The sequence below is a fragment of the Vanessa atalanta genome, chromosome 14, assembly GCF_905147765.1.
Source record: "Vanessa atalanta chromosome 14, ilVanAtal1.2, whole genome shotgun sequence".
Taxonomy (NCBI): Eukaryota; Metazoa; Arthropoda; class Insecta; order Lepidoptera; family Nymphalidae; genus Vanessa; species Vanessa atalanta.
Genome location: NC_061884.1, coordinates 11,845,495 through 12,394,793, shown reverse-complemented (window position 1 = coordinate 12,394,793; position 549,299 = coordinate 11,845,495). Strand labels below are relative to the sequence as shown.

The window sequence follows — 549,299 nt, the reverse complement described above, 5'->3', positions numbered from 1 at the left end:
TATTCCTCGCGATGATTTAATTCTTTGCCAAGTACCTACGAGATAAATTAAGCACAGCATAAAATTTCCATGTGGAAATTCCGTAATCTTAGATTAAGATTCACGTGTATGCATTCGGTTACGAGTCTTTTAAACGAGTCACTTACGGGGCTGACTAGAGGTCGGCGTCGGTTTACTTACATTATGTGATTTGATCAATCTTATCAATGATCTTGTCGATTACTTTTTATATTAAAAGGTAATTTTAACTTTTTATTATTTTAATAATTTAATAGAGGAACGCAGGTGTGATGAAAAGTTTCACTGCCACATATTGAGTGGTGGAAATATTAATAATTTCATTCATCGTCAAGCATAGAAACAAGGGCAACCAAGCCTCGCTTCGAGCATTCGCTTGTAAGGTAACAGTTAAGAATACATAAGTTTGTGAAACTATAGAAGGCAGGGCTGGATCTACCATATGGCTTTTTGGGCTGCAGCCCAGGGCCCCGTGGATTCAAGGGGGCCCCAGCTAAGTCAAGTTAAAGTCAAAAATAGACGATAATGCGAAAGAATCCATAACTTTATAAAAATTAAACAGATCGTATGGTTTGCAGCCCTGCGAGTACTGCAATTAATTAAACCCATTCAATTAATTTAATTCAAGTCTACGTTCATATATGTCTTAGGTGGGCGCCTAAATTAGCTAGTGAAACTGTATTATCTATGGCCTAAGTAGTGTTAGCCCAGGGCCCCCTAAACTTACTGACTGAAGGTCAAATGCTCAAAAGTTATTACAGGAAATGCTTGCATTTAATTTAATGTATGTTGTGTGTGCGTGTCCAATGACCGAATCGCCTTTTAAAACAATTCAGAAAATAAAGTTATTGCTGTACAATTTATAGTTTATTTACTTCGAATATTTATCGACTGATTATATCATATATGAAAAAGGTATTTTACAAATCATGACAACGTGTAATTGTAGAATAATAAAAGTAGAATTATTGATAGTTGTTTTGATAATTCGTACCTAAATGATTTCGTGAATATCGTTAAAATATAACTAATATCTGTAAATGAGAGGATATAAATAAAACAAGACTTAACGAGAACATATAAATAGCACATTTTGCTCACATCTGCCAAAATACAATCACAATGCAATGTATAATTAACACATTTTCTTATAACTATTCTACTATGACACTATTCATCAAGTTTGCCAACATATGTCAGTTTTAGCGCCATATTGACACAACTTTAACATTCTTTTATCTTGGTATAAGGCAAAGGCATAATAAATAGATTTATATTTTAAATATTTTTATACATATCTAAGTACGACACTATTGTGTAAATATTACTGTATCTCCACATAACCGAGTTGGTTACAATTAATAACGAATTAAAACGTATTCATTATAAGTACGTACTCTTTAATATATTATTTTAATATTCGGCGGGTACTCAAATAACAATCAACGGTTAAACTATACTTTATATTGTATAAGGAAAAAATATTTATTTTTACTTCTTTGTTTTATCAAATGAGCGATGTTTGTTATAAATAAACATTCTTTTTTACAATACAATTGTTACTTAAAGCATATTCATTTTAGAAACATATGACTATTGGTTCAAGGTGAATAATTGGGTGCATACAGTGCACCGAGCATACGAAATCCTTAAAATTAATCATAAAAATGTATCAAAATATTTTTGGCAATTTTTTAAAACGTTAAAAACATAATATCAATTATTAATAAAGCGCATATATGTATGTATATACTTCGAGGCGAAATATCAATATAGTATACGTCGTAGGAAGTTTAAATTGTATAAATATTATTGTCACATAGTGAAGCTGTTTTTAAAATATATTTTATTGTAAAAGCATCAAAATGTATCACAAATAACTTTACAACATTGAACACACGACGACACTGAGCGACTGAGCGACGAGCACACGTACACCACAACAATCTTATTTACTATTAGGAATATATAAGTGGATTATGGTTTATTTGTTGAGATTAATAGACTTCGACACGGCTTGGCGGATCACCAAGAAAAATAGCACATATATTTATGTTTTCATGGAGGTGTTTGTACTCTCCGTGTTGGTGTAACTCTCCACCAGAAGGCGCTGCGGCACATCGGCTTCTACACCCAACGACTGGCATGACAATTGGTTGAACAATATACAAACACACACTACGTCAAGTGTTTTGTTTGTGTGCCGATATTGTATTCACCGATCGAGTCAAAATTTTAAAAAGTCGTGGTTGAAGTTTGCGTGAGATGGAGTAGATCCTATACAATCAAGGAGAAACGATATATTTTTTTTAATAAAAATAACCTCAACCATGATATTCTAATGTGTATATTTTTTCTGCTAAGACATCTTATAAGCACGAGAGCCACTCACGCGAATGGGCGCCGATGATAATTTGTCGGAGGCGCCTTCGGGCGTGAAGATTTATAAAAAAGTTTGTGCCGCTTGCCGGACATTTGTTGCTTTTACCTTTACAAGCTTAATATATTAATGTTTATTGTGTCCGTAGAAAGATTTTTGTACGGTGTGGTATTAATAGAATAGGTTTTTAACAATTTTGCCAACATTATGAAACACGATACGAAATGCTGTATTCCGATTTCTCTGCCATGTCGGTAGACGTATCTATTTATCTCCTTCCATATTATCTATGGTTACGATTGATATTATTATGCATAAATGATATAATAGAAATATATTTTTATAAAAATAAAATAGACATAGAATAAATTATTTAGTCTAAATAAAAACATTTAAAGTATTCATACTTCATAAAAATATATAACGTAAAAAATAATATATAACGTAATAAATCCTTAATATTTTATAATAAAGCCCTTAAAAGTTTTAAAACCAAATTATTAATATTAAAACCAATGGGAACTATATATATATATATATATGGGTATCTGTATTTTTATCTCAACTGTATTGTATCTGTTTTTTTTTTTTATAATGTTGTGTTCAGTAAAGCGTATTTGTACTTCAAACCTTTGCTGAGTTGTACTCTCGACAGTTTTATTTTATACGAACAGAATAAACTTATACGCACGTTGTCACCCAGATATAATATACACATTTTTATTTATTAATAATAATTAGTTTATTCTGTTCGCAAACATTAATACATCTTATTCACATGTAATTATGCATCTTAACAACAACGTCGGTATTATTTCCATTATTGAGGTTTATTTAAAATTTGTATAAAGACAAGACAAGTGATTAACTTTCACCAGTTACCAACAATTCTACCAGCGAACAGTAATACCTCGGATTGTTGCGTTTCATTACAAGCACACGAGACATAAACAAAAAATATGAAAATCTTTGTGGTAAGTGTCACCCCCGGCCAAACAATAAGATATTGAGCCCAACGATGGGACAACATAGTTCTTGTTCCAACGCTCTCGCGGAGTACGCTTATAATGAACTACAACAAACCAAATTATTCGTGTTGTCAATTATGTGACGACCAACAAACAACATCAAACCCCCCCCCCCCCCTCCCCCTAGATGGGTCGGCACAAAGCGTCACAAGCAATAGAGTAAACAATTTATTTGACAATACAAGAAACGACCAATACCTCACATAACGACAATGGGTGCCCATGGTGGGTAATATTGGGGGTAGTTTACAACTTTGTCAATCTTGGCAGTGGAATATCTAGACACCGATGTATATATTTTGATAAGATGCGAGTTATACTTATAATTTAATGTACAGTATTATTATAATATAATATTGTAAAGCCGCAAGCCAAGCGCCACCGCGAGCACATCGCATATATTGAACATATAAGTACGTCCGTCCGCAACGAGCTAAGTCCGCAAGCCGATTTCGTATCTACCCATACTCTCGATAAAATATTTACCTAATATTAATTTGCGATCGGTTACAATAGTTATTTTAACTTAAGGATACTTATTGAAACTTATATGAAATAAAAAATATTTGAGAACATAACGTTGTAGAGTAACACAGAGGTGGACCGTCGCGAGAGTATCGGAAAGGACTGCCGGGGAGGGAAGGGACTCCGCAGAGCGGCGACGTAGTCACCGGATGGAGTCATCATTTTCCCGACTGACTTCCCGAATGACTTACTTCGATTAGGTTAAGTATTATTTACTAATAACTTGGTTTAATCTCGTTTCGTTTTTGTTTTTCTTTTCAACGCCCCCCCCCCCCCCCCCTTTCTTGACATCATTGTATAAAATAGAAAACAAAACCAGCATTTTTTTCCAAATTTAAATAGGACTATATAGAAAGCTTACAGAACTACAGGACTTCGATTCTAAGCCTCCCGAACAAAAATATACTACTTTCAGATCGGTTCATAATTGACATAATTATGACGTACAAAAATACAAACGAATCGATGACCTCGCAGGTAAGGTAGTCGATTAAAAATAGCGCAGTCGGTTTCGAACATTACACGAGATGAGACATGAGATGCGAGGTGACCTCTTACAGAATAACACTGATATTCGAAATAAAATTACATTTTTATAGTTAAATTTCTTTTCTGGTAATGAATAATTATTATTAATATAATAATTATATAAATAATTTAAAATTAAAATGCAATAAGAGCGACACGCCCCGCTCTGTGTTCGAGGCGTGCACTGACATATTTTTATATATCATCACTCCGGGACCTTAAATATACAACGGAACAAAGTAAAGGTAGTACGGACGAATACACGTTAAATAAATCGTCTACTGCACTGAGTAGAACCAACGGACATCAATCATTTGAAATGCCTTCGTACGTATAGTACATTATAACAATTGCATATACAAACATATAGTCTAATAACACGAGTAGCTGCTGAAATACTAGCACTATTTTAAAATGGCATATAGGGTCTGTTTGGACCGTATTAATAAGACCTTACGACATTAATAAGTTCAAGGCGAACATCGACTACGAGTAAGTATATCAGTATATTAATTAATAACATTATTATAAAATATAATCTGCTTTGTGCGTGAGTCAAGTGAGGTACAGACCATCCCCCCTCTCCTTCTCTACAGGCCAGCAGCGACCTCTCTCGCCCTCCGGCCGCCGGAGCTGCCTGTTTATAACGGGTATATAAGTCTTACCGATTACTTAACTAGTGTTAAGTGTACCAAAGTTTTATGTTTTTTTTTTTCACCTGGCAACTCCAGTTTAGTCTATTACCGCTGTGGGTAGCATCTTATTTGGCCTTGAACGTCTCAAATTGGTACTTTCTCTATTTGTTTAATAATACTATTTTTATGGTATGTAAACTATTTCATAATATTTTTACATTATCTCCCGCAAGATTTGTCTCTTTACGATTCTTATCAGCAGAACTAAGTTGTTACAGTAAACGGATCGACTTTACGACCTGTTATAAAAAAAAATCCTTTAAACACGAGCGGTATGCACACTGCAACGAGTACTTTATGTCGGAGGATAATTATGAAATCAGATAGCATGTCGGTTGAGTCCGATTAATCGCGATTGTGGTAAGACTCCGATTTCTGCGGCCCCTCCATATCCTCGGCGCTCCTCAGCATCAGGTAGTAACTGTTCACGCACAGGATGCAGTAGGCTAGGATACCTGCAAAAAATAAGGACATCAATACAATGAAAACTCCTAGGCCTCCGCCGAAGGGTTCTCTCTACGCCGGGAATCCCTCTACACTGGCGGCCCGCCGAAGGGTTCGTGCGAGGGAAACGTATTAAATTCGTTTTTCCAGCGAATATAAAAAAGAGCTGACCAGCTGGATGAGTGCGATAGTCTCTAGTGGCACGGGAGCCATGACATCTTAGATTAGATATGACACCGCCACGCCCGCCGGCGGCGACCCGCCCGCCCGCGGGTGAGCGCTCCTTCCTGAGATTATTAATAATAATGTCTCTCCAATTCTGATGAATGTGTAACATAAATTCGAGTACAAGTCGTATCCGAATACAGGAGGGGCGATGTCTGCGGGCGCGAGAGACTTCGTCCAGATACCAAAAATGCCGATCATTTTCTGTGGAGGTGGGGGTGCATGTGTTCGTGAGTGAATTATTTTATAAAGAAACCGAACACGGTAGTTACTCATAAGTTACTTGAAGTTTATTTTCTTGCGTAAAATATACGCAAGAATGTCACGCGTGTTTACACTAACCCACGAACACATACCCAAACGGCAATCACCCAGGCGTACTTCTCGTGAGCCCAAACATTGAGCATTTGAGCCCAAATTAAGTTCTCAATAATTATTTGTAAAGTATGACGTAGTTGAGCTCACCAAAGAATACGACTCCTTCGAGGAAAGATAGGAATATGTGGGAGCCGCTGGCTGAAAACCCGAAGGTCATGGAAACGACGACGTAGACCAGGGAGAAAACGTACAGCACCATCATCACCCACACCCATCCCCGCAGAGCGGCTGTGTGCCTCTGGAAAAAGATATCTTATTCAAACAGCCGAGACACCCATTTTTTAAAAATAAAAATTTGCTCACAGATATTTTAATAGTAAGTTTTGTTTGTACTTTTACAAGAACGTTAATATTTTTAAAGGCAGGACTTTCCAGACTCACCGTAAAGACAGCAAACAGCAGGGTAGCCGCTAGCAGCACATGGACGACCGTGAACACCGCCACCCCCACGGATATCTTGTACCATATGGTGTAGATGTGGTCACCGGCGTCATCGATCGTGCCGATGAGACCTCGCAGGCTCTCCGCGTACAGCGAGCAGAGAATCATCAGAGAGAACGACGCGATCTGGAATTAGGAATCATTACAATTTTGAGAAGCTGAGATTTATATCCGGCCAAGTACTGATCTTTAATATGCTCGTGGTGTTTTGTATCGTGCTCGGCAATGAAGGAATACATAGAGAAGAAAAATGCACGTCACGGACCATCTTGCATTTACGTTTCTTAACTTTTTATAATTTGAGTATCTATACTCGGTAGTCAGTTGTAATCCAGTTCAAACTGGTCTTCAACTTTATTCTAACTTTGTCTATACCCGTGAGACTAATAGGTTCACAACGTCTCAGAAATAAGGAGTATTACCATACAAAATAACCTTCAGAAACATTTGAAAAAAAAAAAGAAAAACTCTATCATTGATACTGAGATCAGCTCGTTTACGAAGCAATTGTACATTTAGAGGTTACTGTTATAATTAAACTCAATCAACAGTTTTTTAATAATAATTAATTATTTCGATTCAATTTAAAATAACTAGTAGTTCATGTCTATTCTTCTCGGTATCCACATTTCGAACCGTTGGTAACGACTGAAAATTACTTGTAAAATGATTGTTGAAAAAAAATTGTTTAATTTTTAATTGTTTTCGGTAATAATAGACTTGCCATTATTACCGACTTCTAGTTGGAGGAACCTGCTCAGATGGGACGATCAAATGATAAAAAATAAAACAATTAACTTCTAACTCGAGAGTCCATAACCAGTTGAATAAATGTTTATGTTGTCAGTTAGCCGATCTAGTTCGACTGTACATTGTAATCTAGTTTTTTGTATGATTGTACAAGTTACTTTTTTATTCTTCAAAATTCTAGTGCTTGAAGAAATCTGTTAAAGCGGTAAGCGTTTATTTTATTCTTAGCTCTCCTTTGCCCTCTCTTTTTTTTCTGTAACGTATCGTGTACGATGAACACCTACATAATACTACGGTGAGATAGATGTTACTTGAGAATTATTAATTAGTCCGCCGAACTTAAAGCTTAAATAAATTATGTCCTAATTGAATTAAGACCATGACGGTAAATTTTAGTAATACTCACTAAAACTGAGCTGCTACTGAGTTTTTATGAGATAAACAAAAGAACATTTTACAGACCAGACCGTTAGAAAGTAAAACTTACCAAGTGTACGTAGCCGATGACCTTTGTGCCGGACTCGAGTCCAAGGCACCAACAGAATGATGTGATGTGTGGAAGACCCATCTTCAAACCCTCGCTATCTAGCTCTCTGTAAATATAAAATAAGCATAATCTTACTAATGATAATAATAATATCACGGCAGCCATTCTAAACAGAGGCTAGCCATTTGCACATGGAATTACATAGTGCACAAGTATGCACAATGCGCAACACTTGTGCGAAGTACGCAACAGGTGCACTCTTTATACCTCGTGTAACCTCACCCCACTCTCAGAATAAGATGTAACGACAAATACTACCAAAATTCAACTAAAACAATTCGACGGAATCTGATAAAATTTGGTCCAGAAATCGATATGTCGTTGTATAGGTTACATAATCCTTCTTCATTTGTTTTTTATTAAACGATAGATCGCTATTTATACTTATGGTTGAAATAATACTTTAGACAACATTCAGAAAATGAATCTAGAATAGAACTCACTGATCCACGACTGCCTTCATCCTGGACACGATCGATAATAAACGGTAACATAGAGTTAGCCCAGTCAGGAGCAACGATAAAAGCCCAGTTTTTTCGCGAAAACGACCTACGGGATATAAATAGTAAAGAGTTATGTTTAAGTCGTGAACTTATAGCGAAGTGCTAGCTTCTATCTACCAGGGATGTTACGGAGCTCCGTAACCGATCCTATCGGTTACAAAATCTATCCGTAACCGTAAACGAAAACGATATAACAAAATATATTATTATTTAGTTTTTGCATAGGGCTATACTTAAAGAGATCAGCTAATTGTATATTAAAGCTATTTGTTTTTTTTTTCTGTAATTATACCTAAATAATAGACTACAAATAATGTCGAATTGATAGTTTGTAATTATTTTAGTTTCCATTTCTAAACAATCTCCGTTACAGAAACTACTCGAACTAATCATATAATCAGAAATAATTTCGTATCCGTAACCGTATCTGAAACCGGTAAAGTATTATTCATATAGCCGTATCCATATCCAGATCCGAAATTACATACCCATAACATACCTGGTATCTATCTACTCGGCCATCACAGTCCATAGCTGGACATAGGCCTCTCCCAAGGCCTTAGAAAAGTCTCTTCATTTTTACGGAGGTTCGTTCCTGTGTCCGAACTATTGAACTAATTACTTTTTTTGACTAACAATAGTTAAATGTTTTGCTTTAATCTATACCTACATAGTATATTATAAAGCTGAAGAATATGTTTGTGTATTTTTTTTTTCTTTATTTAAAGACCTTGGTCACACAAATGACTATGACACTCTAAAAGTTTTCCTTTACCCGAAAAACTGGGTTTGAGACATGATGATCTTGATCATCTTACCCTCAAACCCAATCTTACAAGTTTATAAAGAGCCCTGGCACCCGCGGATAAAGGATATGCCAGGACGCAGTTTAATCCTCCGACTTCTCTAATAACACCATGAGACATAAATATTTCAGTACGTAGTGGTTCGTTCCGGATACATTCCATAACTATATGATACACATCCTCGATTTTACCACATTCCGCACAATAAGAGGAATCAGTCTTATTCAATTTGTTTGTGTATTTAAACGCTCTAATATTAATCGAACAGTTCGATTGATTTTAAAAATATCTCATTTATTGAAAAAGTTACGCGAAGACCAACAGAGTTAGTAACGCTTGTGACGAGATTAATTGAGAGATTGTTTCGTTGCTTGTTACTTGTACCACAAGACACAGACAGTAAGTATTGTATCTCCGAAGACAGTGGACCCGTCAAGGACACTCAACACTTATACTTATTAATTATAATTACGCTTGCAAGGTTATTGTATTCACTAGAAATATATTTTTATATGACCGTATATAAGAACACACATATCTGATTATGTAATTACTGTACAATTACTTACATTTTATTACATTTATTACAGCTACCTTATATAATGTAATCATTCTATCTATTATTAGTAATATTAGTTGATACAAATAATTATTGTTGATAATGGAACTTCAAGGGTTATTTGATAAAGACTAAGATTTGAATAACACAATTAATACACTTCTAAATTTAGCTCTGCTTTAAAAATTATAACTAGATAAGAAACAGTATTAAGAATTTGACGAGTATCCAGACTTAGTTTGGACTAGTGGACAGAACATAGAATAGAATACTATCCCTAGTATTTTATCCTCCCGGTCTACTTGGTGGTAGGGCTTTGTGCTAGCCCGTCTGGGTAGGTACCACCCACTCATCAGATATTCTACCGCCAGACAGCCGTACCACGCGTTGTTGTGTTCTGGTTTAAAGGGTGAGTGAGCCAGTATAACTACAGACACAAAGGACATAACATCTCAGTTCCCAAGGTTGGTGGCACATTGGCAATGTAAGGAATGGTTAAAATGTTTACAGCGCCATTGTCTATGGGCGGTGGTAACCATTAACCATCAGGTTGCCCATTTGCTCGTCCGCCTATTTGAATAACAAAAAAAAAAGTATATAGAAGATAAACTTATTTTATCTCAATTCTCTCTCTCTTAAGAAGTTATTTTTTAATATAATTTCAAATAGTCAGGCAGTATTAAATAATCACCACCACCTATATACATTGGAACCATTCCTTATAAAGTTACCAATGTATGGAACAATGACCACTATACAAATAATCATAGGTGATGTAAGGAATTGTTAATATTTCTTACAGCGCCTTTGTCTATGGGCGGTGGTGACCACTTACCATCAGGTGGCCCATATGTTCGTCCGCCAACCAATGCCATAAAAAAAAAACTTATAATTATTCTATTTAAATAAATGATATATACTACTATATATGTATGATTATTAACTATACTAGGTTTACCTTATTCATTTTGCATTCAGAGATGCTGTATCAACAGCTTGGGTTACATTAATAATCCCCATCCTCATGGATATCACCATAAATTAATTGCGGTCACATTACTTACAAGAATTGTTTTATCTTTGTGGAGTTTGTATGTTCAGAAAAAATATAAAACCATAAAATGTGTCGTGGTTTTAAAAACCTCTAACGCAATTTAGTAGATAGCTACTTAAAAATAAGTCTTAATTGGGTTTTAATATGCTCTACTCATCAAAATGAATCAACTCATTAATTAAATATTTAAAATGAACTTTGATGTCACAGCTCTAATTTAAGATATCAAAGGTTTTGTATTGTCAATATTTATAGATAAATTTATTCAGTTATATCAAGTAAGACATTCCACTGATAATATTGTGTACAACAGTCGCTTGTCATATAAGGATATCATCTTCTCATACTCTCTCCTTGTGGAACATCAAAGGAGTGTCAGCAATTACATATTTGTGTGAGTGTGTGTATATATGAGTATTCCTTCACATACAACACTTTTTGATTACTCAGCACAGATGCTGGAAACTAATTGATTAGTAGATTACTAATTGATAGCCTTAATTAGAACCAGAGTCAATTGACAACAGTTGTATAGAGCACTTGTTGTATTTGGATATAAATGATTTTCACATGATCAAAGCACTCAGTACATACCTACATCTACGTACCTTTACTTTTTATACAATTCTATAAAATAATGATACAAAATATTTTTCATAAAAGCCTACTTGATAAAATTATACTTTGATTTTATTATCTGACTGATCTGTCTGACTTTTATAAATGTTGTTTAGAAGCTATTTTGTGTAAAATATTGATTTCTCTCTTTGTTGTCATTGATTTGACAATAAAAAAAAAATACAGTATTGTTCTACTTATCACCCTAAAATTTATAAGTAAATCTGTTTGTAGTTGTCCTACATCCATTTAACCGGAACTTATAATAAGTACACTGACAAACTATGTGATATGTGATACAGTTAAACAACAAAACATTGCTGTTTCGGGATTTAAATTTTAGCGAGCCATTATAGTTAAAAGCACAAGGGATGTTAGTGTTAATGGACATAGGTGACCACATACTATCCGATGGAACATTTGAATTATTCCTTCTTAAAAAATATTTAACATTGTCTATAATTACAAAAATACATTTTACATTACCAGCTTGTAAATTGCTGGGCTAAGGCCTCCTCTCCCTTTGAGTATAAGGTTTGGAGGATATTGAACCATGCATGGTTGGTGGATACACATGTGGCAGAATTTCGTTACAAAGGCATAGGGTTATTTATTTTAAATCATATCCATGTTATACACTTTTGGTAAACAAAGATTTTTTTCTTTTAAAAACCATAAAAAGGCAGATATTTTACATATATTATACTTTTAGTTTTAGTGACTCAAACATATGAAATAATTGTTTAGGAACCATAAAATAAACTCTTGCAATATTTATAGTTGTGTTTAAATTGTTTTAGTCACTAGTAGGGCACTATAATTTTCTCACTCACTCACATACATTTTTGATTATATATGCTTGTTACTTAGTCCGTTGCGGTTTAGTAATTTGTTATACAAACATCAGCTTTTTAATATGAATATAGATCTTGGGATGGAACTTTTTATGTTTAAACATTTTATGCTTAATATGATAAATATATCTTTAATATATAAACATAACCTCACAAAAATGTATTTAATTTTTAATGCTCCAAATCCAAATGATTATTTAATGAATACTTATTTGAATATGAATTGTATTTTTTAATTCTCTAATTTAGTAATTGATATATCAATACTTACTTACTAAATAATAATTTTCAATTTTGGAACACTCTATTTAATAGTTAAATTGTATTTCTTTTTTTTATAATGAATTTATAATCGGCCATTTAAGAATTTGCAAATAAATACTCCATAAATGATGTTCCAGCTTCAACAAATGTCGATTTACGTATGATTAAAAATTTAATTGTAAAAAATATATATTTTAAACTATAAGGTTTTACTAAGAACTGTACATTTAATTAAGTATTCTAAGCATGCAGTTCAAGTTTGTCGAAACAAATTTCGCCGTAGCGTGTACTAAATCGCCACTGTGCACAAATGGTGAGTATAATTTTTATATTGTATACTTGTATATTTACCTTTTTAAATGGATTTGATGGGCACCAAACACAACACTATTTTAATAATTGCTCTAATTTTACAATACAATAAAGCAACGTATTTTTATTAAGTCCAGATTGTTAGTAGTGTAATACCAATATATCTGATATCATAACGAGATTATTTAATAATTATTACAACTATGATAGTGTCCGCCCCACTTAACTTTACTAAACTAAAACCTGAATTCTAAATGTAGTTTTCAGAATTGTTGTTATTGAGATAAAATTGTTTAGAGAGAAACAACATATGAACTAGCGTTGAAAGAAAAAGAACGCAATATTAGTATGACGTCATACTTTAGATTGTCTGACGTCATTCGGCCAATGCGTTCAGGTTCTCGCAGAATGGTTTTTACATATGACGGTAAAGGTAAAACTAGTAATTTTTGACTTTGGGTAAAACTGGAGAGTAGACACCGAACATTTCCTTGTAAATAATTGACTTGACCGAGTCTCCTTTTCTTAGAATTATATAAGATTAACAAAATGTTTATGTGCGTAGCAAAATTAATTATTTCCACCCAAATTATTTATTAAATAATATAATGTGTAATTGCGTCCTAAAACACGATGTTTTTTTTCAAACTTTGGAGTTAATTCGGAATAACGTGTGCTCATTTTGGAGTATTTAGAAAACTTAGAAACGTACTTACTTTTTACCCGTACCAACCACACAACATATATTTTACCGCCAAACAGCGATAACTTAGCATTTGTGTTCGGGTTTGAAGGGTGAGAAGAAGGGACACAACATCATAGCGCTCAAGGTTGGTGGCTCATTAGCGATGTAAGGAAGGAAAAGCAAAGTGGTCGCACTCTTCGAACGGGCAGAGGAAGCCCCCTTTGCAATGGCGTGCACAGTGCTCTCGAAGATGGGCGAGGAGTACCACGGAGGGAACCCAAGTACGATAAGCGTGGACGCCATGAGAGTTGGCTTTGAAACAGGTGACATTGCTGTCCGTTTTGGCTGCCTGTTAGCCTTGAAAAAACATGAGGTTATCGCATATGAGGACAGGGGGGAAGAACTGAGTTTCCTGAAACCTGAGGTCCCAACAACATTGCCCATTGCAAAGCCGGCCACCATCGAGTCCCAATTAAGCGGATCTGAGCAATTGCAGCTAAAAATAGCGGCGCAGAGAACGGCCCAGGCCCCGAAGTACCGTCGAGACAGACGGTCCAGCCCTGCAGTGACGGCGGTGACGTGTTTTTGTTTCTGGTATCTTCGAAGCACTCCGAAGAACGTAGCACTCACCCCAATCAGACCCCGGTCGGTTTCATCGAACCGACAGGCGCAGTCAATGAGGGAATTCCTGATGGTCAACGACCCGGGAAAGCCCAAAACAACACGCGTCCATCTAACAAGGGCCGATAAGGGACAAGTAATACCACCAAAGCTGAGACTAGCGTCAAACCCGCGAGACCATGCAGTGAATGCTTTCCTAGAGTTCCTGGCTATTGTGACGGCCACCCGTGAGGTCCATTTAGCCACCTGCAAAAAGATCATGCAGACCTACCGGTGCGGTAACGAAAAGCTGCTGGAGGTGGAGCTTGAAGAAGCCGAGGCGGCCATATACAACAACGATACATCCCAAGTTATCAAAGGGAAAATGTCGGGGCGGTGCATGGCTGCTTACAGCGCTGCAGAAGAATTCGTGGGCCTGGTTGAAGATGAGGGGCGAAAAGACGCATTCCCTAGGTTCTTCACACCAACAGGATACCCAGTGGTAGTAGTGGCCAGATGCACGAGAGTAATGCTAGACGACAGGATACTCGCGATGGCAAAGTCCATCTCAGAAGGTCCGGGGGTCGACGCACCTCTCGTGGGTTGGGAACTGCCACAGATACCGTGGATAAACGGAGTACCAGGATGCGGAAAGACGACTCACATTGTCAGGAATTTCGATGAGGACAAAGAAGTGGTAGTCACCTCCACAATCGAAGCCGCTAAAGACCTGAAAGAACAACTTACACACCGATTTGGCGAAAAAGCGAAATTAAGGGTACGAACTATGGCATCCGTGCTAGTGAACGGGTTCAACGAGAGCATAAAATGTAACCGTCTTACGGTCGATGAAGCCCTAATGAACCACTTCGGAGCCATAGTAATGGCGGCACAGCTGTCCGGAGCTAGCGAGGTGGTCCTCATTGGAGATATCAACCAGTTGCCTTATATCGACAGAGAAAATGTTCGAAATGAGGTACTGCCGACCAAGCCTGACAACAAACATCACCCGTGAGTTATCCTGTACGCACCGAAACCCCCTATACATCTACTCTGCAAGCCATATCGTCCACTCCCTCAAAATTCACTGACGCCAACATACCATCCGACCAAACCAAAACCCTATATCTGACCCATACGTAGGAGGAAAAGAAACTCCTGATGGATCAGGGATACGGAAAAGGTGAAGGGTCAAGCGTCATGACCATCCACGAATCTCAGGGACAGACCTACGGCGACATTATCATAGTCCATTCGAAGAATATGAGGCTCCGTATACACGAAAGTGTTCCTCACGCAGTCGTGGCAATCACTAGACACACTAACACCTGTGTCTATTACACGGACGATGGTAGCGACGCTATCGGCAGATTCATCGGCCGAGCGGCGGGGGTTTCAGAAAAGACCATCCTAGAGCACAGCCTCAAGACAGATACATAAACGCGACATCAGAGTCGCCGAGGCTGTACTCTCTCTGATCGAGCACGGAGCAGGGCCCGCTGGATTGCAGAAATTAGCATAAAAAAACTACCATATACAGTATTTTTATATATTATATATTATCATGTATATTTATTATGGATTATTTATATATTATTTTAAATTGAAAAAAAAAAAACAAATGTCAGTGTAGGCCGCGTCTTCCAAGAAGACGACAAGCTCGAAGTCCAGCGAAGATCTGCTGATCTTCAGCAAAAATATAAAATAACGCCATAATTAATAAAATTAAAATGTGAAAATAAGCACGGGCAACTGTGAGCTCGTAGATGTTGTAAAGTAAAAAAAAGAAAAAAAAAAAACTCATTGAAATTTAAACTATTATTTTCAGAAATATATAGGATAGTAAGTATGTGTAAATAAAAATTGTATTAACACGAATAAAAGATATTTTGTTATATAAAAATATATTTACAAAATAATAGGTTCATAAATACTTACTTCTAAATGACAAGATTAAATTAGGAACAGAACACTAGAACGAAACAATAACAAAGTATTATTAAAAAAAGTTGGAAAATTGATAAATTACTAATTTTATGTAATTTCAAATACGTTGTCATGCTTGGATGAGATTTTCCGTAACACCGGAAAACCATCCGAAACATTCTTAAATTTTTCGATTTAGTAGTATTCTACTCTTGTTACCAATTTATACTATTTTTTTCAAAGCGATAAATTACATCTGAGTAAAAAAATAGCGAACAAAAAATCTTCTAAGTTAAGAAATACTTTTACGCAAACTTTCCAACGTTTAAGCTTATTATGGAACATAAAGAAAAAATATCGACTTTCATTTATAAAATGAAGCCAATGATAATTTTCATGTGTCACAAATTACTAACTCATGGGAATGTACTTTTCTGTATATTTGAGGAGGCTTTAGCTATCTATGCTCTGCTTAAATTGTAGCATACGTACCCCACTGCTACCACTTAATTTGACAAATGCATATTTCTTATTCCAAATTTACCTTCTCGATTGCGTACGAGATTATAACAAAAAATTAAAAGCTTGAAAATCTGTCGAATTTTTTATCGGATAATTTAATTCTATTAATTTACTTACGTGTTCCTTGAAATAAAGCAAATATACTATATAAACCAATTAACTTAATTAAATTAGTTTAAATAATCCATATTTTTAATCTGTCTTAAATTGTTCAGACACAGTAAAACTTATAAAATATATTTGATCATGGTTGAAACAATGTAATTATGGAATGATTCAAAATAAAGCTACACATAATTTATTTTGTGATTTACATTTGTATCGGGATATTTATCTATTTTAAAATGTTATATGTATGATGTATGTATACCTATATCTATAATCAAATAAATAACAGGGATATCATTGGTCTGCTTAAATAATAATGTCTATGATATTCCAAAACATTTTGATTTGGGCCAATCTGAATCTGTTTTCGAAACTTTGGTAGTTAAATTAAAGTGGATTTTTTTTATTAGCATTAGCAGCCCGTAAATGTCCCACTGCTGGGATAAAGGCCTCCTCTCCCTTTGAGGAGAAGGTTTCGAGCATATTCCACCACGCTGCTCCAATGCGGGTTGGCGGAATACACATGTGGCAGAATTTCGTTGAAATTAGACACATGCAGGTTTCCTCACGATGTTTTCCTTCACCACCGAGCACGAGATATATTATAAACACAAATTAAGCACATGAAATTTCAGTGGTGCCTGCCTGGGTTTGAACCCGAAATCATCGGTTAAGATGCACGCGTTCTAACCACTGGGCCATCTCGGCTCATTACAGTGGATATTAGTAGTTAAATGGAATAGTGGTGTGTTATAAATAAAGATATGTCAACCATTGTACAGTAAATCGCATGGTATAAGTAAATTTAAATTTTGTTTATCTTTTCTCCTTGGTTGTATGGAATCTAATTAAGTTGACGTATATAGGGATCGCTGGTCGCTTTGATACTGATTTTCTGTTCTCATATTCGCATTTTGGGAACAACTTGATTTATTTTTCTTCTAAATATAAATAGAATAAAACCCTTCATAACATTCTCATAGTAAATATACTCGTATTTGTGGCACATCTGCTACATAATAATCTAAGTATTTAGCATAACTACTTTAGTTTGACCACCGTTGTAATAAGCCGTCGTTTACTATATATTTACTATTGAAATAGTTATTTAAGTTAAAACTCTCACTTGTGCAATTCAAGTTGACCGCATATTTTTTTGTATTTATATATTTAACGTCTTTATGTCATTTTCATATTACTTGCTTTTAGCAATTAAATCTTCCCAATTCCATCCAGAATCGTCACGTCGAGTCTCTTCTATGAGTTCATAACGCCTGGTCTCTCATCCAGATGGGTTGGTAGATCGCCGAGCGGTGGAACCTTTCGTTGTCGTCATCGTACATTATCTGTTTGTGGCGGCTGTGGACGACTACTATGCAATATACTGATATACCTGAAAAAGAAAAATATTCAGTTTCATAATTACTTTCTTTCGAGGTAAGGAACCTGAGCCTAACAACTCAATTAATGACTCTTATGTTGTATAAAACTTTTAGAATGAGACATGAACTGTTATGTTCCTTGTCTGTAATTGGAGTTAACATGGATAGTCTGACCGTGCGTGGTTATTTCTTTGTCTCCTTTGTTTTATTGTTATCGGCTAAAGTTCCCCGTTTTCGTTTTTGATTGTCTTATCGGTCAATGATAAAGTCGCTTTTAACTATGGGTAGAAGAATATCGATCTATATAAATACCGAAACTATAATTGACTCGTATCATGTATACCTAATATTGAATACTAGATTCTAGGTAAGTACTCATTCAGATCTGGATTATCGAATACATACTGCATCGATTGAATCGTTTATTAGAAAAATAAAGCAGACGAATGGCTCATATTACAATTATACTAACTTATAGGTTAGTCTGTATATTTTTATATTAAACATTTGTCGTCTAAACAATGTAGATGCATTTCTTAAGGCATTGCAAACTTATACATGCACATTGCAATTATTAAGGCTTAATTATATAGGCTTAAGAATGCTTAGTTGCCTTTGCCTAACGATATAGTTTAAAGCCTTCGTCTTGGAATCGTTGCATGATCTACGTATAATGCAGGCTTTATATTTATTCACCTATATATGGTTCATTTAACACGACTCGTTTATTATTAAATTTGAATATTAATAAATATATCTGAAGTTTTGGAAAGCAAGAAAAACATAAGCTGCCGGTAGATGGTAGCCAGCTGATGGTAAGTGGTCAACATTGCCCGTTGGCCTTATAATAAGTTCCCAAGGTTTGCGTACTACGTACCTTGTGCCTGAAATTACACCCACTCATACTTTATATCGGATACCAAAAATACTGAGTATTATTGTTTAACGGTAGAATATATACTAAGATAGTCGTACCTACCCAGGCAGACAAGCACAAAGCAACAATCAAGTATTTTTAATACTAACATGCTCTAGTAAGATGTACGATGATGAACACAATCTCCACTTCAAGCATATCTCCCGTGTCCTGAAGGATGAGACTGATCCCCGTGAGGCACATCACGAAGAACACCGCAGTCAAGATACCGGTCACGATCGTCCAGGGCAAAGTCAGAGAGGCGAGTTTCTGAAAATATGGAGTGTGGAGTCATATGCCTACTCGGAAAATATAGAAAAATATAATAAAAATACCTGATAGTAAAGTGTTTACTTAAATTATTACCTTATAAGCAGCCACGATTAGAAGTATTGAGCATAGAAGCGTAACCCCACTGACCACCGCCGCCGTGATGTACAATATATACTTGTGACCGGACACGGTACCATTTTTACCGATTGGCGCGAGGGTGACTAGAAGACAGTAGCCTGCCAACTCTAGTAGTGACCATACCTGGCAAAGCAAAAAGTACAATTACAAATTATAGCTGCTGGAACATAAACAAGATTAGAAACAAGAAAAAGTGATAATGCATTGTTCACATCGTCATAATTAGGTTGTTTCCTATTTACTTTAATAAGTAGTGAAGGATCATTAGGAAACAATACAATATCACAAATACTTTTAATATAAAAAGGAAAATTATATTTTACTAGCGTCCCTCCCCGGTTTCGCACGGGTGCAATGCTGATACTAAAATACTACAAAATGTCTTACAACGTTCACAGTTTTTCAGTCATTAGACAATACAAACCGCTATGTCCCTGCGTTTTAAATCTGTAATATCTTCGAAAATATTCCTTTAAGTTACAGCTGTAGAGAGCCATATTAATCTAATGCTAATGCTTAAAATTGCATTCTTCTTCTTCAATAGGTTCAATCTAAGTAATCCCTAGATGGAGATAGATATATACCATCGTGGAATTTTTGTAGACCTTTTTAAGGTAACCTAAAATTGTGAGTGTTTCTCTACTATATTGTGCATGTATTATACATATAAACCTTCCTCTTGAATCAATCTATGTATTAAATAAAATTGCATCAAAATCCGTTGTGTTATTTTAAAGATCTAAGCATATATAGGGGCAGACAGCGGTAAGCGACTTTGTTTTATACTATGTAATTATGATATACAACAAAAATAGAAAAGGACCCAAAAATTGATTCATATGTAATGCCTATTCTTAGTACAGAACCAGAAGTATTTTTCCATTAAAAGACACTTGTTAAATTATTTGATTCAATTATGAAGCAATGAGATCAAGATCTTTACCATTAACACCGTAATGTTTAAGCTTGTACAAAAGCGTTGCGTTTACTACACCATAAAATGTTTTGGATTAATCACAGAACACGCACTTGGGTACAAGGCACTTGGCTTCTAAAGTAGATGATTTTAAGTAGAAAGTTATTTCAGTTGGGATTTTATGGAAAAAAAATTCAAAAGCTTTTGCCAATTCTAAATCCAAATGTACATATCTATTTCTAAAGGTTAATTCCATTTTCTTTTTAGGTTTATAGCAAAAACTTTTATCAATTGCAATCCAAGTAGTATTGATTTTATCATCTAAATTTGGGATGTTATTTATTATACAAATTTAACATGGATATAAACTAATTTAAAAGTTTTCGAAAAGCACTCGATATCTTTCACAAAGGTAGTCTCATAGTTCCACTTTGTTAATTATATAGTTCATATAATTGATTGTTACTCTTATAAATGCCAAAAGAAGCCCAATCATTAAACTTAAATTTTACATTTTTTATAATAGGTTTAATTTTAAATATATTTTCAAGTGCATTTAATATTAATTTAAAGAAAGGGATATAAATATTATCTGGACACTATGTTGTTAATTCTAAGTTAAGTATTTTAGACATCACAATTAAAACCCTTAAAAAATTACTTAAAATTTTACGCGAATAAGTTATTATTCTGTCTTCCACGGAAAATTATCGGTAAGACTTTATATGAATGATACTTTATATATTACACAGTGACAAAATACATTGTCAATACATGTTGAAGTGGCTCGACATCCGAGTTTCATTACAATATTTATGTGTTAAATTAAATGATTTAAATAACGATGATTTAAATACCAACTTAACATCGTTCCTTTTAACAAATCAGTTGCAATCACCACACACATTCTCAATTTTATTTACTTTACAAATAGTTTTAAGAACATACTCCATAGTAATATCAAATAAGCTAAAATTTCCTAGATCTAAAATCTAAATCTAAATAAAATCTCTTAAGGACCTTACTACCATCGTTCAATAGAGAGAGCCACTATATTTTGGGAAATTTGCGAAGTATATAATTTCGTGCTGTGCAATGGGCATCCACGAGTAAGGTTTACACTATCGAACGCACTTGACAATGTAAAATTTGGAATATTAAGTATGTCAAAACTTTTCCAATGTTCTGTCATACAGGATTCATTAATTTTATAGTACTTCGACGATAATTCTATTTCATGTTCTTCGCCATATATGCCCTGTATACATATTTTGAGGTATAATATGCAAACAGTATATTTTTTTTATGTCAATGCTATTACTACTTTTAAGTACATCAGTATACTGAGGGCCACTATTAGCATATTGTCACTGTTATCGTAATCGAATCGAATTGCTATCGTTCCAGTTGCGTCATACACATACTATGTTGCACGACACGCGATATGGCATCTAAGCAGATTCATTTGAAATACGGGAGAGATGTGACTCATAAACACTTGAAAAGTTTTTAAGATTTCTGATTTATGCGTGTGCGTCTTTTGCGAAGATTGACGTATTTTACTCATTGACTAATATTTTTACAACATAGCAAAGTTATTATATTGATTTGTTGACATCTTCTTCTGTAAAAGAAGTCAAAAGTCTTGCCTACTTGCTTGCCTCTCATATTTAAAAAGCCAACCCAGCTCAGAAAGCGGGGACTTTACCTAGAATATTACTATCGTAAATAACTATTATGCAGTTATGTTTGTAATGTAATTCAATCTCATACTAAAGACAATTTTAGTTTCTTCGTCAACGCTGCGTAAGCGACGCTATCGTCAGATAAACAAACGCGAATTCAAGGTTGTGTCGTCACAGAGCACATACTGAAACGTTTCAAGTGCATGTAATATTAAAATTAATTCGTATATATTATAGATATTACGAATTGTCACAATTGATGAAGAAATTTTCGTATGTCACAGACATTGATCAAAGCTTAAGAAATATATTTTAATTATTGAGAAATAATAATGTAATGTTTGCAATTTACATTTTTATACGTCTAGTATTCTTCGAATAAGAACACCTCTGCATAACATAAATTTAGTGACGTGGCTTTCTTGCTACCTGTGATAGTACGCTAAACTCTCCGGTGCGCAAATGATGTCAGCTTTACCATAATATTAGTAGTCTTTTATTATATAAAAACAAATACAATGAAGGTTAAGTCATTCATTGCGTGTACGGACACGGTGCGTTTATGCTGAGATATAAAATAATTTAATTATATATGTATTTGTTACTTTTAGCGACAATAAATCCTATTAAAACACATCCAAATAGTTTCAAGACTCCTTTTCTTGGCATCACAGCGATTCAAACGTTTTATTTTAAGTTGAAATAAAGGGATTCGTTGCATACATATATTATTAAAAGACTATTTGAAAACAAATTATTTCATTTTCAATTTTTCTACTTTTACAATGTACTAAGACCTGTTGTTTGTTTATCATTATATTCCAACAAGTCTATAATAAATGTCATCTTTAGTAAAGTTAGAGCCACTAAAATTATTACTTGGATTGTCTCGACCATTATGTCGCGAAATTATAGTATGTTGAGCTAATTTTCGATAATTCTTCTTAAAATTGTTCCTATGTTATACTTTTAATTATAAGCTATTCTTATAAATACAAACAAACAATGATAAAAATTTATTTACTAGTAAGTATAATATAGAATAGTTACATTGTAACGATATCATATAAAGTACATACGAGTTACAAATAATAAATAATAAATATCCATTTCGTCCAATTGGGACTAATTATTTAGGAATTTCCTTATCTAAGATAGGCACGTTGACATAATTTACTAACAAAGAAAATATAAACAAGAAGCTGAACATGTGGCTTTACCCGTATTTTTAATAAATTTATGCAATTTTTAATAAATTTCATCCAAATCAATTCAGCAGTTTAAGCGTAAACAGACAGAGTTACTTACGCATTTATAATATTAGTATACTTATTTTTTTTTCGAATGAAATTTGCAAAGGGTAGAAGTAAGATGAACATGTTTTTAAAATACCTAACCAATGTGTTGTTTGTATAAGCAACGATTTTCTGAAATAATTTACATTGTATCTTTTGTGAAATTTAAAAACCGATTTCAGTGATCTTCTGTTTGTCGTATAGTATGTCGTACGGAACTTTCGGAAAAATCACGATCATCCGCGGCAAATTTGAGTTTCACTTTACTGGTGTAAAACTTTACCATTAATATATACCAATAAAAAATATACAAAGATAAAGAAAAAGAAAGCCTTTAATTATTTGATGCAATTTAAAATTAAGAATCGATAACGATTTCACCGAAGACTCACCGTGTACACATAACCTATGATCAAAGTACCCGTGTGTAAACTAACACAGTAGCAGCAGTTTTTCATCATCGGCACACCCATGGCTCTTATGTAATTGTAATAAAAACTATATTAATTTGAACGCTTCCTCACGAATAAATATATTCATCACCAAACGTCTTAACACATTCAAGACCGCGCTATCACTGATGTTATTATTATTTATTGGCAATGATTTCGCTCGATAGCGCTAGGAGACCGTACAAACTCAACAGCAGAACTCATTGTGTTATCAAAACGGTCAGGTTTGATCTGAGTAATCTTTTGATAAGGAATGCGTAAAATACTATTCAACGACCTTGTTGTAAATTGGTACAATAAATAAAAAGAATAGTATGATATGAATGAAAATAACTAATATATTCGTCTAGTTACATTTAAAGATGAAATGTTGATAAGTTAGAAAATTGATCTTGAAAATAAGTAATAATTTTTTTTTTATTTATTCATATAGGTGGGTGGATTGGTGAATAGGCCATTTCATGGTCTGTAAGCACCACTGCCCTTAGTCACTGGTACGGTAAGAGATATTAATCATTCTTTATATTACAAACGCCCTACCACCAAGTGAATGTGTTTTTATCAACAAAAAACTTCAAAAGAGGGAGAGAATAGGTTTGACGCGTATTTTTTTTCTTGGCACACCATGCAGTATGTGAAGGATGGTTATCTATGTTCATTAATCAGTCGCTTCGTATCTTTACTTATCTTACTAGCATCGTTCCTCTAATATGCATTGTTTTCTTTTTAATTCACTTTAGTTCAACCAACAAATACCATATCTCGTTAGGTTATATTGTTACAACAGCTTTCTATGCGTAAAATGACTGAAACAAGTAAATTAAAACAAAGTGGACTTAAACACAACTGCTAAGCTGTTGTTTTTATTTTACGCCACAATTATTTTTTTCAGCAATTCAAAGAATTTTACTTATTAGAATAGTAATATTTTAAATAATAACTCCTTTTTTGAGTTCGTTCGATGAAGGTAATTATAATATTCTTCTCTTCGGTTTAGTGTCTAATAACGCCTGATTTAATATGCTTAGCAATTTTGTGCAAGAGTATCATTTTACTAATTTTTATACAGGAATCCTTCAATATATTCAATATTAAAGAACTTTTCTATGAAGTCGAAGCTTCACAATAATATTTATTAAGTTTAAATTATAAAAGTACTTTTGAACCACCTATGCGAAAAATATAACACATATATTTTTTAAGTAATATTCCAAAATAAAAAAATATATATATTATAAATCTAATTAATGCTTTTATGGATTTCAATTACAAAAACATCTGTCAGATTCAGAGAAAATATGCTATGAAAATAATATCAGGAAAGAAACTTCGTCTGTTCAAATACTATCAATGATAGAATTTAAATTTGTTTGCAAAAAAAAAAGAAAGGTAGTACTCCGCGGCAGAAAAATACATTGTTTAGACAACTCCACATTTAATTCACTAGCCATCTTTGCAACAATATCAAATTTCATCCCGTCAATCGTCCTTGTTCTCTGTCGATACTATCCCAATCAGTCTACGCTAATAAGAGTTATAATATATTTATTTCTCCTCTTTGTCTTCTAAACTTCACTATGATAAATCTAAAAATTCAATTTTCGATTTTGCTATTTACTGACCAAAGAAACCGGGTCGAATTCCAATAACTTAGAACGCTCATGATACGGTTTTAGATTTCGATCCAACTTCGACTATTCATCACAAAAATAAATCTCAGGGTAATCGTAATTGCCAGTGATTTAGATTTGATGATTGATTTGAAGGATTATAGATCTTGCTGATATACTAATCACTCTTTGTCGTACGATGTTCAGAGTCTAATTGTCATTTAAATTTCTTTTACGAATAATTATAATACGATTTCGGCAACCGCGGCAAAAATAAGCAGGACATGTGCACTATACACGAGTGAGTACGGAAACACAAGTCTACTCTCTATTCCGTCACTCTCACAATTCTATAGGAAGCCAAATCCGACATCACCGGCAGTAGTTCAGACCAAGACCAAGACAAAGCTTTACCTGCTTTCTGAGGCACAGGAGTGTACATAAATTCATTTTCCAGACCCCGAGTGGCTTCTGAGAATATTTCGACCATAACTTTTTATTGGCCCGATCTGGGGTTTTATAGAGGACCTCAAGATCTGTGACTTTATATATAATAACTAAACCAACGAGTCAGTTAAAAAATGTGTACATATGAATTACGTCTCGATATTTCACGTTAATATGAATTATCTTTCTCCCTAGAATACAAAAGCATGTCTTACCTAACAGCTAGATACGGACTCATGCGCCCATTTTGTGATTGAAATTCATGACATCAATATCCTGGCAGAGCGACAACTACCTACTGTACAAAGATTAAATAAAGTTAATTGTTATACTCGAAATAATTAAAAATCCCTTATAATGTTCTTATTTTATTTTTTTATAAAATATAAACAGTATCAAAAAATATATAACAGATTTAAAAAATTACATAACGTGTATTGTTAAAAGTAGTTTTTTAGTAGACTTTTTACAAGCTGTAGTAAATAAATTAATTTCTTAAGACGTCAACAAAAATTACAAAAAAACATCATGAAGCATTTTTTTTTATCTAAAGCTGATATAAAATTGGAAAGACATTATATTATCAGCTTAGCAAACTGTGTATATATGTATATGTTAGGTATAAAAGCAGCTGGTCCACATATTTCTTCAATGAAATAATATGATGCTATCTCAAGGATCATAAATTGGCTACTTTTTTATACTAAGACTTAACGACCAACCCTCTAAAACGCAAGCGAAACCGCTTGGGAAAACATTTATTAGTTAACTATTTGACCTCTGCGTCTCTTAACCACCAGACAGTAAATGGTCATCCCCACCCGTAGACACTAGCGCTGTAAGAAATAGTCCCCATTCCATGTGATGAGAATTATTGAAGCGAGCCATTAAAGCGATTAGTTTCAATGGCTCGCTCTAATGTCTTCATGCAGTATATATATCATATTATAGTATGGTTTTTACGTTGAAGAAGCAGCTGCAATATCGATCATGCATATCCCTTCATGATACACACACAAGAACCTAAAATTCGCGCTTGTCATGTCAGTAATCGAAATGACAACTAAATTGACCCTTCGAGGGGGTACATTTGCATGTGCGTGGCGTTGGATCGTTTTTTTTTGCATTTCAGTCTACACTAGCCTCGCTCTCCTTCCTCATAATGTATATATTTAAGTATGCATTATTGTTATAAAATGACTTTAACGTTAAAATAGCACGACGGCAATGAATTTTCGTGAGAAGCTGTAGTCACGCGAGTTCAGCTAGTAATATTGTATACTAAAACCTTCTTCGAAACGCGCTTCATTTTCTGGTTCAAGTTTTATGTACTTATTTTGTTTAAGATTTTTTTTGAACCGTTAGGTACCATAAATCCTTCTAATAGAACTGATGCAACTCAATACTCCATGAAACTCTTGTTATTCCTAAAGTATACTTTAGCTTAGCTTACGGAGTACATTGAAGATGACCTTTGAAAAGAATAGACTTATAATTATAATCTGACTTCGTAATAAAAAATAACAACAAACAATAACTTTAACTACTTTGTATAATAATAATTAACAAATCCAACTTAATCGACATATTTAGACTCGTCAGACAGACATTTCCCCAAACTTCGCGCCAAAAAGTAATTAGTGAACCCAGACTTTTCTTTTTAATGCATTACGCAAAAAGGTATTAATGCATTAGGCCGTAAAAGTATAATATAACGCCTACACTAAAATACACATTGTTTGACAACATGCGATGACTTTATTTTTTTATTTATAATAATTATTATAATTAGAAATTGCTACCTGAATTGATAAAACCTAATAAGTATATAACTATTGACTACTGGCCCGCATAAGACCTCTCGAGAATACCTAATTCAAATGTTATAAGTCATTAAACCAATAGTTTTCCTCGTGGAAGGTATTTTATCATCTAGTAGATATGGATTATCATGTCTTAAATGTGATAACAAATGGAATTAATAAAATGATATTAGTAACAATCAAACAGTAACTGACAACGCACATTAATTGTTTAATTAAATATTACATTATTAAAAAAAAGCAGATACGTAATAACTTATTTGTTTATTAGGAATTTAATAATAGTTACAATTACTTAATTATTTATATTATTATTATAAATTATAAACATGTGTCTGCCATTAACGAGCTGTTGTTTTTGTGTGAAGTTAGATGTTGGTGCGAAGATTATCTCAATAATTAATTTAGTAAGTAGACTTCTAGGTGTATTGTAAACTATAATTTTTGATAAACTATAAATGGTTATTTTTTTGTATGAGTTAGAACCACTGAATTTTCATGTGTTTAATTTGTGTTTATAATTCATCTCATGAACAGCAGTGGAGGAAAACATCATAAAATCTGCACGTGTCGATTAATTTCTACTGCAATGCCTAGACCCAACGGTGCAACAATTAAATAATAAATAATAATAAATATATATTGGACAAAATCACATACATTACTCTGATCCCAATGAAACTGGCTAAAACACTTGTGATATGGAAAATCAGAATTAACAACGGTACCACAAACACCCAGAGCCAAGACAAGATAGAAAACTAATGAACTTTTCTACATCGACTCGGCCGGGAATCGAACTCGGGACCTCGGAGTGGCGTACCCATGAAAACTGGTGTACACACTGCTCGACTACGGAGGTCGTCAGTTCAATTACATGACATACTTTTTTTCCGGTGATTTTCTTTCCCCAGTTCTTCTCTGCTCTGAAATGTTCTTTCCGAATCGGTGGTAAAATATTGACAATATATAAAAAAGTATTATACTTCTATGTTGAATATATATTTTTAATTTTATTATTAAATTTATGCTTAACAAAGTTTTTAAGACTGTGAGTGAAGAGTTTTTAAGAAGTGTGAGAACCATACGCTTGTAAGAACTTATTTTGGATTTCATTTGTAATGTATAACATTGTGCAATAATGTGTTTGTGTGTTGTTAGTCCTGTCGCCTTCTAAATGCTAAAGTGGCTACATCTATGTGCTACCGATTTCATCACGACTAAGCCGTTGAACCCATCGTTTTCAAACTCACATAATTGTAGCCTTAACCTAATCAACTAAAGATATAGGGATAAGGCTTAGGTGTACATGTGCAAAGATACAGGAAAACATAAGATTTTCAGGAAAATATATTTTGTAGTGGATTATAATATTCATGGTAACAATAACAATTACACGGAAACCAAAATATTCACTACGGACACATTTGAATTCGTTTACATAATGTACATCGAATTATTTTAATCAAATACTACATCGACGCACAATTAATGACATCAATTAATATTATCGAGTAATATCAGTGTAATTTTAATTACTTTATTGATCATTTAAATCGGTAAATTTGAATTTATAACGCATAGTTTCTTGCGCCTTCGTACATACCTATCTTATACGTATTGTTTTATGATTGTTTCTCTTGGCAGACTAAACTGAACCCACAGTCAAACCCACGGAGTCTAGAAAGCTGGAATTTAGGTTTAGTTTATTACGTAAACATCCGCCGATAGAGGATTATTAAATATCAACTTTAAAAATTCATAGTTACTTTGAATTAGTTTTACTTGTACGAAGTCTACGCGGGCATCTAGTTTATCGTATTGGTAAGTGGTGGGCATCGCTAACTGGCTGGTCTTATGCTTAGCGCATCAAGTCATAAATATCGTAGTTCTTTCCAAAGTCCTTAATGTTTTCTTGTTCAAGAAAATCTCTCGATCTCTCTTGGATATCCGTGCCATCTGATAAGAGTATTAGGCAGATAAGAACGTTAATCCAATAAAATAATTACATCATTCGTAGTTGGCTACTTTTTTACAAACATTTTTATAAGATTTGGAGAATCAAGAGCTGTTAGCATATCGCACTCGGTCATTAGAAGTAATTAACTATTATGATGCACAAAATGCATAAATGACGACCTCCGTGGTCGAGTAGGGGTGTACATCGGTTTTCAAGGGTACACCACTCCGAGGTCCCGGGTACGTCGTTACTTCTGATTTTCCATAACACAAGTGCTTTAGCTACTTAAATTGGGATCAGAGTCATGTATGTGATGTTGTCCAATATTATAAAGTAATTACAAGCCAAGAAACACCATAATGAGTCGTAAGGAGGGTAAATTAAATTACTTCGTTTAATAAGGCTTTTAATTTTTAAGGTTTTACAGAAATCTTGTCGTGTACTTTTGTAGAATCGATTAAAAAAAAATTTTAAGCGATAACAAATTCGTACGTACTTTAAATATCGATATGATATTTAATATTATTTGTTTGATATTTGTATAATTAGTGTGAATCATTCGATATTAAATTAAACTATACATAGAAGTCATATCATTACCTTGTACACTCATTAATAATAATCAGTCATTATACTTAACACACTTAGGTAACGCTTGTATGACGAGTAGGTAATATTGATAAAAGTATATTATTAACGTGTTGGAAAACATTAAAAAAAAGGAAACTACATGAAGCGCTAAGTGCTTGAAACACGAGAAACTTGATTGAAAATTTCGGGTTCAAACCCAGGCAACAACCGATTAATTTTCATTGGCCTTGTGTTTATGAATTTTATTTGTGAATTTTATTTTTCACTGTGATTAAATTTTATTTCTTCAGTGCGATACATGGTGCCATAGCATTCTGTTTTCAATAGACATCTTATAAATATATTCATCTCTTTCTTACAATATATCAAATAGATGTTACGGCCTCCGCACGAGAGATAAGTCTATGTTTTTTCGTACCCGCACCGCAAGGGAGACACATACGAGGCGTATTAGACCTCAGTCCGCATTGAACGTGTTAAAGATAAATAATTTATAATATCATTTAATAATATGATGTGTTTTCTTCTAGGTATTTTCAGTTGCGATTGCGATGTTGTACGGCACAGCAGCCATGATGCCCTCGTACGTGGCTGAAACTAGGAAGATTGTGTACGCAATCGTAGCAAATGTCGCCATGTTTGAAATCATCATTGGAAGTCTTTTAATTTATGGAGTTTTTGGGGTAAAATATATCTAATTCTATGTTCATTCTTTTTTAATACTCAATGTTAATCCATAATTAGGAAAAGATATGGATGGTCTAAGGTACTTTGCTATTGAGATAATGGATTGTTCAGAACTTAAATACCGACATCGACTTCAAAAGTGTTTCACTACAGATGAGAAGTGTCACTTTTCCATCCACGTACTCCCAATTGAAATAGGGTAGATAAGTAATAGAAACTTCGTTAAAATCAAAATATACTTTTTTCGTTAGGCCTTTAAAAGTCCTTTTGAATTGACGTAAAGCTAACACGGGTTCGGAATGTAAATTCAATCGAGAAGAACCGGTAAAAACATCAGTACTCTTTTCCAACGTTTAAAATACAAAGTTACGTCAATTACATACAATTATATAATGTATCCTGCCTGAAAGTCAACAAGTATTGACTGTAAGTTTTTTTTATTTTGATTCTTTTGACAAACGATTTAAATTAAAAAGTCGTTAAAGTTAGACGAAACAAAATTTAAAAATAAACTAAAAATTATATAAGTGCTGATATTATGGAAATCGACAAAGGTTCGAAGTTCCTGTTAAAGTTTTCGATGGATAAGGTACTTAATCAGAAACAAATCTAATTACCTGACCGGTTCAATAGTAGTTGTATTGTTATAAGCTGTTGAATGATAACATCAGAAAGTAGCGACGCGTGCAAGCTGTTCGCATTATTAGGTGATAAGCCGTCGAGTCTGTTACAGTTGGTCCATGACATGGAAACTAGAAGTCTCATGGAAAGTTGCGGCCGCGATGGCACAGGCAAGCACCACTGAATTTTCATGTGCTTAATTTGTGTTTATAATTCATCTCGTGCTCGGCGGTGAAGGAAAACATCGAGAGGAGACCTTAGCCCAGCAGTGGGAAATTACAGGCTGCTAATGTTGTGATGTTGTATGGAAAGTAGAGTCGATAATGTGACCGGCAATGTTAATGAACTCCAATAGTCTCCATAAATTAATTATATGCAAGCGATTTAGAAATTGCTATTTATTACGTTGAAACTTCGCCTTTTTTAGTACAAAAACCTTAACCACAAGAAAATGACGAATTTATAAGTATTTTTTTCTTATTAATTGGGGTCTTCCTTTACATCAGTCAAGTAGATCCGGAGAGATCCTGATATATGAAATAAGCGCACTCAAAACTATAAATTTAAAAAATGACATATATATATATATTGTTATCGATATCTTTAGATATCTTTACTAATAGGTATTGTAAATGCGAAAGTAGCTCCGTCTGTTAACTCTTACACAGCCGAACCGATTTTGATGAAACTTGGTGTGAAGATAGTTTGAGTCCTCGGAAAGGACAAAGGCTAAGTCTTTTTTATTTACCTCTCGAAGAGGTAAAAGGGACGTGACGTTTGGTTGCTATAAGTAAAGTATTATAAATTTCGCGCGAGCAAAGCCGCAGGCTCAGCGAGTTTTGAATCTATCTTACATTTCAGAAAAAACCCCGGTTAATCCTGCCGTGGTTAATAACGAGCTGGGTCTTCTGCGTATCACTTCTTGCTCTATCAATCTTCGGAACGATACTGATAGTTCTGAAATACACGCGAGATCAGGAGACAACGAGCGAAGTCAGCACCATGTCGTCTGTGTACTGTCTGTATGCGCGTGAGTTGATTGAGAACGCTTTATCAAAATCTTAAGAGAATTCCGTTTAAAAACAGCTTATAAACTATTTTATGAAATAATAAATTAAGCGTTTCTTGTTACGCATGTAAATAGATTCCTTAAAATCTAAATTACATAAATTACTCTTATATAATATTATTACTTCATGCCATTTTATTTAAACATATTATAATTTATATTCTAACTATTTATTTATGCGATAAAATTGTGCTTAAACATTCTTTATAGACTTTCACTTAAATAATCTTAATATATGTTTGTATATTCGTACCGATTAGGTATATTATTGTAATATTATCATAACATTCTGTTTACCTACCTTTTATAGTATTGTCGTCGTGGTTTATAACATTGGTGATATTGAGGGTTCTTTTTTATACCGAGAAGGCACATCGCATTGACATTTATAATGAAATAATTACTTTATGTATTTATACTGTATGTATTACTACGGTCTTCCCATCTCATGTAACATCCATTCTTTAACATCAACATGGAACGAAATAGATAAATTTATGATAAATATTCTTAAAGAAAAAATTACCCGTTTCAAAAACTCTGTACTCGAAGTAGTCGTTTGTTTAGCCGACGTCCTAAACTGATAACTTATCGATAATTAGATAACGTATTCATTTGTTTTGTTTTTTTTTTTTATATTTTACAGTGACTCTCTATTACTTCGCGGCTGTAGTCAACAGTCGGCGCGAGGAAATGCTTTTCGACGACCACACAGAATCCTCCCAGGGCTTGATGAGAAGAGAATTTGGAATAAAGTTTCCAATATAAATATTACTTTGTGAGATATATGTCTTGGAATTATCCTCAAGACCAAACAATCAATATTAAATACGATAAATATGCTAATCTCGATCTTCACTAAGTATGCTGAACGCAATTATACAGATAGTAGGACGTAATGAAGCTTGCGAAGAAAGAGATTATCCTGCTTAAAATTGTGCATACCTCTATTGTATATTAGGTAAAATTAAACGAATCTCTTTATTAAAATTAAAAATATAGAAAACAAAAAAAAGACGATTACAAAAAAATACCATCAACATTCTTTGTATGTAAAATCTTAGAAATAATATTTTATTACGTCCATATAATGTTCATTAAAATATTATTTTTATCTTGCCTTGTCTAATTTGCTGCGTCTATCCCTTTGTCTTTTTTACATTTATCTAATATTGGTCGTCGGACACATATAGTCTGAAGAGTTGTTAACATGCCAGTATTTACGGACAGTTGAAACCGGCACTTATCACCAGGTCCAATTTCTCTGTTCGATCATTTACTAAAAATAAGATTTCAATTAAGAATAAACAATATCAACCCACGGCTAACTATTCTGAACTCGAGATTTATATTCGGTGGTTGAATTGAGTGGGATAATTATTGGGCGGTATCTAGGGATATCTCTCCTGTCATCATGTCATTTGAGTTCAAGATCAAAAGGTTGTTCTTATATGTTGTCTTAATAGTAATCATTTATATTTATCTAATTATTTATTATTGTGTTCTCTTAGGTTATCGGCTTACAAAGAGTCTACTAATATTATGCCTTCATTTATCCATATCCATTTCTTTTTTTTATGGTATCGGTAGGCGGACGAGCAAATGGGCCACCTGATGGTAAGTCTTCATCACCGCCCATAGATAATGGCGCCGTAAGAAACATCAACCATTCCTTACATCACTAATGCGCCACCAACCTTGGGAACTAAGATGTTATGTCCCTTGTACCTGTAGTCACATTGACTCACTCACACTACAAACCGGAACTCAACAATACTGAGTACTGTTGCTTGGCGGTAGAATATCTGATGAGTGGGTGGTACCTACCTAGACTTGCACAAAGGGTTGGCTTGCACAAAGCCCTACCACCAAGAAATTCCATTATGTTTTTTTTTATTACTAGCACCATCTTTTGTCCGTTCAACTGAGGTTTGACTAAAAAATACATTTAGGTATTATGTTTCGCTTGCGTATTTTGTGGAAAAAGATAAAAAAAATACAATACATGTTATGTAAAACAACTAAAGCAATCTCATTCGGATTTCTTATTTCGGGCCACGCTCACGTTAAGTTGTAGGTTTTTGTCATACGGCATAATATGGTTTTTCAATAATTTATCATAAAATGAGACATTTTCTAAACATGACAATGAATATTTATACTTATTGTTTATGAAGAACATAACATCTAATAACTTGAAATGGAAGCTGAATTAGCAGCAGCTGAGTTATTATCATCAGAGTTGTCTTATCTTAAACTAGCCACTAGACCCGGCTTCGCACGGGTAGAATAAGGTTAGAATAGAATGATTATGTCATATCTCTATTGGTCGGCATAATTCTTTCCGACAATTTCTACATTAATTATCACATTTCAGCCAATATATACATCCAAACCCCGAAAATCACTCCGTTTATTAGTGAAACCGAATAAAAAACCGTTTAGTAGTTTTGACTTTATTTTATAAAATATATTGATTAGGTTTGCTAATACTTTTTTTAACGTATCATATTAAATGTCTCCAATGACGTATAACACTGAACTAGTCTACTATTGTCGTATTTCACTTATTTATTTAATGACTAAATCAATAAATTTAATTTTAATAATATTCTCATTTTAATTTATTCAACATTTTAATATATTATTTCTTTATATTTATTTTAACACGTTTTTTCTAAAAAAGATATGCACGAAGATTATTCGGATCTTCGTGCATATCATATTTGATATCAAAATTATTTAAATTTTCAAACACAATTGCTAATCTTGAAAACAATACACGTGAAGTCATAAAACCATTATTTTTAATGCATGATGGAGTATCTGGTTGTAAATATTTAAGAGTAATTTGAGAACTATTCTATCGGCAAAAATCGAGACTCACAGAAGTATACGATCGTGAAATGTCAAAAGTGTTATGTGCGTTAGCATAGCATTATGAGAAGTATAAAACTTAAAGGATACATCAAAATAGGGCCACAGGTTGGTTCTCAACATTTAGAGAGAGATATATTATTTTATAAGTTTATTGTGCCTTTAATTTTTATGTGCCTTCAATCAAACCCGTTTATTTGTTGTATTTACACCCTAATACCCCAAACCTTTACTTTTTTCGAAGACAAAAATTCCTCTTGGAAACAAATTGGCCGCGATACGAAGCGTTACATAAAATCGTACGACGTATCTAGAAAGTTGAAAACTCGAATAAAGTTAAATTAACATTCTATATAAAATACCATTTCTATAAATAATAATTAGTCCACATTTCCTCGTTGGTGTTGCTTAAGAAAAAAGTTATAATGACCTGGAGTTACGCGTACATGGAAATAATTACAATGAAGTCAACAATACTGCGCACGCGCTCGTGATCGCTAGTAAATTGCTCTAGTGTTGTACTACATATCGATAGAATACATATATTCATCGCAATAATTATTTTTATTAAGAATACATAAGACAGTAAAGTAAATTTCCCACGACTGGGCTAAGGCCTCCTCTCAATTTGAGGAAGTATATACCTACATATAAATATGTATCTATATTCTTTGTTTGCATATTTTTGATTTGATGATGATATAAATATATATTTATATGTTATTATTACTGTAAAAATATATACATGTGTAAATATGTTTTATATCTTAATTAGAGGCAGAATACATTTGAAAAGATAAACAGGTTAGGCATTGGTCTTTAATCAAGCTAATATGGCCTCGGATCAGAATATAGTTGAAATCCAGCGTCACGCCATAAAACGTCATCGAGTTCCTGTTAAAGAATACTGAGTAGAAGACCAGAATTAGGAATTCGACAATGAAACACTCCCATGCCTCTTTGGTGAGATTTAAAATTGTCAATAGGCCATCTTATACATACATATGTATTTGAAAAATATTAGTTTAACTCATTATAATTATAAGCTTCGATATTTGCATATTTGACAATTTATACATTAGCTGATGTGGATGTCCTGTTTTAAGAATATTGTACAAACCTTAGCTCATTTAAATTTTAATTTATTCATGTAACATTCCATTACCTAAAAGTTTCGTGAGCTTAATTTGCGTTTATAATTTATTTCAATGTCGGATATCAAAACTATCATAATTTAGTATTACAAAAATATATAATATAGTCGCTTTTTTCAGCAACAATCATATTCATTTTACCGATGAATTATCATATTATCGATATTTATAAAGTTTGAACAAATATTTTTATCAAAATAAATATCGATAAGCGAACTACGAGTACACCCCTAATTCTTCAAGCAAATGAAAACAATGGAAATGCCCTAAAGACAGCAGACGCTTAAGATGTTATAAATGGTTCGCCATCACCATCGCTTTTAGTTATTATGGTGACATCTCCCCGCACACCATGGTGAGTGTTGATATCTATATTTATGAATAAATCATTAATAATGCAATCTGTATGTTACAAATTATGTCAGAAACTACGTTAACTATATTGACATGATGCTTAGACGGGTTCAAGTACGTCACGTAATGAGATACGAATTATAAGCCAATCGAAGATCACTCATGAATAACATACTTTTATTAATGGGCAGGTTGTTTTTATAAACAAATCATTGGTCAAACTGTCAATCGTACAGTTTGTTCTTGTATATTATGTAAAAGCGTCAATAGTGCAATGATTTACGGGCCGCCTAGCGATGTAACAAGTTGCAGGAGCCTGATCCGTTAGGCTATTGTCGTGCCCACTCCTAGCACAAGCCTTAAGCTCAATTAGAGCTATAAATAGGAATATTAGTAATTCTGTAAAATTACTACTATTATTTAAAAATTTTGTATATGTTTATCTACTATATAACATAATACTCAAGATGTAAATTGACGTTCAATGGGTAACTCCGGGTCAACTCATGTGCTTTTTAATAAAAGAGGTATGGCGTGCGGGCAATAGGCCACTATTTCATTGTAAGAAATATTAACCATTCCTTACATCGCAGATACGCCACCAATCTTGGGAACACAGATGTTTGGTCCCTAGTGCCTGTAGTAACTGTGGCTGAGCCATTCAATCCGGAACACAACAATACTAAGTATTTCTGTTTGGCAGAATATTTTATGAATTTGTGGTCTAACCCAAATGAGTTTGCACAAAACCCTACTATGTAGAGTGTCTCTACATAGTACTCTATAATTATCTCTATAATTAATGAATACGGGATTCATGTGCATGGATCACATACAATTCAGTCACAAGTCAGTTAGTCAGTCAGACGAGGCCTTTTGGGTAATTTCCGTATATCATAATAATACCTCGGAACCGTTTAGAAGGCAATATATTAGTACCATGATGTTTACAATTTATCGCTTATAAATTGTAAGCACTGAATTTAACACAGACGTAAAATATCACTGGTAATGTTACTTACTTATTCTGGACTCGAATGGAAACGCGATAGAGTTGCGTTACGAAACATAAATATATCTTTACTTACTTTTATTTAGAGCCTTCGACTTAAATGTTGAATTTTATATTGAAAATGCTTTGTTTATTGTTCTAATATAAAAACCAATATTATGCTTTATTAAGTGAATGCCACACTAGTTGAGATATAACGTGCTCAACCATGATTATGAGGAGTGAGGAAATAAGGTTCTCGCCCTGATACTTTCACCGTCATTTAAATGACTCATTAGCAATGGTGTGAGCCTTCCATATAAGCGCTACTTACATACTTAATAATTTCCTTTTACTTTCATGTTTTTCTTAGCGTTTTACAACAGATCACCAGACATTAATAGTTCTAATCACCTTGAACTTGTCTTTACGTGTAAGATCAGCGTTTAACTTTCGCAATGTTTATAAACTGCTGTTTAATACATATAATGATAAGTATTAATCTATTATGTGATTTAATTTATTGAATAATAATGGGGTTTGTGCGAGCCCTCTAGGTAACACATGTCACATATTATACCACCAAAGAGCAGTGCAAGAAGGGTGAGTGACCCAGACAAAAGGAACATAACATCCTATTGCCAACATGCATTTGTTATGTAAGGAATTGTAAATGTTTCTTACGACGCCATTGTTTCTGAGCAATGATGACCACTTACTGTCCGGTGGCCCGTTTGACCGTCAGTTTAATTACTTCATAAAGAAAGTCCAGTCTATTGTGACCATTCTTATTTTCCTTAGTCAAAGTAAAAGTGTGTGCGGAAAATGCAAGTGCATCCATTCTCTCAGTCTCATAATCAAACGGAACGGGAATCTGACACGAGCGGAGAGAGTTCAGTAGCTGGGATTTACGTGCCTTCCGATATATGAGCGCTGGGCCGGATTTAAACATCTAGAAATTTTCGTGATTATCGAGTGGTGGAATAATTATAACGAACCAAATTCTTCCACCGTCTAATAAATTTTGTATACCATTTTGTCAATTCTTTAAATTGACAAATCAAATAAAAAAACCTTTTCACAAATATTTGTAGATATAGTAGAATATACAAAAAAAGCTGCGGATCCAACCCTGCTTGCGGGTGTCACACTGCCATCTTAAATCAGAAAATCACAATAGTATTTAACAGGCACGACCTGGGGTTTTGACTCTATGACCTCGGCGTCCCGAGTTTTATACTTGTAAGCTACTAGACAAACGAGTCAGTCAAAACCGCATCTACATCGCTTCAAAGTTGCATCGATCACATGAATAGTTCCACGGTTACGTAACAACGGAGTGAGTGAGCCAAAATCCTCCCGCGGCGCTTTCTCCACCTGTCCAGAGCGTTATGAAACGTTATCATCATCAATTGATATATTATCGACTCGCTAATGACTTCGGTAGTTTTCAAAGCTCGCATCAGAATGATGACGCTTTTATTTTGTGGATCCCGAACAGCTTGTATTTAGAAACTCGTTTTTTTGATGACCGCCATGACAGTATATTTAGCAAGTTAAGTTCGCTATTCATGTCAGTGTAAGCGGAATTATTAAACTTAGGATTTTTTATTCATTTCAATATTGTTAAATTAGAGAATCGGAATGATAGTGATACTTTAAAGGCTATGAAACAAGTAGACGTTAATTTTGTAAGAAACGATATTTATAAATTTCGATGACGTCAGGTTTATTAAAGGGACTTAATAAAGAATAAAGGTATAATTTTCAGAAATGATGGAAGCACGGATTTATTTTTTGGACTAGAAACGTATATTATTACCACGTCGTGTCACATCCTACGAATTAAAATTCTAAAATATTTTTTTTCTACCACAAAGCAATTTTATTCATAAACATAATGGTTTACATATTACGACGATATCCCATTAAAATAAGAGAAATTCGGCCCCAGCCGATGCGACCCGCCAACTCGGCAACTGACACTGCCTAATTATTCGGTCCTGCATAGGAGCAGCTAATTATCGTTATGTCATCATATGTATACATCAGCCGAGAAAAGCCTCATCCCAGGACATTCGGTTTATATCGTACATACGTATATATGTACGAAAGCACTCGTCGACATACAGTCAAAATAATATCTGTTACAAATCCAGGCCATCGTTTACAATGTTGATGTGTTTTTTTATTGCGTTTAAAGAAACAATATAGTTTATAGATAACTTTGTTTGAAGTTTTATTTTTAGATGATGAGAACTAAGGCCATGCATTAGTGTACCGACAGCAAAACAAACAATACTTTATTATTTTTTATTCAATAATAATTATTTATTTTTATTATTCATTTCTTACAATACCAATGCGCCACTAACCTGGGTAACTATGATATTATATCCCTTGTGCCTATAGTAACACTGGCTCACTCGCACTCCTACAAGAACACAGCATTACTAAGAATAGCTGTTTGGCTGTAGAGTATATAATTACTTCCCACTTATCATCAGGTACCAATCAGATACCCAAACGGGTTTGCACGAAGCTCTACGAGCAAGTAAAATTCTTACCAAAACATCACCTATTTAACAACCCTTGGTAGTTTTTACCAAAATTAATTATACATTATTTGCACAAATATTAAATTTTTTAATAACTTGGTGAAATAAAGACATCGTATAAATATATTTATATTAATAGAGCCTTCAAATATATCATAAAATTTTACAATCAAATATACTTTACAAACATCGTGATACAAAGTATATTACGAACAAAAAATACAAAAGTTTTTTATTAAGTTATCATTGTTATGTAAATAATATGTTAGAAGATCTATTGTTTGCGAACAATGAAAATATATGTTAACATTATGCAACGAGCATTTACACTTTCTCTTTGTAATTTACTAAACACTAAAACCGCAGTTTTAGTAGTCATTGTACTCAGAATTTTTATAATAATGATAACAGTTTACCAAATCACTCTCTTGTATATCATAATCTTCGACTTACAAACAAAACGTAGTATAAAACAGATATTTCATAATCAAAAAGCAAAAAGCCTTCTTTGTATGAGTAATTATAAATTAAAATAGGATTTTAAGCACTTTCAATTATATTTTAAATCCTATTGACCCAAATAGTGAGAAGAAATGATAAACACAAGTTACGGCACCGAGCTCCGTTGCATAACTCGGCTCACTTTCACCCAAATCAGTAAGTCACTGACCGCGCACACAGACTAAGCTGTTACGGTATGACTAGGAGATATATATTTTTTATGTGTGAAATAGAATGGCGTAAACGCTTTAATTTTATTTAAAAATATTTTATGATAATAATGTGACATACATACATACGCTTGTTTTATTTAAAACACCGTTTACTTTATGCATTATTTTAGCATTAGCAGCCCGTAAATGTCCCACTGCTGGGATAAAGGCCTCCTCTCCCTTTGAGGAGAAGGTTTGGAGCATATTCCACCACGCTGCTCCAATGCGGGTTGGCGGAATACACATGTGGCAGAATTTCGTTGAAATTAGACACATGCAGGTTTCCTCACGATGTTTTCCTTCACCGCCGAGCACGAGATGAATTATAAACACAAATTAAGCACATGAAATTTCAGTGGTGCCTGCCTGGGATTGAACCCGAAATCATCGGTTAAGATGCACGCGTTCTAACCACTACGCCATCTCGGCTCGGCTTTTTTTTTTGTAGATTTATTCTATTTCTATTATAATAGGTATTTTGTAATCTCCTGATTTATATTGTAAGAAATCAAATGATACAATTTTGTAGATTATTCATTTGACTTGAAAGTCAAGTATTATTTTCGATAATAAATATTTCATTTTGATTCAGTTATTTTTTTACTCCCTTTTTAGTTATTTGTCATAAATTAGTTCTAGTTGCTAATGTATTTCAATGAAATGCTTACTTTATGGCTACGGTAATATTATTAATAAAATAAATGTATTTTAATATTCAATATTGTCTGTTTCCAAACCGACAAACTGGATTTTTAAATCAGTTTCTTTAGTCTGTGACATCTGCGACAAAAGCCACATTCATCACGGCCTCAAGAGCACTCATTCGTTTAACATTTTAGATTAGATAACAATTCTCTACACCTCTTACACCTGGTATGCGGAATACCTTCACGTGCAGACATCTTAAAATTCTTTGACTCGTCACCTCATTATTATCTCTCGCGACTGCATCACGATTAAAAAGTTTATTTTTATTTTTATTGAAAGCGAAATCCAGACAACGAAATGGCTCGAAAGTGATTATCATTTTTAATATTCAATGACATTGTAAGATTGATTATTTCTCGAGAGAACTTTTATGACATATGCTCTCCCAGTCTTGAAACTAAATTGTTAGGTTTCCTGGACGCAATTCAAAACGAAACGGGAGCAGGATTTGAAAGTTTTTGTTTGTAAAATCCCATTAGATTGGGTTTTTACAACTAACTGGTCGTTCTCACGAGTCAAATTTTATTTTATATTAAAGAAAAATGTTAAAAAATATTTGAAGTATCACTGAAGTCGTCCAAATCTTATGACTTACAAAGTTTCACGTTCGACAGTTGACGTAAGCTAAGTGCAAGCCCTAATGATATACAGTTCTAAGGCAAGTTCACGATTCTTGTAAATCGGAGGCGATAACAAAGGTCAGTGTCCTGGCCTCTGAACCGCGACCTATTCACCACTTTCTCGAACAGTTTCTGTGACGGCAAATAAGGGTTATTCTATCCTTTTGAATAATAACATCTGCATCATTATAATATCCAATTGCTAAGTCTTGAAAGTTATAAAATACTATTTCTTTGTCTTTCACTTGTCTTCCTTATGACTCGTGATTATTATTTAAATATTATTTGGACAAGGAAGTTGTTAAGAACTACTAAGTATTATTTTCATTACTTAACAATTTTTTATTTAAACAAATTATGTCTTCTTCAATTACCGACAGAATTCGTTTTACTTTTACAGATACTCATATACATCACATGTCTCGTGAGCAGTGTATCCTGCCTCAAGCTCATTCAGAATGCAAATAATACATCAAATCATAATGTCACTACATTATATCCAGTCGAGAACATTGCACATCATAGAGAAGCGAATAATGTCTTCAGAGATAACATGAATAAAAATAATGAGAAAGAAATTAACCAAACCCAATCAAGAGATAAAACAAGTAACACTGAGTTAAAAAAATATAATAGTAACATTTTAAGTACACTAAAAGAAGCAGAACTTGAACAACTTCAAAATAATAATGAAGTCGAAATATCATTAAAAGAAAAACAAGATCACAAGAATGGAATAAAACTGTTTACTGATACGACTTCTTGGAAAGTTAATGCTACTTATGCAAAATCTAAGTTAAATATTAATGATGATAAGTCTAATATAACTGATAACAGCTATAATATTGAAAATGAAAGTTTCAAAGGAAAAGAATTCAAGCCGAGTCCGCCTTTAGGATATTTCTATGATGAAGATAAGTTCGTTGTACCTACGCAAGCAACTGTAGGATCATTTAATCCGCACGTTTCTAAGCCGTCAATAGAGATTGTAAGGTAAGATCAAATTATAATTCTTTAAACACTTTATGCTAAAAAATTTCATTGCAGTTTTCTTTATTAAAACATCTGAAAAATGTTACTGTGAAAATTTTTTAATTTTATAATGGATCCTAAACATTATCTACAACATTTGGAATCAATCAAGACTTAAATAACAGATAATAAATCAACCACAAATAATGGAAAATTAATTACATTAACATTTTCTTACAGCTCCCCGAGAGACTTCTTCCCATTAGACTACAAACAACCTGTTAGTTCGTATAACGTTGCAATTGATTCGCCTTACAAATTCGAGCATATCTTACCAAGAACCAAAGACTGGAAATTCGAAACAGGTCTAGAAATCAAACCAACCATGGAGGCGCCGGTGATGATACCAGCAGGTGGGCTTTACAAGTTACCGGACGCATTCAAAGAGAAACCCGGTTCTGACGGTGACGATGATGATTTTGGACTAGACTTTAAGGATTCAAAAGATACAGCTTTAAAGAAACGGTAAGATTTTTAAAATATTTTAATAGTTTTGATATTTTGTATGTAATTTATCAGATATTCTACCGCTAAACAGCCGTATCCAGTATTGTAGTATTCCGGTTTGAAGGGTGAGTAAGCCAGTGTAATTACAGGCACAAGGGACACAACATCTTAGTTCCCAAGGTGGCGCAATGGCAATGTAATATATATATAATCTAGCGAGTAACTTGTTATTAACGATATTAATGCGAATGTTTGGATGGATGTTTGTTACTCAATTATATCCGAAAGGCTGAATGTAATAATGTAAATTTGGCACAGAGATAGATTATAGTCTGGAATGGATCATAGGGTACTTTTAAAGAGAGAATGCACCTCAAACCAACACCAGCACCCCCCTCGCCTCACGCGGGCAAAGCTGCGTTCGGAAAGTGGGTTACATACTTGAAAGTATCTGCCAATGCGTAGATAATTACATACTCATATAAATACATGAATTGATAAACGCCAGGCGTTGTGCGCCCATTGTGACCTCTCACTATTTTATGAGTATTAATCATATACTTCTTGATATCAACAATCTTTGCCTTCTGAGTACTTTCCCGTATTTATTTGAATACACACATCCCCTTAGTCATATTGCAAACAATTGAACAGAAGTTATTTTTTTCTCTTAACTGTAAGGGGGTTTATGTCCATTTAGAGATTGTAAAATGCGCTTATAAATGTCATGATATATAAATACACTAAAGTAAAAAAAACTCTCCTTCGGTGCCGGTTGGCGGATACAAATGTGGCAGAATGTCATTCAAATAAGATACATGCAGGTTGCCTCACGATGCTTTCCTCCATCGCCGAGCACGAAAAGAATTAAAAAAATAAATTCAGCACATAAATAGTCAGTGGTGCTTGCCTGGGTTTGAATCCGAAATAATATGGTTAAGATGCACGCATTCTAACCACTGAGCCATCTCAGTTCCAAATTCACAATTAAACCACATTCTATCTTATTGGTAATTTCTTTTAGTACGATATTTGTAATCGGCGGCAGTAGATCAAAAATTAAATCCTCGTCACACAGAAACCACATTACCTCACGTAGAAATACATTATTATTTTAAAAAATATTCATAGACTCTTAGTGCACATTAATTTCAAATTACACACAGGCTCTAGGGTTTATCTTGCAAATTTTGGGTCGATGTTTTCTTCACAGCCGTTTCACACATTAATTTGTTTAGTCCTAAGATTTCTGTATTTTATGTTTGTGGAGTACAATAAAGTATATTAAGATAACATTAACATTACGAAACACAATTAACACGTAAAATCTCTCTGAACATAAAACCGCATTTAAAATCCGCGTCACAGCCATTGCTATGTAGGCCGAAATTCAATTAAAGACAAAAAAATATTAACATATTTAATAATCAACATTCCACGGCCACTTACACGACGGAGACGGTGTTACGCCTATCACCATACAAGTAAACGCTAAACGCCGGCTGTCTGTACGAATGATTGATTTGCGAGTGATTCGCTTTAAGCTCCAGGCAATGCTATGAGCTCACTTACCAAGCAGAAATAGAAAGCTTGTTTACAGAACTATTAACACAAAAATAATAATAATGTATGATATTATCGTATCGTTTTGATGTTATTATGTCAATATTAATAGACAAGCAAGCTCGTCTCGATTCTTGGTCTGATCCGAGACTGCCGGTTGACCTTAAATGATCCTCTACATAGTTAAACACTGCGCGCTTTCAGCCATTTATTTCGACAACGATTGAAGGTATAAAAACATATTAAAGCAAAAGTCGTAGACATTTTTTTACTCTACAATATTGATAATAAATACAAAGCTCGCAGTGAGATATTGACAAAGATGGTATAAAGAAACGATTCTTGTGACCCTTGACCTCAGTTAAGGCCAGTCGCGTACTAATAAATAATATGTGCAAGTTTGTAGCTGAGTATCTCAAATTCCGGGGTAAAACTGAAACTGAGATGACTGGACTAATATATGTACTAGTAGGACCCCGGACAGCCTAACAGTAATTAATGGTAATATAGAGTATTAAGGCATATATAATATAGATTTAACTTGTTGTTATAATAAAACATTCTTGTTCAGTTTTGTCAGAATAGCTTAACAAATCGAAATTATTGCTGTAAATAATTATTAGCATTCATTCGATCATGGACTTAATCCATTTTTTTCAGTTCTAGCCCATGGAAAAAGATATTAAACTTGATAACAGCTCTGGTACCTGTTGGCATCATCATATCCGCACTCACGCCCAGCATCATCACTCTAGAGAGCGCTGATAATAACCCTCGGTTAGTACATACTTTCCATTTACATACCTAAGCGCCAAATATTTTAAAAAGTAAAGTAACATCCTGCTAAGCTGTGGCCTCCTTGGCCTCCTCTCCTCTTGAGAAGTACATTTAAGCTTATTCCATCACGTATCTACGAAGCGGTCTGGTACACGTGTGACAGAACTTCATCCGACCCAAACAGGTTTCCTCACGATGTTTTTATTTTCCGAATACGAGACGAATTATAAACCCAGAAGCTTGTCAGTTGGAACCCAAGTTCAATCTTATGCTAGCATTCAAGTTTTAATATCACTAGGTGATCTAAATAAATAAAGGATTTGTATATTTGTTTAATTGCCCTTAAAGAAGTGTAACCATGCTAATTTATTTATTGCAATAAGAACTCAAGTATTCAGACATATTCGATAAAATACTGAACATTATATTCTGAAGACAAAAAAGAAAAAATATTATTATTTTCAATAAATCACCAATAAAATATTGAGCAAGAAGAATAATACATATTGAAATTATTGGAAATTTACACATTCCATATTATAACTTATATTCTCCATCATTATGTATGTATACGAGTACGTTTAAAGTTCTCTCCATAAAAGGAATGTTGACCACTTAAGTTTTGTCAACAAATGTTTATAAACAAACGGATCCGTAATTGCCTTAAGGTGTCAACAAGAATGAATCCAATGTTGTGTAATTGTTGGTGGCTTTCCAAAAAATTTAAACAGTAAAAGATTCCCAACAATAATAAACTAAATACCTATTTAAAGACGAAGTAATAATAATAAACTTATAACCCCTACTTTCCGTTTGCATACAGTACAATAAAAAGCGCCTGAATTTAGGCTCGGGTTCCATCACAGGACACTAATTATTGTAAAAAAACAGCATTGTAAATTTGTTTATCTGAAACGACTATGCGAGTTTCTTGCCGTTTCTTCTCGCTGGATGCTGCTTTCCGAAACGGTGGTAGTATTTTAATATCGACGATTCAAAAACGCTTAATTGTGAAGTTTACTTGAATAAAATTGATTTGATTTGATTTGAAGCCAGTGTCTTTTAGTATAGAAGAGGTGTTGTGTTAGGTAACCTATGTCCCGTCACGGTACTTGCGAAAGCGATCCCCTGACGCCAGCCGAAGAGTCGGAGTGTGTATCGCAGGTTTTTTAGTGGTTATTTCGGTGTACAAGGACTTACAAAGCGTTCTGGGCAACGGTTAATCCCACATACCTTCACATCATGTGGGAGAAACGCTTAATACCTTTTTCCAGCGAGAAAAAAAAAGATGTCTTTTTCTGTACCAGTCACGGATACAGAAAGAAAATAAATTTATGCAAAATTTCTTAAAAGCGTAACAAACAAACAAACTCACTTTCGTATTTAAGCGTTTCGATAGGATTGCATTATTTATTTAAAAAAAAATGGAATAGCAATATCGAATTAACGTCGTTCCAAACGTAATTTTCACAATCCGTAGCGTTAAATGAGAGCTAAGAAAAAGTGCTAGGTGTATAATTTGGTACAATCTGTTTGTGAAACCAAAACCACGCTTATTCAATTCCGTAATTAATCAGTGTAGAGAGTGCGGCAATTTTGCAAAAGATAAAAGTAAATCAAAAAAGATCGTTTTGTTATTACGACGAGCGCTGGACGCGATATTCATTTGCTTTTTTCCTCTAGTTTCATGAACTAAATTCGCTTGTACAATCGTATTGTTAATTTATATTATGAATTATTTATTCGCTTGAGTAGCGCTCAATGTATACGTTTTTACGGTCTCGTAATATAATTATGTGATATATTATATATATATTTAATTATATTTATGTTTTGTTTATTTCTGTATCAGGAACATGTTAAGAGGTTATTCTTTTACTATAAAAGAAACACCACAAGATATACAAATGTTTATAATAAAAAATATAAAACTTTAAAGTTAAGTATTTTGACCCTTAACAACCACACGTTATCGTCATCAGCTGGCCCTTATAGACATTATCGCCATCAGCTGTCCTTACCTCTTTTATTTAAGGTGCCCGATACCAACCTCTATGTGGAATAGAGCTGAATTAACCGAGTCCGTGCTCCTAGGTAATGAACCTCACGGGTATCTTCACCACCCACCCTTCACTAATTTCATAAATATTTTACACCACAATATATTTATAATTACGATGTTCTTCTGCTATTAAAATAGGAGAAATGTAGGTATATCCCAACAACTTAACTAACGGATACTTTAAACCTTATTTGCTTGGCTTGTATATTGTATTGTAATCTCTAGGCTATTACCTGCACTGCCTTAAAAACTCAATAAAACAGGCGTTTAACAAACACTTCCACTCTTCGACAATCGACTCTTGCGACATTCACGAGTTAAAATGGGCTCAATTCTATTAAACCGGAACCAGATGGACATCGCTAATAAATAATATACTGATATGTTTATATATTAATAATTGACATAACGTCCACACTGAAAGGATATTATGCCACTCGATAAAACGGCATTTATCAAGTTGTAGGCCATCGATATTAATTATTCATAAAATACTTTCGTGGCCGCCTGTCCACCGCGCTTACATAACCTAACGTGCGATCGTTGCGTGCGCTCGCGTATCCGCGTTGTTACATCTGTAATATTAATCCGTTCTGTATCATGACGATTTATCCTCAACCAGTAGAGCATGGGTGATGTCTTCAGGAAATAAAAACGTGATTTCCGTTCTTAAAAAGTTTTATTCAATTTCCGGTTTATATAAATAATAGATTCTATGTATAATTGATTATATACCTATATTTAAGTGAACGTAGTATTCGTTACTGACAGTTATTCGATCAGGTTTTATTGTTTTAAAAACAATTTGATGCTTTTACTGAACTGAACGGAACTATATAGACTAATTTAAAAGGAAGTAACTGTATAAAATTCCAATATTAAAAATTTTTTCTTTTTTTTTTTTGTCCGTCGTCTGTACCCGTTTCATACGAAAACCAAAAGGATTAGCGAAGGTAGCTGCAGTAACTGGCATGAACTGCTCGGGAAAATCGGTTAATTACCTTTAATTTTTACCCCAGTAAGCAAAAGGCAATTATTTATATTTGCTATTAATATTTTGCATCGTATCTTCAGCAAAAGTTCGGAGTTCCAAATACAGTTTAAGTTTCCATTATATTTTCAAATGTTACCCAAATCGGTCATAAGAATAATGCTTAGCTTCATTATCAGGTGGTCCATTTGCCTTCTGGCTTCCTGCAACGAATATACAAAATCACATCTTAGATCCCATGGTTTTCAGTACATTGACTTTTATGCGTAGTTTACATTGCCTGCATTCGTCTGTCTTTCTAAAATAAATTAAAGACAACTATCGCAATGTTATTTAAAGTAGTTTGCATAGCGTTGAATATTAGTAATGAAGCACTTACAGACACACTGTTGGACGAAAATGTCTTGCAGGCCTTTTTATTTATTTATAGCCCCTACTGATGACAGCACGTGGTTCAATATGCACAGAGAAAATAGGAATTACAAATGAACAACGAAATGCCGTTGACATTCATGCCAACATTCGACGCGGTCATGATTTGTACATATAGCTAATTAAGCCTTAATTATTATTGATAGTAAATAAGGTAACAATAATGATTGTTTAAGATGGAATCAACGGGAAGGAATATAAATAAGCACTGACTTTCTTTGCACACGACCATATTAAACCGCTGAATGATTTACTATACTCATATACCATAACAAAAAAAAAGCCATATAAACAAAATTTGAGAGCAAATGTACGCGATATCATTGGTTGAGAGCTTATTAATCTATGATATTCACTATGGATTTGCGAAAAAATGGCGTTTTGAACGTCGACGAAACTGTTATCGGAATTTTGAAAGTAAAATAAAGTGGAAATAGTTGTTAAGTGCAATGGTGTTGTATTATAAATAACGATATATTAATCATACAATCTTAGTAGTGCACAACATAGCTGAGTTATTAGCAAAATACGTAAATATAAGGTTTGTTTATCTTTTTACTACTTCCATTGAAATATACATTGCTATATACAATGTTGATGATGTCCGGACTGATTTCGGCCACGGCGGCTGTTCTTAAGGGAAACCAGCCAACTACGCTGGACAAATGTGAGTAAACACAAGAGCACTCCTTATCCTCTCCTTCATAATCCGATGGGACGGCAAATATGACACGACCTGAAAAATTTTAGCCGGTACGGAAGGTCGCACAATTCTAACATCCAGAAAAACTCGGTAACTTTTTATCGGTCCGACCTGGGGTTTGAAGCCAGGATCTCGGAATCTGCGGCCTTATATGTAGCCGCTATACCAACGAGGTAGACACACTATATAAATCAAACATACACAGCGGTGAGAGGTACCGACACTGACCGCTGCGTCTATTTTAGTCTTCCCTCTCCATAACCATTCTTAAAATAGACTCGGTACATAAAATTAAATTCGTAATAATTACCACATCCACGCATTACGTAGAAATGTACGTGGAGGAAGGACTTACATCCGCGTGTTACACAAGTGTGAAAGCAGCATTAAATATTTTACAAGAAACGAATAAAGTTTCCACTACAATGTGCTGATGGACCGGTCCCCTGTTTGAGGACGGCCGCATTCTTCAATTCGTGTTTATTGTTCAATGTGGTAGAATCCCTATTGGACTTATTGTTCTGTTATATATGTCTGTACGTGTACTTACTTATACTTAAGTGTGTATGGGAGGTTCGTTTTGTAATAAATACAAGCAGAGTAAAGTCTGTAAATGTCATTACAAAAGTTTTTTTCCTCGTAAAGGAGTCGCTGCTCTGAAGTATTTTGACGATGCATTTGAAGGAATGTGATCGGTAACATGTACTTAGTACAATCTTTTCTCGTGATAATTTCTTTCGCCGCGAAGCACATGTGGAACTATAAATACAAAGAACGTGAAAATGTCATGGTGATTGCTCTAGTTTCAACTCACAATCTTTAGTTAAGTCCAGCAACTGAACCACTTACAATAATCATACTAATATTGTATCATGGATAGTTCGGCTACATACATATACTGCTAAATTTTTTTTTATTTATTTGGACAAATAAGACACGTGACAAATTTATTTTTATCTAGTATTGAAATATCAGGCACTTAAAACTAGCAAAAATAATTAATAGAAATAAGGTACGGTTAGTAAAAAATAACAAAGAGCTAAGTTTAAATTCAATAAAAAAATTGATTTTAAATAATTGTATAACATTTAATAGAAAGTTAATTCGGATTATTAATAATATAACCGTCAAAACTAGAATTAAGTTTGACATTAAAATATTATATTAAGTGACTTAATTAAATGTAAAGCGACCCGTTAATGGTTGCGAAGTACAATCCTTTGTAATTTATTTTAAAGACTTTTTAAGTTAATCAATAAACAGAGTTATAAATAAATTACTCATGTTAATTATATTTATCGTATAACTGTATAATATTACATGAAATTATATTTTTACCAAAAGTATATATTTCTACGCATAATAATTGTAATTCATTAATATCAGTGAAAAATCTTAAGTGTATTTTATCATAAAATAATATCATAAATTTGGATATTATAATTGATATGCACGATAAAATATTTTTTACACTAGCTTTTATTTACAGTTTTCCATCTCGTATTTCCCGGAGGTCGGAAGAAAGCGTCGCCGAACTTCCGTCGATCAGTGAACGATGTAAGCGAAGATTGCTCTGTGAATTACATTCGAATGGAAACTATATGCGGTAGGTGCAACCATTTCTTGAACCCATACATATCGATAGAAAGTAATGATGAGGTCCGCCGTGGCTTAACTCCGAGGGGATTCACTGAAGAATCTCGTTTTAAAGAATTTCTAAACAAAGTATCTTGGTAGGTGCTGCCCACCATTTGTTCTACCGCCAGGAATACATATATTGTTGTGCTTCGGATTGAAAGTTGAGTGCAGTGCAACTACAGGCACATGTGACATTTTTTTTTATTATTAAGGACAAATTACAAAACATACACCATTTATAGTTTAAAAATAAAGGTAATTACATTTTTAGCTTAGTGTTGTTTCAATTAAAAGTTATCACGGCATGGAAAAGGACAGTTTTATCTATTAACCTAACACAACTTTTTTCTACTATATTATATAAAAAGGGGGAAAAAAATATACTAACAATATATAATACAATACAAAAAACGCAAATTACAAAAGACAAGACAATTACAAATTACCAACTAATTACTAAACAATTAAAAAATAAAAAAGTAACTTTTTTATAGGTAACAAAGATGCAACAACAGCCACACACTGAAATAAAAAACGTAGACGATATAATATATAATATAAACGTGATCGATATTGAAGAACATAGCCATCTTTATTTTAACTTATTATTTCTACTTTATAGTTTATACTGGGTGATTTAAAGCTTGCTACAATCCTACTTTTACATGATATTTCTTAGCTCCCATGGCATAGTTATGTATGAGATGGTTAATATTTCTTAATTCTAAGCATTATATATGTTCTTCTATCTTTACAGCGTTCCGTCATCACTACGCAGACCGAACTTATGCTACAAGATCCCTTGTAACGACCCTCAGGCTCTGAGTAAAGTTCTTAGTTGGTTATTTCAGCACCATGACAGCCGTGGTCACCATTACGCCCTTCATGATAGACGAGGTTTTATTACGTAATGTAAATAAATTATAAACTCCTACTATTGTTTTAATTTACCATTCCTTTTATTTTTTATTGTAACTAGCAGCTACCTGTCCCCTTGTTTCATTTATTATATTATTATAGATATAGAGCAGGCATGATCCAGTGATGTCTTAAGCAAAGCTCACTAATTCATAATAACTAAATCGATACACTAACATTAAATCGACAAAGTTACGAGGGAGCTCGCATGATTGCAATCAATGTTAAAAGTCTCATCGATATTGTATTATTTAAAAGGTCAAAAAATTAAAATATTTTTAATTTTATTGAATGATTAATCGTTATATAAACACTATAAAATAGTAACTGTCTTCCTATTTGTAAACAAAATATATAATTTACCGAATATATACATTTCAATATACTACATAAATATTGATTTTTTTAAAGGCTTTAGCCGGAGACTAAATTAGTTCGGATATTTCGTATATCAATATCAAATATTTATTCAATTTTTTTTTCAAGAATAATGGAGGTATATAACTAAACTGTAAGATCAGACAAAGTAAATTAAATGATATTAAATATACTGGTATATTATAAAACAAGAGCGCCTAGTAAAAAATAACTTACAATGCAATAAAAAATACGCTGTTTACTCCAGGGGCGATCAAATTGAATTTCCTCGCTTAGCATAGAGTAGGGGCGGCAAAGTAATCATTTTAAAATCGTTTCATGTATGCAGTTCACTAAATTATAATACATTGTGTCTGTGTTTATAGACCGGAGAAGTTCCAAAGACTTTTAATAAATTTGTTCAAATCCAGTGGTAAATAAAAACTAGAAAAATTCAATTAAAAACTGTCTTATAGGTAACATGATGAATGCGTGTTGCGGAGAAAGTCAAATTAATGCTCTGGAAGGCTGCGATTAAAGCACAAATCTACTTTCCAGATTTGGCGTGCTCTCTTTATGTTAAATGATAGACAGATAAGTTTCTCTTTTTTTTAGTTAGAAAGGCAGACGAGCAAATGTGTCACTTGGTAAGTGATCATCATCGACCATAAAGACCATAAAAATATAAGACCATTCAGACGCTACCCACCCGCTATTCTTAAGTCTACGCCAGCGGTAAAGACACTCATAGTACCATTATAAAAAATAGATTTTATTAGTAGGCTTTTATGCAATTTTATCTATTTAACATTTATAAATCCGAAAAAACCGCCACGAAAATTCAGTACTTACTCTGTTCACAAATACGCTTACGTCAAATATGTATATACAATTGAATGTACCCTGCATGGAAAACAGCGAAAGTCCATTTAAAACATTTTAATGGACTTTATTACATGGGCTGGACATTTTTTAGAGGACAATACAGGAGGTCAATACAAGCTTAACTCCAAGTTTGTGGAGGTGCTGCCTTTGTCCCCCGGCTACCATGGAAAAAGGGGTAAAACACGTTTTTGCGATATCTCGGAAACTATCAATCTTATAAAAAATTGTAGAGACATATTATAACGTAACGTAACGAAACGTCCTCTAAAAAATTTTCAGTTTGGCCCTCAAATTGTAACATTTCCATGGACTACATCCTATTATTTTTAATTCGATGTAGGTCTACAATGTCCAGACCAAACCAGTGGATCTAAAAAGCTAAAGTGTTGACATAGAAGTTATTTAAGTGACTATATTTATTGCTTGGTTTTGGTTAAATCTTGCAAGCTCGTCTCCATATCTTATCGAGTTGAAATTTTACGTGTTACTTCAGTTCGGGTGGCAAGGTAAGAATGACTTGATTCCACGCTCAAGACGAAGGAACTTCTCAACGATTTCTATGCTGTTCAGCATAGAAACGATTTTATAAAAATCGTATTTAATATTGTTTTTTAAATATATTTTTTTCATTTTTCATCGTAAGGAACGACGGAAGTACCGATATTTGTACAATCAGTTCAATGTAAATTCGTGACTGGGCTTTTATTATCTATTTATGTATTGAGTAGTCATCTTATCTGATCTGATAGAGTATCGATTTAAAGGTTTGTTTATTAAATTATTATTACGTAGCACTTTCTGTTAATTGGCGAAGTTAATAATGTTTGACTTAATGGCAGGGCTTTATGCCATCTCATCAGATATTCTGCCGGCAAACAGCCATACTTAGTATCGTAGTGCCCGGAGCACTTTGAATGGTCAGAGAACCAGTGTAAGTGAAGGCACTAGGCATAACATCTTAGCATACAAAGTTGGTGGTGCATTATTACGATTTAAGGAATGGTTAATATTTCTTACAGCGCCAACGTCTATGGGCTGTAGCTCACTTACCATCAGATGTACCTGATGGTGGTGAGCATTAGCCCAACCATAAAAAAATGCTGCGACTTTTTAGGTATATAGGATGTATATAATGTATAGGATTATGATTAAGATGTAAGATGGAGTCTTTTTTTGGTAATATGTTGGGAAACTAATTAAACGCAGTGTACTCCTAACGAGCTATATTGCGTCTATGCTTTAAAGACGGGGAGGCAGCCACATACCGATAATTTTACAGCGGCCTACATTTTACATATAATACCACAAATGCAAGTAGTATTGTAGATCATGGTAGTGGTGCGATTAAGCATAACATAACATAACAATAAGCATTTGCAATGCGCTGAATTAAGTTCCTATTCCAATACCATGACTCACACCGGAACCCAGAAATACTTCGTATAAGAAGTGGTACCTACAAATATCCAGGTATAACTATAGATGCAAATGCGGACAGTGAATGTGAAAATCTAAAATGTATTCAATCTTAAGACAAAGTAGGAATTGTTCAATTAATAACGTACTAATGAGAAGTTTCAATAAATCAGTCACACACTAACGAGGTCGCTTGACGGCCATTACGTAGAAACGCGTCCGCTATCTCTCCGTAATTATGATATTTATCTTAATAATTGAGCATGATTCATCCCTTCGCCATATTCATGTCGAGAGGCTTAGATAATTGTTCCGTGTAAAGAAAGTTTCGTAGTTAGATAACAGTTTTCGCCACTGGCTTTGTCCGCGGTAAATAAATCATAAAAATCTCAGACTCGGTTAAGTCTGATTCATCGTCGGCCGATAATTTATGTTATCATTAAACTTGAACAACTTAAGTAAACTTAATAATCTTTGAAATACTTTTCGTTTATTTTTTATTTATACGTTTAAACTTTTTAATCTATATGTGCCCAAAACTTTAACACTTGGTGTTAGGGTGATATGCCAACCTGTCTTGGTGGGTACCATCCAATTTAGATATTGTACCGCCAAACAGTAATACATAATCATGTTATGTTTCTTTGAATGGTGAATGAGCCAGTGTAACAGGCGCCGAAGACATAATATCTTAGTTCCCAAGATACCACAACCTTGGGGTATTGGTGATATGAGTTTTTGCAATAAGACCTCTTCTATCTATTAATTTATTTTCTATTTTATGATATAGGTAGGCGGACGGACAAATTGGCCACCTGATGGTAAGTGACCGACCATAGCGCTATAAGAAATGTTAACCATTCCTTACATCGCCTTACCACCATGCAAAATGAAATATTATGCATGCACCTTTTCTCAGCTTCTGAACCCGCTGGTTACCGTATTGCTTTAGTTCACCTGGCCATCTGATATCCTGCGCATATTTTCCCGAACCATGGTCTCCATTCATTGATGTTTCTTCACATCAGCTACCGGTACTACGAACGACGCGGCCTTCAGCTCGTTAGCTCTATTAATATTCAATATTCAAAATACTCGATTTGAATAAATTATTTAAGAAATGTTAAACATAACTAAATCAATAAATTCAACTAATTAACATGTAGAAATTTGCACAATGGTTACGAAATACTAAAATTTCTAAAAGAATTGAGATCTTTTCGATATAAATTAGTATAACCCGATATATTGTTTTTGTGTGTATAATTTATTTACAAATTTTGTTTATTAAATTAATAAAAGTTAGATGATTTAAAAATTAATCTACATAATAAGTTCTAACTTTCTTTAGAAGATTTTAAACAAATCAAATTACATCAAAATATATTTTATTAGAGTATTTTTGAATCGTCATGATTAAATACAATTAGAGCTACCACCGGTTCAGAATTCTACATTCTGAACCGGTGGTAGCTCTAATTGTATTTCTAAGTCTACCGAGAAGAATTAATGTGATAAGTAATAATTGAATACAATCATTAAATTATTACTTATCACATGGAAATCACATGGAATCTCCACACTTTTGTGTCATCTACATAATCCCTTATCCTTTAGTAAAAAATTGGCATAAATCGGCAAAGTATTTGAGGAATTTTATTATAGAACCGAACACCTCGCCCAATGAAGGATTAATTGACGTTGGGGAGACTGAAACCAGGTGGTACAAGGTTATGCTTAATGACTTAAACGACTGTCGGTGTCTTTAGTTGTAACTTTTCTTACTCCTAAACATTCGGAGGTGCTATGAGCTATGTTTCAAACAGCTAATAATATTTAATTTCATGTTTTTATACTTATTGTTTTTTATCTTTTTTTTTCGTACATTATAATTATTTGAATTATAATTATTAAATTAATACCTGCAAATATTTTAATCATTTTAATATTTTTGTCGGTGTCAATAGAATCTTGTAACTAACTATAATTAAAAAGAATAAAATTCACTAATGTGTATATTTAACGTTAGGGTCTATTTTGATAGTTTTATTATAACTGTTGATAAATCTATTAAACAAATAAATCAATAGTTATATAGATCCTGTGACCCAATAAAGAGTTATTAAATTTATCTGTTCAGCAACAAACACTAGCAACACAAAATTAGGATGTCAGCAGTGCTAACAATATCGTGCCTCTGGAATGGTTCCAGAATATAAATCCTTATTATGTACGTCTGGACCTGAACTCCCGTGGTCTCAGTTTCTGTATGTATTTGTTATACAATTACCAATTCCCAGAAAACGCACAGGAAGCTGTTTGTTAAATTCACTAAGCTCTCTTCATACTTAAATGGCTGAACGGATTTTAAATATATTTTATAATAATGAGTGTTAGATAGCAGGAAAATAAAAGGTGTAATAAAAATATTGTTATTGAACATAATTCCTATTCGAATGTGATGAAATGTGTACGAGTGCACGAGTGCGGGGGCGCGTGTACAACGCACCATTGTTTCGTTACAATCGGATGAATGGTTTAGGAACGCATAGAGGACAGAGGATATATAGAAACATTCATTTTTATTTATTAAGTTTACGCCCAGCGGAGCATGCAGGGTTAGGAAATTATGTAATATTTCTACGTAAGCAATTAAAAAATTTTATAAATGACTTCTAATTAAGTCAGGAAAGGGCATGGACGTCTGTTATTCAGGCTATTGAGCTGATGGTTGAATGAACTGACAACACAGGCAAGCATGAGTTAATAATCATGCGCTTAGTTTGAGTAACGCGGCGAAGGTAATCATCGCTTACGTCGTTTAATTTATGGATGAATATCTGTCACACGTGTGTTTCACCAATCTGAATCGGAGCAACAAGCTTCAAGAGACCTGTGGAACATTTTCGTAAAAGAATAAAGTATGTCGTAGTTCCTCTACGCTTTGTTGCATCACGCGTATTGGTGAATCTTCTCTTTTCTACAAATATTTGCCTCAACGTTTTTTTTTTTTTTGTTTAAGATTTTGTAGTGTGTATATTGTAGTGTTTCTATGCTTGTAACGTAAAACTCAAAAGTCAGTAAACCAGTTATCAACATTGACCACGTAGATAGGCGAGGCTGTCGGGTGACTCTCGCAGACTTACGAGTGTTACTACTTGTTGCGTCACGAGTAATTAGTAAAAATCTGTTAATTTCATGAAGATTTCTTAGGTACAGTTTACTGGGACAATTGCCTTAGCAGATATTTATATCTGTCATATCAAATTTGATTATGAAATTTAGCTAAATTTTACTATTTCAAGTTACACAGAAGCAAGTATAGAATCAAAATTTTAAATGTGAAGATGCACCTTTAGCGATAGATCTTTTAACTCTTTTTTATTGTTACATAAGAGCTGAGAGATGAGCCTATAAAGTAACATATTTAGACACCGTTTGGATCTCATCTATAGGCCTTGATCCATATTTTGAAAATTAATAATTACAGAAATTTAATAATCATTGGTCATGACCACATCAATGCAAACCTCAGAGATACGACCGAAACTCAACCAATTTCCGATCTCCACCTCCAGAGAAGAACCAGCGCTTACACAACCGAGTGGCCGGCGCGCTCTCACCGACATCGCCAGTTGCACCTGACGCCGCGCGCAGCACACACCGCCGTACTGTACACACTATCACAAACAAGTGAATAACTCGAGTACACGACCAATCAGATAGACGCACACAGTGAAGAATCGCGTTCGAATATATTTTTCGAAATTTGAATTTTCGATTCGTTATTTTTTAAAAATTCAGAACTGAAATATTTTATACACGTATAGAATATCATAGGACGATCATATTTCATAGAATTTTCGAAGGCCAGTGAGAGTGTGTGAAGGAAAGTGAGACCGCGGCATGCGCCTGCGCCGCTGACATTTTCACTTTCTACGTGACGGGACACATTGAGCGGTGAGTGTTGTGTAATATCTTCGATGTGTGAATATTAAACATTTTACAATTACGTGTTAAAGCTTTTTCTCAATTCAATATTGGTTCGAAATTAACTTTTAGGAAGTTTAGAATGTATGCAATTGTACGTTGAGCGATGAAGCTTTTTAGTGAATTCTTATTAATTCGTTATTTTAAAATATAAAATATTTTGTCAATTCTTTAAAAACAAATAAAAATAAAACCAAATTAAAAAAAAAATACAAAATGCAATTGCGTTTGATTTATAAAAAAGGTTCATTAAATCCTCGAACTTTTATCGAAATATAAACATGATTAATTGTATTCATGAATTTAATTGAATTCTATTCTATTGAGGAAACTGACATTTACGGTGCACGATTGTTACTGAGTGCACGCATTATCTAAAGTTCGTTGACCGGAAAATACAACATGTTATACTTACATATATAATACATGTTTAGTGTTAGAAATCATTCCATTTCTTTTATTCACGGGTCGAGATTGCATTGTTACTAGAACATATTAATCTAAGCGAGCATTGAACTTAAATGTGCTCATAGCTCATTTCATAACTCATCTCACTGCAGTGAAAGAAAATCTCGAGGGTAAACCTCCATGTGTGAGATGAAAATTTGTCATATGCTTATACACGAAGCTGCACTGCAGCGTGGTGGAATAAGCCCCTTTACCCAGATGTGGACATTTATGAACTTTCACTTTAATTGACTATTATTATTATTATAAATAAACATTCGAGAATCTAGCGTCAAACCTATGTATATATGACATGTGACATGGTATATGACAGTTAGTCAGGAAATTGTTACACTTAGATTTTACCCATAACAAAACTGTGAGAGAATACTTACAAAATATCTTATTATAGTTTAGGGTCCTTTCCGCAAATTTGTATTTTTATGCAACAACAGTACTACAAATTTATAGTAAATAAATTTATGAAACGAAGTGCAAGACCTTTGTTGTATCTTTTGGTTTAACCAATCACTATGAAGGTCTTTAGGTATCCTTAAAGCTCTTTACAAAACTATGAATCCCTTAACTAACTAAAATGCAATACCTAATCCCAAAAGAAAAAAAATTATTCACCCATCAGAGGAACAGTATGGTGGAATAATCTTTTCCTTAAGGGGAGAGATATCTGCCCAACAGGGTTGAATTTAGTACCTTCGCTGCTCTAGGCCTATGGAAGATTTACGCCACGCCATTGTTCCTTTCCCAAATTTTTGCGATATTTAAAATAATCAATGGGACATATGTATTTTAAAAAGGTGCTTTTAACATATTTTTGGCCAACCAAATTCCTGAAATGGCCTATAGGGCAATCCGTCCTTATAAATCCCCAGCACTGGTAAATCGACAAGCTGTTACGTTAATTTTCGAGCACTTGGTATCGTCAATTTACAGCAAAATTGAACAGAAAATACAAAATTCCTTAATTTATTATCTTTTAGTAGTCTGTATTGAGGATTATAAGGCTTGGGGAATTTAATTGCAATTGAAACCAAACCAAACAATGACTTTATTTCTTATGTGCATGTTTTATTCCCGGCAACCAGAGAATTGAAATTTTAAGATTATTCTTAGCTTATAGTATTTTATATGCTTATAGTATTTTAACTTTACTGCATTTACTATACAAAAGATTCAACATTTACACCTAATGGTGGAGGTCAAATTTGTTTCGTTGTACGAGTAAGTAGGTATTAATCTCCGGATCTACGGAACTAATTCTCAAAATATTTTGCCTACTAAAACAGCCCACTATCATTAAGCAATGTGGGCTAAATTTTAATATTATAAAAAGTTACTTTAGTTTGAAATGTGAATATTTGTAAGTCCAGTCGAATGAAAATGGAATTTATTTTCCACATGGCTGAAACCGCTGGGCGCTATTAGTGAGATATATTAACCAGCGTTCGACAATAGTTTACATACAAGTGGCAGCACTTTACGCTGCATTCCATTTACCACATTAACCTCATTAAGACTAATGTCAGTTGACCTCGGAATTCTTGATATTACTGCAAAAACCAAACAAAAACGAAACGATTTGCAACTTCTTCACAACTGCGATAAGTTCGACTTTGTTTTTGTAATGTAAACACATTGGACTGGAAATATGCCAACGTTAAAGTCTACACGTACGATGCCTTAGCAAATAACCTTATCGATATGTGTTATTTGTAAATTAAAGGAATATAAACTTCGAGTGGCTGTACAAAATATTAAAAAAAATCAATAAAACAAAAAAATATATAGTTGTAGATATTTTTTTTTCTTGAAAATTTACTTGTCTCGCTAAAGTAATTATTTATCTATACATACATATAAATAAATTGGAGTGTCTATTTGTAATATTAAAATAACCGCTTTTTACTATATGCATATGTACACGTTATATATCCCTAAATAAGATTTTTTATCAACTTTTATCTGTCTGTCTGTTTGTTCCGGCCAATCTCTGGAACGGCTGGACTGATTTTGACGGGACTTTCACTTTGAGATAGCTGTAATAAGTAGTAACTTAGTTATTGTTGTACAATAACTTTTTTGTTAAATTTATTATTTTTTGTTAAATTCAAACGCGCACGAACTCACGGGCACTGCAAGTTGTAAATATAATCTACCATCGGAATATAAAAGAAAAAAAAACATTTATAATTCTACTAAGCTTCTAACATTTCATAACTGATTATGTACTCGTATTTTTTTTTTTATTTTATCTTGTTCTCATTATATACTTCATCTCAGTCGTACGTAATTAACGTTATCTACGTCATTTTAACATAATTCAATATTATGTAGCAACTCTTACATAATTTCTTAACAAAAACGGACACTTAAAAGCAAACGTATTCAATTAACAAAAAATCGAACCACGTTTTTCCTGTAAAATCAATTTCACAACGCAAAATAAACCTTATAGTACGTAATTATAGAGTACATATCGTATTATATACTGTCAATCTCTATTTCTATTGATAAGTATTGTGTTGTGTAAGAGATTAGGAGCTGTGAACTAGACCAGTTACTAAACATGTGAATTAACTTTCTCAATGAAGTGAGTATGGGAGCGAAAATTTTAATTATTGTTTCATAAATTTTCACATTAAAACGTAAGTTATTTTTTTCTGGTGATTGATGGATGAGGGGTTATGCGTGCAAGAGAAAAATAATGTGAGTTTAAAAGTGTAAAAAGTTAGGCGAACAAGTGTAATTTGGATTTTGTCAGTGTTTAAACGTGCCTCGGAAAATGGTTGGTTCGTCCAGCGCTGAGACTGTCTCCGATCGTTTCAGAGCGATTGAAGAGAATAAATTTGTTTTTTCACACACATCAAGTCGAATCAAAACGTAATTATTGACGTTTAGTCATATTTCTATTCTACTAAAAACCTATCCAGTTAAAGGTCAGTCAAAGTTGGATTTGAATTAAATCGGAAACATATAGAAACCATTACAAATTGTGGAAATGGCCCCTGCGCAGTTATCTCGTCTTCATTGAGAATTATCGCCGTGTCCGAAGGGTCAAGAATACATCAGACGTATCTGTTCCTAGTGTAGGAGTAAACTACAGTTTATTTCAATTTATGTCTTCGAGATCCCTACTTATATTATAAAGGCGAAAATAGCTCTGTCTGTAACCTCTTCACGCTTAAACCGGTGAACCGATACAGCTTTAACCCTGGTGAAGGACATACATTTTAATCACGAAAATCATCCCTTAAGTTTATGGATACGTGGGTATATACGCGGAATCAATATAAAAATTAACGTGAACTCTTTTGTATTATAAAATGTTGTTGCAGGTAAATTCGCGCGTCCGGCTAATATTTTTATAAGTATATATATATATTGCTCACAGTTGGATCGTGAGAGAACGAACATCACTGTAACACTAATAACGTATTATGACATTTTGCTTTTACTTAGTAAATAAATTGTATATAATCGTAATATAAAAACATGGTAAGAACTAAATTTTATAAATACTTTATGTTGTCATTCTTTCGAATTGCACATAAATGTATCCCGTTGCAACACTGAAGTCGCTTAAACTTCTATAACGGACCGAGTGTACAGAAGACTGGTCTCGTTTAAACAACCTCGTATAAGATAAAAATGATCGACCGCGAGAACATCGGCGACTCCATAATAGCCAAGACGAAGGTGGCACAATTATAACTTGTTTTCAAGATTTTATTATCCGAGACGACGGAAAGTAGGTTTTGTTTTCACAATTACGAATTGAACTTGTTTGAAGTAATTATGACTTGATATAAAACTAGCAGTCCCGTTGTCAGGAGAGTACAACACAGGGGGGCAGTTCTATTATATTCCGATCAGACTTTGAATATTTCTCACAATAACAAATCTGTTTATGATAGCGGATGGAGGACGAGTAAATGGGCCTCCTGATGCTAATTGGTCAAATATTAACCATTCCTTACAACGCCAATGCGTCACCAACCTTGGAAACTTAGATGTTATGTCCCTTATGCCTGTAGTTGAACAGGCTCCCTCACACTTTAAACCGGAACACAACAATACTGAGTACTGCTGTTTGGCGGTAGAATATCTGATTAGTAGGATGTACCTACCCAGCTTAATTACAACTGAGGGCCAATTCTACTTATTTATATTTGATAGGAATCAATCCCGATTATATTCCGATCCAATTTCGCCCGGATCGATGTTTTAGTGGAATAGGAAAACGACGGAATAACAACGATTAAATAAAATTCGATTGTTATAAATTAACAATTCGTTAGCAGAATTGACGCCCTCGCTTAAATAGTAACAGCCAAGAATTCTTCGTATTCAATGGTGTGGCATTTCTTGTAACGAGGTTAAGTATCTACATACATACACTGAGAAGATGAATATTAGCTTCGAGAAGATTCTCCCTGATGGACACAGGTATATCCCAATGTGTGCCAAAGATCTGGTCCTTTGACATCGCAATCGCTTTATGTTATAGATATGTCCGTATTAAGCATAAAGTATTCTAGTATACTCAATTATACCGCCGAATACCAGTTCTCTGGTAATATTATTAGTAACTCATTCATTAGGTATTCATTAATCCGCCATTATTCGTTTCGAATTGGATTATTTTCTGTTCTGCAATCATTTCAAAATAACTTTCATCTAATAGTACACCAGTTACATGTCACCAATTATTACAAATACATTTACACAATCTAAATGCATGCATTATACATAATAGCTTGATATTATAATAGCTGCCCGCGGCTCTGTTCGCGTTTGAATAACTACACACTCCAGTTTAAGACGTAGTATTAATATAATTCCTCTATTTCATTTCCTAGGGCAGAATTTTCGTTTCTTTAATAAAACGCCGCAATATAATAACTTTGACGTGTACGTGTTGTGGTGTTCTAATAAAGTAACTACTGATTTTATGCCGGTGGTTGATGGTACATACATACATTACATTTCGAACACATTTAGGGTACTTATTAGTTTTGTTTATCAAGTTAAAAATCTTCAAATATTTAGGTGCCATAATAATCCCTCTTAATTTCCTTAGTTGGATCTTTTTAAATACAAAATATTTTTATCCACGTCTATGGTAGATTTTCGACAGGAGTGACGTAAGTTGTATCATATTGAATAAATAATTAATTGTATAATATTCCATGTTAAACGGCGTCATGATAGTTTAAGTCCAAAACACAACGTATTAGGATTGTCCACAGTCATTGTACCGCATAACTATATCGCTAGACACCCATGAGACACAATAACAATGCCTTCAAGCATAATCGATTGCATCCTGATGAGTGACACACATTCTTAATAATCTTCTTCTATATTGAATCCACAAAAATTTTAACTTAACGTTTGTTAACGAAAAACAAATAAGTCCCTGGAACACAACGATATAAAGTCATGTTGTTTTGTGCTCGAATATTCGAAGTGCTTTGTATCGGGTCTTGTACATAGTCTTGTCACTAGTACTTTTACACTTGAAATTAAAAAAAATATCATCTAATGAATTTATATTCCGTGCGTATGCACCACGTTGCAGTAATTTTCTCTTCAACATCGTTGATGTAATACAAATAGACGTAAAAAACAACAACATATAAAATTAAAATAACAATCTGGAAACTGAAAGCTTATGTGAAAGTTCTATGCTAATTCAATTAATAGTTTTTTGTTCCTAACAACAAAACGTAACTTTCTTTTTTATATCATTTTACATAACCTAGCATTTATAATACTTATGACCATTGTGTATAAGACTCATCTCATATAGGAAAATGTACGATATTGAATTTGCATGTTTTTTAGTAGTAGAGCTTTGTGCGTGAGGACCAATTCCTGAGCGGTTTCGATATATTCCAAGTTCATCATCACACCTCACAGAAATAGACCTTATTATTACTTTTATCAGTTATGATACGATCCCGATTATATTCCGATACAACTTCGACCGACAACAGGATCGTTGCGTTAGTAAAGTAAGTTAGCAATTTTGTATCGATTCGAACGCGATAAAGTGACAATTTGCTGTAGAATGCCTGTTTCGGTGAACACCATTTACTTATCACGTATTCTACCACCAAACAGTAATACTTAGTATTATTGTGTTCCGGATTGAAGGGTGAGTGAGCCCGCACAGGCAGTAACTTTAGACACAAAGGGACATAACGTCTTTGTTCAAAATATTGAAGTCGAATTTTGTCATTTAATCAAATCAAATGTATTTAAGTAAACTTTACCATAAAATATTTTTGAATCGTCAATAATTAATCTACACCTCCATTTCGGGAAACAGCCGAGAAGAAACTGCAAGAATTAGAATTCACAATTATTGACAGCCCCTAGCTCGCTAAGAAACGGCAAGAATTAGAATTCACAATTATTGTTCAATAAGTTCTGTGATGGAACCCGAGCCTAAATCCAGGCCTTTCTTCCAAATCAGTATAGTTTTACACTGTCTTAGAATCTACACTATATTAGTCACATAAAAACAAACTTTGAGTTTTGTTAAATTTCACCGAAACAATTGCACATTTTCACAAATAATAATCAACTGTCATTTTGTGAATTCATTCGAATTGCTTAATTATCTAAGGCGAAGTACTTCAATAATAATTGTGAGTCATAACGACGTGGGAAATTTTAAATAAGTTCGGAAGACTTCGCAGAACAACAAACGGCGATAAAATACTTGATGATGTGAAAATTTTGTTAATCTAGAGAGAAGACTTTAGCTTATTTTCAGTTTATAATATTTCTTTACTCATACATAGAGTATGGTTTACATTTTTAATTTTTTTGTTTAATGAGAACATTATTTTTGAACTACCCTCTAAGAAAATAATCTTACGTGTTGCTGAAATAAAAGTGGGCGAGGTGGCAGGTCCTATATCGTCACAGATGAACAAACAATGATAAATTTAACCATTTGTTACATATAAAATGCGTAGGCAGTCTGGCAAAGGGGCCACCTGATGGTAAGATTTCACCACCCCATTGAAAATAGGGCTGTAAGATACTGGCGCACTCTAAGCTCGCTCACTCACTTACTACTAAGTGTTACTGTTTGACGGTAGAAAATGTCGTACCTAACCAGACAAGTTTGGCAAAACCCTACCAGAAACTAACAGTAACATATCAAAACAATCTTAAATTTCGTTACATAAAATATAAAAAATAAACAAAACAAAAAAATTCAATCAACACGATCGAAACTTGGTTTAACGCCGTGAGTGTAACAGAGAATGGGAGAGATTGACACATTGGAGATAATTACGAGTACCCGTCGAGGTGTTATCGAACTAATCAGAACGCCTAATTGGTACCTCGTTGGAGCCCGACACGTGGGAACAATGTCATTCACCTTTCAACTATTGCTTTCAACAATTACCAGATATTTTATTTCAGCACAAGAAAGTAATTAGAATTAGATTAATAAAAATAGATTAAAAATTTATATCACTCTGTGGTAAGCCACCTCCAACTCATCCTCTATTTGACTGCTAAACTTCTTTACTTGTTACACATATTTCAAAGTCCTTCCATCTTCAATTAAAGTGTGGGTTTTCAAATTGTTCCACCATTACTATGTAGCAGAATTTCATCCTTTCTGATATCGTTTCAGCATTTTTTTTATGGCATTGGTGGGCGGACGATCATATGGGCCACCTGATGATAAGTGGTCACCACCAACCATAGACAAAGGCGCTGTAAAAAATATTAACCATTCCTTACATCACCTATGCGCCACCAACTAAGATGTAATGGGAACTAAGATGTAATGTCCCTTGTGCCTGTAATTACAGTGGTTCACTCACCCTTCTAACCGGACCAGACGGGCTTGCACAAAGCCCTACCACCAAGAAAGCATTTCTGTACTTTCATTAATGTGATGAATTATAAGTACAAAAACTATGAAACATGTGAAAACTCAACAATCTCGGGATAAGATACACATTTACAATCAAAGGTAATCCCCAAGGGATTCAACATTTTGAACCCATTACGATCAGACCAGTTTAAGCATAATTGGTTTCAAATACTTACACTTTCTTATTTATGTTATTAGTAAGATTCACGCGATTCCGAAAACAAAATAAATAGCATCTATAAATTACATAAAAATATCGGAAACGTTTTAAATATGTAACAACTTTATGAGCCGTATGTATAATTGTATATGATAGACGTCAAGATACTTAAATTGTAACACGCCACGCAAGTTTTATTAGAATGTAACACGCGATGACATTAGAAACAGCTATTATAACAGGCAATAAATAATGATGTCTATTTGATCAATACTGATTGAGTATTTGAAACTTCTAACAATCAAACAGTTTTAAGTGAAATTATCACTAAGATTTCACAGCAGATACTTCGATGTAACTTTTTAAGGTAATTAAAATTGCATGTTATATCTACATGTTTATGTGATGATGTTAAGCAATGTCGGTCTTAGTGGAACTCTCTATTGTCTAAAAATCAGGAGGGAATCTAACACGACAGGCGCAGGATTAACTGCTTAACTTACTGTCCACGGCGTATAAATACTGCGAACATCCCAAATCTAGGCTACTACTGAGACAGTTCCACCTAGACAGTTAAACACTTATTGGGTTTTACGGTCAACTTATCAGCTACTGCATATTATATAGCCGGTACTTAAAGTCAAGCTTATAACTTTTACCTATAATTCTACCAACACTGTCTTTATATATCCTGAGCCAACATACGCATATATTGTTGTCAGTAATGACGAAACTTTTCATATAAACTGAGTACCTTCGAAGAACAGCCAAGAAATTAATGAATGTTTATCAAGGCAGGTGCGTTAATTAAAATCCGTATCTATTCACTGGTCTGTGTGCTCTTGTGTACACATTGCATTACGACTACACGCCCCAGTGAATAGAATGTGTATCTTAATGTACCGACATATACTTAACCACAAATTGGGCGCAGAACTTAATGGTGCATGATATTGAATAATACATGAATCGAATGAAACTCTGATACATGCGTAATCCCAATCCGTTCTGAAGCATCGTTGTAATATACGCTACAAACCTATTAAAAATTTAAGTACCTATCATTAATAATTAAAATAAAATATATTCTTAATTATTATATATATTTTTTTTTTATTTCAGATAAAAAGTCCTATAGCTTGTCCGATAGAATAGTCGTGTATCATTAAAAATTATGTAAGTTTACGACACGGAGCGACACGAACAGACAATTTAAAAGTTATGTATCGTGATAATTTAAATTTTCTTTGTTAAAGTTGCACAGAATCAACTCTGTGAGTGTGCTCATTGTCCACATTCAGAAGTTTTAGATTCTATTATTGCTTTGACACTCTCGGTTCTTTTTTTAAATCAATTGGGTATCTTATGGTAACACTTTATGCAGTTACCACGCTCTCGCCTGTTATTCTATCATATAGCAATAGTTAGATGGATCAGTGTTATTATTAGCACTGAGCATTTAAGGTTTAGATTTCATATTGACGGTGTTACAATAGAATTATTTTTATTTTATGATTTGACTACTTAAGGCTTGAAGTACTTTTGCCTGTATGCCTTTCTAAAATAAAAATATCATCTGATGATGACTGATGCATGGATTCAATATGAAATTAAAAGTCAAAGAGTAATATAAAAAATGCGAATACCATCAGAACATCAGACCATTCGTCATCAGAACGTAACATTGCGTAAGACTTTCACCTCATTTGGTTTGTAATTACAACTTGCGACTAGACGAGGCCCACTCTGACTGTGCTTGCGATAAATAGTCATTAATTATCATGATAAGTACTAACTAGAGCTGCCAACTTGTTAAAAATATATATTTATGTATTTTTATAGTGAAGTGTGTTTTAAATGTTATTTAAAACAAACCCAGTCCAGAGCCAAGTGGCGCCGTGACTAGAATGCATGAATTTTATTTACTAGCCGAACCTGCGGATTTACCCGCGCGTAATTTATGAAGCTTTACCTATAGCACAGAAACCGTCACATACCCTGTTACGACATCGAGGGGTGAATTCAAAAATGTATCCTTCCTCGACACTCAACTGTCTCCATACTAAGTTTCATCTAAATCGGTTCAGCGGATTAAGCGCGAAGAGCACAGACAGAGTTCCTGTCGTATTTATAATATTAGTATAGATTTCATGGAAAAAATTATAAACTCCAAACTCTTCGAAACTCACCACTAAATGGCACTGCACGTCAACTTCTCCACCATTTAAACGATCGCTATGTCATTTGCAACGTATGTAAACAAGACGAGTCCCCGGGAATTTTCTAGTGTAATATAATGACGAATGATAAAATAATTCATATAGAAATATAAATATAATACTAAATGATCAGAAGCCGAGTTCAAATATTATGAGACATACAGACGGCTAATTTCTACTATATTAAAGCGGTTGTGTGCGTGTAATTCTTCAATTGGCCGCGACTCTTTATGTAAGACACTGTAATTACTAGCTAACGTCACACCTTTCATAAATTCGATTCGGTTTCCTCGGTTGTGTAATATCCGTTTTTGGCCGACGCCATATAAGAGCTTGCTTGTATGGGCATTTCCACGCTAGAACCTTGGCCTCATAACACAATGGCTTGTATAAAAGATTGTGTGTGACTTTGCTGTATTTATATAATCGATATACACAATACGACAGAGAAAATATCATCTGATATTATAGTTTTTTTTTTTTGTTTATTTAGTAAAACATATGTCATTTTCAATAAACTATACAGTAGTAAAACTGGTTCGGGTACTTTCTTTTCCCATCCGAAATAAATTAGGTTGATTGTAAAACCTTAATTTTTTTAAGTGCAAGCATCCCTTGGAAAATTCTCTTCGCTAACAAATTACAAAAATCATCTGGTATTATTTGAAAAGTATTTAATAACGTGTTAAGTCGTAAGATACAATTTTTTTTAATTATCCTTTTAAATGTAATATCTTGTAAATAATTCGATCAAGCAATACATATTGTGATCGCGATATCGAACCTGTCTTTACAGAACTACAGAGCAAAAGATAATGCTAGTGCAGCTAACGTGTTTTTAATTATTTATACTCGTAACGATTCACCATTACACAAATAAAAACATGCGATAATTACCATAAATACCTCATTATGCAGAAAACCTATCGACAGTTTCTTGCCGGTCTTCTTCAACATTTCGAACCGGTAGGTACAGACACTGAATATTAAATTTAATCCAGACGATCTAAAATGCTTATTAATAAGGAATATTTCGATTTTAATATTTATAATATTTGAAATAAACTATATACGATGAATTGTAAACACAAACACAAATAAACCAACCTTGCTTTCGTGGAACTGAACGCGCGATCTCTGATTAAATTCGACATGTTCTACCAGGCTACGCCTTTTTAACTAATTTAGTACTATTTCTCTTATCTAGTACTTTAAATATGTTCCAGATATCGTGTACAAGATAGGTAAATGTTATCTCATGGCATTTATCCACTATAAAGGTCCTGTATATAATGTCTTCATACGCCCTATCTTACGATTAGTCTGTGTTTATTTTTATACTATAATTACAGCCCGTGTATATACTTTATATAAAATTATATTAGTAAGGATTTTCAGTATAATAATTTAAAAATATTTGTTAATGCATATAATAAAAGTTTGGTATCCGTCTGAAAACTTAATAAGACTATAAGATATCAAATTTGTTCTATAATTTATTTTTTATTTACAATGAAAAAATAATTCGATGAGATATTTTATTCAATCTTTTGTTTTTTTTCCTTTAACCCAAAGAAAACCAGCATACAGCCTATTATTAAATGTTTAAATTATAAATAAACTGTAAATAATGAAAACTTTACGTTTCATTATAATACGTCGATCATTCTTACTTTAAAATACATTTTCTACAAAATCGAATACAATTACAATCCTGCCCAACCCTGAGCCTGTATTCCGTAAATGTCACAAGTAGCTCAAAGCATTTGTAAGTAGATGTTGCAACTGCATTATTGCAACAGATAACGTTTTAAATGCAGAATACGTACGTAGAGCGTCACGATGTGACTTAAATATGGAATGGTTCAAATTACTATAGCAATAAGGTATAATGCATTGAAAAGCGTTCAGCTCAAGGCCTTTTTATTTATGATGCCCTGGTATTTTGAGAAATGGGATTCTAAATTTATTAATTCGTATAAATAGTTACCGATTTTATTGTTATTATATAATAAACTTGCGCTAACCCGTCCTGACTTCGGACGGGTGAAATTCATACAAAGTTATCCACATAAAGTTGAAATTTCCGAAAATCCTTTCTTAGAGAGTCTTGCGAAAGGAGTACCTGTGTTCTAATTCAAGTCAATTGGATCTAGTTTCGGAGTTCTCGTGATGAGTCCGTTAGTGGTATTCCCTATTGTATATGTGTATATGTAATCATTCCAAAAAATTTAGTAATTTTATAATTTGTCGTTATTGACAAATATTTTAAGGCAAATTTGTTTTCATTTGTAATATTTTGTCGACGATAAAATTATTTATTTACAATATCAACACACAACACTTCGGTGTGTTTATATACCTAAATGAACATAAAATATATTGGTTTATTTTAAGAAAACCTTTTCTAAATTAAGACTAACAAATACATTACAAAACTATACTATTATGTATTAGAAAATGTACACAACACAGTATTTTCCACACGCACGCCGTAGCTGGCACCATCCAGTTCCGTTGTAGGAATTAATCTCGTGGACATTGCCTGCGCAAGCGCATCGATTTCACTTTCATGGTGGCCGGACAGGCGGGCCGTTGACCTTGCACATAGTGGAAATTACCTTTTCAATTATGACAAATAACCTCACACGATTTAAATAAAATATTTCCATTGAATTTATTAGTTAATACCAACTTATATTAAATAATATTATTTTTATATGGTATACTTTTTTAATGCGTTAATTACCGTACGTTTTACTCTATTATCTGTGTGTTTAACTCATTAAACTGTAAAAAAAACGAATATTACTATATCATACATAATAATTATTATTTTTAAATTGATACATTTAAACGAAACGCGAAAACGGAACGTGAAAAACTTAATTAAGCACGTGAAGGTTTTTTAATTGTTTCTCATTTTAACGAAGAGTACCTATTCCCTTATTCCTGACACAGAGGTAGATATAACACCGAAGATTCTACTAACTTATAACAGTTATGACACGTTTTTATTTGATCCAACTTTGACTACGTAACTAAGGGCCAATTCTACTTATTCGACTTCTAAACAACTTCGACCAAATCGCAACTGAATCGTAGTGTTAACACTGTTAACATATTATGTTTTGATTTGTTTGCGATAAAGTGACAATTTGTCAGTAGAATTAGCGCCCAGATTATTATCAAAATCTCGTTCTTTATAAGACTTTATAAACTAAAAATGTTGTGTGAAGTCATATGTTCTGTGGTGTTGTCGTATTCAGGTAACAAGCGGACACAATTACGTTAGCATTTGTAATATTAATTTGACTTTTCCTTTCTGAACTAATAATAAATAAATCTAATTAACAATAAGTACTATTCTACGTTATAACTATTGATTTGCAAAATATTATTTAGATGACCACAATATTTGAACAAAAATCAACCGCGTTAAGCGAAACTATGAACTTTATTTACAGCGAATCAAACCGTAAAACGCGAACCAAACATTATAAGTGACAATAACGTAATTAGGTCATAGTTTCTAAATGCGTTGCATGTGAAAACGATTTCCATTGCACGCGCATGCGCACACAACACGAGGAAACGATGAAAAGAGAAAAGAAAACAAAGGCGTGAAATGGCCCACATTGTACATGAAGCCTGTTATTACATATTACATTGTTTAACCAAAACTCGTAACGTAGTTGCAAAGTAAACAGGCTTGTAACAAACATGTGAGCAACTAATCGAAATAAAAATAATATTGTGTTACTAAACCTACATGCGTAAAATTGATTTACTTTAATATATACAATGTATATTATTTATTTGTAAAAATATTTTTTTAAAAAGGGGTTGGCAGATAAACTGTCCAAATTTGAATAAGCCAAGGATACATTTTGATCTATTACAAGCTATATATTTTAAAATAACATTATTGCTCGTATTTCTTATTTATGGCAAACTTATACAACCGAATAAATAAACGTTATAAAATAAAAATATGTGAATCCCGTGCGGGTCGCTCGTTGCATAAAAGGCGACCGCGTATAATAACGTACTTATATGTCTATATACTATTACTTGCGAGGTGGCCGACTGGAATATGAAGACCGAAAATCAAGTGTTAGTGCTTGATTTGTTTTTAAATATAAATTAACAGCAAGAAGAATGCTGGTAGTGGAAGGGTGATGAAAGAAAACATCAGTAAACTCGAATATGTCTGGTGAAATGCAGCCTTTAAATGACATTTATTTTTTGAATATTTGAATATCTTTTGAAATTTGAGAGGAAAGTTTGAAATTAATTGCACCACGCACATATAGTATATTTCCATTTGACACAAGCAGACATTTTTCCTAGCGACGTTCTTCACCGCCGATCACAAATCACAAGAATCCACGACCTTCGACTATCGCCTATAAAAAGTTTAAAAAACAGAATATACATATTATATTTATATTATTTTTTTCTCCTTCATATTATTTTTTACTTTAATAGAATAAACAATTAATCCAAATATGATCAGATGTTGAAATAATTGTTTAAACATAATTATCGTATTTATAACAAAACATTATAATATACTGGCATTGGTGTTTAATTACGCTCGAAAACCGTAAAGTTAATCTATATAAAATCGCAAAGTGATGCTATAATTATCTTCGCTCTAGTAATCGCGTCCTGAACACTTTAGTAAAGTGCCTGTATCACTCGATTCAACTAAAGGTATATAAGCTGAAATAATTATAAATCAGTCAGCGTGACGATCGGATGCTATTTGGTCCATGATTAGAATATTTTAACGGCCTCGTTGATCTAGAGTTGGATTTTAAGGCTGCAGACCTCGAGGTTCTATGTTTAAACCCGGGGTCGGACTAGTTGAGCAGCTCAAAGATAGGAAGTTAGCAGTTTTAAGTCCTGAACTCTTCAAAGGCATTGCAGATTATGATAGTGCCCTCACGGGTGTTATTTGGGCTTCTGTGTTTGCGCACAATAATAGCCAATCGTCGTGATCCAAATTGGTCAGAGCATCATTACCATTAGTTCATGAGGTCCATCGGTAACCAAAGGCGTATTCAGTGTTCAAATGTATTACATTTCCTTGTTCTTTTTATATATTCAGAATATTATAAAAATAAATATTAATAACTAATAAGTATTCACCATTACTTACCTCGTCAATGTGGAGCATTGGGAAATCAGATATTATGTAAGTTGTGCATGTAGTTTCCCTGGGTCACTCGCTCTTCAAACCAAAACATAACGATACAGTACTGCTGTTGGTGGTAGAATATCTGATGAGTCGGTGGTACAATCCTTGACGGGTTTTCACAGAACCCTACCACCAAGTACCTAAACAAATTTGAACATACTTAGAACATAAATACGGTAGGTATACTTACTTTTATAATATTGCTTATGAATATGCTTTTCTGTATATTACGTATTCGCAAATTTTTTGCAGCGCATCGATCATTATTAGAATTTATTATTGAATTACAAAAACTGTTCACGCCAACGAGATTGTTTACAATTTCCTTTATTTTAAACGTTTACTTTCGACGGTAAAACCGTAAAATATTTCTTAATTAATAAAGATAATAAATAAATAAATTGTAAACAAAAATGTTAGTAAAACTTGTGGTTCACTTACTAAATATATTTTATGTGCCTGTATATGCAAGCCTCGTCTAATTTCGACAAATATATCTAATTATTATTAATTATAACGCAAAATAAAATATTTAATTGATTATATAAACATTATATAGTTATAAAACCACAACTAAAACTAAATGATACATAATGATTTACAAAATTAACAAAATGAGACGCAACAAATGTTGTCGCTAAAGCAGCGATTTCTTTAAGCGGAATTATTGTAAAATATATACGTATTTTATTAGACCGATTTATAATTGTGAATTAAAGTCGATTGATATAGAATAAGCAGTGAAAACACCGTGTAAATTGTGTATTACAAGCGAATTGATTTTTAGTGAAAGTGTTGGGAAATTATTTAAGACGTGTGACCGTTTTCCAGCTGTAACGATACCGATTAAATGCAACGAATTAATTTAATTCAGTTTTATTAAAGTTAATGTTCGATAGCATTAAGATGAATGAGAAGAGAAAATTTAACTTTTTTAAATTATGACGGCTTAAATGGCTTTCTAATATAGTCATTTTGAGAAAGGAAGGGTTTTTTCATACAACACAACTCTACAACATCAATAATAATTATATTTTTGTGCCAATGTGTGTGTGTGCACTGTGCACAAGTGCGTTCCCTATTTATGCAGTTTTGGCAATCGTTATTCGTTATTTTTTTGATGTATCACGTCATCATATCATAGTTTTTATCTTACCAAAATATCTTATACAGTTTACGTATACGTTCTATTTTCTATTAAGATGGAAATTATTCGTATAATTTGGTTCACCGTCTTCTATTATCATTGCAACTGACATGCAGTTTATAAATAATTTTATAGCTTGTAAAGACAATGCGTGAAATCCGAAACACCAGTAAATTTAAAACAAGAACTATCACAGTCACTAGTTACGGTGGATATCATTATCGCCCCAGAACGCGCTGTGAATGTTGATTTTAGGCATTCCATTGGAAAAAGTGAAGTTTCTTTTGGTAAAGACTATAAAACATTCGCATTACTTACTTATAATATTAGTTTAGCTTCATTATTCCATTCTTTTACTTTTTCTAAGTGTATATACTATTTTATAAATATCTAATGAAATATTTTATATAGGTTACACTAAAAGAGCTTTCATTTTAAGAAATTTGGATTAATACAAGTAGTCACTAAGATTAGCTCGTTTAAAACACGAACTCGGTGTCTTTATTTGATTTGTATAGAAAATTATTTCCCATTAATGTAATATTCAAATAAGAAAGTTTATGAATAAATATAATAAGCATTATGGTTATGTCAGAGCTGGTTCGATAACATGTACAAAGCATAAATCATGGCCGTCAAGTATTCCACCTTGCATAATATCATAGGCAGTGAGATCACGATTCACACGTGACCCACTCAGGTATACACTTGTTATTAAAAGTGCAAACAGACCAAGTATAAAAATTGTTGCAAGTTTTAGCCATCGTATTTTATGATTTATATTTCTGAAGTTATAAAGATTTCTAAGAAAAAAGCTTTGTCAACATTTTATTTATTAGCGCTTTTACTTGTTTCAGATGGCTCCCGTAAGCCAAATACGGATATGTGCCATGCTGTGGCTGTTCTGCGCAATCAGTGCAAGAGCAGATCCCAGTGAAAATACTACAACCACCAAAACGATCCGAACCACCATTCTACCATCACGGACAACGCGGACCGAGTTGAAGGTTTCCAGAAGTCTGAATCCTCACGAAACTCAGACCCTCAATGTGAGAACCAAAGCAGGTCATTTAACACAATTAATAGTCAAGAAGAAAGATGCAAAATCGACTACTTATGGCAGTAGTACATCACCAGCGCCAACTACGATTTCTGTTCGGACAACTCTAACGACTGCTAGGGTTAATAACAATAATAATACGGACGACAATAAAAATAAAACTGAATCGAGGGACCAAAGAAAACTTCATTTCGGTTCAGTTAACAGTGACCTAGCCGGTTACGACTATTATTTAAACAGAAACAAACATGATGATTTTGCAGATGTAAAAGCAGAATACGGTAACTGGTCCCCAGTTTCTGTTTATCCCGAGTCTCATATCCAGGAAGATGGTAAAAAGCCGGAGGCAGATCCTGAGACATCAAATTACTATCCAACATACGATAACGACAAAAAAACTGAAAATAAAAGAGTTTATATAACTTCAGCCAGTTTTATGGATTACAACAGTCCTATCAAAAGCTACAGATTTGACCCGCACAACCCCGTTATAAAGAATGATAGAAACCCAGTGTACATAGAAGTAGTAAGTACAAAAGTCTCTGATGATAATGAAAAATCTTTTAAAGTACCTGATCCAGTTGTGGTGAGTTCTGAGTCTATGTATATAAAGAAAGCTTTGGAAAAGTATAACAATAAGCGTGGTAGATCTATACTTACTCTTGGTGAAGATGGCATACCAGAAATACAAGGCATTAGAGTGCCTGACGATGAGTCTGATAAGAAAACTTGGAGAAATGCGAGAGTTGTTAACGGAGAATTAGTGCCGTACCCTGAAGGCTATACACCACCAAGAGCTATACCTGAAGCAGACGTTTACCCAGATATAGCAGCCGTAGAGCCATCACAAAATTTAGGTCCTTTTACCAAAGATGATAATTTTGAGCAGAAAGACGGACCGTTCACAAAATTCGATAATATCAAATTTGAAAATGATGACTTCATTCCATCTACATTCACATACAAACCGAAGAAAGAAAATCATTATTATAAAAATGGCTATGGACCTTTTACTAAAGCAGATAACTCTAAAGTTGCAAATTCGAAGCTCATTGAATATATTAAACAGATCAATGAACAAGAACTGAAAAGGGACTATTTTAGTGGACGCAGCTCTCGAGCCCATAACGGTGACTTAGAATACGCTGAAAGTCACATTCAAAGACGTATGCTACAACATCCAGGTGAAGTAAACTTTCCCAATTCTATTATGTATACACCGAAAAATGCCAAACCAGGTTTTGACGAAAGTGTAAGAAATCCTGTTCTCCAGTACGCCCATCCTGACCTTGGAATTCAACCTGCAAAAGCTACACGAGATAATATCGAAAACTACGATAACAAGGAACGTAAAGTAAAATATTACACAAGTGTACCAAAAAGCGCTCACCCATATCCTATGGAACCAATAAATGGTTACAATCAACAACGCAGTCAAAACAATGGACCAAACGCTAACAGATACTATGAAGATGAATATAATAAATTTTCATACTATGATAATTCTCATAGTAGATACCCTTATGGCTACGGTTACGTAAAACGAGTTCCTGAACCATCTTTATGGCAAAGATTTACAGATTCAATGAAAGATACGATTAACACCGCCAGTGAGACAGTTCACCAATTTACCAGGCCTCTTATAGAGCCAATCGCTAAAGTAACGCAGCCCGTCCTTGATCCTCTTGTCGAAGCAACTCATAAAATATCACACAACTTGGGTCTTTATCCGTCTAATTCTTTACAAAGTCAGAGATACGCTCAAGATAAAATCGGTGTTGCAGCTGCTGCATCAGGAGCTCCAGCAATGTTACCAGCACTGGGATTAATGGCTGGTGGCGCTGCTCTAGGATTAGGAGCAGTAGCGGTTGGAAGACTGCTGGATGTTAATATCATGCGTAGTGCTAATGACGAGGACACTTTAGATGAAATTGAAAAAGAACACAAACGAGCCTTCGCTAACGCTCCATACGACATCGACCGGAAAATACTAAGCAGGCAGCAATACTATGATGATAATTATAAAATGCCAAGTGAAAATGTATATGTTGTTATGTCACCAGACAATGTCGAAGGCAGTCGTGCGAAAAGAGACGCAATTAGCATCTATAAGCCTTATAAGAATATTTTTGTTAGACAAAGACGTAGTGTTAAAAGAGCGTTAGACGGTGATATGCCAGATGACTTGCAAAATTTGGATGGTAGCCCGAGCACCTCCAGCCTCACTTCGGCAGCTATGGACCTCGTGAAACAGACAGATTGGAGGGACTCACAATGCGCCAAGTTTACCTTTTGTAAAGTCTTAACTTCCCAGTCTTCGGATTCTCTGTTTGCAATGGAGAAGAAAATGGAATCTCTTCTAAAAATGTAAGTAATCTTTTATATTTTCATATTGAATAAGTCTTCACGTTCTATTTACGAAGGCTCTCTAAGACTACTTACATACGTTTTGATAGTATATAATTAATTTTACTTATACAATATTTCTTACTCTGCTTTTGCTAAACGGCGTTGACAATGTACTAATACACGTTACTACTGCTCGTCTTCTTTCGTATTGAAAAAAAAAAAACACTTTCATCGCGACATGGTAAAATCCAAGGCTACGTTCGAGTATTTCCGGGTGCATTCACCTAGCTTTCTAAAGGTCAGATGACGCTAAGTAAACAATACACTTGACCAATACCCGTTACGCAATAGGTCGGATGACACTTTCCTCAGATAATATAACACTCATTCTTTATATTATAACAACTTTCGAAATACATAAACATTAAAATGATATGTAAATAATAATTCAAATTCGTCAGATGTTTATTTATTCGCTAGATGAATATGTATATTATTTAATAATATAGTCGTATCTTCGATACTCAAGGAGGTAATTTTTTTTTGTTTTCGTACACATATTTTTCAAGTGAAAGGTATTACAAAATAATAAGAAAATTTAACTATATCCGCTATTTTCCGTGTTATGTCTCTTGTGCCCGTAGTTACACTGACACACTCATCCTTCAAACGGAACAATATAATAATACAAACGTCAAAATTTTACTTCAATCTTATTTTATTTTTGAACATTATTTTATTATTTCTAGTTGTTATAGATTTTTGGTACAAAATCATCAATTTACTTAATACCAAATATGTACATGTATATTACACTATAGTATTTATTTTTATGTTGTAAATCATGTATGAACAAGTTGTTGCATGTTAGACAAAGCAAAACGAGAGAAATCTTTAATTTATATATGACATAGATTGAAAGTAAGTACAAATAAAAATTATATCGTAAATAACAAAAACATATATTATTATCCTTCTAAACTTGCCTTCATCGTAATTTAAATATAACTTTTTAATTTATTTATATATGCATGAACATTGTTGAAGTCTGTTTTAATTTTCCGATAAAGAGGATCACACGTAAGTCAGATTATATAGGGTGCGGTTACAACCAGATATACTATAAAAAGACTGAATACAATCACTTAATTTTTATTAGTGCCGATTATTTTGGAAAACTTATAATAAATTAATTTTAACTTAGTCACATCAACGAGCCGAGATGGCCCAGTGGTTTGAAGGCGTGCATCTTAACCGATGATTTCGGGTTCAAACCCAGGCAGGCACCACTGAATTTTCACGTGCTTAATTTGTGTTTATAATTCATCTCGTGCTCAGCGGTGAAGGAAAACATCGTGAGGAAACCTGCATGTGTCTAATTTCAACGAAATCCTGCCACATGTGTATTCCGCCAACCCGCATTGGAGCAGCGTAGTGGAATATGCTCCAAACCTTCTCCTCAAAGGGAGAGGAGGCCTTTATCCCAGCAGTGGGACATTTACGGGCTGCTAATGCTAATGCTAGTCACATCAGACTTAAAACCAAAAGTCAATAAAAACTTAACAAAGACGAATATCTTCTAATCTTTTTATAAATACGCCATTAATAATTACAATAATAGCGATTTTGAGGTATTAATATAAAGATGCGTCGTTTCGCACTACCTTGAATCACTACCGGGAAGCACTACCGCGTTTTTGTATTCCATTTTATTGGTGCACTACAATATTTGTAATCTGATCTGAATAAGTTAATATCTGAATACGTTAAAACTAATTTGTTACGAAATTTTCAATAGAATCGGCAAGCGCGAAGAAACGAATAAAATAAATTAAAATTATATCTTTAACCTCTAAAGCGATTACAACTGTCTTCCGCGATTAATCAGATTTTTTATAATTTTTTTAATTATAGAATGAACACGGCCCTGTTACAGTTCTGTTATATAATGTACAATTTTTATCTTGTACTTATGTTTCTAGTGCGAAGGTGAAAGTAATCACGATGAACATCGATAAATAATTAAATATTAATATTGATTGGTGTGGTATCAGGTTTAAAACATTGTATAAGATGTCATTAGACATTTTTGTAATTGATATATAATTACGTTTAATTAATTAAAATTAATGAGTAATGTTATTAGATATTAGGTAAGTTGTAATTATCTAACATAAGTACGTACATATGTACTTATTAGGATCATGAGTTTAGTTTCTTTGTAAGCGTGAGTTATTTAGAACTTAAACATTTAGTTTCTAGTTGAAATGTATGGATAAAGGCTATGGCGTTACTAAACTCGTAGATTTTTATCAATAGATGGTTATGTTAATTTATAATTACATTTAAATTATTGTCTAGAAATACCTCTATTACCGAAAAAAAGAAAAATGGTTTTATTAAATTAAATCAATCGAAACGATGATTTCATATAATACAATAAATTCGAATGAAAATTAATTAACATATGCTTCTATTTGAAAATTACTCCATAATAATAAAAAGGAGCCGAGATGGCCCAGTGGTTAGAACCCAGGCAGGCACCACTGAATTTTCATGTGCTTAATTTGTGTTTATAATTCATCTCGTGCTCGGCGGTGAAGGAAAACATCGTGAGGAAACCCGCATTGGAGCAGCGTGGTGGAATATCCTCCAAACCTTCTCCTCAAAGGGAGAGGAGGCCTTTAGCCCAGCAGTGGGAAATTTACAGGCTGCTAATGCTAAAAAAAACAGTTATTTTGTATTAAACATACTTGAAATATGACGATGAAGTCGATCGTGAGATGTCTTAAAGAGTTATAAGACCACAGACCGTTACATTTGGACCTATATTATCATTAAAATATATTTAAAATATGCTAGGTTTACTACAATACTAAATATTTCATGATCAGGTTAATTGTTATCGAGATTTGCTTTTACTTAAAATGACAAAGATAGAAACGGTGTCAGAAGGCCTGCATTGTAATTACGTAAACAATTATGAAGATTTAACTCATTAGCAAGTTGATGCAGTCTCGTGTATTATCGCGTAATGACTGGATTATTTTACTCATAAACACTAAACAGAAGCCTCAATACCGATTCCTATTTTTTATACGTTGTAAATGTCATTGTTATTTTGTCAGATTGCCACGGAGGATTTATATATAGTAGATCGGTAATATAAAACCGTGTACCAAGAATATATCCGTGTGAACAAAAACAATTGTCTATTCTGTGGTCACCTCAGACAGTTTGCCGCCAAATCGCCGACGCGTTGAAATACTCGTCACCGAATTACATAACGCTCGGATACGCGAATGCGGTGAAAGTGAACCAACCGCATTCTGCCCATGCCCAACGGAAACCAACAAACAGTTTATTACCTATTTATTATTTTATAATTCCTTATGCAAAAAGCGTGAACCTATTTCGTAAGCCAAACTCGTTTTACGGTTTGGAAATGTGTTTATTTTTTTAAAACGATATATTTTTATAATTCTATGACAAAAAAAATATGGAAATTTTTGTATACACAACTTAAATAAAACAAAATATTCAGACAATATTTGTCACATATAAGAACAACATTTGAATTTGTAACAAGGTAATTTAATTTTAACAAATTATATGTGTCTGTATTTGGATTTTTGATCTGGTCCTAAAAGCTTACTTTTTCTTTGTAATATGTACAATAGGTAATTGAATTAAACAAACCAAGCCATGTTTTTATAAATTAGGTATACTGACAAATAAAACACTTCATTTTTCATCTGTTTTTAAATTCTAAATATTTTTTTGTAAAAAAGTTGGTCTTCGTCTAAAAAATCATATATATTATTTTACAAAAATACAGACTCATAAATGCAACATTACAAATGTATATTATAAATCGATCGAATTGCAAACAAAATTAAAAATCTAATTTCGACCACCAACGTTACTATTAGTTATATGTAGAAGTAAATCTATCGGAGTATAATTTATATATTTGAACTGAAATATAACATCGATTCATAGAAATACGAACCCATGTCTTAAACGCGGGAAACGATCTTCCTTACTTTCTTTTTCCTTGGAAATGTTATCTCGTTTCTATACGCAGTTACAAATGATCGAGCGTAGATATTGACAACACTGTATTACTCATTTTATTTAGTTATTTAATTATTTATTTAAATGTTATATCATAATATATAATCTCAATACTTATAACATCGGAATATATATCTTCTTAATATTAGATATATATTCAAAATCAAGGAATACAATTCACTCATTACAAAATTATCCTGTTGATACAAAGCGTGGCGTTAGAATTTAGTACCGTTATTTAAGGCAGGATAATAACTGTCTATTAATTTAATTGTAAAGGTATTATAAACGTAATACCTATGTAATTTAATAAGTGGAAAAGAATACCTACTTCTTATAATATCGTTTAAGGAATGTAGATTACGAAACGATGGATACTTTACATTTTATATGTATTATACTTGAAGAAGATGAACTGAAATGATTTTATATGTTTACGGTCATCGTTTATTTGATTGACTTGATACTATATACTTAATATATTACAACACTATCAATCTGCAAAAGATGGCGTACCGACACACATTTATTTTAATAGCTATAATATAATACGGGCCTAGTTAAACCAAAAATACATTTATAACTAGAAAAACTAACCTAACCTACTTACGAACAAATATTTAAAAAAAAAACAGAGTTCCAAATTGATAAGTTTCTTACGGTGAAAAGCTATTTTGATTCGTGTATCCTTTAAATGGTTTTGATTGAACGTCACACGACAAGACGTTGTATTTGTATGCCTTGATATAAATGGATTGTAAGAAATATTTTTTTTGATTAATTCTATTTATCGAAATCGTAATTTATCGTAGGTACCAACGATCATCACATTTTCTACCGCTAAACAGCAATACTTAGAATTGTTGTTGCATAGAAGGATGAATGAGCTAGTGAACTACAGGCAACAGAGATGATCGTTGACGGCGCATAGGGAATATAGGGAATGAGCGCTGGCACTTAACATCACCTGGTCCATTCGCCAGTCAACCTATATACATTTTATAAACAAAAAAATATGTACAAGAGTCACATACATTTTGCTGGTTCCTCTAAGGACCAGCCACACTCTAAAGGGAGATTGACAAGAATATAAGTAGCGACTATACACGCAACACGCGAGAAATAGCCAGTTCATTATACTCAAAATTCCTTATGCATAATACTGTTGATAGAGCAGACGACGCTATAAATTGAATGGTATATTTTCAGGATATCTCGCGGCAACAGCGCCAACGCGGCGGCCGTGGCGACGCACCTCGGCGACGTCATGTCGGCCAGCCGCGACCACGCCTGCAGCCGGTTCCACTGCAACACGCAGCGATAGCCGCCGGAGACAATCGGCTCACGTCCAAGTCTTCATTAAATCCATTGTTTTGTTTACAGAACATTTTAAATTGTTAAGATAACTGTAGATAGAGACAACTATTAAGTATTTGTAGAATATTCGATTGTATAGCGTTTTCCAATGCCAAGAGGAGTACAGATTAATAAAGAACTTTGACATTGAATTAACATGACGAGATTATGAATTCATGACAAAATGTCGTTTTGAATTTCGGCGAAGTTTTTATTGAAACTTATAATTAAGGTGGATTTAAGTATTTAAGTGGAACAGTGTTGAAATATAAATAAATATATATTAATCAATTACTTGTACTACATAATATAGCTGAACTATTAGTGGACTGCGTGTAATATGTAAATAAACTCCTTTACATATCTTTACTCCCTCTGTCATTGGAATACAGTTTAGAATTGTCAATTCATTTCAATAGATATGATACCCTAAAAAAGTTTTAAATTCAGCCAGAATGATTTATGAAAAAAGGCGACTTTTATCTTTGGTATTTGTTTTTAAGGTCTATTGAAATGAGTTTTAATATGTATTTTATAGACACTAACATTTGTGATTGATGGAAGATTGTAAGAGAGAATAATATCTAATGCAACAGAGTTCTGTTTAGTAATAATTATACCTTGATATTGTAACACAATTAGTCGATAAGTTACATGAAAAAAAATCATAATATTACAAAAATATGTCAGCCATATTGAACGTCGTTCCTAAAATTTAAAAATATAGCCGCCGTTTTGTTACCATTTGTAAAACTCCTTACATTCTGTCGAAAGCTAACACTCTGAAATTATTTAAGATACCTAGTTTTATAATTACTTATATTATCCAAAGTTTGCGTTTCATATTTAATTCAATCTATTTATAAAATAATTATTTTAATGATAAACTATTTAAATAGCTGTAAGTCGTTCTTAATATATTTATTTAAATTATTCTAGACCGCTTCCGTAAGATGTAAATACGCTTTCGTAATGATGTAAATTATTTATTTATTTTTACAAAATAAATTTTAAACAATAAGTTTTTTTTTTAACAAAACAAATCATTTCGAGAATCGCTAACAAAAAAATAACAATTAAAATCAATCAACAACCAGATCTTAGATTATTTATATACATATCTAAATAGAGTGTCGCCCTACAAAAGAACTAAAAGGGGCCGACTGTACTTATTGTTATGTTATAGTATGTTATAGGTACAACTTTACTACTGTGCATGTACTAATACCCTGTTCAAGTTAGCTTGATCTTTTTGACAGGCGGGTTAGTGATGAGAAACAGAAAATATAACATATATAACAGTCGATGGAACGATGGAATGCCTAATTCAAATTAGGATTCAATTTTCTGTTATACCAGCAAAAGAGACCCCAACCACTAGCCAAAGAGACCAAAAAGACCCTCGTTCGTAACAACAATGATCTTTAATAAGGATTTTTGTAATCGATATTCGTAGCAGTTACTGCCTGTTATTCGCGTCCCTACCATCCGACCGATATACAAGCGTCTATTATTTTCGGTGTTTCTATTTAAATTTTACTTTGAAGCAATAATTTATAATAGGAAAAGTCTTAGAATTGTCGGATAACGCTTGAATCTTTAGGTACTTTTGTAATATATGTATTTCTTTTAAATATTTTTAAAATTTTTAAAATCATTATATTAAGAAAATAATATGTTCGTGATTGCAAAGTTATGTCGATCAGAAAAAATTGCATCACAAAGATCAAGGTAAATTATACAGGTGTAGTGACGCAACAGTCGGCTACTTTTTTTCAACGAGTTCTCAGCGTTGACAGTTTATCTAGACGTATATAACCAAAGAGCCCAATCTACATGGCGTCGGGCGGCGCCGACGAGTCCCCCGCGCCGCGGTCATCGCCGAGAACGTTACATTCAATACACGGGCGCAGTTCTTCTTCCAGCATGTACAGCTAAAATAACGAAGCTTGTATTTATAATTGATCTAAAGAAATTTATTTTCTAATACATATTACATACGTATACATATTTCTATTAATGCTTAATTAAACATACACTTATGTAATAATAATATTTAATATGAGGTCCTCCTATCTGATTGCACGGGAAAAGAAGACGCACTATCTCCCACTTAACTCTATAGGAGGGCAACCTGAGGCGAACATAGAGAGATCAAGTGCAGGACAGGCCTCTAAAGGCTTTCGGACATAAAACAAACAATTCCGACTTCCAATTCCATGCTTAGTAATTACTTAGTAGTTAGTAATTACGTAGTCTAATACATTTAATCAGCCACCCGTGTAAATGTCACGTTACCCTTCCGTCACTGCCGTATCCCGTGTACTTTTTCGTAGGAACCGTCTCCAGCGACGCGGGAGAGGCGCGCTCCTTCGTAGTAGTTTCAGTAATAAGCGTGTGAGAGCCTCCACACCAGCGGTGACACATGTGCCTAAAGAACCAGAATTACTGTGAATATCACTTTTATATAAATTCAATTTTTTGGTATCACATATTACAGCAAAAGTCTTAATATTTAGTATGTTATAAGAATAAGGCATAATAATATTGTATAACAGCGAATATTTTATTTAAAAAAAATAATAAAAAAATGCGACCACAATAGACCGCGTCAAATGAAATGAAAATTAGCCATTCGGTTATAAAGATCTACCCAGTAACATTGTACACACACAACAAAGAGTCGTCATACAGAGCTGGTAAGACAAAGATATGGTCTACGTACCTATCCCGCTGCGGCTCGTGCTCCTCCAAGTCGCCGAGGCAGGGCGAGGCGAGAGGTGAGGATGGCGGCGATTCTGCGGGCGAGGCGGTCGGCGGGGAGAGGTGCGCGGAGAGGGGCGGCAGGCGCGGCGGCAGGCCGGACACCGCGTCGCGCGCCTGCATGCTCGCCGCCGCGCCGCACGCGCCGCACAGCGCGTCCTTCGCCAGCTGCCGCGTCAGCAGCGCCGCCTGGGGTTGAGGGACCAGTTATCGTGTAGGTAGCGATGGATAGTTTCCGACACACAAAAAATTACTGTTACACACGCGACTGCATCATTGATGATATGATTCTACGTACGACGCACCTTCTCTTCTTCAATAAAACATAGTTTAATCTTTCTAGTAAGACGATACTGAAAGTATATAGAGAATACAGTCTTGCAAAACCTTAGGTTCTCCTAGCACGGTAGCCAGCAGTCGTATCTTCTTGTCTAGAAGTTGTAGTTCTTTTTGGGCCTCATCACGTGCAGACAGCAGATCCACAATCTGCCCTTTGCCGTCAGTTATGCGTGTTAAATCTTTAATGGCTGCCTGTCGTAGTTAATTGGATTAAAACAAATAATTTGATAATACTCAAGCCCAGCGCTAACTATTGGGAAATATGAATATATTTCTCAATAGTACAGACACAAGACAAAATGTCAAGAAGTATTAACGACACTTTACACAATCAATGGGGTGCTGACCCTGATATTTACGCTATATATCCCTTGTTCCAGTTATTACACATGCTTAATCAGCCTTTACACCGGAGCTTGAATGATCTTACGACCAAAACACATAATTGAAAAACGTATGTAATTTAATTGATGGGCGAAAGTTTTGTTACCATCCAGGTCATTTCTTGTTTATGGAATTTGTCGTGACATAATTCAATACGTCGCTCGAAATCCGCACGCGCCTTTGCGAATTCTTCTTCCGACAACAAACCTGCGAGCCGCGAAATGTCCGCCTGTGAATATTCATTTCTAGTATTTTGAAGTCTTCAGATCGAAACCAACCTTCCGATATTTGACAACAAATTTTTAACATTCATAATGTTTACACCAAAACATCCATCACAAGATCTTTTCGTTATAAGACTCTTTTTAATAGATTTTTCAAATGTTTATTTTAGGACCTTTCAGACAACATATTCCCTTTTTTAAGTTTCTTCCACAGAGGTGAAACGTGTAAGAAATAAAACCTACAGATCTTAAAATATCAAACCAACCACCACTGACACAATATGTCAGTTTTAAATTGTATAAATATATTTGCCTGTATTTCATACCTTGTCCCTAAGCCCGTCTAAGACCTCGTCTCGATCTGATTTTTGCTCCCGCAGCATCTCCACGCATTCCACCAAGCTCTACATATAGACAATAATTGTTTCATATATTATTTAACGTCAACTCTTACTTCTCTGTGTTTTCGAATAAGCACCATATAATCATTTTATTCTTTACGAGAATTACAAGAAGATAGAATTTACAAGAATTTCAACATTACTTACAAAATGTGATCTTTATTAGCAACAATATTGGCGGGTACAATAATGTAATCTAGTAATACGAGATTATCTTATATTTGAATTCCTAACAATTCTATTTTTGCTGGCAATCAAAGTTTGAAGTTAATTTTAATATTAAAAGTACCTATAGCAATATTTTTAAATACAATAAGTTAGTCGTCAGGGAGTCGTCCGCTATCCCTCGCATTATTGATATTAAAAATAAATAAATAAGAATTGCCATCATTGCATGACAAATAAATGAAGAAAATCTTATACTTAGTTTATATATATTGTCTAAAATTCCCGGTTACGAAGATTTTTTATAACCTACGAATTATACGAATTACCGATAGTATTCGTAAAGGTTAAATTGACACTCTTACTTCAATTATTTCAATGAATTAAAATTACAATCAGAAGCGTAGCGTGCCTTGGCGGGGCCCCGTATAAAAAAATGTTTGTAGGGTAAAGATTTCTCACAAAAGAAAATTTTCATGGTCAAGTACAATTTGCGTAAAAGTGCTTCTAATGGAAACACCGTTAACCCAAGCAGAGAAGTTCGATTTGCTTTGACGGTCTGCTAACAACCAACCGAAGTGGCAATACGGTTTGTTTAAAACATTAGAATAATATAACTATGGTCTTGGAATTTGTATGGCTGTCTTATTGATATATGAATAAAAGGAGACCGAAAAAGGTCGTTTACTTTCTGGACTCAATTTAAAAATATTTTTCGTTTGTAAAATTTTTAAATAATTTTACGGGGGCCCCGTATTTTTGATGCATGTAGCTACACTCCTGATTAAATTCAACAATAATAGTTCCCCACGTGCATCTCTCCTCCTAGTTGTGAGTGTAGAGTTGTGAGATTCTTGTGAGCGTGCTGTGTGGTCTCCAGTTCCGTGACTAATTCTTGGTAACGTTCCGTCAACTCCACAAGAGCTGTATTGAACAATAACATTAGGCCTTTGCGCTCAGGCATAACATACATATTTTTTACAAGTCTTTTCTTATAATCTCTTTAAGTCATCTTATACAATTTATAATTTACCCGCATTTTCAGCGTTATTGTTAACATTTTCCAGCTGCGCGAGGCCGGTCTTAAGATCCGTATGTATCTGGACAATTTGGTCTTGAAAACTTCGCATCTGAGCAAAAAAAAAAACAAACAAACAAGTTATTTTTTTTTAAATTTATTACACCAATACCACATGCCACGTTATCGAAGATCGCAAATTTAAATACGGGAAAATGTTCGTGTAAAAACTATGAAATTCTAACACATGTGTTTCAACCCGCATTGAAGTGCCAAACCGTCTCTTATGTGGAAAGGAAGAATTTGCCCCATCTGGTAAAGTAAATGTCAACAGGCTGTTACTATACCAGATGGGCCACCTGATGGAAAGAGGTGCGATCTGTGAAACTAACTTACTTGCCCGTAATATAATTCAATCGGATTTAGAACACATTTTGAAAACCCTATAAATATCCAACATAAATAATCTGATAAGAATAAATAAACCAGAAAATATTGAAAACTACACCAAAATAAAACTAATATTTACCTGCGTGGTCAATCCTGAATCAAAACCGCTCAGCTGGTCTGAGTAATCTCCCACCAACGAGTATAGCACCGTGATGCGGTTATTCAGCTTCAGCGCTACATCCACTTTATCCGCTAATTGAAAAAAAAATAATAATAATAGTACTGCTACAATTCTTTCTAATAAACAAACTTTCACAACTCAGCGTCTCATTTATTAAAGTTTTCTGGTATACTGGGTAGAGCAACATCCAGTTCATAAGGAGTTTATTTTATTCTACTGTTAAATGTGTGTGAGTTGATTCAATTTATTACAGTTTCGAAGTTAAGGCAACAGTAGGTGGCCCAATCGTAAGTCTGTCTTCCTCCTATAACCCTAAACAAATCATATAATGTTATATTTCGAACTCTCACCCACGGACATAGCAGTGTGGAGGGCATTTTCGGCGGCAGTAGTTGCGCGCAACGTCAAACTGTCTAAGTTTTTCGACAATTCTTCTCTTAGTTGTCGCAAAGCAGAACTTAAAGCAAAAGATTTATTCTCACGTATGGACGTCATAAAAGGCAGGTGTAATATGTACAAATAATATTATGTTATTACCCTAATAACACACTAATAATTTTAAATATCTCAGTAGCAGTTCACTACCGCACTTTAGAAATCGCTTGGTCTTATCGCCTTATTCTTTCCTGTTGCTCCGGATTCGCCGTCCCATTACATTATGAGATACAGGGAAACAAGAGTTAACTTTAGTTTTCGCACACACGTGGAAACTATTATATATTCTGCGAAGTTAACCAGTCTCCTTTGAGGTCGACCGCTGTGGTTGAAATCGTTCAGGAGTACATCGATTGTAGAAAAAATTATTAGAAAAAAAACGATTTATCAACAAAAAGTAAATAGATTATAACATAAATTCATAAACAAATATTTTCTGTTTTATCGAACACTAAATGCAAGTTCTAAATACTTAAATAGGGAAAGCATTAAAACGAATAGCTCATACTTTAACTCCTCATGAGTGATTGCTGGGCCCATGGATAGTATAGAAGGTCTTGTGGCTACAGACTGTCTGCTGGTCGCTGTAGATGGGCGAGGGGTCGTCGGAGCGGAATGAGCTTTAGGTTTTCCATCGGCCCGTGACATCTGAGACGACTTTGGATCAATCGCTACGGATTTTCTTGAAGCTACCGATTGATGAGATTTCGCTTTCTATAAAATTATAAAAAACAAATATGTACTAAGAAAACGGAGAGACCAATTACCGTAGACGCGGTATACCATAATATGTTTGAAATGAATGGTACGTTTATAAAAATATGTACGTTTATATATATAATAAGACGTTATTAAATAATCAAAATGAAGTTTACACTGACCCAGAGGCAACTAAGACGTTAATTAAACTACATATACATATTAAACTACGGCGTAACGCAACTTTTATGAAATGACGGATATCATGGTTATAAAGACAGAAGTTTCCGAGTCTAACAATAAAATTAATATTGTAACTCTTTTAATCAACAAATGTTTAAGAGCACCGAGAAGCCTCACACACCTAAAACCACGTATTCACCCAATGTGATGATTACATACATAGGACTTATACATAATGAAGGTACTTAAAAATTTTAAACAATTCAGTTTAAGTCTTCAAATAAAAGTTATTATTAAGCTATGTCTGTATGTACATGTGTTTTTTTCTATCATATACATATATACTTAAACTAGATAACTCATACTTGGTTACAAAGGCTAGCTAATTACATCTCTGACCTCTGGTTTTACCCCTTCTATCTCATCGGGTGCCATAGTCGGTTCAATTTTAACTTCATCAACCTTTTCAGCAATATCTTCAGGTAACGCACCGGCTGCAGCGAGCTGAGTCAATAGTCCCGTCATACGATTAATGGCATTTTCAGCTGCTTTCACTCGGGCTGTGACCTATATCAATAAAAATATCGACGTTGGAAGGACTAAATGACGGCAAGTGTCGGATCAATATTAAGGATTTAAATGACATGACATTTTCCTAGATGAATATTTTAAATTAGTCGTAGGGAAGATGATGATATAACACCTGCATAGCTTGCATGGCTTCGGGCAGCGTAGCATTTCCTGAAGCAAGATCGTTTTTTAGCTTCTCGTTGTCTGGAAGCACAAGTGGTTTCGGGACTGCTATCTCCATTAAATCATTCACCGCAGCCTCCAGCAGAGCAAATTGTGATTGAGTGACTACGTCTATATTCGCACGACCCCGAGACTCTGTCATGGTATTGGTAAGAAAATCAAGTTAGTCACATAAATTAATATATTATATTTGTTAATTATTATTTGTATCAGAATTGTCGATAAAAGATTAACACTGACAAAAATAAAATAATAATTAATGTAAGCGTTAGCACTTGACACCACCATGGATTAGAGATCACTGACCTAAGCTATTCTGTCACCACTCCTAACATAAGATATTTTCGCTTATTGTTGACATAAATTGAAGTATTCCCGGTCTCAACTATTATATTAATATATTCAGGTCCTAATTAGCGGGATTCTAGTATAATTTGTTGAATATATTTGTGCTGTTACAAAAACGCAGTACTTTTGCATTAATATATATATGTTCTTATCGTTTGCTATCTGCTGTTTAACTGTAGTTGATCATTGTGAAAATACAACATCTGTCGTAGAACTGAATGAAAATCCGCCATACATTGCTAAGGCAGATTTAAACAGTCTTAAAGTTTCAAGTTTTTAACATATGGAATAAATATAAAGCTTACCTGTTTGGGTAGTCGGCCCTTTCTCCACTGAAATCCAAAACCGTTATTATTAATGTTGTACTTGATTAGATTATCTAAACATTTTAATCGTATTAAGATCAATAAACGTAAATAGACCCTGATAATATTACCTACAAGTACTTTCTCTTTGCCCCTTTCAGCTTCTGAAACAGTATATTAACCAATAAATAAAGTCAAAAAATATCGAAATTTTAAATGAAACACTTATAAAAAAAAAACCTGTAATTGCGATGGTGGCTGACATTACTCTTGCTTTCTTGGCTTCTTTCTAGATACAAAAGTAATAAAATACATAATAATGAAACAAAAAATTAAGAATATAACGAAACGAAGTCACGTCCAACATAACATCAAGATTATTGACGTCAATTTGAGAGCCTGTGGTATTTTGTTAATTTACTCTTATGTAACATTTTTGTTAGATAAGCGTAAATTAACAACGTGTAAAAGGTATCAGCACCAACCGTTCGTTCAGCATGATCCATTTCCTTCTCAGCTTTTGCTTTCTCTTTTTCCATGTCTTTTTCTTTATGCCTCTTTTGTTTCTGGGCTCTATCTTTCTCCTTTTTAGTCTGTTTCTCTGTTGCATCTTTATCCTTTTCCATGTATTGCAGGTCCTCTTTTTGCTCTTTCTTTTCAATACTTTCCAAGTCCTTCTGGCCTTCTTTTTCTTTTTTATCTTGTTTTGTACTACGCTCTTCTTTGATTCCCGCCATCCGACGTTTTACCGGTGAACGAGGACTCTTAGAAGACGAACTTTCCGTGGTAGTTTCAGGAGTGCCTTTTAACCGTTGTGGTTTTAAATCCGCGCTTCTGATCTCTACCCTTTGTTCCAGCATACGTTGCTGTCGCGCTAAGATGTGAAGAATCATTTGAACCAATTTGAAATTTACTGTATTTTCCTGGCAATTACAGATAAATTTATAAGTTTTGATTTTGAAAAAAATATAATATTATATTTAGCAATTGTAAAAAATACACAGTCTTTGATACACTAATTCACCTAACATTACAAACAAATTATATTGAAAATTATTCTTTAACTAATTTGGTTTCAATAATAGCTTTTAACTTACATCCGGCGAACCGAGCGCTCTGTTTATCAGGTCCTCGACACTTATTAAAAGCGCTGAATCGCTCATATTGGGTGACCCATACAATGATTCGTAAGGCATTTTGTAGAAGTTAGTTTATATCTTTTACAGAACCTAAACTCTTTTTCAAAACAACGTACTTCAATCACCACAAAGTAAGTCACGGTGATATATTTTCTCAAAGAGTAATAATGACAAAACTGTAATGGCCAGTCTATGTTGTTTTTTTTTTTTGGTTTATAAATATACATATTTGATACATATAAAGATAAATTGAAGATATAATTCATATTGGTCCATTTAAGGATCTTTTAAAATCCCATGCTGCAACATGCTAATATTATTGTCGTTTTATAATTTAAAAAAAAAAAGAAAACTTAATTGACAAAAACTATTTTAACTTATTATTTTTTAGATTTTGTTGAAACAAAAGGAAGAGCTGCTAAGCTTTTGTGTAGAGCCGGCAAGTAGGGCGAGTGAAGCATGTGCTGACACTGCAAACAGTCGCATTTAAAAATAATTTTACAAAAGAACAAAATAACATATTTTTATTTGTAACTTTATTCAATATTATCGAAAACATAAAGTACACATTAGTCGTGATTTTCTTCTGCCGTTGGCGTCAGCCCATATTTACCAAGGCCCGCCCCTTCACTTCAAATAAACTGTCAGCGTGTTAGTAAATTTTAAGATTACCGCCACAACACCCGGAACTTCATGCAATTGAAATTGTGCAAGGGATCCTAAAGAAATATGTTGTAATAATTCAATCGATATTATCGCTGTTATCAATAGTATTGCTCACAAAAAGCTATGGATACTATCAATAGTATCAACCTGTATAGACGCGTGACGATAATATCAATAAACTATAAAATACCCTTGCTTACACCTTATCTAACGATAGACAACCGAATGTTTCTCGATAGTGGACTATCAGTTTGTAACACTACACTAAATGCTCATTATATTATAACTTATTTATCTATTTCTATTTCTACACCCACTTAAAATTATTGAAAAAATATATATACATTTTTTTAATAAAATAAACGTTTAAATACTATGTCATTGTAAACACGAGCGTCACTCACATTATCTCGGCACACGCAGAGTGCCTACATCGATAATTGAACGTGCTTTCATGCGTAAATTGTCTATGTATTGTCTATAATATTTAGATGTTAGGTATATTATACTATCAGCGTTTCCAGTGCTCTTCTCTTCTTTCAGTAGTGCACTGTGAGACACATCTTGGGTATAGATATGAAATACACAGAACAACGCTGAACGCACCCTTGTGGCCTCACTAAGACGGCAAAAACGAGTGACAGCGACGGTACGTAATGAGAATGAAATCGTATCTCTGGTAATATTCATTTTAAATTTGTTTTCAAAGAGCTAGGATTAGTCTCGGCTCAGATATTATTAATCGGCAGTAGGGTTAATGACCTGCCTTATTGTTATTGCTGTTCCAATGAGAGCCTGTGAATTCTCATGTGGCAGATGTTTTTCAGACCAATGTACCGAATATTATATAGTTTTTTACATATTTCCAATAAACAAAACAAAACATTTCCTGTGTAAACATTATATTAGATTGGAAGGGATAAATAACACAACAAGGTTTAAATTAATATTTATTTATAATAACTTTCGTCTATCAACACGTATCAAGTTCAAACAGCAAGATATACTTTATTGTAGATATTTGTACGCGACAGCTAGCCGCTACCCGCTAGAAGCAGTTCGTTATAATACTGAACATCGAAAAATATACGGAAAATGCCAAGATTATAAATAAAAACAAAAAAATCCTTTCGAAATATCTAAATATAATGTGGAATGCACCAGGGACGACAGTATGAGTCACACGATGTTGCCAATAGTAATGTTAGTTCATATAAATATATTTATAATAATCACAAGTAACAACTAGCGCGACCGCGGGAGGACGTCGAGGGAGCCCCGTGGGAGTCTATGTACAGAGGGCGGAGCCCGGCCGCGGGTCTCGTAGAATTCAACGACGGTATTACACTACACATCGAACTGTAACACTTAAACATTTTAAATACGATCAATAATAATTATCTATTAGAATTTTTAATTTCATCAATCCGAAGTTAGGCTTCGGTTTAAATAATATATACCGTGGCCACCGCGATATCGACTCTCGACGCGTCGATACGACTCGGTGGCGGTGGCGGTGGCGGTGGCGGTCCGATGGCGAACGGGTGAGGTGGGGAGGAGGCGACCTAGTCCTCGAGGTTGCGGAAGGCGGCGGACATGTCTTCGAGGAGCTGGTCGAAATCTGCCTTGATCTTGGCCTCGCCGTCCTTGACGGGGTCCTAGAGTCGCAAACGAAAGGACACATTAAATATCGCCGACGGTCGGTCGTCGCACCGGCGGGCAGACGGCGCCGGAGCCTCACCTTGAACTTCATGGAGGAGAGCTGGTAGAGCACGTTGGCCATGGCGTCGCGGATGACGTTCCACGTGACCTTGTTGTCGGACTGCGCCGTGGACTCCACCGCGTGGCGCGACATGTCGTAGAAGGCGATGATGTTCTTCAGCATGCCCACCGTCTTGTAGAACGGGCAGAACCGGTCGTACGACGAGTAGCTGCGGACACACCACACGCGCCTCAGTCGCGACTCGGCCTCGCGAGACTACTAGATACTACTACATCTAGCGGTCGGTGGGGTACCTGTTCTGTTGCAGGAAGTCGTCCTTGAGCAGTTTGGCCACCTCGAGGGTGATCTTGTCCGTCTCGGCGAGCGACGCTTTACCGACGAGCTGCACGATTTCTGAGAGGTCCTCTTCCTCTTGGAGGATTTCCTTGACCTGCGGACGGCACCGATGTAAGCATGATGACGAATGTTTCGAGATCGATCGTTATTTGTGATGTCGATGTGAATATAACTTCGAAATTAACGATTATTACAAATATTGTAAAGATTTTTTTTTAAGTATAAATAGTTAATAGAAAGTTTAATTTTCAGATATTAGAGGTATGGTGCTACAACTGAGTGCCGACGTGGGCGAGTTGCCGGGCGTACCTTGGTCCGGAGGGGTACGAACTCGGAGTAGTTCTTCTCGTAGAAGTCATCGAGCGCGCGCATGTACTTGCTGTAGGAGATGAGCCAGTTGATGGAGGGGAAGTGCTTGCGCTGGGCCAGCTTCTTGTCCAAGCCCCAGAACACCTGCACGATACCCAGCGTGGCGGCCGTCACGGGGTCGGAGAAGTCTCCTCCGGGGGGGGACACGGCGCCCACGATGGACACGGAACCCTCGCGGTCGGGGTTGCCCAGGCACTTGACGCGACCAGCGCGCTCGTAGAACGAAGCCAGACGGGCACCCAGGTACGCGGGGTAACCCGAATCGGCCGGCATCTCCGCCAGACGTCCCGAGATTTCTCTCAGCGCCTCGGCCCATCGAGACGTGGAGTCGGCCATCATGGACACGTTGTAGCCCATGTCACGGAAGTACTCCGACAGAGTGATGCCCGTGTAGATGGAGGCCTCGCGAGCCGCCACCGGCATGTTGGACGTGTTGGCCACGAGCGCCGTACGCTTCATGATGGACTCCGTCACGCCGTCGATCTCCACCGACAGCTCGGGGAAGTCCCGCAACACCTCGGACATCTCGTTACCGCGCTCCCCGCAACCCACGTAGATGATGACGTCGGAGTTGGAGTACTTGGACAGAGCCTGGGAGATCACAGTCTTGCCGCACCCGAAGGCTCCGGGGATGGCGGTGGTTCCGCCCTGGACGCAGCTGCGGGACGGAAGTGTGATTAGCGACGGAGGCCGGGGGCGGGGCGGGTGGCGCGGGGCGCGGGGCGCGGCGGGCGCTACTCACGGGAACAGCGAGTCGAGCACGCGCTGGCCGGTGAGCAGCGGGTGGTTGGCGGGCAGCTTCTCGGTGACGGGGCGCGGCTGGCGCACGGGCCACACCTGCAGCATGCTGTACTGCGCCTTCTCGCCGTCGAACTCCGTCTCCAGCACGATGTCCTGTCGCGTATTGTATACATGTAGGACGTATTATTTTGTACGCGGTCGGGCCGTAGTACTGGGACGTGCAGGAGGACTACTCACGGTGACTTTGTAGTTCCCGGCGGGCGCGATGTAGGTGACGGTTCCCTTGGCGCGGGGGGGGAGCAGCATCTTGTGTTTGACCAGCGTGTTCTCGTGCACGATACCGTACAGGTCGCCGCCCGTGATGTGCGAGCCGGGCTGAAACACGGACACGTAACTTTCGTAGAAATTGGGTTTCCATGGATTTAAAAAATGTTTTTTTAATAATTAACTTAGGATAATAATGATATGGAAATAATTTTCATGTTATGCTGATTACAGTACTCCCAAGCCAGCATCTTAAGCAATTTCGCATACCTTAACGTTAAGTGGGTTGAATTCCCAGTCGATCTCTCTGGCCAGGCAGGGTACGTTGACACCCTTGGGGATGTAAATGGACTGTGTGAGCTCGTTGATGTCCTTCAGAGGTCTCTGGATACCGTCGAAGATTGAGCCCAGGATACCGGGTCCGAGCTCGACGGACAGGGGTTTACCGGTACGGAGTACTGGGTCACCGACTGTCACGCCCGATGTCTCTTCGTATACCTAGAGAAATAATTGATTATAAAAACACTACAAATATATATCAGTAAAATGTATATGGTGTCTATAATACTGAAAGATATCAACAGAAAATTATGCAATTTAACTTAAATATATACTTTATTAATTTCAAGGGAATTAAATACTTAAAGGTCGACTCGCGTGCGTCAGTCTCATGATCTGATTCTGATCGCTTTGGATTCTATTTATCGACTTATCGTCACTCACCTGGATGGTGGCCATGTCACCCTCAAGACGGATAATCTCTCCTACCAGCTCGTTGTAACCGACACGCACCAACTCGTACATAGCGGATCCGGACATCTTCTCCGCTGTGACGACTGATCAAAGACAATAGACATATTATAAACACAAAAAAATATTTAACTATTGTGCTCAAGCCAAAGACAATATTTTTGTTCCTATTACTATGACTATTTAAGTTATTAAAAGGCAAGTTTTCTGGTTCAATTCTGCAATTAATTTGTGTTTATAATTAATTAATCTTATGCTCGGCGATCAAAGGAAATATCGCGGGATTAATGACATAACCTGCACGTATCGGATTAAATTTAGACCAACGATACGGTCAAGTAAGTGAGACGGTGGTCACCACCAGCACGTGTTGAGGCAGCGTAGAGTACGCTGCAAAACTTTCTCAATAAAGGAAGAATAGGTGTTGTGCGGTCTTATTTTATTTAACAATGTTACAAATTGTTCACTTTTCTTTTCTCTCTCATTAGAGATTTTAATTTGACAGGAAAATAAAATAAAAGTTAAACATAATGTCAGTAGCATTATGATTTCGTATATATCATAAATGAATTATTATTCGACGTTATACATTATTAAAAAAAAATATGACATAGTACGTACGCTAGTAAATAAAATGCAATGTAGTATTACAATTATAAGTGTGCATGAATTACGGAAATCGTACGGCTTCAGAACCTATCAAACACAACTAGGCGCTCTACATACAGCTCAATTGAATTAAGCATAAATATTACTTAATTACAACAAATTTAAGTACACATATTAATTTTCATGTGTAAAATTTAATACTAACTTATATATACATACTATAGTACACGGATAAGTAGAGCAGTATTCATGTAAGAACGAGATCAAAACTCGCCGCAGAAAACGATCGTGAAATTGCAAAAGGTTAAATTTACTCTAACGACAGTTATTATAAATATATGACACTATGAAAACTCCGGCAGACTCTTTTGCCGGTTCTTCTATAGTCTGTATTAACTACATTTTTATATAAAACATATAGGCGGACGGACGTGCCAATGGGTCACCTGATGCTGGTCACCATTGACCATAGACAATGGCATCGTAAGAAATATTAACCATTCCTCACAACACCAATGCGCCACCAAACTTGGGAACTAATTATAAGATGTTATGTTCCTTGTACGTGTTACACTGGCTTACACACATTTCAAAACGGTATACACGAATCAAAGTGGCATATACTGTAAATTTACAACATTACAAGAGTGAGAAGCGATATGAGTTTTTACAGAACAACACTGATAAATTTTAAATACTTCAAGACCTTGCCGCATTGACAGCAATCATGTCATTGTCACTCATTTCGAAACTTATTTGTAACAAATTAAGAATTTAAAATCTATTAAATTGTTTTACTTCAGGGAGATGGATTAGTATTTAGGCAGAGATAAATTAATTATAAACACATTTTGCATATAAATGTTATCTAAATGGTGCTTGCTTAGATTTGAACCTGGGACTTTCAGTTAACAATTACATTCTTTAGTGAACTGGGTGTGGGATGGGGAATAATGTACATTATAGACAAATACATATAACTATATATCTATAATCTGACTCAATCTATATTAGAACTGAGACTATTCACTTAACATTAAAACACTTATATTAAGTAACAGAATTTAAGATTAAAATGAATTAAAGAATTTCAGTAACACTTACCGGGACCGGATACGGCGAAGACATATCCGAATCTCTCCTCATTTTCTTCATTGGCGATCGTCTTCAAACCGCCCTTCGACATTTTGACGATTTATCTAAGCCTGCAAGCATAAGACGGTGTTCAATACTAACATTTCCTAACTTGCACCGATTAGCACCTGACAACTCTTTACACTTAAGCACATTCATCTTCTTATGGAAATAACATTTAAACTCATATTATTGGCATAAAATAGATACAAAAATACACCAAGTTATCATTTACATAACTATATCCGACAGAAAAATATCTGTATTGAATTAATTGGAAAAGATCTATAATTAAAAGCATGAGATTAATCTTTTCTTAAACATTTCAAAACAAATAGCAATTATTAATTAGGAATCAACATTGGTTTATGTCTGGAAAAAATTACCTTTTTTATTAAATCGTAAAATTACACTACACAAGACTAGCTCTGATCCGACTGAATGACAGATCAGCTGATCCTGATCTTTATCTATTTCCAAAAGATAAGAATCATCAATCACTGTCAATAAAAATTTAGAAAATCCTATTTTAAAAAAAATAGTAGATTACATTAGATGCATGTATCTTAGTTTGGAACTTAAACCTAGTTTTCAATTAAAATAAGGTTTAAAGAAATATTTTTAACAATAGTTGGGTGGACCAAATTTCCGAAGTTGGGTAGCAAAAATTTATATCTTTATTAAGCAGGAATCATTTTTAAAAGGCTGACAACTACCTGCAGTTCTAGCTCAGTCTATAATGACTTTTAAAACATAAATATTATAGTTAATTATAGAATATAGAACTAGACCTCTGCAAGTTCGGTATTAAAATAACTTACCGTTATGTATCCTTAAATTAATTAATACTTTTTGGATTGCAAGTATGGCTCCTATTAGTACCCTTAAAGCATACTATTGTGTAATAAATTATGTTTTTTTGTTCCTAAATTTTACCATGATATAATTTTAACAAGAGTTAGAATCAAACATTTGGTAAATTCATTCATTACATAATAATCTATAAACTCATTCAATTTATATAAAAGCATAAAAATGAACAGTTCCTTTAAAAATTGTTATGAAATTAAAATTTCATAATTTTAAAATAAAAAATTTTAACCTTACTAAAATAAATAGACTGCTAATTTCTTTACAGATTATTTGGCTATATCTCATATAAAATGGTAAGGAATAATAGATGATAGGGAGAAACATTAGAGAAAAAGATTAAATACAAAAGGAAATTCCTTCAATTTAGAAATTTATGGAGAAAATATCCAGACATACATTTATAACGTCAGAAATTAACCATGTATTAATTTTATTGTATTCTTACTTTATGTATTAAATATTTGAATAAAATATTATTATTTTAAATAGATACAACAACAAATAGGTCAACCCATTTCGACATAATATGCTATGTTATATTAATAAGAATCTAATAAGATTTATTATAGATTACTTATGTAGAAATTTTGCATTAACTTGAAGAGAAATACTGTGCAAATATACTTTTTTCGTATAGAATTTGTAAAAAAAAATATCGATTAAATTGTTATTATAAAGAAGCAGGTGTCTCAATACTAATTTAATGTAGTTTTCGTTGAAATTTTAGACTTAAATTAAGTATCCACCTCAGTCACATGATGAGAATTGGGTGGAACAAAAAGTACTTACATACAAAATATATGGAATATTTTACACGTAATTGTTTATATTAATATAATAGCTGAGATGTAGACAAAAATTACTTAATTGTCCCACTTCTACATCAATAAATAGGATAATTACGTGACAATACAAGATCTAAATGAAAATTTTGAAAATGGCAGAAATACGCAAAAGCTTACCAAGAAAAATCTTAAATATAAATGTCCACTAAGTATTAACACAAGCACATTAAAAAAACTATGATATATGCAGTATTAAAGCAAATTTATGAAAAAAATCAACTCACGGGACAAGAAAGATGGAAAAGACGATCGGGGAATGGCGGAGTAACACAACTTATCACAAGACCGATGATAAAAGTTGTGTCAGCTGACCTGAGTCTATGACTTTTGTCTACTATCTTTGGTTAAATTCATTGATTTTTAATTTAAATGCTCAAATCACAATAAAAATCCATAACATTGATTGTGTTTTTAATGCATAATATAAATAAAAATAACTAAAATAATGATTTCAAAAATACAATATTTTTTTTGTTTATCTTGTAATCAAATATTCTTTAAAAAATGTATTAATCGGGTATAAGCTAATATCGAAATATCGAACAACTTAATACAAAACAAAAGGACTAAAATTAAAACAATCATTTTAGACAAGAAAAATCAACGGTCATAATAATAAAGCTCGAAACACATACTTAGAAACACCTAAGAATTTAAAGCAGTTAGATGATGTTTTTGTAAATCAGGAATGCTAGAGAGAAGTATGCAGGGCCGAATTTAGGGACTACAACCCCGGGACCTTCACATGAGAAATTTCGCAATCAAAAAACATGTCACTTCCGACGAGTAAGCACTAAAATTAAATATAAGAATACAATAATTAAACTATTTTGCCCAGAGGATCGAAATTACGACTCAACAGGGAAATGCCGCTAGTATTTTTGCACCCATTCCACGCGGTCAAGATTTATACAGTAATTATTTTTAATTATTTTTGTATCTCTTGAAGGATAATAATTTGTATATAAATAAAGGTCTATTATCGAAATATACATCAACATATATTTCAGGTTAAATAATACATATATTTGCAGAAAGTTTCTTTTTTTTTATTAATAATTAAAGGAAGAATATAAAATATTTATAAAAAGTAGCGGCCCTTTGATGACTCAAGGCCTCGAGACCTATAAATCCGGACCCTCGAAGTATATTATGTTTATATTAAGATTATTGCTGAGATCATCATCATAGATGAATATTTAAGATTAGCACACTACCTGTAAAAAAATATAATATTAAGTATTATAATTTGTGTATTTCATAATAATTGCGACAGTTACTGAATTAAGTTTGTGAACAAACTTTAATTATATTAATTTACCAACTAAAAATCTCATTGTATAAACTTTGCTTAACTATGTGTTATTTATAAAAGGTTTTTTTAGAATATCATGTTGAATTTATCTTCTATTAGGGTTATTATGGATTTTTTATTTCGGTTCGCGATATGTATACGAATATATTAATTAAATTTTATAATATTTTACTAATTCCAGATTGTACATCACATATACTTTATAAAAAAATATTCATATTAGGTTTTTGACAAAATTAGATCGTTATCGAAAGGTACTTTTAAATATGTAAACTTTAAGCTCACAAAACTAATTGTCAACGTCAATGTAGACTATTTAAAATAAATGTGTCCAATACATAAGTCAGGCATGGTATCTTTATTTTTTGATCTGCGTATTCTGATTAATCTATAATCTATTGCTCTTAAAATGATAGGTTTTTTTTTAATCTAATTTTCTGCGCTCTTTTAGGCTAAGTTCTACAAACAAAATAAATTGCATACCTGTTTTTATACTTTTATTTGAAGACTGTAATGATATTTGGCAATAAATCAGATTACGCATATGCCCAAAAAAGTTATTTCCTACTAGATTTTCATATAAAAAAAGATTAAATAAAATTATTTGAAATTAAAGAATCCAACAAAATAAATAGATAATATAAACTAAATTTGAGAAAAAAAAAATTAAGAAATAAAAAATAAGAATTGTTTAATTTTATTATTATTATCATAATACTCGCTATGGATTTGCGAAAAAATGTCGTTTTGAACGTCGACGAAAATGTTATCGTAATTTTGGAAGTAAACTTTAAGTGGAAATAAGTAGTGTATGTAATAGTGGTGCATTATAAATAAAGGTATATTATTATTCATAAACTCACACAGTAGTGCACAACATAGCGGAGTTATTAGCAAATCGCCTGAAATACGTAAATTTAAGGTTTATTTATCTTTTTTCCTACTTTCATTGAAATGGGCCATATTTATGAGTATATAAATGCGTAAAATGTGCCCTCATAAATATAATATTTATTTTATTCCACTTGAATGCATTTAAAATTTATATTTGAAATTACTTCTCAAAGATGATATGTAAAAAAAGGGATTTCAAAATTTAGGGGAAATTGTAGTTAGTCTTGGGGGAACATTATGAAGGAGTTGGCATTACTGCTGTAAACTTTAAACGCATAGTGCATTATCAATGACATTTCTGACAATACGTATAATTATGCTTTACTTTTGTAATTTATATTTATAGTGAATATTCAAATTGCAACACATGATCACAATATTCTGGAAAGTCCGTAACTCCTTACATACTTTGATTATAAACGTATGTTAATTCATTATATTATATTAGTACGTAGTCGAACTGTCGAGGCTTTAAAACTTGGATAAGATCACGATTTGACGTACAATTATTATTATTGTTATTTTACATATGTTACTTCTTTAATGCTGACGACATAATATAAACAGTTTAACAAAATAAACCCTATCTTGGTTTGTCCGACACCGTGCTAACAAGGAACAGCTTAAAATAAGGTTAGCTTATAGAAATACTGGTTTTAAATAAAATATTATTTACTGTTCATTTTGTTTATTTATAATTTAATCGGATAAAATTGCCGGTAAATAGTAAAAAAGTTAACAATAAGTAATCTTAACAAAGGAACAAACTTATTATAACATATTTTTGTCGTTTTAACTTTAAATGTGTGCCTTTTGCCTGTTTTAGAAGAAAAGTTATTTTTTTTTCAATATTAATTATTTTAAGTTGAGCTAGTAAACCTTATTTACTAGTTTTTTTTTTTGCGTCAAACATAAACCTTCTTACTAATTAAATACTAAACTATAAAGACATAGAGTAGTTTTTAACTCAAAATTATTTTATGAACATAAATGATTATTTAAAAGTTTTTGCTCACTTATATAAGTTGCGTTATTTGCAAACTCACTGTAATGCTTAGTTGTTTATTATTATATTATATTATTTAAAATTTTATTTTACAGTTCTGAATGCTCCACAACACCTTGGTTGACATCGAATTAATCTACAAATACTAAGCATAGTTATAACTGAACCTGAAACAAGTACAAATGTCTTCAAGATAAAAGCAAATCAAGGCCACACTACAACATACTATACAAGTGAATGATAATGAACTAAAAACATATAGGTATTAAAAGGTAATTAATGTAATATATTATTCTATATTATATAAACTAGTATTTGTCTGTTGTTTCACCTCCATGTGAGGAAGAGATGAGGATAAAAAGTAACCAGTGTTATATTCCAGACTATAATCTAACTCGAGTGTCTAATATCATCCAGATGAGTAATGGTTCGGAGTGTCATTGAATAACAAACATTCATTCATCAAAACTATTGCATTCATAATATTAACAAGATTGACTTTACAGTAGATTTACAGTTACTAAATAAAATAGAAGAAGCTAACAAAATACATATTAAGAAGACTCTAACATATTGTTTGTATTAAAAACAATATTTGTCATTTGAGTCTGTTTTTTATGACTGACAAATAGTAATACTTATTTATTATAGCTGTTTTTTATAAAATGAAATGAATTATATCAGAATATACTTTACCTGCTACTTTGCTATCTACTACTACCCTTTATTACTATATATTGTGTTGTGAGTAATAACACTTATTAATTAATCTTTTAATAATATAACAATTATATTTATTACTTGGCAAAGTAAGAAATATTAGCAGAATTTGATTATAATAATGAATGACAATAATTAATATACCAATTGAGGTCTCTATAACATTGTGCTTATCAATACCTGAGTCACTTGATTAATCACAAGCCATTGCATGTAAGCACTTTCCAATTTACAAAACAAATTATATTAATATTAAACCACTCTATATAACCTTAACTGCTCTTTGGGCCTGGACTGGACTGGACTCTTGAATAAAAATTCTATGTCCGTCCAATAAATATTGATTAAGTTTTTCTAGTATGAAATATTCAATTGTATCTCATATTTGATGTGCTGTTAATTCTTTTAAGTGGTATAAATTACCTTGTTATCGAATTTTGTGAGTGAGAAATTAACTATAATATTTATTTATGAACTCATAGTAGTTCACAGTATAGCTGAGTTATTAGCAAATAACATGAAATATGTAAACCTAAGGTTTGTTTATCTTTATTCCTACTTCGATTGGCTATATAATAGGCCACTTGTGTTTGGGCATAAACTTTGTTTAGTTAAGATTGGGAATGGTTGAAGCAAGACATTAAAATTTGTGAAAATTGTAAGAATTAATTTAATCTCCTCAGGTATAACACTATCTCAAATTATGGATACCCTACCACAGCCCGGTGATAGTAGGAAAATTCTTGTTACAGGTAAATACATTTTAATATTTATTTATTCTAATAATGAGTAACCAAACATTTGCCCAATATAGTCTCGTGGACAAGACATTCATAGATAATGTCGAAATATCGAGCTCCACCAAATAAAAATAAAAAACATGGTAAATATCCCGTTTTAAATACTGTTAGTAATAAAAATAACCATGTTAATTTAAAATCTTATATTTGCACAATACTTAAAAAATACTATAATTATATGATTGATGTCTACGAGGCATGGCATTGAATTGCTATCAAAATTTTCATGCTTAAAGTGGGCACCAGAATATTTTTAAATTAAACAAAATGGTTGCTGATCCATCTCTATGTACTTTCAAATCTGAACTGTGCAAGTTAAGAAATTGAAGCAATCTATTACTAAATAAATGTGAAAGTGAATACTACTGCTTTATTTTTTATATAATATACGTTGCTATGGATAAATTCATTATTGCAATTAATATAAAGACTTAAGACGTAGGTAAATTGTTTATCTCAAAATATAATTTTTAATTTTGATAATGTTTGATCCAAATAAAAATTAGAACTTATTTCCACTGTAATGTGGGAAGTTTATATACTAATATTGTATATTATTATTAATATATGCAAGGCAGAGTAAGCAAAAGCCGACCAGTGGCTATTAATAAATACACCAGTACAAAGAATGTTTATTTATTATTTGTTTTATTTTATAAATATTATAGTCCTGGAGTTAAATATTCAATTCACAAAAAATCCTATTTTCATTCCATGCGCGACTCTCTTTTTATTGTTAATAATCATTTTGCGCGGGAAAAACTCTAGTATTGTTTTTTAAAGCCATACGAATGACGTTCTGAAATCGATTACACTTTTATAAAATACTATAACAAAATAAGAGTATATTAAATATATAATTATAATATAAATGTAACTACATAAATAAGTATTTTTAACATTATTAAGCTATTAATGTAATCTGTCTGTCTGTCTATAATTTAAATAATAAAAAATAAAGTTATCAATAAACAAAACCTGTTAAATCACATGAGGTAATCAAATGATATTTTAAATTTTAGAGGTAGGTAGGACGACTGGTAAATGGAACACCTGATGCTTAGTAATCACTACAGTCTATAGACATTGGTACCGAAAGATATATTAATCATTGCTCCACCACCCTAGGTGACCAAGATGTTATGTCCCTTGTGTGTGTAGCTGGCTCACTTACTCTTCCAAACGGAAAACAACAGTACTGAGTATTACTGTTTAGCAATTGAATGTGTGATGAGTGGGAGGTGGTTTGACGAACTCCGTGGTCGAGTAGTGTGTATACCGGTTTTCATGGGTACACCACTCCGAAGTCCCTGGTTCTATTATAAGTCCCGGCCGAGTCAATGTAGAAAAAGATCATTAGTTTTCAATATGGCTTTGGGTCTGTTTTTACCATCATTCACTTGGTAAATCTTAGGATTTACCAAGTGAATGATGGTAAAGTCCAAGACAGTCGTCCCTTTATAATAAATACTTACATTTACCAACGCATGTCGGTAAATCTTAGGTTTTACTGGAAAATCTTAAGATTTACCTTAGTTCGAGCTTTTACAGTAACATATGTATGATTTCAGGATACCCTTCTTACACTCAGCCTCAAGATCTCACAAGAATATTTTCAAGCTATGGAACTGTGAAAGTGGTAAAAATAAATAATAAATTTGCCGTTCTCGAGTTCAAAGATGCGGACGAAGCTAAATGTGCTATAGAGGACTCCAATGAAGTCATAATATACGGAGAGTTCTTGACCGTGGAGCAGTACTCCCATAAGTCGGAGCCGACAACACCGAAGAGAGAATTTAAGCATAGCAAGAACAAAGGTAGGATCTCCAGTAAGATCAACTCGTAACAAACTTATCCAACTTCATACCCGGGAATAAACTTTGTGCTCTACTAACATTAATGTCAAATGCCTCTATCGTTACAAATGAATACAAACACCTCAGACTGGGTTCTTTAAATAATACATAAGCTGAGATGGTGCGACCCGATACCGACGGATTGTATTAAAGTAATTGTATGTGTATTAATTTTGAAATAGCTGACATTATATCCCGCAGTGAGTAAGATTGTGGAGCCGCGCGCGCTGGACCTGTCGGGCGACTTCTACCAGCAGCTGGCCGGCCTGCTGGGCGCCGTGCGGCTGGCGCAGGACGAGGTGGCGGCGCTGGCGCAGCTCTACCACGACCTGGAGCAGGCGCTGCAGCAGTCTTGGCCCGGTACCTGCTATATGCGCATTCATCTTCAAACGAACACTCTCTTATCACGCCACTCCGCTGTCGGATAGTGGATGTACGTTCGACACATGCAGGTCTCCTCGCGAAGTTTCTCTTCACCATTGAGGATGAGATCGTATACGCAAATCAAGCACATGTTCAATCTTACTACTAACGTACTTCAACTTTTTTTTATATATTTTATCTTAACTCAATTACATATATGTACATACAAGTATTGCTAGAGCCACGTCATTCTAGGTAAACAAACTGCACATTACTCACCCGTCAGTAGATTTTCTTCCAAATGTTGTTAATAATGAAATTGGATTGCAGGGTGCGTCGCTATGCCGTTCGGCTCGATAACGACGGGCCTGGGGATCAAGACGAGCGACGCGGACTGCTTCATCCACGTGCCGCCCAACCTGCGCCACCCAAACGCCAACTACGTCATCAAAGCGAAGCGAATCCTTCACCAGTATCCTCAGCTGTTCGCAGAGATACTCGCCATCCCTCGCGCCAACACCCCCATCGTCAAATTCTTCCACATTCCGACCGAGACCAACTGCGACGTGACGTTCAAGACCCCCCTGGGCTCCCAGAACAGCAAGCTGATCGCCTTCCTGCTGCACGCCGACCCGCGCCTGATCCCCATGGCCGTGGTCATCAAGTACTGGGCGCGCGTGCACGGGCTGTCGGGCACGGGGAAGCTCACCAACTACGCGCTCACCATGCTGATCATCTTCTACCTGCAGCAGCCGCCCGTCAGCATCCTGCCGGCCGTGGAGTGGCTGCAGCGGGACGCCGACAACGACATCATTGTGGACCACTGGAACACCGGTTTTATGCACCACCATGACCGCCTGCCCGAGTCCACCAACACCTCGTCTATATCCGAATTACTTGGAGGATTCTTTCAGTACTATTCCACTTTCAATTTTACTGACTTGGTCGTCTGTCCATTCATGGGAAGCCCCATAAAGAAAGATTTATTTAAAGATCTGAATCTCTTACCGAAGGAACTCGGGCGTTACGTAAGTAACATTCGAGACCGTTTGACCGGTCCGATGAGGTTTACGACAGCGATGTGCGTTCAGGACCCCTTCGAACTCTGCCACAACGTGGCTTCGCCGATCACTAGTCGACTCGCCTTCGAAATTAAAGAATTCTTCAGGTTTGCAGCGGCGGCCTATGATAAGGAAAAGCTCAACAACTGCAAGGGTCTGTTTCAGATAATTTTAATTCAAAAACCAAAATTATCAAATGGAAAATTACATCCTGAATTTCGAGTGGTCATTTACCCACACATTATACAAAACATTATAAATCCAGACTGGAAATCGGTGATCACAGAAGTTCTGAAGAAGGTGTTCGAACAGATATGCAAAATTAAACTGGTGAGAATCGAGGAAAAAGCAAATAATACAGGGAAAAAACAGAAAGAGAAGTACTTAGCCGTTGTAGACAAACCTATATGGAAGAGGAACCAGTTCTCAAAACTTTACAATTTAATGCATCTAGATTTTCTACAAAAGCAAACGCGTATAACGGAAGAAATACTAAACGTCGAAAAGCAACAGTACAACGTCCAATTCAGGTTGACTTTAACATTTTCTCAAGAACCGAAAAATGCGGCTGCTTGTATAAAATTGATTGAGGGAGATCCTGTGGTTTTCCGAGAATTCGGTAAATTCTTCGTATCAAGTATGCATAATTGGTTCGTTACCTTAATAAAATCGGATCTAAAACCGCGTGAAAAAAAACCGGGACACACCGGACCTAATGTTATAAGTAGTGTTGATGATAAAGACACAGAATCTAAAGTTATAAATAGTGTTGATGATAAAAATACAGAACCTGATGTTATAATTAGCGTTGAAGGCTTAAATCTAAAGTCTGGTGATATAAATAGTGTTGCAGATAAAAAAGCAAAAAGCGAGGAAGATCTCAATATAAGCGTGTCTCAGACAGACAAGTGTGAAAAAAACTTGGCTGGAGACTCAGATGGAGTTGAAAATAAAAATGACACTAATAAAGACAATGTTGAATGCGTTACACCCTGAGCCACCGTGTTAATGCGAAATTAAGGTGTTATATATTAGATAGTATTTTGCCGAATTTTACCATGATCAATTTATTTTAATAAGCTAAGTGATTAATTTTTTTCTATGTAACTATGTTTTTATATAAAATATGTAGAACTTTGAAGTTGTTAACTTTAATTTTGGTTTTATTTACCCCATTTACGTTACAAACTGTAACAACAAACCTCACTAATGTATAGGATTTACCCCTAAGACGTTTGTCAGATTTTAATACAATTTACAAAAAGTAAAAAAATATTAATGTACCTTATACGTCGTTTTTTTGTTTATTAATTTACCGAATTATATATATATATATATATTAATACATATATTATACACTTATAAAATGACATGTCCTGACTGATTGATTCATCATCGCCGAGCGTAAACTATTAAAGTTGGGGCTATGAAATTTGGTGAGTAGGATCGTTTTATTGACTAGACACCCATAATTTTAGAGTTTCTACCTCAAAGGGTTGAAAGTTTGTATGGAAGTCCGTCGTTTTTTTAAGTTAGAAATATGAAACTATTTATGGGATACTGGTTAAAAATGATTAAATACCTTTTTAAGCGTTTCTGGATATTCTACTCATAAGGGTTGAATGTTTGTATGAAAGTCCGTCAATTTAGAAAGTTAGACACATGAAATTTTATTTTTGGGATACTGATTAAAAATGTGTAGATACGTATCTATTTAAATGTTTCTGGATATCCCATCCTAAGGGGTAAAATACACACTAATGTAGAATACAAAAAGATCTTACATTAACGTAATATTTTAAGTTAATCCATAAATATATCCAACATCAGCTAGTGCGTATATATAAGTCAACAATATTAATTATTTACTCTTATATTGAATTTAAACGATAATATCGACATTCGCACTGAATCGAATAAAAAATATTTTAAAATTATTGTGACTGTGTTTTTAACAGCGAAAGTAAAAATTACCAATACAAACACCAACCATTAATAAAAATCATAAATTATTATTACTTTCACCATTAAAGCAAAGTGAAGATTTGTTATTTCACACCATGTGAAGATTTGTTTTTATTTAATAAGAAAATCAAATCAAGTTTATATATTTTGTAATTTATATTATATAGAAATAATGTATCATGAAACAAAAGAAAATGGTCATAATAAAGTTTCTAATGTATGGAAGTCCCGTTTCTTAAAACATAGTGGTCAATATGTACTCTGTGGTTAATTGCCATTGGTTGCCACTAGCCTGGTAGGTTAAGGCACTAAAATGTCATCAGCGTATTATGAACCATGAATGTTTAGTAATTTTATTTGTCATTGGATGGATAATATAATTGTAGTTTCTCGTAAAACAACAACAATATTCGAATTATGTTACATTAATCTTCTAAATATCTAGTAACGTTTTGTAATTAAAAGTAGTCTTGTTAAGAATTGTGATTATGGAAACAAATGGTAATAATAATAAAATATAAAAGAAAGCTTTTATTTACTATCTTTACAATAATTTTATAAAAACTTTTTGGAATTAGGAAATCACAATTAAATTAATTGATTAATTATTTTATATTATGACAGTAGTGTAGAATTTATTTAAATATTTTTATTTAGATTCATACGAGTGGTCAAATCGCCAGCTGTGGTGAAACCCTTGCTTCTATTTGACATACAATTATTATAATTTTACAGACAATATATATGATACATCAAAGCTATCATTCGAAGGTGATTTTGATGAACAGGTTCAAGAAATAATGCAATATGTGAGACTAACAAAGCATGAAGTGGAAAATTTGCAAATATTATTGGACGATTTACACAAAACTTTTAATGAAGTCTGGCCAGGTACAATTATATACTATATATATATATTTTCAATTGATAAGAAATTACTGTCACTATGTATAATACACAATTTTACTTAATAACATTTGATTATTTATGTTCAATAAAAATAAGTTCACAATTAATTACCTCAGTGGTGTATAAAAAAAATTATGTTGCAGGTTGCATAGTCAACGGTTTTGGTTCAATAGTCTCGGGACTTGGGATAAAAACAAGTGATATAGATTGCTATGTGCAGCTCCCGAGCTGGCTCAGTCCTCCGAATGCATCATTTGTTATGAAAGCTAAAAATATATTGAGAAGGCGTCATTGGATATTCCAAAAATTATTTGCAATAACTAATGCCAAAGTGCCTATTGTTAAGTTTTATCACGCTCCAACAGAAAGATGTTGTGATTTAAACTTTAGTAGCTCTGCTGGAGTGCGAAATAGTCAGTTAATTTCTTATTTATTAGAAATAGACAATAGAATATTATACTTGTCAATTCTTATTAAGTACTGGTCCAAGGTACATAAGTTGACTGGTGTTAATTTGATGCCAAATTATTGTCTGACGATGATGGTAATATTTTACTTACAGCAAAAGAACATTTTTCCCTCAATTATACATTTACAACAAAATGTCGATGAACATATTGTTGATAACTGGAACACAGCTTTCTGTGAAGTTAATCATGTGAATAATAATGAAGAAACATTATATCAATTGCTTGGAGGATTTTTTGAATACTATAATACTTTTAAATATTCTAAATATATTATATGTCCTTTTATGGGTAAGCCAGTGGAAAGAGAATTTTTTTTAAAAGTTGACACTGTGCCAGCAGAGTTTTCACTTTATAAAATAAATGTAGAAAAGGATAGCCAATGTAAACCAATTAGACTAGACACTGTTTTGTGCGTGCAAGACCCATTTGAGCACAACAGAAACTGTGCAGTTGCTGTGCATCCTAAATTAGCACAACACATAATGTCTCATTTTAATAGAGCTGCCGATATTTATAATAGCACCAATGAAGTAAATTTTCTAAAAACATTATTATTAAGAACAGATAACTATCCAGCCAACAGAAACAAACCAAAGAAACCTGCAATATTTAATGGAATCAAGAAACAGTACAAACTTAATCAGAACTTACGACAAAATAATAAATATATCACAAAAAATATATTCAAAGGGAAAAATAAACGGAATTACAGATAAATAAAACAACACAATTTGTACAAACAATGGAGTTGATGGAATCTTATTAACTCGATGCATGTGTTAATTACACCATACAGTAGTATTTATTAACAGTCATGTATAGTTTTTTAATTAACAATAAGTAATAAATCATGCTTTAAAATTGTGTTTTAGTCTTTCTTTATTTGACATAGACAATAAACTCGTCCCAACTGTGATATCTTTTTTTTTAATACTAGAAACAAGCAAATAAGTTCCTTGATGGTAAGCGGTCACCCCATCGCCAATGCTCCAAGGTAATTTTCATGGGAAAAGTTTTAATACTAACATTATAATTTAACATATTTAAAGGATTCAATACTTATAAACTGTAATATCTTAAACATTATAATACCATGAAAAAAGTCTGTGCCCCTCTCTCGTGGAGGGTCAGGGTTATATCTTAATTCTCATGAATAACATAAATTTGATTTAGTATATGTGCATATCATCATATATATCGACAAAATGAATTTTTTTTAAAGATTTAAAAAAATATATATAATAATTTATAAAGAGTTAAAAGGATTGAGGTTTTGCTGAAGAAAAATGTACAAATTATTTTAAAAAAATAAGTAGGAGTCTCAGGGCTTCCAGACCTCCAATCAGTGCTTAATACGATTTGCGAGCCATTTTAGAGGGAAATTATATATTTTTTTATTAGGAGACTTCTATTTTGAAGTACTTATTACTATTTACATGAGTGGAATGTTTAAAAAAAGTAACGTGTATATTATAGGCCCCGTGCGCATGTGGAACCGCCCTTGCGGCTCAATCGGAAAGTTAGTAGATGCCCGTGTGGCCATGTGGTGACAACAGTTGTTCGGAGTGAACTCGTGCGTACGGATTGAACTTGTGAAAAATACCTAAAAATATCGGAATTTAATGCCTGCCAAAATATATTGTTGTGTTATTGGGTGCAACAACTCCGAACAAAATAGTCAGCAGTTAAAATGCTGTGGACTGCATGCTCCCAGCTATCGTATTGATTTTTAATTTTTGTAATTGTAATAGTTTATAAATTTACTAACATTTAAATATAAGTTACATTCTACTAACAAAACTATGGGATCTAATTTCTTGAAATAAACATATTATTATTAAAATTTTACTCGTTTCCGAGAAAAAGCCAAAAGCAATTGATCCAATGAAATATTCAGTGTTCACTGGATACAAAAAAAAATCGAATGGTTCATCAATTTATAGTTATGAACAAAACAACACAAAAATTATGTTTTTAATCACACAAGGACCACAGCACCAGTGCCATACATCATGCTTTGAGGAAAACGAAAGAGCAAAGCATTAATTTATTAGTGCAAGAGGCTAGTGAAATTGCTATGAATCTAGAATCAACAATTACTCTAAAAATACTTATTTAGGTTGACTGTACGATCCTGCATATTTGCTTCAACGAGTTGTTATCCTTATACTCAAGTAACTGTAAAAATTTATAATTTAGTGTCGTTTGCATCAGATCTTAATAATACAATTTACAATATATATATATATTTTTTCATATACCTTCAACGTAACATCGTACGGAGGGTTTGTTACCCTAGTTTGTGGTAAAACTTTTCACCCAATAATACGTTCACCATCTACATCGATAATTTCTCTCACGTTGGAGACATGCCTGCTTTCGAATAGTTTTTTGCCTAAAATTCAATTCAATAATAAGCGGCAACACATTCACTCGGAAGGGTTGGATTTCTAATTTTTTTGGTACATTATTTACTTTTTGATATCGATTTTGCACGAAAAAAATGTAAATAGATTGATTGAAAACCACATTGGATTATCGTCGAGGTCATAATGTTAATTATTTTCGATTAATAATGACCTCGAAGTGCGTATGAATTATATACTACTTGGGAAGGCGTCAGTCAGCTGGGCATCTACGAATTGTCACCACTGTTCCGCGAGTTGGCGCAACAGTAGGCGCATCACGATACGCACGGGGTCTATACACATAAATACGTTAAAAATATAAAATGAACATTTTGACCGCTTACATTAAAGGTATTTAAGGTATTTTAGGTAAGGTATTAGGCAATGATGTTCTAGTAACGTTTATTAGAATATCATTGGTATTAGGGCTTAAAGCACTAGGAATGAATTATTGGCTGGCTTTCAATTACAAATACAATAGGCTTTGACAATGCGAAAAATAAAGTGGCAATTATTGTAATCAGTATATATTATGAGTTTAAAAATGGTTTTTTTGCTAACGAAAGTTGAAAATATTAATTAATTAATTCATAAATCCATAAATAAAAATGTATTTTTTCAAACGTCTGTCACGTGTCATAAAACGCTCCTGATTGGTCGGGCTTATAATGACTTCACTTGGTTGTTAACCTTGTTTGCCTACTGTACGTGGATTATATGTAAATAAAAAAAATAACTTTTACTGGGTTCCTTAACCTCCGCTAAATAATATAAAATGGATTTTAAAAACCAGTCAAATAGCCTATTGTACGCTTCTTATATTTGGGTTGTATCCATGTTTAATTTATTTATTTTCTCTCTGTGTTGTACAATAAAAAGTATAAAGTATATAACAATTAATTAAAACCATTCCAATGACCTCAAACTTGGTATGTCTGCTATAAGTTCATGATCAGTTGAGTATTCTGCTGATGTGAGATATTGCTGTAAAATCAATTCAGGCTAGCATATCATTGTATCATTGAAGTTACAAGATACTAAATTTTGTATCGATCAGAACAGTATGAGTTGTTCATATCCCTTCAACTAAACTATAAAATAGCCGCTTCATCCAGGTAAACAAATTTTCTTTATTGATAGTTAAGAGCGTTTGCAATGTAGGCGCAAAAATGTGTTTATTTAAGACATCACTTTAGAATTTAATTAAACCTTCCTCATGAATCAATCTATCTATTAAAAAAACACACATTACAACTTAGTAAGCAATGAAAAAAAAGATGAGCTTAAAGTTCAAGCAATTCTGATAAGTTAAATATTAAAATTGGAAGTTAGGTCAGCTTTAAAATTATACTTAAGTTTAAGTTGAAATAGTTTTCAATTATATCTCCTTGTGATGACTTTTTTTTAATGGCCTAAATCCGCGGCTTCGTTCGCCATTTAGCGGTTGGTCATCAAATTTTAGGTATAAAAAAGTCACCTATGTCCGTGAGATTCAAGCTCGCTTAATACATAACTTCATCAAATTCAATTCAGTGGTTTGGACGTGGAAAGACAGAGTTATTAATATTTAGATAATAAATATAAGGAACCACACATGTTCATGCATTTTGATAAGGAAATAGAGGTTTTTTAGTTTAACGTGGAACCTTAGCAACAAGGTATCGCTCTTTCCGAGTTCACGTTATACGTACATGTTACATCTACTATCAATCTAAAGATTATTCGAAGTCCGCGTTTCGTAAATGGGTGCGTTAATTGTGTAAATTCTACGACACGATGTGGTACTTATTTATGTGTCTGTTGTTTCTGTTGGGAAAAGCAACGTCGGAGTTAGATTCTCGATTGGTGGAAATTTCACAGGGCCCTGTACGGGGCTACAAAGACCCTATCGAGGATATATTTGTTTTTTATGGTATTCCGTACGCTAAGGCCCCAACCGGAACACAAAGGTTCAAGGTAATCGACTTTAATGTAAATTGTTTATTTTTTATTATTATAGAATCAGTTTTATATATAGTTCATTTATTATGGATTAAAAATAATACTGTCATATATTGTGAGAAACATAATTGAAATTATATTAAATTAGAATTATTGTTAATTATTGAAACTGCCTGAATTTAATTAAAAGATTACCTTGCATTGATAGTTAAGAGTAGGATGTCATTGTATAGTAGATAAAGTGGTTAAAATTTAAAAATAAAAATAAAGAGATCGCGTAAGTAAAAAAGCCCGGAAGGGCTATAGAAATCGGAAATATCGGTATCGCTTAAATCAGAGCATTTTTACCGCGATACGCGTCGAGTCGTTATCTACAGGAGGATTAGAATTTCGTGATAGTATCACCGTCAGAAATTATGTAATTCTGTAGGCACAGAGCCTTTAAATATGCCGCGCAGGGGCTTTTCCAAAATGGAGAATATCTCGTAACGTTTTTCTTCTATATATATTATTTGAACGTGCTTTATACATTTTTATACCGACGGGAGTCCGACGTTGAGTCTTAACGTTAAGTCTAACATAATATTAAATTTATACTAATATTATAAATTTGAAAGTAACTCTTGTGTGTCTGTTTCTCTTTCACGGCCAAACCACTGAACCCTAAATAGCGAGTAAAGCGACGGTTGACAATTAGTTTAATACAATTTTGTAAAAAGACAATTCAATAATTTCTTATAGAAGCCTACTCAAAATAAGTATTTTTGATTTGGTTTACCAACAATCGCAAAGATTTATTTGTGATGTTCACTATAATAAAATATATTTTAGGAGCCGCTGCCGCCAACGACATGGGTTCAGACATTGGAAGCTGTAGACAACGGAATTATATGTCCACAATTTAATGTACCTACGGTGGCTGATCGTTTCCTACCAAAGGATAAAACTATGCAAGAAGACTGTCTTATTGCAAATATTTATGTGCCTAATACAGACGAGAAAGATCTGCCGGTTGTCGTTTACGTTCACGGTGGCGGCTACATTGTTGGCCACGGGAATTACCTCACACCTAAAAAGTTCGTCAATAATAGAAATATAATTGCAGTAACATTTAACTATAGGCTTGGAGCACATGGATTTCTGTGTTTAGGCACGAAAGATATTCCCGGGAACGCAGGAATGAAAGATCAAGTGGCATTGTTGCACTGGGTACAGAAAAACATTAAAAGTTTCGGTGGTAATCCCAATGACGTCACTCTAGCCGGATACAGCGCCGGCTCAGCGGCGGTCGATCTTATTATACTATCGAAAATGGCAAAAGGATTATTTAATAAGGTTATTGCGGAGAGCGGTGTGAACACGTCACCATTTAGTGTACAAATGGATCCAATAAAAAATGCTAAAGAGTACGCCCAAAATATAGGTTTTGAAAAAGTTGATGATATTAATGAATTACAAGATTTTTTTAAAACTATTTCTTATGATCTATTACAATCGGCTAATGTTTTATATAGAACAGATTCTGAGTTTTTATCTGCACCATGTGTAGAAAGCGACGTCGGACAAGTAAGGTTCCTGGAAGATAGTCCCGTAAATATAATGAAGTCTGGTAACTATCTCAAACTTCCCACGTTATATGGATTTGCTGTGATGGAAGGAGCGTCCCGTATCGATCTTTTTGATCACATAAAAGATGAAATGAACGCCAACTTTAGAGACTTCATGCCCAGTGATTTAACATTTAAAAATAAAGAAGAGAAACACGATGTAGCGAACAGGGTAAGACGTTTCTACTTTGGAGACAAACCTATATCCGACAACACAGTCTTAGAACACGTTGATTTCTTCACTGATATTATATTCGCGTGCCCAACGTTGCGAACATTGAAAAATCAGGTAAAATCGGGTAATAATCAGATATATTTGTATGAGTACACCTTTGTAGACGAGAGCACACCACTAATACCGTACACAAACGTACGTGGAGCGAACCATTGTGCTCAAACAAATACTGTTATGGATGGCGTTAACATGACCCTCTCGGACGAAAGTTCGATCTCCGAGGATTTCAAAAAAATTAAGGGCTTAATGCGGGATCTTTGGGCGAATTTCATTACTACAGGGTGAGTTATTCAAATGATTAATCAACGTTATTACGATACTACTTCATTCATTGTCAAATAAATGAGTTATTTTTTATCTAAATAGTTACAACTTTATGTCATGCTTTCTTTGTTTAATAGAAAACCTGAAAGTCCGTGGGTACCAACATGGCCGACCTCGGGGGAGACGGGTTCCCCTCACATGTCTTTAAACATGAACCCAGAACTTCGAAATACATCGCCGTCAGTCCGGTGCCACCTATGGGAAGAAATCTATGACAAACACTATCGACACCCCATAATGCCCTCACACCCCACAATGCACAACGAACTTTGATAAAATCATTGAACGTCATAAGGACAGTTACGTTCTAAATATTTAGGTTTTAATAAATGATGAGGTTTTAATAAAATATGGCGACTTGATAAAGTATCTTCTCATGTCTGTGTTTTGTATCACTATAATGTTATTGTATTATTTAACCACTAATTACTATAACAGAGTCCTCCAGCGTAGTCATATAGACTTCTGCCATTTAAGTACTGTCAAAAATATAATCAACTAATGAATGACTATTTAGCCCATTCCAATGTAAGTATGAAAATAGACAAATAAACCTTAGATTTACGTATTTCATGCGTTTTGCTAATAACTCAGCTGAAACAACTCATGGCATTAAACATTAATATTTTTTGTTTAAATTCTATATAACAATAAAAACTTTTTAAATATTTTTTTTTTTTTTGTGAAGAATTCATTTTCCTTCACCACAATCTAAACAGTTTTGTCATGTCGAGGTTAAAGAAAGCAAACCTATTAAATACCAATTCTCTCCAGCTTCAAAGCGTTAAGGGCTTAGGGCAAGTGATGGCTCTAGCTTCCGGAAATATCGATACCGACATCAATACTGTTAAACTCCGGTGTTAAATCAATAAAAATAAGACATTTCTTTGTAAACATTTTATTGTGATGTTTCCTCTCAAGGAAGGAGTTTAATTATTTTTTAAATAATCTTCTATTGCAACAAAATTATGCCAATATTGAAATTAGGAATACAAATACCAAATAAATTCAGCGGTGGGTTACTTGAGGTATGTAGGTACATGAAGAAATTATTATAAATTAGGTATATCATACAAAATATACAGAACTGTTAATGGTAAAGATAACAATAATTATAAATAATTGTATATTTAACAACACAATACATTTTGCATTTTAGAATGTTGATATTTAATTTTATATTTAATTCGATTACTAATTAAAATTCTATTTTATTATTATTAAAATGGCATATTTCAAAAGTTCCAGTGATAGCTTACCAACCTTTGTAGGTTTTTTTTTACAATATAAAGGCAGTGTACGATTTTGTGTGTACACATTGTCGACCTTGAGAATTAAGATGCTATACAATATGTGGTTTACAGTTTTACACTGTATATTAAACAAGTAACAATACAGACGGTAACACAACAATAAAATAAAGTAACTAAGGATAAAAAAAAAAATTGCCAATAGGCGAAAGATGAAAATTTGAACTTGAAGTGTATATTATCTATGATTAAAACTATCTTAATGTTAGTAGTTTTATAACATACTACATTTAAAAACTAAATTAATGTTACTATGTTTAAAAATTTCTTGTGATGTTTTTAACAAGCCAAAATTCGTCAATGACTTGTCCGCCAAGATCTACTGACACCTGAAAAAAAGACCAAACTTAATGATTAATATCAACCGAAAGATATATTCATTTATTAATCTGCAATGTCATGATATTTTACTGAAGATAAGTAATTTTATCTTTTAAAATTACTTTCTGTGAGATACCATTAATTAGTCTAATCTGGTAATTAAAATTACAAGATTAATCTATGATTAATTATCAAAGTCTAAGCTTTGATTTCAAACTAACTGATTATTGTCGTAGTTTTTTAATAAGATATAATATGTGTGACATACTACTGGCGGCCCCCAATATGCGCTGCCAATAACAGTACAAATAAATACAATATACGCCTTTCGGGGCCCCTTGACAAGGGGGGCCTCTGGGCACGTGCCCCATGTGTGTGCAGGGCCCTTATGGATAATACGGTAATGTTAGTACTGACTTGTTCGATGTTGATGTGTGTTTTGTTGTACGCCTTGAACCTCGTGTATCCGTAGTCCTGCGACCGGAACGCCGACCATTCGAACGGTTCACCTGCGAACGTTTTGTATAATATTTATTTTAATGTAGAAGCACTACTCTAATTGTTTATTGATTGTCAAATAACTATCACCGGTTCGGAAAGAATTGAATCGTCAACATTTAAACACTACCACCGTTTCGGAAAGCAGCCCCCAGCGAGAAGGATGGGCGAGAAACTCGCATAATTGCTCTTTTCAAATAAACAGATTTACAATGCTGTTTTCACAATAATTAGTGTCCTGTGATGGAACCGGATCCTAAATCCACTCGATCTTTTAAAATTGATAAGTAATAGGTATTATATCTCTATTAGTAGAACACACAGTCAGTAGCCCTATTCAGATTAGTGTGAGGTGCAAATAATGGCTGAACCATAAAGTTCGACTCACGCCTGAAGTGGTCCCGCCCCTCGCGGCAGCCGGCCGACCCCGTCACCACGTGCACCGGCGCTCTGCAACGCACTTTGCACTCAGTAGGGGGAACGCTGTATACGGCACTAAGTCATCATCCTTTGTATGGTATATTTGTTTATATGTGAATTCTATGTCAAAATGTATATGCAGTTATGATAAGGAGAGACATTTTTACGCCCACCGTTGTATTTTCTGCAAAGTGATTTCCTTGATAAAAAAAGTTGACTAATACGACGATAAATTATTCGTCTGATGCAAATCCCTGGGTGTGTTATCACTGGAGAATTCACCACGACAAATGTTCTATTACCCTACCAGTTCCGCATAGCGGGTGCACGTGACTAAACTATCATCAGTCGAGTTCTGTAGTCAATATTAAATAAATAAACTAACTGATGTTAAGTTTACAGTTGCATGATGAAGTAAAAAAAACTGATTGCAAAAAAATTTGAATAGTAAGATCACGAAAACCTACATTTCGGCAATTACCTTAGGCGAAGTCAACGCTAGCCCCTCGAGTAATGAATCTCAGATGGGAGGATCTGAGGTCCTCGACAGCAACCCTGGCGACTGTGACGGAGATCCGCCCCCACATGAAGAACAGAGGGGAGAATACGTCGGCGCTATGCGCACCGCCCTTCACCGTAAGCGGCTCCGAGCCTCAGTTATACACACTAAGAGGGTGTTCGCATAGGCGAATATACATGGGGTTACACGGGGAAAACACACAAATACACACAAAACATACAAAACTTGTAATGGAATAAAATATTTACGTTTGAGAAAAATATAACCGTCACGAGACGCTCCGTTGGTGTGAAACATCGAAGTTAATATATTTAAATCAAGGCAGCGGCTGTCGTCGCGGTACCGAGGCGAGCTGCCGCGAGGCCGGTGGAGGTTTCACGGCAACAGCTCAGCAGTTCGGCCACAAACATGGCCCCGATTATCATATGAACTTAATAATGGTACAACGTCAAATAAAAAACGTTTTTTTCCAAATAGTTATATTTCTGGAAAAATAATGAAGTAAATACATGATTACTTATTTTGATTATGTTTATTACTAATCGAACGAAATCTCTACACAGCTCTATAAAGGAGGTCCCAGTACATCCTAGCGCTTATTCTTTTATAAATTTCCTTCTATTCTATTATCACATTTTCTCTGGGTGTCGGCCAGATCGGAGAGATTCAATATTAGGCCTCACTACGAGAGGTCGTAGGGCCGGTGATGGTCCTTGATTATCCAGAAAGAGTCGACCACTTGACCTTTGAGGTCGACGTCCACCTGAAACGAATCGTCGAATCTTTATGTATTTCACATTCAGATATAGCTGGTAAATAGTAAAAGATTACTCCTCTCCTTTCGAGGAGAAAGTGAGGAGTTGATTATAATGCAAGTCCTAGGCGGGTGCGGGGGGGGGGGTGATGGGTGTCACCTGCTCGAAGTGCAGATGCGTGCGGTTGTGTGCGTGCAGGCGCGTGTACCCGTAGTCGCTGGAGCGGAACGCCGACCACGCGGGCGGGGGGGCTGCGGGGGACACGGACTGATTACTTGCGATACGGCTAATTAATTCAGCTCAATAATAAGGTCATGAAGTGAGTCCTGGGAACACAGACCGGGACAAAGTTCCGAAATATTAAATCAGATATAATTAATAGATTCCAAATACTATTGTACGAGCAGTCTCGTAGGACTCGACGGACGCAGACATTTTTAAACGTCACCTAACGAGACTAAATTATTCCTCTTAGTAGAATAAATACTCTGTTTGTTGTTAATGCTTAACGACTTAAAGTATTTCAAAAATATTATATTTAAAAAAAAAAATCAACAAAAAAACAACATACTAAAACAGGTGACGTCATAGTTCATAAGTAAGGAATAGTTAATAATATTATTATTTATTAAATGTCTGGATGCCAGTGAGCACTCACCGTCAGGTGACCCGTTTGCCTATCTGCTTACAATTTTAATTTCTAAATATTAATTCTCTAGCACCACATTTGTCTACCTCTAGTTTAAAAAACATGGTTCCTTACTTTTAAATTTATCCGTGTCCTCCTGACAGCCGGCCGAGCCAGTCACTATGTGTACGGGAGCGCTGCGAACACATCAGTTACAACCAAACTTATGATTAAGTTTGTGTTTTTAATTGGGCAAGTATTGCAAGACTAAATACAAACTGCAAATATGTGACTGCGACATAATACATTACATTTCTTAGCTGAATATTTAACTAGTAGGATCTACAATTCCTCTGGTAAATTTTCAAATCAGCAATGCAGGAAAAAATAAATATTTTCACTTCAAATTAAAATCTGGTCAGATTTATTATGAAATTCGTCTAGTGTGGTATTAACGTTACATATACTCGTATACAGGAAAGTGCTGATAAAAATAATACAGAGACTCGCGTAACTCACCAAAATAGTATCGTTTCGATTGAGCGTTTTTGTAAACTCACCGAAATAACCGAGGGAGTAAAACCGAACCCCGCGTAACCCACACATGTAAAAGATTTTTTATTCAACCAACACCCTCAGCGGAAACGTATCCCAAGACGATGCGTCTTCCGAGTGAATCGAAGGTGAGATAAGGTACGGAGAGGTAAGGAGAGGTAAGAACGAAGAGGGCCTCACCGCGGGTCGCGGTAGGGCTCCCGCAGCGAGCCGTTGTACACGCGCAGGTCGTACAGCGGCCACGAGCGCTCGTAGCTGTGCTCGTGCGCCCACACCGCCACGTCCACGCCGAAGCGCTGCAGCAGCGGCTCCACACCTGCGCCGCGACGAGCGTGAGCACGAGTACTCGCGAGCATGAGCACAAGTACTCGCGAGCATGGGCACTAGTACTTGCGAGCATGAACACGGGTACTCGTGAATATGAGCACGAGAACAGGCACAGCAACACTTTTGTGATGTCGCGACCAAACGATATTAAAAGTCGGCACTCACTGTACAGGCCCAAAAACGGCAGACCCTTCCTGGTGTACTCGACGCTGCAATCGATGTCGTCGGAGTTGCTGCAGTACATCGGCCGGTGGCCGAACAGCACTATCCAGGGGCGGCGCGCCCTAAGGACAGAGGCGGTTGGCAGTGCGCCGATCGAGCTTTCGCAGACCTTGCCGCGTAGGCCGATAACCGTACTCTATGAGCCAAGGATGTTTAGGCCTCGAAGCAAACATAAGATCTAAAAGTTCCTTTACAGAAAAGAACGTAGTTCACACATCCCTCCCTCCATAACACACGAGCGGAGACTGGTATTCTTATAAATCTAGTATCCTGCTTCTTTACTTGAGGTTTTTGCGTCTATATAGAAACATGTAACAAATCTTTTCTTACGATACGTCAGTATTTAAGTTCCTACCTGTTCTCCGGTTTCGTGGCCTCCATGAGGTCTTCCTGGAGCCATTGGAACTGATTTGCAACCATCTTAAAGCCGAATTCCAGGAAATAATAAAATTCGGTGGAAATGGATATGAAATGTATCGGGCCGAGGTCGAATGAGTAGAACATGCTCTCGTAAGGGCCCGGCATGGAGAACCGGTTGCGGTAGTTACTGAAGTTACTGGAAAAAAATGATTTCGAGAATTAAACGAATACAGGCTACTCGTCCCGGCTTTGCACTTGTAATAAGATAAGGGTCCACATAAGAGGTTTATATCGTAATATGTCAAACGATACTGCTTGGAGGAGTCTGCAGACCACACTTTCTCATACTAAGAAGCTCCATGTATTGAGAAGTATGAGACTACGGTGACGTCAACAATAGGGGGGGAATTCTGCTATACTTGAAAAAGTTCTTCAAAATATTGATTTTCCTAATAAAAAGCCACAAAAAATATATTTCAGCATAATAATAAAATAAATACGTTTAGTTGCCATAAAATTAAATTAAATTTTAAACCTTTTTTGTTCCCGCAAAAACGCTGTCAGTCATTTCGGTGACGTAATATTGGTAAAAAAACGGTTGTGTTTGTACGACCGGCACTCATTGAACGTTAACATACTGGTGTACAAATATTTGGTGTTATTTGGTAAAAAAATGAATTACAATCGCTATCGTTTATGTGTGTAACTGTATACATATTCTAGCGTTAAAACTCCAGAAAAGTTTATTTAAAGTGCCAGATGATATTGAAATGACAGTTTTAGCCTATCTGACAATTCCCAAGGTTGGTGGCACAATGTTTATTATTTATTACAGCGCCATTGTCTATAGGCGGTGTCTCTCGCTGATATTTTAATTAATCAAGTAAATGTTAATTTTAAATGTTCTCACAAAGAAATGATATAAAAACATTGCACTCACTACTTGGCCTCGTGGTTCCCGGGGCACGTCATGTAGGGCAGTATGGCCGCCAGGGGCTGTATCTGCCGCATGAACTCGTCTCCCACGAGCGCCTCGTCCGTGTCCATGTCGTAGGCGAAGTCCCCCACGTGGAGGATCATGTCGAAGTGACCACGTTGCGCCTCGTCTTGGAGGTAAGATAGCGACTGGAACATATTCATTTCTATATCGAACCAACATTTTTTACTCAACAGTTAGCAGATATTCTTTTATAATTTAATTACCCTATTAAGTCAAGAAATACTCCAAAAATAATTCCTAATAAATGCAATTAAATGCACTTAGTTTATTGAACGGAAAAATACATATTTCTTAGCTATAAAATCGGCTAAGTGGAGAACAAAGATGCTTAAAGTCAAATAAAATTTGTGACAATAAATATAATTAGTTACTTCAAAAATAATATTACGTGTGCGTTCTTATTGCCCATATCCCCGTATATGGCGGCGCGCACCACCCAGTCCTCGCCCGCCGGAACGGTCTTGAACGAGAACTGCTCCGACCAGCCGAACACCGATCCCGCGTGATACACTGCAATTGATTACTTACAATAACCCTTCATGCAAAGACCACAAAACGCGACAGTAATCATAAAATAGAGAATATTATTGTGAAATCGGAAATGTAGTTTATTGGGAAGAACATAGAGACTTATCTAAAGTGTTCGATTATTTAGAAGACGTAATGTTTTTATTAAGCTAAATTATTACCAGTGTCCTACTTCTTTCTATTATATTAAATATATCGCAAAATATCTTTTTTAAGTCGACAGATAACAAATTATATTATAACGATGTACTCAATGCATTATTAGTAACAGAGTATTCGCTTAAAACAAATACTTAGGTCGTATTATGGAAACTCCATTTTTAAAACCTTCCCTAATCGTGAAAAAAAGAAAAAGAAGAGAAACTATTTCTATTGCTTTTAATCTCGAGAAAGGTAATAGATGACGAAATTCCTCGGTACCTACCATATGTCGTATCAAATTTCAGATCTGGTAGGAGAGTCCTGTGTATCCACATCTTCCGACGCTGCTTTCCGCCATCCGTAAAGAGGGTCCTGGTGCCCACTGCCTCCATGTCCATTGTGCCCTCCCCATACTGCACTCGGGACTCGTGAGTATTATTAAATGTCGTCCATGTTACGACAATGTCATTGGACTTTGCTGTCGATAAAAGATTTTCGGCGCATTATTAATTTCGTCTAGAGACAACAAATTATAAGTGTCATTGTGTCTTTGACTTTTTTTCTTCTTTTACTTTTTGTTAAATTTGGAATTTATTGCAACTAATTTGCCTTTGTGTGTGTGTGTAGTATGTCGTATGAACGATATCATAAATTGTAAAAAAACATATTCTTATCATTATCTACATCATACTAGCCTACAATTACTGTCCACAAATAGTGAGGGACAGTGTCATATTTAATTTGTTCATAGTTTTTCGTTTAAATGACAATATGTTTTTACCAACAATCTTAAAACTTAAAATTGTTGTAGATTTGGGTTGGCTTCTAGACCTAATAAATTAAGCTTAGTTTAAAAAGTTAATTATTTTTCAGCAAAATAATAGTTATGCTCTACATTTAATTCTTTGTTAGAAATGGTACTTAGTAAATATAAATAATTGTGTTATCATCATTTATTATGATAGCTCCTTGATATTGAGGTTATCACACTGTAATCCGGCCATTTGTATTTGTGTATCATCGAGTGACTAAAAACATCTATATAAACATAATGCGAAAATAAAACTGAAGGAACTGACTTTGTTGAATAAACAACTTTTATTAAAAAAAAACAATTATGTAGATATAATTTATTTTCACACTATTTTTTTAAATATTTTAGATCAAAATCAAGATAAAAACCAAAAAAAAATTATTATTAGCAAAGATCAACTTTTGAATATCAGATTTGTTACAGTAACTTTCAAACTGGAATTTGATAAATAACAATTATATTCAATTTTTATCATATGTATATATATAATTAATGATAGTGTTTAGATATTAGTATTAATTTGTAGTAAAAAAACTAAGCTACCAAGCTTATACATATTAATAACTATTTATAACTAAACTATTAAGTTTATTTACTAAATAATTTACTTACATCCAAATGATATGTGTATTTGTTCTGGCTGGCAGTAGTCGCAGTCATATCCCGGGCTAGCGCGAGGTGTTAATTCTCCTAATGATAACTTCAGTAATAAAATAAATATAAATGACTTCATTATTTATTTTACAGTCCAACGTAATATAATTAAGTTGAGAACACTTAGAAATCAAATTACATTAATTTTGCGTACATTTAAATAACGACGCGACCTGATAATATAGCTAACAACGGACAATAAAGTTAATTTAGAGTTGTTTACTTTAAAAATGCTTACTAATTACTGTCAGTTTTAAAACAACAAAGCGTAATTCTAATAGTAAATTTCGTATTATTGTATTTAAATTGACTTGGATCTGTCAGTGTCAATGTCAAATTATTACATTTATCGCTTCGACAAGACACGTGTATTACACTATACTGCCTTGTCCAAGACATTACTGTCTTATAAACAAACTGCCCGTTAAATTATTATTTTTTTAACTCTCTGTTTTTCTTTAGGTCAATTGTCGCAAGGTGAATTAGAATCACTTCCTCTTATCCTATATAATTGAAATTGAATATGTTACATTTCTGATGACAATGCATTTTTATGTTTCGATTTGATTCTAAGCCGTGGATTAGCTGCAGACGAAAGCAACACTCTACGGTCAACAGCATATACACGAAATTTTCTAAACTATAAAGGCTTCTTCTTTAAATTACATATTATCAAATAAAATAGAGATTTTTATCCTGAGATATTTTTCAGTAATGAAAATAAACATTGTACCTTAATTATTCGACCGTACTGAGATAAGTCGATGATAATGAAAATACCATGACAAAGTAGCTGAAGAAAACTCTTCCTCTTAATTAGAATCAAAGTTAGGATAATTGTATAATTAAGAATAGTTAAAAGGTTAAAAGTAGTTTAAAGGTGAAAAAAATAAATTAGGTTAGTAATAATTTACTTGTATTTAAGTATCGCTTTATTTTTTTCTAATTCTAAATTTCGCCAATACAAACCACCAACGAAGTGAGTAGAACCACTCTTCTATAGATAAGCAACATGTAAAATATCTACCTTTCTAATCTTAAGTTAAATAAAATAAAAAGTAATAAAAACTCTTTATTATGTCTCATATTTTAAAAATCCTTAAAATCTATATATATTATGTCTAAATGGCATATTAAAATATATTTTTGCGTAAGTATTCTTAATCCTATTTAAAATTAAAAATATCACAAGTAAATATGCGATAACCGATTTGTACTTTAGGTGAATAAAAAAAATTACAGGCAACGCTTAATTCGCTACAAAAATATAATTCAATATAAGGCCTGAAGAAAATGCAATATTCCTGATGTTGCCTACAGTAAATTACAAGCGCGAATGACAGCTAAAGTTGTCCAAAGCTCATTTCTCCTTCACTTTTACTTAGTTTATTAGATCTTTTATTGTTTTTCTTGTCTATACTAGCTTCACCTTCGCTCTTTAAGGGCCTAACGTTGCCAGAAAAATCTGAACTATATTTAGAGTTTCTAGATACAGAAGGTGAAGAAGAACTCATTTCAGAAATCGATGGAACTCTACTTTTCCTAAGTCTTCTTTTATACATTTTATGAATTTCCCCCAAGCTGCTTATGTCGGATGAAGAGTAATCGCCATCAACAGAACTTGAACTACATGATATACTTTTCCGTACATTGTTCGGTTGTTCTCTTTTATTGGAAAGACCAGATTTAATATTAGAAATAACCTCTCGAGAAGTTTGAGGCAAACGCAGACTGAATCTAGGTGACGACAAATTAACGGATATGCCAAGATCCTCATCATTTTCTATCTCAACTTTCAATTGTTCATCATTAGATACGACAACTATTGGACTTGTTTTCTGGTCCACGGATAAAGATAACGCAAAGGGTGAAGTTGTCCTTGTTTTTGTTCTAGTCGGGGACGTCATTACACTTTTAACGTGAGCCGGAGACGTTTGCGTATTCTTTTGAAAGGAGGACAAGTTTCTATCAGTGTTATTGTTATCTATGTTTTTTGAAGTTGAAGGTTTATTGAATTCTTTTTCCAATAAGTCGCCGTATTCGTCAATGATTAACTTTTTAATAAATTCTTTTTCTAGTTTAAACATTTTTTCAACTTCTCCACGTGGATCGATTGAAGAAGGCCATAAATCATTATGAATCGGTTGAACATTAGGCTTATCATCACTAGAAGAAGTTTGAGTCTCTTGAATTGTTCTTTTATTTGATGTATTACTTTGTGTACCTGTGTCTTGAGTTTCAACTGAATGAATAAATTCAAATATATCAACTGTATTTTTAAAAGATAGATTTGATATCTTTGTAAACGTTTTATTTTGTAAATTAGCATCCTGATTCATTTTGTTTTCCGGTATGACAGTAAGATCGTTATTTTTATCTTGTTTAGAATTGTTAGATGGTTTACTCCCTAATGATTCAAAATCGCTTACTTGGGTTTTATTTGAGCCATCTGATTTTTCATCTTCGAAATCATCGTCGTAACTATCGCCTTTTCTGTAACTATAATTTATATTAATTTGTCTATTATCCGATATTTGATTATCATTGTTACTATTTTTCACTGTAGAGGTCCGAGTTATTTCTTTTTCAATATTCATAACGTCTTGCAATAAATTTTCATCAGATGTCGTAAGGATTTTTGGGCTTTTATTTTTTCTAGGAGTATCCTTGTGAAATGAATTTTCTCGGCTGCTTAGTATTTTATCCAAAATAGGACTCAAAACTATATCACCTCTACGAGGTATACTAGAAATTTCTCTCTCAATGTCGCTTACATTGACTCCTCCTAATGTTAATTTCGAATAGGGTATATACTCAGTATTATTTGAGGAATTTGGTGTTATTTTAGGCTTAGAAGTGTTTTTTTGTTTGTTAGACAATTTGGGGGAAACTTTTGTTACTTTTATCCCTGAATTTCTTAATTTTGATGTTTCACCGTAAACGGTTTTTAACCGTTTCTGCCATTCATCAACACTAACTTTACTGTCACGCTTTATATCTTTTGTACTCACGATATTCTTTCTAGATTTATGGCCATTAGGAAGATTTGCACGTTGAGTTGCCCTTAATGTTATCGTGCTTTTTATTTTCTGCTTTCTCAAATTATCCTGCGATTCAGAACTATTGTTGTTTGCTGATTCACAACTTTCGTAAGCCGACATTTTAGAGATTTTCCGTGTTATTGGCTTATCGTTTGCTGCATTGAGCTGAATATGATCAAATGTAAATGTCTTTTTAGAAACTGGTTTAGGTGTATCCTCATGCTTAATTTCGATTACTAAAGCATTGTGTTTAAAAAAATTATTTTCACATATATCTTTACTTTCGGGATTTATATCAAGTTGTAAAACTTTCTGTTCTTTTAATTCACTTCTTATATTGATACTTGGCATTTTTTGTATTTGTAATGGGTTTTTGACTGATAACGATTTACACTCATCGGTTTTATAGGCAATTTCAGTATAGGAATTCATATTTTTGTTTTTAGTATGTATGGAAGAATCAGGTGAATTTATTGGTTTAGAGAGGTTTTCGTTAATTTGAACAACATTGGTGCGCGATACGCCCAACTTTTTTTTTAAAGATGACTTTTTAAGTATTGGCACTTCATTAACTTGAACACCGTGGTGAACAAACTGCTTAGTGTTACGCTGACTCCCTATAGATTGTAAAATTCCATCGACAACATCCTTATGCATTCTATTTGGTGTAGATCTAGTTTCACCAATGTTGTGTCCGTGAAATTTAGCATTTACAACTTCTTCAATATGAACTTTTTCATTAAATTCTTCGTCTAAAGGCATTGGCAATGTTTTCTTTTGAACATCTAATCCATGATATTTCGAGAATTCTCCCGAAAGCAGCTTTAAGTCGTCCGCGGTCGATTGAAGCATGTCATGCAACTTTCTTAAAATAATTTCATCTTCGGGCTTTAACGCTGGCTCGGAGTTCCAAATATCATCATCTATAATGTTAATCATATCAAGTTTTTTGCTGCTCTCAACCTGAAAACAAAAATTGAACTCATGAGTAAGTTTAATTACATAATATTTATATAAAGTCGTATGTGTATTTTTGCTTACCAAATATCGATCGACTGGATAACGAGTTTCTTCGGGTCTCATCTGTTGGTCAAACATAGCGGCTCCGGCATCCTCTCTGTCCCGCTGCGTTCTGTCGACAAGGAATTTACTCGTTTATTTTAAGTCTATCTATGTGTCTATCTAGTGTTTCATCTAGTATATTTTTTTTTGATAAAAAAGTAAGAGATGTTGTTTGTAAATTAAGTAAGTTGTTCTAAAATGACGATTATTTTAAGTAATATAAGCAAGAACAAGAATGACATATAAATATGTTTTCAATAATATTGCGAGATAAAATGTAATCAATTATTGAGCCGAAAATATTTATTTCGTATAAACTAATAATGTCAACGTTACAACGTATCTATACGAAGTTATACTAATGAAGTCGATTGAAGTAATGTTCCTTGTTTTAAAAGAAAAATAACCTTGCTGCTTCCGATTTCCTTGTGAGATCAAAGAGAATCAATAATTTAATGAATTACAAATACAAAGAAGGCAAAGTTACAGATTTTTTAGCTATCAAACGAAACAGTGTAAACAAAAAGAAAATCACACGTTAAGTTCGTTGAACATAGCTTATCTTGCAACCTATTCTTTTTTAAATAATGGGTATGGGTGAAACTATTTCCAAAATCAACAAGGCGAACTATCACTGAAATCCAGTTTTTACTGGATTTATGTCTATTAGTAGTGTAGTAGTTATTCCAAAATATCCGTATGTGGACATGGAGCATGCGTCAAAACTATCCAGTTTTTTGTATAATTAATGTATTTATATAAAGAACAGAAAAGAAAATAATACCCTTTGGGGAAAGCTTTTCCTAGATCTGGAAAAGTATTACCCGTATGGATCCAATAAAATAAAATACTAACTAAACAGCCTTTGTTGCAAGATTTATTAAAGTAGAGACACTTATTTCTGAAATACCTTATTTTATATAATATTTGTTAATTACTTGTTCTTATTAAGTTCACTCCATGCTTGTGGTGGAAACTTTGTTGGCTAAGTGAGACTTTTTTGTTATTAAGCCGTGTGTGAACAGGCAGTTCAAATAAATACCGCCTATAGTCGCCGACTGGCTATTTCATCAGATATTTAAGACAAATGTAAAGAAACGGCGCTATAGTTGTTAGATTCTGCTACTTTACTTACGTTATTGGAAACCACAGAGAAAAAAATACAGTACATGGATACAGTCTAAATAAAAGTAGCATACAATTTTGGCGACCTTATCGCTATATAGCGATCTCTTCTAGGCCATCATCGGTGTAAGTGATATACTCATACGATATGAGATAGGTGGTGCTGTAATAATAAATAAAATAATCTACTATAACAAAGCAAAAGAAAATATAAGGAAGGGATAACAAAAGTAGTCTTTTTAAAGCACATTTGCATTATAAAAGTAATTAGTTACAATGCCAACGCGCTGCCAGATGGTTTTTTATCCGTATCATGAATTATGAAAGGACAGGTTCGTGAGATGGTATGGTATCATAAATAAAAGGTCAATTTTACAAAATCACATCAATTGTATTTCACCAACATGTACATTAACGTCTTAATCGAAGCATTTCATTTGCTGCTTACAGTAAGAAAGATACAAGTCTCATATTATTTTCTGGCGATTGTTCACCGTCTACAAACAAGCCTATCCATAAAGGCGGACTATTATTCCTTGAGATGTTAAATGCAAGTCTATTGATATATTTAAAAATGTATTAGTAGTCTTGCATTGACAGGGTTCCATTATCGTTAAACATTTATTTTATTATCAAAACATATAATTCTTAATCAGAGAAAGTAACATCTACTAGTCGTGAACTAAACCAACTATTATAATTACACATCTTACATTTAACATTTCAAAGGCAAATAAAATAAGACGCACACTTTGTGCTTACAATTCTTTATTATTGGCCATTTATTGGCGAACTTTATTCCGACGAGCCCGTTTACGGGCAAGATCTATTGATCGCGATCAATTTCGAAATCTATCAGAAAACTTTAAAAAAAAAAACTCCATCGTATATGTGTTAGTTCATGTTATGACAATTTCAAAAGCAATAATTAAGAACATCAAAGAACGTATCAAACAGTACAAAAGAAAGATTAAATATTATGTATCTTCTTAAACATAGCAAGAGGTACGCGGGCATCCGAGAAAAAAATGCATGCGATATGAATCTGATTGAAATACACAAAACAACAGTTCATACATAAACACACAGATCCGTACGGAGATAACGGACATGTTTACATATCAATAGAGTAATATTCAGCACGTAGCACGTAATAATGTGATGTTTATAAATAACTACAATTTTGACGGTACTTAATAATACTGACCGGACAGCGCAGCGGCCGTACCATAACGTTATCTTAAATATTTACAAGTAGACAAAAGTATATACAACGTACGTATATGTACAAGAAACACTAAAATAAATAATGGACATATCAATTTGATTGTATGTTCTGAAATACGCAGTATTTAAAGACACGAGGCGTCTCGTCAACAAATACGACACTACAGATAAAGAGAAACGAGAAAATCCAAGACCAGGCTCAGTGACGCGTCGGTCGCGTCGGTCGCGAGGCTTCATAAACCCAGAACCGATGCCAACATAGAATGCGAAAGCAAAATTCAAAGCCAGCCGGCCGTCGTCTGATAGCCTTCGAAATTGACAACTACGAACTGTATAACATTATGACATATATAATAATAATATAATGATAATTACTTCACTTTATACAAATATAGCAGCGAGTTTTAAGAGTTCCTATAACGGCCGCGTGCTCGCGGATGACAATTTGACATTTCACAAAATGACTAGGTACGAGCGATCCCGCCATACTGCCCGCCGGCCCGCTCCACTCACGTAACTTATCTTTACGAAACAACCCAAACGAGAGCTCCGAGGAGCTAAACGATAAATAACTACAATTTCGAATGATTCCCAATCTCATAGCAACGACAAAAGAAACAGTCACTTCCGGGCCGAATCTTTTCGCCGAATGAAACACAGTAACGGAACTCGAGCCACTCTGAATAAATCGCTTCGTAATATAACATAAAGACTATTTTCATGCGCTGAATGTAATAAATACAAATATGCATCGAGCTAATATATCTGTACAGAGCGCGACGCGCTTCGAATATCCGAGAAACTACATTTTTACAGTCAGTATTCGACTACACAAAATATGTCATGATCATATATAGCATAATACTCGTATAGTGTATAGAATCACAATATAAATAAATGCCAAGTCAACTATGGTTCGGAACCTAAAGGTAACTAAGAAAATGGCATCCGAAGAAATCCCACCGATTAACACAAGTGCGGTCCGCAATGGCCGCTCACGCCCGTCGAGAATGACTTCAGAAAAACGTTTCGCCCTCGTGAAAACGACGTTCCCCAAAGTATCAGGATAATAATCATAAAATCTTCGAAAACGGATATGTACTATATTCAGAATATTGCATGTCTCATAGCGTCACGAAACACTTAACGCTACCGATCCCAAACGTGTCCGCGACGACGAATGCACTACGCTGAATACGGTCCATAGCCGCCGGCCGGGGCTGCTACATATTTACAAGTATATACAAGTGCTCGGTCCGCCGTGGGCCACGCGCCCGCCCGAGCGCCGGGCGGGCACCGCCTCCCGTGTGCTCACTGCTCACAGCGGGAGGGACAAGAGATACAGTCGGGGCTGCATAGCGCGGCCCTAGGTCTCACGCTCCTTCTTCGGTTTGAACTCTTCGCCGAGGATCGTGGCGATTTCGCCTTGCATGAAGGCCCAAGGGACTGTCGAATTTGCCAAGGGACATTTCTCTCCACTGGGACAGTATACCTGGAAACGAAAGTTTTTATAAGCTTTCATTCGATAGTAAGGCAGCGGTTCCAACGAATGTATAGAACGCGTAACAAAAGAACAATTTTGACTTCGAGAGTCAGACTCACCTCTGATCCTTGCTGTCGCTTGATGGAATCCCGGGAGCAGGGGAAGCAGAATTTATGGTGGGGTTGGCTGGGACACTGTACGAAGTGCGTGTCTTCGAGGCGCTCCTGGCAGAGCGTGCACTTTAGCAGCGGCGCGGAAGCGGGCGCAGCGGCCTCGGCGCCTTCTCCAGCTTCCGTGGACGATACCGAGGTCGTCGACGACACATGTCGCGAACCCGACGACCGCCGCCCGCCGTTCGACCCTGCCGGACCGGAGGACAATATTTAGCTACCGTCTGCTAATTTATATTATCATTTTCGACTAGTCATAGAGGTAACGTTTGAATATTATAGTATCGCTTTTGTCAGCAGACTGTAGCTTGAGTGCGAGCGGTCGTCGGGCGCCACGCCGAGTTCGGCCGGCGTGGCCATCGGACGCCCGCCCGAGTCCGACCCATGTCGTGGCAAAACGATAGCCGTAACAAACGATTAAGAACCGATTTAAGGTTTTTCTGAATTTAAAAACATTTTTTGTTCCGAGGTTTATTGTCTTTTAGCTTTTATGACATTTTGTTGTTAGATATCTAAGATTTCCTCTCTCATGACTTGTTTTGTTAATTAACTTTACTTTTCACACATGCTGTCTTACCTGATGAATTGGGCGAGTGTTGGCTCGAGCGGCTAGCAGAACGCTGAGGCGGCGGCTGGGGAGGTGATCCTCCAGCTGAACGCGGTGACCCTGGAGGCAGCGTGTCCGTAACAGACATGAGAGCAGCCATCGGGGAAGGACCGGCTCCCGCTCCTGTTACTGGTGGGGAGCCAGCAGTACGTCCAAGTGGGGATCCCGCTGAGCCATTTGTAATTGGAGCGCTGTTAGCATATCCTAAAAGAAATCCGATTCCATATAGTGTTTGTCATTCGAAAATGTCAAGAACTCTTTTAATTAGATAAAACTCAAGATTAATTTGCATCGGATATTACAAAAGTCGTTATTAAAGTTCCAGAAACATGAGATATCATCATTATATCAACTAACAAACGGCTATGTCAAGGAAAATAACACATAAATCGTATTTTGTTACAATTACAAGCATTTATCAAATCAACTCGACGTATTGCATCATGCTTACTGTTATATATATAAAAAATCTGTCGGTAACAGAGCGAAAACGTTCTTTAATCATTTGTATGAAAACGTCATTCTGTTCGTTTATTTTGGCAACATTTGAATAATTCTTGGCATGGAGCGTGTATCAATAATATGTATACAGCGCCACTTTCGATACGTTGTCGCGCTCAAACGACATCATTTCAATTTGTCCGAATAACCTCACATTCAATGTTGGATGACACATCGTTTGCGGTGGACCGGCGGATAGTAAACACACGTACACACACGCACATACGGTCTTATAAATAGCTGTGTGTTATTACGCGCTTACGTAGCATGCGCCGATGTGTCATTGCTTGGTCACAGTGTAGCGCTGGATTTTTTGGGCCAACCGAGCCGGTAGACGGGTAGGTAAGTAATATATGTGTCTTGCGAGTTGCACACTCGAATGTGCAGCACTCGTATCGCAAGCGCGGCGTTGCCAAACGTCGCATTCCCGGTGCGATTTCCCACTAGAGTAATAATTACTTCGTATATTATATATTCGAATACATTTTTACATTGTCAAAAGGACTGCAGTTTAGGCAAGAGAAAAGCAAATGTAAAACATCATAAAACAATATTACAAATTGTAGATATGACGTTTATAATGTATACACAAAAAGGCTAATGCCTATTCTGCTCATCCTAGTCTTACTAATTCTAACCTTTTGTGTAAATATATGTCGCAAAATTTAACAGAAATCTATCAAACAAGACAAACTAAAACTAACCTTTGCTACATTATATGTTAATTACTATCTACCATTTTTACAATACCAGACTTGAAAAAGTGGAAACTGTAATAGCACGTATTGGCAATTGGTGTTTTGCATAGACATGTTACTGCGAACGAAACACATCGCTTCAAATGTCACAATGAAATGGAACGTAAACAGATAATTTATTAGAGTAACGTGCGAAAGGGCGTGAGTGATGGTCGGACTGAGGGCAGTACAGCAGGCGCGGCCCATATGGCGGTGGTGACGTCACGCACGGTGACCTTTTTGGCTGCCGGCTCGTGGCGCGCCGCGCTCCTTACACACACGCCAACGGAATGTGGTCGAGCGACTCTGCCAAGCGTAGGCAGGCGCTATATTTTTTCGCTCGACGGCCTACCTACATACGTACGCGAGCGAAAATGTCGTCACGCGACGTTGCCGCACCGAACGCTGTCGTGCATGCATTCACGGCACGGTGCCGCGTTTACATTACGTGGGTGTTTGAACGTAGTGCGGTTGTGTGCGAGAGGCCGCGAGCGCGGGCTCGCTTTCGAGAACGCTCAACCAGTCGGACCGGTTTTGTATTTATGGACCGAGTTAATGCACCTACCTAGATATGAATCCCTTGGCGAACGCTTGCGCAAAACACCCAGCATCGCTCCACGGAACACGTACACATAACTATCACCGTTCTTATCGCGCGAAGCGTGACTTAAATAGCTAATTAATTATTGTTCACGTCTACTGTTATTGATAAACATTAGAAATTTTACTATATTACATCAGACACAAGTTTTGCTTGTACAGAAAAACGCTTTAAAATTATATTAACATAATACTATGCACAATAAAAATTGTTACCTATATTTATTTTTGAGAATATATCTTATGATTTTTCGAACGAAGTTACTTGTAGAAGGCCAGTTTTTTTGTTTGAAATTATTGTGACAAATTTCATTTACCTTTTCGCTTCACGAGGCAAATTTTATAATCATTCTGAAATAAGTAACCACGGATTTTTCATAATTCATCATTACTTCGTTTCAAATATCTAAATAATGAATACATAAATACAATGGATATGACAAATTAAAATGTCATCGATAATATGCAACAACATTACATTTGTAATAACGACTTTTGTAACATACTTGCATAGCAGAATTCTATAAAAACCATAACAAATACACAGATATAAATTGAAAACTTACCATTCGTTTTGAACGAAGATGCATCAAATGAAGGTGTCCGCATTGGGTGTTTTTCTTGCTTGAAAACGCGGTCTGGTGCAAAAGGAGCAGCCAATGAAACCGCAGGCAAGGAGTCACCACGAGTTAGTGGTGGCCGAGAATGCTCTTCTAAGAGCCTTTTTGTAGGTTCGTGGTGACTTTGGTGGTCATCATCTTCAATGGGCCTTTTTAAAGTTAGACCAGGAGCTAGTCGAGCTCCACCGTGTGTTGGGAGGTGAGCCAGCGGTAAATGCGCTAGCCGCCTGCCTTCGTGTTCTTCCCTTCGACCACCGTATTCTGCTAAAAGACCTGCATTTGTAGCAGGTCTCGAATGATGTAATGTAAATCCAGTAGATGGTGCGTGGTGAGCCGGTGGAGCAGGTTGACCACGAGCTGTTGTTTCAGCTCCATTCTGATGTGCTTCTAATGGCGCCCGATGAGCACCCTTGGCATGCGAGGGACCACGTCCCTCTTGAAAGCCGTGGGCGCGCTTTAATTGTCTCGCCGTATCCAAAACTACTTCTATCCGATCTGCACCTTCATAATTGACACACCCTCGACATACCGCTTCGGAGAATTCATGTAACATCGCCCACGGCATGCGGGGCAAGTCACATAAGTAGCAGTGCTGGCGCTTCTGCATCACCGACATCTCGCCGCCGGATAAAATACGGTGTGCGAGAGATCGGTTGTCGTCACTTCCCTTAAAAATTGTCACAGATTTATATTACTCGTAACGAAAAACACTGTCACCATGGTACACGGGAACACTAAAATCACATGTAACGCGTTAGCTTTTCGACGTTGAGGCACTCGCTTCGTTAGCGGGTCGGAGAAAGACTGAGCTGAGCAGCGACGGGTGCGGCGTACGCGGGGGGTCGGGCGGCGGCGGCCATTATCGAGCGGTGACGTCAGCGCGCGCACCGCGACGCGCCGAGGACGAGCCGTTAGCCCGACGCGGATGCGCCCCTCTTGCCCCCATACCCTACCCCTCCAAACCCTACCGTACTTATCGCGCGATAACGAACCCGGTGCATGCACAACAAACCAGCAAATGGAGTAACATTACTGGGTTACATTTTATAGTTAATATCATAATTCGAATAATTATTGGAATCATGATTTCATATTTTTATTAATAACCCGACACAAACAGACGTTTACATTGTAATCAAATCGGAAATAGATAAAGATGTTACGTTAGTCAGCATAAGCATAAGCAGGTATGTACATGATACATTAATTTACTAACAAAAGTGATTCATACATCAACAGTTAGGTACTTTATAAAAATAGAAACAAAAGACAAAGGAAATATTAAGAACTTGAAAGTTAACAAATACAAATTAAATTAGTCTTCCAGCGTAAAAGAATAAATAATTATAATAATAATTCAATCGCTAAATCATAGAGTCCGCTAAGATAACCGATATTATTCAACGAAAGTAAACAGCTGCCGTTGTAGAATAACAATTAGTGCTAAGCGTACAGTCGACGTGCTCGATGCATTAAATTTCAATCTATTCTCACTCGGTTTCCTTTAAGGCGGCTGGGTTTTAAATTATTATTATTATTGAAGTCAAGCAGTACGATCGGATCCGGCTGGAAGACGGGAGCGGGGTAACGCAAACGGCGTGGCGGCCATCTTGAGACGTGACGTCACGTGACGAGTCAGCCGAGCGTGCAGTGCGGCAACGTCGCATTTACCATCATGTTGCCGCTCATTTATGTTGTGTTTTAATAATAATGAAGTCTCATCGCTTTTTGTATGCGTAAGATCGGGAAAAACAGTTATGCGGTCAGGTATAATGAAGACTACGGTGGTATCGAAAACGTTAAGGTAAAAACGGCCAAAGAGACGATCTCAATTAATATTTGCAATATTAACACGTATACTCTAACCAACGATTTTTTCGTTGAATCAGTATTAAAATTAGAAAACTTGTCATAATTCTGACATTATTGGTATTATCAAGAACAAAATAATTTGTCAAAATGAAAGTCTTTTGCTAATCAAACTTATAGTTCCTATAGTTATAGATTTAAAAGTAACATAATATTTTAATTACAGTATTATATCATTGGTTATTTGATAAAATTAAAAAATTGTCTAACTTAATATAATCATGTCTGATTTAAAAACCAAGCCACTTTTACAATTTAACTAAAAGTGAATTGAACTAATTCACTTTTAGTTAAATTTGGTTACCTTTCTGTTTGTGATGAAATAAAACTCTCAGTTGAATCTGATTAGCTGATTGCGAATTCGCTTGTATGTAGAACTTTAAAAGGAGCAGATGAACTTGAGTTGACTGAATAATTTACCTAATTCATTCAAGGAAACATGGGTTATTTTGCTATGTATGTAAAATATACATTTTATAATATTGAAATGATTTAATGTCATAATTATTAACTATCCCCTATTCATTGTTGGATAGTCCTCTGCCATGATGCGCCAAAGCTCCCGGAATTTCTTCGGGTTATTTAATGTACTGTATTGCTAAACATTCTAGTCATAAATATAACTACAGTTTGCACGGCGAAAAAGAACGTTGATAGATATTCAGTAAACATCTCAAAATATTTAAAGTCAACTCGCCGTTAAGCATACCAGCTTGGCGAGAACTTATGTTTTTGTAAAAACTTTTTTATATAATAAATAAATAAATAAATAAATAAAAAAAAAAACAATTGATAAAAGGTCAATATTGACCACGCTATGCGATATCAGATCATTTAAAACTTAATATGAATTGTATCTAAATAATATAATGTCAACGTGCGTTGAAGAAATGAATAAAGATTTTGTGTAGCAGACCACGATTATGTAAATGGGCTCATTAGATGAAAAAAGTACTTTATAATATGATTCAATAACTACCATGAGGACATACCACACAAATATGGCATATGGGATTACTTTTGGACCACTTTTTGGACAATTTTTCATCAATCGACTAAAATATATATAAAGTGTAAGCAAATGGACAACCTGATTTTATATCTGTATTTTATATAATCGTTAGATATATAGTCCCATAGACACTGGTACAGAACTATATTTAACAATTCTAAACCATTGTGGTTTTGGATCTTCATTTTCATCGCCATGGTCTCTAAGAGGTCTCTATCCTTCGTGCCTTGGCAATTTAAAATTGTAATGGTAATTTAAAAAAAATATGTGTCATTTCTGGATCACAATAGAATTACTACGAAATGAAAGATATGTTACATCACGCAGAGCTCTTATTGGTATTTTTTCTAGTTCACATTTAGTTAAAGCTAAATCACAACAGTTATCGGTGCAATGAACCACTGCGGTAGTACGCTTGCGCGGAGCTTGTCTGTCGTTTGAAGAAGCAGCACGTGCCAGCTATGTTTATTTACATCTACTAAGAGGGCACAGACACACAACCGGATCACCAACGTTAATACTTACATTAGTAGTAAATAAAATCAAAATATTATACAGACCATGCATTTATTTGTAATGTGACTCTATGAATATTCAACAGCAGTGCTTATTTTTCTTTAGTCTTAAGAAGATAACATTAGTGTATCAGAATTGTAAGTATGACCCGCGCTATGTCTAACGGGAAAGTTTAAAACTTATTAATTTTTCAAAAAATTCGAAACTGTGACTTGTGATGTAGAATCAGTTGTAGCATTAATAATAATACTTTAGTCGTAATTGGCATTCTGAATTTAAAGTTCCTGGAGATATTATAAAATGTGATTTCAAGTTGCGATTAACGGTGAAAGAGTATTATTGTACGAACAAAATATATACATATGTAGGTGTGGAGTGAGCGTTACATGGGCGATACGCCCTACCAGTTGGGGTATTGATTTTCGTGAGCTGGCGATCTGTAGAATTTAGTAATGAACTCTTACGTAACGCTACTCTAACACTTACTGTAACATTATCCTTCCAGCGTGTTTTTATTTTCTGGACAGTATCAACATTATTTTGTAGTTATTACAGAATTTTATTGGTTGTGGTTCCTAACGCATTTTTTTTTGTCTAATCTATATTAATATTATAAATGCGAAAGTAACTCTGTCTGTTTGTCTGTTGGTCTTTCTGAATATCATGAAATTTGGTACGAAGCGAGCTTGAACGTCAACGTAGGAGACAGGGTTATTTTCTATGCCTAGCTGTCAAGTCAGCGAACCCATAAAACATGAGCGAAGTAGCGGGCAACAACAAGTCTTAACATATTTTTATCAGCTTTGCAAATGTTGTAATAATTTTCCAGCAGCTTTAATTAGAAATTACTAAGAGGATTTTGCTAAATAAAGTGAAACGAATACACGCATAAGCCACCTTTCCGTCTTGACTATCTGTCTAACTAGGTTTCTTTTGTTCCAACGGTGCCAGAGCTGTCTCCAGTAGCTATAGACGCTTTGGGTCCGCCGGATCGATGGGAGCGCCGCAGGGCGCATGCTTGGGTACACTCCCCAACACGTGTCAATGTTTATTTACCTTACTTATACCAATAGCTATGTAATCCAGTATCTTCTGATTCATTAGGTCTCTATTTTAAATTAATAATATTTTTTTTTTAAATTAAATTTCAGTATTATGATATCAGTAGCGTTACCGTACTGCAATAAAAGCTAAATATTAAAATATGAATGTCGACTAGAATTACCTAAAACATAAAAAAAAACTATTTAACTATGACTCTAGTCGGTTTAGCCTTGAAATGCACTCATTATTGCAGATGTGTGAAGATCTCAAAACAAGTTACATTAAGAATGGCATAGGAGGCGATGTGTGACGTCACGATTCCGAGAATTGCCGAAAGAGTCTAAGAGATACGTGTAAACCGATGTAAACATGAATATTAAGATGTAAAAGTCTTATTATATTAATTGAAACGTAGATAATTTTTTATACGAAAGATTAAAAATCGTGGACTTAGTATTCATGGATGTCTAAGCAGGATATAAAAAAAAATTGTTATTTTCTGACATACTCTGTAATTAAAATGATGAAAACTACTAAGTTCCTTGCCGGTTCTTCTCGGTAGAATCTACTTTCCGAACCGGTGTAACTTTACATTTTATTCAAGACTCAAATGTCACAGACACATGACGATTCAAAAGCGCTATCATGAGCATACTTGAATAAAGTATATTTTGAATTTGATTTGTTGATTTACGATTTCAAGTAGGAAATATTAATTAACGCAGATTGTATTTGGTGTATTAATAATTACAGTTGAAAAAGTACAAATAAACTTGAAACCGGGTTTTAAAATTTGTTACAACACAATTTTACTGTACGATTATGAGTTATGACAGATTCCAGCCATAGAGCTATGGAGGAAATTATCAGCGACTAGCTAACTACGTAGTAGATATTCCCTTGCACAAGTGTTCGCGCAAACAAAGGTGCACTTTCTCCCTTCTCTCTCACACTTATAGTTCGATAGGAAGGCAATCGCCACGATCGGGGAGAGAATCAACAGAGGAACAACTGTTTTACATAGCATGGAAATGTAACTACTATATAAATGTAGATACTAAAAATTTCCTAACAGAGACACATTATATAGAAATACATTTATTGGTTCGACTCGGAATTTGAATCAACGACATACACGGACCTCATGATCTGCAAACCGTACAAGCTAGCCAATAGATATAAAAATGAAATATGTTTTAAATTAATCTCTGTAATTAAAGTCATGGATAAGAGTAACTATTGAGTTTCTTTCCGGTTTTTCCCTGTAGAATCTACTTTCCGAACCAGTGGTGGTGGCTTTACATTTATCTTAGCCAACTTGAGTAAAACATAAAATATGTTTGATTTGATTTTAATAGATGATAATTCTTTAAAGCTTGGTGATATGAAGTGTTTTAAAATTGTGTCACTATAAACATTAAAACAGCTAATGGCTGGCATTTTTAATTCACTATTTATTTATTCAGTTGTGTTCAGTTCAAGCCAATTCTGTTAAGTTATAACGACTACGATACGTTTCCGATTCCAAACGATACAACTTCGACTATTCATCACATCAATAAACCTCAGTTTAATTGTGAATGACCGATTCTAGTTTACAACGTGTACGATGAGGTCTGATAGGCTGTTTCTATTTCGATTCAACTTCGACCGAACCGCAACTATCGTTAAGTTGAATGGCAACTATTATTTATCTTATTATGCGATTTGCGATGTAATGGTATTGGTCCCCAGCTTCAGTACGTTTGAAGATAAAGTAATTCATGACGTTGCAATATATTCACATTGCAATAAACATGTGTGATTTTTTTACGAAATATTCAATATTGATTAACTTGACAAATCCAATTATGTAATACATGTTTCTCGTACAATGTATTTTGAAAAAGAATGAATGAAAGACGATGGTTTATTTGAAAAGCTTGCACAGCAACAGTCGTTACGTCAAAATACATACAATCGATAACACGCTCTGATAATAATACATGTGTATTTGATAGATTGTTCGCAGAATTGTCTTTAATTAGAACACGTAAAAATATTATAAAGATAACGAATTTTATTTGTTCTATAAGAGAGGAACAGAATACCAGACAAATAAAATGACCAAATTTGAGGTAACAATATAATATCAAACATAACTTAACTATTTTACTAGGTTTATTTGAAGTCGATGTAAGCAAGTTTTAAGTATGACGAAATATAAACATCACAGGGATATGACATTGACCGAATAGATTTAAGAGTTATTCTTACGCCTCAAAGATCACATTTGGTCGAATATGTATGGTTCTAGACCTATCATAACGTTGGCGAGTCGTTTACCTCGGGCGATGCAATAGGGGGTGGCGCGTAGCCTCCCACGTATTGAGCGGAGATGCTACCGAACTGAGCATGCGTCGAACGCATCGATTCGGCGCTGAGCAACGGTCGATGCGCTGATATCGCAGTCGAACAACTCGATAAGAGATTAGCGAAAGACGAAGTATTTTATTATTTCAACTAGATAAATGAATAATTGCATCGTGCGCGTGTTAATTTTACGTCGTTAGAGATAGTAAAAGTATTACGACATTGCGGTTATCCGCAGTTTCGCCCCTGCCACGGCGTGTTTTATTGATTTTTCCTCAAATTCCAAGCCTCGGTTACACCCTGTTAGATGTTCATTTTTGAAATAACTTAGTTGTCGTGTTCCGGTTTGAAGGGTTTCCCAGTGTCACTACAGGCACAAAGGGTATAACATCTTGATTCCCAAGGTTGGTGCATTGGCGATGAAATTAATGGTTAATATTTATTTAATATTTTAAAATTAAGTGAAATTTGCTTTCTTACCGAAATGTATTTTATTAGGATGATTGAGGCTGACATTCAATACAAGATTATATACACGATAAATTCGTCGAGCAAATTTTATATCATGAGCGTACATGTAATTTAATTTATAGAAGAGATTAACTGCTGATTTTCTTACCGATCGGTTGAAATTAATTGAATACTTGAATACTATATATGTTAAATTTTAGTATATTGGATCAGCCATTATCTGGAGAGTTCTTCAAACTTAAAATGTTTAACCTAATATTAATTGGGATTTAATATGATGTGATATTAATATTGTATTATTTATTGTTTACCTACATGTCGAAGTGAGTACAGTTGTATAGGAAAAAAAACAATGAAGTGAGATGTTGCTTTATGGAAAAACCCTATTCGACGTTGTACCCACAGTATATACCTACTTAGAAAACTGTATACGACGCAAACTTTAAATATTAAAAATTAATTATGTATTATTTTGTATAATATTTATAAAGTAGTCTTCATAGTAAACAAATGAATTGACACTTTGCTAATGCGTACTAATATTATAAATACAAAAGTCTGTCTTGTTTGTTTGGCTTTCACAACCAAATAATGGACCAAATATATTTGGTATGAAGCAAGCTTGATCCCCAATGAGGAACATGGGCTTTTTCATCCTCTGAGGTGATAGTGTTAGGAATAAGCAGTTGTTTACAGGTTCTTGAAGCTTTTTCATCACAAGCTGAATTCCACTTGGCCGAAGCTGCGGTTTTAGCTAATAGTGTTTATGCTAAGTACCCTATAATTTTCTACTCGTGATTTAATAATAAATGTAATATTGAACAGGTATATTATTATAATTAAATTTTATAAAAGATTAATCAAGCGAATAGAGAAACATTAATATATCTACGTACAACCTGAACTTGAAATTGTGGAACGAAAATTTTGATACCACAATACAACAAAAAAATAAACAAATGCGTTCCTATTATTGTTGCTCAAATAATAAATTAAAACTTTCTAATTTAATGACAAGCTATTTTAAATCTTAATGCTCTTGAAATAAGCTCAATAATTATTTTTATTATAAATTCGAAAATGATTTAAAGGGCAATGTGATACTAACAATAAAAGTACACAAAAAATATGGTTGATGCTCTCCGGCTTGCACGTGTATTAACATTGAAAACGTCATCGTCGATCTTATGCCCTTCAGCATAGAACATGTAACTGTTTGCACAGAGGTGGCCCGTAGCTCCTTTCGACGGATCAATATCATCTGCTGCAGAATCCTTGGCCCGATTCCCGATGTGACCCGGTCTTTACACCCGTCTCCCGGTTCACGTAAAGGTACTTATGTAAGAACGATCGAACAATAAAAATGTCTGTTATATCATGTGTGGACTGTGCGCTTTCTTACTTGTATAACTTTTATAACTCGCCTTTTTTTAATTAATGTGAAAATTAACGAGTTACCAAAAGAACGCTGCTATGTGATAATTTAAATATTTCTGACTTTTAGCTGAATTCTACGATGAGAGTTGGGTAAGTTTTGGATAGTTGGGATTATAATTCAAAATTCTATCTTTTTGTACTTTAGATTTTCTTTCACCAACGATCCTGAGATCATCTTAATCTCAGATTCGGTGGTGAGAGCTTGGGTTCCATCCACTGGGCTCGTTTAACTATCCGCTTAATATGATAATCTAAGCTAATATTATAAAGATATATATATAAAATTTGCTTATAATATGTATATCTGCGTATTGTATCAATCTGCGGAACTAAATATTCAATCCTAATAAAATCACTGGTAGAAAGCTACATTATTTCTGAATCCTATACAATATAAATTATATTTATATTACATCACTTTCTTTATAAATAAATTGCAACCGCGAGAAGCGGCGGATAGCTAGTGGTCGACAATTGTGTAGTTTTTAAAAGTAAGAACTTGTTGACGTTTCTATATCATTTTGATTTAAACAAGCAGATTCATTGAACACGAGTTGAAAACTATATATTGATTCTTAATGTAAGACATATCACAAAAGAGCATTTCGAAGCGTACATTTTCAAAGGAGTAAATCTTCCACGTGCGGAAGAGGTAAGTACTCTCGCGTAGACAGTTCAGGTGAGGTCACCCTTGGCCTACTTTTGTGAGGTTTCTTACAAAGAACTCAGTCTCTTTACATTCCACAGATTTAAATCTTTACCTAACACGTTAATATATATTCGTTATTACTATTTTAGGTTTTCAATTATAAATGTATTCATTTTTATTCTACAAATTAATAAGAAAGTGTCCTCATAACACTATCTCTTATAGTTCACTTGCCTGCAATTTGATCAGAATCTGATAAATTATTTAGTATGAATGCAGGTCGGTAGTGGTATTCTATATCATAACGTAATACGTGCTTGCTGGCATGCCATTTTTCAGAAATACCTCCTAAAGTGCCCCTTGAATTCTACGCATGCGCTTTCAGTCGAAATCCACTAGAGATTCGCACCGACGTGCAAGTGATGTGAGAGTCACTCTCCCCATTTCGATAACAGAGATAATCAAAACGGCTTGCGAGCTCCTAGTACGGTAAGTACTAGTATACGAGCTGTATAGAAAGTCCGCGTCATGCTATTAGCTCGCGCTCGCTCGAACACCAGCTGAAAAGCGAGCCACAGGTGTATATGCGCTTGGAATTAAATCCAATTTTACATTTAAATTACACAAATTAAATATTCTTAAAAATAAATAAATATATACGTTTCTTATTATTATAAATCTCTCTCACAGAATTTTAGACGTTTTGACATTTGATTGCGACATGTCACATGTGCCAAGACGTTTGCGCCGCCTTTAGCACGCTGTACCCCGCAAGCTGAGAGGTCGCGAGCTGTCATCTGTACCCGGGAGGCAGGATCAATAACCGGCTGTCGACCCGGTCAACGAATCCTTGGCCCGGTTGTAGCATCTCAGTTGTAGCGTAATACTACAGCCAGTGATAGTGATTTGTGATTTGAATATTTTAACTGTTATATATATTTATTGAAAGAGTAATTATACTCTTGTATCGTATTATATACATTCTAAAGAAGGTATACGAAATGTAAATGGTATTCAAAATAAATTACAGATTTTTATAGATAATGACGACTCAAAAGGGTATAAAATATTTAGTTCTTTAAAGTAGGTACAATTTTGTTTAAATTTGAATAAAATCAGTAAGTACAAAGTACAAAAGTTGGTTATAAAAAAACAATGGAAATTTTTCGTTTAATAATCTAGAAATACTATTTAAAGATTTTAAGATAGCGTCAAAACAATTTTTTTCGATATTCCGTCGTTAGTATCTTTCTGTGTCATGATCATATCAATTTAATTTGCTTTCGTTGTCAACAATCCGTTATTCAAATATTTTTATCGGACGCTTTAGCTAAATTATTTAAACGATCTTTATTAATTTTTGCCAATCGTTAGAATTTTAATAATTAAAACTCTCATTATTTATAAATTAGCAGATTTAGTAATTACTTATACTATTATCTTTTCTTGTTACGGATTTATTTATCAAGGTTTATGTTATTTCAAATTATTGTATTTAATGAGTTATTATATATATATATATATATATATATATATATATATATATATTTGTATTTATGTTGTTTAATCAAATAGACAGTTTTTAATTGTCACGTTATGGGATTACTTCGAATTTAACTACGACAGGAACTATTCTTTATCTGAACTAATATTATAAAGGAAAAGTGAGTATGTTAAATTAAAGTCATTGTATTTTGCATACATGTTGTCAGGGGTACCTACAGGGAAGAACATACGTATTACATATGGCCTCCCCGCCCTATGAGCTGCGAGTGGACACTTGTTTCAAATAAAATACATAATCAAATTAGAGAACACGAACTTATTTATATATATTATTGTTTTCTTTATTATATTTTATATCGATTAAACATTAGTAAGGTATAGTAGTTACTTGTAGCGATGTCCCAGTCACAAGACGTGAATCTTGCTTACTTAATTTGTAATTATAATTCATCTCGAACTCGGGCGTGAAAGAAGTCATTGCGAGGAAACCTGCACATGTCCACAAGTATGCACCAATCCGCATTGGAGCAGAATCGTGGAGTAAACTTCAAATCTTCTTATCAAAACAAGTTTTACTATTAGTTAAGTTATTATTAAATGTCATACTTAGTGCAAAATATTATAAAATTAAAAGTATGATCTTCAACTAAATCAGGGTTAATCCGTAAATCTATGATCTTAGTCTTCCTAGAACCAAAACACTGTAAGGCATAAAGCGTTACTATGCTAAAGAGTAAATATACCTACCAAATGATTTCGCTGGAAAATTATAACATTTAGTTCTAGGTAAGGCGATAATCCAAAAGGCCTGATTACCCAGAATTCAGCATTGAGTGTTTTCAGTGTGTGGTCAGACAGTGTGGGGCCTTGTGCGCAGTATCCGCTTGCGATATATGCTTAACAATCCGAGTTTGAAACTGATTATGAATATAAAATGAATTGATATGAACATGAGCAATGTGGTTAACTTGTTAATATTTTATATTTCGCTGAATTTCTTTCTCCAGTTCTTCTCAAGTCAGGGTATAAATAAATGTCCCACTGGTGGGCTAATGCCTCCTCTGCCTTTGAGGCGGTTTGAAGCAATTCCACCACGCTACTCCAATTCTACACGTGCAGGTATCTTTCTTCGTCTAGTTTCTATGAATTGTAAAAATAAATTAAGCAAATGAAAATTCAGCGGTGCTTACCCAGATTTTGAACCCGCCAGCATCTATGTCATCAGTGAGCTGTTCAAAAAGTCAGAATTGTATACAGTAGTAGTACAGCTGTAGTTATTAAAAGAACTCTGTTTTAAACTTAAGTTCAAGGTCTCAATATCAAATGAACGCAAAAACATTTATATAAAAAAGATCGAAGTTGTTACGTTACCTGTAAAAAAAGACATGCGCAAACACGCTTATCAGTTATTAATGCTTCTTTGTAAATAGCGATACAAAGTTCTCGGTATTCAGATTGCCGTTAAAGGAATGCGGCAAAACAAACTAACAGCGTTTAAGGCACAACAGACAGAATGGGGCCTTGTACCTGCGGACTGTGTGATCTAAGGGGCGAGCTACGAACGGTTGTTGTTTTTTTTTGTAATCAGATGAGCGAAGGGCCGCTGATAAGTGGTCGCCCTTCAACAGCCAGCACTGGCACTGGTAATACCCTACCAATCGAGAAATCTAAGATTTATATATCCTTTATGTTACACTGGCTCACCCACTCTTCGAACACAACAATACAATGTATTTCCATTTTGATGTAGAATATAAAACTAGTAATGGATCAGTATCCAATCAACAGTACGAAGCCAAAAAGTATATAAAAATAAATATATAGGAACATAACACACAATTTCAAGATTATAAAATAAGCGTTCTTCGTATAACATGACTGTAGGAGTGTACAAGATATGAACATATCTACATACATACATATGTATATCTATAAATAGTTCAGGCAAATTTTCCCCGCTGTTTGTCAACCGATTTTCTTTTTTTTTGTTTTATTTGATAACTATAGGTGACCTTTAGCGTTACCAATAAAAATAAAAATTAAATAAGTATAACTTTCATGTATATATTTGTGATTGAATATTTTCTTTACATCAGTGATAAATATGGTCCAAATTAGACCACTGATACATAATTAGACACTGATATCAATATTTGAAACAGATCTTATTAACGATTGAGTTGGCAACTCAAAAAACTATTCAATATTTTTTCTTCAAATTATTTTTACGTTTGGACATAAAATGTTAGTTTAGTCGTACTACCAGATATTTCACCACGTTGACTCGTGTATCCACTGACAATCGTAGAGGTTAAATATTGGCGATAAGGGTGCGTCCGTCGCAACTCGCAAACAAGCACATCCTTTGTGCCTTTAACAAACACGAGGTACGGAGATAAGATGCCGTTTGTTTACAGATGCTATTAGTTTACAGATGCTATTAGTTCAGCTGCTCTAAGGATCAGCTTGAAGTTGAGCTAAGACTGGTATTGAAAATATCTGATCTACATTTTAAATGAGGTATTTAACTTCACATTCAATCTCTGACTTTATACTGACCTTTTACTAGATCTGGAATGAAGACTAAAAATTTTAGTTATGTACTAAAGTTACTGTCTCGAGCCTTAGTTCTTAAAGGTTGGTGGAGCATCGCCAATATAGTAGTAATTTAATTTACTTTACTTTCATTTATCATCAATAACCTATCGGTCGATCTTAGGGACAATAAGAAAAGCTTCGATTTGAATAACAACATCGTGTACCTAGTCGATGTTCGTACGAGTACCAACATACTGTATTAATTATTTGCTTATTCTTACGAGTTGGCAACTTGGTTTACGTTGAATGGTCCGGATAGAGTTGCAGTTTACTGATTATTGCAACAGTATCATTTTATTAATTGGAATAACAACTATACCATAAAAGTGAGTTTGGCGTTCTGTATTCAAAATAAAGCAAACGTTTTATTTTCTTAATTGAATTTGCGAAGGCAGAGGATTAAATGGTGTTCACTTTTACCCGTTGATACCAGATCTAGAAGAGTTCTTAAATTTTACGCCATAAATGCGTCACTAACAGCGGGATACAAATAAGTTCGGCTCATTCCTGGCTCAAAGCACAGCAATATAGTGTATGGTTGTTTGGCAGTTAGTGGATAGTAGTGCACGTGCTTGAACAAATCTCTAACTAAACCGCACTATTTTTCTTCATATATAACCAAAATGTACGAATTCATATTTATAAGACTAATTCATATAACTCCATATAACGAATTAAAAAAGTCAATTTATTCTCGTTCAAATGAAAATACATTTGTTTCACTAATTTCATAAAGTCTTAAGCATTAAAACGTAAATAGTAGGTAACGTTACAAGAACTTGGCAAGTGTCGATGGCTTTCCTCAAGGAAAATAGACGATGAACTCATAGCTACGTGTGGATTTACCTCTTTGTATTTGCAGTGGAGAATTAATCAACTCATTATGTAACCAGAATATCAATAGATGCAGAAACATAACGAAGTTTTTAATTATTTTTTTCGTGTTTTATTCGATTGTTTATATAGTATATGTATATATTAACTGTGATATGCAATTAAACCCAGTCTAGTTTGGATTGTACTTCCATATAGGCTGACGTTTAATATTTAAGATCTGTTTCTTGGGGCCTTACTCTACGACCCCAAGAAGCGGATCATTAATATTAGAGCATATGTGTTAGTTCACCTTCTGCAATAAACGGATTATCGGATATTAACGCAAACATTATAGTTATTCAAATTAGACTGAGTAGAAATCACTAAAATTCCCCAGATTTACGACTAATTATAAACACAAATTTAAGCAAATAAAAAATCACTGGTGTTTCTCGTATTTGAACCTACAACTCCGGTGAAGATTTTCACTTTCTTTCATGGTTTATTATTATACAGTCAATACACAACAGCATTTGGTGATAGGGCTTTGTGCAAGCCCGTCTGGGTTGGTACCACCCACTCATCAGATATTCTACCGCCAAATAAGTACACTGCCAGTACACTGTATTGTGGTGTTCCGGTTAGAAGGGTGAGTGAGCCAGTGTAATCACAGGCACAAGGGACATAACATCTTAGTTCCCAAGGTTGGTGGCGCATAGGTGATGTAAGGAATGGTTAATATTTCTTACAGCGCTTTTGTCTATGGGCGGTGGTGACCACTTACCATCAGGTGGCCCATATGCTCGTCCGCCAAACAATGCCAAAAAAAATTATTGCAAGTTTACCGAACTTTAGTAATTAAACGATCGCCTCCAGGCTCTTTTATAAAATATCAAGAGCTATAAATTTAAAAAATAAAACAAATGTTTTGCTGAATCTCTGACTTTTTTTCAAGTTAATTCTATGAACGTTGTCTTTTAGTATAATCTTTTATTTACTTTCTTGTTTAGTAAAGTTCACAGCCTGTTATATGATAATTTTCTTACAATAAAGATATTTACAGCATCAACGAGGGAACTGTAGTATATATTATTTTAATAGTGTAGTTTAAGTAAAGTTACTTTTGCCCCGAAAATCCTTATTCCTGTCAAAACTTATTTCACTGAATTCGTTGAAAGTTGCATTTAGTATCGTCCAAATTGAAGTTCTCAATTGCTGTTGAACTGTTTTATTCGGAATACGATCGATATATAGCGTGACTTGACACGTGAGAAATATTATTTAAAATTATGTCACAACATTATCTAATGTAAGCAATTTGGCGTATCCCCTGCTGTGTCTTCGATTTGTTCGCCCTTGAAATGAGCAAATATAGAAACACGTGAGTTTGATAATACTCGGACAGACAGACGTCGGTCGCATTGATGTATGTTATATTTTATTTATATATGTGCATTGTATAGAGCCGTGACGACCCAGTGGTTAGAACACGTGTATCATAATCGCTGATCTAATTTGATCAATTAAAATACAAATATAAATTTAATATTAAAGCATGCAACAAATATAATTTAAAATCAAGCTTGAATTCAAAGGAAGGTTACTATTTTTTGACTATACCTGACGATCGAACCCTTAAAACGCGAGCAAAGCCGCGAGCGACAACTAGTGTTTTATAAAATCATATTTCCCAATCTTTAACCGAGCCCTGTTAATACAACACTGATTCCACTACGTTCCTGCTGCACAGTATTGTATAATTGCAGACGCTAAAAGCGGGGCGTCATCTATCAGGTTTTCGACTGTTATATACCTTTACGCTTTGACATATAAATGCAAATATCGAACAACGTATTCGAAGTTCAAACAAGGAAAACGCTTTAAAGATAGAAAAAGTATTACTGCACACTCCCACATTTAATCAATCGAATGACATGACGATATCGATTACACTATCACGTCTTATAAACATCCGGTTAGACGAAATGCTAAGTATGCAAATACACGAACCGTTAAGTTACTACGTCGGACGGCTGCGATACGCGAATGGAAAGTTCCCGGTTGATACGTTATCAGGCACGCGGACACGCCGTGCTGTGACGATGCAATACATTTGTGTTCTCGTCTCGTTAGTAGCGACCTGCCCCGACTCCGCGCGAATTGCAGCTAATCATACATTGCGAGTATCCTTCCTGACGTCCTTATCGCCTACGTCTTAAGCTGCGAAACTACTTCCAAGTTGCAACGTTTAAATGGATATTTGGATGAAAGATTCTGATGCAAGTATTCTTTACAATTTTTGTAAGACATGAAATTAAACGTTAATTAAAAAATATATCATTATCAGCTGTCACAATAACAATGGAATTTATAAAGTTTACTTTTAAATAATTCTTAATAAGATTCTTTAGACAGTTTGAGACTAGCTGCAACATAGAAATACTTCGTTTTATACAATTAATATACTGATTAGTTTAGCGTATAAATAACTATTATTTTATGTGACGTAATGAACTGATCTTTTGTTGGGAGATGTATTCGTAACTTAAATCAATCGATAAACGATATTCAAAAAGGAATCACGTAACAAACTCAAAACAACAACGCTTATTTTTTTAATTGTAATAATATTATGTAGATAGACGCAATACGTAGGTATTTTTTAAACAAATAGTTGATAACGGGATACGATGATATCAGCTCAGATAAAGGTGACGTCTGTCAAATGTTTTGGACAGTGGAAAACGTACAATTTAAAGACACACCAATTTCAAAATTTTAAACGAACACATAAATAACTTTACTTGCTTCATGGTAGAATGTTGCCCCGATCTGATAGGCTTTTGTTAAATTACAGCTAAAATTAGCCATTAGTGAGACCGTAAATAGAGTTTAAAAATTACTTAAAGCAAAAAATAATTGTGATAGTAAGGGAATTTAATGTACATTTGTGCACACTCTTGTACGATCTCCTACGCAATTCATGATGTTTTTCTATGCTCTTGAGATTTGCTGTCATAACAGTAATTCAGTCAGGAAGCCCTAACCACGTACGTCTCCTTGGAGAATGATCTCCCTGATATAAAAAAAGTGCTATTATAAAGATATATTATAATACAAAGCGCCATTTAATACATAGAAAATAACGCAAAAAGCACTCCAAAACAATATACCTACACACTTCAAGACGACAAGTTCTTGAACATCGTCTGACGCCACCGCCTCATGATATAAGGTTAACGATTACGTCTGTATGTTACGTGACATCGATTACAAGAGTATCACTACATTATAATAGTGTATTTATAGTTACCGGTACTTTAGATAAGAGTGAAAAACATTGCAATACTGTTATCACTTGTTATATCGAAGTTAATTAAGTGACCTTATTTAACATTAATCACATTTAATTTTGTTTTTATAATTTATTTAAAACTAGTTGTCGCCTGCGGCTACGTATGCGTTCTAGTAGTCTGTGGTAAGTTTTAACTATAAAAAATCCGATGTACTTATAGTATATATGTTACTGTAAAAGCTCGAACTAAGGTAAATCTTAAGATTTTACAGTATAACCTAAGATTTACCGACATGAGTTGGTAAATTTAAGTACTTTTACAGTTACATATACATATAGGTTATAAAAAAATTCATCGGTTAATTTTCAAATTCGGTTCAGTGGTTTGTACGTGAAAGAGCTTCAGAAAGACGGGCAGTATAACTTTCGCATTTAAAATATAAGTACAGATTTTATAATAAAAAAAACGGGATGACGTATTGTTTTTTCACTAAAACTAAATCAATACCAAATACAAATTTGGTTTTATCTTGCACACTATCAATAAAATTTATTTATTTATACATATCATTGGCAAACTAGTTTATGGATTGGTTGTTAGTTTTGGCTTCAGTTAATTTATACAAATCGATGTATTTAACATATCATCCTCGCACAACACTAGTCGCTTTTTCTCAGTTTACATTTAGGTCGCGTATAAAACTGTCACTTTTTGTTATTTTTTTTTATGGTTTCGTATTAGGTAATAACTCGTGATCTATACACAAGTCACTACCATCACCGAAAGTATCGTTATCGATAAGATAATCATCATTTGCGTCAATCCATCGCACACAATACGATTTTATCACACGCTATCTGATCTTGTTGATGTCAGAGACCTTTATTTGGTACATATTTTAGTTATCGTTCGCTGCCATATCGAATCATGTTAAGAATACTTAATTCCACACGCCGCTGATTGTGAAACGATTTGATAAAAGTATTCACTACATTTATATACAATAATACGATGTCGTGTTCGAATACTTTTAAATTCAGACAAAGGAACTGTTGTTGTCGATTCATTAATACTTTTATACAGGAAACTACTGGCGTTGGGGTTTATTTTATTTAAAGCGATGATAATACAAATACAATCATCGCTGATAATACATTTTCACAAATTTTATATTTACGAGGAATAATAATCTGACTATACCTAAAATTCTGACGATACCTACGACAACAAAATGTGATACATAATATCAGATGATTAATGACCATAATGCCCCACTTGAATACCCACAGGGACCTAGGTATTATGGCCCTGGTCTATGGTCTATGGTCTGGAATTATGATTGTTCACTCAACTTTCACCTTTAAACCGGAACACAGCAGCCACATTGCTTTTCGTCGATAAAATAATTGTTATTAGTAAATTTCGTCTCCAAACCAATTAAAATGATGAATAACAAGCTTAGGCTAATTAAGTAAATAAAGATAAATATAACACTAGTAACGACAGTACATAAATAAAAGATAATGATGATGAAAGGACTTACACAACGGCGGTGACTTCATAATCTGAAACGTGACCTTAAAAACGTGACAGCGGAACATTAGCTCGGCTCTTGAAACTATCGCTCAAAAGGCACGTGTTCAAGGGGTTCCTTCTATGTATGTTTCATTGCAATACTCGTACCGTATCGCTGTATGCAACGGTGTGTATTTTGAAATTAAGCATCATACGAAATACCAAATAATTTTTTTAAACATATGTTGACGAAATACATTATTAAATCAAAATTAAATTGACCAAAATTAATGAATAGAGTCAACGTCATAAGGTAGCATGGATTTTTATTATTTCAATTAGGTAGGTAGATTGGAACATGGGCCTGGTGGTTTGACACATTGGCAATAAGAAATATTTACCATCCCTCACATCGCCAACGCGCCACCAACCTTGGGAGCTGAGCTATTGTCATATTATTACATATTTTTGTATACCTTGATAAACAATAATAATAGCACAATTCTATGGAACCTCTAAAGTTATTGCGATGATGACAAATTGTTCCGCTTTCATTTACTAATAAATTCAATGTTTAAAATATTCTAAAGCGTTTCGTTTCGCTTAGTGTTATTTTGTATCTAGATTAATGTAAACTATTTATTTAATAGTGACATCTTCGTGACTTATAAAGTCCACGTCGACTGTTTTCCTTGTTTCTTTTAACGATTGTATAGGTTATTCAAGTCCAAGGCCGAACTCTGTTGTTATTGAAGTGAATGGTTTTTTATTGAACGTGCGATTGTATTTGGAATGTTAAGCAAAAATATAATTAGCAAAATACCTTGAATATAATTATACATTTAGTGATTTCTGTTACATTCGAAAACTAAAACAAAGCAAGCGGTAAGACAGTGCCCCAGACGGAGTAGGGTAATTGGGACAGAACTCATCATATCACTGATCGAGGCTAGATAAGTTTGGCAATCCGAGCTGGTAGCGTCTTGCACAAATTTTCGCACGAACGGCGTGAAAATTAACGTATCGTAACATTTATATTTAGCGCTCGAACAATGAATGAAGATTCGCATTGATTGTCTACCGTCCTAAATAAAACTAGAGATCTGTACACGCGGCTGTACCGAACTGTCGTTGTCCAAGATGGCGGCGTTGACGTCACCGTGCGTTTCCTTTCGCGCCGCCTTCACCTTGACATTTAGATTTGATTCTCGAACGTGTCGACGCGGCCGCTCGTCCGCGACGCGCGTTGCATAATTAGAACTGTATGAATACTCGCTTCGCGCGCCTTCGTATCTCGTGTTTAATTTCGCCTACATACTTTGTAAATGCCGTTAAATAACAGCTGGTTCGAATAATATTGCTGATACTAGTAGTTGAATACTGCGAAGCTTCGCTAAGGATAGTGGGACCGGTATTTTTATCGCTTGAACGAGTTTGCGTTAAAGTTGAACATTGTTTGCGAAATGATAATTATGTTAATGTTGCAAGGTCGATATATAAATGTGAAGGTATTATTTTCACAGAATTGACTTTACAATTTCACATCAACAAAATACGTGCTAACTAGAGGAATTCTCACGTGCGTTGCTTGCGTGAGCGCCGATTGTCTTAAATGTTAAATAGTTCCCGTGCCATTGTGCGGAACAAACTGACTGGAAAATCTTACTCCAATTAGCGGCCGAAACAGAACCGGCGATTCTTTATAAGACAAAGACTTCTTTGCTTCATTTTAAATAACTTTAACGCTTATAAATGTTCTTTTTTCAAATTTTTGTATTTAGATTAAATCATGTCATTAGGTTAATTTCCATATATATATTTAGGTTATAATTTAAATACTGTAATAACCAAAAAGTATGAGTAGGTCTCTAGATCTATAAGGTGGATAGAGAAAAATATATGTTATAAAAAAATTACAGATGTTTTTATTTTTTTAATATCCCTCTGATATAATAAAGCATTATTATTTATTACATAATAAATAGACGTACTGCTTCAAGCTACAACTCATGTTGTACTGGTACATATAATTTCATCATCGTTCTCGGCAAAAACTGAACGCCGGGTCGTGCCAGTTCGTCGAAGTCCGTGGGAATGCTCCCACCGTAGCCATCACCACTTTCTCACCACTGTTTTTGTGAGCCAACGACCGGTCTCGGATCTTGTAATTGAATAAATTCATATATTATTAATGTATAATGTATTAACCGTGGAACTAACGAGCCGTCAGGAATTTCGGTGACTTCAAATAGGATATTAATCTTTTTAATAGTGTTATTATTATTATTTTCCTTTATTTAATTATTTAAATGATTTTTTGCTTTGATAACTATATAAATATGTTTTATATTAGGTTTTAAAAGTCTAGGTCTAGTAGCTCAGTCACTAGACTAGTGAGGCAGTATAAGCACAAAAAAAATCTCAATCGAGTCGTTTTAATAGAAACATAGGAGGTATTTCTTTAAATCAAAATCTAAATATACTTTATTCAAGTAAGCTTTTGAATCGTCTTTTTACAAAATATGTTAAATGAAACTACCACCGTCTCGGTATGCAGATTCTACCGAGTAGAATCGGCAATACCTTAACATCCCGGAGTTTTGCAATGGACTCCCGTACCTCGAAGAGCACGGAAATCCATTAAAAGATGGAGGTAATAGAATGCACTTGTATTTTGTATTAAGTCTAGTTGTTTATATTTTTCTTGAGAATAACTACCGTGATTCAAACAAACAATTTTCAAAACATGCAACAGGATTATAACAATCAAAGGTATTTAAAATGAGCATGTACATATATATGTGTAGATAATAGGTCAAAATTTTGATGTCGAATTGTAAGAAGGAGTAGGTATATTTACTTCTTACAAACCTTGGAATCAGAAGGTTCTCAGGAAACGGCCTATAACTTATCTTTGGATCTAATAATAAATAATTGTCGTCAAAAATAAATTATACATTAAATATTTACATATCATTTAACCCAGTTTTATTTCACACGGCAAGCAATTCACTCTATATAACACGTATATACTTTAATATTTCCTTACGAGAACATGTGACCGAACACGCTCCAGCGAACTCGTTTTAAATTCCGAGGTACCGGTTTATCATTTATATTCATAGTTACAATATCACAGGATTAACATTTTATTTATATTAATATGTAATGTAAACATCAATAAATTACAACTGTATATAATATGGATGTTAGTACATCTGTTGAAATTAAAGGAGATGTTTGAATTTATTAAGATGCAAGACCGTTTGACTGATCACTTCAGTATTGGGACGCTCAAATTAAAACACACCATGGAAACAACGTTGGCTAGGTTTGACTAGTCTATATTAATATTATGAATGCAAAAGTCAGTGATTTTGTCTGATGCTCTTCGACGAGCAAACCACAGAACTTTGATGAATTTTGGTATGAAGCATTTTATACGTAAAATCTTACGATTGTTTTCTAACGCGGATGATGAAAATTACAAAAAAGTTACTATAATATGTTGTGTGTACTTTAGTATCAGCACGTTAGTAAATTTGTTTTAAAAAATTAAAGGATATTAACGAACTGAAATTTTCCAATGATAATAGGACGAGTGTTAACCGAAGTTTGCGGGTTAAAACTCGGATGAGCTCCACTTCAGTTCTCACATTTGTTTTAATAATTCAACTTACACCGTGGAGAAGGAAAACTTCGTGAGAACGCTTGCATAAGTATGCTCTATATGATATATGATGATTTGCTGCTGGGCAAGGGACTCCTGTCCTCGTGCAGATGTTTCTATTATACAACCACCACGATGGATCGACATATGTCAGAATTTCCGATACATACAGTTTTCATCATAATTCCCCTCAAAGCCTAACGAGATAATTTATAAACAGATAGTTTTTTTATAAAGTTTGAACGGGAAACGAGAATTCAAAACACGAAGTATACGATAATAGCGGGTAAGTAGATGACCTTCTGCAGACCAGTTTCGGTAACAAGCCATCTGTTTTTGGCCACGCGAACACTAATCGTGACCGGTTTTTGGCCGTGACGTTTGCGGCAACCGCATTGTACAAAGAATTAAACGACACTGGGAATTACATTAATCGGTTTTTTATGTTAATTTTGTCAAATATTCAACAATCGAAACGTTTTGATTAACTTGAGTCCCAAGTAGTCAATTGTAGTTGATTTCTTTAGGGATAATATGTCGAAGAAATCGTTACTTCATGAAATATAACACACAATATAGAGATAACGAGTGGAGTTGATGTACAATAAAACAGACTGAAGTGTATTCGTCCTCACAGAAATTCGGTCGTGATAGCCAAACTCAATAGCTAAAACAAACCAGGCAAACCGAAATAGGAAGAGCTATCAGCAACGGTAATCCGAGGTTCAGTATTAGGTACAACGCTACAAAATCAATATTAAAATCAAATTATTCAAGTAGGCTTTCACAAGCACTTTTGAATCGTCATTTTACAAACTATATCAAGAGAAGTTACCACCGGTTCGGAATGTAGATTCTACCAAGAAGAACCGGTAAGAAACTAAGTAGTTTTTGTTTTTAACATTTAAAATACAACGTTATGTTAGTTAAAGACTAGATTAAAAGAATGTATGTATATGATATAGTCGTCCTAGTTTGGGTTGATACTATTCTAGACGAAAATCTCAATAGCTCTTTACTGACCCGACCCAAGAATTGAACCCAAAACATCGTGATCTGCATAAGGATGGGTTAGATAATTAGACTAATGAAATAGTCTTAACTGAGGACTTAGAACTTGTTTCTTATCGGTTATTCGTAAATTCGACCTATTAGCCTTATAGTTAAATAGATGTTATTTATAATAAAATCGATTTGATTCCAGATCACAAGATCTTTCAGATCTGACACAAGATCAACGAGGCAGTTAGCATATGCAACTGTAAGCTCGACGCAAAACTATGCGATTGTTAAACCAAAGCAAAGAATTTGGCAAACCAGCAATTTTTCAACGCCACTATTATCAAAATAATAACTTAAATATGAAAAAATACTGTTTCAAAAATGTAAGCTATACAAATAATAATAAAAAGGGCTCTTGCCACCATCGACGTTCCTGCTCTTACTGAGCCTAGTGGAATTAGTCGTGATAATGGTAAGAGACCTGATGGATTAACATTGGTTCCCTGGGAACGAAGACGGGCCCTCGTGCGGGACGCTACATGCGTTGACACATGAGACCCGTCTCATATCCCAGAAACAATGTTAAGAGCCGGTGCCGCTGCGGGAAAACCTGAAGCAAAAAAAAGATCTAAATATTCGAGTCTTATGACAAATTAATTTTTTGTACCATTTGCTGTCGAAACTTGGCCCTTGGAGTAATGGTGCAAAAAGCTTCATTAAAAGTATAACAGCTCGCCTTATTGCCTCCACTGGTTCGTTTTAGCCCAGAGGATCGGAATTGCGATTCAACGGGGAAATGCTGCTAGCAGTTCTTGCCACCATTCCACGCGGTCAAGATATATACTGTAACTATTTTTAATTCATATTTGTATATATTTAATGTTATCTTATGTTAATAAATTTTGTAGAACGACTTATGTATATTATACTTAATCGTAAACATTTAAATCAAGGATTATTTCAAAAATCCTATTGTCCTACAGCTAGCTGTTTGTCCATCACAGTCAAGGAAACGATAAATAACTCACGTAGAACACGAACACGAACGGATTAGTGTCACTCCCATCGTTTAATAAATAAGACAAGAGATTAAATCCATAAGAAGCTTTATATGTAACGAGTGGTTTCATCTGATTTATTTGAATTCACTTGGAATACTAAAGGTCTCATTGAGATAACATTCCCGATAAAGCCTTGGATTATCTCAATAAGCCGGCGCTCGGCTATATAAGTCCCAGGATACATTTGCTAGTGGAGCTTTGAGCTTCCTTCTGGTTAGATTTAGCGTACTAACAGTCATTTAACGTTGTACAGTAATGCTTTGTATTGTTGTATTTCGGTGTTCATTGAGTGAGGCAGTGTAATCTCACACACAGAGGATCTCGTAATTGACGGTGCGGTTTTGTTTAGATTTTATTGTCTCCTTTATAATTACATTAAATTATTATTGTGAGTGTGCTTTGCTCGTCTGTCTACACAACAAATACCCTTAGACAGACAAACGTAAATAAATAAATAATTGTAAGTGTAAGTCACGATTCTGATCATATAACAACAGTGTCTCCGAACCATCATAATGATGATAATATATACAAAATAAAAGAATATGTATTCTATGAAAATAATTCTGTGTCATCATATTAAATTTTAAGTTAGTATTTGAAACTACTCGAACAATTGGTAAATAAATCTAGCGGGATACCATTGACTGACTCATCACGAGATCTCCAAAACTACAGAGCCGATTTACTTGAAATTTAGCATGCCATAGTTAGCGTTCGCGATGGCGCTAGAAATTTTAATTTCAAGGGAGGGAGGAAGTGGGAGGGATAACTTTGTATGAATTTTACTTGCTCAATTAAATTTTCCGACCTACAGAACTTGGTATTTTAAAAAATAATAAATAAGTATAATATTCTTAATGTTAATCTTCGATTGTCTTAATAATAGGAAAACAAACTAGCATGTAAGTCATCTGATGGTACCACGAGTTTAACATTGTCAGTGTAGAAGTTATTTATTATGCAATTAATGGTGAGTACTTAAAATGCAGCAGATCCCTTGTACCTACCATTAAACCTTCAAATCGAAACACAGCAAATAGTTGGTACTTACTCAGAAAAGCTAGTCTAAAGAATCCTATCACGAGGGAGACTACGAGGGACATTTGCGCTGTTGAGTAATACCCAAAGTTAGATTCACCATGCTGCTCGAGCGCGGATTGGTGAATACAAATGTTATATTTACATTTCAGATATTCATTTGAGCGAGTTTCCTTGGGAAGATTTCCTTTACTACAACGCACGAGGTGATTTGTTAGCATTCAACTAGAAACCCCAGAGTAGGTGGAAGCTAATTAATATTTTTAAAATGAAAATCTAATATGTGATATAATACATCTCTACGTTATCTAAAACAAAGTTGCTTCCCGTCGTCTGTACGTTTAGGTCGTTTTAACTACGCAACGGTTTTCAATGCGGTTTTCATTCATAAACAGTGATTCAAGAGAAAGTTTTATATGAAATACGTAATACATGCATATTATAGTTGAGAATTTAAACTGTCCTAGCTGGAAAAAACAAGAGATTTCTTGATTTGTTTGTTCTTTAATCTAAAAGTTGTACACAGAATTGTTCCCATGTGAAGTCGGGACGAGTAGCTAGTACTAAGTTAAGTAAATATATTAAGTGGAACGCGTAGTATACGCTTTTATTGTATATTTAAAAGATTTCTCGATAGGGTTCTAAATTGAAAAGAAACATAAACGCCGCAAAAAATGGTATCAAAATTTCAGTACAGTTAGTTATATATGAATTATCTGTGAATATTTTACAATTAAATTTTGTATACCCTAAGCCACAATAAACGTGCAGATAATAAGTCTACATCTTTAATTCTCTATAAATAGATACAATTATTTTGAAAGACATTACGAATTGCGCCACAGCTAATTGTGAGCTCACACACGAGGTGTATGGCAATTAACCTAAGCTCTTTTGACCGTTGGGGTTCAACTTTTAATACGATATTCCTGAATGATCAGTTTATTCACTTATGTCCGGTTACTATATTCAAGAAACAATTAGTTTTGCTTATGATTGAATTGTCCTTTTTATTACCAGGAGCGTCCTTTTAAAAAACGTTAGTACGTAAGTTTCGAAGTCAAATCTATCGCGAGCGACATAAATACATAGATATTGAGTACCTTGGCATGCAACTTAATGGTAACTCAAAAACGATCCATAACTGATGAACAGCTTATTCATTAGTTTCAGGAACCGGGCAGATATTTAATGCTGATGTATTTAATTATCATATTTATCGACCAAAAAACATAGTCAACTAGGTTCTATTAAATTTATATGTGTCACCAATGTTGGTATCGAGCGTGCTATGTTCAGTCCTGTAATTACACTCGCTCACTCATACTTCCAACTGGAACACATCAGTAATTATAGTATTGATGTTTAGTTTAGAATAATTGATGACCGGGTACTAGGCCGGGCCTGCAGTCCTACCAGCGGTAATAAAAACAAAAACAAATACCATTAACACTAACTCATATTAGTTTTCACTTAGCTTATAATACCAATACGAGTCTATTTATAAAATATATTTTATTCGGTGCTATGAGCTGAAGCGATTAAGTACAAGGTCAAATACAGTATGTTTAATATGTATAGTAACGTTGAGTTTAATTGCGATTTTCAATACTTAGGCTGTCGTTATGAAACATCGTGGCCACTAATTTATTTGAGAGCGATAGGCTTAACACGACGTCATATAAAACAAGTAACAGCCTGTAACTGACCCACTGCATCGCTAAGGCCTCTGCTTCCTTTGATGATTTGGAGCTTATTCTACCACGCAGCTCCTATGCGGATTGGTGGGTACGCATGTGGCAAAATTCCATTTAAATTAGACACATGCGGTTTTTCTCACGATGTTTTCCTTCACCAACGAGCACGAAATGAAACATAAATACTAATTCCGACGTCATCTGCGTGAGTTTATTACCACATATAAATTGCTTTTCTTTAATTTTTTTTATAAATTCAAATGATATAGAAGATATTTTTGGCACTTAAAATCCTATCGATGACAGCGATCTTATTCTCCTGACCGATTGCAAAACGGATTGTATGACGTAATTCTGAGAAATTTCGATATTGTCACTAAGATTTTATAAGCAGAAAAATCGAATAAATTTATATTGACTTCGGGATCTGCAGACTTATTAGTCAACAGACCAAACGCAGTTCAGTATATGTATAGAAAGATCATCCTAACAGTGAGTTCTTACAGCAGTATTAAGGATTTAACACGGCATAAGTTTTACGAGCGGACTATGCGACAACAACCGCACCTGACAAGATTTTTTGGCCGCACCCGCTTGTACGCGGTTTTCGTGCTATAGTCGTTTTATTTCATTGTTAAAATAATTTTGCTCCATGCAGTTTGAGTAACCAACATATATGTTGGTCAACATTTAACCAAAAATCACGAAGTTTCTCTTTCACCATGCGATATAAATCAAAGGCTATTTCTGAAAATACCTAAAAACGGCACTCACTTCTGATCCGTAATAATAAAAGCCTGGCTCAAATCAGAGCTCGAACAAAGGACTAGCTCCCGGTTACCTGAAACAAAGGAGAGTGCGCTTATTATTCACGTTGCTGGTCACTGAACAGGATATTCATGGAAATATCATCGCATACATAGTCAATTGCAAATATACACGAGTGAGGGTCTACAATACACATAATCAAAGATATTTAAAGTTTGCATGCAATGCACATTAATTGTTATTGTTTTTATATGTTACGAAATTGCCGTCTCAATGACGATATCATTCCATATATAATAACATACTTTTTTATAAAAATATATTTTTATTTCCACTAGGTGGACTGGCAAATGAGCCACCTAACGGTAACTGAACAATTTAGGCTACGCTTACATCGACAATACGCCACCTATCTTCAGAACTAAGATATAACCTCTACCTCGTGACACTAGGAAAACTTTATTTGTATATGGTGCATGAATTTATATAAATTGTGTTACAAGAACATGTAATTCAAATTCGATGATACTAATTGGCGCAACGGTATATACTACTTCCGAAAAGCGCGCCTATAATCCTCTTGTCGCAATGGACAAATGTGAATAAAATTGACTAATTTGGATAAGAGTGTATATTTTTTCACTATTATATTAGTTACCATACCAATAACCAATAAACTCCAACGAGAGAAGTAGAGTTTAAATATATGTTTGGATCAACTCATGTTTATTCCACTTTCTTAATGTTCTGTTCTGAGGCTGTTGGCCCCATACCTTACATGGCGGCCTATTAAAAAACGGTTCATAACGGCTTTATACCCCTAAAATAATGTAGAATTAAACTATTACTAACCTACTATACAAAAAAAAAAAATCACCCTTTCACAGAAAATTTACATACCAATTAAAAAGTCTTTAAAATAGAATTAAAGCTGTTCAATTGAATGAGCACTATAGTAAACAAAACTAACTGTAAACTAATAACTGTAACGAAAAGTATTATAAAAACCTCTCTGTAGTTAAAAAGCGATAAGGTTGGGTTTTTGTAAATGGCTACAATGAGCATAGTTAAATTTGATAATGCTTTTGTCCAGAAAATGGGTTAGTTTTTTAAATATAGTGGTTGCGACATATTTACCAAAAATTTCAATAATTAAAAACATATATTATGTAAGTGCATTTCAGCATATATTGAAAATTCAGAGGTTGCCCTGATTTAAGTCCACGATTCTTGGGCAAATTTGAGACGTTGGGGTTAAGTTTCGGTGATCATGACTGCTGTAAAATTGGACAATACTATCATGAAATCAGTAATTTATCTAGACACGCGGTAGCGTGTCAGCCAAGTTCTAGTAACAGAACTGGCGTGCAGCACCGTGTGTAATATTACACGAACCATTTGGAGCCACTTTTGACCTCCTCATAACTCAAAAACTATTTGACATAAATGTGTCAAATTTGGCTCATATATTGAGACTCGCGAGATACATATGTGTTCCAAATTTCATAAACGCATCTCAAATGGTTATTTAGATATTAACGTCTAAAAATCGACATTTTTATCACTGACTGACCTATAGATCAAAACTATAACCTACTTCCAGGTGACCTAGAAAGTTCAAATTTGGCATGCAGGTAGATAATTAGGCCAATATAAAGGAAAAAATCTGAAACTGGTAATTTTTTATCATTTTATTATAATTTTTCATTTATTGGGTCTCTTAGGAACACTTAATATATACTTAGTTCCTATAATCCTATAATAACTGTAATAAAAAAAATGATGTATGAACCAGCAATCAAAACTTATGACAGCCCATCTTAATGTGGATTTTAAGGTCTTCACGTGAATATATAACAAGTTGAATACCACCCTTAAGTTTTTTAAATCCAAATATTTCCTTTTTAGTACTTATGAGTATAGCCGACTTTCGTATTTATTACGTTATTAACTGGCATTTAGCGCACATCAATGGTGCAAAATCATTATACTTAAAAAAATACTAATAATAGGCATTTCGGTACACGGCGCGCGATGCGATGCAGCGGGAAAGGAGCGTTGCGATTAAACCTTAACGCGGACGTGTCTGAGCGAGTGGCAACCGCGCTCATAAGAATTATTTCAATGCCTTCCGATGGAAGCTGCCTAGTCTATTCGACTGCATATTTTTTGTTTGAGTATACTAGTATACAACAATAAAATAGGATTCGTGTGACTGTAGTAGACTATGTATATCGTAACTGGAATGATTTAAGTTTGTACTCTAGCGCTACAAACGGGGATCCTTATTGCTTGGAAGAACAGTATCGAGCAAGCATGCTGATGTCAGCAAAGGACTGGTGTATGGGTCCAATGGAAAAATAGAGAAGGTACATTGGGGACGTCGACAACAGCAATAGCGTCGGTAAAATAACGATTCAATTTAAACATAATTTAATTTGCAAACTAGAAGTCAAAACCATGTTACAGATATTAAGTAATGTACATATATGTTCAAAGGAAACAATTATCTATTTGCTTAGCATATTCTACTACTATACACAAATTACAAGGCCTTCGCATTGACGGTGCTCTTTTCGACATAGGCTCCTCTATATTAAGTAAAGAGCAGGCTTACGTTGGCCTCTCCAGAGTTAAAACCTTAGATGGAGTACATCTTATCAATTTAGGTCCAAGTCAAATTAAAACACAAGAGAACTCTATTGTAGAGTACAACCGTCTGCGCACGTATTACCACCCCTACTTGGCCAAATTAAGTATAAATAGAAAACGCGTAAAAAAAATCCGGACACTGAATGGGCAATTCACTCGAACATTTCAGAGGTACCTACAAGAAAAATAAGAACGTATAAAAAAAAAGACAATTTTACCCCGTAAACGTAGGAAAATAGAATAGCTTAACAAAAACCATTTGGTATTAATTTTGTTATTAATAAGTACCTACTAATAATTTATATACAAAAAGTAGTGATATCCCATCAAAAACATAAATGTAAAAATGAGAGCCAAGTTAAATATTATTATATATACCTTGGTTGTTGACTTCAACGACAAAAGAAGTGAGATCTAAATTTGTGCCAAGTTAAATAGTCCTTTCTGAAATTTATTTATAACTACATAAATATCATTTCTTCTTATAACTTGGGATAATATATTGTTGCCTAAGGTCTGACTTGGCTAGTTCTTATATGCTTATAAACACAACTTGTAGTTTGTGTTTAGAATAACAAATTATAATTCAGAACATCTAATAGAATGGAGGACAGCTCAGTATTGCTTAGTTAGTATTAACGTACATTAAGAGCTGCGATGGTCCAGTCACTAGAAAACATGAATCTTAACCAGATATTGCGAGTTCCTATCTAGACAAGTACCATTGAATATTTGCATGCTTAATTTGTGTTTATAATTCATTTGTAAAGGCTTAGAACTTACGAAGGCTATAATATAATTCGTATATGGGAACTAGCCAAGTCAGACCTTAGGCAACAATATATTATCCCAAGTTATAAGAAGAAATGATATTTATGTAGTTATAAATAAATTTCAGAAAGGACTATTTAACTTGGCACAAATTTAGATCTCACTTCTTTTGTCGTTGAAGTCAACAACCAAGGTATATATAATAATATTTAACTTGGCTCTCATTTTTACATTTATGTTTTTGATGGGATAATAATAGCATTGACGATTTAAATATTCTTTATTATAAAGTTTCCTGGAATAAAATAAATTTGTTTTGAATCGAAGGTACCATATTATATTTACACAACAACGTTTTACGCCATTCGAACTAACAAACTATCTACACTAGACTTCAAAAATAGTCCACCACCCACTGTACTAGTTTCCTGGTTGCTTGCCAAAAAACATTTTACCATATCGGTATGAAATAAACTACAGCGACCACAACATTTTTGGTTTAGGTTGTCGCATTACTACAAATTAAATTCAAAGCTTTTTAAACGAATTTAAAATGTAAAACGCCCGTTTCAGACACTTAATGTTATTGCTAGTCGAGAGAGTCTCTATTTTTTTACGAAAACGTTATATTTTTTACCAATAAATTTGACATTGAAACTTTTCACGTGGTCGTGGAACAAGAACATTTACTTCTATAAAAGGTATTAGCTTTTATAGAAGTAAATGTTAGTAAAGTAAGAGATAAAATCCAGGAGAAATAACACATGGATTGTAAGCGTAACAAAGGTCGCGGGTTCCGTGTAAGCTGCATGAGTATTAGTGTGCTTCATTTGAGTTTATAATTCATCTCGTCTCTCGTGGTGAAGGTAAAGATCGTTAGGAAATCTGTGTCAGATGAAATTCTGTACTATACGAGGTGAAATAATCTTCGAATCATTTCTTTGAAGGAGATAAGGTCCTTGTTCAGTGGGAATGATGCAATACTTTAGTACGCAATGTTTATGTTATTTTTAAATAAACAACACGAAATTGTGGTCCGTGCATTAAGAGTATCCTTTCTATCATTTGATTATTTTTGATGTTTTAATTTCGAAGAAGATTCACAATCGTTATCTTAGGATAACAGGTATGAATGTGCAATTTTTATTTTTCTTCTGGTGTGATTTTTGTTTTATATTTGCGACGTTTTAGTTTGATGTCTTGGTGGGATTCTAAATATCGGACAAGAGGTTCATCGGTCAGTCGGACTAGGAATGGTCATCACTATTATGGATTATCAATCTTAGATTGTAATCAGGAATCTAACTGGTAGTCACTATTTTGCTATATTTACCAGTTCCTTCGTCGTGTCTTCATTATCTTTGATGTTGCACATGTTTTATATGACAAGTTAAATATCGCGTTACAAGCAGCAACCTGTAATTGGGATACGCTGTCGTATATTTGTAGCTTAAAACAAAAGGTTTATACGATCATATAGAGCATACCGTATAGGACTGTGAAAAACTAAAAAAAATCAAATCTAAATAGTTTATTAAATAATGGATTTTAGAGTACCACTCTACTTTACTTTGCTAGTAGGAATTCATTCGTTTTTATTTCTAGCAGAGGCTGCGTCTATTTTGTAGATTTTAGATACGAAACTCCAGTTTATTTGAAACAGATCCAATTGTCTAGAATATTTTTTTAAACCATGTTGTATTTCAGTTTAAATAAACGTATCTATAATAGCAATATTTACATCTATAAATTTTCTGTTCGTGTGTGACAGAACTTCTCCTAAACTGTTGGACAAATTTCGATGGTATATTTTGTGTGTATTTAAGTAGATCCCTGAATGGTTTAGACGGGTTAACTGAGATGGGGTTGCGATCCGGAAGTAAATAAAATTGCAGTCGAACGAAGTCGTCTCAGACTGTTGCATACAATGTATACGAATAAATATTTATTAATGGCATAAATACTAGTAAACTGCGATTATTTGCAAAAAATACTGTTTCAATAAAATACGCCCAGAGAAATAGTTAAGGGTTTCTCAGCGGTATTTCCCAAGATTGCCGCTCGTTAAGTCTCAAAAAAATCCCCGACGGCAGTCACTGTGAAACATCACGTGATCACAATTACTAAGCTCTCCACTGATCACGGCAGCTCGAAAATCAGCTCGCGTGAGACATGACACGACCCATTAGAATCTCGAGAGCTACCGTAAGTGCATTTATATGTTGAAATGTAAGAATCGGTGGCTCTATTGTGTTGAGAATTGTATTTGAATATCCTGAAACAATATTCACTGTTGTGGACTAAACCTTATGGTGAAAGAGCTATTTTTGTTATATTGACATAAATTTAAAGCCTAAATTATTTGTTAATTACATATTATGTGACGTGAAGGTGAGATTATTCATGTTTTTGCTTTTACTGTCTAATATTTTTTTTACTTCAAATTGTTTTACTAACATTGTAAGGAGGTGAGGTGATTCAAGAGATAGATTATTCAGATTTTTGAGTTGACTTTTTATATTTCGGCTTTTGATCGGCGGTAACGAAATACATCAAAGTGCGAAAACCAGCGCTGGATGAAAATGCAAAACCTCGAAAAAGAGAGTAGAGACTTTACTTCTATTATTATTGTAACGGAACAATTAACATTATAAAATTGTATGTATAAAACTGTATAATAAAAAGATCGGCTACGTCATTAAGTAGATGCTCAAGGAATGGTTAATCTGTCTCGTACGATACGAGACAGATTATCTGACACAACACAGTCTTATCTGAGATATTTTTCTGAGTATAACAACATTACATCTTTGATATGATATAGGTATTTTGATAAATGTCTGAGGTTATCAACGTTTAAAGGAAAAACATTACGAACACTATAACTCTTTGAGACATCACAGTCGAATAACAAGGCAAACCCCGAAAACCTACCGACTGCCTTAAATAACCCAAAATTACGTTTGTATTCCGTGTCAGAAGCGCATAAGCTCCCTTGGCCTCAGATAGCGGCGGATACGAGCGGGTCATTATCTTATATTACACGTAGAACATTAGGAATGGCGTGAAGCCCTGAGTCCGGGCGTGTCGCGCGTCGCACGCCACTCCGATGAATTGGTGCGAATCATGCGACTGTCGACACGCGACGCGGGGAAAGCGCCGACATCACGCATGTTCAAAACGATTTTAAGCTGGCAATGTGTCTCGCAATTGTTTCAATATTATTAATAAATGTTTCTGCATCGTATATTTCTTAAAAACAGCGTAAAACTCTGTAGGAATTTATTTTCAGTTATTTTCGGTGGAATCTGTATTTCGAATCGGTGGCAGCGCTTGATGACTCGAATATACTTGTAAACCTATATTACGACAAAATATATTTGAATTTTTGCATTGTAATATAATAATATTTTAAGTCAACCTCTTATTATTGTATGACATGTAGATTTTAACTGATCGCGTGCCCAAAACCAGAAACTCCATTGAGTTTTTTTTTATATACTTAATTTATTTAGTGCTCCGTGGGAAAGAAATCATCCGTTAAAGGAGGAAAGGAAGAAGCGTCTTGGAAAAACCTTCTTTAGATAAGGATAGGAGACGTGTCCATTATTGGGAGATTTGGACTGTCATGTACGTACGTAAGTGTCAAAGTAGGAAATCAACGGCTCTGTAACACGGGTGAAACTATATAAATTTTATCATAGTATAAGAGAAAAGTACCGTACCGTAAAGACGTATAGGTATGTATACAGAACACACAAATCCAGCCTCCATATGAATTACGATATAGTTGTTATCGCTAAGACAGGGGTCTCCAAACTGCGGCCACCAGCCAACACCGGCTCGCTACCGCTATGATAAAGATAATGAACATGCTCGGTATCAACACGAACACTTGCGTGATACTCAAAATTAAAGAATGTTGAATATAATGAGTTAACTGAATTTTAGAACTTACATTGTACCTAAGTGGAGGAATCAATCCATTAGATGAAAAGTTCATCGACCCTTGCGTTAAAATATACAATACAGTTGAGATGGTGAGATAAAACATTGGACCTTATCGAAAGTTTATTTATCCGTTCAAGTTACAAGATTATATTGACGATAAGAAAGCGTGGAGTTAATGCTTGTTGACTTCCAGACAGGAGACAAAACATACATATATAATTGTATTTAACTAACATGACCGTATTTTTAGATGTTGAAAAAGAGTAACTACTGCGTTTCTTGCCGGTTCTTCTCGGTATAATCTACATTCCGAACCGCTGGTAGCTTTACTTTAAATAGTTTGTTAAATGACGATTCAAAAGTGCTTGTAAAAGTCTACTTGAATAAAGTATATTATGATTTTGATTTTCAAATCCAACCAAGGAACTCGGTATTTATTTTATTTAATTAGAATTTACATATTGTGCATCTTAAGTAAGTATTAAGTATAGATTAGTAATCAGCTCAACAGAGATGGCATGGTGGATGAGGGTTGTTGCACATTTACCAGTTCAACAATTTGAATAGTGTGATAAAGAAAAAACATTCCGAGATCTCAGATTATAAATCAAAAGGTAGATAAAAAACAAAAGCGAATACAAATTCCCGCTAGTGTGAAACGACGTATCTTTTTGATTTTGTATTCGCTTTTTATGCTTTACTATAATGCATCACATACAATTGCAATACAAAAGAAAGGATCTTTTGTATTATAATCTGGGTCCGAGATTATATTAAAAACAAATCGCAGTTACTTCATCTTAAGATACGATAAATATATGTACTATATTTATCGTAACAAGTATTTGCTGGAATAAAAACTATAAATAAGCCATAACTTTTACCAATAATTAAATAAAACTCGAAACGGATTAGCCAATAACAAATTTAATCAATATTTTATTTCTACCCGTAGCATTGTGTTTATCTCGATTAAAAGAGGAATACTAGGAATATTAAAGGTAGTTCAATCTACAGCCTCAATTTCGTTATGTACTTATAAACAGGGATAAGGGCTTAAACTGAAGTTCGTTATTTTTTTATCTGTTTTAGTCAACTTGTTAAGAGTTAGAACTCTGAATCGTAATGTGGTCGAACTTGTTACAACTTCAGCGATGGTCTTGACAAGTTTTTGATAAAATCATGGAAATACATTTGTGAAAAAATAAAGAAAATGTATATATACTGGTTAATAGTTTTATATACCACATAACTCAAATAAGTAACGTGTTACATAAGCAAACCTATGTATTTAAAAAACGATTAATTTTGTTAACGTTAATTTTGAATTCGACATTTAAGTTATATTAAAAATTCTAAACGATTGTATATATCTATTCACTTACGTAGGCGCGCCCCTGCTCGGTAAATTATTTATTTATGTATAAAATAAATATATCAAATACAATTTGATTTTTTTTCGCAAAAACGTAAGATCAATTATTTATATAGTAATAAAAGTAGACAACCACATTACATGGCTAAGTTTAATGTTACCAACCGTGACATTTCGTGTAGCGGTTCTCGTGCCGATAGCTCCTAAACATAGAGCCGTCACGAACTGGAACAACTCGCTGAACTTAGGCCTTTGAGTGTAACCGTGGAGGTTCACACAACGATAGCATCACGTTCAAACAGACAATTGTATTTTTTTTAGTAAGATGTTTTATATAAAGTATTATTCAAGTAAGTTTTTCGGGCACTTATAAATCGTCATTTATTAAATAACAATTTACAATGCAACGGTTCCCAATGTAGATTAAACTTAAATATCTTGTGTTATTTAGTTTAAACACAATTTTTTCAAGTATGCAGACTGACGTGAAACTATGCCACCTGATGGTAAGTAGTCATTATTGCCCAAAGACATTGGCTCTGTAATATCGCCATAAACCATTCTTTACACAACCAATGCGCCTCCATCTTGAGAAAATAAAGTGTTATGTCTCTTGTACCTTAAGTCACACTGGCACACTCACCCTTTAAAACGGAACGCAACAATGCAGGGTATTTCGTTTTGGCGATAAAATTATCGTCACATCTACTTGACACTGTTAATATACAATACTTTTATGCAACTGTTTTTACTATGTGAAAATAGCTGAATTCTGTGAAATCTTATTCAAGTTTACACGCTGATAGGATAATGAGATACGTAGGTACATGCACAGTTAAAGTTTATCCATTGTAATACTCGTTTCAAGTGGAAAGCTTAATGTAAAAACACGGAAATTGAATATCGTTAACGTTCAAACATAATTTGCTTCATATTATAATGGTTTTATAGTATAACAGCCACTGCCCATCGTATTGATTTCTGATGACGTCATACGTATCTTCATACCTAAAGTAAATTTGAATGACGTCGAACGGACACAGCAACGAGTAATCTATCTCTATAGTAATTATTATAAAGGCAGCGTGTTTTGTGAGTTTCTGGCAGATTCAGAAAGTGAACTACGGGGCCACAGCACCAATTAAAAAAAATCTTTTATCATTTGAAAGGTCCATTATTCCAGGTGGATAGGTATTACTCTCTTTACTCTCTTATTATCTAATCCGATACGAAGGCAAACCCGATACGATCAAACAGATTTCAGACAGAGGACCAACTTAACGTTCTTCTCGAATATTTTTTAAGGTAGTGTAAACACTGTCAGAATAAAAATCTAAATATACTTTATTCAAGTACGCTTCTACAACCACTTTTGAATCGACATTTTTCAAAATCGTATTGTAGATATGTAGAGCTATCGCCGGTTCGGAATGTAGATTCTACCGAGAGGAACTAGCAAGACACTGAGTAGTTAATATTTTTTAATATTTGAAATACTTCGGATTTTTATTGTAAAATTTCTCAACAGAAAAACTTCTCTAGCTGTGGTTTGAATCCAGAACCTTGTTATCTGTGGCAATATAAGCCAGCCACTTGAGCCACGAGTCAGTCAATCATTTAAATAGTAGTAGTACGGTAAAAAAAAGCATCAAAGATAAGATTAATATAAGTGATAAACTATCGTCAAGTTAAATATTGACATTTGAAGTCCTCGTCGACCTGATACGCAGTCTGTATCCACTACCGAGCACAATAGAAGCCATCAGCCATGACATTTCGTGCGCAAACAACGTTTCTGAACTTATGATAGCGTGATGTTACTCTTTAAATATTTTATTTAAGCATAGCATAGTGCACGATATATAGATACGTCATTACTTTATCGTATCGTATATACAGACAGTCTTCCTAATTTTAGTTTTAAGAAAACTATAAATTCTGTAAATTGAAGATTATTGTATCATACTCTTTTTTTGTTTCTTTTTCTTGGACGAGGTTGTTCATTCGTCTGTATATGTAATTATGTATGTTCGCATTTCTCGATAACTTTTTTTTTATTTTTGAATCAATTTTGATAATGCTGTTTGAGACAGGTCAAGGTGATCCCATCTCAACACTTTTTTTTGTCAAAAAGACCAACGTCACAATTTTGTCGGGCATCTTGAACGATTTTCGGTCGCTTTGGTTTTTCTAATTAGATTCACAGGTACATATGAGCTTTATGAGAGAGACCGATTCCGAGGGATATAATACCGCAAAGTTGTTAGCTCCGGTTTACTATAATATTTCTGTGACAGCAACTCTTAACATTATTTTCTACCATACAAATTAGCCGGCACACCAACAAGCTAGTTAAAATTAAAGAGAGACGAGTTTAACATACCTACCGAAATGTCGAGTCTATTTAGAAAACCCGCAAAGAACGTTCATTCCAGATTTTTTAAGGCAGGCTTTTAAAGAATGCCCTTAACATTCAAGCTACTTTTTGTACAATTTATACATATTTTGTGTCGTGCGATTAAGTATGAAATAAATAATGCATTAACTTTGTTCATCTATGTATTACCTATGTTTGTCTTCGTTTTAACAAAACAATCCACGCATTATCCTAGTTTTCGACAAATAGCCAGAGTGCCACATAAGGATTTAATTAATGCATTAAAAAAATCTCTTTTCGCAAAACCTGTAAAATAATCATATCCACCTGCAAGTGTCTGCACACGTGAGTGCATTGGTAACTATTAAATGTCAGCCGGAGTCGGAATGAACTATCACCTTGAGCAGACACGCGACCTCGGTCTACATTTCAACTGGGATTAAATAAATCGTATTTATTTGTTCAGAATTGGTTCTCCGTGGTTGCTGTTCTATAAAAACTGACGTCAAATATGACCGCTGAGCGCCAGTGAAATTAAGATGTGCAGGTGGCACAAAATTTAATTCAGAAAACATCCCCAAGAATATATTTATGAAGCCGGTTAATAAAATGCGTGTACGTTGTCAATCCCGTGATTCTCTTGACTATTTTATATCATTATACTATGTTCGGATATAACTGAATTGTGATTATTTTAATTACATACCCTAAGGAACTAAAATAGCTAATAGTAATGTTTTGTGGAAGCTGATGAACTCATTGTTATTCAAAAGGATAACTGAGACAGAGTAATTATAGATCTCATAATATTTTAGTCTCTTGGTTGGCCTATTGACGGTGTAGTATTTTATTTATCAATCTGCGTGTTATTGATTCCAAAATATTCTTCACAATAATCAAATTTTTAAAAGGAACCACGTCGAATATTTTGGCAGGCGCATCGAACATCTCAGGATTATATTACAGATTAGTGAAATACAAAAGGAACTCATTACGAAATAAGAGGATTCGAGAGGAAAATTAACATTCATTCAACGCTTTCATCGCTGTTAACAATAACGAAATAGGCTTTTCACGAAAATAGATTTCGTACTATATTTTAGATTAAACATAATCGTGATCACAAAATTTGTGAAATAAAAATTACGAAAAATTAGTGTTGCATATCGATAGTCTACTATCGATTAAGTATTGATAGTTAAGGTGTAAGCGGTACTATCGATAGTCTATCGATAGTATTGTCACGTGTCAATACTATCGATAGTATCGATAGTATTGTCACGTGTCAATACTATCGATAGTATCGATAGTATTGATCAATACGATACTATCGATAGTACTATCGATATGCTGAATAGTTTTCGAGGTCAACTATCGATAGTCAAACTATCGATAGTTCTGCAACGCTGTCACAAATCATGTAACGATGTAAAATTTTAAAAATGGGATGTAAGCACATAACACGTTCAAAATATAACATGTGCCTTTAAACTTTCAACTGACGGAAGTATAAACATACCAGGCCTGTCACATAGCCCGGCCCCGGTACCTTTCTGAAGGTTTCACTGTGAGAAGAAAAATAGTCGGAGAGTCTTGTTTCGCAATACTTTTGCAAGGGATATTAATTTAGACCTAATTAATTGGTCAAATATGAAACGTTTCTGATGTTACACTTGTTGATTGTAATGTACAAACATTAGTCGATACATAAAATTTAAGATACTCTTCTGGCCGGGGGAAAAGAACTGAAAATGGGTACACTAAACTTACTAACAATTAAACGTAAAGTTTTTTTGTGAGTGTAGGTAACCTAATCGGTACGAATTCAATTTTTCTCAAATATATAACAGAATATGATTAAATTACTTTGAACCAGAAAACCGCAACAATGATAGATAAACAGTGGACGATGATCCTCTGTTTCCCAGAAACGTTCCTGTTTTAAACCAACGACGTCATTAATCAATTATACCAACAGCGTTTTCATTTGAAACTAAAAAGTCAAATATACTTAAAATTTCTCGTTACATATCTAAAAGCCTTCTAAAATTCGCAAGTTTATTTTAGAAGCCATCACAAACACTATTGACTTGACGCATTACACAATATAATAAAAGGTTCGCCTGCGTTCTTAACTCATTCGTACAAGTGTTAAAACCAGGCGTAGTGCTAGCAACGATATATCGTTTAAAAAATCAGACCCCTGTGGTCAGAGCACCTGGCTGAACCAACAATATCATACGTATTAAGGCAGCACAGGCCCGAACACGGTTAACGACCGTAGATGACCGATTTGATAATATTGGCTTCATTTTCGATAAATATGTGCAACAACACAAATAGGAAATAAGTATTCCTATCAACTTGATATAATCCATTTATTACAGTAAGTAGTCCAGCGCTTATACAGTTTGGAGCTGTGATTTCGTTATAATTCGCCTCTCATTTTGGTAAACTAAAAAGGTGTGTCCCTTGTGCCTGTAGTTATACAGGCTCACTTAAATGAATACAACAATACTCAGTAGAAGTTTTTAATAGTTGATTAAGTATGTGACATATCAACGGAGTATATTATTTGAGTTGATTGTCCACACTCACTTCAGTCAGTAGGATCGCTCGAGCGTTCATTCTTTTGTAAATATGCAAATACTTTGACAAGTTGGAGTTACTCTTTTTTAAGCGATATTGGCCAAACTAATTTAATTTCTGATCTCAGATCTCATTTATTTGTCAATATTATCGTCACTAGCAAAACCGTTATTGGTAAACAGATCATTTTAACTTCGCCTTAAACACATGTTTTTGTGAATTCACGTCATATAACTCCATAAATTATATCAATATACCCATACCTTGTATGGTATAAACCAATATATCCGGGAAAAGCCGAATGTTTGTAAAAACCAAGTATTAGTATGTGTATATATTAAATGTCTAATTACGAATGATGTCACACTTTGTTCTAAAAGATAATTAGGTATAATGGCTATTTGATACGCGGATAATAAGACGCCTCGTAACAACCGCCTAAGAGCTTAGAGCAATAGAGCACGAAGAGACGAACGTTGTAACTTATAATCCATCATCCTTAGCGTAGCGTTACCATCGAACACTAAATTCACAGCTGTACTGCAAACATGAATTGAGTAAATTCTTAATAGGATTGCGTATATATTTTTATTATACTTAACTTAAAAAGGAAATGTTCAACGAAACCGAACACATATAAATAATAAATACTACTGACATTCAAGCTCAGCATATGTCGTAGAGTCGCTTTAACAGTAGACCTAGTTTTTCAACAAATTTGCAGGTTTTGCCCATTGTGTTATATATATATATGTTTTACCCGCCGATAGTATCTTACACAAATCCGCTTTCAATAGAGGTATTTTGTCAAAACTCATCGTAGAACACGAGCGTGTCGTATCGTAAGTCGGTTCTTAACATTTAACATTTAACGAGTGAGATACGAAGTGAATTCTTACAGAATCGTTCTGCAGTATTGGTTCACAAATAGGTGTGTGGTTTAACCATCTTATATCGTGCGCACTTTAAACCAAATTATTATACTATAAACATACAAAGATAAAGATAAAAGTTCAGCGTCTTTTACTCCCGTATTTGTCAACCGATTCTCTGTATTTGTTTCTCGATGCTGACAAGCTTTAATGTTTTCAATAAAAAAAAATGGAAATGAGAGTTTGAAAAAAAATGTCCGAAACGTGCAAATACATATAAATTGGTATGTTTTTCTCGAATCGCCAATAACGATTATGTTCGAATTTCAACGTTTCTCTAAGCGAACACGTGCTGTAAATGACTTTTAATATATTTTTCAACCATTAAAACGTTTATAATACAATAAAGGCGTACACGTTCATAACTAATGTATTTGAAATATTTTTTCACATAAACCGTGTACTTAATTACTAAGTAATATATGTATAAAGATGAAGTTACAATATAATGCATTACTTTGACACAATAATTAAATGGAAAATATTGATTAACTCCAGTCATCCTCCAATGGCTTGGCTTATGACTTGTAAGTGAAAAAAGTTATCCATAAGCTTGATTGAGTCCCGCACTTTACTGTAATATATACTTCTTAACCCGCCATTTAACGCCGCCTCCAACCCGCATTGGAGCAGCGTGGTGGAATATGCTCCAAACCTTCTCCTCAAAGGTAGAGGAGGCCTTTAGCCCAGCAGCGGGAAATTTACAGGCTGATAATGTAATTTAATACTTCTTAAAAATATGTTAATATTGCAATAAACATGAAAAAGGCTGAATTTCATGGATACTCATTACGTTATTAAATTGTAATTTGTGTTTTAACGGTCTGTTTTCCGAGTTTCGATTGATTTTCCTTGGCTTAATTTAATTTTTGCGTACTGCCATGGATTCCCCGATTAAGTAAGATTTTCATTTACTCGTCAAAAATACCATAAATTCCGAGTCACTTGATCAAGTCTCGTGAGTTGTAAATTAATTGGAAATGGTTACATTTACAAGTTTCCAAAACAATAACTTGCATTTTTAAAGACAATACAGGCAGACAGGTATACTCATATACTCGACGCGACTTAAAGGGCAAGGTCACAAGAAATAACACCGCTGACGTTCGACAGATTTATTATGTGCTGCGCTAAAGAATTGTTTTTTTCTGAGGTAGTCAAACTCAAAAAGTATGACTAGTGCATATCCCACTGCTGGGCAATGACATCCCCTTTAAAAGTGGAGCTTATTCTACCACGCATAACATGTAGTCATTTAATTTTAATCTGAAATATCTACTTCTAAAAATTCTTACAGTTTTTAAATGAAACCTTTCAAGCGAATTCATACAATCAAAAAGTAGAAGTTGTGATTACATTTAAAAAATAAAAATATAAATACTGTTCGCTCGCGAGCTTGTATTTTAGGATAAAAAACAGTTTTTATGTCTAAGTCATATTTAAACCCAACGTGAAGGTGGTCGTGTGACCACTAACCGTCTCGTATACAGGCTCGCTGACCTCACCGATAAGGTTTCGACCCTCGACCCAGTATTATTCCCGCAATAAGTTATGACTATGAGGAAATAATTGTTTGTTTATAATGCAGTACGAGTTTATACATTTGTAATTGTTATAATTAATACATGACCTAATCAATTCAGAAAAATAATATTCTGAATTATAATTAACGTAACATATATAATCCTACTAACACAATAATTTGATAGAACAAAAAAACTCGTATACGCTAAAAACGCTTAGGGCTCCGTGTAAGGAAAGTTCAAACAAAACAGCTTTTCATTTTAATGTTCTTCTTGTTTTTAAGTTTAATGTTAAAGGATAAACAATTGAAAAATATATTAGTGCCTACTGCCGAGGTATTTATATTTGGTGTCAGGTTAAAGTTTAAAAGGTAAATTTTATATAAATACTTACAAAAAGTTATGGTAACTGTTTCATATATACCATTCAAATGTTTGAAAAAAATATCTATCAAAGACAAGGACTTGAGTAGACTAAAGAAAAACATCGTAGTATTCTTTGAAATAGTCGTTTCATAATACTTTCCATAAATTCAAGTATGAAGCCATTGTTATTGAAGCAAATATATTTAAATAATGCGGTATTGTACAGAAGTCAAGTCAAATAATTTAAATAACACATGTACAAGTACATGTTAGAGAAAATGTGTTGCTAAACAAAGACGCTTGAATAGGAGAAACATAGTTGCAAAGAGATATCCAGTCACGTGAAACTATTACACCAGGTATTTGAATGGTTATTATCTCATAATGAAATAGTTCATGAGGCTGATGATTACAAGAAAATCGTAGACAATATAAATTTTAATTTAAAAAAAAAACTATTTAAAATTATTATTAAAATTCTCTGCGAAAGCAAATTATTATTAAAATTATGGGAGTATTATTTTTGTACTTTCCGTTTGGTCTCAAACAAAAAAATATATTTAAAGAACATCAATGAACGTCAATTGGCTCGCGACGAAGAGACAACTTTATTCAATATAGAATAGAGTAATTAATTAAATAAGAAAAAAATGAAGTAGATAGGTACTTTTCTGGAAATAAAGGCAACACCAAGTTCACTTGGTAGTAAGGCATCGTGTAGGTTCTTCATCATATCAGATTCTGATTTTACCGCCCAAGAACAACACTTAGTATGGTTGTTCCTGTTTGAAGGGTGAGTGATCTAGTGTAACTACAGGAATAATAGACATAACTTCGTAACATCGGCGACACCATCAGGTGGCTAATTTCTCCATCCTATTAACTATATTATTAAAAAAATACGAAGTCATAAGGTAACAAACATAAAATTCACAACCAAATTGAGACTGACTGTCTTCTTTCTTAAAATTGTCAATTAATGGGATGGTGACGGTGCCTTTCTGAATAAAATGGCTACTTACTTTACCTATCAAAGTGAATAGCCCGAAACATAATTTCTAATTAGTGTATTAATAGGTGTAGTCAATTAAAGGGCAAGTAGGCCAATTAGTGTAATTAAGTGACACAAAAAACTGTGCCCAACCGATCTTTCTTACTGTTTCATTTCTATAGTAATAAAATATACGACCATCATAATTCGTCGTGGATATATTACCCAATGTGGCCAATTCTTTTTATAAAATTACCAAAACTAATTACATAGTACATCTATATCTATACAGTAAAGTCGCTTTCTGCATCCGTGTCTCCGCTTATTTCTTCTAAGCCACTCAATGGTTTAATTTGGATATTATTCATATTTCTCAATGTATGAAATTCTTATATAATCTAATAATTAAACGTTATAAAACAAAGTAATAATATATATATATATATATATATATATATATATATATATATATATATATATATATATATACCTACTTAATATTTACTTGCCAAGCGTACTTTTGATTTAAGAAATACAAATGCCAATAAATTCTTAATCCATTAAAAGTACTACTTAAGTGATAAAAGAAATTTCTCAGACTCGTGAAAAGATATAACATACAACATATATACGATAGTATACATTGTTTATAATAGGAACACATTCAGGCCGCGTGCATCACGACAAATAGTAAACATTACGTTTGCGGTTGCGCGTGCGCCGTGTGCTTCATATCTCCCTCGTACGCACTACGTGTTATCAATATCAGTTACATGTTTTCATTTCATGTGCTTTGGATTATTTTGAAAAGATAAGATCTGTAATTTTATATGTAAGCGTATGTGTATTATAATAATGAATATGAAGGAGTGAAACCTTCATGTGTCAAAAACGTTGCACTTTAATGAGACAGTCCATGTTGTGTGCTTTGTGTCACTTTGTGTACTTTGGAACTGTAGTTTGTGTTACTTTAAAACAAATATAAATAAAAAAATATTCCGACATTTTTCCTTTAAAGAAAAATATTATGGTTACGAATGACATAAAATGAAAATGTAACCTACTAATATTAAAAATGAAATATTATTTTAACAAGCTTTCGTCGAATGATGAAAACTTAAAATAAATACAGATAAAAAATCGATATTAAAAATTACAAAACTATAGTTTTTACATTTTAATACATTGGGTATCTGTACTGTTACTAGTCAAATGAGTAACTTCTTTAATAGTTATATGTTGATAGCATAATCTTAAAAATACAATACCGAAAGTATTGTACTTTAGAGTCGCAATAGGTATTATGTATGGAAAATTCGAAAAAAGAAATGTGCTAATTTAGGACCGAATTTGTAATCTACACAAATAATAAAACATACTATTTAAAAAAAAATACATTTTTAACAAATATTTGTTTATAATAACATTAAGATAAAAAAAAATGTTTTTAATTAAATTTTAATTATCAACGTGTTTCGCATATTTTTATTTAAATATATTATTAATCAGACTGAATGATGAACGTAAAAGACGTGTGTGCACCAACAAAATGTACACACAATACTTACGATATAACGGGAATCCGACATGACGAGTTAGGGGAACAAGATCCAGGTAGAGGACCACGGGTTGACGTGCTTTCCGAAACTCGGAAGTGTACACAATGTTGTGCTGCTATCCAATTACGGTCGGCCATTGCCTTAGGCCCAGGACCTTGGGACCAGCAGCCTTGTATCCAGCTACCATACAAATAGTAATATTATTTTGATTATACACATGTATTTCGAATGGCCAGGATACGCAAGTTCATTGCCAATGCATGTCAATTACTCTCCGTCTTAGAATTCACGGTTAAGACAATCAAATCGAGTTCGTTCCGGTAATTTTCTTCACGTACTATTTAATTTGTTTCGGTATATTTTTTCTAGAAACAGAATGGACTCAATATTTAATTGATTCGATTTTTTTTAGTTCATTCTATGTAGAAGTCAGCCATATTAATAGGTACCCGTTTGCCTATTGACCTTTTGATGGCTGCTATTATTTACTGAATGATAGAGCAACAACGACTGCAAGCCGGTCGGGGTAGGTACCACCCAGACCGGCTTATCATATATTTTACCGGCAAGCAGCAAGACTCAGTATTTTTGTGTTCCGGTTTGAAACGTGAGTGAATCACTGTAACTACATACACAAAGGGCATGAAATGTCAGTTCCCAGGTAGGTGGCGACGTGAGAAATTTCCTACGGCGCCAATGTATGGGCAGCGGTAGTCACTTCCATCAAGCGAGCCTGCAACTCGTTTGCCATAATTCCATAAAAAACAATCCTTCGAGTGTTGCAAACAGATTAAAATGATAGTATAATCTAACATTAAACATCAAATATCACTGTTTCATTATAATTCTATTATTTCATTCATTGCTCGTCTGACATTGTGCTCATAATTTGCAATTTAAAACCGTTTTAGTTACTCTATTTATGTTGTATTTTTTATCAGTGACGCGGCTCTATCGATCCGCTGTGTAATTAGTTTCGCATGTGTACAGGCGACCTTGAATTTAGAAAAAAAATAGCATTTGCGATACACGTGTAACCGAAGAAGAATTACTTTTATGTAACAGTGAAAAACTATATAAAGAATTTGGTATTTTGTATATTTTGTAAACATGTTTTTCTAATAATTGTGGAAAATATATGATTACAAAATTGTTTATAAAAAAACAAGCCATTTTTATCGACAAGCTTGAAGAAATTGCCATATTAAGTACACACTTATATTATAATTTCAGCTCAATCAATCGGGTGGACCTGGTGTAACATTATTTGCAAGGTTTGACCTTGAAGATAATAACAGGTGAAGATAGTGAGCCAATAATTCGCTATAAATTGCACATGGGATTATATATGTTCTCATATTTAGAAGCGCATTGTCATTGTAAAGAATGGTTTGTTTCATTCAGGGCCAATGTCTGTGGGCGGTGATGACGATATATCAACAGATAGCCCATATGGTCGTCTACCATTCTTAAAAGAAAACATATTTCTTTTCAAATTATTATTTGTTAAATAATTTAATTTATAATAAAATTATCAGACATGCCTACCAATCGAAGTGATCAGAATCGTTTCAGTATGTGAACGCTCGGAATTTCCTTTAGTCACGGCTTTGCCGTAATGGGTAGTTTTAGTTTTCGCCTTATGTGACACATTTTTTCTTGGTACTGAACTGAATGAATTTTGAACGGGTCCATTGAATTGGCTAAAGAGGTAGGAGGTGTCGAGAACCACAAATCCTAACTAAACAAAATTAAATCTCACCTAAAAAAGTAATGCGGCTCTTGATTACAAAACGTAGGTGTACTTCAACTTCAAGTCTTTAATTTGGTAAATTTATTGTAATTTACAACAATATGCGATAAAAAAAACCAGCATTAACTACGGTCAGATATGATTTATAGGTAGAGTCAATTCGGAAATACTCAAAACTCATATAAAAATATTAAGATGTATCATGAACACGTAATATACATTTACATTTTCATTCAAAATCTTTAGTCAAGTCTTCGCCCAGATTTCCTCGTTGGGACATCAGCATGTTGTTACTTGGCAGCATGTATGTAAGTATATATGTATATTTATTCAACATCATAACGTCTTGTGGCGTGTAGAAGAGACGAAGCTAATGTTTACACTATATATAAATCTCGTATATAAATCGTCGGTCCGTTACGGCCGGAGTAGAATCCGGTATTCCCGATAATTCGTATCACTCGACACCCACGCGTGGCCGACGGCCAACTTACAATTGGTATCGTCCATACTCTACCCGACTGTTTCAATAATATACTTTAATTGGATTATTTGTTATACATTTATTACACAAAGCGGTTATTTCGGAATTAGTCGACAAATTCCCTCACCATGCTATGAATCAAGCAGTGTTGTAATGTATTTGTGAATGATAAAATCAGAAATGAGATTATACGGTGAAGAACCGAAGTTATCGACTTATTTTGCAAAATTAGGAGACTTAAATGGCAGTGGGCTGGTTATGGCGAGGGCCGGGTGATAAACAAACTAGATTTACGTTTCCCGTGCGATTTGCTAATATATCTGCTATAATAAAGATGATATATTTTTATTTATAATAAAACTATATTTCCGTAACTATTTATATGCAATATATATAAAAAATTTGGCGACAATCAAAAAGTATTTTGCACAAAAACAATATGAAGTTTTCTACCTTCCATTAGATAAAATTATTACTTCTATGCAAAAATATTATATTTAACCTGATATTTAAATTAAGCTACACAAACAAAGTAGCGTTGCTTTCAACACCAAAAAAAAGGCTGAGTAGGGAATGAGCTGGAACATAAACGCTAGGCAATTTTCATTTCATAACAGTTAAACATCAGATGATTGACCGCGGCTGATTGCTGACGTCACTTGGCATGGCGCTTGCCAGTTGTTGCTCCGCAAAAAATAAACAGAGCTATTTATGAATCAACTAATAACTTAGTTGTAGCCAGAAGTTTTTATAACTGGTAACTTCACACTGACTTGTAAAATTACTTCAAGTTCTTGTACTTTAAGTTCTTGTCTATATTTCAGTTTGATTACACTGGTGTGATATTTAAAAAAAAAAAATGAATGAATAATATAGTAATTACTTTTTTTTAGAAAACTATGCCATTCTTACGTTGCTTCATGTGATACGCTTCACTCGAGGGTTATAAGTTGAGAACGACGGACGATATTAATAGGATTTTAATGGCGGTTGTAAGATTAAAAAAAAACATATTATGAAGTAAATAAATCGACGTCAATTATGTACACATAAACTCGTTATATTTATTGAAGTAGTTATTATAGTTGGCTTACTTAATGCGTAGTTTAATTTGTACGAATCCACAACCTAATAATTGATGTTATTTAGCAAATTTTTTGAAGTCAACATTATTAGACAGCGATTTAGTAATCGTAAAAACGTGAAATGAGCGTAAAATTTTGAAGACGCGTCACGTTTAGGCACTTTTCGTTGGATAAGCGATAAGTAGGATATGACATAGGAAGAAATAGAAATAGAACTGTTAGATGTTTCACTTGTGTCACACGTTGCACGTGCAATTCAAATGTTTTTAAACATATAAATCTAAATGAGGTAGATTTAATATCCGCAATAATGAAGCCATTCAAATTTGCAAGTTATAATTTACAATAAACTGACGTAAAACTTTTGTTTGCAAAACACGGCCCGATATATCGGGAAAGCTTAAAGTTTATGATCGTTTTTCATTTCGTTTAACGACGGTCTGTTAGTATACTACATTGGACGTCACGGAGCGTCCGCTCTATACTAGGTATATATAGAGGATAATTCTGAAAATATCAGAGGGAGCTTTATTTGGATAGTAGTGGTGATAAATTTATAAAATTATTATGAATCTTAACTCTTTCTTACATAGATTGACCTCTTACGATTAAATAACGATGACATGTTAAATGCTCTGAAATTTAAGAATCTGGACATATAGAAAACGGAAGTATAGTTTTGAGCAAATCTAAGAACGATTTCATAGTCACCTTTATTTTTTCTAGAGCTACGGAATGATAGAAATGCTAATCAGATAAAGACCTCTTTATTTTAAGTAGTGAATACTGTGACTACAGATTCGTTATATTTCAGTCCCACTGATTGGACATCAGGCGTCATATTGTCGTGTGCTCTAGTGGTAGAACACTTTGTACGGAGGTGTTTACATTTAACCGACATCTATAAGTACTGTCAATGACATCACCAAAACTCTTATATAAGCTATTGTTAGTTCTCCTTAGATCCTCAAAGACAACGCTTACAATTCTAATTACCGAAACGTAGGCTATCATTTACAATAAATACTACCACGACCACGAATAGACGTAGACGTTTTATCTAATTAATATTGTTTTTAACGTTTATCTAATATCTGATAATTTAATATCTATATCTGATAAGCTAGAGCTGTTTATTAAGATTATCTAATAAAACATTGGAACGGATAAATGGTGGAATGGAAAAATCTCCGCTAATAAATCTTCTTAAAAGTAATTTGTTGTGTAGGATGTGGATTTATTATTTTAATAATAAATATTTGCTACGTGAATTTAACGATTCAAAAATAAATTTAAGATTATCTTATTTGTATTTAAAACGTGTCTACTTGAATTTAGGAAGGTAGGTAAACAAATTTTTCATCTGATGGTAGACCACAGGACACCGCTTTTGTTTAACCTGGGTAAGAGTCACAAATATGGGGCTGCACAAAGTTCTACCAGTAGTTTTACAAGAATCTCCACTTTGAAGCTGAAAAAAATTACTCTTTATTAATAGAATAAAAGGCCAGCTATTCAAGTGAGCTCATACAAGATGCTATCAACAACATTTTTTTTTTCACGGATACAACGGTATTAACTGCGAATAAGCGCCCGACTAATATCCTTGGTTAGGACAACAAATATCGCAGAATGTTTTAAAGAAACCTTTGAAGGAGAAATACAACAAGATCGGCAATTATCAAAGCCGGATCTTCGTATAAAAATATTCTTGAGCTTGAAGGCGCCAAAAATTAACCACTTGGGTCCCCCACTTGACTTGAACTGCCATTGTAGATATTTTGTTACGATTCTCAAAATATTTTAACTTTATATCTCAAGTAACACCTATATCTAAAGCAAAATGGTTATTTGACGTCAATCAAAGCTATTTCGGATACACGATAAACCTCCTCCTCCTCCTGTTTTCCTTGTGTAATTTATTGATCGTAATCTTACTTCCGATTCGATGTGAATTGTGCTATAGAACGGAGATATCATTAATTAGTGATGTTACTAAGAACATTAGTTGTAGAATAGATAGATGCACATACATACAGACATGCATTAAAAAAAAATGTTTGTAACATTTCAAGGTTCTCTGAAAATTATATGGACGACATTTTAGTAATTTCATTTAGTAAGACAAACTGGCAAATAGGTAACCCGAAAGTAAGCGGGTGACCAACCCGCGGTATTAGACATTGACACCATTAGAAATATTAACTATCGCAAAAAAAAACCTGTACAAATGTATCTCACACCGATTCCAAAAAAATATATAAGTCCATTAAATTAATCTATTAATTTTTTTATTTTTCTTTTGTGTTGGTTAAAAAAAAGTTTTTCAGTCAGTAGTCCTTTGATTCGTTAAAATTTAAACTTATTATTTCGCCTTAGATGATTACTAACATGTTATTACCAAATTTTATATTCATATGAGAAACGACACATTCCAAGAACTTCCTGATATTAAGGCCGATGACCAATATACATAAAACCTCAAAAAGCTGCCAATGTTATTTTTATTAATATTGAGATACGAGGTTATAATTTCATTCCCTGAGTCGAGATGAAGTTTTTAAGTCACTCCATCCAAAAATATCCAATCCAAGTAAAAACCTGGAGGCAGAGTTATCTTCCTTTACCTCAGAAAATTTGTAAATCAGTTGCTCCTGCGGCTGATTTGTCGTCGGACGTGTAGACAAGTACACTCTATATTTATAGTATTTATACGCACCATGTGCACTACAACATTTTCTAAACCAGTTCTTGAGATTGGCCCCAACTTCATCAAACTCTAAAATTTATCGATAAATATTTCAACAAAATAATCTTTTATTAAGCCGTTAAAATTATTATCTTCTGTAATCACAAGTATAAGACAAAAACAACCAAAAGCAACGTCACGCCTCTCGCATTCCGCATCGTTACAACCAAGAAGAAAAGAATCGTAACGGAATCGCAACTTGACAAAGGATCACGTGAATAACGAAAGATAAGATAAAATTACTGGGACCTTTTTAACGGTAAAATTATTGTTCCACATTTTAAGCCGATTGCCGCAAGATCAGATTGTATTATTGAAGTGTGTATTTACCAAAGCGATATGCCCGCTCTAGTGTGTTGGCGGCAGAATAAAAAGAAAAACTTGGATCATGGTTCACACTGAAAAATATATTTAATTTTTTTTTTCAGTTAGCGCTGAGTTTTTATGGTACTTCTCGGTAAGTAATTTTTAGTAGGGAACTCGAACATATTAAAGTAGTTTTAAGCTACAACTTTGATAGATCGTATATATGTACTTCATTCTTCTTCTCAGATATTCTTGCACCCATAGATTAGTCAGAGGCTACACATAATATTTGGCAATATTTTCACATAACGACTTTGGATACAAGTCTTTCGAGACTAGCATACCTGTTTTGGTTATATTATGTAGGCATACATTGTACGTACCTCATTCGTTTTCCTCTTGATCTTTTGTTTCATTGATAATATTTTATTGTTACTAGCGGACGCCCCCTGGAAATTCGACTGTCATTTATTGCTAAGAAAAATATAGGATAGATTCATCCGAACGATAAAACGAGGATCGACTTAATTTTTAAGTTTGGAATGACTTGTGTTATCTTTGGTCATATGAATGGAAACTATGAGCGTTTTTTAAATTAAATATAATGTATTTGAAATACATAGTATGTATTAATTTTAGCGTTCTGTTCTGTATATAAACTTTAACTATGCCAAATCTCACACTCCTCCGTGCGCGCAATGTTCTTAAAAAGGGGTACAAAGATTTCTATTCGCGTATCAATATATAGATAGTTTGTAATTGCGACGCTTGATAGGTAAGATTCGTATGTATCAAGTATTTATGTAAATATCTTATCTAATCGATGCCTTTAAGTAGTCTTATTAAGTACAGATCTATTTACTCATGAAGGCGCGCCCCTCTACGTTAAATTATCGGTGTTTTGAGAAAATTAATTTAATATATATATATATTTTTTTGCTTTACTTTTAGTCATCTCACGCACACTAAGACATCTTGTAAGCAAGGGCATCTCTCACTCTCACTAATGCATGCCCATAATATAATTAAACGTAGAAGGGCGCGCATCTACAATCATCATTACAAAACTTTCCTTCAAAACGAGTTGGTGAACAAGAACTCAGTATACATTGTGGCATGTGTGAATTACATCTGATACGTGAAGGTTTTCTCACGATGTTTTTCTTCGCATCTCAGTTTCCAGAACCCACGATTCCGATTCAAATGTTCCATAAACTGGACTAATTCCGCTTAAAATAACTTCAAATAGGTAATCTAACGCAACGTAATATGTAAATTATAAACACGTTGAAAATAGTATACGAGAAAAAAAAACTTTGAAGTTGTTACAGAACTGACATTGATTTCGTAAATGAAAACAAACCTTACCGAGTAAGTGGAATGAGATAATTCTATAATCATTCGATTTCCACTTAAAAATAGTAGTGAAGCGAGTTCTAAGAGTTTCGTAACATCGTTTATTTATATTGAATTATAAATATAAATAAACCACAGCTTATTTGTATATCTTTGAGTAGGCCGCAGACTAGTTAAGTCATAGATCAACCACAATCACAATCGTATCCCTCCGGGCAAATTAATTCAGCAATTTGACAATCAGCTTTAAATAAAATACGCCGACAATTTGATTCAATTTCAAATTATGTAATAACAAACGTTTTTCAAAAATCTAATAATTTTCAAAAAAGCTATACAGCGTGTTTGATATCTCAACTACGTATCCATTTTTTCGCTATTAAAGTCCTCGGACCAGGGCGTTAATTATGCTAACAAATTGTCACTTTATCGCGACTGAATCGAAACGAATTGTTGCCGTTTAGCCTATTTTACAAACACAACGATCCAGTGTCGGTTCGATTGAAGTTGAATCGCAAAAAAAATTATCGGGATCGAATCATAAACGATATAAATAATAAGAATTAGCCCTCGGTTACGATTAACAAACCTCAGCTAGTTTTGTTGTTGTGATACTCAAAGTTGGATTGGAACAGAATCGGAAACGTATTAAGTCCGTGATGAGTTAGTAGGATAACCCGGATTTTTATTAAACATTACATTTTTACATTAGCAGCCCGTAAATGTCCCACTGCTGGGATAAAGGCCTCCTCTCCCTTTGAGAAGGTTTGGAGCATATTCCACCACGCTGCTCCAATGCGGGTTGGCGGAATACACATGTGGCAGAATTTCGTTGAAATTAGACGCATGCAGGTTTCCTCACGATGTTTTCCTTCACCGCCGAGCACGAGATCAATTATAAACACAAATTAAGCACATGAAATTTCAGTGGTGCCTGCCTGGGTTTGAACCCGAAATCATCGGTTAAGATGCACGCGTTCTAACCACTGGGCCATCTCGGCTCTTTATTAAACGATACATTAAAATTCTAAAATGAATAAATAAATAAATAAATACAGTATCTACAAGCGATAGTTACAAAGTATCCCTCGTGGTGTAGGCGCGTGCACTGCTCACGTGACGTCACAGCCCCGCTCAATGCCAAGGCCCCGACGTAAATATACAATCGATCGATCCCGCATGTAGATAGCTCACACGATATTGTAACTTTTAAAACTTGTGACTATTAATACAAAGTATTTTTGCGAATAGTGTATGGCTAGCTTTGTGATTTGAGTATGGGCTATTTGTCGTGTATAATTAAACCAAGATAATAAATTACTTGAGACTAAAATGCTTCTTGAAATTATGGAATGTACATGTGTATGAAAAAGTGAATAGCCTTCCGAATAGTGGAAACAGAAATTCGTCACGAAAGCCACACGTCTGTCTAAGGGAATCCCCTTAAAAGGTTTTTTGACGATAAAACGAATTTCGTAAGTCATTTTTCGGACGATTAAATATAATTATATAGTAGTCGTTTCTTTGAGTATCTAACATATCAACTTTGCTCTATAACACACATACTGACTAACATACATACATACACACACAAACGCGCGCGTGTTTAAAATTTTTCGAGACTCGTGACAACATGTAACCAAAGACCTATATCAAAGTCGAAAGCCGATTGAGTGACTAATTACGTGGAGAACTATTTTTATAAGCTTGAATTTGTAGTCCACATTTGTATCCATCAAACCCATTTAGAGCAGCGTGCTGACATAAGCCCTAATTCTATTCAAAGTAAAATTACTCAGCATTGGTCATACACAGGTTGTTACCACTATTCCGAACGGACGATATTAATAGACAATGCCTAAGTTTTAAGACATAGAAAACACAGACAGGTAATACTGAATGGTTTACTTACAATACAACGTTTTATTGTTTTCGAAAGTATACATAAAAACATGAAGTGCGTATTAAAACTAACTCCATTCAAATGATTTACAATAAACTCAGTAACAAAGGCGTTGTTCGGAATGCCCTTGTACAGAAAGTTGTAGTATTTATTGCAACTTTCTCTGTTTGAAACAATGACACTGATTATAGAATTAACAGAAAACTAGAAGTAAAAACATCTTAACGAAAGTGAGACACCGTATACATCTACAATATAACAAAAACGCGCATTAAAATTCATTCAGTTTATTAAAAAAAAAAAAACACTTATTGAAAGCCTGTACATCTGTTAATATAAAGGAAATTACGAAATACGGTTTTAATCAATTCGACATCCCTAAGACAAGATCAAATATTTTGATTAACATAAACCTGCAACGATGCAAGTGTTGTGGGTTCTTAAGCCGCCCCCGGGCAACGCAATCATAACCTCAAAATAAATAACAGAAGTGTGGTCTTCGATAAACTAATCTAAACCATAAGATTATCACTTCACGCACCTCTGTCACGCGATCTATGACTGTATTAAGAATATCACGTACATTGAATTTAATTCTATATATAATATACATAACGAAAACAAAAGTCAAACGGAGTCAAACAGACATAAAAGTCTGTCAAGATAAAAATAACAGTTATTAATAAAGACTATTCGAGACAACACCTCTCGAAACGATATATTATCTGATACAAAGTATTAGGTCGTTCATCTAATCCAATACAAATACATTTATCGCTTCCGGAAGTTATATAACACAAAAATAGTACAAACTAACAAAACAACATAAACAAATTCGACACGATTCCGAAAACTTTCCACGTTACGCATAACAATATATTTATCTGACGTTCTATTCGTAACTGTTTCGTTGAAAGGATAACGGTTTTTGGAACTGTTATAAACTTTATGATGTACTTTTACTTTTGCTGCTATCTTTGTGTCTTTTACTATATCTTTTTTGTCCTGTTATCCTTTCAAAGTATGTTCAAAGGATTCCGCCGACATTTATAGTGTTGTTTTTTGTTGCTACTAAAACTATGTTCATGTCTCGTTGCTCTACTAAACTAGTTTATTATTTATCGAGGTTACATAAGTGTTATTTTAAGAATATGGCAAAGTGAAAACGGGAGTACATATTTAAAATTAAAATTAGAATACGATGTATACGTATATCTACAAATATTCGGTAAAAATTGTGGCCAGAGGGTGCATCGTCATTTTATTAGAAAATAATAAACCGTATATAAAACTGTTGATGGTGATTGGAAAATATGTATGCATCTTAAATGTTATGCTTACACTATCTGTGTCAAAAAATATTTAAATAAACGAAAGAGTGGTTTCAGATAGACCATAACTTGTTATAGTTGAAATAACAATGAACAAGGCTAAAATACGGATAATACGCGTTGCGCGTTAATAAGAGTATTATCAAAACAAAGTGTAACAATGTATTAAGAATTGAAAGTGAGTCAGTGTCCGCGGATACGAGCCGTGTTAGTTACGTAAAGTGCACCTGAGACAACATTACTTGCGCAAGGCTGGAAGCAACATTCGCTTTTTACACATCTGATGGAATCCGAAGCGAATGATTAATCGTTTCAAATTTTAAAATTAGAACAGAAATGAAACTGTTTTATAACGTATTATAAATCACGAATCAAATTGTGAATCTAAACATATTTTTATTTCTTAGTAATCGCTTGAAATATATCATAGAATATATATGATTCATGAGTTTTTATAAGAGATTACTTCAACAATTTAATTTTGACATCACGTATAACTTAAAATTTCTAAGTCCTAAAAACTGTTAAAATGGTTTTTTAAATTAATATCCGCGACCACGTCTTCTTTTGCTGCCATATAATCCTGAGCTTTATTTCAAATTAGTGGTTTCGCTTGCGTTTTAGGGATTTGTCGTCAGCCAGTTAAGTCTAGAAGCCTTCATACCAAATTTCATCATATTGGGTTCAGTGATTTGGCCGTGAAATAGCAACTGACAGACAGACAGATTTACAATATTGGTGTAGAAGTATACATTTCAAGTGTCTAACTCATCAGTAAGTACGTTTCAAATCAATAACAAAATTCCACCTTCAAATACATTGCTCAAAGCGAATTAGTAACGACGTGATAAAATAAGTTGATATTTACAACGCCTTTATAAAGACAAGCATATATGTACTGAAACGAATAAGATTTATTGCCAGTGTGTTTTCTGCCTGCTATAATAGTGTATGCAGAATTTTAGCTCAATCGATTTGGTGGAACTTGTTTATTGCACAAGATTAGAACGACACAAACTTACAGGTGGAGTCGAAGTAAAGTTTGTAAATATAATTCATTTCTGTATCGGCAAAGTTTATGCCTGCTAGTCTGAATATACGATTCAATAAGCAGACGTTTTCAAGAAAATCATAGCACGTGTGTCGAAGCAGCACTCCTCCTCCTCCTCTCTTACTGAGGAGAAGCTTTTTACTGTCCAACATACTGATACCGGCAAGTAAAATTTAATGAATCACTTTAAACATTGGAAACCCGCTATATGGCAAGAATAAAAATAATACGACATTTAATCAAAACTAAAAATGAATCGTATCGTAATGTATTATTAAGAATTCTGAATAAGAATACCGATTCTTTTAAAGTGTACGTCCTCCACACATTAATAATAGATAAACACCAGTAATTACGTCATAAAAGATCCTATTCTATAATATTTATCGTTGACGTGAATGGTGATAAATCAACTTATGACATGGCTTTTAATCAGATTAAAAAATATTTCATACAACATCTATTATAAATAAAATCAATTAAATTTTTACTGCAAAGTTTTTTGATCACACAAACATATATTTACTTATAAATACGGTGCCAAAACGTTGACACTAACGTGAACTAGTTCACGGCTTCAAGGTCAATCAGGTGATCAGTAATTTGAAGGTGGCGGGACTCGACCCGAACGACCTACAAAAATCGCAGAACCGGGAATTCAGCGCAGCTTGGATTGCGACAGGCCGAAGATTGAAATAAGCATTATAATATTTTATATTGAAGCATCAATTATTTCAAGTCTCATTGTTTCAACAATCAAATATAGGTAATCACAAAGATCAGATCGTAACGACTACTTTTATCGCCACTGCAAACACTTATCAGCTATGAAGAGCGAACCCTCGGCCTAATAGCAGAACAGTGAAAATGCCCCTCGAATCAAAGAAAAAAAAGTCGAATTTTAAGGTTATATTTTCGACAAACGTGTTCTGAACACTTGATTCGAAATACATTTTATAAAAATAAATATAAAGAGGCATATTAAGTGCTACGAGAAGCTTTTACAAGCGCAGGTAGTGCCCCCTTCACGTCGAATTAGTTTCACCTTTATTCTATTACATTTAAGATGATATAGTGGATATATCTTACCTAGTCTAGGCGAAACATCGTGAATTTAAGAATTTAGGGATTAAAAGCTAAGGATTAAGATACCGAGTTGGAGTTTAATTCAATTATGAACATCAAATCAATTACTTTAGATAGAGATTTAGCTAACGCCTTACTTTTACGTGGTCAGATGGAGATGGTCTCTGCGAAAGTGTGATGTCGCGGTACGAGGACGAGAAGCGGTAGTATGAGGAGAGTAGGTTCGCTGACCTGTTCCGTCGAAAAAGACTAGGGATAAGGCCAAGCGTCAGGCATTTAAAATGCGCATAGGGATCTCATGATACCCCTTGAAGATATGGAGTGGGTATCTGGTTTTAAGTGGGTATTCCGGCGCCAGGGAGTCCTGCGTAAAAAATAATAGAGATCTTTGTCTTCTTCTACTACCACCCGTCGCCGAAACAGGTAAAAACGATGTTAAAGAATGTTCATTTAATACTTATAATCATTATATATTAGCTGCTACCCTCAGCTCCGTTTACGTATTTTTTTACCATAAATCTAATGTATATGTAATACTATGCCCATATCCAGCTCACAGACTACCTTTCTGTCAAATTACCATCTGTTCAGTTGTTAATAATCGTAACGGTAAACGGTTACGTAAACTAAACAGATAGACAGAGTTACTTTTGCATTAAAAATATTGTCAATTTTATTGACATTCACAACATTAATAAATATATTAATATTGTGAATGTCAATAGTTGTTGCGTTGCACAATTTTTATTACAATTTTCTACAATTGTTCTTGTAGTCGCACTTTTACTGACCTAATAAAATATAATAAGGTCAAACCATTTTTTTAAATCGGGTCACCTATTTTAGTACTATCAACATTAAGAAATTTATGAAAAAATAATAATTAAACCAAATGTTTTGTACTCAGTGAATGAGCCAAATGGGCCAAAACGGCAATCCTGGATTAGCAATTATTTAATGTTTACTTTACCACAACGTACCATGTTTAAGTAAAATAAAACGTAGAGATCACGCAGCATTTTGTTTTGCTTTAGTTAATGTAACGTTAAAAAGTTTAATTACATTTTATGAATTTCAAATATCAAGTACTCTTTGGTCACGGAAGAACTCAGATACTTTTGGGCATCCTAAAATTTAACCTCCGCCATGAATCAACTACTGTTTGGACAATCCAATTTATTGCTTGATCAAGATAAATCAAGATTTTTTTTTCAAGTAAATCATAATTAGATTAGGTAGAGGATTCTAATAGGCTTTTTCTAAGTGCTCACGTAAAAAGAAATTGCAGTATCTTATTAATCGGAGATAACTAGTTAGGACATTAAGGAGAATCGATACGATACAATAAAAACGACATGTGTTTTTGCTGAAAAATACTCTCAATAATCTATCACATTAGACATGGGTGACTTGGTACCAAAGAAACGATATCAGATTGAGGGCACGCCTGTACAAAAAGCACGCATTAAACATTTTTAATGCATCGACAGCTATGTCGTTAACGGACTATGGTCAGTCGCTTCTGGTTTATCGATTACCTTTTTACCATTTACCTATTACCCATCTAACACTAAAGTAATACTGATATACATGAGAAGCAGCACAAACGTAAGCTTTAAAATATATTTTATAAAATTTTGATACCACTATCTAGTGTTGATAAATTAGTTTCAAACAATCATTATCTCTCACTATCAATGTAGTATTAGCATTAGCATTAGCAGCCCGTAAATGTCCCACTGCTGGGATAAAGGCCTCCTCTCTCTTTGAGGAGAAGGTTTGGAGCATATTCCACCACGCTGCTCCAATGCGGGTTGGCGGAATACACATGTGGCAGAATTTCGTTGAAATTAGACACATGCAGGTTTCCTTACGATGTTTTCCTTCACCGCCGAGCACGAGATGAATTATAAACACTAATTAAGCACATGAAATTTCAGTGGTGCCTGCCTGGGTTTGAACCCGAAATCATCGGTTAAGATGCACGCGTTCTAGCTACTGGGCCATCTCGGCTCTATCAATGTAGTATACTTTAAAAATGTCTCTTAAATTTTGGTAGATACCATAGCTCAATGTTAAGACGTATAATTTTAGGGACGGATTTCTTTGCTACGTAAAAATATTTGTTAAATCCACTTAATTTATTTATTCTTATTTATTCTACCGTCATTTTAAATGCTGTATGAGCAGTAGAATTACAAAGCACAAGTTATTTATCACATAGAGTTGTATTTCTTACAGTGGCAGTTTTTGGGTGGTGAAGACTACACATTTCCCGATCCGTGTACTTTTCTAAAAATAACAGACGAAGAAGTAGAGGGCGCTAGTATTATTATTACATGTATTTAAAACCATAAATATGATATTAGAGAATAATACGACTTTGATAAATGCTATTAGGAAATTAAGCTTAAACTTTAACTTTAAACCTCATTTCCTAAAAGTACCCAATGTGGCGCTCGAGCTTTTCTTTGTTTTCACTGACGAAATAATTAAAGTAGCTTAAGCTGTACAAAGTAGTTTTCTTTCTTTTGGGACGAGCTAAACAGAGAGATGAATAAGGAAGTCATCAATCATTGGTGACAAGTTACGTTCTGACGGGATTAGACTCAATGACACAAGCGACACCTTTCGCGTCATCACGTGCGTCACCGGTTGTGTCACGGGCTGCTGACTGACCAAAATATTACGAGAACGAATATTGATTTTATCTGACTAATATAATTAATGCGAACGAACTACTATCTGTTTCTTTGTTACCTCACCTTGACTAAGCCACTGATTCAATTGTAATGATATTTTTCATAGAGGAGATTTAAAACTAGTTTGTCTATTTGTGCAAAACCGCTGACTACAAATTTATTGAAACCTGCCAGGTGTCAGAGTTAGCCGAAAAATGGCATTCTCTATCAGGCGGGATATACTAATTTAAATTGTAATAATTAACTCATTAACAATTTATAACCCGTATAAAAAGTATTTAGTTTCTTGACTGTGTTTGTAGATAAAACCGACCTTCGTTCCGATTCGGTTCAGTTAATTTTGTAATATTACGATTCTAAAATGCTTATAACTAAATAAAGTATGTTTTACAAGTGATTATTATTACGTTTCCGAAATAATTATAATAGGCAATAAACATTTCGAGGAATCCTCAATAAATCAATTCATTGAAACCGGAACACATATTAATAATACACATTAAAATAAAACTAGTTTTTTAACGGATTTAATCGCGTATATTAATTATTTTTAACATCCCGACGTTTCGAGCACTTTGCAGTCTGCCCGTGACCACGAACATTGCAAAGTGCTCGAAACGTCGGGATGTTAAAAATAATTAATATACGCGATTAAATCCGTTAAAAAACTAGTTTTATTTCAATGTGTAATAATCGCGAAAATCTAAGACAACAATACACATTATCTACGTGAAAGTGCTTATTGGTTTGACCTTGAGAAGGAAAAAGAAATTCCGATATTATTCTGCATAGAGGATTATGGTCTGGACAACAACGTACGTTTTATCCCGATTAAATTCAAACACAAGTACATAATATTTGCTAAGAGTAATAGAAACATAATTTAATTTAAATTGTTTTGTTATTTTTGGATATTAGCCGAATGTTTAAATTATGTTAAAAGTTCAAAGTTCACGGGAATGTTTACTCGGTTAGATCTAATATTAAAGTAGGCCTTAGGCCAAACTGTAGTTTCTGATACGCAGTCAAAATGTAATTAAACTTAGAATAACTAAATTAGATTCAAGCTTAGTGTTCATTGGTCAATGGCAGCCGGTAATGTAACAGGCGACCAATGAGCATTCTGACTTCCAAGCAAGCATGAATTGGTCAGGTGTTCTACATAAGGGTATAGTTAATATATAACATGTGCTGTAATTATAGGTACTAGTTTCACACATTGAATATATACCATACTTACTTGCATATCTAATGACTAAAAATAGTTCATGTTACACTTACATTAGATCAATTAACCTCATATGTCCATCGTCGTTTATTCTACTCAAAAACCACCTGTTTTTATATCATAATAACGACCTCCGTGGTCGAGTAGTGTGTACACCGGTTTTCATGGGTACGCCACTCCGAGGTCCCGGGTTCGATTCCCGGACGAGTCGATGTAGAAAAAGTTCATTAGTATTGTGGTACCGTCGTTACTTCTGATATCCATAATACAAGTGCTTTAGCTACTTATATTGGGATCAGAGTAATGTATGTGATGTTGTCCAATATTTATTTATATTTATTTATTTATACATAGTACTTTATTATACAGAGTTGATTTTTTAAGTATAACAGAAAAGGTCAACATTAACATAATTACATTTTTCGAAATAATAAATGAAACAAATGATGAATTACCTTCAAATGAAAAGGGTTTGATTAATTATTTACAATGTAAGAAAACGGTTAAATACAGGATAGTGATGCGCAGGGTTATTGTAGGAGACAATTGTACGCGAAGACTTATAGTCCAGAGAGATCTATAGCTTTACTCTTATAGTTCAATGAGATGGAAATTCCTTACAACCGGAAAGATCAGGCGCAGGATCAACAGCTTTACATATTTTTATTAGATATAGGGAAGTGTAAGTACTTTTAATTGGTGATCGGGCTTTGTTAAAGCTTGTCTGGGTAGGCCAAACACCAATTCTTTGTGCTGTGTGCTCCGATTTCAAGGTTAAGTGCACCAGTGACACTACAGGTACAAGGGGCCTTCAACTTTAATTGCCAAGGTAATGTGGCAATTTTAGCAGACGAACCTTATTCAGATAAAAAGAATTAACTTTCAAACTCCGTCCTGTTACTCCGACATCCCATATATTTTAGAATTTCGACCTCGGATTTTAGTCATTCTATAAGCTCCATTAGATAAAAAAAAACCAATAGCTAGTAAAGTCCCGAGCATAGTTCGATGATAGACAATGTAATGATCGTAATGATATGACTTAATTTATAAACATTACATGGTGAAGGTGAACAGCGCAATGATGTTATCGTAGCTAACGAGCAACTAATAAATTATTATATAACAGCTATAAACTAGAAATAGTGGTTCGAACTGGCTACAAACAGTTACATGCATATATTTCAAACGATACACCAAGTCATCACGATCAAAGTTACGGCACAAAAGCATCCGTCAACGATTTTTTATATGTTTGTAATGATAGTTTAATATTTCTAATGTACATAAGGTATTAGCTGAAGGTTAAAATAAAATATCAGTTACCAGAATAAAAGGCCCGACGCACCAATTGGATTCCAGTTTGATGGATACTAGAACTCTACCTCAATTAGCTGTCCATGATTATCAAACTATTATGGCGACTTCTACGCTTTTGTAAAATCTACGTTTTCTTATTATAGATTTAAATGTATCAGTTGCCTAAACTTAGATATTAATGAATATAGCGTGGTTTTTGTTAATGTGTCTACGGACGGACGCAGGTATATTATATTTAAAATATTATTGTAAATTAAAAATAACCAGCAAGTAAGAGATTTGCTCATAATAGATACAATTATGTAAAAATATTTGTTTTGTATTGATTTGACTCTTACGGAAAAATTAGGCCCAATCGAAAACCAACTTTGACGTCGGCTCAGAACACGTGATAACATAATAATTTCGTAACAATCCTCTTATCGGGCAGTATTGAAATAGTTTCATGTGTTTGTATCTCTTAAATTGTCTCAAGTATAAACACGGCGACTTTGCATTGACGCGGGAACGTCGTCACAATCACGAGCCGGCCGCGTGGTACCGCGCTGTCTGATGTTGTTGGAGATCCAGATAGTGTATGAGACGATAGCACATTTACTACTTACATTTACATATATATGTATATTATTATTTATTTACTGTCAAACCCATACACATTTTCATAAATTCATTTTACTTGGAATCGGTAGTATAATATTCACGGACATTAATAGAATTAAATTTGGCATAAAATTCGAAGACCTGTGTCTTTCGTCATATATGTTATTAGTATTGTAATTTTTTTTTATTTTATAACATGGGTTGGAAAAGGAGCAAATGGACCAATTGATGGTGAGTGGCCACCAGTGACCATATACAGTAACACAAAGAGAAATTTTGACCATTCCTTACATCGCCAATGCGCCATCAACTAAGATGTGATGTCCACTGTGCCTGTAGTTACACTGGCTGACTCGCCCTTCAAAACGGATCACAACTGTACTAATTATTTCGTACTGGACGATAGATATATGACGAGGTTGTGGAACCTACCCAAACGGGTTTGCTCAAAGTCCTACCACAAGGTTAATATGGATATGGTTATATGCAAAATAAAAAAAATATACATACATAATTTAATCGTTAAATAATGAATATGTTTTATCAAAGTATGAATTGAAAAATTGGTAACAACATAGACGACTCCCAGCTAAATTGGTACTAATGGACTCTGTCAAAAATGTAAACATTGGTCACTATCTCCTGAACTACGCCCGTGTTACGTGTCACAGTACTCGTGTGGCCGCGCATTGTGCCCCCATGTCTACGTGAGATGCGACACTCAATTGACATCGCAATTGGCGCAATCGTTACACATTAAGCTTTGCATACATTAAACAAGATTGCGGTATTTGTAATGTAAATGCAACAATGTATGGCGAGATTTTATGAGATAATAATTTTATGTTGACTTAGTTGCTCCGCGCAGTTTCACTCGCTCCATACGACACTGCTCCGTCCCCGTGGGTAGCAAAATTATATTATATAATTCTATAAATAGGCTATCTAACGCAACAAAAGGTTTTCAAATCGGACTGGTAGATCTTGCGATGGACGCGTTGAAACAAATGAAAAACTTCATCAGATTTATATATGATTGTTATGTATATGTATTGCTATTAGTTACTGCGCACTTCTGTCATAGAGCTACTACTCATTAAAAGTACTTAATTTATTGCAGCTGAATGTTTATGGTTTTTTAACCGACTTCAAAAGAAGAAGGAGTTTATTAATTCCTTCATTTTTGAGTAGTAGTAGTATATTTGATGCAACTACAAATATTTATAATTCTGTTTTTGCGGCAAAAATGTACAATCCTGACAAAATATGATTTAGTTTTTTGGATTTAGTAGAGCGACGGAAGAGAGCTACATTACAATAACGATCAAAGTTCTTCTCGATTATACGAAAGAAATTCAGAGTTACAATCACTTCCATTTTCAATGTATTCACATTCAAAAAAATAATACTTACACGTACAAAAGTAACGGTACAGAAATAGTAAATTTAAAATTTAAAGTCAGAAACTTCTTATTCTTCTTGTTACTAAAAGTTCCTTCAAAACGTCTCATACATTCGAGCTAAAAGCGAGGCGATTCAGTGTCAGCGCGCTATAAATCTGTGACGCGCATTAAGGCAATTCCGCAAGCGCGCGGCGTGCCGCTCAAGGCAGTGGGCGATGTAGGCACTAGGCATCCCATCGGTATGCATAGTCAGGCGTCGCTCGCTGATCCGCAGTCGGCGCGCGTAGCCGCACTACGTCATGACTGTACCAAGGTATAGCGGTACAGACACGGATTAAGTGAACAAAAATTATTATTAATGAGACATTCGATAGCTCCTCAGAGTAGTACATAAAAAAACTCTTAAAAATAAAGGCTAAAAATTACAAAAGGCTTCGTAATTTAAAATTAAACATATTTATGTACGGGTTCATTCCTAGATACAAAATTAAATTATTTTAAATTAACTATAGTAAAGGTTTATTGACTAAATAAACATTCGAAAGTCAAAAACATATCTTTACAGTGCAGTTTTTCAATTTCGTTTTTTCAATTTAAAAAATTTATATATTTCGTTAGATTCTTATCCATCAATTGCAACATTTTGAATACCAAAATATCAAATAAAAATCTAACCACCGATTATTACCGAAACTGTAACAATACAATTTTAAAATGCTTTATTAGATTCTTGCGAGGATAAAGCGAGAGCAATAGTAGGTACTCGTTATCATCGAATAGCCATATATGGTGATGGGACTTCGCGTTTTACATCACACGTTGAGAAATTAATATACAAAGAATGAATAGAAATAAAATCAGTATGCAAACGTTTTCATTAAAGATCACGCGTTCAGCATTTCAATAATCGTGATGATTTGATTGCAGCGAATACTTATACCATGTTATTGTTAAATATTATAATCGAAATCACGCGAAATATGGTTTTGTGTTAAAGTTAGGGCATTTTGCGTTAAGATGTTAACCGCGTCATACACAGAGTTTGACGCACGTACGATATACTAAGTATGTTTTTCCTGTTATCACTCTAATTGTAATGAGAATACTATAACGATATTTTTTGTAGTTTCTAACACGACGTCAATTCAAAATAAGTAGGTTAAGGGCAAGCGATAAATTTAATCAAACAAAAATAAATTTTATTTTGACTAATAAATTTGCATTCAAAGTAGATAAGTTCGGAATGCAGATTCTATCGAAAAGGACTGTTAAGAAAAGCGGGAGGTACCCTCATTAACACATGGTACATAGTAAATATATATAAGTACTGAATAACGCGCTTTATTTATTATTTGCAATTGAATACGAAACTGTTGTTTTAACTGCGGATATATATATTACATCAATTAGTGCGGCTTTACCTTCGTTTTCTCTATTGCATCTCGAACGCGTAGCGGCGTGGTAGCGCTCTATTAAACCCAAAAAAAAAACTAAGTAAAATCAAACAATTTCTTACACGTAGTATTTTGAACACACAAGCAATAATTTAAATAACGTGCCTTATAAATTTCATTACAATATTAGGTCTAAATACCGATTATGCGTGCCAAATATGCTGGATTAATTAAATACTATAGTAATGAATGGGAGCAAACTTGAAAAAATAGTTTTACGCGCCGCATGAGACGTTAATTTATAACGCAAACTGTTTTATTTGGAGAGCAAGAATTGGCAACTGTTGGTACAAATAATTACATTAGCAGGAAGATACATCGGACCTCGTAACTGTCGGGACGGTGGCTAATTTTTCATTTTTAACATGATATTGAGTTCGAAAATGGCAAGCATTGAAAGATTCTTAGCCGTAATAGATATGAAATTTCAACACGTCATTAAATTTAAATAACGTTATATTCGATCTCTTGGATCATTTCCAATTAAATTATTTTAATCTTTTAAAATTCATATTAAAAGCGATTATGTTAATATGAAATCCATTTTAATAATATTTAACACTGTAATTTCTCCGTTTTCTTACTTTTTGTTAATATATTAATTGTATACTTTATTAATATATAACCAGATAACTGGAGAAGCCTTTCCTACCAAATATCGGTCAAGGCGATAAAGCTAAAAAACTCGTATGCACAGTACAGAGATGTGTGCGCAAGTATGTGCATTATCTATTTAATGGCACTCAAGATCCGATGCAATGAAAATTCTACACTACCGTTGAGACATCAGGTGGATAACTAACAGCTTAACTGCATTTGTACGTTCGCCTATCTATATAATAAAAAAACTATTTTCAATCATTTCAAGACCATCGAGTTCGTCCCTGCACTGTATCGGCACAAAATTCGCGTCGCGTTCGATGGAAGGACGAGGCGGGGGCAGATGCGCTTGAGTAAATCGTGATCCGAAACTGTTCTCCTTCCAACACCCCGCCCCTCCCCCCGCCAAAGTCACTCTGGAATTACATCGATCCATATTACATTTCCAGCCAGTTATCAGATTTTGCTTTATGGCATTTGTGTACATGTACAAAGGGTACTTGAACGTTGCAATAATAATTATATTGCGCCCTTGTTTAATTAACTTTCATATAAATTAAACTAGATAAAGCAATGACGAGATGGCTCAGTGGATAGAACACGTTAATCGAAGTTCGTAGGTTTAAAACCAGATTGAGTATTAATTTAGTAAATTTATATTTTATAATTGACATCGTAAGGAAAACGTCGCGAAAACAGACTACAAGTTATCAAAAGAAATTCTGACAAATGGTTATTTACCGAGACCTTTTAAAGTAACGTGATGGTATAAGTTTTAATTTTTCCTTTTTATTAGGACGACCTTTCTCAACAGCTCTTACCAAACATGAACCACTAACAAATCGGGGTACATATCTGTCTACGTAAATTGATAGCGACAGACACTTAAAATATGTCTTTAAAGAAAACATAACACATTATTGTTAAAACTAAAGTTTATTAAATTTTATCATAAATATTTTCACATAAAATTATAAAAATATGTACCTACGTACTACATATGTAAATCTGTACATCTACATTAACGTAGAGCCCTCAAAAAATCGTTTCCTATTTATATTGCCAAACTTACAAATTGACCGAAGTAGCTCTTGGGTCTCCAGAATATTTGTAGCCATTTTGAAATTTTAGAAACAATACCCAATGTTAAGAACTTTCTATTATTCTTATTTACTTCTCTAATTAAGCCAAAAGCTTCTGCTAGAATTAGGGACGACAATAGCCCTACGAACGAACTTGCAACTTTTTACATTGCTAGGCGACCCGTAACCCGATGTACTGTTGACGCTTCAAATACTTTGCTTATGCTTTCAAGTGATAGTGCCACACTGCATAGCTTCGGGTTGCAGCCGAATGGGCCGGCACGCCCGGGGTAGTACCACTCTCTCACTTAAAACCGGCGTAAAGTGGTAGCTATGCTACCGCGTTTCGTCTGGTATGTGAGAGTCCCGGAGGCCCGACCCCCGCCCCCCCAAACATGAAAAAAAAAACTTTATAGTCGACGGGCAAATGGAACACTTGGTAGTTAATAGTCGCCTCCGCCCACAGACAATGAAGCTATAAGAAATATTAACCATTCCTTACATCGCTAATGCGCCACCAACCTTGGGAACTAAGACGCTATGTCCCTTGTGCCTGTAGTTACACTGGCTCACTCACCCTTCAAACCGGAACACTACAATACTGAGTACTACTATTTGGCAGTAGAATATCTGATGAACGGGTGGTGCGGGTGGTGGGACGGGATTGTACAAGGACCACCATGTAGAGAGCAATAATCATCATTACTTATAAATGACATTGAATAACCAAATTTGTTAAGGAAATATCAGCATTTCATAAATTCAAATGTGAAGTTTGGTGTTGAGTGGTTGTATTTCACACGTTTATATCCTTAAAAGAAAATGCAATTAACTTTTGTCACGTCCATAGTCTAAATTAAAAGCAAACTGTAAAGGGCAGCTACTTATACAATAATATTACAACTAAAACCTTCTCCGAAGCGTTCTGCATCATTTGGTATAAGTTTTATGTACGTTTAAGTAAGGCATTACGAAAAAAACGACTTCTCGTTCATTATTATATATATTCTCATTGATAAATATACTTAAGTAATTTATTTAATACCGTTTATCGAATATCTAAATACTTATATATCACGTTTACAGTAAAATTACATGATTAAATTAAGCTTAGTCATATTGGTTCTATTATAAAATTGAACGCGTACAAGTAACTATAGAATAAAAATCAATTGGTTTTATCAGGTTAATTCAAATCTACTGACGGATTGAAGGCTGATTGATTTATGATATAAATCACTTTTGACAGCTGACCTCAAATTACTATATGAGCACAATTAGCATCCGCCGAGGTGATCAGAAGCAAATTATCAACTGAAAGTCACATACACGTTTCTCAGTAATGCATACTAGAAAACGATTCACCGAAATAACTGTTGTAGTCAATGCTTTTGTTAACAATTTAATTATATGAACAAGAATAATAGCTATTCAATCAAATCAATCACTCATAAGTCAAACGCAATCCACCGCTGGACATCTGGCCTCTCCAAGTGTACAACAAGGCTCCCAATTCTCCGTCGCCAGTCGGTTCCCACCGCCTTCATAAGAAGAATAGATATTAAAAGAATACAAAAATGAGCTTTTATGTAAAAATCAAGGAATACCTCGGTTGATATGAATGTGTTAGCGACGAAGCGGTTAGATTAGCAAGTTGTGATAAAGGAATCGCCACACTTAACGCGTCAACGGTCGATCGATGATTCGGCAGCGGACCCACGCGGCGCTACGCTCGACGAACCAAGCGCGAATTACGCGCTTTCTAAACTCAAGACGCTCATGAGTGTAACGATCTACCAGATGGCCTTATCGTTATCTTCTGGTTACTGGGTCGTGAACATTTTTAAACTAATTATGTTAATAAAATATTAAATCCTACTTTCATATTTTCGAATATACTGTCTTGTATTTATTTACGTCGAGATTGCGAAGGTAAATTGTAATTTTAAGAATTAGGAAGCGTGTTTATTTCAACAATAAAGATAAAGAAAAGTTTTAACTTTACATTTGCTCCAAATTATGTATTATGCAACTAATTATTGTTGTTCTTACATAGAACTTGCAATATAATACGTTTATATTGAAGGACAAATATTTTTTTTTGTCAAGGCCTTCAATGGCGAACGCAAAACAATTTACCTAAATATCATCACAATCGAATGAATAGTTCAGACAAACATCAATTAAAAATTTAATAAGAAGATTAAGCTATTCACGTGATTTTTTATGGTCTAGTGCCGTGTCGTCATGTCTTCCAGTTTGCAGAACATTTAGCGACAAAAGATGATGGTTCTATTAATAAATCTTAATAAATAAAAAGTAGGCCATTCCTTTTATGCCGGCGCAATCAAACAATCAGAACAAAAAAATATAATCGAAACGCACAATCAACTGCGTTCTTTGTGTGTGAAATAAAACATACCGCTTTAAAAGCGAGTTTCGAAGCGTAAAAAAACAAAGACTAATAAATATGAGGTGATTCGAATGCGAGTCATGGTGCCGGCGAACGGAACGGTCACGCGCGGCGGCCGAGCGCGGCGTCACGGGACGTGACGCTCGTCACGCGTCGACGAGCCGCCGCGAGCCGTCTAATGTGAACGCGTCTTTAAATTTGCAAGAGCCATCTTCAAATGGACGTTTCTATTATGACTTCGATTTTTTACTTGAATGCGTCTACTTTAAATTTACATTTATGTTTTTCTCACACTGAAATGCATTTGAATATGTTGAAGGTTTTTGTTTCATTATTTTATAATTTTAATAAAATAGATTCACATAATTTTAATTACACAATATTTTCTAAAGGTTACACATGAATCAGAATATCTAATACCTTGTTTTAATATATACACACACTATAAATGTATTGCATTTTATTGCCAGGCAATACGCAAAAATGTATGCATGAGAGACTTATGCAAAACAGACTCGCATAAGATAGGAGGCAAATAGAAACAGAAATGTACTTAAATAAACGACTCTTTAAAATGCCTATCCAACTCATATTCTAACAAAAGGCAATGCAAACAAAAAAAAACATTTGATGAGATTTTTCTTTTCATTAAAGTCTACATAAACCAAAGAAATATAAGAAACTCTTGTTGGAGGAAAAACGAGCGCTTGCTTATGTAGTCGATATGTCGAAAACAAGCATTAGCATTAGCAGCCCGTAAATGTCCCACTGCTGGGATAAAGGCCTCCTCTCCCTTTGAGGAGAAGGTTTGGAGCATATTCCATCACGCTGCTCCAATGCGGGTTGGCGGAATACACATGTGGCAGAATTTCGTTGAAATTAGACACATGCAGGTTTCCTCACGATGTTTTCCTTCACCGCCGAGCACGAGATGAATTATAAAGACAAATTAAGCACATGAAAATTCAGTGGTGCCTGCCTGGGTTTGAACCCGAAATCATCGGTTAAGATGCACGCGTTCTAACCACTGGGCCATCTCTGCTCGAAAACAAGCAAAGTATTTTTCGTTAGAAAACTTACACCTCTCATTGTTATTGTTTTCATGACCTAGATTACCTTTAGTAATTCTTGATATTACACGTCACTCGTAAGCACCGCGTTATAGCTACCATATCTTTTATAATGATATAATACGAAAATTCTTGTCTTCAAAGTTATCATGAGTTACTTAGAAAACGACCAGAATATTCATCCATGTCCATGCATTAACAAAATACGAAGGCAGTAAAATTGTGGACGATATATGGGAACCCACTAACACTTTCGTTTTTGGACCATTTGCGGATTGTATGTCATAATACAAACAAGCTCCACGTCACCGTGAAATAATTCGAGGCGCGATGCGTGGAGGAATGCGCCCGCGCCGGGCAAATATTGCCGCACGCGATAAGGCTCACATCACTGATAACGTGATAACGCGCCTATGCGTCGCAATAAATACCAAATATGTTTAGAGGCTTGAATTATACACATTCTGGGTTAAATTACTGAAGTATATTGGCCTTTTTAACAAATGTTAGATTTATTTTAATGCCTTCAATATAGGACTTGTTTTGTACACTCAGTCCAAGAATTTATTACAATTATTCTTATATTTTGTATATTGTAATTTAACATAGAAAATTTTAGATTTATAATTAATAATATTAATAAAAATCTTTAGTAAAAACTGCACATTAAAAAAATTTTAAACAAAACATTTAAAGTGATATTTTTGGGTGTAATTTCACATGAATGTAGGGATAAAATCGAACCGACTGTCGCTAAACTAGGTAAAATTGTGTAGTTCAGGCATTTGACAATAAAACGATTTATTCATAACGTTCAATTAATCTTGCATTGCATGTAACAAAATATCTTTATTCACTCGGCGGACACTTCGGCGACCGTCCGGATCAGTATTCAGAGAGACGAGCGCCTCACACTCGTAGATCACAGCTCTGGCACCGAGCCATCAGACGTCGCAGCCTGCAATTCGATTTAGCTCTTGTTTGGATACTTATTTTTTAATTGATTTATTAAATTCAAGTAAGCACAGATTTTAGATTGGAAGTAGATGTTAGGTAATCTCAATCAGAACGACACAAAGCTACGCATCGCTGTCTCTTCATCGCAACTGCCTAAATGACACGAGATGAATCTAAAGAGATGTTGTCATCTCTTCAACGTACAGTTGAACAAGTATACGAAAGGCAGGCTCCATATTTTTTAGTTCATGTTACAAACTATCACGTCATGACTTCGAACATGATTTGAACAGTGACTTTCCCCATGACAAAGGACTAATAAGAGGCACGTAGTCCTAAAGCTACGCATTCAAGTACTCTGAAGCGGTACGGCGAGTGCTGTAGGAAATAAAAAAAGAAAGTCCGTGTACCGTTCGTCGACCCACATGCACGAGCGCGCCGAGAGCGCTTCTGCAGACGTGACTCGGAATAAAAACGAAATTGAAAAATTCTATAACACGAAGGTAAAAAATTACACGTTTACTTTATAATTTCGAAATATTCGTTTTATATTTAATGTAGGTCTCTCAGGGATTTGGAAGTATTAAATGGGAATTGGGAAACAATTTCGTTAGGTCTTTTTTTTTCTTAACAATAATGGACAAAATGGCTGCAAGACGAAGTAATCTGCAAGTAGAGCAGAGTGGTAGAGACGTGCTGTCCGGGCCGTTGTTATATCATATTTCTTATTTTATTGCCTACATTTTACACCTAACTTTTTGTATTGCAAACTGATCTCAAAAAGTTAGCATTGAACTCTATGACGACGACTTATTCATTGACTCGGAGACTTCAATAGTGTTAAACATATTTGTGGAGGGTACTTTATAATTCATAGGGAAACAATCTTCAAAATTGACAAACGAAATATTTATAGTAAGAAGCGGAAAATAGCGAATAAAAAACGATTAGCAAGTGTTAACCTTCGTTTTAATATAAAAACCTCAGACAATGTGACATGTGTTAATATGTGTTGCGGCAAACGGTCGCAACGGCTAGGGTCATAACTGACTGTTACGTGCTGAGCTCGCGGACACGATTATCGAGGCCGCAGCGATACGTGATTACAATAGGGCTGTCGGTGGAGATGAATACCAAACCTCCAAAATAATATACATACATGTAATTATTTAAATTCGTGTTCAATGTCACTTAACCGCGGATCATGATACACACACACTCACGCACTTAATACAATTATAATATTATTCAAAAATTTATAAGTAGGAAGTAAGGAAGCTAACGAATGGCCATCTGACTCACTCACATGCAGGTTATTACCAATTGTAAGCTACAACAAAGCCATTGATACAATAATTCATGTCAGAAGTGTTTATTTAATAAACAACGACGATTTATTATATACAAGTATGAAACCATCGTTAACAAGGAAAAGTTAAATTGCAAGTGGCTGCAGATCGTCAAAAGTCATAATAAATGTCGTAGGATACAATTAATACATGGAATACTTAAACGAATTCGTTTATACATATTGTACCGCTGAATTGGACGTTACGATATCATAACTTGTTTCATGTACGAAATATCTGTAAATATAATCATGTTAAGTGATTCGAGTGCTTTATCGACATAAGGAGTGTTGATAAAATAACATTTTCGTAACAACCCTGCATCGCATGCAACGCGTGTGTCGGGTTAACGAACTCTGTGCGGCGTGACGCAAACGGTTAACTTTCTAACCGCGCCGCGACGTCAGCGCCCGAGCATTCTGGTTAAGGCCGTTCGTTCTACCTTCACTTGAAGCTTTAAATATCACGCCATACCAAGGGCGTTCCTCCCGGCGAATTATATTAGCTCGAATCAATCGTAGTTAATGAGCAATAATTGTGCAATCGGTTAATGCCCAATAATGATAACATGATGCGATCGATTTTAAAATTAGAACGATTAAGTGAATCGTTAAAGATATTTCGGTATGGTTTAAAAGTATTTCAAGAGGTTTCAGTGAAGAAGGTTGCTATTTAAAAAAATATTATTGACTAAAATATAGATATGTATATACATAGACTTGTGAAGAATATTGAAATAATTACAAAATACCTGATGAGACAGATCACTAACCAAAAGTATTATTAAATAATATTAAAATTCCTAACATAAACAGTCAGCAAAATTAAGTATCAAAGGCTTGGCAAATATTTGTAACCTATAGGTTCTGACATTACGAGAATAATCTACCTCCTGAAATAAATTTACAGAATCTGTTTAGGAAATACTTATAGCTACATGATTGCTTTAAAATGTTGAGGTGTTTATTAATAGGAAAATACTGTTTTCGTTGACATTATTAAAGCACATAAAAAGTATGGACTAATTGCATTTAAAGTTAATGTGATGTAGCACTGCTTGCCTAAATCTTCTGAACAATGCTGAAGGTTTGGAACTTATTCCACCAAATTGGAGCAATGTGAGTTGTTGGACACCTATGGCAGAATTTCATCCGACGTACCTACGATGAAACAATGAAATTCAGCTTTCTTCAGGTTTGTCTTCAACGCTGACCACGAGATGATTTATAGAGACAAATTACTCACAACAACCTTAGGTTAAGATTCACGTGTTCTAACCACTGGGTCATATCCGTCAATATTATTTAAAATTGCTATTATTATTTTAAAATTATGGTCGATAATAAATTTTTATAGAATTTGCAAAGAAATCCAACTCTGTGGATATTGAGACCTAGCGTTCATGTTACGGAGGTCTGTTTTAAATTGCTGTGTTAGTAGGGTGACCAGAAGATACAATACAGAATTTCTAATACGATTTATTTATTAAAAATATATATAATTGCAGTATATAACATCGAATCTGTCTGATTACGCAGTAAATGTTATAGTGTACCAGTAAGTTCGCAGACACAGAACAATTTATTCTCAATTTTTCCTTCTGAGGTGACATTGCCATAATACCAAATGAGAATTCATTCAATCAGGCACAGGAACATACGGCTAAACATGCTTCCATTACATTGCGAACTGCCTCTGGACTGCTACGAATAACTCGAAACATAGCTTTTAGGGACTACTTTTACTGGACTAAGGATTTGAATCCATCCAGGTCCATATTATAAGCAGCAAACTAAACTAGTTACTTAACGTGGTAATTACAGAGTATTATCTGTGTTGTACATGTAATAAATAAAGGGACATCTATGTATGTATATTATTTTTATACCTTTTGAAATTTTAAATATTACTACACCATTTAGAACTGGAAATTATAATTAAATTGTAACTTTTTGGAAAGAATAACATCAAGGAGATAGTTCAACTTCAATATAAGCAATCAATGCAAAGTGTTGTTGTACAGCACTATGGCATCATCTTCAAAATCTAATTTGAATGTCTAACATCTGTATCTTAATATTAGATTGATAGATATTATTCTCTTAATTTGTCATTGTCGAACTTTTATAGTAAACCTTGTGGTATGCTTCAGGTGTGTACTTACTAAGTGATGAACGCGTGCATCTTAACCGATGATTTCGGGTTCAAACCCAGGCAGGCACCACTGAATTTTCATGTGCTTAATTTGTGTTTATAATTCATCTCGTGCTCGGCGGTGAAGGAAAACATCGTGAGGAAACCTGCATGTGTCTAATTTCAACGAAATTCTGCCACATGTGTATTCCGCCAACCCGCATTGGAGCAGCGTGGTGGAATATGCTCCAAGCCTTCTCCTCAAAGGGAGAGGAGGCCTTTAGCCCAGCAGTGGGAAAATTTACAGGCTGCTAATGCTAAAAAAAAATGCTAATGCTAAAGTGAACCAGTTTTCCTGCCTTCATATTTCCATTAAACAATACATTATTTATGACAAAAGTCCTTGTCCGAGAAAAGATAATTATCTGGTTCACCTATCGTGACAGGTCTCGGTTCGACGGCCAGCCTTAGCCTAGTTGAGTGACGTGAAGGGGCCCGGGCGTAAGGCGTTCCCCTCCAAACGACTCAAACCAACTTGTTTAATGAAATAAGGTCACTACGAGCTGTTGCTTGGCCACATATGAACGTTGATTACCGACGCTTTTTTGTAATTAAAACTGCGTCACGTGTTCGTTGCCGTCAAATAATTATTTATAAGAAGACTGTCTTTACTGAGAGTTTGCTCACCTTAGTTAACTATATCAAATCATTATATTGGTTAACTTCTATGAATATATAGCCTTTGTTGGGTGTTTGTGCAAACACAAGTAAACTCTATATTTCCTCACTCTCATAATCCGATGGAACGGCAACGGTGATCTAAAAGAGTGCAGACTGATCAAGGGCTTTTCGTTATTGCCGAGGCACGGGAGTGTTAGCACGGTAAACTTGCTTGCTTGCAAAAATGCTTGTTGATTTCCAGGCAGGAGACATAATATACATATATAATTGTATTAAACTAAAATTATTGTATTTTTAGATGTTGAAAAAGAGTAACTACTGAGTTTCTTGCCGGTTCTTCTCGGTAGAATCTACATTCCGAACCGGTGGTAGCTTTACTTTAAATAGTTTGTTAAATGACGATTCAAAAGTGCTTGTAAAAGCCTACTTGAATAAAGTATATTTTGATTTGATTTGATTCAAAACACCGGGCTATCTGAAGTTGGTTGTACTTACACAGAGTCGGTGTGATACTGAGGACTTTTCAACGGAAAATCTCAAAAAATCTTGACTAGCCATTTGGTTGGAACCTAAGACATGGGGATCACCGGCCTTATAAACTAGACACTAAGCCACGAGGCAGAGAAAGAATGATGCGTAACTATTACATCACAAATTATTTTAGTAAACATGCCAATGAAAGACATGTAAGTAGCCGGAGGATCTTAGCTAACAAGTCTAGCGTCGGTGCAGCTTGCATAACTTTAACTACGTTCCGTAACAGAAGCGTTGCGTAAATGTTGCTGAGATGAGTTTGAGATCGTGAACTGGATGCTAATGTAACTATTTATACATATAAACTCTAAATGGAAATGTATTTATGTTGTTTAAGCCCTTATATAATAAACAAAACGAATAAGACTTGAAGGTTACAGGACTAGTGGAAAAGGAAGGCGGTGAGTTTTTCATTGCGTCAGCCAATGGCTGAATGATTATTTGATCACTAAATTACTAAAAATATTGAGTTCGCTAATTGTTACTCATTTGCTATCATAACTTTTTCTACGTGTTTATAAACTTATACTATTACAAATAACGTATAATAATTTTACAGACTTTTTTCGAGAAAATCTCATAAAATCCTGGAAATTGATTAATTACAAATATATCAAAGAAGCTTTGAAACGGATTGTATTAATCCAATTCTAATTATCCCTGTGAAGTTGATCTTTATGCATTCATAGTGTAAATAAACAAATTCAATCATGTGACTCTGTACGAATTCACTTCGTACCTCAGTCGTAAAGTATACTCGTAAAGTCACGTAACGTAATATCCCATTTTGATATGTATACTATAAATCTCATAATGGTTATAGTCAATGTCAGATACCACTATTTGATATTTCTCGCTCGTGTTCTGGATGAATTTCGAGTTTATTCTAACAGAATATATCTAATGATTACTAATGACGAAAGGAGCGTGAGAAATTACGATAATTACAAACGTGCTGTGATCACCACCGAGGTTCATTTTACAATGTAAAAAAAAATAACCTAAACTTTTTTTATAAATAAAATAGGTAGGAATAAATGGGATTGTAGGTAGCCATTGGCGCCGTAAGACATATTAATCTTTTCGCCTAAATTAAATGCGCCAACAACTTTAGGACGATGTTAAGTCCGCTATGCTTGTGGTTACACTGCATTCAACCTTCAAAACTAAACACAACAATAACTATTTCTGATTAATGGTAAGATATATGATTTCTCATCAGAAGGGGTTGCATAAACCCCTACCACCAAGTAAACCAAAATAGCATCTTAATTTGAGCCACGGACATGGATTAAGATTTATTATCAAGTCCTTTATTTATAAATTTTTTCCTTTATTTTTATTTTTTTTTTATATTTTTGACATACATTTATTTTAAACATTTTTATATTTTGTTTTAATTTCAAGAATGTCGATTTCGAATTATTTTTGAAGAAAATATAGAAGTAATAGATAATAATCTATATATTGGAAATATAAGCATCATGGTGGCACAAGCTCGAAAATCATTCATTTTTAGGATTCCGTAGCCAAATGGCAAAAAACGGAACCATTATAGATTCGTCATGTCTGACTGTCTGTCCGTATGTCACAACCACTTTTTTCCGAAATTATAGGAACTATACTGTTGAAACTTGGTAAGTAAGTATTCTGGAAATCGCCTTAAGATTTTCACACAAAAATAAAAAAAACAATACATTTTAGGAGTTCGGGGAAGGGGTTCTTAGAACTGAAATTCAAAGATTTTTTTTATCAACCCCATACGCCTGGGGTTAGATGAGGTGAGGTGTCTATGGATAGGTCTTCAAAAATTATATTTAGAAAACTAAACTGAATAGTTTGAGCGAGAGACACTTTCAAAGTGGTAAAATGTGTACAGAATGATAAAACTAAAAAAAATATATTATGTACATTACCATGCAAACTTTTTTTTTAATACGTCATAAATCGTAAACCGCAATTTACCTTTCATTCAAAAGTTACAACGAACTACAAGAACTTTTGTATTATGAGCTGTTACGGAACCCTTCATGGGCGAGCCCGATTCGCACTTGGTTGCTTTTTTTATAGAATATTTCGCATTAACGGCAAAACATCTGCCTCAGCTTGTGTGTTATCATGAGTAATATGATTGTAAATATACTAAAAGTAGTACACACGGTATAATTATTTCTTTCTTGTAAAAGTCGTACATTTATGTGACAAAATCAATTATTTCCCACCTGTGAACACTCTTTCATTGTTACATTAGTTTGATTGTGTGAATATTTTAATCATAGGATTTACATATATATATATATTGAGAAAACTTTTTGCTTAATATAAAAATAAAGTTAATAATAATACATATATATCATTTGTATCCACTAAGTTTAAAAACCACCAACCCCAAGTTCTACCAACCCGCATTGGAACAGCGTCGTGGAATATGCTTCAAACCTTCTCCTCAGAGGGAGAGGAGGCCATACTCTAGCAGTGGGAAATTTACAGGCTGCTTATGTTAAGTTTAAAAAACTGAAAAACCTACTAAACCAATATACATAAAAGTTGTACTAGAAGTTGAGGCACGTTACGTAGGCTTTACTTTTAAAATATTATACATGCAGTTGTTCCACCCGCTTTCAATTTAGATTTTTAAAGTGACAAGCGTAATTACTTGGTGGTAGGGCTTTGTGCAAGCCCGTCTGGGTAGGTACCACCCACTCATCAGATATTCTACCGCCAAATAACAGTACACTGTATTGTTGTGTTCCGGTTAGAAGGGTGAGTGAGCCAGTGTAATCACAGGCACAAGGGATATAACATCTTAGTTCCCGAGGTTGGTGGTGCATAGGTGATGTAAGGAATGGTTAATATTTCTTACAGCGCCTTTGTCTATGGGCGGTGGTGACCACTTACCATCAGGTGGCCCATATGCTCGTCCGCCAACCAATGACATAAAAAAAAAATCATTCAAATGACATTAATTAAAGCCTTTGGTTTTTAAAATTGTTGTTACGATATAAGAACACCTCTATCGGTAAGTCCATGATTGACCTTGATGTCAAGACTACGTTTTCCTCCTTCACTATGCAACTTAAACACTTGAGTGTTAAACTAATATTTATTTAACTTTACGGTAGATTAGTCTTACTTCTGGTCATGTGATACATATGCAATTTTTTTTAAGATTAAAACATTATTTTGGAAGATCATTATAAGCTTGTGATAATAAATATCACTGAGCTATATATCTTTTAAAGGAAAACTAAAGTGATATCATCTAGCATGTCCACCTGATATTACGTAAAACTTAGCAGAAATTAAACATTTATAGCGAACAAAGGCAGAAATAGCCATGTATTCATTCAGAGACCGTGCACATGCCGTTCCTCCTTCCGACGTCAACGGCGTCCTAAGCCATTAAGTGGGCTTCCACACCTGGCTTGAGTATTTTAACAAGACTCCCGCATGGTGACGCTGCAGTTCGAAAAAAGCGCAAATTACCTTAACCAGTTGAATTTTAGATATTCACAATCCACTGCTTGTCTTCATTTTCTAACAAAGTATTTCAAGAAGGGCTAAAATAAATATCCTTAATTAAAAAAAGACTCCCAAAAACCAAATGACGCGTTATATACAAAATTAAATAGAATGCAAAACTAACACCGGTTCGGAATGTAAATTCTTCCAATAATAATTAACGAGAACTTTACTATTTTTTTTTCTCAAATTAAATACATAGTTAACTTTTTGTTTTTAATTCTCGTACTTATATAAACACCGCTTTGATCGCTAAATCTGTACAAAAAATAAATTAAATACAACAATAAATACGGGTATGATCAATATTGATCGTCTTTTTCAAAGTAAACAAATAAAACAAAAACAGATTCTAAGTACAAGTAAATTATACACGTTGTGAAATGTTTGAACGCACAAAGAAGTCTTATAGCAAACATTGCAAACTTTGATAAATAAGACAATCTGCAATCCTATGTAAAGACATGATGATAGATGTGTTTAAAACACACTGTGTGACTCAAGCGCCGTCTATTTTCTAGAATACATAAGGCTTAAATTATACGTACACGTCTTAGTACGAGCTGGTGCCGATATAAAAGTAGGTATGGTGTAACGATGAGTCACGGTCGTTCGACCTTGACAGAGACAAAGACCACAGTATTGTGCTGAATTACTAGGTTCCGTATATGTTAGGTCATAATTAGGATAAGATGTTGAATTGCTGGTTTGTTTTCCGCAACGTTTGTGATAGATCATTATTATAGAGAGTTTCCTTCGTCTGTGGTAGGCAAAGGTACATTAATTTTCTGAAATATATGTAGTACCTCGTTGTTGACAAATTGAATATATAGTCACTACTAAAATGTTTATATTTCTTATTTTCAATTCCTTCGCTAAGCGGCAGTAGTGATATTTGTCCGTCGAAAGCACCTTTGCAATATGAAGATCAATCCAGTGATTTGATCCCAAGTTTGATATGTGTTAAACTATTGCATTTGTTTGTAAATTAATAATGAATATATAACCTTTTCAATTGATTTCATTTGGTCGTGACTTCCATCCTCTGAGGAGAAAAGTCAACGTAGGAGATATGATTACACTTAAGTTTATGCGCAAACATAGATGCACTCTGTATCCCTTTCTTTAATAATGCGATGGGGCGGAGATCCGACAAGAAGAGAAAGTTCTGGCGCAAGATATACTTGCTTACATTTATTACGTACAATATTTTTAAACAATTTTGACATTTTGCTGTCGTTTTCAAATAATATATGAAGAAATACATATCCATTGATATAAATGAGGTCAGAAACGAATTAAAAAATATTTGATATTATTTATTAAGAACATAAAAAAAGGACAGTCCTACAACTTAAAAAACCAACGACAATTCATGCAAAATAAACAGTATTGCAATGGCGATAAAAGTATACCTAAATAGGCAGCCAGGTCTGTGTTAAGAATTTAAATTAGCATGCAAACAATGAAAACATTTGCGAATTAATAAAGGAACTCGGTATTCAAGATAGCGCTTACAAATGGTCAATAACTATTAAACATATTCATGAAGGATGATCGATTCGACTATTTGAAATTTTAGTTACAATTTAGAAAAAATGTTAAGCAATCTTTATATAATTCTTTAACGTTGATTCATTATTTCAGTAACGGTCCGGACCTGAATGTCAGTGATTGTTTCAAGAGTAAATGATTTTGTGGACCGTGGATTCTGAAAAACTGGGTCCAAACCCTGAATCAGGTCAATAAAAGAATAAAGTTTTCCGGCGAAAATTTCTCAGTCACAACTCAGAGTCCAGAAGACCGTCTGTACCCTCGTGTGCGGTAAAAGAACGTAAAAACGTTGGTCCTGAGCCTGATCTTTGATCTCTGATTGTGGGAGTAAAGAAATAGAGTTTTTATGCACACACTGGTGCGCTATAAAATGGTCTGCAGAGTTGGCTTGTTTCTCATGAGAATGACTGCCTTGAAAGACATGGGCAGGAGGACATAATTATGACTATAATGTTGCTTACTTTTTCCAATTAAAGAACACCAATAAAAGTTCAATTTCTATGTTCAAAATTACCGCGATTGCTCCTAGGGGCTAGAGGCAGTTTTAACAGAAATGCGAGTTAGATATCAAAATTAGTCTCAGATACGCTACATTCATGGAAATATTAAAACAAAAAGTCATGTATTATATAATTAAAAGTGACTACTTGGGTAGTCTATACAAATGATTGATAATGACAAATATTTAGATAATAATTATATTATTAAAAATGTATGATATTCTTTATAATTAATTTATTATATGTCTCGTGTTTTCTAGTATTTTAGTTGAAAGCAATAACTGTAACTTGACTTTTGCGCGTTTCGTTTATATTTTTTTATAACAGTACCTTTGCATACAAATTATTATTTAACACAAACATTGTATCAAATTAACAGAAGGAAATTTAATAACAGGCAGTGAGGTAAGATGCGTTCAATTTGTGTCTATTTTAAGAATGCGCGTCTTCAAAATCTATTCAATATTTACAATGTTTATGTGTACATATCAATTGACACGTATCTGTGAAAATATGCGTTTATTCATGAAATCGTGACGAGCGGCTAAGTTTATTCAAACCACAAATTAACAAGTAGCAACATCATTGCTCGGAGATCACGTGGTATATTAGCAACATCGAGTTGACTTACGTAATCAAATAAACAGAGTACAAGTCAAATAATACAATATCCTATGTATTAACTTTGTAACAGAACGTATATGTTCAGCTGATGTTTGCTGAAGTGATGTAATACTTAATGTTGGTGCAACAAAATAATTGTAACTCATGTCTTTAATGTTATTCTCGGAAGTCATATTTAAATATGAAATCATCTTAGTCATCAAACACCTACCTCACTGTGGTCTTGTTGATCTCTCATTCCATGACATGACGAAGTCGGTTTAATTAAAATGATTGATCATGAGAAAACGAACGTTTCCTTCCTGTAGCTAAATTCATATTTTGTTCCAGTGACCTTGATAGATCTTCGCATATCTTGCAAAAACTTTTGGAACAGTTTTTGTGCAAGCACTTCACTTATTCCTTAGTCTAACCTTTATTAGTTGATGTATACATAATATATCAAACGGTAAATATTTCCAATTGCAATTTCTCTAAGTATACCTAACAAAAGGCGCGGTCACGCTCCATCCGGCATATCGTAATTTCTCCAAGTCCAAGGTGCCAATGTCATTGCCAAGGTTACAGATAAGCGGTTCGTCACGGCGCACGTTTAATTGCATTCCAGAGTTATCGTTTGTTGCATCACTGCAACGTGATATCGAAGTGCGCCTTTTATTGCGATTTCATTTGCACCGTAATCACTTTTTCTTCGTATTCTGATTGAAGCGCGATGCCAGCCGTAAAAAGAGGCTACAAAGGACTTCATTTAGATATTCCCGTCTGCTGACTCTATAGACGATGGAGTTTTTTGAATTTATTTATGTTGCCGAAGTGTTCGCTTGATTCAAAAGCATTTTTATTTTATGACTTTATAGTTATAATTTGTTGATTCTTGATGCAGTAACAATCATTTTAGTAATCATTGTATTTATGTAATATCACTTTATTATTAATGTAAAAATGATTTATTTTGTTTGTCTAGAATTATAACTCATTTTAGACAATACTGGTACTTTAAACCTTATTATACGAATCAAACGTTTTCAATCCGAGTAAAACTGTGGGCAAAATGTAATATTATGTAAATTAAAACACATTATGCCTCATTTATATGGGAACATTAAAGTGATGGCGCTTAAGTCGGCACCATCAATAGAACTTTCTAATGTGTTTGTGCAAAACAATCGGAGTATCCGTGAGACGTCATGTGGAAAGTCACCTTCAGTCACGAACAGTTATGTCACAAGTTCATGCATTCCGATCGCTTCCACGTTGTGCATTCGCCACACTGAATGGCTGCGCCCGCACCGCGTGCGTGACGGCCGTACGGCGCAAATGCTTCGTTTATTGATTCAATCAGACGATATGGCAGTCGTTATTCTTTTTAATTACGATGTATGTCGCAGAGCTGTTACGAATTGAGAATTTTATACATTCCATATTCCAACTACATGTCAAAAACGAGTGTCTACTACGAGGTCGGCAAATGAAATATGACAGGTACTAGTGGATATCCGACGGTAAAAACTAAAATTATATATTTTTGATGAAAAGTTTCACAGTGATCGTATCTTACTCAGTGATACGAAACAAAAAGCACAACGTGCCTATCTTTTTAATTATTATAAATCATGTAATTTGCTTGAATACTTTCGCGCCAATAACGTCTTGAATTTTTCTTTTACGAGGATTAAATGTAGGATTTAACTTCGCCCTGTTTTTTTGGTCATTCTTGAAACCGAATTTTTAGCCAATTCCACTAAATAAATTTAGCTAAAGTTTAACTTTTAACACTTTTGGTAATTGTAACATTACATTTTACTCAAATTATAATTATACAGCAATGCTAATGTACTAAATATTATTAATATTTAACCGACTTCGGAAATGGACAAGGTGCTCAATTCGCCCGTATATATATGTAGGTGTTTCAGTTGTAACTGCTTACCTTATAAACCGATTCTGTTTTTTTTTTGTTTTCTGTATTGGTGTATATATATTCTAGTTGATCTCATCAATACGATTGATATTGGAGATTGTTGAAGTTTTTATTTGATGCGTACATTTTAGCATATTTTTTTATGATTTTTAGTTTTATCTATATGTATATATATTAAATAAATGATTTTAAAAAGGTTTGGCTTAGTAAAGTTTAGATTTTTTTAATTTTTTTTTCTGTAAAACATTCGATATTTAAAAAAACATGTTTAATTTTTCTTTCATATAAAAATTAAAAAACGATTTACTAAATTCTCCAAAATGCTATATACGCAGCAGAAAGAAAAACGACTCTAGGCTAGATTGGGATCGTGACTTGGTTTCTAAAAGCCAATTATCATCGTATCGGAAGTGAATTCGACTTGTGGATGTGGCCACAAGTTTCTTACGTATCCGTTGATAGGATCAACACTAGAATCTTTAATTATATTAAATCAGAAGCGTGAAGTATATACATCGATCCAGTATAAAAATAAAGTCTTAAGGAAATATTTATAAGAAATCGCATCACATATTGGTGATCTAAAAATTATTAGTTTATATAAATGACCTGCCACATCTCCTAGGTGATAAACTCGAGATAGTATTGTTTGCTGATGATACTTCTTTAATTTTTAAAATAAAAAGACGTCTTTCAATATATGACGATGTGTAAATGCTCTCTCTGAAATAGTAAATTGGTGTAGTGTTAATAGTTTAATGTTAAATAGTATAAAGACAAAATGTATTAAATTCACTACTCCCAATGTAAGATGTGTCAAAACGAGTGTACGTTCAAACGGGGAAGCATTAGATGTTTTAGAATCAACAGAATTCCTTGGTATGACAATAGACTCTAAGCTCCAATGGGCCCCCATATAAATAGATTGGCGAATAGACTCAGCTCTGCAGCCTATGCCGTAAAAAAATTAGACTTTTGACTGATGTGGATACGGCTCGCCTTGTGTACTTCAGTTATTTCCACAGTATAATGTCCTATGGCATCCTACTCTGGGGTAATGCAGCTGGCATAAATACTACTTTTGTACTGCAAAAGAGGGCTATTTGTGCAATTTATAACCAAAAGAGTCGTTAAGAGGTAAATTTAAAGAAATTAAAATAATGACTGTCGCTTCTCAATTTGTTTTTGATAATGTTATGTATGTATGCAAAAACATAAATGATTTTCCCAGAAATTGTGACGTACATTCTATTAACACTAGGAACAAGAATAAACTTGTTACTCCAAGTACCCGATTACACAGGGTTAGTAACTCTTTTTTGGGGCAATGGGTACGTTTTTACAACAGGATCCCAGAAAACGTTCAAAATTATTCAATTATAAAATTCAAAAGAAACGTTGAAGAGCGTTTGTGTGCTAAAGGATATTACAACACTAATGACTTTTTAGTTGACTGCACACCTTGGGAATGAAATGATCGCCTCCAGGCTGCTTCAAATAACTAAAATATAATTATTATTGTAGATGCAAAATGGTAAAAAAAAAATAATATCCCGCTGAGTTTCTTTCGCCGGTTCTTCTCAGGTCCGAGGTGCTAAATTCCAAACCGGTGGTAGATTTTTGACCATCAATAAGCAAGTGTAAACACTTCTATATTGAATAGATTTTTTACTTTGATTAAAGTAATTGTAATATAAGCTCAATATAGCTCTTTTAACAGTAAACCTCAGTAGCGGGACCTTTTTTTAATGTGAGTTTTTTTTGGGTTGTAGCTAAAGCATCTAACTTGGTTCTACTGGATAAGATCTACGAAATCCATATTTTAAAAGTGTTGTAAAATTAGTATCATATCGCATGAGACGATTATTAAATTTCATCGATATAATTACCAGTTATAAATATTTCCTACAGCCCCTATGTATTGTAACATTTAACATATTATAAAATAATACAGCAAATAGTCGAATTATGTGTTTCATTTACGTATGAGTTTGCAATCATACAAATACTTATTTTATTTATCAACGAGATTACAATAATGATCAGTAGTCGTCATACGTCATAGATCGAATGCTAAGATACAGGACATCGTCCACAATGATTTACTAAATGTTGTAATTGGTAGAGTTTTAAATATTCAACACAGCTGTTCGTATGCGCGCCCCGTAGAGGTGGAATCAACAATGTTTTACATATGGGTTTTACTTGGCTAATACCCAAAACGGGACGATTTCCAACACTGTAAATGAAGTAAAGTTCATGTCACATCAAAATAACAACCTGCTCGGCTGCGTACGGATAGAATAAGTTTTACATAGAAAGTTTAAATTGAAATGCAAACAATTTAAAAAAATAATAATATCTTTTTGGACAACCTAGACTCAGAATATCTCATTCAAGTTACATCACAATCGGATGTATAGTTTGATTTTATTTCCATTCCACTAAATTATTATTATAAATGAGCTCTTTATAATATCCTCATCCTCCTACCCTTATCCCAATTTACTTGGGGTCGGCGCAGCATGTTTTCCATACTTCCCTATCTGACGTCATCTCACAAGTAACATTCTTTCCAGCCATATTATCTTTCACACAATCCATCCATCTTTTCATTGGTTCCCTTTCTCTATATCCATCCACGATCATGCTCAAGATCTTCCTCACGAATATGTTCCTAATTCCTCCGCATAACATGCCCATACCATGATAGCCGCTATAGCTCTTTATATTATATAGTATGCTATTTTATTTCATAAATAAAAATTCAATTCAGATAATAATTCCAAAAGTTTACTTCTTAGATGTAGTCACTTTAGTCACATCTTTCCCGTCCTTGTTAATTTTGTCCACACAATGTCTTCTACAATTACAACTACATGTCAGTTATAATCTGATGCGTACAATTACTCAGTCGTTGAAATCTTTTTATTACATTATAAATAACAGAAATATTTATGCAAAAAAATAAGTTGATTATATGTTGTTGTTAATCTCTAATTAGACTACATAAATCATTATAAACATTAAGTTTTAATAAGGTTATCGCCTCTTAGAATAACAGTTTAAATAAACTTTTGTCTGATTGTATTGTCACCAACAAGTCTAGTATCAAAAATGTGCCGATCCAGGTCAATAAGATTGGAAGACTTCAATTTGTATTATTTTACTTATACTATTATACTTTTAATAAGTTTTTGTACAATAAAATATAATTTAATAAATATCACCCCCATCCCCAAAGCATCCAAAGTATTTAGCTGCGACCGTTCCCTTTGTAAAGTTATATAAAAGCTTATAAAATCAAGCTGATCCGAACTACCTGATTAAACGTTTTAAATTCGATGTATCTCTTCATCGCTTCGCTCCATCACTGTGATTGTATCACTTGCTATCGGGTGCGGCGTATCATTATCGGCGATCAAGTACGTGGTCACATTATGAACCATTTGTTTATATGCACCGGCTCACCGCGGACCGATTACCATTGTATCCAAGTATGAATATAAGATTATCCTTTTCTATTTTAAAGGATATTAAGAATAAATGACATTGGTGATGAGGCTTTGATCAAGCATGTTTCGATAGCTTCAACACATGCATCAGGCATTCTACTTTCAAACAATACCTGACTGCATTGACATGTAATTTTCTTATTCATCGTTTTCCCATGAAGGTAGTTTTAGTGGCTTTATCGGCATTATATTTTCGAGTACTTAAATTAATAGTTATGTGTGAAATTCGAACAGGCAAAGCTTTTAAGATTATGCTAGATCCCGTGTAGACACACGGGATCACCATTTATGGAATCTTGGGGTACGTAGAGGAGTATTAATTAAACTTATAATTAATGACTTCCGTTTAATGGCTTACGTCAGAGCGACTGCTTACGTAAAGTAAACATTATAACGTTACAGTGTATGTTTTACATAATTGTCCCAAGCGGATGGATGGATTCATGTAAACTACCCAAAGGAATGTGCATACGGCACAAGGTCAAGGATGAATTTGTATATCTTAAATTATAAATGATATCCAAAAAAATATTATGTTCTAAACACTGTTATAAATACCAAAAACAAACGTATTAACTTGTAAAGAAATCGTAAAAAGTCTAAATAAAAGAGTAAAAACTTCAGGGTAAACTTTGCTAAACAAGGCTGCACGTGAGGTGCTCTGTAGGCTGGTCACGTTGAATGTTGGCGAACATTTGGCGAAGTTCGTCGAGCACGTGACCGACGAACGTGACCGAACTCCCGGGAGAAAACTGAGGGAGGTGAGTTAGAACACTTGGAATATTCAGTATCGTTTTATGAATATTTATGATATTGAAAGTAGTTTGGATCGATTCAGAGTGATGCAAGACAAGCTTGTACCGTTAAGTATAATTAGTATTAATTTGAAGATTAGCTATTACAGTACAATTCAAACTTATTAACGGCATCATGATTAAATTATTTTTTTTGTTGCTACATGTTAAATTTTATCAAGAAATGAATTGCAATCTTTTGCAAAAGGCCAAGGAATCTTTGAGGTATAAATTTAAAGAAATTAAGATATTGACTGTTGCTTCTCAATATATATTCTGTAATGTTTTGTATGTACGGAAAAATATTAATGTTTTTATGAGAAAATGTGATTCTCATAACGTTGGTACAAGGAACAAACACAATCTTGTTACTCCTGTTACTCGACTGCATAGAGTCAGTAACTCTTTTGTGGGGCAATGTATACGCTTCTACAACAGGATCCCAGAAAGCGTTCAAAATGCTTCTGTTGCGAAATTTAAAAAAATTGTTAAGGCACGCTTGTGTGCGAAAGGTTACTATACAATTAGTGAGTTTATGTTTGATAGCACACCTTGGGAATGAAACGATCGCCTCCTGGCTGTTTCTACACATATATAATTATGTATATAATTAATTTGACGTAAAAAAAAAAAAGTCCCGCTGAGTTTCTTTCGCCGGTTCTTCTCAGGTCAGGGTGTTTACTTTTCCGAACCGGTGGTAGTGTTTAACTTGACAATCAATAAGAAAGTGTAATACTTCTATATTGAATAAAGGAATTTGAGTTTGAGTTTTGAGTTTAGATATATTTTTTTATTCTATTACAACGTAGGTAGTAATAATACGGAGCAATTTTCTTTGTCTCCGATATATTTTTCTGCGGAACTCTGAATATAAAGGTTTCAAGGGTTGAATGTTAAAGGGCTTCGAGGGCTCGCGTACCGAAAATAGAATTGGTCTGATAAATTCAGCCGGTTTCCTGTCCCTCGTAGTGCTGAATATTATATAAAAAAATCTTTGTTTTTTTTTAATGTTAGGTACGGGATTGAACTTAGTATCGCTATTGCTATTTTAAAATACAACAACTGTAGTTTTATTAAAAAATATTCTGATGAATATTCTCACAATAAAATGGTTATTAAGATTTAATATATATACATAATATAAGCAGGTGGCGCGGGCGGATGAGGAAATTGACCATCTAATTAAAAGTGGTCATTACCATAGACATTCGCGTTGTAAGATGCACCACCAACATTGGAAGCTAAGATGTTATGTCCCTTGTGCCTGATAGATTATATGATGAACCAGTCGTACGTACCCAAACGGGTTTGCATAAAGTAAATTTAGGCAAAACTACGTTTCAACGCTTATACTATTAATCGTACTACCAAGTAAATTTAGGAATTTATCCTAAACAATATCTTAAAATATAAATGAATGTTGCTATATTTGAGGTTAATAGACATCGACACTAAATAAACATAAAACTTTTGTACGGTTATTTGACGAGGTTAATTTAAAGATAAAACCAAACCCAAAAACTACCACCGGATGGGAATGTAGATAATGCTACTAATACCGGCAAGAAAGTAAGTAGTAACTCCTTTTCATCAATCAAAAAAATGTATATGTAGTGAACCATGTAAGAGATCACCATTAAACCCGGTACATATGTAAATATATTTTTTGAGGTAGATATTTTTATCCTATATTTTGTGTTATAGCTCGCCATTGTATACGAATCGCTGTGACTTTGGCATGATACATCGCAAAAAAAAGTATTTTCCATTAAACCAAACAAATCACTATTCGGTACTAATGAACATTAAAACAGAACAATGCTGCAAGCCAAGGAAAATAAAATGTTTCAACGCAAATATCTCAGAGTGAAGATATTAATTTAGTCTAGATATTTACTATCTCTGCCAAACAATAAATCAATAACCTCCGCATAAATAACATAAAAACCAAAACACTTTGGCTCTTGATCAAATGCATTACTGATTCATTCCACTAAATATATTTCTGTTCCAATATTAATTATATCTTGTCACTCTCTCTTTATCCTATTATATGAAAGAGAGAAAATACTAACACAAGAAAACCCATACTTAAGGGCGATAGTCCATCAAATTAAATAGAAATAATCTATATGCAAGTAGGCTCTTGAGAGCTCTTTTAAATAATTTTACAGGATTCAATTAAGTGTAAAGTTGCCGTCGGTTCGGAATGCAGATTCTGACCAGAAACTCAGTAGTTACTCTTTTCCGATAACAAGTGACAAAGATTATTAAATACAACAATCGAGTTATTACTTATCCCGGATGGAAATCAACGAAAACAAACTCAATACTTTTTTACCATCTAACGATTATAATCATTTGAGTAATTCGCCTCATTCATGAAAAATTCCTTCACATGTGATTTAAATTTAGCAATTGTCAAAGTTAAATGTATTTAAGGAACTTTATTATAGTGGAGAACACCCTATCAAAGGAAGGATGAACTGACTTTGCGAAGATGGATACATGTTATAAGTTTTTCTTTAATTCTCATGTTTCTACAACAAATATATTGTTGCATATATATACATAATATTATTGTAAATTAATGTGATGTCACCGTCAGTGTACTAGCTTTGATAAAATATCCCATAATCAAAAATATATAAAAAGCAAAGAAGAACCTAATCAACCAACATTTGAGATACATTATGTTATTTAAATACAAAGGAAGTAATGATCTCTAAGATTGTAAATAGCCCTGACGCCTCTGTTTGATAAATGAATATAGTTTCTATGCAGCAGCATTAGCCCAAAGTAATTTATCAAAGGACGACGGTATAAAAATATCTGAAATATAATAAACAAGCAGTATCAATGTCAGATACTACCAAACCTTCCTAATTGCATATATTGCGAAGCTGAGTCTACTTGCAAGGGGTGACAAATGCGAATTCCTTATATATTTGAATCTAAAGTAATGCCTAAAAAACTTTATATCAGTTACACTAGGTTTTTATTCGCCCAAAATTAACTGAAACCGCTATTGTTCTACATCTAGAAAGGTAATTAGTTTACCTTTCTAAATTTACTTATTTTATTTATTAATTGATTTATTTCTAGCATTTTGTTTTACAGAGGAAGATCATCATCGAATGGACGGTAAACAAAAAAAAAATGCTCTATTTATTTATGCAAGAATATTGTTCCTGGCCAGTCTTATAAGCGATCCCCATTTATCTAAATTCACACCAACAGGGATGGAAGGTAGCTGAACCAATCATATTACAGACACAAGAAGTATACAAGCACCTAAGTTTATGTTAAGCTCGTGGACGGTTAGCAGCACATTGCAAAATATGGCTGATGCCTTTTACGACGCCAATATCAACGGACAAATATCCAGCAGGTGATCCATTTACGACTTGTTCTGTACACTGTAATTTATTTCCTTTACATATTTAATGTCGCAGCATTTAAATATACAATAAAATAAAAGAAATAATCCACAAATGTCTCAGTGCTGGGAGAAGGGCTTATTCCACCATACTGGTCCAATGCGAATTGGAGGATAGACATGTGGCTAAATTTCAAATAAATACAAGTAGATTTGGAGATGATTTATACACACAAATTAAGAACATGATAATTTGGTGTTCCGCTCGGGAACCATATCGAGTTATAAGCGACTGAGTTACGCTCTAATAATTAATTTGAAGTATAGTAACAGCCTGTAAATTTGCCCCTTTTGAGATAATTTTGAGATATCTCATTTTTTGAAGAGAAGGTTTGGAAGGAGAAGAATTATGTTGAGGTAACTCAACATAATTCTTCTTTACGAGTTGGTGAATACACGTGGCACTCTTATCCATCATATGTAGGTACTCACGATGTATTACTTCACAGCCGAGCACGAAATGAATCATAAAGAAAAATTAATCACATAACTCATGAATCAATTCGCTAGTGCTTGCCCGGGTTCGGAGCAAAAATAATCGGTTTAGATTAACATCTTCTAATTACTGGGCCCTTGCAATGGCTTTTTTGTGAATCACGATTCCTATGTAGATAAACTTAAATAGCAAAACCTTATACAAATACAAATCTTGAGCCAAATCGTTAGAACTGTTTCCGAGATACACGAAATAAACGTATAAATAGAAGAATTGCTCATTTTATATTATGAGATAACAAAAAATAAATGACGCATAGGACAATGTGAATACTGTTATCATTAGTGGTCTCTAGTAGCGATGGACGCTCAGCCTGCAGGGCTAATGCAGATGACGTTAGCTTCATTGAGAAATCTGCGTCAGTAGTACGTGTGCCGGGACGTTGCCCTTATACGGTTGCGAGAGAAATGTGAACCGTGCCAATTTTCAGTTGTTTTCCTTTTGTTTACTAAACTATTATTGGAATAGCACCTCGGAATCGGACGCAGCTTGATTGTACTTACAACACCGAACTCGCATAATGATATGGGTTTTGAAAATGGAAACTGACAAATCTATTACTGCTGGTGGTCGCCGGTCGAAATTCGTCCATAATCAATTTCTAATAAAGCTTAAAAGATCCATTAATTCAAACGATAGGAAAAATTAGGCTCAGCTAAATGATACCTTGCCATTATTACAATAAAAAAACGAGCCTTACAGTAGCGCATATGACATCTTACCTCGATAATAAACAACCATAACATTGTATCCTCTCGGGAAATTCATGCTATTTGATTTAACCAATACCATATTATGGTATAATATGTACCATACATTGGTCAAAGCAAATAGCGCGCGCTTCCCCGTCTTCCTGTTACACACTGATAATCTATATCAATTCAACAGACAGTGATCTACCATTCAGTGATATAAATGCGATAGGATAATAACACGCAACAACATCATACTACCATCCACGAAAGTGGAACAGTACTAACGCTTAAAGGGGTTTAAGCCGCGCGGAGCAGCTGAAGTTCTTACAAAACAAATTACATTACGCTTAAGTTACCTATCAAGCAAGCGTAGCCAAAACTAAAAGCACGTACAAAACCTACGCGTTACCCAAAGTTCTTCTATGGGCTTTATAATAATTGCGGGTGATCTGATGCAACAGATAGCTTCGGTTCGTTCATTCGTAACATACAAACAATTAGGGCTAGTGTGGTGGTGGAGAGTCCCATCAATTAGGCAGCGTAGAACAAAAATTTAGAAATAAGGCTTTAAAAAAATAATTGTTAATGATGAATGATGGCATATCTTTGACATATAGTAAAAAACTCGTAGTTTTGAATAAAATTTCATAGTGCTAGAAAACAAATATTTTATGCACTTTTACCCTTCCCAGCTTAGAAATGGTAAAAAGGCCCCGAGACGTGTATTACCCCGACATGGTTAATCCAGCCCTGCAAACAAGTTCAAAATGTCCATAAAAAGAGTAGCTTCGTCGTTATTCATTACGCAAATCCAAAATCCAATTATTTAATCTTTGGAATAATATCACATTAATTCAATGTCAAATGTTGTCTCTTGGAATAAAGTATAGTATACTTTTTAAGGCATTTTCTGCCTCGTACAACCTCTCTGTGGAACCAGCTTTCGCCGGCGGTTTTCCGGACCGATACGACTTGGGAACCTTCAAGAAAAGAGCGTACTCTTTACTGAAAGGCCGGCAACGCACCTGCAAGCCCCCCGGTGTTGCAGATGTCCATGGGCGGTGGTAGTCACTTTCCATCAGGTGAGCCTCCTGCTCGTTTGCCACCTCTGTCATAAAAAAAAAAAATAGGTCTCACACCATGAGGAGAATGCAAAGCTAAAAGAAGGATAGTCGGACCTAATTTAAATATATAGTATCACTATATAAGTAATTACGCTGCGCAGTATCACCAGCTTAAAATTTAGACTATTGACGTGCGTGACGATGGTGATTTAAATTTCCTAAACTCTGAACTTTACACCTTATAATCAATAATTTAAAAAATGACGATTAAATAATTCATACAATTAGATATCGTTGGCAATAACAGAACAGTAATTAGATGCGTCTAATTAAAACTGGCGTCAGCAACGTCGGATATCGGTCAGGAATAGCTTGGAGACGTGCCAGGCGCGGGCGCACGGAAACGGATGTGACGTCACACCTGTCAATGTGTAATGCGACGGACGATTAACATTGAAAGTTAGACATTTCAGTCACGTACTTAATATTTATAGTCTCTACATGCACGTATCAAATTAATAGCAACTGGCAATAACGCCCACGTCTGTTGCTAATTAACTTATTTACGTTTCAAATTCATTTAGCCACCCACGACCTCATAGCTTTTTCAAAGCCTTTTTACACACAAAGTCGTAGTTCAAGGAGAAGGATTTAAGGCCAATCCATCAAAATCCTTCGTAGCGGTTTGGTTGGATCTACACTGGACCATTTTGTCTTTAAAATATTTACATAAGCATTAAAATATTTAACTAAAATTATTTATCAGAAACTAGTTGTCGTCCAATGCTTCGCTCGCGTTATAAGAGTCAGATGTGTAGGATATGTTTATTTTATGACAGATGTCAATATGACAGATGTCAATGAACCGTCAGTTCGGATTAAATGTTATCACGAGACGCTGTGTTTCATTCTTCACCTCGAAATTAGCAATACACAATAAGATGTTAGGCATAAAAGTAGTCTAAGTCATTTCTTGGAGTTCAAGTTAGCTTCATATCAAATGTCATCTTAATCGATTCAGTGATTGGGTGGTGAAAGAGCAAGGGACAGACAGAGTTACATTCGCATTTATAATATTGGTAAAGATGTATAGATAATTAAAAGTGGCATGTGGCAGTGGAGGACTCTTTGCACCGGAACACATTCCCTTTAGAAATAATGAAACTTATATTTCATTATGAAACGTTGCTCTACAATTTCCTGAAATGTTACCTCATTTTAATATCGATATCTTGTAACAAATATCAAACTAATATGACAAATTATCTCTACATAGTTAAAGCAATGTCGCTTTGGTTTTCAAGCTTATCTTATAAATTACGCAACGGACTTTAATGCGGTTGTCATCAATAAACGGAGTGATTCAGGATTAAAGTTTACATGCATGTTATAGAGAGAAAAGCCGAGTTTTTTTTTTTAATTTTTGTTCTTTAATCTAAAAGTTGAGCTCGCCTGGTTAAGTGCATTCATAACATATTCTACTGGCAAACAGAAATATTTTGTGTTATTGTTTTACGGGTTGAAAGTTGAGTAACTACAGAAACAAGGGATGTAACATCTTATTTTCCAAGGTTGATGGCGGCTGTGTGTGTGTGTGTGTGTGTGTGTGTGTGCGTGCGTGTGTGTGTGTGTGTGTGCGTGTGTGTGTGTGTGTGCGTGTGCGTGCGTGCGTGCATGCGTGCGTGCTTGAATGCGTGCGTGTGTGTGCGTGTGTGTGAGTGTAAGTGTTGTAGTAACTTTAGAATATATATAGTATAGTATACGTTTTAAAAATTTTGGGTAGATTAATACTGCCTATTACACTTCGCAATTCGATTACGATGGACGCGCAAAACACTGTAATTTTATTATTAAGTGTAAGACGCGACTTTCCACACTACAGAGATTTTGTAATTGCTATTGTTGCTTTACTTTAATATCTAAAGTTCCTTTACCTTTGCGAAGTTGTAATAGTTACGATAATATTACCGTTGTATTACCTATATTTAGTCACTTTACTTTTAGCGTTACACGAAAATGTTATCAATAAAAAACAGGAACAAAGAAACCCACAATCTTGCCACATAGCTCCTTGTAATAATAAGTAAAACATCCACAAAACAAACTTGCACCCGGTCGTTTAACCTGAACCTGAGTAAACACACAGGATCGGGCGTGGGAAGTAGCGGCGCGATAACGGGACCGTACGCAGGGTACGGTAGCCGACAGCCGTCAGCTCAGCGCACTGGCGATCATAATAACTCGTGTTTGGTTTAAAAATAAGGGCAATTTTACAATAATTCATTGGAATTGACGTTTAAGGGGTTTCATTTATGACACACCGTAGCCGAAAATTTGAATTTTACAGTATAGATATTAAATAAAACGAAATCAATAAATTGCAAATACTAGCCAACTCCGGTGATATTTTAGTACACAGGTGTATATACGACGATATCCCGAACCAGTGAAAGATTAAACGCAGGAACAGATACGTGTTATCCGAAGTTCAGCAGCAACACTGTTAACTTAATCACTGAGCTGCTATTGAGAATTTCTTGACATAAAAACATTCAAGTTTTTTTACCCGACACAGTATTCGAATCTAGAACCATGTTCTGCAATTACATATCTGGAAAAACAGAGCAAGCAAAAAGTACTTATGTGTTGAATGTAAACTATCATTATTATATTGGGTCCTAACGATTTGTGGTATCACGTATGACAAAGGACAAAAATTATAACGGAGTGGCAACCAAGGATGGTAAAAAGTCAACGAGTTAGAGAGGTAACAAGACAGATACGATATTGAGAAAATTGGAGGAATAATCTGGAACCAGCTGGAAGAGGCCATATGTTTCGCGACACGTTGATCACTAAGCTCGGAAATTGAAAAGATTACGATTTAAAATACTTAAGATATAAAAATAAATTGACTAACTATTTATATGTACTCATGTTTATCTCGTAATTAGCTTATGTTTTAATATTTTACAGAACCCAGCCTACCCTACGTATGCCTATCGTAAATATTATTTTTATTCAACGCAGCTGATAGTACCGGGCACCTGATAGTGAGTCCCTTTCGTGTGAATTGCGTGAGATGTACTGATACGATTTGATTTGACCTAATTAACTGTTATGTATAGTATATCTGTCTGCCTCTTTGGACTTGTGATTAGTTAATAATGATACCGCAGTTCCCCAGGTCATGGGTTCAAACACCAGGACTGACAAATAAAAGTAAATTGATATATTTGGCGAGATATTTGATTTAAGTTTTCTTCTTTATCTATAAATAATGTTACTTTTGGGTGTATTAATATGTAGATCTTCTATGTTATAAAACATGTAGGAAAAACCACCTGAACATTTTCCCAACTCCTAAAAAAATCAATCAATCAATAATAAAAGTTAAAAAAATAACATTTTATGTAATAATTATCCTATTTACAGAAAATATATAAATGTTTATTATATAACGAAGGAAAACGAATTTAACGATAAAATATATATGATGCCTCCTGTGAGGATTGAACTCACGACCCCTGGTTTACGAGACCAGTGCTCTACCACTGAGCTAAAGAGGCGATGAGGGACATCGCCAAATAGTCGTTGATATTAAACAGTGGACTGTATTTAATATGAAACTTTACAATTTAATTACAATTATAATTATTATTTGTTTACGACCAATTATATTAATTCCAGGAATGATTACGACGCTTTATAATTAATAATCAATTCTTAAAACTCATTAAAATTTTTTTTTAACATTTTACTTTGTTTAATTTTTAATTACAATTCATAGTTAATAATAAGATCCCCATACCTTATATCTCCTAATGTATTATCTGGAAGAAAATAAAAGAAATTACAAATAGCTGAAAGCCAATTAATATGCACAAGTTTTTTTTCATTCATTTCATATATATACGTGTGTAAATCTAAGTGTAAGTGTGAACTAAGAAACCAGCCGTTACTTTTATAAATATAAAAAAAAATTATACCCAAAAATTCATAAATTTAATACAAAAGATTTGCCGAAACCCGGGATCGAACCAGGGACCTTTAGATCTTCAGTCTAACGCTCTCCCAACTGAGCTATTTCGGCCGATGAATATGTATTCAAAATATCGCAACATATAACAGTTGAATGGAAAATTTACATACTGTTTTTCATTACAAATAAATCAAAGCTCATTCATGTTCTGTAAAAAATAATTATGAAATTTGGACCAGAACAGCATAAAAAATGTTTTCTATAATGCAAGGAAAACTGTTTATACTATCTCTGTGGAATTATTAAATAATAATTGCTATTGTATGTTAATGACAATGTAACTAATGCAAAATAACTAAATAAATCTTTATAAAATTATATAGTATAATTATGTTCCGAAACAATTTCTTCTACTAGCTAGCCTCCTTCATAAAGGGAACTGATGTATGTTGTAGTATAATATCCATGTGTTTACTTTTAGTTAATCACTACATTTAGCTATTTAAATGTTTTTTTTATTAATGTTTTGATGTAAGTTGTTAGTAAATAAATAATTGAAATAAAAGAAAATCAGTTAAGTTATTACCAACGCCACCTATCAAGCTCTGCGAATACTAAAACAGCAATCATTCTAAATAGATTATTTTGTCATAGAGGGCGCTTTATTAAGTTCACAGTATTAATAAATCGTTAAATTTTCAAATATCAATTATGGCAATGCTTTGATACACTTCTTTTATAATAATTATTTGAATATTATTATTACATATAGCATAATACTTTCTGGCATATCTCGACAGAGTTCTAATTCGAGCTTCCAGTTTGTTTTAGAGAATAGCTCACAGGTACAAATAGCAGTACCACAGTGCTGTTTGATTGTGAAAAGACCATTAATATAAATTTGGTATAATATTTACTTAGATTTATGAAATTAATATCTAAGGAGCTCATATGTCTTTTCGTGACAAATTGGTAATTTTAATTCTAATTAAACATTTTAGCATGATGTATAATTAAGCGAATTGATAAATACTAATCCCTTTATCCTTTAAAAACGGAAGCCTATGTGTTTTATACAACTCTTATATTTATATTTTATAATAAAGATTTATATTAAGAATTATATAATGAACTTAAAAATATGCATATGCATTACCCGGCTCTTCGACCTGGACAGCCTTGTCTTCAGCCACCGCACCCGCATCATCTAAAACAACACCACATTTCTTGTAGAGGTTGCTGCGAAACTGCTTTAACTTCTGACCTTTTTGAAATGCTTCTATTTCATCCTGTGAAATCAATGTAATGTTATGGAAAATAAATTTCAAGGTGACATATAAATGTAAATATGTAATTATTTATTTTATAAATCAAAATTAAATTGTGATTTAGTTCATCAGGATTTAGTGTAGTATTTCAAGATGAAAATTGAGTGGTCGAACAAAAAATAATGGCAGGTATTTGTTACATTACCCATTTCTCCCTTACTCCCTATATGAATGAATTAAATGATAAGCGTCTTGGATGCTTATCATTTAATACCATTCATATAGGTATCTGCCCTACTAATAATTGTATAATACACAAAAGGAAGCAACTAAGGTTAGGCATATTTTTTTAAATATCTAATTTAAAATTATATATCGCGCATGTTTATACTCTACATGTAGGAAAAATGTAATAACACCTGCACACCTCACTCACACGCGGGCATAGCTACGGGCGGAAACTAGTTAATAGCGTAAAATATGCCAGTTGATAAATTGGATGAAAATATACGTTTCCATTAACTTACCTTGATATCTTTTAGTCTTGTATGTGACCTGCTGGAATAACACTGACGAACGTGATAATCTGACCAGCTGACCTGGTCAGGTTGTGTTACACATGGAGCTGAGTTCCGAACACTTATGCAAGGCACTTTATCACTAATCTGGCGTAACTTTTTATTCATGATAGGTGATTTAGCTGTATCTAATGATTTTAATGTTTTTTTTGGTTTCGCGACATATTTTAACCTGCGAGGTTTATTAGGAGGCGTCTCAGGTTCATAATCCTGTAGTACGAAAGGCAATTCCCTATAAGAACCCGAAAAAAAATTTGAAGAACTTGGTTTCGCGCCATTAAGCAAAGATGATGAGTTTTCGTGGCGCGTAACATTCGAATTCGTCTTTAAATTTGGACGCGACTGGTGTCCGAGGACATTATACACTCGTGGCATTACTCTACCATAAGCTTTACTACGTTTATTATTAGAGCCATCCATTTTATTGGGCAAAATCTCATATAGTAACAAAATATGTTACAATAACAAACTAATTGAACCTAGCGCGTTCTTATTGTTATGACATATTAAATTTTGACAACAGTATTCAAAAGTGACGTTGTGGTTTCATAAAAGCTATTCTGTGTAAGCAAAACTCAAATTTATACAGCCTAAAGTCAAATAATTATATTTAACGGCATTGCGTAATATAATTATATACTGTAATATAGACTTAAAGGAGAAAATAAAATTTAAAATTTGAAGCATAGGCTTCAAACCAAGTTCTATAAATCTATATACATAAACTGGTTTGGAGTATAAATATTTAAATGAAAATTGAATAGCTTTGAGTATATGTGTGAAACTGCTAATATTATAAATATGTCTGCTAAATGTAAGTGACATACTTTTAATTTACTCGAAGTATGTCTTGTGATTTTCTTTGTTAATAGAAAATAGTTACCGCATCTCATCCCGAAGTCGTTGTGAGGACACCACTGACATCCTTTATAGATTATATATTGAAGAATTATCAATACTGTAGCAATAGTACTGACGATTCCTCAATCTCCCAAGTTGTTCAGAAAATATCATATAACATTTTATCAAACTCATTACTAATGAGGGTTAAGAAACAGGCAGCAGCTGAAAGTCTGCCAAATACAATTTTTTGAGTGTATAACTCCAAATGGCTCTTCCATAAAGGAAAAATCACTTCTTATAAATACATGCCTCATGCATGACCAGACAAAGAAATTAATTTTACTTGGTATATTAGGACAATTTACATATTTATTTAATTGAATAAAATATCTACTACTACTACTATACTGTACTAATATTGTACTTAAGAAAGTAACTCTGTCTGTCTGTTACTCTTTCATGGCAAATCACTGAATCAAATTTGATGATATTATAAGGACCTTCCTTGGATTTCAAGCTTGCTTAGACTTTTTATGCCTAATAACTGATGACCAACCCCTAAAATGAGAACAAAGATGCATTACGATAACTAGTGTTACATATTTTAAGTTAAGGCCAACCTGTTTTTAATAAGAATAACATAGCGATAAAAAGTAAAACAGCACATAGGTACTGTTTATATGTTATTAGGATTTACAAATACTACCATTATTGTTTTGTAACTTATTTAATTTTGATTAAAATATTATGTAACAATTTTAACACTTAATAGTTTTATTTATTATAAGCAATCTTAAACTTTAAAGATAGAAAAAATCTATTTATCTACATATGATCTATAAAAAACCTTAAATATATATAATCTGACTCAAACAAACATATTTATTTGCCAAGCAATTCATTATGTTTGGTTTCATAAATTTTTTTTGCTTCGACAAGGTATTCATCACACAGTGCCGTTATTTGCTTATTTACACTGAAAATTAAGTCTTCAGATACGGTGGTTTGTTTCTTGTTCTTCTTGATATAGTCATTTTGAATGTCCTTAACAGCATCTCTACATTTAATGTACAGACTTTTCGCACTTTTTGCTAGGACTTCTCTATGTTCCTTTGTCACTTTAGGAACAGGCACATACAATGTAGTTCCATCCTGCTGTGGATTTAAATTAAGTCCAGAGTTGTGTATTGCTTTTAAAACGTCCGGTATAACTTGAGGAAATGATGAAAAGTTGATAACAAGAGTTTTAGGGTTTTTCCTAACTATTTGAGCTAATTCTTGAAGTTCGTAGTCTTTACCATCATACTTAATTGGCAATGTATCTATGGCTCCTGTCGTTGACCTCAGAGAAAGGTTTTTTGCAAAATCCTCCTTCATTTTCTCAATAGCATTTTGACATCTACCTTTTAGTTTATCAACAGCTACTAATTCTGACATCATCGTAGGATTTATCTCAATTTTACTTTTATCTTTCTTGTCTTTTCCTCTATCCTTTCCTTTAGCATAGTTTCTTGTGATTGTACAATTTGTTCCGGTGTAAACAACTTTTTTGCTCTCTCGTGTAAGGTTAGGTAATATTCTTGTGTTAAAAAATATTGGAACAATGATTTTACTCAATAATCGTGTGCCCATTTTGATAATGTGAATACGTTACAAATGGTATTAATTCGTAAAACTATTCAATTCAAGCTGGAACTATAAATACATACTTTAATTACTTTATTCGAGACCCCGGCCCCCCGCTTTATTCTATAAGTTACGTTCCACGTTTGGTTTTTGCTTCCAAAATCTTAACCTAGGTGTTAGTTTCTTTTCGTTTAGCTGTTTATTATATATAATTATATTTAAAAATTAAATAAATTCATGGCTATCATTTTACAAATAAATTTAAGGAGATGTACTAAAAATTAGCAAATAATAAAATACAATCATTTTTATTATTAGTAGTTTACAAATTAGGTAATAGGGTAACAGTTTCAAATATAGTGGATAAATTGAATTAACCTATCAATAAATTCACCGTTAACGTTAAATGCTATACTCGAATTTATAAATAAAAGCCTGTAAAAATGATGTGACATTATGTCTGTATATAAATTATTTTTGAATAGTACTTTATTAAAGACACTCTAAACTAGGAAGTCATATTTGTCACATGTCAGTAACGAGAACGACTGAGATTGTCAAAATGACAAATGACATGTTTAGCTCTTCAGGATTGTAATATTTTATTTGTTTAAAAATGTCTGTGTTATTACAGACAAGTAAATGTATTTTTAGAAAACCGTTTAATAATACATTTTGTAAATATGTATTCCTTAGAAAAAACTCCGGTAAATTAACCTTGTAAGTAATTATACAATCATATCACAAACAAAATTTATAGGTTATGTTTAACTTTCAGATGTCCCTAAAAAGTTTATAACGTTTGATGAAGTAGTCGCTCAAAGAAGAGCGGAAGCAATGCGTAGTGTTGTCGTTCAGGTTAATTCCGATTCATCCTTCAATGAACTCTACGGCTACTGCTCTAAATATGCGTCAATAAAAGACATTCATCATTACAAAAATACCGGAGGAGAGGTAGCTTGCATCTCTATACGTAACGAAGACCTTACTTGTATTATGTCAGTGGCGGATCCGGGATTGTCTTCTGGACTTGACCTGCTGAGGATAAGGTTCAGCAAATAAACCATTAAAAAAGCTAAAAACATCTTATTTTATATTCTGAATCCGCTGCTGAATTGAAATATTTTTATATTGGTTAAGCAATTTATTTATTTTTATTCTATTATTATTTTTATTTTGATATCTATCTAGGCTTAATGTGTATGTAAATAATATTAAATTATTTAAATTTCAGCATTTTATGGTTATTGAATTTGCTTCAGAAGACAATCTTAAAGATGTGTTGAAATCTTGTAGTTCCCATAACAAAGACCATGACGTTATATCAGTGCAATCACCTTTTCTTTGGTTCAGAGCCGCTGTGGGTAATAAAGAAAAATTTGCAGACACTGGGAAAAAGCTCGCTGTAAAGAATGGAACTGAGATTTGTAATGAGGATGTGTTATTGGAGGATATATTAAATTGTGAAACTGTATCAGATCAAATACAGTTACTGTATGAAAGGACAACATTAAATGACTTGAGCATAAGACTCCGATATATTGTTGCAAGACAGGTAGTGTATAACATTTATAGGTGGCAGAATGCGATTTTGTTTTGTAATGTTGGTATCAGTGCCCAACAATCACTCTAGACATCTTATTGATGCCAAGTTTACCCACATAAGATATTTATTGTACAATAGTGTACATATATACAATGTTAGTTATTACTATAACTCATTTGCATTGTGCACAATTAAGAAAATAACAATTGATTAAAGTTTTCTATGTCATGTAGTGTAGATAAAAATATTTAACAGTAGTTTTACGGCAAAACTAAAACTAAATAAAAGTGGGTATGGTTGAAAGCAAGATTGAACTGCTGTTAAAATAAATTGCTTGTTTGAAAGATTTTAAGGTAAATAGAGTGATTGGAATAAAAACTTAAGTTATACTCATATTTGTCTCCTGTTGAGGCAGCTTTAAATTAAATGGAATTTCTATAATGAAGATTTAAAAGTTTGTGTTATCTCTGACAACTTTTGACATTTAATTAGATTTTTTTTTGGAATGTGAATACAAATATCATTTTAACTCGATTACAGTTGGAGATGATATTCAACAGCCTCTACACAAATGTCAAAATTCAGCCCTTCGGTTCCTCTGTCAATGGCTTCGGAAGGATGGGCTGCGACCTGGACCTCGTCCTGATCAACTCAATAACGGAGGAAATGGTAAGGCAGCTCGGAAGCGAGTCGGCTCCCGAGTTCAATTCACAATTCCTCTCTCGATGAGCCCCGACTCACGCGGCGGCGGCAGGGCGCGGCGTCGCGGCGCCTGGTGTTCCAGGAGAAGCGCAGCGCGCGGCAGCTGGAGCTGGCGGGCGCGCTGCTGGAGCTGCGCGTGGCGGGCGTGGCGCGCCTCACGCGCATCCTCAACGCGCGTGTGCCCATCGTGAAGTACGCGCACGAGTACGCGGGCCTGCACTGCGACCTGTGCTACAACAACTCGGCCGCCGTGCACATGTCAGAGCTGCTGTGGCAGCTGGGCGAGCTGTGCGCGCGCTCGCGGGCGCTGGCGGTGCTGGTGCGGCGCTGGGCGGCGGCCACCGGCCTCACGCAGCCGCACCCGGGCCGCTGGCTCACCAATTTCCCGCTGACGCTCATGGTGCTGTTTTTCCTGCAGCGCACCGGCCTGCTGCCCTCGCTGAACCGACTCGTCAGTGAGGCGGGTGGGTGGACCTTATACTGACTTGAATTATTTTATTTTACTTATTGTCTGTTAGCCTTCTCAGAGATAGTTAGAAAAGTCTTATATGCGCGATTAAGAAACATTAATAATAAAAGTAGCGCTACCCATCGATACCGGAATGAAACTACGTACATAGAAAATTATTGTCTTTCTACCAAAAAATAATTATACTAAAATTTTACACAAACCGTATATGATTTATTTTTATACGATTACAGGGAAAGAAGACATTCGAATAGCCGAGGAGAATGTCAACTGCACGTTCCTACGCGATCTGAACAAACTGCCCGCGGATTCGTACGAACAGAACGACGACGATCTGCAGACATTACTGTTCAAATTCTTTGAATTCTACTCGCAATTCGACTTCCAGGAGAAAGCGATTTCGATCAACGAGGGTAAACCTATCAGGAAGCCTAACTCCCTCCCTCTGTACATAGTAAATCCCTTGGAGCAATCGTTGAACGTCAGCAGGAACGTCAGCTACGAGGAGTGCGAGAGGTTACGCCTGGAAGTGAGGAACGCAGCCTGGCACCTGGAGTCCTGCCTCGACGGCAAGAAATCAGACGACTGGGGCATTCTAGGACTCATAGAGAAGAAGTCCTCTAGAGGTTTGAAGAAGTTATTGCGCGTAGGGAATTCTCATAGGTTAGTATCCATGAAAGACTTATTCACTGATAATGATAACGAGCCTTCGGTGGAAGGCATACGATCGAAAATGCAAAAATTCGTCAAGACTGATAAAGAGGTGGACACGAGTGTGAAAGAGATGAAGAGTGAAATGAGTAAGGAACAAAAGAGTGGGAAGATAAAGTTTAAAAATAATCAAACTGCAAGTGCGGTGTACAGAATAAGAAGAGATAAAATAATTTGATGTTTTGTGTAACTATAGGGTGTGATTTAGTAAACAATTAAAAGCATATATAAGATCAACAATTTCATTGACTAAGGTTTTATTTGTTTTTTTTTTTTGGTTAAAAAGTTATAGTAGAGACCATACTTATTACTTATAGAAGTTTTACATGCTATTAATGACTGTTCAACACTATTTTCCCATAGACAATTGGAGACCTCATTGCAAAAGAGTTTTTTTGTGTTATTTTTTTAATGTTTTCCTAAAGATGGCGTTAATATTTTATTTCCATAGTTTTCCTAAAACATTGTACTTTATATATAAGTGTTTTATAGAGTAGTTATTGGACTCGGTTTCTAAATTTGATATTAGAAAAAGAAGTCATAAGTAGCTTATTCCCGGACACAACTGGTCCATGTTCCTGGTGTTGATACCTAAGTTTATAATTTCTAGATTATGACTAAATGTATGTTAGGCTCGTTTCTGTAGATTTCAGACAAATTGACCAAAATGCACGGTTCATTCTATTCTCCGATTATATGGTCCAACTTGATCTCAGATGGCGTGTCAAATCCATGTGTACTAGTAAGTTGTTTAGCAGTGGAATAAGCTTCAAGCTATCTCATCAAGAGAAGAGATCTTTCTTTAGTAGATACGTTTATTGAGGTCTTGTATTCTTTATACAGTATTCGATAATTTTGTGCACGCCATAGGAATGGCGAAACCGAAACAAGTGCCCCGTCCTCTACCACTTTATGATAAGATGTGTTTGGAAATATGTTTTTGAAGATTGTTGGTGAAAATGAAGCGAAGTTAAAACTAATGTTTATTTTAAAATCGTTTATTTGTAAATAAAATTCTTTTATTATCAAATTATTTTATTTATGTTAAAATACCCCGTCAAAGATGACGTTGTATGCATTAAAATGCAAAATAATTGATTCATTATTAAATAGAACGTATGAAATATTTACAAAAATGGTACGAGGCTCTCATTGAGTAGTCTCTAACGTATCGACGAAAATCTTCACTTTAGGGTTGATTTCTCCTTCGTAACCTCGAATTGACTTTTCGAACATAATTAAATTGTCGCCACAGAGGTTTTCGAACGTCTCTCTATAATTGTTCACATTTATGAGGTCATATATGTATTCGCAGAGGTTTTTCTCGTCGCATATTTCTTTTATTTTCCGCGCACAATCGCGCGACCAAAAAGTTTCTTCGAGATAAATATTGTACCTCTCGTTTTGATCGAACACTCGAGTCTGAAAATGAAGGACACAAATACAGTCGCTTCGAAATCGAAACACAATTACAGAGTGACTACTTTTAGATGGTACTGTTTAACCAGGCGGTCCTGCACAGAGTAATTGAACACGGGTAAACATTTGGCGAATCGGATATTTCAAATCGAGAACTCGACCGGCCGCGACTCACCTGCTCATCGAGCGCATCGCTGGCGCACACCTCGGCCTTCCAGTCCAGCAGCGCCAGCGCCGCCAGCCGCCGCACGTCGGCGCACGCGCGCAGCGCCGCCCGCGCGGCCAGCGGCGCCACGGGGGCGCGCGCGGGGGCCGCCGGCGCCAGCGCAGCCGCCGCGCGCGCGCGCAGCGCCTCCTCGTCGTCGTGCAGCGCCGCGGCGGCGCAGCCCCACCACGCCGTCAGCACCGAGACTGCGGCGCCAATGTATACATATGTGTATCTAAGATTTAGGCGAGGCGGTGTGCCGTTCGAGGGGGACCCTCGCCCTGGACGACTGATTGTCGACGAGAAGTCAGAAATCGCCGATAAAGTAGAGCTACTGTCTGCATTAGTCGGAGTATTTAGTTTATCACTTCTACTGCTTTCTGTGTGATTTTAATATATACTAATTTAATGGCACCGAAATGTTATTGCGCAAATAAATAAACATAATTTTATCACTTTTCACAAGTTTGTTTATACTTCTACGCATTCTATTCTTGAGAATTCCTAATATTCCAAAATAAGTTTAAAGATACCCCCCAACGAGGAAAATTCCTAGGTAACTTTTTCTAACAGTCAGATAAAAAATAGCACTCAAAATAATCGTCAAATTTTTGATTAGCACGATTTATTGTTTAGGGTATTTCAATATAGCGATATTTTTTGGCTTTACATATATACCATAAAAACCTTTCGTCACTACCGAATCATCAAATATTTTTAGGGGTTCATTATAATTTAGCTATATCTGACGCCAGAATAAACATAGACTATGCATATAAATGTTCCTAAAAATATAACATTTAGACTTACATTTCTCCTCTTCACTGAGACTTTTCAAATGAATATCCAGCAACGGAAACATTTTCAGACTGTTCTCTAGAAATTCTACGACCACCGTCCTCGTTTCGTCGTTGTTGTGAGGCAGGCTGCACGAGAAGATCACATTCATCGCTTTCACGAGCTTTGACTCGTTGACGTCACCGGCCGCCATTTTGGCGCATAGGAAGTTACACAAGTTGCCTAGGTAGAAATGCATTAAATTCTCATGTTCGTTTTCAATGTAGTAGAGAAGTTTATCAATGACAAAGTCGTCCGAAATGCCGTCGTCTCGGTCCATTTTTGCTTGTATTATAATCTTTGCCGTGTCACGTTTCAGAGTCAATAGTTTCAAGCACTTTTGGGTGCACTCCAAGTATTTGCTAGATTTTAAAATTCGACATAAGCTTTCCGTGTATGATGAGTCGCTTTCGAACATTTCCAATCCGCTGCATATTTCACGTAAATGTTCCTGCAAACTATTTTCAACTTCGAAAACTCCGTAAAGTATTAGGAGATAGTTTAAAGCAGTTAATGTAACTTCGTAGCACTTGTGTGCGAGACATTTATAGACGAACTGACGAATATCATTGTTTTTCTCATATCTGTGTGAAATGATGAGCCGTAAGTACGCAGCGTTAGCTAAACACAACTCTCTCCCAGGGTTTATCTCTTTTTTGCTTCCGGTTCCTTTGAAAATAAGGTTATTCAAAGTGATTTGGATTTTGTTAATAAAATCTTCTTCAATTAATCCGTCGAATCTGGAACAACGTGTACCTTTAATGAAATCTTATATAAAGTTGTAGATATCTTTTCGAAGTATAGACAAAGAAAGGTCTTTCGTATTGACTACTTATTATTAGTAGAGGTATTGACGGCCGACTTACAAACGCTGAATGCTAGTGGATGAGGTTATTTCTGTCTGTCAAATAATCGACCACCAGAATAAACATATCAATAAATGCGTCTATAAAAAAAATATATTCCTAGCATCTGATTCATTCATCCTTGAAACTTGAATTGGTAAAAGATTTATTGTTGATACAAATAACCAAGCTCTCACCTCCATATAAGAATATTAATCATCTTAATATACTCGTCGGCTATAGGGTAGCAGGCCAGACCTCCTACACTTTGTCGGAGGATCCAACTCGACTGCTCCACGAGCTGCAGCAAGCGGGTCTTGGACTTGTCTATTGCGAGCTTGTCTGGTTTCGCTTCCAACAGTTTTATCAGCTGGAAGTTATTAAAACTATAATTTGCTCTTCGTATATTGGATTATATTTATCAAAATCAAACATTCTTTATTTATTTAGGCTCATAAAAGCATTCAAGCTTTGGAATCGGCACGTTACAGTGTCGTATTAAATGGAAAGCTACTACCGGTTCGAAAAGTAGAATCAATCAAGAAGAACCGGCAAGAAACTCAGTAGGTATTCTTTTTCTTTTAATTACAGAGTATAGAGTAATATGCCATATCTTTTAATATAAGATTTTAAATTAACATGGTTATTTTGATTACTAACAGTATTTAAAATGGGATATTTACCATGTTTTATATTTTTATTTGGTAGAGCTCGATATTTCGACATTATCTACGAATGTCTTGTTCACGACAACAGTCAGTCTCGTCAGAACTCATGGTATATCTATTAATGTTTTATTGGCATGAGCCTTAAAATTTTTTAATGGGCCAAGTTAAAACTAGTTGTGGAACCTTATTATAGGAACGAATACAGTCTCAGGAAGACTGCATTAACTTTGCGAAGTCGGAAATTTGGTATTATTAGTTCACCTTTTCTTTCCTCCTCCTATACCTACCCAAAGTATAGAAGACGGTTGGTTCATTCGAAAATCTTTAAAGTAACGTTCATACCGAAATAACCGACTTAAACTTGTCGCTCGCTCAGCATCAGGCTCACCTGTAGCAATATTCCGTGGCAGTAGTTCCTTTTGATTTTCATATCGCTCAGCGATTCGTACATCTCCTCGATATGGGGGATATATCTAAAAATATTTCCAATCTGATTAGGAATTCGATTCGATGGAAATAAAATTAAAACAAAGGCCCCCCCCCCACTCACCGCTCGGGCTCCGCGAGCGCGGGCGCGGCGCGCGCGGCCAGGCGGCGCGCGGTCAGCACGGCGCTGCGCGCGCACGCGCGCACCAGCGGGACGAACGCTGTCAACTACACGGGACTGTTAGTGCGGGTGCTTTTGTCGGTTTTGAGATAATCGAGTTCTATCGCTTCCGCTATTATCGGGTTACCTTCAGGTTGGAGACGGTCCCTTCGAGCGAGGAGGGGTATAGTCTGGCCAGCAGGAGCAGAATTGGGTATAGAGATGGACGCAGCAAACTTTCTTCGTTGTCGTCGTGGGCTTCTTTTAGCTTTTCCTGCAAAAAAAGAATCGTTTGCTTCACGAGAAACGTAATGTTGTTAAGGAGAAAGACGAACACGTAGGCCCTCCACGGATATAAAACTAGCAATAGCGAACGTTTAATTTACTCACGAGCATGAAATCATAAAGTTTCGGATATTTTAGGAAGAATATCCGCCCGGTCATCCGGTTCCGCACGCACAAATTCTCCGAGTCTTTGTTGCGTTGAACCCCAAATATGCGCACCATCAGTGCGCTGAACAGCAACGTGGCCGAATTGCGCTCCTGAAGATATCGAAATACAGCGATCACGACCACCCACGACTCCTCGCAAGTGGGTACGAACAAGCGTAGAGGAGCGGGAGGCGACACTCACGAGCCACGTGCGGCGCTCGAAGCCCCGCAGCGCCAGCAGCAGCGCGTCGGCCGCGCAGGGCGCGCCGCGCTCCGTGAGGCCGCGGTCGCGCAGCAGCGCGCGCAGCACGTTGAGCGCGTGGCAGCGCGTGCGCGCGGCGGCCGCGTCGTCGGCGCCGGCGCCCGCCAGGCGCAGCAGGCGGCCCGTACACGCCTCGAAGCCGCCGGGGTTGCCGTGCACCTGGAGCTCCGTTATCACCAGCGCCTGCAATCGATCGGCTGGTGTGTCGGCGTAGGGACCCGAATACTTTACGACGCCGTCCGACGTCACCTCCGGCGACCGCTCTCGCAGGGGATCGGCCGATGGCTGCGGCCCGTACCTGTATCATGAAGGGCAGCCCCGCACTGCGACGGGTGGAGCACAGTCTCCGGTCGGGGTCTCCGCTCTCGATGGACGACAGCAACTCCTCCAGCCACAGTTTGGGCAACGAATTAAATTCGGGATTCCGACTTCGCCATAAGCTGAAACCATTTTTTTTAATGCTACAGTTGGAAAACGAGCAGGAAGCTGCGAGGCTGAAAATGCCTTAAAAATCGCGTTTGTGGATTTTCGGACATTTAGGTGGTGTCGATGGTGAAATTCGGCACATCTGCTTTAGGATTAATCCAAATAATTCCTCAGAACATTCCCCGTGAAAACTGCGGTAAAAGAAGCAGAGTGATCAAACATCTCTACGCAAAGCCAAAATCAAGCAGATCAAGCAGATCAAAAAGGCCTTGATAGTCGATAATTCGAGCCATTCTGCGTTAAACACGATCAAATGAAAGAAACTTTTCTGGCGTGTACCTATACTATTCGAGCGCAAACTATTCGGCCAATGTCACGTGTAAAAAATAATAATATCATAACATGTTTATAATTCGGGATTTCGACCAATGACATCACGTCAAATGTGATTGGATAAGGCTGTATAAATAAAATTGTACAATATATTTTTGCCAATCCAATATCTACATACATACCTCGTTAACATCCTCGTAAAGCCGACATACACTTGTTCGAAGGCCCCCCTATGCTTGGTCTCGGTGAGCAGGGTTGTGAACATCTCTCCCACCTGACGCACGAGTGTCGAACGGAGGGTCGCGGGTTTGAACTCATCGTGGGTTAACGCTTGGGTTACTAACGTACTAAGGATTAGAGACACCTGCGGTATTCATTATTTTTAATTACTATGTTATACTAATTGTAATAACCATTAATGAGATTCAAACAAATAAGTTTTGATTAACATTGACAGGAAACCTTTTTTGTAAACATACATAAAACAACATATTAAATTATATACATATTTAGTATGTCGGCATCATTTCAATTAAAACAAATTTCAAAATATTTGAAAACGCGAATTGGATCTGTTAATATTTGTTAAGGAATATTATTAATATAATATTAAAAAAAAGTCTCGGTTTGAATTATAGCAAGGTCAGATATACACGTTTTGGATACATAAGGGCCGTTATACATATTTATATAATTTTCTCTTAAATTACAACGACAGACACCTCTTTGATCGATCTCCACGCACAGAGCAGGACCATCTGCGCCGTCACCTCGTGGCCATCTTCGAGTGGAATGTGCCTGCAAAAGGACGACGATATTTGACTCGATACTTTATGCTTTTGAGTGAGAGTTGAGAGTCGGCGTATGGCGTAGTCACCCCATGTGTCCCGCGGTGGGCAGGTGGCCCTCGGGCGCGGCGCACGTGAGCACGGCGCGCACAGTCGCGCACACGCGCACGCACGCGCTCAGCACGCGCCGCACGCTGCGCGCCCACGCCTCCCGGACGCCGCTGCCACAGCGAAACAATCCGTGACTCTGGCGGCGAGCGAGCGAGACGAAAGATACGGCGCGCTACTCACTAGGGGCTGACGGCCTGCACGCCGAGCGCGATGCAGTGCAGCACGCCGTACATGGGCGCCCGCCGCGCGCCCAGCACGAGGCTGCGCTCGCACTCGCCCAGCTGCCCCTCCAGCTCGTCCAGCAGGGTGGTGAGCAGGGACAGTTTCACGTTGTTGGCTGTGTGACTGGAAAGTAGCAGTAGATGTGCCGTGGGACACCGGTCGGAACGAAGTTGCGTTCATGTAGTTTGACAAGCTTTTAATTCAGTTTACATGTGTACATATAAATAAGTTTTTATGTTAATTTGAAAAAAGTGTTATCCGTTCGCGATCCCTTAGTACATACTAATAAGCTATTAAAGATGAACATAATGAAATTTAATATATTATATTAAATGATGCCAATGTTTATTTTTCGACGTAAATAGAATGTAAATGTATGCGTACAAGAGAGAATTATTTACACTTTATTCGTTCAGGGATTCCTGGGTGCCCGCTACAAAGACGGGGATTCCCCCCGCGTATTGGACGCGTTCAGCGAAGTTAAAAGAATATTAGTACCACGTAAAGATGGCTGTCGAGTGTAGTGTTTTGATCTTGATGAAATTATTTAGGTACTGAGCACATTTTTAAAGTCTTCGTTAGGATTTGATCAGCGAAACGCGAATACATTTGGGGGCCCCCTAAGAATGGAGCCCCGGAGTGAGCCACCCCTTCCGCCCCCTGTTAGTCTGCCACTTTATGTTTATGCCGAATTAGGCATGGTCACAAGGTTTTTTTAAAGGGACTCTGAGCCAAATACTTATCAGTTACTTAAACACAAAATACGGTACAAAGGTATAGTCTCATAAAAGGATTATTTTTCCAACATTTGAAATACCAAATTATGTTAGTTAAATACAGTTATTTATATTCTACCTGAAAATCAAAGAGTATTAGCTCCACGCTTTTTTCACATCTGTATCATCTCGTGTTGAATAATATGCCTTTATTAAATAACTCAGTTCTGGCTCACCTGTCAGTCCCCGGTAGGATCTTCTCAGGCAGCGCGCTCCTGAGTAACTTGAGCTTGTAGACGGCGGTCACGCAGTCCGTGGGCTTCACGGACGAAGCTTCCGCTAAGATGTCTTTGAGCTCGAGACTTGTGCTGTATTTTTTAGACTGAAATATAATATAGAGAGTTCAAACCTTTTTAAATTTAATTTGTACCTAGTTATTTCAGTTTAAAAACGCGATTAAAACCAGATTTATAAGGAACTAAATATGAGCACACATAAGCCATCATCACCAAAATGTCCTCACCCTCATCATGTCCACGGGACACCGACACAGCAGCTCGAGCGCCAGCGCCTTGTTGTTCTCGTAGCTGTCCCCGAGGTGATACAGAAGTGTTTCTATTTGATGATCTTGCCATCTCCTACAAATATTTCCTGAGTATTAGTAATAGTTCGTTGCCGTCTTGGTAACAAGATTTTGATCTTGTAGAACGCGGCCGGGTAGGTGAATAAAAATGCCAAGACAATAGATACTCGATAAATACAAAATTAGCAAATCAAAATATTGATTTGAACCCGTGACCTTGGGGCAATGACTCGTTCATCCACCGGTCCACCCGACTTACATGGGACTCTTCACTAATAATTATCCCCTAGCCCTGATTTTGAAGATTAGGGTCTGCATAACTTATTTTAAGGCCTAAGACTAAGACTAACCGGACGTATCCGGTCATGGTGAGGCCGGCGGTCCACACGAGCAGTTGCAGCGCGACGTACCGCCGGCTGTAGTTGGCGCCTTGCAGCAGGCTGTCGTAGCAGAGTTCTTCCAGCCGATCGATGAACGTCAAGTAATATTGACTCTTATTGTCTCCCCCTGTAGGGTCGTTTTCACGTATCAGAGCACCGTAGCTGCTTTCTAGACGCTTTATGAACTGGAAAATAAATTCGAAAATTATATTGAATGTTTTTGGAAAATACGGTTATTGCGTTGCCTTCTTTCATCGTTGTGATTGAAGATAGTTTATGTTTAATGATATAGGCTACCCTGGATTTTATTTCAAAGTGGACGGGAACCTTCCCTTGTGACTCTAGTAATAAAAAAATGTATCAACTTGAACTGAAATTCATTTATTTAATATAGAAGCATTACGTTTACTTATTGATTGTTAAATTAAACACTACTACCGGTTCAGAAAAGAACATACCCTGACCTGAGAAGAACCGGCAGAAGAAATTCAGCGGGAAAAATATATAATAAATGTATAATTACCCTTTTTAAAATGGAAAGCAGTAGTTGCCTAAAATGCGGCTGCTGAGCATTGATGTTGAACTGCAGGAACCAGAGGACGAGGTCCAGTTCGTCCTTCGTAAATATTTCTGTTGACTTCGGAGACTCCACAATGAGAGATATGCATAGTATTCGGTTCTGGAAGAAAAAATATAGACATATCATTGAACACGTGTTTATCTATGACAATGGTCACCAAAGTGGTCTTGGTCTACATTGACTCCCCGGACAGCCTACAAGGGGTCCATGTGAGCAAAAATCTAATTGGGATCCTTGAGATGAACGGGGTCTACCGCATTAACTCGTATTTAAGCATGTGCCTCAATTTTTATTTTTTACCTAACCGACCAACAACGATACTAAAGTCAAAATTGGGTAGTGATTAAGGTCGGCTAAAAACTACTAGCAGACTGACGCGAAGTCTCACCTGTTCGCTGCAGTCCACGGCTGCTTGTTCTAGCAGCTCGTAGGAAAGCACCCCCTTCCAGCACCCCTCTGTCTCTTCCTGGACGCCCCCCACACGCTGCAGCCCCCCCGCTCGCCGCAGAGCCGACACGCACACCAGCAGGTTCCGGGTCTGCGCACGCGACGACTGAATGCGCGGTAAGCTGTGGGAGCACTTCGGTAAGTGGATCAAAGTTGATCTAAGTTGGTCAAAGTTTTAAGGATTTTTTATCATTGTTTTTTACATTGGAAATGTATATATATATATATATATATATATATATATATATATATAGGGATGATTCTCATGATGCATGATATTATAGAAATTTTGTAAAGGTAGTAAATATTGATGGCTTCTCGACTTTAGCTTAGTGGTGGGATATAAATAAATTTATTTGAATTCGCTATTTATTTTTATGGTACCTACATATGGTCCATGAGGTCGCTGTTAAGTTTCAAAGCGAGTACGAGTAGATTCTCTAGAATGTTCAGGACGGAGGAGTCCACGGCGTCGTCGTTGACGTGACTCAGGATCGGCTCTATCCACTGCTCGAATATAACATCGGTACTGGCTGACTGGATATGCTTCTGGAGCAGCGTCTCCAGAGCCGTCGTTGCCTATCAAATAGATCATCGAATGCAGGGCTACTGGCGAAATGCAGGATTATAAACTACTGAAAAAAGCTGACAAGAAAAACTTTAGTTAATCTTCTTATCAAAAGCCATCAATTGATTTAGACTAGAGCTCCTAGTATCGCTTAGACATGCAGAAGTCACAGCGTAAAGAAAAACTATCAGTGAGCCACTCGAAAACTGCCGCTTTTGTCATTGTAGCGAGGTTGTTACATTTATTTATACTTTTTTAAACTTAGTCTGTTCCATATTTATTTTAATATTGCTAGTACATGTACATACATATGTAGAGTACCAGGAACGTAATGTGCATTTTTATTATAAATAGAAATACAAAATAGATAATTAACACAAAATAACACAACGTGCTCGTCTCGTAAATTTAGAATTTGACACCGGCACGGAAGACCCAATCTAGAGCTCGGGTTGGCTACCGCCTCCTTCGGCTCTCGGCGTCCGCTGGCTCACCGGAAGTTCTTCTCTTCGGTGCGTGTGTATAGTCTTTGCAGACAAAAAACGGACGGTCGTCACATGGCTGTTTTAGGAATTGACGCATGCGTATCGTATGAGCGGCGCGACTCACGGCGGCCTGCACGGGCTGCGCGCGCAGCGCGGCCAGCAGCGCGGCGCGCACGCCGGCGCCCGCCCGCAGCGCGCGCTCCGCGCCCAGCTCGGCGCCCAGCGCGCACACGCCCACGTAGAAGCTCTTGCGCTCCCTGTCCAGCGCCCCCAGCTGCGCCACCAGGGCGTCCAGCACCTCCTCGTTGCCTGGACCGTGCGTGACGATTGCCGTTCGACATCGAACGAAGCGAGTATTATTGATTAGTGATAACTTCGGAATGATGATTCATAGAACTAAGTATATGAATAAAAATTGTATAATCTCCAGTTGTTCTTTACCCCCTTTTATGATAGCGGGGACTGTTTCCAGAAAAATGCAAATACCGATTTTTTGACGTTCGACCTCAAATAGTTCGCTCGGTATAGGTTCGCATATAGGTTCCGTTCTGTTCGAAACCCTATTCCGTTTCCATTCGGATCTATGCGAGCGATCGGAACCCTAGCGGATGGAGGCCAGCGCGATAGCAGCGAGATAGCAGGGGCCTACCGTCGCGGCGCTGCAGGTCGGCGCGGCGCACGAGGCGGCGCAGCGCCAGCGCGGCGGCGTGCTGCACGGCGTCGGCGCCCGCCTCCAGCGCGCCGCACAGCCACGGCACCGCGAGCGCCAGCAGCGCCGCGCCCGCGCCCGCGCTCACGGCCGCCAGCGCGCGGCACACGGCCAGGCTCACGGCCGCGTCCCACGAGCGCCTGCGTGCGGGGGGACTAGTCTCGTGCTCCGTCTCCGTGGACGTCGCCTGGTGCGTCGGATTCAATATCGCTCGACGTGCATCCGACGCACTCGGCGGAGGCACGGTGGCGAAGGTGAGACCTTTCTCTCTTTACGGGGAGTTTACACAATGAGAGAGTTCTCTCTCCGTGATGAGAATGAAAGGTTTCGCTTGGTAATGGACATTCAGGGACACACACACGCTACGCATATTTTAATTTTTAAATTTTTTTGCAATCGAGTAAAAGATTATTAAATTATACTAACCTCTCGCCTATTTCCAGTATTTTTTTGGTGATTTTGATGATAGCCGGTTCTCCGGTGGGAAGTTCCACTTTTAACTTATTTGTGGGTATCACGGTGACTAGCGCAGAGTAAATGCATAGTTTGGCGGATTCGTCGGAGAAAATATCTTTGAAATTGTCATCGTTATGTCCCGATTCTAATATCTTTAATAAAATAATTTAATTATTAATTTTTTTTGTTTTATAATATACACACATTGAAAATTCTCGTTGCATATAAACGGTTGTATTTTGTCGTCGTATATCAATCGGATGTATCGATACTTTTCTATTTTTATTCACTTAAGTCACGCATTTTAAGTCAAAGTCAAAATGATTTATACAATATGTAAACGTTACACTTTCTTATTAATTGTTAAAAATATACAACCGGTCCGGAAATAAACACTTCGGATCTAAGAAGAGGCGTCGAAAGAAACTCCGAGGGCTTTTTAATTCTGTTATAGTCATATTTTACGATTATTACTTTTATACATTAATAAAAATTATATTTTTGTTATTTTAAATAGCCTGGCAATCCCAAAATTCCCAAGATATGCAATATTCAAGTAAAAGTTGTTCGCGCTTTTTTTTTATAACATAAAACTTACATCAATCCAAGAGTCAGAATTGTTTTCCACAACATGCATCGATACGTATAGTAATCCACAGACTGATTTGGTGTCCATCGGTGCGTCTTCGTCACATATTAGGTACTTAAGGCTGATTCTTATGTCTCCAAATAATGCGATTAAGTTTGATGTTTTCTCTTCTCTTATTTTTTGTATTATGTGCAATAAAAGTCTTAGAGTGGAATGAACTAAAGTAAATATTTCGTTTTTCTCCGTAGGCGCTAAAGCTTTGCTGTCATCACTAGAAAAAATAGAGGTGAGTGAGTAGCAATCGGATATTTATTTACTCAATATAATACAGCATTACCAGCATAGATAATACATATATACTGAAAATTACCAGCATGGTATGGCTTTGAATTTGACGTGTGCAAATTGGTAAAGTTTGACAAAACTTTGCACAATGTAAGGAGTCTTGGTGAATGGTGGTTAAACAATAAATTATGTTAATTTAGGTCAATTAAATCCAGGTAATAATTGTAAGTGCCAATGAAATTATATATTCAGCAAACAATAGTGGAGTTGATAATGTGGTAAATAAATTCAGAACTACCAAGTGAAATAATTTTGTCCATAACAAGAGGACAATTTAGAGCACTGAGTTACGTCAGAACTATCATTTACTTCTCTCTATTATATTTGTAATGTTTTTTATATTGATACTAGTTTTAGCCTGTGTTTTGGAGGTGGGAAGTCCACTTGTAGGTTTTAGGATTAAAAAGAGCCTGTGCATGGGGTCAAATTTCATCAAATTTGTTTTAGTAGTTTTGCGCTAACAGCAGTACAGAATGACAGAGTTACTTTCGCATTTATAATATTAATGAATATTACTAAATAAGCTACCTGTATGTACTTGTTACATGTTAATTAATTTAATCTACATATTTATTTATAATGTTAATTATATTCCATAGAGATCCATTACATCTAAACATAATGCAATTAGATCCAAACATATTAAGGACTCAGAGTAAATCAATAGTTTTACAGGATTTTATTTGTATGAATTTCCGTAGTATTGAAATAATAACATACCTTAATGTAGAAATACAACAGTATAAACAATTTTTAAAATACTCGGCAAGGTTAATTTCTAAATTTTGTACTGCAGCTGCACCAGAAGGGAAGTTTTCTATGCAGCTTGTCACTTTAGTAATCACATGGACAAAGCTATTATAATCTGTGCATGGTTTATTTATGAGATTATCCAGCTCTTTTGTAAGAAGCTCTGTAAATTCCTTCTGAATAAAATCGTTTTTGGTGACATATCTGAAAACAAATGTTGCTCAATTAAGCAGTATGTATAAATCATTTGTTGACAATCATTTCACAACTGCAAAGTAGAGCATATTTCACATCTATGATTGTAAGTTTGCTAAGGTTTGTAATGAGATAAGAATGTTGATTCCTTTGTTAACATAAGAAAAAAACAGCCGAACAAAAAAAAAACCAACTTAATTTTTTTTTGTAACATAAATTTTAAGGAGATGGGCATATAGGCCACCTTATGGTAAGGGGTTACCCATGTCCGTAGACATTGGTACCATAGTAGTACCATATTTTAAACCATTCCTTACATCCCCAATGCATCAAAAACCTTGGGAACTGTGATCATATGTGTATTTACACAGTAAATGTATGTGATGTTGTCCAATATTTATTTAATATTAATTTAATACTTACGAAGACACATGCTTGGTGGTTTGTTTAAGCCCTACACCATCAAGCAAAATTTACTTTATAAAAGTGTTTTGTAAACTTAGAGAAATGAAAATCTACCTATAATTCGAGTAATACTCGAAGTAGAATAAGAAGAGGCTGCAGTAGAAATATACTATAATTATATTACAAGCATATATTTATATTAGTAATTTTGTTTTTTATAAGTTAAATGAATCATTATTATTTTTACCTTGATATCATGCTTTTTGCTGGGTGTTTAATATCAGCTTCTAAATAAACAATAACTAGAAAGTGTACTGTATCATAAGTGCAGTTGTCTTTAATTCTGAACAATATTTGTTTTATTATTGAAATCTGCTTTTCAGATTTTGCCTCCAAAAACTCATCAAAAACTTCATTTTTATCTAAAATAAAAAAAGAATTATTTCATGTAAATTTTTAATTTATTAGGAACAGATGTTTGTTTCTAAATTTTTATTGCTGATTGATAAATGACACAAACAAATAGCAACAATAATTTAAGTTTACAATCTTTTATAAAGATAATAATGAAAAATTCAAATATACTTAAAGAAGCACTTTTGAAAGCACTTTTGACTCGTAATTTTAGAAGATTATTTTAAGTTTAAAGCACCACTAGATCGGAAAGTATATTTTACTGGGTAGATGCAGCACTTTTATAAATAACTTACTTAGTATTTTTCTAAAACAGTCTGATATAACCACTGGATCGAAACAAGTGGTGTTTCTTGTTTTAATATCACTACTACGAATTCTAAGATTGTTGGAATTCATCTTAATTTACAGAATATGTACTGCTTATCTAATGCTACATGAGCGGCTTAACATTATTTTTTCTCTTAAAATCTCTCTTAATGCATAAGCGAATCTTAGTCAATCAGTGAACAGTAAAAGTGTATGAATGAAATTTAAGATCATATGAGAGTTTTTCTATTATGCCACATATAAAATAGTGTAAACACGAGTGGAATCGGCGCTAATTTACAATATGACATTCAAATTTTACGTAGAAAACTTTGTGTATAACCTAAAATAAACATGTACATCTATTGACTTTGACATTGACAAAGAAATAAGTCAGTGTCAGGACAGTTGACGTTCATGCAAAGTTGAAATACTAGATAATCCCCACTAGCCATTCAATAAATCTCCACTTCATCTTAAATCTAATTATATGATAATTCAGATTAAAAGCTACTTTACACTGCTTTAAAGTAAACTTCATGATAATTAATAATATACTAGAAAAATGTATTATTAATTATTAGTAATTTTATTAATAATAAGTAAAATACATATTACAGTACAATAAATACAATAGATTTTTTTATCAGAAGTAATAGTTTTAATCCCTTTTTTCTCTTCCCAATTTCCAAATTATGATTAACTACTGTCAAGCTGGAGTCAAGATAGTCCAGTGATTAAAATACGTGGATCTTAAAATAAGAACCCGGCCAAACTCCACAGAATTTTTATTTATCCTTAACTAACGATTAAACAATGTTAGAATATGGTCCAAATCTTGGAATTAAATGGAGAGGAGGCCTAAGCCCAGCTGAGTGATAAATATAATAATTGTATTAATTAGTATTCATATATAGATTCTGATATAGTAAAATGGTTGAGTAGTAGAACACGTGAATCTAAACCGAAGAAAACTCATATATGACGCCCACGAAATTGTACACATCAAATTTAATATAGAATTCAGTCGTTCAAACCAGGGATTCTTAAAGTGTGGCTATCTATACTACAAGCAAAAACTGATTTTGAGGGTTGTCGAGTTCGAGAGGAGGAGGATATATATCAATATCAACTTGTTTTAATTTGTATTCATAATTTGTTAATTACAATTATATTGTTAAATTTGTTTCATTCACTTAACCAATACGCATAAGAAGGAAAATAAAATAAAATACTTTGGGAAGCCACAAATAGACGCTCGAACATTTCCGAAGTCTAAGCATTTAGTTAAGGGTAAGTATGTTCGAAGGAGACACTGACATGTGAAGCTCGTCTAAATATTTAACGAGAGATAACCCTAGTTATTTCAAAATTTGAACTATCTAATATTACTATTTAATATTATCAATTATTTTGTCAATTTGTCAAACCTATTTGTCAATTAGCACAGAAAATCTATATTTCCTTCATATTTTTATTCATGATATTGTAAATTTAACTTATTTTTCGACCGTGATATTAGGCGATCGCGCCTTGCGAAGTACAACAGTTTTTTATATACCTCATTTATAGTATTATATATAACTATTATTTTGAATACGGCGTTTAAGAAATATAGCGTGCGGTAACCTGTGTGTGTTGAATGAAATTTTAACACGTGTATACACCGACCAATATTGGATCAGTGTGGTGAAATAAGTGAAAATCTTTTCCTAGAGAAGAGGCATTTGCTCAGCTTTGGGCATTTACCCTACTTGTTATTATCAGGTTTGGGTTATCTTACAGACATACTAAATAAAAAAATAATATTTCAAATATTATCTGTTCCAATAATCTTTTATTAGATTTAACGAAACACTTTTGTTAATTTGTTATTTACATTATAATTACTTAATAAATAAATTACTTTAACTACTGTATCACACTACGACTTATTCAGTCTTATCAGAAAGCGATGGGATTTCTACTTTATCCGCCTTAATCGGTCCATCTAAGTTTTCTTGAGTATCCTTAGGAATAACGTTTTCTTCCTTTTGTGCTTCAATGTGTTTCACTACCCCACTGATGTCAATATCGCCTGAAAATAGAAAAATATATAAATATATTTTTTTTTGACCTGGCACGTTACATTAAACAAAAAGTTAGTATTATATAATTAGTAACATATATATTATTGTCACATTTGTTTAATTCACAAAAGTATTTATCTTTAATACGACAATATAAACATATTTTTTATTGTTACACACGAATATAAACTATGCAATTATAGCAATAAATATAAGTAAATCACATAATAGATTTTTTAACTCCTATAGATATAAATTAGCACCATTTTCTTCTTATGCTTATTGAATATATTTCGACGGTTATAACGACACATTAGACAATAACGAGAACACACAAAGCACACAGTTTGAGTTGATATTGTAAGGCAGCACACGACATTTATAATTTTTTTCTTTTTTTAAATACCTGAATATTTGTGCCTAATGTATTTATAGCACTATTAACTGCGGTTGACACAGTTAATGTTGAACCGTTTACTACGGCTCCTATCGTACCTATGAGACCGTTTACAAAAGTTGTCCACGCTGCCACTAGGAAGAAAATTTTCATAAATTTGTTTTAATTATTTCAATAAATTAAATATTACTTTAATATGGAATATTTTATACTACAAATTACCTTGATTGCTTGTGTTGACGCCAGGCCGTCCCTTGAGCTCTACTTTTTCTTCACTATTATTTTCAATGATTTCGTTTCTCGGTGTCTCAGGATTCGGTGTTCCCTGCAATCTTTGTACAGCACTTTGTATACCCTTGATGATTGGGTTATTTTGCACAAGTTGTTGGATCGGGCCATTTTGTCCTAGCGGTTGTTGAGCTGGAGCCGATTGAGGTACCGGTTGTGCTTGCTGATTTGGTACTGGGATTGCATCTGCTTGACTAGCATCTGTTTTATCAGAATTTGTCGAGGAAGGATTTGTGCTTCCTGCTGATGCAGGTGTTGGATTAGCTGGTGGTTGTGTCTGGGCCTGGTTTGGTCTTTGTATAAATTGTACTATGCTTTGAATAGTATTTGCGAATGGCCCATTATTAGAAGCGGGTGCTGTGGTTTGCTGACCTTGTGCTGCCTGTTGTGAATTTTGTCCAGGATTTATTAGATTTTGAATTTGTTGGATAATAGCTTGTGGCCCCCATGGAGCAGGTGTTGCTTGGGTTACAGCAGTATCAGATTGGGCTCCTGCAGGTACTGTATTTTGACCTTGTGCTGGAGGGTTTTGAACAGTAGGATTGGTTCCTTGATTACCTTGAAAAAATGGATTTCCTATCCAATTGTTTTGAATTGTTGTTTGAAAGTTAGAAAAAGCAGTTGTTACGTCATTTTGAAAGTTATTCAACCAAACCATAACAGGATTTGTAGATGCTGGAGCATTAGTGCTCGAGACAGTTGGCGCTTGGGTTGAAGAAGAAGCACCTTGTTGTGTTTCGGAATTAGCATTAGTTGGAGTATCTTGTTTAGCAACTTCACGTTCTTCGCTTATTATGGATTTCGTTTTTGCAGTTTCATCTTCCTCTCTAATTATAGTAAGAACTTCGACGCCTTCAGTTAAAGTATCAACGCCAACTTCAAATTTTTTTTGTAAGTTTTGTAACTGTGTTTCAACAATTTTAAGTTTTTTCTCAGATTCCTTGATAGTTTGACTAGAATCAGGCTTTAGATTTTTTATAATTGTTTCATTTAGTTTCACAATCTGATCCGTAAAAGTGTGCCTTAAGTTTTGTAAATTATTTTTGATGGCTGGAAGATCTTCATTGTTTCCAAACAGGTTTTTGAAGTTTTGAGATAGCTCCTTAATGCCTTGGTTGAAAATTTTCTCTGTGTCTTCAATTGATTTTTTAATACCAAAAATAGCTTTTTCTTTTTCTCCATAATTTTCAGGATTTTGAGTTTCATGCTCCTGCCGTTGCGGTGGTCCAGGATTGGCTAAGTCGATATCAATCCTTTTAATGATTATACTCTCATCGTCTTTGGGTACATAATCGTTGGAGTTTTCATCTAACACTATTGGTTCTTCCACGATTTTAACGGGTATATCGACGATGGTTTTCCGGAGATTATTATCAACATCCTTAACCGTGACTTGGTCTATTAATTCAGGCTCTAAAGCGACATTGTCGAGGTCAACATTGTCGAGATCGTCGAGTTTTTTTTCTGACGAGATGGATGCTGCGTGTACGTGTAATGCGCACACGCAAAGTGTAAGAATGAACGTGTTTAATCTCATGGTGGGCTAGCGGACACTGGGCCGGCGTGAGGAGCGTCGACATTTATACTGGGTATAACGGTGCCAGGCACACATGCACCGCGTCTCCGCCGTCGCTAAATGTATTTGTCATTATTTGTATTTTATACTAGCGCCACAACTCGGTTATACTCAAGCTTTTCTCTAAGCAATTAAAGTTTCCATATTAGTTTTAAATAATTTAATGAAACCTTGAAATCAGATTAATAGATGTAATACATTATCTGTATTGAGGATAATTTCGTATGTTTCAAAGGTTGTAAAAAAGTTCTTGTTATAAGATTGGGTAATCTTTTTATAAACGGAAAAACACAAGGTCCTTTGAATCGTGGAACATTTATTTATTTATTTATTGGAAAAGTTACACCATCAACTTATCACTAAGCACTTAAAATTAATATCTGACTTGGGTAACTTACAAAGTGATACGTCTTTAACAGTGTAAATAAATAAAAATAAAATAAATAAATATCGACGTAAAAAGTAACTTATTCTGACTTGAACGGCGAGATAAATGGCAAACTGATCCGGAACCCGTCGGTTGAAATTGAAAAAAAAAAATTGAACATTTTAAAGCCTAAAAGTGGAAACTCTCTAATGAGATGTATACACTGTTTTTCTGATATCTCTTTACTACTTTCTCCAAAAAGATCCTTCAAGAAATAACAAAAATGTTTACAATAATGATGAAATCATCTGTTATAATTTTCTATAAATATATATCATCGCTTATGTTTTATTTTTAAAGCAAAACTTTTTATAAGTATTATATAAAATGTATTTTAGGGTGACGACATTTTGAAAGAAGCTTTGATAACGCCGTTTGTAACATTATAAAGAATACTTACTTAACAGTAAATACTAAATAATATTTAACCGATTTCATTAGAAATTTTACTGTAACTAAGCCGATGACAGCTAATCAATTCAAAATATACTTTATTCAAGTAGGCCGGATTGTAACTTTGCAAGCAACATCTTAAGCTTGACAAAAAAAAATATGTTTTTATATTTATTTTAGTATTGATCTTAAAAGTTTTTACAATTTAAGGCATTTTTACATACAACGTCTCTTCTATTTACGCAATAGAAAAAAAAAAAAATTTTAGCGTACATTGTTAATTTGAAAAGCAGTTATTTGTGGCAGTGTTCGGGGTCAGGAGTGACAAGAAAGTCTATTCATGTATTCATCTCAACAGAGTTCTCTATATGTTGAGGACTCATTCATCTGAACGGACGCGAACAGAATATAAATACCTTTAAATAATACAAAGTTCTGATCAAAATATTATTGAGGATTTTCAACTGGGCAAATAAAAAAAAAACAATCTAATAAAATTATCCTGTTCATATCTACATTTTATATGTCTTTACAGATGTGTCTGGCTATATGTAGTGACTCACTTATACACATTATAACATTCGTAAGTATGCAGGCAATAAGTAGGAAACTAGTTAACTCTCGGTTATCTCGAAACAGTATCTATAATGTCTAGTATCGATATAAAGTTTGATCAATGCTTAAAACTTTGTAAAGCCAGCTAAAAATAATCAAACAACTTTAAATACTGGAATATCGAATTTATAGAAGGAAAGGTCGGTAAAACGGTTTTATAAAATAATTCAAAATAAAAAAATATTTCCTTGTAACATTATTTGATTGTAGGCTATCCGATATTCCAACGCCAAACAGCAATAATTAATTATAATTTTGTTTCTGTTTGAAGGGAGAATGAGCCAGTGTAACTACAGACGCGAGGGACATGGCATATTAGTTTCTAAGGTTGTTTCGCATTGGCTTTGTAAGGAGTGGTTAATATTAGTTATGGCAGCGCCAATGTTTATAAGCGGGGTTAACCACTCATCATCAGGTAGCCTATTTGCTGTCCGCCTTCCTAAGAAGACCTGTGTGTTAAAAAAATATGCGGAATGTCGATGGTTATATTTTTGACAGAAGATACTTTTAAATGAATTAAAAGGTTGTTCTAAAAATTTTATCTACTCGTGTAAAGTGCAGTATCCAAACGAAATCGCGGCCATATCTTGTAAACACTTTTCACTCAATTCGTTAAGAATAATGTCAGTAATTAATTTAGCGATAATGTTGATAAACAGTTATAAACGTCATTAAAATATAATTATTGAATAAGTGCTAGGGTTCCGTAAGGAATCGTTGTTTAAAATTAAGATTTATTGTTTTCAGGATTATAGCATTGACATTGATGGAATAAGTGATTTATATATTTATAACCCAGTCTCAATGTTTATATCATGTTTAAGTAAATATTATATATATCATGTTTAAATAAATATTATACTGTGACCTGTGTGCTTGGATTCATTTTTTTAACTGATATTAAGGTTGGCAACATTCTACTATTGTCACTGTGTAGACTACAGTGAAGTGTGAACTTTAATATAAAGGGGTTTGAAAAAAATAATGGCATAAGAAATATAAATTAATTTTATTTTAAAAAACAATGCCTTTAGCATAAATAAAGCGTCTTGTTTAGCATGAAATATTAAGTACAGTAAGTATTAAGAATTTGAAAACAAAATAAAATTTTAAAAAAAGTCACGTCATTTCACCACAGATACTAAAAAGAGGAAATAAAACGACATGTCTTATCTCAGCGTTCGAACTTGACCGGTTTATTGACCGATCATTTTACTTAAAAGCCAAATAACAAGATCGTAAAATTAATTATTCCGGTTTTAAGTAAATTAGGATAATTTATAAAGATTTATTTAAATTTATGTATTGAAGTGGCTAGCTATGCAAATATTGATAGCTATGTGTATAGATGTGCTCGATGTACCGTTAATTATTACAAACTTGATAAACGGCTTTAGCGCCTGCGCCATACAAGATAACTTGCATTAGCGATAAGGTTTTTATATTATAAATAAATTTTAATCAATATACTGATTTAAGAGGTTCCTTGTGTAAATAGCAGAAACAATGGTTCAATAATAAACGTGAATCATAGTTGTAAATTAATTAAGTCTTTTGTTATTTAAGTAAATATTGTCAAGTCAATTTGTATATTTCTCCCTTATAAACCAACATTTCATAAAATTCAAAAATGGAATTTTTCGAGATTAGTTTTTTTTTAAATAAAATAGATGTATGGTCAAGTGGGCCACCTGATAGTAAGAGGTCATACATCGCCAATGCGCTGCCATCCTTGGAAACTAAGATGTCCCTTTTGCTTCTAGTAACTCCAACATCCATCAAACCGTAACACAATAATATTTAATTTTGTTGTTTGGCGGTATAATATCTGACGAGTGGGTGATACTTACGGCGTCCGTTCATCCGTTGGTTATTTTTTTAATCTTAGTAGGTTCCGATATAATGTTAATTACTTAGAATATTTTATATGTATCCTTGACACTTCCAGTGAATTAAAGCCCGGCTCTTACTTAGCTCAAAGATAGCTTAGCAGTTCAGAGGACGTAATGCCAGCGTCCTGGATAAATTGCAACAATCCTCAAAAGGGCTCGTTTTGTATAATTTATATTTATGTTTCTTTAGTATCCTCTATGACAATAAGTTATAAAGATTACATTTATAAATTCATTTATGTTTAATATAAATGTTATAATATAAAATAAATAAATCGCATTGCATGTATACATATAGTATTCTCACAGTTTTATTATATATTTGTGTGTAGGTCTAAAGAAAGTTTGACCCAGAACAGCAAATGTATGCATATGTGTTACAGTGAAGGACTTGTGCCGGACCCAGCGCCGATCCAATACTAGTTCTGAATACTATCACACCCAGACTAACATAGTCAGTTGGTTTGTACAGTTCAACCAACACAAAATATTTCGAGTACACCTTGATCCTCACGATTTCTTATTTCTATACGATTGTGTTTATAATTTATAACTGATATAATAATCGTTTTAAATAAAGTTACTACTCGTTAATTTCCAGCTGCTCGAAGTTGTAACTTTTGGACAAATCTTCTCTTTAGCGTATTTATAGTTTTGGAACACATTCTACCACGCAGCTCCGATTATGTTCGGTGGTAGAATTTCATCCGACTGACATAGGTTTTCTCAGGGCACTTGCTGATCATGACTGCTATTAATAATATATAATAATAATAAATATTTGTCATTATTCAATACGTTAGCCGTAGGACCTTCTCTCACATACTGTATAGCTTACATCTACGTCACCATACGACACTGGTGTCAGGAGGCCTGGTTTATTTTTCAACAAAAAACTTCGAAATTGTGATGCAATAGATAATAGCATTCTTGCCGCCATTACACGCGGTCATGATATATACAGTAAGTATTTTTAATTTGGATTATAATATACTTATGTCGTAAATTAATAATTCTTATGTAAATTAATATTTTAATCGTTTAGTATACAATGTTCGTATTGCAATTCTTAGTGCATATACCTTATGACGTGGATACAATGCCTTCACACATATATAGAATTTGTATCTAATAAAATTCTGGAGCCTATGATTACGATAAACTATATTGTGTATTTTGAATTTCCCCGAACTTTATTAAATGGAAATAATCACTTCAAAATATACTTTTTTTTACACAAACGACACATTACAAAGCTGAGTCAATGATATAAACTCAGTAGTGATTGCCCGCATTTGAACTCGCAATCTTTGGTTAAGGCGAAGCGACTGAGCCATATCGGCTTGAACAATATTTTTTATATAAATATGTGAATGCTTTTCGAGTTGCAAGACCTCTAAGAATACTTTGAATACTAAAAAGTAAAGAAATACATGATTAAAAAAAACAAACAGGCTAAAATCTTCATAAAACGAATAAACTTATACTTGTTAATCAAAAAAAAAAAACGTGAACTGAACACTGAACTTCTTTTGTATATAAGTATGTCGTTTATAGATTTCACCTTGATGTACAGCAGCTATTGATGCTGTTACCAGTCTTACCGCACCTTTTATGTCATTACCGATACAGTATGACATGTAAAAACGAGCTAATAAACACCGGATGTGCTCTTAAGATACCTGCACACTTTATATTTCAACCAATCAAAATCGATAAATACATTAATATCTCTTGAGTATCTATTGAGTATCTATTATATACTCAATAGATAACGATAAGAATTATAACATATAAAGTTAATCATTTTATAGAAAAATAAATGTAATGCTTCAATATTCTATAACTGTACGTTTTTTATCAGTAAAAAAAAAACAAAAAGCACAACCATAATTTATTTTTTAATACTCATTATTAACAAAACATTTTATATTCTTGATTTTGAAAGCATTAGTGGAGGCGGACGGCGCGGCGGCCTTATCGCTAAAGCAATGATCCCTTCCAGGTAACTTTTGGGCAACGAAACAATCGTAAAATACAATATTGCTACAAAGGAGCAAAATAAACAAAGTGTAATATGTATACAAAAATAAATTAGTACAATAAGAAAAAAATATTAATAAAAAATACAGACCTACATAATAATCTCTACTAAAGTTGTAAATGCGAAAAATACTCTGTGTATTTGTCTGTCTGTCTGATGGCCAAGCCGTATTTGATGAAATTTGGTATGAAGCATGATTGAACCCAAAAGACGGACAGAGGCTTTTTTATACCTAAGATCGGACGACCAACCCCTAAAACGAGATCGAAGCCGCAGGCAACACTAGTTGTTGCCTGCGGCTTCGACCTTAAATAAAATCATAATTAGCATTTTTTAGCATTAGCAGCCTGTAAATTTTCCCACTGCTAGGCTAAAGGCCTCCTCTCCCTTTGAGAAGAAGGTTTGGAGCATATTCCACCACGCTGCTCCAATGCGGGTTGGCGGAATACACATGCGGCAGAATTTCGTTGAAATTAGACACATGCAGGTTTCCTCACGATTTTTTCTTCACCGTCGAGAACGAGATGAATTATAAACACAAATTAAGCACATGAAAATTCAGTGGTGCCTGCCTGGGTTTGAACCCGAAATCAACAGTTAAGATGCACGCGTTCTAAACAATGGGCCATCTCGGCTCCCACTGGGCCATCTCGGCTCCCACTGGGCCATCTCGGCTCCCACTGGGCCATCTCGGCTAAAATCATAAATAAATATATAAACATATATAACGTAAGGTTAATGTTATATTAATTATACCATTATCGACATATACTTAACCTATTCAAGAACGTAGATACAATTCCTTAACGAGTATTTTAAAGTTAGTGACAAGGAATAAGAAGAACAAGACTCGTTTGATCGGAGAGGAAGTCTCGCTGAATTATTGTGTGATTTATTTATAATGACAATTATTTTTGCTGCCAGTCACCGTGCCAGTTAATGGTTTTTTTTTATTTAGGCATAGAGCAAGAATTTTTTACCATTGCCAATGGACCACCAACACTTGGAATTATAATTTTAAGTCCTTTGTGCCAGTGTAACTTGCCACGGGTTACCTACTTTTCAAAGTGGACCACATTAATACTGAATATTGTTGCTTAGCGTTACTATATATGATGAGTGGTTGGTACCTATCCAGACGGGCCTGCATAAAGCTCTAACACCAAGTATCTATACATATAATAAAATTGGATTGTCTGTTTGTAATATTAAAATAATCGCTTTATACTAAATGCATATGCAAATACAAAAACACGATACATAAGATAACATACCAAAATAACATTTTTTACAATTTTTGTCTGTCTGTCTGTTTGTTCCGGCTAATCTCTGGAATGGCTGGACCGATTTTGACGGGACTTTCATTGGCAGATAGCTGATACAATAAGGAGTTACTTAGGCTACTTTTATTTTAGAACTATCTGTGCCCGCGTACCAAATATGGATAAATTCAGAGAAGTTTATCATCTACATAGTGTGAAGGGCCTATAATAGTGACATACTATGTTTTATCGGACGTTGAACTGCAACAAGCTGCTCGACATCTCGATTTTACCGTTGTCAGTCATTTTGTTTCGGGTTTCTTTTTATTTTGACTCAGTTTCTTTATCGAGCTAGTAACACGTCCTGTATAGCTATTCTGTAATAGACACTCGAAACTGTTCACAGAAAACGAGCTTCAAGTGTCAAAGTTTGATATGCGACATTGACTTAAATGATTATAAAGTTTGTAGCAAACACGTCTCAAAATGGCGCATCACCGTAAGTCGGTTGTCAACATTTCACGTGTGAGATACGAAGTGATTTTTTATAGAATCGCACCCGCTGGTTTTTATAGTGACATGAATTTGTGTTCTGTACTAAAATGTTAAAACATTTATTTTTATTCCAAGTTATATGTAACTTACCGCGCAGGACTAAATTGTTCTTGATGTTATTACAAAGCATAAGGTCGATCAGAATCAATTAGAAAAAATCTGTTTGATCATTTAAATTGTTTCGTGGTCATAATTTAACATGGTTCAAAATTAAATCCAAAGGAACCTAACATCCTGTTTTAACGCGTCTACTGATGAAAAGAGGGCTGGTTTGTTTGTCGTCTAGTTATAAGAGCTTGTAATATTGGATATATAACGGAGAAATACTGATAACGTTCTTGCTATTATAGATTTGCTCGCACTTGCCTGCATAAATCTAAGTAATTTATGACGTATCATTGATTTGACGTCACAAGTTTGTAAATAAAACACTTGAAACAGAAACGCATTGCAATATTCAACGTGACGTAAAAATGACGTTAAATATTTTTGCTATAATTTCCTAATATTTTGAAAACAAATTTAGTTTAATACACTGATGCAGAAGTCATTTATATTTGATTTATTGCCAAAATAAAAGATGACACTCTTCATTTACATATTCCTAAGATTTGCAAATGGTAATTGCACCATTTGTGTATTGACACTACAAACTGATTTTTGATTGATGTGTCTTTATTTATAATAAAACAGAATTCCACTTAACTACTTATATCCACTTTAATGTTAATATTATAGTTCCAATAACATCGATTTTTAAAACGCTATTTGTCATGAATCCTTAGATAATTCATGTCAAATAGCACATTAGTTGGAAAACTATTGAACACGACCGAAATACGAAGAGAAGCAAGTATTTATTCATATAAATATTTATTTTTTATTTTATTTATATATTAAGGACCATAAGTAACTGCACTTATATACATCGTAACAATAAAAATACATTCAAACTTATTATAAATACGTAAAACAAATTATAAATCAATATTGGTATATACTTTATTCAAGTATGCTTTTACAAGCACTTTTAAATCGTCATTTTAAAAGTGAAGCTACCACCGATTCGGAATGTAGATTTTGCCGAGATAAGCCGGCAAGAAACACAGTACTCTTTTTAAAAATTTAAAATACAAAGTTATCTTAGCTAAATACAATTATATATACATATACTTTATATATTCTGTGAGCAGTAATAATATATACAATATTTATTATATTTTTTATAAGAAAATATTATAACGATAATATAAAATTATTGTCTATAATCTTAGTAAGTATTTATCGATCGAATATTGTCAATTAATTATCTTGTTATAATGTAACTATGAAGTGGGACACGTCTTTCTAAAAATAAAGGTATTTTTTATCTGTCTATGTTTAAATATGTTTATTTTGCAAGACGTGCTATTGACCTGGATTAAAGTAGTACCTATTTGAGAAAGTAAGGTTAACGCCACATTTAGTCTATTTTTTAACAAACAAGAAAACCGTACAATTTTAAATAATCTTGTTTAAACTTTGTGTATTGACAATGACAATGACAATTGTAATATGTAAGATTTCATACTTCTAAAATAGATTTCTTTATTATAAAAACCAAGTTAATAATACCAAATATTTAAGAGTAAGTAAGTAAGTAAGAGTTAAGTACATACCGTTTTTGGAAATGATGAATAAAGTAAGATTGACTAACTAATGACGCCATCTGACTGTAGCTTTTATTTTGTTAATTATTAAATTAATCCTATGTACATTAAAGCTGTATCTTCCATGCTGGATTTCAAGTCAGTCGGACCTATAGTTTCGGAGATGATGAGGGTATTTCACTTCTATATCTACACGTAAGTAAAAAAAGTTAAATAAGTAAATGATAAGAAGTTATGAAATTACAAAGAATATATTAATCATAAAGATGTGGTTAAACCTTAAAATGTATTAAAATTACGATTCAAGTCGTACGGCAAGCTCTTCACCGCAAAATAACGGACAGAGCTGGCAAATATTTCCACTATTATATAGTAAGCTACACTTGAACACCAAAACCTAACCATACTTTACATGTAATGAATGAATATATCCACTTGATATATATAACAAATAAATGAACATATTTTTATAAACATTATTCACGTATTGTATTGTAAAAGGTTTATTTATGCACCTAACGAAAATAGAGTGAATAATTAATGTTGGTAGTAGTTAAGTTAGTTAATTTTGGAAAATGTAACTTGTTATATATTTTTGCTCGAATTTTTGTCGTCAACTCCTAACCTTTAGCAATTTAATATTGAAATGAGCTTTATTCAAATGGTCTTTAATCATTTTACAGTTTCAATGGAACGTTACCTCCGGTAGGACGACATGATCATCAAAATACATTCCGCATTTTGATGATGATGTCGTCCTAACCGATTTCGGCCACGGTTTATCTCAAGGGAGAATAGTGAACTAGTGAACTACGCCAGACCGATCTAGGGTTTGAACTCGAGACCACGAGAAACTCGTTAAGTAGTATGCTTTGACCTAGCTTATTGAGTCTGCAGATCAAAAAAGTATATTAGTCGGAATATTTTTGTCAAGAAATTCTCAGAAGCAGAACGGAAGATGGCAGAGGTTAACTCTCTTGCTTCGGAGAGCATGTTATGTTGTTGGTCTTCAGTGTGGTGATATTGGGCCAATGCACACGCACAATAATTCCTCCTTAGCGATTGATTGATTGACACGATGAAAAAGACCTCGTCATGGCGTTTCGCATACCATCCAGTTCAGTCTAAGAATCCAGAATTCCACTAAGATTAATTACATAAGAAATATATAATTATATTAAAGAAACTAAAATAACTAGGCAAATAAATAAGAAATAAATAAATTATATTATAATAAATTTATAAATTTTGATACTAATCCTGCCTGGAAATAAAAATATTCGGACACATCAAACTCGGTCTTTACATTAAAAGTAATCTGTACAATTAAAATATCTTACTATTTATGATTATTTTCGTTAAAATCTTTACGAAGCGATAACGATCTTGGAATATTCCGGGACCGGTCTCGAGTTCCGTTACACGATTAAGAATAAAATATTTGGTGATTCGATAAAGCCTGGGTGTACACGGACAGTTTATTTTAGAGTTTGATATGCCGGAGGATTATTACTGCAGTAAAAACCAGTATATAGAATAATCAATTGAATAATACTGGAAGTCAATAGTGGTAATTATAAAGTATAATCGTCCTTCGTGAAATATAACATTCTATAATCGACCATTCACTAACAATGAAAATAAATGTCGACGGACACTGATTACTTTAGTTTTTGTTATACTCAACAAAATATTATGAAATTCATCAAGAATGCAACTGACAGTCACAAACATGTAACCACCATGACAACCTAAGAAGCATGTTACTTTCTTTTACTACGTCTCAAAGGTGACGTTACTTCCTTGACTAAAGTGGTTCACTATTAATTACTATTAATATTATAGTTAGCCATACATAACAGTAACAACAGACAAAACGTCTTACTTCTCAAGATTGGTGCCACATTGTTGGTGTAAGTGATACATAAATTTTAAGTGCCAAAGTCTATGGGCGGTGATGAGCAAATACCAGTCTGTGTGTAGTGTAATTATTAATACTTGTATATACGACTACAATGAGCTGAAATTGCCCACATGAAAAAACACGTGTATATATTAACCGAAATCAGTTGGTTCAAATCTGGTCAGCGATATCTTCATCTGGCAAATACATAGAAGAATACCTCATCCTGTCGTTTGTCATGAGTAGGCCAGCTGCAATCGAGCAGCGGAAAAGGAACAGAAATTTGCGCAGTATTGGGACATTAACAAGCTATTACTTACTACAATATAATATAACTTTTCTATTAGAACTGTCTTTATAAACACAATGTCATAAGGAATCATGTCATAATTATGAATTAGGTCTCACATAATGTCTATTGTATCTTACTCTATAAATGCTTAATAATTGGGTCTTAAATAATGTTCCTTAGCTGTATAGTTTTAAAAATTGACATAACTCACTTGCTTCTGGAACTTTCTCGAATGTGTTAACATACGGATTAAAAATCTTTTCTCATCTCTTTGGTGTTTGCATTTCCGACATTAATCTATCATTTTCATCGTTGAAATATTTAAAAAAAAAAAACATTTTGAAATATTTAATAAATGTGTACTCGTCTTAAAATTTTCAAGTTCTGCATTTAAATGTATTTATATTTATTTATTGAGTTATCTGAATATATAAGATACATGTTAATGATTTTTATCTTTTATTTTCATACCTACTTGTGATGCGTTCACGAACAGACATCCATTACCTATATTAAAAATATGGGTTTTTGGCATCTCTATCAAAACTATAAATTTGTTCTCAACATATACTTATACATCACTCAGAGACGACGAAGTTCTGGTGGGAATTATCTGTTTGAATAATTATAATTTTTAATTTAGTATATTTTAGGAAGGCAGAAGAACAAATTGATCACTCGATGGGCACATATACGGGCAGTGAGTGTACCGCCCATCAAAAGGTTTAAGTCACATTAATTGTACTTTACTGGATCACTCATTATTCAAACCGGAACATCATCAACATAATATAGAATTAGTTTTCGACCAGGAGGAGGGGGAGGGGGACTAGCTTCATACAAAATTTCGGCAAATTCGTTTCTGTGGTGTAATCGTGAAAGCGCAACATATAGACGGAGTTACTTTCGCGTTTATAATATTATATTAGTGTAAATTGCTGTTTAGTAGCGTTAGTATACTATAATACAACGCGACTGCATAAAGACAACAGAATCGTGACCACGCGATCCGCTAGCTGTAGTGTCAGCAGTACTTATTTTTTCTTGTGATTTGTTATTGCATTATTTAAAAGAACTTTTTATTACAACATTATTTTAATGATAAGATTAATGAAACGAAAGGCAATAACAACAACTATGTTATATATATTTTTTATTCTTAATCGTTTATATTTTTTTCACTCCGTTATCTTTTACCGCCTAGTTGCTATATCGACCCCGTCTTTTCTTTTCTGTTATCGGTTGCCATGGGCGACAATCCCTTTTGCATAATTGTTAATGAGTAACGTTCGGAAAAGACTGGGTCGGCTATTCAATTCTAAGGCTTGGCTTGGCTTGGCTTGGCTTGGCTTGGCTTGGCTTGGCTTGGCTTGGCTTGGCCTGGCTTGGCCTGGCTTGGTTTGGCTTGGCGTTGCTCGGTTTAGCATATAGCGTTACAATCGGCCATCCTGTAACAATTGCTCCCGCAATGGGGCACACAATGTTGATTAGCTTTCTAGTAAATCAATCAGATCTTCTGTCACCAAGCTGCTTGCACTGTCAGATACAGGAGCTACACTACAATAGGATCGCAGTGAATCTGCAGACACCAGCCCAGTAAAGTTTTTGTAACCCCTTACACCCTACCTGTCCTATCTCATCGTACATTTGTACAATTTTCCACCTAGCTGCTCCAGGCACTACGATTCTATTACCAGTGAACGCCTTCCGATACAACATATCGTCTAACAGCACATAATTATTAACAATATCGAGTCCTGCTGATCCGGTTTTCAGTTGATCGATAATATTTTCCAATTTAGAATCCTTATATTGAACAGTATGAAACCAATCAGTAAATCTAAGCGATTAATATTTACGGCGTCAATTGGATTCCTACTTAACGCGTCTACATGTTTCTTGCTTTCCCCGGGTCTACATTCTACGCTAATATCATATTCCTGTATTTACAACCACCATCTTGCAATGCGGGGAATCAAGTCGCGTTTTGTAAGAGTGGCATGGTTAGCGGTACAGTCTGTGACCACCTTTACGTGTTTGCCCACAGTATATACCCGACACTTACACAAGGATTCAACAACGGCTAGTGTTTCAAGCTCATAACTATGATACATAGCTTCTTCCTTAGACGTCACTCGGCTAATATACATAACGGAATGCAGGGTACTATCGAACTGGTGTTGTAACAATATACCTGCTACTTCTAATTTGCATGCATCGGTATGTATTTCTATATTTAAATTTGGATCATACAAAGCTGAAACTGGCTTAGAGCACAAATGTTTCTTTAACTTAACAAAACTAGCAACCTGCTTATCACTCCATGCCTACGGCACAATTTTCTTAGTTAATTCTGCTAAAGGGCGAGCTATAGCTGCAAATTTATATATAAATTTTGGGAAGTAACTACAAAGATCTATAAACTGACGTACTTCATGTACATTTCTAAGTTCACGAAATTTTGAAACTGCCTTTAACTTTGGTTTTGCTGGTTGCAAACCGTCATGTGAAATTTCATGGCCTACATAAGTCACTTAGTTTTGCAAAAAAAACACTTTATATTTAATTTTAAATTTTCTAAATGTAATTCTTGAACTACAGATGCTGACATTTTTATACCGGAAGCAAAATCAGTCGAAGTTAGTAATCAATCATCTAAAAGGGCAAGAATCTCTTTTGCTGAAACGTCACTTTATAAAGATTGAAATGTGTACAGTATATTGAATTAACTATTTTATTGACTGTTCGTATAAAGGCTGAAGGTGCATTCGCTAAACCAAACGGCACACGCAGATATTTATAATGACACTGAGGTGTAATAAAATCAGTCTTATGAGTGTCTTCAGGCGCAATTAACAATTGATGATAACTTTTAGTCATATCAAGGCTCGCAAAATATCTTTTACCGGCTAACTTTGAAATCTGATCGTCAATATTTGGCAAAAGATATCTTTCTTTATAGCAATAGCGGTAAGAACACGATAATCAACACATAACTGACTATCACCGTTATTTTTCCCTATTATAATAACTGGAGAGGCATATTTCAACTCGGATTCTTTGATGATTTCCCCATACTGATTTCAACTATACCTACCCCACTATATACTATTATTATCTATGTCATTAGTGAGGAAGACGGAGGCAGACAGAAATGTAGAACCGTATGAATTTAAAACTTTAGTCATTAAACGGTTTGTCTTATGATTGGGCAAAATATTACGCAATTTAAATAGTAATGGCTTGGCTGTTCTTACCCGGCTTGGCTGATTGGCAGATTCAACACAGCTATCTGCTCTTGTAAGAGTCTCGTCTGCTTCCCAATTTTCGTTCTTAATACCAGTGTTAATAATCTTCAAGTAACCCTCACCGCCTCGAAGCAATGTTGCTGTTTAATTAGTAGGACACTTCTTGCAACTAAAAATGACGCGTTTTTGTGCAGACATTATTTCCTTTAGCATTACCTAGAACCCGAACTTTGATGATAGAGGTACCAGGTGGTAAGGAATCTTTGTTTGTTGTCACCACAAGTGACATGCGATCAGCATTAATAACTGGTTGGCTGATCAATAAGTGAATATCCTGCATGTCAATCTCTGCTATATGTGCGGTACATCTTACTTTAATGTTATTGATTTCCAGATCAAATTTTACCACACCGCGACCTCTTAGTAAGCCTCCAGAAAAGCATTTTAGAAAAATACATGTTGGTATAACGTTAAACGTCAGTATATTAACAATTTGAGTATTTATATAATTCACTTGGCTTCCCGTATCTATATATGATTTCAGTAAAATCCGTTTAATCTCACAACCTTTTTGTAAAACTCGTTATAATTTTGCACTGGTTTGATTTCTTTAATGTTGCTGTTCGAATCGACATATGGTTTATTTTGGGTAGTTAAAGAGCTAGGGCAGCGATATGACCTTGTAAACCACACTTAAAACAAAACCGTTGATCAGGTAATGAGCAATTTCGTAAGATGTGGCCAGTCTTCTTCTAACGCGGACAGGGATCAAATTCAGATTTTATCTTCTTGTCCAGGTTTGGCAACTGCTTAGCATCCTTATTTGGCTTGTCCTTTGATTCGAATATAGGTGAACGGTAATTGACGAGAGCACAAAGGAAACCCTCGTATAATTCATCCGGATGCTGACATTGAAATGCACGTGCGTTAGATTGCAATGAAGATGTTAAGCCGCCTCTGATTATGCGTGAAACGCTAGCGGTGTCAGATAAGTTACAACAAAAGTACATTTCGATTTCATGTTGATAATATTTAGTCATTGTTTCGTTCGACAGCTTCTTCCTAGTAATTATTTCATAAAATAATGCACTGAAGTCACGTTGTCTGGGAAAAGCTCTAATCAACATACGCTTCCATTCGTTCCAAGTAGATACAATTCATCAAGACGATTATACCATTTACGGACTCGACCACGAAGTTTATCTTGTAGATGAAATTATTTTACGTCGTCACTCCAACCGTGAATATACCATAACTAATAAATTTTTTTTATCCAAGCCGTTAATGTACAATCTTCTCCTTCGGCATCAATTTGCGGAAAAGGAGACGTTGCACGATGACCTTTGAAATGACTGAGCGATAAAACTTCTTGATTGGGTTTCCGTATCGCCCTATCAACTTCGTTTTCTAGTAAATATTCCAGTAGTTTTGATAGCGAGCGGTGGCGGAGATTCTTCATCTTCACTAGAATCATTTCGTTCTTGCCTATGCTACCCAGGCGGACGGACTTTATTGCCAACAAACTCGTTAGGGCGATTACGTTTCACATCCCACTTCTGAGTGAAACGAAAGGCAATAACAACAACTATGTTATATATATTTTTTATTCTTAATCGTTTATATTTTTTTCACTCCGTTATCTTTTACCGCCTAGTTGCTATATCGACCCCGTCTTTTCTTTTCTGTTATCGGTTGCCATGGGCGACAATCCCTTTTGCATAATTGTTAATGAGTAACGTTCGGAAAAGACTGGGTCGGCTATTCAATTCTAAGGCTTGGCTTGGCTTGGCTTGGCTTGGCTTGGCTTGGCTTGGCTTGGCTTGGCTTGGCCTGGCTTGGCCTGGCTTGGTTTGGCTTGGCGTTGCTCGGTTTAGCATATAGCGTTACATTAATAAGGAGTAGGACAGTTAAAGTATTGAAAATCGGTCAGGAGATATATTTCTGCCAGTTAAACAAACGCTACCATAATATTATAAAAATATATTATAACAATTTTTTTTTAAAAAGACACTTTCAGTTACAAAACCCTATTTAATAAAATACATATATTCTTTTTTTCCCTTTTCAATTAAGATTAACTCATAAACATTTGGGGACGACAATAGACCAAGGGATCGAACCTGCGACTTTATACATCAACCTTTATACCATTGCGCTTTTGACGCATAACATAGACATGTTCTGCTAAAAGTATAACCCCTTTTGAATTTTAATGTTCAGAACTTGTTTGCTAAGGCTTCTTTGCTTGATTGCTGTCATTTACTTTGACAAGGTTCAATAGCATCCTGATAATGTGCGTGTTATATATTAGATTAGTTATCCCTCTCTCGTTTTAAGTATTAGTCATAAGTAACCATAAGTAAACAATGTCCTTCCTTAGAGTACGATCTTGCTTGAATTTGAAATAAAATATTAAACAATTTATAAAATATTTATTAAGAAATCATAACATATTTATTTACGTTTAATATAAAATTAATTCTTTTTATATCATGTGTTTGTAAAATAAGTTTAGAGATACATTCGATGATCACTTTTGAAACGATTTGAGAACTATTCGAATAGTTATTATCCACATGACAGGTGATGGAAATGAAAAAAAATTGCATTAAGCTTAGATTTGTAATATCAAACATACTATGTCGACATCGTTTTCGCTGGACATCACTTCCTTCTTCTGATGGAACAAGTAAAGAAGATGGCCATTCCTGCTGCCAAATACTGAAAAACAAGCGTAAATTTCTATCAATCGATAACATCGGTATCTATCACTTAGCATTGCTAATTTGCTAATACTGGTCGTAACGTTACAGTTATCGTATTAAATATATATGTTACTGTAAAAGCTCGAACTAAGATAAATCTTAAGATTTTCCAGTAAAACCTAAGATTTACCGACATGAGTTGGTTTATTATAAAGGGACGTTTTTTTCGGACTTTTAAAATTCCAACCTAACCTAATATGTAAATCCTAAGATTTACCAAGTGAATAGTAAAAATTCGAATCCCAAAGTTTTCTGGACATTTACAATTCATAGTCGGTAAATCTTAGGTTTTACTGGAAAATCTTAAGATTTACCGTAGTTCAAGCTTTTACTGTAACATATATATCTAATAAAATAAATTTACTGCTCCGTTGGTCTAGTATCCTGTATATATCTGTGAACCCTGACGTCCTGGGTAAGGATCGCAGGCTAGAAAAATAACAAAAATGAAGTCAGGAAAGTTATATTAGAGCCTCGGGTTCTTGGTTGGTTTGACATAAATAATTTGGTACTAAATGCAAAAAAGACTACGCCAATGGTATACGCGTATATAATAAGATACCAGGAAATGTAATCAATTTACCATTTACAAAATTTAAAAAGTTTATTAAGACTAAATTAATAAATAAATCTTATTATTCATTAAAAGGGTACTTTTTAGAAAAAAAATTCGGGGTTATTGACACTAATTATTGTAAAAAACAGCATTGTAAATCTGTTTATTTGAAAGGAGCAACTATGCGAGTTTCTTGCCGTTGCTTCTCGCTGGAGGCTGCTTTCCGAAACAGTGGTAGTATTTTAATATCGATGATTCAAAAACGCTTCATTGTGAAGTTTACTTGAATAAAATAGATTTGATTTGGGTTAGTTTACACTATTGCGCCTCGAGAAGAGCGCCAAACCCGTTCAGTATTTCTGTAGTCTGTCCGAAGTCATTTCAGATCTCATTGGTGAAATGATGAAAAACGTCTAACGGCTCGGTGCCTTCAAACGAGGCATGAAGAGGCATTTGCGGATCGCCATGGCGAGGGTGACTAGTGCAGCTCATTCTTGCTGACTGTATTGGTAGTCTTCGGGTTTGGACTCCACTTCCACTTACCATCAGGTGGAGTAGAGTCATATGAACATTAAAAAAAATAGCGGTGACACTTATTTAAATAGTTGTATGCTTAAAATGTCTAATAATTTTTGACACTTGATAATCGTGTTTCGTGTTTCGTCTCTTCGATCTTGTTCGATTTAGACGTGAGACGCGTTTGGGTAAAGACTTTTGCAGTATAATATCTTATCTAGTAAGTTATTTGTATTATTTAAAAAAAAAAAAAAATGTTAATAACTAACCTCGCCAATGCATATACAAATGAGAATATTGATCGCTGTATTTAGAATGTTTTTCAATATCGCCACACATCCCTCTGGAAAAGCATCATTTATACTGCAAAGTTCTTTTGCATTTACGTTAATATCTGTGCTAATGGAAGAAAAGTCTATATTCTGTTGAATTTGTTGTATATTCATTAATGCTTCTGGACAGCATGATAAAGGTAGGGAGGTGTTCAAATACGATTCTGGACCGGTGGTGCCGCAACACTTCAGCTGAAAGAGTTATCAGGTTATCAAACAATATTTAAATTTTGCCAAAATATTTATTAAGGCAAAATTGTCTTGTTATTTAATTGCTACGCAATTCCTTAATCATCTAAATAGAATCAAAATAGATAAAACATTTCTAAAACAAAAGATATAACGAACGGACGAGGATATTAAGCCTGCTGGTATTAGGAAGTCTGTTTAATAATTCATTATGATAATCGTAATTGCAATTCAAAGGAGTTTGCAATAGTCATTATTATCGTTCAGTATATTTTTTAATTTTAATTTACATATGTACTATATTTACTTAAACCCTCAATATATATATTTACATGTTAAACATTTTGCAGCAGGTACCTAAGCTAAACTTTATTTTGAAATAAAACTTACCACAGATTCAAATGAATTTAAAACCATGTCGTCAGTACCGTTAAACATTTCAGTTGCCATGTCTGTTACAGATGTTGTGTTGTGTGAGAGCATCACTGTCAATCCGACAGTCAAACTGGCCAGAATCACTATAATGACGGAGTACTGAAAAAAGGTTAACTTTTGAGGACTAGTAACAACGTCGATACAATATTTACTGACTAGGACGGATATTAAGGACTTGAACCAGGGCATCATGATGACAAAGAATAAGTTTTTGGCCGAAATATTAATAGCCGTCCTATAGGATTATGATAGTGTGAAACTAGAGAGAGTGCACATATAGAAAATGTTATCATGCACATATTGGAGCGCTTCAATCTCAGAAGTTAGGTATTCTTCGGGGATAATGGCCCTATCTAGAAATGTGCCATAACTGTTGTAAGAATATATAATGTAATAGGAGACATAACTTAGCATAAGGTAATGGGTATATATTTTGCCGCTGAACATCAATAGTTTATATTGTTTTTCTTCAGTTTGAAGGATGAGTCAGCTATTATAGTTACTGACACAGGAGCATTAAATGTTAGATAACGTCGCACTGAAATTTCTTTTATATTTTGCAGCGCCTACTAGGTCCATGACATTGGTGACCACCCTTTGTGACCCGTTTGCTAAATACGGACGGCCGTATTCTTGCTAACATAAAAAATAAACTTTAAAAACATACCGATATTAACATGCACATATTCCTGGTCATAGCGCCACAGCATCCGAGGAAGAAGATGATAGTGATGACACAGCCCACCACGATTATCAATATCGGTAATAAGTTAAAATCATCTGGCTCCGCATTTTCAACATTCCGTAGTATCATGAGCAAACCTACACCCAACCCTATGATGGCTAAACCAACTAACTGAAAATTTCAAAAGTTCTGTATTTCAATACAAGTCACTATCGAGGTCGATGTTATAAATATTGAGATAATGTTTCTGAATTATTTTTAATTATTCTTCGCTCATATACCTATAATAACTTTGATATTTCATTTTGGTAAAAATGCTTAAAGAGCGAAATGATTTTTGGTAAATCATAATAAAATAAGCGTAAAGAACTCCCACAAATCAAAGATTTGTTTTAATTTCATCACGCCGTTGCACTGAGGGTTCGTTGATGGTCGACACATTCAGTTTTATTAGAATGTTTTATAATCAACAAATTAAAGCTCACGATAACTCAACTGCACGTTCGAATTTTAAATCAAAATCGTTTAATAAAATTAATTATTGACATATCCATCAGGCTAAATCGGTTCCTTTTCGGCTTTTCTTATCACTAGCATAATTTATATAACATGAAAAAGGACTTACGGTTAAAATGAGATTTATAGAAATCAAAATGTATTTTACAATACATGATACGAGGCAGAGACACATTTTTGTTTCGTTATTTGTAATATCGTATAATGAATATATATATATTTTTAATTTAATCCAAATGATATCAGTTGAGTGTCAACTGAGGCTTGAGTAAAACTAACGAAACAATGGTGGTTTACGTAGTTATGTATGAGCTGGTCAGATATTTCAAGTGTTCTATTGAACTACAAAACACTTGAAATTGTATATTAAAATAGGAGTTTTACGAACATTTCTCTTTTTTATTTTACTCTATGAGAACCTTTACCAAACTTAAACCTCTATTACGATCAACCACGCCAGATTTTAAAACCCTAATACACTAATATTAGAAAGAGGTAAAATTAGCTTGTTTGTATGTAAGGGATAATCTCCGGAACTAATTATCCCATTCTATTCTTTTATCACTTGTATAAAATTTCATTATTCCTGAGTGCTTTATAAATTATTTTAAGAACATATCATTTTCTTTTTTAATAAATTTCGCTCGTGCAAAGCCGCATGCTAGTAAAATATATAACGAAGGCAACCCCGACAGATGAAGAGAACGAAATAAATAAGTTAATCTGTGTTTATAATTCATCTCGTGCTCGGTGGTGAAGGAAAACATCGTAAGGAAACCTGCATGTATCTAATTTCAACGAAATTCTGCCACGTATTCCACCAAACCGCATTGGAGCAGCGTATTGGAATATGCTCCAAACCTTCTCCTCAAAGGGATAGGAGGCCTTAGCCCAGCAGTGGGAAATTTACAAGCTGTTAATTGTCATGTAATGTAATGTAAATGTCTCTGGGTAGTGCACATCCGCTACTATTCGATATACATAAATATCTTGCACCACTAACGTAAAACATAATTCTGTACACGTACCGGTAAACAAAATCAAATTACATTTAAATTTGCCAATTATTTTATTAATCATCATCTTTTCGTGCCTTGTTGAAAAGATCATTCATTCGCTTGCCTACCTGGCTGCCTTTACGAATATTCGAAACTGACTGGCTACGAAGATAGCATATTTTGACAGTTACCCAAGAAACATTCATAAAAATCACCGGTTATACTAAAACATAAAAACAATTACAATTTGTTATAGTTTGCGGGTGTTTGGCGGGGATTGCCGACGATAAAATGAATGACGTGATTTCTAATATTATCTCGAAGAAAATTATCAGCCATATTAAACTTTTACAGATTGATAAAGTAACGATTTTGGTTAGCAATTTTATATAGCTTTGTTATCTATCGGAGATATTGCGCAAGAAACCACATTTAACAGTTTCTTGCTCTACGTCGAAAACCACTACAATTCCACGAACGTACTGTAAATAATTTGACTTTTAAAAACATATTTAAAATTTCATATTTATATAACTCGTAATATCGAATTGTCACATACTGGTATTTTAAAACGTATTAATTTTTTTCATTACCATAAGCTGATAATTTTTCAAAAAACTAAGCAAAGGTAATCATGGCCGAGACTACGATATTAAACAATATTGTTGTTTATGACGTTAGAATTAATAACGGATTTACCATTACTAACGTTTTCAAGGGGGTTCATGCCTTTGATATCAGCATGTGCTATCCGTATCAATAAATAATCAATGCTATCTCGAATAAAATTACCTCTATTAGTCATGTCTACACACTAAACACATGACAATAATATGTACTTACGTCTATAATTATTATTTTGTTATTGATATACGTTTATATATAAGAGATGATATTCCTGTTGCGATTGGTTCCTTTTTGAATAAATTGTGTTTTTCGGCTTTCCTACCTCTAATATTTCCAATTATACGCACATACACAAATTAAATAATAATAATAGAATGTTTTCTGTCAGGTTAAAACTTTTAGTATGAATATTAAGGCAATTCCTTTGTTATATTTATTAACTAGCGACCAGCCCCGGCTTCGCACGGGTAGCAATACTGATACTAAATATACTACAGACTGTCATTATATACAGACTTCATAGCTTTTTGTCATTAGACAACACAAACCGCCGTGTCCGTGCATTTTAATCCTGTAATATCTTCGAAAATATTCATTTAAATTACATGCTGTAAACGGCCATATTGATCTACGTTAAATGCACAATATACGTAATTTAATAAAGATGAATGCTGCAATGCTTAAAATCGCTTTGAAAATAAGCCATTATTTTTCGTAAAAAGTAAAGGATAAAAAATGATTATTGTAGGCTATCCCTAATAGATAGACATATACCATCGCGGACTTTTTGAAGACCTTTTTAAGGTGTACCTACAATACGTATAGTAGTAGGTACATTATTTTTATCTAGGATAGATAATGATGATAGATAGGTAGGATTCAGCCAGCCTTTGGAATGTAAGCCTCCTAGAAAGAAACCTCTAAAATTATCAGTGTTTCTCTACTATATTGTTCATGTATTATACATATAAACCTTCCTCTTGAATCACTATATCTATTTAAAAAAACTGAATCAAAATCCGTTGTGAAATTTTAAAGGTCTAAGCATACCTAGGGACAGACAGCGGTAAGCGACTTTTTTTTATACTATGTAATGATATATGTATATTGATAACGACATCTATTGGCTACAAATAAATCGAACAAAATTTTCCCTTGTAATGTAAATATTCAAACCTAGTAGGTGTTCTTACTTCTCTTTTAATGACGATATTACGGATTTTCCTGATTACGTTGTCGATTGTCATCTTAAGATTTTGTATACTAATGTGCGAATAGATTTGGAAGCAGAGACAGACAGACATGACAGACATCGGTAAACGACTTTGTTTTATAATATTATGTAATTATATGTTATTATAGTTATTGAATACAATTAAAAAATTCTATGAGCAACTGTTCTGAATTATGTTATTGCAAAAAAAATATGCAGGCGTTCTAATATTTTAAAATCTATATATTATGTAAATAAATGTCTTAAAAAAGCAAAGATCTGATATATCTTTCTTAACAGGAGTAAAAATATATGTCATACATCTTTTTCTTTTAAGAAGTCAATTAAATCAAAGTAACGTGTAACGTACACTTAGGTACGTAATACGTAAAATCTATTACAGTATGACTGTACTGTATCTCGAATCGTTAATGTTTATTATTAGTTGATTTTAAAATTCACATTATTTCCGTTGATTGATCATATGATTTACTGTGTAAAAGCATTACACATACTTATCGACAATTAAAGTATAAATGACTACAGGAATACTCATATAAGAAACTCAGCGAGGTTTAATGCTGGTCAAATTTTTTAAATCGTATACAATTTTAAATAAACTGAAGTGATGTTTAGGAGTCCTGGATTTATTATAACAAAAAATTATCAATGAACACACTACATAGTTAATGTTAGTTACATATAAAAATATAAAGGATAGAAATTGTCATATCTTAAGTCTGTGAAGGCATGAACGCCCCATTTCACTTGAAAACAAATTATTTCTCAAAACAAGTTTCAGTGTAAACATTTTTTTTTTAATAGAGCAGTCTGTCAGTCCATCATTACTATTATGGTTATACTCCTGTAGTTATACTGACTCACCTTTCAAAATATATAATAATAGAAACACAACGATACTAATTATTGGTGTGGAAATAGTGTACCTCATGACCGGTGGTACATGTCCAGACTCTTCGGTTCTACATATCCTACCACAGCGTAAACTAAACACAAACTTTTTCACTTGGGTTTTCGGTTTCACTTAAAAACTAAGCGATTTATAAAGAACTTACAATACATAATATTGTGATATGTAATTATTAGACGGACATAAGATGTGCAGTATATTTGTTTTGCGTAAAAAAATAAATTTATTTCTTTTATTGCTTAAATAAAAAACAATATAATACTAATATTTACATTATTGTACACCAAAATACACTTCATAATATATTGTACAGTTAAAGTTTGTCTGGTTGAGCAGGTCTTGTATGTCATCACTTAAAATTTGCATTGACCTTAAGAAACGGAAACATAATCTTAAAAAAACAACCTTTTTATTGCAGCAACCTCACGTTTTTTTTAATAACACTTGTATTCCAGGCAGAAGGAGAAACACTGATCCCACCTTGTGCAACACATTTTATAATTTTATTAGCGCCCTTATTGATCCAGGGTATGTGTATGAAATGCTGACAGATGAGCTTACTGCTCTAGTTTATTCGTCCAACGTTCTATGAGATAGATACCGATGTTCACAAGCTGAATCTAATAAAGTCTTTGTCTGCCTTTGATGCGGATATAGTTGGCGACACAACAGCTTATAACGGCCGCTAAGAACTGAAAAAAAAGAAAGTTGTTCAATGTTATTTATAGCTAACCACCCGTTCCAGGTTCTTATGTTTAAAATAAGAGTCTACATATATTGTCCATATTGAAGGACAGAAATACAAAGATTATTATTGTGTTATTTTGTGTTAAATCGGTTGACCGAATAATGAATGATTGATGTATAGTCAGAGTAAGAAAACCTTCGTCAATTTTCACATTCATTCCTTTATAAAGTCGTAAACTTTTAGTACATTTTGAAAGTAACGCATTAAACAGAAAACTGCACATAAAATTAAACTAACATAGTATGATAACTAGGTTCAAAATGGTGTACATTGCGACGCAATATGTCATACTCAATCGGTAAAGCAGATTATCGCGCACACTGAGCACACGAAAAAAGACCTTAAGGTGACGAACCTTTTCTTACCCCGACTGTGCTTTCAGCCGGTTAGACCATATGTAATCTTATATATTAATAGAGTAATCTGATTTTTGTCCCAGTGATTATGGGGTGATGACTGCATATAAAAAATCGGTTATCGTCTCATTTTGAAGAGCTCCAGCCGATTAGCCGATAAGATCCTTGATTTAACTAAGAAATAATTTTAGAGAGCGGTACTACGACTGTATAAAAAAATGAAAAAGGTAACCAAAATTAAAGTAATTGTTTTCGACACACTTCAATTCTTACTGAACTAATGTATACTATTTCATACTAAAAATTTCATCAAAAAGAGGTTTTATCATTTTGGCGTCAAATGTAGATAAGTGACTTGCAGCTTATAAAAATAAAACCTATCATAGGTTTCAAAAACCTAAAAAAAAAACGCGAAATTTCGCGGCTGTGTTAAAAATAAGCGAAAACAAAAATAATAAGCGATATCCTTCAAAAGTAATTTAATATCTGCTTCTATTAGCATTATTATAAAATGCAACATATGATATGATAGATGTTTCATTCAATCAATTTATCTTTCAATCTGTCAATCAATGTAAATGTAAGCATTCAATAGATACTGTAACGACGCTAGTTGCAAGAAATATATTTAACCAAATTAATATACAAACTTTAAACAATGTTATATTTTTTTGTTTAATTTATGAGTCCATAAAAAGATACACACTGAATACATATTCTTAAAATTAAACAATATTATAAACATATTATATGTGCCCTCAATTATATTATATAAAAAAAATTGTATTCTACCATGTAACAAAAAAGTTTAATTAAATAGTAGTGTAACCATTTACGTCCTAATAATGAAATTATCGCATTAGCTTATCTCCATGGGTATTGATTGATTTAATTCGAAAAGATTTCAAATATATACTTTTGTTCTTACCTCAAAGGCAGCTACGATAGCGGCGATGATAATCGTCGCTAAGCCAATGGCGTAGAAAAAGTTCTCTATGACTTTATTGCATCCTTTGTAAGCATTGAGTATAGTGCAGACTGGTCGAAAGCAGCACGAATCTGGTAAAGTAGCGTTGAGGTACGAGACAGGGCCCAAGGGGCCGCAACATACGAACTGCAAATACACCAAAAACCTTAGAATGGACGGTTAAAAATTAATGATTTTAGGCGAGGAGAAATTAAGTTGGATGCTGCAATGGGACACTCTTCAATTTAAATAATATTTGAATATCACAAATGAAATCGATTATTGAACAATACTAGAATTATCTAAAAACTCCCATCTATGCATTACTGTCTTTACCATGGGGCACGTGCCCAGGGCCCCCATCCTGAGAGGGCCCCGAAGAACTAACAATTTACCAAATTAACCCAAAAAATATCTAGCAAAATGGCCCCAAATTCATGGGTGCCCAAGCGCCACAGCATAGCTTGAGACGGCTCTGCGCCTATGATGTGTGATCATATTTGTGGAGTATATGTGCGTGCAAGGCAAGAAGGATAGGTCATCGCTTGGGCTGTCTTAAAAATAGGCTAATTGTGAAATATCGCTAATTTTCAGTTTTAAGTTAGGTTCGGAATTTATATGGAATAATAAACATTTTGTAAAAAAAGAGCTAATCATTTACTTACTGATTAAATTATCTATTTAATTAAAATATGTTACACCTATTAGATAATCAACTCATATGTCTTTTGTTTTTGCTATCAGTATTTTTATATATTAAATTAAATAACAATAATAATATATTTGATCCCACAAAAATACTGATGAACAATTACACGGTTGATCTACGACAATATACAGTGTGTAATAACATAGTCATCACGAAATATAGACCAGGTACTGGCCATACTAGCCTATGTTATATTTCAGAAGACATTTTAATGTATACATGACTTACTATTCTCTCGATATTCTGGAAATCCAATGGATCATCGATAAACGATTCTGTGAGTAGTCGAGAGAGGCCATCAAAGAAATCATCATGCTTGATAATAATTAATGTACAGAGCGTTACTTTTAATACCGCGAGGAGTATCATACAGAAGGCGTACTGTAAAAAAAGAAAAACCTTATTACAAAACTTTCCAACATCTTAAGGAAATGCAGTGTCTTATTAAAAGTTAATACAGAGTAACAACCTGTAAACCCACTGCTGGGCTAAGCCTCCTGCGAGGAGAAGGATTGGCGTTTTCTATCAATTAGACACATTCCTCACGATGTTTTTCTTCACCGTTGAGCCGAGATGAATTATAAATTGAATTAAGCACATGAAAATTCAGTTGAGCTTGCCTTGCCTTGTTTGAACCCGCAATCATCTGTTAACATATACGTGCTCTAACCACTGCACTATCTCGGCTCAAAAGTGAATATATTAACATCTAAAACATAGTAGATTACATATAAAGTAAGACAACTATATAAAATATTATATTATACTTCCATTTAGAATTTCCAATTATTCGTGGTTATCTATTACTTTGCAAAAACTGTAACGTCGTGTATTTGCGACGTTAAAGTTAATATTAACATACTTTTTTACTTTACCTATTAATCGTTTCGCCTAATTTTAACTACATAGTTGCTAAGGCATATTTTTTGTTATAACAAATGCCATTATAACGATTTCGAAGCTTAATAATATTCTAATAAAAAAACCTTCCGTGAAATTGTAAATTTTGTAAATTTAATGTTTGCATTGGATCAAATATTTTTTGTATCCATAGTTTTGTTAATCAAAGGGACCCGTTTATTATTTTATAATTTAGCAGTAACGTGTTCAACAATAGGTAACTTGTGGTTGCTAGAATCTTTTAATAACTTACAATAACAAGCATGCACTGGCTCTCCTTGATGACCCCACAGCATCCAAAGAAGCTTATCGTGAAGACGACACATCCGGCAACGATCGCCACGATGGGTGCCAGCTGAATTATTTGTGAATCATCGAAGAGGTCTGATACCCAGAGAACCGGTAGTTCCGTCGCCACTCCCAAACCTATCAGAGCTACTCCAGCCAGCTGGAAATTTGGTTAAAATACTTTGACTCATAATATTTTAAGATAATATTATCTGTAAAGCTAACTCCGAATAAACTTTTATTAAATAAAAGAGATCAGTAAATAAGCTACTTGTATGTATGTAATAAGTAAATAAATAAGTGATGTTTTTTGACAGTGACTTTAACGATTCCTTGAAAATCCTGTTATCACTAACCCTATCACTATTCCCGATTATCACTAACCCTAGTGATAACTATTTATATTAAAAGCAATTATTAATAAAATTAATAATTGCTTTTTGCCGAAAGGTTTTTAATTCTTCAAAAAATAAACAACAGTTCTGCATCGTTTTAGGTTTAAAATTTTTATTTAAAAAGCAGAAATATAATTTTAAATTTGGAAAAATCCAGTAAGAAAGAAAAAGAAAAGTGAGTAATAAATATACTGGCTGAATTTCGATGGTTTCGTCCTGAACGATTTCGGCCTATTTTAAGGGGGATCAATTATTGTGCCTACAGTAAACAATTGCGTACTTAAAAACATGACTGTGCACATTCTTTAGTTTAATGGCTTATAGATGTGCCGACAGGGCACAGATTATTTCGCCAACATCATGTAGGATTCTTTCGAAAGTAATCCGATAGGAAGGCAAATCTGACATGACCGGAAATAGTTGGATTTATGATCGATTTTTAGATACAGGATTGAAACACTGTTTACTACTAGAATCCAATATTTTTTATTTGTATGACTAGGATATTTAAACCAAGGATGTTAGGTTAGGTTAGGTTAGGTTAGGGCCTACGGCTACTATATCCTATACAAGATAGCTTGATCTTTTTGACAGATGTAATTTTTTCTGACCGACATAACTTTGCATTGACGAACATATTCTTTTTGATTTTAAAAATTGTAAAAATATATAAAAAAATAATACAAAAGTCTCTAAAGATTCGAGCGTTATCCGAAAATTTTAAGACGTTTTATTGCTTCAAAGTAAAATTTAAATAGAAACACTGAAAATAATAGACGCTTGTACAATGTTACATCGGTCGGACGGTAGAGACACGAATAACAGGCAGTAACTGTTACAAATATCGATAGCAAAAAATCATTATTAAAGATAATTGTTAAGTTATTGTTACAAACGGGGCTCCTTTTGGTTGGGGTTTTTTTTGGCTAGTGGGTGGCTCTTTAGCTGGTATAACTCATTTTAGAAAAATAAGGTAAAAAAATTGAATTCTAATTTGAATTACGCATTCCATCGTTTCATCGACTGTTATATATCTTATATTTTCTGTTTCCCATCACCAGCCCGTCTGTCAAAAAGATCGAGCTAACTTGAGCAGGGTATAGACGAATGAAGTCGTTCTCTGACATGGTTATCAAAGTAAAATAAGTTAAATAAACGAAATCGCAACGAATGCTGGGAATTAGCTGTTGTATTATAAATATTTAATTTGGTGTCCATGTAATAACAGCGTGATAATGATAATTTACATCCAATTTAGTAAATATTTTTAATCGTAATTCAATACATTTAATTAATATAATATTCGTTCACGATCAATACGCGTGTGAGTATCAATTTTATCACAATTTCTGATTTAGTATCAAATTACATAGAATTAATTACAAGTTTTTCCTGTTTTTATGCATTTACTTCAAACATACGAATAGAAAATAAAATTAAAATAGCATTTAAATTAAAAAGTATGTAATAAAATAAATTATTTTCATTAGTACAGCACAGCTCTCTAAGAATAATCTGTTGGCTGAATAATGTTTTTTTGTTTTAATATTATAATAGTTATTTATATTTGTAAGGTTCGCCACGCTAATCTCATGAACTGCTAATCAGATTGTAATATTGTTTTGGTTAAAGATAGCCCGTGCATTGAGAAATGTATTCAACATATTTGATAGATTCACGGTACCATCGGAGAGAATAATACATCAACATAAACGTCAATTACAACTCGATCCATTCAAAATGATAACTCTTTTTAATAATAATATTAATTGGATAGATCAATGGGGCGGCAACGCTACACGACCTGAGAGTAGTCAGGCGTCGGAGCTTATAGAAGTGCACCTGTGTATATTATACGTGCATATACTTGAGCATTTTAATGAACCCTACGCAATCACTTATACTGAATTAGAAGTAAATTAAACCGTATAATAATAGTGAAAGTAGCTTGTGCATGGTTGTATTGATATATCTTTACTCACCACAAAGAAAAGATTTGAGAGGAGCAAAATGTTTTTACCCAAAGAACCAACACACCCTATCATGCTCATATCGAAATATCTTTTCACTTTGTATTAATTAATGTATAAAAAAATGTGCGTTCCCCTTTCGGTGTCTGTGTAAACTGACATTTTGGTCAATAAATAAGCCAGCTATCGCTTTTGATAAGATTTTAAAACATGATTTCGAAGATTTATTTTTTTGTATCTCATGGGAATGGCTAATTATGTCACCTTACTAACGCACGCGATGATTCAACGCGCTTATCGGTTGTTATTTTAAGTGTTTCAATTCATGTGTGTGTCTGTGCTCTTGGGTTCGAATTCCCTATCACCTGATATGAACGCATGCGCAATAGACAATTCTATTAGATAAGCAAAGATAAAGTGCTTTGTCTCATATAGAAGAAAGATATTTTTGAATTTAAAAGTGTTTTTGTTATATATATATTTATATTTGTCAATAAGATATAATATATATATACATATATTCTTCACCCATCCGTAATTTACATAGGCCTCTCGGTTCCGCCGGACCAGACTGGATATAGAAGACAAAGAAGCCGACCTTCTTCAGGTCATCGGTCTACCTGGCTAAATTCTGCATCCTCTTCTGTAATTGGCGTTCCACGGTCTAGAAACTAGTACTCGTATGCTTTAGGTGTCCTCAGTACTTCATACCACATCCACATCCACAGTCCACATACGTGACAATCCGTCTGCCACTTCAGTTTACTAATTCTTAAAGCAAGAACATATGAACGAATAAAAAGGTTGGCGCTCGTGTTCATTTATTACAAATAAATTTAACTCTTTATATTTTACTGTGTAAAGTATTAGATTAATAATGTGCATTTAAAAAATATCCAATATTAAAAAATAGCAGTATTTTTTTAAGTAGGAACCTTTTTTATAAGGTAAACACTTAGGCACCAAGGTAACCGACTTTCCTGATGGAATTTAATTATGAGTAAAATGTAAGAAAAGGCCGATCTTTATTAATTGTAAGTATTAATTTAAATTATTTTTAGTAAGCTAAACGCAAAGACTACAACTTAGTGAGTTTGTGTAAATTTAACGACGAGAACCTACAGAAGTGCGAAAAAAAAGAATTGACGACCTCCGTGGTCGAGTAGTGTGTACACCGGTTTTCATGGGTACGCCACTCCGAAGTCCCGGGCTTTATTCCCGGCCGAGTCGATGTAGAGAAAGTTCATTAGTTTTCTATGTTATCTTGGGTCTGGGTGTTTGTGGTACCGTCGTTACGTTTGATTTTCCATAACACAAGTGCTTTAGCTACTTACATTGGGATCAGAGTAATGTATGTGATGTAGTCCAATATTTATTTATTTATTTATTTATTTATTTAAAAAGAGTTTGTCCCCCGAGAAGTTGATAACTAAAATTTATTCGACTCGACTCGACTCGGTTCGACCAAAATCGTTGAATTATTAGGCAAGCTCCTAAGAAGCTGAAACTCACGGTCCGCTCCTGTGCATTGTGCTAAATGCATTTCTTTATTACTCTGTATCAACACTTATAATTATTTTCATTTCAAACATCATAGCTCAAGGAGATGTAATATTTTATATAGCAGGGCTAATCTGATAAAACGCAAGATCTGTTTACGAAACGCTATGCGATCATACAAACTACCAACTACTGTGTGCAAGGTAAATAACGTGAGGAACGGCGATCGAAAAAGTACCACCGTCTGACTTACATATTATTCAAATAATTAATATAGGTATATTAAACTTATACGTTTTTTTTCATTGCCATGATTGACTGGATTAGCCGCGGTCAACCTACAAAAGATAGGCTACCCCTGATATATGAAGTAGCAAGTGTTTCTTAAACATAATATTGCTCTTTTATTTATGTGTGTGTGTGTGCAATATTTAAATTTCATGACATGCAAACAATCAAATCAAAATATAATAATTGATTTTTCAGTTGAAATGTGAGTATATCATTTAGAGTCGGCCAATTTTAGTGCAAATTCTTACATTGGTATGTAAGTCCAAGTTATCAAATGCACAGAGATAAAATGAATAGGTAATGATTGAAGGATTTAATTGAAAAACTATCACTGTTTTTATTGTTTATTATAAACATTTATCACTTATGTTAATTATATTTTAAGTCGGTGTGCGCCCTAAGTTATCCTAATTACAAATTGTAAGTTGTATACAATGCTAGTACTAAGTATTTTAGAGACGCAAAATCATCAGTTTTAATAAGTTTTTGTCAGTCGAAACGTGATTTTGAACATATTTTTTTAATACTTAATTAATACTATTCCTTTAATTCCAACATGTCTCGTTAAATTGAGATGTAACTAAAAAAAAAACAAAATGAAGAGACTTTATTTTAAAACGTATTAACTACCCTGTATTTCAAGGTACAGGCAACACTAACGCATTTAAACCTGCAGAGATTTGGCATCTGAATCGCTCGCTCAGTCAGTTGACTAATTACCATGTTAGTATATTGAACATGTCTTCGTTTTTCTCTCCCATCTCAATATATCATCGGTATATTACTGTCATTACTAGCGCTCTTTTTTAAGTTATAATACACCGGGATAGTATACCTTAGTACAGCTATGTATGTATCACTACTTATCATACAAAGCGATACTCTATATATAATCTTAAATAAAGAAACGAATTGACGAAAAGTTTTATTTAACTTTTCCTACAAATTCTGCTAAATCTCACTTTTAGAGACTTTTTCTATTACAAAATCTATGACCGTCCGACTGTCTTTAGTACAGTTAAGGCTTTACAGCTGACATTAACCGAATTCGCTATCAAAATAATAAAAAGTTCGAAGCCAAAAGTAACACGAATTATGCCTTATTGTGTGAATCTGACGCATTTATTATTTTGAAGAGAAATTAATGTAATACATTATAGACGGAATTATATTACATAAAGTAATTGTTAACATGCGACATTAATACGACGATTCTCATTAAACTTAATCTAACGATAGTGTATTAAGTATTTGAGCCTAGTAATGCGTGCGCCTGCTCTTGTTGCGGGCGTGGTTTGCGAGACAAAGGCCGAACACGACTGCGATCAACTGAAACAATAAAAACAGAAGTTAATACATTTTTACATACAATTATGTACTACATAATAATAAATAGATATATATAATGGTTCAAATCGAAAATATATTCTCATAAATATCCCATCTAATGGAAAAGTGTCACCTTCATTTGGAGGCTTTGGCTTTTTTTAATATTGTCTATTCCTTACACCATCATTCCAACAACAAACGAGGGTATAATTATTAATTTTGTTGTTGGTAGGTCACTGGTCACTGGTCACCATTGTCCACAGACAATGACGACGTCATTAAACATTCCTTACATCGCGTTCGTGTTTTACTTCACCGCCGAGCACGAGATGAATTATAAACACAAATTAAGCACATGAAAATTCAGTGGTGCCTGCCTGGGTTTGAACCCGAAATTATCGGTTAAGATGCACGCGTTCTAACCACTGGGCCATCTCGGCTCTTGATATTATATATTATGCTTCGTAATATCCTATCGACTTAAAAAGCTATCTGCTTAAATTATAAAATATTTTTTAATGTAAATTATATTTATTATAAATTATCACCCAAAAACGTAACCTTTGTTTTTATATCAATGTAGATTATACGAACGATTGTAATGGAGATAAATAAAATCATAACATAAAACAAAACAAGTTCTATTTACTACACAATAAAGCTGTTTATCTTTCAAAATAATTTAGGATATTTTTTTAATCGAAATTCGTATTCTTGGAATATTTTTTATATTACTATATATTTTATAAATACATTTTAGTTAAACGTGAGTTTTTTTAAAACATCTACTACTTATACTGCAAAGTATCAAAGAGTGTCTCTTAGTATAGAATTTATTGGTATTTCATGAAAATAAACCGATCGATTGCAAAAGAATCGTTGAGTAAATTATACATCTATCCAAGATTAAAATTTGAAAATAACATAAAACCAGCAAGTAAAGATAACAAACGCAGTCTATTAAATTTTCTTTTTACGTAACTGCTTATAAGTGACGCATAAACGTCAACTCACCTCAATAGCCACAACGATGATGGCCACAACCCCAATGGCCAATCCAAAGGTCTGGAAGAAGTCTTGGACAATGGAATTGCAACCAGAGTAGGCGTTGACAACGGTGCAAGGTATACGGGCACAGCAGGACTCCGGCAGAGTGAGAGAGAGGTAGGAGGCAGGGCCCATAGGACCGCAGCACTTGAACTGTAAATAGATAAAATTATATTACATATTTATTTAAAAAAGGAAGGTAACTGGTAAGCTTAGCGGTAAAATAACTAAAAATGTTGTGCAGGGACCTAACAAGTCGGGTCGGCAGTCTTTCCAGCAGTACATTTTTTTGGGGGTAGTCATCTTAAAAGATAATTTAAGAAGTGAATTAGCCGTTTGTGGTCATAATATATCAGTGATCTCAAAGTCAAAGTCAAAGTCAAAAATCTTTATTCAATATAGAAGTGTTTGCACTTGCTTATTGATTGTCAAAAATCTACCACCGGTTCGGAATTTAGCACCTCGGACCTGAGAAGAACCGGCGAAAGAAACTCAGCGGGATATATTTTTTTTAATTTTTTTTAACCATTTTCCATGTAGGTACAATGATAAGTATATATTAGTTGTTTGAAACAGCCTGGAGGCGATCATTTCATTCCCAAGGTGTGCAGTCAACTAAAAAGTCATTAGTGTTGTAATATCCTTTAGCACACAAACGCTCTTTAACGACTTTTTTGAATTTTATAATTGAATAATTTTGAACGTTTTCTGGGATCCTGTTGTAAAAACGTATACGTTGCCCCAAAAAAGAGTTACTAACCCTGTGTAATCGGGTACTTGGAGTAACAAGTTTATTCTTGTTCCTAGTGTTAATAGAATGTACGTCACAATTTCTGGGAAAATCATTTATGTTTTTGCGTACATACATAACATTATCAAAAACAAATTGAGAAGCGACAGTCATTATTTTAATTTCTTTAAATTTACCTCTTAACGAATCTTTTGGGACCAGGTTATAAATTGCACGAATAGCCCTCTTCTGCAGTACAAAAATAGTATTAATGTCAGCTGCATTACCCCAGAGTAGGATGCCATACGACATTATACTATGGAAATAACTGAAGTACACAAGGCGTGCCGTATCCACATCAGTCAAAAGTCTAATTTTTTTTACCGCATAGGCTGCAGAGCTAAGTCTATTCGCCAATTTATTTATATGGGGGCCCCATTGGAGCTTAGAGTCTATTGTCATACCAAGGAACTCTGTTGATTCTAAAACATCTAATGCTTCCCCGTTTAAACGTACACTCGTTTTGACACATCTTACATTGGGAGTAGTGAATTTAATACATTTAGTCTTTTTACTATTTAACATTAAATTATTAACACTAAACCAATTTACTATTTCAGAGAGAGTATTGTTCACATCGTCATATATTGAAAGACGTCTTTTTATTTTAAAAATTAAAGAAGTATCATCAGCAAACAATACTATCTCGAGTTTATCACCTAGGAGATGTGGCAGGTCATTTATATAAACAAGGAAGAGAAATGGTCCAAGAATTGATCCTTGAGGGACCCCCACAGTAACTGGAGACCCGGGAGATCTCTTTCCATTTACATCAACCCTCTGAATGCGATTGCTCAGATACGAAATCAGAAGACTGAGTGCAGTGTCCCTAATTCCATAATGACGTAGCTTCCTGACCAAAGTTTCGTGTTGCACACAATCAAAGGCCTTAGATAAATCACAAAATATCCCTAAAGCATCCTGTGACTCCTCCCAGGCCCTGTAAATATTTTTAACGAGCTCAACACCAGCGTCAGTTGTCGAGCGACCCCTTGTAAATCCAAATTGTTTCTTGTGTAGCAACTTGTTATTGTTAAAATGTACTAGCATTTGATTTAGTAACAACTTTTCAAAGATCTTGCTAAGAGTTGGTAGTACAGAGATGGGCCTATAGTTGTTGGGGTCTGATGTACTACCTGATTTAAATATTGGTAATACTCTACTATGTTTCATGAGGTCAGGAAACACGCCACTAAGGACACATTTATTAAATATAGTGACAAGGTAGGGTGCGATTACATCAATTATTGAATTGACTACCTTGACAGAGATCCCCCACAGATCGGCCGTTTTCTTAATATCTAGTGATCTGAAGGAACTTATTACATCACTTACACTTACTGTATTAAATTTAAAGCTAATATTACATTCTTCCACATGGTTTTTTAATAATGATTCAGCAACGGTAGGAGAGGAATTTAATGAGTTAGTTGTCGAAAATGGAATGTCAGCAAAAAAATTTTCAAAAACAGTTGCAACATCCCGATCTGAGGAAAATAAATTGTTGTCAATAGATAAGCTAAAGTCGGAGATGTTATTTTTGACTCTTCCAGTTTCACAATTAATAATTTTCCATGTCATTTTAATTTTATCAGGTGCCTCAATAATTTTTTTTTTTATATGCAATGATTTAGCTGTATGACATACACGTTTGAATAGTTTAGAGTAGGCACTAACATAACTGATAAATGAAAAAGACCGGTTGTATGATCTTTCACTATAAAGTTCATACAACCTCTGCCTACTCTTGTGAATTCCGACAGTCGCCCAATCATTAAATTTAAGAAAATTCCTAGAATAGACTGTCTTGGAAGTAAATATGGCATTAAATTCTGTTTTAATTAATTTAAAAAAATTGTTATAAAGCTCATTAGAATTATCATTTAATTGTAAATATGAGAGCTTTGCCATGATATTACTTCTGAACTTCTCAATTCGATACAAATTGATTGGAACAAATGTCTGTTTTAAATCCTTAGCATTGTTATTTATTTGCAAATTAAATGAAGCCAACTGTCCACAATGATCAGAACTTAACATATTTATAATACATTTATGATTAGGTACACAGTTGGTAAATATGTTGTCAATACATGTTCCAGTGGATTCAGTGATTCTAGTTGGCTCTAAGAATAAGTTAATGAGGTTATATGAATATAATAATGATCTGAATCTAATACTTGTGCTACAGTTTTCTAATAAATTTATGTTGAAGTCACCACAAATAAAAATATATTTACTTGATCCAGATAATTTCAATAATGCACTTTCCAATATTTTCTCAAATGCTTCATATAACCCGCTAGGAGGTCTGTATACGCATACAACAATGACATGCTCAAGCTCTGCACAGGCTATTTCAATAGTCTGCTCAATAGAAAGGCTCACAACATCCTTACGTTCTTTAAATTTTAGATTTTTGTTAATAAGTATTAATGAGCCACCACGTATAGCTTTTTTTCTATTGAACATACTAGCCATCTGGTGACCACTAAAGTTAAACATAAACTGATAATTTACAAGCCAATGTTCTGTTATACATAAAATATCAATGGCATTACTGTTTATGAATAACTCAATTTCTAAATCTTTTCCTGTCATTCCTTGAATGTTTTGGTGCACCAGGTTTACAAGTTTACTATTATTATTGTTTTGATTATTTCTAATTTTAAGATTTAGGAATTTATCCAAGGTTAAATTACTATTAGGTAAATTAATATTAGTATTAATAATACTTGAGCCAGAGACTATCTCTTTTGTCTTAAAATTCAATTTAAATTACTTTTATCAGTGTTAATATAAATTAAATTGTTATTTTTATTATGCATATGATCCTTGGTAACATTAGGCATAAAATAATTATTGATATTGTAAGCTATTAGGTTACCAATTTGTCTTCTCGATTTTATTGGTAGGTACATAGTACCCTCTGTCAACTTAAATCTATATATGAATTTATTAATGTCAAATAACATAAAATCATTGCTACAATGTCGGGTCAAATTGTATAAAGATACATTTAAGTCATAAAATCTCACTGATTGATATACATATGTTGATACAATTATTATGATACGGTACGATAACTTCCGTAAAACTTAATTTTTATTTTGGTTCAAACAATCATAAAGTAAAATGGACTTACTGATCTTTCGATGCTCTGGAATGCTACTGGATCCCTGGAGAAACCTTCCGTCAACCAGCGCGGAATGTCATCCAAGAGTTCGTCTTGTTTCACAAATATCAACGTAGCCAGCGTTATTTTCAAGATCATTAGAACGATCATAAATATAGCGTACTGTAAAACAAATTAATTACTTTATAAAATGGGTGTATGTACTGCGAAATTAAGTGCTGCGTAAGAGGTCCACTTTCATCCCTTATAGGCGGAAAAACTCCACTAGGGGTCCACCATTTGCGCATTCCACCCTTATTTCAGCGACACTAAAAATGATAGCGCAGCACTGTAAAGGTTAACTGACTTCGCATTCAAATTTGCGCTCCGAACCGGTGGTAGTTTTTATAATTAATATATTTTTTTTAAATGGCGATTCGAAAAATCTTAGAATAAGTTTCTTTTGATTTTCTTATTGTCGTAAGCTTGCGTTAGGAGAGAGTAAGCACGCTTTACGCTTAATTCGTGGGCAAAGCAAGATTATTACTAGTTTCCTTAAAACATGCATTAATCTTTAATAAAAAAAGTAAAGTAACTTACAGTGACGAGCATGCAATTGCTCTCCCTAATGGCACCGCAGCATCCGAAGAATGCAACAATGAACACGATACATCCTACGACGATGGCTCCGATCGGTGTCAGCTGGAATATCTGCGAGTCCTCAAATATTTCGGTCACCTCTGATACTTGCAGTTCAACGGCGACACCCAGTCCTATTAGCGCTATACCAGCTAGCTGAAAAAAATAAAAATAGTGTCTTTATATTACAGGTAATATTTTTATTATTTATTTAACATTAGTAGATAGATTGACAAATGGGCTACCTGATATTTGGTAGGCACCAGAAATTGCCCATGTAAAAAATAGTTTGGTACAATTTAAGTTAATGAATCTATTGACTAACTATCAATTACAAAACGGCTTATAAGCCGCCTAGCAATAGCGAAGGTATTAGCAATTTCTTAAACTACCTATTATTTTATAAAATAATGAGGCGTAAGTGAAGATAAGTTATTTAGATCGATCGAATGTGTTTTAATAGTGTTCACTTTTTAATTTTCCAAACTACCCTTGGAAATTTATATTTTGCAGCACGCGTTACATTTTTAGGGACTCGTATAAGCTTGTATAGTACTTTTATATATTTTATTATAACTGTACCGCTCTTTATCAACTGTGTATGAGACTGTAACTGAGACTCTACAGATTATATCAACCGAATCTTATGATATTTTTTTCTTTTTTTAAGTGCATGAAGGAATCACCTCTGCCCATAGACATTAGCGCGGTAAAAAAATATAACGATTCCTTATACTACTACTGCGCCACCGACATTACACGGCTCAATCACTCTTTAAGCCGAAAAACAACAATACTAAATGTCGCTGCTTGGTGGTAAAATATATGATCAATGAGTAACCTACCCAGGGAGGGACTACCTAACTACCTGCATAAAGCCCTAAAACTAATTTCTTATTGGAATAGAACTGGTAGATCTTGATATTAGAACGCTCAAGTCTCAGCCAGACTTTAGGGATAATTATATATAAAATATAAATTTGCTACTAACCCTTAATAACCCTTGCATATATTTATGAGAAATCCCATTGCTAGGGCTTGTTACCTCGCCATGGATTTACTTGCTCGAGTGGCGTGCAGAATCAAATCATGATTTCAGTGTTATTTACATTTTGAAAAAAAGTATTTGCTTACGTGATTTATATGAGAACTTTCATACTAGTCGTACACACTTGAACAACACTTTAAAAATTCTTACGAAATCACAACTGTAATCGTTTGAACGTCACTTAAAATACGAAACTGTAAACAATTCGTCGTGGGAAACTGTGTCCGCTTTCAGCCCTCATTTGAATAATATGTTAAATAATAATTGTCACAATTAATTCACTTGAAAGCAATTTAGGAACCTACAAACTACGAGCTTAGATTCGTTTTATGTCTAGATAAGAGTTTTACAGTACAAAATAACTAAAACAAACGAGTTAAATTTATTATCCTGGTGTGCGTGACAACTATGCTTGACATACAACAAACGTTATACAACTTTACTAATCTTCGACAGTCTATGTACATCTACGTAATAATCGAAGCTAACGAAGTTTATGTTCAGTTAAGTTACCTGAGAATTAGTGGACCTATTTCGTCTTCGTTTGTGTAGCTTAGAGCTAAAATAACTTAGCGGAAAATTTAGGATTAATTACATAAATGTACTACCTGCTTGGTGTTAGGGTTTTGTGCAAGGCCGTCTGGGTGGATACAGCTTAAAGATAAAATATATGATGGGAGGGTACTCACTACAGCAATGCTTAGTATTGTTGTATCTTTTTAAGGATGTGTGAGCCAATGTAACTACAGCCACAAGGGAGATAACTTCGTTTCTAAGATTTGTGATGCATTGCTAATAAGAGGAATGATTTATATTTCTTCCAGTACCAATGTCTATGGTTAGTGGTAACCACTTAGGATTACATTAAAAAATAACATAACACCTAAAACAATTTACAGTTTCTTTATTTCTCTATTCAGAAACATTGTGTTTCATTGGTTTTGCTAAATAAGCTATGAAAACGTTCATTAATAATTTTAATGTCCAAAAAGGTTATACAAATTCAAATATAGCTTATCTTAGTGCTGTGGAATATCGTTATATCTACGCTTATCTTATCTGGTTATCAGTGAGGTGCGGAGGTGCAGCTCGCGTATGAATTAATAGGAAATAACACATTATTGATTTATTTCGTATTAAATTGTAGCATCCATGATGCTTTGCTGGTCTATAGTAGCCAGATTATTTTAAATAGTAAATGGAATATCGTGAAAGAATCCGATTTTATTATGAAGGTATATATTAGTATATAAAAATGGAGACGTACTTAGTTTACAAAATGATTGGTTAATATGAAATTTAAAACATAAATCCAGTTTTTAAAACAATTTTAGATCATTCATAGTAAGATCTAGTCTTTAAATATCCCTATGCTGCGCTAAGGCCTCGTCTCCTTTTTGCGGAGAAGGTTTGAAGCTTACTCCACAAGCAGTTACCGTCATAGATAAATAAGACTTTCATTAATGCCAACTTTTCAATGAAATTAGCAACGAATAGAAGTTTCGATTGAAACGATACGTCATTAATATTAAGTTTTTCAAAATGGCGGATAATACTTGCCAAAATCTAGATACAATACAAAAAAAAAAAACAATAGGAGAAACTAAAATAATGTTTAAGTGGGATTGAATCTAAGTATGAATGTAGGTACATTTTTTTTTACCAGAAAGAGTTTTTTGTGTATTACATAATAACATAAAACGTATACACATAATATTTTCATCGTGCAAAAACTATTGTTTCGCTTTCAACTTCGATATAATATTATTACACGTAAATTTCCATTATAGCGCTTTAATAATTCGGTGATAAAAGTATTAACAATAATAGTTTAATATTAAGCGCTAGATTGTTTGATTTTGTACGTATCGTTGTTACTATTTGAATACAGAACACAGTATCTACTTTGATAGTAGTAATCTTAATCCACTATATTAAGGTGTAAACTATAATCACTTAAAACAAACAAATATTATCAATCCCTTATTTATATAAAGTCAAAAGGCTGCCAATAATTGTGGGTTTGTAATTACACTGACTCACTGACACTTTGAGTTAAAACTCATTATGGAGAAAACTTTATTCTATTTACTTGGTGTCGGGCGTTGTGCAAGTCCGTCTCATTACCACCCAGTCGTCATATATTCTATGACCAAGCAATAATACTTAATATTCTAGTGTTTCGGCTTTTAGAGTGAGTGAGGCCCTGTTAATTCAGGCACAAGATTAGTTTCCATAGGTGGATGAAAGTAGTGGTAAAATTTTCTTAGGTGCCAATGTCTATGGACAACTTACCATCAAGTGGAACATTTGGCCGTCCGCCAACGATTTTATAAATAAATTTATTATAAAAATGTGTAAGTTCATCTATGCCTACGCCACCGCCTACTAGGTAAATGATCAAACACGTGCAATAATTTTGTTTAGTATGAACAATATAAAATATTCGTTTAATCTAATATAAAACCAATGGTAATCTGAATTTAATTTATGTGCTTTGTAATTAGTAAAATTAAGCATTTTTCTGAAACCTGATGTATGAGTAATAAGTATTAATTTTGTAGGTTATTTAAAATGAAAACTAAGTCAGTATAAAAATAGGGTATGATATTATATTAATTTTTGAAGCAATATCTCATATAGACAGATCTTATATAGACTAACACTAGCGATTTTATACTAATTTCTAAGTCTTCCTGTATACATATATATGTATTATGTTGTAAATAATGATATTATATAACAATTTATTTTACACATAGTTAGGTGTAGCTATATCGTTGATACATCAAAGTATAATATTCGTCTTTTTATGTTTTCAAACAATATAAATATTTGTACTCACCGCAAAGAATAGGTTCGCGAAGAACAATATGTATTTTACCAAGAATTCACCACAACCCATTTTGATATTATTATATATCTGAACTGAAATTTAAATAACACAAATGGTGCGTCCGCGCCTCGAAAGCCGTGTAAACTGAACGCAATATGGCGTTGATCGCGCCGTTTATCGGGACCGATAAGATTTTGGCGACATCGTTTCAAAGAATCGCCTTATTTTATTATTGTACCGTCGAAATTTAGCAATGAGTAATAACTGTTTTGTCGTTCGTTTATTAGATAAGCCATATTATGACATCAGAATACATTAAGATCAACTTAGGTGTGAGGTAGGTAGGAATACTATAAAATATGGCAAAAAATATTTTTTAATTGTTTATTTTTTTGTATTTACTAATATTTTAGTATAATCAATATCCAACCAATATTCGTAAAATGTAGATGTTGTTAAAGTGCTGCGGGTAAATACATGTGACCTTTATGGTACTAATTAAAATTAAACATAAGTTGGGTTGGGTTTAGAATAATTCTCCTCGATTTTGGAGAAACGAAGTGTTGTATATGTTAGAGGTTTGGTCCCTGATTAGAACAATACCACTCGCGTCTTGCTAAACTGCACCATTTTCGAGAAAATTAGGAGAAACTATTACAATCTATAGACGTAGAAATATGTCAAATAGATTGTAATATGACTGTAAGAGCAGGATAGTTGATATATTTCGTTTAAATTCGACAAGGACGCAACATAAAAGAGAGCTTGAGATATGTCAAAACGCTAAATGAATATGTCAAACGTCAAGAAGTGGTTCTGTTATTTATTCAAATTTCATTCCGTTGTTTCTCTTTGACTCGCGTGAAAGTGTGCTTGTTTCTTGTGGTTTAATTCGACGACTTTTGCTTTGATCTTGGACTCCTTCTCTTTGCTTACACGACTTCTCACTAATTGCTTTTATATACTGGATACCGATACCTTAGGCTTGAGGTCTGCCCGGAGAATATAAGGTCTGCTGATGCTTTGGTGCCTCTAGTAAAAAAGCTTGTAGGCACAATAATCGATATGGATGATGGAGCATATGACGGATTACAAAGTCATAATTATATTCATAAGAACGTTAATCATAGTGATCCTGAAAACCCGTTTATAAATAATAATAATAAAACAGCTTTATTTATTCCACAAACATAAATTGTAACCAACAGATTTAGTAAATTGAACCATTTTGATTTGTGGACCCCCTCAGGGTAAAAGCCTCCTCCAACGAATTCCATTTATTTCTGTTTTTGGCAGAGGTCATCCAGTCCCTTCCTATGTAGGCCACAATCTCGTCCTGCCACCGAGAGCACGGGCGACCTCTCTTTCTAGCGCCAAACGGTCCTTTCCATCTCGTGATGTTGATAGTCCATGACCAGCCCACCTACACTTCAGACTTTGAGAGAACTGTAGAGCATCCTTTAGCTTAGTTACCTTTCGGATCTTATTCTAATTTAATGGAGACGGCATATAATTATTAAAAAGCTTAGATTTGTACAATTGACTAGAGAATGAAATACAACCCCCCACCTGCAACCATAAGTCTATGTCAGTATATTTTGCAAACAATTGACGGATTGTTCTAGGAAGTGCGATATGTAAGTCTAATCATTTTCAGCTTTAATGGCTTTAACTTGTGACAACAGTGCACCGATCATTTCACCAATGCCAGAGAGGATGGAGAGCATAATAAAAAATATATATATATTACATACATTAGCAGCCCGTAAATGTCCCACTGCTGGGATAAAGGCCTCCTCTCCCTTTGAGGAGAAGGTTTGGAGCATATTCCACCACGCTGCTCCAATGCGGGTTGGCGGAATACACATGTGGCAGAATTTCGTTGAAATTAGACACATGCAGGTTTCCTCACGATGTTTTCCTTCACCGCTGAGCACGAGATGAATTATAAACACAAATTAAGCACATGAAATTTCAGTGGTGCCTGCCTGGGTTTGAACCCGAAATCATCGGTTAAGATGCACGCGTTCTAGCCACTGGGCCATCATATATATATGAGACTATGATAAGTCTCATATATATATGATAAAGGTAAAATGATTTTTATTATTTTTAAAGACTACCCACATGCTATGTATTAAAATATAAATGTTAATTGTACCTACTCGCAATTATGTTTCATTTATTGTGAATTACTATTCTTAATGAGAAATAATGATTTCTTACCAAATTTTCTGGTTGACAATTATGTAAGACAGGAATTATGTCATCGGACCTCAACTTGAGATCAAATTATCAGAAAACTTTGTTAGAATTATTAAATTGTCACATAGAATTGTGGCTTATTCTTTGACTTAATGAATAACGATTAACTGATCTATAAAATTTTACTTCTGGTAGTACAATATACAATGTAACGTAATCTCTGTCTCTAAATATTAATTTTGATAAAAAAGGAAAATACATTTAATCGAATATCGCCGATTCAAATCTGACGATGTCCAGCTCTTGAAAGATAACGTGAGAAAACCTGCATATGTCAGGTGAAATTATTGCCTGTGGCGGGCACAGGGATATCCTTCACCCCGTAGAGGATTCACCAGGCGAATATAAAAAATTAACACCGCAGAGGAGACTTTTGCCCATTACTGGAACATTTACCGGTAGTTACTTAACAAGATTACAATCGGCAATGAGTAACCGATTTTTTTGATAAAAAGTGACTTGTCAAGTTTTATTGAAATCGATACAGTCATTTTATCTATCTTCCACATTTCAATAACATGACAAATGTATTATAGCGTTAACATTATATTTAACTTATCACTTAGCGCTGAAAGTACCCAATTAATATTTAAAAACAAAACAAGTCTAAGATATCAGACAAACGAGTGGAACACCTAACCGTAAAGGTTACTGAAACTGTTGTACCATTAAAGACGTATTCCCGATTTACTTTGTTAGTGGTAGCGTGTAAAGAAACCGGTGTCTGCTTACTTAGTTACTTTAAATAGTTTGTTAAATTACGATTCAAATGTGCTTGTAAAAGCCTACTTCAATAAAGTATATTTTGAGTCGATTTGATTTGAAAGAGGAGAGTTGCAACTCAACTTAGCTTGCAAGATGTTTTTCCAGGTTTACTTTGACCTGAAAAATTAGTTTTTTGTCAAATGTCTCCCGTTGCATAAGAATGCAACATCGGTTTTAGTGAGTAAGAACTCACTAAAACCGATAACTAACTTCTACGGGATCGTCTTGTCATTACTCCTACCCCTGCGGTACTCCAATGGAAAGGAAAGAGACGGAGATTGGGTGACCTCGTCAGCAATGTTTGATCTTCAACAATTATTTTAGCACAAAATTCATTAGCTAGTAACTATTTTAAAAGCAATCTAATTATGTTATACGCTGCTATATTTTAATTTCAGGCGTTTTAATTTTAAATATATTGATTGTTTGCTCGTCTCCCTATATTTTATTGCAAAATATTATCCGTCAAGAATTATTGTAATAATTTATTACTTCAATTGGTCTACTTCAATCATTTGTATTGTGGTAAAATTCAAATTATAATACATCGTTAAAATTTAGTATAAACAGAAAATCTTCGTTTAAAGTTAACACTGGGTTAGTGGTCAAGTGGTGCCAAAATATAATATATAAAATATGTTTTAAAGATGGAAAAAATGCGTTGGTAGATAAATATAAAGGCTGAAGGCAATAAAGCGTTAAATTAACATGCAATAAGCTAACCTTTTTATCAGTGTTAGGATGTCGTGTCGGCCTATATTCTACCGATAAATATTAATCGTTAATTTTTCTCAATCTGGTTTTAAGGATGAGTGTAATTGTAAATGTAAGGGTTACATATCCCATGGTTAGACTAGACTTGTGTAAGGAGAGGTTTAAACTTTTAAACACCTAATATTATACGTTCTTGAAATTAAAAGAAAACATTGCAGGTAATTATTTCATTTTATAATCACACAAGGATTTTTTTTTTTTGAGGAATAGTCGAATAGAATTAGAAACGTATCTTAACCGTTATTTATTTGTCGAATTGCCTTTCCAGTAATTATTTATTATTTCATCCGGTTTTGCTTGTGTATTCGCTTTTGTTACTTCACTATAATGTGCACTAAATCTGCTTTATGTTTTACAATCTGATCTGTCGATATATTATACTAAATTAATTCAATATAAACTAAGTACATTATTATCAATCGTATCGCTATTTTATGATCGATAATCGTTATCAGAATCTATTGTCATATTTACTAGTTATGATGTCATTGACAAATTTGATCCCCTTGAAAATCGATTTTATTAAATGATATTTCTGAAACCGATCACGAAAATGTTAAAACATAATCCTATAAAAAAAATCAATTTATACTTTATTCAAATATTTAACGAGCACTTTTAAATTGTCATTTTACAGAATAGTAATAGTCGGTTTATTATTGTAATAAATGTTTAATTGTTTATTCTACGGAGAAGAATCGTTAAGTAAAACGATAGGCTCAAAAAAGTCAAAAATCTTTATTCAATATAGAAGTGTTTACACTTGCTTATTGATTGTCAAAAATTTGACTATTTGACTGATTTCTAAAATCCATTTTATATTATTAAGTAGAGGTTAAGGAACGCAGTAAAAGTTGTGTTTTTTAATTCTAGTACATATTTGCTGAAAAATATCAAATTAAAAAGTCCATATTTAAATAGAGCGTGAAAACGCTACTTTGACAATATGGCGCTGCAATGGGGTCGGTGACGTCACTTGCCTGTATTGTAATCTGTGGCACACATAATCCACGTACAGTAGGCAAACGAGGTTAAAAAGCAAGTGACGTCATCATAAGCCCGACCAATCAGGTGCGTTTTGTGTCACGTGACAAACGTTTAAAATAATGCATTTTTGTTTATGGATTTTTGAATAAATTAATTATTATTTTCAACTTTCGTTAATAAATAACCATTTTTAAACTCATAATATATACTGATTACTATAATTGACACTTTATTTTTCTCATTGTTTAATAGCTTATTGTACTGTTAGCCAACGTTTATTATTTTCGTAATTTTAATTATGCAAACGCTCATCTCACGCTATTTTAATCGGACTTAGGATAACTGGTTTTCCGATCGGTGATCACATACATAAATGGGTTTCCAATTTTTTTTTCAAATTCCCGTGAGCTATTTTACTTTTTTAACTTAATATTTTGATTTTAAGTCATAAAGGCGGTTTATTTATTTATTCTATTACAACTAAAAATCGTATTTTTTAGTCTGTATATCACGTGAAAAGCCGAGATGGCCCAGTGGTTAGAACACGTGCATCTTAACCGATGATTTCGGGTTCAAACCCAGACTGGCACCACTTAATTTTCATGTGCTTAATTTATGTTTATAATTAATCTCATGCTCAGCGGTGAAGGAAAACATCGTGAGGAACCCTGCATGTGTCTGATTTCAACGAAATTCTGTCACATGTGTATTCCACCAACCCGTATTGGAGCATCGAGGTAAAATATGCTCCAAGCCTACTCAAAGGGAGAGGAGGCCTTAGCCCAGCAATGGAAAATTTACAGGCTGCTAATGGAATGTAATTTACAATGTATTTTCCGAAAAACACTGAATATTTATAACTGTTAACAATGAGTACGGTTGAAGGTTTAAAATTTAATTTAATTTTATGGCAAGAAAGCATGTTTATTTTGCCGAAATACCTATATATATTTTTTGCTTTTTACTAGGAAAATCAATATTTTGAAGTGCTTTTACAAACATCGTAGAATACCCGTCGTAGATTATTATAAATTAAATGAAGTTTTGATCTATTAATTAAACAGTGATGCAACACGGGTACTTAAGCTAATTAACTTTTTAGCCTAGCGATGTAAAAGTTGCTGGTATCATAATGTCCAGTCGTCCCACTCTTAGCGCAAGCTTTGCACTACATGTGAGGGAAAACGGAATACTGGCAATTCTGTAAAATTATTATTATTATTTAGAAAAAAAAGAAAAACATATTAGCATCTCTTACTCCCGGACTACAGAGTTTTAGGCTCACTTATAAACCATTTCTGGTAAAATTAATAGTGATACCATGAATCACTTAGTAATATTTTATTTTACATTAAGTACGATAAAGTGTGTTAGATAATAAAGAAAACCGTCAAAATGATAGCAGATAAATAGAATACTTGACATGTAATAATTTCGCGAATTTGTCAAACAATTTTTACATATTTTATTTACCATACCTTGAAAATATGAACCGACGATATAACCTTTGATAATAGTTACAAGCTGTGGTTAAAATAGTATGCAATTTCAGACACGTGAGCAAACCTCGACATGAAAATAACGGAAAATGAGAAAATAACCCATGATAACGATGATCAGATATCACAATGATGAAGATTAACTTGTTAGCGGCAGGCAATCGTATTTATAGACAATTTTTAAAAACAACATATGCTTTTAAGAGCCAAGATGGCCCAGTGGTTAGAACGCGTGCATCTTAACCGATGATTTCGGGTTCAAACCCTGGCAGGCACCACTGAATTTTCATGTACTTAATTTGTGTTTATAATTCATAATGGTAAAGGAAAACATCGTGAGGAAACCTGTGTCTCATTTCAACGAAATTCTGCCACAGGTGTATTCCACCAACCCGCATTGGAGCAGCGTGGTGGAATATGCTCCAAACCTTCTCCTCAAAGCGAGAGGAGGCCTTAGCCCAGCAGTGGGAAATTTACAGGCTGCTAATGTAATGTAATGTAATGTAATGTATGCTTTTTTTGGTCATTTAAACTTTATTCACGAAAAGCAAATACTTACAACTTATAACCAATTCATCATGCCAAACCATCATAATTATGTCTGCCAGTCAACTTCAGCTAATCAGTTATTCACGGTGGAATAGGAAAACTAAATTAACAACCTGTAAATTACCTACTGTTGGGCTAAGGCCTGTCCTTTAGTGGCTTGGTGGTGATTCCACTATGCTGTCTCAATGTGAATTAGATGATACATATATGGCATAAGTTCATTTGACATACTATGCAAGTTTTCTCACGATGGGAAACCATCGTTCATTCACACATAAAAAATATTTTCTGAAATAAATAAAACTATATACTAATATTAAAAACAAAAAAGTCCTTAGTCTAGAAGAGTCTAGAGAGATATCACAAATGAGAAAAATAGACTTTGAAAACTTTTGAACGCTTAATACTAAATCTACTACTAACTGCCACACAGAGATATTACTCCTTATATCTCTGTGTAGCAGTTACACTCATTATTCAGTGGTTCTATTACCCATAATAATCTTCGAAGAATCAATAATTATAATCCTACGAATAGTACTGAAAAACGAGCTGTCCGGTCCATTTATAGTCAAAGTCAAAGTCAAAGTCAAAAATCTTTATTCAATATAGAAGTGTTTGCACTTGCTTATTGATTGTCAAAAATCTACCACCGGTTCGGAATTTAGCACCTCGGACCTGAGAAGAACCGGCGAAAGAAACTCAGCGGGATATATTTTTTTTCATTTTTTTTAACCATTTTCCATGTAGGTACAATGATAAGTATATATTAGTTGTTTGAAACAGCCTGGAGGCGATCATTTCATTCCCAAGGTGTGCAGTCAACTAAAAAGTCATTAGTGTTGTAATATCCTTTAGCACACAAACGCTCTTTAACGACTCTTTTGAATTTTATAATTGAATAATTTTGAACGTTTTCTGGGATCCTGTTGTAAAAACGTATACATTGCCCCAAAAAAGAGTTACTAACCCTGTGTAATCGGGTACTTGGAGTAACAAGTTTATTCTTGTTCCTAGTGTTAATAGAATGTACGTCACAATTTCTGGGAAAATCATTTATGTTTTTGCGTACATACATAACATTATCAAAAACAAATTGAGAAGCGACAGTCATTATTTTAATTTCTTTAAATTTACCTCTTAACGAATCTTTTGGGACCAGGTTATAAATTGCACGAATAGCCCTCTTCTGCAGTACAAAAATAGTATTAATGTCAGCTGCATTACCCCAGAGTAGGATGCCATACGACATTTATAATCTTGAAGCTCCCTTCGAGATGTTTTTAGTAAAGGTATTACAGATACTAACAGTTGCTTCACAGGTGCATACTCGTAATCCGATGGATACGGAGCGGATAATCCGACCCGATCAGAGTTCAGTTGCAGGACCAATAGATTTTTGGGCCTTTTGAAGGGGTGTAAAGTGTAAACACTTCCAGATTCACGACTTCGGATAACTGAGAATATTTTACGCAAAACCGCAAAAACGTAACAGGTCGCTTACGTTGCCTGGAAATTTAAATCAACGACCTCGATATCTGCGACCTTTCGACTAGCCACTAGACTAACGAGACAGAATAATCGTATATAAACCTATTTATGATAACATGGGGAAAAACCGAAACATTCTTCTCAAGAATCTTCTTCCTCTCCTTAATCCAGCAGTGAGATACTTACAGACGTTACGTGACAAAAATCACGACAGTTATAAACTTCTCATTGCCAAGTTATTCAAACACATACACACACATTTAATGTGACAACATTTCACATCAATTCGTAATCTAGAACAGAATGTCCCGAATCTTTTGGTTTCCATTGACATTAAATACGTCACCGATCAAGGTTTTCCCGCCGTCTCGTCTAACCAGTTCTCACCGATGTTGATTCATTCAGTAAATATGTACTTTAGAAATGGTTATTTGCGTTAAACTTTAATGATTTCAACTAAAATAATAAAATACCGTTAGACGTCAAGTAAATCATAACTTCGGACTCGATTTTATTTATTAGTCTATGTAAATTATAATTACTCTTTTGACATCTTTTGTATATGTTTTCTGTAACGTAGAATAAATTGTCAAATTTTAATGAATTCAGTACCTTTTATTAAAAATAGATACGCAGACTTCTAAACGGGAAACCTGATGGTAAATGTCACCACCGTACATAATTGTTAGAAATATTAACCATCTCTTATATCGCGAATTCACCACCAAACATTAGTAAGATGATATCTCGATTGGCCCTCTAATTACACTGGCACTCATCGTTGAAACCTATGATGTTTTTAATCTTCAATTCCATGTTAAACGCAAAACATACGTCACAAGTCATTAGCTAAATAGATGTAATTAACAAAATTATGGCAACCACTGCATCAGCTTCATCCATGTCGCGTAAAGATTTTTAACATGCGAAATTAAAAAGTACACAACTGTAATTAAGAAAAACTAAATTTAAAAGGTATAGATGAATATTACTCTGCTATTAAAATTACTCTTATGAAACTGTTTTTATTTTTAGAGATCAACTCATTAAAGCTAGTAGTTCGTTGTACTACAGTTAATAAGTAACTCAGTATTGCTAAAATCACGACAGAGCGTGAACGTCCGCGACTCGCTTCATTGCGTATATTCATCGAACGCTTGTTTGAAAACTATTTCAAGAACAAATTAAATATATTTAATAATTTATTTGATAATAATATTCTTAATTGATAGTGTTAAGTTTTAAAATAATATAAAACCTGTGATAGTGTCTTGAAAATGTCTACAGAAGGTCATGTTTTAAATAATAGAACGGAAACGCCGGGGTTCCACAGGGCTCCAAAAACACTGGACATGAATGATGTCGAAATGGTTTTTGGTACACCTGCATCTACACGAGCCAGAGTTCTACCTGACGTTCATCTCATCTCGAATGAAAAGACTAACGGTAGAGACAAGGTTAGTAATGATAAGTGATAATATTATATTAATACGTACATGTAATTTATTCCAACAGGGTTCTCTGATGAAATATAATTGACAAAAGTAAATAAAGCCTAAGACAAAGCATATTATTCTAGATAATGGTATATAAGTAATTAGAACATCGACATTTATTGATTTTAATTAACTTTAAATACGCTAGGTAATATTGCAACTGCGGATTGTCGGTTTTTCTCGTTGGATTTTACGTTTCGCACATTCCTAACGGGTCATAGTTTCACGCTATATTCTATTAAATAAAGTAGTACATCACTTATTGGGAATAAAGCGTATGCGTGTATTTATTGTTTACAACATGATTAGGCTATGTTATCTAAAATCGAATCTTATAATACAAATCAAAGTACTATAATTTTTAATAGAAATTTATTTTTTCTGTTATCAGGTGTTTACAAACAAGCGTTTGATAAACGTACTCGAATTAAGTATATTTTCATTAGCTTAGTGTCTAACAGTTGAGCCAAGGCACAGATTATAACGCCAATAACACGTACGATGAAAAATATAAGTATCTTATTTTTTATTAGAGATCGAAAAGCACGTCGACGGTGTGTTAATGTTGTTGTTTATTTAAATTAACTTGAATAAATGGGATCAAATTTATAAAGATACGTAACTAAATTGAATTGATATTCACACTGTCTGCGATGAGCTGTCACAATAAATGTGACCATGAATTAGTATTTATGACTTCACTACTTAGCTGTTTCGAACACAATTATACCTCCACATATAAACATTATAACAGTACAATAACGTACCTTTACCTTTTTATTTTCAATCGTTTTTCATCATGTTACTGCTATAGTAACCTACTTTTTTTTATTTCTGTCTGCTTTCTTTAGTTTAATTTTTTGTGGCACATTTCAAGCTTTAAACAATAGAAATCCTGGGTTAAAACCCCAGGTCGGGACATTAAAAATTCCGTCGAGAAATTCGGAAATGCATCTCAGAGTCAGAAGGACATAAATACGTTGTTTCTTCACCGGAACTCTGACAGATGCCAACTGATTATGAGAATGACGGATGAGAGAGTTCACCTGTGTTTGTTTACACACTTGTGCACTAGTATCTGTGCCGCGCAGCTGGCTAGGCTTGCATGAGAATGGTTACAAACTAAAACTCAAACTCCTTTATTCAATATAGAAGCATTACACTTACTTATTGATAATCATATAGACAATATAATGCAGTAACCAAAATCGATCTATGGGATATCACAAATCTATTAATAAATTATTTTTATTGCATAGCTGTTATAATATTTAATTAATAAATATACACATAAGTTTACGTCTTTGTCATACAATTTTGAATTCTATAACGATAACATAATCAGATTTATGTTTATTGGTGGTAGAAGTCTCTAAATATATACATATATTTGTTATCACTGGCTTTCTATTATATATGGGAGTTTAAGATATAAACTATCGTCATGGCTTTCATAAAACATAATAATATTTTTTTTCATTGTAGTCTTTAAAGGATTTTCGCCTATAAGTCAGTAATATCAACGGGTTTTTTTTTATATATACCTGTTAACAGACAGAATTTACGCTGATTATTATTTATTGAACAGGTTTAATTAAAGTAGGAAATACAACATAATATTATTATATTCATAAAAAAATATATGGAAAACCAGTAATATCTTATTATGCATAGCCGAATAAAAATTACATTAAATCATTAACAGAATTTATTTCAAATAATGGTCTCCCATTCTTCGAAATTCGAATATAATTAATTGTTTCAATTTTTTTAAACTTTAAATCATAAATATAATCGAAAATAATGTGTAAACTTCCATTTTGGTAAGACACAATATTATACAAAAGTTAGGCGAATTTCTGCTATAAAGTTTTTAGTTGCAAAAATACGAAAGTTGGGGGACTAAGGCCTAGCTGTCGGGCAAAACCTTGTCATTATTTCAATAAAAACCCAACTAAATGCCAAATACGCGTTATTGTTTTTTTTTCATTTAATATTTGTGTTGACATTTGTATGAACGTGCAATTATAAATGTTGAATTTTATTTAATAATGTAACTCATTTTAGCTTGCTGCATTCCATTACAGCAGCAGCAGCTTGAAGCAGCTATATTAAGAATTGTTGTGTTCCAATTTGAAAGGTGAGCTAGCGTTACTACAGGCACAAGGGACATAACTATTAGTTATGTAAAAAGTGTCTTGAATGTCACGTGTCTCTCTGCTGCTCTAATTTCGGTAATCATAGATCAGGTGGTCCAATTGACCGTCAAAACATTACTGTTTCTCTGACATACTCAAAGCCTTAGTAGAGGCAATAATAAGCATTTATACAAAACAAATAAGGAAACTTATATACTGTACTTTCCTGGTTTATATATGTCTCAATAGAATGACTAATAAGTTTTTGTTCAAGTTAATAATTCTGTAAAACATCCGGAAATAAAAAGTTTATTATTTGTTACACTTATATGTTTTTATGCAATATATTAAAGTCAAATCCAATTATTTTATTTAAGTAATCTTAACAATAAAGCATTTGTGAATCGTCAATATTTAAAGCCTACCATTTTTTCTCATACAACAATATTATATATTTTTTATTATTATTTTAATTTTCAACATTTAATGTTTCTCCTCTTTCGAGGGGGTTAAAACTTAAAACGCGGGCCACAGCCTTTGTATTTTTTTTAATCTAAAATATAATAAATAATAACACAAAATAAATATAAGATATATAAAAAAAATATGCAACAAAAATAACATGACGTGCAAATAATCAATCAATAATAATTAATCTGTGCAATCAGATTATAGAAATTTTTTTTTATTTTAGTCTGTGATGTGTTTATTATTATTACTCTAATTTCAAATCGTAGACCACTAAGGTCTAGTCAAGGTTTGAATCCCGAAACTGCTATTCAGTCACTTCATTTATATTATTTTGATAATACAAGCGACAATTCAAGTACAAACATTTAAAAAATAACCATCATATAAAATTATATTGTATTTGCGTTAAATTAATACAATAGATTAAAATCTTGTTTATTTTGGTTATAGCACGTCGTGTAATCTTTTTAAGTTAAATATGCTTCATTGTTTTAAAATGACAAACACAAAAACAGCAAGTACCTAACACCATTTTTACCCGACTTAAAAATGATAGGTCACAAATTCTAAATTCTGTACTAATTACAATGGTCTTCAGACTATACCCCGAGGGCGCCCTCGGGGATTTATATCAATTAAAAAAAAAATCCCTAATGAAGGATTAAGGAGAGATAACTTGTGTGTACAAAAATGTGTAAAATTTGTCATAGTAAATGTTAAATCAAGAAGCTAAAATGTGTATATTACTATATTTATTTTACTTATTAAAAATATGTTATATAATATAATATCAAAAAAACAATTCTATGTAGTGGAAATAAGTCAAATATAAAATCCAAAAACTTATTTTTTTATTTCTGGCCAGACACACGACGCGTTCAAATTTTTTTTTTTTCCACGACTTTATTATTAAAGCAAAAAAAAATAATTAAGCAATGCATATCGAACGCTGGACAACCACTAGTTAGTATTAGCATACTAAATATAATATGCTGACTATAGACACATTTACGTTATAATTCGCAGATTTTAAATAAAATGTAAAAACATGTTTGAGATTATGATGCTGTCTGGCAATAAAAATACAGGAAGGCACACTAAAATAACATAAAAAAAAACTATATATATGATATAACAGCAGACAGCGCGTCTGAGAACTTATAATAAAAAAAAACAAGAGAAAAACCTATAGCGCAATACAATCAACTTTGACGCGAAAAAATCGCAAACGTCATTAAAATTCTACAACGTACAAGTTGATAAAAGCCTATTCAAATGCTAGAACCTTGCTGTTTATATATATGTATAACGTAACACTCATAAGTAGTTGTTGTTTTATGTCATGTCTTAGTTAAATGAAAAATATAAATAACATTTAACTTGTAAATTCACAACGCTACCATAATAAGGGAAGCGAATTATTTTAAATAATGGCTTCCAACATACAATAGCTCTTGCAGTGTAATTAATCACCGTAATTGAGGACTCAGAGGTTTCAAGTTGCTAGTGTAGAATGTATGTTGTTTTAAAAGTATTTAGTGTGTTCGTATGTTTTGGATACATATACATTTGTACTAATAAAAGAAGCCGCGGGCGACTACAAGGATAAGATAAAAGAGTAAAGTCAATGCCTGTACATGTTGCACTCTTGGGCAAAGGCGTCTTCTCGTTTATGAGAGGAAGGCTTGGAGTTTATAACACCAAGCTGCTTCGATGCGGACTGGACACGTGGTTTCCACACGATACACTTAAAAATTAGTGATGCTTCTCCACGATTTAATACAAAATCTTCGGTCAAGATTCAAAACTTAAAAGCACCGGTCATTACAATATTATTACATTAAAATTGTAAGTGCCTTGCCAAAGTAAAGAGACGAAAGAACCGTAATAATAGAGGTATGCAGTTCGTAAATATAAAATTTTTTGGCCGCCGAAAACTAGTTTTCGAACAACGTAAGCAACGTACCTACGCAAAACTCGTTCCAACATTAAAATCCAACATTCTTTCTTGCGAATGTCGTTGATCGAATAAAAATACGTTTGGAAAAGCCAAAAATGCAACAGCTATAAACAAAATAAAGATACGATTTTTTTTATATTAGGCCCTGGTGTATGTAGTAACATTGTCTCACTCACTCTTCAAACCGGAACACAACAATACAACATATTGCTGTTTGGCGGTAGTGTGTGTGTGTGTGCAATATGTGAGAATACGAATGCCGTAAGGCATACTGATGCTCCACTCCACTCCATGAGTCGTGCAGTTATTGATACGCAAAATTGAAAAAATCGGCAAATACGAAGCAAATAACATTGTGCAAAGTCGGAAACTTTTATGTGTCCTAAGCCAGAATATTTTCGTTTTGCGTTCCACATGTGCAGTTAGATATCATAGATATAATGCTCTGGAATTAATATTCATTGACTCTGCAGGATATACAAAATTAGATATGAAACAATGTATAAAATTATCCGTATAAAATTATTTAGTTGCTTGCCGGTTCTTCTCGTCAAAATGTATATTTTTAAATAGTAAATTTATGTTTGATACATCTAGTAAAATGACGATTCAATGGTCCTTTTGTCTTGAGCACTTATGAAGGCTTTATTAGTGTTTGATTAATGTACCCATTTTAATGGACCGCTGCGTCACGACCGTCTGATTTTCTTTTGTTCAAATATATTACTTGAAATCACACAAACTCGCAAAGCACGACGACCGACCAACTTAATAAACGATAAAGATAAAAAATGGCAAGAGTATTTACGGGAAATAACATTTTTATTGTAAAATTAATATATGTATTCAAATCCTTCGATCAACAGGACCACTGTGGTATTGTTGATCGAAGTGCAAATCCATACTTACCACAACAGAAAAAAATTTGGAAATATTGATTAAATCTCAATATCGAGCATGACAATTAACCTTTGATTGGCTAGCAAGTATTTTTATTTACACAATAATGATTTATATTGTTACCTAATATATAGAAATGAACTATATTGTTATTATAATTAGCTAGCAAATAACAACATAAAAATATTATAGGTATGTACATTTAAAAAACCTCTTCTAAGAAATAGACACATCGTATTCTTATTACATATATTTTAAGCCGCTTTAAATAGAGGCACTAATTAGAAATATTATTTAATTATAAATAATTAAAACAAAATTTTAATTTAAGATGAAGTTTTTACCGTAGAAACATTACATCATGAGCGTATTTCGCAATGAGGCTGTAACGCATGAATCGATGGGGTCGATGCCCTCGCCCACGTTTTGACTCAAACTCATATGACATTGAAAATTCAAAACCTTAACAACTGTGTGCGTAACATGGCAAACTAAATTTCATTTATAACATTCAAACAGATACTCATAATTTTTTAAACAGATATGAGACATTCTGTGTAAATAAATTAGTATGATGGGCCTATTCAGTATCATAATACTCCATAATACTAATTTATCGACTGCAACACATATCAATCCGCAACAAATATTTGATAGCAACAGTTGCTATGCTGTAACCGTAATAACACCCGCTGATATTTAAAATAAATCAGGTACCTACTCGCACGTCAGTGAAGACGTTTAATTATAATTTATCTTTTAAATTATAATGAACTGTATGTAACTTCAAGCTGTATTCATCGAGTTCATACGCTTTGAGATTAGCCATGTCTCATCTCACCAACTAAATAAATATAGTTTAAAATATTGGTTTGCGTTAAGTATTGTTTCCTCCTCCGCTCTTAACGACCGTAACTTGAAGTTACATAGCAAATTATACCTTCTTAAACAAAAGGACGACATAACGCAAAAAATATTTAAAACGATCTTGTAGATGCTGAGATCAGAACCTTTTATAGTTCAACCTTCCTCATTAAATGGACCCCTATTAAAACCTACGTGAATAATTATTAATATCGGACTTGTATTTTCTGAGGTAAATTAGTAGTTGTAAATATTTAATTACTAAAAAAAGTATCTAAACATTATGGATTTGTCATTAAAAATGATGTGAAGGGAACTTTGTACCACATTTTAACCATATTGAGTGTGTGATTTGGCATCCCTCCAAGTCCAAATACGATGCGAATATTATAAATGCGAAAGTAACTCTGTTTGTGTGTCTGTCTGTTTGAATTTAATGACCAGTCCACTTAACCGAATTTGATGAAAATTGATATGAAGCTTAAACAAGAACCAAGAAATGACACAAGTTACTTTTCTATACCTAGCACCTGACAACCGTCACAACACAAGCGACATTTAGAATATAATACAAATAACATATATGGATTTAAAAAATATATTAAATGTTTGCGTCATTCTACCAATTTCAAACATTTTGTCTATAAAATAACCGACTTCAACATTTGTCTCAGAATTTAAAATAAAATATAATCAAAAACATTTTAATTCTTTTTTAAATTTATTTTTGGTTCCATTTAAATAAGAAGTAAAAAATACGACCCCGAAGGCTGACAAAATACATTTATAAAATGATTTGCGGAGTTTTATATTATAATTTTGACCATCAGGCGACTACTAATGTACTACACATTACCACCTGCCTAACGAGAGTCTATGACTAACGAGTGACGTCCATTATATATCTCATGACGTCATAACACGTCACAAAATCATCACAGACGTCCAAGGTATTACTTTCTATCTATATTACACCTAGTTTCTATAAAATTAGCACTATATATGTATGTATTAAACGTATCGACGTTATAAATCTACAAGGAAAATACTTCAGGAAAATTTTAAATGATTACAATTGCTTCCTTAAAATATGTACCAGATGATTCTAAGAAAGAATTCTTAAAATAGCTTACACTAGTATATACATCATGGGACGAGAATATGACGTGAGGGACGTCACGCTATTTATAGAAAAGATTTTTGTATAGCTTTTTTTTTCCTTTAATGAAAAACTACGAGGTTTAAACTTGGATTAAACTTATTCCAGAAAATACAGTGTGTTTCAGAGAAGGTTTAAGTATATAACTAGCGAGTTATTATATTATAAGCGGCCCGCTCTGGCTTCGCGCCAGGGTGTATTTTATTAAAGTAAAAATAAAGAAATTGTGAAGTCCGATTACCAAGAAAATGGTACCATCTATTTATTATATAACGTTTATTTATTAGTTTATAGAAGTATGTTAAAATTGAGAACTGTTAATGATAATTTTATTGTGATATACATCAGAATGTGTCAATTTGTAAAATTTTAACTGAAACCAGTTGCAATCCGACTACCCGTTTTACGGCGAACCAGTTTTTTCCTGTAACATTTAATATTTATTTCAATGCCCAAAGTAACATATGATATTTATTTCAATAAGAACAATAATTGATTGAAAAAAATGGAACGCAAATGACGGATTTTTTTTTACTAATTTGTAATAGATAAAAATTTAGGTTTTTAAGAGTGTACCTTAGAAGATGAAGATCGACGCATGCTATCGCGGACTTAGGTATCTATAGGCCCTTTTAAGACTTAACATAATCTAGAATATTGTTTTGATGTATCCTGAGGTTAAGCTAGCCATGTAAGCGTACGAAAACAGTTTTGTGGATTCAACTTACAGCCATTAACTTACAGCCATTTTGTTCAAAACATTACAATTTAAAATTAGATTACATTTGGAATATAATCAGGGACCTCCGGACTTTTGTTTACGTTACCGTGATTCGTGAAAATCATTTGTATAAGGTCGTTCGCCCAAGATGACTTTTTAAAGCGACTAACGCTACTAACGTGCGTTAGTCGCATTTGCAACGCGCTGCAACATCGCGACTGTATTTATGCAACGCGCGACCGTGACATCGGCAATGAATGGAGGGATTGCCGTATTGGGACTGTATCGCTGCGAATGCGCGACAGATTAGCTGCTGCATCGCTGCATAAAGTCGCCGTAGGCGACCGGCTTTAGTTCACATACATATGTATATAAAAGAAATTAATCTCAGATGGGCAATTATTTAAAACGAACACAGAAGTACAAAACTGTGCTTAGCCGATTCAAGGTTATTTCATTACGTACAAATGAATAGCTATGTAGGTAATTGACGGCAATTCACTGAATGTCTAACGTTTAAAATTGACGTACGAGTAGCACAGTTGAGGACAATGCGTTTACTTTATACATATGTATGTATTTAGTGACATAGATGTGTATGTATACCATTGGACAAGTTTATTGACCTCATATTATAATGTCACTTCATACATTAATACCGATTTCAGTGAATTATCAACACTATTACATTTTAAAATATGGTAATATTAAATAAATATTAAATATAGTCTATTATTAATTTATTTTTTGTCTATTCCTATTCAAAATCAAAATAAAAAGATACTATGTAGATTCTACTGAGATCAACCGGCAAGAATCTTAGGTATCAATCATGTTGATTACTCTTTATTTCACCCCGATCTTTAAGGGAGATTAAAAAAAGCCGAGAACGATGTCTAAACAATATATAGTTAATTCTAAGTACTTGTATTACTCATTTATTTATTCATTGCGAAAACAAAACAGTTCACCGCAGCTTATTTAATAAATCATTAAAACATCAAAACAGGCTCGCCTGTGAAACATTTATTTACAAATAACGTCCTCCTGATTGAATTTTGGTATTGGTGGTTAACTACATACAATTCATCAGTTGATATTACTGTAAGAGTGCCTTAGTAAGAGCACAAATACAGATACTCTTTATTCCTCCAATCGCATTATCCGATACTACTTAAGAGATGTCAGAAGCTGGACCAACATTTTTAGGTTATATGAGGAGAATGCTACGAATTTTTAAAACTCCCGACTGTTGTAGAGAATTTCTTGACTGATAAACGCAATAACTTCACTGGCCTCTGTCCAAACAAACTATTTTCGAGGAAATGTTATACGTACTATACGATTATGAGTATGTTAGACAACTTTTTGTTTTACTTTAACATGATATAGGTAAGATATAATGATAATTTTATAAATATATTATTTGTTTTTTGGGCTACAAAACTGGCTAGAAGACCAGAAATTAAACCGAAGATTGCGTGTTTAAATTCCAGACAATCGTCACAAAATCAGCGGTGTAAGAGATTGCCCGCGATTTTCATGATGACATTCTGCCAAATGTATCCACGAGTTTGGAAAGCATGGAATGAGTTCCAAAATTTTTCTCAAAGAACCTCATATTACTAGCCGTGGCCGAAATTCGGGCAGGAGTACAATTATTTAAGATAATATGATACGTAATCTTTATATAGGTTAATGACTGTCTGACCCTAATAGCTGGACTCACCTTGACTTCAAATGTCTTTGTTGTATTTACAAATATTATTTATACTAATAAAATCTACTACAGCACCTTAACTTACTGATAAGGCAGTGATAAATTCGTGAGGAGCAGGTATTTCCCAAAAATAACAGTACTTTGTTTTGATCTCAATTCAAACTTAAATAAGTTATCAAATAAATTAACCTACTCTACAATCCCTGACAGTATATCCTATTGTTTCGGAACTCATGGAGGTAAGGCTTTGTAAGGCTGCAGTAGGGTACAATCCCCTCATCATATAAAATACCATACCGCCAAACAGCACCAAGTAGTACTATTCTGTTCCGGGGGTGAAGGGTGAGTAAGTCACTTCAATAAGGCACTTCGACACTACATTTCAAGTTACCCAACTCATAGACACATTACAAGAAGTGTGATATTCCATACACTATCATGCATCATATCACTAACGATACCATGGCAACAATGAAAATAAGGTATTATCCCTTGTGCCTATAATCAGCTTTTATAACTGAACTACTAGTAATTGCTATTATATCTTGGACGACAGCCGAAAAGGTTTAAGGATGCTAAACTCGATGATGAATTCTGATGGAACAAAGAGTTTGGAGGAATAACGTTTGATAAAATCTCTCGGGTAACTACTAATTATGGCAGGACGTTGACGTATTGTTGTGATAAGTGTTCGTCACACAAATAATAATTACAGAGTGAATGACTCAGTGTAATATTTAGCAAGCGGGACTTAACCAGGCGGGGCTGCTTCCAACTAAACCATGACGACAGTCAAACACCCTTGGGGAGTTATCAGCTTTAGCGATTCTCAATAAGAGCTGAAAACCCGTAAATAACATTGACTAATTTCGTGGTATGGACATGTTCCATGGTGACGTTCCAGAGCAAAGTCTATGTCGCAAAACGTAAATCGTCACAAAAAAAAAACATAAATTAAAAGTGTCATCTAAAGAGAATGTACCTAAATTGACGTCATAACATGTTCACAACGATGTTACGTATGTTTACAATATTTATTGAGTTTATTCATTTAAACTGATTGCGAACATTTATACATTAGCATAGACTATATATAAGAATATAGATTAAATTGATAGAATCAGTTACAATAATTGATTTTTACTTGGTAGTAGTAAACCCGTCTGGGTACCACCCACTCCCAAAGCATTGGAATTGTTGTGTTAACCAGTGTAACTACAGGCACAAAAGACGTAACATCTTAGTTCCCAAGGTTGGTGGCGTATTGGCGAAGTAAGGAAAGGTTAATATTTTTAACAGCGCCTATATCTATGTTCGGTGGTGAACACTTAACATCAGGTGGCCCATTTACCGATCCGTCCACAGATTACATAAAAAAAATGTAAATTATAAAATCAAGTTTTCAATACTTCTAAGAGATGAGATGATGTGAATCTTCTTATCCCATCTCATATTACTAATATTATAATCTAACTTGAATAAAGGATATTTAACGGTTAGTTCACTGAGATAATTATTAAAATAGCTAAAGATTAAACACCGAGTTTCATTGTCTGTTTCATAGTCTTCGAAACCAGAGTAAGCAAGTGTAGTTTCAAAGATATACAATTATATTTGTTGAGTAAAATGGCATGTTCTAAAGTACAGCGCGTTATTAATGAGGAAAATACTAGTCTTTTAATGTAAATTGTTTTGTTTTAATTACCAACTTGATATTATATATACATTTATACGCGATATAATTTATTCTCACTTCCTTTGCGCTCAGGTGCGAAAACCCCATTACATAAATAGTTTTTCCACCATAATTTTATGTAAATACAAAAAAATTAAGATTAATTACGTCTGGTTTTTATGATAATTAAACTTGAGGTTTTTTAAGTGCAGGTCATATAATTACCGTCAAATGTATTTTTCCCAAAGAAAAACCGATTTATTTTATATGTTTGAATATCACTTAAAATATATTCATGTTAATGGTAATCCATGACAATGTCTGATTTCTATAATATAAGTAATATAATATACTATCGACTTTTTTTGTACTTTTCCTTCGTTCATTTCATTATCAAGAATTTAAAAAATCGATTCTGTCAAAATTAACGCATTAATAAAGTACGTACCTAGTAGTTTGCAAGATGAATTTATATGAACAATCCTAGTTTAACATATTTCAAGCGATTTTGTAATAGATCAGTCATATTATACAAAACAATAAGTGATTTATTATTATATACTTATATGACACAACACTAGTTGGCTACATAACTTAAATTTGACTCTCAAAATTTCAATAGTAACTTTTACATTCAATACGCCTTTTTATTAATCCATCCATCTCGACCAATGATTGCGCTTCAATTCAATTTCAAAGTTGGAATTGGCTTTATGTGTACTATTTTCTGATCTATATCATTATATACGTCGGAGAAAAAGACCATTATTCTCCTTGACATCCTCATAATGGGGTTACAGGCAGTGACGTAGCTAGGTGGGTAAGGGCCCCGGTGCATAGAAAAAGAATCGGGCCCTCGCCCCCTCTGTAACGTATATTGGCATTCAAAATTATAGATAGTAATAAGAATGGGATACAGGATACAGTGAGTTGAACATATCATTAGTAAGTTAAATCCATACTTCATCTCTATTCAAAGCTCTTTTCATAGCTTAGGTTAGAGGGCCCCCAGAGCTCAGGGGCCCTGGTGCACTGCACCACCTGGCCCTACGATAGCTACGCCACTGGTTACAGGTCTTGTGGGCGTCGTCCGGATTGAATACGAGCACAAAACAAAATAGAAACTGTTTCGTACAATTTAATTAAATTTTCAAAATGTTTAATTACTAAACAATTATTATTTCATAGTTACTAATATAACTTCCCACTATTTTGTATTCGTATCAAATTCCCGTTATAGACTACATAATCACTACATATTTCCCGCCAAAACGTAAAGATGGCGCCTCGACTCTGCTCAAAGACTAACCTCTACTCTGATAGGTCGTGACGTACGATGCAATATTATAATAGTAACTTTGAATTTACTAGAAAGATTTAACCATCATTTCACCATAATAAATTTCGCAATACAAATACTATATAAGAACATATTTAAAATTGAAACAATATACTATTCCGCCACTTCCTCCGAAAAATATATTTAAAAACAAAAACTTTATTAAAGCTTTATACTCATATTTTACTCAGTTACAGCTCACCGCTAAATAATTGCCTGCCCGTTGCATTTATCTGAACATTCATAATTCTGGTCAGGGAAATCCCTTCGCCTTGGCCTCGATACATTAGTAACTATGATACAAATGACTCAATAATAAAGTTTTAAGCTGCTTTTTATACATTATAATCGACATTCCTTAATATGAAAGCCTATAGTTAATTATGAATTTTAAAAAAAATACAATTTTTTGTGTTGTAATAGTTTTTGGACTTTCTATTAGTATTTTATACTAAGAGTCAAATTAAATCTATTATGTATTGAAATAGGCTAAAAAGGCCTAGCAGAGAGACATTTAAGTTTTAAACTTTTTAACATATCTGTATATTATTGTTACAGCTTCCAAACAATCACAAGAGCGATGGAAGCGACAATACTCTGTCTTCACAGCCCTTATTGGAACCGGACAAGGACCGACCCAAGCCGCCACTCGCTGGTATATAATCATCTATAAAAATAATGGTTTATATGTCTCTTCAAATGATTGTGATGAAATTTTGGTGTACTGCCAATCCTGTTTGCAAAGATCCCTGGCTAAAATAAAACCAAGATTGTTATTCTTGGTGTATTGTTCGATATAAACGTTTTAGGCAGATCCTTATTCAAATTTAAACTTCACCTGTTAGTACCTATGTTTGGGTAAAATTTTGTAACTGCATTTAAACCAACCAACCAATTGAGTTAAAATCTTGTTCTAACTACTTATTCTGGTGATCATACAAAATATTATCAAATTTAATTAGTTATAATAGATGATTTAAGGAAAAAAATAATTAAAAAAAAAGGTTTTATATACAATAAAATCAGTATACACGATTTTAGACTACTTTGAATTGACGAAACGTTTTGACAATCGATTGAGTACACAGTGCCAGCAATGCGATTCTGTAATAATTCACTTCGTATCTCCCATGTGAAATGGTGACAACCGACTTACGGTGATACGCTATTTTGATATGTGTATCATATACATTTTATAATTTTTATAGTCAATGTCGCATATCAAACACCTGAAAAAGTCTCATGTTCGAATAAAAGATATGATAGCGATAGTATAGAAATAAATGATTTGTTTGAATGAATGAATTGTCTGTCTTAATAATCGTCGACTTTGTCAATATGAATTAATAAGAGTTATTCAGTTTAACATCTCACTTAATAATAGTCGCAATTGCGCCCGTTGAAAGTTAAAAATATATATTACAGTTATTACTAAAACAAAAATTAATAATTTATTTTAATATTTGCCGTTGTTTGATTAAATATCCTTTCTAAGTGCGCCTCTTTAAAACCTAAAATTTCTTTCAAATTTCAATTCTCTTTTCCAGCTGTGCTTGTTTATTGGTCATCCAGTCTGGTCATTGACTTTCATATATTTTTTATCGCTGCCAAGATTTTAAATGAAGCGATTTTTTGTTGAGAACTTATTTTTACTATTATTTCTATAGGGATAATTGCAAGCATGATGGTGGAGTAAGCTCCAAAACCTTATCCTTTGATTCCGGGCCATTAGTGACATTTAATATTCTTATAAAATTGAGGATATAAAAATACTCGAAAGAATAAACTGGAATAAATGTCGTTACTATACGATGGAAAGAGAAAGACTGTTTTATTACCGAACACTAAACAAATACAATTTAAAATTCACGTATTATATTGTGCGACAAAGTAAGTGTCAGCTAGACAAAACTGAGTCGAATTCTGTACTGATAAGCACAAATGTTAGTTTACGCTCTTAATTATAAATGTTGCTTATTTTTCTTCTACTTCCAGGACCAGAAATTGACGACTTAGACGAGGAACAACCGACGGAAGCCACCCCATACCCAGGCATCGACGACGGTCTCCTGGAACCTAATAATAATAAACCGGCCGTCAACGGAGAAGGTATTTAATTATTAATCTTAGTCTCCGTCCTGTACTCCCCCCTTTTAGATGTTACTCACAACAAACAACAGGCTAATTGCAAATGCGAAAGTAACTCTCTATGTCTTTTAGTTAACCTATTATTATATAAGTAGATATCATTATTTTTGATTTCAGTTATAGAACTATTTTAGGGCTGTTGTTGTTTGTTAACTTGCACGTCTTGTTCTTATTCAGTGTCAACCAAGGAGGATTTACGCTAGAATTGAAATACGTAAACTATACCTATAATATAATAACAGTGCCCTTTATAAACAAAAAATCTTTTTATTCGATGACTCTGTTTCAAAATATTGTACTATCTCTACTATTTATAAGTTTAATTAAATATATCATAATACATAAACTTCCAGGAAGTTCCTTAATTGAAAATAAAGACCGCAATGATCAGAAGAGCCGAATGGCAATTTCATTTTAAAAAGTATTATCTCTAAATATTAACTCGGCCTTTGAAACTTTAAATAAATAATTAATAATAATAAAAACAATATTTAGTTATAAAATAAAAACTATAAGCAAAGTGTGCACTTCATATATTGCATTTATATATTAGGCATACTAAAGTATGTGTGAACAATTGAGTGATATTAATAATGATGTAGGTATATAATAATTAGGTTATCACGGAGGATGTGGTCAGTGACAGGCTGCGATAATTTTGTTCTTGACCATAAACATGATAACGATAAAAATATATTACCTGAGTTAGATTTTTTGGTTCATCCTTTTAATTTGATACCTTTGTCTTAAAAATGTGATATTAAAAAAAAAAAACGAACACTAATTACTTAGACTACTAAAATTTTATATCTACTTATCTAAATGTCACAGATCTTTAAATGTTTAATTTTCTTTTGATAGCTGTAAAATTACGTGATCATAGTATTTGCGTAGACTTTTTGTATTTAAAATTAAAATACTCTAAATCTAGATACAACATTTTGATAAATTTATGATAATATTTTATATTGTTATCTGTGTCATTACTTTTGTCTTATCAAAAAATGAATTTCACCTCATTTCACACGGGTATATTTGGTAAAATCTTTTATATTGCAGTTGAATGTTGCACCAAAAATATAATTACTGTTAAACTGATTTTGGAGCTAGTAAAGAAATAAAAACTATCATATTAATGTCATCATTGATGTGTTTATTTACAACGTGAACAGTTATCAATTTCATATAACAATGTAGTTATTATTATTATTATTAGAACCAAGGTTACTAAAATACCAATAAGAAACAAAGAAGTCATTTTGTTCGATCATTTTAATAATAATTTAGTAAAATAATAATTTAATACATTATATTAATTAAAAAAAAGTAAGTAAAATAATCCATATATATTTTTTTTAATAATTTTATTTTTTATTTTTTAGGCGAGGATGGAAAGTCAGATGGTGACTCTCACCACACGCACCCGACGCGGGACGACGGTGTTGGCACTGAAGACGGTAAATGGCCTTGGCCGTCTACCGACGAGACGGACTATCCTTACGGTGATTGGATGATGCAAATAGTATTTACATGCGCAGGATTGTATCCTACATTAGTCCATAGGCGATGATGCACTCAGGCGTGGTCTGAAATGGGGGGGTTTATAGCCCTGACCCCTCCAAAATCATACCCGTTAAATTACCAATTTTATATATTTATAAGGAAGTTATGTATTTAATAAGTTACCAATTTCGGCAATTTGTTAAAGCATCAAAATAGATAACTCCAGGTGTCTCTAATATAGTTGAACTGATTTGCCAATACAATTGGAATACTTCTATTTGTTTTGTAATTTGATTAGTAGGTACTGTTGTACTTATAATTTTTTTTTGGCAATAAACAAATATTGACAACCCCCATACAAAAACGTTTATAACAGAGGATTGCAATCTGTAGCCGGCATCTTGAAAAACCCGTGTTTGTAAATCACAGAAACAGTCATTGAACGATAAAATATTGAGAACCTTACTAAGGTAAGGTTCTCAATATTTTGTTTGACATTGTTTTAGCACAACATATTTTCTATAATTTTAATGTCGTTAAAGTGTAAATTGCAATAATTTTAAATATTCCACCATCTTGTAATTATTGGTCAATGACGTCATTATGTCGTCGTTATGTAACTCTCCCTAACTCGAAAATAGGAACAAGTTCCTGCGCATGTTAAGCATTACAAAAAAAAAAAATACTCAAAACAATATAATACTGAGTTATTTCATAATATAGTACTGAGTTATTTCATGAAATCAATATTTGAAACAGTCAGTAATAAGCTATTTTGAAAGTATTATGTTTGACTTCTAAATTGTTCACTTTTTGGGGTTGCCATTGATCTTATAGAAATATATATAAACACATTATACCGCTTTTAATTATGTCGGGTAGACGGTCACTCGTGTTCTATTTGTAAATTAACTTACAGTAAGTTGCATGCTGCATGCCTTGATACGTTTAAGGATACTAAAATATTTCTAAAGCAATCGAGTTTAAAGCTAGAAACAAACTATGAATTGAAATGCTTACCCTTGTTCGTATTTCATAACATAATAATGGTTAATAAAAACGAATTGTGTCTACCGTGGGGTGGAATCTTTTAAATTTAATTTTATATACATGTAAGCTAATGAGAAAATCTTTTAATGTGGTAAATTTAAAAATCATTCGAATAAAGATATCTTGATTATATACATATATCAAGATTCGTTTGGTTGAGTAGCAACACTCAGCAATTATTCTACCTCCAAAGAGTAAGACTTTGTACTGTTGTGAGCCATTGTAATGGACATAAAAGTCTAGATCCCGCGTGATATTTATTTTGTACCAAGGTAGGAAAGTAGACTGCCTTCCTAAACAAATAAATGTATAATATGCAATTGGTACAATTCAGCACAATAATTATCTGTAAATATATTATATTATTAAGTTTGTTTCTAGCTTAACACTTAAGAATGACGTTGTTACTTTAGAATGTGTGTAAATACTTTTAATGCGAGTTAGAAACTAGATACCTATATTCATTGTAATAGAATTATAAACGTCATAATTAACAAATAATGGTTTACTAATACGTGCATGCGATCGCTTTGATGTCTATCTATTGCTTGGATATAGGACATGTTTATTGTTTATCTAATGAATATATTATTTCAAAACTGCGGCAGGAAGTTGGCGCTGTTTTTACTATTATGATATTTTATCTGTTCCTTAATTGGCACAGACTATAACAATGTCAAGATAGAATCATATTCATATATGTATATTTTTTTTTTTAAAACTAATAATGTGATATAGTCACGCAGTGCTTTGTCTTATTCTTTCAAATGTAAAATTAATGGTGAAAGAAAGAGAACGAAATCGATTTGTAACCCGCTATGCATCTTTTTTTAGTAAAGCCGTAAATAGTAATTTTAGTTATTCTTATAATACTTGCTTATGTATAATGAATTTTGAGGTGTGTGTATTTAAAATCGTAGGCATTTATATTTATACAATTGAAGTATGCAAACAAGATATTGATTTGGCGCCAAGAATTTTAATTTAATTTTTACTTGACGTCATAGATTATTTTTGTTTTTAATCAAGATTACGATTTTCGGCTATGACAATGATCATACAGATATAGTTTTAATTTTTTTATCAAAATTAACCATTATTATTATTATTCAATCCACTTGAATAATTGATCATTTATGTACAAAGATAATTTTATAATTTGAAGATGCTTAGTATAATATCTAAAAAAATATTAGGTCCACCTGTAAAAAAATATTGTTTACGCTAAAGTTTCTAACAGTCGTCCAAAATAATTACTATATTTTAACTATGTACTTATAATCTAATTATTTTGTTCTTAATTAACGAATACATTGCAGATTTGAATGGCTTCGGACCAAGATTTGGGATTGACGATCGGCCCGGCTCGCCCATGATGCCTGGGGTAAGATTATGCAAATGAATTAAAAACAAACCACTCATTGAATTCAAATTGTAACAGTTTTAAAATATTACCATAATCGTGATTATATACCTCAATAAATAGGCTATCTAACGCAAAAATATTTTAAAAAGCCGTTACGACAAACGAAGCTGGAGTAAAATAAGATTAAATTAAATACACATAAAAAAACTTCAAATTCGGTCCAAGTGCGTAGGAAGAAAATGATGTATGAAGTAAAATATTAATATAGTATTTCATCCACAGTCGATCCCAGACGTGAACACATATCAACAAAAGAAAAATCTCGCTCAGGGAATGATGGACCTCGCACTATTGTCAGCGAATGCCAATCAACTCCGCTACGTCTTAGAGTCTTCGTCCACACACCCCTATTACTACCCCAGTCTTACATTCATATCGCTCAGTATTATATTTCAGGTAAGAGAAACATTATCTAAAAATATTTTTTAAATATTTATCAAATTATCAAAAGTTTACTTTTTAACTTTTTTTGATCGGCTATTTGTATATATGAACATATATCGCAAAATCTTATTCTAGTTATTTATGTAGATTATACTAAGTTATAGATTTTTTTTTAATATAAATATTTTTCTCAGATTGCAGTGGGCATAGGTCTCATCATGAACAGCCGGTACAACGTCAAAGACGACAAGGACATCTGCAAAGCTGATAAAATCAACAACATGACAGTGTTAGGTATCTTCCTCGTCACTATCGTGAACGTTTTCATCACTTCGTTCAGTGTTGCAACACCTACCACAATAGCAAACATAGGGAATTCAATACAACAGGCTGGATAACAGTTATTAAAGCTAATTAAGTATTATAAATAACGCGACATCAACAATGATACATTTTAAAAGTAATACAAGCTACAGTCAATTGTGCTATGGTTTTGCAATCATTGTGTTACGTCTGAGTCTAAGATGTTAAATCGGCTGCTGACTGTACTTGACTGACAGGAATGATTACGGCATAAAAGGGCGCCAAATAAAATAAAAAGTAGACGACATTTTATTTTAAAAGGGTATATATATGTTGTATTTTATTCGAAGTATATTTTGAAATATGTTTTGTTATACAATTGCTTAAAAAAAATTGATTAAAGCACAACAAACAGTAAAGGCTCGATGCAACAGCTCTCGACAAAAGCTGCGTTTAAACCTAAGTCATTACTCTCCTTCGTTAGAACGTTCTCGGGTAAAAATATAACGACCATGTGATATATTTTCATAATTAATAATATTATGAAGTAAAAATGAATCTATTTAGATATTAAGTATATTTTACTTGCTATGTATAATATAATAATAATAAAATAAATACTAAGAGCATTAAAATTCACTTAATTCTCAACTTCAAGCGTTAAACTAAACTGTTCTTAAAACTATTGTTATTAATGTTTAATCTTGTGATTATATTGATTTTACAGTTTTTTTTTAATCTTTTAATTTATTGATTTAAGAACACTCACAAAGTAAAAATTTATTTCCCACCAATATTTAGTTTTTATTCTCTTTTTCTAATATGTGTACAACAGAAAACATTTTTTTACGAATCTACAAAAAAATATTTACCTATTGAAAACTCATTTATTGTGATATTACCTAAATTAATTAGTAAAAAGCAAATTTAATATTTTTCAATTGTTAGTTTATAATTTCTATAGCTTTTTTTACTATGTACAATGCGTCTAATTGATCTAAGTTGAACGGACAGAAGAATACGCATATTATGTGATTAAATCAACGAACCCAAATAATGTAATCATGCCGGCCAACTGAGATTGCGCGTCTGCATAATCTATTAACTAGTTGTAAAATATTTTAATGCTTGCTATCCTTTTTTAACAAAAGATACAGTAATATTTTAAAAGCATTTATTAATTGGGATTCATAAATTTGAGGGATAATTTGATGTTGGATATCTGTCTCCTACTATTTTCGTTTCAGTTTGAGTATAAACGCGTTTCTTTATGTTTCTTCAACTTAGTTCCAGCAGCTCTTTCTAAATTTCATAAATTTTAAGAGACACTTTTTATACTCTATACTTTATACTTTTTATTATATATATAGACTATAAAAAAAAATATAGACTCCATAGTCCTGTCAAATTAATTTCGAGATTGTGTAGAGTAATATTTTGCACCAATCAGATAGGCTTAAATAGCCAACATTGCTACAATGCAATATTGTAAACTTGTATACGGTCAATGCAAACGCTCAAAGTTTATATTATATAAGTTTACGAATGTAATCGTAAAAAAATGCATTTATTATTAGTTTAAGATTTAATAAAATATCTCCTTGAATCTCTAAGGATCTTTTATTATAATACCGATGTAGTTTACTGGTTTTCTTTTTTGTATATTAAGCTACAAAATAAACGATTGTATACAATGTTGTTTTTTTAATTCCAATTGCCAATAACCGTTTAATTTTTAAAAAGGTTTTACTTATTTTGTTAATATCTTTTTCTGTTAGAATTTCTGATGACGATTCCATTAATATTTTAAATGTTAAGTTAAACGGTTAGTCAAAGATAAAACAGATTCAATGGGAGTGGGTAGTTAATTTTGGTTCTTCGGAGTCTGTTGATGTGATTGACGATCACATGGGCATATTGAACGTAGCGCCAGGGTATCTTCTCTTGGGGTACATGTCAGTCACCTCCTCGTGGTGTACCCTGGGCAACGGGGCCGGCTTGAGCTTGCTCGTCGGCCGCGGCTAGGACTGGCGGGGCTGCTCCTGGTACGTCCCTGAACGGCGTCAGGGCGGACCATGTGAGTGGCCTCGTTGGCTGGGAGGGAGGGAGTGGGAGGCCTCGCTACTCGAGCCTCCCAGGTGTTTTACACAGGCGGTAAGCGGCGGAGCCTACTATCTTAACCGCCGCAGGGCGTCGGCTTCGTTGACGCCTGGCCTCCAGTGGCGGACTCGGGGGAGTTCAATGAATATTCAGCCGCCTTACGGCGGCTGCCGCTGGTGGGGTCGCGGTTGCATGCCCTTGGCGATCCCGTGGCCTCACCACTCGGCGACATGGTGGAAACCCGAGGATGGTATTAGTGAGTAGGACAGGGCATTAACACTAGCGTGCCCTGGCACGGGGTATTAGTTCCCGGTTGAGTCCCACATACCCGTCCCGGTCCCCCGACCGGGCGGCATGCGTAAATGCATTTCCTCTTCGATAAAAAAAAAAAAAGTACCTTCTCTTAAAAATGTCCATGTGAAAATTTGCATAAAGTGAATAGTTTCGATACACAATTTTTAAATAAATATAATAATTCATTCGTTTCTTTTATCGTTCAATTAATTAATTAACCAATCAATTCTCACTTTTTTTCGAATACTGTTAATTTGTGGTTGGAAGTCAGAAGAAAGCTTTGATAGTTAAGATCTAATGTTACATTTTTTGTCGAGTTTTGAGAATGTGGTAAAAATGTAGCTGCAGTGGGTCTACCGAAAGAAACCAGCTAAATTTTGAAAGTGGACTATGAGACAAAAATGCAGGGGACCTCTGGTATAATTTATTAGGCTGTAGAACTTGTATATTACGTCGCTTAGAGCAGAATCAAATTCGTTCGCGTACAAGTAGAGTTAAAGTCAAATCAAATTTATTGTAATAATTAGTTTCACGGCAATAGCGCTGCTCCAGATTGCTGGGAATATATTACCAAATCGTTAAAAAGTTGTAAAATTTGTATTTGTCCAAATCTCATTGTCCCATTTGAATCTCCGGCGAAGAACTCTGTAATAAGTAATTAGCAGTTAAAAAGTATTTATAGTATTTATTTATGTTAATAAGAAAACAGTTGGTATCGTGAAATAAAACACTAATATAGAATCCAAATGTATTTGAATACAAAACAAATCTAATAAAATTGTCAGGTGGCAATTTTAAAATATTCTATTTAATAATAGTTTGAATGGAGGAAAAAGTCACGGCGACCGAAGTTTGCTAGCTATATTACAAAAAACGTCTCCACTTCATTGAGATAATTAACTTAAAACACATAATAATAAACGCACGAAGTTGACAATAATGAAAATCTATTAAATAAATCGTGTTAAAATTATAACAATACAGCAGCAGCGTCGCTGTTGTAAAAAAATAAAAACCTTTTCGTACTCTTTATAAGAAAGAATGAATATAAATGAACGAATCGAGAACATGAATGAAGCGAATGGAAAGAGTTGAAAATTGTGTTTCTATTTCGTGCGTTATCGCAAGTTCACGATTTAATTACTTTTAAAATATTTCCTAAAAAAAAAAAACAATATATAATAAACCATTTTGTGTATTAAATTATTACATATTGTCACCAAATTTGTGACTTTTAAATCGAGATAGAGTAATCGGATCATCGAATCCCATATATAATTAAAATGAAACTTATGCGTAGGAACGAATAGTTTTGGAATATATAAAGTTAGTTTAATTTTAGTCACTCTAATTTCAAAGCGTTTAGAATACAACACTACGGATTATGTTTTTATATCTATATTAAAAATTACGGATTTACACAGAAATTTAATGTCTTCGAATGAATTTTGTGTCAACAGATTTTAATATGTTTATATTTCACTAAATTCATCGATAGACAATTGAAAAATGGCGGAAACGGCTTCTTTACCAGATTGTGGAAAGTTATTTCTTTTTATTACTAGAAGTCGATACGTGTTTATGTAATTTTTTCATGGTATAGAAACCGTCATCAGGCCCGTACAATACCGCTTATGAGTAAAGTTTTAAAAATTGTAAACTTATCGGTAGAGCGACTACTGTATTGATAGGAAATTTCCAGCACATGGGGTCCATATATACTAACTATCTAGAAATACGTGTCTCGCATCCAATATATGCGCCTCACTTAAAAACTTGATTAACGGGTGTTTAGTTTCTCTCCTATCATCACTGATTTCACATTCGAAGAGAGAGGTCGCAACATAGTTAACTAACCACCCCAAAACACATTTTTTAGGTGAAGCCATAAAGTTTTTTACATAATGTGAAAGAAAAAAACTAGTAACGGTGAGTATACTAATCTTGAAAAATGTTTTAATTAATAAATTTACCAACATACATACGCAGAATATTATATCTCAAAAAAAAAAAACAGGTGAAAACTATTTCTCTATTGTGGAAATGTTTAATTAAGAGTGAAGTGGTTTGAAAAGTACTAATTTATTTGGCAATTTGTTTAGATAATTGTAAGATTACGAAACACGTAATATGGTGAGGGGTGGGTGTGGTGCAGTAACAGTGACAATGACAGTGACGGTGAGGTGGTGGTGGTGCGTCTATATGGCGTCGATGTCGACATCGATGTCTCCGTCGTCCTCCTGCTGCGGCTTGGGCGGGGCGGCGGGGGTCGTCACCGCCTTGATGGGCGTCACCTTGGCACGATCGTCGTACTCGATCTGATATATAGTTAAAAAGTTAGCAAAAAAATAAAAATACTATTGTCCGGTATTTGTGCATGTGATAATAGGCTATTTGACTGGTATTTAAAATCCATTTAATATTATTTAGTAGAGGTTAAGGAACTCAGTAAAAGTTGTTTTTTTGAATTCTAGTACATATTTGCTGAAAAAATTTCAAATTAAAAATTCCATATTTAAATAGCGCGCGAAAACGCTACTTTGACAATTTGGCGCCGTAATGACGTTACTTGCCTGTACTGTAATCTGTGGCACATATAATCCACATACGGTAGGCAAACCAGGTAACAAGCAAGTGACGTCATCATAAGCCCGACCAATCAGGAGCGTTTTGTGTCACGTGACAAACGTTTAAAAAAATATTTTTATTTGTGGATTTATGAATAAATTAATTATTATTTTCAACTTTCCACCTTACAACTTTTAACCATTTTTAAACTCATAATATATACTGATTACAATAATTGACACTTTATTTTTCGCATTGTCTAATAGCCTATTGTATTTCAATTTAATTAGCCAGAGACATAATAGATTGGACCTTAATTTTTTTAATGATGAATATTTCCATAACACGTAAAACAATATTTTCGTATTTACATCACAAAATTGACAGACATCACATTTCAACGTCAACCGACAGTGATTAACACAGATGTGAAACAGTAAAATAGGTAAAGAGATGTCGCACCTCGATGTCCTCCTCGCTGGCGTCGTCGCTGGAGTCCTCCTCGTCCGCCTGCTGCAGCCAGTCGATGAAGGGCTGCGCGCGCTTCAGCACGTCCGCCACCACCTCCTTGGGCGCGAACTTGCGGGACGGCTTGGCCGCCCACTCCAGGATGGTCTTCTCCTCCACGATGTCCAGGTCGTACAACAGCTGCAACACAGTGGGCTGTGAGCGCGCGGCGGGCGGGGCGGGCGGCGCGGGGCGGCGGGCGGCGGGGCGCTACCTTGAGCACGGCGGGCACGCGCGGCAGCAGCGCGGCGCTGGTGGCGGCGAGCGCGGTGAGCGCGTGCAGCGCGGCGCGCGGCGCGCGGGGGTCGGCGCGCGCCAGGCGCAGCAGCAGCACGCGGTGGCGCTTCACGTCCGCCGCCAGCGTGTTGGCGCCCACCAGCACCTCGAACGCCACGAGCAGCGCCTTGGACTTCACCTCCAGCCTGGAAGCGACAGTCGGACTTGGGTCTCGGGTCCCTTGGGTCGATCGCGTAGAGACCTACTCGGCAGGTCGAATGACGACGCTTCCGACCGGTAAAAAACCCTCTCCAGATTTTATTCCCTTGATTTTGTTTCGATTCATTTTGTGAATGTATGGAAAATACGAAATCGGTAATAATTTCAACTTTATATCTCTACACTTTCCTGACAAAAAGGATCTTGACAGGCAAACGGACATCGTAATGATCTTATAAAGGTCTATTTTTCCTTAGAGGTAAAGAACCTTAAAAACGCAAGAGAACGAGTGAGTCCCGTCCACCGCTTTCCTGTGCGTGGATAGAAAGGAAGTCATGGACGATTTAAAGTGTAGTGACCTGTCTGCCTCGTGCAAGATATCGCTGACAGCCTTCGTGCCCTCCACTTCGCCCGCATCGGAGCGTTGCTTGAGGAACGAGTAGAACAAGTCCATACGTTGTTTCTCATTCTTCTCGCTGTCCTCCGATAGAGTCATACTCTTCGCTCCCTCGGTTAAATCTGTAACGAGCGTAATTATATAAAGGTAAATAATGATGGTATTCTAAAGATTGAAGGTCTATTGCATCTAATCCATTTAATTAAAGTAAGCAATGTCAGTGGGCTCTGATTTTAGTATCTTAATTATGTGTGTAGACATTAACCTTGCATCCTCGCCCTCACAGCCTCCTCGCTCACGTCGACAGTCCAGTTGCAATCATCATCATCATCCTCAGCAGCTTTGCTCTTCTTCTTGCTCTTCGGATTCGGAGCTGTTGGAGTTACCGGCACGTCGCTCTCCTATTTACCATAACGTCATTACTAAATACGATTACAATAGTAAATTAAGATAACTCTTATTGACTAAGAACATACATGAGATACATGTTTAATTGTGATATTTTTTTTAATTTCCAGCTTCAATTTAATATTGAAATATAGTGAATTATCAATACTCTATAATTGAAAATGTTCCAAAATAAAAAAAGTTGTAAAACTTTTTTGTATTCTTTGAAATAAATATTTAAAACTTACGTTTTTGGCGTCATGATTGTCCCCATCGTGATTGCCGTTGGCAGCGGGACCGCTTCTCTTCGAGCGCTTGCCACGATTGCTTTCCGTCACCGATGAACCCTGAAAATTAATTAACAGATATTTTATTTTCATAATCAGTAACAAATGATAAAAGTGTTTTTGTATCAATGACAATTTAATGTCAATATTCTGTTGTCATAGCGGGTGCTGCTGGCCACGGACCTGCATGCTGGGGTCGGCGGCCGGTGGGTTTTTGAGTATGAAGGTGTTGAGCTTGTGGTTGAACTCGAGCGGGCCGTGGTAGCCGCACGCCTTGCAGCCCTGCGAGATGGTGTTGCGCTTCGTCGACACGATCAGCTCCGTCTCCGGGTTGTCGCACTCGGGGCACAGCACGAACTTACGGATGAACCTGGGAATTGAGTGAATAAACATGTCAAACGTTTTTTCGTGTAGAAAATTTTATGGCCTACAAAAGAAGTTCAGCGACCACATAACCAACGGTTTTACATGCTAATGACAGAGACAAGCATATGTGGACATTACTAACGACCTCAAAATTTATAGATTTATCCAAAAAAATCAATGATTTATCTCTCACCCGTCCAGCAGGTCCTGCAACTTGGCGGAGTCATGGCTGCCGTTGACGATGAAACGTTCGTTCTTGAAGTCAAACTGTGTCTGAGCACCCAGCTCGCAACCGAAGTATTTGGTCGGATCTAGAGTACAAACATACATTTGACACGGTTTCTTTGAAAAAATATAAAATAACAAGCAGAAGCATACATGACCAAATTTACCAGCTAAGTTATGAACGCTCATACAAATTAGCCTTTTAAGAAATATGACACATATCCATAAATGTTTTTGATTGAATAAAATATATGTTATAATATCATTCTCATTATTATTAATGTACAATGACAATACTAAGATTAATTTCAATATGAATAATTTCATTTTATAGGGTATGGGGTATTATCTGAGCACCTTGTGCCAATCCCGGCCAGTATTCATGTATGCATGCATCTGCCCCGATACTCACACGTAGCGGGCCTGCCGATGGCCTTGGCGACCTCGGGCATGTTGACGATGACGGTCTTGATGCCGTTCCCCTTGCCCTCCACCTTGGCGCAGATGCGCGGCATCTTGTAGCGGTAGAACGCGTCCGCCACGTTCCGATTTACGTTAACGGACCCCATGGCTGCTTATGTGCTCACTTAATTATAATCCTAACTAATTATTCCAGGGGTGGTTTTTTTTTGACACTGGATCTGTAACAATCGAAATGTAATAAATATTATTATATATTTATCTACATCATATTAGAATCGCATGATAATTCTTAAATCTAAAACTTATCGCCGCCTCATTTATGAGATTTAAGACCCGTTTAAAAAATCATCTGCCCGTAAACCTTCAACACACCCAGGCGAGTTTACCACGGGGGGACTATTTTCGTTTATATAGATGTGAATGGGCATTGGGCTGCTCACCAGGCTTGGTGTGACGAGTGCACGGTTGGGCGTCTAGAGCGGCATGCGGGCCGGGGGCACCCGCGGAGCGCGCCAGTCACGTCTGCCGCAACGGCAGCAGTTTCCGATGTCTGTTACTGCAAAACTTTGATCTTCTGTAACAGAATACGCCGCGGCTACTTCGCGTACGCAAAGTTCTAGGTATGATGAGGACTTTCAACTGACGTAATGATCCGATAGAACCTCTTTCTTTCTCCTTGTTACATTTTTTAACTACGAAAATCTTGATGAGTGACGGAAACGATGGTGAAAGTCTTTCTAAACTATGTTCTCATGGCATATCGCAAGTAGCGTTCTTTCGTTGTTTCGTAACTTCTTGTTTATGCCATCTTAACTACGTGATATGTAAAAACGAGCTATTTTCTGACCTGCGAGCAGTATTGCTTAGTGTGTGAAGCGTCATGCACGCTCGCCGGCAGCCGGGACCCCTCGCCGCGACAGACCGACCACTCTCCACGCACTGTACTGATGTCTCTGCAACAATAATAACATCATCAATATTTTTTTGAAAATAATGCAACCTTCTACGATTCGATTGTAGCCACGGCGGCATATTCAAGAAAAATTAAATAAAAAAAAAAAAAAATTGGTTAATTTTTTATATATTATTATTATATATTTATAAATGAGAACGTACGCAAATACAAGTGTTGGAATGGAATGGCAAATCCAAAACCAATTGAAAGAGCTCAAGCGCAGGGCCCGAAGTACTGAAATGTAAACACAATTTCCAGACTCTGAGCTACTTAAATTTGAAATCGGTAAAACAATAGCTCCTAGTTATAATCGCATCGAGTTATAATTTCTAATCAGTGAAGGAGCAGGTGGAAAAATAATACTACGTCCCACCAATTCTAGTAAGACATATCTGTTTGAGATATCTTAATTATCTACAGTTCCTTTAAACTGTTTAATTTAAAAAAAACAATTTCTATAAAAAGTATAAGTAATCGTGAGCAAAAATATATTTTTCCGATGTTTTATGGTACGAATCATTCTTTACTAATGTCTGAATCGAATTGTTAAAGTATAGTGATAGGACATATATTTTGTAACAAATATTTCTTATCTATTTTTTATCAGTTTACAATATGATTGACGTAAGAATAGTAATACGAGTATATAACTATAATAAATTATCGTACTTTTTCAGCTTGTGACGGCTCGCTAATGAGTACGGTAAACGTTGGCATAATTTTCATCCTACGAATTGACAAGAATTGATAAATTATTTTAGTTTTTACTTTTCTTTCACTAAATTTAAAATAAATTCAGCAATTCATATATCTATATATATTAGTATTAAGGAACTTACTTTATGTAACTGGCATTTTGCAAATCAAAATGAATAAGAACTCAAGGTGATCCAATAAAATTTTACTGCGAAATGTGAACTTAAAACGACGTCTGACAACTTGCGTGTTCAAAACAACAGCACGTGTAGTACGAGAGTGAAAAAAATCATGATTCTAAAGCCTTTGCGTGCAAGCGAATATAAGCCTAAATTCCTTTTAAATTTAGTTAAAAAATACCATGTTCAATTTTTCGTACTTACACACACTTTAACACGTTTCTTATTCGTACGTATATGTCCTTGAGCGTGAGCCTTGTGATTGGTCAATAAACCTGAGTTACGCGCACACGATAGTAACGTGTCGTTAAATATTATACATATACTACTTTCGGCCACCGCAATTCGTAGAGAAAGATTTATAGTTTCCGGTTTTAAATCTGAAACCTAGCCGTTGTATTCGATTATATGATTTGGACGAATAGGAAAAGACTTTGTTTTGCAATAACTTATCAAAACTGTTTCGTCACAGTCGACTGCATCATGAAAATTGATTGTTTTCTTGATGAATATCGAATACTGTTTATTACTTCATCACAAGGTGAAAGTTTGTTTGTCCAATTGTCGCATATACCCAAAAATATATTATTAGATAGCAATTAACAGTTGATATTAGATTTAGATAGAGTTGTCGATGGTTATTTTGGTGTTGCTGCAATTTTATACAGATAAAGCAGAGTACGAAGACGTAACATGTCGCCACTTGTATATTACAATTTCCTGATCAAAAATATATTTTTAAATTATTTTAAAGAGATTTTTAAATTCGATTCGACGAGCTTAACTTTCAGGGTCATATCGTTGGCACGTCGTAAATTATCAGAGCTTGTGAAGTACCCTTCATTAGTGTAAAGTTTCTTTTGATGACCACTGACGCTTTGAGCTGGGTCGAGTGGCAATCTAGCGGACTAGAGCGTGATCTGAGATGGAAATTAAGATGAAAAAAAAAAAAGATTATTTTAATGTTAACAAAGCTTCTTTAAATGGCTACATGCTCAATATTTTTTATTTGTTTGTGTATTTATTTTACATTAATTTAACAAATTATTCAACATTTAATAATTATAAGCTTTGGCAACACCGACTTATATAAAACTACGTAAATTATATGATGTCATTTGAATATTTCACTCGTCATTATTACGGCGATTAATTAATTATTAATTTATTATACATGACTACTAATTATTAAAATATTCTGCAACTGCAACTATTCTTTTAATGAGACAAAATATAAAATTTTGAAGCGTTACATGCAGAATTTATACCTTAAAAAAAAAACGAAATTTTTGTACTTAACATTGGTAGGTTATAAGGTAAGTCTTGTATATGAAAATATGTGCTGTTACATCCGAGTATCAAGTCGTAAACGAGTATTTCATACCGGTGCGATTTTTTTTCCTGATATTTAAGAGCTTTCGTTTTTGGGCCTCTTTCGTCTTTTGCAGCGTTACCGGACATCTACTTGAACTAACCTCCACCTTTGGGCATTCTCGGGCTCTGAATGACGTTCATCCTGGGGGTATTTCATATGAATTCACACGTCGACACAACGCAAGCATTGACTTCATCGCGGAGGACATACTTTCACGTAATGCAAACATAGGCGTGATTTAACTAAAAACTAACGACATCTATTATTCAACGAGCAATACAAATTTTTAAACATAATAATTTCAATTAAAGTAGGTTTTAGCCTTGAACATACCGTATAAACATTTCTTAAATTCTATACAAAATTTCTCTTGAAACTATGATCACGCGATATCCGCATAACTTTACCATAAAACTCTCTGACAATCTGGACACATTCCAAAACACTAAATACATGTGTAAAGTCAAATTTGATATATATTGAACATTTTGTCGACACTTGCGGTATTAAATTAACTTAATAACCATTTACTTGTTAAGACAGGCAGACAAGCCAATAAAAAAGTGTTTAATAAATACAATTGCTCATAAAATAAACAGTAGATATATTAATTACTCTCTATACAAAAGTGTACTTCAAATAAACGTATAGACTCCACATTATAATAATATATAATGAAAACCTTTAAATCTAAAAATTGTTATGTATATAGGTACACTTACTTAAGTAATAGTGTCGCTTCGTGATAGTGTTTGACTTTATTTATACATTATTTAATAATGTTTATTTATGTACTCCTTCAATAGAGTTTTTTGCCATAATAATTATGTACTGCTTAAGGTCTAGGTATAGTAAAACTAGTGTGTTTACTTGTCTTCTTATATGAATACTTAATTGTACTTTTTCAATGATAAATAAGAATTAATAAAAATAAATATTATAATACTTATATATATAAAAGCAACCGTTACACCATTACCTTAATTTTATTTAATAAAAAACGGCAAATGCTTATTTATTAAAATAATATAAAAAATATATTATTTAAAATCTTCTTGTATCAAAACATTTATGTTACATAATAAAATAATATTACGTTTATTAAGAAGGAACATCTGTTTTGCGTGTAAAATATATTTGGGTGTTGTCTACGGCTATAAAGTCCGCATTGCGCTACACATGCACGCGTCATTCTGGGCGAAACATTCAATAATCAAGTCTGTGACGCTAAGGCCAGAAACGCCGAAAGCATTTCGAAAAAATGTACCCTTTGACCTATATAGATAATTATGTCACAATATATACAAATATGTGATAAAAAGAATGATTTGCATTTACTTAATAGTAATTATGTTTGATGTTTAAAGGTAAATACTGATAAATGTTGTACTGTAAACAACATTTGTACGTAATATCCTCTAAATGGAGTTGTTGATCGCGTGCATCTTAACCGATTATTGCAGGTTCTCGTGTTCAGCGGCGAACGACATCGTGAGGAAATCTGTATGTGTCTAATTTCAATGACATATCAGCACATGTGTATCCACCAATTCCCATTGGAGCAGCTTGGTGGCATTCGTTCCACACCTTCTCATAGGGAGAGGACAGCCTTGGGATATGGGATATTAGTCTTAGCTTATACATTCCAAGTCACAACGACACGAGAAATCACAACGCGCACTACGCGTTCCTTCAAACGTCGTACACGTACAATCTTGTAATTTGATCGGCATCGATGCACTTAAAAATCGTCTCTAGATTACTTTCGTTTTAATAAAATTTAATCCTGTCGTTCAATGCAATATCATAGGAAGGCTGACGTATCTGATAAACGAAAACACTGCCTTTGACAATTTGAAGGATTAATTGATAACTGTAAACGCCTACTCTTTAAAAATAAACTTAAATTGTCAGAAATTAGTCAAAGAGTAGGTTGTTTTAGAGAGCCTGGTGAATAGGCCATCTAATGTTTAGTGATCACAACTACCCATAGACAATGGCGTTGTAAGAAATATTAACCATTCCTTACATCGCTAGTGCGCCAACAACCTTGGAATCTACGATGTTATGTCCCTTTAAGGACTCAACGGTACTTAGATATTAACGCCACCGAAGCCAAAAATAAATCTGCGAAGTCGCCGGTATTGGTTAGGTTAGATTAAATAAGAAAATAAAATCTAACCTAACCAATATTGGCGCAAACGCAGATTTTTTTTGCTGCGGTGGTGTTAATATGTAAGTAGGTACCAACCACCTCGCCATTCAAACCGGAACACAACAATACCATCTATTGCTGTTTAGCGGAAGAATATGTAATGAAGGTGGTACTTGTCCAGACAGACTACAAAATCAAAATATACTTATTCAAGTAGTAGTTGTTTTACAAGTACTTTTGAATCGTCATTTAACAAACTATTTTTAGTAAAGCTACCACCGGTTCGGAATGTAGATTCTACCGAGAAGATCCGGAAAACTCCGGAAACTCAGTAGTTACTCTTTTTCAACATCTATTCATATCATCACAAAGACCTATTAACAAGTTATTTTTTTTTTATTTAGTTTCTAAATTATTGCGATTGTTTAGTTGAAAATTAAATAATCAAGATAATATTTTCAACATTGTGTCAGTTAGGGAGATGAAATGTATTGAGCACGTGGCAAATGCTAACAAACCCGATTAAATGGACTATAACTAACATTGTCTATGGACGCACGCTTCATAGAAAAGATACCATTGCAACAAGATCAACATCCGGTCGAGTTAAACGTTCAACATGTTGTTGTACAAATTTCCGGTGTTACTCGTGACATCTCTGATAAAAAAAAAACAATCAATACGATAGCCGCCACTGTCATTTTGCAATGGGAAAATTGTGAAACTTCTCGTCGTATAATTAGTAGTAACGATAACGTTACTCGGGTGGGTATTTTTCACTTCTGAACGAAAACGAATTGGATATTACACAGGGGATTTGCTGGATAAGCATGAGGTCTAATTTCATCTAAGCCATGCAGGTTTCCTCACAATGATTTGATGGAAAATAAAGATGTAAGATGTATGTAAGATGAAGATCTTCGTGCACGAAATGATGTACAATACAAATACAATGGTCCTTGTCCGGATTTAAGCGACCCACGTGTTCTACATGTTCAATCAACTCCGTATTTCGGTTCCATTTTCGAATAAAACTGCGTTCTTTTTTCTAATCGTAGAATTGTCCAATTAAAGTTCACATTTATTAAATCAGTAATACTTACACTACCATCGGTAATTCGTACGTACATTTGATACGTAAGTAGAAAGATAATTGTAGTTTCTGCATTAAGCCTCGTAGATATTTCTACTATCATAAATAACCGGGCGCTAGTCAAAAAAGTGCACCACTAACGTCTCCACGTGAATAAAACACGTAATGTATATGATCAGTGAACCGTTTGATCATTCGAGTTAATACGATAAGGATCCAGTCACCTTCAACCGGTCGTTTCAGAAGGAACGCAATTAAACCCTCCAGCAGTCAAGCGTGAGCGAATGCTTTCGCGGCTCACTGGATTTTAGAATCGATACTATAACGCGAAATGGACTTTGATTGTGTATATTTGAATACACTGAATGTAACTGTTGCGTGTAATGGAACGGATATTTTAGACTCGACGCATAATATTGATTGAGATATTTTCCATTACGAAATATGGTCAAAGTCAAAAAATTTCAAAAAATCGAACACCGGATCCGAATTAAACACTTCGGACTTGAGTAAGTCAGCGAAAGAAACTCAGCGGCATTTTTTTTAGTTATAGCTTTTGTACAATAATACAACAACAACGCACAATAATACAAAAATATATTTAGGTGTGCTCGTTATTTTTCCAAATACTAGAAAAGTATCTTATTAATTCGTGAATAAGTAAGAATTTACGAGACCATTAGATATTTAAACTGAATTTTAACTATACCGGTGTGAAACAAAAATAAATTTAGAACAGAACAATATTGTTTTTACATAAATACGTATATATATATGAGTTCACGACGATGATATAATCCATAACATATAATACTAAACTTTCCTGAGAATTCATCGATAATGAAACGATAAACGGCTTAAATAACAAGTCTTTAAATATGTCTACTACTTCTGGGCTTAGGTCTTCTTTAATTTGGAGGAGACAGAATTTAGCATATTACTAAACGTGCCAGAATTGAATATGACACGTGTTTTCTATTACGGAACTATAAGCACAAATTCAAGATTTTTCCAAGGTCTTCTGGGTAGGTACCATCTTCTCATCATATTAAAATTACCGCTAAGCAGATTGCTGCTTAGCGGTAATTTTATGTATTGACATAGTATTGCTGAGTTTCGGTTCGAAGGGTGAGGCAGTGTCGCCAAGCACAAGGAATATAACATCGTAGTTGGCAAAATTGGTGGCGGATTGGCAATTTAAGTAATGGTTACAATGGTGACGATATACCATCAGGTAGTCCATTTACCCTACCAACAACCTATTTTAACTTTACAAATCAAAAAAGGGAAGCCCATTTGAATGAAGAACATTATCGTTCATTTTACGATACATACAGAAAAAAAATGTAAATGATTAAATTGTTAATAACGACAACGTAAAAAAATAATTGTAATGTAATCATCAATATTATGACATATGTATATACCTACCACACAAAATACAAGTAAACCGCGACATATTGAATGATTACAAATAAATTATCAAAGCGATACGTCGCCTGGTCAGGTCGTTTTAGTATCGGGTTAGGTTAACGCGGAGGCGAGCCAAACGTCAGCCGAGTCAAGGTTGATTTCATTTGCTACATGTAAATTGTCCGTTGCGTATGTCCACCGGATTCTTTATCGTCAATGTTACGTTGTTATTAGCTTCTAAACTTTGTTTTCAATTTCTTTTTGTCGTATACACATCCGGTATATGTATGAGAAATGCATCCGAATATCATCGAAATAATTTCTAACTTCCCTTTTTGTTTATATTACTCACAGTTCTAAGAGATTGATCACATAAAATGTAATAGTAATTTTTTAAAATAATCAATTGTTGGTCACGTCACAAATCAAACACACGTCATTTCCAATAATTTTGACCTTTTCTTCAAAATAAATTGTCAATCGTCTCCAAAAAAACAGCTGAGCACCACACGCAATAGCTTAGTTTTAGTATCGTTTTTTATTAACATAAAAAGAATTTCAGTATTTACTGTGGCAAAAATGATCACGAAAGCGAGCAAGCATATGAGCCATTGAAGCAATCTGAGGCAGTGGTCTATTTATCACATTGTCGTTACATATTACATCCGCGTGGCAAATGTTAATTATATGATTACCTGAGTCTCAAATACTTAGAACTTCTCGTATTGGACGATGGAAACGCCATGCTTTATTTTTTTTAGAATAATTAGCTAGTGGGTCGTGTCCGACAAGTCGAGCACGAGTTCTAACGAAGTCATGTGAGGCAAAACTATAAGAGACCTAAGTATCTGCATTTCCGAGTCCTGACTTTAAAGCCCAGGTGGGTTCAGAAGGTATTGGATTTTTGTCAATAATTTTGAGTAGCAACTCCGACTAAAGGCAGTCCAGTCTCCGGTACTGTCTACCGGTACTGTCTGATTTATTTCCCATGGAGTTAATTATTTAAGAAAGTAGAGGGTGTACCTACGCATTTATTATTCATAGAGCTTTACAAAGTAAAATCTCGTAAAATCCAAAGCTGCAAAATTTACTAACTTTTTCATATTCGACAACAAAGAATGAATTCGTTGTTTAGAATTAATGGGTGATTGATTATTTTTCAATTTCGAACAAATATATGTTAATACGCATACTATATAATATTGAAAGCAATAATACAAAATTTCTGCTCAATCAATCTATTGAAGCAACTGATATAAAACTATTTGACGCAAACATCGTAAGGTTAAGTTAAACCAGAGCCTGTACAAGGAAATGAGATGGCGAAAAATAAGATCGCTAAGTCCAATACATACAAATAAAATGCTTTTAGATGATTATATTTATTCTTTGTTGAACATAATTTATGACGTTAGCCATAAAAGAAATCTTAATAACTTCCCGTTAACATTTACATATACAAGCTAGGTGCCCATCCCGACTTCTTCCGAGTGAAATAAGATTAAAAAGGGACCTCGCATGCGGACGGGCAAATGGTGGCCCTGATGGTCACCAAGTGTCGGAAGTGGTCACCACCACCCATAGACATTGTCGCTGTAAGAAGTAATAACCATTCCTTAGATCACACCAATGTGCCTCTAATCCCGGGAGCTAAGATGTTATATCACTCCCTTGTGCCTGTAATTACACTGGCCCTCAGACCCTTGAAACTGGAACATAACAATACTAAATATTGCCGTTTGTCGGTACAATAACTTATATAAATATTTGGGAGTTCAATTGCATACAAACGTGCAGAAGATTTATATATACAAAGATAAGACCAAAGGTAGTTAAAATTTAAGTTTCCTGTGTCACGTGTCCGATTACTATACTCAGTAGACGGTTACATTTGCCTACGGTTAGTTGAATTGCCTACGAGGCGTAATTCACTTGCTACTTATGGATTTGAAGGCTACAAATAGTGTAGGGTAAGTATATTAGGTTGACAGATCAGTGTTTCAACAAAAAATGTAAACGCCAATTAGACAATCCTACTATTAATAATCAAAACGATTCATATATATACATGCGAAAGTAAATATGTGTGTCTGCTTGTTACCGTATCAAAACTAAACCAAATCATTGTTAATTAAAATTGAAATACAGTCTGGGACCCGGTATGAGAATATAAAGACCTATAGAAGAATTAATTTGACGCGAATATAGCCACGGGTAATACCTAGTTCAATTATAGTTGGAATATGTATTTAAAAATCATCGTGCGGATATTAGGTTATTCTAACTTTATTACACAAATAGTATTCCGCATTGCCGAAGGCATAGGAGGCACCGCAGGAAGTACCGAGGTACTGGGTGCAAGGGAGGGAGGCTAGGGTGGAACGTCGGGACGCATGCGCCGTGTTATCGATTCTAGTTGCGACCGACTCGAACCTTCCAAGCGAGCCTTGCCGATTTGAAATTTTAGCACAGGCATAATGTTATGTTGCATGGTAGACATTTAAAATTAATTTTAAGGACTATCAATAGAAATAAAATAAAAATAAGCAACGTAACGCATAAAGAAAGAATAATCAAAAACGTTTACAAAAAAAAAATCTAATTAAAAATAACAAAATCGATATATAACAAATCTAATAGTATAATATTTTATTACGTATCATTGAGTTATAACAAAAGGCACGAAGTACTCGTGAATCATTTGAAAATGTTTCTCACAGTGGACGCGTCAGAGGTCGGTTATCAACGCATCTCCTGATCGATCGATAAGACTATTGAGATGCGCCGTAGACTTCACAAGCAAACCGGACAACGAACTTGTCCTATTTAAAAAAAAAAAAAAACCTAGTATCTAATTAAAGATAACTACTTAAAGACCAGCTACTGAGTTTCTCAAGAGTATTTCTTTGTAATACCTTTATCAGAACCGATGACAACTACACAAAGACTTGCCATAGTAAGACATCATTTTGACATTAGAAATGCACTTTCTAAAACCGGATATTATATTAAAAATATTCTTTATTCAAATAGGTTTCCTATTTCTTTAACAGTAAACTTACAAGCTACCCATTCGGAATTTAGATTCTCTGTAGAAGAAGAACCGGAAGAGAATCCAGTCTTTCTTTCTAGAAACGTTTTTTCTGTCATTCGTATATCGTTAGTAAATGAATCGCATTATGCAGATGTTATGTAAACGGAGCCAAATTTTATTTTCACTAACATTATGCTTCATTAAACTATAACGAACGGAATATGATCTTATTTTCCTTGATTAAAATCATTCGCATCGTTTTATTTAGAGAGCACGTCATATAATATAGGTACAATATCATATGATATTAATCTCTACTAATAATATAAATGCGAAAGTAACTCTGTCTGTCTGATGAAATTTGGTAAGTAAGCTTCAACTTCAAGAAAGGACATAGGCTACTTTTTTATATCTGATGACTAGCCCCTAAAACTAACGAAACTGCGGGCGACGAATAATATGAAATAAACGATAGCGTCATCACATACAGCGTTTTTAGTGGTTATTTTCTAGCATTCATGAGCGTATGTGTAATGTGCCATTAACTCAGGTCAGACAGACAACCCACGCAGAAATAATCCTTCATTTACTTTCAAACATAATTGAGTATCAATTAAATGTAATAATTATCGCTTATCTAGATGCAATATCAGATGGAGTTAAGTTAAATTTTTAGGATAAAGGTAAAACATTATACTTAGTATGTATTTTAATTTTGTTTCGCGTTTCACGCTCTACAATAAAGATCCGTGACGTCGGTAATGTGATAATTTATTGTGACACGGCAAACGAAAGTTTTGTAAATAAGAGTTCCTATTTCGCTGCTATGCACGTGAAAGCGAAACAACATATCTACAAAATTTATTATTTCATTGTCTCACCCTTTATTTGTAAATGATCATACTTTAGGAATTTAATAACATTTCTGCTTTAATATTTATACCTAGCTGCTGCAAACTGATTCACCCGAGTCACAACGTTGCTGGGGACTGGATAAAGTGCGTTCCAAAATTGTCGAAACGATTTTAAGCATCGTTTTCGGCAAAAATACAGTACAGTACGTGAACTGTCGATCACGTGGTAAATCAAATACATAATTATATCATTTCCGTATACTTTTGCCTTACTATAAAAAAATATCAACAATCCCTGTGACATTACTTAGACAAGCTGTTCCAACCGTGACAAAACGTAGCACAGCGTGACGTCTTCTAAACTATATAACCTTTATCATTGAATAAAAAATCTAACGCAATTAGACTTGTGCAAATCAAACTGGTAGGTATATACTAATACAACAACAAAGCTACAAATACCTACAACTTCAAAGCTATATAATATTCGTATAGTTTTTACAAGGAGTTTTTTTTACCATAAACTAATTCTTGAGAAAACTCGGCACGGCTCTTAACAGATTTTCCAGCAGCGATCAATCATCGGAGCGAGAGGGAACGAGGTCTGTGTGCCGCCGAGAAAGGCGAGTGCGTCGACCTCCATGACATAACACGTTTCGGCAAATCGCGGACGTAATGTCTGCTGTTATTTGCCGCAACTTGGTCTAAGGCTAGACTCTATGCAAACAGTGTATGCTATGTAAGCGAACCAGGTACTATCGACTCGAGAACAAGCACTGGACTTTTCACTAATGGCCTCGAATTAATGAAAAGCATTAAACGCATGTTTATGTAAATATCTATTAATTTTTTTACTATAATCAATAGAAACCGCAACATCTTTTTAAAAGAATTAATTGCTTCAACGTAAAGTCATATTTTAAGTTGAAAGCATAAATAACTAGAGATTTTAACGACTTGTATAATTAACGCAGTGACTATCACAGAATGACGTGAGTCTAAACGAAAACCCGATAACAAACGGCGAGAGTTGAATAATTCTAAAAATAACTGCACCGACAACCGAAACTTCGTAACTTATTTTGATAACGAATTTAAACACCCGACTTTTTTCAGCGTAAAAAAAAAAAACAAGTAGAAAATTATTTGAGGCTAGATTTTTTTAGGATTTTGTTCACGACTCACGTACTAGTCGTGTCGGGCCCGTGTAAAGAATAACAATGCATAGCGAACAGTCGCTATTTTTCACTGCATATTTGTAACGAGCAAACAGCTCGGACAACTAAAAAACTGTTTTTTTTTTTTTAATTTCAAAAACGTGTATAAAAGGAACGTTCCAATTGTTTATGGACACACTCTGTTAGATGAAGATTGGAAGTAACTCTCGTAACAGAAAACATTGTACAAAAAATGTCGAGTGTCTTTACGGCAAGAGAAAAACGGGAAGCGTGGATGAACTTTCTAAGACCGGAAGCACGGAATTCGTTTTAAATAATTTGCATACAGGACATATTCATTTAAATGTATATAACTAGATCCAGATGTCGATGTATTTTATTCGATATATTTTCAGTAGAATCTGTATTCCGAATGGATTGTTTTACGTTCAATTAAATCCTGTAAAAAGAACATCGAAAACTTCTTAAAGATCCAACTCGAATAAAGATGTCTTTGAGAGCTGCAGAAACCTACCCCGGAATAAATGGAATGTGCTTAAGCGAATGGCGATATAAGATAAATCCATATGTTCTAAACTCGATTTTAACAGTGATGGATAAAGCAAATCTTATTATCGCATTCTGAACGAGCCTTCTGGATTGATTTAATATTGAATTTGCACTCAAGAGCACAGCGCAGTAATCCAATATAATGTTTGCAATTCAATGTTACGTGGGCATTGATTGAAAGACAGTTCAGTTGAACTGGCAAGTATTTTGTCAGTTAAGAAATTAAGCGAAATAAGTCGACTATAGAAGCGAATTTTTAATCTATGTTTATCCATATTAAAGGAAGCCATGTAACAGAATAATATGTCGTATATGGGTAAAGCCAAAGGTGATATAGATAAAAAGAAACTGCTGAAGTAGTTTCTTTTTTTGAAATTCCACTCAAGGTTTTGGCGAAAGGGTCGTTCTTGCGATTCGTTTCTTAAAAAATCAATAACAGACGCAAGCTTACAGGCTTACAATCAAGATACAGACCATTGTTAATTTTTCCTATGTTTCAAAATTTTATGAGCATTGAAATCGGCAAAGGCTAAATAGTTTAGTGGCTTTATCAAGTCTATTTTTGAATTTGTTAGCGATTGGCGAGTTTATTTATAAAATAAAATAATACAAATTGGGAATTAGAGTAAAAATTTCGAATTATGTAAATTTATATATGTTTATTATCTTGGAAATTTAAATGATTGTTTTCGAATTTCGACAAGAGAATCACCGTCTTACTAATCAAGAAATATAAATCAGTGATAGTGCATTCTTCAAGTATAATTCAATGAGAAAAGGATTAATATAGATTTGTTTTATCATCAGTAGGTATAGCTCATTGAATAGTAACTGATATGTTGTTATCAAACAATGTGATTAAGGTACCGTGTCCTTACTCAATAGGGTCAGAGTTTAACCAAACTTGATGCAAACAATAAATACACCAGACTTCATTAAAAGGTTTTTAAATTTAGTAAATATATATGACACACTGTAAATATATTATGTTACTCGGTGTCCTACGATTGTGTGAGCTAACAAAATTAATTTTGCCTTGGAGATAAGAATTTTTATCAAATATATAAAACCAAACCTTCGCCTTCGCATATTTTGCAAATAAAAAGTTTGCGGCATCAAAAACTCATGAATCAGGTCAAAAGGTTTTCGGACGAAAATATATAAAATAAAATAATCTTTTACAAAACTGTAATTAAAATCATAATTTCATAGAGTATATAAATGATTTTTTATCAGCTAATTCAACCAGCCGGTATTATCTTCGTGGAGCTGCTGTTCCACTATTACAACTATATAAGCGTCGTTATCGGATGCTGATTAATTTTACGTAATTAGGCTAACCCACAGAAACTAAAAATATAAGCACGCGACGATTAATTTCGCGTCATATCCTCCAAAAAATAATATTTTAAATCAATCTTATTTTTTTTTAAATATAATTTAACCAGTTTGATATAGTGCAAATTATTGTATAACATGGCATGACATTATTGTATAATCAATTACTTAATAATTTAGGTAAGATGTTGACGTAAACTATGATAACAGTGGTAAAATTGATATACAGTTAAAAAATATACAGAAATCGTCAAATCTCTGAGTCAACTACTACTATAATCCTTTAGTGTATGTACACTAAACTATGTAGTTTAAATAATAATTATTTAAAATAAATGACACCACCATTTCAATTAATATAAAAGCTGCAATTTGGACCAGTCGTTTTAAGACTGGTTTTTTTCTTATTTAATTGAAATACAATTTAAAAAGTCATCTAGCTGAAGATCTATATATTACATGTATTCATCTAGACCAACATCAATATATCACTTTTATTGAGTAATTTACTCAAAACTCAACAGTATATGCACTATTTTGAACCAATGACATATTGCATGTCTTGAATATACTAACAAAATAACTTCACAGTGTTACGAGTGTATAATATACTCTTAGCAGTAGTAATATGATGGCAATGGCATCATACTACATTTATAACGCCGCATTGATCAGAAAATTAATTGTCACAGCAATAAATCTCATTAAATACCTAATTTAATTTAAGTTATGAACTTTAACTACATGCTCATATATATCTATGAGTAGTTTTTTATTGTACTACGAGTTAGTACCTCCAAAGGAATTCTTTGACGTGTGTTATTAAGAGTTGATGTGGTAACACATACCTTGTTTATTGATTATTACCTATTACTGTAACAAATTTTACAATAGAAATTAAACTATACTTGAATATTTGTATGCTTTAGTATAATAATCAGTATAGATACTTTTAAGAAAAGAAGTCAAATTACTTGTCATATATTTTAGAGCTTCAATGACTATTTTATCGATTTTTGTCCAATATCTTATTTATTTACACTTTAATTCTTCAATTAGCATTCAGAATTTGATTTGAAAAATGTAAGTCTGTTGCATACAATAATATTTAATACATAAAAGTATCAGTTATATTAAATTGACGAGTCATTCTTTGTTACTAATGTTCAATATTTTACATATATTGAAAATAGTCTAAAAATAGAAATTGCTACACATACTTTAACATAAATATCAAATCTAATTGGATTTTTTTGTTTAAATAAAAAAAGAAGGAATTAGACACTTGCAAAGAATTCGCAATTCAACACAAAAAGATGAAATATTGTTTTTTTTTTTTTTATTACTATCCAAATTGTAATTTAAGTTTAATTAATGATAAAGCAACATATACTTATTATGGTGTAGTTAATTTCTAAAAACTCCTTCGCTTCTAAATTCAAATTAGAGAAAATAGCAAAAACTAAGCAAATTTTGGTATAACCTCTTAGAATTTCTACAAAAATATAGAACGGAAAAGAATTTAGGAAAAATATTACTTAACTAATTGATATTTAATGAACTTACCTGTATATCTTGCTAAAGTCATATAAAATGGTAGCGCCCCACTGGACGAGAGCTCACAGATGGGATGAATTGTTGATCCTTCCTCGGAGCTTGCACCAGAGAAGCACACGACTTGCCGGGCACACCAACCTGTCACAATTCAATATTAACTTCACGTCCGCATTTTATGTACACTTCCACTAGACAGCTATTTAACAAAGATATTTGCTACTTTATCAGATTTCTAAAGCCGAAACGTACGCACCAGCTGGCGAAAACGTGGTATCTGTTAGCCACTTGCTATGTATCTATATAAGTAAATATGGAGTGAAGATATTCGATATTATGTTGATGTATACCTTCCCACTATGACGATGCGCGGTGACTCTCAATACACGCAAGTAGAAAAATCTCTCGTCTACGCCACAAGAATAGTATAGGAAAAAACATTAAATAAACTGATTTTCACAAATTTCATACACGATACCGTGGCTAAAAATGACGAAGACAGAAAATAAATGAAAATGCACACTTTCTTATGTTTCTGGAACTGCCTTCACACCGGAAGCGAGAATATTTTTAAACTCGCGACACTAAGCATCTCATTTTTTAGAAAACATAAATCTTTATTTGGATAATATTGCATTTCTAATTATTTTAGCTCACAATTGAATTTAAATTTTATTTTATAGTCTTGAACACTTATTGTTGAATTTAAAATTGAAATGAAAACAAATTTCTAACAGGAAATTACATAGGTTGTCTATGAAAACGGACAACGATCTTACTTTTTATTGAAACACATACAAGATAAAAATTAAATAAGATGATATTACAGATGAATGGAATTATTTATAACTATTTAATGTATAGAATATTTAAAACATATAATAGTAAAAAATAAGTACTTTTAATGTTTTTAGAATAAATATAACATCAAGTAAAAAATATTAATACTCTGTCATCGTTTTCTAGATCTAAATTCTAGTCTGTGCAGTACGATAAAATAGTAAAAATTAAAAAAATGAGCACTAAATGAAATGATTCGCCTTCTGTCTTCGTGAAAAACCGATAATTCGGTTACATTAATAATAACGTAGAATACAAAAATATCAAACAGTGATTTTATACAATATTTAATATTACTATTCATATAAAAATGGTAAATGTGTGATCATCTTGTTATGATGAGGTTATGTAGGACTTAGTGCATATTATAATTTTTGGTTGTTTTCAGCATACTTGTCGACAAATAATATACAGTTCAGCTCGCTGGAAATGTTCTTTACCTATGAACTTGAAAACTTCAGTTATTCCTTTCAAACCAGAGCAGGTAAATAAAAAATTATATATCTATATGAGTTATACCAATAAAATAGTAATTCTCACATTAATCGCAATTAATATTATTTAAATAATTTTTTTCTGAAAAGTATTACAATTTTATGTAAAATAAATAATGCTGTTCATTCATAAATTTCTTATCTGATGCTTACATAAATGTAATTTTCTAAAGTTTTGTTAATATGTTTATGGTTTAAAAATAATATGTATATACTCAAATGTTTTTTAATATATTTATTTTAGTGCACAGTACTCGAATGTCGCAACTATTCAGCACGAAAGGGATTTTTTTCCTCAATAATAGAAAACATCAAGGAGGATATTGCCAAAAATAAGGAAATGAAAGATAACATTAAAAAATTTAGAGAAGAAGCTCAAAAATTAGAAAATTCAGAGGCTTTGCAGGCTGCAAGGAAAAAGTTCCATGCTGTCGAGTCAGAGGCCTCTAAGAGCTCTGAAGTTTTAAAAGAAACCCTCGAAGGAATCAAGGGTAAAATGGAACATGTTCTAGAAGAAGCGAGTAAGACGGACATTGTTAAAAAAGCTGGTAAGTTATGTTTGTTTTGTAATTTTCAAATAGATTTCATCATCCAAAGTTTTCCTCAAAGTATACTAATCTGTTATATTTTTATTAATGATTCATAACTGAAAAGTTAAATATATTTAAATGGAATATTGATAATCTTTAATCTTAATTAAAGAAAATACATGACATACATATTTAGACATTCAAAGCTATAGTATGCTATATAAACATATTTATAAACATACATATATCCAAGATCAAAATTTACTTTATTGTTAATGTAAACCATAAGTGTCATGGACAACACATTATAGTTTTAAAGGTTATTGATGCATTGATGCTGTCAGATCCAGATTTCAAGGTCTGTATGCTTTGCAGCACTTGAAGGCTCTATTTATTATGTTACAAATTAATTTAAACATTTTCATTTCTGTCGGTTATATTTATCAATAATGCATTTACTATACAGTAAATGTACAAATGCACTGAAACAAAAGTAATGAGTAATATTATTATAATTTGACTAAATCTAGATATCCGAACATATATATTATTAAAATTGTTAACTTATTGGAATCTCTGTTGTGGGGGCTGCTCTCTGTGGAGACCCAGGGCAGTTGCTCTGGTTGCCCTCCCCTAAATCTGTCCCTACAGTTATTTGTTGTAAGGGATGGTTAATATTTTTTACCATGCTAATGACTATGAACAGTAGTGACCACTTTCTTTTTACACATTTAGAGTGCATAATTGCCAGACGTCATGAAATAAAAAGTAAAAAAAATCTTTGTATACTGTTACATGTAAGTTTTCTTTTAATTTTAGGAAGAATCACCGAAGATATATCAAAGACAGCCAAGGATGCAGCTGAAAGTTTAGCAGATAAAGGTCAGAAACTTGGTAAAACTTCAGCCTTTAAGACAATATCACAGGTAATGTAAAATAATTTATAATAATTGAAAATTAATTTCAATTTTTCGAAATACTTTTACTTTGAAACTATTTGATTATAGACTTGTAGCATTTTTACCGCTTAAGTCGTTACAATCCCAGTGGTTTTATAATGGGCCTTAGCTTTGTAAATGTTCTTATTTATTTTCTATTTATCAAAAACATGTTTAAAAAAAAATCATTGATTTTTTCAGGCTACTGAAGTAGTGAAAAACGAAATGGCACCGAAGGGTCTAGAAGGTCGAGTCTACACATCGCCAACTACTCTACGAAAGCGAGTCGAGGTTAGTCTCCGTGCTTCTGCCACATGTAGTTTGAATAATAACAGCTAACATATTTTCATATTTTTTTTTTTTGTAACACACTACTCAAATCTGTTTCACAATTAGGATAATATGTGTAAGCTCTATAACACACACTTAGTATATGTATACAGAATGATGTCCTCGAGACTGATATATGTCAATTCTCAAGGGAGTTTAGTCTTAGTCCCCGTGAATCCCATGAATGAATAGTCCCATTGCATTGAAAAAATAAATAAATGTATTTATGAGAATCTCATTACTGTTAAAAAAGTACTTAATAAATTTTAAATATTACAATTTATTTGTTTATTTTTATGTGATAGTTAGGTGGACGATTAATTGTAGACCTGATAGACACTAGACTTCATACAGCACCAAGCATAGACATTGGTGCTGTATGAAATATAATAGAATATGTTAAAAGTGGGTGGTACCTACCGCTCACCGTTTTTGCGACAGCGATACCGTGCCCGCCGATGAGACGAAGAGGGTAACGCTGGTTTTTAGTAGGCATTCCTGTGTACGCTCCAACTCACGTGGGAGAAAACCCGTAAGGCGTTTATCCGGCGAGAAAAAAAGGGGCCCCTCAATTTAGAAGGCCCTGGTGCACCGCACCGTCGTGCCCTACGATGGCTTCATCACCGTATAGCCTGCGTTGTGCAAACGTAGAGTGCATGCTGTATTTCTTATCTCATAATGCGAATCAGATGGCAATCTAAGCCATGTTAGATACTTTTAGATGTTTTCCGAGGCACGAGACTCTAAAGACAGTCAACTTACAAGCTCGGGCAGCTTGTAAGATTGTTTTTAATATAGTCCGATTCCGCGATTTGAGCCTTTGTAACCGTATTTAATAGATTCATACATCTAGAAGATATGCAATAATTCTCATACTTGTTTTGTGGTTTTATCACTTTCAGAGATATGTTTTCCATATCAGTTCCGTTCCGGATTGTATTTTAGATCTGGATACGGATATATGAATAATATCTTGTCGGTTTCTAATACGGTTACGGATATGAATTGATCTCGCATTATCCGATTATTTCGGACAGTTTCAGTTGTGAATATATTATTTAGAAATTAAAAAATAAAACTTGATATAATTACAAAATATCAATTTGATATAATAACGGAAAAAACAAATAGATTTGAAATACAATTACTCTTTTTAAATTTAACACTATACAAAAACAAAATTATAGCAAAAGATTTTTTTATCAGATTCGGATTACGGATAGATTTTTTTTTTTCGGATATCCGGCAGCATATTTTAACCTATATTCTTTTCTACATTTTTTTTTTATATTTGTAAATATATTAAGTCGTGCGTGGCAGGTGGCGGCGGACGAGCGTACGGTGGCGCCGGACACGGAGACTCTGGGTGTGGAGCTCCATAGGGACTCCAAGTTCTACCAGCAGTGGGAGGACTTCAAGAACAACAACCAGTACGTCAACAAGGTGCGCACACTCACAAAACTCTTGAGAAGGTTTCTTTGAAACTTGAATAGTTGAGGTGTTTTCAAATTGAAGGATATATTTCAATCTAGTGAAATTAAAAACTATGTGTAAATTTTATTTCATATTACTTTGGACCTTTAATAGATATCGATTTTTGTGATGCGTATTATAAAATGAAAATACTTTTTAATTCCTATTCAGGTTCTCGATTGGAAAATAAAATACGAGGAATCAGAAAATCCGGTCTTTAAAGCGTCAAGATTCGTTACGGACAAAGTCAGCAACCTCTTTGGAAACTTGTTTGAGAAGACGGAGCTGTCGAACACGCTCACCGAAATATGCAAAATCGATCCGAGTTTCACGGCACAGAAGTTCCTCGAGGACTGTGCCAATGACATCATACCGAACATTCTCGAAGCCATGGTCAGAGGGGACCTGGTAATCCTGAAGGATTGGTGCTACGAGGGAGTGTACAACATCCTGGCGACCCCCATGAACCAGTGCAAACAGCTAGGATACAGGCTCGATTCAAAGATATTGGACATAGAGAACATAGAATTGGTGATGGGGAAGATGATGGACCAGGGTCCCGTATTGGTGATAACATTCCAGTCGCAGCAGATTATGTGTGTGCGGGACGGCAAGAATAATGTAATAGAAGGAGATCCCAATAAAGTGATGAGGGTCAATTACGTGTGGGTGCTCTGCCGAGATCCCCAGGAGTTGAACCCCAAGGCAGCTTGGAGATTACTCGAGCTGTCAGCAAATAGTGTAGAACAATTGATATAGTAGTTGTTAACGTGTAGATGGATTAAATCGTTGTATTGTTACTTGTTTTTAGTCTGACCCGACTTCCTGCTGAGCGGTAAACATAACCAAAGTACAAAAAAGCATAAGGCAATAAACTAAAGTTACAACTTACAATATGTTAAAATTTTTGATATTTTGAATAAGAATGTGAATATTTGCTAATTAAATAGAATAGATTAATTAAACTATGTTGCCTTATAGTTACTTAATGATGTGACTTGGTTACTAACAGGCCAGATACTCAATTGTACAGATTGCGCACATTTTTACAATGTGCTCGTAAAGGTGTATATTTTTATAAAAATATATGCTATAATAAATTATATATCTTACAAGCTAGCTTGTATAATTTATTTGTTCTTTTCAAGATCTGAAATGTATCTTTGGAGAGTCCCACAAACTTATTTAGTAATTTTTAATCAACAAATAACTATAATAATATGTTACTTATTTGGTTCGTGTTAAACGTTTCTCAGATAAGTTGATCCAGTTTGTTTCTTGTCCCGTTAAAATCACAGTAATTCACAAATATGTAATGACTATTTTGTTTGATACTTTTTATTTTTTTGTTGTAATAAATCGTTATATTTATTCAAGGTTTTATTTATACTCTGTAAAAGTCACTTAAAAGGTTTTATATAGTAATTGCATAATCTATACGCTATTACATATATATAATAAATCAAAGTTGGTCTGTGTGTATGTACATTGCCAATAGTCTGTGGGACTATTGTGGGTTATTTTATTCGTTTTTCAAAAATAGACAAAATAATTGTCGACGATGAAGTTAATTTAGAAATTTTTTGAATATTTTGTGCATTTTGGCGAATGTTATAATATTTCTCAATATGAAAAAATCGTGCCATATGAGAATTTGATTGGTGTGTTCTGCTTAAATGGATACAGTTGAAATTAAGAGCGCATTATTTAAATTGCCGCTTGTAATTTTTTGTGTGCGTGTAACTGCGTATGTTTGTAACCGCGTTGCAGAACTATCGATAGTTTGACTATCGATAGTTGACCTCGAAAATTATTCAGTATCTCGATAGTACTATCGTTAGTATCGTTTTGATCAATACTATCGATAGCTCTCCGTGAGCAATACTATCGATATTTTCGATAGTATCGCTAGTTCTCTGTAAGCAATACTATTGGTAGTAGCGATACTATTGCTACTATCGATAGTATCGATAGTTTTGGACTATCGATAGTTTTGGACTATCGATAGCCAGTGATTTTTTGATAGTATTGCTTTTTTTAATTTAAGTAATGTATTCTAATCGCTACACTCAAGATTACTACAAAAAAGTTTCATTGTAATGCCACCGTTCTCCTCAAAGTTTTTTAATGTTATGATATGAGTATTTATAATGTTTATTCAGAAATCGACACAAAAAAAATATTGACAACATTTTTCACATTTAAATATTTCTTTATTCCTTACTCTGCACAAAATGTCTTAATTCTAAAAACAAATATTGTTATCTATCTATCTATAGATATCTATCGATAGTATCGCTTACACCTTAACTATCGATCGATAATGGACTATCGATATGCAACACTAGTGTGTATAGTCACAAGTATTATAATCAAGCCAATCGATATTAAGCATCGGTGATATTTTAGAATAAATATAAATACTAAAAAGTGTGAGTAAAATATTAAAAAAGACACTAGTAGTCTAATCAAATAGTGCAAATAAATTGTAAGTTCATAAATAAGTACAATAAAATTAAAGACACTAAGGTTTTTTGAAATTTAAGGTATGTGGTATGTTAAAATAACTAAAAAATGCGTGGAACCTGTTTCTGGACTAACAATATAAAAAGTATAATCGAAATGTCAACTTATTTTGTTTATCAAGTTGGTTAAAATGTATTATCATCAGAAAAGGCAAGTTTTTATACGTAAATATACGTCAACGTCTACCGCGATGTAACGAAAGACTAATATAGAAAATAGGTATCTGTGTGGCACGCGACGACGAGTGATAAAGTCCCCCCCTTTGTGAGCGCTCGGCGTTGAATGCCAATTTGAGCGTTGCGTTTCAATTTTGATAGGTAATTTTAAAACAAATAAATTATAATGAATCGTAATTTAAATTAAAAAAAACCGCAAACAAAGACTTAAATATTTTAATTGCATGTTTATTTATTCGGTTAACGAGGTTGATTTATAGAAATAACATGAAGTTTGAAGCTTAACATTGTGCATTTAGCTTGGTTTTCATTATTTATTTTCTCAAAAATAATATAGAAATATATTATCAAAACATTCTAAAGAAAACAATCTGCTCTTTTATGCAGTGTTTACAGAAATAACTTACAAGTAATTTTTATGGGTAAAAGAGAGTTCAAATAGTACAATTGTAAAATTTTTGAAAACATGCAATTAAAATTTTTTTTTGTCAATAATAAAAATAAGAATAATGTTTATTTACGATTTTTTTTAATAGAGTCTATTAATAAGAGACATAGCTTTTGTACAGTATTTTTTGTTGTAGTAACTTACACATCTTTGGCTTAAAAACTATTTAAAAAAAAAAACTCATGAAAACGGATAATCTAAGCTATTAATGCTCATACAGTTGAAAGAGAGAAAACTCTGAAATATATCCATCTAATTAATTCTACCAATGGTAATATGGATTTGGTTTTTGTGTTGGTTAATTATAAAATGTTATTTCAAAATACTTTACAGCAGTAGATTAAATTTGTTGTTAACATCCATGGAGCTCATTCTGACGCGGTTATTAATAATAATAATTTTTTTTTAAGGTACATTCATTACCAACACATTTTTTGTGTGCGTGTAACTGCGTATGTTTGTAACCGCGTTGCAGAACTATCGATAGTTTGACTATCGATAGTTGACCTCGAAAATTATTCAGTATCTCGGTTATTAATAATAATAATTTTTTTTAAAGGTACATTCATTACCAACACAATACAATTAAAAACACTTAGAAATAAGTCCTCTAATTATATATGTATAATGTATATTTATCAATACCAATTATGGCAACTTTGAATCTGTCTCTCTCATAATTTTATACTCCAGTACCGGATGATTTTGTTATTTTCCTCCTTTAAAGTTTAGTAATATAAAAGAACAGATTCTTGGCCAACGTAAAAAGGATCTCGATCTCCAGAAAGGATGTATGTAAATGACAAATGAAGAACAATTAATGAAATGAAGGGTTATTGAATTGCGTTGCCGGCCTTTATGGAATGAGTACGCTCTTTTTTTAAAGTCGTATCGGTTCGGAAAGACCGCCGGCGAAAGCTGGTTCCACAGAGTGGTTGTGCGAGGCAATATTTATATACAAAAAGATTTTGAATAAAAAAACGTATTCAGTAAACATTGTTTTTATTAGAGGCACATTCAAGAGGCGGACGGAGCCGCCGTATATTATATACAATAATCATCTACATTATTATTAGTGCTTAACTACGATGAAAACCATAATGAAAAAGAACTCCGTGACTAGGTTACTAGTTAAACTTAAATTAAGGAATGTTGCCATCTTATCAACTTAAAAATTATTTACTTGATTTATGAGAATAGTCTATAAGACGATTAATATAGAATTATATTGAATATAGGCGATACATTTTTTTTTTACCTATTACGTTTGGTTTTTTTTTCCATAAATCAAGTTTCGTGAACTTAAAATAAAAAAATCTATTACATTATATTAATAAACGCGACATAATTAAATAATACAGATTAAAAAGTGCCACAGACATTATACTTAGAGATAATAAAATATGCGTAAAAAGCTTTTATTCACAGTGTTACATGTGTAAAAAATACTAAAAATATTACTTGTGTTTTATAAATAATGCTTAAAAAATATGTTTAAGCGGATAATTCGACGGATTGCGTATTAATATATTAAACACATTCAGACCTTTCTATCACAACCGCACGATCCAACCCAAACGCTACTATTAATCTTGCTATTAAATATATAAAAATATTATATTTATATCGAACAAAACGACAAATATTTTTAGACACGTTATTTATATGGATAAGCACCAAATTATTTCTTTCTTATTATTTTAAAATATCATATTTTAACGATATTACTTTCAAAAAGTATAAGATTCGATTACGCACACTCAGCCCTCACGATGTTTGTTTTCTTTTTTTTTTAAATAATATCTAAAAATTAAAGTTATACTGACCAAAGAAATAAAAAATATTTGTACCGAACTAAAATTTACTTTGTACATATCGTCTCGTACAAACTCACTACGCCATGATATATTTAAAATAATATAAGAAATTAAATCTATCGCATCCTACGTATGCACTAAATACGATAACGAAACAGATGCATTTCATACGCGGAGACACCGTAAGCTCTTAGGCAGCAGGCAGCGAAGCAGGGCGGCGGCGGCGGCGGCGACTAGTCGACGAGCCACTGCAGCAGCGCGGCGTCGTGTCCGCCGGCCGACAGCAGGCGCGTGTCGTCGGGCAGGAAGCGCACGCACGTCACGTGCGACGAGTGCCCGCCGTACGCCGCGCACAGCGACTGCGGGCGGGAAGTTATTGCATAGGGGAAATTCGCGGGTCGGAGGAGTATTACAATTTAACGTGACCAACTTAAAGTAAAACTCGATGATTAATGAAACTCGTGATCTACGATGCATTGACGGAACCCTTGTACGCGTATTCAGTACTTGCCTTAGGCTGCGTAACCGGATAGGCGTATAATTTCACTTTGCCAAAGTCGTCCCCCGTGGCCGCCAGGCGTCCGTCCTGGGTTCTGCAATTACAGAAGAGATTGACGATATAAGAGTAGGATAAAAAAAATTTAAGGGATTTACTTATCATATCATAGGTATATATATTATAAATTTATTTTAAGAATGACACTGAAGAGGGACCTTCGCCCATAGATATTAGCATTGAAAAGATCTAGCAAAAACAGTTAATAGTCAGGTCGAAATCGCATCGAGGCAACGAGCTCCACGGAAGCGATGGCTGGGAGGGGGGGCGGACCTGGTGCAGGAGTTGATGTCGGTGCCGTCGGCGCCCTCGGGCCACACGCCCACGCAGGGGAAGGCGAGCGGGCAGTGCGCCGAGGCCCACGGGACGTCGCGCAGCGCCGCGCCCGACGGGATCTGGCGGCACGTCGTCGCGTTCCCTGTTGCCCATATTTTATCGAATCAAAAGCTCCTTAAGAGAAGAGATACAAGTTATTTTTTTAAATTAAACTGGATGCAACTTACAAAATAGCACTTCATAATCTCCCGAATTACTCCTGATGTATTGACTGTCTTCTGACCAATCCAAGTGGGTGATGAAACTCGAGTGGCCCTGAAAAACGAAATTACTGTTTATTATAGTATTCAATACATTTAAATGTAACAATTCAATACAAGCCAAGTTTATACACATTTTTAAATAATATCTAGCATACATCCTAATTTTATATGTTATCTACATACACCGCATACACCGAGGCTGGACAAATTCATAATATAACTTTATTTACAATATTAATTTAATATATAATATATATAACTAACCACTAAATAAGTATTGTACATTGGAATGGTGTTGATATAAGACTGTTAACTTAATTCACACTTAAAAGTTCTTTGTGATATAGTTGTCTCTTTTTGTGCGAAATGACGCATTTTTGTTAAAACATCAAATGTACTATCACTTTGTTTTAGATTTTGTATTATTTTGTTCACTATAACCTTTTGTTTAATAACTGAGTCTTAAAAGCGGAAAATTACTAATTTTTTTTTTGTACCGCCCATAGACAAATGTCAGTAGTGTATTAGCACTGTATGACAATACAGTGCTAATGCACTACTAATAATTGATGCCATTAATTGCCATGCCAATAATTATTATGTACTATCCATTAATCAATCACTGTTCAATTGAAACAGAAAATTGATAACAAAAAACAATTGTTTATGTTTCGTGACCCAGATGTATACAAAATAGCGCAGTCACTAAAGTAATATTTTATGGATGTATGGCAATACCAGAACGTATGAGATAACTTTATAACTTATAATAATTACTAATGTTTACTTCTACTTAACTTGCGAACTAACTAATCCATGCACTAACTACGACTTAAGCATGTACTACAGGAATCGAATTACCCGTCTACGTTTTCTCTCCGTGCACTAGATTCGCGTGAAATGATTAATGATTATAAATTCAAAGTATTACATTTATAATTATAACAGAAAATTATATTTCCACAACAATTATCTTATACGGTTTTGTAGATTGATGTTAATTGATTTGTTTAGAGCTTAATATTCTCAAACTATGTATTAACATTTTTATACACCAAAGGAGCAAAAAAGGAAGGTTATGTTTGGACGGTATTTGTGAAAAAATTAGATATTAATTTTAATCGTGAAAAAATACTACGGAATGTAAAATGTGTCAATATTGTGTTAAAATTAAAAAAAAGATTATGTCAAGATATAAAAGCTTTTATTTAACTTATCAACTGATTTAATGTAATGTCTGATGCAATGTAATGCATTTTGGGTGAGACTGATTTTAATGAAACAAAAGGCAGGTGGAGCGCGTAGAACATTATAGTGAAGCAACAAAGCGAATACAAATTGTCGTTAGTGCGAAACGACGCATCTTTTTGTTAATACGTCAAGAGTGACACTTAAATTAATTTCTTGTCGTATTAAAAAATTGTTCATTACTTCATACTCTACCGAGAATTCGCATTCGCTTTTGATGCCTGTAATACTCCCTGCGTTCCAGTTAACTTTTATTATAATCTGAGAATTTAAATTAAACTGAAGTTAAATAAAAGCTCGATTAAAGAGATGGTGTTAGTATTTGGAAGTGTAAATGTAATGAGTTACGTCACGAATATGCAAGTGGACTCACCAGGCACTTCCCGAGCCTGGAGTACCGCGCTCCGTCGTCGTCCACCTGGTACACGTAGATGAAGTTGTCTCGCGAGCCGATCGCCACCAGCTGGTTGTTGGGCGAGTACTCGATGGTTTGAATCGGTTCCGTGCTGGAAAAAGTTTATTTATTTTTAAATATTTGTATCACAATATTGAGTTTTTCAAAGTAATCATTATTTATTATTAGTTATAGATATCATTTTATTTTTTATGTCATCGAAATGGGTGGCCCATTTCCTGCCTACCAATTTCGGTCACTACTGCCCATAGACATTGACACCGTATGAGACTTTTACTATTTCCTACATAACCAATGTGCTACCAACTTTGTGAACAGAGATGTTATGTCTCTTGTCATTTTACTCATCCTTTAAGCCGAAGCACAACAATATTAAGTATTGCTACTTGATAGAAGAATATATGATAAACCCAGACGGGCTTGCCCAGAGTACCATCACCAAGTGGTTTTGTTATCTTATTATCTAATCTTTGTTATATACTATATAACTAAATAAGTTATGGCATATAACATGTTTGCTCTATTTGAAGTACTATTCTTTTTTATTCTCTTAATGGCTGAAGCTGTCTTTTCTTCATGATAGGCAGTGAAAATGCCCAAAATATATCGAGCAAAATGATTTATAAATGTAGTGCAATCGATGTCCTCACCCGTCCTGGTGCTGAGCCAGCAGCTCCCGGGTCTGCGGGTGGTACACCAGCCAGCGCCCTGACACGCAGCCCACCGCCAGCGCGCCGCCGTCGCGCGACCACGCGCAGCACTGCGCGCGCTCCTGCACGCACACACACACACACACACGTCAGACACACGTCAGGCACATACATTTTATCTCCTAGCGTCGGGGACGTTTACTTTGAGAAACTCGTGAACTTATACGATGGCAAAAAGAGTAGGCAGCAAACATTTTTGATTACGATTTAGTACTTGAACGCAAATTAGGCGCGGCCCACCTCGATGTCCTTGCTCCAGACGGTGGAGTGGCTGAGCGCGTCCCACAGCTGCAGCAGGCGGTCCCAGCCCGCCGACGCGAACTGCGGCAGCGACGGGTGCGCCGCCAGCCCCCACACCTCGTCCACGTGGCCTGGGGGGGGGGGGGGGTAAACGTGACTCGGTGGAATAGGAGTTTTTGCAGGCAGAAGGTAGACGGACGAATTTCATCACGCCGTACTTGTGTGTCTTGACTCAAAAATAAAACTATGTTTATTAAGTTAAAAAATTATTACGTTCATGTTCTGAGTACCATTAAAAAAATATTATTTAAATGTTTAATAGACGAAGGAACAGATACCAGTCTGTAATATACAGATAATAACAATAATATTTAATATAAATTATTACATTCGAATTGAGTCTTACACTTGGTAAGTGATCACTATCGCTAACAGTCATTGGAAGAGCATTCGTCATCGTTAATGTGTGGCATGTCAGTGTGTGTGTATATCGAGTGTCAGAGTGTGCCGGTGTACGAGTGGTGCACGTACCCAGCACGGCGGGCACGAAGCCGAGCTGCAAGTCTCCGTGCAGGATGCAGTTGCGGGTGGTGCCCACGAACAGCTGCCGACCGCGACCCTCCGTCACCACGCGCACGCCGCCGTAGTGGCCCTCGATCTGCAGAGGTGGTCAGGTATTCGTGATAATATATGCGGCGGGATTTCGTTCGAAACACAATATAGATTTTCTACTAATAGTCAAATTATCGACAAATTCAAGCGAAACTCACTTTTTGTTTAAAGTTATATGTTAATTCTCTATCATAATAGAAAATGTATGTACTGTCTAGTTTTTTACTATCAAGTGGCAAGCTCGTTAGGTAGCAGATCACAAGATCTTAAGCTGAATTCCGTGGTCGGGTCAGTAAAAGTAATTGGGTTTTCTGTTGAGAAAGTCTCAAAAGCAGCGTGACATTCACCTTTATTTTTCCCTGAAAAGCCGTAAATCCTATACCGGTTTAATGATACACTAGAGTAAGGCCTCACCACGTTCTCCGTCCCCGTGGCGCTGAGGTCGGCGTCGAACAGCACGAGGCGGCCGTCCTTGCCCCCCCCCGACACGAGGCCGCCGTCCTTGAGGCTGCACAGCGAGAACACGGCGCCCTCGTGCACGCCGCGCACCAGCTTGTGCACCGTGTTGGTGCCGCGCCCCCACACGATCAGGTTGCCGTTGGAGTCGCCGGAGATCACGTCACCTGCGACAGAGCGGCTGTAGGGGGCGGGAGACCCCTCATGCCTGCGTGCAGTTACTGGCACGAGGGGCAGCATCAAGATTGCAAATTCCAATGTTCATGCGGGATCATTGGCCTTTGAGAATTTAATTAGATTCTTTGTCGATTCGGATGAGGTAACCTAGGTCTACTTTGTATATTACAGGAGTTCCTGTCGATAAGGTCACTTACCATTATGATTGAATGCAAGGCAAGTGACGTATTTCGGCTTGTCTCGAGTCTCGAAGATTCCCATTCTCTTGTAAAGAACGTTGGAAGCGTCGAGCGTCCAGAAGGCAATGTGACCTTTTCCGCAGGTGACGATTTGGTTTCGATCGAGTGGATGGAACTCCACTGCCACCACTGTATCCACTGAGCACTGAGAGATAGTAAAAACTATAAACTATGTGCAAAACGTTATTATGAAACTAAAAATTATGACATATTTGTCTGAAGATGACAGCCAACAAAAAGTATAAAATAAGTATTAAAAAATTCTTCTCCTAATCGTATCGTTCGGAGTGATACGAAAACATGAGCTAGCACGTAGACGCACGCACCTTGGTCTCGGCCAGGCAGTGGCCCTTGTCGCCGCGCTGCCACTCCCACACGGAGATGACGTGGTCGGGCCCGTCGTCCACGCAGGCCAGCAGCGCGCCGCCGTCCGCGCGCGAGAAGGCCACGCCGGCCGCCGCGCGCTCCAGCGAGCCCGCGCCCACCACGGCCAGCGTGGCCAGCGACACCGAGTTCCACACGCGCACGTGCGGCTGCCGGGCGTCGGGTTCGATCATTTATTGTTATTATTTGTATTATGTAGGGCACCGTCCATAGACATTGACGCTGCGCCATTAATTCTGGGAGCTAAGATGTTATGTCCTTTTTTGTAGTTACACTGACTCACTTATCACTAAGAATTGCTGTTTGGCGGTAGAATATCTGATGAGTGAGTGGTACCTACCTAGGAGCTCGCACAGAGCCCTACCACAGACTAAAATATGTAGGAATCAATTATATTTCGGGAGTATCTGGAATATGGCAGGGGACGAGAATTAAAATCGGCAAATAGTGCAAAGCTGAGTCTACTCGCAAATCGAATTAAATACGGTCCAATGCAATTTACCATCAATAGTAACTTTTCTTATCAGCTGCACTTCTACATTTGATAACAATTGTTTCTGTATTGTTCAAGATTATATTATTTACACTGTCACCAATGTTATTTAACATCGTTACTGTATCGTTTATTTGTCTGTGAATACTTTAATTACAAAAACTAATGAGGTATCATCGTTAGACAATAATCTCTAACGTTTGTTCTCTAATGCATACTATTATATACATATTACATACTATATTCGAGAAGACTATTAACGCATTCAATAAAGCACCTTTTGTTGATGTGAATGATGAATCAAGACGTTCTGTTGGTATCGAAAACTACAGATTTTCTACATATCCGGTTCTTATAAAATAATTCCAAGCATCAACAGTCATCGCCACGATGCCGAGATGGTTTGAACACTTGAGTATTAACCACTGAAGTTTCATTTGCTTAATTTGTGTTTATTCATCTCGTACTCGATAATAAAGGAAATACCCTCGAAGAGAGGTGTTAGTCCAACAGTGGGACATTTACTTTCTGCTACTTACCCTAGCGTCGAGTCGATCATGGCCAGCGCACTGTCCTGTGGCGATAATTAGCTTGTTGGGGTGTACAGCGAGGCATTTGACGTCGTCCGTATGGCCGGTGTAGTGCCTCTGACATTGCTCGTCCACGTTGAACAGTACCACTACCGCTGCCACGAAGTAAACTATTTCTCCCGTCGGTAGTAGATAAAGGTTGTTGCGGCAGTCTTTTCCTCTGAAAAGTATGAATTCCTCTATAATTTCGTATTGAATTTTAGAATGTTCCTGCACATAATTTGTTACAAATAAAGTGAAAACATTAACAGTTATTTATACATATATAATGTATAATTAGTATTAGTATATACATACATATGTACTAACGGGATGTATATATCTATATGCTAATATTATAAACGTAAATTAATTTATTTCTTCCATGAATTATACACAAAATACATTTAAGGTTGAGACCCTTCTTTTAAGTGTGATATCGTATCACAAAAGAGGCGAATTTTACAACCCAAATCCTTGGAGCCTTATTTTTAGGACCGCCTCTAAGATTCACGACATAAATAAACCTTTATAAGCTCAATATAAATGTATCATAAAAATGTTAATTATGTTATTTCGGAACGTGCTACAATGAAAACCTCGTTTCCTTTCATTGTAACCAGTAACCTGATGCACCACGGTCCGCGGCAAACCGCAATCATCTGAATTACACAGTTGGGCACTCAAGTGTGAAGCGGCCTTGAAATACGTGATCCGTGTACCGCGGATGTAACGTCACGAAATAATGGAATGAGCTTTATTGGTCAATTGATTCTTAATTTGTTTTAGAAAAATATTAGACGAATTCTCGACTTTTGCGTCTGGACTGGGTGGAGTATAAGAAGTACTTTGATGATCTGTTTTTTAATATTGGTTTAAGGGTTATATAATGTAAGTTACATTTTGGGATCATTATACTTCGACAATTTAACATCAATTCATAGAAACACGGAAATGCCAATGGAATGAATGTCTATGAAATTGTACTAAGATAAAGCCTCCATAGATTGTTAATGAATTTTATAATTAAATGACACTTAAAATTATCTGTAAAGAAAACTGACATTCCAAATTTGAATATTTATCGTCAATTATGTCATATTGTCTTTAACTCGTGTTTAGTTCTTATCTAAGGAGGTGTGTCTTTGAAATGTTAACCTAAATTCTGCAACTCTCAACTGACTCACGCACTGAGTCACAAGACCGATTGACTGAAATTTATCTTTGCTAGCACTATCGGTTAACTGATACGGTGTTTTTTGACAAACCCATAATTGGTGGAACAAGTGGGCTGTAATTGTCACTCGTACATTTCGAAGTAAAGGCGATTGGAAAATTGCCTGACATTATTGGTTCAAACTGGTCGGTTTAAAAACAAATGTCGAATGAATTACGAAACAGATTTTTAATTAGTTTATCTTAATACTAAATGTATTTTACAGATTATAAAAATGTTTGATACGTTTTTAGTCTGTGGTCTTTTTGATTGAAAATAATATACAAGAATACTTTTTGAAATAAAAAAAAGATTAGAAAATAATACTGCACTATTTAAACATATTTTTATTATATCCGCCTTTGCTGTTAATTGATCCATTACGGGATGCAGCATTATAAGCTAGTCACTTACGATGTAATTTCACCAGTTCTAATATTTCAACGGAGTAATTACTTTTAACATTATTAAATTATGGAGCTCGTCATTAAATAAATAACGAACTGTGGGCTCGGCTGTAACCTTCGCGTGTTATCTAGACGAATCGATAAACCTCATTAATATAAAAAAAAACATATTTGCTTATTAATCTGATTGATTAGAAAAAATAACTGATAATAGAACGAGTTGAATTCGGAAATTAAATTAGTAATTGTTACAATCCAATGTACAACAATAGCCGAAATGCCGAATCTTAACCTAAGACTATGGGGTCATAACTCAAAAATTCGATATTTCAGGTGAGTGATAAACTTATTTTTATGTCGTGTAGGTTGACGGATTGGCAAATGGGCCACCTTATGGTAAGTGGTCACCACAGTGTATAGACATTTATAATATAAAAAATATTTATAATTCCTTATATCACCACTGCGCCTTTGCAGAGATTTGACAAGCAACTGTCCTGGAGCCATAACAGAAGTACTGAGGAGTTAACAAATATCTAGATATAGTAAAATTATAATAATGTTAGGTACTAATTACTGTTTCTAAAGTTAACGAAATAAATTATAGCTTACTCGATGAAATTCAAATATTCTAATTAATTAATAATATAATTATTAGGGTCTCCACGCATCTGTTGGTCTAGGGCCTCCACTCCTTTGCGGCCTTCACCCTTGTGTCAGTAGTTGGGTAGTTTCGTGCGACGCAAGCTTTCGCTCAACAGCGATTATATCATTACAGATATTATATAATAATTGTTCCTAAGAGTTTTAGTTGTTAAACAACTAATATCGGGTAGATTAAAAATTATACATCTTGACGTACCTATATCCATACACCCATTCCAACTTGAGCTTGTTGTGTGGGGGTGGCGCCACCTTCGACAGGTCCAAGTTGTCGTGGTCGCTGGGTGCGTACAGAATCACCGGCCGACCCCTGATGAACATTCTCACGGTGCCATCTTCTTCATTGTACTGACAGGTGTGTGTGCTAGAAACGTATAAAATATTAACTTAATATTTAGCATTAATATATGTATATATATATATAGTACGTCACTTCAATTGTATTATATATATTAAGATCTAAATTACAATCAAAATAAAATCATGCTGTTTTAAATTGTCGTATGATAAATATATTAATTATCTATATTAATACAACAAGGCATCGTTAGTTAAATGATTTTAGTAATTTAACTATCGGAATATTTTAGTTCCTTTAATAATAATTATATATACCTATGTTGTTAAATGATATCCATGGTACTTGTGCTTTATTAGAATATAAAAAATTTATTAGTTGAGTTAGTTTTATATAATAAATTTGTATATAATATACAACATCCTCAATCAATAGAAATAAGGGAATACTATACCTTCTCATATACCATATTACCGATCTAATAGTTATCTAAAGCTTAGTAGTCAGTAATAGTTAGTGTGTCAATTGCATTATAGTTTTATTTTTAAATATTTAATCTATGGTATCCAACCTCTTTGGTGTGCTTTAAATAAAAAAGGGTAGCATAAAATTTATAGAATATAACAATAACGAAGCCGCGACGATTGGTCATCGTTTCATATCGATACGTTCAGTAGTTTTCACGTGAGTAACGCACATATAAAAAAATCTAGATTAGATAGATCACGTGAAGGAAAAGCACTTAACGTATACGTATATATTTAATGAAAACGGATACTATATATTTTTTTTTTATTTGAATTTATTACGAAACGTAAAAAACATCTTTCAATCTGTAATGTTTTAAACAAAAATGAAATTTTCCATTTAAAAAAAATAGTGCCTTTAAGTAGGTGTGAATGCTTTTTTTAGAAACAAAATGCTTTTTAATTTTAATATTCTTGTATATATTTAACCTGTATGATATCATTGTTATTAAAACTACATTTTTATAAATATAATTTTGACCTTGACCAATAATTGCGTGTAGAAATATTAACACGCAAGAAACAGATTCATTTACCCTAATACTTTATTTTAATTAGTATAGGAAGGAAACTTATCAATATAAGCAAATTATATCAAAATTAAAGTAACATAAATAAATACAACATTTGTATAACATAGATTTAAATTAAGAATGAGGATAACGTAAAAAAAAAACAAAGCAAATTGCATCGCAGATAATAAAAACAAAGCTGATTATTCAATGCCGCTGTATCGCGAAACAGGCTGTCTTAGGCATTAAAAAAAAATTACCAAGCGACTTACATCGGGGTGAACGACATCGCGGTATTGCTTCGTTATGCCCAGCTTTAAAAAAATCCAAAAATAAAAAGCGCCCACGCCGTAAGCTTCCAAATATTTATATAAAAATAAATCTAAAATTAAAAAAAAAAAACATAAATTTAAAGCAAATTATCGCATTAGGCAAACGGTAATAGTAATTATTACGTAAATTACCTGTCGTCCATGCCGTTAAATTAATGACAGTTTTTTTTTAAATATCCAATTAAGGCACTCGTTTTGTATCAAAACGTCTACTTTTTAAACAGGTTTGAAAAGGCACTGACTCAAACAGCCGTCTTCTGAGAATAACATTCACAGACTGCGTGTGAACAGCACTTGCTGAGAGCCACATCCACAGCGTATGTATTATTTTTATTGCGCGTTTACTATTACTGCATTTTAGTCTGAAATCTAATTTAAAACAACAAAAACAAGCAATGTACGAGAAGAATTTAAAATAAACGTAAATTCCTCTATTGTTTTATTAGAATTTTCGTACTATCTTTTGTTAATAGTGAGTCATGAGTATTACGCTTATAGACTGTCGTTAAAATATAATAAGCGTCAAGTTAATGCTTTCAGAGACATTTACTCGTTTTACAGAGTACGTGGGAGTGACCAAGGTCAATGTCAATTGTGAGGATACTGGAATATCAAAGCCATTTGCCGGTCCGGTCCGTTCACGCTAGACTGATTAGACAAATTGGTGAATTGAAATCGCAGTAAACGACCAATTGCAGCTGTCGGAAATTATTACCATAGATCATGAAAATAACTACAGCTATACTTGTTTCCTCCAATGAGAGGGGGGAGATGAGCGGGTGTTAAGTACCTTGAGTCTTTTACAGCGTGTATGCACAACTTTATGTTTGATTGATTAGTTAAGACGTAACAAACAAATAAACAAACTTGCTTTTGTATTTATGACATTATTTAAGATTATAAAAGTGACATGGGAATATACAAATGGAAAATAATGAAACAAAGCCTACAATATTCTGAAATATTGTTGATATAACTTTTACTCAATAAATGTATTAAAGGATGAAATAAGCAAGGTTGTTCACAAAAAATTGCAAATTTAAACATACGACTTTATTCTTCGGATATAATGTAATATCTAAACATCAGACACCAGTTTATTATTTAGTCACTCACGGGGGTCAATCTAATCATAGACTCGTAGTACTCACCAATCGATACAAGGTCAACTTAGTGGATAGTAGTCCGTTTCTTTAATGAAAAGTTAATTGTCTATTTAAATATAGCTCTCTCTTTCTCACGTATGAGATTAAAGAAGTGAGCAATACATTAATTTATTTGAAATTAGTAACTGTGGGTAGCCAAGAGTATATTAAAATTGTAAACTCTCATGTCCTATAGCTGATACTTTATACATTTTAACTGACATACCCGCATAGTCCTACCCGCCTATAAAAATACAGGTCTCCGTTGCGAGTCAACGAATTAGCTAAAATATGTTTTAATAGTGTTGGTATGATTTACATTTTTTTACTGATTGTAATTTTATTTTGTGCTTGTTCATTAACTACATTCAAATATAATTCGTATTTTCTGTGGCTATTGATTATTTATATGTTGGTAGGTACTTGGTGGTAGGGCTTTGTGCGAGCCCGCCTGGGTAGGTAGCACCCACTCATCAGATATTCTACCGCCGTAGATTATTATTAAATTATTAAAATTTTCATACAAAAATGAAAAAAAAAAAACAAATAATAATGGGGGTTCCCTGAACCTAGAACTGAAACTTAATTTTTTTTTTCATAAAACCCGTACGTCTGGTGTATCTATGGATAGGTCTTCAAAAATGATTGAGATTTCTAGTATCAATTTTTTCTAAAATGAATAGTTTGAGCAAGAGACACTTCCAAAGTGGTAAAATGTCCCCCCCCCCCAATAACTTCTAAAATAAGAGAATGATAAAAGAAAAAATATATATGATGTACATCACCATGCAAACTTCCACCCAAAATTGGTTTGAACGAGATCTATTAAGTAGTTTTTTTTAATACTTCATAAATCGTATACCACAATTAACCATCCATTCAAAAGTTTATGTGCTGCTACGGAACCCTTTATGGGTAAGTCCGTCTCGGACTTGGCCGCTTTTTTTATATAACATCGACTAGTCTAGTCTAGCCTAGTCCATTCAAACCGCATGTAAGTTGTAACAATCGATTTTTAATGTCATATCAAGTTGCACGGTAGCTGTGTGTTTTTGAAGATGAGCTGCGTGGGCGCTTTATTCTGTTAGATTTATTATAATATAAATTATGGCGTCGTTGCTATGTGTCTTTAATTTATGAAATATTGAATACATGTAGTTAATAAATGGGGCGGCATTTGATATATTCGAAAAAATACTCTTACTAAATATTATAACGATGGTTTATTAAAGTTTCAAAAAAATCCTAATATCTTAGTTTGTTTCGCAAATCCTTTATTATATTGTTTCATATTAATGTTGCAAATGCTAAAGATTATACTTCAGTAACTAAAAACCCTGGTAAATGACATAGGTTCCACATTGAGGCCTTGACGAATAAAATATTTCGACTAAAACAGTAGTCACAAGTAAATGTTAGTGTTTTTACATTTGCACGACCAACAATTTAATCCTTTAAAGGAAATAAATATATAGAAGGTGTTAGCGGATTTCCTTATTGGCTTAAATGGCTTATCTAAATGATTCATGTTACGCATTCGTATTCTTACTAAATAAACATTTATAATGACCAATCTTAAGACTCGATCCGGGTTCGAACTTGGATTCCGCTGTCAGATAAACTGGACAAAAGACCATCGAATAAGTTAACCTATGTTTATTTTAATGTGCTATTTTTTTACTGGTCATTAATTTGTTAAGCATTTTTGTGATTTATAAAAGGAAACACATAGTCTGACTGGGAAGGTTTCGTAACTCCAGGGCTATGTAGAAACATAGCCCTGGAGTTAGGGACTATAATTGTGAGCTTTGCTTTCTTAAATTAAGAAAACAATTTATATGTATGTGTAATATTTAAGAACAAGTCACTAAATAAGTTCTGGTTTAAAAAAAATAACATCCTGTAAATGTCCACTGCTGGGGAAAATCCTCCTCAGCACAAAGAGAATATGTTTCAAGATCAGTTGTTGTCTCTGTTGCTAATTTATTTGGACATTCTAAGAACACCTCCAGTTTCCTTAGAATGTTATCCTTCACCCCGGGAACGATATGAATTGTAAGCACATAATAAATTTTGACCACTCAATCATCTGTAAAGATTACTTCGTCCTAATCATTGGACCATCTCGTATATATCAAATTTTTGGTTTATCATAAATTGAATTATTAATCTTATGTGATTAAGTATGTAGAAATAGTATGAAATCTAGAAAAATAAGAAAGCTCCAAGACCACAACCGAAGTAATACATAGATAATAATAGTATATTACCAAACACCTTTGCTCCCTTCACCATAAAGCCCATAGTGCACTAAACCCAGAATAAATAAGGACTTACCCATGTTTCAATATAGGCCCATTTTGAGACGGCTTAGAATATAAATTAAGCAACGATTTGGTTGTCGTAAACCTAAGGAAATAAACAAAAAACGGGATAGAAAAATAAAAATAATCACAGAATGTAAATAATTCTATATATTGTTATAATATATTAATTTATACAAGTTTTTCAACAAGAAATGATTTTTCATATGTATTTTTGTATTTGTTTGCAATAACAAAACGCTTTCACGGCCAGAGACGAAATACTTCGATTTTCATATAGGGCCAATTTGCTACATCCAAAGATAATTCATATAATTAAAATTTGTTTTTTAATTATATCTTTTTTGAACTATATATTTTCAAAAGATATATTCATATTAGTATTTATTATTATTTATCTGTGATTATCTTTTAGAATGCACGAAGGAACATTAAAAAACAAGATTCAAGCATTCTATTGCAAGAATAAAACTCAGTAAACTGTTTATTACCTCTAATAATTAATTTGCATCGTGAATTATACATTAATTTGAACAGAAGTAATAAATCAAAGTACAAATTCCTCGATTTGTTATAATAAGATTTTATTATAAGAAGATTCTTAATTTTTTTTTATGAATATGTAGCTCAAATATTTATGAGAATAAATATTTTTTAAGTATTTTTTTTTCTATAACATTTTGTGTTAATTGTCGTATTATGATTTTATTTAATAAAATAACAACATTTAGACTTTAAAAATTGTTTCGCCGATGGTTAATGTAATAAATTAATAATCAATATCTATTACTGATAAGTTTTTACCATGACATCAAGTGGAGATTGTAACATTGGCATAGTCTAGGTAAAGAGAAATAAAATCATTTTAGACTGGCAATCTACTAGAAGCTAAACTTACCTCGTACTGGGCAAAAGGCCCTGTGCGTTGAAATCTCCCGTTGAATTCCACCGTTTCGTGAGATTGTTGGTAGCTGGTGACGGACTCTGGTTGCCGGAGGTTGAATTATTGCGCGATCTACACATTTATACTACTAAACTAGCGAAACAAGCGGTGACATTATAAAAATAAAATTATGATCGAATGATATTTTACTTTTAAAACATTTTAATAACACAAGAAATGGTCACATGAATACAAGAGATATGACATAATAAATATTTCGAAACAAAAGTCTAAAATAGATACTACATATCCTTTGAATGATACTAGCTTTGAATGATTGAATGACTTTGTATCTTATCACCATTTAAATATCGATATCAATTTAAATGATGAGATTTTAAATATCAATTTCCAATTTGCAATTTCAAAATTGCGCTGCTGTCGGTACTGGGCTGAACTTTCTGTCGACGGTATCGAATTCTGAGTTAATGATATTCCATTGGATTAAAAAATAATTGAATAACTCACTGTAACAATATACCGAAAACGTGCAATGTGAAATAAATATGTTCATGAGTAAACGTTTTGAATTGGGAAACTACAATTGCAATATAAAATAGTGGCAATGATTCATATTTTTGGCTTTCTAATGGTTTCATTAGAATCAATGATGCAATTAGTCACTGACACTGGTTTTTGTATCTATTATATAGAGCTCTGATTTTATTTCATACATTCGATACTGAGTCATTAAGAATATTACGAAATTGAGCAAAAAAAGACTTCCTACATGATATGGCGTGCTAAAAATAGTACTTATAAATACTTACCTGAGAGTATATCACAAGGTAAGGTAATATTATCCCTAAAACTGTTACCTGTACGGTTGCACTGGGTGTGGAGTGAGGGGCGCTGGCGTCGCACGGGGGGAGGGCGAGGGTGCCGGGGAGAGGGAGGAAGACGACGCTGGCGAGTCTGACTGGAGCGAGCCCGTCGATTGGTGTTGTGGACCGCGTCTAAAATAATATATTATAATTTTTTGTTAAATAATTGAGAAAAAAAATAATAATAATAAATTCTCTAAATCTATAAACAAGGTCGAATAAAAAGTATCGAAGGTATACGATGATGACCTATCTTATATATGCTGAGTAATTTTTTGATGAATAATTATGACATTACAATTATACCATAGAATTTTTCACGAAAGTGTGGCAAAGCAACAGTGTCGCGGTCTGCACACGCTTTTATGATTTTCGAATTATTTAGTCAAGAAATACTCTGTAGCCCCAGAGCTTGGTAGTTGACCCCGGAAACAATCGATAGCCGTCGGTGGTCTCATATTTGCTGTTCTTGATTATGAGAGTTAAAGGAATAGAGAATGTACATATATTCGCGCACACAGTTTGCTTGTTAAAGTGACATATCCTGGGTAGTTGTCTAGGAGATCATCTTTAATACGCGACTTGGCGTTGCAACTACAGCTTGCAACTTAGATATAATAAATTACCTTTGTGAAAGAGATGAAGCACTGGAACCGTAGCTGGAAGTTCGTTTGACGCTCTCTCTGTAGGATGGCTGCCTTATTCTCAGCTCGCGGGTCGGTGTCCCTGTTGTGCGCTCTGTGAATAAGCAATCATAGCTATTTGAATATATGACGCATGGAATGTTTACTTTTAAAGTGAATCAGCTGAAATATCACACATGCTTCTAGTACGCGTGCGGAATAGTAGCACAATGCCTAAAATATATACATATATGTATACTAATCGTAAACTAATTTATTTGTTTTAGTAAAAATATTCAATAATTTTATCAATAACTTTTGTAATCGTGGACACTAAAATTATGAGCTAAACAAGCAGAGAATGACTCAGTACTTTTATCGTATGTATTTAAAACAGAAGATTACTTTAAATTATAATATTGCATATCAAGTCATTTGATGTCAATGAAATCTTTTCTACCTAGTCTTAAAAGGAAAAATCATTCTATATATTAAATCTAAAATGACGCATTAAAATAATGATTTTAAATAACTTTATTGTACATATATAATGGGTTCATATACATATCCAGGTACTTAGTTTATATAGCGTATTGTAAAGATAGATGTATATTTATAATCAGTTTGAAGGTCAGTACATAAAATACGATTATTTATTAGTTATATTTTATACATTATTTATTTATTTAATAGTTTGTTGTTAATAATTAATTTGTGTATTGTTTTAATATTTTATACACTATAAAATTATAATAAAATATTGTCATGCGACACATGTAGGTTTATATGATGTTTTCCCCCACCAGAGAACGAACTTTAAAGACAAACTAAGAACATGATCAAACAAGGGTGGTTTTACAAATTTAAACACGCTATCTTCGGCTACGATGAAAACGTTCAAGCCGCACTATCTCTCTAGCGTAAAATTTACACGTTTTCCAAGTATAGGCAATATAATTATTTTATGCCGTATAAGTCTTGTAATTCAGAAACTTATATTATAATTCCCGTAAAATCGTATATGCCAAAAATGACAGGAAAGAAGAAAAATCAAGAATATCTCGGTTCCCCACTTGTTTGATGTCAAAAATATGTATGTATGTGCTCACCTGTGTACGTTCCTCCTCCATTTCTTTGGACATTAGATGTAGTTGGAGCTCGACCTTCAAGCGCGTTGAGTCTCCGGAGCGCATCTGCTAGGGTCGACCTCAGACAGAGGAGCTCCTCTGCTTGTCTTGAACATCTCACTTCGAGTTCAGCCACTCGTGCCGCCAGGCCTGCGCCCTCGCTTTCTAGCATTTCATCTGCAAAAAGAAAGTATAACATATATACATAAGATTTTACTAACCAAACGCTTATTTTTATCAGGAATATTTTAGTCTTTAGGAAGGCATATGAGTTAATGGACAACCTCGTGAATTGAACCAGACCTTGGTCAATAGATTTGCACTCGGATGATGTACAAACCACTAATTATAAAGTCAATACACCATAGGATCCCTTAAGCCTGATATTACGTTGGCGTTTGGCCGTATAGTAAAAGTGAAAATGAGTTGGACCCAACTAGACAGGCTGGTTTAAAGGCTTAACAACAGCAAAATATAATATATGGTAAAGAATACTTGTTGCGTGGCTTGCCTTGTCAGCAGACGAGGCCAGGAACGTTGACAATTTGGATATCCGATACGGCGCAAACGACACCTATTCTAACTCACCGCCTACGGTCTACGGACGGAAAAAAACGATTCTAAAATCTGCCTTATATTGAATTGTTAGTAAGTGGATCAATATTCAGCAAACTGAATTGAAACAACGTGGTGGTACAAGCTAACAAACCCTCTCTTAAAAATGGAGAGGAGTCCCTGAGGCCTAACAGGGCTGTCTCTGCAGTAAGACATTTAATTAAGGCTTATAGTGTACTATGAGTGCAAAATAGCTTTTATCTATTTATCTACCTATAAGTTATTCATCTTGAGCAGATATACAAACATCCATTGTTATTAAGTAGATGCTTTCGTTCTCCAGCTGTTTTAGTTACAAGCCGCATCTGCCTCAACAGGTGGAATTCTGCATCTATGAATGTTTCTTTGTAAAAAAGCTTTTTATCTCATCTATTTAATTTGTACACCTGCTAATATGTTGTACCGTTACTTTCTTTAAAATAATAACACAGTTACGGTTGATTGATAGAATACTTTATTCATTTAAAGAAAACCCATTCGGTTTTGGTAGGGCATTTTGCAAGTTCGTCTGGTTCTATATCTGGGTATCATATGAGAATAATGTATGTTTTAATTGTAGTTGGTTCTGTTAGAATTCACTTCGCATCTCATTCGTAAATCGACTGACATAAATTTTATACTTAATAAAGTCAATGTGGCATATCAAACTCTGACATTTCATGTTCGTATTATGCGGTGAGATTCGAGTTTTACAAAATAGTTCTATTGAAATCGAATTAAAATCAAGTTACTTAATATATATGTTTATATTTTCAACCTAGAGCCGTGCGAAGTTGGGTTAGTTTATAAGAAATACTTAACACAAAAGGACCATTTTCCATGTTTATGTATTAGTATATAGACGTTGGAAATATGTTTAAAAAACTATCGTAAATTATTTTTGCAATTATAATCATTCATAAAAAGCTATTTTGACAAAATAAAACTAAAAAATGATAATTAATCATTTAAAATTGCGTAATTCTGATTTCGCATAAAGATTTCAGGTCAGTGGAACGATTCGGCTCCTTGCTATTGTCGTCAAACAATACAACAATTACTGCACAATGTGACAATGCGTTTCGTACTAAGGAACTATATCGAATGAAAAAAAAAAATCATTAAGGGGACTACATGAGCTAAATGCAAGTTTTATAATGCAAAAAAGTATATGATCCAATGCAGTAAACCAAATGAAAAAAATATATGATAATCTTCAGGATACATGCTAAGTATTTGTTATTTTGAAAACATGATGTAATTAATTTGGTACGATAGAAAAAAATCACAAAGTTACCTCTAAAAAGATCTTTTAATCAATAATAACGATACTTATATACGTTCCATAATTCTGGTTTTTTGTCAGATTATTCTACAAGCAATATACTATTTAACCTCGGTTTCACTTTTTTAGTAAAATCAATAGATTTTTTTTAAATCCGATATTCTTATTTTCGAACAAAATGCGTACGGATGTGTGCGTAAACGCCGTGTACAGACAATGCCGGCCGAGGCCTGATGCTATACAGACGTGTCGATCTTTTCGCCGCATCATTCATTACGTTACGAGATATTTTTTTGTAATTTTAATTGTAAATTCATTGTTTCATGTTTTCTTATAATAAATTTTATTCTTTCTTGTAAATAAATATATTAAGTTAAAATAGTGTAGTAGTAATTAGGCATTTGATTTTTAATAATATTTTTTGTTATAAATTTTAATTGTGTAAATATGGGAAATAAAGTGAAACGCGTGAGGAAAACTAAAAAACGTTTATATAAATCAAGCGCCGAACATACATATGAACGATATTAAAAGGTAAGAGTATTTAATTAGTAAACATATTTTTTTTTTATAAATTATGAATATTGAAAACATCTATTAGAAAAATATGCAATCAGTTCGCATATAATCAGATTTTTCGAGCAATTCTCAATAATTACGATAGAGTATTTGGTCAAAGGAAGGAAAACATCAATTGACTTTCATGGGGATCAAGTGACTACATTCGATCCCCATGAACTCGAAGCATTTTTTTTTCATTATAACTACTATGACATATTAAGATACATATTTTTTAAATACATAATTTTATAATTAATAAAAATGTAATTACTAACATATATTTATTTTTTACAGAATAAAGAAAGTCGAAAACAATAACACGGAAGCTATTTATATTGCGTAAGAGTTTAATTTTATCGATTGTTTATAATAAGAATTAAAGTTATGTATGAACTAATTTTAATAATAATAAAAAAAAGTAAAGTCGTAACAAAAAAAATGTAATTGTTGTGAACCAGAGAACTAGAATATTTAGAAGTGTCATTTGTACGTAATTCATAAATTTAATTTTTTTTGTAACGTCCGCCATATTGGATTGAATATAGCAGCAATTCATGAATCGTGCATTGTCATCGAGATTAAATATGTGTGCCAACTTTTAGCTGAAAGTGGGTGTAATATTTATTCCAAGATTCCAGGACATTAAATAAAAATTTTTTAAAAAAAATTAACACTAAATGTTTTTTTTTTGTAGTACTAAATATAAATAAAAATATTTTAAGTTTAATTAAATCAGTTTTATTTTTTAATCATTTTCGAATAACAGTCAAAAGCAATACAAATAATTCTAATATCCTATCTATTTTTATGAGATTTATGATTAAACCTATTATGATTAACCTTTCATTCATCAATGATTCAACCAAACCGAATTGACAACTTTTTTTTTAGTAAATATTTAGATTTTTTTTTTTTTTAATTTAATATATATTTTTTCTTTATGAACCAATATTAATAAAACGAACAAATACTACGCTATATCTTACTTACCCCACGGTCACTACACTACAGATTTCGAACACTTACTATTTTATTATATAAATAGATCATTAAACTTTTATAAAATGTTAAAAATTGGTATCTTTCAATATTTTGTATAAGAACTAATTGTGGTATAATAATATAAATAATAGAAAAAAAAGGTTAAAACTAACTGTCTATTTTATTGTATACAAAATATAAATAAAAATATTGTAAGTTTAATTGAATCAGTTTTATTTCATAATCATTTGTTAACTAACATCGAAAGAAATAAAAATAATTCTGTTGTCCTATCTATTTTTTATGAGATTTATGATTGATCTTACGTCGCTCGGTTTGGCGCCATCTATTAGAATATTTGGGCGTAATCTCGTTACCTCGCTTAACCCTTAGTACACGGGCTTGCCGTTTTTGTCGATTTTGTAAGTGTGTGCGTGCGATTCTCAAGGGCACTTAGCTCTTGTAGTCCTCTTAAAATACAAAATGTCTGCTTTATATTTAGATCGCGACATTGATATAAGGGAATTTCAATTTAATTTCTATCTAAAGTCTAGTCCAACAACAAGAGGACAAATGACTAATAAAAAATAGAGAATCGCGATTCATTATGTTTTTTCGAAAAAAAAAACTTTGCAAGTAAAATTCAGGTGGATATAAGTAGTTTAGTGAATTAGTGTTGATTTTAAATAAAGATATTTTATTAATCCTGGCCTATTTGTAGTGCACAGTATAGCTGAGCTATTAGCAATAGAATACGAATATAATTGCGTGAGAGTTCTTCATTTAAAACTAGGTGTGCCCTACTGTTTCCCCCGCGTTTAATAATACACGGAATGAAAAAGATCTAAAATATTTTATGGTATGATAAATAACAACATAATCCCGGACAAACAGACAAAAACAATAGCTGTTGACCTTGAAAATAGTCACGTTAACTTGAAAACGTTATAAAACGTACGTTACGCAGTTATAAAAACAAAATTTGTAATTTTTTTTAGAAATAATTAATTAATGAAACCCATTACGTACTAAAGTTACTGTGATCTATAAAAGCTAGATAGATAGATGTCACGAACTTTATATTTAGGTTTACAATATATAAAGTGTATATATTTAATGTATCTCAGTATACTATGTTATCTTTTATACCTAACAAGGTATTTTTGTACGCTAACAAATAGGTTACGAGGCGTGCCCGTGTCCGTATGTTTTGCAAGACACGCGACACTTGTAAAAAGACCTAGCCGACTTATGAAGGTCGTACATTCTATTACACGTTTGTTAAAACAAATAATTATTGCTACATTTTTTCACAAATATTTACTTTAGGGTTTCGCAAGGACAACGGCAGATCTAGACGGTCGACTGTTTTTCTTCATCACACCCATAACCATTGCTAGTGTAAAAAATATAACAAACAGGAATAATTTGTACTGTGCCGTGTTCCAGTTTGATTGGCCAGTACTACAGTTTCTATGGTTTCTGATACGGCCAGTCAAGTAATTCAACACGTATCTAATCCATATTGTGTAAGGGAAGCTCTGAAGGTTTGTGTGACAGGAAGGCGCATGCCGAATCTTTTTGTCACGTTTACACAAAGCACGAAACATAAGAAAATATTGTAACAGTTATACATATTTTGTTTTAATATATGTATCAAGTATAAGTAAAAACTGCTCGTTTCGAAATCGTACTACTAAAGTTACATACAAAGTTACCCCCAATTGAAGTTTGACGTTTCCATAAAAACTTCCTTAGGGAGCGTCTGTGAGCGTAAATGTCAAGGCAATCGGATCTTGTGATAAGCCAGCCGGTGGTATTTCGTTTATATATAAATAGAGACGACATGTATACTACTATTATTTGCGAAAGTAAGTCCGTCTGCCTGTTCCGCTTTCAAAACCTCTGAACCGAATTTGAATTGATGAAATTTGGTATGAAGCAGGCTTGTACTCCAAGGAAGGACATGCATTTTTACACACGAGCGTAAACCCGATCAACAATTTGTTGTACATATTTGTATTTCTTTTATTGCACCACCATATTATATTTTAACATTAAAATCTACCCTTTGTATCGGATTGTCTAGAAGAAGGATCCAATAAGCCATAAGAACGTTGCTTGTACCAATAATTACTTCCAAGCACTGTTCTTGTGCGTGTATGCTCACTTATATGGAATAAGGTGCAAGCGAATGATTATAACAGATTAACAGAAACTTACGCCACGCAGCATATACATCGTTCATGGTGTCTCCAGGGGAATCGCTCGCCCTGGAGATTCGGGACTCATGGCCTTCCATTTTTTCTCACTTCAAACACTACTATCGAACATATTTCAATAAGATTTTGATAACATAATTTCCCTTGCTATCCCACAATAGATATCAAGGGCAACTGATTGTGGAAGTAAGGTTAGCTTTGATAAAAATTAAAGGATTATATTGTAGTAAAGATTTTGTTATCACAAACATTATTCGTTATTAGCCTTTCAGAACAGCGACGTATTCTCCACCCGGTAAAGAAATTATGTCTTACTTTTTCTTATAAATCGTATTTCTATATTGTCCTAGTCGGTTCAATACCCCTCGAGGAACCAACCCGAAACAATCATACAAACCAATATAAATTAAATATATTAAGTATGAATTTGTTATGTATTCGAGATTATATTTAGAAACAAAGTCCTCACTAAAGTATTATGTATCAGTTTGCGAGTCGTAAATAATAAAAAAAAAACATCGTCAGATATATTTTGTTATGGCAGTAAAATACTTGAGATTGTAAGCATATGTTGGAAGTTGGTGACGACAAGATTCCAAGGAGTCAGGATCGATCCTGCGATTTTTTACTTCGCGAGACGGCCCTTAAGCCATTGCGCTATTGGCGTTTAATGTTGTGTTAATGTGATGTTTAGAACCCATAAGCATTGCTGTCGTCTGTGAATGGGTAAGGCCTACCCATACGTACTTGCGTAAATCCCTACTACCAAGTACTGTTCTTTAGATGAGAGGGTCCGACATTTGCTACATAAATGTTGATGCTTAAATTTTATGTAGATTCGAGACTATAATATAATATTGAAAGATACATGATGCTATCAGAAAAAAATATTAAAAAAACTTTAAAAGGGCGTTACTTATGATTTTTAAATAACTTGTGAAAGTATTTTTTTTTTGTGATTTGTGATATGCTGTACTGTTCATACTTTCAAATGTTCTTGTCTTTTAGAATAACGGTACCACGAGCGGTGACCGTTTGACATGCACCTCAGATATTTACACACGTAATATTCGACTACTTTATGTTGTAACAGTTTTTTGACTACACGCCTCGCATGAAAGTAAATATTTAATTTTGTCGAGATGGGCCCAGTGGTAACAACGCTCGAATCTTATTCAAAGATTGCAGGTTAAACGAAAGCACTACAAATTTTTATGTTTTTCATTTGTGTTGTTCGTCTAATCAATGAAGAAAATAATATGTCGAGGAAACCTACACGTGTGATTAAATCTACCAAAAGTGTAGCCACAAAAAGAAAGTAAGTAAGAACAATTCGACTAAGCTTAATATTAACCTTCTAAAATGGACAGGTCTTAGACCAGTAGTAGGACTATTATAGAATGTTACTCTACTTTACTTTAAATAATTTTAAAAAGTCTATATAAATGTCTATATTTTTTATAAATAATATAATAAGCTACTGCTCCAACGTTGTTTGGTTAAATTATTTAGTTTTTACGGATTTCTTATTTAACGTTGAAAGCGTTTTTTTTTTTATGTTATAGGTAGGTGGACTTGCAAATGGGCCACTTCCGACACATAGTAGATATTTGTATTTCTATGACTACCAAAATTTATTTTAACATATTCCATTCGCCATTTTTTATTATCTCCCTTTTGGATTTATTGTTTAGAAGAAGTAGCTAAAAAGCAATAAGCACGCGAGCTTTTATATGGTATAGGTAGATAATCATTACGTGGGTTAGAAACGTTGCCAATGTGCCATCAACCTTAGGAACTAAGATGTATCTTGTACCTGTAGTTACACGGGATCTTTCACTCAAACCGAAACACAACATTACTAAGTATTGCTGTAAGGCGGTAAAATATATGATCAGAAGGTGGTACCTACAAAGAAATGTACAATGTCCTACCACCTTGTAAAAAATATATATATTTGATAGCCCCAGATTTAACCTCACTAACTTCTACAGAGCCGGGCATCTCGGCATCTCTATCGATAAGCAAGAATATTTCTTGAATTAAAATAATTTGAACTTAATGGTTCCTACCTAAGAGCCGAGATGGCCCAGTGATTAGAACGCGTGCATCTTAACCGATGATTTCGGGTTCAAACCCAGGCAGGCACCACTGAATTTTCATGTGCTTAATTTGTGTTTATAATTCATCTCGTGCTCGGCGGTGAAGGAAAACATCGTGAGGAAACCTGCATGTGTCTAATTTCAACGAAATTCTGCCACATGTGTATTCCGCCAACCCGCATTGGAGCAGCGTGGTGGAATATGCTCCAAACCTTCTCCTCAAAGGGAGAGGAGGCCTTTAGCCCAGCAGTGGGAAAATTTACAGGCTGCTAATGCTAAAAAAAACTTCTACAAGTTCTATCATCGACTCACTGAGTAACGTCGATTTTTTTGTGCATCCAATGAGGCTAATTTCAATTATCTTGTAGCTTTCGAAATTTGTTTAATGATAGCAATAAAAAACATACGCAAAAAAACGTTGTTAAATTAATTTAAACAAATCGCTTGCTACAAAAAAAATAACAACAGTTTTGACGTGAACATGATAATTAGTTTTTTTAGAGATAACTTTAATGATGCTACTAGAAGTTAACCGAGAACTATATTAGAGTATTAATATACAATTCGAATTATTTTATTTATGGACAGACGACCGCTTTTGTATTCTCTAACTTACATCGGAACAGGATGAAATAAGGTCCACAACTTTTCAAAAGTTGAGATAAATGAAAAATAAACTTTGTATTAGCAACGTTATATATACCTACGCGCTAAAATTAAATACGACCTTGAAACTAGCCTTAATAATCCTAAATAAGTTACACGCAAATAAAAGTCGGGTAACTCTTATCTAGGTCAAAATAAAATATAAAAGAATAATCTTATTTCAAAAGTATCTTAATGTAAAATCAAGTGCCGTCCACGAGCTTAGAACTACATAGTTAAGGCAACATTGCACAAGGTTTAAACAAGACGGTATTACACAAGTAGAACACATCTTATGAGGCAGGAACCGTGAACACACTGTTTCACAGATAATAAGCGAACAGTCGGACCATTATTGTACAACGTATCTACTGAGTAAAATTCAAAAATGCAAAGACTAAACTGATCTAATGACATAAAATTTTGCACGGAAAGTCCTTATGGAAAGTATGTGAGCTATAGGGATGGTTTTATCAAAATTCATCTCCTGAGTTGATGGTAGTTCCTATGGAAATTTGTCACATCTGATGTTAAAGTGATAAATTACATTTACATGTATTTATTTTAACAATATTGTAGATTCAACAACATTGAATTGCTTTTGTTTGAAGAAGGTTATTTAATTTCAACTTGAACTTAGATTCGACTAGAGCGTATTAAATTTAAAAAATCATTTTGCAGATAATCTCGGTTACTTTGGATATTTAACAATTTTCAGTACTTCAAATAGTCAAAGCTAATCTGTACATTTCTTAATATACATATAGATATACATGTGTACATATATGACTTATTTTAGTCGATTCACGATTCAAATTAAATAAATCGAAAGTAGCAGTTAATTGGTTTGTTTTCATTGCCAAGTTCAATAATAAACGATTATTAACAGTTCAAACAATATTTAGTTTTCGTAATTGTAAATTTATATGTTAACAAAGAGATTTATTTAGTCGGCGGCGGTGACTTCCATCTACCCGTAACGGGGTAGCGTGTTGAAATAAGCTCTATAACATTTTTTTAAGATAGATTAGAGTTTGTCCAGCATTGGGATACCTAAATATTGTTATAAAATATATAAAGAAGAGAGGAAAAGTCAAATTATACACTTTCAAATATAATCTAGGCCGATGTTAGAAATAATTAATTAATGCAGTGCACTGGACGAGAATACGATACGGAATTGTATAAAGAGATATTTTAAAGCTTGTGAGAAAACACTTTATGGAGATGAATTTGAAAGTGCTTTAATTATAATATTTTAGCGAGTAATTAGTGTTAACGTACTAAACAAAGTGATTAATGCAGACATTATATATATTTAGAAGACACAGTGAGAAATATATACTATATATATATATATATATATATATATATATATATATATATATCATATGAGAATCGAAGTCGATTTTAATGGCTGTCTGTTTGTTGGCTGTCTGTTCGTTATTTTTTTTTTTTAAATTACATGTTTACTGATTGATGAACATGTTTTTGATGTGATGTTTATCATAATATAAGTATGTAATGTTTGCCCTGATTAGAATCCGCGACTTTCCTTTATGATTGGCGTGACACGACAGTCGGGCCGACTTACCTTTGTAATGAAGTTAAAAAAACGTATTCACGGAATTCGACTCTTGCTTTTTATACAATTTAAAGTTCATACAATCATCAAAGTGAAATATAACAGCGAAAATAACATAGCGTAATACGATGAAAGGAACAAAAAAAAGTATTCATTGGTAACAACAATAAACTCTTTGGTCATTCGCCGACCACAATTTTGCAGTGATAATAATTTAAGCGATTTCGACATTGAATGGTAAGTCTCAGAAATGGTATCGAATTTTCAAACAAAAGGTGAATTACAAGCAAAAAATTATATCTTGAGTTTTCGCCAACGTTGCCATTCATATACATATATATATATATATATATATTATGGGATTGTTTGGCGGACGAACATTGAACATATAGGTGACAACCCATAGACAAAGGCGCTGTAAGAAATATTAACCATTCCTTACATCACCTATGCGCCACCAACCTTGGGAACTAAGATGTTATGTCCCTGTGATTATAGTGATGTTTTTTGCCTGTGATTATACTGGCTCACTCACCCTTCTAACCGGAACACAAAAGTACAGAGTACTTTTATTTGGCGGTAGAATATCTGATGAGTGGGTGGTACCTACCCAGGCGGGCTTGCACAAAGCCCTACTGATTTTTGTACAGAAGCATAAGCATAAGCTCTTTTTTCTGACTATCTGTCTTGTAGTACTAGTATAGTTTCCGTATTTAGGGAAAATGTTAAAGTACGGAGCTGCAGCCAAAAATGTTAGTCAAAGTCAAAGTCAAAAATCTTTATTCAATATAGAAGTGTTTACACTTGCTTATTGATTGTCAAAAATCTACCACCGGTTCGGAATTTAGCACCTCAGACCTGAGAAGAACCGGCGAAAGAAACTCAGCGGGATATATTTTTTATTTTATTTTTTGGTAAAGTAATTAAGTGGCTAAAATATTATCGTTCTGTTCGAAATTGTGACACTTTGGAATAATAAGTAGATGGTAGTATGGTAGATGGTGATTAAACTTAAAGTAAAACGTATAAAATGTCAACATTTTATCATCTTAATCTTAACTGAAATTCACTTTTACTTCACTCATTCACATTCACTTCTAACCAAAAAATATATGCGTTTAATTGTAAGAAGATTGTGACGGTTCACAATATAGATATATTACATATATACATAACTACTTATTTATTGTAAGTAAATATTTGATTTATGTAACATCTCATATTAAATACATATTTTGAGACAAGAGGTTAAAAGTCACGATTGATTAGAATTAACAAGACATTGCTTTTCAAACTTAACAGTCATCACACGATCGATAATATCCAAATGAATCAGAAATGTTAGTAATCTACATTAAAAACTCTTAGTAACATTGAAATGTACTATTTAATACGATGGACTGTTTACTTGGTTGTTTGTTGAATTATGCCTAAACTGCTAAACGGATTTGAATTAAATCTTTTAGATAGTCCTTGATTACTACATTTGAAATTAAGCGTAGCAAAGTACAAAGTCTTTTTAGATGAGTTATTTTTATTTAATATCAATTAACGAAGGCAATGCCCACCTGGGAAAGGTTTTAAGAAAAAGTTGGAAAAAGTTTTACCCTGCACGGGAAACATTACGACGCATCCTTTACGAAACGTTCGATGTTACGACCTCGTTTTCTGCAGTCCTATGAGCTAGCCACAAAACCAACGAGACAGATTCAAGAATCAACTGACATGACATGACACTTCTATCATAATCTCAGTTCACAGATTTGGTCAAGCATAATGGGGCATGTTAATGATAAATCACGCAACGAAATATTATCTTGAACGACGATCACATTTGATCGAGACAAAAAATTATGCGGCGAATATGTTAGAAAGAGATAAAACGTTCATTACATTAAGACAACAATTCTCACGGGAAGAAAGTTAAAGTTCGTGAGAAGGTTGGCAGAAAATAAGTTCTTAGCGAAAGCATTCTGTAGATCTGTCACGGCCTGCCTTAGTATTTTCTAAAGACATAAGAAACAATAAAAATGTCGGAACGGAACACGACTCACTAAAAATGTTTAGTCGTGATCATATCCATGTATAGGTCGGAACCATTAGCATTAGCATACTATTTGCAGCCTGTAAATTTTCCCACTGCTGGGATAAAGGCCTCCTCTCCTTTTGAGAAGAAGGTTTGGAGCATATTCCACCACGCTGCTCCAATGCGGGTTGGCGGAATACACATGTGGCAGAATTTCGTTGAAATTAGACACATGCAGGTTTCCTCACGATGTTTTCCTTCACCGCCGAGCACGAGATGAATTATAAACACAAATTAAGCATGGGTTTGAACCCGAAATCATCGGTTAAGATGCACGCGTTCTAACCACTGGGCCATCTCGGCTCTTAGGTAGGAACCATTAAGTTCAAATTATTTATTCAAGAAATATTCTTGCTTATCGATAGTCAAAGTAAATCTACCACCGGAAATACCCTGGCCCGAGAATAACCGACGGAAGAAACACATCAGGTTTCTTCTAATGGATTTTTTGTGCAACCCACAAATTCCAATGAATCGCATCTCAATCAAATTCAAATTATTATTGGTTAAATTAGCAGTCAAAGAGAGATTGAGAAACAATATCGACGTTTATTTATGTCCAGACATAGTCTTTACTAATTTACATACAACAATAAACAACGACAAACATGTAACTAAAGTTTCTCGTGTCAATAGTCTAAATTTACAACAGGTGAAACACAGCTATGTATGCAATAATTTCATATACTAAAACCTTTGAAACGCGATGCATATTTTGGTATAAGTTACATTTATATAATACTAGTTGTCGCGCGCAGTTTCACTTGCGTTTTCGGTATTAGTTGCCTGGTTTTACGCATAATAAAAGTAGTCTATGTCCTTCTTTGAAGTTCAAGTTAGCTTCATACGAAGTTTCATCAAATTCTGTTCAGTGATTTTGTCTTGAAATACTAACAGACAGACAGAGTTACTTTCGCATTTATAATATTGAGCATAGATTAGTAGACTTTCAGTTAGACGTTACAAAAATAAACAACTCTTTTGTTTATATAGATTTCATTTGTAAAATTTCCATTCGGACAAGCATAGACAAAGTCGGGGTTCAGTTAAAAATAAGTTGCCTTGTCGACCTGTTACTTGTTTGGAATTTGCAACGTCACACAAAACAGGTTTCTTGGAAGCAACGAGACATTCGACTTTTCACCTTTGAGAACTGAGAGATTTTGCTTTCTTTACTGTAGAATTGTTGAATTTATAAAGCGTGCTATTCTGTCCAACCATTTATCAAACAACTATCTTAAGGTATGAATAATACTATTTAATATATAGAGCAACATATACATGAAACTTTATATTTAAGCGATTAAACGTTCATATATAAGTAGGCGTTAGTTTATTACTATATCGGCTCCTCGATGTGGCTTCACGCGGTTACTATATGGATCTATATTCAAAAATAGTTTTTTTTTTCCGGCTAGTAAAGTTGAAATTCTCGCCTTTCCTCTACTATAATATGCATGTGTTATACAAATAAACTTTTCTCTTAAAATACTCTATTTATTGATGTAAACCGTATTAAAGTCCGTTGCGTAGTTTCAAAGATCTAAGCGTAAGCGTGAAGACGGCGGGGAGCGACTTTGATTTACACAATGAGATAACAAATTGATTTTAAAATAAATAACAATACGTAGTCTTATTTAATTAATGTTACATTGTATTTTCTTATGTTCGGTATGATATGGATACTTGGTTATTAATAATAGATCAAGATATGAGTCTATAACAAGTCAAAATCCCTTGAAATTCATCCGGTTGCAATTTTCAGGGAAGAACTTAGGCCAATATTGTCCAAGTTATTTTTACGGGTTTTTACTATTACGGTGATTCTGTTAACGACGATTTTCTACAAACATAAGTCGAAATGATCCAATATATAGAAAACATAAATCCTAAAGAGGATTAGATGTTCAAATTCGAGCAAGTGTACAATACAATTACGCCATACTTAAGCCTCCAATCAGCAATGGAGTACCATCGTAGAATAAGCGTAAAATCTTATTCTTAGCATGTAGTGTTTGCCCTGCATTACGCCTCTACGTTCCATTTTCATTTATAATTAATTTCTACAAGGATGTATGCTTAACGTGTGTATAATGATCATTCATATCTACGCTCTTCTATGTATCCGTGAGGCAAAATATATAACTTAAACATTATAAGTTTCATAACAATAAAACTGGTACAAAAAGGTTTGTACTGGTTATAAGGATATAAAGTCATATTCTGACCCTGAGATGACCGTGACCAGTGACTCCGGACATGACGTCAGACATTTCAATTTCTAATGTCATCGACGTCAAACAACACATAAATATTCCACGCGTGCGCAATTTATTGACAACACATGCATAAACCAAGAAGTTCGCCTAAAATTGGCGAGTCGAAATTCGACACGTACAATTTATTATTGTGCCATTGTTATGTAAAAACAAACGTAGGAACTTTTTAAACGCATGTTAACAATTATTTTATTATACGGACGTGTTCTTAATTATTTACAGGAGTTTCTTTTAAGTCAAAATCTAATAGACCACATCAATAGCCAACTCTATTTAGTGATAGGTCTTTGAGAGAGTCATCATAGGCATTCGGTCGGTTTGCCTGATTTTAAATCTCAGTAAATGTCAATAAATATTAAATCTACATTTGCAAGATTAAAATATGCTTTTAAGATTAAAATATACACTGTCTTAATATATCTGGTTACCAATAATCTTGTATATTAGTAACGTAAGCCGATTTTTGTCCCAGTGATTATGGGACGATAGTTTTATTTCATGTATTTAAGCAAGAAATGATCAATCCAAAGAAAATAAATGTTTACAAAGAAATGTCTTTGTATTCACCATTTGCAAATATTACCTAGTCTTTACAAGGACCTAGTTATTTATTTAAATGTATTTTTTTTGTATTAATTGTAGATTTATAAAAGAAATTTTAAATGTTATACTGTCAGATGAATAATAATAAATAAGAATAAAAAAAAATTATTGAAGAAAATTGTCAAAGTCAAAGTCAGTCATTCTGACAAAACCTGACAATTTTAACAATATAAAAACCTCTCTTAAAACGTCAATGCACTCAGTTGCCATTCAAGTCACGAAACAAGGTTTTGCTGATGGCGTATATAAAGCCTACAAGTGTATAAACCTAGACGAGTCTGCTTAAAGCCTTTGTAAACCACTACAGCCAAAACAATGAAAAAGGAACGATTTGTTAGAAACAGTTTTTGACTAATATATCTTTAGGGGGAGATGAGTAAGAGGTTATGAAATTATGAGTTCAGATCTTAAGATAATTAAAAGTATAATGCCATAATAAATTCTATACACACACACACAAGAGTTTGAAAATAAAATACACTAAAAAAACATTAAATATAAATGTAAATATTATTACAAAAATTAAAATGGGTTAATGATCCTACATATCTACAATTATAATACAACATTGTTCCACTGAACTATTTATATCAACTTACTACCAAAGTTCCGATAACAATTTCGCTGACTTTTAAACCGTCTATATTCGCAGTCATAGTGAATATCATATATAAGATATCGACCAATGATATCTCGTCATTTCCACTCTTGTGGTTGGTTGAGGCTATATGAACATCTAGCATAAAAGTAGGTATTTTTACAATTAAAACGAACATAACAATCACGTAATCATTATCCAACGTAAGTGATAAAACAGTTTACAATATGACCGGATGATGTCATCTATATGCATATATTTACTTTGAATATGTTTACAGAGAATATAACGATGTATTGAACGAATTTGCGTTCGTGTCTGCAATGATAATTATTGCGCTACTATTATACAACTATAAGATGTTATTGTGTGTACATCATATTTATTAATATTGTATATCAAATCAAATCAAATCAAAATATACTTTATTCAAGTAGGCTTTTACAAGCACTTTTGAATCGTCATTTAACAAACTATTTAAAGTAAAGCTACCATCGGTTCGGAATGTAGATTCTACCGAGAAGAACCGCCAAGAAACTCAGTAGTTACTCTTTTTCAATATCTAAAAATACAGTCATGTTAGTTAAATACAATTATATATGTATGTTATGTCTCCTGCCTGGAAGTCAACAAGCATAAATCCACGCTTTTTTATCACCAATATAATCTTGTATAGAATAATATGCCTTATTTACCAATGTTTTTTTACAATTGACTTGAATCTATGAAACGGCAAAGTTAAAAATGACTGCGGAATTTTATATGAACAATATCTTTTGGTTTGTATTTTTGGAGCACGGTTAAATCACTGCGATAGCCGTTTTGGGCACGGGTCGAAGAGGCTGCGAGATCGAGTCGATATAACGCATCATCAGCCTCTCCGTACTGAGCTCTATTTGTACATCAACATGGGCTACGTTCCTTAAGGGAGGGGGGGGGTGGGTAGTTGTGCGTATAAGCTAGTCACAAGACGATGAAGTAGTCGAAACATTAATAAAAAAACAAATGTAATTTTAATTGTTTGGATGTTAATGGTACTGTTTAGTTTACCTTGTAAAAGCTAATATTAGTAAAATAAAGTGTTCCAAGTAAGCGATATTATAATAGCAAATAAGCGAAATAATCAGCTTAAAAGCCTTTAGAATTCACACGAAAATTCGTAAATCACCTTACATTACGTTAATTGAGGTCACGTTAGAGTAATGACCATTCTACTTATTCAGAGTGAGTTAGTTAATGAATGCTTTGGACTTGAAAATCACAATGTAATTTTAAACTTGTATATATTTATCAGACTGGGTTAGCTGTGAAAATATACGTTTTTGATATGTTTTTTCTCGAATGCTACTAAGCGAGGATAGTACCTCATTGGATTTATGTTACACTAGCTATCTCCCGCAGCGTTACTCGCTCTTCAGGTTTCAGTCGTTCGGTTTTAGGTATAAAAAAGTAAGTAAGTAAGCGCATGTCTTTCGTGAAGGTTTAATCTTACTTGGGGATGGGATCACATATATAGGGAGACTTCGAAACTGATGAAGCGTTTTTATAGACATGATTTTGAATCACGCGTCTTTATTTCGCACGTAAGTAAAAATAGTTTTTAATATAGTAACCGGATATTAATCAAAACTTATTCAAACCGGAACACATGTATAAAAGTATTGATGTTTATCGGAAGAATAACGCAAGAGTGGGCGGGGCATATATATAGTACAGATAAGCCTGCAGAAAGGACTACAACCGTTAAAAATATAATCTATACTAATATTATAAATGCGAAAGTAGCTCAACATCTGACGACAAACGTGATCAAAGCAGCGGGCAACAACTAGTAGTTCACATATTCAATTCGTTAACAATATCGCATATTCGTATAGTTTGGCAAGGCGAATGGGTTACATCAAAGAGGTCACGACGAGCCTGCTACATTTTATATGTAAAAGGCTTAACTTTAATGCAAAATGGATATCCAGGCTGGTTGGATTTTCCCAGAGCATATTGTATACTGTTAAAAAGTATATAATGTAATTACTACAGATATAACTATATACTGACCTTAATATAAAAAGATTTGTTTTATTAGTCGTTTGTATAAGAATATACATCTGTTTGAAAAAAAACGGTGACGATTATTTTATTTATTTAATTCTCGAATCTCCAACAAAAGATACACACTAATTAATTCTTAAAATAAAACAATATAAGGGTTACAAGTTGTGTGCTCCTTCAATTATAGGAGACCACAACTTGCACTAAATAATAATTTAAATACAGTTAAGACAAAAATCGTACGGACATGAGGAGGAAAGTTATTGGTAAACTAATAACACCTAGTTTCTGACTTCGCAGAGTTAATAAATCCTTCCTGGGACACGGTATTTCTATAATAAAATTCCACATTTACAAAAAAATATTCATACTAAATTCAAGATAATATCATAATATAAATGATAAACAGGCATGCACTTATTATTAGTTGGTTTATACGCAGGATCAAAAAAAATAAATTTAATTGTACTTTCTGTAAATAAAATTGTGGAAAAGAGTAACTAATTCGTTTCTTGCCGGTTCTTCTCGGTAGAATCTACTTTCCGAACCGGTGGTTGCTTTGAATTTAATTCAATAGGCATGACAAAAAGATTTAATGAGCCTACTTGAATAAAGAATATTTTGATTTTGATTTAATATTTAAACAATTAAATTAACATAGAAATTATTTTAAATCTTCTAAGAGATAAAGTAATACTTGGTAATAATTAGTCAACTTTTTACGTAGAATTCGATTCTCATATAAGAAAAGAGAACTACTAACATTTTTTGTTGATTTTCCTCGCTACAACACGCTTAACCTCGCTTAACACTTTAATCACACGTGACTATTCAAAAACCCTACTTGAACATACAATATTTTGTATTTTAATTGATTTTTCAAATGACATTTGATGCAATCCCATTAAAATTTGCACGCCAATACAATGGTTATCATCGTAAAAGCACGGAATAATGTAATTTATTTGATATGAAGTAAATGGGGTTGTTTACCCCGACATGTACTGGCTGTACGCCAGGATCGGGTTTCAAACTGTTTCAAACAATTTTACTGCAAGATATGATATAATTGGTTGCAACACTACGCTTTACAATTGTATCGTTTCCCTATCGATCTGATTGGCTAATAACCCTCGCTGATATGGTATCGGAGAATCGAGGGGAAAACACGAGACCGGCGTGTCAAGCCCCTAAGCACTAATGCATCATTTAGTTACTAGGGTAACATAACATGCTTCGCACCCCAAAATCAGTTGCCCTGACAACGTGGAATAACCTCAACATATCACATACTTCAGACTTCAGTCACACTTTTCGATTATCACAAACACTAGCACCAGAATGTCAAAACAACTGAATCTATACGAAAAGTAGGAAATAGATACGACGGCTTCAGTTTTACCGGCAGACGTAGCTACACTAACTAAATTATCAATTGGGAGCACACAGCTGATTAAATATTGCGATGACACGGTTCCAAGTACCGGGAAATTCTCATAAGCAACCTTATCATAGGCGGCACAAAGTGAAAATTACAAGTGGTGAAATCCTTTAGAACCTTGTGCTTTTAAATGTGATAGCGTAAAACGCATGCGTGTGGCGTTGCAATGGGATCTGAAAGGCGACAATACGGCAGCGGAAAAGGTTCTTTATCTAACAGTTTTAAGGTTAAAATCTTTTCAGAGAATACGTCGCGCGTGCGTGGAAATATATTTTTTAGTAAATATTTGATATATTTGATAAAAGAACATACCTTAAATAGGCAATTGTTAAAGCCAGCTGTTAATAATGAGTCAAATATGTTATGTTTCTATAGATCTTTATTATATATGCGGTCGCGGAAATTAAAATTAATTTGAATATGAAAAGGATTTAACAAAAAGTCAAGATGTTATTTAGATTAACATAAACTTTATAATTCAATGAAGACAACCTTTATTAATATTTGATAAGTCAATTGATATACCACAATATATTTGTAAATATGGAATTCCCATTATAGAAATAAGTCATCTTTGAAGCGCTCAAATGTCAAAGGTTTGGAGCTGACTACACTGCGCTGCTTTGATGCGGGTTGTTGGATATCCGGCACATTTCATTTGCTCACGAAGTTTTTCTGTACCCAGCAGAGCTGTTATGGAACCATTGGATAACTAAAATAAAAATGTATCCGAAACTGTAATCGAATCTGAAAAAATATTGTATATTTTTTTGAATAGTGATTAAGTATATAAAGAGAGTAGCTAAGTGATTTTAAGGTTATTATTTTGTGAATATATCAAATACTTGCAAATAAAGTTAATTTATTGCTATGTAATTAAATCTTATACAATTTATTCGTAAATGAAACTATCCGAAACAATCGGATAATTCGAAATTATTTCGTATCTAAAACTAACATCCCTAACACCGAACACGAGAAAATTATATTTATAATAATAAACGTAATTTTTTCCGCAAACTTTAGTTACGTTACACGTGTTCCAATCACTAAGCCATCGCGGCTATTTCGACGGCTCCGTTCAAATGTTTTTGGTCAAAATATTGATTCCCATTCGGTCAGCAAGGTCGATGATGTAACATTGACATTTATGTCCATTTGAATGACCTCCATCTTATCTTTGCGATATCAGCAAGAGATATAGATAAATTTTATTTTAAACATGAATTGTTGTTTTATCTACTTTCTTTTACAATCTTACGAAAAGTAGCTCCTGTTCAATTTTTTAATTTGTTTCTTTGACGTAAATTATATTTTTTGTTTTTGTTTGACAACACAGTCTCGATCTTTGGACACTCCTTCGAATAGATACTCGTACGATAGACGGTGACCCTAATTTTTTAGAACCACTGTCTAGATATATTTCGTGTCACTACGAATAGACCGGTTTAGGTATATGGTTGACGTCGTTTTTCTAAAGAATTAAGCCCGTGCCCTCAGGCTAATTCTCATCTTTCAGCCTTTTGACAATTTTGTATCCTTTCTAGTCATTACAAAGTACATAAAGATAAACTAATTTTCCTCTCGTTTATCGCTGATCTCGTCTGAGCTAATTAAAATGAACACTGTGCTTAACATGTTATTTATTGGATCTCTTATCTTTATAGGGTAGTGGGTCGCAATTAGCAATGATAATATTAGTATTTCCGTCTGAGGATGATATTGTCACCTTGAGTCTTACTAATAAGGCTTTACTATGGCGCAACGGAGTGTAATGTTTATTTAAATGTGCCTGTAGTTTTCGCAAATGGTAATTGTGGCTATTTGAATTATTTTCGTCGCTTCTCGTATTTGATGTGTCATGGGATGTTACTTCATATCGAAATAATACTATTTATTGTACAACACATGTAACACAATGTACACACACATAAATGTTTTATTTACTATGTTTAAATTTATGATTTCGTAGTTGTTTCTTTGTAACAAACAGGGCCGGACCGTAAGTTTAGGGGGCCCTGGGCTAACACTACTTACAGGGCCCCAACTAAGACATATCTGAACGATTGAATTAAATTAATTGAGTGGGTTTGATTAATTGCAGGACTCGCAGGGATGCAAACTATACGATCTGTTTAATTTAATAAAGTTATGGATTCTTCCGCATTGTCGTCTATTTTTGACTTTGACTTGACTTAGCTGGGGCCCGATTGAATACACGGGGCTCTGGGCTGAAGCCCAAAAGCCATATGGTAGATCCGGCCCTGGTAACAAAGGAAGATAATGGCTAGTGAATTACCCACTGCTGCGCTAAAACTTCGCCATCTTCTATCAAAGTTTGTTGACATATCATAAATTTGTATTGTTTTTATTAAATACCTAAACGTTTATTTTGTAATAATAATCTTTATTTAAGTAATCGTTATGACTTGCCTTGCCTTTACAATAATTTTACAATTAGTCTAGGTTCAAACAAGCTAGTTACCTCATCGGTGGTTTAACCAGAACCGGTTTACAAATCGATAGATCACGTTTCGTCACCCTGATGAAACTGTTCATCTGACGCCGGCCAGCGCTAATGAACGTACCGGTTAAGTCGTGACCTTGCCACGTCTAGTAATGAAATGGTCAATTTAAGGTATCGTTGAATACTATTTCGTAAAAAAAAGATTACTTTTGTTTATTAGTTTCAAATAAGGGACTAAGTATGTGACAATTAAATATTTGTTACTTGGTCGTATGTCTAGTGGCCTGGAAATTTATGACAATACATTCTCAGTAACATCACTGGGTTTACATGGTAGTGGAGTTTAGGTGGGTATCGTACATTAGATATTCTACCGCCAAACAGCAATAATTTGTATTGTTGTTTTCCGGAGGAGACTAAGTAAGTGTCACTATAGGCGCAACGGACATAACAATTTTCCAAAGTTAGAACCTTAACGATATAAGGGATGGTTGATATTTTAGTGTTAATGCATATAAGTAATCACTTATCATCAGGTGATCCATTATAATTACAAAACTTTTGAAGTTGACAGTGTTTACCCCAGCGCTAACGGAAACAAGTAAAGCCATTTTTTCTGCGTCTGAACTATCCGTTGAACTATCGTTCCATCGAATTGTGAGTATACGCCTCTGCACACCTGTGTTTGTGAATATGTGGCACACAATTATATAAATATTTATTTTCCCGATTCTCGTTTCAGGGGCCGTGTAGCGTTCTCAAGGTTTCCCTGCGTGACAAAAAAAGTCCTTATAAAGGTAATCACGATGTCTTGAGTTAAATTATTTCAATGTTGCAATATATAATAACTAATCTTAAGAGTACAAAGTTGTAGCGTAACGTCTTGTAAAACTAAAATGTACGGCTACTTGAAAACAAACTCAAGGTTAAGAAATTCCAAGCTCATCTTTATAGGTTCGAATAGTAAACTACGTAGTAAGTCTAATTACGTACAAGATCTATAATGATCTAGAACGCACTATGAATACTTATTCATATAATAATTATTCAAATCGTTCTAGAAACATTCTAGAGATTAATAGGTCTTGAAGTGAATGAATAAATTGTCATTCAATGTTACTCAATGAACTAGATACTCAACCTACGTGTTATCATTGATTCTACAAGTTACAGCAATTATTGTTCATCTCGTATTGTGACTTAGCAGGTTTGCTTAGGGGCCATTCATTTATTACGTAAGACGATTTAGGGGGGGGGGGGGGGTTCGTCGACTGTGTCTTATGTTTTCTTACAAGGGGGTGGAAAAGAGTCTCGATAGTTCCTACGTAAGATCAAAAAAATGCGCAAAGTTAATTGATTTCAAAAAATTGATTCTTTGAAACAACCAAAAACCAAACGTGTTTTAAATTTTTTCCTTGAGATTCTTACGTAATAAATATTAAACATGGGCGGAGGGGGTCGGCCTATTCTTATTTTTTCTTATAATAGGCAGGGTAGGGGTGTCAAAAACAAGCGATTATAGTCTTACGTAATAAATGAATGGCCCCTTATGTCACACTAGGTACTAGTTACAACTTTGTTTGAAGGAATTTCTCTTAAATGACTTGGCTGCAATTGGCTAATACATTTAATATAAAGATTCTTATGAGATTTATCGTTATTAATAATATATGTATGAGTTCGGATAACGAAATCTATGAATACGAACTTACAGGCAAGTATCATTGAAATTCAATGCGCTTAATTAGTGTTTATAATTCGTCTAGTACTCGGCAGTTAAGGGAAAGGACGTAATGAAACCGGTTAGAGTTGGACAAAAATATGCCACATGCGTAACTTGCATTGGATCAACGTGGTGCCAAACAAACCTTCTAAAAACGGAGAGAACTTGGCCCATTAGTGAGATAGGATGTTATTTCATAGTTAACATAAAATAACATTTAATTTTTTTGTATTAATTTGTTATCTGTAACTAGGATTTTTGCATACTAAAAATAGACAACATTGATCTAAAGTTTCCAAGAAGGCTCTTCATGATGACAATCAATTGTATCTTGGATCTATGCACGAGTCACGCGTCACGCGGCGCCATTTTGCCATCATGGCGGGCCAGGGTCGCTAATCGTCATAATAGCTTGTAACAATAGTAGCTTCATGTATTACTGGCAACATGAGGGCGGATAGATATTTGTACACATAAATACAATACCATCAATTAAAATTTTTGTAATGTATTTTCTATAGTGATAAATATAGGTCGTGGCCAAAAAAAACCCTGCACGTTCCGTTTAGAAACGATATACCTAATTTTAATTAATAGAATAATTTATTTCTGTCAAAAATACGCATAAATACAAAGCTTGCATGTTATTATGTGATAAAGTAATAATAACATCGATATAATGTTATTACAATGATCGAAAACAGTAATTTTTTTAAAAGAGTTTTTAATTGAAAAGTAATCTGAGTTTCTTTTGCTATCAGTCTAGTCAGTTCCAATTTTAAAATTAAACAACATCATAAACATATGTCTTTCTTATGTAATGATATCTCAATTTGTACCGGAAAATTCCAGTTTATTTTTTTAATATATAAATTGCATGGAAGCCCACAGCCGATCAGCCAAGCGTGACGCCACGGGTTCCCGAGCACAAAACACCGGATGTCATTAGCCGGAAGTCAGGTGTGGCCATTATATAGAGCCAAACACGACTTGGTATAGATATAAGGGTAACATTTAAAAGAGGTTTTATTAGCTCACTTTTTAAATTGGTAACATTCGACTTAATATAAAAAACAGCTAATTGAGTAATGAGTCTGAAATAGAAGAGTTAATTTTTCAACGAGATGAATGAGTGGAGTATAAAGGTGTTGAATATAATAAAACATAAATTACAGCAAAAAAAAATAATTAATTGGTAACACTATGTATTACAATACGCTACGTTTACGTTCCGCTCTATTTCCAATTATAATAAACATAATACATAATAACTTTTCCAGAAAGATAATTACTATAAATCATATTCAATATTCATATTTAAAATCCCTAGAAATTTAAATCTCTTCGAAATATGATAAGTTACATTGTACTTTGATTAAAATAGCATAAAATTTATAGGCTTATGACATGTGTGTAATTTATAAAAAATAAAGTAGATTATATCGCTATAGACAAACACTTATTTACGGGAACAATCCGTCAAATGTTCTACCGTAATGGTTAGTGTTGATCTGTAAGAACTCATTTGGCTAAATTCCATCCGCTGCATCAAAGTTGCCACACGATTTTCATTCATCTTCGAATTTTAATCACAAATTAAGCATAAGAAAATATTGGGTAAAACTAAAAAACAACTCCACTTTGTTCGACGTATTTTTTTATTTAATTATGAAAAATATCAGTTTGCACATATCAGAAGAAACTTGATCATATTCTAGTGGTATATTTGAGTTATTATGTATGTTGCAATACCAGATAACTGTTTATACATTAGCATACATAAATAACGTTACTCCTGATATTATAAATAAATTAAAAAGTATATTAATTCGCACGATCGGCGTCACTGAATGCAAATTCCCACGTGTAACACAACACTAACTTTTCACGCCTTCATTGTATTGTAATAGAGTTCGTGTGTCACAACTCAGTATCTATTGTATTAGAGAAATTCCGAAGAGATACTTAGCATACGAAATTGTTTTGTAAATTGATTGAAGAATGTTTATAAAGCGGTAGTCTATATTAAGTCGTCTATTACAATTCAGGCTGAAAAATATACATTGTCAATAAAATGCTTGGTGTTAGGGCTTTGTGTAGCTTAGTATTGTTATGTTTTGCTTTGGTTTGAAGGGTGAGTAAATTAGTATAGGTACAAGGGACATAACATTTTAGTTCCTAAGGTTGAATGTTAATATTTCTTACAGCGCCAGTGTCTAAGGGCGATGGGTACTAACAATAATTTAACAACAATAAAAAAGCACTTGATTTAATAATGCAAGGTCTTTGAGGTACTTTTAATAGCACTTACCTATTCATTCGCGCTAATAGTTTGATACCATTTGAAAGTGCATTTCTAAGTAACGTAATAATCTCAGCTTAAACTTAGATCAGTTTAACTGACGAATGTATCTCGTTTAAATTTGTATGTTTATTTATATGTACCGTAACTTTACTTTGAATTTCATTTTATGACATTTAGTTTATTATTTATTTATTATTTGTATAAATTTTCAATAAATGACTTCGTATTTAAACTAAAATAAATTTATAAATCCATTGTACATGGAGGAATTAAAGCTTTCGATTTAAAATTACGACATAGATCCGCAACGTTCGGTGGTATTTAGGACGGAATCTGCTCTGAATGTTAATAGGACTTTTACTTGAGAACGTTTGGCCATACTTTGTACCTAGTAAATTTTATCATGTCTATACCTTTCAGCGGTCAATAAGAAAACTTTGTTAATGATGATTAATAATGAATGAATCGCTAGTTAAACTTTTATCAATCGTTTTTGAAATAAAATTAAACAACAAAACTGAGTAAGATTTTTTTAAAATAATTGTATTCACAAAATAATTATAAAAAAAAATGTTGAGTCAATTAGTGAAATCGCATGTTATATTTGGTTTCACACTTGGCTTTGGAATATTTTGATAAATTTATGCGTTTCTATGGGCTTAAATCATTTCATTTTATTTAAAACGTACAGAAAGGGTCCTTATTTAATAACCTTAGAACGGTATTCAAGCTATCTTGATTCCGTGAAATATATAGGGTATAATAATAAAATTAGTTGCCGAAATAATGTTTTTTTTGGATCGGCATGTTCCAGGGTCGTGCAATAAATGTCTAATCGAATAAAAACAATAATACACAATTTAATGCTTAGCGCATTATGTTCTTGTTATATACCTACGTCATTATAACGATGATCGTATAGTTTTTACACGAATTCAAGCAAAGGGGTAATGAGTTTACGTAATGGAAACATTGACCATAGAGAAATAAAAAATGTAATGTATTTTTTGTTATAGCTCCTTTATGAAAGAAGAATTCTATATGAATTGAAGGCTATTTTGTAATGGTCCCACCACTTATGCTGTATCGCCTGTACAGACCAGTTTGCGCAGGTAAACGCCTGCGAGAGGACAGAAACATCATTGACCTGCTAAAGGTCGATTTGCACAGTTTTCAGTTAACACAATCATACTGAATTATACAGATGTTACAATATTATATTACTTTTGAGAAGCCTATAATAATGAGCAGCTATGGCGTCGCTTGTTTGTTTATTCAATGGTATATAATGAAATAATAAACATTCTAAATATATATATGGTTGTTCGCATTATAGATGTATTTGACACCATAAATCGCGCCATCAAGACTGAGGTTTTGCGCGATCTCACTCGTACAATGAAGGCAGTATTCGTGCTCCGTCTGTTGTTTAGTATTTACTGTGCACGTTTAACTGCGCAGGCAAGACAGCGCTTGGACGGGGATAAGCTATAAATTCACTAACTCAACGGAGAATTAAATCGAGAAATAACAGATAGTGATTTAACTTTACTTCAATAATTATATCGATTAAAGGATACATCGAATATCCTATAAACATAACGTATGATCGTATCAACATTTAAACATTTACGATCAGTTTGAACATCGAGTGACTTTTGTTTCTTAATAATTAGCTTTGGTTAACGATTATGTAAAGCGTACACGTATGTTATGTAAAACATAAACGTGTTGGCCACATATGTAACTGTAACTAAGATAATTTGTATTTAAAAGACATCGTGGTCACATGACATTTGACCTTTAAGCCTCGGCCGTCTTATATGTAATCACAGATAAAAAAGTTTATGGAGAGGTATACGAGCATTTATTTGTAGAAAATTTTTTTTTTTTTTTTTATGGCATTGGTTGGTTGACGAGCATATGGGCCACCTGATGTTAAGTGGTCACCACCGCCCATAGACAAAGGCGCTGTAAGAAATATTAACCATTCCTTACATTACCTATGCGCCACCAACCTTGGGAACTAAGATGTTATGTCCCTTGTGCCTGTGATTACACTGGCTTACTCACCCTTCTAACCGGAACACAACAATACAGAGTACTGTTATTTGGCGGTAGAATATCTGATGAGTGGGTGGTACCTACCCAGACGGGCTTGCACAAAGCCCTACCACCGAGTGGAAGAGAATTAATTCCTTTTTCGAATAATATCTGTATAGATGACTGATGAGTTTAATTATATTCACGACTAAATTTGCGTACCGGTGTTGTATCGAATAGTGTACTTACTCGCATGATCGTCGTCCAACAGGTTGTGGTAGCGGTGCTGTTTCTCTGACGCCTCGAGCCTCATCATCACGCCGTGTCAATACTGCATAGCGACTATCTGTGAACCAAATGAAACTAAAATTAATAAAATGTAAACTAAACATACATATTTCAGATGAAAATCTGCCTTAATCCAAACCGCATAGAAGCATCGTCGATTAACTACATCTCCTTAAAAGAGGCTTAACCCAGCTGTTAATTTTTTATTAATACGGAACCGGACATAAAAATATAACTGTTGTATGAATCACTATGAACTTTCTGCTCGTTATCAACAATACTGCATTGTTGTCTGAACGCTGAACTATAAAATTATATGAATTCAGAGTGAAATTCGCGGTTCGTAATTTTTGAATGAATAACATACCGTTGTGTTACAATTATTTAATTACAGTTTTTTTTTCTTTTTGTTTCATTGACAAAACTGTAAATGGAACTAAATGTTTATCAGTGTTATTTGAACCTAATCTAATCAATAGAAGGTTATCCCTGAAACGGTGTTACTAGCCTTACATTGAATAGATGGCGATTCAAAGTGCCCTTATGATCCTGATAAATAAAGAATATTTTATGGTTTTGAATTAAGAATCGGGCTTATACAATAGACTAAATGATCAAATATAAAAAAAAAACTTAATGGATGAAGCTGAGTACTTTATAAACGGAGTTATTTTATGAAAAATACAAACGCTTCAGAGGTCTATTAAAGCTGACTTTGTTAATGAAGCGTATATATGACTGTAGCTTTAGGAGGAAAAGTTAACGGGTCACGTGATCAACGTGAAACCAAATTATATAAAAGTCAAATTAATAAAATATTATATCGTGCTCAAATGGCTTTAATTGAACATTAACGGATACCTTGCAATTACAAAACAAAAAGTTACCAACGCATTGGCAGAATATTATACGCTCATGAAAGACAAGAATGACATTTAAAAAAAAGAAAAATACAATAATATTTACGTTACATAACGTAACATGATTACTGTAATGTAATTAATGTTGAAATTATTGCATGATTTTAATACGGATATTGTATGAGCTAGCATGTAATGGAAAACCTGTATATCTTACATAAATCGTTATGCATATATGTGTATTTATATTTAAATAAATATCACGATATATATATTTTAAATTATACAAAATACAGCAGCTGGCAGCACTGTAGAATTATGCCCCTTAGGTAAGAATAATGCACTCCTGACCAACATTTGGCCGAACCAAACAATTTGAAATACTAGCCAAATACAAAAAAAATAAAACATCGTAATGCGTCTATACAAAATGTACCCATAATTGATAAGCAGGCATTGACCCCGTGATACCTTTTTATTTAACAGGATTATCCAGTTTAGTATTACTATATCCAAACCATTTACAACTAACTAATATTTCTTTTGTAATTCGAACAGACAAATGTCACCTTAGTCTGCCCGTGACCACGAACACTGCAAAGTGCTCGAAACGTCGGGATGTTAAAATAATTAATATACGCGATTAAATCCGTTAAAAACTAGTTTTATTTCAATGTGTAATAATCGCGAAAATCTAAGACAACATCAAATATCCAAGATTATTTAAAAGCTCGACCGATGATATCGCGTCAACAAATTGTCCACGTTGCTGCACTCCTCCTGTGATTGAAATATATTGCGGTATATATATAAATATAGGAAACCGTATAACAACTTAATTATTTTATTACATTTTACCAAAGAGCCGTATCAATGCAGATCTCGATCGTATTGCATTGTGTATTTTATTATCATTGAAATATGATCCATTATCGTAAGTTATATTTTGACCTCGTGTTATTTCAATCAATTGCCCGTTACAATGACCAGACAGGGTCGTTATATGGAGTAATTGATCAATTGCTTATATCACATATTATTTTGATTTATTATACTTGGACATAAATATATAAGAGCTTGTGTGCAAGATGACTTCGACATCAAGTGTCTTGATCAAAAATTTTGATAATATGGATTCGCGAAAGAATTATGTCTTCAATGTCGGCAAATTTTCTATCGGAACTTTGGAAGTAAAATAATAAATGAATTAAGTGAAATAGTGTGGTCCCATAACTAAACATAATCAAGAACAGATTGTCGTCATCATCCTCCTATCCTTATCCCAATTTTGCTTTGGGTCGGCGCAGCATGTCTTCTTCTTCCATACTTCTCTGTCGGACGTCATCTCACAAGTAACATTCTTTCTAACCATATCGTCTTTCACACAATCCATCTATCGTTTCTTTGGTTGTCCCCAACCTCTATATCCACCCATATCCATGCTCAAGACCTTCTTCACAACATGGTCCTCATTCCCCCGCGTAACATGCCCATACCATGACAGCCGGTTTCCACATAGCTTCTCTGTTACCGGTGCCACTTTCAAACTTCCCCTTATGTACTCAATCTTTACTCTATCCATTCGCGAAACACCACATTCCTCTCAGCATTCTCATCTCCGCCACATGCAACTGTCTTTCAGTCATCTCTAATCAAGAACAGATTGTATTGCATGATAAAGCTGAGCTATAAGTAAATCGCGTAGAATAAGTTAGTCTATGGTTTGTTTATTTTTACTCCATCCTGGATTGAAATATGCAATTGATTAATAGCCAAAATTTTTTTTATCAATAATCGAAGCTGTATAATAACATCATTACATTAACCAGAATTTGTTTATACGTATATCACATATGTATCATATAATATACTTGAGAATCACACACACACTCGTGAAAGTCGACTTGAAATCATACGCTCTTTTGATTCGTGTATCCTTTAAATGCAATAATTATTACAATCAAGGCCGCAATCACCTCCTGACTCGTGTTTTGCTGTGAGTTTCGAGTTTATTCTTAAAGTCGAATTCAAAAATCGAAAAAGCTATTCAGTTCTAGAGGTTTTTCTATTTTTGACGGATGAAATTAATAATTGCAGCGACGTCACTGTGCTATCAATTATTGTTGTATTTATTTCTTTTCATGTTGTTATTAAATACAATATCATATAATATCACTTGTGTACGTAAGAATTATCTACATGAAGGCCTTATGTATAAATAAAAATTAAAAATAGTTGCTAAAAATAATTACGAATCATGATCGCGTCGTATAGTGGCAAGAATGCAAGCAGCATTTCCTCGTTGAATCGCAATTTCGGTCTTCTGGACTAAAAAATCTACAGTTACTATTTATACTACGATTACTATCATCGTTTACCAAATTTCTTTTTTATTTTTTTTCCTTTTTTTGTGTGGATTATGAGTTATAACTTAATATACAAATTATTTTTTATACTTTTTCTAAATAAACATTTCTCTATTTCTTTCTAATTAAACATAATTATTTATTATTAAAGATACTAATTTTAATAATAAATAATCATTTAATTGGCTGATAAATATAATGGATATTTGTTGTCGAATGAGTGTTGTTATTATCGATTAAATAAGTTCGGTTTCTATCGTGCATATCTGTTTTAATTTATTATACAGCTGAAGCTAAAATATTTCATAATACTCTTATCATTGTTATCACGCGCCATTTAGATAACGAACGACCTTCACGTATTTTAGATTTGATATTGATGTAAATATATGTATTTATAGTGTTTGATTATTATATATTGGTTTCCGGATGAGGAGGATTGGGGTTAAGTCCCTTGCAAACTTTTTATGCAGTGATGTTATGGATTTATAAATTCGGTTCTAGATATCGATACGGATATATGATTTTTTTTTATTTATTGGTGGAAAACGAGTAGGAGCCTCACATGATGGAAAGTGACTACCACCGCCCATGGACATCTGCAACACCAGGGGGCTTGCGGATGCGTTGCCGGCCTTAAAGAAATGTTTAAAGGTTTCCTAGTTGTATCGGTTGGGAAAAACCGCCAGAGAAAGCTGATTAATATTAATACTATTTTAAGGTTGCAGATACGGTTTATCCGATTTTTTCGGTTACGTTAACGGAGCTCCATAACATCCCAGTTTTTTAGCAACTGTAGTTCTTATAAGATAATTTGTATGTTGTTGTTGAAACAACAATAACAATACCCTATATCAAGCGATGCGTATAGGATGCTACAAATGTTTGTTCTAAGCACAAATACATATGTACCAACAGTTCTTTATCACAACTCATATGGTGGCGGACAGCAGCCAGTATAAGCATTCTCAAAAACAGTTGAATTCGGCAGTATTAAAACAATTAATGAGATGTTTAGCACAAAACTACTTGAAGGTTTTGGCTATTTATAATGATCTGATTATTTAGATAATTTAAGAGTTACTTTGACCATGGCGATAATCAACGAAGATTTGTCTACCGGAGTATGTAGGGCAGACACGGTTTTATTTACATTTTTTACATTAGCAGCCCGTAAATGTCCCACTGCTGGGATAAAGGCCTCCTCTCCCTTTGAGGAGAAGGTTTGGAGCATATTCCACCACGCTGCTCCAATGCGGGTTGGCGGAATACACATGTGGCTGAATTTCGTTGAAATTAGACAGATGCAGGTTTCCTCACGATGTTTTCCTTCACCGCCGAGCACGAGATGAATTATAAACACAAATTAAGCACATGAAATTTCAGTGGTGCCTGCCTGGGTTTGAACCCGAAATCATCGGTTAAGATGCACGCGTTCTAACCACTGGGCCATCTCGGTTTTATTAGCGGAATTTAAAAACATATGGCTCATATTTTTTCATCGCATCGTATAGCTTCCAAGATCAAATGTTTATGTCTTGATTGTCCTCGCTTCGCTTGTTAGGGTCGATAAGTTCTGTCTTTATAAAGACTTGGTGTGACTTAACGTTAGATGCGCGTTGTTGCGTCACGAGACATGAACCCACGGTGAACGTATGCTAACTGGGAATAGGTTGCCGAAGTCTGACAATCATACAACGTATATTTAATATATGGATACGGTATATTAAATACGACTAGAATATGCACGTGCGATTTAGATTTTTTTTTATTGATAATTTTTACGAAACGTATTATAACCATTACATTTGCCGATTGGCCGTCTACGCCTGCGCATGAGTACGCTTTGATCTATTATATTATTAAAGTGAAAAATTAATCTTTTGCACTTTAATATGTCATGTTTATTTGGCCAGTCTCCGTTCATCCAACCAATCGGCGAGAAGGACATAATCACATCTTAAATTACATCTATCTGACAACTATATCTGAATTATTCTTTAGAAGAAATAATAAAGGAAATATATTTTTAATTAAGACTTAATTAAAATACCATTGTCATGGTAACCCTAATCTAGGATAATGTAGGCGCAGCGTCGGCGCAGTGCATTGAGCCCAGAGGAATTTAAAAAAAAAACATGGCGCCTCTTCGTATCGTAAGTAATTGTTTGTTTAAGTCAACCTGTTATGGCTCTTAATACATCTATGCATAAGGGTCAAAATGCAACGTATATATAAAATCCTTTGAATTAATTTTAATCCCAAACATACAGATTAGGTATTACGGGTAAGCTTCTTAAAAGGTATGTCACAGACTTTAATATAAACTCGAGGGCTTAGTGCAGGGTCATCTAGGTAGATACCACTCACTCATTAATTCTGCCGTTCGTGAGTGAGCCAGTGTCATTACGGGCACAAGGTCATAATATGTTAGCTCGTATGTTTTACGGCGCATTAAGTTAAAAACTGCACCCTTTCGTCGTTCTAATAAAAAAAAAACACCTTAATTAAAAACGTTTATTTATTTAACAAGGGCAACAATGGTACTCTTCAGTTTACTTATTTTGAGTAACGAGTATTTTAATATCGAATAAAACTAAAGCTCCTAGGAGAATATTTAGTCTTGAGATAATTTTGGGTGCATTCCAACATACCTGTCATTAAACAGTTTGTATATGCTTCACAGCTAATCAAAGATATTTTCTCTTGTTCAGGCCAAGGTATAGAACTTATTCCACCACACTGTAGTTACACATGCGGCAGAATCTCATTCGAAATAAATGCAAATTTCATCGTAAACCGTGCTTGCTCTGGTTCAATCGCAATCTTCGGTTAATATGCTTAGATATCAAAAGTATGTACAAAGCATACTTAAATTATATTATTTATGTATATAACTGCTACTTTATTTCGAGAGGAACAAAACAATGATAAAAGTATAATCAGTTTATCATTCTCATCTAATGACGCGATATACTATTGTATGGAAATGTGATGGCGAAAGTAGTGCTACACGGGAATCGAACCGGCACTGTTATAACACTTGACATTCACTCGCCTTGGAACACTGAGTGTTTGTAAAAATGGCATCAATCATAAATTTGATTTACTAAATTGCAAGCATGGTATGTTTGTACTTTAAAGATTTCAATTAGAATAAATTTTAAATATATATTTATACATACATGTAATAGAATACTTCTAAAGTTATTATTTAAAGCTAATTGTTCACATTACTTAGTCGTAAAATTATGTATAACAAATATAGTCGGTTCTTAATTGGACCTCATTAAAACTATTTAATTAAATCTTCTTTTTTTCTAATGTGTTTGAGAGGATCCTTAATCGATACTCACACTGAATAACACATGTCATTTCTTCTACACTAATTGATCTGTGCGAGTAAAAGTAACTCGTCAGACGCAGAGGTCATACTTTGGCATTTTTATTTATGAACTATTTAAATGTTTCGTAATTACTAATAAGAAATTTTACGAGTCGTTAATTTCAGTGTGCACAAATACAAGTATACTCTCTATTCCCTCTCATAATTCGATGGGACAGGAAAGGACAATTCAGGCGCAAGACTAACCGCATTACTTGCTTTACGAGGAACGGGAGTGTACACTCTCAATTTCCACACTCCATGCTTTTACTGAGATTTTTTCGCTAGAAAAACCCAATAACTTTTAATCGGTCCAACATTGGTTCAAACCCTCGAGATCTTTTACTTAGCCACTAGATACCACAACCCACTAGAAACCACATCAATGTATAATGAACAATTAAATAGTTCAGACTAAGATTTTGTTAAGGACTGGAGACTTACAATAAATACCGCTATTTTACTCGTGTGACGTCGGGTAGCTCGTAAATGTTTTATAAATGAAATATTTTAAATAACGCAACAAACTAGTTTGCATGCTCCAGTTTAATTAACATGATTAATGATTATATATTATTATATTTCTTCAAGTGTATGTTTGTACATATTTCATATAATAAAATGTTTAACTCAATCGTTTAAGTATTTTTTAATAGTAGAGTAATAAGTTAGATTTTCTATATTTATTATTTATGACAAAGTTTACAAAACTATTAAACGTGCAAAGGCCTTATCAGATAATATATCAGTATTATCTTAGAGTAATCTCTTCCAAGCAACTACTATTAAAAGATAAAGGGACAAAAGTCGGGCATAGTAAGTGACGTCATAAATAATTATAAAAATAAATTTGATATTTGTTTTGTTTTTAATTTTTGTAAGCTTTATTTTTCATATAAATTAAAACTCAATGGTAAAAGAATACATTGACAAAGATCTGCATCATTCGGTAAACGATCTGAGACATGAAATTATACATAATAAATTGGCTTAAATATGGCAGTATAGCAGCATGGTCTTTGCTTCATTATCCAACAATTACGGGCTATTTACTTGAGTTTACTTTTTTATTCAAAAGAACAAAGCCGGGAGAATAAACTAAACTAGTTATTATATATTTATATAACGGTGATTATTTGTGAATTACACATACTCATGCTGCGAAACGGCACCGTAACGAATAAATGTCAGATGCTGGTCTTTGCTAATCACGATGGCACCATTTTAAAATTCATACATGTGTCGGGTATTCCGTTTTTTAACGTTGCCTTGGAGGCGTATTCTGATTACAAATTAAGCAACTCGATGAATCAAAGTTTATTATGGATTTAAAACTCTGCTGAAAAACCATTGACAATGTAAGGGATGAGTAGATTTGATAAGTTATAATTTTTTTTTAATTAATATTTTTTATTGTTTTAGTTGACTATTATAACATGTAATACAAATAGTTTTATAAAGAACGGATGTGAATGCTGAACTTAATTTCACCTTGCTGGTCCACTACGGGTTAAGAGATAGTAAATTAAAAAGAATATTTAAATGAAAATTTAACATAGTCATAAATTAACCGGTAGTAGGTACCTACCGGTTACAATTTCGTATGTTTAAACAAGAGCTCGGACGATATACAATACCATAAAGAATTAAATAATAATACTTCGTTATACAAAATACACCTATATATATATATATATATATATATATATATATAAACTAGAATAATATATCTAACATAAATCTCCTTTATCTCCGAGCATAATAAGTATAACTTATATGTTTTACAAATTAAAAGCATGGTATGACAGATATCTTGTATGTCTTAAAAACTTATACACGTGTTCAAACTGGGCCACGTCATAAAAAGGTACGGAATCAAACCACTACTAAAATTTATCTTTTCAAGTTATTTTGTCAAAGCAAATAGATAATAAATTATAGTACATTCAATAATCAATGTTTTCAATATTTTATTCATACTAACGCAACGTTGGATAAGATTATTACTTATCAAAAGATAGTGTTAAATTTTTTTTTCATTTGCGTCACTTCCTTGTTCATAGAAATAACTTTTCAACAAAAATAAAAGTACATATTTCAATTATTAATTCACAATTATTGAAATTATATTCTTCACGTGGATATGTTAAAATGTATAAGTGATTTTTTTTTTTTTTTAGTGGAGATTTAGATTTTCTACGATCAGGTAATTTGAGGATTGTCTTTTCTCAATATATCTTTCAATAAAGTTACCAAGAAAATTTTAAAGAAATGTCTTACTTATTACTATTTACTAGTTACTTTTAGATGGTAAACATCAATTGAATGTGAAGATATTAGGGCGTCTTACATAAATAGTAACAGTGAAATAGAAAGAACTTTACAAAAATATCACACACTAAATATATACACGCACACTTACGTAAATATCGATGTTTTGAGCGTTATAAAAAACGCTTTTTCCCGACTACAAACCAGAAATGTTTCTAAGTCGGTCTAAATCGTGAATCGACCCGATTTTGATGCATCCGCTCCATGATGATGGGAACTGTGGTCTTCCGAAATATGTTTGATATTCTTCATTAAAATAACGTTTGTTTAACCGGAAAAATTAATACTTGAACTAAAAAAATGACTTTTATAATTTATCCGGTTATAACCGATTCATATTTCCGTTCATCAAATATTATACGGTGTCTCCGTACTAACACCAATTGATGGTATCAGATATATTTTTGAATGATCACTCTCGGTGCAAATTACTATTAATACAGAACTCAATAATAAAATCAATCAATGCTATCGTGACGTGGATATGTGGAGCAGACAATTGAACTATGATACTTTCTGCATTTCAACGCAGTTGAGTTTGCTAGCAGCCCGAATAGTTATGTAAGTAAAAATTCGTAACTCAAAAGTCGATCGTGAAATATCAAAAAGTGACATGCGACATTAATCAATATATTTAATTAATAATCATCCAATTGCAAACAACTGGATATAGCTACTCTAGACTCGCCTAAGGTGCACCATCGCTCCCGGTTTTCAAAATCCAACTGTTGTGAATACCTCGTTGATCTAAAGGCAGATCCAGGTCTCCTGGGTTTAAATCATGATTTCAATCTTTATTAGCCTAATCCATGGATTCGGCTAATAATATTATTAAGTTTTCTACCAAGAAATTCACAAGAGCATTCCGAAGTTTAAACGTGTTAAAACTGTCTTCGGAAAATTCGTAAAGTCGATGTTCCTGCGTCATTGCTTTCCCATTTGAGAGTGAATCGAGGTGATGGGACTCCCTCCCGTTATAGGTGTGCATCTCTTTTTTGTGCACACACTTGAACACTATAATATCTCCTGATTATTATCCCTATCATCATAAACAAGGAACATATACATTTTAAATTATGTTTCGTATTATGACTGTATATGTAACATTGGTACGTGACATAAACCAAATCGATCACCCATCCAGTAACCTTGACAAATATTGCTTAACCAATAAAAATCACCTTTCGCAAACGCAACTAGGTCGCATTCATGTAAACAATATCACAATATCTCGTTACATTACGAAATGAGTATATGGATCTCAATATCGGATTCGAAAGGTCCAGAAATGATTTCACTTTACAAAACAATCGCTTCAGATCGAGATCCAGAGATTCCGGCGGTGTTCCCACGAGCATGCGCAACGTGAGAAGCAAGTTGTTTGACCGCTGTTATTTTGAAGTCGGTATTAGTGAAAGTAAAAGATACGGTCAGACTATATTGTTTCCAATTGGTTAATAAAGGTTGTATTTACTGTTTATCTAATTACCAAACATCCAAACAGGTTTATGCGTAACCACGGATACCATATTTATTTAATTTTTATAAACCAATATGACGGAGGTCTGAAACGACTAGAGAGATATAATTGTTACTGCGAATTTCTTTGGGATTTACCTGAGATTTGGAGCTAGACCTCAAGGTCTGTAGCCTTTCAAGTATGATATATAATATATTACATAGTAGGTACAGATTTCCCACATTGGTCATGGTGGGTCACGACCCAGCACGAGGTCACAAACTTAAAATACCTGGTCGTTGCATTGTCTTCTTGTATAATCATACTCGTAAATTAAGTTGCCTGTGACACTTTGGGGCGGCGAGTAATCTCTTTAATTAAGAATTATATTTCTTTTAAAATTTTTCACTGCAATAAACTCACTCATACGTGGACGTTCGAATTGCTTTTTATTTTGTCTTTTTATACACGAAGGTAATTAAAAAATCACATGTAGAAGTCGCAAAAATAACCGGGCCAAGGTGTAAGGGGTTGGGAAATGTATGTAAGCTATCTCTTGATCATCGGTTATATAGCGGATCATCTTTTAATCAGGTCATACACATTGCCCCTTCTCGCTTCAATGTCGTTTCCTTATCGAGTCTACAATGTCAGGCCAAGGTGCGGTCCCCAACAATGTCTTAGCTTACTCGAGCTGGACGACCGTCGATCATACTAATGGAAGGTCGGTCTTATTAACGGCGCACCTCCCATAAAAGAACATAAACGTTATTTATTCTATGACAAACAATACATAATACGATCAATCTGAGGAGACACATTACATTTATTATACTTTTTGAATAACTGAGTCATTTATGTAGTGCAATCCGCTCTCCCTCTCTATGGAATGGGATTTTGAGATACTACTCTAAAAAGGATATTTTTTTAAATACAAAAAATAGATTAAAGTTATTTTCAAATTATGGGTATTTGACCTAATATCAAACTAAGGTTAGAATATTCTAGAACAACTGTCCGACATATTGACAAAATATTATTCTTAATTGCCTGGGTTCTTTGAGTTTTGAGAGACGTTCTTATTTTGAATTCCAAGCTGTTATTTTTTTTTATGTTATAGGTGGCAAACGAGCATGCGACGGCAACGGCAGCGAGCCCATGGACATCTGCAACACCGGGGGGCTTGCAGGTGCGTTGTCGGCCTTAATTGAATATTACAATAATAAGGAGCTGTAAAGATGCAATATACTTGCATATTTACGGAAAGTCTGATTCGGATTTCCTGAAAACGAATTTTAATTCAATGTTTTTATTTGATTATAAAAATTAATCGTATTACTTATTTGTATTCCAAAAAACAATGTTAAATCTTTATATCTGCTTCAATTTAATAGTGAAAACGATACGAAAATGTCATTAATTTTTGATATACCCCTGATATCTATTAATCTTTAACAATATAAGTTTAGCTTATGTCTTTATATTTGTATTATTATTATATTATTATGTAAGATGTATCGACCACATGACGGGCATCGGAATTGATATTCAGTGTTACGGCTATGCCGGTGTCACCTGCACGTATTGTGTTATACGAAGACTGCCTGGTTGATATAGTGGTCTGGTTAACTGCGGTCCGAAGTCCTAGCTTTCCGAGTCAGGGACCCAAATACAAATTCTCAGTAGATGTTCGGAGTTCGGAAACTGGTAGTTACATTCTCTGGACCTGTGTGCCTGAACTCTTTTGGTCTCTCATTTGATTATGTGACTAGAATAGAGAGTGTATTTACTCTAACAATGGTGTACTATAATATCTCTGTTTTATATTTATCGGTGTTATACAAACACCAGATCAAAACTTAATTCATTTCGTAAATATTTTTTTTACTTATTTAATTTCGATTTAACAAATCAGTTTGAAAGTGATTGTGTGACTCAAACATTTGTAGGAACCACAGTAACCATAAAATATGTAATATCTCTTGTAATATTTGCTTAGTTTAATAGTCGCAAAGTTAAAATGTAATAAATTATGTTGTAATAAAATTCTAGGTCGCACTGAATGCACTATTATTCAGACTGCGGACTGCGGTGCGGTTCCAACGCTTTAGAGACCCATTTGAGGCCGTAAATGGCTCCAGTTACTTTCTTTTAGCTCAAAATGTCGTTAAATTAGAATATGTATATGTAATATAATTTGAATACTGATAGCTAATCTATAATCATTTGTATAATGTTGGGTACAACGTAATTTTCTTTTAAAATAGGTTTAGCGTCAATTTTTTTTTTTAATTTATAATAAAACAAGCGACCGAACTGGCCCAACTGATAAATATCAGCCAGCTACTTTTGATTATGTTAGCAGTACCACCGTTGACCCTTTATAGGGTTCGCATCTGCGACTTTTATGACGCTATTCGCTTATCTGCCCGTAAGCCGTTGATCTATTAATACGCTGCAAATCATGGCTATAAGATTTTCTATCGATTGTGGTCATAATATTACAAGTTGAATCACAATTTTAACTGGAACAACGATACAGTATTGCCTTTAGGCGGTAAAATTACTTTTGACTGAAGGTTCCAAAGCAGATTTTAAGCAGACTTTTGCATATAGATACGTAATATTACCGTACGAAGACTAAATACCGGAAAAAAACATAAAAGATGAAAATAATGCAGCTGATGCAGCTACTAAAGATGTAACATGGATTGGCAGTAATTTCATCAAGGCTTTCAGAGTTAATACCTTTGCCTAAACTTTAAATCTGTTTAGAATTTTCAATTTGATACTTTTAAAGAGTAAGTTAAATTCGATTCTTGAAAAAATATTGTATTTTTTTATTCTTGTATTTAAAAAAGTGATGATGTATCAATGTAAAACGTACATAGTTCATAATCATTCATAAAAACGTATAAACCATACATTGCGTAACTTCGAATTAAAAATGTTATGAACAGAATTTGACGTAGCTTAAAGTCACATTTTTATGTATTGATATAAAATAGTGTGAATCATTGGGCATGGTATAGCACGCAATGCAATAAACATTATAAGTACTACGGTTTATGTTGACTTGTGCAAGCGCATCCCACGCGAAGAATGTTGAATTGTTGAATGAATGGTTACGACTTACGGTCTATGAAATACTATAGGTCCCTGAAGTCCTGAGGGCGCTTAACTTGGTGTCCGATATTCTTGACTACCTACGATGATAAGTCTAAGATCTTAAACATCTCATCATTTCTTAAAACACATTTTTTTATATTTACAGTATCGAATTATATAATAAATGAATAGAAATATTAGTATCTAGTTATAGTTTATCTTTAGGTACGAGTACGTACTTTATACTATTAACGCTCGTGGGACGAGTTATGATTTCGATGGTTTTTATGTTACTATATATAACAAAAATAAAATGTCATTTTGATATATTCATATTATTTGTTTATAAATATTTCGCTTCAATCAATTAATAAAATATGTATTGACGTCAAATAAAACGCTAGCGACCTTGAAAACATTTCTTTGCTGGCTGACGTGGATGTGGTATTTAGTTTTTTTTATAATAATGTAGTGAATATTCATTCGTAAAAAAATATGTCAGTTATTTTTAAATTTTCAATTTTCGTTTGAATAATCTCCGACTCCAATCGGACTCACAAACACAACCGGTACGAGGTACGAAATCGGCCAATGATGTCTCGTTCAAATTAACGGAATGCAACTAATTTTAAAGCCATGATACCGTTAAAGATTTCCATGTAGATTTAAACACCATAGAAAATCTACTTACCTATTAACCAATAGAAATGTCGTAAATCCGACAGGCAAGTCCGTTAGATGTTTTGATCGTGATTTTTTTACGAAAATCTCGACAAAACGATTACAATCACAGTTTAGTTAAACACAATTAAACACTTTTTCACAGGTTTAACACTTCACAGCTTCCTAATATCGCATTAAAATGTTCAATAACATCGATACGTATTTCACGTAAAGAGTTTTGAAATATAATTTATAGTACTAGAAACGTCCCTCTTCGGCGGCAATTGAGACGATACTAGCGCTTCGTCGGGCGGCCGCCAGCGGTTACAACGAGCAATTCTGGTACCTGGTAATCTAAACTTGTACGGTCGGCAAAATACGAATATTTAATCAATTTTATTCACTAAAAAATGTTATTCATATATCAGTTTAGTACCATTCGCAGAGTATTGTATTACTACTTACTTTTATTATATCACAAAGCCTTTAACAATAATTGTCAAACTTCATTGAGTCAATTTTTTACTCGCTTTATACAAAAGCGAGTAAAAAATCAAACATCAATGAATGTTTTTGTGGCATTTTTTCTTCAAACTCACTTTCGTATTAAGCCGTTAAAAAATTGGTTATTCGTGGTCTATTATATTAGATTATAATTTGTATGCTTTAGCGTTTGGATAGTTTAGTTTTACTTTCGTATCATTTAAATATTTATCTGCAAGACAAACAAATGTGCTTGAGAGTTTTCTGTCTGTACTTATTTGAAATTCGATATTCATCTACCGTATAATGTATTTCGGGAAGGGAATAATACATTCTTTTTTTTTAAAGCATAGGCCGCTGCGCAGGTAACCGGTAGGGTCCGCGACAGGTGACACACCTTACTTCACAGTAACATCAAACCATGTAGTAGTATTTTAATATTGTTATACAATGCTTTCTTTGTTTTGTGTTGTACATAAGATATGAAATAGAAACAGCAATGCATAATTAATATTATAAAATCTCATTTTAGTCTAGTGCCAGCATTATTTTTAACTTTAATACAGATATTAAGTTTAAGTTTTTGCCGTATATTTTAATTTGGATAGATTATTACACTTAATTAACAATAACCGGAACATTTTTTTAATAAATAAAGAAATATAACATCTGTTGTTTAAAAATAAAACATACATCTGTCATAATAAAACAATTTGAAGCTTTTTTAATTAGTCTAGGTATAGTTCGACGGTCTTTATTTTATTATCAAATGTGAAAGTTAAGATTGTTCAATTATAGCAGAACGTGATTAGAATTGTAAAAGCCTCCATATTTATTATACATTAAATAATGCCCGTGGCTATATAAATATGGTCATACGGAACTTACTTAATCGAATAATTAAATTGATTGATATTTAAATCACGATTTATACAATATTATGCAAGATATATAATCCTTAAACATTATGTATCTACATGGGTATTAGTTATTACCAATTAGTATCTACTAAAATTACTTTGTTTACTGTAAGTTGTTTATTCTGTTACCTATACTAATAACTTAACTAATATTATAAATGCGAAAGTAACTCTGTCTGTCTTTTTTTTTCATTCTATCTGTTGATCTTCTAAGGCCAAATAAGAAATCAGAATTGGATGGAATTTGGTATCAAGCAAGCTTTGTATGCCTCACATTTGACCAACCCTTAAAACGCGAGCGAAGCTGCGGACGCAACCAGTATTATATAACTTTAATAAAACACCTAAATTTAAAAACTGAAGTTAAATTTAATAAAAAAAACAATTATATGTATTGAAATACTTGTTTTTGTGAACACCCGGTTGGAATGAAATTCCTTATACTATTTATATTAATTATGTATTTAATGACAGGTACAATTATTTAATTATTTCGATGCCTGACCGATTTCGACCACAGCAGAGTCCTAAGGCAGACCAGTCAACTGAATAAATATTAAAGTGCAATAGTTTAAGCGAAAATACAGGTGCACTCTCTATTCCCTCACACTCATAATCCGATATAATGGCAAATCCGACACGTCCAGAAAGAGTTTAGGCACTGGGCTGTACACAATTCTAAGTTCCAAATTCCAAATTGCTACTGAGAATTTTCGACAAAAAACCCAATAACCTTATATAAACCTGGGGGTTGGCTGACTTTATTTGAACTTAGGACGACGGTATCAGCTGCCTTATAGACTAACAAGGCAGTCCGACAGTTAAATAAATTTAAATTATGATCTTAATACCCTAGAGGCCCATCCTGTAAATCACCGTCGGTAACCTTGACCGTTATTCCAAAATACGACTATATCGACACGGCAATACATAGTACTGCAATACAACCGTACCAGATTGTTACCAACATTGTTGGTTTAGTTTCGGTCAATTTTACATTAGATACAAACTAATTTCCGGACTCATTATCTTACATTTATCCGAGGTCTAGATTGATCTATCAAAGGCAGTTATAGAAGTAATAGAGAAGGAAATGCGGGTGCATTTTCTTCGCGTGAGATTAAGGCTGACTAGGGCCTTGGGCGGCTTGTTTCGGAACAATAAGTACAGGGGAAATATGAAAAATATCCTATACAAAATAACAAGCGAAAATTATTTGTAGTTCTGCTAGTCCACCTCTGAATGTACGGATACATTCAGAGGTGGACTAATTGTAAAATTGTAAAGACGATGTCAAAGACGTTGCTGGTAGCAAAAATATATTCATTCTTAATCAACTAGTTAAATTCTAAACATGTGTTTTGTATTAAATTTAATTATATCTTTTTATTATTAACATTATAAATATAATATAAAAAACTATTTTCAAAATAGCACAAAGTTTTTATTCAAATCAGTCCATTTAGTCACGTTAATCAAATATACCTTCAAAATGTCCTAAATTATTTTTCTTTGAAATGGAAGGATGTATATTTTATACAAAAAGTCGGTGCTTTCTTTAAACTAATTAAAAGTAATATCCGTAAAATGTTATCGGTTTTGAATACAAAATATGCAAGTAAGAAGCTAATGTTAAGCTGCATCATGAACCTGATGTTATTGTTAATTAGAAATAGACAGGTAATTAAAATTTGAATAGGAGAGAAGACAAAAGAACACAGTCAAAAGAGAAACGAGCCGCTACTAATGCGATTCTAGCGAGCAGACAGAGTCGTGACAAGCATTACGTATATTTGTTTTATCGTAAGATGGCTAACGTGCAAATGAGCACTGATGGTACGTGGTCACTAACCATAAACAGCACCGTATAAAATTGTAAGCAGTTCTTACATAAAAAAAGCGCCACCAACCATGGGTACTAAAATATCAGTTAATTGTGCCTGTTTTTATATTTGTTTACTGACCCTTCAAACCGAAAGACAACGATACTAAGTATTGCTGCTTTAAAGTAGAATATATGATGAATTCAAAACCCTACTACTACGTATAGCGTTGCGTCGAAGTGGAGTATAGGGATGTCCATTTAAAAAATATAATCCTTTATTACATAAATACTAAACAAGCATTATTTTTTATATTCTTAATATTAATAATTTATACATTTTTGGCGAAAAACAAATAAACTGGTGCACTTACATATATATTTTCATTACTTTATTCGTCAACTTTTGGAAATAAGTGTCATATGATAACACTTTATTTTATAGTTTGTAATAATGATTGAATTTAACTTTTCTTTAAGTATATTCATAAAAAAACTAGTTCCTATAATAGTATACTGATCACAGTTCAACGAATATATCATAGTCCAATTGTCATTATACTGTCACGACTTAACAGACGTAATATATGGTACATTACATCTTTAATAAAGATGGATGGAAAGCGAATATTACATTGTAATTGCAAACCATTAAATTGTCATAAACAATAATTAACTTTTGTCATTTTTGCTTTCACAAACAAGAAAATAAATTGATTAAAATTATATCAATTAGTATGAAAGTCTTCAGAATAAACAATTTTGTTTTATTATAAACGCACTTTTAAAGCTACTTCGATAGGAAAAAATAACCCTTATGAAGGATTTGAGCTCAACTTGTGATGTAAATTAATGTTTGGCAATATCTTCAAAATGATGATGATGATAATTGATCGAAATTTGCCAACGAAGACAATTAGTATAAGTAGGGCTACTCTTTACCGAGTAGAAGCTTTTATTTGATTTGATAAATATATTTTCTGACTAATCTCTACATAATGAGTTTTATGACTTTGAAAAAGGGTAAAGTTATTCCAATTTTAAAATCTAATTTGAATCTTTAGTATTTTGACTCATAGGAGTTACTGTTTAATAGTATGCAGACTTTTAGAAATGCCATACTAAATCTTCTGAGATCGTCATTGATCAATATAATTCAGAGGATTGTGAATACGAGGAGATACGATTGCAAATGGAGAATGTTTTTGGTCCGCTTTTTTTTTCTTCATTAAAACTAAAAAAGACTTATCTCTATCTTTTAGACACCAACAATCTGTAGTGTTACTATATGCTAAATTACAGAGGCATTTCATTAGATCAATGAGTAGAATTAGTAAAGCCGCATTACCGATAGTAAAAATAACTAGCACCGATAACTTATAACGTCCTATGATATCGCAGCATATAAGTCTTTTTTTTTTATAGCATTGGTTGGCGGACGAGCATATGGGCCACCTGATGGTTAGTGGTCACCACCGCCCATAGACAAAGGCGCTGTAAGAAATATTAATCATTCCTTACATCACCTATGCGCCACCAACCTCGGGAACTAAGATGTTATGTCCCTTGTGCCTGTGATTACACTGGCTCACAAGTCGATTTTAAAACAATATTTATCACGATGTTAGTGTCATATTGGTTATGGTTAAAAACTATAATTAGACCAGAAACAAGGATAAATGTATTGTTATCCGACTAGACAGGTAATCTAGTCTGATAACAATAAATTTAGCCTTGCCTTCATAATTAAGGCAATGAAATAATACTATTAAATGTGACAGCATCAGTTTATGTGCTAACTAAACCTTATCTGCCAATAAATAATAAAATTACAAAATATATTATCTTTAATTGTAAAAAAAAAAGAAAACTGTGATTCAACTAAATGTATTTTTTCTGTATTTCTCAACCAATAGGAGATATTTGTATTATTGATCTACATTAATACAAGCTACTAAACCATCCAGACAGTTTACTTACTAATCATTTTGTGAATAGCATTTTATTTATTTAATACCAATTAAAAATAAATAATTATTACAAATTCAATATTGTTGTGTTGACGCTACATGACACTTAAAACTTCAAATATTTTCGCTTGAACATAATAATCAAAAACCAATTTTATTCCATCTACTGTAAATTAAACTTACAATTAAAAATATATATTTTTTTGTTTCTATTCATTGATATACAAACTATTATTTTCGATTTCGTATCAATAATAATTCCAGCAACGAATCAATCACGTAGAATGTTTTCATTATATTGTTAACTTTCTATCCGATGGCGATGCAGTTGTATAGATAGTTCGAACGTGAAGACAGATGAACTTAGCCTCGGGCAGGGAATGTGTGAACTTGGATTGTTTACCTGTCATTGCTCGAGAGAAATCTGTCTGCGGAGTTTAAAACTATTCCACCGTTTGCTTAAGGTGAGCAGAGTATTATATTTCTGTACAGAACTATGTACGTTTCTAATGATTTCTACGAAATACTAATTTAGGTACAGATTTTAGGAATAGTTAATATGTATGTGTACGTTTAAAGTATGTGGATATGTTGTTATACATATGTAAATTTTCAGTTATCATAGTAGAATTTAAAAATTATTTATGATTTATTTAGTTTGTCTACTTAATGGTAGAGCTTTGTTCAAGCTCGTCAGGTCATTGTAACTACATCCATAAAGTACATAATATCTTAGTTCCCAAGGTTGGTGGCGCATTGGCAATGTATGGAAGAGTTACATTTTACGGCGACAATGTCCATGGGTGGTAGTGACCACTTACCATCAGGTGGCCCATTTGCCTGTTCACCCAGGCCGGACCTAGGCGAGTTGATTGTGTGTCGAATTGTAGGATAGTAGGAGCGGTTTATTATAGAAAAATTATATGTATATCCAAAATAACATGCCCTGTCGTGAGCGGCGTTATTAAATTGTAATTAGACAAATAAATAAGAACCTACAACAAAGATATAATGATATGTTTAATGTTATATTCTGACGTCCCTGGGAAGATATCTAAACAAATCACGGTACTCAAATTAAAGTTGACCTGCATATAACCGTAAAATTAAATTAAATTCTGTTAAATAAGCTAAACAGTAAAAAAAACCTTTTAAGTATCAGTAACTTTTTAGGAATGTCGCATCTGGATGCTGGGAGCAGTTGCGTTTGCCAGTGCGCATCCCGTTTGTACAGGTGTAAATTCCAGGTCTTATTTCTAACTGTCGTATCATGTAGTCTTAAATATTTTTGATAGTTAAACTATAAGTTAAGGAGGTTTATGAAAATTACGTAAAATCAAATCTTTTTATTATAAATATAATAACGTATTAAATCTTTAAAAAATGTTTCAATGGTTTAGTGGTTGTAGATCCTGAAGTTCTAGGCTCACCCCGGTTTTAAAAGATTAATGGGTTTATTTGCTGAGATATTCTCAGTAACTGCCTGGAGTCCTAAAATGTACAATTTTTACATACTCGAGCCTTTTAAAATACGTAAAGACGTTTAATCCGTGCTTGATCTCTTTCGTTTTCTTGAGATTGGCCGCCTTATTCAAAGCAGGATCAGCAGGACATTACTATTTTCCTTCTCGTATCTGAGTCGTCGTCTGAATCGTATCGTTGACGTCACGTGTAAATGTATCGATTCAAATAAATAGTTCGCTCTTTACACGCTTACCTTGGCCTTCTAGCTCGCGCTGACATTTAAATTATTGCTTTCATATCATTAAGTTTAAGATACTTATTAATTTAATCCGTGCCCATGACATGAACTCATACACCGTTTAATTTAATTCGGTTTTAATCGATTTGTAATGAGTACTAATTGCTTATGAGAATATTTTATTTGCAGAACTGGTGTTCTAGACCTTTATTTTTTCTCGCTAGAAAAAACGCCCTGGACGCCAAGTGCGCCTAGGTACGCGGGGTTTACCCACTAAACAACCAGCGGTACCCTCTCCGTCTTTCGGCGGGCGCCACGGGATCGCTTACGCATGCTACCGTGACGTGGTGTTTTAGACCTCCTTTAACGTAGGTGAAGTCTCACACTCTTGTAACTTCACTTCCCGAGTCTTTATTATTAAAAAAAAATCAACGATATTTCTTATATAAATATTTCAGGTAGGTTTGAATAAATAAAACAAGTGACGTGTGTTGAATGAAGTTTTTAAAATGTGTTATATGTCCAAAACATTTGGTATAATTTTTATTTTAATAATAGTTGGAGTAGTGATGCAAAAAGTTTCAAGGGTGGTTCGTTTTTTGCCTAGAGGGTCGGAATTACGATTCAACAGCGAAATGCTGATTGTTTGCTTGCCAGCATTCCACGCGGTCAAGATTTATACCATAAGTATTTTTGTACATAATAAACATAAGCAGCCCGTAAATGTCCCACTGCTGGGATAAAGGCCTCCTCTCCCTTTGAGGAGTAGGTTTGGAGCATATTCCACCACGCTGCTCCAATGCGGGTTGGCGGAATACACATGTGGCTGAATTTCGTTGAAATTAGACACATGCAGGTTTCCTCACGATGTTTTCCTTCACCGCCGAGCACGAGATGAATTATAAACACAAATTAAGCACATGAAATTTCAGTGGTGCCTGCCTGGGTTTGAACCCGAAATCATCGGTTAAGATGCACGCGTTCTAACCACTGGGCCATCTCGGCTCCTATTTTTGTAAATATTTGTGTATATTTAAAGTTATAATTACCATAAATATTTACCTTATTATTCTATTTATATCATTTTAATAGTTTTTAAAGGCCTACCATATTTTATCAGGATTTTAATATATTTGTTTTTTATCACGAGCGATCAACAGTCAGATACTTTAGGAGATCCAACATCGACTATTCCTCACAAAAAAATTTTAGCTTAATCGTAACTAAGAGCCAATTCAACTTATTTATATCGGTTATGATACTATACCAATTATATGCCGATCCAACTTGGAACCGCAACAAGATCGTTGTGTTAGTAGAATAGGATAACAGCTGAACGCAACGACAACGTTTCGATTCGACTGCGATAAAGTGACAATTTATTTGTAGAATTGGCGTCCAGATAATATCCAGCCATAGTATGAGTTCCTGGTAGGTCCCTGACCGAAAGGACGATGTAAATTTGTAGTGGCGAAGCATTAACGTAAAATCTATGTATATTATCAAAGTCAAGTCCAAATGTTATAATTTTCGGGTGAATTTAAAATCAATACTACGTGGTTACAACGTTATGTCAACGGTTCGACGTCAGCGATTCATTCTCTTAGAATCCAGATTTTAATTGAGCTAAATTGATTTGAAGCAATTAGACTAATCGAATTAAAATCTATCAATTTGGCGGCTCAAGAATTAATTGCAAATATTTCGATTGGTTATTTAAAATGTATAAAAAAATAAATTCGAAAGTTTGGCCACAACACGAACGGATTTTTGTAATGTATTTCAAATGAAGTCTCAGATCATTTTAGCGCTCTGAGTTCAATGAACTACCATTTTTTATTAGTAATATTTTGTAGATTTTATCAGTAGTATCCTGTTACAAGAAGAAATGTTTCGTAAATTTTGTCCTATCTTCTTCAACAATTTTTTGGAAACCCTAACATCATGTAAAACGCGGCTAAATTTAGTGTCGTTGTCCAGACATGGAGCGGTATTTCAATAAAAGATGTAACTCCATATACAACGAAGCATATGTTGCTGTCATCCTTTTTAAAGGTCAGGTCCGAATGTTATTAAAATGCGAAAATTAATTTTATATTCATTATAAAGTCTGTTATCAAGGTTATTGACATTTAATAACCTCAGGATAGAACAATCGACTACAGTGAAGCTAGGAAAATAGATCAACTGGATTCTTATCGCCTCAAATAAATGTATAACCTTGACTCTTGCAGAGAAGAATTTCATTTCTATGTTGAATCGTAATTCCAAATATTTGGCCGAATAAGTTTGTTACCAGCGCATTTACGTGCACTTATGTGCATTGTTGCCAGTAGAGGTAATAAGATACATACATTTTTTATAAAGGTTAATGCACTATTACGCAAAGGTCCAGTCCAGGTCTTTCCGTTGCAAGGGGAAACAATTCAAAATTAAGCACATAGAAATAATGAATAAAGGATTTTGGATTGTAATACTTGAGTATTATACTTTATTATTGATTGTTAAATAAAAAGCTACCATCGTTTCGGTAAAGAAAACACCCTGACTTGAGAAGAACCGGCGAAAGAAAGACAGCAGCACATATATGGCACATAATTCGATTAACAAATTTGTATCCGTCTATTTGTTTTGTTTATTTCTTGTTCTATATCAAAGGATCAAATAAAGTCCATATTGGGTTCGTTATGTGGTGTATATGTAGTGCATTGCTGTTGCGATATTGTGGCACATTGATTTATTGTTAGTAACATCTTATCTATCTATATTTAATGATCTCCTTGGCGATCTCCCCTCTTCCAAAAATTTATTAACTGATTGTTGGGTCTCGTGTAGAAATCAAGTTGTAGTTGAATGTAACTTTACAAATTCGTATTTTTTTTAAAGAACCTTTACTGAGTTGCATACTAGACTTCTGAGCCGAGATGGCCCAGTGGTTAGAACGCGTGCATCTTAACCGATGATTTCGGGTTCAAACCCAGGCAGGCACCACTGAATTTTCATGTGCTTAATTTGTGTTTATAATTCATCTCGTGCTCGGCGGTGAAGGAAAACATCGTGAGGAAACTTGCATGTGTCTAATTTCAACGAGATTCTGCCACATGTGTATTCCGCCAACCGGCATTGGAGCAGCGTGGTGGAATATGCTCCAAACCTCCTCGAAGCGAGAGGAGGCCTTTAGCCCAGCAGTGGGAAAATTTACAGGCTACTAATGCTAAAAAAAAATACTAGACTTCTCGATACAAACCATTTTCGAACCGAGGGAAACTCTTAAAGATACAAAAGTACTTGTTTATTTAAATTAAATATTTTAGTTTGACTTGATTTCATATTTGGAAAGGCCAATATCAAGAATTTGAATTGAATCCTGTCTGATTGCCTATTACAGGCAGTTGTTCTATGCGGCCTTTGTAGCCATTTCTAGATCTGCCTACTGATTCTGACTCATCCAAATTCATACAAAAACATGATTAAGATCAAGTTTTAATAGACATACTAAACTAGTAGAAGTCGATTATAAATGATTCTAAATAATCACAAATGCGTAGATTAAAATAATAATGAATTACTGAAAAAAAAAATACAGAAACCAGATGAGTGAGTCACAAGTGAAAAAAAGACTTATTGAAGTTTTCATTTGCTAAAAGAAGTATTTATTTTGGCAGATTAATTGCGTCAGTGGCGGCTAAGTATTAATTTTAAATAAGATAAGTTGTTCTAAATGATAATACAATTATTTTTCAAACGTTCTTTTATCCCAAGTGACCCACGCTGAGTCTAACTGGCATAATTTTTAGTTATAGAACAACTCACTAACTGTAACTAAATTTAGTAACAAATTTAAGAAATGTATTTTTTTTTTTTTTTTTTTTTTTATGTCATAAGGTGGCAAACGAGCAGGAGGCTCACCTGATGGAAAGTGACTACCACCGCCCATGGACATCTGCAACACCGGGGGGCTTGCAGGTGCGTTGCCGGCCTTTCAGGAAAGAGTACGCTCTTTTCTTGAAGGTTCCCAAGTCGTATCGGTTCGGAAAAACCGCCGGCGAAAGCTGGTTCCACAGAGTGGTTGTGCGAGGCAGAAAATGTCTTAAAAATCGCGCTGTTGTGGATTTTCGGACATCTAGGTGGTGCGGGTGATATTTGGAATTTTGACGAGATGTCCGAAGGTGAAATTCAGCAGCCGGGATTAATTCGAACAATTCCTCGGAACATTCCCCGTGATAAATTCTGTAGAAGATGCAGAGCGATCCAACATCTCTACGCAAAGCCAAAGGATCAAGCAGATCGGAAAGGGCTTGATCGTCGATAATTCGAGCCGCTCTACGTTGGATACGGTCAAATGGAAGGAGCTGGTACTGGGGAGCACCCGCCCAGAGGTGAGAGCAGTATTCCATGTGAGGCCGAATTTGCGCCTTGTATAGTCTTAGACGATGGGCCGACGTGAAATACTGTCTTGCCTTGCTGAGCACACCAAGCTTTTTTGATGCCAATTTGGCTTTGCCTTCCAATTGACCGCGGAACTGAACGAGACTCGAAACATCAACGCCAAGTATTCCGATACTAGCTGTAGCGGCTAACGGAATGTTCTCGAATCGTGGAGATACGACAAATGGTGTTTTTTTAGCAGTTAACGCGCAAACTTGCGTCTTTTTGGGGTTGAAGTGAACTAGGTTTAGCCGACCCCAGTTCGAGACTTTGTTTAACGAAGACTCGATTTCAGATACAAGTTTGTTCCGGTTTTCTTCGACGTTTTCCCGAGAAATATTAGCACGGCCGGTGTATGAGGTGTCTACGGTGCTGTCGTCTGCATAGCAATGAATGTTACTGATTTGCAACAAGTCATTGATATGCAGAAGAAACAGAGTGGGTGATAGAACGCAGCCTTGTGGAACACCAGCATTGACGAATTTTAAGTCAGAGCATGCACCGTCGACAACGACCTTGATGCTCCGATCTGCCAAAAAACTGGTAATCCAATTGCATAATTTCCCGGGAAGCCCATAGGAAGGAAGCTTCGAAAGAAGCGCTTTGTGCCACACGCGATCGAAGGCCTTCGCTATGTCCAGACTGGCTGCTAATGCCTCCCCTTTGCTCTCAACTGCTTCCGCCCATCTATGAGTAAGGTAAACTAGAAGATCACCGGCTGAGCGACCCCGACGGAAACCGTACTGGCGGTCGCTAATCAGCTGGTACTCCTCTAGGTACCGCAGGAGCTGGCAGTTTATAATGGACTCCATTACCTTGGAGAACAAGGAGGTGATGGCTATAGGCCTATAATTGGACGGGTCTGAGCGGTTGCCCTTTTTAGGGATCGGATGCACCAAAGCAGTCTTCCAGGAGTTCGGGACGACGCCGAATGCATAGGATTGCCGGAAAAGACGCGTTAAGACCGGCGCCAACTCGGGAGCACAAGTCCGTAGCACGATTGGAGGGATGCCATCGGGTCCACTCGACTTATGAATATCCAAGGAAAGGAGTGCTTTACGAACTGCACTTTGCCGGAATTTAACCTCCGGCATCGTGGTATCACACCGCGGGATTGTTGGTGGTGACTTTCCTCGGTCATCCAGAGTCGAGTTCGCTGCGAAGAGAGAGCCTAAAAGATCAGCCTTCTCCTTCGCTGTATGGGCCAATGACTCACCGTCCTTGTGCAGAGATGGTAAGGAAGGCTGACAGAAATTCCCTAAGACAGCCTTGGCGAGAGACCAGAACGCACGTGTTCCTGAAGGGAGGCGCACCAGTCTCTCGCCAATTCTGCCAATGTACTCCGTTTTCGCCTTAGCAATCACGTTTTTGAAGGACCTAGAGGCAGAGTTATATTCCTTTCTGATTGCGCTGGTATTTACATCACGAGACGCTGATGCGTTAGCCCAGTCTTGGTAGCGTTCCCATTTTCTGCGTGAAGCCGTTTTGCAGAAACGACCAAACCAGGGCTGGGACTTGCCACCGATGGGGACCGCAGAATACGGAATGAATAGTTCCATACCCTGAAGTACCACATCGGCAACAGAGTCAGCAACAACACTCGGATCATCCGGCGAGAAACAAACCTGCCCCCATGGGTAGGATGCAAAGAAGGACCGCATCCCATCCCAATCTGCTGACCTGTAGTGCCACACTCGGCGGCAGCCCACGAAACGAGGTCGTGAGTAACGCGCAACCGGCACTGTACTTCGGACGAGACAGTGGTCCGACGAGCCCAGAGGGGGTTCGACGATAACCTGGTAGCCATCCGGATGGGAAGTCAGCAGAAGGTCCAACAGGGAAGGTGTATGATCCTCCACGTCTGGTATTCGCGTTGGCGAGGGGACTAGTTGTGTCAAATCATATGCTAAAGCGAAGTCGAGAACAGATCTACCCGCATGATCGGTAGTGCGCGATCCAAGCCATTCGGCATGGTGGGCATTAAAATCGCCAAGAATAACGATCTCTGCGGATGGGATCTGCTGCAGTACGGAATCTGTAGCCATTTGGACGTGCTCAACCAGTCGGTCGGTTTCGGCATTACCTACACGTCACAATCTACACGCAGCCAGATAATTGATAGGTCCTGTCCTTCAAGGCTGCCGAGGCGTCGAGAGCAGATATCATCTCTGACGTAAACGCACACCCCAGCTCGTGGTACAAAGGAATGTTCCAATTTATACCCGGGGTAGGAAAGAAAAGTCGTATCGGCAGGAGAAGATATCTGAGTCTCGGTAAGAAAGAGCAAGGCCGGCTTCGCCGTCTCAAGGTGAAAGTGGACGGCGTTCAAGTTCGAGTTGAGTCCCCTTATGTTGCAGAAGTCCACAGTGAGGGTGGTAGGGGTTGCCTTATGATGCCTGCTCCGCTTACCCCGAACAGTGGCGAGCGCAAAATTGCCCCCCCCAGAATTCGGAGGGCAGCCTGGGCATCCCTGCTCAGGTGGTGTATGTCCTGAGCATGGATGCCCAGAGAGGGATTCTCCACCGCAGTCGCTGATGGTACCCTCCTGGGGTAATGTAACCAAATTCTGCACAACCATCATGTTTAAGGGGGGGGGGGGTATCGGGCCTCCGGGACTCTCACATACCAGACGAAACGCGGTAACATAGCTACCACTTCACGCCGATTTTAAGTGAGAGAGTGGTACTTCCCCGGGCGTGCCGGCCCATTCGGCTGCAACCCGAAGGTATGCAGTGTGGCACTACCACTTACAAACAATGTATATTTTGTAATAACAATAAGTATAACACACCACTAAAGTTTGTTACTCAAATTAAATACTTATATAAACAAAACGGCAAATCTTCTTCTTGAATTCCCCACAGTTTTTTTAATATAAGTTTGATGAAACATTTTCTTCTACTTCTTAAGGTCGTAAACTTACATTAAACATATTTCGTTATTATAAGAATATACTGTATTTTAAAAATATAATAAAATTATTGATTATTGAAAATAAATGTTTAAATATTTACAATACTTTCGAACGTAACGGATTATAGTACAATATATCATCACTAATTTGCAGAAGCTTGCTATATGCTAATGGTTATGAGACGAATTAAACGAAGTTGTTTTAATTAATAAAACATTTATTTATAACACAAGTATTCAAAAAATTGCTATTACCAAAATCGTGGCTGCGACATTCCTATTCTGAAGAATGTACCAATATTCTTATTGACTGCATAGCGAATCATCTTAACCGATGATTTCGGGTTCAAACCCAGGCAGGCACCACTGAATTTTCATGTGCTTAATTTGTGTTTATAATTCATCTCGTGCTCGGCGGTGAAGGAAAACATCGCGAGGAAACCTGCATGTGTCTAATTTCAACGAAATTCTGCCACATGTGTATTCCGCCAACCCGCATTGGAGCAGCGTGGTGGAATATGCTCCAAGCCTTCTCCTCAAAGGGAGAGGAGGCCTTTATCCCAGCAGTGGGACATTTACGGGCTGCTAATGCTAAACCAGGGATTATATATATATATATAAATACATAAAATATATTTTAGGTTGAAAACACTTTGTTTCCATAATGGCTAGCTTTAACTAAAAAATTACCATAAATGACATTTAAGTTAAAGATAAGTCAATTATTTATATTTAACAGGGTTCGAATAAATCCGATTTTTATAATAAATATAAAAAATCCGATTTTTTTTATATATATCCGATATATATCTGATATATATCCAGGCTAAGAAAACGAAGCGAATTTCATTCTGTAAACACTTAAAAATGTGAAAGGAATTTGTAAAATAATACAAGTGTCGAAATACCACATTTTTTATTAAAAAAAAGTAAGAAAGCAATTAGTGTCTATCTATTTGAGAAAGAAATTATTAATAAACACATAAAAAACAAGTACCTTTTATGATTATATCTTCATTTGTTTGTGAGATAAATCAACTAACTTTGTTTTAATATTAATTTGTAATCGACTAATCATAAAAAGTAATCATTCAGAGTCAGGCCTTAAGCATAGATCTATGAGTGTTGTTGAGATGATAGGAAAAAATCAATTGATATATGTCGTGATATATATCATGATATATATCCGCGAACTCTGTACTACACCTTTAGTCCTGAGACTCGAATTGCCAGGGGGCCTGTACACAATCCGGACGCGCTAATATGTATGCATATTTAAATATTAATCTACATACAGATGACGAAATTAGGTCTTAGGATGTTATGCACTTTTCCTTTCGTATATCTGGAGTGGAAGCGAATGTCGTTCTGCATCGGAAGTTCTGAGATCAACGTAACAAGTATATACGTAATATTATAGTCGTAATTCGATCCGGTGAGAGCTGCTATTTGGAGGGACAGGCGGTGTGACGACTGACGGCCGCGAAAGTGATATGGGCATCGGGGCTCCACAGAAAATGTCAACAGGTACATCGTAACTATCAGGTGTTTCATTGATTTTGGGTATTTTCGTTGTTTATTCGCTCATTCTTCGTCCATGTGCCGCAATGGTCCAGTGGTTAACGCAAATCCTAATCAATGATTGCGGACTTAAACTTGAAAACATCTTGAAGGAATATGCATGTGTCTAAATTCAATAAAATTCTGGGACATGTGTGTCTTCCAACCCGGACTGGAACAGGCTATTGGAATAAGCTCCAAAACCTTCTCGAAAAGGTGAAGTGGCTATAGCCCAAGACTGGCACATTTACAGGCTCAGGTGTTGCTCACAACACGACAATACTAAGAATTGCTGTGTGATAGTAGAATATGTATTAATTATGACTTCCCAAGCGGCCTTGCATAAAGTCCTTCCACCAAGTAACATGTCTGCTGTTAAATACAGACACGATCCTCGTATGTAGAATTTTCGTACTGTGAATTGACCATTGACCTGTGTCAGTGATATATAGAAATATATACTACTTACTAGAAATCTGTTTGCAGTGAATTATATAGCAGAGTCAGTATAAAAGTAAAATCGGTTGGCTGTTGTTAGTTAATTTTTTGTTGATGTTCTCATCCAGACGACAATCTATGTACAAATGTTCTGATGTGATTAGACAGCAAATATCTCAAACAAATTTTCGGATTATTTATATTAGTAATTTTACTATAATTGGTGTATATTTTTAAAGGGAGTATCTGTTGATTACTCTTTGACAATAATTACTGAAGTGAGGAAGACATTGCTTCGAATTAATTGTAAAGAAAGTATATAAGAAAATAACAGTGTTTGTGACAGTCCGCCGAGATCGGTCAATGAACTCGGAATTATAGTTTTTAAAATAAGTTTAAATAAATTAAAGAATTATTTTGTATGACACTTAAAGATTTCTATTCGATTGTATTTCTTATTTAAAAATTAAAATGGCAACGAATTATTATACACTGAAAGTTTTAAAAAGGAATAATTATCATTTAAAAATAGAGGTTTCATTTATACAAGAGATTGACTGAGTAAACAACGTTGTCTTTTTCTTTCAAATATAAAATTAATAAAGACAGTAAGAGAGAAAGTAAAATTGTTGACATAATTATGTTAGTCGAATTCAATTTCTGTTGCGCTTACTATGACACGGCTTTAGTTACAAACGTTATGAGTAATATCTAAACGATTAGATGTCGCCCGCAGCGTCTCTCGCGTTATAGGGGTTGGTCTTAAAAAAGTATAAAAAAGTAGCCTATCCCTTGGAGATCAAGCTTGCTTCATATCAAATATCACTAAATTTGTTTCAGTAGTTGGACCGTGAAAGAGCAACAAACAGACAGACCGACAAAGTTACTTCTCGTTTCGCATATATAATATTGGTATAGACTAGCTGTACCCGCGACTTCGTGCGCGTTTGAAGTAATAAAAATGTTATTATTGTATTTACTCCTTATTACATCAGCTATCTTCCAGGGAAAGTCCCGTCAAATCGGTCCAGCCGTTCCAGAGATTAGCCGGAACAAACAGACAAAGACCTACAGGCAAAAAAATAAATTATTATGTTATATTTACCGTGTATATAGTAAAAAGCGTTTATTTTAATATTACAAACAGACACTCCAATTTTATTATATAATTATTATATAGAAGACGGTTTGGTAAGGTATACATGTAGTTTGTTATACCTGTTTAAGGCTAGCGCAGGCACATCCTTATGTAAACGGACATTTCTCCCGTGCAGTTGGTCTAGCCAGCGGCCGAATCAGTCAGGTAGGTAGCAACAGGCTTTTCCTTGTCGACATTGATTCTATGTTGTAGGGTACATACACCCACTCATCGTACCACCCAGAAGCAATACTTAGTATTGTTGTGTTCCGGTTTGAAGGGTGAGTTAGCCAGTGTAACTACAGGCACAAGGGACGTAACATATTAGCTACCAAGCTTGGTGGCGCATTGTGAGGAATGGATAATATTTCTTACAGAGCTAATGTCTATGTTCGGTGGTTACCAATTACCATCAGGTGGCTCATTTGCCCGTCCATCTACCTATACCATAAAAAAGCCATTAATGGTACAAATTCTTCCGCTACTTGAAGATTGACTTACGAGTCACGATGTATTTTATTGCCGAGCACAATTCATGAACATAAAATAAAAAAATAAACTCATGCGATTTTTAGTTAAGATTCACATCTACAATTCAATCTACGAGTATCTGCCATTTCAGCTTCAAATAAAAATATACTAAAGTAAAAACTGTTGGGAAGTTTTAACTCCTGTTCGTTTAACACCAGAAGCCATACCTTCATAAAATGTTACCATACGATGGAAATAAAAAAGTGACTTGTAATTCCATATAAATACTACACTGTCAAATCATAGTGGTACATCTTCAAGTAGAATTTATTACGAACTGGTACGTCTTCCTGTATGTCCGTATCAAGAATTTTATTCCATTTATAAATTATTCAGACTGTATCATATGTGTCCAGTGATTATAAAATCGGAAACAAATATTTTGAGTTCAAAGCTGGTGATTAGACCATTGCATTTCTTGAGCTTAATTAGTTTTAATTACACTTTAGGTGTTAGAAATAAATTGATCATTTTGGTACGAATAGATTTCATTTCTTAATTGTAATATATTTTATCGTATACCATCGTTTGTTATATATATTGTCATGAAAGGGGATTACAGCATTATATGATTTTTTACGTTATTTAAAAATATAATTAAATTTATGTTAACTTTATTCTTCATTGCCTAAATCGTATTTTTAATCAAAACCAATCAAAATATACTTTATTCAAGTACAAGCACTTTTGAATCGTCATTTAACAAACTATATTAAGTTAAGCTACTACCGATTCGGAATGTATTATACCGAGAAGAACCGGCAAGAAAATCAGTAGTTACTCTTTTTCAACATTTAAAAATACAGTCATGTTAGTTAAATACAATTATATATGTATGGAATATCCTGCCTGGAAGTCAACAAGTATTAACTCCACGCTCTTTTATTATCTGTACAATCTTGTATCGAATAATAATATGCCTTCTTTACCAATGTATTTTGTAGAAATTATTTGACGTATATACTATTGCGTTTAAGTATTTATAAATTAAAAAAATATTAATAGCATTTTTTTGTGATATTACCATCATTAGTATTACGCGTATTGAATTAGTTGTTCTTGCGATGTCCGGTAATAAGTGAAATTGATTTGTAATATTTAATTACGTTCATATATAATTATGAATGTTGATAACTGTCATGGATGTGATTACGTCCACGTTAAGTTATATAAATAAAGCGTATGAGAAACTATAGGAAATTATACCGGTGAATTATACCAACTTATTTATTTTAATAAAAGATAAATATATATTTTATTAATTGGTGGTAGGTTTGTGCAAGCCCGCCTGGATAGGTACCACCCAATCATCAGATATTCTACCGCCAAACAGCTGTACTTAGTATTGTTGTGTTCCAGTTTGAAGGATGAGTGAGCCAGTGTAACTACAGGCACAAGGGACATAACATCTTAGTTCCCGAGGTTGGTGGCGCATTGGTGATGTAAGGAATGGTTAATATTTCTTACAGCGCCATTATCTATGGGCGGTAGTGACCACTTACCATCAGGTGACCTATTTGCACGTCTGTCTACTAATACAAAAAAAAAAGAAAAATAAATCTACAATTGTAAAGTATTCTTTAAAAACCTACTAAAATGAAGCCGAAGATAATTTAGTAAAAAAAAATAATGAATACATCCATATAAAACACACACACACACACACACACACACACACACACACACACACACACACACACACACACAACAAGAACACTCACACGAACGCACCCATGTCTCTTTTTCTAAAACATCATTATATTCTTTAGTTAAATATAAATAATTTACTTATCTTTAACTTATTTATGGTAATTTTTAGTTAAAGCGAGTCATTATGGAATATATTTTATGTATTTGTAATAAGAAATAAAATATTATTAGGTAATATATATTACATTAAGCATCAATAGATCTAAGTGTTTGAATGTGAAAGCATTAGTTCCTAGGTCCACCTAGGGCAGCCGGGTTCGTTCACCTCGCATTCCGGAGTCGGGCTCGCCTGTAATCCCGGTTTCACAGCTTACCTAAGACTCTGTGCACATGAGAGGTTGAATTGAAAATTAATAATATTTACTATTACATATTTGATTGTGAGTTTGCATGTCATCTATCATTATATCCTTATTTATAAATGCACTAACATATTATTTAACGGGTGGAATACAGTAGGTTCTTGTTAGTATAATCTTCTGAACCGGTGGAAGCTTTAATTTCATAAAAGTCCAGGAAAAGTCAAAGAAATAAGGAGTCTAAAGAGTTTATAAGTATAATGATTTATTTTCCTTAAATATTATAAATGTAAGGTAACTTTTTTTTAATAATTTCGATAATAATGATTACGTACATTTACTTAAATTTATTTTTAATTAGTATTGTTGCTTTAATTACTTGAAAACAAGATTATTATGACAATCAATAAGCAAGTATACTGCTTCTATAATGAATGTTTTTTTTTTATCTGTGGTTTTTATAAAAACTCCCTCACTCCTTGTGTACGTACACTAACACAATCAAAAGTCAAAATATTCAATATACGAGTAGTATCATAATACTCGCTTGATTGTCTAAAATAAACTATCGGTTCGGAAATAAATGGCAGATGTAAGAAGAACCGGCGACAGAAACCCAGCAACTTATTTTTGTTATTTGTTTCTTATTTCTGATAGAGTCCAGAGTGTCGAACTACGAATGGTGACTATAGACAAACAAATGTGCCAACTATATTAGCTAGGTGTGAGTGATAAATACGATTGAGTTCACGAAGTCATTATACTTGTGTGCGTGCACTTATAGACTAAGAGTCACAATTGTTCTCAGATTTGACAGTCTATATCTTTATAACAAATTGGTGGACGAACAATTGGGCAACCTTATGGTAAGTGGTCAAGTGCTCATAGATGCCCTAAGGAATTTAAACCATTTCTTACACAACAGGGACATAATATCTCAGTCATGGGAACTGAGATATTATGTAAAGACATACAGGGGTGTGTGCCCGTAGTTACAGTCTATCTAGAAATGAAATTAATCAAAGAATTTTGCACTTGAAACTTTAATTTTCTTACTTCTATACTTGAAACGGCCATTACACCTGATTATACAATAATCCAGTTGACGTTAGAATATAAATACTAAAAGCTATGCCATGACAGCAATTCACAGGGCCGGATTTAGGGGAGGGCAATCGGGACAACTGCCCCGGAGCCTCCACACGAGAGCCCCAGAACAGAAATTCAGACGAATCAACAAATATCTAGATATAGTCAAATTTTCATAATGTTACTAATTACTCTTTTTTCCCGATACAAGTAAATGAATTACATCTTACTGATATAAATTAAAGTATTCTAATTAATTCATAATATAATTATTAGGGTCTCCACGCCTCTGTTGGTCTAGGGCCTGCACTGCTTTGTTGCCCCAGGGCCTCCAGACCTTTAAATCCGACTCTGGCAATTTAAAATGGTGGCTTTCATCATGGTTTCTCACTCGTACATTAAATACGTGTGAGTAAGATGGCTCGTTCTTGTTAATCCAAGTTGATTAAGTCCAGGATTAGTTAAGTCAATAATTTGAGAGACATGAGTAATAATTTTTTTAATAATTTATTTCATTTACAAGCATGTTTGTACGAAAACTCTTTCCGAAACGCGTTATACATATATTCTGATATATTATTACATATATATTAAGTAGTTTTTTTTCTTCAATTATTTTATTTTACCTATAAGAATTATTATATACGGAATCCAATAGAGTTAAGAGTTTTCAGTAAGCCAAAAAAACGGGCAATTGATTTATTAGAATAGGTTTAATTTGTTTTTGAGCTTTAATGTGCGCATGTCTCTTATAAGTATAGAAAGTTCGAGAATTATTTTATTGTTTTTACAAAGAGGGAGCGGTCGCGGGTTCAATGCCGCGCTTATCAAGTAGAACAGCCGCGATAAGACTTGTTTGAGAGAGTAATGACTGATACTTTCGATAGAATAAATCTTATGAAAGCTTCGTGATAATTAAAATTAAAAAGTATACAGAAACCTTGATTTTTAGCATTAGCAGCCCGTAAATGTCCCACTGCTGGGATAAAGGCCTCCTCTCCCATTGAGGAGAAGGTTTGGAGCATATTCCACCACGCTGCTCCAATGCGGGTTGGCGGAATACACATGTGGCAGAATTTCGTTGAAATTAGACACATGCAGGTTTCCTCACGATGTTTTCCTTCACCGCCGAGCACGAGATGAATTATAAACGCAAATTAAGCACATGAAATTTCAGTGGTGCCTGCCTGGGTTTGAACCCGAAATCATCGGTTAAGATGCACGCGTTCTAGCCACTGGGCCATCTCGGCTCTTGATTGGTATGATTAAAATTTTTTACAATGTCTGGTCTGTCAATGGGCAGTGAAATGACTGAAAACAAAACATTTTTTCGTTCGGTGAAAATGTTTGATCAATTTTAAATAGAGAAACGAAATGTTATGTCGCTCAAACTGTGAACGGTCTTCCAAATACTTAATATCGTGTACATGATAAAATAAATCCATTTTCTGATAGTAGGATGCAATTAAGTTTATGATAGTATCAATTTCAAAAAAAAAGAAAAGCAAATCAGTAAATAGTACAAATAAGGAAATAGTTCCTTATTTTTAGTAATAACTTCTTTTAATAATTTTATTCGTTTTAATAATAACAAAAAATACATGAAATAAACAAAAAAAAAACTGTTTCTGGTTTAGGTACGTTGCATTTATATTATGTTTATTAAAAATTGTTTGATTCTGTTTTTTGTTACTGTGTCCAATAAAATAAAATATTCTCTATGCAATTGTTACTAAACATTGTAAGATACCTACAAATTTCATTCAAATTATGGATAACTCATACAACCGAATACTTAGATTAGCTATAATTCCTACTGCCTGTAACTCCACTGGCTTTATAAATTGGAAATTAAAACGGACGCGTTGCTGAAGGTAGTTTTATATCCATACCAATATTATGAAGAGGTAAAATTTGTTCCTCCATTTTTTTTTTCACGGTATAAAAGTTACATTATTCTGATTATATGGTATAAATTATATTTATGTCATAATATCTTCTCTATTAATATATTGCACTCGTGAGAAACAAGGCTCGCTAGCTTAATATAGTTTTGTGAAACGCAAGATAATTTAATAAAAGATTAAGAATATTTTTGAATAATTTTTTTTTTTTACGTTATGGTTTGTCTATTATATTATTAAATAGAAAATAAATAAAACGGTATGTTTTCAACGTAATCGACTTTATATTTTTAATTAAAATCCATAAATTTGATCGATTTATGGATTGTGTGTTTATTCAATCATCCAAATAAAATAAAAAAATACAAATAAAACGTTCGAAATTCGAAATGTTATGACATTAAAATTGTAGGAAATATATTATATGCATTATTTTTAATAAGGTGAGCGCTACTTAGCGTTCAGTGCAAACGTTAAATAACAGTTCAAATTCGAAATTCAATTTATATCCATAGACGTAAAAGTCACTCAACATCTGGATAGTAGGTACATTCCTCCGGACAAAATAACTCGTTACTTGTAACGTTACCTTGGGTGAAATAGTTCCGTAATGGGGCTGATCACATGTTTGTACGTAACAGCCTCCCGTAACATTAAATACAATGTTATGTCTGATACTGTAAGTAATAGCCAAGCGAGGCAATTCAGCACCAAGATTAAAATATTATTTATTCAAAAGAACTAATGACCACGTGGTACCTATCACTGTAGACGGTCACGTAAAAATAATTACATATAGGATCTTTATGATTCATATCTCCCTGTCTGTGTATGAAATGTTCAAGCGGATATTGGTTATCAAATTTCAGTGAAATTGTCTCACTGTAAATTAATATATCATGGGCCGATCTAATGTATTCGTGGTGAAAAATATAGGTGCATGTACGCGAGTGAGAAGTTCTGCTTCTTCGGCGTAAATAAACATAGTTTTAAATTGCATGCAAATAATTAATCACAATAAAGTCACATTAATCTATTTATAAATAATCAAATGATAATTATATATATAAATGGTAATTTCTTCTTTTTTACCACTACTTTAACAAGCAATTTAAATTTATAATAAAATAAACATTGCAAAATAAGATGCGAAGTTGTCTATTTTGGATGATAAGACAATTAAATGGCGCTTTCGCGAGCAACCACGTACTTTTCATGTTACCTGTGAGCGACCATCATAAAAATTCACTATTGGTTTTTCGTAGCGTATTCCAAAAGGAAACTTCAATAAAATTACCTATAACACGCGAACGAAGCTGCAGATAAGTGTAAGTACTGTGCGTTCAAGCTCCTAACTAGTTCCTAGGTAACGGGCAAAAGATCTAACAGCCATTACTATTTAATCTTGCTACAAGTACCCTACTATAAAAAGGACATTATTACCTAATCGAATACACATTCGTATATAATTTGTTGAGTTATGCATTTATTGTTATTTAATGTCAAGTGATGTTGCAATTATTTTGTAATTTACGTTATATATAAATTATATTGCGCTTATGTATTATCGTATACTATCCGCGTTGTTTTGCACGTGTTTATTTGAATATATAGAATCAAAAAGGCTCAAGAAGGTTGTATAAAATTGTTCGGAATAATAAAAAGAGAGCCGAGATGGCCCAGTGGTTAGAACGCATGCATCTTAACCGGGTTCAAACCCAGGCAGGCACCACTGAATTTTCATGTGCTTAATTTATGTTTTTTTTATGGCATTGGTTGGCGGACGAGCACATGGGCCACCTGATGGTAAGTGGTCACCACCGCCCATAGACAAAGGCGCTGTAAGAAATATTCACCATTCCTTACATCACCTATGTGCCACCAACCTTGGGAACCTAGATGTTAGGTCCCTTGTGCCTGTGATTACACTGGCTCACTCACCCTTGGCTTGCACAAAGCCCTACCACCAAGTGAATGTTTATAATTTATCTCGTACTTGGCGGTGAAGGAAAACATCGTGAGGAAACCTGCATGTGTCTAATTTCAACGAAATTTTGCCACATGTATATTCCACCAACCCGCATTGAAGCAGCGTTGTGGAATATGCTCCAAACCTTCTCCTCGAAGAGAGAGGAGGCCTTAGCCCATCAGTGGGAAATTTACAGGCTTCTAATGTAATGTATAATGTAATGTAATAAAAATAACATATGCTGGATGGGAATATCGGCGGCATATACTAAGTTCAACAATAAAGTAACTATGCTTCAGGTGAGTTTCTAAGAACAACGAAAAAAAATAAAATCGGTTAACAAGTCTAGAAGCAGAAGAATTACGAACACACGCGCGGAATATTTAATCTTGTTAAGACTGTGATTTTTTTATACGTTACAAATTTTCGCTCGTTTGTTAGGCGCGGGCGTAAGTTTTAGGTATAAAGCAGCTCGTCCTTTACTTTTTTCCTGGTTTAACCAAAGCGTAACAGACAGACAGAGTAACTTTCGCCTTTGTAATATAAGTATAGATAACTAAATTGATCATAGAACTAGTCTATATGAACTAAGGATCTATCAAGAAATATCTAAAATCTAAGGCTTAATCTAATCACAAGGGTTGCAAATAGAACAAAGAAATATCTTTGACATATTATCGGCATGATATAATTAGTCGAAAACTTGATTATATGGATTCGTAAAAAAATATATACATATAATATCGACGCTGTTGTTTGCATTTTGGTAATAATGGATATAAGTTGATGAGTAAAATAGTATTTTATTATAAATAAAGATATAAATATGGTAGCTTCACTTAATATAGTTTGTTAAATGACGATTCTAAAGTGCTTGTAAAAGCCTACTTCAATAAAGTATATTTTGATTTTAACAAATAACCGTTTTTAGTGTACAATACATCAGTCATTAGCAAATCGCAAGTAATATGTAAATCTAAGGTTTGTTTTTGCTCTTTTTTGTATTGGAATAGGCGGGAATACCCGAATATTATTCGCGAAGTACAATGAATTCGATATCAGACTTAGTGACATTATTATCAATGACTGACTCAAAAATCTGTATATAAAATATAAATAAAACATTTTTATTCAAAGCGTTTTGTATTTGATACAGCAGTTACGGTAAGCAAAGACCGGTTTTTCAAGTAACCCTGTTAGTCCGTTAGCAAAACTTGGAAGAAGACGCGCTCTCAACTCATTACTGCAGATAAAAAATAAAACGTACTTCGTCCTGAGTTACAGTTCATTGAACTTATGATAAACATTATTAGTATTAGAGTTTCTTAGATCTGATGAAAAATCAATACCCTTCAATCAATCTAAGTCGATCATGAACCGAATTTGTACAAACTTTTACATTACAGGTGGTGCCAACACTGCACTATTGTACTGATCACACTACTCACTGAATTGAACTTCCATGCTCTTGAACAACTCATTTTACTGACATGATTACACTATTAATATAAAATCGTTTAAACATAACGTCAGCGCGATTTAAAAGACCAGTAATGCCATCTATACTATTTTATGAAAATTACACTAAATATTTTAGACAGGTGGAATAGGGTTAGACAAAATATGAGATGCGTCGCATGTTCTGTACATATTACTCGATAATTTACGCGCATAACTGTAATGATTTTATTTGGATTTAATATATCTTTCTCAGGGCTCATGAGGCTATTCACGCATCTAAATAAAATTCAACAGAAAAGTTCATTATTTATAAATTGTATGAAAAATACCTACTGTTAAATCGTTTAATAATACTCGCTCATGATCACGATTTGATTAGATGTCTGGAAAGCGAACTGATATAATTACTGATGTTGCGATAACTTTGTTACTCTAGATACATTCTCTAGATCTGTCTTTGAGATTGTTAACGAAGCTTAGTTTCCCGGTAAGGGTCAATGCACATCTGGCGAAATTTCAACGCAATTTGCAGCGTGCGTACGTATGCTCAAGAAAGCGCTTAAATGTGAATAGAATTATTAATCAGTAGTGACGTCTCGTTTGCGCGAGCGAACGTTCGCGCATTCACGTTCTTTCGCTGTACTTCTAGTGCTTCTGTCCGCTTTAGTAACTTTGAGGACCACTCGTTCAGCTTCAATTTCAATGTTATTTAAATCCATGGTAAATATAGTTTATATCACTGTGATTTTCCAAATGTGTGACGCACATTAAGTTTAGCATTTTTCAATCAAATTATGTTATTATTGATACGCTGTACCACTAATAATAAACATGTATATTCTGAGTTAAGGCGTAAAACGAAACTAACGGACTTACTCTTACGAATTGATCAACTTAAATGGAGATGGACTGGACATATGCTTCGCTGTAAAATAGAAAAATGGAGCAAACGAGTGACAGTGTGGTACCCAAGAGATGGAGTTAGGAGTAGAGGTCGCAAAGTTAGAAGATGGGAAGATGAACTAAAATTGACCCTAGGACCCTTTTGGACCAGAGCAGCAGCAGACAGGCAGCAGTGGAAAGAATAGGAGGAGGCCTTTGCCGTAAGGCATACCGAATTAAGAGACATTATTTAGTAGAAATATTTACTTTTAACGTAATTCCTTTGTAAACTTTTGTAAAGTGTAAGTTTCGGAAATAAAAGGTTCTATTATTATATTCTGAGTTTGGAGGTTGGTAGTGTCTGCCCTTCTCGGAATTTGTGTAAAGGTGAAATTCTGTTCCAAGCACTAGGCGGCTTGGAACAGAACTATTTCCGGTCCTATGCATTGCAATCTAAGATCCGATTAAGGGAAAGTTAAATACTCCACTTTAACCAAAAATATCAGTATCTGTAGCCTTATAAGTACCGAGGCAGTAACTGATCCTTGACTTATGTCTCAACTATCAAGAGGGTTAAGGAAAAACGAAAAAACAAACTATGAAATACTATGAAAGATTTATTTCAACATTTGCACATTAAAGGTGAAACAACAAACATCAGATTCGTCCTTCGCGTTCCACAATCTCATCTCAATTGGGAATTTGCCCTGAAAAAGATGTTAAACCCTTTTGATAAAAATCTTATTATTGCCCAAAATACGTACCATTTTAATTCTGGCATTAAATTAAATCGTCTTCAATTCCTTACATAAATGAAAAGTGATAAAACTATAAAGAGCTGAAATGGCCAGGGGAGATAATAAGTAGATCTTATTCGAAGGTCACGTGCTTTATTTCACTTTAAGAAAAATACATCGTGAGGTAACTTGTGCGTGCCGATTGTTATTCTACAGCATTAACCCGTGAGACAGTATGTTAAAAGTTCTAAACTTTATTCTACCGCCAAATAACAGTACTTAGTGTTGATGTGTTCCGGTTTGTAGGGTGAGTGAGCCAGTGTAACTACAGGCGCAACGGACATGATATGTTAGTTCCCAAGTTTGATGGCATGTTGGCGATGTAAGGAATGGTTAATATTTCTTACAGCGCCATTGTCTATGGTCGGCGGTGACCACTTACTATCAGGGGGGCCATTAAAATTATTTTCGTGCTCGGCGGGAAAACATCTCGAGGAAACCTGAATATGTCTCATTTTAATGAAATTCTGCCACATGTGAATAGACCGACTCGCATTGGGGTAGCGTGGTGGAATAATCTCCAAATCTTCTCCTCAAAAGGGAGATGAGGCCTTGGCCCAGCAGTGGGATGCTTGCAGTCTGTTAATTTACATTGTATTTTATTGTAATACTAGTGATTAATATAATCTATAGAAATACTAGTGAAAAATAGATTAATTTAACTATAGCGAAAAAAGTAACAGTTTACTAACTGGACGAATACTCTTGGTATTATCTTGCAGCTACTTACATGAGCCTTCCTCGTATACTCAAAGTCGATATCAAATACTTGTCTTACATTATCTTCAAGAGGACAAGAGTGGTATTCGCAAGCATCGACTGGGGGCGTCACAATACCATTGAATGTTCCTGAGTTACTCTCGTCACTGAAGATCGAGAACTTTAGTTTCTCCGCTTCAAAATCTAAATGTAAATATGATAATTACGTTACTGAAATTGTTTTTATTTTTACGGTGATAATGGTGTGTTCATTTTCAATGTTAGTGTTAACGAAGGCAAATTGTTTATTCAATACGTTATTGTTTTTGTAAAATTCACAACAGAATCGGAAATCAATACAATCTATAACAACTTCTCACACAAACATTCCATTTTTTTTGCATACAATAAAACATATTTGAACGTTTTCTGTATCTTATTGTAAAGACGTATACATAATATAATCTAAACATTATTACTTATAAAAGACAGAACAATTAAAATTAACGTAATACTTTTTCTAAACAACAATCATTTCTTGAAAATCTTTATATGAAATCTTAATCAGAGAATAAGTATCACTTGTGCAATGGTCTTCCTAAGGATCGTTAAGATTCAATATTTCTTATTTACATTATTTTTTTTGGAAAATTATAAAAGAGACCTAAGATTAAGGTAAAGTGTCATTAAAAGCATTCCATAAACTGTAGAAATAAATTGTAAATTATATTATAGGCTTACGTGGTGTAAGATCAAATGCCAGAGAGTACGGCATATCCCGTCTTATCAGACAGAACCCTGGGCCATCTGGACAGGGATCCAATTTCACACTGTGAATGCTGCATTTATTGAGGTCCACTAAAAACATACATATATATAAAAAAAAACAATGTCATCAATTTCAAATTGATAAATGATATAAACATAAGAAAACGCCAATTAATGTAATTGTATCGATATTCTAAGCAAAAGTCATGGAGCAAAGAATAGCTAGATATTATAGAATATATAATAAATTAAACGTGACGATTCTGACTGCAGTATGTCCCGTACATATCTCACTCTTTGCTATAACTCGAATTTATTACCATAGAAGAGTTCAAAAATCGACCTGCTGCTCCATCAACATATCATCTCGCTGGTATCATAGTGTTTTTTCATATAAGCTTTTAATTAGCTATGTGGTTCTGAAAAAGAAGATAGTCCATCTCAACAAACAGTGTAGGACTATTTCTCAAGCACCACAAACAACACATGATTCTGAACCGAAGGTTCTTGATTCGAGCCCGGTAAGCCACTGAATGTGTTTAAATATTTTTATATTACTTTGGAGCAGCGTGGAATAAGCTCCAAATATTCTCCTCAAAAGGAAAATAGGTCCAGAAGTAAGTCATTTACAATCTGTTACTTTATCCACAAACCACCTGGTATGCCAATAGTAGAGAACTAATAAAACTTGGGGATATCAGGGAACAATTTATAGAGGATCTAATAGCGCAAGCGGTTGGTGGCACTGTTACAATGTAAGGGAGGGTTGATAATACTTTCAGTGCCCATGTATATGGGTAGTGATTATGTCTTACCGTCATGTCTCATTAGCAAGACTGCATTGCTGTTTAAAATAAAAAAAGCAGTTCCAAATTCGGTGTCAGGGCTAAAATTCTGGCAAAATACTTAAAATTGGGAATCGAAAGATAATATTTGCAAAGATTGAAATCGATACGACACTCAGGAGTAGGTCCTTATATTTTGACTCTGTTAAATACATAAGGTAATATATAATCGTTTAATACGTACCGTTTTTACAAAACCTTCTATTAACATATTCACAATTAACGTAAATATAAAAAGCGAATAATATGATAAATCGCACGTCCATTGTCTTTAGGATACGATTTATAAATGGAACAGTTGTCCGACCGTCACAAATAAGTCTCATTAATAATATTATTTTACAGATAAGAGTTCATGTTGTTGTCCGTTGAAATATAACTCCACCAGATGGCTCTTCGGATTCCGATTATTTGTGTCGAATTATATTCTGCCATGTGTCTATTTACCAACCTTAATTAGAGCAGCTAATTAAAGTTCTGATAGCTTCGTCGACGTACAAAACGGTAATATTTCGATAATCTCATATATTAATAGCGGAAGCCGATTTTTGTCCAAGTGATTATGGGACGATGGCTGCAGATAAAAAATCGGTTATGGTCTCATTTTGAACATTTGCAGAAAATTAAAGGGGATTCTTGATTGCAATTTACTAAATTCTTACGATTTAATAAAATATTAATTTTAGAGAGCGGAAAAAAGTTACTGGTCGGTTAGAGAGCGGTACTATGGCTGTATAAGAAAAAAAAATTAAAACATAAACATTCTAAATGAACTAATGTATACTATTTCACATTATAGATTTAATTTAAAAGAGGTTTCATCAATCTGGCGCCAAACTTCCTAAAAAAATATTTTGAATAAACGCGAAGTTTCGCGGGAGATCCACTAATCCATAATGATTACCATAGACTATTCCAAATCTCGACCAATTAATTATATCGCGTCACTTCGATGCAAAATGTTATTTATTAGCTTTTATCCTCCTGTGGTTGAAATAGAAAATAGACAATTCATTTGTCAGATCAGAGAACCATCACGATACAAGTAACGTTTTAAAAGATATTTCTGTATCTTCACGAGCAGTTTTATATTTATGGGGCTCCATTAGTCGGGATGGTTCAAATGTTTGATACCGTAACCAGTCTTAGATACTACTCTTAATAGCTTGCAACTTTAAAGTAAATGTATATAGTGTATAGTAAATGTTTTGAAATGTAAAATCCGAGATGTACCATTGGTTTTAACCAACATGCATCTTAACCGATCATTGCGGGTTCAACCCAGCACCGCTGAATTTTTATGAGCTTAATCTTTGATTGTAATTAAACTCGTGCTCGGTGAAGAAAAATATCGTGAAGAAACCTGCATGTGTTAATTTCAACATATGGCAACATGTTCTATCCACCAACCTGCATTTGAACAGCGTTTTTTACTTTTGCTGAAAATGTCCACTAATTTACTAAAGTACCATCTACTAGTTAAGTAATCGTTTGGAACAAAATCACATGTTTTAATTAATATTAAATTAAAATAATTAATTAAAAAACATTTAAATTAATAATCATATTACTCAACACAAGATTATATAGATGTTAAAAAAGCGTAGTCAATATTTGGTGATTTTAGGTATCAGGATATGACTTGACATATGTACATTTGTAACTGAAATAGACTTACTACTAAGGTTCATATCTGATCGTTTCGGTAGAATGAGAGATACATTTTACTATTATTGTAATCCGGTTAAAAGATATAAGAATCGACATTCTTATTTCTTACAAATTTCGTGTAAAACCCTACTTGATACTGGAATAGATATTGATTTTTAATCAGGTCGTGAGAAGTCATACCATCATATTACATTGTTTATGTTCATATTTTTGATTGTGTAAATAAAAATATTATATTATGATATATTTAAACGTTTATTTTAATAAACACAGTATTTATTTTAACACACTCGTTATTTTCTAAGTTCTATTTTGGCTATGAAACAGCAGTTTTCTGGTGCATTGTCTTTGTTCCATATCTTCCATTTAATCTCAAAAATACCCTGGAAAAACATAAATAAAATAATTATTAAGTCCAAATTATGTTTTAAATTTGGTAAGTCCATCGTCTTTTCGATTGGAATAATAGTAATAATAATGTTTTGTGTTCCAGTTGTGGGTGAGAACAGGCCATGATTTAATCAGCAAGTTTAATATCAAAAGCATACAAATATTAGAGCTATCAAAAAAAGGTTATATTGATAACTGTTATTATGCAATCTCATATCAGACAAATTTCTGCCAAATATTTATCCCCCATTCCGCATTGAAGCGCCCTATTGTAATTCATTCCAAATCTTCCCTTCAACCAATGCGTCAACCTCTAAAACCTCTGGGACTGAGCCTCTGGGACTCTCACATACCGGACGAAACACGGCAGTTTAGCTACTACTTTACACTGATTTCAAGTGAGAGAGTGGTACTTCTCCGGGTGTGCCGGCCTATTCGGCTGCAACCAGAAGGTATGCCGTGACATTGCCTCACTGCGTCAATGTCTATGATAGTGGTTACTATTTATTAATAGGTGAGCCATTTGACAGTCCGCCTATCAATACTATAAAAATATTTATACATTTGTACTAACATTAGGTAGTTTCTTGCCCAATACAAGACTGTAATCGAGTCGATTTTGCTTCTCAGCCTCCAGCGGACAGGAAGTGAATTTACAAGCGTCCGCCTCTTCAAGGTCTGGGAACGGAACATCTCCTGCGTCACTTGCCCAAAACAGACCAGTCAACATCTTGTCGCTCGAAAATTCTGATGACAAAATAAAAAAAACATCTTAAGTGCACTGTAGTAGATTTATGGTATTATACGATATATTTTTGACTGCCTTACCTAAAAACTAACTTTGAAAATGTAAGAATACTGTACCGTAACACATTTAATAAAATTTATATATATAAATAACATTGATTCGAAAAATAGGTAAAATGAGGTTCAGATGCTCGATGTCATTATTGCTTAACCTCCTCCTGTGAGGGTATTGCTCTGTACACGCAATATACTTGGAAAATGAGGTATGAGTTTTTAAAATTTGTGATTTGAGTTTTTGTTTAATGTTTTTTTTATAAAACAAGATGTTACACAAGATTCGAACATACATTAGTGGACGAATAGCTCGTCCATAGGGGACCAATAACCCTCGTTGGTGCAGTGGCTAGTAACAGACTAGACAAGGACCAGGTCATTAAAATTAGCAGTTTTGAAGTAAACTTAAACGGTATTCACCAGATCACTACAAAAGAACGCTTTTAAAAAATTTCACAAGTGCTATAGTTTTAGAATATATTTATTTATATTTAATCAATTAGTATAAAATAAATGTATTACTTACTGGGTGTGAAGTCAATAGATATAGTAGACGTCGCTCCCTTTTTGAGCAAACATTTTTTCGGATTGCTGCACGGCTCGATGCGAACTTCGCTTATATCACACATGCTAACTGAAAAGAAAGATTTTTGCTTTAAAAAAAGTAGTTATATGTTTTATTTCGACTATTAGTTTAATATTTCTATCCTTGATGATTATTGACTTAATAGTATTTTTGTAAAAAATATTATAATATCTATATAATATTATAATCTATATAATTGTATAGTGTATATATGTAATTATTGATAGTATATTTTTTATCCTGAGTGGCCTCGACGGCGTCACCAGGCGAGAGCGGTGAGGGCGAGATAATTTTTTTTTTTTACATTTGGCTAACGCTTGACTACAATCGTATCGATATAATTTAAGATGGAACGAACTCACATAGAAGATATTCTTGCTTTGAAGATAAGTTATGAGGCTTAAGTCAGATGTTCGGAGTCCACATAGGGACTCTAAGGGTAGCTGGCCCTAGGCACGCCAGCGATGTCTCAATAAGCATAGCTCAGTTATAAGTAGAGAATTATAAAAAAAAAGATACGGTTTTGAAATAGCGGGCTTAATCTAATAATTCGATAAAAAAACGTATAATTTTAACCTCTGGTGCGCTGCGCGATTGCGTTACGTGCCATTCGGTACGATGGCCGATAAGTGACATGGCTTTATCTAAGTTCAATTTAAAGTTTTTATACAAACATTTTGAAGAAAGTCTATATTTTTACTTCGACACAAAGAACCCCACACCCACAATGTGCGAGTCTTTGTGTCTCGCCTATATTTTACGAGTAAACAATAACTATTTTTATGTAGAAATATTTACATTGAGAACTAAAATATACAAAGCAAAGTTTAAAATAGCTTTTGGTCAAATCATTGCCGCGTAGAATGGTAGCGAGGACACTAGCATTACCCCAGTAACCATTCCCGTCTGGTTCCGTAGAATTAACCAATCTATGTGTCTTAATTCTTTTAACTAACTTTAGGGAATGGTTAATTTTCTTTCTATATATATAAATGTGATCGTAAACAAGAGTAACAATACGTGTAATCTGTTTCGTCCAACATGAAGTTAGTTATGTAAATCTGTATTATACTATATATGTATACTTGGCGGTAGGGCCTAGTACAAGCCCGTCGTACCAGCAAACAGTAGTACTCAGTATTGTTGTGTCCAGTTTGAAGGATAAGTGTGCCAGTGTAACTACAGGCACAAGGGACGTAACATCTTAGTTCCCAAGGTCGGTGGCGCATTGGCGATGTAAGGAATGGTTAATATTACTCACAACGCCATTGTCTATGGGCGGTGGTGATCACTTACCACCAGATTGTCTTTTTGCTCGTCCTATATAATGAAAAATAACGATAATCAACTTGGTTTCTATTACGTACCTATATCGCTCAATTTTGTTAGTAAAAACATGCTATGAATAATATCGGTCGCAATTCGTGTAATATTTGACCTTTCAACTAAGATTGCGTTAAGAAGTACACTTGATAGCTTAAGTAAAATTATTTTTAATACTATGAGGATTTTTTATTTATGTCGATGGGAAAAAAATAATCAATAACAAAATTCACATTTTATTTAAGATTTCTTGTAAAACGTAACTACTTTTACTTGGTAGGAATAGACCTTTGTGCAAGCCCGTCTGGATACCAACCAAGAAGTAGCAATACTTAGTATTGTTGTGCTCCGATTTGATGGGTGAGTGAGCCAGTGTAAATAAAGGCAGGGATGTCTATTATTCCTACCAGGTGAGCCATTCCCAAACTTTCACTCTCTGGGTAGAAAACTTATCTCTTCCTTAAAGAAATCTAAGCTTATTCCTTAAAGACGTTTGAAAGCTTATTCCAACACCGTTTCCATGCGTATTGGTAGTTACATTGTCATAAAATATAGCTGGACACGTGCATGTTTCATAAATATTAAGTACAAGATGAATTTTAAAGACAAATTACGCACACGGTGCTTATCAAATCAAATCAAAATATACTTTACTTAAGTAGGCTTTTACAAGCACTTTTGAATCCTCATTTAACAAACTATATTAAGTAAAGCTACCGCTTGAGAATGTAGAATTAACCGAGAAGATATGGCAAGAAACTCAGTAGTTACTCTTTTTCAACATCTAAAAATACAGTCATGTTAGTTAAATACAATTATATATGTATGTAGTATCCTACCTGGAAGTCAACAAGCATTAACTCTACGCTTTTTTACCATCTATATCAAATAATATGTACTTTACCAATGTATTTTTACAAATGACTTGAATCTATGAAACGGCAAAGTTAAAAATGTCTGCGGAATTTTATTATAGAAACGGATACCTTGCCCAAAAAAGGATTTATTGACTTAAACCTTGATGTTAAACCTAAGATTGTCGCGATTTGAGAACCGTGTGTTTTTTCCACTAAGCTATTACGGCTCTTCGTTTCTTGTAAGCAATAAATTTATGTGTATTAATGATTTCTCGCATTAAAAAAGTCAACATTGTAAATAATACATCCTAAGCAGTTTTTAAATGTAATGTTTGATTATACTGCTCGTTTAAAATGTACTGAAAATGTACTTATAATGAACTTGTATGTCAATATTAGTCATATTAATTATGATTATATTCATTTATTTTCTAGTGCGCATATTATATGTTTTATGTTTACTCTCGCTTTCCTAAAAACTGATGATGTTTCGTAGAAAAGAGACGGCAATATGTAACAGGAAGCCGGGGAAACGTGCGCGGTTAGAGTTAGCTGTCTGGTGGTACCGGCCCATGTCCCGAATATATGGTGTTAATACCAAGGTGAGATGTTACATATGCGTCTACCGTAAGGGTTATTATTTAAAGTTTAAATAATAACCCTTACGGTAGAGGTTTTAAATAAATATACCCGTCTCTTTTCTTTCTCATATTATAAAATTTTGCTTTTTTATTTTATTATACTTGTGTTTTATTAGAAAGATACTATACAATAATTATTTTCCAAATAATACGATTAAAAAAATCGATTATATATTTCTTTATGTAACAGATAAGCGTACCGGCAAATGGGCCACCTGATGTTAAATGGTCAACACCGCCCTTTGTCATTGGCGCTTTTAGAAATAATAACCATCCCTTATAAGCGAATTCACCATCAACCTTGGGAACTAAGATGTTATATCCCTTGTGAGCTATAGGGGTGAGTGCTCACTCACCCTTAAAAACGGAACACAGCAATACAAGTATTGCTGGTTGGTTTTTGTATGTCTGTTGAGTGAGTCTACCTACTCAGACGGGCAAAAATAAAGACAGCAAAATATATTATATTTGATACGTGTGCACGTCGATAATTTAAGTGAGTCGCCTTTATGAGTGAACAGTCCTATAGTTTAAGCATTGTACTCAGGTCAAAGTGTAGAGTCTACTACTTAATTATTATTATTAAATGAATGCAATAAATATGATAATAATTATTACGAAAGATTAAACTAAACAAATCCAGTTCATTCAGGTTTTTATAAGTGATAGATATAGTCTGTGCACAAAACTATATTCTTTTTATGTTATATGGGTCTGCAAATGGATTTATAATAAGTAGTCGTCATTTAAATAAATATTAATCATTCGTCATATCACCAATGCGCCAACATCTTTGAGAACTAAGAGGTTATGTACTCGTACATTATGCCTGTAGTAACACTGGCTTAATTACTCTTCAAATTGGAACAAAATCAAACTAAGTATTGCATTTTGGCGGTAAAATTTGTCTTGGTAAAATAGACTAAAATATAACAAACTTAGCTTAAGTCTCCTCTCCTTTACAGAAGAAGGCTAGCTAGGCGAGTAGCTTATTATTTATTTATTTAAAATTACAAACGAAATTAAATTAATTCTAAAATTATTATAATTTTGCTAGAGTTAGAAAAACTACATTTAGGTTTATATTTATATTATACATATAGGTAATGAACGCTAACAAAATCTATCTACAGAACATTAAAATTAATTAACATTTTTAATACTTTTTAATAAATAATACATTCATAATTTATAATTAATACTTTTTAAATCAGTTATAACTGACTTAGAGAGAATAATTTAATTTTTTTTTAATGGTACAAGGAGTAATATTGTCCCGTACATCAGTAGGTAGATCATTAACAAGGCGAGGAAATAGGTAAGCACTCGTACGCTCGCCGTACCTATTGCGCGCACTCGGAGTGCATAAACGGCCACGAGTGACGTCAGAATGTTGTACTTTATACCAGTATATGTTGTTAAAAAAAAATCTTATAACATTGAATATTCCAACTGTGCCTGCACCGGTAAAATTTTACAATGTTTAAAAAGTTCATTCCAACACGCTTCTTTAATGTGCGTTGATGGATGACCGAGATATAATTTCATTCCATTTTTCTAATACGGTATTTTCTTTATATAATGAGCACAAATAATAATCTGAATTAAATTTAAATTTTAGGCTAATATTCACGCGTTTAAAACACTGGGCCATTTAATATGTATTTTTTAATTGCTATCAGTTTCAAATTGGCTATCCGATGTAAATGATCGTCGCCCATAGTATTGAAAGAAATATTAACGTCGTTTACTTGTCTGCCTGTTTATGTAAGGACAATGGTTCACTCATTGTTGTAATCTGTACAATTCAGCGGTAGAATAATTGACCAGAGTGTGGTACCTAACCAGACGAACTTTCTAGTGGGGTTGGGTTTGGGATCCTCGCTATGATTTATATGTACGCATATAAATTGTCTATGTATGACATTATCTGTTTGTAATAATCACGACTGAAGGTTTGTACCGATTGAAATTAAATTTACAATATACATGATATATTTGTAGCCCAATAAGGATATATAATACTATAAATTTCGGGATATGAAACCTATTAAATAAAATAAATGAATCGAGGATGAGGTCGTTTGGAACAGCTAGATACATGAATTTACGTTTAATAGGTACGTAATATAACACATCAAACAAAGCCTGTAAGTAAGTCATTAATACAAAGGTATTGTTTTCTTTTTCCAATAGTCCACTTTCTCTTTCTCTTAATTTTGTTTACTTATTTGACTTTTCAATTAGTTTTTCTAATGGTTATTGTTTATACATTAATTTTCTAGATTTGCCGTTCCATGGCTTATGATGATGCACTATAGTATGTCCTGGCTTATTCTCCTTGAAAGAAGCCGACGTGGCCAAAAGTGGTCAGGCGGACGACATAAAAATCGGATTAAAGCAATACATTAATATAACAACTGGTTGGTTTTGGTGAGGTTAAAATATATATTAATCAGGTAATTATGGCGTCGCCTTAACTAGTTCGCTACGTGTGGGGGATCCGTTGTCTTCCTCAAACATATCGAAAATTGCAAAGAGAGAAAGAGAGCAAGCGTTCGAAAACATAAATAACGTTAGCGAAGCCAGACATTAACATCGAATAAATCTTGGCAAATAAATTATTAAATATTAAATTTATAAATTAATATATTTTATTATTAAAACTCACCTTCGTCACATTTTTTAAAATTAGCGACATTCGCTAATACAACGCTGATGGTAGATAACAACGCGAATATCAAGAGGATATTTGTCGACATTTTGTCAAGGCTCAGTAAACACTGGTTCCGTCTGCTTTGGTCAACTCTGTTTCACAAATAACATCGGATGATGACATCGTGACCCGGAGATAAGTGGTAATTAGTTACTTACGTACCCATTAACTGCTTACTAATATCATTGATAGGAATGTTCGTCTGTACGTATGTGTGTGTCAGCATTTGCGGTATATTGAATAGAGAGTTCTATTTGATGCTTCTATGTATGATTATTGTAATGTCAGAAGGAATTCCAGAAGAAGATGTTAAACATTTTAATCAACTAAATTTTAATTAAGATTTAGTATACAACATAAACTCGTTTTTCGTGTACATTGTAGTCAAAATATCGTATTATATTGTCTGTTATTTAATGAAATCTGTCGAAAAATTCGGATTTAGGAAGTTGGAAGCGTCTACATTCGAGTGCCCCGCAAAGCACGTAAAACCTTAAACCGTTGGTCCTGTGCTTGAATTCCGGTCATGTCGGATTTGCCTCATCGCTTTATCATAATAAGGGAAAAGAGAGTGTACCAGTACTTGCGCACACATATGTATGTGCCCCATAATATGTCCTGCGTATTTGACTTGTCTCCCTTGAGATTGGCTCTCGTGAGCAAAATCCCTCAGGAAGAAAAAATCGTTATCATCAATACACAACACTTAGACAGACTATAAGATTTATTTTGTAAATCACTCACTTCGCAACACACTCGTGAAATTTTGGAAACCGACTCACGATGAAACATTATTGTGATGCGTGTGTCGTTTAAATACTATAATTATTATATTTCACTATCGTGTTCTGTGTTGAGTTTCGAGTTTGCGCTTACAGAATAACTATACAAGCAAACACCCGTGTATAATATATTACGTTAAGTTTATTTATTATTTGAGTGTGAAATGTTGTATGAAATTTCCTTATACATTTTCTAAGAAAATCCGTATCGTGCATATAAACTATTTATTCAGATTAAAAAGTTATTCACTTTAAAAAATAAAGATAAAAAGCAATAAGTGTCAAAGGGAAGTTAAACAGCAAGATAAGGATTCGGTTTCGTCTCTAACTGTGGCTCTTTCGTCTCTAATTTAGATATAGAACGTAGTTTTTATATATTATTTATATAATCAAAAATAAAAGGCTTAGTACTAATTTCAGGATAAGGCAGCTATTTGTAATATAGTCGTCACTATATACCATTTAAAAAAACTCATTCCTTCTTTGTAATTTAGTTTAATACTGTTTTAATTAAGGAATTATATAATGCACTCCACGTCAAAATTAGCAACTTTATTTTAGGGACGAATTATTTATATTGTATATAAATATTTTTAGCAGATATTAATCTATCTTTTCAAAGTCTTGGTAGGTTGGTCTAAAGGCAAAAAAATTTAAGGATGTAGATCTCGTTTAAATCTTGGACGGAGCCAATAAAAAATGTGGCTCAAACTCAAACTCAAATTCCTTTATTCAATATAGAAGCATTACACTTACTTATTGATAGTCAAATTAAACACTACCACCGGTTCGGAAAAGGAAACACCCTGACCAGAGAATCGGTCAGGATGACATAATATTATACACTTATTTTAATAAACGTGAAAAACATAATTCTTGCTTCTTGAAAATGAAATTTGAGCTCAGAGAAGATGATTAAATTATCACAATTGTGCTCAGCGAGTCAAAATAAATAAAAGGCTGTATGGGATTGATGTAATTGAGTCTAGGTTGGATATTACATTTAATAAAAAATCATAAATATTTTCTTAAAAATTTATTTACAAGAAATACATTTAATACAAAAATAACTACATCGACGTCATAATTTCGTTGTTCGGTTTCTGTCTGTCAGTCTAAGTATTTACAAAATATACATACATACTCAATTCATGCCGATTGTTTTTCTTTGGCATACATTTGTTGATTAAGAAAAGTGTGACGAAAACTAGATTAAAAATAATCTTATGTTTACTATAAAAGAGGATTATTTGCTATTAACTCGGCCGATCATTACAATACTTATTTCAATATTAATAAAGGTCAAAATTGTATACAACATAATATATTTATTATAAAAAAAAATACTTTAATATATAAACTTTAAAAAAAAAAGTCGAAAGTTTTTTTTAACTTAAATATAAATTAAAAATAATAACAAACAAAAATTTACTTAATAAGTATTTGCTTACTTAAAGTAATGTATAATTACTATAATTATGATCACTAATTAAATTATTATGAACACTTAGTATGTATTTATCTATACTGTACTAATGAGTGAACTAAATATTTACAAGTTATGAACAAAAAATAAGCCTAATTAAATTAAAGAGCAGTCAATTTTAATCTCTATACAGTACAGACATAAAGTTTAAATTTGAAAATGCATCACTTGATTAAAAGAAACATCTTGTTTTTGTATCCGTGTCATATTTAAACAGGGATATATATAAAGTTATATGTATAATTCCGTACAATTCAATTTATTTGTATAATATAAACACAGTTATTATATTTATCCGATTGCACATAAGCATTGTAAGTTCGTATTTTCTAAGAGCTTCGCTTAAGTGACTACTCAAATAATAATTTGGTTGTTTGAGTGCGAATTAAGATAACTTTAATAAACAAAATTTTTTATTGCCACTAAAATTATCATGGCTACAAAAATTTTGAGATATTCTATTGCCGAACAGAAATACTTAGTACTGTTGTGTACCAGTTTGGGTGAGTGAGCCAGCGTAACTAGTTCTATCGGGTGGCCCATTTGCCCGTCAGCCTGCCTACAAAAATAATTTATCATAAGCTCTATTTAAAGTTTAAGCGAACCAGCATATAAACGGGTTAAATTTTCAGCTACTTCAAGCAACAGTATCAACGTTTATGGGATACTCATACAGAGATTTATAGATATAATATTTGATTGTGTTTAATTTTTGACGACGATCGTTCCTTTAAAAAGTATGATTAATGTACGTTCATATGTCGATATGACTCCGATCGAAGCGCGGAGTCCCCGGCGGAGGTCGGGCGACGGGCCGTCACACGATGGCGAGCGTGGTGGTGGTGTTGTGGTCGTCGCGGGGGTCGCGGGGGTCGCGGGGGTCGCGCTGCAGGTCGTGGTGCAGGCCGGCCTCCTTGAGGATGCGCATGCGCGGCCCGAGCGGCACGCCCAGCGCGCGCAGGCGGTCCTCGCCCACGTACGGCAGCTCCGCCGCGCCCACCTTCTCCTTCTCCAGCAGCGCCGCGTATTTCTGCAACCAGACACTCCGTGAGCGGGTCGGTGACACCCCGGGTGCCCCGGTAGACCGGAAGTCGGGTGGGGGTAGTGCTATTGTACAATATGCCGGCAATATTGTTTATTAAAAAAAGTAAAGTAATATTCTGCATACGTCGGACTTCTAGGCTAAAAAGCCGGGTCCTTATTTTTCATTACGACCAGCTCGACTTTAAATTCTTCATCGGTTTGGTAAAACTAACCTCGTATCCCAATTTCTTCAGGAACAGTCGCATCAAGGGAGGCTCGTCTCCGAAGAACTTGGTGAGACGCTTGACCCTGTCGGGATTGCTGAAGGAGTACGGGTCCAGATGTCTGCTGTGCCCGGACCTGACGTACTGCTGAGATCTGCGAATGCAACATAGATGTTTTATTATTAAGAAGCAGAAAAACAACCAGGCTCCCACTGCAGCTCGCGACTCATGGCGGCAGTGGCGTCGGCACTCACCGGTACAGGTGGCGCAGCGCGGCGAGCTCGGCGCGGATGGTGTCCATCTCTTGCAGCACGAGGTGGTGCGTGCGCATCTCGCTGGAGAGGTGCGCCACCGAGCGCGCCAGCGTCACCACGTGCGACTCCAGCCGCTGGAAGCGCTTGTTGATGCCCTGCGGAGCCCGCGGGCGAGTGTTCTTTGAGATACCATATTAATAAAGACGTTCTCGACTCGATTCTCGATTTACGACTCAGTCGCATCATTTTTATAAAATTGCTTTATTGATGGATTTGTGAAATTAAAGTTCGAATCTGGTTCCCTCGAAATGCTTTCCTGTTTTTATCGACGAGCACAGTTATTGATATGAGTACCTTGAGATCGTGTTTCTTTCGTTGCTCGTTGGAGCTTCTCCGCTTGTCGCGAACTGGTCGACTGCTGACGGAACTCGATGGGAGGGAGGACATGCTGCCGTACCGACGTTTCGATGATAACCTGAAACGCAGACATTTCGTATGGGAATGAAAAGTCTGAAAAGTAGGTCGGTGTCTAATCTTATGCAGCATTCTGCATTAATAAAAATCTCCTCAGAAACATATGGTATCACATATTTTATTTACTGTTTATTTTGCCTAAACTTAAATTTTGTCGATTATACCGCTACAAATCTCATGATAAAATTAAACACAAAGCCTTGAGCTAATTTAACAAGAGCAAAATGTTTACCTAGCTTCCCATGTAGGATGTTTGGCTAGGCTTGCGGGTTTCCTAACTCCCAGCAACTGCAGCACCTCCGCGTACATGTTCTCGAGCCCCCGCAGCTGCCTCCGGATGGCGCGCGCGTCTCCCGTCGAGGCGTCGCTGTCCGTCCGCCCGTCCAGGAGAGACGAGAGGTCCAGGCTTCGAGTCGTGGTTGAAGTCATGTCTGTCGTGTCTAACCCGAATACTGGAACAGGAAATTACAAAAACATTATATAGTAATGAAAATCAGTCATATAGTTTGTTACTACATGCTTGATTTTTTTTAAATTATGATGTAATCTGTCGGATATCAAAAGGCCTTTGTGATGGTAAGTGGTCACCATCGCCTATTGACTTTGTTTGAATTAGCGTTAAACTTGGAATCTTTGATTTTGATTCATCCTTCAAAACCGGAACATGACGATACATAGTATTTTTATTTGGGGGTTGAATACAGAAAACGAATTTTGACTAAGATTTATTTAAAATTTTAGTAAAAATTTTAATTAACATTCAGTAATTTAGAAGCAAATTATACAACTCAAACTTACAGTGTTTCTTGTAATGATGATCACGTTTGGAAGAGTGTTTCTTGTGTGAATGCCAGCGCGGTGATTCCCTTCCTCGACGTCGTTCGTCAGGATATTCGGATCTACCAGGAAGACTGAAACAGTAACACGAACTTAATAATTGGAAATTGAAAACACTTGCTTTTAAAAAATCCGAACCGTACTAAATTTTATCACGAGCTAATGGTCTAATCATTAAATTGAATCAAAACATAAATAATGAAATTGAAAAGGAAAACATCCAAGGTTCTACAACGATTGTCACTAGCGTTTGTTATAGACTATAAAAAAACTATCAAACTCAAAATTTCCAGAATATGGAAAAATGTAAGCCAATTTGCACACTATTTTAAGCTATATAATGTTTTTATTTTTGAGTGTGATTATTTCTTTCATATTTTCAGAAAGGTACATTTTTCTTAAACATTCGTTATTAAAAACATTAATAGTTGTGAGTAATTTTAAAAGGTTTTAAAAATTAAAATTTATTCTCTTTAAACCATAAAAATATATTAAAGTTATTTTGATCTGTTTAGATCATCCAACACACCCTAAAATTCTATTGAAATAATGATCCTACCTATTTCTTTTATGTAAATCTGAAGAAGGCGACTGTGGTGGGAGGGGAGGTGTCATGGAGCCGTCAGAGCTGGCTGAGCTATCGAGTCGCATACTGGATAACTTGGGTTCTAGTATCTGTCGAAGCTCGCATTCCACTAAATCTGCCCATTCGTTTTCTCCTGCTGTAGAATATAAATAAATTAATAGCATATCAAATTGATAAATGTATGTTCTTTATATAGATTCAATCAAAGGCCATTTGTACATCCTAAAAATTTATAATCTACGTCTATCTCTTTGTAATATAAAATTGTCCATGCGTTCTTTACACGTAGTAAAATATTATTTTTTAAATAAACATCATACCGGGTCCAGGATTTTGCTGACTAGGTCCAGGCTGAGGTTGAACCCTGGACCCTACAGCATCTGAATCAGCAGATGTGTCATGAAGGCTGGCGTCAGGTCGTCTCCCGCTGGAATAAGCCACGCTACCTCTACCAGAGTCAACGTTTGATGACTGACCACCATTTTTGTCGTAATCTGACAAATGCGAATATTTTTGTCATTAAAGTTTAATATGCATAGTATATTCCTTAATTCAACACACAGTGATAAATATTGTAATAATAAGATATAATTATGTTTATTTGGATTAATATTTTAAATTTCACTCCAAAAAAGGTTCTCACCTGAGCTAGCGCCCGATCCACTTGCACCTTTTTTTCCATGTGCTTTTAAATCTTCGATTCTATTAGGTGTTTGTCTTGATGAAGACGGTTGTGGGTTGTATACTTCGGCTTTACTACTCGAGTTATATACACTGTCCACGGATTTCTGACTTGCACTTTCGTCATTTCTTTCTAACATTTCCCCAGATGTTGAAGCTTCTTCTTTCTGTCGTTTGCCTAATGAATCAGGCGTCCGCCTCGATTCCTTATGACTATCTGGCGTTCTTCTATACATTTCATGTGCCCGCTCTTGTCTTGGTGAATCAATTGATCGTCCACTCGTACGTATTCGTTCTTCGAAACTAGATCGACCTTGTGCTGCAAGCCTCATTCGAAATCCTCCATCATCTGACTCTCGTTCCTCGATATTTCTTGTTGGTCCGTTTTCATTTGGCATACCATCTAGAAGATTGCCATGGGAATTTCTCCTGGACCGATCATGGATTTGTGGTGTCGTGATCTCTTGTCTAGGATGAGGATCATCTAAGAGGTGAGGATGGGAAGCAGCTCTTCTGCCTTCTACTAAGCCTCTTTGACGTATAACTTCCCTCTCTAATTGTTGAGGACTTCTGAGATCTAATCTTGAATGTGAGATGTCAAACTGTAAAAGAAAACTCTATTTGTACTGGTTATATTTATTGTTTTGTTTCGTAACTTTGAAAGATATCACATCCTAAAATAAAATTATATTACAACCTATAAAACAGTTACGTAGTCAGATTTACACGTTAAAGCTCTTTTCTGTGGTACTCGGTCACGACGGAAACATATAAAAATTATATGGAGTGTTATAACATCGGATATGCTATATTTTATCTTTGATAAAAAAAATACTTTTTTGTCTTATATACGCCTAAATTACAACTGTCAATGGTTTTCTAATTAACAAAAATATTTTTTAGTCGGTGACTTTTTATTAATAATTTAATTAACCGCAAAGAACTAGAATATCTGCAACATCTAAAGTTACATAATACAAGTTAAGAAAAAGATAAGTGACAATAGTTTTGAGATTGATTTAAACAACAATGATTCGATAAATTCATTACGTTACGGACAATACGGAGGTAAAAATTTAGATCCACGATATCACGCTCGCATCATAAAATATGTACTTGTTATTTTAATTGCGTGCTCCGTGGGAAAATGTAATTGTTGGGAATCATTGTGCTTTGTTGCAGCAGTGAGAAACAGTCTTAAGAAAGGCGAGAATTATTGCTGTAATTTTTTGATTCTGTTCTATGACATTTGGATTGTATTGCATTTTGTAATTATAGTTTATTTGATTTGTAACCCCCGTTAAGCTATGTATTAATTACTTAATTAAGAACATCTGAAACTAATGTTGCTTGCGCAAAAGCAATCACATCTGATTGCTCTTTTGTATGTTCTGAACACTTTTCATATTCTCACAATAAACGAATTACGAATAACATGGTAACGAATGATTGGTTGCAATGTAAACTTTGATTGATGATGTTTATTTGTTAACAGTTTAATTTAACTCGTTTATAGTACGAATGGTTATTTCGTTCGAAAGTTTTTTAAGCATTTGTTTAAAAATAATCAGTTTCTATAAAAATTAAATTACGTGAGTTATTAAATTCGTACCTGTGTCTGAGGACCAGTTTTCAAAGACGTGAAGTTTGCCATCGATCTCACATCCATATCTCGTTGATACATCGCACTTCTTCGACCCGGAGGTCCATATTGTTGATAGAGGGCATCTGCACCGAGAGCTTGTGGCCTATGAGGAGACGCCAGCATCTCTTGCGATCTTGCCTGATGATTCAGCATCATCTGCTGTTGCACTATCTGCTGTTGCTGATGTATTAATTGCCTGAAAGTTATAGTAAAATATTTCTTAATCGCTTTTAATGCCTTTCTTTTATTTTTTTTTGTTAATTGTTATTCAACAGACGTGTTATCCGTGGTGTGCTTTGTCTAGAATTTAGATTACTATCAGACGGCATCACATTAAAACAATAGTACTACTACTAGAAATATTTTTCTTTATTAACGTACAAATTTTATCAAACACTATGCTGAATCAAATTATTTTAAACGTCGTATATAATTATTAATACTCGATCATCAAAGCATTGGAGAAGTAAACGAAGTTGATGGCGTCACTTAATAGTTCTATTTAAAACCACGCTTAAAGAAATTTTAATTCCCATGTGAAAGCTGTGATAAAATTTCTACTATGTGATTATGTCATGTTTCACAAGGAAATTATAAAATATTATGCAACGCTGGATTCTAAATAGAAATTGCTAGATTAACATTAGTGCTAAGCTAAATCTTACCTGTGCGGTGACGGACTCGGGTACGCCATGTTATTTGGCATGCCATGACTGTATTGCATATCTGGTCGATTTTGTGGCATCGGTCTCCCGTATATCCCTTGTTCTACTTTCCTTGGAGTTTCTCTTGGAGTGACTTGCTCCGGTTCAGGCCTCTTTCTTTCTTCGATATTGTTAAGTCTAGCTTCATCGTTGTTCTTCTCACCCTCGTTGCCATCTTTTTTGAATCTACTCGATATCATGTCCTTTAGTGTGTGGTAAGTTTTGCTAACTGATTTATTACTTTTAGGGGCATCTCTTGTACTATCTTTACCGGTTTCAACCGTGACTGTTATGTGTGAGTTATTTTGGCTATCGGTTTTATATGCATTTTTGGCGGGTATCGGCGGTTTTGGGGAATCATAATTTTGTACGTTTCTCGCTATAGCGCCTTGGTTTGGATTTTGGTTTTGGTTCATCGTGTACCCGTAGTTTTGTTCGTATTGTCTGAAATCACCAGACGGTCCTGCTTGTTGATTCTGCGGAAAAGTATATAAACAACGTATTTAATGTCATGATATATGATATCGATCACAGATGTGATAATAATAGAAATATATTGTAGATTTTTCAACTTATATCGTTATTGCTACGCCAGTCTGAGTGAATATCAAAGACACTTCGGGGCAAAAAATATAAACAATTTCGGCACCGGCAGACATTCGCAAGATAGACTAGACAATTGTGTACGTCTTATTATTATAGTGCATAAGTGAAGGCACTGAGGAAGTCTGATATTCTCGACGGAAATTTTCAAATCTTTTGCATGAGGTCAGACCTCATGCAAATTTGAATCCAGGTTCATTGACATTAAGTCCTATATTAATGATCTACTGTTAAAGTTCATCGTTACGGTATTATCTAACGATAGTATTCGTTGATTTTTAGTCGGGTTAAATAATAATTGAATTGTATTTTAGTGACAAATTATACCAATAACCTTGCGGGTTATTTTCGGTTGAATCTACATTCCAAATCGATAGCATTATGATCATGTTAAGTTTAAAACGGTCACTGGACTAACGTTGCCTCGTTTCAACGATTGAAGGCTTTGAAGTGAAAGAAACGAATGTGTTACGCGAGGTAATGGGAATGTTACAACAATGCGATGTAGGAATAATGGCGTTGAACTGTACATTATACAGGTTGCGACGTTTGACGTCTGCTGCGAATTATTTTATTATACAATGTGATTATATTTCGAGATAGTACTTTAGTGATATGATTAATAAAGTATTTTGTTATCTTGATTTCAATTTCTTTTATTTTGATTGTGTTTGTTTTTGATGAATCTGTATGTTTTTATTGCCAGACACAATCGTATTCGAATTTGACAGTGACAATATTTAAATTATAATTTATTATTATACATTTATAAATCTATTTATAATTACATAGATGTTTGTATTAGGATTTCTGTTTAGAAGAGCCCGTCTCGATTACGATGTTCGTAAGAAATGACAAATACTTTGAGTCATATTTGTTGTATCACCTTGGCAAGTTTGGATTCCATAAATTCAAAATTTCAGACCCTCACTTAAATTGCATTGCATCAAACATATCAATAAATATAAAGACCGAAAAAGTAAATAATGTTAGAATTACATAATAACCTAATAATCTATGATTAACTAAGTTTAGGTAGCTTAGAGTTTCATCTCTTCATCTTATTAACAAATATCTAATGAACTACGAATGTTCTTAAAATTATTATTATTAATATTATTCAACACGAAAGAAGACTAATATATATAGCCTTATCATTATAACAGATTACTTCCAGGTTTTTAAGAGCATGATTTATATGACTCACAATTGTATTGGTACAGGCAGAGTCAAAATAATAAGTTGTTACTCTATGCATTGTGAAGTATAAAATAAATAAACTTCGCATAGTATCATAATAAATATGAATTTATAATAAAAATAGACATAAATGAATGTGTCTTACTCTTTCTCACACTTAGAGAATTAATTTTGAAACGTATTACATTGTCTGCAAAGTACGTGTTAACGATGCTTAATTTTATTTTCCCAGATATTTATTTAAATTTCTTTGATATTTTAAGCTCCCGAAATTCCATTTTCTGAGAATCGTCTTGTGTCTTTGTTTTTTTTTTCTAGTATTTTGCACTCAATGAAAATTCAACTTAATTTGAATAAAAAAGCAATAAAAATTATACCTACGTTTTCCACTGTAAATTCTACCATTTTGTCTTCAAACTAATCACTTTAGTTCACATTTTGAACAAAGGTTTTCATTTATAGTAAAGCTAACCTTTTAAAATCGAAAAATTTTAAAACTCACACAAATATAAAACAAAACAATATTAAACACTAACTTCGTAATTTAAACATTAAACACTATAGATACGTGACGTCCTCTACGCGGCGAATATAAAACGTAACAAAAATGTGTACATTTAAAAAAAATCTTTTTTAAAACTCCGAACGGATGCGTTCGCTTGTGAAACGAACACCGAGTATACTAGTTTTAAGTGCATCGTAGACTGGCGTGCGGCTCCGTTACGCCGAATCTAATTTAGAATTAGCACCTTTGGAATACAAATCCATAATTATTGTTACTTTTTAAAGCTACAAACTAGAATGCAACGTTAATTATGCAAAAACGAAAAAAAAGGTCATCTTAATTATATATTGCAGACCGTAACAGTCCAGTGTCGAACTTAACGGTGACGAAGATAAATTTTTGTGTGTGTATCCAACACATTGATTACTAGCGAAATTCGGAGTTCAGTGGACCTTGCCCAGGTAGGATACGAAATGTTCGATTAAGTTTCAACCATTCTAGCCACTGAACCATCGCAGTTACATTACATACATATATTAACAGCCTGTAAATTTCCCACTACTGGGCTAAGGCATCCTCTCCCTTTGAGTAGAAGGTCTTGGAGCAAATTCCACTACGCTGCTCCAATGCGGGTTGGTGGAATACAAATGTGGCAGAATTTGAAATTAGTCACATACAGGTTTCCTCAGAATGTTTTCCTTCACCGCCGAGCACGAGATCAATTATAAACACAAATTAAGCACATGAAAATTCAGTGGTGCTTGCCTTGGTTTGAACCCGAAATCATCGGTTAAGATGCACGCCTTCTAACCACTGGGCTACCTCGGCTCCTTAGTGTAAACTTTATACTATAGTAGCAGATGAAAGCGAATTACGTTCATATCGTTGTATATTGTACACGCATAGATAATTTTGATTCGATACGAGACTCTATCGGGAACTTTCACTAATAAATGCGATTAAATGTTCAAGTCGCGCCAAATAGTATCGTGCTTTGAACACTATGGCGGAAATATAAAAATGCTAATCTTAGGATAAAAGCCTCTCTTTTTATTATAATTTATTTTAAAAAGTCCAGCTAATCGGCGTCTTAATGGTCACAATTCGCATAGAATGTGATCACTAATAATAAAATTACTTTTTAAACCGTCAATACGCTGCTGATCATGTTGTTAATTATTGTCTCTTGTGCATGTTATTACACTGGCTCACTCACCATTCAAACTGGAACACAGTTATAGAACGTTTTGGTGTTTGACGGTGGAAGTACTGGTACTACACGGGACAACGTATTAGCATTAGCATTTTTTTTTTTACGGGACAACGTAAACAAATTTAATTAAAATGACTGCATTTTCTAATTGCTTGATATTTCAATTTCGCAATTTAAATGTAGAATCACATTCTGATTATAGATTCTATAGAGGTGAGAAAATATATCAAACTTTATTTCAAACATTATTCAACATTGTCAAGTGTAATACTTACACTTTATTATTGTCAAAATTTTTACACCGGTTCGAAAAGAAAAAATCAGACCTGAGAAGAACCGACGAAAGAAGTCATTATATTTTTCAGTATTTTAGTCACACGACGAAATAAACATTCAGTGATATGATACAATCATCACAATCTTTGCTTTTACTAAAACAAGTTACAAGTTAATGTGTACGCCTTTACAAGAGTATCCCAGTTATTTATAAATTATTTGTTTTCCTCGTTTATTTGTATATAATAATATCGTGTTTTATAATTATCAATAACTAATTGTTTTTTTTTAATATATATTTACGCATTAACTTTACCGAGTAAAAATCGCAGTAGGAAGCCGACACGTGGTGTTAACGGTTCGGTTCGCTGTACGAAGTCGGATCGCGCATTGAATTTTTATATCAACGACTCATCGCCTTAACCCTATTACGATACAAAACAAAGAAAATATGGATACAAATGAGTAGTGTCGTTAACACCTCTTGGTACTTGGAAGCGTCTGATTTTATTGTATGTCTCGTCTGTTTTTCTTGATATTGTGTAAAAGTAATAGCAATAATTCTATTTGGTACAATTGTGTTATCATCTACTTATATATTAGTGTATTTGTTTGATTGGTTGAAATTCGAACGTCATCTTTATTAAAAATTTGAGGGAAATTAATTAGGATTTTTTGATTAAAACCCGTCAACAGCTACCAAACAGCATATCGGTAGATAAGCAGGGGAAAAAGAGGTATTGCCTGTCTGTGTCTCTTGATATAGTCTTAGCAATCTTCCGAACTAACACAATATTTCCTTGTGGCATAATATATTAATAAAAGTGCACACGGTCGCGTGTCACAAAGGTTTTCTTATTATCGCTAAGTTAAGTTTGGTGTTGGTGCTTCAGACAGAATTATTGTGTTATAGGTTTGTCGTTTTAGTTCATATTCGTTATTAGTTATTATTGATTCAAATTAATTTATGAAATTGTTATTTATTTTAAATTATAAAGCAGATATTAACGTGGATGGATATAGAGGAAGGGGACGACCGATGAAAAGATGGATGGATTGTGTGAAAGATGATATGGCTGGAAATAATGTTACTTGTGAGATGACTCCATATAGGGAAGTATGGAGATGAAGACATGCTGCGCCGACCCCAAGTAAATTGGGATAAGGGCAGGAGGATGATGATGATATGAATATTCATAAATGAATGTTACCAGTGCTAATAACATAATACATTTTTTTAGATAAAAGATAAAATCAAAATAAAATCTTATAAGTTGAATTATCATAGCAACGATTTAAAACAGACAATAATTAATATATTTATGTGTATATATTTGGAGATGATATATAACATTAAATAAAATTATTCAATTGCAATAGGTGCCAGTCGTATGGGACAATTATTTCCAAATACAATGCAATACGTGCCTCTCATTGAGTAGCTGGTAATATTATTAACCCTTTCCTTATTCTCGTGATCACATGTAATTCATTCTTATTGTTGAACTATTGTGTGGGCTGTTCAAACAGATCCTGTTAAGCGTCACGCTCCTTGTAACCATATGTTCACTGTAGATTTTCATTAATTTCGTGTCGTGTAATCACAATCCGAATTCGTGTCTCTCCGTTATGTGGTATGTCAGATGGTCAATTGTTTTGTAATATAATAATAATTCACAGGAGAGTTTTGAGGGGGGCAGAGATCACTATACCGTGTCTCAGAAAGCACGTAGAGCCTTTGGTCATGCGTCTGAGTTCTCTACGGTCGTGTCGGATTGCTATTCCATTTGATTATGAGTTTTTATTTTTATTTTAGGCGGCTTGGCAAATGACCACTTAGCTGATATAGGTGGTCATCGCTAATGCGCCACCTACCTTGGGAGTTAAGATGTTATGTCCCTTGTGCCTGTAGTGGCATTTAAACCTTAACACAACAACTAAGTAATGTTGCCAGGCTGTAGAATAGCTGATGAGTGGGTGTTACCTACCCAGACGGGCTTGCACAAAGCCCTACAACCAAGTAAAGAGTTCACTGATCACGTACACACTTGATCATGATAATATATCTAATTATTAGTTAGCCAGTAATTTACTAGGAGAACATCGACATAATCAATATAAATAAACCATAAATAAATATTGGTAATATTAAACTTAACATTAATAAAATGAATAAAATAATAATCTTACGTCCATTTCAGAAGTATTTACGAATCAATTAACCAAATAAAAATCGACCACGTACAGAACGATAAGCTTCTTAAGAATCACTGAAGGCAATATGTTTATGAGCTCTATATGTATATTAGGTGGTCCGTCAGTTTATCTTCCTGCTTAACGAGCGCTGCGACAAGCGAGGCATAACGATGGAGTTCTTTGCCCTATAGTTATACATTTTCCATTATTTTATGTTCGAGTCGCGTCTAATAATAGATTAGAACTATGTGGGCCAAGACAGGCTTGTGACGGAGCTGGACAGATATTTGAAACTATAATAATATTTAATTATAATAACTAATATTAAATTGTCTAAGGCTTAATCTCAAAGTAGCCGTTTCTTGCGTGGAAATAGCTGTATTCTGTTTAATGTCCTTATCTCGGGTAGCGTTGGATTTTTGTTATAGATTATATTTATTAAAGTTAGTTCGCGTTGACGTTTACACGACGTTACGAACAGCCTCAAGAACTACTAAGAATGTATTTAAAATGTTCTACGTATTATCCGAATCTCATGATAAATATATATATTTAATTTAGTTTAAAATCAAAATATACTTTATTCAAGTAGGCTTTTACAAGCACTTTTGAATCGTCATTTAACAAACTATATTAAGTAAAGCTACCACCGGTCCCGAATTTAGATTCTATCGAGAAGAACCGGAAAGAAACTCAGTAGTTACTCTTTTTCATCATTTAAAAATACAGTCATGTTAGTTAAATACAATTATGTATGTATGTAATATATCCTGCCTGGAAGTCAACAAGTATTAACTTCACGCTTTTGTATCATCTATATATTCTTGTATCGAATAATATGCCTTCTTTACCGGTGTATTTTTTACAAATGATTTGAATTTTTTAAAGGGCAAAGTCAAAAATTTGCATACATATTTGAATTATCTAAATAATTGTGTATCTATTATGTTCATACATTTACCCCCACTATCTCTGTATATATTATATATTTGTCCTGATACAGTTTAGTTATTTGTAGATATTAAAAAATCTGTACCTCTGCATGTGTCCACGCTGACAACGCCTTAGGGGGTGTGTCAGGAGCTACCGCTCCAAGTCGCCCCCTCTTTCTTGCTTCCTGCAAGATTGGTACTTTGGAGCTTTTGTCACCCGACGACAGGATCACTTCGCGTTCTATCTGTAACATATATATTGTTAATTTAAATATATAAATATATATTTAATTAACAGCTTTTTAATATAGCAGAGAAAAAAAATATAATTCAAAATGAAAATATACTATATTCAAGTATGCTTTTAATAGTACTTTTTAATCAGCATTTTACAGAACTATATTAAAATTAAAGCTACTACATGTTCGAAATGTAGATTCTAACAAGAAGAACAGGTAAGAAACTCAATAGTTACTCTTTTCCAACATTTAAATTCATGTTCAAAAGTTGTGTGGTGGGATTTTTGTTCTTATCATAACTTATAATCAATTCAACACAATCGGTTTATAAAACTCTTTCTATCCTTATTCTACCCATAGGGGTAATTTTGTGTTGAAAAAAGAAATAGTGTTATTTTTACAAATTAAAATGAAGGAATATCTGAAAAGTTTTCATGTGAATCAGTTTTAATAAAAACAATAAAAAAAACAAGACCAAAAAGGAAAATCGTGGTGTTGTTACTAAACGTCTAAAGTCGCTGAGTTATTGCTTTCAATTTCTGTCAGTCAGTCAAGATATTGATACATATTAATGATCGACATCTTAACTGGATGAGTTATAGCGCGATAATATTGTGGCTTCGTTAATTGCCTCTTTGCTCTAGACTCTAACGGTTATATTATAAAGCTGCAAATCCAGAGGTCCTGGATTGTATCCTAGGTTCGGTCTGTTAAAAAAAATCTCATTGGTAGCAAGAAGTTTGAAAGTTGGTAGCGGTCACGTGCCTGATCCTAAGCCAATCCGTTGGTCATGCGTCTGATCATTCCGGTCGTGTTGGATCGCAGTTCTAAAAGATAATAAATGCGAGGGAATTGAATTGATATGTCAAATCAATCAAATTACCCAAAACATACTTTTTTCAAGTAAGCTCTTGCGAGTATTTTCTAGTCATAATCATTTTTTGTTATGAAATTAAATTAAAGCTACAATCTGTTCGAAATGTAGATTCTACCGAGAAGAACCAGCAAGAAAGTCCGTAGTTACTACTGAGTTTCTCTCTTCACTCTTTTCCGAAAATCAGTTATATATTATATATTATCATTAAATGCGTATGTAAGTCAACGAATACTAACTCCACCCTTTTTAATCAAGGACAGAATCCTTTACGCCTTATTAATCAAAATGTTTTAACATGTCATTGAAATTTATTAATGAATAAAAGTATTTGAGGATTTTTATAATATCAGTTTATTTATTAATTATATTACATATTACGAAGTCAAATCTTCTTATCGCGTATTTGCGGAACTGAGTCGACCTGCAAGGGTCTCCTTCAAAGCCTGCCATCGTGCCATTACGACGTATAGTTATTATAAGATGTTCTCACTTGCATACCAATTTTCACGCCTTTTTTTCTCATTGTAAAAACGCATTACGTTCCCTCAGAATCACGTAAAAATTAGCTATGTGGGACTCGCCGGTACCCAAAACGCCTAGTGCGACCTAGTAAACCAGAATACCCACTAAAAAACCAGCGGTATCCTCCGTCTCTTCGACGGACGCCTTGGGATAGTTTCTTGTATTTGTCCCTAATTTACTCCATAAAAATATTACCTTTTTAGATATATGGTGCTTAAGTTAACTCCGCACCACTTTTTAACAATATACGTTCAGTAATTTTATCCCAGTTAGTTTGAATTTGAAATATTACTATAGATAAAGAGTGAACAGTATGAGAAAGACAAGTGAACAATTAACAACGTAGTATGAAAGCTCTTATTTATATACCATTAACACACGAAAACATCAATATTGTTGCATAACGAGTGTCTAAACGACGACGAACAATGACCTTTCACTAATCTCTCTAAAAAAAACGATTACGTGTAAAGTAACGAGAGTCGTATGTTCGCAAAACTATTAACATATAACAAAGATAGGTAATCCTCAGATTAGAAAACAAAAGGCAGGTGGAGCGCTTGGAACATTATTGTGAAGCAACAAAAGCGAATACAAATTACCTGTAGTGCAAAACGACGCGTCTTTTTGTTAATAATTATTTTATAATCTAAGAGATAGTCTTAGAAAGTTAATATAGGTAATATAATTTAAGGCTCTAATCGATTCGTTGGAGGATGATAAATGTGTCGATGGAGACGAGGTGTCCTGAGTTTAATGTATAAACTTTCACTTAAGTATATATATTCAAGAGTAAGTCAAATCTTAACTATTGACTTTATATACATCTCTTTCTGTTTATTATGTACGGTCTAGTTTATTTAATAAGTAATCATTGTTATTTTTAAATTTTACAAAGGAATTTTCATGACTGTTATTAAATTATACTCAAACATTGTTAATTTTTTGTCTATTATTTAAAACATAATTTATGTACTTAGTGGTAGGGCTTTGTGTAAGCTCATCTGGGTAGGTACCACCCACTCATCAGATATTCTAGCGCCAAACAGCAGTACTCAGTATTGTTGTGTCCCGGTTTGAAGGGTGAGTGAGCCTGTGTAACTACAGGCACAAGGGACGTAACATCTTGGTTCCCAAGGTTGGTGGCGCATTGGTGTTGTAAGGAATGGTTAATATTTCTTACAACGCCATTGTCTATGGGCGGTGGTGACCACTTACCATCAGGTGGCCCATTTGCTCGTCCGCCTACCGTAATCATAAAAAAAATATATAAGAAAGCAACTTCTAACCGGGTGTCCCTCAACACCTCTCGTTTATGTAATTATTATTTATTGCACTTCAACATTTAAACAGATTTGTACATTAATAAGAGACTATAAAAAATTGGATTACAACAGGCCTTATCGCTAAATCGGCTATTTCTTCCAGACAACCTTTGGGCAGATCACTGATTGTAAAAATACACATGGGAAAGGGTATAATTAATTGTTTTAATATTTCTTTTATATATTAATTTAAAAATTGAAAACAATCAATTAAAGCATTAAAATAAATGAGATCTATGTAAGGAATTCCGAGATGGTCCAGTGGTTAGAACGCGTGCATCTTAACCGATGATTTCGGGTTCAAACCCAGGCAGGCACCACTGAATTTTCATGAGCTTAATTTGTGTTTATAATTCATCTCGTGCTCGGCAGTGAAGGAAAACATCGTGAGGAAACCTGCATGTGTCTAATTTCAACGAAATTCTGTCACATGTGTATTCCATCAACCTGCATTGGAGCAGCGTGGTGGAATATGCTCCAAACCTTCTCCTCAAAGCGAGAGAAGGTCTTAGCCCAGCAGTGGGAAATTTACAGGCTGCTAATGTATATAAGAAATTCAAAGTATTTAATTTAACTATAATTAAATTTTATATTTTTTATTATCAAATGAAAGTAACATTAATTGTCCTACAAGACATTCGCAAGAATACTTCAACGCAAAAACTGAATAATGCGACATACACTACTTCTATTAATTCTAAATATAACTATGTCATCGACCTGGCGTCGGTTGTCACGTCATGGAAGCCATCGCTAGAGGGCGGTTAGTTGGGAATTGCATTTCATTATAAGAACTAGCCGTTGTTATAATTTGCCTTGAACGTCCGTTATATCTTATTCTTCATAAATGGTCATAAATATTATGACAAAGTAGATAATAAAATGTTATTAATTTTTTACCTTAAAATTTGAATGGAATTGAATGAATGATTTAATTATTTTATAGACAATATCGGATAACAAACTCGGGATAACGGATACATCAAAATTTGTTCAGTCATTTAAAAGTTATGGTGGGATAAAGAAACTCTCATAGAATATACGAACTCTGATAACGTCCCACTTATTTTTGGGCAGTCGTATTAAATTAATACGAAATAAAATATCATTATGAACTGAGTCACTCAAAAACACTATTGAAACGTCAGTTTACAGAATTCAATTGAATGTCAAGCTACCACCTTGAGTAAAATATGTATGTTTCGTATTCCTAAACATAACAATGAGTATGTCGGCCATTCAAATGGCAGTAAGCACTGGTTAGCAATTGAATTTATTTTAGTATCAAAACATCAAATAGATCAAGTGAATTCCTGCAACAATTTTATATTCGGTTGCTTTATGCAACTGTCTGGGGAGGTACCACCCACTCATCGTGTGGGTATATCCATATAGCAATAGGGTTTTTGTGTATCGGTTTGAATGCGTATAAATAAGGGACATAACATCTCAGTTGCCAAAGTTGAAGGTGCATTGGTTACACAAGAAAATGACAATATATAATTTGGCGTCCATGTTAATTTGCCCGTCGACATATCTAAGCCATAAAAATATAAAAAAAAACCAATCAAAGATATAGTTCATAGATTAATATATCTGTGCTTAGGCAGATTATTTTGTTATTTATTATAAAAATAAGCAACAAATGTATTGTCACCAAAAACAAGTGATTACGCTTTAGGATTTTTAAATATAATATATTTACATTACAGCTTGGACCTTATTTCTCTACTATGATACACTATGGATATATATGTGATATAATAGCCCACACACACAGCCCACCTCACGATGTCTCCCTTACAGCCGAGACACAAATCATAAACCAAAAAGAAAAAATGTAAGAACTCAACACCTTACTCTGGTTAAAACCCGTGATGAGAAATATATGAATTTTAAATAGTATAGTGTAATTAAACTTATACATTTATTGTAGTAGGTTCGTTTTGTATGTAATTTATAATGTATGAACTTACGGGAAATTTTGCGGAGTGAGTGTGTAATGCAGCTGGCGTAGAGGGCGCGGGGGCGCCGGGCAGCGCCGCTTCGGGCGCCGGGGGCATTCTGTACGGCGGAACTGACTCAGCTGTTCCTGGGAAGATAAAATTATAAATAACTTATTAATTTATTCGATATTTATTTATAACTAGATCTTCATGTATTAGGTATAAAGACTAGCCTATTCCATTGCTTCATAGCAAATTTCCTATAATTTGGTTCAGTCGTTTGGCCGTGAATGAGCAACAGACAGACAGAGTTACTTTCGCATTTATAATATTAGTACCTGTTAAGATATATAATTTCTTACGTCTTATATAGTTATATTTATATTAACCAAAAAAACGGGCGAGTATTAGTTACAAGTTAGTGCAAGAAAGTTCTTTATTCCACGTAATACCTTAGATACGTAAGCATTGTATTTTATAATTTAGAACCAAATAAGTCTTGTAGGTATGTTTATTAAAATATCTTGTAATACCTTCAAAAATACTAAATTATTTATTATATGTTATACTGAATATAATTATTATGTTCTAAAAAAGACAGTGGTAACCAAACAAGCGATTGTATCTTACCATTATACGAATATTAATGTACGTAAAAAAACCATACGCGGAGTATATATAGCCTTATTTTTTGAAGTCGGTTAAAATATAATGAAACCAATCACCCTTTCACAGGAAACCAAGTGCATAAACTAACCGTCAACATCCCGCAATCAATAGTTTAATTATATATCTATGTTATTATTGAATCATAACCCGATTGGCGAATTTTGGCGGAAATTAAAAATAGTTAATGATTTTTTTGAATTAACTCAAAAGTTATGATTTCCTACGACTACCGCTGATATATTTTACGAAATTAGTGTTCCAATTAGAATTGTTGTGTTTCGGTTTAAATGGTGAGTGAGCCAGTGTAACAACAGGCACAAGGGATAGAACACCTTAGTTCCAGTGGTTGATGGCAAAATATGTGAATTTAAATTTAATAAACCGCCGTTTTGTTAAACTTGTTACTTTGTCATTTGTTAAGCTAGTATAGACGTGTGTGCATGCATTAATTTTATTTTGTAGTATTGTTATTCTTTAAATAAGTTAACTCACATTAATAACAGGTGAAGCTATTATCTTCGCTTCTATAATAAAATTCCGCAGACATTTTTAACTTTACCCTTTCATAGATTCAAGTCATTTGCAAAAAATACATTGGTAAAGAAGGCATCTTATACGATACAAGATTATATTGATGATAAAAAAGCGTGAAGTTAATGCTTGTTGACTTCCAGGCAGGAGACATAATATACATATATAATTGTATATAGCTAACATGACTGTATTTTTAGATGTAGAAAAAGAGTAACTACTGAGTTTCTTGCCGGTTCTTCTCGGTAGAATCTACATTCCGAACCGGTGGTAGATTTACTTTGAATAGTTTGTTAAATGACGATTCAAAAGTGCTTGTAAAAGCCTACTTGAATAAAGTATATTTTGATTTGTTTTGATTTAAAACTTCGCCTGAGTCACCATTACGCCATAGAATATATTATAATATATTAATACTAAATAATAAGTAAATTAAAAACGAACTTTTACTTTAATTATTTAATTAATTTGTTTATTTATCTTGTTTATATCATAATATATTTACAAAAAACTTCAATCACTGTTGCACGTTCAATTCTTTAGATAAAAATCTATGAAAATTAATTAGAATCACGATACAGTTTTTTCGATGTTACAATCTATATCAGCGATCAGATTTAATTAATGCGGATTCGAAATGATGTCAGTCAGATGTTATGAGATAACAGTGTCGTTCCTGTACTAGCTTATAAGGATGTAAGTGCAAAGATCTTGATTTTAAAAATCCTATGTTGAACTAGTAAAATGTTTTTGAGTTTTTCTATAATTCTTAAAGTACTCTTAGTAGCACATATAAGTCCTAACAGTTATAAAGGTATAAGCATAGTGTTGATAACTTAATGTACTGGATATTTGAATTATTATTTTGGAAATTGATATTTTTAAAAAGGTAAAAAGTTTTTGATGTTTTCTACAGAAAGTACAAATGGCTGGTCCTAAATACTCTTCGACTTTGTCGCTTATTGTCCATTTGGATTATGAGAGGTGAAAGAACATGCATCTGTGTGTAAACACACGCACACACTTGTAGACTGCAATATCTGCCGTGGAACTATTTCCATTGAGACAAGCCGCTGATCGGAAGCGATTCGACGTTAGATTAATATAAAAACTATCTAACAATTTTCGATGAAATAGAATAAGATGCAATATTTAAAGAGCAAACGCAGACATTTATATATTTGCCTTAATGTTAAATTTTTAAATAATCAGATCAAATTAGAATATATATGTGATACACTACACTCGTTTGTTTAAATTTCTTGAAACTCAAAAACCAATGGTTAAATTACGCAAGAATAAATTATGAGTTACTTATGTTTCATTAGACACTTTAGTTCTTCGATATTATAGATGTGACATTCTCGAAGAAATGCGTATTCAAATTCAAAATCTTTATTCAACTTTATTATCAATTGTCAAAAATATACCGTAAAAAGAAACGTTAATAATTGTAAAGACGATAAATGACAATTATTTAATTAGAAACGCAATATAAAGTTTAAAGCTGTAAAACAATTGTCATAACCCTTCTTTGCAGTGCAGTCGAGTAAAATCAGTTTAACATTATTAAGATGTTACAATTTATTTATATTACAAATTCCAATTAAAGTCAGACTTGTTCATATTTATGTTACGGACCGCATCCGTGTAATCTTCAGATTAAATCTTTATCTAGAGGAAATTACTATAATTCAACGTTCTAGTTTTCAGACTTGCTCAATATCTAGGACTCGTTTAGCTGTCTAGATTCCTTGTTAGGAAACTCATAAATGCTGAGGTTTTATCCAAATGGAATGTATTTAGAAAAAAATACTGAGTTATAGTTTTTTATACAACTTTATAAATAAGGAATTTATCAATTGAGACTGAAGCGCTCGAAGCTGATTTCGATAATTATTTTATTTATTCCATCTGTGAACCGATTTTAATTATTCTTATTTTATTGTTTTTCTTATAGTTAAGAATCGATCTATATAAACTTAGATCTAAACTTCTATACCTATATTATAAATGTGAAAGTAACTCTGTCTGTCTGTCTGTCTGTCTGTCTGTCGCTCTTTCACTACCAAACCAAAGAACCGAGTTAGATGAAATTTGGTATAAGGCAAACATGAACTCCAAGGAAGGACATAGGCTACTATTTTTGCCCAACACATGACAAGCAATCCCAAAAACGCGAGCGAAGCCGCGGGCGACAACTAGTAAGACCATAAAGGTAAAGAAATAAAGAATGCACTCGAATTGCGCAAACGCAACCATTACAAAAACTTAGAAAAACTCTAGTGTTAATAATTGGGAATATGAACACGATTTCGTGATTTTCAGTGGTATTTTTTTCATGATATAGGTAGGTGGCAAATGGGTCTGATGGTAAGTAACCACTATTGGCCATACTCATTAACGCAATGTAAAAAATATTCACCATTCCTTACATCGCCAATGCGCCAACAACCTTGGGAGATAGGATATGTCCCTGGTGCTCCTGACTGACTCATTCACCCTTCAAACCGGAACACAACAATACTAAATATTGCTGCTTGGCGGTAGAATACATGACTAGTGGGTGGAAGTAGGTACCACCCACTCGTCATGTAATTATATCAGACGGGCTTGCACAAAACCCTAACCTAGATTTAATTTTATGTCAATAAACCTTCAAATCCATATTCGCTGCGGACGCGTCTATTATCAAATATAAAAACAAACAATAGTCGCCATGAAAAGTATAATGTTACTTTCTTAGCACCTGCAAGTACTTTTAATGGGCTAGATAGTATTATATGAAGCGGAAACTTGTAATAGTTTCGTGTAACTGATCTGATAGTAGGAGAAAGGAAGATGAATGGCGCTTTGTTGCCATTGTGCCACTGACACTACTCTTCATTAACAACGAAATAAATCATACCGTAAAGCAACCAGAAGTTCCGACTTTTTAATTTTTATTATTTCCTACGGAATATATTTTCTGTGGCACTTTTATTTATTTATTTATTTATTTATTTATTCATAGGTACACAAACAGAATGCAATCAGAACATACATTAAAATTACAAAATTACACAATTTTGAGCTAAATTACATTCCTAAGCATGTGTACACGGCATGCTCATATCAATTATATATAATGCAGTCTGGTACTAATTTATATTATAATCAAAAATTAATAATTTATAGAAAACATATAATTAAGATAAATTGAAATTATGTAACATTAATAATTAAATTATCTAAAAAACATTGAATATTTATTACTATTGAACTAATTAAACTAATAACAACACATCCATTTGAATTACGAGATTAAGATAGTAAATTAAATAAAATAATCATAAAATAATACAATTATCGAAAAAGAGCAAGGACTGAAATTTATAAATTCAAAATTAACTGTCAAAAAACCATTAAGTATTTACAGTCTATCATTGAATCGTAGATATAATATTTCTTACAATGTTCTTAAATTTTGGGAAATTGGGATTGAATATGTCTAATATTTCACTGTGATTTAAAAGTAACTCGTTGTAAGTACGACAAAATCTAACAATTGGATTATAATATGAGGTATTATTACTGTGAACACTGAGTACGAAACTATTCAAGTGTGCACGACGGGATCTAAATTTTGTATTAAAATTAATATATGATAACAAGGCAGAAGAATCAATTTTAGAGTGAATTATTTTGTGTAAAGTGTAGAGGTCGTTACACATACGTCTTTGTTTAAGTGTAAGCATATTGAACAACTCATTCTGTCATCATATAGCTTTAACTTCCCTTGTAAACCCAATTTATGACATAAGAAACGAATAAACTTTTTTTGTACACGTTCGATTTTATCAGTGTGAGTGATATAGTTAGGAGACCAAACAGTTGAGTTATACTCCAAGATGCTACAAACTAGGGATTTATAAAGACGTAGAAAACTGTAAGGATTTTTATTCTATCGTAGTTTTTTATTTTTAGTATGTTGCAATTTATTTAAGATAGAGTTAACTATGTCAGTTAACGGAGAGAGATATATTCATATAAGCACTGCAAACATTTATTTTTTCTTTTTTTTTTATGATATATCTAGGCGGACGAGTAAATAGGCTACCTGATGTTAAGTGGTCATCACCGTCCATAGACAATGGCGCTATAAGAAATATTAACCATTTCTTCCGTTGCAAATGCGCCTTATGTCCCTTGTGCCTGTAGTGACACTGGCTCATTCATCCTTCAAACCGGAACACAACAATACTGGGAAAAAATAACAGCAGAAGCTGTTTAGCGGTAGAATATCTGATGAGTGGGTGGTCCCTGGTCGAAAAGGCTGTATTTATACTTATAAAATTATTTTTCTTGATTGACAACACACACGTAAAACAAATGAATATTGATGATAATTTGCTGGATCAAATCCGGATAAGCACCTCTGAATTATCATATTTTAATTTGTCATAAATTCATCTCGTGTAGAGAAACAACATTAATCTTGCACGTATCAGATGAAATAATGAAACCTATAATATTTTAACGGTAGGTTAGAACTTACGGTGACATTTTTTTTTTTTATTATTCTTTAATGTACAAATAAAACATGTACAGAGGGCGGACTTAACGCTATAACAGCATTTTCTGCCAGCCAACCCAGAATAGTGTAGGAGAGTAGTCAGTAGGGTGTGCACAGAAGTTAAAGAATAATTTAAAAAAAATATATACATAGCAATACATGCCTATAAATATTTATTGGTAGTAGTGTTTAATTTAACAATCAATAAGTTAGTGTATATGTGTGTGTGCTTCTATATTGAATAAAGGAATTTGAGTTTGAGTGTATCAATACCATAGCGTCTTGGTTGAATAAGCTCCCACCTTTAAAAATATGCCTTTGAACGTCATCTTAAAATCTCCCTCGTTAACTAAACGATGTTAATGTTAATGTCAAGATGTTAAGATTCTCCATAAAGTAGAACTGGGGAAATTTCTCATCGAATCAGGAACAAAAAGTCGGACGACATCAACTGGTATTATTCTGCAATGTTATACTAATTTGTCTAACGGACCAGTAATTTTCTTGATAGAGCCTTAGTAATATCGCGAAAGGAAATGTATTTCATTGGTAACTAGCCTTATGAAGCTACTACATGAATGGATGCTACGGTAACAGTTAACGACTTCTATAATTGGATGATTAAATTAAATACATTTTATTACAAGTGTTAGATTTTATAGTTAGGACATGTTTTATCAGTTTATTTTTCAATTTACATTTATATCAAGAATAATCTTGGATAGTTAGCATGCGTCAATCTTAATAGATGATTGTGGGTTCAAGTCCGGACTAGTACTGGTGATTTTTTATGTGCTTAATTTGTGTGTGTGATTCATCTTATGTTCGATGGTGAAGGAAAAACTAAATGCATCCCATATAACTAAGCCCTACCAGTGGTAAAGTATAAGATCCTAATCCGTTAATACAAAAGGATAAGTCTTTGGGATATTTACTACAAAAGTAAACATCTCTAAGACTATTTCAGTAAAATTAAAACTTTTGTAGTTAACATATGACTGTTCGCCGTCAAATTGGAAAAAAAACATAGAATTAATATTCGTTGATTTCCATGGATGACATATTATAATTGGACATATTTGCTTATAGCCAAATATTTCATTTGAGAAAAATATTAACTACTGAGATTCCTGTCGGTTCTTCTTGGTAAGTTCCACAGTGAACCGGTGGTAAGTTTGCGTTCAATAATCCTGTTAAACAAAGTAAGAGTTCATAAATGTGCTTGTTGAGTTGCTGGTATATAGTTTATTCATTTTCATTGGTTTTAGTGTTAAGCGTGCGCAGATAATTGTTATTTGTCAAGATAATAACTATGAAAGAATATATGTATATTTAAGTCAGTCGTGTAATCATATCTTATTTTAAAGCCGTACATATTTCACTAAAAGAAAAAAATCTTTCTTAATAAGGACCTAATACATTATGATGGATTGATATTCGCTAAGAACAATTAAAATAGATAATAATAATTGCAGATTTAAAGTTGTCATTGAGCAAATATTACCGTTAAAGATGTTATTCGTATCAGCGTTGATGCAATTTGTTATCAAGTTTTAATTAGGGGCTAAATGTAGCGCTGGAAACTGTGTCGTGGTTTTGGCAAGTCAGCCGTTCGACCGGTCCGTAACGGGACAGTTTGTACTGTCAAATGGAATCTAAACGAGTACGGGACATTTGAATTAAAAACAAACATTATTTGATTTGTGTTTTTTTTTTTTAAATAATAAAACTTATATGTGTTCTTTACTAACGATATTTAATTATTATGTATTATGGTCATAGGTAGGCTGTCTGGTAAATGGACTATATGATGATAAGTACTCGTAGACATTGGCACTGTAAGATCGTCATATCACCAATGCGATACCAACTCTGGGAACTGAGATGTTCAGTACTTTTTGCCTGGAGCTACACCGTCTCACTCACCTTTAAATAGCACACAATAATACTGAGTATTGCTGTTTGGCGGTAGAATATTTAACGAGCTGATGGTACCTAACTAGATGGGCTTGCACAAAGCCCTACTAAAGCCCTACCTATACTAATTGTAATATAAAAAAAAATATATATTTATATTATGTACGATAAAATCAGATATAATAAAACCGTAGTTAGGCGGTAATTTTAAACATAAAATTAATGTTTGATTTTGTACGTATTTTATGCGTTCACGCAACGTTCATCTGATTCAAGTTAAGGCTCATTGTTAGAACTTGCATGAACGTAGGTGGCGCGCGAGTCGCATTGAATAATCGTTTACTAAGTTAGTCTTAACATGCAAGGTTAGTATGAGGTACATAGTAAAGTATAAAATAAGCTACACATGATATATTTTCTAAGCTGATTGTGAATAGCACATGAGTCCAAAGGTGGCTTCTTTACTAACCTATCGTAAGCCATCAACGTCTATTGTCTATAGATATATTCTGGTATTGAAATTGATAAAACTTTATTTGTGGCACACTCTCGCTATAGAAAAATATATTTAAAAGGACGCCCTATATTGTAGTAATAAAATGTCTGCAGTGTAGCGACATAGAAAGGAAAGTCATTCACTTTATGCTAAAACTCAAGACATCTAAACCAGGTCTTAGAGCCGAGATGGTCTAGTGATCAGAACGCGTGCATCTTAAACGATGATTGCGGGTTCAAACCCAGGCAAGCACTACTGAATTTTCATGTGCTTAATTTGTGTTTATAATTTATCTCGTGCCCAGTGGTGAAGGAAAACATCGTGAATAAACCTGCATGTGTCTAATTTCAACGAAATTCTGCCACATGTTTGTTCCACCAACCCACAATGGAGCAGTGTGGTGGAATATGTTCCAAACCTTCTCCTCAAAGGGAGAGGAGGCCTTAGCCCAGCAGTGGGAAATTTACAGGCAGACAGTTAATATAATGTAAACCAGGACTTAAACCGTCTATGCGCTGAACATTGTATGATGGTCTAAGATGCTATGTCCCTTGTACTTGAGTGAGTTTACTGTAACACATACACTATTATAGTGAGTGCACTGAGTGAGTTAATAGTGATAAAAACTTATCACTGGGTATATTCATATTTTTTTTTAAATTTAGTGTTTTCATATAAATTATTTACTATACTATAATCAATGGATTGTTTAAACATAATATGACATCATTTTTTTTTTTAGAATATGTTCAAATTAAAATGTTGGCATCTATACAGAACTATTATTAAACGGACTTGTTATAATTGAGCTTATTATAAATTCCCCCAATAAGCATTTGAGTAACGTGGCGGTGAACTTCAAGATATTTTCCTTAAGAGAATATAGACTTTTGCCTAGCAGTGGGTAATATAATAGGATACGGATGACTTACATATGATTTATAAATTATTTTATTATACTATACAAACGTTTCGTTTGTTTATTGGTTAGTTTATTAGAATTTCTCGGTCGAGGTCTTGAAGTTTATTAATTTGTAAAAGTTCTCATGCCATGAAAAATACATGATAGATTGCTATTTACAATCCAATAGTGTGTCATCTAATACAAAATGAAAAATTTACATATCGAATATAAAACATTCGTTCTAAAAAAATTTCAACGAGCGCGCGTTGAAATCTTTTACTTCAAACAATTATTACGCTTGATAACATTACAATACTTTGTACTACAGATTTCAAAATTCAAATAATAACCTTCCGATGTAGAGAACCTGTACAAAACTTAAGCAGGTATAAGTTTTAAAAGCTGCGAAAGTATTTCCGTTGCATCAAAAGCTAGCAATTATTACCATACAGACTGCTATTAACCTTATCGCCAATTCATAAGATACAGTTTCGAAAAGCAATAAAAATATGACAAGAGTCTCCCCAATAATCATATACAAAAGAAATTAAACTTAATTATTTTGAATTAGAGTCCAATTTGCTTTGTTCAACGTAATAGCTTGAGGCAAACCGATGACCGGCAGATGCGTTCAACAATTTTTTGTTAGTCATTTCGAAGGCATCTGTTTAAATCTATAGCCGGCATTAATATGACGATAGTGTTACGATGAACGTGGAATATTAAAAAAATATGATGTTAGCGAAATAAAAACAATAACTTTGCATTTTAAGAAAAGTATGCGCTATAAAAAATAAATTATAGGTACACTAATAACAAGAATTAAAATTAATTCGATTTTTAAAACAACGAAACATACTTTTAAAACTCTCAGCTTTGCAGAGCCTACGCTGTTCTAGTAAGTATCAATGATGATTAACATGTAAGTTTGAAGAAATGATAAAATCATTTATTTTGACACATATTTAATTTATGTACATATATATACATATCAAGACAGGACAGAGAAATTTAATTTATTTAAATTTTTGCAAGCGTAAATATTTTATTTGTAATTTCGTTTGACAGAACAAACTGTCAGTGGTATCTTCAATTTTTGGATATTGAACTTCTTCAACTCGGCGATTGGTCGAATTGTTAATAAATAAAAAAAAAAACGAGTAGCAGAATGTAAGGGAACAGTAGAAGTTGGAGAGAAGCAAAATAAATAAATAATAAATTAATAAATATTGGACAACATCACATACATTACTCTGACCCCAATGTAAGTAGCTAAAGCACTAGTGTTATGGAAAATTAGAAGTAACGACGGTACCACATACATCCAAACCCAAGGCAATATAGAAAACTAATGAATTTTTCCTACATCGACTCGGTCGGGAATCAAACTCGGGACCTCGGAGTGGCGTACCCAAGAAAACCGGTGTACTCACTACTCGACCACGGAGGTATAATAGATATATTCATGAATTCCTCGTCGATAATAAATTCAATAGATAACTACTGATGTCACTGATGGCAATCCAGTAGCTTTGGTGACTGTTTGACCTGACACCCATTACTGTCATCAATAAAACCATTATATTATTCAATTTTTATAACTTTCTACGTATTGAGAAGATTCGTGAGTGAATTTCGCAACAAAATAGCAACAAATGAAGTGTATTTATAAATACATATATTTAAATATATATTTTTTAAATTTAGAAGCTTACATAATATGCGTATTGTACATTTATCTACTATTGTTATAAATGCGAAAGTAATTCTGTCTATCTGTTGCTGTTTCAAAACACTGAACCGAAATTCGATGAGATATGAAGTAAACTTGAACTCAAATGAAGGATATTTAGCAGAAAAATTCTAACGTTACACTTTGAGGATTCTATATAAATATTAGTTTTAAATAAATAATATCGATTGAAAGAAATACGTCTGGTTTTCTTGAATTAATTTTGACATTTATATGTATAGTTTTTTTTTTTTTAATTTATGGTTTCCGTCTGTTCTTATTGTAAGAGAATTATGTTGAATATTACTTGATTTATAGCATCGTGATGATGGTTTTGTTTTACTTAGTTTATATGGGCAGTTAAAGTGAATTTTTATATGTTTTGAGATATCCAAATAATATGTGTCATGTTAATTGAACCATCAAAGGCCAATCCGTTGATTGTTCATTTATTCTAGATAATATATTTGAGCAGTCCAAAGGTCAGTTCACAGGAATAAATTAAATGTAAACTTTGAACTGATCTGACATATATAAGAAATACGTTATTCCTATTTAAATCCATACACGAGCAAGGGATGACGACGATGACATCATAATTTACCCTTTGTTATATTTAAGTTAATTTGAAAGATCTTGGTACCTAAGATTGCCTAAAGCCATTAACAGTGTTTGAAGTATCATGGTTGCATTTGTTTTGTTGTTGGATTGTAGAGTAAGGGAATATTGTGTGCACATGTTTTCGTGCACACACCTGTGCACTTATATCGTGCGCAGTTGGCCTTTAAAATTGATCGCTTAACGAAGATATCTTCATATTTGAAATATAACGTGCTAGCTAAAGTATTTTTTAATATTTAAAAAATCAAAGAACTTATATTCACAATCAATAAAATATTTAAATTCAAAAGTATAGCTTTAATAATGTGATTTATTTGTCAGACATAAAGCATAACTTATTATATAAAAAAAAAACGCTCGTAAATTTCGAATAAGATAAGTTTACTCAAACAAAATGATATATATATTTTAATCTGTCTCACTATCAGCAAAAATATATTATGTATAATCAGCTAATAGGGTATTAAATTTCAAATACAAGTATTTATAATTCCAATGAAATAGAAATAATTTAAAAAAACGACCATATTTACTAAATTACATCAAATAACTAATTCGTACTGAAATTAAATAAAATTAAGTAGTTTTCGTTTTGGTCATTAGTGATGTAGCGACACAAGAACATTTATGACATCGATTATCGATAAAAATATTTTATATATGAAAATATATATATAAAAAGTTACAGTCTATTTAAGAAAAAAAAACTATGAGGAAACGCACTTGTATTGGATGAAAATGAGGATTTAGTCTCCGGAGATATAATTTTCATCCAATCAAGAGTGATATGACCGTTGATTTACCGATCCCACATTACGATTGCCCCTGCAATTATGTTGTTTGATTTTTGACAACTATGAATTGCTAATTCGTTTTTTAAATTATTCAACATACAAATTTTATTAATCATTTGAACTTTATCTGAAGTTATCATTGTAACACGTAAAGAATAAAATATTACAAAATTATTTAAAGCTCCGATATTAAAATGTGCAAAAAATCGTTCACCAACTTAAATATGACATAATGTTCGTGGATTAAGAATATTATTAAATATTGTATCTTAAAAAAATGTGCTAAGATTATACAATATGTAAAGTGTGTTTGACTATCTGATTTTATTAATGTATTTCTCGATATCGCGATTAATTTTCAGATAAAAAAAATAAAAAATAATATATCAAAAATACTTAATAATATTTATTTTAAATACTCTATTACTTAGAGGCCTCGTTGGTTTACATCTTATATTTTTTTTTAGAATTGGCAATGAAACCAGTGGAAAAGCCACCTTAAGAAATAATCGTCATTCCTTACATTCACAATACTCCAGTACCTCCGCTACGAACTCATTAAACGTTGTATCTGTAAATACACTGGCTCACTCACTCTTCAATTTGATAACAATGTATTTATACTCTGTGGTTAAATCATTGATGACTAGCAATGACATACATTCACAATAGACGACACAAGGTATTGTGACTGAGTGGCGGTAGATTATTTTGAGTGACAATCCCGTTCCAAACTGCACGGATACGAAATAAAACATACTAATGGTATTAACGGACATAATCGTGAAAGAACTTACGCTTTTACTTGAGATAAAGAAATACTTTCTTGAAATTATTTCTAATGATCGGCACTAGTGACTATTGTTTCGAAGCTTTTCTCGAAATCGTTTATTGTATATTGATTCTTATGCCATATATGTTTAAGGATAGATTTGTTTTAAACGCTAATTTGTGATAGTAAACTCAAATTCAATATTTCATGAATATAATCTCGTGAGTATATTTTAGAGTCGCAATCCTTAATGTCGGTATTGTTTTATTGACATTTATGACGTCAATACAATTATCTTTGCTTATTTATGTTATATTATTAAGATAGTTTATTTGGTTTTATACCAATATTATAAACGCGAAAGGAACTCTGTATGTCTATTATGCTTTCACGAACAAACTACTAAGTCGATTTTGACCAGGTATGAAGCAAGCTTGAACTCAAAGGAAGGACTATATTATTATACAACTGACGACCAACCCGTTAAACGCAAAGCCGCGCGCGTCAACTAGTTATCTATAATTTTAATAATAATCCTTTTTAGTGTAAAATGGTCTGTTTGTAAAGGTAAGCTATAAATGCCAATCAATATTGCAGTGCTGTTCTGTAATAAATCACTTCGTATGCAACTTGTGAAATGTTACATATTTTATGGCGATACGCTATTAAAACCTACGTATTCATGAAATGTTTTAATTCTTAATGCAATTATCGCATATGATAGATTACTCTCTGAATAGCTCAACTAGTATATTATTTATGCGATGAATTGAGCTATTGGATACAGGGATGATTAATCCGAAATGAATGCTGGTAAAACCGCAGGGCACAGCTACTAAATACTTATATAGATTGTGGGCGGACTGGCAAATGAGCCATTGGTAACTGATCACTACCGCCCATAGACACTGGCAAGGTAAAAAATGTAAACCATTAATAGCATTATGAATGCGCGTTGGCTAGATTCTTAGGAACTAAGATGCTATGTCCCTTGTGCCTGTAATTACACTGCATTCATTTTTTAAATCATAACTCAACAACACTTATTATCGCTGCGAAGAGGTAGGACACTCACAAAGTCCTACCAAATATTTCGAAATTGCGATCGAACAGCTGGACGTAGGGTTGCCAGGCGTTCGGATAAAGCCGGACATAGTTAGGCTTTTTGATTGCGTGTCTGTCTATCAAAACTGAGATACAAAATCTTCAATAATGTAGCGTGTCCGGCCTTTTTACCAAATGACCAGCCAAACTAGCTGGTTTATCCGGCTAATAGGTTTGGCCTGGCAACCCTAGCTGGAGGGATTTCAATAAAAAAAAAATATCGCGATAGAGTGAATTTTGAATTGACCACACAAAATCATAACTAAAATTAAACAGTGAGAAGCGAACGGATAACCAGTAATTGATTTTTATATTTAAAAATCAATCACAGTTTTAAGAACAATAAAGAAAGAGACAGTATTATTAAATTTGAAAATATACTAACAAATGATCACGCTCAATTTTAACTTGCACGTTTAAGTTATAGATATACTAAACCATGTACATTAATACTATTATTTCTTTGAATATGGAACTCACTTGAAGCAATGAGAGTAATCATCTTTTTATAAAGCAATGTAAAGAATTTGTAAAGGCCACGAATTTGCTTTACGTCTTGATATTATTTAAATACTTTTGGAATAGAGTACATTTATATGCTCAAGCCACTCTGTAATTCATTCATAAGTTTGAACTTGATGTACTAAGTAGCGATCTTACCGGATGTGCTACTAGCAACGACTTCAACTTTTAGGTTATAAATTCTTAAGTACAAACAAAAACAGTTTGAACAGTTCTCAAACTGTCAAGGATATATTTTTAAAAGACTAGTAGGTAATAACGTCTTATGTGTTAAGCTCAAGTTATCGATAGTTATAGAAAACGGAATCCCCGTTAGTACGTCGTGTGAGACGATAAAGCTGAGACACATACCAGATCCGTCAAATAAACTTGAACAAATAACGGTGATCACAACACGAAACTACATTCACACTTATATATCGAAAACACTGAACGTAAAACACGAAATTTAACCAGAAAGTTTTTTTTTTTAAACGGTAACATGTAAAGACATTCACCTCTGATCGACGCGGCGTGCGCACTGCCACTACAGCCAGGCGAACGGGCGTCAAAACTCGTTTCGTAGAAAAAACCGCCTCTTCCCGCGCCGTACATATTGACCCTTCGCTTAGTCCACTCCTTGTTTACCTCACTAACATTTTCCTGCAACTTCTCAGGCACTAATTGAGCATCTTGATTAACTTGGATCGCGTTGTTTGGTGCATTCCCATTTAATATGGGTCTGCCGTAGATGGGTCCGTTGTACTTCTGCATAGTGCTGATCACACGTGGTTCTGGCATTGGTTGATTGACAAAAGCGTTGACTTTTAATATCTCATTGGCTTGGTGGAGTAACTTTCTTTGTATGTTTTCTATTTCTCCTTTGGATGCTTTGGAATTCTCGGACAGCTGAGCGATTAGCTCGTTTACATTGAAATCCATTTTCGTTGATGTTGACGCTTCATTAGCTCCGTCTATTGTATCGTTGTTATTGTTTTCTTTGTTATTTGTCACTTTTAATTTCATGTCTAATGCAGGTGGTGTGATAACTATAGCTGGAAGCTGTTTCACGGTGATTTCTTTGCCTCTACCACGTTTTACTTTTCTTACAGTCCTGGCCATTACATTATTAAAAACCTTTTAATTTTGAACTCTTTTTTTAAAGTTTAGCATCTCTATTTATTCATTCTAATATGCGCTATATATTGGGCCTAAATGTTTTATGATCATTAGCATTTTCCGTTTTAATGGGGCTTTTAAATTTATGATTCTATTTTTAATTTTTATTGCTCTTTTAATTTGCTAAGTTCAGAGAAAAATAATACATTTTATGTATTCTTGATTACATTTTATTTCTCACTGGGGTATCTAGTACTATTAATATTGTGATAAGTAATCTATACTAATTTTCTAAATGTGAAAGTAACTCTGTCTGTCTGTCTGTCTATCGTTCTTTCACTACCAAACCAATGAACCGAATTTGGTAAAATTTTCCTATGAAGCAAACTTGAATTTCAAGGAAGGACATGGACTACTTTTTTACCAAACACATGACAACCAACCCCTAAAACGCGAGCAAAGTCGCGGGCGACGACTATTTACTTATAAAGAAGGCAAGATCAGTAAGCAGTAATCCTAAGTACGAAGATTAAACCGAATTGGCAATGTCATTGAATTATTTATAATTTTGATTTACGTTAACAGCCTGGAAATTTCGCACTGCTGGGCTAAAGCCTCCTCTCCTTTATGAGGAGAAGGTTAGGAGCATATTCTACCATGCTGCTCCAATGCGGATTAGTGGATACACATGTGGCAGAACAGACACATGCAGTTTTCCTCACGATGTTTTCCTTAAACGCCGCGCACGAGATGAGTTATAAACACAAATTATAATTTTTGTTTATTTAAATGATACCATTGTTTTTTTTACCTAAACTACGATACTAAAGATCCGATATAGCTCAGAGATTAGAACGCCTGCATCTTAGCCGATAGCGGGTTAAAAATCAGACAAGCAACACTGAATTTTCATGTGCTTACTTTGTGTTTAAAATGTGTCTCGTGCTCGGCGGTGAAGAAAAACGTCGTAAAGAATTTAGCAAAACGCACATGAATTTAAATAAAATTCTACCACTATTGAAACAGTCCAAAACTTCTCCTGAAATGGAGAGGACGCATTTACAAGGTGTTAAGTTTTTATACGTTTATGTACAAGAATTGTGAATTGGATTAATATATCTACAATTAAATGAACATATTCCAATGTTGTCTAAAAGATTGTTATATTGCTTCACAATATTGATGGCAAGTGCGTTTAATTGTCTTTATGTCACGATGCTCTTACCTATACATCTTTCATAAGAATCTCAAGGGAATTATAACAATTGTCAGACCCAGACAGAACAATGGAATATATTACTACAGTTATTATGCATAATGTTTCACCAAATAAAGAACAGCAATGTCTACGATGTGACATACTTTCACCATATGCTGCTAATGCTTATAACATACAATATATATGTACTTATATGGGAGGTCTTTTAAAAAAAAGTCTTTTACTTTTCATTTCAAACATTGTCTTTTCTGTCAATTTTAAGTATAATATAGACCTTTCAAGACCCTGTTTTTAATTATTATTTAATGCTAGGAAGAGCACATGGATCTTATGAATTAAGTAAATATCCCTAACAATGTCATGGCGCCGCCAACCTTGGGAACTACAATGTTATGTCCCTTATAAAAATTATCCCGTACGAACACACAATTTCGAAAAATCTGTAACGTTTTTGTCGAATTTTATTTGTATTCAAACTTTTTTCAAAGTCAATTCAAAGGGTTTGCCTTCATTTTGCAAAATATGTTGCGGTCAAAATAGTCGATTCGGAACTCGAAATCGAATTTAGTGTAATAGAAATCCCGAATAAATTACCGTTAAGTATCTTATTTAGTAATCCTTAATAATTTTACATATGTTGTCAAGGCTACAGAAAAGGATATGGTAACGGTAGCTTCCATAGCGGTTCAATTCTGAAAGATCACTTCGCATCTCACTCATGAAATGCTGAAAACAAACTAATACACTGTTTTATCGAGTGTATTCTTAAAAGTTTATAATTATTATTATAATCAATGTCGCATATCACTTTTTGACATTTCACAAACATGTTCCGCGGTGACTTTCGAGTTTCGTACGAAACAGCTCAACTAGTTGTCATTTATAATTTTTTTGTAGATTTACAAATTCTATGGTTAAGTTTTTTGTAATGATTTCAATCATTTTAATAGCAACATGCCACTGACATCCGAATTCGTTTTGTATTAAATATGTTCGGTCTTTGTATAAAAATGTATTTGTATGTTTCGTTTAAATTAATTCATAAATTATTTATGTATCTGTAGCGACAGTTTGTAATGAATGTATTTAGTTATTATTTTAATATAATCAAGACGCAAATTAACTTTTTTTATAAACATTTTTGAATCTTTGATTTTGACTAGAGGTGGAATGTTATGCTACCGTCGTTTCGAACTGCAGATTCTACCGGGAAAGAAATTAAACGCGACGATTTATAACTGCTTGTATTGAATGTTTTTTATAATAATTTCTTTAATTATGTATTATCTCACCAATATTATTACTAATTTTGTCTAATTTAATTTTAATAGGTTTCAATAGTTTATACTGTATGGGACCTATTTTAGTTTATGATCTAACTGAAGAGGCTGGTGTATTACCATCAAGATTTTTGTAGTAAATAAGTAAAATTACTTCACTATTATTAGTATATCTACGTATTGTGAAACAAAGTCATACCGACGCATTGTTCTGTTTGTCTGTTTAAACGCGGTAAACACAAAAACTATTGAGATTTATCCAAGTAGAAGGTTTAGATGTATAATTCATTGAGGTTTTATGTAAGTTGGCTGAAATATCATGATTATTGGTATATATGTCAGACAATAAACATGCCTATAGTTGGCGTGTGCCGTTTAAACCAATAAAGTCATTTTATGATAGTATGTGTAACGATGTAAACGTTTTATATAGAGCCTTATTCTACCCGTGTTAAGTTGGGACGTGTAGGTAGTTAGTAATAACTATGTATAAAAACGTATTTTTTTTAAAGTAATTTGTTTACTATTTGAAAAGGTATAGGTACATAAACTACGAAACAAAACGATAAATCTACTAGAAACCCACGCGGGCGCAAACACAGTATTACATAACAATGTTAAACTATTTCAATAATAATATTCCTAAACTCGATCACGCCTTATAGAGCATTCATTGTTAAAGGCTTTGTGTCACATTGGCAAAGATCGACCACACCTGCGAGACCAAGCGAAGTGGACAATCGGAGTTTAGTAGCGTAAATGTGGTAGTGCCTTAATAAATGAGTCAGCCTCGCGAAGTAGTTTCAATGCTTGATGGCACAGATGTGATTATAATTGCAGGCTAGATACTACAAGCCCACCAAATATAGTGTTTATTTGGCTTTTCCTATCTTATTATTGGAATAGAGTATACGAGTATCCGTTCTGAAACTACAATGTATGTAGATTTTCGGTGTTTTTTTTTTGTTATAAATAATAGTGCGATAAGTCGTAATAGTTCTAAAAGTAAATTTACATGTGATAAGTTAAATATACTGAGATTTGTAAAATGTTTTCGCAGGCGATTTTGATACCGAGGCGATAAGAAATATATTTACGCGTGTGCGTATGTGTGCGTGTGTGTTGAAGTTAACTCTAATAGTTATGTATGTTGGTAGCGCATATAAACAGAAGTTTATTTATTTACTAGATAAAAAGTTAACTCTAATAGTTATGTATGTTGGTAGCGCATATAAACTGAAGTTTATTTATTTACTAGATGAAAACCCGGCTTCGCTCGGGTAAAATAAATAAAATTCAACAAATGCTGTTTATCCTTTACTTTTCACATAACATATAACTTTTTCATAAAAAAGGTAAGTTTCCATTGAGTCTGACGTACCTACCTCTGCTTGAACTTATTATTTGGAACGCACTACATGTCATTGAGTTATTCCACCACCCGCCCCAATGCGGGTTGTTGGAATACACATGTGGCATAATTTCCTTGAAATAAGACACATGCAGGGTTCCTCACGATGTTTTGATGAAATTCAGTGGCGCTTGCCTGGGTTTGAACCCGAAATTATCAGTTAAAATACACGCGTTCAAACCATGGCCATCTCGTTTTCAATATTAAAAAATATAAATTTATTAATCGTTTTAAAAAAACAACGATTATGCTTCGCCTTAACAATGTTTACTTTTGTTATTTCTCTATAAACTTGCAATATAAAGATATCCGTCTCTAATGTGCTACTAACCTTGCTTTTTACCGCTTACTGTGTATAAGAATAGAGGGTAATGTTAGTTCTATTATTATAAGTAAGTATTAAGTATAAAGCCTACGCCCACTGCTGGGCTTAGGCTTCCTTTGCACTGGAGAAGGCATTGTTTCAATGCAGTTTGGTAGATACGAATGTGGTCGAATTCCATTGAAATGTTTTTCACCACCGAGCAAGAGATGCATTATGAACATTAATTATTGGAAATTCAGTGGGGCTTGCTTGGCTTTGAACCGTTCTATACTCATATACCATCTATTTATGTAAACAGTTATAAATCGTTGTTAATATAAAATATGGTGATACATATGTATATCAATGCTAATATTATAAACGCGAAAGTAGCTCTGTCTATTACCTCATTACGCTTAAACTCAATGCTTGCTTAAAACGCTGAACCGATTTAGATGATTTCATAGGCCTTTTACCCGAGGGGGTAAAATGAGGGGTGAACTATGGTTTGTGTGCAGGAAAGTTCAGCTAGTAATAAAATAATTTACACTCTGCTGACAAAAAGATTCAACCTATGAGATCAAATTGCAACAAGCAAACAAAATTGCCTTTTAGACGGTAGTGTTTATATTTCCGTCTCCTGTTTGATAATTAAGAAAAATGTCATGAGGAAACCTGCACGTGTCTGCCACATATTATATCCAATAAACAGTGTGTCTCAACAAGCTCTAAACATTCTACTTAATAGAGAATATTTACGGGCCCTTACTACATTACTAGTACTAAATACGTTCGGTATGTCTGTACTTCTGTACAATGTTACAATTGCGAAAGTAATTCCGTTCGTCTGTCTGTTTGTAGGGCTTTTACAGCTAAACAACAAAACGATTTTGATGTAATTTGGTACGAACCTTGAACTGCCAAGTTACATTTTTCAAGGGTTGTATCAAGGGTTGCTTAAAAGTTTTCGAAGTCGTAATTGCAGCCAGTTCTTAATTGAATGTCAAATTGCTTGTAATGTTAAAATTTCAAATTTTAATACGAAGGCGAATATTTACAATTGATCATTTTAGATTCGATAAATAAGTGATTATATTTATTTTACTTTGGAATGTTTTATATTTATTTCGAATAGTGTTGTGAATTAATTATCGATACATTTTCATAATTAATTGTTTAATTATTCTTTACTCTGTTACGGAATCGTTAATTTTATTAGTTGACTTTTTTTTTTCTAAGAATTCTCAAATATGTTATGAGTTTTATCGACACTATAAAGTGGGTTATTGTTGTTATTATGTATTAAGCTGCCAATGTACCGCGCATATCGTTGATACATTTCCATATTAATCAACGTCGTAAAATAGAGAAACCCGGCTGAGAACTGGGTACCAGGCTGTTAGGATATAAATTTATGACTTTCTGTCTGTAACGCAAATTTTCCTAGAATGATTCATGGCCAATTTGAAACGCTAATCAAGAATAATATATTTTTTAAGATACATATTCTAAGTTATATATATATGTATGTATATTTATAGTTAAATTTAGATAGTAAAATTTAAAGGCAAAAAATTTCGTGCAACGTAAATGTAGCACTCGAGCGAAACGTTTCTGATGCATAAAATATTCTGCTGTCACTTGTCTTGCTTCTTGGAATGTTTTAACGTGTCTTATGTCTTTAAGATGCAATTAAGTACACACTTAGTGTTGGTAAAGTATGAAATACCTATTTTAAGTTTCTCTTAGAAATATTTTTATTTGATTCTAAATAAGGGAAATGTTTACATTTTAATGTAAATTACCGAGTAATAGTTCGCGTACTCTTGCGTGATACATATTAAATAACATTTCGAAATTACACGACCAAGAATTTAAATTTTGAAATGAATTCCCTTAATATACGCTTGATTTATATGTAATACTAAACGTGTATTTTTGTCTTTGTGTGCGTCACGTGGCCCATCGCTGGACTCAGAAGGATATATATTGCCACTTATTTTACAATGATGCATTGCAACACATGGTTTCCATGGTGTTGTCCTTTTTTGCACAGTGGAAACCTTCAGGATGGTAGTCGGGCCTTTGGTGGAGAAGTATTATATAGGATTCTTATCCACTAAGACCACTTCAATGGCCATCTTTCGAGACGGCACCTGTGTTGTCTCCATTGAGTGAAATCAACTCTCTCCCGTTTCCACTACACTTTCTCCTTATGGACCATGGCCCGTAGCGAACAAACGTGTCAATCGCTGACATGATGGCTCGCAGAAGAGGTCCCGTCTGTCTCGCGGACCAGGATCTGCCTCTAGTCGTCCCACGAGAGTCCGGTAGGCGATTTCCCGGTCCAGACCACAATGGTGATACTAGCGTCAAAACAAACGTGACCAATCATTACCAGTGTGAGTCGGAAGGTGCTTTGGTTTTATACAGGATTCGAAAGACAGGACTCTAGCTTCAATTAATAACACTACGCCAAACTTAAGTGACAATACATAATTACAAACTATGTTCTAGTTAACATTTCCCGAGTTTATATACTAACTTCATAAACTTCGAATTTGAGTGTCTATGAAATGTTTCCAAGTTATGACCATGTAACGCATAAAACCACTATATTTCAATGCAATACTTTACGATAGTTTACGGTACATTCTCCATTGTTTAGTTCTCTAATTAAATACCTACTTATCTATTCACCACATCATTGTTTTTAGCCGGTCGCTTGTAGATCCGTTTCTTACGCCTAATATACATTTCGGGGTCATTGCCTTTCGACATCTTACTGTAATTATTATAATGATAATGTTACAATATCTGTAAGTATGTCCATTATAATCAATGCCTGTGAAAAAAGTTTAAGTATAGACGAAATGTATGCAGTGGAGTGGAATTGATAGTACCGTGCGTTGCTAATACATATTTCATTAGTATGAGTTTTGTCGGCAGAATCTACATCCAGTGATAACTTCATATTTGATTTAATCTTGTTATTTAACAATTAAAATTCCTAGTTTAAATAAATAAAGTATATTTCGATATTAGAACAATTTTCATATATGAATTTGAATTTACCAAAAATATCGATAAATCCCGTCAATCACTAGTTTAGTGAAAATTCAGAAGCTTCACGTTCATAGTTTACTCATGATATTAAGCAACAAATGAGTTAAAATTTTCTTCGAAATAATACACTAATTATGAATATAGTTTTAAAAAATTCACACAATTCAAGCCAAGGCTAACAAGGCATATAATTTAAATTATTATGGAACAATAAAATTGGTCGGTTTATTCGTTAACCAATTATTTGCAAGCGAGATCTTATTAGGATTCTGCACGCAAGCGCGAACGTTACAGATTTAACGGGCGTTTTTAAAGTAAATAATTTTATGTTTTTTTTTTCTTTATATACTCTGTGACTGAATTTTTTAAAGCGATTGTTGATTCAGATAATCAAATCAACGTATTATTATTCAAATAGACATTTTACAAGTACTTTTAAATCGTCAAGCGCTACCAACAGTTCAAAATGTAGATTGTACCGAATTCTATATAAACAACAAATAATAAATTATTTTCTACACGAGATGTAGTAATTTTTATCCGTGCTATTATGTCAAATATATTCAGCACCTGAATTACTAAATACATTTTACTAATAGTACTAAAAAGCCATAAAAATATTCTGTTAACAATTGATGGATTTTGTATAGAAATTATATTGGTTGTCTTTTATATAAATTTGAGCCTTACATATATTTTTATAAAGTAATACATTCTTTCTTATATATTTTTTGGGAACCAGTAGAATATACATTCTATTGGTACCGATTGATAATATAATTTGGAAATATATATCTGCCCTAGTCTAGACTTGTTTTGTTTTGTCAACGGTCGTCTTATAATTGTGAATATTTATAAAAATATTAAAAATATATATATATATATTGCAAAATCTGTGTTAATTTAAAACAGCAACACAGACACAATGAATGTTTTAATGATAACATGCAACATTATTGCTCGTCGGTTCACACGTAATAAAACAAACATAATTATACATTTATATAACGAACGGAGAAAACGCAAGTTTTCAAAATTGTAAGAAACCATTATTGTATGTGGTAAGTTTTCTTTTATTTCTACATAAAATATTTAAGAGACAACACGGTCAAGGGGAAGGAACACGTTAACCGAAGACCATGGATACAAATCCGTATCCGCTCAAGTATTCACGTGTTTAATTTGTGTTTATTATAATAAATAATCTCGTGCAATGAAAGCAGAAAACCTGCGTCGGAGGAAATTCAGACTCATGTATATAGTATTCTATATTATATCGTGAAGGTTCTTAACGCAATCCTTATTTTCTCTTCAGCAATAAGACATCGTTGAGTTGTTACTTTATTTCAGTAAGAGCTGTTATCATTACGATGATATGAGATAATGGTGTGGATATTAAAATTAATCTTCTTATATTTATTATATATGTATTACGTCATACATTTTGATATAAAGTTTTACATATGTATCAAAATCAATTATAATACTACCAAATTAAGACGTCATTTTTTTAATGTATACTTGGTTGATACGAACGAAGTTATTAATATCGGATTAAGATCTCTGATGATTTTGTGTCTAGTATTGCAGGTTATATAATAAGTAAGTACTATTTTTGTATTAATGATTACAGTTATAGTATGGTTCGATACGCATCTATGTATGGTTATATAACAAGCATTTCGTTTTGTAATCAAGTAATAAGCGATTCGTGAAGCGATGTATTAATTAGATAAAAAGACAGTTACATACTTATTTGAATGTAACTTTTAAAAGCCTCATTAAAACGGAGCTGTGATTTACACAAACTAAACAATATTTTAGTCCGCAAACAGTAAAACGTTTCACGATTGCAAACAAAACCGTAAGTTCTAAGAAAGCGCAGTCACATCTGGAACTAAAACGATTTTTTATCGATAACACATTTAACACACATCACTAGAATTTGTTATCCTCGTTAACGGTATATTCACTATATCCGAAATAAAAACGGTTTTAACGCAATTTAAATATGGAACACATTCTTATAATTTCACGTTATTAAAATTTAACACTACGGTTTAGAAAAAATAATTTAAATTTGAGATAATTTTCATTCTCTCACACAGTCCAATCAGTTCAGATTACGTTGCACAAAAGAGTTCTATTTTTAAATTTATTTTGCATTTTCGATTTTGGAAACATTTCTATTTTAGTGAAACGGTAGAGCACATGGAGGCGCAAGCGCACAAATTATACTGAATGCCTTACTATTGAGATTCGTTTTCGTACCGTCTCGTGTGACGCAGAGCTGGGAAAAAAACAGAGGTGGCTGTTGAATAAACAATTGTTTGTTTAAGCTCCAGTTTGGTGACTTTTTGTCGAACACATTTTGATTGATCGAGTTACTGGAAACGTTAATTATGATGTAAACGAAATTGACTTCTTTTTTCGAGTTTTCGTACGTGCGCTACATAACGGGATAATGACTCTTTTAAACATATATCATACACGACATTAATATAAAATGTATTCTGAAGGTAAAGGTCGTTTACTCTTTTATAAAAAAAATTTCTTTGATAATTACTTGACATCAATTATTTATTTAATTATATTGAATAGGTCAATGAACCGATTGAAGAGATTTTAAATCGCAATTGGACTTTATTTAAAGATTTATTTTGTATTTTACAACATTGGTTTTCTCTTATAATAAATCTTAATAACTTTTATTCATGTTTGTGGCTTGGAACTTTTCTGCACAAGGTGGTCCAATTGTCAAGTTGTATGTTGTTGTTGTGTGTTTCAACTATTAATTGCGTAACTACTGGACCGATTTTGATTTTTTTTTAATTTAGTACTTTGGCAAAAAAAATATGAAATTTTAAATTTTAAAATGAATAGCCCTATCTATACAAGAACGTTGTCTGTAATTTGTGCTATACCGTCTGTTACACGCGGGTGACCAGCATAAGTGGTCGATGGTAGATGGACGAGCTTCGCTGACCAAGGGAAGAATCACCGACCGTCGACGGTGTTGATACGATTGAATAAATTTATATAAGTTTCATAAGATACCAGTCGCTGAAATAATGTATTTTTGAATACCATACCATTGTGAATCTGGTTATTTAAAAAATGTACTATAAGCAGAAGCGGTGGTAGGGTTGATATATAGGATATTCGAAAATGCTTACTTGTAAAATTTACTTGATCTTACCTAACCGATTTTGATAAAATATGACATGAAGCAAGCTCTAAGGAAGCAACAACTTTTGTTATCTTTAATTTTAATAATTATCCTTTTTAGTGTAAAATGATCTGTTTATAAAGGTGGTTGGAGGCTCTAAATATCATTAAATATTACTTTTGGTGTCGAACACGTTTTTAATTTAGACTATTGACAAGCGTGAATTTTATATTATTATTATTATTATTGATATAAGGCAAAGGTGTTGCATTAAACAGTTTTCAGTATTTTAAAATAATCTTCACCAGCAGCCAGCATATGTGTGTGTAATTTTATCTACACCCACTAAGATGTTTTTAATTATATTATTTAATTGTGCTTAGAACGTATGTAAATTTAAACTTTTTTTATCAAAGTTGATTATATTCTTGTTAATCTGTTATCATTTCAAGAAAAGGTTAAACTTTAAAGTAAATAGAACTTTTTGGTTTATGGATTGAGATAGGGTTTCTACGAAGGACCCTCATGTGTAAATGTGGTAAACCTAACAAAAAAATCAAAGCGCTTATAACTTATTACGTGTGACGGAAGCAATTTTTTTTTCGGTTTTAAAGGCAAATGTTTGAAACAAAAAATTCATAAAAAATAACATTGACCCTTAGTCTAGCCTTTTGGGAAGTAAAAACCACACGTTATGCCTCTTATGTATTTTATTACACTGGCCCACTAACCCTTCAAACCGGAACAAAGCAACACATTGCTGACCGTGGCATAAATTGTGAGTGTACCAACACTAAAACGTTACATATTGGAACTCTTTATTTAAATTCGACCTTGAAAGGTGACTACGTGTGTCAAAGAATTAATTATTAAAAATAAGGGTAATGATTACAACAATACTTATAATATAAGAGATTATATTTCAATTTTTGTTGCCTTGGCTAAGATATCTCCATATACATATTCCAAGCAAATACGCTAACAATGATTTAGAATATCGTCGCAGAATCTGGGTAAACAATAAAAAAGCATGTTATTCAATACAGGATTATAAAGATGATAAAAGGCGTGGAGTTAATACTTGTTGATTTCCAGGCAGAATATAATAAAAATTGTATTTGGCTAACATAACTTTTTATTTTAAATTTTTTCCGATTCTCCGATTGCGTCCAATTGCCATCACATCGGATTAAGATTAAAGTAAATAGATAATGCTCATGTATTATACACACCCATTTGTGCACTATTATACGTCCTGTGCAATTAGCAAGTCTTCTTTAGTTAAGAGGTCATCATCATCATACAAACATTACTTGCGATTATCATTAAAATCAAATTTCGTATCAATGTGTAGTAATCAGAGTAATTTAAAAACGTACTATTACATAAAAGTTCTGTAACGTGTAATGTAAAAAGAAGCGCAAATGGAATCTCAGCTGCGATTACAAAAACTCACATTCGCTTCTAAATCACGATATAACGATAGATGTTAAAACTAGAGTTCCGATTGGAGACACCATAAATTATTAAAAAAATAGAAATATTATATTAAAGTTTCTTTTTTTTTTGAGGCAAACGAGTAGGAGGCTCACCTGATTGAAAGTGACTACCATCGCTTATGGACATCTGCAACACCGGGGGGCTTGGAGGTGCGTTGTAGGCCTTTCAGGGAGGTTCACGCTCTTTTCTTGAAGGTTCCCAAGTCGTATCGGTTCGGAAGAACCGCCGGAGAAAGCTGGTTCCACAGAGTGGTTGTGCGAGGCAGAAAATGTCTTTAAAATCGCACTGTTGTGGATTTTCGGAAATCTAGGTGCTAAAGTTAAGTTCTTTAGGTGCAAAGGAATTACGGGGCGTCACAGTTGCATGCGTAAACTATCCCGGGATGACACGGAAGAGATGGAGTGCTACCGCTGGTTTATTAGTGGATATTCTAGAAAACTTGGCGTTGGTGAGCCCTTTATACCGACGAGCAGGTAGTTTACCTGATGAGGTCAACTTTTGCCCATAGACACTTTCCTAACAAGACGTAGCTTCTCCTTACACAAAGCTGGCTCTATGACCATTCAACCGCAGAATTGATACGTTATTATAATTCATGAGTAAGTACTTTGTGCCTAAACAGAGATAATCTACAACCGGGTAAAGTTTTACCCAGTACCTAAATACATAGTACTAAATATATCCTAAAATTTCACAAAGTGTGTACACTGTGATAAAGAAGCGCGCTACGCGTCGCGGAGCGTAACGTGGCGTAACTGTTGATTGTGTGAAGTAACCCTAACACTTGCGATTCAAAACACGCTATTTTCATTCTTATTTACATATTCTTGGGTACAAAATAGGACCAAAATCCTTTATAAGTTAGTTCGGTGCTTTATTTCTTGACCCTAACTTGACCGTAGGATTCTTTGTTGTGAGGATTTTGGCGATTATTAAATAAATAATCCAACTCCGAATTCCGCCGTCTAAAGACAAGGATCAGGGCGAATAAAAATACAATACACTTTTTGTCACTTTATAGCAATCGAATCGAACCAAAATAGTTGTCTGTAAGCCGTGTCGTATTCTACTAACACAAAGATATAGTTACGGTTTGGTCGGAGTTAGATCGGTAAAGAATCTATTAGCAGAATTGTCCCAAGATGGCTTGTCGTCGTTCATTCGTTTGTGGAATTGGAACCAATAGAACCAGACGTGCACAATCACTTGTTTCATTTGAGACCTTAATTAAACAATACATGTATGTATGTTTTTGTGTATTAATTTAATTATCATATTTATTGTAATTCCAATAAGATGCATTTTTATATTTTTTCCCTTTAGAAGGGGTATAAAATAATATAGCTTATCTGTGGAAACACAAAATCAAATTAATCCAAACTGCCCCATCCTAAATGCAGCCGGAATTAAAAACTGTAACTATTATTTTTTTTATAAAGAACATTAACGAATAAGTTAATGGAGACCAATGCTTTGAGATAGACATTTTTAGGTATCCATAAATGAATCTATTTAAAAGGAGGATGAAACTCGTATTACGCGTAAGGTCAGATTAAATAAGCCATTTTCTAAAGAACCTTCAAACTATTCGATTTCTTATATGACCTGGTTAAGTTCAATTACAACATAAATAATAATTTCATTGTAACTATTCATATATTTATTATATTTTAATATAACTTTTCAATATCCCATAATATTCTAATACCCTTATAAAGTTATATTTTCGTTGCGTTTGTAGTTGAAACTTTGGCCTAGAAGGAAAATATTCTATAAAAATTGAGAGAGATATAACACCCCGTCTTGTTACTTCCACTGGTGGGAACGCTGGTTCATTTTTCGCCTTGAGGATCGGAATTGCGATAAAACGAATAAATACTGTTAGCATTCAACGCAGCGAATATTTTATTGAGTGAATAATGACATGTATTTTTAAAAAAATCAAAATAATTCATTTTTATTTTGGTCGTGTTATTTTAGAAAGGTAGACGACTAATGGCTCACCTGTTTGACGGACACACTGATACACGACTTCACCTCCTTAACAAGTCACTGGAGTGAACTGCCAATTTTCAAACCACTAGGCTACTATGGGAATTCAACATACAAATATATGTTAAATATAGCCACGAGACAAACGAGAACGAAGCAGTTATAGAAGTAAGAATAAATATTACATTCAAACCAAAGACAGAGGTCTGTCTTTGGTGATCTGTATCTGGAGGTAAATCTTGTGCTTTTTTTTATTATGAATAAAATATTGTTTTCAAACGGTTTGAAGATAAATTAAAATAGTGCTGTTTGAACTTGGAACTCGTGTTAAAACTTTATGTTCGTTCAACTTGAAGCGTTGTCTTGTGTGTATTCTTGTGTGGTCATTAATTTCGCGATTACTATCATAAGGAAATGAAATGTTATTTAAAAAAATCTTGTGTAGCAGTACAAATACTGTGAGAAAAATGGCACAGAAAGGTCACAACAGATTAGTGATTCTTATATGAAATTAAATTTCTAAATATTCACACCGACAAATTCAAAGCGTATATGACGTCATAATGGTAAGTTTTGTTTCAGAAAATGTCTTTAAAATCGCACTGTTGTGGATTTTCGGAAATCTAGGTGCTAAAGTTAAGTTCTTTAGGTGCAAAGGAATTACGGGGCGTCACAGTTGCATGCGTAAACTATCCCGGGATGACACGGAAGAGATGGAGTGCTACCGCTGGTTTGTTAGTGGATATTCTAGAAAACTTGGCGTTGGTGAGCCCTTTATACCGACGAGCAGGTAGTTTACCTGATGAGGTCAACTTTTGCCCATAGACACTTTCCTAACAAGACGTAGCTTCTCCTTACACAAAGCTGGCTCTATGACCATTCAACCGCAGAATTGATACGTTATTATAATTCATGAGTAAGTACTTTGTGCCTAAACAGAGATAATCTACAACCGGGTAAAGTTTTACCCAGTACCTAAATACATAGTACTAAATATATCCTAAAATTTCACAAAGTGTGTACACTGTGATAAAGAAGCGCGCTACGCGTCGCGGAGCGTAACGTGGCGTAACTGTTGATTGTGTGAAGTAACCCTAACACTTGCGATTCAAAACACGCTATTTTCATTCTTATTTACATATTCTTGGGTACAAAATAGGACCAAAATCCTTTATAAGTTAGTTCGGTGCTTTATTTCTTGACCCTAACTTGACCGTAGGATTCTTTGTTGTGAGGATTTTGGCGATTATTAAATAAATAATCCAACTCCGAATTCCGCCGTCTAAAGACAAGGATCAGGGCGAATAAAAATACAATACACTTTTTGTCACTTTATAGCAATCGAATCGAACCAAAATAGTTGTCTGTAAGCCGTGTCGTATTCTACTAACACAAAGATATAGTTACGGTTTGGTCGGAGTTAGATCGGTAAAGAATCTATTAGCAGAATTGTCCCAAGATGGCTTGTCGTCGTTCATTCGTTTGTGGAATTGGAACCAATAGAACCAGACGTGCACAATCACTTGTTTCATTTGAGACCTTAATTAAACAATACATGTATGTATGTTTTTGTGTATTAATTTAATTATCATATTTATTGTAATTCCAATAAGATGCATTTTTATATTTTTTCCCTTTAGAAGGGGTATAAAATAATATAGCTTATCTGTGGAAACACAAAATCAAATTAATCCAAACTGCCCCATCCTAAATGCAGCCGGAATTAAAAACTGTAACTATTATTTTTTTTATAAAGAACATTAACGAATAAGTTAATGGAGACCAATGCTTTGAGATAGACATTTTTAGGTATCCATAAATGAATCTATTTAAAAGGAGGATGAAACTCGTATTACGCGTAAGGTCAGATTAAATAAGCCATTTTCTAAAGAACCTTCAAACTATTCGATTTCTTATATGACCTGGTTAAGTTCAATTACAACATAAATAATAATTTCATTGTAACTATTCATATATTTATTATATTTTAATATAACTTTTCAATATCCCATAATATTCTAATACCCTTATAAAGTTATATTTTCGTTGCGTTTGTAGTTGAAACTTTGGCCTAGAAGGAAAATATTCTATAAAAATTGAGAGAGATATAACACCCCGTCTTGTTACTTCCACTGGTGGGAACGCTGGTTCATTTTTCGCCTTGAGGATCGGAATTGCGATAAAACGAATAAATACTGTTAGCATTCAACGCAGCGAATATTTTATTGAGTGAATAATGACATGTATTTTTAAAAAAATCAAAATAATTCATTTTTATTTTGGTCGTGTTATTTTAGAAAGGTAGACGACTAATGGCTCACCTGTTTGACGGACACACTGATACACGACTTCACCTCCTTAACAAGTCACTGGAGTGAACTGCCAATTTTCAAACCACTAGGCTACTATGGGAATTCAACATACAAATATATGTTAAATATAGCCACGAGACAAACGAGAACGAAGCAGTTATAGAAGTAAGAATAAATATTACATTCAAACCAAAGACAGAGGTCTGTCTTTGGTGATCTGTATCTGGAGGTAAATCTTGTGCTTTTTTTTATTATGAATAAAATATTGTTTTCAAACGGTTTGAAGATAAATTAAAATAGTGCTGTTTGAACTTGGAACTCGTGTTAAAACTTTATGTTCGTTCAACTTGAAGCGTTGTCTTGTGTGTATTCTTGTGTGGTCATTAATTTCGCGATTACTATCATAAGGAAATGAAATGTTATTTAAAAAAATCTTGTGTAGCAGTACAAATACTGTGAGAAAAATGGCACAGAAAGGTCACAACAGATTAGTGATTCTTATATGAAATTAAATTTCTAAATATTCACACCGACAAATTCAAAGCGTATATGACGTCATAATGGTAAGTTTTGTTTCCGTGACGATTTGATATATGTCTTAATGTTTCTTAAAATATCATACATTAATTACTTCTTTAATATTTAAAAAAAAACGTTATCCAAGGAGGTCAAATCCTTATATACAATGACAACATTTTTGCTTTAACCATAAAAGTCATAAAGTTATCACTATAGCATAAAATTTGAAGGTTTATATGGGTGTGTGGGAGATACCACTTTAAATAACTTCATACATTCATTGAAAGTAAAAATTTATTGACTACAGGCACAAGGGACAAAACATTTTACTTCCAAGGTCGGTTACTTATTTACTGTGCCAAAATCTAAGTGCAGTGATGACTACCTACTAACAGATGCCCCATTTGCTAGTCTACCCACCTATAACAAACGCACGGTTCCTGGCCTTAAACGAACCCTTTAGACACAGGTGCAAAATTAACCGCCACGCTATTTGCGATCTCAAGGCAGGTGTGAGGTAACAACACGTAACAGGACAAAGGGAAATATGTATACATAAATTGGTATATAGATACGTAAATGTTGTTTTACTTTTGCGAGAGGTATATTTTAGACACAGATGTCAAAAGGTTACATTTTTACTAATTTTATTGAGTGTTGTGCGAAACGATGTGTATTTTGATAAAGACGTTAAGAGTACTGTGTTTAATTATTACGACAGACGTTTTAACAACGCTTTTGATTTTGTGTTCGTTTTCTTTGCTTCACTATAATATCCCATGTGCTCCGTGTTCATTTATATTCTGTCATTTATATTAAGGACTTAAAACACTTAATATAAATCAAAATTTAAAATAGCTATTGTACAAATCTTGATCGGTCAGAATGGCAAATGCATTATCAGCATTCATGAATCATTAGTTGGGTGTTCCATAACTTAATTGAACACGATGGTTGTGAGCGCAGTTTTTTTTTAAATATTCCTTAAAAATTTAGTATATCTACGTTAAAGAATTATTTGGATATTGCCGTTTACAACAGATCGAATACATTTTATGGTATTCACCGTGATAATATTTATTCTCTAATAAAAATTAAATTATCTGCCTCCCTTGTCCTCCCTTTTGAGGATAATGTATTGAGCATATTCTATCACGCTCCATTGCGGGTTGATGAATAAACCTTTGGTAGATACTAATCCGACACATACAAATTTCGTAACGATTTTACCTACACCAGACTTAAGCACATGACAATTCATTTCAGCTTGCGTATGCTCGAACCAGCAAAATTGTAAATATTGCTCAAACCACTACGTCACCTGGGCTCTAATGATCCTAATTTATTTTGGCAGAGGTTACCAACTACCATCAAATGGGTCACTCGTTCTCCTTAGCAATGGCAATAAAAAATTACATATTGTGATTATATATAACATTATATTGATAGTGAATTAAAGGCTATTTATTAAGTACATAATTATCTCAAATGTCGCAAATTAAGCATGGCTCAAGTCAGCTGGAATTGATCGTTAGTAATTATATCAATAGCGCAGATGCTGTAACATTTGATGCTTTTTTTATGGTTACAGTTTATGAATGTGTTATGTTATTTATGTAGAGGTTCAGTATGTATTTTTATTCGGAGCAGGAACGCTGATGACTGGAAAGTAACCGATTACCTCTGTTTTGAGATATGTGCTAGTAGAAGACGTATCGTTTTATAAACATATTCGGTTCACTTATCATAATGAAAGTATAAATGTCGTTTTAATGTGATAAATGGTTAATCTGAGTTTGATCGTCGTTTTATTAACCGACGTTTCAGTGATATATTTTTTTCTTTTATTGAACCCAGATTGTAGCAATTCTGTAGATCTAAGCAAAGTGTTGCAACAAAATTGTGATAGTGTTGTGTTGTCTGACATTTAAGGTCAATCGTGACCTTAGGGGATGCCGAAGTGATCAAATATAATTATATACATATAATAATTTTTTAATAACCTCTAAAATTCCATCAACCCGCATTTGAGCAGCGTGGTGAATAAGCTCCAATACTTCTCCTCAGAGTGAGTTAAGGTCTTAGCGTGGCATTGGGACACTTATATCCTATTACGTTTTTTTTCTTTACGCAAAAAAATGTTTATCGAAAGAAAACATGTCGAGGAAATCTGCAGGTTTCCAGTGTAATTCATGTGACCTTCTCCTGAAAGGGAGTGGATTCTGTAACACATTTAATATTACAGACCGTAAACTTATTTTATTTATCAATAAAGTGTCATTTACAGACAATACAGTATTCTGTCAAAATGCACATAGAAATTTGAATCTGTCAATTTTCTGAAACGTAAATGAAACAGCCGAGATGGCCCAGTGGTTGGAACGCGTGCATCTTAACCGATGATTTCAGGTTAAAACCCAAGCAGGAATTTTCATGCTTAATTTGTGTTTATAATTCATCTCGTGCTCGGCGGTGAAGGAAAACATCATGAGGAAACCTGCATGTGTCTAATTTCAACGAAATTCTGCCACATGTGTATTCCACCAACCCGCATTGGAGCAGCGTGGTGAAATATGCTCCAAACCTTCTCCCCAACGGGAGAGGAGGCCTTAGCTCAGCAGGGGGAAATTTACAGGCTGCTAATATAAATTAAACAGCGTTTCCGTAAATGACGAGGAATTGTTTAGCAAAAAGTTTAAAAACAAAAACGAGTTAATAGATCTGTCACTTTTATTTTCGATATTAATTAATATGCGTTTTTTTATACGGTTTAATAAACGTATTACAGATTTGTATACCAAATAAGCCTTGTCCGAAATCAAAACGGTGTCATGCGAGGGCGGACAGCATCATATGATTACAAGTGGAACGATTACCGATCGAAATACTTCCTCATATCGGTCTTTTTTATCTTTTGACGCTATCACGGAATTGTTTTTTGAATCTTTGGTTACAGTATTTATAAGTAAATAAAGAAACAGAAATCTTTGATATACATCTATACCAATATTGTAAATGTAAAAGTAACTATATCTGTCCGTCTGTATGTTGCTCTTTTACGGTAAAACTACTGAACCTGGTATCCAGCAAGCTTGAAGTCCAAGGAAATACCTACTTCTAACGTGAACCGAAATGTGAACCGATTTGGTTTTTTTTTTGTATGGTTGTGATATATTGGGTTACGTTTGATCCCCATTAGTTTAGTGGTTGATATTTTTTTATTTCACACGATTATTTATAGAAGGTTTCAGATCGAAATGTAGAGACGACAGAGAAGAATCAGCAAGAAATGCAGTCGTTACTTTGGCCATCAATTAAATTACAATCAAATTATTTTTGTATTATTTTGATTTTTTTGTATGATACGAGGCTGTTTCTACATTTATCTGTGTATCAAATTAAAGAGTCTTACGTTGCATTGTTCAATATGTCAAAAATTTTAAACTACAGTCGTCTTTCGCAATTATAAATTTGGGAACAGAGTTTCATTACTATTTAAAAATGTATTATATATATATGTATAGTATATATATGTATAGTATTATTTTGATCTTAGTACTCAAATTGATATTGTTGTACAAAGAGCTGCAATCGGATGATGTTATATTTCATTCTATGACATCCTAACCACTGTTATGCCAAACACTACCGTAGTTGAATCTCGGCTAGAGAGGAATACCAACCAGCGTAGGAGATATTAATATTACAGAGTACATATGTGTGCGTAAATACAGTACGACGAAGGACCAAAGGCTTGATGGGGCGTCACGGTAGCATGCGTAAGGGATTTCGTGACGCCCCGGAAGCGACGCATTGGGTACCGCTGGTTTTTAGTAGGTATTCGGATGTGGTAGGGCTCACCAAGTGTTATAGGCACCGGCGAGTTTCACATACCTCTACACTAAATGTGTGGGAAACTCATAAGAGCATTTTTCCAGCGAGGAATAGAGGCTTTAACTAAGATTTTGTTAACCGAATAATTAAAGACATTTTCTGGCCCGACCAGGATCGAACTTCATATCGTCATAATCGAAATCAAAATCAAAATATTCTTTATTCAAGTTTGCTTATAAAAGCACTTTTATCCTTACGATACAGTGTTGAATTAAATTTAAAACTACCACCGCCCCGGTTTGGAAGGTAGATTCTACCACGAAGAACCGGCAAGAAACTCAGTTACTCTTTTCCACCATTTTAATACAGTGTATGTCAGTAAATCGGTCTATACAATAAAACTGTATTATTTATATTTTCCCTTTAACTTAGACTTAAGTTTGTGCTTGAAGTACCAATAGCCCAAGGGGTCGTTCTTGCGACTTTCACAGACTGTTCGCATTCCTGTAAGCTATTTCGACTGTCTTTTTTTTCATTTGTCCTAGCAAGAGCGTTAACCTTATAAGTTCGTTGTAGAAACTATAAATACAAATGTACTTCATTTAAAAATTAAAATTTGATCTTGGAATATTACTATCACGTTCAATTCAAAAACGATCTTTCATCAGTATTAGTATCGGATATGAAGATATGACAAACAAACAAATTCACTTTTATCTATATACGTAATAAATATACGCAATCATTTAAGTTCTGTGGTAACGTCATAATTCATACATAATAACCCACGATTGACAGTCAAGGTGATCCATCTAATAAATTTCGACTGATTTGAGAGGCTGTCCCGATATGGACACTATCTTTAATTAATATTTACGTATAAAAATGTAATAAACTCATTAAATTTAGGAATAAAAAATCACGTTATATTACGTATCTGAGTATCACAAGATGCTTTAATTTACCGTCGAATATAATTATTTTGTATTGTCGTGTTCCAGTTTGAAGCGTGAGTGAGCCAGTGTAACTACATATAAAACTAAGTCGCTTTCCGCCGTCTTTATTCTTCGTTCTTTTAAACTACGCAAGCAATTTTAATGCGGTTTTCATCAATACCAGAGAGGTTCAAGAGCAAGGGTAATATATTTGTCGCAACACTGACATCGAAATGTCATTGGAACGCTAGCGCCCTCTGTCGGCGCTCGACGGAGTCAACGATTCACCGGCTGAGCGGCGCACTCGACACTTCTCGAGCAGCAGCCGGCCAGTGCGGTCGAATATTGAAACCGACGCGCGTTCCAAGTCACAACTAAATTAATTTAATCAATAAAAAAGTGCATTTGGTTTACTGTGTTTCGTTGCGCCAACACTACCCATCGACGCCCACTGCTGAAACCTAAATATGAACCATAACGATGAGGCTGAGGCTCATCATCCGTCATATTCATATTGTAGTAGAGAAAAGTCACAAATTGTTACAATCACAGACGGAAAAAATCAAGAAGTTTTTTTGATATATCTGTTATTCAACCTAAAAGGTGTTCATCAACCATTATTGTCCCCGTTTGAAGCCTGGACCGGAAGTGAGTAATAAACAAAACGTTACTAAATACTCTAGATAGAGATAAATATTAAAAAAAGAGCAATAAAAACGACCATTATTATGATTATTTTTCTTTTTAAATAATCGTTTTTTTCTGTATATTTTTATCATTTCAACAAAACCGTTTCATCCTAAATTCGCGCCAGAGTTTAGTGACTTCTCCGTGTTTATATAAGAAATATTTTTTTATATTAACTTAACATGAATATTCGGTCTGTCTGTTGACGTAATTTGTAATGCAATGTTTCGTAAACCGCCTGATATGGTAAGACCTCACAGAGAGGTCTAAATTCTCAGAAACAACGACTCAATTATATTCACCCACGCATAAAAACGTACTCGGCTTAAACTCCATATAAACGAATGGATAATTAATAAAATTTGTAAATCAAATGCAGATTAGAACAAGACTTTAATTTCGGTAAATTTGCAATTCAATTTGATAGATGGACAGACAGGACCAATCTATAACAGATGTGTTTTATTTATATATATATTTCAGCTATGCGATGGATGACTCCTAAATGATGGGTCCTAAATGAAATCGAATCGCAACTCAAATTCGTAGTAGAATTTAATGCGGACCTTATATCACTTTTAAATAGTCGTAGTAACATAGTTCAGAATGAAAAGTCATCTTATTCGGAGAGCAGATTCTGGGGCAAAGAGTCGACAGCTAATTTAGTTAGTTACTCTTTTTCAAGTGAAATTAAATAATCGAATTAACACAGTTTTATTAAGGTTTATTATTTATAATTTATTCTTGTTACTAGCTATAGCCGTGGCAACATTTGTACTAGGGGCTGGTCGTCATATTTTATGTATAAAAAAGTACCTGAAAAAGGCATTAGGTTTGAGCCAATTTTATCAAATATTGATTAAGTAGTTTGTCCGTTAAAGCGTAACAGTCAAGTCGGACTGAGCTACTTTTGAATTTATTATAGATCGTTAAGTCATATTAAAATATGTTTCTTTTTTAAGGACAGATTAAAATTATTAATAGCTACACTTGTGTTCTTGTATGAATGGAAAAAAAAAATAATGACAAGCGCAAGGGGTACCGCAACTTTATACGTCTTATATATTTGCTATAGTTTAGGGCTGCGCTCGGGTAGTAAAGTTGGTGTGACCAACGAATATTTAGTGGAATAAACAATTAAATATTTTTAGCCAATTCCAATAGACAAATATTCCAAATTAGACAAATAACTAAGTTAAGTATTGAATTGACGAACAATAAAATGTGATCATTAATATTCGTGAAAAAATGGCGTTTTGAATGTTGACGGAGTTGTCATCGGAACTTGAAGTAAAATTAAAATTGATATTAAGTTTCGTGATAGTTAAGAAGACTTGGTAATCAAGAAACGTTGGAAGGGAATTATAGAGCAGAGCTATTAGTAAAAGGTAACCTAAACCTAAAGTTCGTGTTTGTGAACTGCGCGGAAACTTAAAGTGAAACAACAAAAGCGAATACAAATCAAAAACGAATGAAAATATCCGTCAAATACGTCAATAATTAACTATAGTCAAAAACACTTAAGATGTTAGTTTTTATTATCTTTGTTAATAATTGAAGTACTTTACACTAGTGACGTATTAACAGTAGTATGTGTCGATTCGCACTACCGAGAATACGTATTCGCTTCGTTTCTATCGGAACAGGCTACAAGCACTTCATACTGTTCCGCGGTTTACTTGGTCAGTTAACTAATTTTGCGATGTGTGCGAAAATTCAAGTACGTAACGAAATTTATGAACACACGTTGTTACAAACCGTATATAATTTATCTTGACTTGTTAAACGAAATACACGTATAATACTAGCTTAGACATGACTACTCTCCATCTGTTGAAATATAAGATTCACATAGGATATAAATGAATTGATAGCTACAGTAAGAACGCTCTAATAAAACAATTAAACGTTACAGAAACAAAATATTTATTAAATTTAAATAAGTTACAAAATGATTAGTAATAAATAACTTAAACCGAAGAAAACCGGTAAAAGAACGTCAGCGAGATCGTATATTGACAAACAAAACTTACATATTTTTTTTTATAAACAGCCTGAGGGCGATCGTTTTATTCCAACTTAATTTAATGTACCTTCATAAATTCGAGAGGTGTTTTTAATTAAAGATTTTATTTCGAAATAAATATTCGATTAAACGATTAGGTAATGCACTTAAAAATGTATAATCTTAAAATAAGATATATGTAAATGTCACAATCCAAAATATAACACAAGGTAAAAAATTTAATTGGAAACGAATACTAAAAATATCGATAAAATACCGTTTAAATTCGAAGTCGTATAAAATTAGTGACAGCCCTAGATGGTATTATCGCAATTATTTAAGTTAAATCATTGCACGCATCGGTCGTTATATAGATCACGCGAACCCAATTTGCTTACTCCTTTTATTTTTAAACACCCTTACATGGGCAAAATTAGAAGACTTTAATTAACATTTAAGGAGTCTGCCTATCAGGGTAAAAAAACTTGTATTGAAAAGTGAGGTTATGACCAAAAGTCAAAGTCAAAGTCAAAAATCTTTATTCAATATAGAAGTGTTTACACTTGCTTATTGATTGTCAAAAATCTACCACCAAGTGGACTAAGAATCCTGCTAAGATGTAGTTAAGAAGCTTTGTTTCAAATTGGCAATATTATTCTGAGATGAGATGATTACTATGAACAGCGACACATTCTTTTGGATTTCTAAGGTGATCGAGTCCTATCCACAAGCACAAAGAGTTCTTCAGTGATTGATGTTAAATTGTATGTCTGTATTTAGCAAACGTTAAGTGCCTTAAACCAAATAAAATTGTTTGTCCTTTTTTAATGTTTACTTAGCTATAACCTACGCTTAGAGAGTCAAGCCTCCTCCGAACGACTTGGCATGGTCATATGATATGATAGTCTATTGATTATTTAGCTCACGAAAATAAGCCTTTAATCCATGTGTTTTGATTATAGACTCACAGCTTGATCTTTACTAGTATTATAAATGCGAAAGTAACTCTGTCTGTCTGTTGCTCTTTCACGACCAAACACCGGAACGAATTTAATGAAATTTGTGAGGTGTTAAGCTTGAATTACAAAGGACATAGGCTACATTTTTATTCCTAACACTTGACGGCTAACCCCCAAAACGCGAGAGAAACTGCAGGCGAGAACTGGTTGTATAAATAATAGTAACTTCTTATTATATATAATTCTAATAGTTCACAGAGATCACACCAAATGTATTTATTATGCATTCTTTCATTCCACAGCGAAACATTAATAAAATGTCTCTAATTATAATGTGATTATTAATATATATATATTAGATATCGTATATTATATACATATAACGTATTACAGCATCAAAAAATTATTACATAGTAAATATAAATACACTTAGCGCCATCTATCAAAAATAATTTGAACTACAAAATGGGCGGGTAATTGATAGATTACAAAATTAAGCTTCGGTAAATATTTTTACATGTTAATTACAATCTTAATAGTTAATTCTTACCTTCGAAATATAAATCATCTGAGAATACTCTCCAATTAGAATTTCTTGCATGATCCAGTTTGATAGAAAAATGATAAACACAACACAAATAAAGTTGAAAACACTTTCGCTGTTAAGTAAATAAATATTTTACGAAGTTCTTATATTTATCAAAAACGTTTCTACGTTCGTCGGTGTTTATTGAAGGATAGATTAGAATCTGTTTCGAGATTCAAGTCACGCATCGTGGCTCTAACTTCGCAGTCAACACAACACATACCGTGTTTCACAGTGCCCGACACAGTGCTATTTAGCAAAGTATTCATATGCAATAATTTACGAATATAAGTAATAATAATGATCACTTTCTAGAATTATTTAACGATTAGGAGCATATTTTATTATTTTAATATTTAAAATACGGGGCAATTATGAAATTATTCTCGTTAATTTTAGCTTTATTTATTGAATAAAGTTAGTTATTTAATTTGAAATATAATATGCTTATAATATTCTCATTGTTTTACATAGTTGGAAAACGTCTTATTTACAGTTTCTTTCTCGCTCGCACTAATTACACTAAGCTAATTATTATTAATTTAAGGATTTTGTGCTTCGATTAGCTACTCTTTAGTAGTGGGATATAAATGTTTGTTTACAAAATATAGTGATTTAGATAGTGTTGTTTCTAAGATATGATGAAATAGTAATAATCTCTTTAATTAAAAACCTATTTTTGTAAATTTATAAGCAATTGTATATCAAATTGATGAAGCTATAAGGGTGATAATTGTTTGCCATATTTGAACCGATGATATCTATAACTGTGCAAGCCCTGCAGTTCCAATACTAGCGGTTCAAGGAAGGACACGTGAGAAATATCAGGACGCTATTTGAATTTTATACAATTTTAATACTGACCGTAATACGTAGAAACGAACGTTGGAGCCGTGACTTGGTTTGAGATCGCCTGGTTCACTGACACATCCACAGGTTGACCATCTTGTCGGCCTATTTTCTGAAATGCATAAATTATTATTTTAATACAATGTACCGATTTAATAAAATACAATGTAACGTTTAGTAAGAAATCAATTAATTATTCGTAACAGCGCCATCTGTTACTCGTTCTTGGAACTGTATGAGTTTGTACTGTTTTGCATGTAACTACGGGCTTGAAAAAATAGATGGCGTTGTGCACATTAAAATAAAATATCTATACTAAAGATGTGTGAAACAATTTTTTAAAAATTTAATTTCTTTGCGAATAACAAAAATCATTGACTTACTTGTATATCACAATCTTTACTTCTTTGGTCCTCGATAAGATTTATGTTTTTAGTTTGCATTTTCTGATGCTGTGTCGTTGTGTCTGTTTGTATCTGTAAAATAAAAAAATAAAAAAGATTTAAAATAAAAAATTTAGTATATTGCCAGTTTTAACCTGGGACTGATTTAAGATAATATTTTAAATAAAAATATGCGATAACGACTTTTACTTAAGACAGTAAATATGAGAATCAGATTTTTTAAAAAATTTTCTCAGTGGCGAATAAAAGTTACCTCAGTTTTTTTTTTTCTATAACGAAGTATTTTTTATTTATTTCTAGTATGGAAGCGTTAATACTATTTACATAATATGATATTTACTTCTTATATGGCTACTGGGTGGGTACTACCAGAAATTTTTGTTATTGAGGAAAATACGTTTCTTGTACAAGAAGTACAATTTAATATAATGAAGAGAATATAACTGGTACACAACTATATAAAATAAATTGACTCAGTTTAATTAAATCAATTTCGAAGAGCTAACTTAGAATAAATTAAAACTTGAATCGTTAAAGTAATAAAGTTATAATATACTTAAATAATTCAAATAAATTTACATTTTCGGATAAACATCCCAACATTCTGTTTACAAAGGAAATTGTTTTAAAGTGAAATTAGTCAGTTGAGCGAGAGTCAGTCGAAGGGCCAAATTATGTCCTAAAAATGATTTACGGCTAACTGACAATTTTCATTCTCTACATACATAATATTATAAGTACTGTACTCATCACTCTCAACTTCTCTATCTCGCCGCGTCTGTCTGTCTGAACGCTAAAAATTAAGGAACTACCGATTTTTTTTTTAAATACGATTTTCATTAAAATTATGAAGTGATTCATGAAGGCCGTATAGGTTGAGATATATAGTTCATTATGCCTAAATTGACCGAAATACGACAATGGTTGTTAAAGATGTCGGAAAAATCATGCCGACTGATTTTTAGTGACGTTCGCCGCAAAAATAGAGAGAGTTTATTCTATTTGTGTGAGGATGGGAGATAGCAAGTGAGATTAAATTAATTTCACAAATTATACAGAGTGTATGTTACAACAGAATCCGTTATATTTTGTAATGTCTTCTATAAGAATATTGTTAGATGAATATAAAAATAATTTATCTCAACGAGGTATCTACGTTGAAGATACATATATAACTACAAATTTGTAACTATCACAATACTATAAACCGATAGCCTATTCCAATCGAAGCATTATATAAACAAACTCGGTGGCAGGGCTTTGTGCAAGCCCTTCTGGGTAGGTAGCAGCCACTCATCAGATATTCTACCGCCAAACAGCAATACTTAGTTTTGTGGTGTTCCGGTTTGAAGGGTGAGTGGGCCAGTATATTTTGGAATGGTGTAATGTAAGAAATTGTTATTCATTATTTCTTACTTCATATAATTGTTTTATCTAACATAACTTTGTATTTCAAATATTACAAAAGAGTACTCAGTAACTACTGAGATTCTTGCCGATTCTTCAAGTAGAATCTACATTCCAAAACGGGTGCTATACGTTACTCTACTCTTCTGTAAAACGATGTAAATGTCAAAAACGTTTGTAAAAGCCTGATCGACAGAATTTTATTTTGATTTTGATTTCGTTCGTGTGATCGTTGCTTTAAAATTCTGAGCGCCTGAGCGACCAAGATAGTTAGACGTCATAGTTACTTGGTTACACAAATGTTGTTTAACTTAACATACGATTCACATCACTTCCGCTACATTAGGTTGAGCGTGTGATGTAAATCTATTATTTATAACCGACACGCTCGTCTACAAAAGTCAGAGGACACAAATGTTTCATTAAAACATTATTGACAGAATAGTTACGCCTAATTTCTTGAAAATCTTACTTTTAATGCGTTGATTTTAACTAAGGCAGGATTAACTATGTGGGAGCTTCTAGGCAAGGCACGTATTTATGTCGTAATACTTTTCTAACTTCCTAAAATGTATATCTCCTATCCCAACGTAGTGCTATTTATAAATACTATAATAGTTTTAACCATAAAATCAAGGTATAATTATTATTTCTCAATTTTTGCTTAATTCGTAATCATAAAAGTACTTTTGAATCGTAGTTTACAGTGTTGAATTAATGTAGCTACATTCGTTTGCCGTCACGGCATACGAGACGGTTATACCCCGAAGGCGCACCAATCAATACACCACATCAAAATGTTGACGCATAGTTGATTATAATCCTGTTTTCTCTTGAAATTTGTCTGTCTGTACGGAAAATGGATCGCTATTTTTATTTATAAAATTCTGTAAACATTTTAATCCGTCAGAAACGAGAGCCCTGATCGTATTCAATTTATTTCTGACCGAACGTTTCGTAATCTATCAATTTCAATATCGTGTAATATTTTCGCTTCGTAATAACAATGTTGACAGGTAATCATATATTATATCTTAAATCTATTTACATATATATATTAAATTTAAGTTTACGTATGTATGTACGTTTTTATTTTATATTCAATATAAGTGGTAAAGTAACTGCCTATATCTGTCTCACATCTGGGCCACAGCCCAGTTCCTCAAGGGGAGAGGAGGCCTCAGCTAGAAGATTTGGAGCTTATTCTACCACGCTGCTACAATGCGGGTGTGTGGATAAGATCATGCAAATGTGTCTCCTGATGATAATTGTCACCTTAGATATTGTAAGATATATTTACCATGCTTTACGTCATCAAGGGACCAACAGCCTTAAATAATTTTGGATACTTCGTACCATAACACTTTCTAACTCACCTTTCAAATCGGATCGCAATAATTGGTTTATTTTGCGATAGAATATGGTACCTACTTAATTTACCTAACCAAAAACCTGAACCGGGGACTTCGCTCGCGTTTTAAGGACAGTTGTTTGGCGTTAGGCATAAAAAAGAAGCCTTTTTCTTTTATGGTGGTTTAAGCTTGTATCATTACAAATTTTATCAGATTTGGTTCAGTTAAACCTTGTTAAGCCGTGACAGAGTTGTTGATTATTTTTGTAACTTCCCAATCAAAGAAAATAATTTGGAACTGATTAATCAATCACCTACAAGACATGGCAGAATATTTTGCGCTCAACTATCATTGATGTACACTATAAGATCAAATAATCTATTATTTTTATAGATTATAATTCCATCGGATGTAGTACTTAGGGCTTGGCTTTGAAGCGATAGTCATCTTTAGAATAGTAATGAAGTTAGCACGGCCCAGATTTCAGACACGTTATCCATTCTGGGTCACGATATACTTGGGGAATCCTGTACAGGCTGTGACAATTGCCAAGAGAAATGGTTATATTCCCTGTCGTCTGTAATATATTATAAAGGGTTACAATTTGTTTGTGTGTATATAGGGGGTTGTCTCCGGGAATTATGATCCAATTATATAATTTTTTCCACTGGTAGAAAGTTACATCTGCACCTGCATATATTGTATTGATATTATCATATATCATTTTCTTCATTAATAAATAGCACCCGTGCGAAGCCAGGGTAGGTCGCTAGTACATGTAAAAATAATAAAAGCTAAGCCTTTCAAATTAAATGATTTTTTGATAAAAGTATTCTGTGCAAAAATATATTTTTGGTGTCTTAATATTTTTGGGCTCTTGTTGTCAAACATTCTCCCATCAAAAGAATTACAAACCCTCAGTCATACTGGATCAGTAGTATTCAACTCGCTTCGTATCTCAGTCATGAAATGTCGTTAATTTTTGGTAGTTCTCGTGTTTTTAGATTAGATTGCACAGAATAACTCTATAGGAGTAACACCTGCTTCGTTGGTCTAATACTTAGAGGTCCTCGGTTCAAAACTCGAGATCGGGCCGTCAAAAAAGTTATTGGATTTTTCTATCGATTTTTTTTAATTATGGCCAGGTGTATGGTTAAAAGTTAGGACACTCCTGTGACTTGGAATGCACGAAAAGCCGTTGGTCCCGCGCCTGAATTCTTTTCGGTCGTCTCGGATTTATAATAATAATAGAGACTGCACCTGTGTACTGTCTCTTAACATTGAAACGTGGCCAAAATCTGTCAGTACGACATCATCATCATCACAGGGTTAATAAGCACTTTCCTTGTATTGATGTTTACTTCACGTTTTCTAGAAAATCCTTTATGTTTCCACGAACATTCATTACATTATATCGAGGAGCGTCAGTAAATATTCTTCTGGATAAATATACTAATATTGTCTTTGTTCGTATTACGAAGGAACCGCATCGTGAATTTTAATGAGTATCGGCAAATAATAGCGTATTCCTTGGATTAATATATGGGTTATGGCACTGTTTCGTTGTTCTAATGCTTATACAACCTCGGGTTTAAATTATATTGAAGGCCGAGATTACCTTCGAAGAGAGAACCACCAAGCCACGAGCACAGCATGGGAAGGGCTAATCTCTGATCCGTGCCAAAAACGGCCATCGTAGTAGTTTTAGTGATTAATGATCCCACAAAACCCTATTCCATATATTATAAATACATGGCCTATATGTACTTTATAATAATTCCTACGTATTTCGCGGGCCTTTGAAATTAAAATCCCGAGTTTTCATGTTCATAAAAAACAAGTATGCTAAGTAAAAACATCATGTTCTGTCTGGAAATTCTGTCACGTGTGTATCAACTAACTTGCACAGGCGCGGCGTCGTGGATTAAGCTACATACCTTCTCCTAAGTCGGAGTAAGAGGGGGGAGAGTAGAAGGGTAATAGGGCTCTTACATTTTTTCTTAAATTATTAACTGAACGAATTGTATTTAAAAAAAATATTGGACTACATCACATACATTACTCTGATCTCAATGTAAGTAGCTAAAGCACTTGCATTATGGAAAATCAGAAGTAATGCGGTAGCACAAACACTCAGACCCAAGACAACATAGAAAACAAATGAACATTTTCTACATCGACTCGACCGGGAATCGAACCTGGAACTTCGGAGTGGCGTACCCATGAAAACCGGTGTACACACTACTCGACCACGGAGGTCGTCGTTGTATGATACCACTAAACGTAAGCCGCTAGCACCTCAACACTTATAACCGTGATATTCACATCGTTACGTCAGAAACGTTTCACTCCGACGTGACATAAACGTTGAAAGAAAATCCAACTTTAAAATTTTGCGCTTATAACTGAGCTGTTTATATCGAAGTAATAATAAAATCCCATCACATAGTTCAATGGAACACTTCCTAGTAATTTCTTCCTGACCATGGGAAAAGCATTAAAGACAGGATACTGTGGTCTGCGGCGTATAGCTGGTCGATCTCTGAACTAATTGAATAACCCGGCCTTTGATAACTTGGGATATAATTGTGTTAGTATGTAGTCTAGAGAAGATATATGCTTTGAAGTAAGTTTATTTCATACATAATATACTACAAGGGTAGTACGTTAAATCAAAATCAAACCAAATGCCTTAAATGCAGTAGCCTCGCCATATTTACAAGAATACAAACGCAAAGAAAAACAAGTACTTGTACCTGAAGAAATACTGCTCGTTTTGATGCTATTTGTCTGCAACGAAGCATCTGTTTATTTGTTTGTTTCTCTTATAAAACCGTTGTAGTTTTTTTTAATTTGTGATATTTCTTTTGTAGGTAAAAAACCCTTCAATTGGTACTAGTGATAGGAACTCGTAAATTTTAACCGCAGATTTCGGGTACAAACTCTGAAAGTTCTACTGAATTTTTATATGTTTAATTATTGTGATTGTGATATACATAATTATAATTTTATGGTCGGTGGCGGAACGCCGGATTATCTTCACAAAAGGAAAAGAACACTTTTCCCAGCTGTGGTATGTTAACAGCTTGTATTTTTTATAATTTTACTGAGTCAATATTAAAATTATAACGAAAGCAATTCAAAATTCCCTATTTTTCTATTTATGTATAGAGAATTAATAGTTTAGTTGTATTATGTCGTGCAGTATTAATAATTATAAACTATACATATACATGTATATATAAATATCAAATGTTTTATAATAAATATTTTTAAGTAAACGATTTGACGGATTTGAAGTAAATATATTTTGTTCGAATTAATTTAACAACATAAATATTCATAAAATTCCGTTATAAAATATATAATTTTTATAGCAAAGAACCGTATCAAAAGTCGTTATTAAAATCAACGACCTCTCGAGTATTTAAGAATTAATAAAATTACTATCTGCCACAGATTATAAATAATGCGATAACCTTGTAACACTTTCCTTATAAAACCGTGGAACAGATTAATTAAAAAACGTGTTCTTAAAAATTTCAAACAAACGTCGTATAGAAAGCGCGTGAGAACGAACACTTAAGGTTAGTGCACATTGTTTCTCTTCCTGCCAGCCGCTCTATATCCGCTCTTAGGGCTATTTATAGGAGCTGTACTCGCCTTTATTCGTATATTCATTGCATATGGATATATCATTTCTTAACCCTAAGCAGGTTATGACTTTCTGGGATAAGAGAATACGGTTTTCTAAGTACAACTATTTTATGCATGTATGTAATTATATATATTTTATTTTTAAATTAGTTAATCTGTAATAAAGACGACGACGAAAGTCTTGACGATTTCCTTGTAAAAGAATTTACATTTAATGAATGTTCTAAAATTTTAATTAATTATTATTATTATTATTATTAGGCGGATAGACAATGACCTTATGTTTTGTACCTTGTGCCTGCCGTTACACTGGATCACTCACCCTTTAAGCCAGAACACACAAAATCTGCTGTTAGTCGTTAGTATATCTTATGAGTACCTACTCAATAGTGGTTGGTACCTACTCAGACGGGCTTACACAAAGTTCTACCACCTAGTATTGCTAGTAAGATACTATTTAATTTAATAAAATAGATTAAATTTCGCATTGTGCCCATTAAGTATAATATTTCGTTTATTTTGAACCAAAAAAAAAGCCATAGACTAAAAAATTTTTATCAAAATTAGCTTAGCCGTTAGAAATGACTCCGAAATAAACGTACAATAATGTCATAGATATGTTAAAGAAAAAATAAACGTAATTATAATTTCGCTATTTCCCGCCTTAAGGCGACACCACTTCCTTTATCAACCTTGTTTAGTAGGTTTAAATAAGCACTAATTTCTCTTTCTCTCATCTGTGATGTAACATTCGAAAGAACAAGACAGATTTATTTAACAAATTACCTCCAAAACATCATTTATAATTAAAACCGTTAGTTTGTAAAGGAAGTCGATAATATATAAAATATATAAAGTCATATTTTAATATGCATATAAATAAAAAGAAAATGCCAAGTTTACATTCGATGGGAAATAAATTTTACTTCCATATTCAATTTCTATGTGAACGAAGTCACACGGAGAGCTTATGCATAAATTAAAATAAAGAACGTTATATTATTTCATGAAACGGCTATTGCTGTGCTGTGTTAGAATAAAGATTTTTTTTCTTCTGGATTCATAAACATACTATCGTAAGTGGTCACCACTGTTCATAGACATACGCGTTAATATATATTAATCATTGCTTACATCGCTACTGCACCACTAATCTTAGGAGCTAAGATGTAATGTTGTACTTACTATGGTTTCACTGGCTCACTCTGTAAAGACTATAGGTATATACGATTTATACTTTACTGTAAGTTTTTTTTTTATAGATATTCGACAACATCACATACATTACTCTGATCCCAATGTAAGCAGCTAAAGCACTTGTGTTATAGAAAATCAGAAGTAACGACGGTTCCACAAACACCCAGACTCAAGGAAACATAGAAAACGAATGAACTTTTTCTACGTCGAATCGGCCGGGAATCGAACCCGGGACCTCGGAAATCCCTCGGAAATCCCTCGGAAATCGTACCCATGAAAACCGGTGTACATATTACTTGACCACGGGGGTCGTCTCATTATTATATTATAAATGACAAGAGAGATTTATTTTAGTACCTAATATGTTTTAATATGCTATGATAATATTAATTATATCTGCTAAGCAAGCTATCAGAAGACATTTTTTCAATAAAAAATATATAAGAAATTAAACGAACAGACGGATAGAAACAGCAATTCTGCTTTGTTTTATTTAAATATTAAATTATTATTTATAATACGAGCACTTTCTATGTCGCCTTCGAATATTAAAATGTAGAGTATTTCCTGTTTCCTGCGCGGTAAAAGTTGAATATTCTGTTATATGTAATTAGTTCATCTATCGCAAAAAAATATTATGATCTTAAAATACAGATAAAAAATTAATTTAAACACTGGCAATGTACAGTTACTCAAAGGTAATAAATAAAACTGTTTTCACAGAAAGTATCAACTAATTTTATATTACGAAACCATCTTTACATAAGTATAACTTTAAATATATATATAAATTTTCTATACTTGTATATGGAATGTTTTATTTGGTGGTAGGGCTTTGTGCAAGCCCGCCTGGGTAGGTGTGGTACCTAATGATATATTACTTAATCAGATATTCTTTTGCCAAACAGCGTTTCCCAGTATTGTTGTGTTTTGGTTTGAACGGTGAGCAAGTGTAACTACAAGCACAAGGGACATACCATCTTAGTTGTTTATGAGTAGCGTCCACTTACCATCAAATGACCCATTTGATCGTCCGCCGATCTATATCATAAAAAAAGGAAGGCTTAAGTGTCGCTACGATTGGGAAGTAAATAAAATTCTTATTTCTCCCGGTGGAAGGCGGGACAGACAACTATTTTCTGTATAAAAATTTAATACAACGTAAAAATCAAAACAAATCAAACGACTTGAAATTCAGAATTACATGTGATTTTTTTTCTTCACTGATGTGATCATTATAGATAAATAAAGATTATAGCTGACATTCCAGGAATTTGAACTCGTGATCTTCGCTTAAACGTTAACCCTCGTGTTCTATGCATGTTATATCCTTAATATAAACATATTTTATTATTATTTCACCATTATTAAACATATAAACACAAATTAAATGACCAATTTTATAATTCGAATTTCTTTATTCGTTATAGAATCACTAATTGATACTCAAAACCTATCACCGGTTCTAAAAAGAAAGTGCGTTAGAATTTGCGGAAAAACGCAGCGGATTTTTTGTGTCAATTTAAAATTTTTGTTTAATTATTAATAATACGGTCTATGAGACACGAATAATTTATATAATATCATCTAGGAAACGAATTATTAATACTGTTACTTCTAGTAATTTGTTTTGTATCAATTGAAAAAAGAAAAAAGTTTACGCATCTGTGACGATAAAAAAAAACAATTCTTTACAAGAACAAAGATGTGAATGTGAAAAATACTGGAAAGAATATAGAAAAGGCGTTATAGTAAGCGGTATCGATGTAACTGTTACCTTTGAAATTGCGGAATACATATTATAGATAGAG

The 549,299-nt window shown here is 33.8% G+C and overlaps 27 protein-coding genes, 1 long non-coding RNA gene and 2 other non-coding genes across 47 annotated transcripts; 9 read left to right on the top strand and 21 right to left on the bottom strand.

The window, feature by feature from the left end:
• Window positions 1-4,612: 4,612 nt before the first annotated feature.
• On the bottom strand, window positions 4,613-13,203 carry LOC125068645. The gene is made up of 5 exons (XM_047677902.1): window positions 12,969-13,203; window positions 7,900-8,005; window positions 6,603-6,788; window positions 6,309-6,459; window positions 4,613-5,629 (listed from the first exon to the last, which is right to left on the bottom strand). Exons 2-5 carry the CDS (start codon window positions 7,978-7,980, stop codon window positions 5,520-5,522), a joined length of 528 nt encoding a protein of 175 aa, XP_047533858.1. The 5' UTR covers window positions 7,981-8,005; window positions 12,969-13,203; the 3' UTR covers window positions 4,613-5,519.
• A 4,344-nt stretch (window positions 13,204-17,547) lies between these two features.
• Window positions 17,548-24,008, bottom strand: LOC125068743. Its single transcript, XM_047678044.1, has 4 exons — window positions 23,768-24,008; window positions 19,435-19,602; window positions 19,179-19,338; window positions 17,548-18,163 (listed from the first exon to the last, which is right to left on the bottom strand). The coding sequence occupies exons 1-4, from the start codon at window positions 23,846-23,848 to the stop codon at window positions 18,036-18,038; spliced, it is 537 nt and encodes a 178-aa protein (XP_047534000.1). The 5' UTR covers window positions 23,849-24,008; the 3' UTR covers window positions 17,548-18,035.
• Window positions 24,009-28,010: 4,002 nt separating this feature from the next.
• LOC125068758 lies at window positions 28,011-33,700 on the top strand. Its single transcript, XM_047678061.1, has 4 exons — window positions 28,011-28,114; window positions 30,789-30,941; window positions 32,428-32,596; window positions 33,282-33,700. Exons 1-4 carry the CDS (start codon window positions 28,037-28,039, stop codon window positions 33,401-33,403), a joined length of 522 nt encoding a protein of 173 aa, XP_047534017.1. The 5' UTR covers window positions 28,011-28,036; the 3' UTR covers window positions 33,404-33,700.
• A 3,272-nt stretch (window positions 33,701-36,972) lies between these two features.
• Window positions 36,973-53,166, top strand: LOC125068702. Its single transcript, XM_047677988.1, has 6 exons — window positions 36,973-37,021; window positions 43,011-43,603; window positions 43,823-44,107; window positions 46,313-46,429; window positions 52,107-52,223; window positions 53,013-53,166. The coding sequence occupies exons 1-6, from the start codon at window positions 37,019-37,021 to the stop codon at window positions 53,164-53,166; spliced, it is 1,269 nt and encodes a 422-aa protein (XP_047533944.1). The 5' UTR covers window positions 36,973-37,018.
• A 6,379-nt stretch (window positions 53,167-59,545) lies between these two features.
• On the top strand, window positions 59,546-86,640 carry LOC125068699. The gene is made up of 3 exons (XM_047677982.1): window positions 59,546-59,791; window positions 77,785-80,354; window positions 85,623-86,640. The coding sequence occupies exons 2-3, from the start codon at window positions 77,785-77,787 to the stop codon at window positions 85,735-85,737; spliced, it is 2,685 nt and encodes an 894-aa protein (XP_047533938.1). The 5' UTR covers window positions 59,546-59,791; the 3' UTR covers window positions 85,738-86,640.
• Window positions 86,641-87,518: 878 nt separating this feature from the next.
• Window positions 87,519-95,553, bottom strand: LOC125069017 (myosin-2 heavy chain-like). The gene is made up of 18 exons (XM_047678420.1): window positions 95,455-95,553; window positions 94,843-95,280; window positions 94,598-94,646; window positions 94,489-94,521; window positions 94,358-94,384; window positions 93,655-93,839; window positions 93,351-93,518; window positions 92,578-92,783; window positions 91,985-92,091; window positions 91,593-91,705; window positions 91,079-91,175; window positions 90,857-90,969; window positions 89,806-89,883; window positions 89,362-89,484; window positions 88,920-89,063; window positions 88,495-88,721; window positions 88,068-88,200; window positions 87,519-87,703 (listed from the first exon to the last, which is right to left on the bottom strand). Exons 1-18 carry the CDS (start codon window positions 95,551-95,553, stop codon window positions 87,602-87,604), a joined length of 2,442 nt encoding a protein of 813 aa, XP_047534376.1. The 3' UTR covers window positions 87,519-87,601.
• LOC125068700 (V-type proton ATPase catalytic subunit A) lies at window positions 95,068-121,471 on the bottom strand. Of its 3 annotated transcripts, XM_047677984.1 has the most exons (12): window positions 121,462-121,471; window positions 121,009-121,012; window positions 104,031-104,039; window positions 102,059-102,159; window positions 100,319-100,431; window positions 99,866-100,093; window positions 99,569-99,706; window positions 99,333-99,484; window positions 98,531-99,248; window positions 98,179-98,315; window positions 97,904-98,093; window positions 97,100-97,820 (listed from the first exon to the last, which is right to left on the bottom strand). In XM_047677984.1, the coding sequence occupies exons 4-12, from the start codon at window positions 102,138-102,140 to the stop codon at window positions 97,728-97,730; spliced, it is 1,851 nt and encodes a 616-aa protein (XP_047533940.1). In that variant the 5' UTR covers window positions 102,141-102,159; window positions 104,031-104,039; window positions 121,009-121,012; window positions 121,462-121,471; the 3' UTR covers window positions 97,100-97,727. The 3 variants fall into 3 exon arrangements, with proteins under 3 accessions (XP_047533941.1, XP_047533940.1, XP_047533939.1); XM_047677985.1 differs by lacking the exons at window positions 97,904-98,093; window positions 121,009-121,012; window positions 121,462-121,471 and adding an exon at window positions 95,068-95,078 and having other exon boundaries at window positions 97,208-97,210; window positions 98,158-98,315; window positions 104,031-104,081; XM_047677983.1 differs by lacking the exons at window positions 104,031-104,039; window positions 121,009-121,012; window positions 121,462-121,471 and adding an exon at window positions 103,924-103,942.
• On the top strand, window positions 106,303-112,994 carry LOC125068704 (speckle targeted PIP5K1A-regulated poly(A) polymerase-like). The gene is made up of 6 exons (XM_047677992.1): window positions 106,303-106,648; window positions 107,117-107,293; window positions 108,425-108,493; window positions 110,113-110,370; window positions 110,599-110,757; window positions 111,091-112,994. Exons 3-6 carry the CDS (start codon window positions 108,445-108,447, stop codon window positions 112,815-112,817), a joined length of 2,193 nt encoding a protein of 730 aa, XP_047533948.1. The 5' UTR covers window positions 106,303-106,648; window positions 107,117-107,293; window positions 108,425-108,444; the 3' UTR covers window positions 112,818-112,994.
• On the top strand, window positions 114,082-116,029 carry LOC125068703 (terminal uridylyltransferase Tailor-like). Of its 3 annotated transcripts, XM_047677991.1 has the most exons (4): window positions 114,082-114,287; window positions 114,522-114,677; window positions 114,839-115,108; window positions 115,258-115,394. In XM_047677991.1, the coding sequence occupies exons 1-4, from the start codon at window positions 114,275-114,277 to the stop codon at window positions 115,305-115,307; spliced, it is 489 nt and encodes a 162-aa protein (XP_047533947.1). In that variant the 5' UTR covers window positions 114,082-114,274; the 3' UTR covers window positions 115,308-115,394. The 3 variants fall into 3 exon arrangements, with proteins under 3 accessions (XP_047533947.1, XP_047533945.1, XP_047533946.1); XM_047677989.1 differs by having other exon boundaries at window positions 114,839-116,029; XM_047677990.1 differs by having other exon boundaries at window positions 114,444-114,677; window positions 114,839-116,029.
• Window positions 116,647-122,269, top strand: LOC125068701 (juvenile hormone esterase-like). Its single transcript, XM_047677987.1, has 3 exons — window positions 116,647-116,884; window positions 120,346-121,637; window positions 121,758-122,269. Exons 1-3 carry the CDS (start codon window positions 116,870-116,872, stop codon window positions 121,951-121,953), a joined length of 1,503 nt encoding a protein of 500 aa, XP_047533943.1. The 5' UTR covers window positions 116,647-116,869; the 3' UTR covers window positions 121,954-122,269.
• A 293-nt stretch (window positions 122,270-122,562) lies between these two features.
• Window positions 122,563-131,003, bottom strand: LOC125068648 (acid phosphatase type 7). 4 transcript variants are annotated; one of them, XM_047677907.1, is made up of 10 exons: window positions 130,692-131,003; window positions 129,549-129,743; window positions 128,985-129,106; window positions 128,537-128,721; window positions 127,592-127,792; window positions 127,180-127,298; window positions 126,868-127,003; window positions 124,198-124,259; window positions 123,729-123,820; window positions 122,563-123,319 (listed from the first exon to the last, which is right to left on the bottom strand). In XM_047677907.1, the coding sequence occupies exons 1-10, from the start codon at window positions 130,810-130,812 to the stop codon at window positions 123,248-123,250; spliced, it is 1,305 nt and encodes a 434-aa protein (XP_047533863.1). In that variant the 5' UTR covers window positions 130,813-131,003; the 3' UTR covers window positions 122,563-123,247. The 4 variants fall into 4 exon arrangements, with proteins under 4 accessions (XP_047533863.1, XP_047533861.1, XP_047533862.1 ...); XM_047677905.1 differs by lacking the exons at window positions 122,563-123,319; window positions 123,729-123,820; window positions 124,198-124,259 and adding exons at window positions 125,263-125,512; window positions 125,664-125,755; window positions 126,268-126,329 and having other exon boundaries at window positions 130,692-130,997; XM_047677906.1 differs by lacking the exons at window positions 122,563-123,319; window positions 123,729-123,820; window positions 124,198-124,259 and adding exons at window positions 125,263-125,512; window positions 125,664-125,755 and having other exon boundaries at window positions 130,692-130,996.
• Window positions 131,004-131,636: 633 nt separating this feature from the next.
• Window positions 131,637-142,732, bottom strand: LOC125068920 (interferon regulatory factor 2-binding protein 1). 2 transcript variants are annotated; one of them, XM_047678298.1, is made up of 4 exons: window positions 141,853-142,732; window positions 139,419-139,652; window positions 138,791-139,032; window positions 136,332-138,680 (listed from the first exon to the last, which is right to left on the bottom strand). In XM_047678298.1, the coding sequence occupies exons 1-4, from the start codon at window positions 142,520-142,522 to the stop codon at window positions 138,555-138,557; spliced, it is 1,272 nt and encodes a 423-aa protein (XP_047534254.1). In that variant the 5' UTR covers window positions 142,523-142,732; the 3' UTR covers window positions 136,332-138,554. The 2 variants fall into 2 exon arrangements, with proteins under 2 accessions (XP_047534253.1, XP_047534254.1); XM_047678297.1 differs by lacking the exons at window positions 136,332-138,680; window positions 138,791-139,032; window positions 141,853-142,732 and adding exons at window positions 131,637-134,737; window positions 134,816-134,906 and having other exon boundaries at window positions 139,419-139,550.
• Window positions 142,733-243,563: 100,831 nt separating this feature from the next.
• On the bottom strand, window positions 243,564-243,635 carry Trnat-cgu. Its single transcript has one exon. It is a non-coding gene; the product is annotated as a tRNA-Thr (tRNA).
• Window positions 243,636-243,843: 208 nt separating this feature from the next.
• LOC125069016 lies at window positions 243,844-246,362 on the bottom strand. The gene is made up of 3 exons (XM_047678419.1): window positions 245,844-246,362; window positions 245,205-245,337; window positions 243,844-243,899 (listed from the first exon to the last, which is right to left on the bottom strand). Exons 1-3 carry the CDS (start codon window positions 246,312-246,314, stop codon window positions 243,844-243,846), a joined length of 660 nt encoding a protein of 219 aa, XP_047534375.1. The 5' UTR covers window positions 246,315-246,362.
• Trnaf-gaa lies at window positions 244,087-244,159 on the bottom strand. Its single transcript has one exon. It is a non-coding gene; the product is annotated as a tRNA-Phe (tRNA).
• A 1,114-nt stretch (window positions 246,363-247,476) lies between the features above and the next one.
• On the bottom strand, window positions 247,477-248,492 carry LOC125068727 (ribosome-recycling factor, mitochondrial). Its single transcript, XM_047678023.1, has one exon. It carries the CDS (start codon window positions 248,367-248,369, stop codon window positions 247,620-247,622), a length of 750 nt encoding a protein of 249 aa, XP_047533979.1. The 5' UTR covers window positions 248,370-248,492; the 3' UTR covers window positions 247,477-247,619.
• Window positions 248,493-248,917: 425 nt separating this feature from the next.
• On the top strand, window positions 248,918-252,809 carry LOC125068672 (poly(A) RNA polymerase, mitochondrial-like). The gene is made up of 6 exons (XM_047677945.1): window positions 248,918-249,070; window positions 249,142-249,317; window positions 249,598-249,918; window positions 250,450-250,578; window positions 250,664-251,075; window positions 251,314-252,809. Exons 1-6 carry the CDS (start codon window positions 248,980-248,982, stop codon window positions 251,967-251,969), a joined length of 1,785 nt encoding a protein of 594 aa, XP_047533901.1. The 5' UTR covers window positions 248,918-248,979; the 3' UTR covers window positions 251,970-252,809.
• A 59-nt stretch (window positions 252,810-252,868) lies between these two features.
• On the bottom strand, window positions 252,869-267,158 carry LOC125069015 (thyroid adenoma-associated protein homolog). The gene is made up of 27 exons (XM_047678418.1): window positions 266,844-267,158; window positions 266,381-266,555; window positions 265,504-265,737; window positions 264,448-264,709; window positions 263,820-264,001; window positions 263,334-263,533; window positions 262,809-262,993; window positions 262,020-262,210; window positions 261,573-261,753; window positions 261,128-261,283; window positions 260,575-260,789; window positions 260,165-260,279; window positions 259,878-260,023; window positions 258,884-259,048; window positions 258,682-258,813; window positions 258,527-258,602; window positions 257,987-258,168; window positions 257,344-257,485; window positions 256,986-257,228; window positions 256,742-256,894; window positions 256,500-256,625; window positions 256,316-256,419; window positions 256,154-256,238; window positions 255,295-255,467; window positions 254,226-254,992; window positions 253,386-253,621; window positions 252,869-253,213 (listed from the first exon to the last, which is right to left on the bottom strand). The coding sequence occupies exons 1-27, from the start codon at window positions 266,944-266,946 to the stop codon at window positions 252,941-252,943; spliced, it is 5,202 nt and encodes a 1,733-aa protein (XP_047534374.1). The 5' UTR covers window positions 266,947-267,158; the 3' UTR covers window positions 252,869-252,940.
• A 1,606-nt stretch (window positions 267,159-268,764) lies between these two features.
• On the bottom strand, window positions 268,765-271,166 carry LOC125068725. The gene is made up of 2 exons (XM_047678021.1): window positions 269,545-271,166; window positions 268,765-268,933 (listed from the first exon to the last, which is right to left on the bottom strand). The coding sequence occupies exons 1-2, from the start codon at window positions 271,145-271,147 to the stop codon at window positions 268,788-268,790; spliced, it is 1,749 nt and encodes a 582-aa protein (XP_047533977.1). The 5' UTR covers window positions 271,148-271,166; the 3' UTR covers window positions 268,765-268,787.
• A 16,908-nt stretch (window positions 271,167-288,074) lies between these two features.
• Window positions 288,075-291,732, bottom strand: LOC125068634 (23 kDa integral membrane protein-like). The gene is made up of 5 exons (XM_047677879.1): window positions 291,570-291,732; window positions 290,927-291,115; window positions 290,215-290,358; window positions 289,573-289,827; window positions 288,075-288,187 (listed from the first exon to the last, which is right to left on the bottom strand). The coding sequence occupies exons 1-5, from the start codon at window positions 291,633-291,635 to the stop codon at window positions 288,131-288,133; spliced, it is 711 nt and encodes a 236-aa protein (XP_047533835.1). The 5' UTR covers window positions 291,636-291,732; the 3' UTR covers window positions 288,075-288,130.
• A 3,957-nt stretch (window positions 291,733-295,689) lies between these two features.
• Window positions 295,690-298,307, bottom strand: LOC125068876. Its single transcript, XR_007119799.1, has 3 exons — window positions 298,238-298,307; window positions 297,262-297,447; window positions 295,690-295,921 (listed from the first exon to the last, which is right to left on the bottom strand). It is a non-coding gene; the product is annotated as an uncharacterized LOC125068876 (long non-coding RNA).
• LOC125069014 (23 kDa integral membrane protein-like) lies at window positions 295,850-301,708 on the bottom strand. Its single transcript, XM_047678417.1, has 5 exons — window positions 301,575-301,708; window positions 299,163-299,357; window positions 298,238-298,390; window positions 297,262-297,447; window positions 295,850-295,921 (listed from the first exon to the last, which is right to left on the bottom strand). Exons 1-5 carry the CDS (start codon window positions 301,641-301,643, stop codon window positions 295,850-295,852), a joined length of 675 nt encoding a protein of 224 aa, XP_047534373.1. The 5' UTR covers window positions 301,644-301,708.
• A 1,985-nt stretch (window positions 301,709-303,693) lies between these two features.
• On the bottom strand, window positions 303,694-314,480 carry LOC125068659 (23 kDa integral membrane protein-like). The gene is made up of 5 exons (XM_047677922.1): window positions 314,167-314,480; window positions 310,235-310,429; window positions 309,665-309,817; window positions 305,697-305,882; window positions 303,694-304,682 (listed from the first exon to the last, which is right to left on the bottom strand). Exons 1-5 carry the CDS (start codon window positions 314,224-314,226, stop codon window positions 304,611-304,613), a joined length of 666 nt encoding a protein of 221 aa, XP_047533878.1. The 5' UTR covers window positions 314,227-314,480; the 3' UTR covers window positions 303,694-304,610.
• Window positions 314,481-323,595: 9,115 nt separating this feature from the next.
• On the top strand, window positions 323,596-344,085 carry LOC125068853 (ninjurin-A). 2 transcript variants are annotated; one of them, XM_047678193.1, is made up of 7 exons: window positions 323,596-323,944; window positions 337,489-337,585; window positions 338,926-339,039; window positions 340,461-340,535; window positions 342,951-343,015; window positions 343,280-343,453; window positions 343,636-344,085. In XM_047678193.1, the coding sequence occupies exons 1-7, from the start codon at window positions 323,765-323,767 to the stop codon at window positions 343,837-343,839; spliced, it is 909 nt and encodes a 302-aa protein (XP_047534149.1). In that variant the 5' UTR covers window positions 323,596-323,764; the 3' UTR covers window positions 343,840-344,085. The 2 variants fall into 2 exon arrangements, with proteins under 2 accessions (XP_047534149.1, XP_047534148.1); XM_047678192.1 differs by having other exon boundaries at window positions 340,461-340,580.
• A 2,789-nt stretch (window positions 344,086-346,874) lies between these two features.
• On the bottom strand, window positions 346,875-368,644 carry LOC125068638 (eukaryotic translation initiation factor 5). Of its 7 annotated transcripts, none has more exons than XM_047677884.1 (13): window positions 368,363-368,644; window positions 368,119-368,247; window positions 352,581-352,686; window positions 352,174-352,307; window positions 351,723-351,951; window positions 351,279-351,396; window positions 350,903-351,089; window positions 350,681-350,779; window positions 350,311-350,446; window positions 350,008-350,167; window positions 349,428-349,635; window positions 349,169-349,354; window positions 346,875-348,456 (listed from the first exon to the last, which is right to left on the bottom strand). In XM_047677884.1, the coding sequence occupies exons 5-13, from the start codon at window positions 351,877-351,879 to the stop codon at window positions 348,337-348,339; spliced, it is 1,371 nt and encodes a 456-aa protein (XP_047533840.1). In that variant the 5' UTR covers window positions 351,880-351,951; window positions 352,174-352,307; window positions 352,581-352,686; window positions 368,119-368,247; window positions 368,363-368,644; the 3' UTR covers window positions 346,875-348,336. The 7 variants fall into 7 exon arrangements, with proteins under 7 accessions (XP_047533840.1, XP_047533842.1, XP_047533839.1 ...); XM_047677886.1 differs by having other exon boundaries at window positions 352,174-352,331; window positions 368,457-368,644; XM_047677883.1 differs by having other exon boundaries at window positions 368,457-368,644.
• A 441-nt stretch (window positions 368,645-369,085) lies between these two features.
• On the top strand, window positions 369,086-374,082 carry LOC125068621 (mitochondrial import inner membrane translocase subunit TIM44). The gene is made up of 7 exons (XM_047677857.1): window positions 369,086-369,259; window positions 369,335-369,430; window positions 369,685-369,988; window positions 370,790-370,896; window positions 371,110-371,199; window positions 372,559-372,681; window positions 372,883-374,082. Exons 1-7 carry the CDS (start codon window positions 369,257-369,259, stop codon window positions 373,468-373,470), a joined length of 1,311 nt encoding a protein of 436 aa, XP_047533813.1. The 5' UTR covers window positions 369,086-369,256; the 3' UTR covers window positions 373,471-374,082.
• A 2,764-nt stretch (window positions 374,083-376,846) lies between these two features.
• On the bottom strand, window positions 376,847-437,574 carry LOC125068641 (echinoderm microtubule-associated protein-like 2). 3 transcript variants are annotated; one of them, XM_047677893.1, is made up of 21 exons: window positions 437,315-437,574; window positions 423,076-423,172; window positions 395,240-395,434; window positions 394,134-394,245; window positions 393,502-393,639; window positions 392,639-392,755; window positions 391,754-391,825; window positions 386,802-386,966; window positions 384,287-384,497; window positions 383,380-383,403; window positions 383,197-383,319; window positions 382,829-383,015; window positions 382,413-382,621; window positions 381,918-382,044; window positions 381,387-381,517; window positions 381,087-381,208; window positions 380,395-380,527; window positions 378,738-378,825; window positions 378,508-378,652; window positions 378,190-378,271; window positions 376,847-378,037 (listed from the first exon to the last, which is right to left on the bottom strand). In XM_047677893.1, exons 2-21 carry the CDS (start codon window positions 423,140-423,142, stop codon window positions 377,912-377,914), a joined length of 2,574 nt encoding a protein of 857 aa, XP_047533849.1. In that variant the 5' UTR covers window positions 423,143-423,172; window positions 437,315-437,574; the 3' UTR covers window positions 376,847-377,911. The 3 variants fall into 3 exon arrangements, with proteins under 3 accessions (XP_047533849.1, XP_047533848.1, XP_047533850.1); XM_047677892.1 differs by having other exon boundaries at window positions 383,197-383,403; XM_047677894.1 differs by lacking the exons at window positions 391,754-391,825; window positions 392,639-392,755; window positions 393,502-393,639; ... (2 more) ...; window positions 423,076-423,172; window positions 437,315-437,574 and adding exons at window positions 388,212-388,321; window positions 388,404-388,559 and having other exon boundaries at window positions 383,197-383,403.
• A 27,528-nt stretch (window positions 437,575-465,102) lies between these two features.
• On the bottom strand, window positions 465,103-467,948 carry LOC125068675 (MD-2-related lipid-recognition protein-like). The gene is made up of 4 exons (XM_047677948.1): window positions 467,799-467,948; window positions 466,743-466,859; window positions 466,033-466,205; window positions 465,103-465,212 (listed from the first exon to the last, which is right to left on the bottom strand). The coding sequence occupies exons 1-4, from the start codon at window positions 467,938-467,940 to the stop codon at window positions 465,123-465,125; spliced, it is 522 nt and encodes a 173-aa protein (XP_047533904.1). The 5' UTR covers window positions 467,941-467,948; the 3' UTR covers window positions 465,103-465,122.
• Window positions 467,949-469,524: 1,576 nt separating this feature from the next.
• On the bottom strand, window positions 469,525-476,714 carry LOC125068676 (MD-2-related lipid-recognition protein-like). The gene is made up of 4 exons (XM_047677949.1): window positions 476,555-476,714; window positions 471,003-471,110; window positions 470,250-470,422; window positions 469,525-469,668 (listed from the first exon to the last, which is right to left on the bottom strand). Exons 1-4 carry the CDS (start codon window positions 476,643-476,645, stop codon window positions 469,579-469,581), a joined length of 462 nt encoding a protein of 153 aa, XP_047533905.1. The 5' UTR covers window positions 476,646-476,714; the 3' UTR covers window positions 469,525-469,578.
• Window positions 476,715-479,609: 2,895 nt separating this feature from the next.
• Window positions 479,610-539,914, bottom strand: LOC125069013. The gene is made up of 15 exons (XM_047678416.1): window positions 539,855-539,914; window positions 539,487-539,583; window positions 497,160-497,275; window positions 492,325-492,465; window positions 485,257-485,771; window positions 484,559-484,787; window positions 482,909-483,548; window positions 482,586-482,759; window positions 482,239-482,401; window positions 481,641-481,753; window positions 481,075-481,294; window positions 480,723-480,843; window positions 480,369-480,523; window positions 480,124-480,268; window positions 479,610-479,897 (listed from the first exon to the last, which is right to left on the bottom strand). Exons 1-15 carry the CDS (start codon window positions 539,912-539,914, stop codon window positions 479,685-479,687), a joined length of 3,102 nt encoding a protein of 1,033 aa, XP_047534372.1. The 3' UTR covers window positions 479,610-479,684.
• Window positions 539,915-549,299: the final 9,385 nt, after the last annotated feature.

Bases quoted from the DNA above. Each gene is read 5' to 3' on its own strand.
- LOC125068645 (XM_047677902.1), bottom strand. From the start codon at position 7,980: ATGGGTCTTCCACACATCACATCATTCTGTTGGTGCCTTGGACTCGAG. The intron at 6,460-6,602 runs GTGAGTCTGGAA...ATCTTTTTCCAG, and splicing joins TGCTGTTTGCTGTCTTTACG to AGGCACACAGCCGCTCTGCG. The intron at 5,630-6,308 runs GTGAGCTCAACT...TATTTTTTGCAG, and splicing joins CGAAGGAGTCGTATTCTTTG to GTATCCTAGCCTACTGCATC.
- LOC125068743 (XM_047678044.1), bottom strand. From the start codon at position 23,848: ATGGGTGTGCCGATGATGAAAAACTGCTGCTACTGTGTTAGTTTACAC. The intron at 19,603-23,767 runs GTGAGTCTTCGG...TTGCTTTGCCAG, and splicing joins TCATAGGTTATGTGTACACG to GTATGGTCACTACTAGAGTT. The intron at 18,164-19,178 runs GTTAGTATTAAA...TTTCTTTTTCAG, and splicing joins CGTACATCTTACTAGAGCAT to GTATATCAGTATATTGCATA.
- LOC125068758 (XM_047678061.1), top strand. From the start codon at position 28,037: ATGTGTCTGCCATTAACGAGCTGTTGTTTTTGTGTGAAGTTAGATGTT. The intron at 28,115-30,788 runs GTAAGTAGACTT...GTTTTCTTCTAG, and splicing joins TTATCTCAATAATTAATTTA to GTATTTTCAGTTGCGATTGC. The intron at 32,597-33,281 runs GTGAGTTGATTG...TATATTTTACAG, and splicing joins TGTGTACTGTCTGTATGCGC to TGACTCTCTATTACTTCGCG.
- LOC125068702 (XM_047677988.1), top strand. The intron at 43,604-43,822 runs GTAAGATCAAAT...ATTTTCTTACAG, and splicing joins CCGTCAATAGAGATTGTAAG to CTCCCCGAGAGACTTCTTCC. The intron at 46,430-52,106 runs GTTAGTACATAC...TTTTATTTACAG, and splicing joins AGCGCTGATAATAACCCTCG to TTTTCCATCTCGTATTTCCC.
- LOC125068699 (XM_047677982.1), top strand. From the start codon at position 77,785: ATGGCTCCCGTAAGCCAAATACGGATATGTGCCATGCTGTGGCTGTTC. The intron at 80,355-85,622 runs GTAAGTAATCTT...GTATATTTTCAG, and splicing joins ATGGAATCTCTTCTAAAAAT to GATATCTCGCGGCAACAGCG.
- LOC125069017 (XM_047678420.1), bottom strand. From the start codon at position 95,553: ATGCCTTACGAATCATTGTATGGGTCACCCAATATGAGCGATTCAGCG. The intron at 91,176-91,592 runs GTAAATATTAGT...TTTTTTGCTCAG, and splicing joins ATTCAGGATTGACCACGCAG to ATGCGAAGTTTTCAAGACCA. The intron at 90,970-91,078 runs GTAAATTATAAA...TGTTCAATACAG, and splicing joins CAATAACGCTGAAAATGCGG to CTCTTGTGGAGTTGACGGAA.
- LOC125068700 (XM_047677984.1), bottom strand. From the start codon at position 102,140: ATGTCGAAGGGCGGTTTGAAGACGATCGCCAATGAAGAAAATGAGGAG. The intron at 98,316-98,530 runs GTACGCCCGGCA...TGCCGTCCGCAG, and splicing joins TCGTACCCCTCCGGACCAAG to GTCAAGGAAATCCTCCAAGA. The intron at 97,821-97,903 runs GTGAGGCTCCGG...TTGCGACTCTAG, and splicing joins TCTCCTCCATGAAGTTCAAG to GACCCCGTCAAGGACGGCGA.
- LOC125068704 (XM_047677992.1), top strand. From the start codon at position 108,445: ATGGATACCCTACCACAGCCCGGTGATAGTAGGAAAATTCTTGTTACA. The intron at 110,371-110,598 runs GTAAGATCAACT...TATATCCCGCAG, and splicing joins GAACAAAGGTAGGATCTCCA to TGAGTAAGATTGTGGAGCCG. The intron at 110,758-111,090 runs GTACCTGCTATA...ATTGGATTGCAG, and splicing joins GCTGCAGCAGTCTTGGCCCG to GGTGCGTCGCTATGCCGTTC.
- LOC125068703 (XM_047677989.1), top strand. The intron at 114,678-114,838 runs GTACAATTATAT...ATTATGTTGCAG, and splicing joins TTTTAATGAAGTCTGGCCAG to GTTGCATAGTCAACGGTTTT.
- LOC125068701 (XM_047677987.1), top strand. The intron at 121,638-121,757 runs GTGAGTTATTCA...TTTGTTTAATAG, and splicing joins GCGAATTTCATTACTACAGG to AAAACCTGAAAGTCCGTGGG.
- LOC125068648 (XM_047677905.1), bottom strand. From the start codon at position 130,812: ATGAAGTCATTTATATTTATTTTATTACTGAAGTTATCATTAGGAGAA. The intron at 129,107-129,548 runs GTAGGTACCGAG...AATCAATTGCAG, and splicing joins GAAATTTGATACGACATATG to TGTATCACGCGGGATCGGTG. The intron at 127,004-127,179 runs GTGAGTGCCGAC...GTCGCGGCGCAG, and splicing joins GCCGTTTTTGGGCCTGTACA to GTGTGGAGCCGCTGCTGCAG.
- LOC125068920 (XM_047678297.1), bottom strand. From the start codon at position 134,872: ATGTTTGACCAACAGATGAGACCCGAAGAAACTCGTTATCCAGTCGAT. The intron at 134,738-134,815 runs GTAAGCAAAAAT...TTTTGTTTTCAG, and splicing joins ATCCAGTCGATCGATATTTG to GTTGAGAGCAGCAAAAAACT.
- LOC125069016 (XM_047678419.1), bottom strand. From the start codon at position 246,314: ATGGATGGCTCTAATAATAAACGTAGTAAAGCTTATGGTAGAGTAATG. The intron at 245,338-245,843 runs GTAAGTTAATGG...TTGATTTCACAG, and splicing joins CAAGACTAAAAGATATCAAG to GATGAAATAGAAGCATTTCA. The intron at 243,900-245,204 runs GTAATGCATATG...ATTTTCTTCCAG, and splicing joins TGTCCAGGTCGAAGAGCCGG to ATAATACATTAGGAGATATA.
- LOC125068727 (XM_047678023.1), bottom strand. From the start codon at position 248,369: ATGGGCACACGATTATTGAGTAAAATCATTGTTCCAATATTTTTTAAC.
- LOC125068672 (XM_047677945.1), top strand. From the start codon at position 248,980: ATGTCTGTGTTATTACAGACAAGTAAATGTATTTTTAGAAAACCGTTT. The intron at 249,919-250,449 runs GTAGTGTATAAC...ACTCGATTACAG, and splicing joins GATATATTGTTGCAAGACAG to TTGGAGATGATATTCAACAG. The intron at 250,579-250,663 runs GTAAGGCAGCTC...CGGCGGCGGCAG, and splicing joins ACTCAATAACGGAGGAAATG to GGCGCGGCGTCGCGGCGCCT.
- LOC125069015 (XM_047678418.1), bottom strand. From the start codon at position 266,946: ATGAATTCCAACAATCTTAGAATTCGTAGTAGTGATATTAAAACAAGA. The intron at 264,710-265,503 runs GTATGTTATTAT...TATTTTTTCTAG, and splicing joins TGTTGTATTTCTACATTAAG to TGATGACAGCAAAGCTTTAG. The intron at 261,284-261,572 runs GTGAGACTTCGC...TTTTTCTTCCAG, and splicing joins CCGTGGACTGCAGCGAACAG to AACCGAATACTATGCATATC.
- LOC125068725 (XM_047678021.1), bottom strand. From the start codon at position 271,147: ATGAGATTAAACACGTTCATTCTTACACTTTGCGTGTGCGCATTACAC. The intron at 268,934-269,544 runs GTAATTTGTAGT...TTCTATTTTCAG, and splicing joins CGTCAACACAAGCAATCAAG to GCGATATTGACATCAGTGGG.
- LOC125068634 (XM_047677879.1), bottom strand. From the start codon at position 291,635: ATGTGTCTCTGCCTCGTATCATGTATTGTAAAATACATTTTGATTTCT. The intron at 291,116-291,569 runs GTAAGTCCTTTT...TGAAATTTTCAG, and splicing joins CTATAAATCTCATTTTAACC to TTAGTTGGTTTAGCCATCAT. The intron at 288,188-289,572 runs GTTAGTTATTAA...CTTGTTTTTCAG, and splicing joins TTTGTATATGCATTGGCGAG to TATTTGGCAGCAGGAATGGC.
- LOC125069014 (XM_047678417.1), bottom strand. From the start codon at position 301,643: ATGAGCATGATAGGGTGTGTTGGTTCTTTGGGTAAAAACATTTTGCTC. The intron at 299,358-301,574 runs GTGAGTAAAGAT...CCAAATTTCCAG, and splicing joins TCTCAAATCTTTTCTTTGTG to CTGGCTGGAGTAGCTCTGAT. The intron at 297,448-298,237 runs GTAAGTCATGTA...GTGTATTTGCAG, and splicing joins TCCAGAATATCGAGAGAATA to TTCGTATGTTGCGGCCCCTT.
- LOC125068659 (XM_047677922.1), bottom strand. From the start codon at position 314,226: ATGGGTTGTGGTGAATTCTTGGTAAAATACATATTGTTCTTCGCGAAC. The intron at 310,430-314,166 runs GTGAGTACAAAT...TATTTTTTTCAG, and splicing joins TCGCGAACCTATTCTTTGCG to CTAGCTGGTATAGCGCTAAT. The intron at 305,883-309,664 runs GTAAGTCCATTT...ATCTATTTACAG, and splicing joins TCCAGAGCATCGAAAGATCA to TTCAAGTGCTGCGGTCCTAT.
- LOC125068853 (XM_047678192.1), top strand. From the start codon at position 323,765: ATGTCTACAGAAGGTCATGTTTTAAATAATAGAACGGAAACGCCGGGG. The intron at 323,945-337,488 runs GTTAGTAATGAT...TTATTGTTACAG, and splicing joins AGACTAACGGTAGAGACAAG to CTTCCAAACAATCACAAGAG. The intron at 340,581-342,950 runs GTGATTGGATGA...AATACATTGCAG, and splicing joins CGAGACGGACTATCCTTACG to ATTTGAATGGCTTCGGACCA.
- LOC125068638 (XM_047677884.1), bottom strand. From the start codon at position 351,879: ATGGGGTCCGTTAACGTAAATCGGAACGTGGCGGACGCGTTCTACCGC. The intron at 351,397-351,722 runs GTGAGTATCGGG...TTTGTACTCTAG, and splicing joins CATCGGCAGGCCCGCTACGT to ATCCGACCAAATACTTCGGT. The intron at 351,090-351,278 runs GTGAGAGATAAA...CTCAATTCCCAG, and splicing joins TTGCAGGACCTGCTGGACGG to GTTCATCCGTAAGTTCGTGC.
- LOC125068621 (XM_047677857.1), top strand. The intron at 369,431-369,684 runs GTAAATAAAAAA...TATTTATTTTAG, and splicing joins TTCCTTTCAAACCAGAGCAG to TGCACAGTACTCGAATGTCG. The intron at 372,682-372,882 runs GTGCGCACACTC...ATTCCTATTCAG, and splicing joins ACAACCAGTACGTCAACAAG to GTTCTCGATTGGAAAATAAA.
- LOC125068641 (XM_047677892.1), bottom strand. From the start codon at position 423,142: ATGATGAGGCTCGAGGCGTCAGAGAAACAGCACCGCTACCACAACCTG. The intron at 383,016-383,196 runs GTGCGTGCGTCT...ACTATCTCTCAG, and splicing joins ACTGCCTGGCCGAGACCAAG to TGCTCAGTGGATACAGTGGT. The intron at 380,528-381,086 runs GTGAGGACATCG...AACTTTTTCCAG, and splicing joins CTGGCTCAGCACCAGGACGG to CACGGAACCGATTCAAACCA.
- LOC125068675 (XM_047677948.1), bottom strand. From the start codon at position 467,940: ATGAGACTTATTTGTGACGGTCGGACAACTGTTCCATTTATAAATCGT. The intron at 466,860-467,798 runs GTACGTATTAAA...GTATGTTTTTAG, and splicing joins TAGAAGGTTTTGTAAAAACG to TGGACCTCAATAAATGCAGC. The intron at 466,206-466,742 runs GTAAGCCTATAA...ATTTACATTTAG, and splicing joins GGCATTTGATCTTACACCAC to ATTTTGAAGCGGAGAAACTA.
- LOC125068676 (XM_047677949.1), bottom strand. From the start codon at position 476,645: ATGTCGACAAATATCCTCTTGATATTCGCGTTGTTATCTACCATCAGC. The intron at 471,111-476,554 runs GTGAGTTTTAAT...CTTTCTTTTCAG, and splicing joins TTTTAAAAAATGTGACGAAG to TTAGCATGTGTGATATAAGC. The intron at 469,669-470,249 runs GTTAGTACAAAT...ATGTTTTTCCAG, and splicing joins TGGGCAAGAAACTACCTAAT to GGTATTTTTGAGATTAAATG.
- LOC125069013 (XM_047678416.1), bottom strand. From the start codon at position 539,914: ATGCAAACTAAAAACATAAATCTTATCGAGGACCAAAGAAGTAAAGAT. The intron at 481,754-482,238 runs GTAGGATCATTA...TTACTGTTTCAG, and splicing joins GATTTACATAAAAGAAATAG to TCTTCCTGGTAGATCCGAAT. The intron at 479,898-480,123 runs GTTAGTTTTACC...GTCTGGTTGCAG, and splicing joins TGAAGAAATTGGGATACGAG to AAATACGCGGCGCTGCTGGA.